We start from the raw sequence: 543,908 nt of genomic DNA on the forward strand, positions 1-543,908 counted from the left end.
TAACAAAAAAAAAACATTTTAAATGGTTTATATTTTTGAATAAACCAGTGGGTCAAACTGCTTCACAATGGGACAATGTCAGTGCTTTTTACAGAGACTTCGAAAGTAGAACGCATTTACCAAAGGCTCTTGTGGTGTAATACTCACATTTGAACACTAGATGGCAGCGTTTGCATAGTTTTGTTGAATCCAACCCCCCAAATAACCAGCAAGAGTCAACAAACTAAAACCAGTTTTGGTTGTAACTGGTCTGTAGTTGGTCAGAACTGATGAGGCCTTTCAGATGAGACGCGAAACATCTTCAGGAAGAACAATCAGTGTTCATTTGAGTGGACCAGGAGACTACATGTTAACTTACCCGACATTAAATGATGGTAATTCGCCTCCTGTTTAATCAGTATTTCAGGTAATGAAGTACATTTCCTTCAGTTCTGTACTGCAGTTTAAAGGTTCTGGTACTTTCTTTCTACTTATGCTTCCCTCCATTATCAGTGTCATCAGTTTGTCATCAACGTCTCAGCAAGTCTGGAGGGATTCCCAGGGGAGAAGACCAGCTAACAGCGACACCCTCCCCTCCTTTTCAGCAGGAAGCATGTGGGGATGACAGAGAGGTCAGTTTGTTCTGAGAGCTTCCCTGACCTGGCTGACCCACATGTTTTGGCACTCCAGAGATCTACTTATAAGGTAAAACTGATCCTGGATCTGGTTTGTTTGTTTGTTTGTTTGTTTCCTAACACCCTCAACTAAACGTGAACAAGCAGGTAGTCACCTCTGCACGGTCTAAACAGGCTTAAAGGACCAGTGCAGCACGTTTCCTGCTCAGTTTCATTTGCATGTCCATCTGTGTGTGTGTGAGTGTGAAAATGTGTCCGTTAAACAGCAATATATAGATGCAAAAAGACAGACAACACCTGCAAAGTCCTGATGCTGTATGTCAGAAATCTCCAAGAAGCACAAGCACTAGAGAGTCTCAGAAATCTCAGAAAAAGTCAGAATGGACCAAATGAGACCATTGTTTTGTGTGTCTCTTGCATTGCTCTATTTTTTGGAAATGCAGCCCCAATTCTCTGGATTAACCCTTTTCCTGTAGCTTAACCGATTTTTAAGAAGTGGTTTTCCCATGTTGTAGCAAATATTGTGACCAGACTAAAATAAAACAGCAAAATAATCACCAGATACATGACATTCTTGTGCCTGACTGTTCTTGCAGACATTCAACAGCCCTTCTGTGGAAGATTTTTAAATCTTCATCAGTTTATGTGATGCCAGCATGTGAGGATGATGATGATGATGATAAATATACACCTTTGACGAAGACGTTGACAACCAACACCAATACGTGAAGATTTGGCCAGTGTTTTTAATAATCACAGACTGTAGATCAAAAGCAGCTTTGAAGCATCTGGCTCTGGTGATGTGGTGAGGATGAGTCATGACAGACAAACCACAGTCAACACCAATATTTAGGCAGTAATTATGCTCCATAAATCCCCCGAAATGTTTTCAAACATCTACCTAAACCGAATAACACAATAGTTCATTTGACTGCTAATTTTATATTAGACGTTCTAGAATCTTAAATCATGTCAGTGGTGAAAAATACAGTATGTAAGGTTTTCTAAATGTTTTGGTTGTAAAACTCAAAGGCTCGTGTGCAGAGTCTTGAGCACCACAGACACAACTGGTGAGTGTAGCCTGCACGTTGGATTCATGTTGTACTGTCTAAGCTGTATTAAGTTAATTTCCCTTTTTTCCTCTTGAGTTCCTGTTCTTTCTGCTGGTCACTGAATTAAAAATCGATCTGAGGGTTAATGGAAACACGTTCTACTCAGCCCGAACTGTACCAAGCAGAGGAGAAAGTATTTCTTTAGGTGTTTTTTTTTTTTTTTTTTTTTGTTACATTATTTTATTTCTTTTGTATATTACTAAACAGTGTGTCTACTGTGTGTCTGTGTTTGCCTCGTCATAGTATTGTTGATGCCTTATTTGTCATATCGGTTTGGCCAATATACATGTTGCCGCTATTGTATCACTCAGGTGAGGTCAGATTTGTCTTTGCTGATGTGTAGAGCTGGTGCTGTAGGTTAAGTTTAGCCGTTTTTTGCTGACTTCCTTCAGGCAGGGATGGTGAGATGAAGCCTCACCTGGGTGGGGAAGCTTCCTAGCCAATAGTTGCACCCAAAGGTTCATCTCACGACGTCTAGTTTAACAGCTCTTTTTTGGACTACTGCCATCTAGTGGCCAGACTCTAACATAACAAGTTCTATGTTCACCAGAACCATTATTATAGAGATGTAGAGGCTGGTAATATTGCAGTCATCTTCGACAGTTGTAAGCGATGTTACAATTAAACTATAATTCAGTTGGATACACAGAGTTTTGTGGGCCGTGCTCACAGTATGTAACTGATAAGGGTAATATTTTTTTCACAGTATTGGGGCTTAGGTGGTTTCTATTCTTTGAGAGAAACATTCTGAAAATGAAAACAGACAGAAATATTTAGCTATATTCTAGCAATTCATGACATTTTTAACGCTACTGGGAGAAATGCGTTTGAAATGTTCTTAAACAGAGGAAGTTTCAATTCAATTCAACTTTATTTATATAGCGCCAATTCACAACAAAGTCATCTCAGGGCACTTTACAGAATAAAGTCGAGACTATAAAGATGTAATAGAGAGAACCCAACAATTCCCCCTGGAGCGAGCTCTAGGCAACAGTGGAGAGGAAAAACTCCCTTTAACGGAAGAAACCTCCAGCAGAACCAGGCTCAGGGTGGACGGCCGTCTGCCTCGACCGGTTGGGGTGAGTGGAAAGTGAAGAGACAAAAGAACAGAGGACAACAAAAAGCAACAACAAGACATCTGGCAGGTTGGTAGGACCAGTATCTGCACGCTGGAAGACACACAGCTTCAAAGCCGGGGACACCTGCAGAAAGGGACAGAGAGAGGGGGACAGAGAAGGACAAAGACAACTACCGGAGAGAGAGGGTCAAGAGGAGGATAGGAGCTCAGTGGAGACAACATGTATATTGGCCAAACCAATATGACAAATAAGGCATCAACAATACTATGACTAGGCAAACACAGACACACACAGTTTATATACAAAAGCAATAAAATAATGTAACAAATAAAAACATCTAAAGAAATACTTTCCCCTTCATTGATTAATTGTTAGCTTTTTACAGAGTTACTGGGCCTGGGAATTACAGTGGTCCAACCTAGAAGTAACAAAGTCATGGACTAGTATTTGCGCATCTCTTTGAGACAGGATCCTCCTGGTTTTGGAATTGTTTAAAGCTTGGGTGTCGTACGTGTCATCACTACTGCTTGGTTCCTGACAGTTGTCAACGCTGATGGATTACAGAACGGTCCTGCCAGGAACGTGCATAAGGCTCCAAAAGGCCAGAGCATCTGTATTGGGGAAGATGTGTTTGAAAGTCAGGCAAAATCTGCAAAATAACCACAAAGGAAATAAACATTTTACAAAAAAAAAAAAAAAAAAAAAACGGCACAAGAAAGAAAATTAGCACAAAGTCAAAAAGACCAATAGCACTTGGAAAAAAACGTCAATAGAAACCGACACATGACTATGACAATGACTACAAACAACACGTTGTCAACATGGGCTCTGATAAGAGTGATGGGGGCCTTTTACCTATCAATGCTCAGGGGCCCATTTTTTCCTAGTCCGTCCATGCGTGTCTGTCTTTGGATATGGTTGATTGTGGCTACAGTGCAAAAAAATTTCTGCCAAAATAAGACGCGCTTACAAGGAAGTCTACAGAAAAAGATCACGAACAAACAGTCTTGTGTGTTTGTGGGTTAATAGTAATGACTGGGCTTGTCGTGCCCTGCCCAGATTGTCAGAGTTTGCTGCATCATCGTTTGTCGGTAAGTGGTTACCACGAGCATTTAGCCTTCGGGTAATGACAGGGAGTTGAAGACAAGCTTGACTGCAACTGATTATCAGTTCGTCCCTCCCTCTTTCGCTCTCTCTCCCCCTGCCTTCCTTCTTCAAGTGCCCTCAGAGGGTTTTGCAGAGGTTCTGGGAGGTCTTTTAGGGGGGTTCCTAATGAAGTTTGTTGTTGACGAAGTCCTAGGTAGATATATCCTCCTGATACCTCATTTTATCATTACAAATATGCTTTAACACTGAGGTTTGTACTTTGTACCACATTTGTTAGTACATTGTACAAAATGAACTCCAAATATGTCCAAAGTACCAAAAAGGTAACACAAGCCTTCCTCATGTCCTCCATGTGTTCCTGTGTTTTATTTGTCAGCATCAGACCTCCACTCTCTCTCACTTCCTGTCAGCGTGATGCTGGTTGGAGGAAGTCTCTTTTGGCTTCACCACTGACACATTTCAGCGGGAGGGAGAGACAAAAAAATGTCCCCGGTGCCGTTATCTCCCATGATTACGAGAAGTCCCAAACAGGCATGGGGAAATGTTTGTCTTCCCCATCCTGTTTTGGGATGTTTGGAGGTTTGGAGATACTGGCAAGGAATCAAACGAGAGGAGACAACCAGCTTGTCCAAATGCCGCAGTCCTCTTCCTCAGTGAAGAGATGAACATGCTGCAGCTCTCACGCCGTTAAAGGGTTTGATCTCAGAATGTGCCGACACTGATTTGTGCTGTGTTTATTTTAGGCCTTTTCCAGCAGTGTGTCTTTCTACAGTACAGGGTAGGTCCAATGGTTGGACATTGTCCATTAACAGGTGGTACAAACTTTACTGTATTTGACTGTTGTCATAGCCAGAAATGTACCAGACTAAACTAAACTACCTTTAACTACGGATGGTCTAACATTGAAATGAAAAAAAAAAAAAATACGGGAAAGGTGCATCTTCACTTAATGTAGTTTGTGGAGTGTAATCAATGAAATTATCAGCACATTTTGTAAATATTCAACACAAAGGTTGAATAGTAATCGCAGTGTGTCAGCAATCAAAACCAGAAACGACAAAGCGATCAGCTTTTTGATTTCTTTTCATTTATAGCTGCTGGTTTCCATCCATTCCATCCTGATAAATGTCAATGTCAAAAAGAAAATGCTTCAGACTTGCTTGAGCTGAGAAATCTGTGTCAGCGTTACACAACATTTAGATGATGGACATCTACAAAAGTAGAGAAAAACATCCATTTTTCAAGGATTTGGAGTGAACAGGCTTAAACACGCAGAAGTTACCTAACGGCTGAGTGCTTCAGGAGTTCCTCATCACTCAGACTCAGCACTGACGTGTCAGCTCCCAGAAATCGTTGACACAAAAAGGTCGAGATTAGAACTGTGTTCACATTAACGTGACTTTGAAAAGGTGGGTTTTTAGCTCATACCTCTGGGCAAACCCAGACCGAGGAATCCTCCAGGGGCTTATAGACCATCGCTACAGGGAGTGAGTGTTACTTAACCTCTGTCGGCGGCTGACTATTGGAGGTCAAGGGTCACTGAGGTGACCCTGGCAAGACCGGTGACCTGTAGAGAGTGGTACCAGGTGGAGAACATCTCCGAAACAAATAACAAACAAATCTTTCTTTACGATGGGTTTCCAGAAGACGATTGCTCATTTTTAACATCCCACCACCGCGTGCTTCGTTGGGACTGATCCAGACATGAATTGCCGGCATTGTCCCAACTGTTGTGTTTTGATTCCTCTCCAAGGAAGGATTTAAATATGTCGAGATCACTACAGAGATTGTTGAAACTACAGGTCGGTGTAGATAGACATTTTACGCTTTAATGAAACATAATAAAAATTATCCCCGAGCAGTTTTTTTTTATGCCACAGTAGTTTTGACTGAACATGCCCCTGGAGGACCCTTAAGGACCCTTTGTAAAGGCCGTGATGCACTTTGCTCGGACATCTTTAAAGTGAAGTTGTTTTTCGGAAGAACCCTTGACTGAGCCTACTGACACAAATCCTCTGGCGGCGGGGCCACGAATCGAAACTTTCCACTTAATACTTTGACATATTTGAGGTCCTGTGGGTTTATTCGGATTAATGCACAGCGTGAGAACAAAGTATGGCTGGCAGTAGGACAATCAGATGTGCAATAAGCATCATTTAAAAGTCATGAGAAAGAACATCACAGTTTTCAGCAAATACTCCAAAATGTCATGTTTACAGTTCTGGTGTCGGCCCCCCGTGGCTGTGATGAGGAGCAGGGGACGATGAGATACAGGGACAATGTTGACACGAGGCTGCTGTAACTTTACTGTATCATAGTCAACACTGTTCCTTTTGACCATGACCACGAGTGTTTTTTTTTTTTACTGTCACCATGACAACTTAGATCCTCTAACCTTAAGAAAGTATTTATTTTAACCCGAACCATGATCTTTCTGTACCCACTTAAACATTAGGCACAGTATCAAAGCACCAAAAGCAGCACTAACCTCTCTTTTAAAGTCTCCTTCTGCTATGCAAACCTAAAAATGTTTCTTTAAACACATGTTAGGATCGTTTTCAAGGAATAATTGTTTTTCTTTTTTGCATGAGGGACTGATGAGAAATGAAAGCTGACCGTCCAGAACTGTTGTTTCTTTCTGAAGCAAAACCTCCAAACTCAAGGTAAATCTTTTCTGGGGTCAGGGGACAGCAGCCAGTCAGCAGCGGGCGCCAAATCAAGAATTGGGGGGGGGGGGGGGGGTTCTGGCAGGGCCCTGAGGCTCAAAGCAAGCGGGGTCAGGGGTCATTCTGGGTGCTGAGTAAGGTGAACAACAGACACACACACATACTCTTGTGTTTGAATTAGATTGGACCTACAAAATAAATATGGAGCTAATTATCTAATTACACAGACTATTTATCAATGGTGTGTGTAAATTTTAAATTAGGTCAAATGAATTAATAAATTAAGATTTTAAACAAAGGGGCAGCAGTGGCTCAGCTGGTAGAGTGGCTGCCTACTGACCTTAGGGTCACAGGTTCGCGCCCCGCTCTCTTCCTGACCACATGTTGAGGTGTCCCTGGGCAACCCCTCCCCAACAGCCCATCCCCAGCTGCACAGTGCCTGTCCCAGGCCCCGGTAGAAATTGTGGAGGGTTGCGTCTTAAAGTAAAAACTGTGCCAAATCAACATGCTGTACGGGATAAACCTGAAGGACAAAAAAAAAAAAACATAAGATATTAACCAAAAATCTAAAATTAATATTCATGCAGTGCTCTTTTCTTTCACTCAATTGACAGGGAATTGGCTCTGTTATAATTTTAGAGCAACTCAGTGACCTCCGCCCCCTGATGAAGACCATGTGACACGGCTGAAAGCTCCGTGTCCAATAAATGCCTTTAAGAAATACGTGATTAAAAATAACAACTTGGGTTTGGTTCAGTAGCGGTTGTGGAGCTTTCAGTCATGTTTTTCCTGAGGACCATCGTCCAAAGTTAATTTCTGCTTGATTCTTGACCCATGTAGAAACTTATTTAACGTTACTCTCGGCTTTGATCTCGGCCTAGTATCCTCTTCAAAGCCACTTTCTTAGCATTGACTTTGCATTTGTGCTTTTTACCTGTAGAACATCAGCTGCTCGGCCTCCACATGTTGACAGCAGGAGGAGTCAGAGACACGGGACGCCGGAGGAGGAGGAGGAGGAGGAGGAGGAGGAGGGTGCTGCGGAGTCGGGAGGTGGAGCTTCGGGACCATTGCGCGCCGGTCTGACTGACTGAACAGTCTCCAAAGTTTCACCGGTCCCGGCCTGTTGTGTTGCCGCTTTCTGCAGCACGTTTTTACTGCTGAGCAGACGAACCGAGCACCGAACCAGGCGGAGGCGCGGACCACGCAGACGCACGGAGACGCAGCGGGGGCGCACAGAGAAAGGGGGTCGACTTCCAGGCGGAGAAGAGCCCGAAGTTTCCGTTTTTTTTTTTAAAGGACTCCTGGTCTCTCTGCTGGAGGAGAAACCCATGAAACAAAGAGTAAATTTGCTACAGTAGCTGCACACTGACGCGCCGGCTGTCCTCCATCCTCCAGAGGCTGAGGACGAAGACCATGGACTGATAAACTCCGGGATCTGCTTCCCTTTTTTTTTTTGTTTGTTTGCTTGGAATCAAACTCTCAACACATGAGTTGGATCGACCGGACGCGAGGTTTTCATACAGTAAATCCTCGGGGATTTAATTAACGACGGCAATGGATAATTTCTTCACGGAGGTAAGAAGCTTCATTCATGCAGCATCTACCCGTTTAGTTGCGTTACTCAAACTTTAGCTCATCGTGGCTCCTGTGACAAACTTAAAAGCAAAACCTGCATAAATGTAATTCTGTCAGCAACAGCAAAACTCGCCATAAATTCACAAATGAGCGAAAATACGGAAATTAAACGAGATAAACGCACAACAAAGTCAATTTTCAGTCAGTATTCCAGCTTCATAATTCAGTGTAATAGTGAGGTTCAGAGGAGAAATTGCCTCACACATGCACATTTGTGTAGGTAAATCGTAGCAATATCACAGGGACTGTTGTGGTCTTGGGGGGGGGGTTGGATTGTGTCCCAGTGGGTCTGTGGTATTTCCGCAGGTCTTTTTCCTCCTAGAAAAAGAGAGAGGAGGAAAAAAAAAAGCTATACATCTATTAATAGAAACCTGAACCTGTGTTTTTGATTAGTCGAGCAGGAGACAGACACTTGTTGCGCGGCTGTAAGTTTTGTTAATAATCTCCACTGAGCTCCCGTTTCATGCCCGGTACAGTTTGCAGCTGGACAAAATAACTAATTTATAGTTATTTAAAAAAAAAAGTCCTGCCGTTTTCAGTATTTTTCCAAACAAACAAGCAGGGATTTCCCTTTTCTTTCTGTCATGACCGAGACTTATGTTGTTGCCACCGTTTTCAGTTTGTAGAGATCAAAGTGCTTCGTTACTTTATCTTCAAAGTAAGTGATGTAACAGAAGAGCAGCTTATGACCTTTATCCTGCAAACGGCATCAGGTCTGGACTGTGTTTATACTCAGCTATGGTTTTGGCCCGATGGGGAAAAAAAACATGTATTGTTAACAGATATTTCGGGCCTGGATTGGATCAATTTGTGCCACTGAGATTTTTTTATTATTTTTTATTTTTTTCATGGTGGAACAGGTGTGTGAGCTCTGTAGCCAAATCAGCAGATGTGATTCATCTTGGTTCAGGCTTCATTCTCCACAATAATCATGATAATAAACAGTCTTGTCAGGTGGTTCGTCCTTCAAATCTTCTACAAACGGTGACTCATGGCTTCACTGTGTTTGATTTACAACGTCACTATCCACACCTCTCTGTGATGACATCAGCCAGGTAACAGTTTTTCTTTCTGGACACCCGTCTTGTATTAAAAGTGTGCGTCATCGGTTCAGCTGACGTTTCGCCGACAGACTGGCTCAGCAAAAAAGAGAAACAAACCCTGACAGTCGAAGGGATTTAAAACTGGTTTTTCTTCAGGTTGCGGTGTAACGGCCGGTCAGCTCAGCAGCTTCCTGGTTGAAACGTAACGTCACACTGCTCCCTGATTGGTGGCTTCGTGTACTTTCGAAAAGGGTTTCTGGTGGTTATAAAAGGGCAAAGGTCACGAGACTCGGCGAGCTGCTCGGTGCCTGTGTGAGCACAGGAAAACAAACCCTCCTACAGGCACAGTTGTGCCGGTCTCATGATGAGTGTATGGTGCATCTGGCTGTTGAGCTTTGGTTGAGAGAGAGAGAGAGAAAGACGGAATACTCCTGAGTGCCAGAAGCAGGCAGGCGTGCACAATAGTCTCAAATATCGGCCTGCCTGCCTTTATATCTGCCAGTTAATCGCAGCTGAAACAAAGGGCCCAGTCTTTAAGGGAAAGAGCATTTGACAAGCGAGTAAACCAGCTTCCAGCCGCTGCAGATGGAGGCCGACAGTTTGAGCTGAGAGGAATGTGAGCGGGGAAGGAAGTGAAGTGTTTCATATTTATACTGAAGACAGCTTAGATGAGGGACCCGCAGTGGCTGAGGGCTGGACAAAGACACTCTCCAAGCTTCAGCCAGCTCAGATTTCTGGTTCACTTGCTTTTGGCGCATTGGCTGATCTTTGTACATTGACTCGCGCAGCACAACGCTGTCCGACGACCAACGGTAACATGATATCGTCCATTTTAAGGTGGGCGACGTAGTTACAGAGCGAGACAGTTGGTGTAAGGTGGAGTTTGGGGTGGGTCAGTGGCTCAGAGAACAAAGGACGTTTCCAGAGGGGATCAACGTCCTATATTTCACTGACGGTGTGTTTCTATCCGTTCTGTGACGTTATGAAAGTACATATTTAAAACCATACCACAGTTTTTTGTTTTTGTTTTTTTTACTAAACCCAACCAAGTTTTGTTTACACCTCAGTGCAACCAAACCGTGATGCTTCCATCAATGTAACCACGTGTTTTTTTACTTGGGCACTATTTTAACAGATGCTCCCACCTGTGTGGTCTTCAAAGCATAACTTTGTTTATTGTATGAATTAATCATATTTTCACTCCAAAGAAAAGCCCACTAACACCAACAATAATTCACCTTGGTTGGTCTGCACCTGGGTTAGCTCATTGGTTCGTCCACTGTCCAAAAATGATTTAAAAAAAAGAAATGGACACATCACTCCCTCCACTGGGAGACTTGTCTCTTCCTCCAAAAGCCTTGGACATGAAGTTGTTGACGAACGTGGTCGTGAAATTCACATAGTTCCTGGTAATTTGCTGGTTCCTGGCTGGAATGTGAAGATTTTATTTTTGAAGGTCTCAGACGTTCAGGGAAACCGTTTAGCTTGCAGCGTAAACACAGCCGGCGTTAAAGAGCATGCGGTTCGCAGGGATTTGGAAGGAGCATGAAGAGGAGGAACCTTGCTATGGATTTCCCATCCCTTTTTCCCTTTTGAATCTAAAGCTGCGAATAACCGTCGCGTTATGCGACTGTTTCATGTGCGCAGAGACACCAGATTCACCAAAATTGAATGTTGCACTGGGGAGCTACAGCGAGGCACATTGTCCCAAACTACAGAGACACGAATGTGTCGACAATGACACATCCTCCAGAAGGAGGTTTCTCGTCTCTAATTACTGAGCTACAGCCAAAACAGTCTGGACCCGAGTCAGTGCTGGGACTATAAATAGAGTCTGAACACATATGCAGACTGTAGATTTTTCACCAACTGGGTGTTTTCTTGAAAGATGAATCAGTTCTACTGTCCAGTGACGATCACAGCCATTTTTCTCCTGTGCAGGTTTTACACAAATATTTTTTACGTTAGTGCAGTATTAAGATATGAAGACTGATGCATGTATATACTGAAATGTAATGTAAAGTTTGACTGGAAAGTCCAGTTGTCCAAAAGATGGTTTAAAACCACTTTGATTAAGTGATTCTATTGATTACTGGCAGATCGTTTTACTAATTTGACCCAAAACCTGACCTCATCAAATGCCCGAAAAACTGTCCACTGACACCCAGAGCAGAAGCTGTTGCAGGCAGGAAGAGGATGATTTCAATCTGGTTTCACAAACTAACTCCCTCAGGGTGTTAGTTTTATACTTCCACTGAACATTTGTAGTGGGCGAGTTTGTTCGTTATGGCAGCAGGACCTGCAGTGTTTGAAGGTGGGGTGTGTGTGTGTGTGTGTTGACACAGTGGAGTCAGTCCGTTCAGACGGTTACAGGGTGTGTTTATTTCAAGCATGGGGTGGGGTGCAAAGCAGGCTTCACCTGTCCACCAATCAGACAGCAGATCTGCCTCAGGTGTGCACAGCAGTCCAAGCGCACACAGCATATTCAGCAGCCGCCGCAGTCGATGTTACCAAGTGCTACACAACATCACACACAGATAACAGGGAGTAATACAAAGTTTGTACACTTACTTCATTGTTTGTTTGTTTTTTTCCTTCAAATTTTAAAATGGTCAATAGCAAGACATGTAAGAAAGACAGCGATAAATAATTGTGCCTAAAATACTCACTCGTTTTTATGATTTATTTTGGTGCAGTGCGCATGTATTAAAATATCTCTTTCCTGAATTATGACAAATCCTCCAGGTGACATCATTAGGAGGAGGTTTTCAGTTCAGATGATGTTAGCTCACAGTACGGAGGTTGCAGCTTCGGTCACCTCGCTGCTCCAGGTGAGGAGTCTTCCCGATGATGTCACATGGAGGAGGTTTTAGATGCCTCACACACATGCACAACCTCAGTGTTCGTCCCACTAGCGTAGTTAGTTATTTTGTAGAGAATTTGGAGGCCGTTGTCTGCTGCGATGGGTTTTATCTCCTTTGGAGCTTTGTTTATGGGGAAAGATAAAAATCTGTTTCCACTTTGAAAACATGCAGCATTCAGTCGTGGCCTCACATTTCTTTCTTTTTCTTTTTTTGTTTTTTTCGTCATGTTGATTCCTTTTGCAGTAATTGCATTTTTGTTTTGGGGGAAATAATTGTCTATTTTTGAAGTTTCCGTCCGTTCTTAGTCTCCATGTGTCTCTTTTGGAAAGCCAGAGGTCATTGTTCATAATATTTGAGTGACTTTGCAGCTTTTGGTTGTTGTGAGTGTCTTTGTGCTGCGCTTTTATAAAGAAGAAATATGAGCAATAAAATAACTGCAGTGGCCATCAGGCTTGTCCATCAATGATGAGCATTTTCTAGATCATTCACTTGCAGGAACAAATTATCAGGTCATTGAAATAAATGGTGAACAAAAACATACTAACATCACCTTTTATCACTGTTACCTCAGCATCCTCTTAACTTCAGTCACGTGTCTTGTCTCAGGACAGAATTTCATGGATATCCTAGTTTAACCCGGCAGAGTTAGGATTATGTTTACGGTGCTGCTGAATGAAGTCTGGAATCGACTACTACACGCAAACAGTTACAGTAGCTGCAGCTTTGGCTGTTGGCAAGCAGCTGTTTACAGGCTGGAGCTCTGCTGGGAGCTCGTACCTTAAGCTTATAATACGAGCACATGGAAAGCTACAGTTATACCAAAACAAGAATCAGATCCCTGCACCCACTAACCTGGTTTTCTAGATTCCAAACCGGTCCTTAAACTCCCAAAGTTTTTCTTTCTTTTTTTTTTTCTTTGAGTCTCTTCCATCCCTTGTCCTCCCACAGGGTTCAGCCTGTCTGCGTTTCTCATTAAAACCATAAAGAGTAACAGTCCAATCACACGCGTTAATATGCTGACCACAATAAACAAAGGCCCTGCCCATTTTATACTGCCTCCCTTTAACGATGATTTCAACCGTGCACTTTCGTTTTTTTCTTTTCCTTGTGCTGCTGCCTGGCTTGTTTAAGGCTGAAACCTGACACTCAAGGGAAGCAGCCAAGGAGGGTGGAAGAGCCGAAAAGGAATTTAAACAACTTGCAGATTTGTCGTTTTGTGCAACGCAGACCAACCCCTTGTGCTTCTCGTTGTGTTTTTGACTTTTTTTTCAGGTAAATCTATAGGACACCAACAAATAAAACATTGTGTGGCCAAATGCGTGCAGATACATGGATGAAGATTTATTATTGACCCTCTAAAGTGCAACCTATTGTATATTGGAAGTTGACCCTCAAGCTGTGATGGGTGACAGTGTTGCTTCCTTGCAACTTACTAGGTTTACTTTTTTATGTTAACATTTCTTTTGCTTCAGCACTGCTGTTAAATGCAATAATGAATAGACAAAGTAAGAAACACGTCAGGCACATAACACTCAGGATTGTGATGAGGGGTTGTAAAAGTGTGCCCCCTCAAACAAACGCATAACTCGACTGGACGGAGCCTGTTGGAGTGTAGCAGAGCACAGTGGAGCAGGGAGGGGGGGAGGTTTGGGCACAGCTGAGGGGTTTGAGCTGAGCTTGTAGCTTTAAGTTGAACACCATAGTCCTACAGAGACGCAGGTATCTTATTTCTGTCATTTGAACGTGCAGTGCAGGGTGAGGCCGTCGGTGAAATAACGCCTTCTCAAGTGGGCAGACACTCTGGATGCGAGCCAGAGCCGCCAACAATCAACCTTAAACTGGTTTCGCTGCTGTCAAGCGACTGTACAGACAGCAGAGGGGGCATCGGTGACTTTGGGAAGTCAAAGTCTCTGGCTCATTGTTTCCAGATCTGGGTCAGGACAGGAAACTGTTTGTTGTGATGTCCTCCACTAGCTGCAGTGGTTGAGTTCTCCAGGTAAATGTATCATTTTAATGAGCAGCCTCTAAGTGTGGTGGTGAGCCAAGAATTGAGACCCTGGGGTCTTCAAGCGGAGGACATTAGACTCAAACCATCCAACCTGCTGCATCATTGTAACTAGAATCATCTCGTAGCAGAGCCGATCAAGAGGACTATAAACCTTTAAGGGTGCCGCGATACATTTTGTGCATATGAAGACCGAGAATGAAGCTGCAGAGACCAGGCCTGCTTCCACCCAATGTCTCCAATTGTTCCTTCATATCTGCTACGTCTCACCTCCATTTGTAGGTTAATCCAGGATTTACTGTAAATGCTACACTAGCAGCCACTTCAGGCCAGCGTTGTGATGATGAGGCCGTGACGGTCGATGAGGTCAGCCGTTGTGTGGCTCCGATGAAGATGAGGGGAAGGTTGATCGCACACATATGTTTTGACTGCAGACATTGTTTTGAGGATTAGGCCTGAAGGACGAGCATTAAAAAGTGTCGCGCCTTTTAATTTCACGAGCGGTAAATCTCCATAACGCAAACACTTAAAAAAAAAAAAAAGGGGCAAAACTACTCTTTGTCTGTTTATTATTGAATCCACATATTCACACCCAGCCAGACTCTGATACTAATGTTTGAAAAGGAAAAGCATTTGACTTCTGAGACGCAACTTATCAGGAAAAAATGATTATCAGGAAAAATGAAAAGTGACAAACCCAAAGTCTCTAAACTCCACTCTCCACTCGAGAGCCTCCAAAACAAGTGCATCAGTCTTTTCTCACTTAGATGCACTTGAGTGACTTTCGTTAAGCATTTTAAACTCTTTACTCCTTGTGTTCAGTTTGACGCTTACACAGGGACAGTCATTTTATTTATTTTTTGCTTTGTATTAATTTAATCTTTTAAAACTTCCTTCATAATTCTTTTCTGCTTTACTGTTTCATCACCTTCTCCTCCTCCTCTTCCTTTCCTCTCCTGGCGTTTTGTAATTTCTTGACCTCTCGACTCCTGCCGGACGGCTCTGCACATTCCTTCTGGATCCCAGCGCTTCCTAATCGCTCACTCTCTCCAACTCTCCAACATGTGTGTTCACACTGAACACGGCTGTGTTTGACTTGTTGGAGCTGGTTTGGGTGTTGTCGGGGGACCAGATCATTCTCTGCTGTGAGCCTCTATTTCTTTATTAAAGCTGCAGGTGCTCCAGCAAACAGCTAGCAACTGGACTTTTATCTTACGGTTACTTTTTAATAAAGATTGTGTGCAAATGTGCCCTCTTTGTAACCTCCCATGTCACTGTGGCAAAGTGCAGGAGCTCCATTAAGATCCTCTTAAAAAACTGTCAATCCTCCTACTCATCAGCCTGAAGTCCACAACTGTACCTCTGCAGCAACATGTGAAGCTGCAGAGGTCAATGAGAGGTCACTTCTGGGTTCGCTGACTGCATGACGTAATTTTGAAAAAAAGAAAATCTAAGTGACACTAATCCCTCAGCATCTTACTGCTGGTGGTTGCCCACTGCTGAAATAGTCTATTAAAACTATCCGTGTTATCCCGTGTCTTTTAGGCCACGATGCAGGTGAACAGTGCCGTCTGATGTGTGCCAAGTTCAATCCTTCAACTGAGCAAATGTAAATGTCAAATGAAATTGGGGCGGCATGATTTGACGGACGTTATCTTGCCATTATTGTGGACAATATTAACGTTTGCATTTTACCGGGATGAAAAATGTGCTGTTTTGGCCGACTCACACCTCACTCCCACTACCGTCTGGATGCTGATCGGTAAACTAACCTTTATTAGGGGTGTCGATAGTGAGCCAGCTGCACACAAACACGTGTCAGAACATGTGTGCATATTTATTTGTGGGCCTTTTTGCACAGGCCCACATCGCGTTTGCTATTGCGATTAAATTACCTGTGCCGCACTAAATATAATGAGGCAATTTATGAATAATCTCAATGCAAAGGAAACTACAACATCACTGATTTTTTTTTGTTATTATTGTTTCCTGCAGTAGAGAGGACAGGTCGTAATTTGTGTTTACTCAGCTGCACATTTTGAGTTAGCCTGACAAAGATATATCTGACAAAAGAAGTGTGTGACTGACATTGTGATGTTGTGGTTGTGTTTTTAATTTGATTCACTCAAGTCATACACAAAATGACCGTCCAAAAATCAGCTGTGTGGCAAACTGCTGTTACAAGTTTATAGACGAACCTGCAGGAAGGAAGCAGGCGGCTTTATGTCCAGAACAAAACGCCTGGAAAGATGAACACATGTCTGTAGCCGCCAGGTGTTTAGTCAGTGTGCTGTGCTACTCTCATGTGGTTTCGCTCACAGTTGGAGAATCTCACCTTTTGGACCAAACGCTCACAATATTCAATCTACGTGAAGTCACAATAAATTTCTCAGTTTCATTGATACACATCCCACCCCCTTAGATTCCTGTTAGGCTCACATTGAATCCTGTTTTTTGGCTTCAGTAAAACATTCACACATATTACTCCAGGCTTTTGTTTTGGATTTGAATGATTTCCCTGAGACATGCAAATGACGCTTTTAATGATCAGAGCCACTCCTACTTTACAGTGTGGTCAGATCAAAGGTCGTGGAGCTTTTCCCACACCCAACTCTTAGCCTGGTCAGAACCTTTCATAGTCCAGGACCATTAAGCGTCACAGCTGAGGTACCTCTGAGTAAGAGCTTCAACCATTGCGTGGTTTGGCCAGAATGTAAAGCAGGACCGTTTCCTTGATTGAGACATTTTGATTTTAATAGATAGATAGATAGTGTGTGTGTGTGTGTGTATATATATATATATGTGTGTGTGTGTGTGTGTGTGTGTATATATATATATATATATATATATATATATATATATATATATATATATATATATATATATATGTATATATATATATAATATATATATATATATAATATATATATATATAATATACATATATATATGTGTGTGTATATGTGTATATATATATGGCAGCATGGAGGCAGCATGGAGGCAAAAAGACAGTCAGAGCATGTCCTCAGACATCAAGAGATTTGAATTTTTCCCAAATGGTACTGTTTATTAGTAGTTTCACTGTTAATATGAAACACTGAAAATACCCCAAACTGGGCCACTGTACCCGGATAAACATCAATATTTTTTAGATGGGACACTTTCTTTTTACTTGTTATTGCATCTTCAGGACACATTTTTCTTTTTTATAACTAAAACTCCATCACCCCTGACTAATGTGCATAAAGTCTTCTATTAAATGCCACGTTATGTTATTATGAAACTGAGATTTCTCTGTGCTTAATAACAGGGGTACGGCCTTTGTTTGATCAGTAAGTGAGTAGCGGAATCAACCTCCAGATTTGTTTCACTTGCTCTGAACAAAACCTGAACTGAGCAATAGTTCTTTGTAAAGATAAACACGAGGCTGCAGTGACTCTTATCAGCAGAGAGAGAGATGTTCACCGGCCTGTCACGCTCTGCCTCACCACCACTATCAGTCCGTCTCATCTGCAGACGTCATTTTTCCATGAGGCTGAGAGTTAAAACATTGAACTGAACCAGTTGCAGATCCCTGTACTGCAACTTGCTGGGATTAGGAGGGATACAGACGGATGGGTACTTTATTTAACCAGGTAGAAAAAACTGAGATTTCAAATCAGCAACATTAACAACAAAGCCAAATGGCAGTAAAAAGCCACTCGTACATTCACTCAATTCTAAGTAAGACGGTTGTGTTCCAATACTTTAACCACTGGGGGTTAATGAAAGCAAACTTTGGATTTCACTGAAGATGTTTACCATCGAACCAATCAACTTCCCCTAGTATCCCAAATCTTTAAAGTCACCCATAGGTACTTTTCTTTGCTGAAGAGAAATGTGGTTGAAATGAGTTCTGCTACAACCAGGTGTAAAACTCTATAACATAATAAACACGAACATTCAGCCAGGACAAATGTGCTTTAGACGGCAGAAGTAACACAAATAGTGCCAAAGTTTAAATACCCTTAAACATTAAATTTCTAACCAAGGGGCATTCGTACTATTTGAATGTGCGTTTGCTACTTTACATTTACTATCTACAGCTGCATATGTGGGCGGCAGCTACCGATTGGAAACATCTTTAAAGGAGCTTTGCCACTGACGGCCACTAGGTCCTGGCTCCAGCTGAATCCCATTTAGCTGCATTCTAGAAAAACAAAGTGCGTAATTTGTTACCGCCAGCTTATTATGGTTTTCGTTCCTCAAAAAACATATTTTGATCAAGATCCAACCATTCTAGCCATTTTGTTTTTGAAGTAATCATGCACTGCTTGAGTCCTAATGAAGCGCCGTAGAGCCAAGTCTGAGGAACTGTAGTCGCGTTAGCCTCTGTAGAAAGTCTACTGTCTACTGTTGTCTTGCTTTGCACACTGGTCTCTAGTTTGCATCCCGGAGGAAAATGTTCTCATTACACTGTCTGATATAGAGTGATTTAAAGACACTTTGGGGCCTATAGGGACAAAACAGAGTCTTCCAGTTTGTTTACACATGCACTGAAGGGTAATTCTTCTCTAATTGCACCCGTGCCTCACCACTTAACCCAGTTCTTCACCGGCCAAGCCGCCAGAATTATTAGATTGTCTTTGCGAGTGCACTCAATGACTTCAGAGTTTCCCAAAAAGCCATAAAGTGATTAGAGGAAGTTATAAGCGCTGAGGGTTGACGCATGCTCCAGGATCAGGACTTTCTCACAATGAACTGAGCAAACATCCCGAGACAGTATAAACAAGCTTATCCTCCAGAATAGTGGGTCAAGCTGTTTCAAAGCGGTTTTATACTTGAAGATAAAGGTTTTGTTATGAGGTTCACATCTGTCTGAGATGCAGGTTAACAGGTAGAATGTGTACGAATAAAAGTTAAAAAGACTTCTTTTCCTTGGTCCCCAAGGAACCAAGGAAAAGAACTCCAAACCTGGATGACTGACAATCTTCCCTGACATAGTCAGAATTTACCTGACGAGTATTTAATCTAGGGCTGCGCAAAAAGTTGCTTCAGCATCATCATTGTGCAAAAACAAAATAACGTCACTAAATGCAAGGATTTTGGAAACAGCTGTCAATTGCACATTTCTTTGGTGAACAGTCAGCTAAACATATCCATTTGCAACTAAAGAATGTGAACACGAGTGTCGTTATACACATAGTGAATGTGAGCAGCAAATACTTGTCGGTATGTAGGTTTACTGTCCTGTATTTAGGAAGATTAAGGCTCAGGTGGTCGGAGGTTTGCGCCCCCTGCTCCTCCCCACCACATGTCGAAGACATTAAACGCCCCAACAACCCTGGTTGCGTCAGGAAGGGCATTGGCGAAAAAGCTCTGGCCTGCCAACATCAACGTGACTAATGATCCGCTGTGGCGACTCTGAACCTACAGGATAAACCGAAAGGACAAAAAAGAAAAAAGGCTCTGAGTGTTTCCAAAACTGAACTGACCTAAATCTCTGATCTCCTAACGACCTTGGAGCCTGATAACGCTGGTTTCTTGATTTAAAGTTTGCACACAATGGCAAAAAGGGAGTTTTAGAGCAACAGTATGAAATCAGGATGTTAAAATGTGCCTGTATCCAGTGTCTTTTCTGTGTTACTGTAACATACCGTCACGTCGACTTCATCATCCCAGGCCATTTATTAATTTCTATGCAGCCTCGCATTTCTGAAAAGTGAGAACTTAACCTAATGAAATACAGCTTGTATGACTGAAACACTTCTGTGGGACGTTTCGAAACAGGTCCAGAAGTAAAAAGCCAGATTGCCTCTTGTATCTGCTGTATTTTCTTACTTCAGAGGAAACATCGGGAGAACATAATTTGGAAAAATGGGGCCCCCACAGAATCATTTGAGAAAGGGGTTCCTCATGTCCACTCAGCGTGCATGGAAATGAATTTCAATCTTTAATAAACATACTGTGCGGTGCATTTCTGCAGCTGCCCCCAAAAAATCCGCTAGGTGAGGGACCTGCCAGCTACCAAGGGGGTCTTTATGGTCTTTGCCTGGGCTCCCCAGAGTCCAGAATTGCCCCCCTGGCTGTTGCTGTAGCTGACTGGCCAGTGGGAAGCTGTAATTGTGAAGCAGTGTGAGGAGGTGTTTCGTTGCAGGTGTCATGACATCTTCCAAGCAGAAAGGTCGGGAAAACGACCTGTACTGTTGTTGCTCGACCGTGCTTCCTGTGACGGCTTCACAATAAAAGCCAGTCTGCTTTTTGCCAGTTGGCTGCTTATTAACGTGATCCAGCATCATTATTTGACCTAATGCAGCTGGGATGTGGTGCAGGAGGAATCATCAGAAAGGTTTGCAAACAGCAATGCTGCATTACATCAGACACTTTGAGTCTAGAGCAGGATTGGCAGCTACTAACAATGAAAACTGACTGATGGCTTTTGATGATGAAGAGCCTTTATGAAAACCTTAAATTATAACTGCGACCCACAGTCGAAACAATAACCAACCTACTTAACATGTGTTCACTTTGTCTACCTCTAAGCAGCTGCAGAGGTTTTCAGGTCACTGTGAACTACTGCTTTAATTTGTGCAACCACACAGTGTGTTTTTCGGGGTGAAACAGTCTTTATTGTAGAACAAGCAGTCTGCTGTTTATCCAAGAAGAATGGCAGAGAGGGGAAGACGGTATTTATATTCTGTGCGTTCCCCCTGCTTCGAGTTTGCAATACCAGGGCCAGGCGACCACAGCTGGGCAACACATGGCAGCTCTGGCCTCGGCTGCCAGCCCATAACACACAGACACACACACTAGTATTCACAACGTCCTGCACCAATTCAATTCAACTTTATTCATAAAGCGCACAAAGTCACAACAAAGTCATCTCAGGGCACTTCACAGAATAAAGTCAAGATCGTAAAGATGTGCATTGCACATACTGTAACTGTATGTGCACACAGTCTCCCTCTCACACACTTGTACAAACAATGCCTTGAACACTCACAGCAGAAAAATGTAGGTCAGGTTGGCTTCAGGGGGGAGGGGGGGAGGGGGTTTGGCCATTTCCTCCCTTAATTGGCCTAAGTGGTCCTTAGTCGTGGAAACTGGTCAAAGCCCAGTACGTTTGGCATCAGGTCCTCATTGATCCTGAGCTGCACATCTGCAGAAAGTTCTTCCTTTGAATTTAAAATTTTTGCACTTGTGTTAGCTTGCAATGCTTCTCATGCTTGATTATGGCCACTAATGAGCCACAGACAGAAACTCCTTTAATCATCCCTGTTTTCAACTTTTCTACCCATAAAAATACATAAATAGACTATAAATCACATTGTGCAGACAGAACAGAATCTCTATTCCTTTGACTAATAGCACTCAGACCGAAAAAGTAATTATAATAACGGCTTCATTTAATCAGGAGCTGGGTTTTTCAATGCTATAACGAATAGTTAGTTGTGTTTGTAGGGTGCATATCTAAATTAGCTGGGGCTCTTAGGAATAATGCCTGGTTTCCTTCAACTCTGTTTCTGCGGCATCTTGTTTTGCTGCGTATGATGGATCCAATTAACAGTCTGATACCTGTGATCCCCGGAGTCCAATACTAAGGTGCAGCAGCCAGTCAGCTGGCTTTGCTTTTAGTCCCAGAGGTGCCTGACTAAAAATGGATGTTTGACTCATTGAGGAGCAACCGAAGAAGCTGCACAGCGAGCATAACGGAGATTACAGCTTGGCCTTGTGGAATTCAAGTGCTTTGCCCTGTAAACCGGGCACCTCCTCATTGCAAAAAAGACATAATGAGTACATTTAGTCACGCAGGATGAGTTTCAGGCCCGTCACAGTCTAACTCTGCTGCTACGTTCACGTGTCATTTTCTGTCTTTGGATTATTCCACACGCTTTTTAGAAGCCCCTATCAGCCCTGTGGAATTCTCTAACCACCTGTGCTATGGGCCAGCTGACGTGAGAATGAACTAAAAATGGCTCGCCATTAAAAAAGGTGGCAGACAAAGACGTGAGTCCAGACAGGAAGAGTTAGGATTTCTTCACTTCAATTATGTTTGATTTCAAAGGGCTTCTTCAAATGTCTTTTGAACATGCTCCTCTCTCTCGCATGCAGAGGAGAAGTGTTTGTATTGGAGCTCAAGTTTATTTTCACCTCTTTGTTGTTTCGTGGGATTGTCTTAAAAACCGTCTGTGGCCGGACCCGCGGCCACCAAGGTTCCGGCAACGAGTCAGCTCAAAGTTACTGAAGAGCTGCAGGAAAAAGTGAATGCGCCAAAGGTCCAAGTGTGCAGGTGGCTGCTCTCCTCAGAGGCTTAGATCAGCAAGAAGTAAAAAAAAATCAGCAGAATGTAATTTTAATAGAACTTCTTTGTTTCGATGCCTCGATCTGATTAAACCGCCACCGGCCAGATCATGTGAGAGCATGTCACGGTGCAACTCGGCCCAAAGACTTAATGAACGTCTGTCTGCTCAGTGTCTCTTATTTAAGCGTCCTTTGTCTTTAAACCAGTTTGGCAGTTTGTTTGAAGGAATAGAAAGTGATTGGATCATTATTATTCCGATAATAAAAGGACATTAGCACTGAATGCGTTTGTTTTTATGATAGTTTTGTGGTTACATTTGTCATTTCAGTGTAAGAAGAAGCAAACTTCTCCAATAATACACCTTTAGCTCCTACAAACCTTCCTTTTTCATCAGAAGTAACAAAAATGAGTCAATGAGTGTATCAAAAATAGTTTGAGCAATATGATAAACATTTTATCGGTGCAGACGTTTGCATCCCTCTTGATAAATTAATCAAATCCCTTTAATTTCCAATAAAGGAACTTTTATAGTAGTTGAATGTGTATCAAATATTATGTTGATGCCATTTCAAGGTGCAGCAGCATTCGAATGAGGCTCGGGCTTGTATGCCTGATTTGGTTTTTTAAGTTTAAAGATTGTCCAGCAATCTTGTTCTTGTGAATGTGAATCACAAGTCTGGAGGAAAAAATACTTTGAATTTTGCACAAGAATCCACTTGGCCCAGAGAACAAACTGATTAGATTTAGGTGGTCAAAGGTCAAACATCATCTTTGATTCATGTATGAACAGATTAGATGTTAATCACAATGCATAGCAATTCAATCCTCCCCATAACCAAACACCTAACTCACAGAACTAGAATAGAAATAAAAGCACCTAGTTGTAAATTATCCAACACTTGCAATATAATTTTAATGATTATCTTGTCTGAAAATGCCTCAATAAATAATCAAGTCTCTTCACAATCCTGTAGAAATATGCACAACCAGAACGTCTCTGTTTAGTCGGAGGTGTCTCCAGAGGTTTCAAATGGTTAAAATCCGACCCGGGAGTGACGGTGAGATGGTGACACCCCACACACCCCGCTGAGTCAGCAAGGTTTCAATCCCAAAGCCGACAGATTTATCCAACTTCAGACGTGTTCAGACTCGTACAAAGCCATGAGCCACTTTATGGGTGATTGGATGAGCAATAGGACAAAAGGATGTGGGTGTTGATTAGAACGCTTTTACCACATTCCAGCATTGGTTTTGTGTCCTGAGTTGCGAAACTGTAAAAAGTTTGACAACATGACACTGACAGTTTTGCATATTGTCTATCAGTATAGACCGCAATGATATAAACAGAGATTCAAAATGTTCATGCACAGTGAGATTCCCTCATACTGGCATCACCAAAGTAGTGTGGTGATGGCGATGTTGGAGCAGGGAATCACCTATGTGCTTCCGAGCTTCAGATGCCTCAGGTGAAATGCAAAAAGCTGAGAAATCTTTAACTTTTTTTAATTTCTCATTTTCAGTGCAAATGTTTCTTTTAGCAAATCTGACAAAACACTACAAAAACAGAACCCACAAATATGTTTAACATGTTACATGTGAACATGTTAGCATCTTGCTCATATTTGTGTGTTTGCAGTCGCTTCCCAGTGACAACACTCCTCTGTAGCACTGCTTTCTGTCTCATTTCCAGCCTTGGATCTTTTCTTCTCCTCTCACAGCTCATGTGTTTTTTTTTTTTTTTTTTGGTTTGGTTTTTTTCCCCCCCGGCGGTTTGATTGCCGTCCAACCAAAAGAGCTTCTCAGTCTCTCCCGAGTCAGCTGCAGAATCACACGGATCCACCCTACAGCTGTTGTCCAGATCCACGACGACATGCCTTTTAATTATCTGCAAAGCAGCTGAGGAGGTTACCAAGAGCTTCATCTCCCCAAACGTGATGTCTCTGAAGTTTTGAGGAGCTTAGCGTGGGAAAGTGGCGTCCGTCCATTTGCTAAAGGCTCAAAAGATTTTAGGAAACATGCTAATTTGGTTGCAGTGGCAAATTATGAAAAGCTTTAGAGCTTTTTCACCTCTGTCATCGTCCTTTGTGTTGGATGCTTCCTGGTAAAGTGATCACTGACAGCATGACGATGATCCGTCGATGAGCAGCTGCTGCCCGTGATGCCGCCGCTCAACACCTCTCTCTGACTCCGCAGTGACGTCAGCTTTGATCCCTCCTGACAATGGTTTTGTTAATAATTCAAGCTGGAATTGAACACATGCTCACAAGCATGTGTTCAATTCATTTTAGGTGCAGATTGATCCATATTTAATGAGCAGATTGTCCATGTCGAGCAGTAGGTAGCAGAGGATATGAAATACAAAAACCGAACTTAGCGGCACAAAGGTTTGAAGGTTTTTGGAGATGTTTTCTTTTTCATGCATGAGTTTCCACCTTCCACAGTCCAAAGACACGTTATTCGAGTCTAAAAATGTCTGTAGGTGTGAATGTGACCATGTCATGTTTAGCTTGTTTTTTTTTTGTTGTTTAAGTTGGTCCTTTCGGCTCATTCCGTGAGTTTAGGGATCGAGCCACTGACCCTGTAGCTTGTTTTAAGCTCACTTGTGATAAATGTTTCCAACAATGTATCCAGATCATTCTTGGTGTTGAAACCAGTTTCTTTGAGGCAGCTGTCCCTGCCTGAACTCCCATTCACACCAGTTAAGATGAGGAGAAAAAAAAACTCTCTTTCTAAATCTTGACCATCTCTACGTCGAGTCTGGCCTCTAAATATATTCCAACCACACAGAGCCTCTGAGCTAATGTCGAAGTCAGTGTTGGTAAAATAAGGCTCTGTGGTGAATCTGTAACCAGAGGGAGAGGAGACCTTGATCCTGTGGTCAGGCGAAAGGCTGAATGGTGCATTGTCTGTACCAGTTTGACGTCTGTCCCATAGTTCAGGTCTCATTTTTGGGCTTTGGTTTGATTGTCACGAGGTGGTAATTCTCTTGAAATATTGCAAACCGTCCATGTTTGGCAGCTTGGCCCACAACCACTGCCTGCCGGGAATGGATCAGTGTGATCAGCAAAAAAAACAGCAGCTGGGCATGAGTCACCTTACAGGTAATTTAGCAGGTAATTTCGATGTGAGTTTTTGTGGCGCTGCTTGCTTCTGAACTAAAAACAGGGGAGGGGGAGGGGGAGGGCGAGGGGGCACCAGATGATCCAGCAAAGCAACAGAAAGGTCAAGTTTAAGCTTGAATGCCAGATGGAAACTCCAGTGACCAAGGCGCTGTCCTGTGGTTCATCAGGATCGGCTTTGTTCGGATCCAAACACGAACGCGCGCACACAGTAGCCCCATGAACACGTCATCGAGAGGCTCTCAAGAGACTTGAATTAAATCCAGCAGATTAGATTATTGCAGGCTGAAAACGTCAACAGCAATATTTAAGTCAGTCTAGTCAGCAGCTTCTCTCTGTGTGTGTGTGTGTGAGAAGTTATCCATGTGTGTTTGATGGCTGCTGCTCTATATGTTTCTGTCACCATCCACAATAAAGCATGAGTGTGTGCAGGATCGGCCTCTGCAACACTGACTTTCGTTATCCCACAATGCAATAGGTCTCTTTGTTCATCTTTATACTTTATAAAAAACCTGTAAATGCTGACAGGTTTTTTTTTTTTTTACACTTTCAGCTCTGGCAGCATCCACCCTAAGTCATCTTTTAACGGTTGAGACAAATTGATTTACTGGGATGACGTTTTAGCATCTGAAGTCATTTAAATACACCTACGGCATTTTTTAGTAAAGACGGGGGAACAAAGGAAAAAAAAAAAAATCACCTTTCATTGGATTATGAAGAAATGCCTGAATATTCAGAGCGAGTCTTCTGTTGGCCGGATGTGGCAGCCGAACTCCTGCCGCACACATGGTTCTGTTTAGCTCCGCACAAGCAAGCGGCCGTGTTTGACGTGCACTTCTTCAACAGACAAAAAGTGGAATTCGGCTTCAGCTTCTCAGGCCGAGTGGCTGTGATTGGCCTCTGTTGTTCTGCTGCCACATGAAGGAGCCGCAGATAGAAGGTCCTGCTGTGTGAAATCGTTCTTTCAATCCACATCAATTCAAAGGCTAAATTTATACTGTGTTCTTTCAGTGTTCGGTGATGTTCATCATCGTGATTTAGGTTTTCTTTTATTTAACGGACAGCACCAGTGCATTTGCATGTGTCCACTAAATACTTTATGTGATTTCAATTGCTCTTGGCCATTTGCTAAAGCGTAGAATTGTCCCAAAGACTAGTTTTGGGGCTTCAGAGCTTTGGTACTAAAAGTGAACAAAGCTAATCTATTTCACTTTAGAAAAAACAAACACAAGTGAATGAATGAATAGTCTTTGAATACGTTTTATTAATCAAAGGTGTGTGGCAGTGCAGCTTATATGTACCAATCCTTTTTTTTTTTCACAACTTGACTCTTAAACGTGCTATAACTGCCATCATAATGTACTATGTGATTTGATTGAAGAAATTCAGGGGTACAATAAACTAAAATAGTGACGTTCTTCTCTCAAGAAGAGATTTGAACGTGCTGTGCGGAGCATGGAGTGATTCTAGCTTAAGGTGCATATTGGAACTATAAGTGTTTTTTTTTTTGTTTGTTTTTTGTTTTTTTAAATACCCGATTAGGGTTTTGAAGGGCAAGAATAAAGTCTGAATTTAAAAAATCCACAGGGGATTTTGGAAACCAGCTTTCCTGTGTACACGGCACTTAATAAAATCAGTGTTCTGGTTACTTCAGTCAATGTAAACGCACTAAATTGATATATACCCTAAAAACAAATGTTTTGTCTTTTTGAGTTATGACATGTCTGGTGAAATTAAGTGAAAACAAACTGCAGTGCGTAGATGGAATTAGAATTTTCAATACAAATAAATGCTTTTTCTTTTCTTTTTCTTTTTTTTTTTGACTTAATTCCTGGCAGTTTAAACCAATGTTTTTAAGTGGACTACTCTTAAATATTAAGTTTCTCAAAGCAGTTGTACCTGTTAGTTTTTCATAGAAAGAAAAAGCTCTAACCCACTTTCCTTCCCTGGACGGAGGAGGGGACGTCAAATCCTGCACTCGCAGTAGAACAAAATTGAGTTACCGGGAGCATTTTATTAAGTTACCACAGCGTAAAGTTACACTGATGAATGCAGACATGTGAGTGCACATGAGGCCCAAAAATAAGTTTGCTGTAATTAATACCTTCATTATGTCAACACACATCATGAAAGTAAATTCCCAATTAGAAAGTGTGTTAAAACCAGTAAAATAGTATTTTTAGGTTCAACACACACACACACACACACACACACACACACACAGAGTTTATCCTTCTGCTGTTAATGATGTCACCAGGATATTTTAATAGTTAACCTGAATCTACATAAACCCAACTTGCCTCTGGACTGAACTACATGTACAGTTGGCGCTTTGTTACGTTAACTTGTGCTTTGATTCTTCTGTGCGTCAGCAGACTTTTAACCACCTACATACTCGAGATAGAAAACAACCTTCTTCTTCCCCCCTCACAAAATTACATGTTGTGTATCATGAATCGCAGGCTTGTGCACACGCTCTCTGTTTAGGGTAGAATGATGTGATGTAGTACACACTGAGCTGGGCGAGGTATGTAACATTTAATTTAAGGGTATTAAGGTCTGGAAATTCAATGAGGGGAGCTCATGTAGTAAAGGCAGCAGGTTTTTTTTTTTTTTTTATGACCGAGGATGTGAATTCATATAGAACAAGCTCCTGCCTCGCATGTCCTTTACTGTAGAGGATCCAAGTTTCTTTTTCCACGTTGAGGCTTCCAAAATCGATGCAGTATGACTTTAGTTCTGCATTGTTTCACCCTCGAGCACCGAACACATTTGTGCGTCCCCCCTGTGACTCTACCAGAGCTGGAACCGTTTCCCCTTTTTAAAGCAGAAAAACCAAAATGTATGTCAGTCTCGGGACATTTTCCAAACGGAGTCTGAGAATGTGGACGTCGACCTCAAGGGGATTAAAGACGAGCTTGGTTTCAACAGATAAGAGCTGCTTTGAAGGGGTCTGATGTTAGAATATTAAAGTGAGTTACATTCCAAAGGAAATTGGGTTACACACGTCCACAATCAGTGAAATTTAATAACGGCTACAAACATGTTCAAAAAGGAAAGTTAAAGTACAGTTACTTCACTTATTCAAGTGGACATGTAACAGTGCTAGTTGTATGTGAATGTTACATGATAAATGCACGTTGTACACTTGACTTCAGCCTGACACACTTCTTTTATAGCCGGTGTGGTACAAACATGGCAGCTGCTGGTGGGGAAACAGACTTTTTACTGCAGCCGACTCGAAATGTCGCAGTTCGGACGCCGTGAACCATAAACTCGACCGCAGGTATCCACAGCAGGACCGTACTCAGCCCCTTTTGTCAGGCATGATGCCAGGTTTACTTTAATTCATGTGCTGCCAGTTTACACTTCAGCTCAACTATCATTAGAGAATGTGTGTTTTGGGTTGCGAGTACACATTCGCCTTGGTGCGTTCGTGCATGCTGTGACGTGTGTGGTCTTGGAGCTTTTCCTGTGTTTGTGCATGTGTGACCGCGTTTATCGCGTCTTCTGTGTTTGCGTGTGGTTAATGCATCTGTGTGTGTGTTGGTGTACTCGAGTTTAACTATGTATTGTTTGTTTTTGTGTGTGTGTGTGTGTGTGTGTGTGTGTGTGTGTGTGTGTGTAAGACATTGTGAGGCTTTCCCAGACTCTCCCAAAAATCAATACAGCAACATAACCAGTTCCCACAATCACTGTGTGTGTGTCCAGCCTCTGATGCTCTGCGCGTGTTGATTGGTTCCTCACAGAGACTTTGTGAGCTGCACGCTACCAAAGGTTCAAGGTCAATTTGCACTTGTAGACTTCCTCCCGGCTGTTTCCCAGACAGCAGTTTCCCACTAAACACTGGTGTGTGTGTGCATTGTTTCTGTTGTGTCGTCACGTCTGGACCCTCTGCAGGTTTTGCGAAGGCCCCTCAAGCAATTTGCCTACACGTGTGTTTCCCGAAACAGCTGGAAGGGCTGAATCCCGCCTTCAGCGCGTGGTTTTTGGTGCCGTAAATTTCCTCTGAAGGGTTAAAATTACACACTTGCCATCTGTCCACAGTTATGTCAAAGGCAAAAACAAAAAACAAAAATAAGAAAATGAAACTCTGTGTGCTGTTACAGTGCAAATGTTTTTTGTTTTTTTTTAAATGAACAATTTGTCCATCCTCACCTGCGCTTTAATTTTGAAATCTGCCTTCTTGTTCTTCATTGGCTGGTCGAGAGCCAGACACATTCAAAACCACACAAATGCTAATCACGTGAGGTGAGACGGTTAGTCGCTTTAGCCGTGCTCATAAAAGAGTTGATTATTAATCCGCCCAGTCACTTCTTATCTCCCAAAGGCAAAACAAAAGGCCTGATATTGCCGTCTGCTACACACTGCACTGCTAGAGTCTCTGCTCGCCACCATTTGTAAATGTGGTGCTGCAGGTTCAGTACATGAACTGCAGTGGAGACGGAATCATTTCACTTTGATGGCTGTGATTTTTGTTTTTGTTTTTTTGTTTTTTTTGAAGAGCTTTCCAGGGCTCAAAGGTCATGGCACAAAGGGAAACACCTCCACTCAAACAGTTAAGATCAAAAATCCAGGTGCAGAAGTCTTTTAGCTTCTTTTCAAGCCTAAGACAAATGGTCCATGACGCGCCACCGATCGGATCTGTTGGCCACCTTTGTTCCTCTTGAAAGCATCGTGCAGCACTTTCAGCTTCTTGTCTTTTTTTTAACCATGATTAACAGGACCAAAGCGGCTTTTTTTCTCTCTCTCTCTCTCTCTCTCTGCCTAACGTTTGAAGGAGATGGTGTGATGAGCGTGTGGGGCCTGTGCAAACTAGAAACGGGTGATCTGTTCCACTTGGCTAGAGGAGAGTCAACCCTTTTACAGAAAGGGGGGGTTCAAGGACATGATAGGTGTAGATATCGAGTCCATGTTGTGCTTCTTTTTTAATTTTTTAAAACTTTTTTAGGTTGAAACTTAACTGTAGTCACGATGGCGTCCACATGAAATGACATCACATATGCACAAGAAATTGTACCACAACACGATTCCTTGTCCCTGTCTGCTCGCTGCTCTGTCATCTGATTTTCCTGAGGTTTTCCCTCAGCAGCCAGAGACTTTCCGACAGTCACGTACCAGCGTCATCAGTCCCTAAACAGACCTCTATATGATGTCTGCGCTCTCATATATTTCTGGCCCACCGCCCTGCTCGGCCAATCAGAAGAGAGTGAAACAAAGTCCCTATTATTAGAAAAACAAGCAATTTTTGGGATTCTACACTATAGGACCCTTAACACTTTAGAGTGCGTTCGGATCTGCATCAGTTCCAGTGTATTTTATAATTTAAGCTTAAACTTTTCTACTCCACTAACAAACCCAATAAAGACTAGAATTCATTCCAAATATTTAGTCTGCTGCCCTCAGCAGCAGCAGCCGTGACATGTCTGCAGCAAACAGTGCCAGTTGTCAGAGAGAGCAGCAATGCCTCATCTCTCAGAGAACATACTAGCATTTGTGTTGAGTCACTGTTTTAGTGCGTAAAGAAAAAAAAAAAGACTTTCACATTGAAAGCACTGAAAGAGACGATGGCTGTGGTGGAACACAAGACTCTGTTTGTTACGGGGGAGGAAGTGGAATCTGTCGAACGAAGCAGCTGCTCATTCCCGACCCTAATGGCGTATGAACGCTCACAGCACCACAGAACCTTTTTTTTTGCTAAATTCCAGCCCCCGGCTCCCCACAGAGAGAGCATTCGCCGCACATGTCGGGGGCGGGGGGGAATACACGCAGGCATGGGTCACTGCCTCGGTTTTACTTCCAGCGCTTTCAGGGCGGGAGGTTTGTGTTGGTGTTTTGCTTCTGGCTGTGAAGAGGCGTCAGGATTGACACAGGGGCAATTGACACATGTGGCTCACAGGATAGTGCATTTAGTGTGAAAGGACCTAAAAACCAAACTGCGTGCAAAGATTGTAGATTCAAAATCAGCTAGTGCACAAAATCTAACAAAAGCTTTCTAACTCTTAACCTCATTAAACGATGCAGGTAGCGGCTCTGAACAACCAGCTCAGCTTTCATATGGGGGTTTGGAAACCAAAACATCAAGTTATAATCAAATCAAGCCACTTTTTTTTCACTAAATGAAAACATTTTTGATGGCACACGTGTCTGCTTTTGTTTGTAACGACATCAAATTTCGACTTTTTTTTTTTCCTCACTTTCATAATCTAACCTGGTGACATTTGCCGTGCCGTGACATCTCTGGCTCCGCTGGGTGATACCGTTTACTTAGGTCTAATTGGAATGAGATGCTCCGAGGTCTTAACTGGTGCAACAGCTGGGCCCTGATCCACAGCTCCCAGTCTCAGCTGAGACTCTGCAGCTCATGTGTTGACATTAACTCAGCTGAGGCCCCCACTTCTTTGTTGTCACTGTTATGGTAGAAATTCCATCGTACGACTTTCCAACTTTGTTTTTTTTTTTGTGTGTTGACATCTCTGGGTGCAGTACAGATATTCTGTTTGATTCCTAATGCGTCTGAAATTTCATGCTACTATTGTAGTGAAGGTCAAAAATTACTGGGGAATCTCAAACATTCGTTACAGCAGATGCTTCACTGGCCAGTCAGAGGGAATAGAGCTGTTACCAAGTCAAAGCTAATTACATTTAACGAATCACAGATTTGACTCGAGGCTTTACAGACAGGAAGCTGCTGGGATCCACTAGAAGGGTTTGTAACTGCCTCAATGATGGCAGCGAGCCAGGCTGCAGACACGTCCAACTATCACACCCACTTAATGCAGTGATCATCCAGATGTGTGAAGGTGTAAACTTCTCACTCAGACCTAACTTTAAAAAAATAAAAATAAATAAATAAAAAAATATTGTCTGAAAATATGCGCCACTGTCCACGCTCGTTCTACTTTATTCCAAACTCTCCTATTTCACATGCACTTTGCGCTGCTCATTGAACGTGCGTCCCTACAATCTTCCTACCGTTGGCACACTCAATTCCTCAGTGACCTCACTGACTTTAAAGAACCTAAGTCAGCTGCATTATGTAAAAGCAAGACGGTCGATGGCAATCACAGAAGCCATAACTCCGCCCCCGACCCCCACCAACAAAGCAAGTCTCTCATGGAAATAACGTTTTCCAGGGGAAACAAACTTCCCTAGAAAAAAACGAAACTTCCTGTGGAAGGTTTGATAACACATCTTAGTTATATTTAAAAGAACATTTGCTCAGTTATTCATTTTTTGCTGCAGGTTCTTAAACATTTAGTTGCTAAATAACACATTTATTGCTTTGATGGAGCTCTGCGACTTGTGAGGTGCACAATCTTTGATGTTCTGAGTTGAGGCAATGAGTGGGGATGAATGATGGAGAGGAGGTGAAGCAGAAGCTTTCGGCTTATAAGCCTGAGTTTAGAGGCCTGTGTGTGTGTGTGTGTGTGTGTGTGTGTGTGTGTGTGTGGGTGGAGGAGGCGGGAAGGGGAGGGTGGAAGGAGTGGATTAAGGGAGGAGGAAAGGTAGGCACAATAAGATGGGGTGCCAGCGTTGGACACACAGCAGAGAGACGGTGGGCGGCACACACTGCCTGCAAAGAACATGGATACGTGTGTTGGAGGTCTTTGTTGTCAAAGTGTGCCGGAGGGAGGAGGGAGACCCCTTTATGTGAGCATCACATTCCTCTGGTGGTGCACACCAGGAATGTCCATATGGTCCCTGCTGGTAAACAGCACACGCCTCCTCTTTGTGTATGGTACAATGGAACATCTTCCTTTGTCTGGTGCCTTTTTGTAGCATCAACTAGTTAGACATCAGCTACTGACAAGTATTTGTGTCTTTTTTTTTTAGTTCGTATGAATAAAAGCTTTATTAAAAGGGTTTTTTTAGATGCTTTGAAAGTAAGAGAATCAAAGCAACACTGTGTTAGTTCAGCTTTTAACATCTGTAGCCTTCACTAGTCCGCTTTGTTATGAGATTTGATAAAAATAAGAACTATGGATAATGGTGGAGGAAATGAGCAGCAAACATGGTTCAGTCACAAATCAAAAGATCAGTGACTTGTCTCGTCAGGATGTTCCGCATGTTGATTTGGCACGAGTTTTTACCCCGGATGCCCTTCCTGCCACAACCCTCCCGTTCTTATCCAGGCTTGGGTCCCACACCAAGGTGGGCTTCAGTGGCTGAGCGTGGCCACACCTGGTCCGGCCTTCTGCATCCTACCCCAATGCTCTACCACAGATTCGCCAGGCCACCACCTTTTTGTGCCACATAATCCCTTTAATTCAGGTTTCAGACCTTTGCTGCATCTCGTGTTTCCTCTTTTCTCAGCATCTTTGTCAATAAAAAGGCCAAATTTGAAGAAACGAAAAGCCAGAATCTCAGGGACGAGCTCAGATTTCCAGTCAGGCGTAAAAAAAGTAAAAAAAGCTACATCTCTGTCTGTCTTTGTGTGACTACACCGGGATCAAACAACGAGGTCCTTTCTGCTGCGTGTTAGATTTATCTCTCCCCAGGATATTCCAGGACCTTTTCAAACATGTGCTTTTTCTCTTTAGACACAACAGCCGAGGGTTTAGTTGAACACACAGCTGGCCTCTGATCTCCTGCTGACACTGCAGACCTGAGCTTCACCCTGTCTGTGCGTCTCTTTGTGTTTTGCTCCACATCCATTTATGCGCCAGCGTTTGTTCCCCGGCCAGGTGGCCCCCTCTCTGCCACACCAGGACAGATGACCCCGTCCGAGCGAAGGGTTTGTGGGTCAAAGGTTGTTCATACACCCGGTTCAGAAGGAGGAGGAGCTTTGGTGGATGCAGCTCATGAACTTGCTGCATTTGTTTTTGACATTAGCATTAGCCTGTCACGTTAATGAACATGTGGCTATGCGATTAAGAGGGAAACCACTCCGAGGGCCCCTCGGTTCTGTTGGCATATCGCGGATTTTGACGTTTAGTCTGGATTTTCCTCGCGTTTGTCATACGCCTTTCAAATAGCATACAATAATCTTTTCTTTGTAAAGGGAAGATGACTGATGATGAAGTACCACTTTAAATCTTTTAGTAGAACAAACAAACATAAAAGTACTCAACTAAGAAAACAAGGTATTTAAACAATACTAAGTATTGTAAATATGGCATTAATAAAAATATAAGGGTCAAAGGTCACAGTTGGTAAAGGTGGAGCTGATTTACACCACTTCATGTGCTGACAGGTGGTTAACCCATAATGATACATCAACATTTATTACCTTATAACATTTTTGTGAGGACAGTGAACTAGAACAGCCCCCCCTATTCCCCCCACCCCCACACTGTCATATAGTGCTGAGAAGAGACGCAGGACAGAAACATGCTAACAACAGTTTGCTGCTGCGCCTGTATCTTTCCGTTTTTTCCAGTCCTTTTTCAAATGTGCTACGTTATCATAAATATAAGTATCATATTTTTATTTGTTTTACGTTCTCAACCAGTGTGGATGATTTCTGACCTGCAAGTCACCAGAATCAGTACTTGGAAAAGGCTTTGATCTGCCCTGCTTTGACTAATTTCAAACTATTTTCAAACGATCAGTTAACTAAAGTCCTTTCTTTGTGTCTCTGCAGGGTGACCGAGTGTGGTTATGGGAGGACGAGCAGTACCTTCCCAGCACCGTGTCCTCTTGCTCTGGAGGTGTTGTGGTCTTTGCCACAGACTACGGCCAGGTGAGAACCTCAAGAGGTCATTTCCTCTGTTGTTACGTCTGTGCATCTTGGCTAACGATTGAATCTGACGAGCCCCGTCTCTCGTCTTTCAGTCATTTTCAATCTTACAAACCCTCTGAATTCAAGAACTGAACTGAATTAAGGAACTAGTCTAGTTTTAGGTCCCGGCTTCTTGTGAAGTGACCAAACTCTGCACGCTCAGCAAACTCACTCCCAACATTCAAAAAGCTGCTGAAAACACTCTTCCGCACCTTCATATGCACTTAAATATATATATTTTTTAAAACGTACGTGCACTGGCATCTCATAAAATGTAAACACTTTTCTGATAGGACTTTGCTTTGAGGTTTTCTTGATGTAGGTTTTTTCTGCCTTGTACCTCACTTGTAAGTCGCTTTGGATAAAGATAAAAATGACTACATTTAGATGGAAATGCACTAGAGGCACTTTTAGCACCACAAATTAGCTCCTTTTTGTGTAAATGTCCATGACAGCAAATGCTTTAAGGCTTCCACTCATAGTTTGGGATTAGCTCTAAATGCCATACGGTTCTGCATGTTCTCCTTTATCTACGTGTTGTCAAAATAGCAGATATTGAGGAGGTGAAGGACATATGGAACAGGGGTCACAGTGGGCTTGTGTATGCTTTGGGCTGCTCATTAACATGACCGCAAACCATCAGTGGGTTTTTGAGCTTATGTTTAGCACAAAACACAGGATTGTGGGTAGTTGTGTTTTTTCCTCTGTTATGTGTTAAACTCCACACGTTTGCATTGACTGTAAAGTGTCATGAAGGCCCCTCTACAAGTGTGTATCACCACCTCGGGCATCTTGTGCTTTTAAGGCCTTCCTTTGACTCCCAATTCTGAAAGAGATCACATTGAGGACGACATAGCTACTGGTGTCAGCACACACACATCCCTGGATGTTTATGATGTATATGGTGCTTGTCAAACCCCTTGGATGGCTGATAACGGTGTTGAGTAACGCCGTGTGGCGTTGAGGAAGGTTATTTAAGGTTAAGCAGCTTTTGAAGTTTGTCAGAGTGTAAATTCTGTCACTGGGGGTGGTACATGCCGCCAGTCAGACCAACAGGGTGAAAGCAGCGAATATTACTTGGCATTTTTTCTTGGAAACAAATGTGCCTGCTATCGGAGGCTTTAACCACAGAGAATATCTAAAGAGTGTTGGATCGTTTCGATGATTTATACACAGGTCCTCTGATTTCGCTCGCTCGATCAGCAGCAACAGGAGTGAAAAGATGCGAGACAACAAAAAAAGCCACAAAATAAAAAAAAGGCAAAAACGAATACAAAACCCAAATGTGAAATGACCTCGACCAGGCTTGAAATGACCCATAATAAAGGGCGAGGAGCTTTTTTTTTTTTTTTTTTCATAATCTGTCCATTGGTTGGCCCCTTTCTTTCTGTGAGGCTGCCATTCAAACACATGCGACTACAAATTGGCTCACCACTATGTAGACCCCCAGCCACCAAGGTGGGTCACGACTCTGCAGAATTCACAGTCCGTATTGCGGCTGGTGAAACGTGAGCGTTTAGACCTCGGCTGACAACTTTTCTCCCGTTTCACCGAAATCTTGAACATCAGGCCGACAAACAAAACAAACAAACCAAAAAAAAGTGTCTGCAAACTCCGGGGGGATTTTCTCCCCACCTGCTTCAACAAAGAGAGCAGCGGAGGGTCCGTACCACAGGAAGGCGCTTAGGGATTTAGGGTCATGTTGAGCCGACATATTGTCCAGAAGATTAAAGCAAAATCATCTCCTGGTTCCTACTCGCTCACTGTTAGAGCCACCAGCCCACAGCTGCCAGGCGTTGGCGGCTGCTGCCGCTGCGTGGAGCTCGTGTAATTCAGGTGAGGTTTGGTGAGAAAATGTGTCGGTGTATGACTTTTCATCTAGTGATTTCAGGAAGTGAAATCTTTAACATTCATGGTTCCCAGAGGGTGAATAATGGTGGTTTTGGTGCGTTATGACTGGTCAGCATTGAACGAATCGACACAGGACTTTGTACAGATGGTCATGCTACCCAGATGTGAGTCTCCCTTGGCCTTTTTTTTAGCACCACCACAAGGTTGATATCTTTGTTTTCAATAATGTCTCAGCAGTTATTAAGTTATTAAGGACACAAAGGTCAGTTTGTCTCCCTTAATAACTGTTTCCCCCTTTATCCCGTCTTCACTTTTGTCTTTTTGTCTTTCAGTTTTTCTCCTCCCTATATCCTTTAAATAGTCGTGATCTCTTCTGTCATTTCTGTCCTTCAGTTTTTATTTCACGGTTTTGTCGTTTTTATTCCTGTTTTTGTTTCCTTCTTTTAAAAACCTAAACCTAATTTCTCTTGTTTCTTTATTTTCATTGGCTCTCACTTTTATCTCTTCATCCTAACTTCTTTGTTTGTTACTCTACTAATATTCTTCTTTTGTCCATCCCTGTCTAATGCTTTCCTATGTGTCTGCTCTTTCAGTTTACTGTAAATAAAAGCATTATTGATCACGTGTTGGGAGGCTGGGAAACACAATGGCAGCATGAGACTGAGGCTAAATCTGTTTAGGAGCTTTAACTGTATTAGAAATAACACTTTTACTCCACACTAAGCGTGTCAGATGGATGCAGCTTACTCCATTTGCCCTTGAACAGAAAGGTGTGTGTGTGTGTGTGTGGTCTTAGTTTGAGTTTTCATGTGCAGCTTAATGCTGTAATTTTTTTTTTCATTTATTTGTGACTGTAGTCTTTGTTGTGTCTGTGTCAGCATCCAGAAAAATAAGTGTATTTGTAGTTTCTGTGTATGTGTGTGTCTGCTACCAGTCACTCTTTGTGAGGAAAGACACTGCTGACTAATCACTGAAGCCCCCTGTTATAGACCCGACCCATGTATCTGTGTGTCTGTTTGTTTGTATATGATTTAAATGCATGTATGTCGTTTTTGTTTTTCACATTAAAAATAGTTCTAATCGGCCGTTTCAAACTGAGCATGTGTGTAACCAAAGGCTGCAGACAAAGACATGAAGCTGAGTAAAAGAATGAAGCAAAGTGGAGCTTGTTAGCACGGCGATGCCGCCTGTCTGTCTGACGTCTGACACCAAGTGCCTCAAAGTCTAAATAAGTCACTTTCCCAGCGGATTTGTTTTAAAATTCAGACTGTTGTGGATCAGCTGGCTTTTTCTCCCCCGTTTCTCTTTTCTCTCCCCCCCCGTCTCTCTGCTGCAACACAAACACGCAGATTTCCTGGAACCAGGTTTCTCAAGTGCATGTAAACACGCATGAGTGTATGTATATTTGTTTCTTGTTTCTTTCTAATTGATTACATGATTATGATTTGCCCATCTGATCATATCCTTAATTGACATTTAGTAAAGTTTCACAGCAACCTGTGAAAATGGCCGAGTGATGGCTGTGACTCCAAACTGTTCTGTTCAAAGAATTGAAGCTTACAAACGTAATAGAACTGTCACCAGAGCTTCCAGGTTCGTTCACGTTACTTCGGCAGAACAGACTGTGGTTTACCTGGCTACAGTAACAGTAAGCCACCAGTCTTGGGTAAGACTCTCCGCTACATTGTCTGTATTTTTTTTTTTTTAACGTGTGTTGTCAGAGGGCACCGGGTTCTTCCCGTCCTGCTCGAGTTTCAGTGTTTCTGACGGTGCAGATCGTCTCCTCCTCCTCATCTGACTGCAGGACAATGAAGCTGGAGATGAATGGGGGTTAAAACAGGCAGCTGCTGCAGCGTTTGATGATGATGGGAAGGGGGGTTGAGGGAAGCTTAAGGCAGGGTGCAGGGTTACCTGTTCAACTCTCTGGCAGACAGCGAGGGGGTGAGGGGCCTCAGTTTTCTTTCCTAACAACACATAATGAAGAGTTTCGCTCCTCTGCCTCTGATAAACTGATCACTGGCACGGAAGGCAGAGTGGTTATTAAATGTTATTGAGGTGATTCGCTACCTGCAGCAATTTTGGTTCTGTTCTTAAAAAGCTGCTCGAAACAATTTCAGTCTGCAGTTCAGGTCCTTTTCATCTTCTCATGTTCTCATAGACATGATTTATAGGAGGAAGGTTAAAGGTTTTATATGTTTAAAAGTTGGACAAAGGAATGGACTCTGGAAGAGATTTGGACCATGTGTTAGCTGAGCAGGGAAACTAGAGGTAACTACAATTACAACAGAGTGAAGAAGCGACCTGATGTAAAGCCAGAAAAGAAATCTACAAACAGTAGAGAGGAAATCAACATCTACAGACTTTTGAGAGGCTCCACCTGCTGCCTTTACTGCACAGTGCATTAAAGTGAAGTTGTTGGATCCCTAACCATCACGTGATCCTTTTGGCATGAAAACCACCCATGTACTAATATTTCAACATGAGGACACAGAAGTAGTGTCATCAAAAACAATCCCTTCTAAGTTTCCCTGGTAACAGTTTTCTAATTGCCTGTAAACGTAAATGCACTTTCCTCATCCGCATGCGAACAACAGACATTATCCCGACTGATCCGGGAACAGACCCCGTTGATCCGGGGGCGCAGCAGCTTCTCAGCCACCTCCTCTGCAGTGAAGCTGTCTAATGGCTTTGTTTCACAGAGATTTACTCTTGTTAGCATCTGTCGCTCGGCTTAGCGACTGGAGCCTTCGGCTTTGTTTTCGAGGTGTTGACCCTCCTCATCTCTACAGAGACAACTGGGCCAATTAGAAATGTAATCAGGTCAAAGCTAAAGGACAACCTGTTGTCCACTGAAGCCTGCCCGCATGATGTGTTTAATGCTGTGACAACCGTCCATAAAAAGAATAAAGGGGATGAGGGTCTCTGTTTGGGCATCTTGGTTGTAACAAAGGGAACTTGGCTGCGATTTTTAAATGGGACGGTTGTGCTAATCAACGATTTTTGCATCCCATGCGTCCGTGACTTTAGTGCATTAAAGCTGTTTGGTGCTTCAAGTGAGAGTCGAGTTTTTTACAGAAAAAAAGGCCCCCGTCACTTTACTCCCACTGAAACCAGTCATTTTGTTTTATTGAGCAGCGATCAAGTAAGACGTGTTAACTCACGAGCTTCACAGTCGCTGGTAAGAAGACTTTGTAACCTGCGGACAGAGCTGTGATGGCTGTTTCCTTTATGCTAAACAACACCAATCACTAGCTATGGCTTCACAACTTGAGCACAGGCATGAGAGTGAATAAAAGTATCTAGCAAAATGTCTTTTCCTTGTGCTAAATGTTAAGGTAAAATCATTTCCTCTTGGCAATGGAACATTTAAATGACCTGCAACTAGTAGAAATGTTTCATTTGAAAATAAAATGTATGAATTAAATGTCTAAGCCTAACATAATATAAACCATTTGCTAACACAAATATTCCTTTATCATCAGAAATAAGAAAACTCATCATGTGATAAATTAACTAAAAATTAATTTTAAATTCAGATGAAGCCACATTTGTAAAAGCTGATTGTGCATTAGATCTTTACATTTCAAAATAAGGGGCTCTAACTTATGCACATTTATATAAGTATAAGGTTTTTTTTTGACTGACCTCTGCAGGACTAAACGCACACGTCTGCCTGTTGTAACCCTTGTTTACATTAGGACAAGTCAGGAATCTTCTTGTAACTGTGACTGTAAATCTGTGTTACAGTAGCAGAGTTTGTACCAAGGCCACTATAAGAAGACAGCTTCTTCGAGCACTGCTGTAATGACGGACAGGAGCCATAAACGTTTTATTTTTTCAGAACACGCTTGTTGTGAACGCAGCACTGACAGTGGCTCTTAAAAAAAGATGCTTCTTTTCTTCATTTCCCTGAAGCGTCAGTGAAGCAGGAATGTGTGAAATGAGGGCTAGCTGGGATTGTGTGTGTGTGTGTGTGTGTGTGTCACAGTGATCGTATGCGATTGATTCCTCGGACAGAGCTGGGCTTTCTTCAGGAATAGTTGCCCCAAGTTACTCGGTCACATCGGGTCACTCACCAACCCAGTGTGTGAGTGTGTGTGTGAGAGAGAGAGATTTTGAGATGACTAGCCGATTTTCTTACTGTTGTACTTTTATTCATGTTTAGAGTCACAGTCTCTGCAGTGTCTTCATTGTAGGCTGCAGACATCCTGCTGTATTTCTGTATTTACTCCAAATGAATCTGAAAGCAGGAGGGTTTTATATCCATTAGACACGTTTCACGAGTCATGATGCTGTTGTTGATGCTGATGTTAAGGTTGTGACTAACGCGTGATATTTAGTCTAAAGTTTGACTCCCCCGTTGCTGCCTTCACTGGCTTGAAGGCTAAATGCACTGTAAAGAAAGGATTTGCTTCAAAATACTTCAGCGTGGATGAGAAATTGAAACAATGCTGCTTTTAACTTTTTTTTAGTTTCCTCACACTTTATTTACTGAATTCAAACTAATCTCAAATTTTCATCTTAGAACATAGGTTCCTCACATCACCCTCATGACCCGATGCCTGTTTGTCCCACAGAAGAACACGAATGAGTCCTAACACCCAGAAGTCACCGAGCATAAATCCCTTTGGATTTTTTTGTGAGGAAACCGAGCAGATGCTGACCTCCAGGTTGGCCAACACAAGTATATCATCCCTACAGCGCTTTACGAGACATATCGCAGTAAAAACATCGGAGGACAAAGTCGTCTTTGATTCGGTTATCACTGGTTTTGACTTGTTTATCACTGCAGGACAAATTATACACAGAGGCTTCACCCTTGTCCTCTGTCACAGATAATAAGCAGCCCATCACACAGCTCCACCAGCACAGGGTCAAATTTATCTCAGCTATCTGCCACATGTCACCTCTTTGAAGAGCGAGCTGAAATACGAGCCGTAAGAGAAAACTTAGGGAAACGTCATCCCCGCAGGACACAGTTAATGGTAGCAACACACACAACCATTCACAGGAGACGAATGGACGTACTTTTACCCTTTAAAACTCCACTTTCAGTGGTTTTTAGTATCTTTCCAATACTTTCTACTTTTCCTCCAGCACGTTTAAACTTGTCACAACACATTTAGTTTAGTAAATGTATTGAATCTGGTGATGCGTTTGAGATCTTTCAAATGACATCAGTTACAGAAAAGTAAAAAAAATAACAGATTCTGACTTTATATCCAACATGACGTTGGTGTAATTGTAACTGTAACTGGAAATTTGACATTAAGGGAGATGTAGAAGTTTAAAACTGTCCAACTTAATCACATCTCTGTCACTTCTTTTCTACTACTGGAAAAGTTTTGACGCTCGTCACTGCTGCTCATTTGATTTTGAACGGTGTGGATGCGCGGCTTGTTTAAACTTGGCAGACAAAGTGTGTCACTTCTTTTTAACTACCAACCTTACCGGTCTTATTGTACCTGCACTCGGTTTCACTCTGGAGCACACGTATCATCCTGAGGCCTGACCCTTTTAAATGTTTGGCCTTAATATCCAGCTGACCTTGCTGGACTGTGTTTTCTCTCAGTCAGCCTCTAACCTCCAGGCCTTCACGAACTCCAGTAACATGAGATAAAATCTTCCAGCGAGGATGTTCCCTGCTGTAGATTATACAGTTTAGGTGTTTGACAGGCTGTTGGCAGCAATAGATCATGTGGCTCAGAGCGTTCGTGCGCGGCAGTAAATTTTCCTTGAAGCTGTTGGAGGATGAAAAAAAACGCTAAACTTCTGCTTCTGCTGATGTTTGTTCTATTAGCACTGAATGGAATAAAAGTTTTCTGATACATTTCTGTCTTCATCTGGGCTCTTTTCTCAGATGTTTTCTATTATATATCATCACATGGGAATATGTAAGAAATGAATTTCTGGAGTTTAGTAAATTAACGACTGATGCACCATTCTTTTAGTATCGCAGTGTTTCGGGACGTTTGAGTTCTTTTTAATATTCAGGAAAAGCTGCTGCCGTCTGGTCAATGAGCCAAAGAGCAAAAAAAGCTGAGCCTAAAATAAACATATGAAACTTCAAGTAGAGAACTGAGATTCCGATGTCCATGTCTGGCTTTCCAGCCTGTGAGCAAATGGCCCACGACCAGACTTGAAGAGGAAGTTGACATAGACCAAATCTACAGTGTACGAGGCCTTAGTGTTCTGGTGCAATGGCTTTCATGCCGTTTTCAGAATTATTTCCTCTCTGATAATAACACATACTGTATACAGATAAGTGTAGCTCCTTTTTTTTTTAATAGATCATCCAGTATGTTTGAATACATTTGAGTTTTCCAGATCTTTATATTTTTCCCATTTTGTCATCCAGGTGTACACCTACAAGCAGAATGCACTCACCAGGCAGAAGGTGCAGCCCATGCACCACAGCAACATCAAAGGGGTGGAGGACATGGCAACCCTGGAGGACCTTCATGATGGTGCAATTATGCACAACCTTTTTGTGCGCTACCAGCAGAGACACATCTATGTAAGTGGCTTCTAAATACTGAATATGACTAAATTCTTGGATGTTTAGGTTTATCTCGACATACTCACATCCTTCAGGGCCTGTTTTGAGCATTTTGGCCTGACGTGATATTTGATTTTTGCAATTTAGCAGATTTGGAAAGAAAATCCTTTTAAGTATTTAACTTATCATTTAACAGGACGAGTTAAAAGAGTTGTTGCCTTTAAAAGGTGATTGTCTTCAAAGGCATAAGTAGATGTGATGCTGCACATATTTTCGACATTTTCTTAAGACTAAACGCAAGGTCACCATAGATATCAGACTGGAAAAGTGAAGCCCTGAGCTGACCTCCAACTTCCAGTACAGTCACTCGCTGCTATATTTGACTCCTGGCATCTGACCTGAAGCTGAGTTACAGTAGCAACGCCGCTATCGTATGGTCCATGTTCTCCGTCGGGCTGTTGCTGCCACCGGGTTTCTCGTGATGCTGCTGTTGGCCCTTGGGTCATCTCTGGCGGGGCTTGTGCGTTTTATTTTAATTTAACAGACACGTGCAATTCAAAATTAAAACAAAACGCTCTGAAATGGAGGAGGATTGAAGAATGTTTCAGAAAGTTCACTGTTCCCAAACCAAATGCACTCGAGTATCCTCTGGCTGCCATTGCTCAGCATCTCAGTCACTATAGCTCCAATATGGAGACTGACCCTTTCAAACCTTGTGTTGTTATAACTCACACCTACTTCCAAATCTGAGCACTAATTATTACTGAAGCGGATATTGAACTGTGATAATACACTATATAGGGATTTACAGTATTATAGAAAAATAAAATGTTTGGCAAAAATAATGAGATAAATGAAAATAAGCTTTGAGCTTTGTGACACTTGTGAAGGAAAAGTCCAGAAAACTGCCAAAGGAAAAAAAAAGCCAAAGAAGCTCACTTCTATCTGCAGTATCAGTGCTCACGTGCACAGCCCTGGCATTCAGGGCGCACTTCTTGCAGAATCTTCCACGAATGTCTGAAGTTGCTCAGCATTTACGTAACAACAGATGCAGCCGTCTAGATTCAGATAAGAGCAGGAGATGGATCAGTCTGACAGCTCTTCTCTGCAGAGATGAGAGGGAGGTCATGGCCCTGTGGAATCATCCCAGAAGGCAAAACTGATAAGTCAAAGCATCTTACTGTAGAGTCTTCAACACGAAGATTGTCAAATAAAGTAGGGCTCTTCGTCTTGACTTATTACAAGCAGCTGACAGTGGGGGTTGAGGTTTACAGGTGTGAGATGCGTGTTTAAAGGGATTGAAAGGTGTGTTTGTGGCACTGTGCTAATGATTCTGGACGAATGTAACATTTCTTGTTATTAGTCCTTAATGCTCAGTGTCAGTATGTTTAAAAAATGTGTTTTTATACTTGGATTTGAAGCTTTGATTTCTCTCCTGTTCGGAGAGGGGAGAAAAAAAAGCTCTTTATCCATGAGGCAAACTTTCTGTAAAGGCAAACCAGGCCAATTTCATAAGGCTCTTCTAAAAATTCCCGAAAATGCGGCTTCTCATGGCACATTTGGCAATGCAACTATAATGTATTGTCAAATCTCCCGTGTTAGCATTTTACAGTGTATCGCCGCTGCCCCCGAATACCACTAAGTGGAGCCACGACTGGCTGCCTGGCGCCCTTGATGTTTCTATTTTTAATGGTTTTTGCCAGTTGAGCCATGAGCTACATCATGTCAATATTCCCTTTGGGAGCTGCTGCTCTCTGAAGTTGTTGCTTTCTCTAAATACATGTTTTGCTTGGGTTTTTACCTTTTTTCTTCTTCTTCTTTTTCAGTCACCAAGAATCATTTGTCTCAGATTATTTTCTCTCTTTAATTTTAAACTGTGTCTAAATAAACTACAAAGCTGTAGCAGAGAAAACTCTTAGCCTAAAGTGAAAGTGATGTTGGAGTAGAGCCTGCTTTCAGGGTTTCCATGACTACAGTGTTGGCCAGGCGATGAAAAGCACAGGTGACAAAATCCAAACAACTACAGAGATTTTCAGGCTTTTTGGTTCCAGGTTTTCGGGAGCTGGACAGCGCTGAACGGAGCTCCTTGTCCTTGGCCAAGAAAGTGGGAGGGCGATTAGACTTTGGATTTGTTTGGTTTAACACTCGCTTTAGTCTGACTGGCCATTTGGTGGAAGCTAATGTGTCCTGGCTCAGCTCTGATAGCAGCCGTGTCATTCAAGCGGTGAGACAGAACAGCTCAGAGCATGTTAGCTTCGGAGGAAAATCACCTTGATTCTGTGAATTGGGTTGTAGAAGCCTGCAGCTGTTTCTTCTTTTATATTTTACACTTTATCATAACATGTGATCGTTATGGTTATATTTGTTCCCTCTGTGACGTCTGACATTTGACCCCTAAGAGTCAAAGTCTCACTGCTTCTCTCAGCACATCGATCAGTCAAGCAGAAAAAACCCAGACAAGTTTCTGAGGTTTCCAAAGTCAAATAACAAATTCTACTGGACTAACATCCATACTAATACATACATGAATGAAACAACTCCACAGTATCGTTTACAGTGACTCATATTTTGGGTTTTATGATGTGACAGCAGTTAACCTTTGGTTAGGTTTAGGCAAAGGCACAACTTTCACAAGATTAAGGAAACATTGTGGTATATTATACAAGTCATGGGACCTTTTTTTTTTTTTAATCGTGGTTACAAACATAATTACTTGTTATGGAACAGCCATGTCATGGTTGGCGGGACTCTTTTTGGACACTGAATGTGCAGCTCCACCCAATGAGTAGTTGGGATTCAGGAGGTCTACACGCCAGGTCCTCTGCAACCTAAACCTGCGGACACACATGAAAGCTGTCAAAGAGTGGACAGTTTACGCATGAAGACTGTTTCCACCAATTATCACAAATTTCTAGTCTCTGACAGTCGCAGCACACACCTGTCGACTGAGTAAACTGTGGGCAACACATTGAACAACTGGACGTTGTGGAGAGAGACACACACACCTCACATCCTGTAAAAGTGGGATATTCTTGTGTTTTTGTGCCCAAACAAACTTTTACTTTTACTTTTTAACAATTTGTGCCTAATGGAACAAAAAATGAAGAAAAACACCAAAATCCAGGATGTAATGTTGAGGACAAAAAAAATCTTTAAGAACGAGTGACAGCGACTGGGTCTACAGACAGGACCACAATCTTTACACGGCAAACACTTGACCTTTGACGATCGTCTATGCTGACCGAGCTGGATCGGCACTGACCAGGGCCAACTAGGTCTGAACAGTCGTCATGACTGAATTACATTCATCATCGGCCGTACAGTCGGTAAATGTGTGCCGGGCTTACATTTATACGATTAAACCTCAACGTATCGTTTAACCTCATTTCAACTTTAGGCTTGATTCTGGACAGTCAATTGCATGTGAAATTCAAAAATGTCAAAACTCTTAATTATCCACATTCAGTTGGTTCAGTCAAACCATGAAGAATGGAGCTATTAGCTACTGTAGCCAAGCGAAGCTCAGGAACAGGTCCTTTTATTTTGAAATGCTTTATGCAAAAAAAAATAGAAAGTAATTATTAAACATCAATGATTCTCCCAACACGATCCTGGTCTCATACTCTTTGTTAATCCAACGTTGTCGTCCGTTACATAATGAGAACTAATTCGCAAACAACGCAGTTCTGGAGCTGTTGAGCCCAGGAAGCTGTAAAACTCCCAATGTGCAGGACAAATGCCTCTTAATCACATTCTTGTTTTTTCCTTATGGACAAACAGGGACCCAGCAAACAAGCTTGTGACAAAGGAAGCCTTGTGCTTTCTGCGCGCATTAGCCACAGCAACCTTTGACAAATGCCATGTTGTTACTTTAATCACATGTGAATGTTCCCGTATGGTTGAAATTATCCAATCAATTCATCCCAACCCCCACCCTGACAGGCTATTATTTTATTTTTTTTAAAGAGGAAAAATTAGAGCCGAGGTTTTGGTAAACCAATGGGAGGAGATCTAAACCAGAGCCAACACCAAGCCCCAGGGATCACAAGTTATATTTTAAATGCTGGCTACACAAAAACACCATATTCACTTGTACTATTTTTCTGCAGCGCACTGGGTGTTTTGATCAAAAGCCAAATGCAAAATGCATAAAATATGTAAAAGGTGGTTTAGAAATCACATCAATTAGGCATTAAAAGTATTGTTGCAGAGCTTAGACCTGTAGGGATTTTAATTATTTGGGCGGCAGCGGCTCAGTTGCTAGTGTGGCCGCCTTCCGACCATAGGGTTAGAGGTTCACGCCCCGCTCTTCCCAACCACAGGTCGAAGTGTCCATGGACAAGACACCGAACCCCCAAAAGCCCATTACCATCCCCAGACGTGCATTGTAGGTCCCAAGCCCGGTAGAAATTGGGGAGGGTTGGATCAGGAAGGGCGTCCGGCGTAAAAACTGCCAAATAAACATGTGGACTAACGATCCGCTGTGGGGATCCTGAATTCACTGGATAAGCGGAAAGGACAAAAAAAAAGGAATTTTAATTATTATGAATTAACTTGAAAGCTTTGCTATTATTGAAAGCTTCACCCATTCACACATACACTCGTGGATAACATGTCATGAGTGAGAGAGTCGTTTGTTTAACAATTTTAAAAGATTTTCAAAACTGGTTCACTTACAGCCACCTGAGCCTGTTTCGCACGGGCTTTTATTTTGGCAGGAATCTGTTGGAGGACCAGCAAAGAGAGCCAGAAACTGCAAATTCAGAAGTAGTTTCACAAACAATTCGGGAAGGGCAAAGTAGCATGTGGACCAATAATCTGCTGTGGTGACCCTGAACTTGGCCTATAAGACAAAAAAGAGAAGATGATGTTATATGTTGCAGTGCATCAGCGCATCATGTACAGACCTATTGACCAGCATGTGTTTATTTTGCCTATGAAAAAAGCCTTTTTGTGTGCTTTGGTTGTTGAGTAAAAACTAATCTCAACCCTGTTCCTCACATCACCTGGTCCTCAGGTGGCGCCTACTTTGGGCCAACTGAATGGATAGGCAAGCTTTCATTAAAAGGTAATAGTCTCATGAAACGACTGTAGATAGCTGGTTAACTCGCTCCAGGTTAAACTAATAGCAGGCACCAAGATGGACGACCTCTGTTTAATGAGGTGCGAGGGCACAGGAGTTCACTGGTAAAACTGTCGACCTGTGTCAGGCTTCGGGCCGATTCAGCTGCCTGTACGCAGATGGATGAGATCACTGACTGCAGCCACATAAATCCTCAGATGACCCTCAGTTTTCCTGCCCTTGTAAAAAACTTGCAGGGTTCGAATTCTTTTCCTTTTTTTTTTTACTATACACTTCAGAGGTCTGGACCTTGGGGAACTCGGCATTTTTACGTTGTTGCTCACTGTACATTGTTTCGGTCTTAAATGAAAAGTGTCCATTCCTGCATTCCTGCGCAATGTCTGTCCTGACTTATGACATGAGTGTTTACTCTTGAGTCCTTCCAGAAAGTTCCTTTGGTGTCATGTCCTCTGTGTGTATTTTTCAAGTAGCAAACAGTCAGTGCCCTGAAAGACGTGAATTCATGGAGCACTAAAGTATCTGGTGTATAAGCGCGGTCAGGTTGTTTAGTTTTAGGATCAACGCACACTTTTAAACTTTTGGTCTGAAGAAGCACGAGGAGAAGCACGAGGAGAATGTAATTTCAGATAAAAAGACAAGTATTTGTTGGATGGGCCCTTTTCGATCAAATACTCCTTGAAGCTCTCTCAGGGTAAAAACAGGTAAAGTTACTGCCTTCTTGAAACTGTCCCTGGGTTCCTGGAAAAAAGCCCCCGCGGTTAAAAAGAGCAGAAAAAGGTGAAGTGACAGGCTCGAACATGAAGTGATACGCATCAGAACCACGGGGCCGGGTGTCATAACCTGTCAGGGGCCCTAAAATTCCTGAAAACACTTCAGGAAGAATTTGATAAGGAGAATTAATGGATTAGCATAGTTGCTTAAATTCATCTTTTAACAACAGCCGTTAAAAACTAAGACCTTTGCCTTGTTTTTGCTTGACATTGGTGAAGTAACGGCTTCAGTGCTGCTCAGTATTAACATTACATAGTTATTTGGACCAGTGGCTACACACTGGTGTGTGTGTGTGTGTGTGTGTGTGTGTGTGTGTGGTGTTTTTAGCTTCTGTGATTGTTACCAGCTGTGCTGTGGACTGGTGGTCTCACTCACCTCCTCTGCAGATTCCAGTAGAAACACACACACACACTCTGAAGAATCTGACTTGTTCCATCGTTTATACACATACCAAACTACACATTCTCTCATTTTCATGTTCTTATTTTTAGTCTGACCCCCATCAACATTGTTTTGCTGACACACGCGCACAGACACGCACACACACACAGTCTCTCTGGGGCTTCCAATGTCAACACCTCTTTTCCAAGCAGGGGGTCAGTCAAATCTGGAACTGTTTATTCCAGCAAGCAGTTTGATGTTTCTCCTACAGAACGTTTAGAAAGGCCCTTTGATTGTTGGTTAATTGAAGTAACAGACCTCATTATTAATGCACATTACTTCAAAACTGAATATAAATCAAATCACTTCGTGTAATCACCGGAATGTTTTAGATTACTCGTCGATGGACGTTACATAAATCGCCGTCGACGTGTCGCACAAACCCTACACAGGATGCATCACGGCTCACTGACTTGCTTTTACTCCGTATTGTAACTGTACTGGGAACCGTGTCGAGGTCCAAAGGCCGTAGCCTCTGTTTGAGGAACAGTAACTGGTCGTGTTGGTAAGTGTGTACAAAGAGGCAAAGAATGGATACACACAAATCTTTATACAGTATGAATTTCTCTATATTTAGTAATATAGTAATTTTCTTTTTGAGTAATACGTTGGAAATAAAACTTTGAACGCATGGCTTCGTAGAATGTGACAAACACATCATGGAATGAATAGTTTGGGGGTTTTTTTGCACCACTTTTTTGCAATTCTGGTTTGTTAACTTAATTGAGGAATTAAAATTTCTGCACCCATGTGTTATTAGTTAAATCGTCCTGCAAACAGAAGAACAGATTTGTCTGGAATTCGGTGGACAGATCACTTTGGCTCTCTTGACCAGATTTGGTTTCCTGCTCCAATCTGTGACTGTTTTCAGCTGTCATCACGATGTGGCTTCTGATCGACTGATCTTAACTCAAACCAGCATTTTCAGGGTTACAAATACACTTACTCTGAATTTGAAAGGTTCAGCGTTCAGCGTTTCTTGTTTTGTTCCCTTCAATCTTTTCAGAACCTTCGCTGAATGGAATTAAGATTAGATTTAAAAAACGGGGACCCTTCACAAAATGGGGCATGTAATTGTAACCTCCAACACAAATAGCACAGGGCATTTATGCCAATTTCCCCACTTGGCCTTGTTTATAATTGAGTAGTGGATGGAAAACTGAAGATGTTTAATGATGGAGAGCTTGACATAGAAATTGCATTATTGATCACATTTGTATATCAATGTTAAAGGAAATGTGACACAATAGCTGATCTGTTGCTGTAGCTTCGGGACTATATAACAACTTTGACAAGGGTTGTTGTGATTGGATGCCAAGTATTACAAATGTGCAGGAATGTTTCTTGGTGACAGTTTAACTCGGACACTGCTGCAGATTCGCTCCTTGATCCCCTCGTCCTTACATTTCCTCCCGTCAGTCAGACAGATTGGCAGACGCTTTACTCCCGATTCTTCTTTTGTTTCTTCATCTGGTTTTCGTTTTCCCCTCATGCATTTATCTGGCTCTGGCTCAGGCTCAGGGAGGTTTTTCCTTTTGGACAAGTCGAACTGCCAGAATGCCTCTCTAAGCTCTACAGTTACACCATCAGCAGTGACTGACGCCTCTCTGTAAACAGAAATCCGCTTTTGCTTCAATAACCGTGATCTTTTATTTAGCGAAAGATTCCCTCATCTGTCTTTGTCGCCGGCTGTGCATTTAAGAAAAGTGACTTTAACTTTAAACTTGCTCTAATTTACAGACGACATCTGTCAGCTTGGTTCCAGTCAGAATGTCGTCATACCAGATTTTTACAGGACGTCCACAGAAAGTTACCACTTCCCCATCTGTGTGCACAGTACATCTCAATCTGTTAGGCTTCGATTAAAACATGGTGAAACACATTTCTATCACAGCTACTACTGCCTGACAAGAGCAGCGTTGCACAACAGGAGCACTCTGCATAGTTTGGCAGCATGATGATTTCATCAGAACATACTGGATTACACGGGTGGACACGGGAGAAGTTTTATCAGTGCAACTTGGCCCAATGCATCAGTGGTTTTACAATTTTGGTTTTCTTTTGATCACTTCAATTATTGATGAGTAACCTGAAAATCTTTTATAAATCGCTTACTGATGCGAAGATGTGAAATGATGAAGATCAGTTGACCTGGGTTCATTTGGCGCATCAGCTTCAGTTGTGCACGTCCTCAGAAATAATCACTATATGCACACGGGATGCACTTTCGCACATGACTGGTTGAGCAGTATCTGACAGGCAGCTATGAGTAACAGTTAGACAAACACCTTTTAGAAAAACTTGTTGAGCAACTACCTGCATCTACCACCAATTCCGCCTTTGGCGTTTTGTCTGCGGTCATCTCTACATTTTTTTGATTATTGCTGTGGCTTCTGTTTATCTTGTGCAAAAGCAAACAGTTACAAGAAACGGATTCAGTTCTCTGTCAGGGATGATTAGGCCCTGGTCTGCCCTCCAGTGGGTAACTTGTGGGTAACAGAGCAGACATGCAAAGAGTACACAAGATAGCATGTTAACAATGGCACCAATGATGTAGCTGCTGTGAAATTGTGCACTGGTTAAAAAGCAATTCCGCCCGAGCTTCACGCATTTAGTGAGACATTAACATTAACGTAAAGACTTTCAAAAGTCCATGCTGATAGAAGCCCGTTAAGACTGCACGTCCCCCGTCACAGCTGCCACCGGTTAAATACCCCACAAACAAACAATGTCAATGTGAGCATTAGCTTTATGGCGTCGCCTCTGTGATATAGCTGACACACACGGAAGACCAGTGGTTAATGGCATCAGCCAATAGGGGCCATTCTGATGAGAGTCGCAGCCAACTATCTGTCAGTGTCGGTGCTGCCGTGGAAACTGTTTCCTGAAACTGTTTGAGTCCAAATGGTTATAAATGATTGAGTTAAGGGGCAGGCATGACTATACCTAAAGGCTTTTTTTTTTTCTTTCTTTTTAAACTCTGGGCAACACTCACACAGTGTTGTGTGAAGCTCTCCCCCCTCCCGACTGGTAGAGTGAACGTGGCTTTCCTCACATGTTTTTCTTGGGAAGCAGGTCTGAAATTATTTCATGATTTTTGTACCTCTTGTTTCTAATGTATTTAATGTTTGGAATTGGGAAGCTACAGCAAGAAGCAACAGCAAGAAGTAAACACGAGAGAAAGAAGGCGACCGTGGCTGTGCATCCACTGCATCACAGTTTCACCACAGTAACTGTCCTTCTACTGAAGTAAAATCATTTCATACTCTTTCCACCTCTGGTTCTTACTCCTACCAATTGCTATATGAGAGCAGTGGAGTGATTTGCTTTTCATCCCGCAGATCTCCAAACGTCTTACAAACTCACAGACCGTCACACAAACAGAATGCAGGTTTTGTAGGGAGGTTGAGAGAGGGCAGGTTGCTGTCACCCAGGGTTTAAGTAAACTGCAGTAAGCTGCTTATCCAATCCAACATCAGCAGTCAGTTTAAACGGGCCAATCCCTGAACACACACAACTCTGTGTGTGTGTGTGTGTGTGTGTGTGTGTGTGTGTGTGTGTGTGTGTGTGTGTGTGTGTGTGTGTGTGTGTGTGTGTGTGTGTGTGTGTGCCAACTCACTGCTGGAGAGAAGAAGCAGTGTGCGGATCAGTCCTGCAGAAAATCCGCACTGATGCAAACTCCTGGCCGTTCATGTGTGCAGAACAGCCCCTTACGCCTGTCACAAGGTGTAAAAGTGTTTCTCAGCGCTCCGCACGCTATAAACAAGAACTCAAGTAGGAATCCCTAATATTACGTGACACCACATAAGCATCGAGAAAGAGGTTTACACGATGAGCTCGGTGATGCACGTGAGCCTCAGAGCCAGAGATCAGTCCGACTGTAAACTGTGTACACCGCTGGCGAAAGACTGACATTTCCGCTTGTATGCTCATAAACAGAGTCCTTCACCTGAGCGAGGAGCAGCCAAGCTTGGTTTACGCTCTGCTCAGTCCGCGTGGTAACGCACGCGGGGATTTATGGTCCGCCGGCAGGAGCGTGTCTTTGTCGTGTAAGCAATGTCACTTTAACTGCCGTTCAAGTTCTCCACTTGTCTTATCTTTGAGCAGCTGCTTATGAGCCTTTGTACCTTGTTGTGTTTCGTCTTCAGGCAGGATGCTGCTGTAAATGAGTTAGTAAAGTTATTCCAGTTTCTTCTAGTTTGTCATTTTGTTCAGTATTTGCATACTTTCATACTGAGGCTGTACTAATATCTGTCTTGCAAATGTTTAGCTTGTTTGAAACACATCTTTTAGTATTTTTTTTTTTTTTAGGAGCTTCATAAATCAAAAGGACCATCACTTTATAGCTCCAGAAGTAAAAACTGATGTCAGTCAGTTGGACTCAGCCAACAACATTAAATAAGGGCACTCGGCCAAAAATTGCATTGGCAGCATGACATTTCTATATCCACTAACATAATTACCAGCAACATGGCTGTAAGTTGAGTTGTTCACTTCAAAACACTGAACATTGTTTCACCTCAGGCATGGTGGACCTTCTCAGAGAGAACCATTTAGCTTGTTTTCCCCTGCTACCTCTTCATCCGAAGTTGGACTTTTCTAACTGGCCTCCATAGTAGGTCAAAGGAATCATGTCATTCTAATGTATTTTACCTTCAAACAGTAACCGTAACATGAAAAACCAGACTTTTTACAGCCTTTTACTAACTGCAGCAATAATAAACTGCATGGACCATGAAGTATATATCAAAGAGGAAATGTTGGGAATGAAATAAGTCTCTGCAGAACTTGACTGGCTGACTGCTTTCAGAATTTCTCTAGTGTTTTTCTGGTCACTGGAGATGAGCAGGATGTGAGCAGAGTGGAGTCTTGTGTCTGCAGAGGGCAGGGGGAGATGCTCTGCTCCAACACTCCAACACTGTCCAACACTCGCTCTCAGTTATGGGACCTCTCAGCACGGCTGTAATGGGATTTTCCCTTTCGGGCCAAGTTGCACTGATAAAACTGTTCCCGTCTTCTGAGTTTTAAGGTTGTGAGGATGGGCTCTGCCTTAAGAGACGATGACATGTCAGTGTTGTGTTGCGTGTGTTTGTGCCGTGGCATCAGTTAGAGCAGAACAGTTTGCATACCCTCAGGGTCTCCTCCCACAGTGCAATGACTTGCATGTTCGGTCAACTGCTGGCCTGTGAAAGTCTGGTGAACTCTCCACAACGTATCCTGCCTTTCACCCTTATAGCATCGCTGTGTTGAGGAAAATATTACTTTTCAACAAATTGTGATGAGCGACTCTGAGAGTCAAGATAATGCTGCTGTAACCTTTTAGGTCTTTTTTTTTTTTTTTTTAATCCAAAGCCAGTGGTTGTTTTCTCACATGTTGATGTGCTGCCTTTTTCCAAGCCTGCCTATTTATCCATTAGTCACCACCACAGCACCAAAGCCAGTGCCAAGACTTGTGCTGGCTTCACAACCTTCGGTTTCAGCAGCTGAAGCTGGTTTGGAAACTTTTTGGGGGGAGGGTCAAACAACAAAAGGTCAAACGTGTTGAATGTCTGTTGCTGCATTGGTGTTCGCTGTTGTTCCTGCTTCAACAAACAGACTTGAATTTGCCGTTTATCCAATTTTACTTGTTGATAGGAACTTTTACTACGTCTGCGTTTGGTTTTTATGGTCAGGTCTGTTTTTCTCTCACAAAACACATCCAGTTTATTCTCCTCTCTTCATAGTCCTGTGTATTTCTTACTTCCTCAGAACAGTGATATTGCCTCTTTATGAAGACTGTAACAATCACAGAAACATCTGAAATCACTTTATGTTGTTCGTATTAGAAGCTTTCTCGTCAGTATAACATCAGATTTCTCATCAGATTTGTCAATATGAACACGATGCAGCGCTCAACATGTGGGCACCTCCTTCTTTCCACTTATTAGTCCTCGTCAGATTTCTGATAGTTTTCATTCTGCCTCCTGATCCACAGACATACATCGGCTCCATCCTAGCAGCGGTGAACCCTTACCAGCTGCTTCCTGGCCTGTACGATGGGTCGGCGGTGGAGATGTACAGCCGGCACCGCCTGGGAGAGATTTCCCCGCACATCTTCGCCATCGCCAACGAGTGCTACAGCTCACTGTGGAAGAGGCTGCAGAACCAGTGTGTCCTTATCAGGTATGTGCTCTTATGTTTTAGTTTTTGGTTGTCATGGAACACAGAAAGAAATGTCTCGGTTCCAACATCTGATATGTTGTTTATGTTCTATTGTGACTAAAATATGGGTTGATGAGATTTTCAAATCATTGCATCCTGTTTTTATTTACGTTTTACATATTGTCCAAACTACTTTGATTGAAGTTGTTTAAAAATGGGCCATTGTTAGAAGTTTACTCATCCTTCTCCAAGTTTGCTGACTTTTTCCAACTTTAATGTGTCACCAACAGCGAGTGCCCACACTGGCAGGATATCCCCACCGTTCTTGTGAAAGATTATATCGAGCCCTCTAATTGCCCTTTTGACTAAACGATTGTGGTCTTAAGCTTGTTTAATCGGTCCTCAGTGTGCCAAAGACTTTCATCAAGATTCAAGTCCCCTGGGCAGTTTGGCAGAAGCTCTGAGGATCTGAGCACTACATGCCACAACACACATTCTCTGTTGCTATGTCCATCCTCTGTCAGCTGCTTTCCTTCCTCACATCCTTCCTCTTTGATTTTAGCTGGACCACTTTCACATTGACTCCATTGTTTTGTCTGACACACGCAGAAATTTGCTTCCCCCTCAGTTCAAAATCCTGCTTGTTACACTTTGAAGTTTACAATATTTGGTTTACCGATTTAGCAGAAAGCGGATACATACGTGTCTCTTTGAGCCTGAAGCTTTATGCCTGTGGTGCTCGAGGTATCGTGAATACGAGGCCAGTCCACTAAAGTCCCTCAAATGTGCATACACCAATCTGACATAACGTTGTGACCACCTGTGCATTTTAATGTAATTCAACACAGCTCTGCGTTGAATTCTTCTTTTAAAATATTAAAATTTCTCAGTTTTAAGTTGAAACTGTCAGAAAGCTTATTTAGGTTGGGACAGACAAGGCCACGGGATCAAATCCCATCCCATCCCACCTGATGAAATTATATTTAGCCATTCCAGAGTAAATCTAAAGTAAAAATGTATCTGTGTTGTGTGCAGTTTAGCAAATCTATTTTTGGGTGTTTTACCATAATTGGTTTGTGAACTCTGAGTAAGTCTCCATTAAGTTTTCACATTGACACACTAATTGTATTTTCCGATGCAACAGAAACCGGCACTGTAGAGCCTAATGTGGAGGAGAGAAGCAGCGTTGAGATGGAAAGAAAAACCACATTAGAGTTCAGCAAAGTGTGGATTGGCTCAGTTTTTACTGATACAGATTGTATCTGATATGAGTGGATCACTTATCATAGCTGATATCTGCTCAGTTCTGGTTTAAAATGAGATTGAAAAAGAGGGGAGTGACCCCTCTCCATAAAAACATGCTTCGTTAACCTTCTAGTTGGTTCTCTTTCTATGAGAAGCAACTTCTTGTCTAGTCTGGTGTCTTTGAGGATTCGAGCTCAGCTTTGTCATTAAACAGGAAGATTAAGCGGAACTAAGATCTAAAGCAGTGTGAGATGAAACTTGCTGCTTCAGGCGCGAGTGCTGCACTTTTCTGACAATTAACTTATATTAGTTTAGTCGTTTTATTGGCAGAGTGGATAATGAGACACACATGTCCTTTTTTTTAAAAAAAATATAAGCAATTTTGAGTTTGTGAGTGAAGCAGAAAGTGAACAGTGGTTTAACTTTAAATGCTAATGACACATTAACTTCTTAGATGGCATCAGTCATTGGCATTTATGTCACTTCCAGCTCTGTAGCCATTAGCACGGAGTGGTCAAGAGACCGTACAGTAACTGCCTTTATCCACGGGACACGTCCTCATTAGACTCAAAATGTCCCTGTGTCCGTCTCTGGTTGCTGTCAGCTTCCTGCAGTGAGCCAGAGAATACGGAGAAACTTCAGTTGGGGGTTTGCAGACGCTGATCTAGAAGGTGTTTATTTACTAAAATATCTAATATTCCAATTCAGAAATGAAGCAAAGGCTTCAATGAGTAGCTTAACATAAATACAGGTTCCAAAGACCCAGAAAAAGCGGTTTTGGATCAATTCCATGTTCTGTAATGGTGTTGATTTGGAAAAACAATCGGTTTTTGCCACGAGTTGCCTTTGTCCCTCTTGTCAGGACACAGAAACTCTTTTGTCTGCTGCGATGTTTGTCAGTGGGTGGAATATGCAGCGTGGTGCACACAGCGAGGCGTAAACACAAACATGACACACGTGAGCTACACAATGTCGCCACACGGACGCCTGCTGCAACCAGCGTTCAACGGTCTCATCTGCGCTTGAAAGAAGAGGTTATCATTTCCTTCTGGAGGCCTAGGGTTTATGAAAATACTTAAAACTGCAGGAAGATGAAAAAAACCTTCACTTTGGTTACGAGTCGTTCCATGACAGCGGCAGCGAATGAAGCAACATGGACCTGGGGGGGGACAAACCACAGACCACAGCGGTGACCTTTTAGCTGCTGTCTCAGCTAAAACCGAAGCTGATTAAAATAGAGTAAATGACACAGTAAGACTCCCAAGACACACACTGCATGGCTTGTTTATCAATTTCTAAATCAGCTTATTTGCATTTTTCAGACTATTCTGTGGTTCAAGTCAAACTGAACAATCTGTTATACAGTGTCTATAAAAAGGTTTCACCCCGTTCCATATTTAGTTTTATGATCATGGTCAATATTAAGCTGCTGACTTTGACAAAAGAAAAATGCCCCATTAATGTCAAAGTGAAAACAGGCTCCTACAAAGTAATGTTAGTTTAATAAAAATATGTACGTTGAAACAAGTGTTTGCGTAGATTCACCTTTGCCTGCAGTTACAGCACAGAGTCTGTGTGGATGGGTCTCAGTCAGACCTGCACATCTGGACACTGCAGGTTTATGCCATTCTTCTTTGCATGAACATGAACGTGAACATGAACGTGAACAGCCCTTTTCAAGTCCAGCCACAAATTGGACTAAGGTCTGGGCTTTCCAGAACATTTTACCTTTCCCTGTATGCTTGGGGTCGTTGTCTTGCTGGAAAGAAATCCTCTCACTAACCGTAGTTTATCTTGCAGACTGAATAAGATTGTTGTCCAGCAATGTCCTAAATTTAGCGATATTTAACCAAAAACATATTTTTAATTAATTGTCATTTCTTTGAAGGAACATATTTTATGAGGTATTGTTCAGATTTCGTTTGTCAAAGTTCCCAACCGATATTGATCATGATTGATTTATGTCCAAAAAGGGTGAAACCTTTTTATAGGCACTGTATTGTTCAGCTGGTTGTTGAGTCGAGACTTTTTTGCAAAGCACGTTTAAAATCAAAAGTGTCTGACCTCGTTAGAGCGTTTTCAGAATCGTTGTGCAAAGGTTCTGGCTTTTAAATGAGAAATAAAGTTACTTCGCTGCAATCACTGCTTTTGTGATGGTGCGTCTCTTTGCCTCTTTACGTGGACAAGCAGCTCCCTCGGCTCTGCTGCTGTGATTGATGTGTGAAGCTGTGAATAATTGCAGGGCGGAGTAGAGACTTTTTTTTTTTTTTCCAAACACCAGCCAAGTGTTTTTCTTGAGAGCAACTGCCCGGCTGTGTGCGCTGACTGCTGAGTGAGCGTCAGCACAGAGGCTTTTCAGGATTTGTCTGCAGTTTATTGTTCCAGAGAAAGAACATGGAGGTTTTCAGTACAACCACCAGTCTGTGAACAAACAAACTTAAAACATCTTATTATCTTTAATAAATGTAATAAATTTCCCAGTGTATGGATTCGGTCTTATGAGAAAACATTTTATTTTCCCTCTACTGAGTTTTGGTTTGAACCCCTAAAACAGTTTCACAAAACCATGTCTCCTAAATATTATATTGCTAAACATGATTATGTTTTTGTAGGTAACATATTACATTGGATTGATTATGTGCTGGAGAAACATATTTTTTAAGTGTCACATTTAGTAACTGAAATGAAGTTGAAAGGAGAGTGTTGGAGTGGATGTCAGGCAACTGTGACACCACACACCCGGGTTTAAGTCCACAACCGTGTGTGTGTGTATGTGTGTGTGTGTAAAGGTTTAGGAATCAAAAGCCCGTTGGTTAAGGTTAGGGAAGGATCCATCAGTGTGGACATACTCGCACGAGCCCCGCTCTCATTTGCTCCGTGACGCTTTCTTCCTTCTCGCTGTGGACGAGATTACAGCAGCTCATAAGATGCTGCTGCAGAAGAAGAAAGAATATGTTACAGTTCTTTGTCAAAACTTGATATCTTTGTTATGTCAATGTACAATTGACCATGTGCGTGGTGCGTTCGACCTGCTTTCATGTTACTGTTGGTCTTTGAAAGCACGGCATTTGAAGGAAGTCCTTGGATCGTGGTTCCCTTTCGAGCAGTAATCTGATCCTCGACGAGGAGGCTCGTGCTAGTGCGAGAGACCAGCACACACCAGGCTTGCACTCGGTTTTGCGACACCTTCTCCATCGAGCATAAATGCTTTTACATTTTGTTGCAAGAAAGCTGAGCGATGGATGCTTGGGGTGACTGTGGCGCAGGAGGTAGAGCAGTCATCCACCAATCCCCCGGTTGCTGGTTTGATCTCCAGCCCCTTCGGTCACATGTCGCTGTGTGCTTGAGCAAGACACTGAACCCCAACTTAGTTGCTCCCAGTGAGCGTCCTCCTTCAGTGATTGTGTGTGTGTGTGTGTGTGTGTGTGTGTGTGTGTGTGTGTGTGTGTGGGTAAAGTGCTTTGACTACCAATAGTAAGAAAAGCGCTGTATAAGTGCAGAACATTTACCATCCATGTGCCAAAGTGCATGTGCTTATAAACGGCATTGAAGTTATGCACTTTTTTGCCTTATCTGTCATTTTTTAGAACGGGAATAACATGAACACACGTTATGTTGTTGGTCCAGTGCGAAACCCCAAAGCCATCTCTGTGCAGACCGTCATAAAACATTTAACATGGCAGTACCTCCACCCACACACAGAAAGGATCATTTCATGGCATGAGTGTGTGTGACGAAGAAGAGCTATAAATTGCAAGCTGGCACTTTAAGAAGTCAGGAAGCCTTCTCATCAGATTTAGGGATTGTGGGTAATCAGATCCAGGCACAGGTTGGTGAATGAAATGAGAGCTGGTGTAGACAAAGAGGGGGTGGAGGAGGAAGCCGGCTCTAACACAAGGCATCTGCTCATTAAAGCCCATGAAAGGCACTTTCGTAAGGCGTTTTCACTGATGCAGATACCTGCCTGTGTTGAGCCACATGATTTTAATGGAACCCCAACACCCACCCCCCTGTTGGGTCTTTGCTGCACATTTCAGCAAGAACTCCTTTAGAACCACCAACGACGAAGCTCTTGGAAAACCTCCAAAGCCTTACTGAGTGCAGCCAGTGCCACCAAAGCAGAATTTCTTAATAAAAGCAATAAACCAAAGATTCTGAGACTAAACCTGCAACTGTGCGTTTAACGAACAAATTATGCCTCAGTAGAAGTGGGTGTGTATTTGTTTTTTTTCCTTACTTGTCAATCTTGGTTTGAATTTCTAACTCCTTGCTAAGGATCAAGAATTAAGTGAACACGATCAAAGAGTCGAAGTAAGTATCAGAAACGCTGCAGATTCTCTTAACCCGTTGGACTTTTTTTGTTTGGGAAAGTTAACATTTGAGGCCTGATATTGTTTTGACTGACTGGTTTCATTTCCAAAACAGCCCAGATTTGATTAAATTGCAAAGCTCTGAAGCCGTAATCCTGCACATCACACAGCCTCCAACGCAGATGTTTGTCCCTGACCCCAGACGTGGGTGTGAGGTCAAACTCAAGACTCTCCAAGCCCTGTTAATTACTCAGGCATCTGGGGGCACAAAAACCCTGCAAACAAACTCACCTGAGAGGTTTTCTTTTGAAGATGAGGAATGTTAGTCACATTAATAATCTGGCTAAAGAATCAAAGCCCAACGTATCTAACCGAGCAGTTAGTAAACTGTTCTGTTTGCGCTACAGTTATTAACGAGCACGTGGTTCCATTTGGAAGTCGGTCAGTTCCCAGTTTGAACTTTCAACTCGAATGCCCATTGAAGTGGGATTCCCGACTTGGAAAGTTGGACGACCCTCACAAACCCTGACCTCAAAATGCAAAATGAAAAAGTGAGAAAGCTGTAGTAAGGTTCAGTTTACTGCAGCTGTTCAGTGAGATTATTTCCAGTGAAAGACTTCCCGATTAATAAGGCACAAAATTGGATTAAATGGACGTGTAAACAGTCAAACAAGTTTTGCCTCTGGTTTCAGTTTCTCCTCCTGCTCAGGAACTTTCAAACACAGTGTGCTGCTCTGGCCCCATGTACAAAGGGTCTGGTTGAAGTCCAGAGCAATGGAGGGAGTTTGTCCAACACGCTCAGTCACTCGGCTGAGGTCCTTTCCACCGTGGGGACATTTTACCTTGGGTGGCAGCACCATGTGGAGAGCCAGGGATTAGTACAAAGGAAGGGTGCTGGGTCTGGCTCTGTGTGTGTGTGTGTGTGTGTGTGTGTGTGTGTGTGTGTGTGTGTGTGTGTCTGTCCTAGTTTGGATATGTTGTCCTGCTGCCAGAGGTCTTTTTAAATGAGTCACATTACACAGGCCCTCTCAAATGTGGCTGTCGCTATGGTCCAAGCCATTTCACTGAGTTACACACACCATGGCCTTTAAAGAAGATCTGATCCCTTTAAGCAAGTTTTGACCCACTGTTGGAAAGAGCCAACTGCTGAGATCTGTCAGAATTTGCTGATTCTCTTGAGCTGTAATTAAGACCTGTCCTCCCCCTGACCCCTATTCAAGAAATGCTACTAGCTGACAGTCAGCTTGGATGGTGGATATGTCTGCTGGCTTCAAACAATAATGGACCACTAATAAACTTTATTTATACAGTCCAAAAAAAAATGGGACCATGAGAAAAATTTCAAAACTGTCATTAGGCAAATAAAGTGAATGAAAATGACACAAAAAGTAAAACCGCAGCAATGTACAAAACACAGAAGAAGTGAGAAAAGAAAGATAAAACACAAACCACAAAACATCATATACAAAGTAGAAATGACTGAAATACATGTTTTTAGTTGAGATGAATTAAAGGAGGAAAGACAAAATTGAAGCACTGTTTGATATTTATTTGCGCCAGTAGAATTGATAACCCAGCTTGAAATGAAGATGCCAGAGTCAAAAAAAGTTCCCAGAAGTGAAAGCAGCACTCAGCTTTCAAAGGTTCAGTGGTTTGGCTTGTTTTTGGTTTGGTTACAGTTACATGATCATGTGGTGTTTAACAGGTCTGGGCTGAAGCACCGTATGATTGGGCCTGTTGTAAACTGCATGGCTGTAATAAACATGTTGAAGAAGCAGCTCCTCATCCATTCTCACCATCTACTGTGAGTTTATTCAAAGGAAGTGGAACAAGCTGTTGTAGTTAATAGCTCAGGCCACCAGCAGTAGGTACTGAATGTCTTGTTTTCCACGGTGAAGACTAATGGGCTCTAATATAACCTCTTTCAGGAGCTCTGTGTCTGGGTTTGTGAGTTACTAGGTTGATCATTAAAGTGGGCTGGCTGAGCCTCACACTGGGTTGCTGTGGGTTGCCAGGTTTGCGGTAAATGCCACTGCAAGTGCGTGAGGGGTCTTTCTCAGGAACCGTGCTGCGTTCAGCTGTGGAAAGATGTGAAAGAAGAGCAGTTTTTGATTGGTGGGTTTTAGATTGGACTTTATCGAGTGACTAATTCTACTCAAATTAAGTTATTTGTGTGACAAAATTCGTAACGTATTGAGGCAAATCTCTTACAAACTCTTGCAAAATGAATTTGACGTATGCGAAAATAAGTAGGGGTGTAAAGTTTTACTGACAGAAAAACAACTAACTAATCATTTGCCAGGTAAAAATGCCGACCGTTCTCTGTTTTCTACATCTCAAATGTATTTGCCTCTTTTACGGTTTTTAAATCATTTCAAAGAGTAACAGAATTTATTTAGAACTTTTACTTGCTGACAGATTAATTTTGCTCCAAAATATTTGCTGGTTAAAGTTGTAGGTGATTTTTCTTTTTATTTTTTTTTTGATGTTTATTCCCACTTTGTTTTGCCAGTGAACTGGGAAAACAACATGGGGAGAGAAAAAAAAAGAGGATAACTAATGTGTATTTTTCCATAACTCAAATTATAAATATTTTCTCATTTACCAGACAGCAGAAACATTACAAAGTTCTTTTTCCAGCCCACTGCTAAAGCATGTATGATAAATGTTCTGACCTCCAGTCAGCATGTAAACAAAGCCTGCAGTGGGATGAGTGAGACACAGGGCACCAGTGATCACAGATCCGCCTCGTGAGAGTCGTCGGGTGGTTTGACATGCAAAATCACAGTCATCGCCGCAGTAAATGGAGAGTAGCTCTTTTAAATGTCAGCCCACGTCTAGTGTAGCGTTTACAGTGCACGCGGCCCAAACGCTGAAGGATACTGTCCCTGAAGCAAGTTGGCTGAAAGACGCATCACACTGAAGTAAATGTGTTAAAGTGATCTCTTTTAAAAGTAACTTTTTTATTTCGATCCCCGCACCCGTTTTGATGCACATTAAACCAATGCTCTGTCTTTGGTGAAGTTAAGCAGCAACTAAACACATAATTAATACCTTATAATCTTATGCATTAGATATCGCATGTTAGCAACATGTTTTTACTCTTTAACCCTTAGACGCACAAGTCCAAAAGCCACTTTTGTCACTTTGGTTAAAAATAATCATTTTCACCCCCATGTGTGAGAGAGAGAGTGTTCGTGTGTGTGTGTGTGTGTGTGTGTGTAACTCTCTTTTCTTCCCTTCTTGTCTCATCACTGTGCAGTTGTGACAAACTACCTGCTTGTGGCTGTGATCATTGCTCACAGGTACTTTGCATCTATTTAAAGTGTTCATGATAAAACCAAAACAAGGAGCTTAAAGGCACTAAAACACAGTGTAGACCTGTGTAGAGTCCAAATCATTTGATCCACGTTAAATGAAACCACTTTCTGTGGTGCAGCTTTAAACATCACCCAACACACTGGTTTGAACCATAATATAGATATCTTCATTTAGACTGCAGCCTTTGCACAGTGCTCGTTGTAATAACTTCTTCCAAGCCAATAAATGCCCACTTATACAATAATCCTTCCATCTTGCACATGAGAAGTTGTATTGTTGTCTGAATAAACATTGTTAATCTTGATAGTTTGATAGTGTGCTGTTTTGCTTTTCCTGTTCCCACATTAGTCAGATTCATTCATCTTGTCACACAGTTCCTCTGCGCATTATTATTACAGGCCTCGGCGCCGGAGACGTCACCTTCATGTGTGACTTTTAAAGCCTTTAGGTGGTTTGTTCTTGATTTCCTCAGTTAAAAACACGGGGAAGAATCAGAATAGATGAAAGCGATGAGAGTCGGTGCACATCCAAAGCAAATGTCCTGCGCACCATCTAGTGGTTATTTTCTGCACCTACATACTTCGAGTCTGACCCATTGTGTTGTGAGGGAAAACCTGCAGCAGACATTTGTTCAGGCACATGACCTCCATTTTAATTTGGTCGTAATCCTACTTTTCGTGTGTGTGTGTGTGTTTTGTCCTCAGTGGAGAGAGTGGTGCAGGGAAAACCGAAAGCACCAAGCTGATCCTGAAGTTCCTGTCGGCCATGAGCCAGCACTCCCTGGAGCTATCGTCCAGAGACAGGACATCGCACGTGGAGGAGGCTCTGCTAGAGAGCAGGTCATTAAATGTTTTATTGATAGTTAATTCGGTGGCAACAGGATCATTGCCAGAGAGAAGCCTTGTTTGGTCTCCGAGTTAATGACCCTGCTCTCCCTTCACTCCACAGTCCCATCATGGAGGCCTTTGGAAATGCCAAGACCGTCTACAACAACAACTCCAGCCGCTTTGGGAAGTTCGTCCAGCTGCATTTTTGCCAGAAGGGAAACATCCAGGGAGGCAGAATTATTGACTGTATCCTTTTCTTTGTGTTGAGAGGCCGCCGCTTCCTTTCACTTCATCTGTCCTGCTTAGGATTCAGTTAAAAATAATTACTCCTTCTCTTTTATAATTGTTTTATAATTAAACAACTCAGCACAGATGTGACAACAAGTAAACTGCACAATCTCATCCGCATTTTCCAGCGTTGGTTTGTTTGCTCCTGTAAATGGAATTCAAGGCGGTATCCCTACTTTTAATCATCCCGATGTCCATGTTTTGTGGAGATAAAGTCAGAGAGGCTACATTGAGGTGGTTTGGACATGTTCAGAGGAGAAACTGTGAATATATTGGTAGAAGGATGCTGAGGTTGGAGCTGCCAGGCAGGAGGTCTAGAGGAAGAACAAAGAGTAGATTTATGGATGTAGTGAGAGAGGACATGAAGTTAGTTGGTGTGAGAGAAGAGGATGCAGAGGACAGGGTTAGATGGAGGCACGTGATTCGCTGCGGGAGCTCATGAAAGGGAACAGCCGATGTCCATGTTTTGAGTTTTACTTGGTCTGCTGCATTTGCATAATTGTGTTTGCCATTACGCAGTGACTCTGACCATTTATTTTGCCTTGACTGGAACCTTTCTGACTACAGACCTCTTAGAAAAGGTGAGCGAGCATCCTTCCTTTACCAAACCTCCAACTGCATTTAGGTCATTAAAATCATCCTTCAAACATCCCGTAGGCTAAAGCTTTGTGTTTTAGCCAACAGCTGTGATGAACAGTGATTTCAAAAACTGTGGTTCAGTGTTAGATGCTCTTAAATCAGTGTTGGATTTTATGTTTATGTGAATATGGATATCGATAAGAAATTCTCCCTTCTCCCTCTTTAGAACCGAGTGGTCCGACAGAACCCAGGGGAGAGAAACTACCACATTTTCTACGCCCTGCTAGCAGGAACCAACAACCAGCAGAGAGGTGAAAAAACACAGTGCAAAACAGAAACTTGTCAAACACAAAAGTCTTGAAAGAGTCAAAATACAAAGGCAGTAACATTACTACCTCTTCTACTCAGGCATCACATGCAACATTTGCAGAATAACAGACGAGCACCAGGTTCTTACGACAGATTTAATCATCTGAGCAGAAAAGCAGAAAAAGGAACGTGGGTGGTTTAGCAGCATTTTTCTAGATGTGATAACAATTATGAATGTGTGTTTTTACAGAGGCGTTCGGATTGACCCAGCCCGAAAGCTACCATTACCTGAGACAGTCCAGCTCCCTCGCCGACAAGACAATCAATGACAAAGGCACTTTTCAGGATGTTCTGGTACGCAGGATGCTTTAGCTCTGATTTGCCCAAACCTCATATTAAGGCTAAAGTGTTATTATTTTTATATATATATATAATTATTTGTAGTACTACTAGTACTATATTTAGAAAATAAAGGTCAAGTTGAGGTCACACTAATTGCACAGCACTAGCACCAGGTTTTCAGAGGCTCTGTTTTTTAACAAGTCAGTTCTTTATTATACCTGAAGGGCTGGATGGAGCAGTGTGTCTTGATTTTTGAGCTTTCGTAGGAAAATGGGCAATAATCGCTTCAATATTCATTCATAGGGAGATGCTTTTAAAAATGTCAGCTTTATTTTGGAGCTAATTAGATACACGGAGAATCGGGCCACTATTCATTTAACCATTCTATTCATAGAAAATTATTTTTAGTTTGCAAACTTCGGATATTTGAACATGTTAGATTTAAAAAGAAATACAACATGCATGTGTCAATCTCAACTCAACTTTCTCTTATTGTGGAACTTGACTGTTTCTATTAACAAGTTACATCTGTACAGATGTTCAGTATATTTTACCATGAGTTTGCAGGTTTAAATCAGCATAGTGGACACGTTTAGTGCCAAGTCCCACATAGATTGTATTTCTGCATGAATGTATTCATAAATCAGTAGGACGCTGTATGAATATTTGATCCTGTTGAGACTGAAAACCAAAATCACTGCTGCCAAACACAGACCACATCGCCTCAAATCAATCCAGACCAGAACTCCAAAATACCCCGAAAGACCAATTCGCGTCTGCGGACAACTTTAAACTAACAACAGCTTTCAGAAATATTCTCGGTTCAAACCCAAAAGAAACAAAAGCAGCTGGTAAAGAGTTCACCGTGAGTCCGTCAGAGGCCACCTCCATGCAGCGTTTGCATCAACTGCTCTTCTCTGTGTGCCCCCAGAATGCCATGCGAACCATGCAGTTCACAGAGGAGAACATCGGGGAGATCCTGCGCCTCCTGGCTGGGATCCTTCACACAGGGAACATCGAGTTCATGACGGCCGGAGGAGCTCAAGTCTCCTCTAAATCAGGTTTGAGAGTTTTCCTCGCCAGCTACACTGCTGCTGTCTGTCACTGCTATGTGTGTACAGATGTGGACAAATTAATTTGAGCCCACAATTATTCCTGAAATAACTTGAAACTGACAAAAGGGGGGAAAAGACACCATTTAGAGAAATAAAAGAATTACACTTTGCTCCAAATGTTCCTATCAAAGCGTGTCCTGTCTCTCATAACTGGACAGTGAAGATTTCAGTCTCATGTTTTTTCCTTATTTCTCCAGTCTTACTTTTTCCCCTATATATTGTTTTTTTTTTTTTATCTCTGAAGCTACAAAAACATTTATAACATGTTGCATGTTAAAAAAATCTTTTTTTTTTAACAGGAGTAAACTAGATGAAGCTTGAGCCTTTGAGCTTGAGGATCGCCCACGAAGTTGAAAGCATTTATTTTTCATCAGTATTAAATCAGTATTAAAATGTAGTTTTTTGTCTCTAACGGTGAGGTTTGTGTGTCTGCAGCTCTCAGCCGAACAGCTGACCTCTTGGGGCTGAACTCGGATCAGCTGGCTGAAGTTTTGACACACCGTTCCATGATCCTCAGGGGCGAAGAGATCTCCACGCCACTCACTGTAGAACAGGTCAGAACCCACACCTGGTTTATAGCCTCTAACAAACCCTCTTTTTCCATTGGTTCCCATTTTAGCATGAAGAAAGTTCAGTTCATGTAGGCTGTTAAAAAAAAAAAAACACATTATATTTACATGGACATTATAGGATTAAATAATGTTCTTTCCTCAATGTGGATTGTGTCAAATTGCAACATCTGAAGCAATATAGCCCAAGTTGAGGTCATCTGCTGATATTATATGTGCAATTAGTAGTTCCACTTCCCCCAAAGCCACTGATGACAATTAGTTTTTGTTTTAGAAGCTAGAAGCTTCACATTTCAGAAGCTAGAAGTGTCAGATTTTTCAAGTGTTTTTTACTTGAAAACTAATCTATTAATTTGAAAAACTCAGGTTCACTAACTCAATATGTCAGAGGTCACACACCCCTGCATGTTACTACAACTTTTACTGTACATACATTTAGCAAAGTGTAAGTCAAGCAGAGGAAGAAATGTTTCTGTTTCATGAGATGCAAGTGTAGAATAGGACAGGAACTTTTCTCTTCTCATTTTTTTTTTTTTTTTTTAGAGCAATTCCTCTGAGAAATATTTGTGCCACCAAAAGTTGAACCTTACCACTTAATGAACAACCCTCTGGCAGTTATTAAAATTGAATCAAAAAGTATATGAAATATGGCTGAAACACATTTTTATTAGTTGAGCTATAATCATCTGTGATTGCATTTGATATAATCTTATTATAGTAGATTAGTGTTAACCAAGCAGAAACCATTTTCTGACTTGTCATTAAACTTTAAAGCAGTCAGTGTCCTTTTGGTTGCACTCGTCTGCAGGCGGTGGACTCCAGAGACTCCATGGCCATGGCACTTTATTCTCAGTGTTTCAACTGGATCATCCACAAGCTCAACAACCGCATCAGGGGCAAAGAAGACTTCAAATCCATCAGCATCCTGGACATCTTTGGATTTGAGAACTTCGAGGTGTGTTTGTTAACACACGTTACCAACTAACTAAGGCATATGGAAACTAAAACTTCGAAAATTTTATTTAGTTGAATAAGGAATTAAACAAAATGGAAATGTTTTAGTGTCTAATGTGAACCCAGAACCTAATTACAAGTCGGTATAAATACAATTTATTCCACAATATTTCTCTCTCCTCTGAATAGTTAAATCGTTCATGGAGAAATTGGTAAAGTCACCTCAGGGATTCCTTGTTTTCCACTTCATGAACTCTCCGTGTGTATTCCCCGTGTCTCATGTCGGCCTGTTTTCGTTCCCCACAGGTCAACCGCTTTGAGCAGTTCAACATCAACTATGCAAACGAGAAGCTTCAGGAATATTTTAACAAGCACATTTTCTCCCTGGAGCAACTTGAATACAACAAGTAGGTGGACGTTGTTTACGTGCGATAGATCATTTAGTTTTTCACAGGCGATGTGTCCTACACAGGCAGAGAGCAGTAAAGAGACTGAAGTGATTTTCAGACAAATGGATTAGTTGTTAATAATCACAGGAATACGTCATAATGCCTAAAATGGCTCCTGCTTCTTTAGATACGGCAAAGTAGCAGAGCACCATTTTAGGAGTCAGTGACCCAGTTTGTAACCTTGGTCAATTGCATCACGAGAAGTCACATGACGTTGGTCAAACGGATCAGACATAACATTATGACCACCTGTGCAATCTAATGCAATACAGTGACTCTGCCATTAGAAGATATGGTTCTAATGTTTTGGCCACCTCGTTAATTTTAAATATGTTGGCCAACACTTTAGAACCACCTCTTTTTATAACGTGTTCCAGTGCAATGCCATTACCCACTTTGACCTCAATAACAAACACGCAGAATTATGACCTTTCTGACAGTTTCAACCTAAAAACCGAGAAATTATAACCTTGTGAGAGTAGAATAATGGCAGAGCCACTGTATTGGATTGCATTCGATTGCACAGACGGTCATGATGTACTTCCTGTGCTTAGCTTCATGTTCCCACCTGAGATCCGTTCGACAAATGAGTGGACGAGACCATTGTCATGTGACTTCTCATGATGCAATAGACCGAGTTTACAAACTGGGTCACTAATTCATTTCAGAGCAAACGAATTACAGATTTGAAAACGGCCTCAGACTAATCAAGGAAACATTTCCTGAAATGTGGATAAAATCATTATAATGCAATTCAACAAGGAAAAACTAGAAAAACGTAAAAATCTTCTACCAAACTGGCCAAAACAGTGTTTCTGCGTTTTGGCTTTGTGAGGTTACAGTGAAGTCATTCTTACTAGTCGTGCTTACTTTTGCAGGGAGGCTTTTGTGATCCAGTCTGACCCAACCAATAATTAGAACACACAGTTTGATGACATTTGCTTGAAGGCAGTCAGCATAAATCCTCACATAATTCTCATATTTGTAAATCTAAGGCATAAAAAACGGAACTAATCATGTCTGTTCTCTTCTGAGGATGTTTTTTTTTTTTTTTTTATTTCTTTTTACAAACACAACTGAATCCCATGCTGCTGTTGTTAGGTTCCAAACTTGAAATCCTATTGTAGGACTTCCTGCCTATGTGCACAGCTCAGCCTTTTTCCTAAAAAAAATAAACTTATCTGCTACTAAAATGTAACGAGGGGACAGTTGCACTAAAAAATACAAGTCTAATCTTTACTGCTTCAAAAAATCAATATCGAAATCTATATAGCAAGTAGGTAGAAGTTAAAACATACCTGGTGTTGGTGCAGGTTTATTTGGAAAAAAAACTTTTTTTTTTAATGCAAATTGTCTCTGATCTTTTGTTTCTTGTCTGCCTTGTGCAGGGAAGGCCTGGTTTGGGTTGACATCAACTGGATGGACAACGGAGAGTGTCTGGATCTGATAGAGAAGGTATGTCAAGTACAAAGAAACCACAGGTAGTGCTGACAAAGAGTGTGAGATGATGAAATTACTTTAGCCTTCAGCTACATTTTAAAAGTGTTTCATACGGAGAAGCTAAAGAAAGTGTTGGACAGGTGAGATTAGAATAGATGAGTCTATGATACAAAGTGCAAATATGGTTGTGCTGGCAGTGCGGAGGATTAGGACGACGATATTAATCAGGATAATGATCGCTCATCGTTTCCATAGAAACTGGGTCTCCTGGCACTGATGAATGAGGAGAGCCACTTCCCCAAAGCCACAGATGACACCTTACTGGAGAAACTCCACAACCAGCATTCGGTACGTCTCCAGGAAACACATTTCACACGTGACACTGTCTCCTCTCACGTGCTTACAACTTGAGCAGCTCGCTCTAGTAGCTTTTATGACAAATATTTCTCTATTGGAGGAAGTGTACTGGACAGAGTTTGGCAGAATATTCAGTGAGCAAAGCTAAAGAGCTGTGGTTTCTCCTAAATCTTTATTAGAGTAAAGATTATTTCTCTCCTCTTTCTGCAGAAAAACCCTTTTTATGTGAAACCACGTGTTGCAGTGCACTACTTTGGAGTGAAGCACTATGCAGGAGAGGTAAGTGCTTAGCTTTAATATTACGCACAAACAGATTAATTAAAAAAAAAAAAAAAAAAAAAAAAGCATTTTGAACCGAATTGGCCCTAGAGAGAAAGGGGCCTTTTCATTCTGGTCTTTGCTGCTGTGAATCTCACCGACTCCCCCCTGTGGCACATTGCAGGTGGTGTACGATGTGCGGGGGACGCTGGAGAAGAACAGAGACACTTTCAGAGATGACATCCTCAACCTGCTGAGGGAGAGCAGGTAGGCAGCAGCACTTTGTCATTACTGAAGAAGAAGCCTGTGCCAACAGAGAATTGCCTTTATATTTTTGCTACAGTTCCATATGTTTGCATATTTTAAAGTCAAGCTTTACATTAAATGCCTTTTTAATTCAGTTTTAGCTCCGGTTGTGAAATAAGAATACAGTGTTATCAACATTTGTGACATTTGTGTAACAATTGTTTTACCTACAGTCACATTGTCATATTGTAATTAGTACTGAATCCATGATTTTTTACCACTTTGCGTCACATTTATCTTCATATTCATCATGTGTACTCAACTCTGTTCCTTGTTTGCCAGCTTGGACTTCATCTATGATCTGTTTGAACACGTCCTGAGCCGAAACAAACAGGACACTCTGAAGAGCAGCTCCAAGCACAGACGGCCAACAGTCAGCTCCCAGTTTAAGGCAAGTCATGAAGCTGAAGGACGCTAACATGTTTGTGACGTGCTCTCTTTCACTTGTGTTGGACAAAAACTCGGGCAGCTGCAATATTTGCAGTGGTAGATGCAGAAAACACTGCAGTTGCACCGCTAGTGCTGTGCACGTATATTAATGCTCATGTTACTCCTCTAGTGCTGTTACAGTAAAAGAAGCACTAACCTTCACAAATAACAGTAGTAACAGTGGTAGTGCTAAAAACAGTGGTAGCAATAAGTATTGCAGCAGTTTAGTGTAGCAGCAGTTGTTGAAGTAAAGTGTGTAAGTAAAGTGATAGTGGTAGTCGTTTTTTACCAGAAGGAGTACGAAAAATTATAGCATCTTAAGTGTAACACCTCCTCTGATATATTCAGTGGCAGTGGAATCAGCACTTACAGTAGTTAAGTTGTAGTAGTAGTAATTAAGAATTAAAAAAAGATAATAATGATATTGTGTTTGTGTCTGTTTTGTTGCAGTATTCTCTGCACTCACTAATGGCCACACTTAGCACGTCCAACCCATATTTTATTCGATGCATCAAGCCCAACACACGCAAGGTGAGTACTCATTCAAGTATTCTTAGACACACACACACACACACACACACACCTTTAGCAGCAGGCCAGGATGTCAGCGAGTATCACAGAGAGAGTGTGTGAAGCTTTTGTCATTTATTAATCAAACAGCCCTCCCCCACCAACCAAACACACACAGGAATGAGAAGTGTCTGGCCCTTCTGCGGGCCCTTTGACCCGCGGTTGCCTAGCAACAGGCTGGAGCAGTGGAGAATTTAGTGCTAATGTACACAAATGCCATACAGGAATGAGTGGTGGCATTAGTGGTCGGTGCTGAGATTCCTCACTGACCTATATTTTGTTTCCTGACGTTTGTTTGTGGCGTCAAAACATCGATTCTAAGTGACGTGACATGTTCCGTGTACGGTTTGCAGTGTGAGGTAGCCAAACCCCCCAGGCCGCCCGCGTATTGACCCAATTATTGGCAGGACCATTCCTAGATCAGTAGCTTATCGATATCTGTCTGGGCACCTTGTTGACTCTTTCGCCAACATCAGTGTGGCCAGATAAAGTCAAAATACCATCGTCATGGAAGCAGTGACACTGATTGCTGGTAGTTACTGACTGGTCCTGCGCTTGGTCCCAGTCAGCGGTTGCATAGAATTCTAGTGATGTGTTAATTAGCTGACTAGGTCTTATCTGAGCATTTTCTGTAGCCACATCGTTTTGTTTTGGGTTTTTTTGCCTGCCGTGATTTGTGCTTCCATTTTTCAGTTTTTGTCTTCCAAAATCTCACAGCAGCTCTTAATAATAATTCCTTGTTGATTGATTTATATTCCACAAACTACTGTCACCTGCAAACATGTTAGTAAAAACTAACACGACACGTAAAATTCATAGAAACCTTTTCAGGTTTTAGGGTTTTCTTAGTTTTCTTGGCATCTGAGAACTGATCATTTTGATTTTGATGAGCAGATTCATTGTGCAGCTGCTCCGCTGGGCAGTGATGGTAAATGGTAGCGCTTTTATTCAAGCCGCTTTACAACATGGCTTCTCATTCACCCGTTCACACACACCGGATATCGAACCACCAACTGAGCTAAAGCCGACCTGTTGTCCGTACCCTGTATATTCACTCACCTCATTTCTCTGCTGAGCAGCTGGGACGAAGTCAGATGTGGACACTGGAAGGTTTGTGACACAGATGTGAAGTGTCTGTGAGGAGCTTTGTGTGTGAGATTCTCTCTTGTCGTCTATTGGTTTTTAGATTCACTCATACAGAGGGTTCCTCTGTCTGTGTGTGCGTGTGTGTGTGTGTGTGTGTGTGTGTGTGTGTGTGTGTGTGTGTGTCTGGATAAGTGACATGTCATGTGGATGATTGCCTCCACATGATTTTACAGGTTACTGTTTCTAATTACATTTTATAAGTAGAAAGGATTGTAAATATCAGTACATTAAATCTCAGTACATTTCGAACAATATGACTAAATTTCTTAGTCAAAACCACAGTGTAGAAATATTCTGCATTCTAAATGTGAAGCTAAAAGCCTCAAATATACATGGATTACTAAAAATAATAGTACTCTATACATTTACAACGGCTCGTTTCAGATTAATTAATAGGTTATTATATGATTATTTGCGCATAAATGTGTTCATCAATGAAGTTGTAAGATTATACTGCATTTTGTTTATTTAATCTGATTATTTAATCTGAAAGCACTTTACACAGCTTCTCATTCAGCCATTCACACTCTCACACACACTCACACACCGATGGGGGAGCTGCTATGCAGCTGGATAACGCTCACCGGGAGCAACTAAGTTGGGGTTCAGAGTCACTTCGACATGTGACCATAGGAGCCGGTGATCGAACCGAACAACTGTGGGATTGGTGGACGACCGCTCTACCTCCCGCGCCACAGTTGCCGCAACGATACTTCAAAATTGCACAGTACACGTACAGTGCGTACATAAATGTACTTTCCACCATTGCATACAAACATGTACATAATTACATACTGTTTATAAGCTGTTAAATTCTCAATGTAGTATTTGAATATTGATAGTCTTCTGCTTTGATGGTTGTTAGAAACGTATGGAATTGTTTTACAGAGCAAGACCCAAGTAAAGTAATCAAAAAGGACAATTACTGTGGCATTAAAAATATTTTTTGTATAGTCTGAGGAAAATGTAAAACACAAACGTAAGAAACATTAAATTATTTTAATAGGAAATTACAGTTTGATGCATCAGTGTTTGGACTCTAATATTAAATCTTTATTATTTGGATAGATGCACAGATTAATAATAGATGTTTAGACAAGAGACACACACACACACATTATTAGTGTTTTTGGTGTCTCCTGGGCTTCAAGAGACCAGCTGGACTGCCGGTGTGATTTTATGAGGCCAAACAGGGGCCGTTTGGACTGCAATTATGATTGAATGTTAAACAAGTCTGAATGATGAGTTTAGAATGGAGCTTAATGTAGTGAGGGGGCAGTAAGGCCATCCCATGGGAAGCAGGGGTCAGGAGGATACGGCACACGGCCCCTGAAATCCCCCAAGAGGCGTCTCTGTCATCTGCGTGTTTGACTCTGAGCAAGCGTCAGAGGGGAGGACGATATAGAGGTGAAAGGAAGATGATGCTGTGTGAGCAACTGCACAGTCCAGCAGTCTTGTAAATGTTCTGCACTTACATAGCGCTTTTCTACCTATTGGCACTCAAAGCGCTTTCTTGTGTTTGAGCTCTTCTTGCTTTGACATTTTCAGACACTAAATCTAATTTAGAAAGTGGGAAGTGAAGAGACGAGAACCTGACAGACTAATAAACAGAGTGTGAGCTATTTCGGATGCAGTGATGTAACGGAGTGTAGAGAAAGTGTGAGCGTGGTAAGTGGAATCTCGGTGGAAATATCAATATATTGACAGAATCCATAATGGTGTGGACACAGCAGTGTTTGAAACTGCATATTCTCTGTAAACCGCACTTTCTAATCGTTACCACTTGCATGGAAAAACGTTAATATGTCATTTATTGAGATTATTATTAATAAAGTAAGTGAATGCAACTTTAGTGTATCTGATAAATATGCGTCAGATTCATGCATGTTTTCTTTTTTTGCCCTACAGCGTTGAAGTTTGTGATGGACTTTGTGTGCGTGCTTAAAAGCTGACTGTCAGGCAGCAACACTCAGTTTGGATAAAAGGCTGGCACATGTCAGGATTTACAGACGCTTTCTTTTGTGCCTGTCACACACAACAGCAGCACTTCACGCTCTCTCACACACACACACACACACGCAGAGACAAGGTTACTCGCTTGCTCGTGAAGAGCTGTCAGCTTCATCATCTACGCTCATCAAACGCAGTCCCCCATCACCAAAGCAACGCGCTCTCTGCATTGCAGGCAACATTGTAGAGTGTGTGTGTGTGTTTTTGATGTTAATAACAATCTATTATGGAGACTGATTGGTTTATTTCTTTATTTCTTTTTTGTTGACACCATAAACATTTTACTACAACTCCTTTTTTAAGCACTGTAATAGCATTTCAAACCATCCCAGCAAAACCCCACAAATTCTGATTACTATATATATAAATTCTCCCTTGCAAAAGATATATTGTCTCACAATGAGTTTTCTGATTAGGTAACGCTGAACTATCTAACTTTAACTAAATTGAAGCTACAGAGCACTGAAATAATGCTCCAGAGCTTATCTTTTTCTGAAGAGGTGAAGTCGGACCCCACTGGAAGCACAGCAAGCAAGAATAGGGAGGAGCAGAGTGTCATGGTAGCACAAGGTTAAGTTGCAAAATTGTAGTTTTAAAAAACAATAGAGGCCTAAAAAGTAGACTCGTGTTCTGACTTCATCTCCAAACATACTGATGGTCTACACAGCGGTAGACCATTAGGTTTGGAAGCAAATGGCCAAGGGTTCGAATCCCACCGGGTGTGGCCCCGCCCATCCACCAACGGCCACCTTGGTGCCGGTCCCGAGCCCTGATAAAATGGGAGGATTGCGGCAGGAAGAGCATCCGGCGTAAAAAGTCAACGTGCGGAACACGTTCCGCTGTGGCGGAAGCCTGGAGGGACAAGCCAGAAGCTTGACGTTCAGTGACGTCTATTCAAAGTGACATAAACACAAGGAATACTCACACCCCTCAGGCAACAAGCTGAGGATCGAACCACCAACCCTGAAATGAGTGGATGATCCACTCTAACCTCTGATCCCCAGCAGCCACTCTGTTATATATAATACGAGATGGACTAGTACATTGGCTTTAATGTTCCAAACTTAAAGCTCAAATATGCTGCTGTGATGCTGAAAATCCGTGCTCCGTCCTCCACCCAGCTCTTTACGCACCGCCACACCCTGCACAGCCCTTCAGGAGCTCGCGCTTATTAAATTATATTAAGATGAGTTATGGAGCATAATTCTGTTAACCACTGTATAAAGACAGTAAGGATTACTACAGACATAGTTGAGGAAACGACTAATTGAACATAGAAATATATATAGTTTTTATTATTACATGTGTAATCATGTTTCAACGTGGAAGCAAAGAATCCACTGTGCCAACACGTCCTACTATTGCACTTGCAAATGTCATAATGAAATTATACAAAATATGATTCAACAGTAAGTTGTCAATGTTCAGTCCAGTTCATCCAATTTGAGGCAGCGTCACAACATTTCACACAAAAAAAAAAGTCACCACCAAGTTTGAATATAAACAGCCTTTTCTCTCTCTCTCTCTCTGACACACACACACACACTCACACACTCGGCCCGAGTAGTGGCCTGCACAAATTAGCCTCAGCAGGAGACGCATTGCCATGGCAACCCTAGCCCTCCCTCTCCTCACAAAAGGGGGAGTGGAGTTGTAGGTTTGGAAGCCTTTGTTTGACTCTGTGGTGGCAGTGTGTGTTTGTGTGTGTGTGTGTGTGTGTGTGTGTGTGAGCCCGTCAGCGTGTGGAGGAGTTAGACAGACAAGGCGCTTTGGGAAGTTTTATGTCTTTCAATGTTTAACGTCTCTGTTCCTGACAAACCTCGGAAGGATTCCGAGCCGGGCGTTACGATGCGCGCTGAGACCCGGTGCACGTTTTAATCAGGAAAGCAGTGCATTCGAGTGGAAGCTTGTTGCACAGCGTAGAAGGATCCAGCGCCGGGGGCTTTGGTGCTGTGGACTGAGGTGAGATGCAGCGGTTTGTGTTTGGCTGCCTGACGGATGCACAAAGGGGGTTTCTCGTCATTCCGGGCTTTCCATGCAGATTGATTTCCAGGCTTATGCACACAAAAGTTTGTCAGTGACATGAAGGGACAATGGATGTTCCTGCTGGAAAATTAAAGGACAGATTTACATTACTTCAAGTTCAACTCTCCTGCTGAATAGGTTTAGATTTTTGGAATCAATGTAGTGTCTGTAGGAGTTTGTAGTGGACTGGAATTACAAGGTGTGCACAAGGCTTTTATGTGTTCTTGGATGCTTTGGTGAATCTGAATTGTCCTGAAACGTTGAAGCTGCTTCGAGGAAAAGCACCACATTGTGAGCTTTTTGCCTAATAGTCCATTAGAGATGCAAACCTGCAATCAATTACTGCTCCGTTACTGTCATTATGCTTTGTTTAACTGCACGCACTGGACGAACAAACCGTCTCAGGATCTTATGTTAATTGAACTCGATAGTTTTCAGAACTGAAATTATACTATTTGGATTTGAAGAAGGAAACAAAGCGTTGGATTTGACACGCAGCCTATGGTTAGTAAATGCTTGATGATTATTATAATTGAGCTGGGGGCACAAAACGCGAATGAAATTGAATAACATAATGAGGAGACAGTTTAGTTAATGACATGATAATGAAGCCAAAGTTGTTTGACTGGTTCTTGATGATTGCTTTGTAGTAAGAGCTCAGTTCTCTTTCTGATGTGACTGCACTTCTGGCAGAGGCGTCTAAACCGGCCTCAGTGATAAGTAAGTGAAAGTCACTGAGGATAAAAGCAGTTTTTATTCTGCAAACTAAATATAATGCACAGATGTCACAGATTAACTTATTCAAGAAAAAGCTAATGAGCTGCAGTCCTAGACCTGAGCATAGCTCCTCTTCATCGAGCAGGCTGGTACACGGACGATTTAAAAACCAAAGCCTCGTTTGACACGGACCCTATGTTTGGTGCAGTCACTTTTTTAAATCCACATGTTTAGTAGTCAACAACCCGTTCTTGACTACGGAACATGTAGATTCATTTTGTTGTTTATAACACGGCCGTGCACAAAGATGTTAAATGTAAAGTTCACAACACTGTGTGTCTTTGTGGTAATGGGTTTCATCCCTGTAGCTTTCCTGTGTGTCATCGATTTATTTATTTTTTCCCAATAAATTCAAATCCACAAGATATTTTCTCCTAACTGGGTCAGTTGTACATCCAGCATGGTCAGGGATTTAGAGGATTATGAAACATTGTTCCAAGGTTTCCCCAAAAAATCCCTACTGTCCCCCCTCCCCCTGCTGAGGGGTTATTCCCTGCTGACCTCCACACAATGAAAAAACCCCAAAGATCGTTGGGTTTTCAGATCTTATAGCAATGTTGTTAACCGTTACAGATTGTGTAATATATTTACCACGTTCAGCTTCAAAGGCTGGTATGTGAGGAGGTAAAACAGATGGTCCCACAACTGCAGGCTTTGCAGTTTGATCCCCACTTCCTCTGGTCCACAGGTTGTCGCCTGGCAAGGCACTGATCTGCCCCATGGTGTGTGTTTCTTACTTGTAAGTCATTTGATGGGCAAAACTTCCAAATAATCCGCTAGTTCTCAGTGACAGCAGAGAAAAGCAGCAAATCTTCACAAGTGAGATCCTGTTGGTCGGACAAGATCTCACCTTGGATTTTTTTTTTTTTTTTTTTTTAAATTGTGATTCTAATAATGAACAAAATATGCACAGTTATCCACTGTGATGCAGTTGAGATTCCAGTATCGTGACAGATCTGATGAGATTTAGATGGGTAATTAGCCGTTGGAGAAATGTTAGTTGCTTTAACTTCTGTGGCATTAACTGTCACGAAGCCATGAACTGAAGGAAAAAAATGTCTGTTCTTCAGCTGTGAGCATCACAGCACAGTTTCCATGAATTTTACATGTCATTCAATGACAACTCACCTTACTGAATTCATGGAAAAGCTACAAGTGGATATGTGTTGGTAGACGGAAAACGGTGAATGAATAAAATTGACTATTGTGTATTTGAAGGATGAACAGCACATCCTGAGCTCAGTTGTGTTGCCGTGTTTGCCTGTTTCTTACCCCCACAGGTTCCCAGCCCCCTTGGGAGCAGTCAACCACGCCCCCTTTTGTCCTGCTGAATTCCCCGAGCTCTGATTCTTTTTGCAGAGAAGTTGGGCAGAGAAAGACACTGAGTTTATCCCTTAGGCCATTGTTGTTGTGCTACAGAGGCCTGAGATTGTTGTCGCTGCCTCTGGAGCTAATTTACATCACTGTTGTTGTTGTTCTGGGTTGGGCTGGTCCTTCAGCACCAAACTGCGAAAACCACCTTTGTGCACACTTTGAAAGTACAATTTTGGCTAAATTGTCCGTGCGTGTTGTAGCATCAAGATTTCACGTGTTGTAACAACGGGGCTAAAATATATTTTGATACATGGGGCGTCAACAGACTTTAAGCCAAATATGGAACTTAATCTCTAAAATGAATAATACTTGAGTAGCTTCCAAGCAAAACTTAGCAACTTATAAACTTCATTTAGATGCCAAAATGTGAACATTTTGGTGATTTTGTATTTTTTTTTAATATATTTTCTGTTAACTATTCAGATACTAACCCTTATTCGTGAGGCATAAAAGCTGTGTTTATTCAAATTGCATAATTATGTAGAACTCTCATTAGGATGTTCAGTCTCAGTTGGAGTCATTCACTCTCCTTCCGGCTGTTTTGTTTCATCTTCTACTAAAAATGCTAAATGGAAAGCAGAGAATGAACCTTGCTAAAATGAAACAGCCGGCAGAGTAAAAGCTTCTTCTACTGCAAACTTTTTTCTTCTTCTCAATTTGACAGAAAGACCAAAAGTAAAAAAATAAAAAATCACAGCAGCAGCGTTTTGGCACAGCAGTAAACATCTCGACATTGTACTGTAGAGAGAGAGAAAAAAAAAGGAGCTATTTCATTCAGCAGGTTGGTCATAGAGAAGCACAAAAGAAAGAAGCCTCGATGAAGAGCGGTTGCTGACATCCCAGGACACAGCCACAATCTGAACAGAAAGAGGAAATGATAGACACAGAAACAGGGGCAAAAAGAGGCAAGGATGGGGCAGAGGGCAGCTTCCCAACACCGCTCTGCTTTGTCCCACTGGTGCCCACCCGTATGCAAATGCTGGTTATGCTAATGAGGTCTCCTCTGCGGCCAGTGGCAGTTAAAGGGCGTCATTCAATCACTCGGTGATTGAATGGATGTGAATTGGCCTCCCTTCATCTGAGCAGCTCAAATAGGCCATCAACAGGCTATCAGGGAAGATGGGTGCTGAATAAAGGGGGCATTACAGCGGCTATGAAAGCACCCTCTCATTCTGAGCACCCCTGCCGCCCACGAGGTTAAAGAATGAGAGAGAGGGGTCCTCGGGAAAATAGCTTTGGCTGAAAGCACTTCTGTATTTCATAATAGTATCTCAGTGCCAAGTTTGTTGTGTTTTTTTTTTGGGGGGGGGGGGGGGTGAAATTGCTGCTCTCTGCTGCTGCTCTCATACATATTTCTCTCTTTGAGTTCATAATCGTGGATGAGTGGCATGTGGATTGATCGGTTGCAGCAACAGCAGTCGACTGTTTTCAGTAATGTGTAATAAACCCACTGGACACAACCCGCTCAGCACATAACAGCTACTGAGCCAGATATTCTCCTCAGAAGTAGCTCGATACCAAATCATAGTTAGGAGGAGACTAAATAAATGATTGACTTCTGTCATCACCGTGGACGTGTCACTCAATGGAATAATGTCCTCTCGTGTCTGCTGGACATGTAAAAAGGCAGGAAGAATGTAGAATCTGAACTGTAGAGGAAAGTTAACTGAAGTGCTTCGGGGTGTTGAAGCATGCTGTCGGCAAGTGACGCTGCAGGAGCTACAGTGTCAACTTGTTTAAATGTTTGTCCGAATTAATCTTGACAGTTTCTCGTGTTTCTCTTTTTAGATGCCTGATCATTTTGACCAGACAGTTGTTCTGAACCAGCTCAGATATTCTGGCATGTTGGAGACGGTTAAGATTCGTCGCACCGGCTTCCCCGTCCGGAGACCTTTTCAAGACTTCTGCTCCAGGTTTGTGCCAGCAAGGCTGCGCAAAGGTGCCCAGACTTCCGCACACGAAACATCATCTCTTGTTATGTCGCAGATATTGATGCTTGTGTCTACACTGCTCTGTTGAAAGTCTGCAGGAATTGCAGCTTTAGATACCAAAATGACACCAAAGTCTAAAAGCAAACCGAGAAATAACCAATAAACGTTAATTATTACCATGAAAAATGAGATGTAAAGAATGAGACACTCCTGTCTGTGAATTACATTGAACTTCCTCTTTTTCCAGGTACAAGGTGCTGATGCGGGATCCGTTGATGCCAGATGACCCCAAGGGGCGCTGCATCCAGCTGCTGCACCACTACGACAGCAGTGGGACCGAGTGGCAGCTGGGAAAGACCAAGGTGACTGCTTCACCTGAACTCAGAAGGAGTGAAGGGGAATCTACAAACGTTCAGTACAAAACTGCGGTTTTCTGAGCAAGATGGCATTTTAAAAAGGCCATGAGGATATTAGGTTTCCTCACAGGCCACGGATCAGCATTTCCTGCCTGTGAGCAGAGAAGCACTTCTGTACACTTCTCTTTAGTATAATTGACTTTTCCTTGTCAAACCCTGAGCCTCCTGGATGTCCTGCTGTTCGTTCCGTCCCTGGCTCGCACAAGCTCGCATGTGCTCTTATGGAATATGTTGGATGCAGACAGGCTTTCGGGGGCTGCCAATCCACTTTGGCTGCAGCGGTCCCCTCGAGGCTTAATTTTGCTTCACGTGTCTTACAAATCCATCCAAATACAACCATTCCAGAGCTCAGTTACCCGCGGGTGCGTATGTAAAGTCATGAATAATTGAGGTCCAGAGCACCTGAAGCATGGAATCCAATAGTTATTGGATCCAGTGTTCATCCCCTCGGTCTATCGCTCTCTGTTTCCACTACAGCAGATCAAGAAGAATATAGCTCCTGGTGTGTGTGTGTGTGTGTGTGTGTGTGTGTGTGTGTGTGTGAGATTGCTGGAGGGAAATGACATATGACACACAGATCCCAAATCACAGCGTGACCATGTGATGCTACAGGAGGTGACAGCAATGTAACTTGAATGTGTGTGTGTGTGTGTGTGTGGGTGGGTGGGTGGACAGATAGATGGTCATTAGTGCATGTGTGTCAGTGCATGTCCAGGACCAACAATAAGCCAAAAAACTGAATTAGGAGTCATACAGCAGCTCTCGGGTGGGACCAGCATCACCTGAATGTCTTTGTGTAGGTCACAAAAATAAGTACATTGGGAAAATTGTTTTGCATGAGATTTTGGGACCTTCTTCACACTCGCATGTAGTGAGATATTTGTATTTGCAGACCAATAGTCAATAAGGGGACAAAGAGGATGTGTGTCACATCGCAATGAAAGCCCCCAAAAAAAGGAATAACGTGAGCAGTGACAACATCACGCTCAGCACTGAACCACACAGCTGTTCCTGCTGCTGTGACAGCCTGTAAACCGTAAAATCAATTCAGTCTCCCTCAGAGGGATTTGTCCACTTTGTCCCACTGGCTCTCGCAGCGAGATTTACATCAAAGTCGGCCCCCCGCTCCTTCCATTCAGCACATGTCGTGACTATTGTCTGACATTTGTTTTTTTTATTTTTGTTTTTTACAGCCGTCAAATTAATTTCCTGGAAGTGATGTGGCTCTGCGTGCTTGTCCCAGGGTTCTGTTCCCTCCACGGGCCTGACCTGTCACGGCGAGTGGCACTCCCCAAAGGCCTCGAAAGCCAGAATCAAAAGTGCGCCGCGGCTTAGCAGGGCTTTTGTTGCACTAATTAGCATAGTGATGATTAAAAAGGATTAGTTGTTCAGCTCATTGGGATGCAAATGTGTGCACTCTGACGTGATGCCGTACTTTTTGTGCCTGTGTGATTCATGTTAGGAGCTGCTTTATAAAGTAAGGGAGTGTTGTTTTTTTCTTGTGTGTGTGACTATGTGCCTATGCGTTTTTACACAAGTGTTTACTTGTGTGTTTGTCTTGTGGGGGACATAAATCTGATCGGACATTGTGGGGAAACACAAAAACCTCGTCGCCACAAGGCGAAGGTTTGGTCGGTGCACTTGAGTTTGGAAAGCAGCATTTCAGAAGCGCAAAAACTATCTTAACTTTCTTTTTTTGTTGTTTTTTAATTGTTAAAGGTACAAATATATACCTTTTTTAAAAGTGAACTTAGTGTGGAGAGGTTGTTCAGCCTTCTCTGATTGGTCAGAAGGGTGAGACAGTGCTGTTCTCAGAGTCTGTGTCACTGGAGACTCTGACAGTGCCTCTCCGTGTTAAAATAATATTTGATAAAAGTTACATACTTTAGCGTTAAGCTCTTAAAACTTGCACAATCAAACATTCAACAACACAGAGCCGCAGAATAATGTTTTAAATTCTTTGAACAGACGAGAATTTAGAACGTTAGCTATGCACAATTGAGTACAGCATTAGTGGTCCGAGGCCCAACTCCTCCTAACCTCAAGTTAGACAACACAAGGCAGTGGAGTCTGAGCAATGGTCCCTGGCCCGGCTAAAGAAGGAAGGTTGTATCGGGAGGTGTAGAAAGCTGTGTTAGATAAATGTGCAGACCAGGTGATCGACTGTGGGTCCAGGGAGAAAGAACCGAAGACTTAAAGTAGCTTTAAATGAAGAAATGCCACATTGCTTTTCTATATGTATAGAAAAAATGTAAAAGTCACTTTTTCTTAGTTCTCGCCTGTCAAGTGGGCTAATGTTAGCAGAGATTTAGTAAATACTTCTCTGCATCTTGCATTGCCCCTCTCTCTTCTTAGTCTGCTGCTGCCATGCAACTTTTACTAGCATCTAGCATTTACCTCTAAATACTTTCACTGCTGGTCTAGTTCTTTTCTTCCTACATCTGAATAAGGGAATTAAGCAGTTTAGCTAAAATATTTCCATCTGCTCCGATGCTTGACGCCGACGTGCTTGAGCTTGTCATGTTTCCTTGTTAATTAACCTGCTCGTCAGTGACGTCCAAATCATCCCGCTGAGTTTACATTTCCCCCCTGAAAATCTCATTAGTGCTTCACCGCTGAGGATTCAACACTCCGTCACTCAGCCAGCAAAACACACACACACACACACACACACACATCATTCAACAGGAGAAAAGCCGTCCATACTTCTGTGACATTTCTCCACCATCTCTTGTCGCTTGAGACACGTCCCATACCTCATTTTCCTCCCTCCTTAAACGGATTAACCCTCAGTGGGCCCAGCTCCTCCGTCAATAGACGACAGCTTGGCTCCCGTAGCGGGCAGCTGCACTAAGCGCCTGTAAGATCGGCCTTTTCACAGTGAAATCGCTCGCCGCAGTAATCTGGGGTCTTTAGCAGCACGAACAAAGGCAGAGGAGGATCTGGGTTTGATTCATGTCGGCTACTTTGTTCAGGTCAGTCGTTCGTCTCAAAAGGAGTGTCTGTTAAATGGTGATTTTGTAGGGGGGGGAAGTGAGGAACTGTCTCTTTTTAATTCAGTTCCCTTGTAAATCTTTTATTCATTTGTGTGTGTGTGTGTGTGTGTGTGTGTGTGTGTGTGTGTGTGTGTGTGTAATGCAGCATGGTGGTTGAACGTACATTCGTTCATCTTCTACTCTCTGCTGTTTGACTATCCTACAGCATCTTGTATACCTTTTTTCTTTTTACCTTCTCTCATCTCCTCTCTCAGATTTTTCTTCGGGAGTCTCTAGAGCATCGCCTCGAGAAGCAGAGGGAGGTGGAGGTGCTGAAGGCAGCCATGACCATCCAGGCTCACGTCATGGGCTACATGGCCAGGTACGACTAACCATTCCACATCAAAGGCCATCTTAGTAACAGCTTTCCCTCTGTCCAAGCTAACATTTGCCTCGTTGACTTGGTTCCCAGGAAGCAATACAGGAAGTTACTGCAGTGCATAGTGGTCATTCAGAAGAACTACCGAGCTTTCTACTGGAGGAGGAGGTTCCTGCTTCTCCGCTGGGCCACGCTTACGTTCCAGAAACGTCTGCGCGGCCAGCTGGCTCGCAGGGCCTACGTTCAGCTGCTGGACGAGAAGAGGAGGAGGGAGGAGGAGGAGCGGCGCAGGAGGATGGAGGAAGAGATGGAGAGGTGAGCTGGTCAAGTTAAAGGACTAGTTGGAATTTTGGTCTAAGTTCTCCCAGCTCTTGCTCTTATGTGTCCCCTTTTCCCCGGGACCGAAATACTGCCCGGTGCTGTAGCTCCATCCAGGCAGGGAAGTTAATCGTCATGTCTGCATTTAAAATGAGCAGAGATATCTATCATCATGATTTATGTGGCAAAGAAGCCACCCGCAGAAAAGTCTATTAGCAGAAAAACCATAAAGGGCAGGGCTGAAGGCAGGATTTACGAAAAATAGAAGTGATGAATGAATCTAATTTCCACCTCCCACCAGCGCTTTAATTTCTTTACATGTATGTTTTCCATCGGTTTATAATAGAGTTTCTAAAGCCGATTTATGTGTTTACCTGCATCATGTTTTTATAATGTGCTATAGTTTGTACCTTTTGTGTTGTTTTGTTTGAATAATATACGTTTTCTTTTTCTGACCTTAACCATCTGTATGCTTAATGGATTTTATCGGATTTTAATGCCACAATGAGACGGGAAATGTAATTACTCGTGTGTCGGTCAGTGCTATCTCTGTTTCAGTCAGCTGATGTGTGTTTGTGTTTGTGTCTGTGCAGGGAAAGAAAGAGGCTGGAGGCTGAGAGACTCGCCCGAGAGGTACGATGACGCTGATAATTAGGGAATTCATTCATGCAAAAGAGTGTGTTCTGATCACATTGTAGACATTTTTTGTTCTTTCCGGAAGACAGAGCTGTGAGTCGATGTCTACAAAGAATGTTAGGTTCCTTTTGTATGTGCACTGTTAGCTTATGTCCTATTGTTCAAGACAGGATTCAAAGTCATTTTTAACCTATATCCTCATCTTATCCGCTTATTTTTGTTTCTAAATTGGCTCTAAAGCTTTTTTTGACATTTCAACCTGGCTTCTGGTCCCTTGAGCATAATCAGTTTTAGTTCAGATGACAGAGAAGTGGAATCAGCACTCTGCAAATACTTTTTCCATTCTGTCATTATTCAAAGTTTGTGCCTTTTTTTTTTTTCTCCATCTTCAGGCTGAAGAGGCTAGAAGACTGGAGGAGTTGCATCGTGCTGAGGAGTTGGCCTCTCAGGTTATGGCTCAGTCTCCCGATGTCGCTGATGCAAAGTCACAAGACAACTTAGAGGAGCTGGTGTCAGCGGAGGCCTTCGAGGTGGCGCCTGAAGCGGAGGAAGCAATCCGTCCTCACGAAGCATCTCAGGTGGAGGAGATCCTGCGGCTAGAGCGGGAGATCCAGGCACTGCAGAGACAGAAGGAGCGTCAGGAGCTTTCTTTGACCGAGGCCTCACTCCACCGCCTGCAGTGCCTCCGTGACCAGGAGCTCAGGCGGCTGGAGGACGAAGCCTGTAAGGCGGCACAGCAGTTCCTTGACTCGCTGAACTTCGACGAGATCGACGAGTGTGTGAGGAACATCGAAAGCTCATTGGGAGTTGGCAAAGAGGACGAAAAGGAGAAGGAGGGTGAACAAAGGAGAGGCAATGACGAAGAGGAGGTCGACGAAGGGTTTGGGGCCGATGACGAGGCCTTCAAAGACTCTCCAAACCCGAGTGAGCACGGCCACTCAGACGGTCAGAGAACGAGTGGAATACGGACGAGCGATGACTCGTCTGAAGAAGACCCATACGCCAACGACGGCGTAATGCCTCCACTGCCACCAGCCGGCCTGCTTCATCAGCCACTGCCTCTGCCACCAGTGCCCGCAGCGTGCCACAGTGCCTCATCCAGCGGGGACTCCAGTGTCTTCTGCCGTCCCCAGGCTTCATCTGAGTCTCAGTCTGACGACTTGGTGGAGCTCATACCGCCGGACGAGGATTCGGACTATGACCAGGACGACTACGACGAGGGCGCCATTGTGTCCAGCGGCAGTGTCGCCTTCTCTAACCCCTGCAGTGGGCAGTGGTCTCCAGACTACCGGGGCTCTGTAGGCACCTACAACAGCTCAGGGGCTTATCGCTTCAGCTCAGACGGGGCCCAGTCATCAGTGAGTTTTGCAATAATGGAAAATGTTAAGCTGGCAAAACACTGAGCGACTTCTGTCCATCACCTGTGATTTAGTGTCTCACATTGTACGTTTTAATCCGTCTTCCCGCTCAGAGCTGCAGATCTCGCTGCCCACACTGTCAGTCTGCCGGTTGGGATAAGTATGTCACACTGAACAGAGCCGCCATTCGGGTTGTGCAGTTTCCTATGAAAAAAAAAAATCTGGGTGTATCATTAGTGTTGGCAACAAGAAATATGGCTTTAGTTTTGTTATTCTACAAAACACAAGAAGCAGAAAATGAATGATGGAGCTGTAGACTGCTGGAAGATGCAGACATGCATCTGCATCAGCAAAGTTATGTCGTTATGTCACAGCATTCTGTGCACTGATGAGCCACAACATGTAAAATCTACTATTCAAGTAACATTAATCCAAGCTCTCTCCCATTTTGTGGCATTTTTTGACAGCAGCCAGGGCATAAATCAGACTGTGGAACTGTGCTGCAATAAACCCCGTCACATTACCGGCCGGGGGGATTAATTGGGCGGATTCTTTTCTGCACACTTAACATATCACTGAATTTGTCTGTAACGTCGCCACCTTTCCACATCTCGCACCATCTAACCTGTGTTGCGTTTCTTCCAGTTTGAGGACAGCGAGGACGACTTCGACAGGTTCGACACGGACGACGAGTTGTCGTATCGGCGGGACTCCGTCTACAGCTGCGTCACACTCCCATATTTCCACAGCTTCCTCTACATGAAAGGTAAATTAGTTCCAGCCTGTGATGCTCGGAATCTCCTTAATTCTACAGGGGAATCTCACACGTGTGCCGTTGACCACCTCCCTATAAACCACTGGAGAAAGTTCCGGGGAATTGGAGCACGAAATTTGTCGTACAGAACATTTCCATGAAAATAAAAGTAACCTATGGAGCTAAATATTAAATGAGAATTAGGAAACTTTGTAGTTTATCATACATGTGAAATGCATAATTGCCACTAAACCCTGCGTCCATCTTTGTGTCCATTTACTAATTTCTGCCTTTTTTTGTTCATTTCTCAATGTATCACAGTTTATTACACATCACATCATGTTTGATTTTTAAGCCTGAGACCTGCATGTTATGTCAAAATTGCCTTTGTTGGCCTACGAAACTGCTACAATAACAGAAAAACACAAGATACTTCCTCAGTGATTAACTCTCAGTGGAGCCACATCATTTTAAAAAAGTTATTTCTCTTCCTCCGATTTCCAACCTCAAGTGAAATTCAGCTTAACGTAACTCTACAATAGTTATTTTAAGCTTCTGCATAATCTATCTGCGGCCGTCCTCTTTAGAGATGTGGCAGTGACCGTGAGGAAAATCTCATCTTCTCCTCTCCAGGTGGGCTGATGAACACGTGGAAGCAACGCTGGTGCGTTCTAAAGGACGAGACCTTCCTGTGGTTTCGGGCCAAACAGGAGGCTCTGAAGCAGGGCTGGCTGCACAAGAAGGGGGGAGGCTCATCCACGCTTTCCAGGCGGAACTGGAAGCGCCGCTGGTTCGTGCTGCGGCAGAGCAAGCTCATGTATTTCGAGAATGACAGCGAGGACAAGATGAAAGGGGTGCTGGACATGCATGAGGCCAAGTAAGGACGACTACGGTTCAGTATGAGCTCATCAAAATGGGTGGAGTCAGGTTTTCACCAGAAGTTGCATCAAGTTTTAGAAACTGTAACCAAACTGAAATGGTCGGTATATTTCCAGAATGCTGTTCTCATGATTACTAGATCCTGACTGTCATGTAATGTCAGGACATTTTATTTAAAGTTGATAATTAGATGATGTCCAGCTGGTGACTATGAAAATGATTGTTCCTTTAAATCTTTTTCATGTGTTTTTGTAATCTACAGAGAAATTATTGATAACACCGGTAAAGAGAATGGAATTGACATTGTGATGCCAGAGAGGACCTACCATCTGATCGCCGAATCTGCAGAGGACGCCAGGTAAGTTGTGTGTTTGTTTCATGCACGTTGTCTTAAGCTCCAATCCCAACAGCAATGGCGATGACATTATGGGGCACGTTATGTTTTTCACGCTGCAAATATCTTCCCGTCATAAAAAAACTTGCTTAGAGTCTGATGTGATTTAAAGGTGGATCTATATATAGACATGCAGTAAAACCACCATACACCTCCCATAATATTATTATAATAAGGATCATGGTATTTCCACATAGAGCCATAGAGATGAGGCCACCTGTAGTTTTGTAGGCCATTCCAGATGTTAGCATCTCCCAGTTTCCCTCGACAAAAAGCCCATGAGATTTTCTTTTTTCGCCCACTGGCTTTTGAGTTATTGCAGAAAATCTGCTCAGCTAAATTTTATGAAACTTGTTTAGAAAGGAGAACATTCAACCATGAAACCACTTTTATGAATTTTGGAGCCTTAATGCTATTGCCATAAGTAAAAAGCTACAGTTAGGTTGTAAGTTTATTTTACCCTGGTCACTGGCAGCTAATATCCAAAAGCAAAAGACTTAAAATACCAAATCTCCATCCATCTTTGTCACACATCTGCAGTGAGAATTTTATAGTTTAAATTATTTGATACCCGGATGTTGTTTACTCTGGATATAATGCAACTCAAAAGAAATGAAGTAATTTTCTCGTTGATGTCAACTTGTTTTGAGCTTGTGTAGCTTCAGGCGAACACTCTCTTTCCTTTATTGTCTTGGTGGTGCTGCTAATGGCTTTGTCTTCATGGTTACAGCCAGTGGTTCAGCGTGCTGAGTCAGGTCCAGGGCTCCACCGAACAGGAAATCAGAGAGATGCATGATGAGCAGGCCAATCCCCAGAATGCGGTGGTGAGTACTTCAGGGAAACACATGCAGCTGCATTTCACTAAGCTAAACATCCCCTGTGTTACAGCTTTTTACTGTGCTGTAGAACGAATGGATGGTAAAAGCGCCAAAGCCTTTTTTTCCAGTGTTCTACCTGTGGGTGAACGTGGTGCTACTTTTAAGTGTGTGTGTGTGTGTGAGAGATAATTGGTTTCCATGGGGCAAGGAAAGGTCAAACTCATCATCCACACATTGAACACTGTTGCTGAACCTCCCTCCCTCCCTCCCCCTCTCTCTTTCTCTGTGACCCTTCAGGGAACGTTGGATGTGGGGATGATCGATTCGGTTTGTGCGTCAGATAATCCAGAGAGGTGAGGACCGGCATAAAAAAAAACAAACATGTCATGTCTCCAGATTTACCTTGTGTTGACCCAGCCTGTTTCACACACTTTAACAACGTAAAAGAACCCAAGTGTGTCCGATAGATAAAGACCAGGCCTGTTGACGTGTCTGGTTTCAGCATCTTGCCCCAGTTGTATTATTCCTCACCTCATTCATGTTTTCATGCTAGAAAAGATCAACAAAATTTAGACTGAAGTGATCTTAGCTCGTCATTTTCAGTTCAGCCAGTAGGTTGATAGGTCTTTTAAACAGAGCTCCAAACAGCCCTGTTTGACTCTTTCAGAGAAATTTAACAATGGATCTCTGTGACAGAGAAGTGAGCTTAAATCAGGTTCTGGATTCAGACATGTCAGTGAGCAGATGCAAACCATTGTTGGTCTGAGGCTCTTTGTGGAACTATTGACAGTAAAAAAACTGACCTGTTTGTCTTCTGGTTTAAAGAGACGTCCCCTCTCTCCTCTTATTATCATCACAACTAACTGTATTTCTAATCTACAATAAACCAAACTACTTTGTGTATGTTTAGCTGAGGAAACTATTGTGAAATATGGCCAAATGTCTATTTTCTGCCTGAACCACCAAGGTAAAAAAAAAAAATCTTCATCCTAATAACTGCATCTCTAATCCATCTCAGGCCAAACTCTTTTGTCATCATCACTGCGAACCGCGTGCTGCACTGCAATGCCGACACGCCCGAGGAGATGCACCACTGGATCACCCTGCTGCAGCGCTCCAAGGGAGACACGCGTGTCGATGGACAAGAATTCATCATTCGAGGTGACGACCGAATAATTTGATCTTTTGAGCCTTTTGAGAGTTGACGTCTCTGCCATTGTGCTGATCAGGCAGAGAAATCTGACACCCAGTGACTCATCGTGACCATTTGTAATTTGTTGTTACTTGTTTTGAACTCAAGAGCAGAAAAGCAGGGGAAAGAAAATCACATTCAACATGCTGATTTTGTACTTTTAAATCAAATATAGGTTTTATTTGATTTGCAAATTATCGCATTGTGTGACAACATTTTTGGCAACAGGGATGTAAGGTATTATTTTTCAAATACAAGGTGGTTTGCAATGTTATAAATGTGTAAACCTCCAAGTTCACATCTGTGGAAACTTCAAAACTAACAATCTAGAGCAGATGTCCAAGTTATTCTGTGTAATTTGCAGATTTTGGCACAGTAACCTGCACGTTAAACATTTGGGAAGCAAACTGTTTTTGTGCTACTGTACGTAATGTTTGCACGTCACAATAACCTGTAACCTGAAAATGTTGAACGCTAACGTGTGGGATTCCATTATTTCCACCAGGCTGGTTGCACAAGGAAATGAAGAACAGTACCAAAGCTTCACTAAAGCTCAAGAAGCGCTGGTTCCTGCTTACCCACAACTCCCTGGACTACTACAAGAGCTCAGAGCGCAACTCCCTGAAGCTGGGAACACTGGTGCTGAACAGCCTCTGCTCAGTGGTCCAGCCCGATGAAAAAGTCTTCAAAGAGACAGGTAGGAAGAGGAAACACGGCAGACTTGGTTAAAGAAATGCAGAATCACGTTGGATCTTAATAATTTCTTCCTAACGTCCTGTCAGGTTATTGGAACGTTATCGTGTACGGCCGAAAACACTCGTACCGTCTCTACTGTAAGTTGCTGAATGAAGCCACACGTTGGGCCAACTCCATCCAGAATGTCATCGACACCAAAGCTCCCATCGACACGCCAACGCAGCAGCTCATCCAGGACATCAAGGTAGGAAGACCTCCAAACTGATGGAGACTTGTGTTGAGGCTCTATTCTCACGGCATCCTCTGCTGTCCGCAGGAGAACTGTCTGAACTTAGAGGTGGTGGAGCAGATCTATAAGAGGAACCCCATCCTTCGCTACAGCCACCACCCGCTGCACTCGCCACTGCTGCCGCTGCCGTACGGTGACATCCACCTCACCGGTGAGTTCCAGTGACACAGAAACCGTCAAACATGACTGCACGTCACATTTATCAGAGCAAAACCTCCTTTTGTAAGAACCTGCATTACATTAGTGAAGAGAAACTGAAAAATAATACAACTTACATCTAGAACAGGCCTTTTCTCAGGGATCAGTTATTGCAGCAAAATATTTTCTGTCACAGTGCAAGTTAATTTGATAACTTGACAGTTGAAACAAACATCCACTGCAGGTCTCTCAACTGTTGTTCATTTCTTACAAACCCTGATTCGGAAGAAAAAAAACTGTTTTGGAACAGACAGATGTTTCCTTCCTCCCAGAAAAGCTTGCAAACTACATACATTCCAATACCATCTGGAACAATGAAGCTTTCGTAACACATTAAAAGGGGTGTCTGCATAAAAGCGTAACATAATCTTTTTCCACAATTCATTTTATAAATTAAAGTTGATTCCTAAAGGGTTTTTATCAAGGGGGAGGCAAATTTTGGCACTAATATAATTTGGATTATTTGATTACTTTTTTTTTTTACTTCTGATGATAAAGAAACATTTGTACTAGCTGAATGTAATTAACTGTATTACCAACCTCTTTCTTTTCCCCCGCTCAGCTCCGAGGAACAGAAGCTATACAACACTACAGGAAGAAGCCCTCAAAGTGTTCAGCTCTCTGCAGCACTTAGAAGGTGTGACGGACCCAGTGCCCATCATCCAGGGCATCCTGCAGACTGGCCAGGAGCTCAAACCACTACGGGATGAGCTATACTGCCAGTTGATAAAGCAGACGACACGGCCGCCGCAGCCTGGCAGTCCTGGGAACCTTTGCAGCTGGAAGATCCTGGCCTGCATGTCCTGCACCTTTGTCCCAACCAGGAGCATCCTCCGATACCTCAAGTTCCACCTGAAGAGGTACTTGGCATGTTTACAGATGGATAAAGATAGTTTTAAAAAATGAGTTTCAGTTGAACTGGATTAATCCGGATGCACCTCTCCACAGGAGTCGAGAGCTCTTCCCAGGCTCCGAAATGGATCGATATGCTGCCTTCACACTCGACTCCCTGAGAAAGACCAGAGCCAGGGAGAATGTCCCGTCACAGGAGGAGATCCGGTCCATTGTGGCCCGGCAGGAAATGAGCACCACGGTTCACTGTCACGGAGGAGGCTCCTGCAAGATCACCATCAACTCACACACCACTGCTGGAGAGGTGGGTAACAACAGGGTCCAAGGTAGTTTTTTCCTTTTGGTCCTTTCGGCTTATCCTGTGAGTACAGGGACGTCATTTTTCACACCCATAGTACCAGCCAAGACGCCGTTCATGACAAACGTGACCTCATCTGGTCATTATTTTAGCTTGTGCCTCGAAAAGTAAAAACTGTGTCCGATTCGTTGCTTGTCAGGTGGTGGAGAAGCTGATCCGTGGCCTGGCCATGGAGGACAGCAGGAACATGTTTGCTCTGTTCGAACACAACACCACCACGGAGAAAGCCATTGAGAGCCGCACAGTGGTGGCCGATGTGCTCGCCAAGTTTGAAAAGTGAGGGTCACAGTGTCCATGTTGGTTTTTCTGAGGCAGACTAATAGTTTAGTATTCCAGTCATTAACTCATTGTCCGATCTCCAGGCTTTCAGCGAGCTCAGATGAACACAACACCGGCTGGAAGTTTTACTTCAAGCTGTACTGCTTCTTGGACACAGACAATGTCCCCAAAGACAGCGTGGAGTTCGCTTTCATGTTTGAACAGGTAAGAAAGTTTAATGCAGTTATGTCGGCACAGGTCAATCCTATCAGAACCTGCATTATATTTTTTTTCTTAATTCATAAAAAGGTCAGGAAATTACATAGTTAATGTGTTATTTCATCTGACCAAGACTTAAAGAGTCAGGTTTGTTTGATAAAATACATAACAAATTCATAAAACTGACTGCTGACTTTAATTACCTCAGTTCTAACAACAATTTAATACAAAATAAAAACTTTAAAATGTTTTTTCCTAAAGCTTCAGACTGAGTAGAACTTATAGGGACCAGAAGTGACGGCAGCTGCAGCTGCAGGGCTGGTCAGAAATGTGGACATTATCATGCTGATACGAGTTCAAGTGGTAGTTTTTCTGAACCTTTTGTTTTTAATAGGTAACTTTATGATTATCAGAAGTGATAGATCTAAATATTAACAAGTCTTTACCCAATAAGCCCTTTGGTAACTAACAAGCTGTAAAGTACTAACAGTTGTAGCGTGTTGAGTTTTGACCTCCACTTTTCTTGAATGTTAAAAATGCTAGTTTTGACAGTTGGCTAACTAGGTTGAAATCTGGCTTTCTGCAGGCCCATGAAGCAGTCATTCGTGGCCAGTATCCAGCCCCAGAGGAAACTCTTCAGTTCCTGGCTGCACTGAGACTTCAGTACCTCCTGGGCAATCACAGCTCCCAAACACACATCCCTGAAATGTCCCAGGTATTCCCCATGGCACGGTTGCGGGCCCGGGTGCAGAACTCAGCCAAGACATTTGCTCCTGGCACCGGCTCGGTGGCCGATCGTTCGGGGACGTCCGAGAGGAAACGCTCGAGCTTCCTGGAGGGAACGCTGAGGCGCAGTTTCAGGAGCGGCTCCCTGAGCCGGCAGAAGCTGGAGGAGGAGAACAGCCTGGAGGCCTGGATGAGGGAAGAGGCGGCAGCAGTGAAAACCAGCGTGATGGACAAATGGAAGAAATTTCAGGGGATGAGCCAAGAACAGGCAATGGTCAAATACATGACACTGGTGAAGGAGTGGAAAGGATATGGATCCACGCTGTTTAATGTTGAGGCGAGTGACAGGAATATCAGTTCAAGCTTGTCTGACGCCCCTTTATGTCTGAAGTTCAGCTTATTCCGTTTGTTGCTTGTTGTTTCAGTGTTGTGATGGAGCTTTCCCCGCTGAGCTGTGGTTGGGTGTGAGCAGAGAGGCCATCTCTGTGTATAAGCGAGGGGAGCCATGGCCTCTGGAGGTTTTCCCATATGAACAGATCCTCTCCTTTGGAGCTCCGCTGCCCAACGCTTACAAGATCGCAGTGGAGGGTCGGGAGCTAGTGTTTGAAACCCAAATGGTTTGTGCAACATAAGTACTATCAACTTATTCCATGGCAAAGGTTAACGCATGCAGGGAATGAACTAAAACCCCTGGCACCATCATGATCTCTTCATCCTTTCCTCCGCAGGTCATGGACATTGCCAAGTTGATGAAGGCCTACATCAGCATGATTGTCAAGAAGCGCTACAGCAACTGTCAGTCTGTCAGCAGCCACGGCAGCCAGTGTAGCGCCTGGTGAGGCCACCGCTGGCCACGCGTGGACGCCCGTCCTCAGCACTGTGGAGAGAGCAGCACGTACATTTCAGACAGACTCTGAATGCTGGAGACAAAGCACAAATTCCTTTTTGATGTTAACTAGCGCAAGTTCTTGGGATAATTTCGACTGGTTACATTCAAAAGCAACACACATCTGCACGCGATAGATCAGAAGTTAAAGAGGAAACTAATGACTTAAAACTAACTGCTTTGCCGAAGTGTCCTCGAGCGACGTCCACCAAACTCCTTTTACCAAATGGGAGAATTTCCCTGCTGTAATAGCAAACTGCTTTGTAGTACACCACCAAAGGTTTGGTGCATCAGTGGGACTAGATTCCAAAATAATGCAACAGTCCTTTCTTTTTATGCACCCAGTGCTGTCGCAAGCCCCTGTGATGTAATTGCATGCTTTTGCAGTGGAATGGGGACTAGTGTGCTCTTACACAAAGGTCCGTCTTGTCCCAGGTCAAAGAGCGAGGAGTTAAACCGAAGCAACAACCAGAAACAACCCAAGACCACTAAATATTAAGACGTTTGACAGCCAGAAGGTTCCCCAACATGATAAGTCCAGGGACGATGCCTGTAATTGAAACTAGAATCAAATGTGCACGAGCAGCCTGTGAATACAAATCTCTTGTCCTCAAATTCTTTAAGGAAAATCCAGAAGTGTATCCATTATTCTCAGTGCACAATTTAACTTTTACATTTCCTGCAGCACAGAACTAATGAAGTGAAGAGTAGTATTCTAGTAAACTATGGACTATTATGTAATTATTATAAAACTAAGTTATGTAAGAGTAGAATTGACCCTTAATGAGGAATGAGAACAATTTCTGAACGATTCACTGACTCAACTTTTCCGGTTTTTAGACTAAAGAAAAGCTCAAGGTTTAACAAAAGTTCATGCGATTTGGGGAGAAAATAAAGTCAGTGTTAACTTGTTTTGGAATCAACTCCCTTCCTCCTGATGGGGTCACTTGTGAGTGTGAGAACAGAAGTTTTGGGAGTTGTCTACAGGCTACGCTAATGTTTGAAGAAAAGCCCGAGAACCTTAAAAGATCTAAAGCCTTTTCTTCCACTTTGAAATACTCTGGGATTCGTCCGTCTATATAAACTTTCTCCGTGATGATCTGTTTCCTGTAAATACTGTGCAACTGTATTTGTCTTAAGAATTTCAAGTTTGTGACTCGATTGATTTGCTGATGTGCCTTTTCAAACTAAAGCTGGACAAACTAATCAGATTTTATTTTCTAGATGCCACTTTTCTTTCCTGTTTGACCAGAATCTGAAGGTGCTCCCACGTTCCCTTTAACTACCAATGTACCTGTACACTGCAACGTTTTCCCCAACTGCACAAGTCATTCAAGTTAAAACCAAGTTTTAACTCCTGCTGTTTTTGGCCTTTCAAATCTGACTATAGGGAGAAACAAATTGGATCTAGAGGCGACATTATCACACAAATGCAAAAACAGACTTTGGGAATCAACTAAACATATGTTTGACCACCACAACAAAACTCCACTTTCCATCACGAAATGCCGCTCAGATCAAACTACAATTTTTCTTTTTTCTATTTTAGTTTTCTATTACCAGGTTTTGATGCAGTCATTCTACTTTGAACGGCTTGTACAGTTGGGCTGTTTGCAGTGTCACATTCCTTCAACACTGGAGCTCCGCGGGCGGCAGATCCATCCAAAGACGCTTGTTCGGGTGTCTTCCACAGTGCCTTGTTGTATATCGTGTACACTTGTTGTTTTCCTGGTGGTTTAATGTGCAATGTTATGTATATTCTATAATCGTGGCTGTACATTTTTTAGTCTTCGCCTTCTATTTTTTCCCTAAACGAGGACCAGATGGTGACTAAGAATCTTGTATTTTTCTTTACACAACCATCCATCTGACAGTGGATTTTTGACACAGGTATCTTGTTTTTATTTGTATTAGCTGTGTACTGAAAGGATTATTCTAACAATAAATTACATATTTGGTCTGTAGGTGTATTTGCTCCTATGTTGTTTTTAGTCTAGTTTAAAAAAAAAAAAACTGGTTTGTTTAAAATCAGTTTGACATTTGCACTGTACTTTGTCAAATCCAGTCTTGACAAGTACAAAAAAAAAAAAACACTTCTCTTTAGTAACAATTTGATAATTGCACTCATTTTCTAACGTCACCTGTTTATCATTCCAGCCATTCAGCCGTTCCGCTCACTTCCCCAAGTCCTGTGACGGCAAATCCAATCTGTGAAAATAATGATCAATCTCAATTAACATCACTCATAATTATACTTGTTACTGTGTCCTGTGTGTCTGACAACCAACTCTGTAAAGAGAAAGTAGTATGTCACTAACATTTAATCACAAATTCAACTAGCCGATATCGTATGATGCAATACCAGCGTGACTGTCATTACATCACTGCATTGATGAGACGGGGACATCAGAGAATGACTTGCAACGTTAAATGCACTGTAGCCATTAGGAAACTACTTGTGGTGCCATGCAGATAGAGTTGCAGGCCTGCTCCATCCTTCCTGCGTCAGCATTGATTGCCACATGCCACTGCTGGCTGTGCATGGATGCTCGTCCTCAGTGGACAGGCCAGTTAACTAAAAACACTGCACATCTAAATGCAGTAGATCAGAGCCGTAACAGAAATTTATCATGTTAAGCTGAAAGTGACAATTTCACTGGTAAATTATGTTCTGCAGTAGATTAGATATGCAAGACGTGTCGGCGTGACACCATGAAGAGGTTTCTGATACCACCGATGCAAAATCTCTGAGAATCAAAAAGCGCACAAAGAGGGTTTGATGCCAAAATAATGGTACAGTCCTTCGTAAGATTATTTGCTCAGAATAATTGTCTTAATATATCTGATCACAACAAGGTTCCTCGACAGGAAAAGTCCAGGGATGAGGACCATAAGTCATTTTATTGTAGACAAGCCACTGAAATTAAACCCTGGTGTTATTTCTGTGTAAATCTAACAATAGTGAAAATGGTCATACTGTAAGAGACTTGTAGCATCAATTAAACACAGATGTTGATCATGTATCACTACAAAACTGTGTGTGCAAACACAGCAAAACTTAGATTTAAATTTGGCAACATTTAACTAACTGTAGAATTTGAAAATATCAAACTTGTCCATACACATGTCCATAATTTCAAACACTGCGTTAGGTAACTTTAGACTAATCTCCCTTTTTCTAGAAGGTCCTTTGCAATAATCCTTGAACATCGATGACCTTAGTTGGCAACAGTAGAAGGGACTGCAACAACAAAATATTCCTCTTCAAACTATGTTCACCTAAAACTGATGTGAAGGTCTAATGTTGACGTACAGCAGGGGCCAAATTCACGCAATTTAAGTGGAGATTTAATTTAGACTTTAGTTAATTGTTATATTCTGGCTGATAAACATAATACAGAAGTTGTATACAGAAGTCTTTTACGATGTCCGATGTTGAAATCCTAAATCTTACAGGTAACAGTTCTTCATTTAGCTTAATAACATCACCACTTACTTTTGGGAGGAAATTTCATCCAGTCGCTCTTCATGTGTTCACAGGAGCTCAAGGTCAGCAAACTCACCCTGTGAGAACAATACGAGCATCTAAAGTTCCATGTACAGTGTGAGGCGTGTGAAATGACGTGAGCACAAAAGTAACTTCAAAATGAGGTCACACGGGCTGTGATGTCATCATAGATTGTTCCCTTAGAAGAAAGAGAACTTGTTGCCCTGGCAACTACTATTTAAGGATTCTACCTGACAATGGCCCTCAGATACAGATGCAGGGTCCACAGATACAGGAGTCCAAGCATCAGTTGCCTCTTGTACTTATTTTAAGTATTAGAAGCTTTAGACATAACATACTAATAGTGATCTTCAGTCTCCTGAATAAACAACTGTAGTTTGTGTCATGCAGCATTCAAGTTTACGCATTTGTATCCTGTATGTTCTCACTGTGCGAATCCTCAAGTTTGTATGTCGAAGGCCTCTCATCTAAACTCACTGATAGTTTAACTTGGCGTGTGATGTCACCTGTTAGTCATTGGATCCATCCAGCTGTTCTTCATGCTTTCCTGGGTCCTTGATATCAGTAAATACAATCTGGGAAAAGAACAAGAGAATATTAATATCAGGACTATTTAAAAACTAGTTCAATCTTTTTAACACAGTGAACCATCTACGTTGCCAGGGTCTTATGAACCACTGTCAGCTTAATTTGGAGCTTAATTTGGTTACCAGGCTTTTCAGCTTTGGGAAAAATGATTTGAGAAGCAATGAGAAGAGCTAAGAAACTTCCCGTTTCCATCCTTTGGTCTCGACATGAGGACGTTACCGCCGCCACTGCAGAGTTCAGTTCAGCTCTCAGATTGCTCCTTTAAAGCTCCGGACAGTGCAGCTTTAAAGCCAGATGCACCTAAAGACAATTTGTCACGAGGCAAATAAGTGAGTCTTCTCTTTGTGTATATAAATATTATTTATATTTATACATTACATCCATATTACATTCAAAAGAAATAGAAATACAGCCAACAGCAAAAGTCACATGTCGTTTGTGTACTGAAAATTGCAACGTTGTCACCCAGCCTCCTAAGGCACCAAAAAAACAGAACGACCCAAATGACCTAGGTCAGAGAACAGAGCCCCAAACCCACCCCCCACCCCAAAACCCTGTCCCCAAACCAAACACCACAGGGCTCCTGGAAGCTCCACAGAATGGCATACACACAGATCAAAACTACAAACTCAACAGCTGCATTTATACTGGCACAGATGACCTATAGCTCCATCCTTCATGGCGGCCCAGCGGACACTGATGCCAGCACGTACAGACAATGAGAACGAGAAGAAGTGACATTCAAAAATTCCCATATTTGCATCAATGTGTGTAAAATTTCTATACATTTTGAATCAGTTTTTTTTCTTGTGCTCATTTGCAATTTGTCTAAATTGCTGACCCCTGCATCCTCATCCATCAGCTTGCTTGCTGGGCAAAGTCTGTTCTTTGTACTTTTTTTTTTTTTTTCCTAAAGAAACACAGTGATACAGAGACAAAGCTCTGAATAGTTCTGCAGTTTTGAAAAAGATCCTGTTTTAAACGCAAAGCTATAAAGAGCTAAAGTGAAACAAGAATTCCCAGGTTCTTCGGCGAGTAAACCCAAGTCAAAAAAACACTGACACTGGTAGGTGACTGAAATTCACGTCTCTCTCAACAGTGGGCTGCAGTTTCCTGCAAACCCTGGATGTTCGACGACTCAACGTCACGGTTTCAAATTCTTTAAGCCACTGTAGTGGATGCTGATTTTTCCTGGAAGAAGAATATAAAACTCCAATAGCACGCTTGACTTTTTCAGAAAGACCAATGACATAAATGAAACGGGGGCACAACTTCAAAATAATGACCTGGACTTTCGGAGCAAACCGCTCTAAACCCAGAATCACTCATTCTATCATGTTCCTGATCCGAGTGAAAATCTGCGTTTTAACTTTCTCAACAGGACACTGGACTGGAGTCATGTTCATGGGGCCAATTGTAGCATGTTAACATGTCTAGTTGTTACGTCATGGTCGGGGACACACCGAGCCGACCGTCGGCCGTGTGTCGGCAGTGTGTCCCACTGGACCCCCGCCAGAGGCTTTTCAGCTGATTTGACGTCTCTTGACGAGACCAATCTGATTAAAGAATCAGTGCCCACAGAAGAGACCAGTACAATTTATTCCATTAGGAGTAGTTCTAAATCATCTATGTTGGATGAAAGGGTTGGGAGAGACGAAGCCAAACGTGAGTCGACACGGCAGTCGGTTTTCATCTGCGCCATTTCTTTGACGTGGGCTTGGGGCTTCGCGCTCATAAACATGGCAGAAACTTTAGCAAAGAGGAAAGGTTGCCATAAATATTTGAGTCAGCAAACGTCAGCCCTGATGCCCTCATGTAAAAATACATCAGTAAATAAAACGCATGGGTGAAATACATTAGCTCGCACACAGTCAACTCACGAAGCATCATGATCTAGGGTTTAATGGATGGTCCCGAGTTGTATTAGTTTGTCTTACCGTCACTACCTTCTGTGGCTCAGGTCTGTGTATGCAGTAAAAATAGGGTCATTTCTGACGTAAAGACACTGTGAGAGGTTTTAAAGATTGAGACTGTTGAGGACCAGCCCCGGAGCACATTCACTGCTCTTAGGAGAGAAACCTTTAAGCCAAAGGAAAAGTCGCAAAGGAAATTAAACGGCAGCAAATTGTACAAATTTCCCAGCAAAGCTCTGATTGTTTCGTGTAAACCATCAGACGCTTCGTCCCTGCATGAGAAGTATCTGGTGTTACACTGATGTTACACGAATGACAACCTCTCCGGAGTCACTGTCCTGGCCGAGGTCGTTTTGGGTCACCAGGCCCGGGCAGAAGTGGGAAAAACAGAGGCAGGTCCACGGATGCTGCCCCAGCTGCGTGGGGTGCAAAGGGCCATTGGGCCCGAAGGTGGCCAGAGGCAACCAAAGTGTCCTGGGAGCCAGTGAAGAATGGCCTGTGCTCGTCTCCTCCATGTCCTTTGCCTTGTCATAGCTCTGAACGTCCCAGTGAAGGTTAACGGCCCGCCACCGCATGAAGACGTTGTACACCGCTGCCCCCTCATGGACAATCAAACCTGTTACAAGGATGACAAAAGGACACAAAGGGAAACTGGTGATTCCTTTGGATTTGCGAGTGAAGCTGAAATGAACGTCAAACTCCAGTAACATTTGTGTTAACAGAGCAGCTGGATGGTTTTCGTGGAGTAAAATGTGTGAGAAACAACAACATTTAGAATGTGTTCATTTCATTCATTTATCAAGAGCTGAATGCAAGAAGTACTGCAGAGCATTTTCTCAGCTTAGGTTGAAAGCAGAGAACTACAGTTTGTCTTTGCCATAGCAAACAAGGGGGGGGGGGGGGACTAAACTGCCATCTTACCTAAACATTCATCAAAGCAATTAAAAAAAATAAAATTTTCATTCGCACCTCATTTCCTTGCATGTGTTTCTCGTCTCTTTGTTTTTCTTTACTTCCTCATTCCACCATCGTTTCGTCTCGTCATCCATGACGTCATACTAAACGCCCTCTTAGCCTTCTTCCTCTCCATTTCTACACTAGTTGCCCCACCAATGTCCTCTGTGAGTTGCACAGAAAAACCTTCCCCCTCCAGCTTCCATCCACAGATGCAACAATCAATGGGGTTTACTGCAGCGCTATGACTGGACACTCGCTGTCTGACATATCTGACCTTTGTCCAAACTATATCAGTTCTCTGTTTATCAAGGTGCAACCTTACTTCCTGATATTTCTGAGACACATTGATCCTAGCACAGAGACAAAAGGCAAAAGCGCAGATATACACCGGCGTTGGGAAACTTGAAGTCCGGCCCCATCATCACCAGTCAGCAGAGGCAGCAGCATTAAGGAAGCAGCTAATGGAGGCTGTGACCTCAGTGCTCTGCCTGAGATAATGCTGTGGTTTTGTGTTACACACAGTGTCAATGTGAAGTCAACTTTTTTTTTGTTCCTGTTTCATAAAATAAAATCAAGGTTTCACAAAGACTGGTTTTATTTTGTTAAACCAAAAATTCACAAACTATTTAAGATGGTCACATTTTTTCCCCTGAATTTATTAACATTCCTGACGTTTTCTGCTATCGCACACACACACACACACACACACTTCTGGAAGCATAGTGTGTAACGCTTTGGGGGGGGGGGGCACTGGCCTCGCTCTGGTTGACCGGCTCAGAAAGATGCTACAGTAGGCACCTGTTTCAGCACAAGGAGAACCAACCAAATCTGACGCCTAAACTAATTATTAGCAACAGAAATAAACACATTGAAATGATATTTATTATGTCAATTTAAAAGTGTTTTCATATTCGTGTTGGTCACATCTGAATTTTGCAGCAGTTGCGACCAGGAACATTATCGCTGGCTTCCCCAGTAAGACATTTCCAGATCTGACTTTTAAATACTAAATATTTCACGTGCTACATGAACAGAGAACAGCTGTTTGGCTTGTTTCACAGTACTCTGGCAGCTGCAGTAATTATTCCCAAGCTCACCTACACAGACCAGGTCCATGAAACCATACATGCCGTAGCAGATCTGGAAGAGGACGTCACGGCGCTGCCAGACGGCCTGCGGGCTGATTGCTGACCACAGCAGCCAGGAGATGCTGGCCACCAGAAAGAGGGAGCCCAGGAACACAGCGATAATCTGCACCTTCTCCACCAGGGTGATGGTGATGGACTGCCACTGCAGACACAGAAGAGAAATGCCCTGAAGACAAAACATAAATTGGCAGTGTCTCTCATTATAGAAAGGACTTGGTTCCGCATTGTCGTCCATTATTTTTTTAGGTTCGGTTTAAGCTAATAAAACTACTCTGTTGAGTTTAGAGCAAAGTTGACGTTTGAAATAAACTACTACTCTCCTTTCGGCTTATCCCGTGAGTTCAGGGTCGCCACAGCGGATCATTGTCCGCATGTTGATTTGGCATAGTTTTTACGCCGGATGCCCTTCCTGACGCAACCCTCCCCAATTTCTACCGGGCTTGGACTGGCACTGCATCGCTGGGGAGGGGGGATGGGCTGTTAGGGGTTCAGTGTCTTGCCCACGGACACTTCGACATATAGCCAGGGATCGAACCACTCACCCTGTGGTCCGTAAGCAACTGCTTTTACCAACTGAGCTATAGCCGCCCCTTGACGTTTGAAATAAACTCATCCTGGCTATTGATGGGTCTTCAGAGTCCAGTACGTATCACATTATAGAATGACAATGTTTTGGAAGCTCACACCAGCGGTGTGTCCTACCAGTGTCCTATTTGGACACTAGACACATTTCAGAAACCCAACTACATCAGTGTGCAAGCATTAACATAATGCAGCATTTATTATTTTTAACCTGCTGATACACATTTGCATGCAGGAAGGCTGAAGGCAGCACATACGCCCGCTGTTAAGGAAGAACTCGAGGAGCTGAACCCACTGCTGACTCCGCAACTGAAGTGGTACAAACACACTTAAACCTAAAAAAAAACAACCTTGTTTTAGATTCAAGGTGCGGATCCAAAAGTTACAGATGATTTCTAATTATATCAGCCCAGCTAGTTGCAAATATGAATAAAATGATGGATTGGAGCTCCACAATAATTTCCACTGAGAATAAAACATCATGGGTTTGAATATGGAAACCAAGAGGTGAAGAGGTAAATCTCTAATTGGCTCAAAAACCTTTTAGATGTGAATATTTCTGCACTGCAAGTTCTGCTCGGTGACTCACATTAAGTTTTCAAACATATCTACCAGGTTTTCCGAGTTAAATACTAGAGTTTAAAAAGGTGCAGTGTGCAACTTTGAATCCGTCGTTTCTGCTAAATGGACAATTGGCCACTTGTATAGTCCTTCTGTCCAAAGCATGATTCACCCATTCACACACCGATGGTGGTGGCTGCCATGCAGGATGCTCACCCACTGGGAGCAGCTTGGGGTTTCGTGTCTTGCCCAAGGACACTTCAACACATAGCCACAAAGGAGTGGGGATCGAACCACTGACCCTGTTTTCCATGGACGACTGCCTTTTTTCCATCAACATAAAAGAACATCAATTTTAATGCACAGCAACTATTATGTAAAATCAGGTGTCGGAGCTCTTGAAGAATAAAATTCAATAACGGGTGTGTTAAACTGGGCTTTAGTTTGTAGATCTCCGGGGGCATTTTGGAGCAACAAAAACTTTGGGTTTAGAAGACCTCAAAACGAAACTGGTAAACCTTCAGAAAGCTGGAGAAGGACATAAAAAAGAAGTTAGGGATAAGACCATAATTCAGAACAAATTAAATAAAATAGAACAGGAAAAATAACCCGGTAAAACTTGCTCATGAGCGATGTAAGATAGCAAAACAAACAGCAGAGGATCTGACAAAAATCACTGGAGGCAACTGGAATAAAAGCCCACATCTCCTCACTCAAGTGTAGTCCGAAGAATTCTGGAGTGTTTGGAGGAAAAGCACAGAGGAAGCCACTGCTTCTTTCTAGACATAAGGCAGCACTCTTCAATGCTAAGGAGCATGTGAACCAAATAAATTGTGTGGTCATCATCTGGCAGCCTGGTGGCTCAATGGACACTACATCAGGCTGCCATACAGAGGTCTTCAGGGTCCTTTAATGACACTCAGCGTCATGTCCCCCAGGACAAATGCAGAGCACAAACGTCATTGTAAAGTGCATGTGTATACCGTGTATATGTACTCAATGAGGACAATTAAGCTTTATTCGCACAGGTTTGTGTGGCGAGAATAAAACCTGCCTATGAGGAGAGGAACAGCATTCCCACAGTCAAACGTGGAGGAGGAGGCTCACTGGTGTTAAGGGGGAGTTTGTCTGCATCAGGCCCTGGAGCTCTACATAAAGTGGAAGGAATCATGAACTCAGCCAAAAATGAGAAGATTTTAAAGCGAAGCCTCCTACCATCAGTAGTAGAGCATCCTTCAACCAGACAATGATCCAAAGCAGAAAGTACATTTAACTCTGCAATGGTTCAAAAATGTAAATGTGTCCAGACTTAAATACCACGGAAACCCTGTGGATAGATTAGAAGAAGCCTGTACATGGCAAACAACCAAGCAATCTGCTAGACTTGGACCAATGACGCCATGAAGAACGGGCGAAAATGACACCTGAAAGGACACAAACACTGTTCAGAGGGAACCCAGAGGTTGGATTAGTGTATCTAGGCAAATTGGGGAGCATTTGATAAATGGGGATACAAACATTTGCACCAATATCATTTTTTTACACAGTCCTTGATCATTTTAGGACCATGTGTTTGAATATGCATTAAACATTATGTTGAAGACAAATTAAAAAAATAAAAACCTACTAAGAAGAGAAACTAGAAAACTGAGTGAGGAGAAAGAATAAAACGGAAATTACAGAATAAACTTGGACACAAACTAAACAACTTGGAAGCAGAAAACCATTGATGCAGAGCGGATGATGGTGAATGTGCGGGACCCTTTTTTCAGAAAGAGACACTTTGGGCAGACTGTGTGGACAGAAAGTAGAGCTCTGCTGAGACTCGGCGGCGTGTTTGTTCAAGCTGCCAGCGACTCAAGTCCCATCTGGAGCAAACAGATCTGAAAAGGGCCTGAATGTTCTTCGGTGAAGGGAACGATCCAGAGTGCAGACATTTCAGGCCTCAGGGGTCCCTGTCTGTCCCAGCTTTGGAGGATCGACAGAGGACGCGAGCTTCAAACTGACAGCAGAGACCTGAAGAGGAACATCATCCGGTTCAATCTCGGCTACATTTGCCTCGAGCTGACAAACTCATTATTATTTCTTGAAAAGAAACACAACAACTGTTACATTTTGAATGAACACAGTTGACAGCAACTGCGTTTTTTGCTGCACTTCCACAAAAATTGGTCAAAACTCTTCATCTACAATGTGGCTGCTCATATGCCGGTGTTTAGCAGGTACGGTGTGGCCGGAGAGGGATTTTGAAGCATGGCGACCAACAACCTTTTGCTATTGATGATATTACTGACATACACAGATCAGGCATAACATTATAACCAGCTGTGAAATTTACTGCATCCAATACAGCAGCTCTGCCGCGAATTCTACCTTTACAAGGTTATACTTTCCTAGTTTTAAGGTGGAAACTGAGCACATTATAAGAAGAGGTGGTTCTTATGTATATACACTGACCTACATGGGGCGGCTGTATTAAAATCTGAATCCTCCTGTGGATTTTGTTTTGTCCTCATGGGGGAAGCAGGGACAAGTCAACACGTTACATTATTAATATGGCTTCCCATTAGTGCATAGTTGCTTTTTTGCAGTTATGGAACAATACTATGATTTAGACTTATACTTACGTCTACATGATAAACATACCCCCAGTATTCACCCTGTTTTAGCTCCATTTTTGGTCTCAACCTTCTCCCGAGAACACACATCTGGTTCTTTTGTTGCTTGGTGCTCAGCCATGTTCAGGGCTGAGCAAATAGTGTTGCAGTGGGTTTTCCCTCAGAAGAACACTTCCCTGCTGAGGCTGACAAAAAAAAACACTGAAAGCAGCAAACCACAACAGTAAAGTTGTGGTCTTAACACTAAATATTAGGCTCTGTAAAACTGAGGGGAGCAGCTGACACCACTGATAATCCTCTGACATGGCCACATGGTTTTTACTCTGAACTTCTGTTTCAATTAATTTATCCATTGAGATTCAAACTGAACTTTAATCAGTTTCTGATAAAAGGCTGAATTTGCATTACGCAGATTGTTTTTTCTTTTTTTTTTTTGACATCTCTTAATAAGCAGATGCAAACTTTTGCACCAAAAGCAAAAAGTACTGGACAGCGTAAAGCTACAAAGTTAAGAGATCACCGAGAGGTGTCACGGCTTAAGGTGGTGGAGTGAGTTTAGTGGTGTTGTCTCAAAAGCTGCATAAAAAAAAATAAAAATATAAAAAAAAATTAAATAAAAGATGTGGATTAAACCATTTTAAAGAGCAATAGTTTAATGTGACCTCATTTTCAAATCAAGTTTTTGTAAGTCTGAATCAATGTCAAACTTTAAGCTTCTTGCTCCTTAATTTAGTACATTTTAATTTAGATGATTTATTTCATTAAAAAAAATATTACTAACGATCACGTCATCATTAGTAGACAACGTTATTTGATTTGTAAGCTGTGAAGCAGCGCTGCTAAACAAACTGTAAGTTTGGATCCTGAATTACCGACACAACAGTCTGTTTCTTCAATGCGGTCAGATTTCTCCCCTAATGTCCACAGTTTGAGTCCTAATTAAAAATCTAGCTGCAGAAACATAGAGCAGGTATTAAAAGTGAGAAGCGGGTGTGGACGTTTTTCCTCCACTGGCGCGACTGTGAATGTCACTGTTGGGTCTGACACGTCACAGATTGTCAAATTCATCTCTTGTTAATGCCTCTGTGATAATTCAGAAAATCACTCAGAGGAGGAGAAGTGTAACCTTAACAGGTTTTATGGCTCTAAAAAGCAATAAATAGCAGTAATATGTATGGCTATAATCTGATATCGGGGTCTTTTTGTCCAATAAGCGCACACACGTTTTCAATAACATCCAAGTCATCAGCTTAATATCTAGTAAACTCTCCCCTGTATAAACTATATATTGGATGTATTTCCAGCACGACAGCTGCCTTGTTTAGCCAACAGCCGCCTTTTCACTGCAGTTTCAAGGGTTTCTGGTGTAAAGAGAATGTAGCTAGAAGATAACATCTTTAAATCTGATCTTAAATCATCAACTGCTCCGGTGCTTTTTGTCATGGGGAATCTGATGACCACAAAACATCCTCTTTCAAGTTTCTGACACATCTTTTTGAGCTTAAAGACCGATTTCCTTACAGTCGATGACACTGCCAGGTAACAGTGTCCAAGACAAATGTCGCTGGTTGCCGATTCGAAATGTTTGCATCCTGTTGCCGATAAAAAGGCATTGATTCAAAAATGACCACCATCCCTCCCCAACCTAATCATCTGTCAGGTTGAAGGTTGCATTTTAGAAGCGTAAGGGTGGCAGATTTGAAGAAAACCTGGGCTCATTCAGGAGGGCAGTGACGTCACGTTGCTAATATAACTTTGTCAAGTGACGTAATCCACTTGCACAAAATACAGTCAATTTAGAATTTAATGAATAAATATTAAAACAACGCAAACACCTAAAAAAAAAAAAAAAACCCAGTTTAACTTTACCTGCCACGGCCTCTTCATGTTGATGGCAATGACGTGGAAGCGATAGCAGCAGAGCTCACAGGTCCAGCAGCCTCGCTCGCTGATCCACTTCAGCAGACAGTGCTGGTGGGTGTAGCGCACCGAGCCGTCACAGCGACACGGGTTCAGCAAGTCGCCCTGAAGACCAGACACGGGGCAAAGGTCGAGCACAGACAGCGCATAAATGGCTGAGTACACACTGGAGAGGACAAGTAAGATAAATGGAGTGCACGATATTAAGAGGCCACTCTATTTAAAATCAATGAGTGGGCCCAAAACATTAGAACCACCGCTTCCTATAATGACTCCAGTACGACCCCCACCACCCACTAATGGCCTCAACGCATAGAATTATCACCTGACACTTTCAACCTAAAAACTGAGAAATTCTAACAACTTAAAGATAGAATTCCTGGCAGAGCTGCTGTCTTGGATTGTTGAACCTTTTCAGAAACTATCTGCCTTTCGATCAATATTAAAACTGTCTCCCCAATATTAATCTCATATCCATTTTCAAGGTCTACGTTTTGACTAAGCCCCATCACGCATCCGATCCGTCCGTGTTTTCAGGCCTCACGTTCAGTCTTTTCTCCCCAACAGGTCATACGTCACACAAATTCAATAAAAATAAAAACCCCATGACACAGGCCTTTAACGGCATCGCTCAGCCCGCTGATGATTCCTCAACACTTACAGCACGCGCAGATATCCACAGCAGGATGCAGCCTGACATCAATCATCACTGGCGTATCTATTTGTTCTTTCCCCTTCTTCCTCAAGCTGCCATTACTGTAGCTTTGACCTACCAGCTGAGCTGCGCGTGGCATATTAATAGTATATTAAGGTCAGTGGTCAGGGAGCTCATTTTTCATCATGTCATATTAACCTTGTTGGTTTAAAAGCACCTCACGTTGGAGTGAACGGAACTAGTGATTGATCGAGAGCTTTTTCAAATGTATTCTGACGTCTCCTGATGAGATTTCACCGATTTCAGAAAGACGTATATAGAGTCTTCAATGAAGTCAACGAGGCTTCAGCTAAACTGGGAAAAGACTGAGGCAATTTACAGAACAATGGCAACTTAGGGTCCATCTGCTTTTTTGTTGTCTTGTTCAGGAGATGGATGCTAAATAGGAAAAGGCCCCTGGAAGAGCTCGTACGTAGCCCTTACAGTCAACATTATAGATGGAGCACTGTGGTAATTGACATGCTAATGTCACCTCAAAGGGCAACTTAGAGCAATTTTAGATTTTATTTCAAGCAAATTCAACCAAATGTCATTGAGCTTGCAATGCAGTTAAAGGCGACACAACTTGAGTCCAGGTTGTTTTAAAAAAATGAATAAATCCCGAGTAACTGACAAAGCAAATCAAATTTTGAGAGTTTTGTAAATGACACTGGAGCTTGTTTCTCATCCATGTTGGCAGCGGTTGTTAGCTGCTGGGTGAATGAACGAAACGAGCACAAACATGAAGCAAACAGACAGAAGAGCAGGTTTGTACCGTTTGATCCCAACTGAGCAAACTCCGCCTGCTACAGGACTTTTACTTAAGGCTGCAGTGAAGTGTGTAAACACACCGGGATTGTTACATAAAACGCTGCTTTTGAAGCCAAGAATGAACCTTTGATTCCCTCAATGTTTTTTTTTTCTTCCCCTTTCTTAAGAATCAAGCATTGATGGTTTTACCAAACTGATGTTGATTCCTTTTTGTGTGTTGTGAACACATCTTAATCTCACTCCATCTGCATTGAATATCTAAAGTCTCACATTTCTGTTTTGTAATCTTCCTTCCAGCCTGTGGCCGTGTATTAAAATCAAACATCAGTCTGGACCCAGAGGCTGATCTATTAGATTAGCTCTGCTAATAGTCTATAGCCCACGTTCGGAAGACAGGATATTCACTTAGGCATTTACTGCCCTGACTCCTCTCTTTCCCTTAAGCTCCGGTGGGGATGACTCGTCCCTGTCACGAGCCAAACAGCCCAACAGTGTGTCAAATTTCAGAGATGCGTTTGTCTCTGCTGGTCCACATCTGTCCATCCACCTCCAGGAAGACGTGCAGACGGACTGATGCACTTAGGGATGATGCCTGTTATAAATACATTAGGATTGAGTCATTGTCACCCACCTCTGATGTGATGGATGTGATCCAGTTTGTTCACTGATCAATATCATTTCCGACGTGTATAAGTGGATTTTAACTTGGATCTGTGCATGAATTTAAACCACACACTCCAAATCATGACAATACAACATGTTTCGTCATCATTCTGATTTTAAGGGGAAGTTTCCACTTATTTCCTGATGGTCTAACCCCTGTTTCCAGCTTAATAAGAATACAACTAACACTACATAAAAACTTTAAGATTATTTCTATCTTATTCTCCTTAGAATTAAACATATCAGGCTTCGGCTAATCGGGATTTGGATTTCTTTTAATTTTTTCAAGGCCTGGATTAAGATTATTCACAATGACTAAATGTTTTTCTCGGCATGAAACATCTTAAGAGAAATCAAAATTTAATCAAAACCAGCTCACAGTGTGGCCTTTACTAGTAGTTTAAAAAACATTTGGACCTTTATTAACCTATTTGCCATCATTACTGAACATCACAGAGCACCCAGATCTCTAAACCTGGGCCTTCCTGTCATTTGTGCAACTTAAAAAGTGCTGCTCAGGATATTGTTGTAAAAAGATTCGTTTCACAGGCACGTGAAGTTCTTCTTAATCTTCCTTTTCCCGTTAGCGTAAGATATAGTGATTCATTCATCATAGCCAATAAATAACCACTAAAGCTAAAAGCTGTTTTCATGAATAATGCACACAGAGATTTTAAAATGTAAATCTAGTTAATGGAAGTGTTGGGAAAAAGACATTGCTGGGGTTGATGGTTAACGCCTGTGTTGTGAATTGACTCTAAAGTGTGGATTCATGCAGAAAGTAATGCACGTAATCAATAATCTATTTCCTAAAGCAAAACAAGATGTTACCAACTGGCAAATTCTAACGATTTTCTGTTCGAAGGGCTGGAATCAGACAGTGACCCAAAAATGTTTTAAAGTGAAGTGATTGTGCAAACTAAGCATATTTTTAGCCTGATGTAGCTCAGCTGGGAAACCTGATTGAAACACGTTTATATCATTTTTCTGCGGGTCTTCTGGAGACCCCGGGGCCCTTGTGGGAAAACTGCTGTGTGCGCTGTCCATGGTGCCGAAGTTACCGACCCAGTCAAAAGGTCACGTGCGAGGGCTTTTACACTGGTGTTTAAATCTATGTTGCAATAATTGCATGTAAAGTCTTCACGTCTCTTTTGGTTTTTGGCTGCCTCTCTACACACAAAAAAAGCTACTGAGATGTGTCCAATCAGACCAGTTTCTGGCACATGAACTGCTGTGAAAGCCTCCACTCAGCAGGTTCGCTTCGTTTTAATTAGATGAGTTGCCGCTGGCAGCCAATCAGATTGCAGTATTCTCGGGACTGGAACCTCACCTCCAGTTCGATCGAATTCAAATTTCACCACTCACAAAAAAACTGGACTTTTCATGTGACAGCGCGCTACACAGGAAACCTTCGATAACACACGTGTCAGAGCCGTTAGTGGTTTCAGTTCCACAGCACTTACCTGCTCTGCGCCTTGGAAGCAGATCCGGCAGCTGGGAGTGGGGATGCAGGTCTCGCTGCTGCAGCTTGAATGCATCGGCTGAGTCTTGCACGACGTACCTCCGACCGCCCCATCCTCGCTGGAGAAATTCCCCCCGTTGTTCTCCACGTCCCCCCCGCATGCATCCCCGCAGCTCCGGGCCTCGCGGCAGTTCTCCCCTTCCGCTTCCTCCTCTCCCTCCTCTGCCTCATCCTCATCGTCGGGGTGCGGACGTCCTTGGGAACCGTGCGGTTCGCCTTCCTCCTCCCAGGTGTGGCGGTGGGGGACGACAGTGCCTCCACTCGCCTCTACACAACCTGGACCCGCCTCTCCCTCCTCTGTGCTCATAATAAAAAGAAAATCCGAAATAAAATTGCATAGATGCCACTAGTCGCACTTACACAGTATCCACCACCACTGGCACGCAGGAATGTGATGCAGCCTTTCGGCTCCCAGATCACGGCGCAGTCGGCGAACAAGCCTCCGCTCCGTGGCTACAGAACCAAGTGCGCTGCTGTGGTCCAACCTACGGCGTGGCCGCTTCGAAGAGCTGCGGCTCAGCGTCCGGATCCCCACAATGCTGCGGCCCTTCGTTCGGCTGGAACCGCCTCATGCGCTCCGGAGACCCGGGGAGCATTTCCAAGCAGCCTCCATGCATTGCAACGGGACTCAGCCGTCCTGAAGCGCCGGATTCCCTCGCTTCCTCTTCCCTTCCTCCCCCTCCTCCTCCCTCCGCCTGTTTCCCCGCCGAGGACAGCGACACGGCAGCGGAAGGGTGAGAATCTTGAGAACGGGAAAACCCGGTGAGAGCAGCTCCCTGACGTGGCCGAATATTCACCCTGCTGAAGGGCTGATGAGCAAGAATCGTTTGCAAGTCAGCTGCGAGTTCTGATGAGCCTTGCACTCTCAGGAAGCAGAAAAGACCATTTCCCCTGGAGGATGACCAATCAATCACATTATTATCCCATTAATATGATGGAGATAACTTTCCAGAGCCATGCACGCACTACTCCCGCCGGCTACAAGAACAGATGAGCTGCATCATTCTCTCAGCTGCAGCCCTGCTCGGTCCGCCTGCCTTCCACAGAGAATATTTAATGTGGTGCGATGTGGCGACCCGCAGCACCCTCCCTGTGTTAAAGGGGTCACCTGCTAGGTTACAAACATCAATGTCCTATTCCTCATCCTATAAAGGACCCTGTGGTTGTGGGAACAATTAGGAGTCCGCTAAGGACGTGTTCTGGTCAGTTTTTAACACAGCGTGATTATACAAATGCAAAGCTGACACTGGCTTTTATAGTTGGCTTCTTCCGTGAGTTTTTAAATGTGGCCTAAGCCACATGGTCTTGTAGAAAGGATCAACAGTGTTTCAGAAGGACGGCGTCCCTGATTTTTGGTTCTAGTTTGGCTACATGTCCATAAATGCCATTAAACCTACTGCTGACTTCACTACATCAAAAGCTCTACTTTTAGCTGAAAAATGCCTCCAGATGACATCACTTGGAGGCACCTTTGGTTCAGATTATGTGAAGTTTGTAATCATGGTCAACCTGGTATTCCAGAGCTCCCCCCAGATGACATCATCTGAACTCCTAATGATGAAATACTCCTCCAGGTGAGGTCATCTGGAGGAGTTTTTTTTTTTTTTTTTTTTTTTTTTTTCCTCTTAGCTCGAATTGGAGAAATACTTCTAGGGAAAGGAGGGAAGTTTAAAAACATTAATGCACATTTCCGCCCTAAACTAAAGCCATAGGGAGCACGTTGAAATTTGGTGAAGCCTTTAGAGGGTCTTGCTGAAAGGGCTCCTGATGATAGTTTCTGTAGCTGTACTCTGAGTCATGAAATGTGTTCCAGTGGGTCCCTGGTGTTAGAGTTTAAAAAGTTGATGGCTCTCTGAGGCAGCTTCTCAGTGGGACTCAGTGGAGTAAGAGGAGGAGTGAAACAGCAGCACTGCCACTGGTTAAATGACCACAGTAACACTACTCAGGAGCACAAAGCAAAAGCACTTCAGAAAGTCTTCTTCAGAGTCGTTTTAGCAGGCAAGTCTGCAAGTCTGCTTCTAAAAAAGCATCTCATCAGAATTAAGATTAAATAATTTCACTGTAATGTCAGCAATGAGCAGTAAGCGCTGGTAGGGGTTGCACTATACACACTTTGTGAATAAGTTCCCTGTTTAAAATGCAAAATCAATGCAATCAATGAAAAAATAATATCTGGTCGGAGTTTACAATCATAAAATTGAAGAACAAAGCTTCAAATGTTAGAATGTCGTGCGTTGTTTAGTTCGCCAACATACTCACAATGTTTTAAATAGAGAGTCTGGCTTGCATACAAGCCGTGTTAAACTGCACTCGATCTTCCCAATTTAAAGTATCCTCAGCTTCAAGTGTGTAGTTCTTCAGATCTGGTTGACCAAGACTACAACCTCCCTTTGAGCAACCACACGTTTGTATGTGCTCCTTAAATTAATCCCTTAAAAAAGGCAAAAAACCCTCATCTTAGCAGTGCAGCCCCAACAGAGACAACACTGTTATAATCCAAAAGCTTCCTTCAGTATTAAGTGAGTTTAAACTTCCTTCCCCCCCCAATGAACCAAATAGCCAAAGGCCTTGCTGATTAATAACATCCACTTTACTCTGAAGAATACAGACGCCTAAATACGATGAATCAGCAGAAGGGGGGAACGGGGATCCTCTTAGGGGACACTTGTAATGTAATGGAGGGGTAATGATTTGTCCATGTTGGCAGCTTGGAGATGAATGTCCAACCCTCAGATTATCCACACTCTGTTGAAAGATCTGCTTTTAACAGATGTTCCTGTAAGTCTGCAGAACACATGTGGCACCTTTACACTGGCCACTGTTCTTCTCCGTGTTTTAGAAAAGGACTCAAAACGTCTAAATTACTGCCCCGACCTCCTCTCCTGTTGCCCAGTATCTTATTATCAACCTCCAAATGGACCCGATAATAAAGTTCAAGGAGCCTCGGCCGGCAAATTATTTGTTGGAGACTGCTTTTCCAAGAATTTTTTTTTTTTGTTTTGTTTTTGAGGATGTCTATCGCTTTCCGGGGAGCGGGCCAGTAATGGACTCTAATGCAGCAAAGGAAATTATCCACTCATGTCCAATCACTACCTACGAGGCACCGATCAATAACAGGTCCCCAGGGCTCGAAGGGAGACCGGGATCGTGCTGAGAGCAGGGAGGGCCGGGTGAACTGCCTCTAAACACACTTTTGTTTTGGAGGGGTGTGGGGCCGTGATGGACCATCTCTGAATTTACTTTTGGATTTTATCTCGCCTGATAATGTGGCGCCCATCCATCTAATGCATATTTAAAAGACCTCAATTATAGGAATTCAGGTTTTAATGTTACGTCACAATGTAAAGAATCAACTATGGTTAAGGAAGCCACATGTGGTCTGAGAGAAATTATGTCCGTAAGTCACCCTTAATTTTTCACTTGGGCTTTGCACAGACCAAAAGACATTAATAAAAGACAACTTTTAGGTTGCCAGGCAGTGAAATTTAGGGACAAGCATGACCCCGCAGGTCATCTGTGAAAGCGGGTTATTAGGACGCGTTTCACTGATAGGTGAATTCTAGTGGGAGATGATTAGGATGAGCGGCGAAAAAAGAAGTGGGGTTACGTAATAAACACAGTGCAAAGTCACAGTAGCGATGGAGGAGTAGAATTGGGTCGACGAGACGGACGCAGCAGAACCGAGGAACGTCATTTCTTTTACCCACAATTGCACAACCTGAGCTACAGATTCAAAGACGCTTTGAAAACAAAAAGGTCCTCTAACTGCAGTCAAGTACTGTAACTCAAACTGAAACTTACCTTATTGTGGTAACCATCATTCAAAGGTTTGAAAACGCCTGCTGCCACTATTCAGGGTATCATCATTTCATTAAGGCTGGAGGACGTGTTGTGCATTTATCACCACGTTCTGACCTCTGATTGGAAAAACAGTTAAAAGGAGACAATACTTAACAGAGTAACTTACAAAGCCTTGTTTGGTGAAGCTCTTGTAAAATGTTTTGTTTTTTTTTTAAATGGAAAAAAACTTCCTGAAGCCTGCAGTTGTTCATCTTCATCAATAGTTAATAAATGGCTTCTGATCCAGATGCACTGCAAAACTCGAAGTCAACAGAGAGGTCAAGAAAATCTTACAACTGGTCTTTCTGATGAATTGATGAGCTAAAAAAGGTCACTGCATCAAAATGGAGCACAAACAAAAACCAATGCGGCATTTCCTGGAAACCTTGCAGTTGTTACACAGCTGCAGTGATTTATTTAACAATGATAAAGCTGTTTAGGTGCAGTACAAAGAAAGCAGTCTGTGGTTCGAAAGCAAGCGCCGACATTTTAAAGTCCGCATTTCCAACAAGATCACAAGCTTATTACACTCTGACCAGACCAACACAATGTCACACATTGCGGCCTTCACAGCATCTCATGTAAACGGCTCCGGGACCTTTTAACCATCTTCCGAAAAAACAGATCCCAGAAGGACTTGATTCAGAGTGGCTGCACTCTCCAATTACTCTGTTCAGTCCGGTCAAAGCAGTTTCCAGCAGGTAACACCAAAAAAAACCTTCCCTCGCTTACGTTGACATTTGAATTCAAGGGAGCTGCTGCTGCTAAAGTCTGGAGAAAGTCTGTCACGAATTCAGTTCATCTAAATTAACCGACATCCCTAAAAAGTCACGAGTGTAGGTGATTAGGGAAACACTGTAAATACCAAATGTGAACAAATGGAAAAAGAATCATCAGCTTGTGTCCAACTGACTATTTTGGGGGCTTCAGACACTCACATCGGCCAAACTGTGGATCTAGTAAAACTGTCACCTCCTTCAAGACCTTCCACAGTGCTAATGCCTCTCAGCCATCGGGCCCGTTTCCCCTCGACAACTTGCCCCGATCAATTAGTCTCTTTCTCGCCGTCGGCCTGTCTGCACGACCCCTCCCACTGTTTTTTTTTTTCCCTGTCAACTCAAACAGCGACGTGCTGTATGGGCAGAGTGCCCTAAATCCTGTAACCATCACGCCACAAACACTCTGCTCGCCTGCAAAAGGAAGTGGAGCGCTTGCCAAAGATAAAGTGGAGGACCACAAACAAATGGAGTAACTGAGCTCATTAAAGGGCCAGTGTGGTGGGTCAGCATCCTGCTGAAGCCCGATCAGCTTTCGATGACATCATCCGCACAATGCTCAAGACTCAGTCATACATCTGATGTATCTGAAAAGAAAACCACGACGATAAACCACGATTCTCTTTAGTTAAACCAACAAAGGAACAGTGGAAGAAAATCCTGTTCTCAAATGTTCAGTGTAAACAGGCATTACCGGTAAGAAGTTCAAGTATTAAACATGCAAGCACTGTGAAGAAGAAACGGTTTATTAGGGAAAGGCTGCATTTGACAAGGGGAGGAAAGAACGTGATCTTAAAGACTAGAGTTTTACATTCAAATTCATGCCAATCAGTTATAGCTACACAATACAAACAGATTTTAAAGTTAGAATAATAAGATTGATGGCAGCTCCTAGAAAAAAAAAGTACGTAATGAGATTTCTTAACTGCCTTTTAAACATTTCTCTATGATCCCGTCTTTTTATCAACCACAATACAGTTAAGTCGTGATACCGGTTGGGTTTAGGGCCCCGACACAGCAGAAAGTCTTAGGTTTACAGCGTATGTCTGGGAATCATTTACGGAGCTTAGAATTGTATTGGGACCAACCATGAAATTATAGATTATTGTTGACATGATTTGACACCTCTCGACAAATCCTAAATAGCAAAAAATAGGCCCTTCAAAAAAGTGTTTGCAAGAAAGACAACATTATGTTGAGCACTAATTTTAGCCGAGTTTTAACACTAAATAAACTTCATTCACTGAAAAAGGAAGCATCGAATAATTAATCATTTATTAAAAACTGCCATGTTTCCAATAAACAGGAAACATTTAGAGTGAAAACCTTTCAGTTTAAAAAAATTATTTGTGATTTAACTAAACTGAGCCAAAATAAGCAAAACCTTATTCTTCATATAATATATAGTTTTAACAGGATCCACAGAGATTCAGAATAATTTTATATATGCGATTCATTTTACTGATAGCTGCAATACAGCATTAAAGAAATGTCTGCAATTTGACAAAACAAGCTCTTTATATCTGCTCTTTATATTACTTTTATGGAAAGTTGAACATTTTTGCTGGTTATGAAACCTCACATCCACATGACTGCTTTTTTATTATGAGGTGATTTTTTTTTCTTATGTGTGCGGAAAAAACTGCAACCTGGGCTTGATTCAGCAGTTGGTGGCTGGTGAACGGCAAGATTGTTCAAATCTAAAATTCACCAGTCCATGTCCCGTTTCACCACGTGTCCGGTTACATCAGTCTGAGTTTAGAACATAACTTGGGCTCTGAAGTGTTTCTGCTTGGTGGCGTTGTTGCTCATGCCCATCTTCAGCATCCATTTTGACTTCATCATCTGTACGTACTGCATGTCTCTCTGCTTCTGATGCAAGGCGCCGAAGCCTAAGACAGAGGAAGGGGACAGACAAAGAGACAACATGCATGTACAGACAGTGTGTCAAAATACTGGATACACTTTTCTCACAGTCAATATGGACATAATGAGAAGTGAACACAAGATTCTACACTGGTTTAAGCTGCATAATGATATGAACGTCTATAGCAGAGAATGGTGAAAAATTTTATTTTATCATTGGACACAAAAAAGAAAAACACAGAAAACTCTGAAAAACCTGCCCAGAAATCAGATTTTATTGTATTATATTCTTATGAAGTGCTGCAAAAAGTAAGGATGATTAAAAATGATCTTCCTAGGAACTTTTCTCCAGTAGTTTGATGACTTCCAGGTCAGTTACTGCTATAGAAAAAGTGCAGTGACAGCCCACAACAAAACATTTCGAACCTTTGTAGCAATAATAAGATGTATATATTGTCTATTATAATAAAATCCAATGTTTTATAGAAGACATGTACCTCCTGCGAGTGAAGTGGTGGGGAGAATGGGAAAGACACAGAAATAAGAGAGTGTTGTCCTCTACCCACTATGCCACAGAAGAAAATAAATGGAGGGCGAAAGAAGATGATGGTGGAACTGATAAACCGAAAGGAAACAGCTTTATCAATAAAACATCATCTCTACAATGTCAAAATGAATAAACGTTTGCACTGAAATCCTGAAAGCGCGGCAGAGAAAAGCAAAATAACTTAAATCTTAAATAAAATAACAAATTATAGCTCCCTGGGCCAAAAGCTGATGACGGCTAAGTCAGACATCCCAAGATTCCTCAGTCTCCAAACTCTCTTAAGTAAACAGAATATATCTAAACTGGAACAGGGCCATTCTGTGGGGTCAGAATCAGATGAACTGAGGAAATGCCACTGTGCACCAAGTGTACTCAAGATTCAGTTGAAAACGTTTGGCCCTGCCGTGTCTTTTTGTAGAGATGAGCATTTGGTAAAGTTCAATTACAGAAGGTCCCTGACTTCAAAGAACACAGAGATAACCTAAGAATTTTTGATTTTACCAAAGTGGCAAGTCAGAAATCCGTACAGTCAGACTAGATTTGCACTTCAATGACAAAGGACAGTTTTTGATCATCATCTTCATAAGAAATCTCGGTTCACTAGAGCTTGTTCTCCCTGTATGTCACGAATAACAGCTCTGTCTGAAAAGAGACAAATCTCTTCCTGAGAAATTAAATTAGACCTTCTAATCAAACTGGACTTCTACAATAAAGTTGATTTGTGTGGGGAAAAGTCTCTCTTGCCCTGGTAGTATTTCTCCACTATTATTGATAATAATCATCATCATCATCTCAGTTGATTTTTTCAAATATTGAAACACCAAAAAAACTATACTACCGTTTTGTGACCCTGCTTGACCCTTACCTCCATCTCCTCCCCAGCCCAGGGCTCTGTACTGCCGGAGGACTCTGCCAACAGCGTTCTTATTGTGGGTCAGAGCCACCACTCTCTGAGTGCCAAACCGTTGTTTGTAGTACCTCATGAGGGAGCGGTGGCCGATCTTAGCGCCTGAAAACAGAGGAAGCAAGGATGTTCATTCTGCACTATGGAGCTATTAGCAGACAATTCACACAAGTCACACAAAAGAAAACAGACCCAACAAAAACATCTAGACGTTTTAAAAGTTAAAAATTAAAAAAAATTAAATTAAATAAAAATTCTCAGTAGTCTTTGAAACCTGTATTTTAATAAAAATCTCATGATTAGCAAAGAAATGGACTCTGTTTTTGACTATTTTATGCAGCATCCAAACTTTTGGAAACAGGATTTTTACACGAGACGGGGAGGGAGGGACACAAACAGGCACAATTAAAAAAAACAAAAAACAAAACAAAAACAGTTACCTGAGGGAAGAGTCAGCTCCAGCGTTTCATCGTCATACTCCAGATTCCTATCATCAGGCAGCTCCTCCTCCATTTCAGCAACTGCTCCCTCCTTCCTATCCGGGTAGCTGCTCCTATAGGCAAAAGAATTAGATTGATACTACAGGACACTATTTACATAGTATTGCTGCTGCATTTCATCCATTTCCATTAACCATAAACAATCACAGGTTAACAAATACTGTATATAATCAAGATGAAAACTTACCTAAAGTCATAGAAGTCTGCAAACTCCAGAGCAGCGTCACCATCTGTGAACAGTTTACAGTGGCTTTTGTCTGTCATGTGACTCTGTACGGCCTCTTTTGAGTAAAACGAACGTCCCTTTTCGTTACACCATAAACACACGTTCCCAGCACCAACTTTTTCTCCTGTGCCAGACAAAAAAAAATAAACACATTCAAATAACAGGTTTACATCTGATAAGACAATGAGAAAAAAAGCACACGGACCGTTAAAACAGGAAAGTAATTTTCATAATTGTACGAATAGCATAAATAAAAAACCTTGACAATACAGTGGATTGAGCATAAACAGAGTCATGATGCTTCCCCCTCAAAACTCACCCAGGTAACACATGAGCCCCTTGAAGTCAACAAGGAATTCTAAATCAGGGACGAAGAAGCTATGAACTTTGGTCATGTGGGCCATATTCTTTACGAGCGACTTGGAGTGGTTGGAGCAGAACAGGCAGTCGGTAATGGGAATGGAGCCTGGAAGAGCAGCAGACTGAGCTGAAGAGTCTCCTTCCTGCTGATCCATCATCTCTTCACCATCTTCATCCTCTTCTATGTCGTCATAATCATCTTCTTCACCAACATCCTCCCAATCTAATTTAAGATTTTGATAGGAACATTTTAACACCACAAACTATTACAAGGTGCGTAACTTAAACAACACAAATATTATTATTATTATTATTATTATTATTATTATTATTAAGTGGTAGATTTAGTAGTGTTCCTCACCTTCCTCAGCTGTAGCTCCATCTTCTTTCTCTTGTCTCTTGGCTTGCTCCTCCAGCCACATCATTCTGGGAGGTTTGTCTGGCTTCTGCTTCGTGACCTCTTGTGATACCTGGGTCTTCTGTCGCTTGGCTGGACTTAACTTCTGCTGTTCCTTCAGTACCTGCTGCAGGGCCTCGTTCCTGGCATCGTGGTCCACCTTCTCGTCAACAAGTCCCTTCTCCAGGTTCTTCTCATTCATCTTCTCCACTTTTCTCTGGGCAGCGAGCAGGGCCTGCTTCTCTGCCTGCTGGTGCTTGTGGGACTGCAGGTGGTTCTGGTAGGCATTTGCAGTGGAGAACTTCTTGTTGCAGATGGCGCATGCCTCGGTGGCCACAGCATCATTTAACTGCTGCTCAGCAGCGGACCTCTGTGCCAGGACGCGCTCCTGGAAGTTTTCCGCGGTGACAGGTGGCATGTCAGCCACCTTGCGCTTCAGATTGTAACGGTGCCAGTCCGTTTTGTAGTGCGCTCGCTGTATCTCGCCATCCGCAAAAGCCACTCGACAGCTGATACAAGTGTAGGACGTCATGGCGATCTGAAAATACGGCGATTGATTAGGGGTTTACAACGTCAACCAACACTAAGCCGACGTCAAGTTGCTGCGGCGTCACCTAGAAAATCATATCACACTGTGTTAGCATCGGCTAACACAAGCTAGTTTCTGTGTGCGTAGCTAGTTGTTGGGTGAAGATGAAATGTTGCTGGTTGAAAGCGCTGCCTATGGTTGCGAACGCTAACGTTAGACAAAGTAAATATACGTGAAATACGTAAAAAAAAAAACTTGGTACCGGGTCGGTCTGACACTAACTAATGTCGGCTAACGTTAGCAACCACTAGCCAAACATTTTAGTGTAAACATCTGCTAATTACAACTCAAACCTCAGTCAGTCGTGATAATAATAACAACGACAACAGATCAGGACATTCAATAAGATGACGACTACGAAAAAATAAATAAATCATTTCTTTTTTTGGTAAGTTTGTACCTGTCAAACGTTTCCACACCAGCACACGAGGGTAATTTTTCTTTTTTTTTTATTACGCGAACTCTCTTATTCTGGGGGTTTATCAGCGGTTGGTGAGCGGCGTTTAAGGCGCTTTACCGCCACCTACTGCAACTCATTGGAAAAACCGTCAACGGTGGTTTTACTTATTAAGTGCTGTGACATTTTAGGTATTTGTACTTAAAGTATTTCCATTTTATTCTGCGTTTGCTACAATTCAGGTGGAAATTAATATATACATTTATTAGCTGTAGCTAGTAGTTACCTTTTGCAAATGTAGATAAATATTCAGCTAATATGGAAAATTGAAGAACTAGATATTGCAGTTGACAAAGTGGCTAAAGCCACTGTAACATTATTGAAGATTTTTATTACAATTTTTAATCTCTTACCCTGGATTAACCCCAAGGTGGAAAGGGGTATTCAGCAAGGATGCCATTTCTCCAAAATTATTCATCCCAACCACTGAACTATTGACAATAATTATTAAGAATAATATAATTAAAAAGGGATTACAATCCTAGATAAAGAATGGAGTCGAAGAAGTTAGTATTTGTTTTTTTTGTTTGTTTTTTTTTAAATCAGGATTATTCCTAAATGTAAAAAAAAAAACAGAGGATCCTGAGTTGATGAGCCACACAATTAAGTTGTGGGAAAGAGTAGTGGAAGCTCGGCTAAGGGCAGAGGTGAACATTTGTGAGCAGCAATATGGTTTCATGCCTAGAAAGAGTCCAACAGAAAAGAGGTGAAGAGGCGAATGCAGGCAGGTTGGAACAGGTAGAGAAAAGTGTCAGGTGTTTTGTGTGACAAAAGAGTATCAGCGAGAATGAAAAGAAAGGTGTGTATATGCGAATCCATAATGTAGACGATATGTCTTTGATGGAAAAAGCACATGCTAAATTCATTAAATGTATTCTTTTTTCCTACCTCTACAAGCGATAGTAAATTTGCAAACGTCTATATCTATCTATCTATCATTAAATGAAACTCATAATTTTGAGGTCGGTTTGTTGTTGGTGATTAATAATTGCCTTTTTTAAAGAAGGAATGGACGAATTGGACTTAGCTACAGTGAAATACCAGTAGAAGGCAGGAATTCAACGTAAAAGACACCGGCAACCGTAAAACCCTAAAAGAAGAATGAGCTTGTTCGTGATTGGTTCGTTGCACCGCGGCTTGTAAATCTTACGTCACTTCCTTTTTCTAGCTCTTTAAAAAAACAAATCGAAGTTACCACGAAGGTTCAGCTGTCTGTGTTTTTTTTAAGGACGAAAACTAAATAAGACCCCTGCGCCCAGTGATGACTGCATTTGAGGAGAGACTTTGCGAGGAGGTGCGCAAGTACAGGCATCTGTACGACACCTCGGTGAAGGATTACAGAGACCACCAGATGACCAACAAGTCCTGGAGGGAAATAGCGAAGACTCTGTGCAGCGATGAGCACACCGTGAAGAAGCAGTGGAAGTACATAAGGGATCGTTTTGTTAAAGCAAAAAGAAAGTCCAAAGGTGCCGACGGCGTAAACTATAACCCTGCAATTCTGGAGTCGTTGTCCTGGCTGGACACTTACGTTAGACATCGAGGGACCGAGCGGAAATACGACTTTGAAACGGTGAGTGTGTTTCTGTTAAAAGTGCTTCACGTAATCTTAACCTGCAAATCCATTTTTACAATGACCTCTTTGCACAGACACAGGATTATTTCTTTAAGCTTTTACTCGACACCATAAAAAGAAGCCACCTCCCCCGCCCCCAAACTCCACAGTGAGCGAGCCCTAAAAACTTCAAAAGCAATTATGTGACGTCATCGATGATGTCATCTTAGCATCAAAGCAATAATTTTAAACGGTCTAAAAGTATTAGAAATTTTACAATTAAAACAGATATTAAAGAGCTTCATACAAGACAATAATGTCCTCATTCAGCCATTTGCACTTACAATCACACACTCTAACTTGGGTTCAGTGTCTTGTTCAAGGACACTTATGTGATCGGAGGAGTTGCAGGAGGTCACGACGTGAATTAAAGAATTACATTCTGGCTCCTTTGGGAGAATGTGTGTTGTAAATGTACTCCCTCCCCCCCCCCCCCCTCTTTTACCACAGACTGCGAAAGAAAACGGCAGCCCAGATTTTGATGAGCCAACAAGTATAACGTGCCCCAAAGCTGACCCCCCTCTCCCTGCCCTGCTGCCCCAGAAGAGCCCAATCCTGGTGCCTAGTACACCTGAATTGGAAACATCAGAACTGGATTCGGATTCTTCATACGTGTTTGAAGACTCAGAGACTGTAAGTTCCACGAAGAGACAACGAAGAGACAACTCAATGGACATTTTGAAAAGGCTAAGCACCATAGACAGAGGACGGGAACAGATGAAACAAGAGCAGTCCACTGTTGAGTACCATTTCTGCATGACAATGGCAAAAATGCTCAGCCCGCTCTCTCCCATTGCCAAAAACGAGACCATGTTCAATATACACCAGCTGGTGTATGAGGCACAGAAACGATATATGTTTGGTGCCACCCAAGACAACTGAACAGAGCAGGCTCTGTTTTTGTGAAATGTTGTTTTATTAGAGCAATTCATAAATAAAGTATTTTACTTTATAGTTTTGGTGTGTCTCTTAAAATACCACACTGTTTTCTGCCTCTCTTTACATGATTTAACAGCTCATCAGTACAGAAGAATCTCATGCAGAGTATATAGAGTTTCTAATATCTGATTAACAAACAGTAGTTAATAATTGAGGGTCTGAATTAGTTTGCTTTTGTTCTGATGTGCGGAACTGGAGTTTGCTAGTTATGTTGTCCCAAAGTTCATCTGAAGGTAATAAGTCTTGGTATTTAAAAGATACTTCTTTCTTTTAGTGTCAATGTCCATTTGTTTCAGCCTTTCACTGCAGCTTTCAGAGAAACCACGTCCTGCCAAACACAAACCAGGAACTTGTACTAAGAAGACAGTAGGTGTCTGAGGGTGTCAAATTACCTTTATACATATCTTTCTGCTTTAGATTGTTCTTGAATGTAAATTAGGATAGAGCAGAATCAGCTTTATTGGCAGAGTATACTAACACAAAGGAATCTGCTTGTGGCCACTGGTAAGGAGTTCAGAATGTGTACAACAGTAAAAAATAAACAAAAATACAAAAATGACAGCAACAGTCATAGGTGGAAAAAAAAAACTACAATTACAAAACTACTTACGCAGTCGCAGCACTCGCCCACAAAGAGGCTATTGTGAGGCCATTCCCACTCAGTAACATGACCATTACAAGATGCTGTTTTACTTACATAAGCAACATACGAAGTTTGGTTGAAAAAACTACATCTGAGTAGAAAAAAAACCCATCAATGGATGTATTATAATAACTTGAGTTGATGAATCTCATAGCTACTCTATTCATTAAATTATACATTTTGGGATAATCAGCACTGAAAGCAATAGTTTACCACATTTTACAGAACCATGTGTTACACTACCGTTTAGTAGAAAATACTACTTCAGTAGTAGAAAGTAGAAATGTCCTTGTTCTTGAAAGAAAACCAAGTTTTATAGCATCAAACTATTTTGAAATGCATCGTTAACATAAATGCCCCTCATAGCTGCAAACAAGTGTTTTTAAAGGAATATCTAAATTATCAGCAGTTTTTAAGTTCCAATCAATAATATATGCATCCATGAAGTTAAAAAGCCAATTAATAGATTACGTCAGTACAGCAAAAACAAGGACATTTCTAAGTGAAAAACTTTTGAACAGTAGTAAACATCCATAGCGTCAAATATAAAGCCTGAAAAAGCAAAGATTATGTCAAATCTGCAAATAAATACTTAAAAATACATATATTGGACATGCTCAAGAGAAAACAAATATACATTAGCTGACAGGATTACACCAGGGACCCAACAGGTTCACAATCCACACTTACTGTATACAGTAGAGTGGCACTTGAAAATTTGCAAACCCTTTGGAGTTCTCCACCCTTTGGAGTTCTCCACCCTTTGGAGTTCTCCACCCTTCGGAGTTCTCCATTTCTGCATAATGACCTGACCTAAAGCATAATGAGCAGTACAAAGTCAAATACGTACATAGATCACCTCTATTTTAAACAAACTGGTGACGTCTTTATGGTTTGATGCTTGGTTGTCATGCTGCAATTAACTATTTGTCTGGTAAGAGATACGATACTGTTGAGTTACATGTGGCCAATTAGTGTAGCACTTGAAAGTTTGTGCACTGTTTAGGATTTTCTCTAATTCTGCATAATTCTGAAAAATGAAACCTGCATAATCTTACTATGCAAGTTGTAAGTTATGAAACACTATAAAAACACTTCTTCGGTATTGATTCAATAGGGGGGCTGGTGGCTCAGTGGTAAAGCATTGGGTTGGGATGCAGAAGGCTACGGGATTGAATCCAACCCCACCAGGTCACATACTTTTGCCACATTACCGTGACATCTGGATCATTAACGTAATAAACTAATCAATAAGTGTAAAACTTATGTCGTTTTAGGGTTTGCATTAAAAGCTAATCTTGTTTTGAGTCATATTTGTGCAGAAAAGGAAAACTTTAAAGGGTTCGCAAGCGCCGTGGTAACAAATATTCATTTAAGACATCAACCATGCACTCGCTAGTAAACAAAAGAGAACTTTCTCCCATAAGTAGTACAATAATGTGGTTTGTTACTACTATGGGTGTTTTGTGCATGAACCTCAACAACTGAACACTTTCCCGCCTACAGTATTTGCATATACACGGCTACCTGTCTCCTAACTGAGACACATTTAATTTGTGATATGGTTTCTCACCTGTGTGGCTTCTTAGAGGTGGACCATTAATTCGTCACTAAGTCGGAATTTGTATGAGTCCTCAAGTGCTTTTTCAAGTCTGGTATCCGAAAGAAACTTTTCCCACATATGTTGCAGGTGTATGGCTTCTCACCTGTGTGGATTTTTAAGTGTGCATTCAGCGACGACCTCTGAGCGAATCGTTTCCCGCAGGTGTCGCAGGGGTAAGGCCTCTCGCCTGTGTGAGTCCTCATGTGGACTTTCAAGACACCTCTGCAGTAGAACTTGGTCCCACACATCTCACAGGAATGGGGCTTTTTATCTGCGTGGATTCTCATGTGCCATTTCAGCAATGAGACGCGACAGAAACTCTTCCCGCAGATTTTGCAAATGTACGGCTTCTCATCCGTGTGGGTGCTCATGTGGAGTTTCAAGAGACTGCTACGTTTGTAGGCTCTGCCACACAACTTACATGAATAAGGCTTCTCACCTGTGTGGGTCCTCATGTGCACCAACAAGCCGCTGCTACATCTGAAACCTTTCCCACAGGTGTTGCACACGTACGGTCTCTCGCCTGTGTGGATCCTCATGTGCAGCAACAGGCCACTGCTGTATCGAAAACCTTTCCCACATGTTTTGCAAGGATAAGGCCTCTCACCTGTGTGAATTCTCATGTGATTTTTCAATGCAGACGTCTGACTGAATCTTTTCCCACAGGTGCTGCAAACATATGGCTTCTCACCTGTGTGGGTTCTCAGGTGTACGTTCAATTTGGACTTATACCTGAAAGCCTTCCCACAAGTGTCGCATTTTAAAAACTTATTATCCTTAGGAGGATCACAGCCCCTCCCTGGCATGGGAGAGTTGTACACTTTTCTGCTGTGACTAGCTGATTCAGAGTCTACGTGCTTGCCTCCGTTCTGCTCCTGGCTGTGGGCTACAGGAGAGAGGAGCCAGTGGTTGCTGTTTGTTCCTGGTTCACTGTTGCAACTTTCCTCAAAACCTGGGGTCAACATAAAGGTTTCTGTTTCCTGCTTCACTGCAATCTGCTTTCCTTCCTGACTGGCGCAGTGTTCCTCCAGTTCCTTTTTAATCTGTGGATGATCTGGGTCCTCTTGGTCTAGAGTGGAGTTCCACTCCTGGTTACAGAGCTGCTGGTTGGAAAGACAACCCTCCTCTTCTTCCTCCTTACAGACATGTTGCTGTGTGACCTCTGGAGGGGCACATAAAAAGGGATGTGTGATAATAGAGTGCTGAAAACATCTCCAGCTTCTCCTGAGAGTTTTCCAATCCCAATTAAAAGTCGTGTACAGCCAGCATTGACATTTCAATGATAAAGCAACAAACATGGATAAGCAAGAAGGAATAAATTCAACAGCAACTTCCAACTTATAGGCTTAAGCTCTAAATAATTTACAATACTGAATTGTAATTGTTTATATTGTTGCATTTTTTGCTATATGTTCACACTGGATAAATGGGATTCTTCAGAGGAAAATGAGACGAGGCTACAGATTCCAAAATCAGGAGCTATGAGGTGGGAGTAGGCACAGTAATTTTAGGTTGGAGCAGATCCAGAAACAGGACAGAGATGAAGCAGCAACAAAAGCAGAGAGACTCCCGCATCTGAGAGGTGCTACGTCAATTCTCTACCCATCAACGGCCATCGTTTTTATGAAAATCCTACAGTCTTTATTAAAAGTGGCATTAGGTTGGCACTGTTCAGTCGCTTAAACTATGAACTAAATGGTTAGAGGATAACTTTGGTCATTTTACAATTAATCATATTTTCAAAAAGCCCCCATAGCCTTAGGATGTTATTCTAATTTAATTAAAATCAGATTTTATACAGAGTAAACCCCCACTGTGTGGAACATCACATATTACACCTTCCTCTCGCTCTTCTGTTGAGCTGCATCCTAGAGTCTACAGGAATAGGAAAAAATAAATAAAAACAAAAACATTAGTATGTTACTTATCAACATATCAAAGATGGATTTTAAATCTGACATTTCATATTCATAGTCCTTGCGCTTGTGTCACTAGCAGCACCGTGAGCAGTAAGCTGGCGTGGAAGTGCCTAAAATTCAGTGGTTGGAAATATTCCCATTACTTTGATTTTAGCGGCAAGAAATGTTATTTGAAAATGACTGTAGCATGTAAATTGTGTGCAGGTAGTGGTGAGATTTGTTTTTCATCGTGAAAAGAAAACAACCTCAAGACGCTCGAAACAATTGATAAAACACCACAGCAACCCAACACATGGCGAGATGCACCGACTGCAATTAGTTGTTTAGCACTTAGAAGTCATTACAAAGTCATTTCAGGATGGAGAAGCTCCAGCAACTGAGCACAGCAGCGACAAAGTCTGGTCCAGCACCTGGGAGGTGCCATGGCAATGATCCAGCCAACCAGTCACATTGCTACTACACAGTATCAGACATCTATGTTTACTTGTTAGAAGGAATCAAATACTGCATCTCCACACAGACTCCTGTGGTAAACATCACTTTACTCCAGTGAGTGACACTATTCCCCAGAATGGCAACACAACCAAGCCCTGAGCAATTTCATCTCCTCCTGCAAAAGGTTCGTCTTTGTGTTTGTTAATGGCCCAAATATACAGAATGAATATAAACAAACAATATTTAAATTTTAAAACTGCTTGTATAGTGCCTATAAAAAATATGCGCCCCCCTTTTTTTGTTTTCAACTTTTGTTTTATTACAACATTAAATTATGGTAGATTTAATTTAGCTTTTGTTGACAAAAATGAAAACATTTCTCTACAAAGTGATATAAATATGATAAAATGATAAATCATCCATACGCTGTTGCGACCCTAAACTCACGGGATAAGCCGAAAGGACAAAAAAAAAAAAAGAAAAAAAAAAAGGGTGCAACCAATTCGACTTTGCTATAAAATTTAAAAATAACGTTTTTTTCACTTCAAAAATAGAAAAAAAAAACGTTTTATAAAATCTGTATGTTGTGTGAAACATTCTGTCACTACCTGTCCTGGCCAGAACACTTTTACAAGAGATTGTTTTTTTCATTTTGATGAGATTATCCTTGAAAAGGAGACGCTAAAACATTATTATAAACGTTATTAAATTATTACCTACCACGTTTGAGCATTTTTGAGTGTTGTGTCTGAGCATGAAAAGCATCAGCAAATTAGCAGATGTAATGCGAGCTTTTGTAATTGTTCAGTAAGTAATGCGAAGGATTCAAACTGCCGCCTCTAATTAAAGCGCATTTCTCTGACATAAAGTCAAAGTTGCTGTTGATTGAATTAACCACCTCTTGTTCACGCGTCCCCCCCCTGAAGCTGCAGGTTATACGAGTCACGGGAAAGCGAAGTCATCCCTTCAGACTCACATCCTTCCAGGTATACGTACCTATCCTGTGGAGCTTAATTTCGGGTTTATAGACCGCATCCAGCAGTCTGCGCTGACGGCCGATCTCTTCTTCGTACTCGACGATAATGTTTTCAAAGACTCCGAAGATTTCTTCGGCCGCTGCAGTCAGCCGCTCGCTGACGAACTCTCTGAGATACTGATGTGAAGGCATTGTTCGTCTGTAGCGACACAAATGTTTCCCTGCGATGTGGCAGCACCGCCAACTCCTAACAGCTAATGTTACACAGCCGTCGTTCTTCTTCTGTTCTTCTTCTGTTTTTTTTTCTTCTTCTTCTTCTCCTTCTCGCTTTTCTTCTTCTTCTTCTTCTTCTGTTTTGTGGTAAACAACGCATTACCGCCACCACCTGCACACGGATCCTAATTGCGGATTCTAATAGTTCCTGAACGTCTCCCCAAAGCGTCTAACAAAGCCCAGTTTACTTTTACTTTCCCGAGAATGAAGCGCATCATGCTCATAATTCTAATGGCAATTCATATTTCAATTGGCAATTTTCATTTTGGTCATGCAATTTGAAATGCATTTTGCAACTGGCAATTTAATATGCAAAGTCCAATTCAATCAATCAATTTCGTTTTAATTAATTGGATTGAAATTTTAAATAAAAGCTAAATCAATTGCATTTCAAAATATATTTATTCAATTGGCAATTCAATGTGGAGTTTAGTCATGCAGTTTCAAAATGCATTCAATTGAAAATTAAATGTTAAAAGCTGCAATTCAATCTTCCTAATGTAATGTATTCCTAACACATAAGCAGCATGGCTAAATAATCAGAGCATACTTGCCTTTGGACCACACTTAAAAATTTACTATAATGGCAGCCACACACGCTTGTTATTCATCGGATGTCAAATATATTTTTCATATAAGATGTTGACAATCTGGCACAGGTAGAGGCCTGCTGGCAGTATTACTAACCAAAGCCAGCAGGAACTTCTGTTTATGGTTTAGTTCTAGGTTCAAATGCAATGAAAACCTATGCTGGAGCTTAGTTTAGAGATTGCACGTGCCTCATTTACCCATTGGTTTTAAATAAACCTCGTTTTATTTAAAACAAAAGTATCGTATTGTTTATCTTTATTGCACGTGTACACGAGTACCTAGGAGGCCATTACAGGTTTGTCCCATTGCCATACGTCCTTGAGCCCCAGAACCTGCAGAGGGCTACATGTTCCAAAATGATTCATATTTGGAGTCTTTGGATGTGGACAGTGTCTCTGTGCAAGCTGAGCTCCTGACAGACTGAGCCTGTTGTGTCATTTGGGCTCCATTTTGTTCAGATACCTTTGAGCCCCTGAAACTTGAGGTCTGTATATAAACATGGATGTAATGCATACGTGTATCAGACAACATCTGACAACTAAATCTTACACTTGAACTCTTACGTACACGTCCAAAGAGCAAATACTTGTGAGGTGATGGTGCGTGTATCAACAATAGGTTCTTTAACTCATTTTTACCGAAAGTGGTAAATAAACAGAAATAAAATCAAATGTATTTTGAAATGTTTTCTTGTAAAACGAAATCACATGATTTGTTTCCTATAGTATCACAGTGAAACTACAGAGTACTATGACCACAGCAGGTGGTGCAGGCATCTCCAGAAGAGTTGTTGCTCCCGATCTGCTTGAGAAGTCTTCATTCAACTCCAACCAGTTATGTGAAATCTGCAATTACACAGAGGCTTGTTAATATTGGTGTAAGTACTACTACAACATCTCATGCAGCAGCCTGCCCCATCCAATAAATGACACGATGAAATTACACCATGACATTTGAATTATGAGCATGATGTGCTTTCATACCTGAGGCCTGTAAATTGGTATCTTCTGTCTGTTGCATGTGTTCTATCTTTTCTTGCACACAATAATTAACATGTATCTTTCATCTTCTTCCTATTCTTCTTTCATTCGTCTTCTTTTACTTGTTTATTGCTGTTGTTCGTCTCCTTTTACTGCTGCTGCTTCTTCTTCCTGAGTTTTTATGGCAGTTGGAAAAACCACCTTTTGGGGTGTTACCACCACAAACAGCACAAATCAGGAGTGTGGATCAGAAATATGACTTCTTTACTTGGGCTCAAAAGTAAAACCAGACAAAAAGTCTTTACATCAACGCCCCTTTCTCCATACTGGAACAAATTAAATAGCATCTAGCTCCAGAAGGCATCTCTCAGTTGTGTACTTTGTGCACTGTAATGTCACATGTTCTATGGTTTCTAATTCTTTCAGTTTCAGTTAAATGTTGCCCTATTATATGGGATTATTTGGCCTAATGTGGTGCATTTTTCGCATTTTATTTCTAAAGTTGGTTGCAATATGATGCCAGTATAATTAAAGGCGGCCCAGTGGCTCTTTGGAATCCCCAGGGTTGTGCCCTAATCAAATCAAAGGGAAAAAAAAACCCACAATAATATCAGAAAGAGTAGACATGTCAGCACTCTTAGTACCAAGCTGTCTCAGACAATCTGGATCTTTGTAAATGTGGGACACTTAAAAGTCTGTAAAAAACCAAAAGCCTAAATCCCCTTAATTCATGTAATAAAAACCTGATATCTACTGCTTCTTTTTTAGCCATGTTTGTGCGTCTTTGTTTTCTTTAATATCACAGACTTTTATATTTTGAAGAAGAAATGCATGATGTTAAACAAGCTTTATGGGTTAGTACCTTTAGGAGATGATCACCAATTTCTAAGTCGCTGACAATATACTTGACTCCATTTAAAATACAGTACACAGAGCTTCATTTAGTAAAGCCCGAACCTTTATCAGTTGTTTTTTAAAGTTCGCTCGCTCCGGGAGCGTCACCTTACGACGCCACAGGAACACCTTTATATACCCCCCCAAAAAACTATATTTGGAAAACAACTAGGTTTAGGCACAAGAACTTCAGTGTAAGGTTAAGTTAGAGGAAAAGTTACATTGAAGCCAAATGCTACAAACAGTGAAAACGACAAAAATAACCACAATCCTCAAAAAAGCACACATCTCACACTGGAGTCAAACCCTGGTCTCCCGTGGAAGAGTCCTGAGTCTTGTTGTACCATCCACCAAGTCTGTCCACCTGTTGTCTATTATGTCTATTTGGGTGTCAAATACTTAAGCGCCAGGGTTTCTAATCAACTACACTGAAAGCTCAGAGCGTCAATCGCCGACGTGAACGGGCACCTTCAGCATCTGCATTTAATGCAGAATGGAATGAACAAAGTGGCACTTGATGAGGCCACAGGAATTAGAAGGGGCTGGCCAGGCAGAGTGTGAACTGTACTGCACCTTGGTCTGACTGTCTCAGGAACCCTGGTTTTGGATTTTCTGTATCTGCGTCAAACTGGGGATAATGTGATACTGATCAGTGTTTTATCCACCAGGGCACTTGGAATCTTGTGCTGTTTCTGTTTTTTTTTTTCTTTCTTTCTGAATGCTGTGTAATGCCGCTGTGCTTCATTACAAAATGGTAGATTAAAATATACATAAAACACAGTTGAAGCTGGTGAACAGCAGATACATAGGTTAGCACGTCCAGGCCAGGTTCAGAGTTTCCCTCTGGCCAAAACTATGCTTAGCTTTAAACTTGTCGTGATAAAAAAAAAAACCAAAAAAGTCACAACTTTAGTAATGATATTGTTGTTTGTTTAAGAATGTAACTCATCAATGTCAAACCTGTTATTTCTTTCTAAGTAGGCAGGATACTTTAAAATATCTTACACAAATAGATCATCATCTCAGCAAAAAGCCAAACCAGTTAGCAAACTTGCAATCAACAATGAAGTGTTTCAGATTAAAGCAACACGATTCTAGTTCACCCAGTGCAATTTCAAAACAGATAATGTAAAAGAAAGGATCCAAAGTGGCACCATCCATCTTGACCGATCCCTAGATTTAACATTGGGAAAGTCCAATAAAAATTTTGTTCATCATTTTGACCAATCAGAGGATGATTCAGTTGAAAGTTTTTTTGCCATTATGCCGACTGAGATGCGCCTACAGCTTTAATGGGGCCACTGTAGATCAGTTGGTCAGTTGATCACGGACCACAGTTTGATTCCCAGTCCCCTCTGGCTATGTGTCGAAGCGTCCTTGGGCAAGACACTGAACCCCAGTGTTGCTCCCGGTAGGTCAGGTGAGCACTTTGAATGGCAGCCACGGCCATCGGTGTGTGAGTGTGTGTGTTCTTAGGTGAATGAGAAACAACATTGTAAAGCGCTTTAGATAAAAGCGCTATATAAGCGGCCATATACCATTTAATGCAACAATATAATTCAAAGTTTGGGAAGATTGGATATACTTTTTTTTTTTCCTTTTTGAATAGATGCATGTTTAAAAATTACATTTGCATTCATAGTATTTTGAGATTTCTCACAAGTTGTAGTAAAAGTCCTTAACATCATAAGTGATCAAAGAAAAAAAAAGACATTTAAAAAGGCAATAAGACAAAGAACCAAACAACAAACAGGTAATTTTCTATTTTGTTATCGTAGTCATTTATGCCACCAGCAGGATTATTTTCAGCATTGAATATCATATGATCGCCTAGTGACTGTGATTTTATTAGATGTATGTGGAATTCTGGGTAATGTAGTATCAAAAACCATAAATCAATGAAGCATCACAGTGACCTTTAAGTGTGTTGTAAGCTTTCTCTATTGTTGCAGCAGTAGCTATTTTTTTTCACCTTTTTAAGGTTCCATTAGGCAAATAAAAGTGATGTATTGTTTTCAAATATTATGACACACTATAATTTAGTTGTAAGTAGACATAAGGGTGTATACACATCCGGCCTCGACATGTGGATAAAAGTTCTGAAAGTTCAGGTTCACCATCATCAGTCAGTGGTTTAATGTGTATAAAGATGCCTAATGTTGCGTTGTCTTACATTTTTAATTTACTGTTTTCTATATTTTGTGTTTTATTGTTCAGGAACACATAAACACTAAAATCCCCCTTTGTGCTTACAATTAGTTTATAGTGTGTTAATAACATTTCGCAAGGCTTTACACGAGGCCTATCAATGCAAAGTTAACCACATCAATCAAATATGAAAACGATGTTGTAAATGTAACCAAATATTACCACATCAATTAATAAAAGCCATAAGTAGGATCATATTCCATCAATCCATCAATCAACACCCGGTTGTGCCAGGATCAGACTACACAATATTACACAATAATAAAAAAAAAATCTTTTATAAAGATCATTTTGACAGACGAGGTCACAGAATCATTATTGTCATTGTTTGACTGAGAGACGTGGCCTCTCAACATTTGTGATCTATGAGGAAAAAACGGCCAAATGTTAAAATACACTGCCTTTATGCATTAAGGAAATGAAAACTACAAAATAAAATCATATTTATTTTTATATTTATTTTAATCATATTTTGGAAGATATTCACCATCTTCCATCGAAAGTCCTCTACACCTGCACCTGCACCTGCACCTGCCTCAGTGCCTGCAATTATGTCGATATCACGCCACCTGACTATGTCAACACAAGGTTCTGGACCTGACCAGTGTAGTCTGACCAGTAGACCACTCAAATTTGCTCTGAGCTGCTGTTGCTGCAACACATACCAAGGAACCAAAGGACTGTTAAAGACGAATGGATAACTACATAATTATGCAGTGACACATGCTGAGTGGCCAGGCAGAAACAATCCTCTCTCACATTTATTCCTTTCTGCTCACACAGATGCACATTTGTGTAATTTTGCGCTGCTCTGGATAAAAGGAGCACTGATTCTCCTTCCCACGTCTGCCGGTCCAGACGTCTGATATTGTGTAACCTGATCTTGGCATTAGAATGATTTGACCTCCACATCCACAGACAAAACAGGTTTGTTGATGTTAGCTCTTCAGGAAAAAGAGACAACGAAAAGACTTTCTCACAACCTCCAACTATCGTCTGTGACTAAACCCCCCCCCAAACCCACACCCAGCCACCCTCCACATGTCCTCTGTGACCTCCTCCCCTGCCAACTGTTCTCTTCATCAGTCAGTGGCGTCTGCAGAGGTTGGAGAAGAATCCAGGAGGAGCAGACTTGTCACTTTTTTCCTGAGCCTCTTCTCTTTTCTCTGCCTTCTCCTCTCCCAGCCTCAGTTCTCCCTCCAGTTGTTCCAGCTCTGACTGGTCCAGCAGCTCAAAGTCTTCAACCTCGCTGTCTGACTCTTCAGCCAGTTCCAATAGCCTGGTTGAATCTGGGACTATTGACCGCTCCGGGCCTTCACTCAGCGCCGTGAAACCGACAGCTGCTTCTATTTTCTCCTGGATGGCAGCTGTGACCATGCTGGCGATGACGTCTCCCGCCATCTGGTTGACCAATTCAAGGGCTTTGTGAGGAGGAAGTGGTTGCTGGGATTTGATTGGCTGCTGGAGCTGAGATTGAGGCAAGGGAAGGCCGAGGCTAAAGTCATCATCGTCGTCACCATTGGTTGTTGTCCCATTATCAAGAGATGGGAATTCTGGGAGGCCCCCAATGAAGGCTTCTTCTCTGTCAAGATCTATGAAGTACATGTACAAAAGACATTTTAAATAAAGACCATGTGATTGCAATTGGCTGAGACAAATACAGCAAGCAAAGCATTTTCAAAGTATCCAAGGAGACATTTAGTATTTGTTCATTTTTATTGGGTTTTTGATAAAAACTGAGAAAATATGACTGTAAACAACTACGGGAAAGACTTTCCTGGCATCCAGAGAATAAATCCGCTGGGGTTCCCAGAAGTGCTTTATGGGGCAACTGGACCCGCTTGATGCTCTTCTATTTAACCCATTTTGCAGTGGATAAGTTGTTGACACCCAAAGGGTTGTTGGGGTCACATGTGTCTCACCAAGCAACTTGTGGGTTGTTGGGTTCACATGAATCAAAGTGTGGCTGGGTGTTAAAATGCCTGGGAGGGGAGCCAGGAGTTGTTGACCACCTCCTGGTGTTTCCAGTTTGACGTCGATGGCCTTCTTTACTCCTATTTCAAACCATCTGACTAATCTGGCCACAACATGTCGACTGCAACATGTTGACTGCTGTCATATCTCATGTTGTCCCATGTGTTTTTGTTTTTTTGTTTTTTTCAACCGTTGCTGTGTTTCTCGAATGTGTGATGCATTTATTTTGGGGGTTTTGTCTGTTGGTCAGTCACAAGACATTTAAGGCTTTTCACAGTTTTCTGATGTTTCGTTGATCGAACAATCAGGTTATCATCAACACAATTCACAGATGAATTGATTGTAATTATGACCATTAATTGCAGCTCTAATACTAAGCAAATAAACTGAATTAAAGTAATTGTATGTGACACATACACGAGAGTGCACCGAAGTTAAACCTCTAATAGTTTAGGTTTATTTGCTAAGTACATCAAATAAAACTACATTAAACTGCAAAACCAGCTCCACAGACAGATGCACCTCTGCTTTCTAAACCTCTGTGAGACCTTTGTCGGAAGTTGTGGAGGTGACAGACGTACCATCTGAGTTCTCAGTCTGTGGTGTGTGTCCTTCTGACAGGTTGAAAGTACCGTTGTCCGTCCATGTCACATCAGACACCTCGGTGTCTGATACAGACATTTCTTTACACACCATGGAGTCAAGCTGTGGGAAGGAAACACATGGAGACCTCAGCTTATTAAGTGCAAAACAGTGAAGCAGCCTGTCATTGTCTTGTTGTTCCAGGTTTTCACCAGGTTGCTGCTCGAGCTTGAAGGTTTATTACAGACTTTGGAAATAGCAGCTGACACATAAAGTTTTCAGAGCTGTGATTGACCTCCATCCGCTGATGAAGGCTGTGTGACGTAGCTACATTTTTTTTAAGTGGACCTTTCAAGCTTCATACCAAGTTATGTTTTTTACAAAGTCATGTCAAATCCCACATCATTACTTTCAATCTACAGCCCTGCTCGAATGATGACTCAAGTCTTTGCATTACATAAAGAATGACGAGTCTTTTGCAGGAAGCATGGTTGTAGATTGAAGCATGGTGTCATCTGCAAACAGGTGTGTCTTCAAGAGCATCGTGTAAAGCATATTTGGCCTTCAGTTTAAAACGGGCCTTTGTTCTGATGTGGATCATTACTACTGAATTTAACTTGGTCTTAACTGCACGCTAAATTTAGATAAAATTAAATGATCGGCCAACCTTAGGAAACATGGAGGAGAGGTCTGACTCAATGCCCTCTTTCTCCGTTTGGGCCCGGCTGATTCTCTTCTCTGAAAGAAGAAAAACATGAGGCTGAAACGTTTGGTTTCTGGTCAAATGTGGAAATGTTCAATATGGAAAAAGTACAAGCTTTATTTATTTTTAAATTTTTTGGTTTGGAATAAACTGTATAAACATGAGTATTAGCCATACAGTAGTAATCAAAATTCACCACCTGGGAAAGCGTAATCAAAAATAAAAAAAACTAAGCTAAAATGAGGAGATCAGCATTACACCAAGCTAACAGTGAATACGAGAAGCCCCTTTACACTAACAATACAGAAAAAGCTATTTTCTGTTTTTTGTCCTTATGGCTTATCCTCTAAGTTCAGGGTCACCACAGTGGATCATTGCTCTGCATGTTGATTTGGCACAGTCTTTACACTGAGTGCCCTTCCTAACGCAACCAGTTCTTTGAGTTCTTTGTCACCAATTTCTACCGGGCTTGGGACCGGCACTGCATGGCTGGGGATGGGCATGGGCTGTTTGGGTTTCAGTATCTTGCCCAGGGACACTTGGACATGCGATCGGGAAGAGCAGGGCACCAACCTCTGACCCTATGGTCGGTAAATGGCTTTGACATACAGTACTTTTCAAATAATACATATACGTATGATATTTACCATGGTTCTCTTTGATTTTCTGCAGTAAGTCCCCGATGCCAAAGTCCAGCTTCTGCAGAACTGGCTCCAGCCACAAACCAACATCATGAGATGAAATCAGAGGCCACAAGAAAACACCCAGTACTGCAGTGACACGAAAGAAAGAAAATAAGTAACAATAACTTTGACAAAAAAAACACAGTACAAATGACACCATGTTATTCATGTGTCATGGCTGCATGAAGTTAAACATAAGTAGTTATAGCGAAAAGTCCTTCCACTGAGAAAATTCATTATAATGTGCAACACCTTAGTTGACTCACCTAGAATATATGAGATGACAATTCCTGGAATGTAGCGTCCTAAAACGGCAAAGAAGGTGCACAAACTGCAAACCAACAGGCAAAACTAGAGGGAAAAAAGGCAAAAAATTGAAGGCGTTTAGCAAAGTTTGGTTAATTATTTTCTACATTAAGTCCCAGAAAAGCCACAAACGGTCATTTTAACATATTTAACATAGTCCCCTATTTTTGTGCAAAGTCCAAAAACATAGCCAATAATAAATGGTTCTTGTTTATGAATCTTAATGACTTTTAAAATTGTGAGCAAACCAGTTTAGCGATTTCTTAATTGTCGTGTTCCATATTTTTTTTAATTCTACCTTTAAAAGTCTCAGCAAGGGAATTTTTTTTTTTTTGTACCTGGAATTGAAAAATACCTCCAGGAAGCAAACGCATGCTTCTTTACTGTTATGTAACTCGGCTGAGGTTGGTCTGGTCTCCTCTCTGTCTCACCTTGCCTGGGTTTTGCTGTTTGAAAGCCGATGTCTCCTGGAGGAAGACTTTGAGCGAGTCGCTGAACTGTGGCCCAGTTCCTGACCGGCTGTCTTGGCCTGAGTCAATGATCTCCCAGCTACAGAGAAACAAGGCAAAAGCAATGTTAGTCACCTATAAGATTATTCAATCTTATAGTGTAAAACTTTATTTTAAGTACATTCAGTTGCCTAAATCTGAAACCAAGTCTGATCATTTGCTAAACCTAACAATGAGTAAAGGGGCGTTACATCAATCATTCAAAAAAAGTATTTTATAGGAACAACAGAAAGTTAAATACTTCTTACAACCAATTAATATTAGCTAGGGCTCTGGGAACTTATGATAGTCATTTTCCACTATTTCTGTGTCTCTTCCTATTCCAATTAATGTGTTTATAACAAAATTGCTAATAGATATGACCATCTGTTGCATCGCTAGTGCGAATCTATGCTGACAACACCCAGCTTTATCTACAACATTTATTGTGTATAAGTAAAAAACAAGGAGTGAAATAGTTAAACTATTAATTTATCCTGGTCCCATTAAATAGTGGTCACTATAACAGATGTCATTTTCCTTTTTCCCAGAAGACATACCAAAATGCCAGTGAGCATGGTTTGGATTTCTGTTGGGAAAAAAATACTCCCTAAGCAAATGACAATGTCTAAAAGAAATTAAAATGAAGGGAATCAATGAAAACATTAGGTAAAATCAAGTGTTTTGTCTCACTATACAGTATATAATGTGAAAAAAAAATTTAGGCTGCAGTTTCTTTTAGTATTTCCTGAAATCCTCTGACCTAAAGTTGTTGGCATTACTTGAAAAAAGTAACTGCACATTGAAAACCAGCACAGCACGTTGTCTTTTAATGTGCTTTACAAATAAAGTGATCTGACTTGTTTCGTGTCTGATCCTTTTGTGATCAGTGACGCTACACTGAAAATAGTATCAAGATTGGACTAAGACAACTAAGTCAAGGACTCAAGAGATTTACTTGGAGGCACAGAATTCTACTTACTTAACTGTCACTGCTAAAATTTAGTTCAAGAAAAAAGCTTGATGCAAATGTCATCGCCTAAATTAAAACGCCCAGAATAAAACTATGGACAGGTGGATAACTGCTGGAAACTCTGAGCCACCTGGTGAGGCATGAAACTTTCCCCCTGCAGCTTTTGAAGGGGGGGTTCCCCAAAAGCACTACAAGCAGACGCCATGCTCCTCGTGCTCGCTTCGCATAAAACAGCTATAAAAAGGTGCACATGTGGCTCATGGGGAATAGTCAAAGTTGTGCTTTCTCTCCGAGCGACTCTAGTTCCAGCAGTATCTATGTGTAACCCGATGAGCCTTTCAAACCCTGAAACATGTTACAGGTGATAAATGAGTATCTACTGAACAGAAACAAAGATAAAATGATTCATATTTTGTTGATGACTAACTGACTTGTGACTGCTAAAGACATTTCTTTCCAGGGAAATGTCTTTCTGCTTATCCTCTCCATCCCTTTCTGCTATTATTGCTTCACAGTATCTCTATCACATGCCTCCCTAGAAACTGGCCTCTCACAGAGAAATGCGGCTGGAAGTCGGGGGGGGGGGGGCAGCGGGTTGACCTTTCATCATAAGGGGTTATGTGAGACAAGCTGGGTGGTTGGGTCAAGTGGGAGGGATTGTGTGAGATACTGTAGCTTTCGCAGCCTTCTGAACAGACACACGAAGAAAAAAACGTACAGATGTTTTTCCATTTAAGGTGACAAATGCAGCTGTCATTTCAAAAGGTAATCACCTGCACTGTCTCTCCTTTTAAAGTCGAATTGCTATTACAGCTGTTAAAGTTGTGCAGTGGCTGTGAGAAAAGAACAAACACGGTTGTAAAACTGTTGTGCACATGGGGATGAAACCTGAGCACAGGGAAAAGGGCGTTTGCTTAACAGGATTTCCATTATTAGCAGTGCCAACAATTGCTAATTTGCACCACTCTCAATGCCAGAATGATTCTTTAAGAGCTGCCAGCAAGAGCGATAAATGTGGAATGTGTATGAAACACAGCATCACATCAAATCTCTTTGTGAAAATGTATTAAACCTGTTCGACAATCACACATGTTCTCAAATTGTGGGAATAATATCTTATCTACGAGCACATTTTTGAAAGCAGTCGACATATTAAACGTGTGCGTCTTCTCCATGCTAATACCCACTTATCACACATTTTCCAATTAACACAGGAGCCTCACAGCTGTTGGTCTTCAATTTAGTACACTGTCACTGAAAGTGCTTGAACCTGTTGAGGCCATTACCTTTGCTCGTTGACAAACTCCCCACCATCTTCCATCACCTGTTGCGAGTGAGAAGGAAAAGCAGGAGAGCTCTCATTACCCAATTTAAACACCACATTAGCCTACAGCAGCAGCAACAGGCAGGTGACCCAAACTGTCATCCAGAGCTCCAGTGACCACCGTCATAGAATCAGCATGTCATCAAGAGATAGTATTGGACTGACAGAAAAGTATATCAGTAGATAGAGGACAACCATGTCCCAGGACTGTAGGTGGGGAAAGAGGGCAAGTCGTGAGCAGCTGTTGGGCAGATGTCACTTTTTGCCGTCTCGGTAATCTCTGAACCAGCACAGGGATCGGCATGTCTGAGCCTCTAACCAGCCTGGTGGCTACGCTTTAAAAATAGAGCAAGACAGACAATGTGAGGAATGGCGGCAAAAACAACGGCGTTCTGCATTAGTGCCTGGGGCAGAGCGGTGGTCTAAGTATGTTTACCCACCTGTCTGCGTGGGTATAAACCACAGCAAGCCTGACTCTGGTGCTCTAATACCTGTTTATGTTCTGTGTACAGTCACATAAACGGTGGGCGGACTTTAGCGGAGCAGGAAAGCAGAGTCACGGCTGATCGAGTTTACAGTTGATGCCCTCGCAAAGGGCCAGTCTTCCTGTGTCTGTGCAAGACCCGAAGCTAAAAGCTACAAGTAATTCAAGACGCCAACGTTATGGAGGGATGGGGAGCGATGACGCAATGATGAGTGCTGCTTTCCAAGTAGATCTGTGCCCCGTTGTTCACGCTGTTTATCGGTTAAGTCTGAAATGTGACTTCCAGATCTTCCTCATCATAAGCAATACGCAGGTTCAACACTGACTGTAGAAAGGCAACAACAAAGCTAAAACCTTGGTGTAATGCAGATTCATAACTGTCAAAAGTCAAAAAAGATTGAGTTCATCAAATAAATACATACATTTCAACTAATCTCGGTTACCACTTGTACTTCAGGGCTCTCTCTTTAGATAAAGGTACCCAGGGGGCAACTGCTGTGGACATTTGTGAGCTCTACAAATCAATTTGGAGCCCCTATTGTTTTCCAAGTGCTAGAAATCTCAAAACCTGAACAAATACAACCAGAACTGTTCACTAAGTACAGATAGAAAATTTGATTTTATGTGACGTGTCCTCTCTAGTTTTCCACAACACACACATATCCAGTCATACCTTAGCCCTGCCCCATGATCTTCAGGAGACATCTCAAGATCTTCAGGTGCTTTTGAAGTTAATCTCACTCTCAGAGACAGCCAACACTGGACAGTCAAGACAATGATGATTTTAAGTGACAGGGAACAAGACAGAGCTAGAATTTGATTTTCCCAGCAGTGAAAAAAAGGCTCAAGCCAAACTTAAATTGTGTGTGTCACACGGAGCTAAGGCAGGTTGTGTTTATCCACAATGAAGCCCCGGGTGGAGTATTTGAAGGGGCCTTGTCTAAAAATAACCTGGTCACACTACATTCCTACAAGTAGCCATCAGGAGGACAGAGAGGGACGGGGTTAAGGGGGGTAGAAACTGCAACACCCTCCACCACCAACCTCGTCTGCTTCACGCCTCCTAATAGGTCAGTGACATGGCATGAACAGACAGATGACTGGAAATGTGTGTGTCTTCCTTTCCAAACAAAACACAGGGAACATTTTTGATAGAAATATGAATAGCAGTCGGCTCCACGAGTCTGAGATCAAATTAAAAGGCTTTTTCAGGAAACTCCGTGGAAATGTGAGGATATAGGGACGGAAAAAGTAAGGACACGTTCAATCTGGAGACAGCAAAGAGGAAAACAGCTAGTCTGACGGATTTGAGTCCTATATGATCGTGTACCATGACTGATTATTTTTTATACTGCTTATGAGTCCAATAACCTTGTGAGTGAGTAACCGGTTCCGAAAATGAGGCGGGTGCCCCCTGGACAGGTCTCCGGTCTATTTCAGGGCCAACACAGGGAGACACACACTAACACACTGCCATCCCAGCTCACATTCACACCCACGGCCAATTAACCTAACATATGTTTTTGGACTGTGGGAGGAAACAGTAAAATGATATATCGTAATTTAATTAAGTTCAAATTAAGTTACTGGCATTTAAAAAACTCAACTGACTCCACCTAATTCCCGTGTTCATACTACAGTCGGTAATACAATCACAGACACGTTCCCACTGCACAGTATTTAGTTTGACTGAACAACGTGAACCACTTAACATAATAAAGTTGTATGTGTAACTGCTTCAGGTGAACAGCACTGATGTACAAATGTATAATTTACTCTTTTGGCACATGGACAGTCCAGACACACATTTCTGGGCTCCAGATATAAATTATATTCTTGCTAGTTGAATGTAAATTAGAAACCTTAGAAAACAGCATTGTTGACGAAAGGAAAATGTTTTCCGTTGTCACAAGGAGCCTGTTTGTATTGTATGGTTTAACTTATATTAATACTAATATTGCCGGTAATTGTAATCTGATTGCTGAATATGTAATAGAAGTAACACACACATAACATTACAGACTAGTAATGCATCTGAAAATAAACAGCTGGGGGAGATGTGTCAGATCAACATGTTATTTTATAATGAATCATTTTGACACTATGATAGTGTTTGTACATGACTTCATCATATCATAAAACCGTGATGAAACACAGGGGGATTTGCTATGAACCGCACCGCCTCTGTGTGAAGGGATCTGATTGGTTCGACAGCTTCATGCCACACCTCTGAATCAGTAATCCAGGAATGGAGAAACAGCTGAGTCACACACACACACACACACACACAGCTCAGGTTTCACAACTCTGAAAAGACTTTTTGTTTGTTGTGGAAGCAAACAGCAGTACAGGGGGTCACAGAGAAAACAGTCCCATGACATCTGTCCGCACGATGACGATGATGATCACCATGTTTCATCCGTTGTTTTTTTTTACTCCTCAAGTTGTATTTGCATTATTCGACCATCCGTGTCCATCCGAATGTCTCCCTTCGCTGGGATGTGTCTTCTTGCTGCTGTTGCTGTGTTTGTGCGTGTGATATTTGACCCTTATGGTTATTAATTACTAACCATGTTTTGCCGTAATTATAACAAGGTGTATAGTTTAACTGGTAAGTAACTATCAAACATCTTGGTTCAAATATGGCAGCTGTCGGGCTGCATTTTGGCTCAGCAACAGCTAATCTCCCACAAGCCTGAGCCTGACACATGTGCATTTAGCCGTAAAACACCTCTGACAAACAATAGCAGGTGAGGACAACACAGTTCCAGTCTGCCGGCCAAATGTCACAGACACAGAGCGTACGACTGGGACAGAGAAGTAATGGAAGATATTTAGAAGCTTAGGATGCAAACTAATGACACAGACAATTTTATCTGTGATTAAAGAACAAACAAAATTTCTGCTGCCTTGTAAGTCACTTTGGATAAAATCAAATAAATGTAAACCATTACAGGAGGGAAATAATTACTCACTTATATTCTTCAGTAAACAAACTCATTATTCAACACCCGTCAGGAAATTAGTTGACGTGCTTCTTTACGTGACGTTGATGCTCAGCAGGTCAGAACAGACAAACCTCTACAGGACAAAGATAATTCAGGGCATAAATTCGACTTAAAGAGCCTTCGCGGTGTCGGAGATTAAAAAATAATACCTTCCAGCTGATGTTATAAAAGCATCTTGGTGAGCTTAATGGGGTCTAACTCTCTTGGTGGCATCAAACTGCTTCACTCCAAGGCCTATTTGTCGGTGTTTTAGAGTGTTTCCATTGATCAGATAAGCAAAAACTGTTTCATTTGTCATTAAAAAAAAAAGGTCCCGCTTGACACTGAGATGATTCTTTTAAAACACAGGACAAGTGAGTTTGCAGACAAATGGGAGGTCAGTTATGGCTGCAACTACTTGAGTAGAGAGGGAATATGATGCTCTGGAAAAGTTTCCCTCCATCCCCTGGGGAAATGTTACTTTAATTGATCCATCTCGGTGACAACTGAATCAACGCCATCTGCTGAAGAATGTGGCAAGGGTGAAACCTACAAGTTTATAAATAGACTCATGAGATGTGTGTGTGTGTGTCGCCTCACGGACGAACACCGTGTGAAGCTCCTCCTGACCTGGACTGACTCGAATATCAGTTATATAACTCAAATGTGTTGCATCCTTGCTGGCGCCCACAAATCCCTTTTACCCCCACTGAATCCCACACACGCTATTAAAATGAGGGCAGGAGTGTGAACTAGCTCACCAACGCGACTCCTCCACCATCGCCATGCAGTAATCTGAGGCCTTTCCGGAAAGAGACGTTGTCTGGATGGGAGCATATGTTGATGGGGCCTTTCCAGATGTGTAAGCTGCCCACACCATGGGCACTAATGCCCCCCCCCCCCCATGCCCCCTGATAACAAGCTGGATGGTCCCTCTCCTCTTTAGTCAGCAGGACACAGCATCCAAAAAAACTAATTTCAAATTTTAACTCATCTGAACACAGTTTTCCATTTTGCCTCTGACCATCTGGAAGTGTTCCTGAGCCGACGTCCAGTAGAAAAAATCATGCCTTTTTTTAAATGTGAGTGATGTGTTGCTGCCATCAAAATCAAAATGCGCTAATATTTTCCACAAAATGATAAAATGACTCAGTTTCAACAACTGTCAAGTAGTTTCTAGGTGCAGAAGGCCGCAGGCTCGAATCCTAGCCCACCAGGTGTGACCCCACCCAGCTACCAAGGGCCACCCTGGTGCCGGTCCTGAGCACAGATAAAAAAGATTTTAAAACTCTGAGACAACTCTAGTGCAGTAGTCAACTATGGTGGAGTAAACAGTAACTATAACGGAGTCGAGATATAAAGAGCCACGGAAAGGAAACAAATAAAGTAGAGCAGTGATATACATAATCGAGCTCATATGTATTTGAGCCATCAGAGAGAATTACACATTCATGTGGGTCAACACTTTTTTCACAGAGGCACATAGGCATGTTCCAACAGCATTTCACACAACCAGTTACAGTTTGAGTTTTCTCATAGGACAATGCTTTTAATTCGAATTCCAAACATTAAAGGAACAGTTCAGGATTTTTCAACGTGGTCTTCACAGAAGCGTGAGTGCTGTTTCCTTTCTTAGTTTGAATTGTTTGTGTAGTCCGCCTCTCTGTAGTGAGCTCTATTTTTAGGAGGAACTTTCTGTTTCTGTACCTTACAACACCATTGCAATGAACCTCGGTTGCCGCCGTAACTTCTCGCCGTCTCAAACTTGTTACTTACAATTTAAATTGTGCTATGGCTGTATGGTACGGTCCTGGAGCTCCACAATAAAATGCTGAACAAGGCAACTGTTCATGTTTTTGTCAAGAAGTGCTTTAACTCAAATTAGCATAGAACTCGACCAATAAAAACATTCCTCTCTTTGAGCGGCTCTGTCCCTCACACATATATTAATACGCCTCAATCTGCAACCGCTGTTCAACGTTACACAAACAAAAAGGTCCGATGCATATCGTCTTACCTTGCAGTCATGCTGCGCCACAAGTGAGCTCCTGGAGAAAAGGGAAAAAAAACTCCATCATTAAATGAGTCATATGACTAGAAATAGTCTCAGTCAATAGAATGACAATTAAAAACCCAAAATATTACATTTGATCACATTTGTCAAGTTTTCCTAAAGTTTCAAACAGTCTGACTAGAGGTTTACATCTAACGTGTTTTAGTTTCACGGCATAACATTGAAATTCGAACACTTTATTTGTAACTCTCCATATTTATTTATAATAAAATAAGACTGCATAGAAGCAGATTTAAGTACAGGCTTCTTTTGACAATATATTTTATATTATTACATAAAAGTCTTGAAACCTACAGAAAACAGAATCATTGTATGTTGTAAATGATTTGTTTTGTACTTTTAATGTCAACATGTTAAAACAGAACAGGACTAGTTGGAAGTGTTCACAATGTGTTAAAATGTTTTTTGTTTTGTACTAAGGAGCCGGAATCAAACAGACTGGCTCCAGACCGAAAGTGTTTGGGCAGGAAGACATTACACTACACTTAGAAAGGTCAAAATGTGGGAAGCGGCAACAGGAAGCATCTTGTCTTGAGGTGCGGTAGTTTAAAACATTAGCTGATCTGAGATACTGTCACATGTTCTGCTATTTAAACCCATAGCGTTAACTGCTGGAAATATCCAGATTGTGTGTTACATGCTGCATATTAGAGCAGTCAACGGGATGAAGCTACATGGAAGTAGAAATAGCAGTGAGTAAGACATAGAAATGAAAAGTCACTAGAATTTCTTTGGATTCTAGAAATTGTCTCCCGTCTCCTCAGCTCAGACTCTTCCTCACACATCAGGAAAACAGCAGCACATAACAAGCTTTCCTGCTGCCAGCGTAGTTCAAAATACTGTTTCCATTATAAAACATCACAAACAGTTCTACACGCCCAGAGCCCAAGGAGACGTGTTCAAAATGTATTCATTTGTCTGTCAAACTGTCAAAGACCTAAAATTATTCAGCTTGTGTATTATTGTTAACACAAAGCCAAAGCAGTCCATCAGCTAGTGTGTGTTTTTTCTACAAACCGAGTACGGATATGGATGAAAATGACAAAACTATGAAAATGCAGAGATAAGCTGCAAATATCTTTCAATCGATGTAAGTACCAACAGCGTCTGTTAACATTACATCCAGCTCATTCCAAAAGGACAACTGCCGTAAGTCACACGTTACTGATATTCAGTTTACTGTTGAATAAGAAAGTGAAAAACGTGGACAATTACACCTGAGAAACTGGGGTGACATCACTTTTGCTGCTGATTGATTTTCTGTCAATCGACTTCATCGTCAAATGTTTTCAGTTTTTGTTTCTATTAGGAAATTCCCTGATGGTTTAGATTTCATTTAATTCTATTGCACATGTGTTGAGTTTAGTGCGAGTGAAATACCTGCAGATATTATCATCACACCGCTTCGAAAATTACAAGCTGTCACCTGCATATCTGGACTGAGCGACATCTCTGGTGGTCACCGTGACAACCAGCAGGGCCAACAGGACAGCCAGGATGCTGTAGACTCGGAAAGAGCTGAAGGCCACAAACCTGGAGAGAAACAAGGTAAAACTTTCCATCGTATTTTCTTTCTCATGACACACACCGTTACTGTTTTTTAAGTTTGCACTGGATTCATTTGGGCTCCAAGTATTTATTACACTGAATTAATACTAATATTCTGGCACCATGAAGACAGTTAAGTCACTTTTTTTACATACAGTGTTACAGTTTAAAACAACAGTTGTCATTTCATAGGCCACTACACAGTGTTAGTGTCAGTGGTGATTAATATCACGTACAGACTTTTACTCATCAACTCAATAAACAAACATGAAAAAAATCATCCAACAACATATTATTTGTGTGTGTGTGTGTGTGTGTGTGTGTGTGTGTGTGTGTGTTTAAAATTCCTGGCTACAACCCTGAGAGCCATTGTTGTGATGGCAGACAGCAGAGAATACTACACTACAGGCATATTCAAAGCAAACAGGATCAATTTTAATATTTATCATAGAATTGTTCAGCATTGGAGCTGAATGCCGCTGAACAGTTGGAACTGACTGCGGGAGTTAATCATAATATCATATTATAAGGATTTGGAGAATAAAATCAAAACATTTGAAGTCACTTGATTATTTATTAAAGTTGTTTTCATGCGGATATATTTAATATGTATTTGTCTCCTGACTAGCAGGATGTCAGCCCTGTCACAGCGGGAGTCTGCCGGATTTCCCTGCGTCATGATTCCTACCACATCACCGTGTTGACTGCAGCAAACAGGGCTGAAGTCCTGCACGGTCTCTGCCTCCAGTTCACCAGGCCGGTGAGAGAACACCTTGCGCGGCCGGGCGGTGTCTCCTCCCCGCGTTGTGCCTGGCTCAGCGGGCCCGGCGGCCCGGCATCCTCCCGCCCTCCACCCGCAGGTCCAGCTTCCCGGCTGCCCGGCATCAGAAAACGACCGCGGGCTGCTACCAGACTGCCGCTCCTTCTGGAGACAGAGGCGTCAAGTTACCCGGAAGGTAGTGGCGTATTTCCGGTGCTGGTTTTCAAATTAAACCTTCACTTTAACATAACCACTGTCTTTATTACTTTGTGCTAATTTTATAACCAGGTGCTCGTGTTTTTGCGCATCTGTGACGATGTGAACATAGTCTCCTATTTTTTTGTATCATAAAAATGATGCATTAATTTCCAAACAGACCAGGTGCAACTAAACTGCTCCTTACTACTTTATATTTACTAGGTAGTTTGATAATATTTCGTATCTGCAAAATGACTACAGCTGTAAGTCAAATGTAGTAGAGTAAAAAGTACATGAGTGAGGGGGGACTGTGGCGCAGGAAGGTAGAGTGGTTGTCCACCAATCTCACAGTTGTTGGTTCAATCCCCGGCTCCTGCGGTCACATGTCAAAGTGTCCTTGAGCAAGACACTGAACCCCAACTTAGTTGCTCCCAGTGAGTGTTGGCCAGCTGCATAGCAGCTCCTCCACTGGTGTATGAATGTGTTTGTGTTTGTGATTGTGAGTGTGAATGGGTAAATAAGAAGCAGTGTAAAGCGCTTTGAGTGCCAATAGGTAGAAAAGCGCTATATAAGTGTAGAACATTTACCATTTACATTTAAAGGATACAGTGCCATAGTATGGAAATAAAGTACTTTCCATACTTTCTAACTTGCTCTAACTTGCTGGATGCTCACAATATTTCAGGTCTTATGATAAATCTGAGGCTTCAAAATGATGAATGAAATGGGGGAAGAATTAAATACCATGAAATAAATTAATTTGCTTTTCTTAATAAAGTTTGGGTGGCTTCATCTTTTCAGATAGAACTATTCCATTAACTACTTTCTAACCAACCTTTAGCTTTTAACATATTCACATGTATATTTTATGTTTGTTTGTTTTTTACTTTGTGATTTGTTACTTTAAAACATGTTTTTATTTGTGAAAGGTACTATATAAATATCTTTTTAATATTATTAGATAGTATTAACTTGAAATTTGGGATGATATGAAAAATGAAATGCTGAATATCAATAATATGTAATATTGTACAGAATATGCTAAATTAGTTTTTAATTTTTTTTTCAGTGGACACCCATGAAAGTTAAGTGAGAGAAATAGTAACTGTAGGAATTTCACTATAATGAAACGTTTGCCTTTTACTTCATGCTTTTAAGTAGAAAAACTAAATCACATCACTTCCTGTCTTGCTCAGCCTATTTCTGTCTGACTTGACCCAGCTCCATGTTTTTGCTGCATGTTTTGTTGTGGTTCAATTCACTGACGTCAAGTCTGTGTGGTTTTTGTGTGTGTGTGTGTGTGTGTGTGTGTGTGTGTGTGTGTGTGTGTGTGTGTGTGTGTGTGTGAGAGAGAGAGAGAGAGGAAGAGAGTTAACTGTATTTCATGGACACATTTTATTTCAATCACTATGGGGACATTTTGTTATTGTGAGGACATTTGAAAGATTTTCAGTTTTGTTGCACCTTTAAACCTCTTTTAGCTGAGGAAACCGGTTCTGGTCTCTATGGTCTAGTTAGAGACTGTGGGACTATGAGAATATGATTATTATGGAGCTCTCCACACTGACTTTAGCAGCTTGATAAAAGCTTCTTAAGAAATCCCTGCTTAAACTTGTCACCTAGCACTTAACTAAATTATGTTCTTTGTTTCAGTATTTGCTTGAGCTTGTTATTGGCTGTGAAAAAACTCAATTTATCTGAATAAATCTCTGGTTCATGACACGACCTGTCACATCACACAACACAAGATGGAGTACACACCTGCTACACATGATGTAGTACATGCAGATGTGGTGACATGTGTGACTGGTCAGCCTCCACCTACTTTACAGATTTATGATGACAGCGTGCAGAATTATGATGACAAACTTGCCATTTTGCATGTGTCATGTGGTCAAATTAAAATTTTGTGCTGTATAAAACCAGGCCAAAGACCCGAAGTCACAGAAACTATAAAACTCGCATAGCTACACACTCAGAAGTGATTACACAACACTCTTGTGACTTGTTACTGTCCTTCCTTACACATTTTATGGACTAAAATATAGGCAAACAACATAATAGCCACTGTGGATGAATCCAGCCTGGGTGACAGACTGCAGACTGGACCACTTGCCACAGAGTCAGAATGAAGCCATCGTGGGGAGAACAATAACTACAAAGACATGATGACCCATTTTGCACTGCTGCCTACTCGGTTCTGGACTCACTGCCAAACTGTGATCTCCAACAATGGCCTGCTCCACTTTCTTCTGCTGGGGCCACTCCTTCTCTCCACACCAGTCCACCAGAGCTGTTAGGAAAACTGAAAAGTATCTTTCCTGGAACTTTTTTTTTTTTTTCAAGTGAATCCATTAAATGTGAGAATTTCTTTAAGTGTGTCAAACACAACTCTAAAACAGAGTTTTTGTTCACTGCAAAAAGTGACAGCTGGGATATTTAAAAAATAGGTTACTGCAGATCAAGGCCTATAATTTTTTTACACTCTTGCGTATTACTAAAGATCTTTTCTCAGCAAAAGATAATTTTTGCAGTAAATTTTCCAGTTGGAAGGGCAATTTGGAGCTGACACTGTATTTTGAAAGATTTGGAGTATGATGAGTGTTTGAACACATTTTCAGAACAAAGCTTAAAGGAGAACTTTGGTCATTTTATAATTTGGTCAATACCTAATCTGTTATGTATTTTTTCTACCATGAGATGAACAGCCACATGGAAATGGGCAAACATGCATCTGGGTTTCCTCACAGCCCCTTAACTGCATTTCAGCTCTAAAAAATAAAGAGAAGACTTCAGAGTAAATATTTATGGTTTACGGCAAATAAAAGGTAAGTGTCAGAAGTAGAAAGACCAGATTAGACTTTGCTCAGAATTCTGCTCGTAATGTGACGCATTCCACCTGAATTTGTGAGGGGTGGTAGACCTAGTGTTGTGAGGGGGGGGGGGGGGCATGTTAAAAAAAGAGATGCAGCCACATGAAAGCACGTTTACTGAGAAATATTAGTGAATCGCATCAAGGAAAGTAGTTGGTCTAGCTACAACGATTTGCTGCTTTTTTGCTAAACGCTGCTATATAAAGCCTCAAAGCGACTGAAGTGGTAAATCTTTTAATGAGAAGACAGAGCAGAGTGTGTGTGTTGAGGTGAAATAAACTTTTTGGGGAAGTGAGGACATTTTTTTCTGGTCCTCGCAAGTTTGAGTGTGTGTTTGATTGGCATGACTTGGTTTTAACGTCAGGGTTAGAATTGGGTTTAAGTTAGGGTAAGGGTTGGTTTTGGGATGGTTAGGTCAGGAAAAAGGGCTATGGAGAGCATGATGTGAATGAGTGTCCTCAATGAAAGACCGACGTGTGTGTGTGTGTGTGTGTGTGTGTGTGTGTCACCCACTAATTGGACTGAATTTCAGTGAGCAACAAAAGATCAGGCTCGAAAATTCCAGCTCTGGTTTGTACAGGCTCTGCTTTGTTGTCCCTTCACCTCTGTTTGTTCTCTTCCAATGCTGTGTTAACAGTTATCCCTCTCTCTGCCTCCCTCTCTCCATCTCTCTGTATCTTTCTGTCTGTCTTTCTCTCTCACTTTCTGTCTTTTTTGCACAGCTCATGAAAGGCAAATGAAGGAGTGCACAGAGGCAGGCAAACCCATAAGTCAGAAGTTGCAAAGGGTTTCCACTCCTAGACATCTTTCTCTCTTTTACACACCCACTCACACTGCAGGATCCTGTCGGACTGCCACAATGAACCGTAGACCTTCAGTGGAGTGGATCTTCGTCACTGTCTCAATCTATTGGAATCTAGGCGTGTCCCTCAGTGCTGAGCCTGGAACTGAGCTTGTTGTTGGACTTTCCTGCTGATCTTGAAGTAGGGTACATAGAGCTTTGGGGACATAGGATGATGATTGGGCTGCAAAGCACTGAGAATGGCAGCAGTGGAGGTAGTGGCAACATGGATATACTGAGCACAGAGGAGCTAGAGTGCAAGATCTGCTACTGTGGATACAACCTGGGGAGTCGCAGGCCGAAGGTGCTCGAGTGCTGCCACCGTCTGTGTGCCAAATGCCTCGCTAAGATCCTGGACTTGGGTGAGTCGCCTCCTAATGTTGTGGTGTGCCCATTCTGCCGCTGTGTCACCAGATTGTCAGGTGAAACGGTGAGCAGCCTGCCCGATGACTGCAACCTGGTGGCGGCGCTGACCCTTCAAAACAGGAACAAGAGGAACGTCCACTTCCACCAGGAGGCAACCACAGAGCTGCTCCTCAGTCCCAGGCACCTGAGCTCACTGGTGAGTAACAACCAGCCAGTGACATCCCCGTCCTTGTCCTCCTCTGCATCTTCCTCCACCACCTACTCTTCCATCCCGGGCTCCCCTAACATTGTAGTCATCACTATCATGGAGCCTCCACTGGCATCAGCCTCCAACCAGGACCTCCACCTCCATCTGCAGTCGCATGGCTCTCACACATCAAGCTGGGGCTACCGCTCTTCCAGTCTGGACTCTATGGCGTCCATCACGCAGAGGTGGACGGTGTGGAACTGTGCGGCCCTGCTGTGCCAGACCTCAGCCCGTGCACTGGTATGGGTGCTGGGGTTGCTGTACTTCAGCTCGCTGCCCATGGGGGTCTACCTGCTCATCATGGAGAGAACAACACTTGGGGTGCTGCTGGTGAGCCTGGTTCCTGCAAGCCTTGTCCTGATCATGGTCTACGGGCTCTGTCAGTGTATCTGCCACGAGCTGTGGGACTGCATGCCACCGTAATGGGCCCGCATGAATAGGCAATGGTTTGCTTTGAATATCCCTGGCAACAGATTTGGTTAATGTGGATGTTACTGTGTAACTGGCCATGTGAACATTTTATTCAATAAAAAGGTTCATTTTCTTTACTGGTGAAGAACAGCAAGAACATTGTGTACAATATAAATGGAGCTCAATGTTTAGAGCTTGGGAATTTGTGCCTTTTTTAAGCTTGATAGCCAACTAATAATTCATATTTCGCTAAAACAAAAGCTCACTCTAATGCTAATACTAGAGGAATCTGCTTAACCTGAGTGAGTAAAGTGTTAGTGATCATGTTTCTGACATTTGTGGATTCAATTTGTGAGTAATAATGCATCAAATATGAATTTTAACATCAGCCGGAAGAGTTAAGGAGATGAGCCCGAACAACAGGATGTTGTCTGATGTGAAAAATACTTGATTTGCAATAAATACACAGTAGTTTGGTTTGATTCTTACATGAAAATTATAGTAAATATGTCTTTTAGTTAGAGCTGCAGAGACGCCTTCCACTTACTTGAGCATCAGAGAGTGGAAGTCAATGAGATTTCTCCAAATATTTGGATATTTACAGTTTGTCACGTGAAGATTTTTTTGTAGATGTTGAGAATATTAGGAGTTTTGAGACGGGAATCTTGACACCATTAGAACTGAAGGTTCTCAGAAAACATGCAAAGCGCTGGCTTTAGGAGCCGCACGTGAAAGTGGAATAACATTTACAGTGTTGTCATATTATCACCTTTCTGACAGTTTACCCTATTTGAAATGAATGATGGGGCCAAAACATTCTAACCCCTTCTTCTAACGCACTCCAGCGCGACTCCACCACCCACTTTGACCTCAATGATAAACACTTAGCAAATGTATCACCTTTCTGACAGCTTTGCCCGAAAAACAAATAAATTATGACATTGTTAAAGTAGAATTCATGGCAGAGCTGCTGTATCGGATTGCATTAGATTGTACACGTGTAAATGCCGAAAGGCTGGAAATATACTGTATATCCAAAATGGAAACCCTATAATAAGAAACATGACTACAATCTGTCAAAAGCTCTTCACCATTATAATTTTTGAAGCTGCTGACTTAAAATCACGTAGTTATTAATTTGTGACTATTGTTGTTGCTTTGTTTTGACTTGTTGCAGCTAAAGAATATGTTTGCAATGTTTCAATCTTTCTGCACTTTGAGTGTAAGTGATTGTTGGAAATACACATATATGTCTGTTATCCTGAATATAGTCCAATGTTTGCAATGACAATGTCTCAAAGACAACGTTATGGTGAAGTTGGTCACAAGCTTGACCTTCAATAACCTGGAGCAAGGAAAACAGTATAAACCATTAAATAATAAAACTGTGAAAAATAAGCTTATTGATGTAAGACTGTAAGTGTTACTTCCTCAAGAACAGTTTTGCAGACAGGCTGGGCCCTGACATCAACCACCTTTAGTGAAACTAGTTTTAAGACATTCATCTATCTGAGGAGGACTTGGTGAGGCTGTGAAAGAGTCTTAAAAAGTCCTCAATGAGTTAAAAAATGGCTCCTAAAACATCCTGGGACTGTGTGTTAGGACTGTAGAGGATGTGGAAGCAGCAAACAGTGAAGTTACTGCATCCTGAGACAGTCTCATGTTCTGCTGAACCAGCAGAGGGGGCCGCAACAGCTCTCCCTTTCCCCTCCTGCCCTTTATGGTGTCCCGTCCTTCCACTTAGAGTTCACATCCAGTGTGATCAATCAGTTTGTCAGTGTTTGTATTAAATATGCGGAAAGACACTGATAAGAATGTGATGGCAGGACCAAACTCTCACGGTTCTTATTGGTTGCTATCAATAGAGAGAGAAAATACAGTTTTTTTTAAAAGTAGCTTTACAGAATGTTTCTGAACTGCAGAACTTAAATGGCAGATATCATCCCCTCTACTTCAGATCAAAGTGTTGCCGCTCAGATTGTTGTGTCCGAGGATAATACAAGGGCCACAGCAGTGTTTCCATAAAGAATCTGAATGTCAGATGAAGCTGTCAGACTGTCATTGTTTGGTGTTGTCTGAAGTGAAACCAGGGTGAGAACAATTTCTAGAGTCTCTGGGTTTTTTGTATGTATTAGTTGAAATAATAATGATTGAAACCCCAAGATTAAATACACTGTGTACTTTTGTACCTAAAGTATATTTTAGAGCACGTACTTGTAATGAAGTGCTTAGTTTGTGTACTCCTGCCACCTCTGAAGGACAGACATCGCATATGGTTGATCATAAAGCGCGATCATATGCGTAGATACAGGTAACAAAATCCGGCTATGATTTCTCCTGATGCAAAATTGAGCAAATTAATTCTTCCCTCTACTTCTTGTAACATCAAATAGTATGACAGACTTTGCAGGTGTGTAAATAACATGTCCAACTCTGTAAAGGCTGTACTGCAACTTGATGTTTTACCACATTTTAAATAGAACCCTCAGATACTTAAATGTATATTTCAAAAATGTGCTATAAGAAAGTGTGTGTATGAAAAATACAATAAGTAATATCAGCAAGTATCAGCAAATTGGACTTAACCCTTATTTTATTGTACCGTGGGCCTGTGCTTCAAATGGATCAATAGCTTTCAGCTTGTCGCTTCAGGGGTCGCCACAGCGGAACATGTTCCACACGTTGATTTGGGATGTGCTACGTGCCAAACATGGCAGATTATACAGAGTCCCACGAAAAGTTAAATTACTTGTTTAATCTTTAACAATCTAGTTTATTTGTATTTAGGTTGCATTTTTAGACAGAGAGTTACGCTGTCAAATCAATGTAGTAGAGTATAGAAGTCAAATAACAAACAAGTTCAAGTATCTCAAAATTGTACATAAGTACTTAAGTAAACAGTGTATTTTCCACTACCTTGTTTAAACATAAGATCTACTGGCAGTGAAATATATATTATTTGTTCCATCACTGTCACGATAGCTGTTAAACTCCACCCGACCATGCGTCCAAGCCGAATACACTATAAAGCAAACACAGAGGATCTGTTCCGAGTACATAGTGTCCCTGCTCTGCTACTGCAACACACGTCTTGCTGATGATAAACAGCCCTGCTTCTATCTGTGTTTTCCAGTGTACTCTGAATCTAAGGAAGTGCTTCCCTAAAGGGAGCGTAACATTATTTCAGATTCCTTTTCAGTGAAGCAGTGAACATTCCCACATGTTGGTGAGAGGGACATTCATGGGCTGCCGGAGCTGGACTCAAAAGAAAGAACGAAAAAAAAAAGAAAAAACACATCATGACTGTGATTAGAGCTGTTACAATAACAAAACAAATGCAACAAAAATTTTAAAAGACAGATAAACATGAAAAATGCTTTACTGCCAAACATGAATTACACAAACCAAAAAATTGACAAGACTAAAACACAGCAGCATCTCACAAAATATGACATCATGTAAGGAAACAGATTCCACAAAACACAGTTATGGAATAGGAAGGCAAGGGCAACAATGGCGGCCTGGTAGCTAAATGGGATGAGCAGCAGGATACAATCCCAGGCTACCGGCCCGGTAGGCTGAGCGAGACACCCAGCGCTAGCTCACCACAGTTGATGTAACAAATACTAACTGTGACAAAAGTGCAACGCTAAACCTGAAAGGAGCGGTTTTAAAAGCATCACCATACGAACATGATTCACACAGCATTCGAGGAACCAGGAAGTCAAAAAGAACTGAATGCTCCACTTTGTCTCTCAGCAAGTTAATGAAGCTCGGTAAACTGATAAGAGTAAACATGCCAAAGAAAAGAAATTTCTCACGGGGAACATTACATCTTTTTTATTATTGTTGTCTCGGTTACATATCTTATAATTAAATTCCCTCATTGTGAACAATCTGCATCTCTGGATATAAATAGAGCAGACTGAGAAAATATTAACATTTGGTTTTATCTTAACAAAGATTTCATCACGATGGGTAAAAATGTCATAAAGGAAAGTGCTATATTAACCTCTATTGTTTATGATGTTGATGATGATGAAACAAATGCAATTCATAAGTGACAGGAATCAAATACGTGCATGTTTGCAGACGACAGGACAGTCAAAGCAATAGCAGAGTATTTATCAAATGGCTTTACAGCCATTATCAAATGGGTGGGAAAACAAAACTTAAACTGTGACAATATGAACAACTTGAGCCAGCATTGCATTTAACTATATGAATGTTCGAACTTAAGAGGCAACCTACTGAGAATCAAAACACGAAGCGCTGTCATTTGGAGCACTCAGGCTAGTGGGCTTTTCAAAAGGATAAGTAAAATCGCAGTTGGATGAACTGCAAGCTTTTTGCTTTAGGTTGTTCTTACAGTTTAACATGTGCAAAATCTTAGTTACTGCTGTGCTGTGTGCAGCTCTGAGAGTGTTAGATCATGTGCATTTAACACGGCTGTGAATGCATGTTAGTTCTTATAATGTAAATGTATTGGACTAAAAATGTACCTGCTAGTATCCACAACAAACTAGCATTAGTGCTGGACAAACATAGTCAGGTAATTATGTATTTCCAAGGGTGGGAGTTTCCAAACATTGGAATTAAACCAATAAAATGTTTTATATGACTCACAGTTATGGAACTAATGTGCTGTGTACTGCAAGCTTCTGCTTTACGTAATATATGCTTTATTGCAATTTTCAAATGTGTGTACTGCAGTATATAAAATGTACATAGAGTTGCTGTATGATTGAAGTGGGTATATGAGTATTTAGCCTAGTGTGCACTAAGCAGTATAAACTAAAGCACGGTCAGATTTCCATTCAAGTCTTAAAAGTTGATAAATGGGAACCTAATATAAAAATGAGAGCAGAACATTAGACTTATTAATTGAGTTAATGTGTCAAGTTTCTTTATCCTTTACATTGACATTAAAAATATGAATACATGTATTTTTTGTCGTGTTCATTTATGTGGCTTCCCTTAGTCAAGTTTTAGGACTCAACTTACAATTTGATTATGTTTTAGGTTATATTTATGCAAAAGCAGGGATAATTCTAAAGAGTGTTGCATTACTGTATAAGTTGCCATGTGGTCACAATATGTGTTTGTGTTTGTGAGATTACGTTGTGATTTTAAGATGGACTTTTGGAATACTAGTTCAAAAGTGAACGCTTTGTAATGAACATTTTTTCTTTTCCATTGAACATAAAAGAAATACGCAATACCAACAGAAACCGGAAATGTTCACATAAAGACAGTTAAAGATGTCCATACACAAAAGGAAAAACAGATCCTGATCATAGCCTGCTTATTATTAAATATGCGAATATAATTGAGGTCGATGCTGAATAAATTGACAACCACAACAAAGTGGTAATTCAGATTATTATTATTAGATTTAGACGGAGTGACATTGATAATGTTTAAGAATAGATGCCGATGCATAATATTGATGTTTGCACCCTGTGAACCTAGTGAGTTCTTGCCCCTTTTGCACGCACCGCCGTCTTTCTGCTGCACCTCCTCGGCTCACTCCGTGTATTTACTTCACATTCCCATAAGAAGTCAGTGGAACTGCTCTCAGCCAATCAGCTTTGCGGATAACGCTTCGACAACAAACAAAAGATCGAGGCTAGCGGAGCTCATTATACTTTATCGCTCCGTCTAGCGTAACGCTGTTTGTGACTTTGATCCAACCAACGATTCGCTCCCCTGCCTTTTAGCTACTTTCTTCATATCCTGGGTGGAAAGATAGTCATCTTTTATTGTCTTTATTTTTTTGCTTTGTGTCACCTAATGTCAACCTGAGCCATTCCAGCGATCGCTTTGCCTTTGCTGGCCAAGCTAAGTGCGTTAGCCAGGTTAGCTACTTGGCTAACCAGCTCTGGCTGCCTCTCGACGACCAGCGAAGCCAGTTAGCTTAGCCAGCTAGCTAGCTAGCTTTGCTAACCCCCTCTTTAAAACTTGACACTGAGTGACACAAGGGGCTCTGGCTTGTTGCTAACAAGCCATTTTACTAAAGCTAGTGTCGTAGCCATGTCTGTTCAGTCGTCGGGCTGTGGGCTTCTGATGTCGGTTGTTGTCCACGGAGACTCGGCTCTGAACGAGCAGGAAAAGGGGCTCAACCAGCGACTCCGACAGCTCTATCCAGCCGTTAATGAAAACGAGTCTCCGCTTCCTCGGTCCTGGAGTCCAAAGGACAAGTTCAGCTACATTGGACTCTCTCAGAACAATCTCCGTGTACACTATAAAGGTATGACACAAAGACACACTCAAGTTTAGCACTTTGTTGTCCAGTGCTAACGCTAAGTGGCTCACGTTAGCTGGACGGTTAGCAGTTCAAAGCCAACTGCCGCTGTGGCTAAAAACAAAGTAAGCTAGGCTAGTAGCTTGATCAGCAACAAGACAGAGGACATCTTGCAACCCGACCAGCTGGCGAGGTGTATCCACAGCCAAAATTGACCTACTAGCTCGTTAGCTTTCTTGCTTACCTGTTAACCAGTTTGTCAGCTCTACGAACTGTCATTGAGGGGCATCAACGGTGCATGATCCCCCAGAAGATCTTTACGAACATGTGAATATTGCATGTAAATGTAGAATATTTCTTAAACACAAGACTGAATGAGTTCAGTTTGAGTCACATAATCATATCATAACGTTTAGCCAAAAATGGACTAGAGCTAAAAAGCCCTCATGGTAGGCTAATGTAGCATGATTGTGTTTATTAAATGACGGGAAATACTGAGTCAAATAGCATGATTAGCCTGAGTTACTCAGAGGAATTGCTAGGCTTCCTGTGAGGTAGGATAGGCACAGGTAATTCTTTGGTGATGAGGATTTAATATCAAGTATCTTATCTGACATTCAGGTTTGACTAGTTACTTAGCAAAGGTATCAGGAGCATTTTGGTGCAGGCCTACCAGAAAAGGCTTGTGTTTAAAAAAAGGTGCAACTCTGCTTCCTGGGTGTGTTCTTCTATTCTGGATCTGGGTGTCCCTCTGCAACCACTCTTCCTTGTTGTAACTAGATTGTTCTGTAATTGTACAGCAAATTCACAAGAGTGTCCTACAGCAGCTGTATGTAAATGTTGGGTAACGTTGGAATCTTTGTCCCCATGGTGTAAAGCCAGAAATCCACAGTCAAACTTTTTGAACACCACCTCATCACAGCAGTGTTAAGCTAAGCTAACAATTTAGGCTGTTTGTAATTCACCATGTTTTAATATGTCAGTGTCCCTGTGGTTTAGTGCCGATTGGTTGGAAATTATGTTGGCACAAAAAACTGAAAATGTCAAAAGATTTTTAGGCATATATAAATGTCAATTTGTATATATTTATAATGTAAAACTCCAAAAACTGAATCTTCCGCTATTTTTACTAAAACTATAATTTGTCTCCTTGTATCTCTAAATACGAGCTAATACAATCCTAAAGAGTAGAGCTAAAATGATTAACAGTAGTAGTAGTAATAATAATAATAATAAACAACCATTGTTTTTATTGTTGTTAATTTTATTATTACAAACATGCAAATATATGTACTACATTTTGTCAATCATATGGGTGAATAAAAAACAACAAACATAATAAGAGTGCTAGGAACTGCATCAGTTGTCTATGAAATAACTGTAGTTGTTGAAATGCTCTGCCAGTGAACATGGTAATATAATTTACATGTCTACAGAACATATCTAAAAATAGTGTTGCATCTTAAAACAACTAACACATTACTTACACGAAGGGGTTAGTTGTTTGACAGAATGTCACTATAAATATTATGAAAATGTCATATTACCCAACATATGCCAATAGCTTTTGAAAATCCTACAGTACACATAACAGAATATGAAAAACAAAATTAGGTGATGTGACTTCTTTTATTCCTGCAGGTAATTTATTAGTCTATTTCATTATCTCATTTGGGTGGTTAATTTGGTTACTTGCTTTTGGGCTGTTTCTGATTATTATTATTATTATTATTTTTTGTTTTTTCCTGCATCAGTTCATTGTCCAGAATCATGGGGGACCTAGATATTCCAAAGCCGCATCATTCAGATCTCGAACTGTCTCAACTGCATCGACAGATTATCATATACAATTTAAATAACCATGTTAACTGTGAAGGGAGACATGCCTCCTTAGTGCTAAAGGGTTTAAGGAAAAAATTATTGGGATTCTTAGAGTTTGTTTTAATATTTAATTTTCTTTCATACATGAAAACACATTAGATACTATCTCAGGGTTCTATTTTTGTTGCAAATTAACTTCTGAATAAATATTGTCTTATAAAAAAAGGTGGTTAATTAAATTGCAAAAGAATATGTTAGTGGCACATGTAAGTACTGTGTGAATCACATAAGTACTTCAGTGCATCCACCCAACAATCTATTATCTTGGCTGCTTATCCTTTCAGCCTTAGCCTTTCAGCTGACATTGGACAAGAGGCAGTGTACACCCTGGACAGGTCGTTGCTCTATTTCAGTGCCCGACAAACACACAGCAGAGAAATGCAACCATTCACGCTCACATTTACACCTACAGGCAATTTAGATTCACCAGTTAACCTAACGCATGTTTTTGGACCCAGAAACCCACGTAAACACGGGGAAGAAGATGCCAACTCCACATGGTACAGTCAGAATTCTAGCGGTGCAACAATTGTTTTTCACTGATAGTCAGGCACGTTACAGATCCATAATTTATCTAGATCAATTAAGGATAACTATTTATAAAATATAATAATCAAAAAAAAAATATTATTATTTAAATATTGACAGCCAGTGTTCTCACTCACTGACGTGCGGACGCCGATGGGCGAAGCTGTCGAATAAGCCAAACATCTTCCTGTTGGGATCAGAGTATTGGTAGTCCCCCCCCCACCCCCCCCTACCAGACCATTAGCTTGGTGTGTCTTGGCCCTTAGATTGCTAAGTTTAGTTCTTTTAGGGTTACTACAAATCAAGCTGGTGTCAAAGATCTAGCACAGACGAAGACTACCTGCTTCAACAGAAACACTCCAACAGCCTGATGCTGGCCACCATCAGCTTGATGGGTTGTGACCCTCATAGTATGCAAAAACGGTCTTCTGGCTCACTTTGGCAACAACTCCGGTATCTCATCAGCATAGTGTTCCTGCATTGTATGGAAATAACTGGCAGGTGTGGTCTGAAACGAACAAACTATTAATGCTCTCTGCTTCTTAAACAAATGGTTTGATCTGCTTTAGGGATTAAATATCTCCACTGCAGCCCCTGCTAAAATTTACATACAATCCTAAACTGGTGTTTGATTAAAATAAATTTTAAATTTAATTTTAAAATGGTTGATGAAAAATAGACTCTACATTGGTCATCATCTGCATAAAATAATGTTTTTATACTCTTCTAGCTCTTTGCTTATACAGTGATCCTTAACTTATCCATTTCTGATTACAACCTGTTGCTTGTGTCTCTGTTTGCCCTCACACGAAGGTCACGGTAAAACCCCTAAAGATGCAGCATCTGTACGGGCCACTCACCCCATCCCCGCTGCCTGTGGGGTCTACTACTTTGAGGTGAAGATCATCAGTAAAGGCCGAGATGGGTAAGAACACAGAACGAAGCATAACATTTCAGAGAGATCAGAGCATGTTTATATTTTATACCATATCAGCATATTAACACACTTGCCTCCTATTGTGCAAATTGTTACATGCTAACCATAGAAATGTTCAGATATTAACCTTGCTATATTATAAGAAGACATTATAAGGAGGATCTGGATGTTAAAGGTTTCTCCTAGGGCTGCCAGAAGTGATCTCAACAGCCTACCTGAGAAAGTCCCCATTTAGATTTTGAAGATGGGCTCAATTTATCAGAATTATAAATTTGATGTGGATCTCTCCGCTTTGTCAGGCGAGATGGCAGCGATCTCTGCAGTGGGCGACCAGTGTCTGCCTTTATTCCTAGGGAGGTGAACAGCCTTATTTCTGCAATTTACTGCCGGCATTTTAAAATGTTAAAATTAATTTGGAGAGATAAAAGCTGGTGTCAGAGTTGAAAATGACATCTTTTACTGCCATTTGCCTGAAGAGAAAGTTAAAATTACACATTTTATTTCACATTATAAAAGTCTGCAGACTCACTACAAATCAATATAAGAAGATGTAAATTAATACCACCTGTCGGGCAGCCTGAGTTCTTATTGGCTGTGTGAATGCCAACACAGAAAATCATCTGAATATGAAGAGTTCTGTGTGTAACGTCTCTAGGCGTTAGTCCCCAGAACGAAGCCCCTAAAACAGTTTGGTCTAAAAGCGCCTACTGTTAGCACTCAGCTTGTAGCACAGCCCAGGGCTAATGGACAGCGAACGCCACATCCACACAGACAGCCCTGGGAAGTAGAACATATTTTCTGACACACGATAAAGCTTCAGCTTCATGGAGCCATTAGTGATCTTAATGACTTTAAATCTTTATAAATTGCATAAATAGCTTCCAAACTTGACCGTCATGATTATTAAGCTACTCATGTACCACTTTGTGAAAAGTGGTTTGAGTTGCTCCTGGCTTTAAAAACGGTAACAATTAAGTCCAAACAACTGGCTAGTCTTATCTGGGTTTACATGCACTTTAACCCTGGAGCATTTTCACTCTAATTGTAGCCACTTGTTATTCAAGAGTCAAAGTAGCCTAAACTAAACTACAATGTATAGCAATACATTGTAGTTTAGTCATCAAGAAATACATTTGCAGTTAGTCATTATGCAGATGCTTTTATCCAAAGCAACTTACAAGTAGCAGAAACTAGGGACAACTTTGTGGTTCAGTGTCTTTCCCAAGGACACTTCAACATGTAGGCAGAAGGACCAGGAATGAAACCACTTACCACCTGAGCTACAGTCACCCCTAAATTTAGTTTTAAATTTGGCTCTTGTTGGAGGCCCTGATTATCTTGTCTTCTTGTGAGATTATGCAATTATTCTTAAGAAACAAATTAGACGCCACAGGAGGTTAGTCCAGTTTTCCTGTTCCTTTTTATGTATAAGATTCTTACAAGTTTATAATCCTGCTATGTTGGTATTTTCCGTGGTCACTCGAAATGCGGTACAATTCACATTTCTAGGTAACTCTGACACCACAAACTGTCTTGACTATGCAATATGATGGAGTCATTAGTCAAAATGAGTAATTTTTCCATTGAGCAAATATGTTGTTTTTTGAAAACTCCTAACAAGAGATGACATAACACCAAAAAGTCTAATGAACTGGAAGCATGATTAAAGTCTTCAATTTGTTATCCTAAAGTGAGCCTTCAGTCAGCCGAGGAGCTCCATCTTAGTAACAGAGCCACAATTCACATAATTTCACTGGTCGTGTTCAATCTGTTGAACCCTTAAAGATGACTCAACATCTCTAAGCACTTTAATGATCTCCAAACTGCCATTTCATATTGTAAATTAAGAGTTAAAAATCATTAAAAAGTGTAATTAAATATTTTGCAACGCTTAGCCCCACAGGCAGCTTTAGAGTGGGTGAGGGCAGGGTCAGTTGGTGTGTCAGTCCACTGCGTAAGCCAGAGGGAAATAAATGTGTCTCTATAAGGCCTGTGGATGACAGTAAATTTTATTACCGAATTAATCTGCTGGGTATTATGTCTTGATTAACTTCTTGTTCAATAAGATGTCAGAAACACTGCATATTGCCCATCAGAATGTTGAAAACACAAGACAGCATTGTTCAACAGATATATCGAGCATTATGAGTTCTTAATGCAAAGTTGACATGCTAGATATTGGGTGATAAATTGTAGCCTACTTGGCACCATGAATATGGTGTATGAATATAAGGGTTCTGTTTTTCATCCATACTACTTTTTGTGTGCAGATTATTAATACCACCAACCAGTATTGTGGCTGTAGACAATTTAAAATATGGAAGTTGTTGAAGTGTCTAGAATCTTCATCGTGAAGATGTACAGTAATTAGTGGCTGGTCTTTTACTCTAAACCCTTTTAAAAAAAAAAGTAACAAAAATTCTCAATTGTCTCCACAGGTACATGGGCATCGGACTCTCAGCTCAGGGTGTAAACATGAACAGACTCCCTGGTAAGATGACACTTTTGTGTTTGTGACTGTTGCTGTTGCCTTTGTTTGTCGTGAGTGGAATTTTCTCTCTTTGAATGTGTCACTATCTGTGTATACCGTTTATTATACTGGATGGAAATTGCATTTGTTTGGCGATTAGCCTCAGATAGAGTGTGTGTGTGTGTGTGTCTGTCTTAGTTCTGGTAAGGGTTTGTACTGGTGCTAGAAATCCTTGAAAATGATTGCATGTCGTGTTTTAAAGGTCTGGAATGTCCTTGGATTTTGGCTAACGTGCTTGAAAATGTATGAAAGAGTAACTGTATGCCCTTCACAATAAACAACATTATGAGTAGTTGTTAGATTTGAAGGTGGATAAATAAACTAGTCTAAAATTATATGTAATGTTTATGTGCTTATGCGGTTCACCGCTAGCTGGTGAATTTGCAGGGTAAATAGAAAAGTGTTTAGTGTGTTAGTGTGACAATGCTGGTGTGGCATGTCAATTATGACACGCTCAGTTATGATAAAGCGGTGAACGTACCCAACGGTAACGTTTATTTGTTGAATCAAGATTTGTTTGCACAACACAAAGACATATGTCAGTTACAAATTTATTGTAAATTATTTGTCAAGTGAGTTTGTATTTTATTTTCTTCTGCTATTAATAATCATTGATAATCTATAATTGATAATTTATTGATAATCACTTTCAATATTTGTCTATTTGTGCAAATATCTAATTTCCTGAAACTGTAAACTATCTTTCAAGGACTTGAAAAGCTCTTGAATTTGACCTTTTTAAAAGGTGTATGAACCATGTTAAGAGACCTGTAGATAAATAAACATGTTCCTCTATTACCAGAAGTTTAAAGATGCACTATTAAAAATCTTATGGGTTCAAACATCTTGATGTTTGTTGCTAATTTCATTGAGGCGCAATGCGTTTGATATTAGGTCAGCATATCATAATACTATGGAGAGTGGAGTTGCTACTGGCCACTTTAATTGATATTTTGGAGAATCTATAAACAAATGTTATTATTGATGCAACATTAAAAAAAAAAACTCCTTTAGTTTAACAAAAAAACATTCTTTCCTATTATAAAGACCTGAATTTTCTAGATAAGGTTTAACTTTAATTTAGGGGAGAGATTTCTAAAAACATCCCCTGCGACATTAAGAAATACGAACGAAATACAGCCCAGTGCATGACTGAGGTTATCTCGACAAACAGGAGCCATAACACCCACTTCACCTCTTTAAGAACTGGACCCACCCAGGAACATTAGTCTCTCTGTACCAAGATAACAGGAGGCCCACAGCAAACTGCAGAGTCCAAATCAATGGAGAGATGCTAATGAAAATTCACTAATTGAGGAACTGATGCCAGACTGTTGCAAATTTAAGTGCTTTCTTCCAGTGATGAATGTGGAAGCAGCAGGATTAATTCTGCAGCTCAGCAGTTACTCACAGAATCCTGACACTTGGTTTCTAATGTTAAAACAGGCCTGAGACAGTTCATGCTGCTTCAAGGGCTGGTTGGAACTCAATATACCCATATATAGCTTAGTTAAGTAGGGAATGATGGTGGACTTTTTTCTGTTTATGCTCACCGCAATTAAAATGTATGCTGGTTATTGAAAGAGTAGAAAAACAACTGAATGAGTCGTGACCTTCTGTCACTGTGGACAAACAAGCTGCTCTACTAAGTGAAATGACTGAGTTACTGTTCAGGACTACAGTATCAAAATACATCATTTACATAAATTAACTTTTGTTTTTTAAGAGTCACTGCTTACATTTCTAATGGTGGCTTAGTTTGTAATGGCGCATATTTCCCCACAAAATATGGTTTAAGAACCTGCACAATGCTCATATTCTCTTGCATTTGCATCCCTCAGGTTGGGACAAGCATTCATACGGATACCACGGAGATGATGGCCACTCCTTCTGCTCGTCTGGCACTGGGCAACCTTACGGACCCACGTTTACAACAGGCGATGTGATTGGCTGCTGTGTAAACCTCATCAACAACACCTGCTTCTACACAAAGAATGGCCACAGCTTAGGTAAAGAGCCCATAATAATGCTGGTATATTTTACTGAATGAGCTTTGGTCTTGCCACAAAGAAAATATTCATTGGGGAAAAGTTCACTAATAATAAAGTAATTCAAATCTGAGCAATGGCTAAATGGGATTTCATGTAGAATTTATGTGCAGTATCCAAGTGTTCTCAGCAATTACAGAATTCCAGTTGGTGTAGAAGGATGATAATATCCCGATTACTGGAGTACGTGTAAACACACTGACTGTGGCCTCCTGGTATGTACAGAAATAGAAAAGACTCCGCTCTCTTATGGTGACACTTTCTCTCTTCTTTTGCAGGTATTGCCTTCACAGACCTACCAGTAAGTACCCCTGTTCTGTTCACTACTTTGTTGTACAGGACTTTTTGTTGTTGTTTCCATTAAATTATTCAGGTCTGTAAGACACTACACAGGTCCAGCCTATGTCAGGTTTTTGACAGCTTACTAAATTAATGTTTAACCTCTAAAAATATGTATATTTTCTGAGGCAAAGTTAGATAACACAAGGGCAGCCAGAGGGTGAAATAACACAAGAGAACAATAAAACTGAATTCAAAGTAAAGTTTTACATTTACAGGATTCTTATTTTGCCTAATTAGCCACAGGGTTTTTTTTTCTCTCATTGTGAGAGAACAGTACATCCTCTCACCCCTTAATTCATCAGATGCTGAATATTAGCATAATTGACTTCAAATGTGTAGACAGATATTATCTGCAAGATCAGTCATCTTTGTGTCACTTTTGATTCACATCCACAAGCGTGGAGTGAATATATATTGCATGTCTGAAATGCACATTTAAAATAATCATAGCCCGGCCATCATGCAACCTCTCTGCGTGTCGTGACACACCAAGCTTGCATCAGTGAGCTCTTGGTGACAAAGGCTGACTCTTGGGTCGCCTTCCGTCTGGCCCAACAGGTGGCGCTTAAACACAAAAATAAATGCTATAGCCAGCATCCTCCTAGCATGAATGTCCTTTACCTGATGAGACAGGGAAAGCAGGAGACCTAGGGTCCTCGGAACACACACACACACACACACACACACACACACACACACACACACACACACACACACACACACACAAACCGTAAACAAATAAAGTCTTGACTGACTTGTTTTAATGGATGAAATGCTTGATGATGCTCTTTACAACTCTTGTAAAGAGCATTGATGTGGGTTTGCTAAACTGGACTTGCTCAGGAATCTGGGACACAAGGCTATTTATAGAAATTAAGGGTTTCAGTTAATTCATAATGTTTTTGCTGTTAAAATGTTTGTGGTGTGCAGAATGTGTCGCACACAAAAACCTCCGCGCTTCAGTTGGTGATTAGAGAATTGTGGGTTCCTTGGATGAGGTAAATAGGGGGGGGGAAAACAGTCTGTGTGTGTAAAAGGGGTCAGTTCTGTGGCGATCTCACTGAAGATTATCAAATCTTTGTGGAGCCTTTCAGCTCATTGTTTTGGTTTTACTGCCTGCAACTTTCCATTTTTGGCTTACGCTTGCTGCATTGGTTATCTTGTTTTCTGCGAAAGCAGACAGCTATTTTTATTAAGCGGTGTCTGATAAACACCCTGCATTTTATCAGTCAGCATAAAATGGCAGCCAGAGTTGGTGGCTTCATGGTGTTCAGGGTTGAACAGCTAGCTGCTCTGGCAGCTGAAGAGGATACAGAAAACACAGCGATAAGATTTGAAATGGCCACACTACGCTTTCTGTGCTCTGGTTTAGTATTTGTATGTAAGGTTATGTCTCCGTACCACACATGGTTACAGCCCCAAGGCCTTAGATGAACGTGTGTTTACATGCTTGCAAATAAATCTTTTGGGTTGGGTTTGACCGTTTTTTCCGTTTCTTTTTTTTCTTTCTGTATGCCGGATATTAATGGACCTCTGTTTTGCATTCCCATGCCTTAAAGACACAACGGCTAAATCAAACCGTTTCATTCACTTGATCAGATGCATAGTCATTGTAAAATAAATAAGCCCTTTTAAATTGAAAATCGAACAGCCTTTTTTTTCAACACACCCCCTGAATAAAATACAAGCCCCATTTTGCTGCTGTTGTTCTGTGTAGTACATACATATCTAGGACACTGTTTGCTAACAGGTTACCGAAACGTCCTTAGGACAATGTGTGCTGCCACTTAGTGGCCCAAAAAATTGCTGTTGAACATTTCATTTTAAACCTTTTAAAATATTGTTTGTGACACTGCTTGTGTCGCTTTGTGCGGTTGTGGCTCATTGTGAGTCTCACTTTATTATGTAAACTACTCCTACACCAAATGGCCATTCATTCCAATTGAATTCATGCATGTAATAACCCCATCAAAATGTGAGGGAGACAGTTGGTTTAAGTTGTTGTGTTTTTTTTTTTTTTTTTTCCTTCTTGCTTGGTAGAAAATGGGGCCAGCTGTTTTGAGAGGGAAGAAAATAAGAGTCTTAGCTGCAACAATAATCCATTGAGCAGCAAAACAGGCTTGGCTCTGAGCCAGACATTCATGTCCCTCAAGAGTTGTGCAGTGAAGTGCGTCACCTCACACAGCTGACCTTTGTGGTTATTGGACCATGACAAAGGCAACTCTAAGAGACACACACACACTTTTTGTGTTACTGTTTTAATGGGAACTTTAGTAGACTAATTTATTCCATAACAGCTAACCTACTCCTGACTTTCATTTAAATCAGTTCCTTTATACTTAAATATGAACTGATTCAAATTTTAGACCTAGTCCTATTTTTGTTATACAGTGGGCCTTTACCCTCTTACCTCTTGCTACACCATACAGTCAACAATTTTTATTTTTTTCCTTTGTTGGTGCATTGCATAAAATATTTTATGCACCTTTAGTGATACCCATGAAAAATCTTAAGAGTCTTTGTGATAAATGAATATGATCAAATCAAGGCTATGCGTGGATGGGTAAGGTGTAGAATGTACCGATACAAGCATCCTCACATCATATTACTCTTTATTTCATCATCTTGGACCAAGGACTTTATGGCTCTACCCACCAAGACTAATGAATTGACATGTAAGACCCTTTCTGGGGGGGTCATGTTTGTTTGCTGACACTCCATGCTTTGTCTTGCAGTGTCTGCCAAGACACTAAAGTTGAGGGGTTGATTAATTTGTTGCTGAATCTAATTAAATCTTTGAATCCAAATGATCAGGCAGGCGAAATTCAACAAATTACAAATCTGATTATATTATTCCTCTTTAATAAAGAGCTCTGTTGGCAATACTGTGCTGTTTTTAGTATTTATTTAATTTTTATTTATAATAAAAAAAAAAATAAACTAAGCGTGACCTTACTGTCATCTTTCCACTAATTGGCAGCATAAAAAACGGGCACAGAAATGGCAGTGAGAATGATGCATCTCTCCAGGTGGTTGTGATTGACAGGAGGAGGAAACTGCTTAAGTTTTACCTGCTTCTGCATTGATTTAAAACAACACAGACCCGACAGATAGGTAGTGACTTCTCAGGGCAACACAAAGCTAGACTGCAAAATAAAGTGAAGGAGTCAGATGATTGTGGTAATATACTTGAGTCTTGTGCTTTCAATTGCAAGTGAAAACAGTCCAACACACGAACTGTTTGCTCACAAATATATGGTTTTATAAAAAAAAAGAAACTAGTGTAGATTTACTAAATGATAATTAACTGGAGCAGTTTTAAATATTTATGTCACTGGTTTAAACCAGTGTGCTTAGAGTTTAGTGCCATAGTTTGGGTCAGCCTACCACCATGATTTATTTATTTATTTTTTAGGTAATAAAACCAACTTTTAAGTGTTCTCAGAGGTTTTGTGTTCTATCCCCCAACTCCCTTTTCTCTATCATCCTAATTAATTCTCCATGTCTGTGTGCTGCAGCCTAACTTGTACCCGACTGTGGGCCTTCAGACCCCAGGGGAGGTGGTGGACGCAAATTTCGGCCAGCACCCCTTCGTGTTTGACATTAAGGACTACATGCGTGAGTGGAGGACAAAGATCCAGGCCCAGATTGACCACTTCCCCATCGGAGAGCGTGAGGGCGAGTGGCAGTCCATGATACAGAAGTAAGAGGATAAGAAACTTGAACTGTTGCTCTGTAAACCTGTATGATGCAATAACTTTGGGAAAACTTGGCTTACATGATAATACAACACATTTTGACAACTATTTCTGATGTAATTTTTACCATTACTAGCAGATTTAGGTGCCCTTTTTTTTTTTGTGGTGTTAAACTGTATTTGGGTGTGGAGATCACAGTACACAGATGGGAAGAGAGGTTTATTCAAATGAAGCAGAGATTATGGTGCTTTGGTGGTGGAAAATGTGTCTTAAACCTGAGAACAGTGCTGCGAATGGATTCAAAACAATGTCAGTTTGTATTGGAACACCAACATCTGCTGGCATGACGAGGATCACGGCCCCCATGGACCACCGCCATGTTGGAGGGAGAGGGAGGGAGCTGTGATCCAGAAGGAAAAGCTCCGGGACTCGGTTTGTCTCCATGCCTTGCCCTGATGGGATTAGCTCTCTGTTGCTATGATTGCTTGCCCTGAATGGATTTAATCTCCATTTGATAAGTTTTGGGATTGAGGGACGGAGCGGAGTGCAGAGTTTCTGGCTTTAGCCAGAAAAGTTGCCTGGTGTTGTAATTAAAAATGGGAAGTTTTAAGCTTGTATCAGATTGCTGGATGTAACACAGTTGTCTTTTGTAGTGAAACTGTAACATGATGAACAGTCAGAGGACGGAGCAACATTGATCCTTTACAGACATACTTGAAGCATAGTTGTGTTTCTTACATGTTTCTGGCTCTCATGATTTTGGTGATCAATTAATAGATAAACACTCAGAGTTAAAAGATCAATGTGTGGATATGAAACATGTGGATATGAAACAAAGGTGACTGGTACAATTGTTACCATATTAGTTTATATAACTTGTAGATAATTGTGTTTTTTTTTTTTTTTTTTTTTTTTTTAAAGTAGTTTTTAAAGATGGTTCTTGACCTTGGAAACATCCAGGCCCCTTTTGTGCCTGTTGTGCAGCTTTTGGTCATAACTGTTTATTACTCAGTCGTCCTGATTCAAGTTGTGATAAAACCAAAATGGATGTTGAAGCATGTTCTACACCAGGACAGTTAAGTTCGGATAATCACGCACATGGTTATGTTGTTGCTCGTGTAGCCCAGTACAGTACGTTACACACAAAAGCAAAAAACATTCATCAGATGTAGCTTTGTTTAAACAACCTTTTCTCTGTCAAATACAGCACAGAAATTAACCAGGTTTCTGTTAAGTTATAGATTAAGAGGTGTGTGTGTGTGATCAAATTATGAGAGGTTCTTTATCTGTAAAGTGTAATGGTCTGATTTGCTCTTGCTTTTCCTCTTCTTGTCAGGATGGTGGCTTCATACCTGGTGCACCACAGTTATTGTGCCACAGCTGAAGCTTTTGCCAAATCCACCAACCAGGCTGTGCACGAGGAGTTGGCTTCCATCAAAAATCGACAGAGTGAGTCCTCCTGTGTTTTGGATGTTTCTAAATGATGCAGATGCTCGACTAAAACAGAATGTAATGTGATGATAAGTATCATGTCTGTACGTGTATAGAACAATAGATTTATTTGATTATGCTGTGTGACCCAGAAATCCTTCCAGTCCTCCTCCTTTTGTCTGTATAACTGTTTTCCTATTTTTGCTCAAGAATGGATCTAAGAGGACTTGTTTTAATGGTTTCTGTTATTTCTATTCAGTCACATGTGAGGCTGAAAATCCTGTGTGGCATGTAGAGATGTACAAATTAAAGGAAAGCCTGAATAAATTAGAAGAGAAATATTAGATGCATCCATACGGAACACAGTCACTGAACGGCTTCATGAGCATAGAAAAACTTTTTGCAATTAACAAATCACATCCACCTCTGCAAGCTTGTCCCCATCCTGTTCATACGGAAATTCATGGAATAAAATGTTGTCATTTTAATTACATTTAGCATCAACATTAAAAATAGAATTATAATAATAAACACGGTAAAAGTATTATCTCTTGTAGACCTATTAACTATTGGTTTGCAGAGATCCAAAAGCTGGTGTTGTCAGGTAGAATGGGTGAGGCCATCGAGACCACCCAGCAGCTTTACCCCAACCTCCTGGAGAGGAATCCAGACCTTCTCTTCATGCTCAAGTAAGACCACGTCTGAAATTTAATCTAAATGTTTTCACACTTGATTGGAAAAAAAGTCCCACCTTCTTAATAAGTGGACACCTCTGTGGCTTTATTAAAACTGATACACGTAAACTAGTGATTGTGTTTTTTAACTGTGAATAGATAATTTAAAAATTGGGCTTTTCTAGGCTGAGTAAGGTTTTCCTTTATTTTTAGAGGAACCTCTGTCATGGTTTACCAGAGTTTTTATGGAGAAATTTAAACTGAATAAGCCTCAGATTTGGAGCCCTTCTCAAAACAGGCAAGAAATGTCTCACAGACAACAGAAGCTGCTTTCATTTACCAGACATCTCTTGAAGATTTTACTGATATTGAGGCTTATCCTGATCAAAACCTTGTTAGATTTCATTACCTTTTGTAAAATGACCCAAACGACTTTTCCTTCCTATGACTCTGGACTTGTTATTCCAACTCACTTAAAAATAATGAATACCCGTTTTTTTGTTTTGTGTTTTTATTTCGTTGGCTTGTTTTTTGTTTTTTACCCCCTCCTCTCATCTTCCTTTGCCTGTTGTTGTTTTTTTTTTTTTTTTTTTTGTAATATTGTCTTCTTTTCTTTTCATCATTCATTTTGGTGGCTTTTGTTTTCTGTCCTCCCTTCTTCCCTTTGTATCCCCTTGTCTCTTCCTGTCCTCTCTGCACTCCCTCCTCCCCAGGGTGAGGCAGTTCATAGAGATGGTGAATGGGACAGACAGCGAAGTGAGGTGTCTGGGAGGTCGCAGCCCAAAGTCTCAGGACAGTTATCCCGGCTCACCCCGGCCCTTCAGCAGCCCCAGCCACAAGGCCAGCAGCTCCCAGCCCTACCTCACAGGTGCATTGCAACTGGCCTCCAAACATTCACACTGGAGATCGGAACAGGCCTCAAGTTCACTCTCATTACAAATTATGACACATTTTACACATTTTGGATGGACTGACAGCTGTGAATGAACCTTTATCTGGTTTAAGATTTAAGGGGACTCATCAGCAAACCTTCCCAATTATGTACGTTGCTTTTAAAACCTGATTGTATTTCATTGTGTTGTTCATCTTAGGGTTTGACAGCAACTGCTGTAATGGTGTGACGTCTAATAAGAGCCACAGCTCCTCTCCTCACAGTCACAAGTCCTGCCCCCAAGGCTCTGGCTCCATCCTCCCAGCATCTGACATTGGCCTCAATGGAAGCCGCAGTCAACAGCCCATAAGCAGGTACTAAGAAAAAAACCACAGTAACACAAACTGCATTTCATTTCATTTGCTTACAAAACTGAATAGTGGCATATGGTTGTGTAGCAGAAGCTTCCCTCAGTATAGAAGGTTGATGTAGGAACAGGATTAAAGAATCAGCTCAACGCTGTACTGATGCGTGGGACCACATCAGGCCATAGTGCACTGTCATTATGAGCCTTGAGTAATAAGTGTTTCATTCCTAACTGATTGTTGAGGCAAAGGAGGTGTGTTTCCACCTTTTCAGGTATAGGTTCTTCACAATGTCTGCAATGAATACGGACTTTAAATTCAACAGGGATTTTCATAGCATCTTAATTTGAATTTGTTATCAAATCAACAATCTACTAAAATCATAAGTTATGGACATGAATCATTTAACACCAGTAAATACCCCCATCTTCTTTATTGTTTGTAACCCTGGTTTATTTAATGTTTTAATCCATTCAAATGGCCTGTGACAGATACTCACTGTTTCTCTTTTTCCTCAGTAATGATGTGGACATGGAAGTTGACCACTTCACCAATGGGGTGACAGAATCGTCCTCAAATGGTTTTCTCAATGGCAGCTCTAAACACACCATAGAGCCTGACGACTGCGATGCAGACATGGGTGGGTAGAGTGTGTGACTGTGTGTACTGGTGACAGTCAGTTGATGAGTGCTTCAGCTAGATCCCTCCATTTTAAATATCACATCACGTTCAGCATAAGTTTAAAACAGGCCCCTTTTATTTATTTATTTATTTATTTATTTATTATTATTATTATTATTATTATTATTATTTTTTTTTTTTTAATAAATGATATACTGCCTATATTCTGCAGAGGTGGAATCGACTCAGTCCAAGAGGCAGCTGTGTGGTGGGAGCCAGGCAGCCATTGAAAGAATGATCCATTTCGGCAGGGAGCTCCAGAGCATGAGTGAACACCTCCGTCGTGAGTGCGGCAAGAACTCTGCAAACAAGAAGATGCTCAAGGTTAGAAATCACTGTGCTTATTCTCTACACTCACCTTGAAAAGCATTCAGACGCCGTCAACGTTTTCACATTGTTCACATTGTTATTTTTCAGACTGTTCTTAAAATGGATTCCAGTCCATTTTGTTTTTTGATCAGTCTACACACAAAACTCGGTTTTGGTTTTCAGGGTGTTCATTTATTAGCAAAGTTGTCAGGCCAGCGCACAGCAAAATCTGCACATTATCAGTTCCAAACTTTGAACATTGATGGTCTGAAGCTTTGTGCTTTTAGTGTGATCACTCTGTTGTCACTGCAGGATGCATTCAGCCTCCTGGCCTACTCGGACCCCTGGAACAGCCCAGTTGGCTACCAGCTCGACGCCATTCAGAGAGAGCCTGTGTGCTCCACTCTCAACAGTGCAATATTAGGTAGGTCAGCCGTCCACGCCGTCAGTATTATTAAATGTTTTTGTCAAAAAACGTTTCAGGTTCAGAGAAGCTGCAACACCACCTCTGTGTTGGTCTAGTTTTGTTTGCAGGACAGTGAATTGTAAGATGTAAAATAATAGTAGTAATAATAATAATAATACAAATCATAGAACCCTACAAATAATAATATAGGGGTCAGTCCACTCCAATTCTAAAAGCAAACTGATTTCCTCACATGCTGAGGTTGTTTGTTATTTGAATCTTCAATTTCTGTTGTCAGACGCCAAACAACGGAAGCAGTTTTGTTTGTGCTCCTTACAGAAAAAAACTGTCCGTTCGAAGTTCCTGCTTACTCTCTACAATCCACAGACCCTGCTGTCAGTTTAAAGGCCTTTATGAGTCCATAACGTTGGACCCACCTGAGCTACTGATATACATTATTAAATTCTCATAAAAGAGAAACCAGATGTAAAGGAGACTTAGTTTAAATTGTTTGGAAAAAAAAAACAAACAATCCAGCTTTGAATTAAAAAAAAAAAAAAAAAAAAAAAAAAAAAAAAAGATTGAAGTTTACTGAAGGCTCATCCACCTGACATTGTTCTAACTTGGACTCCTCTTTCTCTCCAGAGACTCACAACCTGCCCAAGCAGCCCCCTCTGGCCCAGGCTGTGGGTCAGGCCGCCCAGTGCCTCGCAATCATGGCACGGACTGGCAGTGGGTCCTGCGCCTTCGCCTCTGTGGACGATTACCTGCACTAGCCCCATCTGTATGCACGCGCACACACACACACACACACACACACACACACACACACACACACACACACACACACACACACACACACACACACACACACACACACACACACACACACACACACACACACACACACACACACACACACACACTGAGGACCTGTCCAGAAGTGTCTACCCCATCAGTGTGGTTGTATTAGCTGAGGATCGGCTCCTCTGTACATTAGCAAGTAGTACAATATTAACCATTTCACTTCTGCTGTTACTGATTAACACAAAGACCAACAAGGACCAGGAGTCATTTCTGGGCAGGTCTTTAGTGTCACATACATTTAAACCACGCCACCTCCCTTTCCATCGTAAATAGGAAAATTACGTCTCCACCTGGGTTGGCCTTGCTCACCCTCCTACAGCTCCCCGAGGCTGCATCTGCATTGTCCTCACTGACAGCGAGGGAGCCGGCCAAGAGTAGCCAATTTGAAAAAGCTGTTGAACTCGTGTGGATTTGGCATCAAACTGAGATGGACAGACTGCTTAAAAAAAAAAAAATTACTATGGAAACGCATAAACTGGGATAAATAAGAAAACCATAACAAAAGAAAACAGACGAGCGATCGCCTTGGCTGACCACCCCTTTAAAGTGGTCCCTGTAAACCTGGCTCACCAGGCAAACGTACACACACAAAAACCCCGCGCAGAGCCGAACCAATGCTGAAAACAATTAGTCCATCTCCACAGAGGCTTTGCTGAACTCCAGCTGAAAAAGAGGCTCTGTCAACGGCAACTCTGCACCGACCCCACCCCCTCCCCCAATTCCTCCACTGACTTCAGGGCATCGGAGTTGTGTGGGACGCATGTGGACTCGGGACTTCGAAGAAGCCAGAGAAAATCTAAAACCTTGATTCAACGTTCCCTGTTTTTAATCTTTTATTTTGTTTTTGTTTATGGGCAAAGTGTCTGTGTGTGTGTGTCTGTGTGTGTGTGTGTCTGTGTGTGTGTGTCTGTGTGTGTGTGTCTGTGTGTGTGTGTCTGTGTGTGTGTGTATATGTGGGGGTGTGGAGGGTGCGGTCATCTGCCTCTTGTTTTGTTTTTAGTTTTTCCAGGTTTACAAGGCATGGTGCAGACGTTGATGATTACCATTATTATTATTATATTAATTATTGTTACTTTCACAGAATATTTGTTGAGCGCCAGCAAGAGGAAGTTTCACCAACTTATTATAATAAAGGTCCCGATTCCACCGATTACCAGTGATGAGTGTGTGTACATGTCAATATTTATATATGAATTTAACAAAATGGAATTATATCATTAGAGTGAGATATTTAGTTAACAAATGGAAGGAAATCATTGAAAAAAAAAAAATCCTTTAAGGTTTGTACTGACCCCAGTGATCCCTGATGTGTGCTAGTTGTTTTTATGTTTTGGTTTATTCCAGGGTTCCTACGCAGGTGGAAAGGTGAAATTTGACCGTTTCCAGATCCCTTTTTAAATGTTGTGGTATTTGCTGTGAGGTATTAAAAAAAAAAAAACTAAAAAAACTTGAACACTCCTGAATGTTCTGAAATGGAAATAATTTGTAGGAACCCTGCAACTCAACCCGTTTTTTTTTTTTTTTTTGGTAGCACAGCAGGCTTGATGCAAACAATCTTTATTTTCATATATGTCTGTGCTAATCCTTAACTCTCAAAGAACTCAGGAGCCAAAATGTCCCTTTGTTCCTCCTCAGTTTAGAATCCACGTTGACAAACCCCTTCCTCACCGTAGATTTTGTCTGTGTGTTGCAACAAGCAAATAGCCTCTAAGCAAAGCTTTGATTTAAACTGAAAATTGGAGTCTTCTTCCCACCTTTTGCTAATGTTTACTTTTTTTTAGAAGCCATGTTAAAGCTTGTGTTGTGTGTTCCTGATGAAATGATCCCAGGCCTGCAGCAACAGCTCCTAAATGTTTATCTTTTTACAAGAAGTTTTGGGGGGGTTTTTTGTGGTTGCGTATGAAAAGTGGAAGCTGACAAGACTAGCTAACCTAGTTTACTGACTGTACCACCTGCTCCCACTAGATGTTAGTATTTATTTGAGTCATCGGCAGCCGCCGCACACTTTGTTCTGCAGAAAAGAGGATTTAGTTGTGATGGTGGCAGTCGCCACTCGTTAATGGATCTAATTGTAGTGGTGATTGTCCGAATTTAGTCATTACATTAGTGAAACATTAGATTTCATGGCACAGAGAAATGTGGGAAGTTCCAAAACCATTGATGGCCCTTAATTCACAGTGATTTCTGTTTGTTTGTTTGACTGAGGTTCAGGGTTGTGTGTTTTTGTTTTTTTTCTTCTTCTGTTAACAGTAATAAATCTTTCATCGCTGTGGCATCAACCGCTATTTCTGACTGCAGCGAACCAAAACTGAACAGCTGGAAGAGCACATTCCACCTAATAACTCCTGAGCTGCAGCCAAGTCTGGTGGTAAAAAAAAAAGCTTATTTTCAAAAATTTAAATGAATTCGACCGCACTTATGGGTCGTCCTAACCCCTAATTCCATCCTCTGCCTTCAGCGGATTAATGGCTCGTTATCATTGAACTGATCCAATATTGTGAACTATATTCATTAACCGCTGACAGATTCATCTGATCAAAACTCCCCCCCCCCCCCAAGTAGGAGGCACAAAATAAGGCATGCTATGTTTGCAGTAAGTGTAAAACTTGTTTTGATCATGCTTGCATGCATCAGAACAGGAAGCTTAATTTAGATTTCAGTTTGGCTTTAGAGTAGTGGAAAAACTCAAATGCGTTACGTGTTTTAATTTGTCAACCTCAGACTGGCTGTGTTGCTGGTTGATCATCAACCTGCAATGCTGGCCGTCTAAATTATCTTTCAAGTCATCCTCCAGCCATCCTTCAGCCCTCAGAGGCAAGGTTCCTCTCCCCAGCGAGGAAGAGGAACCTTAAGGGAAAAACGCAACATCCAGTATTGTCACCTGCACTGTGACTACATTTACAAAATAAAGTACCAAATGCTATAGGCAGCTGTGTTCGAGGCCTGTTCATGCTGAAAACTGAAATCCCGCGGCTTTTGCTGACACACCATCCATATTTCCAGAGATCACATTTCTCCTCACGGTGACACCAAGCTTTTCTCTAACTTTTAATTTCTTTTTTTTTCCCGCCCCAAACTACAAGCAGTCACGGCATCGTTTAGAAAACTTTTTAGGCAAAGTGTCTGTTGTCTGAGTAAGGTCTGAAACCTATGCATGTCATAGTAAAGTGGTGGTAAGATCAAGTTAGATGTCTCTTATTTTATGCTCTTTATTTCTCCTTTTAGCCAGTTCTCACTGTATAAGGAAGATGTCAACCAGTAAGTTGTCCACTGCTGACTGTGTCCATTTGGAGTTAAAAAAAAAAAAAAAAAAAAAAAAAAATGTGCTATTTGTGTGAGGGTGAAAAGATTTATATTAAAAATGACAACGATGATGATGATGAAGGCACTTGTCTGGATGCTGCGTGACGCCTGAAGGTGAAATCTGTCTCCTGCTTTGATTGGTTTACAGGGACTTCATGGGGTTGTTGAGCAGCTAAAGCTGTACTGAGCCACGTACAGCTTTAATTCATGCAAAATGTTTTGTTTTGTTTTTTTCCTCCATTTTGAACACGATGGCCCATATGCAGATTTAAAGATATGGTTTTTAAAACTATTTGCCCTGAGATAATCAAATGTTGACAATGTGTGGTTATTTTTAGTTATTTAATCTGTTTTTTATTAACCGGCGGTGGCTCAGTTGGTAGAGTGGCTGCCTACCGACCACAGGGTCGGAGATTTCACGCCCTGCTTTTCCTGATCACGTGCCCCTGGGCAAGACACTCGACCCCCAACAGCACATCCCCATCCCGGTAGAAATTGCTGAGCAACTGTTTTGTCTAAGAGTTGCACAAATTGAAACCATTACATTTTTTTTTTTTAAATGCCCAAATTTGTTATCCACTTGTATTACAGGAATATTTAAAGGTTCAGCTGAGATAAGGTTCGGTTGTAGTAGCTGTTGGTACAGCAGTCGTTCACAAAGCACAGGGACCATAACTGTATGTTAGTGTTACTGTGGATACAATTGTGGCTAAAAAATTTATTCCAAGTTGATTTGTTTTCAAAATCTGGTTCCATTGCACTTTGTCAAGGTTTGATCCATGAGCATTTATAACTTGCACATAAAAACATAGGCACCAGAAAACAAGCTTCTTTTTTTTTTTTTTATATTACAGTTACAAATTCAACAAGAATGTACATCACTATGGGAACCTTTCAAAATAAGAGCAGGTCATTCTAAATTTTAGCATTACCTTTGAGTAAGAGGTTATTCTATACAAATAGGGTTATAAATCCTTTCCAGCCATCCCCACATGTTCTGCACAATACAGCTGAGTGCTGACATGTTAATAAATGTCCCGATTCCTAAACAAAAGAAAATCATTAGAAGTGAACAGAAGATTCGTGGGTTAAACACGTCCAGCTCTGTCAGTCTAAGGACTTATTTTCATCTGATCTTGCTCTCCCCCTCCGCTGCACCTTCACCGTCCCAAGTTTCTTCTTTTGTCCAGGTGACGGATGGAGGAGCTGCTGCTCCACGCAGTACAACAAGATAACGTGTTGTCCAGACTTAATCCCGGCCCAAACCTTAAATCCTTTAAAATCCAGTGTGCAGCTGGTCCAGTTGATGGCCGGTCAGCAGGAAGGAATCTGCTGCTTGTGGATCCACCTCTTCTTCAGCTTCTCTGCTTTTGCTTTTTCCTTAGAGGCTGGAAGATCAGAAAAAAGCAGAAGAGACCAAAGTGATCAATGTAAAAAACATTTTTAAATACAAAAACATTAAATATACTTCACAAGGACTTGAATGCCTGGTCAAATTTTAAACTGCTGGTAGTTTTAGGACAAAAGTCAGGGGAATTCATTATGAAGGAGATCATTGGAGAATCAGCTGCAAATTTCATGACAATAAATCCACGCTGAGATGTTTTAATCTGCACCACAGCCAAACTCCAGGCTGTAGGCTTTCAGCTTTTGGGGCTGTAAACGTCTGCGCAAAAAGTCGTCTTCCTCCATCCAGCAGCTGCCACAAACATATCTAGAGCCCCACCTACTTGGTATGTGTGCTGTTAGATGTCAATCTGCAGTGTGTATACTTTTTTTAAAATCACATAATCCACTGTAAAATAAAAATCAAAACAAAGTATTCCACTAAACTTACCCCAGTCTTTCTTGACAAACTGCACCGCTGCACCTTTATTCCTCCCCTTCTTGTTCTGGATGGACAGCAGCTCGTTATCTGAAAGCAGAGGAATGTGTGAATACATCTGGACAGAAAATGAGCTGAACGTCAGACCGAAAGCTGTGAATATTGCCGTCGTCTCCGTAGCAGGAATCCCAGGAGGGGACACCTCAGAGGGACGAGCCGGGACGTTGATGTAGCAAAGCTCAAATTGAGACAGATAATGGTCTTTACAGACTTCTGCCACAGAGTGTAGCTTGCAAGTTGTCACCAGAAACAGTGGGTTCAAACATGAGCTTCTATGGGACAAGTGATATTAAGTGTTAGTAGTAAGTGTTTAAAATCCACCAAATACTACAAAATGTTTTCAATATTTTCTTTAATTTAAACAACTAAAAATGTTGGTGTTAAGAAATAAACGTTGGCAGATTTTCCCAATCACAGTAACCACCATTTATATAAGTTCTTTTGACCAGAGATGTCGCTTTGACTTTTTGTTCCTGCAGAAAAAACAATTACTGACTAAACTGAGAATTAGGAAGAATGTACAATATGACAGGATCAGTATGTGATCATCCTCAGCCAACACTGTGTGTTGGTTCATCAGGGTTTAGATCTGAAACCTCACCTAAATGATTCTAGGGTGTAACTACAGGAAAATTAAAGGAGCTTAGTTGACACATTTACAGTTACGTTTCTTCTAAAGCTTAGTGTTGAGGTTTAATTCACGAAGACCTTTTATGATTTAGCTGCTTTAATCTTTTTAACAGTAAGTGTCAGTAGTGAAATCTATCAATCCACCCTTACTAAACATGTGAGCGGCAGTGTAAACGCTGCCTTCTTACTTGTCGTCCTGCAGCTTCCTGGTCCGTACAATCTGGATTGGAGGAAATCCTCGGCCGCCTGCTGCTGGTACGATGCCAACGTTTGCTCCTGCACCATCATCACAGTGTTGTTTCCCTTTAGACTGAACACAGAGTCCGGTTTATACTAAAGCCAAAACCAAATGTGTGGCTTCACTAAATGTAAACACAGTCTAGGCCCTGGCTTTGTTCTAATACATCAACATAATCCAATCTGACAAGAGCCAACTCTCTGTACAACATAACTAGCAGCAAATGATTGCATGGTGCGTATTTTAATTAAAGTGGATAAAAATGAGAAGCTGTCTATCTGCTACACTAGTGCCTGCTGATAAGAAGGAGCAGATGGGTTATCGTCAAAGGTTAGCAAGTAATTTTAGCCATGACAAAAAAAAAAAAAGAGCAGTTCAGTGAAGATGGGATTGATAGTTGATTAGATCCATTTAACTTCAAAGGAAAAAAGGACAGAAATGTGTCAACATACTTCTGACTATATAGTTTAACAAGTTCAACCTCCATAGTCTGATCAACCGGAGGACTCAAGATATAAAAACTGGTGGTCACCCTCTACAGTTATTTGTTAAACTACTTTAAATGGTTACACTGCAAAACAAGCAGCCAGAGCTGGTTAAGTGGTTACATTCAATTCGTGACAAAAACAATAACGAAAAAAGTGTTTCCATACTTTCGGGAATGGGCCAGTTTTTTAGGTCTCTTTTTTTCCTTCTTCCTTCTGTCATCCTCTCCCTCTTCCTCCGCTTCAGCTTGGTGAGAGAAGGTGAAATTGTGAGAGAATCATAGTTACTAATCTGTCTGTGACAAGAATGTCAGCTACATGTTTAAGTTGACAAAAGGACGAGAGGCTTTTACCTTCATCTTCAGACTGTTTCTGCTTCCTGGAAAATGAAGCAAATTTAAATGTTCACAGAACAAAAATGACAGAGCAAATGGGAAAAAAGTAAAACACTACGAGAGAAGCTGACCCATTAAACTTACTTGGAAGAAGCGGAGTTGATTTCCTCCAAAACATCAGCAGGTAAGAGTTTTCTTTTCTGTGAGCAAAGACAGAGCACACAAAAGGTTTAAGGAGAAACCGTAAAATCATGTTGCTTGACGTGATTAGTTGAAAAATCCATCCAGAATTAAATGAAATCATATTTATATAGTTATTACAATGTGGCATATCTGCGGTGCACATGTAGACATGGTTGTAGCAGAATCTCTCCTGGTAAATTAATGAACACAATCACACGAACACACCTTCTGTTCCTGGAACAGCTCCTGTCTCTTTCTTCTCTTCTCTTTCAGCAGCTCTTTCTCCCTGTAAACATTAAAATTTGTTCACGTCATTGATAATACACATATACAATAAATATTTCATTAGAAACAGAAGTTGGTATCCTAGTTAAATAATTTGAATTGTTGACAGATCCCCTGTATAAAGCCCATTATAGTCCACCTCATGTCAGAACCCACCGCTGTAACTTAGCGGTATTGCGTTATGAACCATTTCAAACTATTTTGTTAAATAATAAAAAAAATCAGACTGTGTGATTAATAACTCTTTACACGGAATTTCCCCTGGTCACTAGCAAGAAAACATGTTCACACACACTGTTTGGACTGTAATTTCGTTGAGCGACATCTACATTTATAAGCAGTTAAGCTAAGCTAACATTAGCTGCTACCTTCTGGCTGTGTCCAGAGCCTGTTTCATGCTCCGGAGAGCCTGAGCCTTTGAGTCTTCAAATGTCACCTCTTCTGGCGCCTCATCGTCACTAGACTCAAGCATCAAATTGAAATCTTCGGTCAGTTGTTTGCTATCCGTCGTTTTGGACGAAGAAGTTGTTTTCCCACGTTGTTTCTTCGCCATGTTGCTTCGTTGGGAGACGTCATCAAACCGCGCGACACAGTGACGCAAACAAAAAGTGGCCGCTGGAAACGTCTGCGCCCTAGTGGCGGAGAAGTAGATTACAACCAAACGCTCAAACTTCTTTTATTTGAATCAATAACAAATAATCTAAACGTTAAAATTAATTGTATACTTTTAATAAATGCACCATTTTATATGTGTCATGGAAGAAAATAAAACACACACACACACGTCGTTACAGTCGTTACATATTTCAAAAATCTCGATATGCCTCACTCTGACTTTGCAGATGACATAAAATAAAGAATAATTGGTCTGCATTTTAATATCAATATAAGCTTCAGTTAGCTATATCATTAAAGCTGTCTTTACACTTTCTTGGATGGATAAAAGTGGACTTTTGTTGTCTTAGGGTGGATGAAGTACTCAAAAACTGTACTTAAGTACAGATACTAATAAACAAACAATAATGTACTCTAGTAAAACTAGAAGTACACGCTGAAATTATTACTTAAGTAACTACTTAAACAATTGTTTCTGTCCTTTTCTGTGGGGCAGTTCTTCTTCAATTTTGTGGGGACTAATAGTGGTAATATAAATTAAAGATGGGTTGAAGTTGATTAACTTTATGATCTGATGCTTTTTTCAGTTTCATTCCATGTCGAGTGAGAAGAAGAGGTCAGCAACGTCAAGTTCAAGTTCAGCCAAAGAGTACGATTACTGCATGCCAGCTCACTTTGAGTACTGCTACTACGTTAAAGCAGTCTTTTAAATAACAACATGGAAGGAGGTTTATTATGGTGTATTATGAAATGTAGAGGATCACAAAGTACAGATAGTGGAGTAAAAGTCAAAGTAGCCAAAATTAAACTACTTAAGTCCATTTTTTACGCATCTGTACTTTACTTAAGTACAGTAACAAAGTACTTGCACGTTGCTTTCCACCACACACACTCTCTCAAATCAGCTGGATGATGTTTGGAGTTGACCAGATAGGGAAAAGGTACATGTAGCTTAAGTTTCATCCTATTTATCAAAGAGTTTATAGACCGTTGCAGCTTCTTTTTTCAGCTATGTACATTATTTTTATTTTTTTGTATTGTTTACTATTCATGACCTCAGTGAAAGGAAATGATCATAATGTTGAGCCTTTATTTTGAAAGCCCCACCCGGAAACACCCCCCCGAGTGTAACCACCTTGACAGCAGCAGGTGCAGTGCGCTTCGTCCACCGGGACCAGCTATCTAACGGGACTCCGGTTTTGCTAGACGCCATGCACATGCACATGCACATGCTGTGGTTTGTGTTTCTGGCCGCTGTCGGCCCGTCTGTCCTCGGCCTCCTGAAGGTGGAAGCCTCCTCGGTGGTCGCGCCCTGCGCCGCCCCGCTGCAGTGGGAGGGAAGATGGGTGCTGTACAACCACAGAAGCGGGAGGAACCACCGGGCCGCAGTGTCCTACGACGGCCTGAACCACAGGATCCGAGTCCTGCAGCGGCACAAGAAACACACCCCGTGTCAGAGGTAAGACGCGTCTGGTTTTAGCAAATCAGGCAGAGAAAATAAAGCCACAGTAAACCGGTGTAACGTCCCCCATAATCCTTCAGCCCCCATGTGCCAAAACATGTAAACATTACAGAAACATAAAAAGCGTAAACACAATGGAGTTTTATAGATCTTTTAGAAATTAAACAAACAACAAACGTTGGGTTGCCAGGTTCTGAAACATTTCTTCAGCTGTGTAAATTATTATTGTTGTTGCCAACTAAAAGTAAGTAATAACATCTTTTGGATTTTACCTTATTACCAGATCTTCTGCAGACACATGTAGAAAGTCAGGTGTATTTTTTTTGACACCTGAAATGGAAATAGAATGATCACTGACTTAAAACTAACTTGCTACTAATCACCATACAAAAAGTAAACCTATACATTTTTATAATGTTTAATGTGAAGTTTAGAAATAAAAGGCATACTCATAACATAATATATCAAACAATAATGAAAAACATTTCTAATACCATACCCTTCATTAAGTGATTATGAATTGGAATAATAAAGAATTTATATAAATAAAACAGAATTTGAGTTGCACATCATTTCATTTTCCTTCTGTTTGGTAATAATCTTTGTGAAAGCTGATACATTATTTAAAAAGTAGGAAAACTCGTAGTCAAATACTCTCAACATGGCAGCTGTCAGGCTCTTTTTATAGCTTAGAAAGCTTTTATGCTGTAAACAAGTAGATGTAGTAGGAACAGTTGTAGTAAAAATGGCTTTAAAAAGGCACCGTGTCTTATAAAAGTTCCCTTTCTAAACTGTTGGCTTATTGATAGTTAATACAGAATTGACTAATGTTTAATAGATTAATTAACAAGAGCTGCATTTGGGTTGCCAGGTTGTGACTGATTGGTCCTGTGGTCTCTACCTTTCTGCAGAAATAAAACCCGTTTATTACAGAACTGTCATCAAACTGTAGAAATAATAAAACTTTTATATTTTTAATTGCGTCAGTCTGGACTTGTTTATATGTAGATAAGTTTGATTCCCCACACATTTTCAAGTAGGAATGATTATTTGTATATTTCCTTTTAGAAGACATCATGTCCTCACATTTAACAGTTTGGAATCCAAACCACCGCTGGTTTCATTATTAGCTGCAAGAGTCTCTGTCGGGACTAAAGTCTGGAGTTGGGAAATAGTCTCTAGCTGGTAAACAAAGCTTTGGTTTGTTTAGTTTGCTGCATGACTTTAATGTCTGTCAAAAGAATTCAAACAGTAACCAGTGAACCAGTTCCAGTTAGGGGAATTTTTAATGCTGCAAAGGTGTTTTAGAGAACAGTCAGTCTCAGTTTGTGACACCAAAAAGGGCTTGTTTAAACACTCACCATCCTTCCTTTAGGTTTTTTGAGTACATCTACTTGTACCAGAGCATGGTGATGTTCCAGATTGACCAGAAGACCAAGGAGTGCTCAAAGATCGCTCTGACGGAGGCCTGGGATCCCTTCGACATCCCTGACAACTCCACCTTCGAGGACCAGTACTTCATCGGGGGTCCCGGGGACAACGTGGAGGTTCAGGAGTGGTCAGACAGGAAGCCTGCACGTCAACGTGAGCCTGGATTTGAAACCCAACACGTGTGGTTTTGTGCACAGTGATACATTTTCCTTATTAAACTACAGAGAACAAACCTGGATAAAAGCTGTAAATCTGCTATTATACAATGAGATGCTTGAAGATGATTTACACACAAACATCCTTTAAAAACGTGTTCTCCAGGTTTAAACACACAAATCCGTCAGCTTCACCGCTTCAATGTGCAAAACAAAAATAACAATAATAATAATTTAAGTAGTGTTGAAACAAAAAATGCCAAAACACTTTTTCTGTGTTACATGACAGCGAATTTAAAACCTTTTGGTATTAGATAGTCAAACCATTTTTACAGACATTAACTTGGGTTCGGGGCATTTTTTTGTTGGCATTTCTCACAACTCTCTGGCTTTTAAGTATATGAAATGTTAATCAATGGGCAGTAGGTTTCTGTAGGATTGTTACAAGTGACCCCCTTCACATTACAGTCGATGCCCTTTTGGATATAAAAACAAATATGTGCGTCTACATTTACTGCTTCCTGCAGCTGCTTCACACCAGGTGCCATTTTCTCTCTTGAGTCGTCACGTCTGCTCCTCTGTCCTCCAGATGAGACCTGGGTGGGAGTTTACACCCTGAAGGACTGCTACCCAGTTCAGGAGACCTACACCAGGAACAGCAGCGTCACCACCTCCACCCGCTTCTTCAACCTGCAGCTGGGCATCAGCGACCCCGACGTCTTCACCCCGCCCAGCACCTGTCAGGCAGCTCGGCCCGAGAGGATGGCCGAGGCCGACTGCTGAGGCCTTGCCAGCCCTCGCCTTTGACCTTTGACCCTAAACAGAATTCAGAGTCTGAAATCACTCCCTTGCTCGCTCCGTCACTGCTCCCCACAGACAGATTTGCTGTTGACTATACCATCAGCAGACTGTGTTATGTGATTGTTAATAGAAACGTGGTTTTTTTTCTCCACGAGTCCATTGCAGGCCTTGATTAGAGCCTATATAGTAGCCTACACATATTTCCCACGTCAGTCACTCAGACGGTGTACGGTGGTGGTGGTGTGGAGTAACGCTGGTACACAGCTCTGAACAGGGAGTGATTTTGGACACAGCCTTTTACTACAGTTTCTGAGAACTGGTTAAGCTGCTAATTCAATTCCTGCTTTTAGCAACTTAACAAACTAGTTCACAGATACCTGGTGGTTACACGGATAATCTTAAGCTATGAGCTTTCTGCTAAAATGTGACTTTAAGTGTTTTCCATTGCATCAAACCGGTGATATTAAAGTGCAAAGCTGCTGTATCACACTTGTTTCTTTGCTCTTAACTGGCAGCTCTGACAAATCCCAATATTCCCTCAACATTGTAAAAGTAGAATTTATAGCAGAGCTGCTGTATTGGATTGGATTATGTTGTACAGGTGTTGTTGTAACTAGATTATAATGAGTTGCATAAAAGTAACGAAATAGGTTTTGTCAACTATTTCATCCATTTGTGGAGATGCACTGAGTAATCAAATTAAAATTGTGCCCTTCCTCAAAAGTACATTCTCAATTTAACCCATTTTTAAAGTGAATTATCAAACATGATACTGAATTTGTTTTGGTATATTCCTGTTTGAATTAATGCAACCGCAAGGGGGCACAAGCCAGTGTCTTCTTGTGCCAGTCCCAAGTCTGGATAAATGCAGAGGGTTGTGGCAGGAAGGGCATCCGACGTAAAACACATGCCAAATCAAACATGCGAATCGTGACAAAGACTTCCATACCGGATCGGTCGGGGCCCGGGTTAACAACGACCGCCACCGGTGCTGTTGACCTACAGGGTACCGGTGGAAATTGGACTACTGTTGGTCGAAGACGAAGAAAAAGAGGAGGAAGGTGTGTTCGTAGGCAGAGAGAGAAGAGGAAAGCTAAGAATGTAGGACTGACAGTAGGGACTTTGAATGTTGGTACTATGACAGGGAAGGCTAGGGAGTTGATCGACATGATGCAGAGAAGGAAGGTGGACATACTGTGTGTCCAGGAGACCAGGTGGAAAGGTAGCAAGGCTAGAAGCTTAGGAGCAGGGTTCAAGTTGTTTTACCATGGGTCAGATAGGAAGAGAAATGGAGTAGGAGTTATATTGAAAGAGGATTTTGTGAGGAATGTTCTAGAGGTGAAAAGAGTATCAGACAGGTTGATGAGTCTGAAGCTGGAAGTTGAAGGGGTGATGTTCAATGTTGTGAGTGGTTATGCCCCACAGGTAGGATGTGAGTTAGAAGAGAAGGAGAAATTCTGGAGTGAGTTAGATGAAGTGATGCAGAGCATCCCCAGAGGTGAGAGAGTTGTCATTGGTGCAGATATCAATGGGCATGTAGGTGAAGGGAACAGAGGTGATGAGACTGTTATGGGCAGGTTTGGTGTTCAGGAACAGGAATGCAGAAGGACAGATGGTGGTTGACTTTGCAAAGAGGATGGAAATGGCTGTAGTAAACACCTTCTTTCAGAAGAGGCAGGAACATAGGGTGACGTACAAGAGCGGAGGGAGAAGCACTCAGGTAGACTACATCTTGTGTAGACGTTGTAATCTGAAAGAGATCAGTGACTGTAAAGCATTGGTAGGGGAGAGTGTAGCCAGACAACACAGGATGGTGGTGTGTAAAATGATGCTGGTGGTGAGGAAGATGAAGAGGACTAAGGCAGAGCAGAGGACGAAGTGGTGGAAGTTGAAAAAGGAAGAATGTCGTTTAGTTTTCAGGGAGGAGCTGAGACAGACTCTGGGTGGTTTGGAGGTGCTTCCAGATGACTGGACTACTACAGATAATTTGATCAGGGAGACAGGTAGGAGGGTACTCGGTGTGTCATCTGGAAAAAGGAAAGCGGACAAGGAGACTTGGTGGTGGAACGAGGAAGTTCAGGAGTGTATACAGAGAAAGAGGTTAGCTAAGAAGAAGTGGGACACTGAGAGGACTGAAGAGAGTAGACAGGAGTACAGGGAGATACAGCGTAAGGTGACGATAGAGGTGGCAAAGGCCAAACAAAGAGCATATGAGGACTTGTATGTTAGGTTGGACACTAAGGAGGGAGAGGTGGATTTGTACAGGTTGGCCAGACAAAGAGATAGAGATGGAAAGGATGTGCAGCAGGTTAGGGTGATTAAAGATAAGGATGGAAAGGTATTGACAGGTGCCAGGAGTGTGATGGGAAGATGGAAGGAGTACTTTGAAGAGTTGATGAACGAGGAAAATGAAAGGGAACGAAGAGTAGAAGAGGTGACTGGTGTGGAGCAGGAAGTAGCAAAGATTAGTAAGAGTGAAGTGAGGAGGACATTGAAGAGGATGAAAAGCGGAAAGGCAGTTGGTCCTGATGACAAACCTGTGGAGGTATGGAAGTGTCTAGGAGAGGTGGCAGTAGAGTTTTTGACTAGTTTGTTTAACAAGATCTTGGAGAGTGAGAGGATGCCAGAGGACTGGAGGAAAAGTGTACTGGTACCAATTTTTAAGAACAAGGGAGATGTGCAGAGCTGTGGCAACTACAGAGGAATAAAGCTGATGAGTCACACAATGAAGTTGTGGGAAAGAGTAGTGGAAGCTCGGCTAAGGGCAGAGGTGAACAATTGTGAGCAGCAATATGGTTTCATGCCTAGAAAGAGTACAACAGATGCAGTATTTGCTTTGAGGATGCTGATGGAGAAGTACAGAGAGGGTCATAGGGAGTTGCATTGTGTCTTCGTAGATTTAGAAAAAGCGTATGACAGGGTGCCGAGAGAGGAGCTGTGGTATTGTATGAAGACGTCTGGAGTGGCAGAGAAGTATGTTAGAGTGGTGCAGGACATGTATGAGAGCTGTAAGACAGTGGTGAGGTGCTGTAGGTGTGACAGAGGAGTTCAAGGTGGAGGTGGGTCTGCACCAAGGATCGGCTTTGAGCCCCTTCTTGTTTGCTCTGGTGATGGACGGAATGACAGATGAGGTTAGACAAGAATCTCCCTGGACTATGATGTTTGCAGATGACATTGTTATTTGTAGTGAGAGCAGGGAGCAGGTGGAGGAAAATCTAGAGAAGTGGAGGTCTGCTCAGAGGAATGAAGCTTAGCCGCAGCAAGACAGAATACATGTGTGTCAATGAGAGGGACCCAGGTGGAACGGTGAGGTTACAGGGAGCGGAGGTGAAGAAGGTGCAGGACTTTAAGTACTTAGGGTCAACGGTTCAGAGCAACTGAGAGTGTGGAAAAGAGGTGAAGAGGTGAGTGCAGGCAGGTTGGAACGGGTGGAGAAAAGTGTCAGGTGTGTTGTGTGATAAAAGAGTATCAGCGAGAATGAAAGGAAAGGTGTTCAAGACGGTGGTGAGACCAGCGATGTTGTTCGGCTTAGAGACAGTGGCACTGAAGAAAAGACAGGAGGCAGAGCTGGAGGTAGCAGAGCTTAAGATGTTGAGGTTCTCTTTGGGAGGGACGAGGATGGACAAGATCAGGAATGAGTACATCAGAGGGACAGCTCATGTTAGATGTTTTGGAGATAAAGTCAGAGAGGCCAGATTGAGGTGGTTTGGACATGTTCAGAGGAGAAACTGTGAATATATCAGTAGAAGGATGCTGAGGTTGGAGCTGCCAGGCAGGAGGTCTAGAGGAAGACCAAAGAGGAGATTTATGGATGTAGTGAGGGAGGACATGAAGTTAGTTGGTGTGAGTGAAGAGGATGCAGAGGATAGAGTTAGATGGAGGCACATGATTCGCTGTGGCGACCCCTGAAAGGGAGCAGCCGAAAGGAAAAGAAGAAGATATTCCTGTTTGAATTATTGTAAACAATAAAGTTTGAATCTAACTGTATTTTAGGAGAAAAGATCTGCTAGTTGTAAAAAAAAAAATAGGAAGTTTTGTCTAAACCCTGACTTCTTCAGCTACACTTGTGCACATGTGGATTTGACCTGATGTGAATTAAACAACATTTTGCCTGTTGTCTAAAAAGATAAACTCTGTGTAACTTTCTGAACTGAAGAAACAAACAAACCTCTCCGTTGCCCTCAAATGCAGTGAGTGTCACTCTGTCTATTTATTTCCTTGTTCCCTCCTCTTCAGATCTACAGTTTGAGGATGGTGTAACCAACATGTGCGAGAGCTGATAGTCCCCATTCACTGCAGAAACACGTTTAGATAAGAGCTCACACTAGTTTCATTTCTAAGAAAGTGAAACTGACGCAGTCATTAAGACTGAAGGTGAAATGGCGCAGAAAGGAGTTCAGCTGGAGCGAGAAACCTTTTCTTGTTCGATCTGTCTGGATCTACTGAAGGATCCAGTGACTATTCCCTGTGGACACAGTTACTGTCTGAACTGTATTAAAACCCACTGGGATGAAGAAGATCAGAAGAAACTCTACAGCTGTCCTCAGTGTCCCTTCACACTGAGACCTGTCCTAGTGAAAAACACCATGTTAGCAGTTTTAGTGGAGGAGCTGAAGAAGACTGGACTCCAAATTGCTCCTGCTGATCACTGCTATGCTGGACCTGAAGATGTGGCCTGTGATTTCTGCACTGGGAGAAAACTGAAAGCTGTTAAGTCCTGTTTGATGTGTTTGGCCTCTTACTGTGAGAAACACCTGAGGCCTCATTATGATGTAGCTCCATTAAAGAAACACAAACTGGTGGAGCCGTCCAAGAACCTCCAGGACAACATCTGCTCTCGTCACGATGAGGTGATGAAGATGTTCTGCCGTACTGATCAGCAGTGTATCTGTTATCTCTGCTCTGTGGATGAACATAAAGGCCACGACACAGTCTCAGCTGCAGCAGAAAGGACTGAGAGGCAGAGAGAGCTCGAGGGGAGTCGACAAAAAATCCAGCAGAGAATCCAGGACAGAGAGAAAGATGTGAAGGTGCTTCAACAGGAGGTGGAGGCTCTCAATCGCTCTGCTGAGAAAACAGTGGAGGACAGTGAGAAGATCTTCACTGAGCTGATCCGTCTCATTGAGAAAAGAAGCTCTGAGGTGAAGCAGCAGATCAGATCCCAGCAGGAAACTGAAGTGAGTCGAGTCAAAGAGCTTCAGGAGAAGCTGGAGCAGGAGATCACTGAGCTGAAGAGGAAAGATGCTGAGCTGGAGCAGCTCTCACACACAGAGGATCACAACCACTTTCTACACAACTACCCCTCACTGTCACAACTCAGTGAATCTACAGATACATCCAGCATCAACATCCGTCCTCTGAGATACTTTGAGGATGTGACAGCAGCTGTGTCAGAGCTCAGAGATCAACTACAGGACATTCTGAGACAGACATGGACAAACATCTCATCATTAGTGACAGAAGTGGATGTTTTACTGCCACAACCAGAACCAGAGACCAGAGCTGGATTCTTAAAATATTCATGTGAACTCACACTGGATCCAAACACAGCAAATGAAAATCTGTTATTATCTGAGGGAAACAGAAAAGTAAAAGTAATGAGTCAGAAACGGTCTTATTCTAGTCACAGAGACAGATTCACATTTTTCTGTCAGGTCCTGAGCAGAGAGAGTCTGACTGGACGTTGTTACTGGGAGGTGGAGTGGAGAGGGACACGAGTTAATGTAGCAGTCACATACAATAGCATCTCCAAATTCAGGGACTTTGATGAATATATATTTGGACGCAATGACAAATCTTGGGCTTTAAAATGTACTCCCACCAGTTTTACATTTTGTTTTGACAATATTGAAACTCCAGTCTCAGGTCCTCAGTCCTCCAGAATAGGAGTGTACCTGGATCACCGAGCAGGTATTCTGTCCTTCTACAGTGTCTCTGAAACCATGACTCTCCTCCACAGAGTCCAGACCACATTCACTCAGCCTCTTTATGGTGAACTTAGATTTTTTGACTGTGGATCCACTGCTGAGTTGTGTAAACTCCCATCAAGTCATTAAAAGACAGTTTGTTGAAATGAGAGAGACACCACAGAGATCAGCCAATTAAACATCACAAGTTTTTCATTTAGTATATTTGTTCTTTTAGTTTCTTAGTTTTTCGTTTATTTCCTGTTTCAGTGGAGCCACTGAGGATATCACTGCTCATGATGAGGTTTGTTTAATCCTTGTGTAATGTTCATATTTTGCTTAAACATCCTCTGTTCACAGGTCAAAAAGACCAAGAGCATTGATGTGGGTTTAAGACGACTCTGCTACAAAAATGTCTATGAAACACTGAGCAGATGGAAACTTCAGCTCATTGACAAACTATTTAGACACATGTGGTTTAAAACTGACATTTAGATCTGTTTAGTCACATGGATCAAAAGTTGCTGTTGTTTTAAAGGATAGAATGACAGTTGTTAAAAGCATTTCAATCAAGACATTGTGCAAAAATAGCGTCTTTATTTTGAAGAAATTATTGTATAATCATAATGAATAAGTAGATCTTTGATTATTTTGACATGGTTGAACAAACTGGGTGTGTTTATGAAGTGAATCTGTATGAAATCACTGAACATAAGTTATTAACAAACTGCTTCAATGTCTGAACAAAGTAAAGATGTAGATAATAAACTACTAAAATAAACTATTATTTCTCCAAGAATCGATCAATTATTTCTCAAGTCTCCATTCCAGGATCTTGTTCAAAGTTGGGGGAGAAAATGTGAAACTTCTATGAGACGATAACTGAGGCAGTTTTCATTCTGTAACACTACAAACTCCAGTAAAGACAGTGGAACATTTGAACTTGCTGAATGTGCATAAAATATTATGTTGATGAAAAAAAAACACTCTTACTCTTATTTTACTGCCTTTTTTAAAAATAGATCACACAAAGCTGCAGAGACAAATTCTGACCAAGGAAAGTGACCTTTAACCTGTGTCCAGGAGGAGTGAGGTGGGAGATATCCTCCCTTTCTATACATGTTTTGTTCTCCAGGACTCTAACATTTAACCTTCTCAACACGAACAAAAACTCTCCTGGGACATGTAAATGCACATGGACACAAAACTCCTACATTTATAGCAGTAAATTATCCTCACACTTCTCCAAGCAGAAACGACAGAACTCCTGATCAGATCCAACTCAGGTTGAACCCGGGAGATACTGATATGAGTGAGAAACTCTCTCTCTACACCACCTGCCTTGATGTAAAACTGAAGAGTCTCTTTCTTTTGGCCCAATCTGTATGAACTAATGTCACAGGTTTCCTTAAACTTAAATAAGTTTCCATAAGTGATTTTATGATGTTTGACCCAAGTCTGGTTAAAATCCAATGGAAATTCTTACTGCTAATAATTAGCTGTAAAAAATAGTAAATCATAATAGAACCAAAGTGCCACCAAATGGTAAAGATGCTCATTACATCCGTGTAGCATCTTACACTGATCAAGCTCAACACTATGACCATGTGCAGTTTAATACAATCCAATACGACGTTATAATTTATCAGTTCTTAGGTTGAAACTGTCAGGTGATAATTCTACTATTGTTTCTATTAATGTTTATTATTAAGGTTTTTTAAATAGGGCCAATGGGACCTGGTGGTTCAATAAGCAGAGCAGCAGGAACAGGAGTGTAGGAGTGTAGCTGGATCACGGAGCAGGTATTCTGTCCTTCTACACTGTCTCTGAAACCAGACTCTCCTCCACAGAGTCCAGACCACATTCACTCAGCCTCTACATGCTGGTTTTTATCTTCATGGTCCAAATGGAAACAGTGCTGAGCTGTGTGAGCTGGAAACTACAGAATGTACCTCTTGTAGAGTAGTTTTTTAGCAGGAAAATGCTTTAAAACGTATCTTAAAGACGTGGTCTCGACACCTCAAAACAACTCATTAATTTACATCCATTTGTAAAATGTTTGAGTGAAGCTCGTCCTTCTAACCAATCACAGAGTTTCATTGATTTCAGTGCAGAGCATAGTGGAGCAGGGAGAGAGGGGCTTGGGTGGAGCAGAGTGGATTGATTTGTAATCTTGTAGCTTTGGTTTGATTCCTGATTATCGTTGTTTTTAGTTAGAATTCTTGTTTTGGCTGTTTATTGTAGCACAAGAGTAGTTGTAACTGATCACGCTAACGTCACAGTTATTACACTTACGGGCAGTTTAGAGTCACAGATTCACCGAACATTCATGTCTCTGGATGGAGAGCACGGAGACAACATGCAAACCCAGCACAGAAAGGCTGCAGCCAGTAGGTAGATTCAAACTGGGGACCTTCTGCAGCGGTGCTAACCACTGGGTGCACGCTGCCCTGTTTCAGGTTTTATTGCATTAAATCAACCACATGTAAATTAAAAGAAAAAAATGGAAATGTGAAAAACTTAATATAATACTTTTCTTTCATATACTATTTTTTCTGATTGTGGGAAAATGTATGATTACTGAATTCATGCTTATCTATTTAGTTATTATTACATTACATACATTAATCAAGTAAATGTAGACAGTTGCATCTTGTATTTTAAGTGCATCGTTATTATTTTAATCTGCCCACCATTTATATTACATGTTAAGTGTTGCTTTGTCCAGCAGAGGGCGCTGTTTATAACCTTCTCTGTCAAGTAGAACAAGACACTGTGAGGCCAAAACCATGTTGACATTCTTCAGGAACCTTTTTTGCAATCTGAATAATTTAAGTTCTAAGGAAACACACACTTAAGAGTTTTACTCCTGACGAATTTGTCACAATGATTTGGGGAAGTCCCTCATATGTTTGAACAAGTCAGGTTAATTGTCACTTCAGAGTGAAGGCTGCGATCGAGTCCTTCTGACCCAACATCAGTGTTGTTCCTCACTAACGATCTGGTGATACAGTGGCATCAAAACCTGCAGCCAGGTTCAGTATCTGCTGGAAATACTGAACCCAGCAGAGTGGAGGCTTTTATGGCAGCACATTAATGCCTGTGCATGAAGACATGAGTGTCATTTTTAGGTGTCCACATATTTTTGGCTACACAGTGTATGTTGCCCTCAGTATTGTTGGAACATGTTGAAATAGGAACGAAGGCTCATAAATATTTGAAACAATTAATGCAATGTGCAAGGGGGTGTTCACATACTTTTAATCATGTAATTTGTGTAACAATGATTCACTAAGAAATATGTAAATAAAATGATTCATTTCTCAACGTACCGTCTAAAAATGTATTTATCAAATTTTTTAAACTAACTAAAGCTTGTTTGCAGTTTACAGCACATATGTGAAATGTCAGTCACTCAGACGGTGTACGGTGGTGGTGTGGAGTAACGCTGGTACACAGCTCTGAACAGGGAGTGATTTTGGACACAGCCTTTTACTACAGTTTCTGAGAACTGGTTAAGCTGCTAATTCAGTTCCTGCTTTTAGCAACTTAACAAACTAGTTCACAGATACCTGGTGGTTACACGGATAATCTTAAGCTATGAGCTTTCTGCTAAAATGTGACTTTAAGTGTTTTCCATTGCATCAAACCGGTGATATTAAAGTGCAAAGCTGCTGTATCACACTTGTTTCTTTGCTCTTAACTGGCAGCTCTGACAAATCCCAATATTCCCTCAGAAGAAAAGTGCCTCAAAATATGAGCAAACATAAAGTCACAACTCACTATTTGTTACTTAGATTTTCTTAGACACGCAGCGATCGTTTCCATTTATGTTTAACAACAGACTGCACACTGATAGACATTTGTTAGCTTTACAAACCATAGACATGGGCCACTTTATTAGGTACACCTGCACAATATAATGCAATTCAATACAGCAGCTCTGCCATGAGTTTTTAGATTGAAACTGTCAGAAAGGCGATAATTCTACTCTATGTTTATTATTGAGGTTGACGTGGGTGGTGGAGTCGTGCTGGAGGGCATTATTGGCCACCCTATTTAAAATAAATGAGGAGGCCAAAATATTAGAACCACCTTTGAATATAATGACCTCCACTATGACTCCACCACCAGCTATGACCTTTATAATGGACACACACCCGAATTATCACCTTTATGACAGTTTCAGCTTAAAAACTGAGAAACTATAACATTGTAAAAGTAGAATTTATAGCAGAGCTGCTGTATTGGATTGGATTATGTTGTACAGGTGTTGTAACTAGATTATAATGACTTGAATAAAAGTAATGAAATAGGTTTTGTCAACTATTTCATCCATTTGTGGAGATGCACTGAGTAATCAAATTAAAATTGTGCCCTTCCTCAAAAGTACATTCTCAATTTAACCCATTTTCAAAGTGAATTATCAAATATAATACTGAATTTGTTTTGGTATATTCCTGTTTGAATTATTGTAAACAATAAAGTTTGAATCTAACTGTATTTTAGGAGAAAAGATCTGCTAGTTGTAAAAAAAAAAAATAGGAAGTTATGTCTAAACCCTGACTTCTTCAGCTACACTTGTGCACATGTGGATTTGACCTGATGTGAATTAAACAACATTTTGCCTCGTTACATCTGCACCTAGAACAACTACAGTGATAATCACATGATCTATATTTCTTAAAACTAGGGAGCTGTCTCTAAAAGGTGAATGTAAAAGTTGTGTGTAACTTTCTGAGCTGAAAAAACAAACAAACCTCTCAGATGCTCAGAGTGTCACGCTGTCCACTTATTTCCTTGTTCCCTCCTCTTCAGATCTACAGTTTGAGGATGGTCTAACCAACATATGCGAGAGCTAATAGTCCCCATTCACTGCAGAAACACATGTTTAGATAAGAGCTCACACTAGTTTCATTTCTAAATTAGTGAAACTGACGCAGGTGCACTGCAGGTGAAATGGCACAGAAAGGAGTTCAGCTGGAAATAGCACTTCAACTCGGGAAACTCCCCATTCCTGGAACAATCGCAGGTTTAAATCAGAGCACAAACTACTTTCGGCTCACTTAGTGGAAATGGCGCAGAAAGGAGTTCAGCTGGACGAAGAAGCATTTTCTTGTTCGATCTGTCTGGATCTACTGAAGGATCCAGTGACTCTTCCCTGTGGACACAGTTACTGTCTGAACTGTATTAAAACCCACTGGGATAAAGAGGATGAGAAGAAACTCTACAGTTGTCCTCAGTGTAGACAGACCTTCACACAGAGACCTGTCCTGGTGAAAAACACCATGTTAGCAGTTTTAGTGGAGGAGCTGAAGAACACTGGACTCCAAGCTGCTCCTGCTGATCACTGCTATGCTGGACCTGAAGATGTGGCCTGTGATTTCTGCACTGGGAGAAAACTGAAAGCTGTGAAGTCCTGTTTGATGTGTCTGGTCTCTTACTGTGATAAACACCTGAGGCCTCATTATGATGTAGCTCCATTAAAGAAACACAAGCTGGTGGAGCCCTCCAAGAACCTCCAGGAGAACATCTGCTCTCGTCACGATGAGGTGATGAAGATGTTCTGTCGTACTGATCAGCAGTTTATCTGTTATCTCTGCTCTGTGGATGAACATAAAGGCCACGACACAGTCTCAGCTGCAGCAGAAAGGACTGAGAGGCAGAGAGAGCTCGAGGGGAGTCGACAAAAAATCCAGCAGAGAATCCAGGACAGAGAGAAAGATGTGAAGGTGCTTCAACAGGAGGTGGAGGCTCTCAATTGCTCTGCTGAGGAAACAGTGGAGGACAGTGAGAAGATCTTCACTGAGCTGATCCGTCTCATTGAGAAAAGAAGCTCTGAGGTGAAGCAGCAGATCAGATCCCAGCAGGAAACTGAAGTGAGTCGAGTCAAAGAGCTTCAGGAGAAGCTGGAGCAGGAGATCACTGAGCTGAAGAGGAAAGATGCTGAGCTGGAGCAGCTCTCACACACAGAGGATCACAACCAGTTTCTACAAAAGTATTGTTCACCTACACATCTCGTGAAATATTCATCTTTCTGCACAAGCAAACCAATTTTTTTGCAGTACTTTGATACGTTACAGGAGGCTATTTCACAGGTCACTAAAAAACTACAGGACATACAGGATATGGGATGGACAAACATGTCACTGACAGTGACTGACATGGGTGTGTTACTATTACAGGAGCCAAAGACCAGAGATGAGTTTCTGACATATTCTCGTCAAATCATTTTGGATCCAAATACAGTGAACAAGCGTCTGTTATTGTCTGAAGAGAACAGAGAAGTAACAGTCGTGAATTATGAGCAAAGTTATCCTTATCACCCAGACAGATGCACTGACAAGTATCAGGTCTTGAGTAGAGAGGGTCTGATTGGACGTTGTTACTGGGAGGTGGAAAAAGGGAAAGCAGGAGTTCTAGTAGCAGTGACGTACAAAGACAGTGACACTGTAAATGAAAAATTTGGAGACAATGACACATCCTGGGCTTTAGGTATTTACAGCTCACGTTATGAATTTAGACACAAGAATGTCACAACTCCAGTCTCAGGTCCTCGGTCCTCCACAATAGGAGTGTACCTGGATCACAGTGCAGGTATTCTGTCCTTCTACAGTGTCTCTGAAACCATGACTCTCCTCCACAGAGTCCAGACCACATTCACTCAGCCTCTTCATGCTGGTTTTTATCTTTATGGTCCAAATGGAAACAGTGCTGAGCTGTGTGAGCTGGAAACTACAGAATGTACCTCTTGTAGAGTAGTTTTTTAGCAGGAAAATGCTTTAAAACGTATCTTAAAGACGTGGTCTCGACGCCTCAAAACAACTCATTAATTTACATCCATTTGTAAAATGTTTGAGTGAAGCTCGTCCTTCTAACCAATCACAGAGTTTCATTGATTTCAGTGCAGAGCATAGTGGAGCAGGGAGAGAGGGGCTTGGGTGGAGCAGAGTGGATTGATTTGTAATCTTGTAGCTTTGGTTTGATTCCTGATTATCGTTGTTTTTAGTTAGAATTCTTGTTTTGGCTGTTTATTGTAGCACAAGAGTAGTTGTAACTGATCACGCTAACGTCACAGTTATTACACTTACGGGCAGTTTAGAGTCACAGATTCACCGAACATTCATGTCTCTGGATGGAGAGCACGGAGACAACATGCAAACCCAGCACAGAAAGGCTGCAGCCAGTAGGTAGATTCAAACTGGGGACCTTCTGCAGCGGTGCTAACCACTGGGTGCACGCTGCCCTGTTTCAGGTTTTATTGCATTAAATCAACCACATGTAAATTAAAAGAAAAAAATGGAAATGTGAAAAACTTAATATAATACTTTTCTTTCATATACTATTTTTTCTGATTGTGGGAAAATGTATGATTACTGAATTCATGCTTATCTATTTAGTTATTATTACATTACATACATTAATCAAGTAAATGTAGACAGTTGCATCTTGTATTTTAAGTGCATCGTTATTATTTTAATCTGCCCACCATTTATATTACATGTTAAGTGTTGCTTTGTCCAGCAGAGGGCGCTGTTTATAACCTTCTCTGTCTAGTAGAACTACACACTGTGAGGCCAAAACCATGTTGACATTCTTCAGGAACCTTTTTTGAAATCTGAATAATTTAAGTTCTAAGGAAACACACACTTAAGAGTTTTACTCCCGACGAATTTGTCACAATGATTTGGGGAAGTCCCTCATATGTTTGAACAAGTCAGGTTAATTGTCACTTCAGAGTGAAGGCTGCGATCGAGTCCTTCTGACCCAACATCAGTGTTGTTCCTCACTAACGATCTGGTGACACAGTGGCATCAAAACCTGCAGCCAGGTTCAGTATCTGCTGGAAATACTGAACCCAGCAGAGTGGAGGCTTTTATGGCAGCACATTAATGCCTGTGCATGAAGACATGAGTGTCATTTTTAGGTGTCCACATATTTATGGCTACACAGTGTATGTTGCCCTTGGAACATGTTGAAATAGGAACGAAGGCTCATAAATATTTGAATCACCATCACATCAATGCAATGTGCAAGAGGGTGTTCACATACTTTTGATCATGTAATTTGTGTAACAAGGATTCACTAAGAAATATGTAAATAAAATTATTCATTTCTCACTGTACCGTCTAAAATGTATTTATCAAATATTTTAAACTAACTCAAGCTTGTTTGCAGTTTACAGCACATATGTGAAATGTGCCCCCCACGAGCAACTAATCTGGACCAGACTTGTACATTCGTGTTATCAACAGGGTTTAAATACACTTTTATCAGAGAAATCACTGTCCTAGAGGAGGACTGCTACTTTTCAACTTAGGTAAAGTAAGTTGAAGTGGTGGTTTCACTAAACAATAGTGTTCAATAAATGTGACAGCCTTCATTTCTTTTTAAGCTGTGATTTTACATGTAAGAAATTACCCATAAAATTAGCTCATGTCTACAAACAGGCATTGGACTTATGGAAATTGGCTTACAATGCAATGTTGATATTACTCAAACTGACTATGAAAGAGTGGTTAAAGGCACCTCAGCCCAACTCCTGTCCCCTTTTAAAGCATCTTACAGTACACACAATGCAAAGCAGCCCCTCCACAGCTGAAGATTGGTGTTTGCACATAAACACAAGAAACGTCTAAATATCGGATAATTGTGTGATTCTAAAAACTGTCCTCAAATGGAGACACACCTTTCACTTTTTTTAACTTCAATAAGATTTGGATTTAACACAATAAATTCTTTGTTCCCAACAAAGTCAAAAAGATGCCCCTAAAATTATCTATAATTAATATTCTTGTAAATTATTTTTTGGTACATTTATTGAAGATCTTTCACCTGATGGTATCTAGTTTACTTTTCATGTCATTTAATAAGTTAGATGATATTAAAGATGAAATGATGAAAAACAGTACAGTTCTTAAATCTCCTACTCAGAAAATGCAAAGGAAAAACATAAAAACTATGATACATTTCTTTGTTTGAATAAATCCCCCCAGCACTACTCTGTTGTTCTGTTGTTGTATTTTGTATATGGACCAGAATAAACCACAACGTCTCTGTCAACTTTTTTAATGACAATAAAGTAAAGAAAAAAAATCGCAGCACATCGCGGCAACATTTGAACCAAATCCTGAACCAATACGCGCAGCGAGGCTTCAAACGTCATCGTCGCCGTCACTCACCGAACCAATTACACGCCTCGACACGCGCTTCACTCAACACTTTGTGGGTTTCTCGACACGCGCTTTCGAAGCATCGGCCCAGTACGTTCCAAAAGTAGCGGAAGTTAAGAGAAGCCACTGGGACGAGAAGACAGAGGATCCCTGTGAAAATTGTAAAAAGCTACGCAGAGTAGGGGCCGTTAGGGGTTTTACCAACAATAAACGGCCGTATGACACTTTGCAGAAGGTAAATACGTTTATAAAGTTGTTATAAAGTGAGGCGTAACCGCGAACCACACGGTCCAGTATTTCAGTGGGTTGCTAGCCTGTGTTCATGTGCCATTATAATGTTACCCTGTCAGCTAACGTTAGCTTAAAGCTCAAACAAACATAAAAAGATACGTAAGAAAGCTTTTGGAACGAGCATTAGACTGAGAAAAGTATCATGTGTACTTGTTAGCCAGAGAGGACCAGGAAAGACTCCCAAGTGTCAACGGCTGCCCGCTGTCCAGCTTCCTGAGAGGAACAACTGACTCAGCAAAAAGTGCCGTGCTACTGCAGGTGGATACAGTACGACACCATCACTTTTCATAAACAGACTATATTGATAATAGCATGGCTGTTTCTTTTTGATTTTTAAAAACACTGATAACTGCTAATGACAAAAGTCTGTTGGTATAGTTTTAGACCAAGGAGTGAGAAGAGGTTTATAAAGGGACAACAGGCAGCCAACTGAGAGCCAGGTCCAATACTAGTATCAACTGCAGTACAAAAGACTTTAAGTCCATTTTAAGAGTCAGGTGACTACTTTGTAAACTTTATATTTTACTGCAGTATTAAGTATGGCTCCTTTAGTGTCAATGGAATGTCCTAATGGAAAATTCCTACTAATTAGGTACATTTTACTGAACCTTACTGTGGCTTTTTTGTTAATTCTTCTCACCAAGGATCCAGCTGATTACTGGAAATTTGGAGGAGGATATTTTTTCTTTGTTTGCTACGTTGCACTGTTACGTCTACTACAGATTCTTTGATCTTTTGTGAAGTAAGGCTTATAAATGAATACCTTGTATATAAGGTATGACCACATGCAATATCACACATGTACAGTATAATGAGCCCCCAGGTGTTGGCGTTGGGAATATTGTGGAAAACAATGTAAAAGAAAGTCAGGAGACAAATATGGCAGCATTGTGGTTCCACAGGAAAATATAACTGATTTTGTTATAGCAAACGTAAAAGAAACCAGTGACGATAACTCCTAGTTTCCATAAACCTCTGTACATATGAAATTCTTTTAAAAGCAGTTTTCTCTGATTACATTCATGTTTTCCTACCTGGACTATTACAGGGGAAACACTGTAAATCTGAATACATTAAATTGTCCCCTCTAAAATCATTGAAATGGCAAAGATATTTGGGTGTAATATCAAATGGATATGAAAAGAAATTTTAGATGGTTCTCACCTAGATACATTTAACAAAATGGAGGATAGCACCTTTTTATTAACAAGTGAATCAAATTTTACATGCGTAAACGTATTGGAACACTGAATAAAACGTCCATTTGCAAATCAAATATCTCTATGTGCAGGCCATCTTTCAATCTTAAACCCAAAAGTCTTTATTTTTCAGCAAATACAAACTAATTGGCTTTGCTGTCCTAAAAAGTTTAAGTTATGAGAATGTGAACAAGCTTTTCTACTGTTACCATTGTATATTTATACTAATTGTTTTTTATTTAAGGCTTTTACTCAAATTGTACAAAAATCTTATATTCTAATATTGTTTCAAGTTAAAAACATGTTTTTTAACATTATGTATTTATTTAAGTCTGACGTGATTTTAATCTGTTTCATACAGTATTTTAGGAGACTTAATAAATAAAATTGTTATTTTACAAACTTAAGCATTTGTTAACACTTAATTGAAGTGTTTGATCGTAATCATCTAGGAAAAACCTGTAAAATAAGTGTTTTACCACTGGACTATTAGTGTTTTCATTTTATTGAAGGTGTTTGATTGTAACAATTTTGGAAGAATCTGTAAATTAACTGTTTAAGTAAATTTATGGGTTTTGCCAGTTTTTTTAATGTGATTTTTTGTTTGTTTGTTTTTATAGTACATTGAGACGTTAAATGGCGCAGAAAGGAGTTAAGCTGGACCAGGAGACCTTTTCTTGTTCGATCTGTCTGGATCTACTGAAATATCCAGTAACTATTCCCTGTGGACACAGTTACTGTCTGAACTGTATTAAAACCCACTGGGATAAAAACTGTGAGAAGAAACTCCACAGCTGTCCTCAGTGTAGACAGACCTTCACACCGAGACCTGTCCTGGTGAAAAACACCATGTTAGCAGTTTTAGTGGAGGAGCTGAAGAAGACTGGACTCCAAGCTGCTCCTGCTGATCACTGCTATGCTGGAGCTGAAGATGTGTCCTGTGATTTTTGTACTGGGAGAAAACTGAAAGCTGTTAAGTCTTGTCTGGTCTGTTTGGCCTCTTACTGTGATAAACACCTGAGGCCTCATTATGATGTAGCTCCATTAAAGAAACACAAGCTGGTGGAGCCCTCCAAGAACCTCCAGGAGAACATCTGCTCTCGTCACGATGAGGTGATGAAGATGTTCTGTCGTACTGATCAGCAGTTTATCTGTTATCTCTGCTCTGTGGATGAACATAAAGGCCACGACACAGTCTCAGCTGCAGCAGAAAGGACTGAGAGGCAGAGAGAGCTCGAGGGGAGTCGACAAAAAATCCAGCAGAGAATCCAGGACAGAGAGAAAGATGTGAAGGTGCTTCAACAGGAGGTGGAGGCTCTCAATTGCTCTGCTGAGGAAACAGTGGAGGACAGTGAGAAGATCTTCACTGAGCTGATCCGTCTCATTGAGAAAAGAAGCTCTGAGGTGAAGCAGCAGATCAGATCCCAGCAGGAAACTGAAGTGAGTCGAGTCAAAGAGCTTCAGGAGAAGCTGGAGCAGGAGATCACTGAGCTGAAGAGGAAAGATGCTGAGCTGGAGCAGCTCTCACACACAGAGGATCACAACCAGTTTCTACAAAAGTATTGTTCACCTACACATCTCGTGAAATATTCATCTTTCTGCACAAGCAAACCAATTTTTTTGCAGTACTTTGATACGTTACAGGAGGCTATTTCACAGGTCACTAAAAAACTACAGGACATACAGGATATGGGATGGACAAACATGTCACTGACAGTGACTGACATGGGTGTGTTACTATTACAGGAGCCAAAGACCAGAGATGAGTTTCTGACATATTCTCGTCAAATCATTTTGGATCCAAATACAGTGAACAAGCGTCTGTTATTGTCTGAAGAGAACAGAGAAGTAACAGTCGTGAATTATGAGCAAAGTTATCCTTATCACCCAGACAGATGCACTGACAAGTATCAGGTCTTGAGTAGAGAGGGTCTGATTGGACGTTGTTACTGGGAGGTGGAAAAAGGGAAAGCAGGAGTTCTAGTAGCAGTGACGTACAAAGACAGTGACACTGTAAATGAAAAATTTGGAGACAATGACACATCCTGGGCTTTAGGTATTTACAGCTCACGTTATGAATTTAGACACAAGAATGTCACAACTCCAGTCTCAGGTCCTCGGTCCTCCACAATAGGAGTGTACCTGGATCACAGTGCAGGTATTCTGTCCTTCTACAGTGTCTCTGAAACCATGACTCTCCTCCACAGAGTCCAGACCACATTCACTCAGCCTCTTCATGCTGGTTTTTATCTTTATGGTCCAAATGGAAACAGTGCTGAGCTGTGTGAGCTGGAAACTACAGAATGTACCTCTTGTAGAGTAGTTTTTTAGCAGGAAAATGCTTTAAAACGTATCTTAAAGACGTGGTCTCGACGCCTCAAAACAACTCATTAATTTACATCCATTTGTAAAATGTTTGAGTGAAGCTCGTCCTTCTAACCAATCACAGAGTTTCATTGATTTCAGTGCAGAGCATAGTGGAGCAGGGAGAGAGGGGCTTGGGTGGAGCAGAGTGGATTGATTTGTAATCTTGTAGCTTTGGTTTGATTCCTGATTATCGTTGTTTTTAGTTAGAATTCTTGTTTTGGCTGTTTATTGTAGCACAAGAGTAGTTGTGACTGATCACGCTAACGTCACAGTTATTACACTTACGGGCAGTTTAGAGTCACAGATTCACCGAACATTCATGTCTCTGGATGGAGAGCACGGAGACAACATGCAAACCCAGCACAGAAAGGCTGCAGCCAGTAGGTAGATTCAAACTGGGGACCTTCTGCAGCGGTGCTAACCACTGGGTGCACGCTGCCCTGTTTCAGGTTTTATTGCATTAAATCAACCACATGTAAATTAAAAGAAAAAAATGGAAATGTGAAAAACTTAATATAATACTTTTCTTTCATATACTATTTTTTCTGATTGTGGGAAAATGTATGATTACTGAATTCATGCTTATCTATTTAGTTATTATTACATTACATACATTAATCAAGTAAATGTAGACAGTTGCATCTTGTATTTTAAGTGCATCGTTATTATTTTAATCTGCCCACCATTTATATTACATGTTAAGTGTTGCTTTGTCCAGCAGAGGGCGCTGTTTATAACCTTCTCTGTCTAGTAGAACTACACACTGTGAGGCCAAAACCATGTTGACATTCTTCAGGAACCTTTTTTGAAATCTGAATAATTTAAGTTCTAAGGAAACACACACTTAAGAGTTTTACTCCCGACGAATTTGTCACAATGATTTGGGGAAGTCCCTCATATGTTTGAACAAGTCAGGTTAATTGTCACTTCAGAGTGAAGGCTGCGATCGAGTCCTTCTGACCCAACATCAGTGTTGTTCCTCACTAACGATCTGGTGACACAGTGGCATCAAAACCTGCAGCCAGGTTCAGTATCTGCTGGAAATACTGAACCCAGCAGAGTGGAGGCTTTTATGGCAGCACATTAATGCCTGTGCATGAAGACATGAGTGTCATTTTTAGGTGTCCACATATTTATGGCTACACAGTGTATGTTGCCCTTGGAACATGTTGAAATAGGAACGAAGGCTCATAAATATTTGAATCACCATCACATCAATGCAATGTGCAAGAGGGTGTTCACATACTTTTGATCATGTAATTTGTGTAACAAGGATTCACTAAGAAATATGTAAATAAAATTATTCATTTCTCACTGTACCGTCTAAAATGTATTTATCAAATATTTTAAACTAACTCAAGCTTGTTTGCAGTTTACAGCACATATGTGAAATGTGCCCCCCACGAGCAACTAATCTGGACCAGACTTGTACATTCGTGTTATCAACAGGGTTTAAATACACTTTTATCAGAGAAATCACTGTCCTAGAGGAGGACTGCTACTTTTCAACTTAGGTAAAGTAAGTTGAAGTGGTGGTTTCACTAAACAATAGTGTTCAATAAATGTGACAGCCTTCATTTCTTTTTAAGCTGTGATTTTACATGTAAGAAATTACCCATAAAATTAGCTCATGTCTACAAACAGGCATTGGACTTATGGAAATTGGCTTACAATGCAATGTTGATATTACTCAAACTGACTATGAAAGAGTGGTTAAAGGCACCTCAGCCCAACTCCTGTCCCCTTTTAAAGCATCTTACAGTACACACAATGCAAAGCAGCCCCTCCACAGCTGAAGATTGGTGTTTGCACATAAACACAAGAAACGTCTAAATATCGGATAATTGTGTGATTCTAAAAACTGTCCTCAAATGGAGACACACCTTTCACTTTTTTTAACTTCAATAAGATTTGGATTTAACACAATAAATTCTTTGTTCCCAACAAAGTCAAAAAGATGCCCCTAAAATTATCTATAATTAATATTCTTGTAAATTATTTTTTGGTACATTTATTGAAGATCTTTCACCTGATGGTATCTAGTTTACTTTTCATGTCATTTAATAAGTTAGATGATATTAAAGATGAAATGATGAAAAACAGTACAGTTCTTAAATCTCCTACTCAGAAAATGCAAAGGAAAAACATAAAAACTATGATACATTTCTTTGTTTGAATAAATCCCCCCAGCACTACTCTGTTGTTCTGTTGTTGTATTTTGTATATGGACCAGAATAAACCACAACGTCTCTGTCAACTTTTTTAATGACAATAAAGTAAAGAAAAAAAATCGCAGCACATCGCGGCAACATTTGAACCAAATCCTGAACCAATACGCGCAGCGAGGCTTCAAACGTCATCGTCGCCGTCACTCACCGAACCAATTACACGCCTCGACACGCGCTTCACTCAACACTTTGTGGGTTTCTCGACACGCGCTTTCGAAGCATCGGCCCAGTACGTTCCAAAAGTAGCGGAAGTTAAGAGAAGCCACTGGGACGAGAAGACAGAGGATCCCTGTGAAAATTGTAAAAAGCTACGCAGAGTAGGGGCCGTTAGGGGTTTTACCAACAATAAACGGCCGTATGACACTTTGCAGAAGGTAAATACGTTTATAAAGTTGTTATAAAGTGAGGCGTAACCGCGAACCACACGGTCCAGTATTTCAGTGGGTTGCTAGCCTGTGTTCATGTGCCATTATAATGTTACCCTGTCAGCTAACGTTAGCTTAAAGCTCAAACAAACATAAAAAGATACGTAAGAAAGCTTTTGGAACGAGCATTAGACTGAGAAAAGTATCATGTGTACTTGTTAGCCAGAGAGGACCAGGAAAGACTCCCAAGTGTCAACGGCTGCCCGCTGTCCAGCTTCCTGAGAGGAACAACTGACTCAGCAAAAAGTGCCGTGCTACTGCAGGTGGATACAGTACGACACCATCACTTTTCATAAACAGACTATATTGATAATAGCATGGCTGTTTCTTTTTGATTTTTAAAAACACTGATAACTGCTAATGACAAAAGTCTGTTGGTATAGTTTTAGACCAAGGAGTGAGAAGAGGTTTATAAAGGGACAACAGGCAGCCAACTGAGAGCCAGGTCCAATACTAGTATCAACTGCAGTACAAAAGACTTTAAGTCCATTTTAAGAGTCAGGTGACTACTTTGTAAACTTTATATTTTACTGCAGTATTAAGTATGGCTCCTTTAGTGTCAATGGAATGTCCTAATGGAAAATTCCTACTAATTAGGTACATTTTACTGAACCTTACTGTGGCTTTTTTGTTAATTCTTCTCACCAAGGATCCAGCTGATTACTGGAAATTTGGAGGAGGATATTTTTTCTTTGTTTGCTACGTTGCACTGTTACGTCTACTACAGATTCTTTGATCTTTTGTGAAGTAAGGCTTATAAATGAATACCTTGTATATAAGGTATGACCACATGCAATATCACACATGTACAGTATAATGAGCCCCCAGGTGTTGGCGTTGGGAATATTGTGGAAAACAATGTAAAAGAAAGTCAGGAGACAAATATGGCAGCATTGTGGTTCCACAGGAAAATATAACTGATTTTGTTATAGCAAACGTAAAAGAAACCAGTGACGATAACTCCTAGTTTCCATAAACCTCTGTACATATGAAATTCTTTTAAAAGCAGTTTTCTCTGATTACATTCATGTTTTCCTACCTGGACTATTACAGGGGAAACACTGTAAATCTGAATACATTAAATTGTCCCCTCTAAAATCATTGAAATGGCAAAGATATTTGGGTGTAATATCAAATGGATATGAAAAGAAATTTTAGATGGTTCTCACCTAGATACATTTAACAAAATGGAGGATAGCACCTTTTTATTAACAAGTGAATCAAATTTTACATGCGTAAACGTATTGGAACACTGAATAAAACGTCCATTTGCAAATCAAATATCTCTATGTGCAGGCCATCTTTCAATCTTAAACCCAAAAGTCTTTATTTTTCAGCAAATACAAACTAATTGGCTTTGCTGTCCTAAAAAGTTTAAGTTATGAGAATGTGAACAAGCTTTTCTACTGTTACCATTGTATATTTATACTAATTGTTTTTTATTTAAGGCTTTTACTCAAATTGTACAAAAATCTTATATTCTAATATTGTTTCAAGTTAAAAACATGTTTTTTAACATTATGTATTTATTTAAGTCTGACGTGATTTTAATCTGTTTCATACAGTATTTTAGGAGACTTAATAAATAAAATTGTTATTTTACAAACTTAAGCATTTGTTAACACTTAATTGAAGTGTTTGATCGTAATCATCTAGGAAAAACCTGTAAAATAAGTGTTTTACCACTGGACTATTAGTGTTTTCATTTTATTGAAGGTGTTTGATTGTAACAATTTTGGAAGAATCTGTAAATTAACTGTTTAAGTAAATTTATGGGTTTTGCCAGTTTTTTTAATGTGATTTTTTGTTTGTTTGTTTTTATAGTACATTGAGACGTTAAATGGCGCAGAAAGGAGTTAAGCTGGACCAGGAGACCTTTTCTTGTTCGATCTGTCTGGATCTACTGAAATATCCAGTAACTATTCCCTGTGGACACAGTTACTGTCTGAACTGTATTAAAACCCACTGGGATAAAAACTGTGAGAAGAAACTCCACAGCTGTCCTCAGTGTAGACAGACCTTCACACCGAGACCTGTCCTGGTGAAAAACACCATGTTAGCAGTTTTAGTGGAGGAGCTGAAGAAGACTGGACTCCAAGCTGCTCCTGCTGATCACTGCTATGCTGGAGCTGAAGATGTGTCCTGTGATTTTTGTACTGGGAGAAAACTGAAAGCTGTTAAGTCTTGTCTGGTCTGTTTGGCCTCTTACTGTGATAAACACCTGAGGCCTCATTATGATGTAGCTCCATTAAAGAAACACAAGCTGGTGGAGCCCTCCAAGAACCTCCAGGAGAACATCTGCTCTCGTCACGATGAGGTGATGAAGATGTTCTGTCGTACTGATCAGCAGTTTATCTGTTATCTCTGCTCTGTGGATGAACATAAAGGCCACGACACAGTCTCAGCTGCAGCAGAAAGGACTGAGAGGCAGAGAGAGCTCGAGGGGAGTCGACAAAAAATCCAGCAGAGAATCCAGGACAGAGAGAAAGATGTGAAGGTGCTTCAACAGGAGGTGGAGGCTCTCAATTGCTCTGCTGAGGAAACAGTGGAGGACAGTGAGAAGATCTTCACTGAGCTGATCCGTCTCATTGAGAAAAGAAGCTCTGAGGTGAAGCAGCAGATCAGATCCCAGCAGGAAACTGAAGTGAGTCGAGTCAAAGAGCTTCAGGAGAAGCTGGAGCAGGAGATCACTGAGCTGAAGAGGAAAGATGCTGAGCTGGAGCAGCTCTCACACACAGAGGATCACAACCAGTTTCTACAAAAGTATTGTTCACCTACACATCTCGTGAAATATTCATCTTTCTGCACAAGCAAACCAATTTTTTTGCAGTACTTTGATACGTTACAGGAGGCTATTTCACAGGTCACTAAAAAACTACAGGACATACAGGATATGGGATGGACAAACATGTCACTGACAGTGACTGACATGGGTGTGTTACTATTACAGGAGCCAAAGACCAGAGATGAGTTTCTGACATATTCTCGTCAAATCATTTTGGATCCAAATACAGTGAACAAGCGTCTGTTATTGTCTGAAGAGAACAGAGAAGTAACAGTCGTGAATTATGAGCAAAGTTATCCTTATCACCCAGACAGATGCACTGACAAGTATCAGGTCTTGAGTAGAGAGGGTCTGATTGGACGTTGTTACTGGGAGGTGGAAAAAGGGAAAGCAGGAGTTCTAGTAGCAGTGACGTACAAAGACAGTGACACTGTAAATGAAAAATTTGGAGACAATGACACATCCTGGGCTTTAGGTATTTACAGCTCACGTTATGAATTTAGACACAAGAATGTCACAACTCCAGTCTCAGGTCCTCGGTCCTCCACAATAGGAGTGTACCTGGATCACAGTGCAGGTATTCTGTCCTTCTACAGTGTCTCTGAAACCATGACTCTCCTCCACAGAGTCCAGACCACATTCACTCAGCCTCTTCATGCTGGTTTTTATCTTTATGGTCCAAATGGAAACAGTGCTGAGCTGTGTGAGCTGGAAACTACAGAATGTACCTCTTGTAGAGTAGTTTTTTAGCAGGAAAATGCTTTAAAACGTATCTTAAAGACGTGGTCTCGACGCCTCAAAACAACTCATTAATTTACATCCATTTGTAAAATGTTTGAGTGAAGCTCGTCCTTCTAACCAATCACAGAGTTTCATTGATTTCAGTGCAGAGCATAGTGGAGCAGGGAGAGAGGGGCTTGGGTGGAGCAGAGTGGATTGATTTGTAATCTTGTAGCTTTGGTTTGATTCCTGATTATCGTTGTTTTTAGTTAGAATTCTTGTTTTGGCTGTTTATTGTAGCACAAGAGTAGTTGTGACTGATCACGCTAACGTCACAGTTATTACACTTACGGGCAGTTTAGAGTCACAGATTCACCGAACATTCATGTCTCTGGATGGAGAGCACGGAGACAACATGCAAACCCAGCACAGAAAGGCTGCAGCCAGTAGGTAGATTCAAACTGGGGACCTTCTGCAGCGGTGCTAACCACTGGGTGCACGCTGCCCTGTTTCAGGTTTTATTGCATTAAATCAACCACATGTAAATTAAAAGAAAAAAATGGAAATGTGAAAAACTTAATATAATACTTTTCTTTCATATACTATTTTTTCTGATTGTGGGAAAATGTATGATTACTGAATTCATGCTTATCTATTTAGTTATTATTACATTACATACATTAATCAAGTAAATGTAGACAGTTGCATCTTGTATTTTAAGTGCATCGTTATTATTTTAATCTGCCCACCATTTATATTACATGTTAAGTGTTGCTTTGTCCAGCAGAGGGCGCTGTTTATAACCTTCTCTGTCTAGTAGAACTACACACTGTGAGGCCAAAACCATGTTGACATTCTTCAGGAACCTTTTTTGAAATCTGAATAATTTAAGTTCTAAGGAAACACACACTTAAGAGTTTTACTCCCGACGAATTTGTCACAATGATTTGGGGAAGTCCCTCATATGTTTGAACAAGTCAGGTTAATTGTCACTTCAGAGTGAAGGCTGCGATCGAGTCCTTCTGACCCAACATCAGTGTTGTTCCTCACTAACGATCTGGTGACACAGTGGCATCAAAACCTGCAGCCAGGTTCAGTATCTGCTGGAAATACTGAACCCAGCAGAGTGGAGGCTTTTATGGCAGCACATTAATGCCTGTGCATGAAGACATGAGTGTCATTTTTAGGTGTCCACATATTTATGGCTACACAGTGTATGTTGCCCTTGGAACATGTTGAAATAGGAACGAAGGCTCATAAATATTTGAATCACCATCACATCAATGCAATGTGCAAGAGGGTGTTCACATACTTTTGATCATGTAATTTGTGTAACAAGGATTCACTAAGAAATATGTAAATAAAATTATTCATTTCTCACTGTACCGTCTAAAATGTATTTATCAAATATTTTAAACTAACTCAAGCTTGTTTGCAGTTTACAGCACATATGTGAAATGTGCCCCCCACGAGCAACTAATCTGGACCAGACTTGTACATTCGTGTTATCAACAGGGTTTAAATACACTTTTATCAGAGAAATCACTGTCCTAGAGGAGGACTGCTACTTTTCAACTTAGGTAAAGTAAGTTGAAGTGGTGGTTTCACTAAACAATAGTGTTCAATAAATGTGACAGCCTTCATTTCTTTTTAAGCTGTGATTTTACATGTAAGAAATTACCCATAAAATTAGCTCATGTCTACAAACAGGCATTGGACTTATGGAAATTGGCTTACAATGCAATGTTGATATTACTCAAACTGACTATGAAAGAGTGGTTAAAGGCACCTCAGCCCAACTCCTGTCCCCTTTTAAAGCATCTTACAGTACACACAATGCAAAGCAGCCCCTCCACAGCTGAAGATTGGTGTTTGCACATAAACACAAGAAACGTCTAAATATCGGATAATTGTGTGATTCTAAAAACTGTCCTCAAATGGAGACACACCTTTCACTTTTTTTAACTTCAATAAGATTTGGATTTAACACAATAAATTCTTTGTTCCCAACAAAGTCAAAAAGATGCCCCTAAAATTATCTATAATTAATATTCTTGTAAATTATTTTTTGGTACATTTATTGAAGATCTTTCACCTGATGGTATCTAGTTTACTTTTCATGTCATTTAATAAGTTAGATGATATTAAAGATGAAATGATGAAAAACAGTACAGTTCTTAAATCTCCTACTCAGAAAATGCAAAGGAAAAACATAAAAACTATGATACATTTCTTTGTTTGAATAAATCCCCCCAGCACTACTCTGTTGTTCTGTTGTTGTATTTTGTATATGGACCAGAATAAACCACAACGTCTCTGTCAACTTTTTTAATGACAATAAAGTAAAGAAAAAAAATCGCAGCACATCGCGGCAACATTTGAACCAAATCCTGAACCAATACGCGCAGCGAGGCTTCAAACGTCATCGTCGCCGTCACTCACCGAACCAATTACACGCCTCGACACGCGCTTCACTCAACACTTTGTGGGTTTCTCGACACGCGCTTTCGAAGCATCGGCCCAGTACGTTCCAAAAGTAGCGGAAGTTAAGAGAAGCCACTGGGACGAGAAGACAGAGGATCCCTGTGAAAATTGTAAAAAGCTACGCAGAGTAGGGGCCGTTAGGGGTTTTACCAACAATAAACGGCCGTATGACACTTTGCAGAAGGTAAATACGTTTATAAAGTTGTTATAAAGTGAGGCGTAACCGCGAACCACACGGTCCAGTATTTCAGTGGGTTGCTAGCCTGTGTTCATGTGCCATTATAATGTTACCCTGTCAGCTAACGTTAGCTTAAAGCTCAAACAAACATAAAAAGATACGTAAGAAAGCTTTTGGAACGAGCATTAGACTGAGAAAAGTATCATGTGTACTTGTTAGCCAGAGAGGACCAGGAAAGACTCCCAAGTGTCAACGGCTGCCCGCTGTCCAGCTTCCTGAGAGGAACAACTGACTCAGCAAAAAGTGCCGTGCTACTGCAGGTGGATACAGTACGACACCATCACTTTTCATAAACAGACTATATTGATAATAGCATGGCTGTTTCTTTTTGATTTTTAAAAACACTGATAACTGCTAATGACAAAAGTCTGTTGGTATAGTTTTAGACCAAGGAGTGAGAAGAGGTTTATAAAGGGACAACAGGCAGCCAACTGAGAGCCAGGTCCAATACTAGTATCAACTGCAGTACAAAAGACTTTAAGTCCATTTTAAGAGTCAGGTGACTACTTTGTAAACTTTATATTTTACTGCAGTATTAAGTATGGCTCCTTTAGTGTCAATGGAATGTCCTAATGGAAAATTCCTACTAATTAGGTACATTTTACTGAACCTTACTGTGGCTTTTTTGTTAATTCTTCTCACCAAGGATCCAGCTGATTACTGGAAATTTGGAGGAGGATATTTTTTCTTTGTTTGCTACGTTGCACTGTTACGTCTACTACAGATTCTTTGATCTTTTGTGAAGTAAGGCTTATAAATGAATACCTTGTATATAAGGTATGACCACATGCAATATCACACATGTACAGTATAATGAGCCCCCAGGTGTTGGCGTTGGGAATATTGTGGAAAACAATGTAAAAGAAAGTCAGGAGACAAATATGGCAGCATTGTGGTTCCACAGGAAAATATAACTGATTTTGTTATAGCAAACGTAAAAGAAACCAGTGACGATAACTCCTAGTTTCCATAAACCTCTGTACATATGAAATTCTTTTAAAAGCAGTTTTCTCTGATTACATTCATGTTTTCCTACCTGGACTATTACAGGGGAAACACTGTAAATCTGAATACATTAAATTGTCCCCTCTAAAATCATTGAAATGGCAAAGATATTTGGGTGTAATATCAAATGGATATGAAAAGAAATTTTAGATGGTTCTCACCTAGATACATTTAACAAAATGGAGGATAGCACCTTTTTATTAACAAGTGAATCAAATTTTACATGCGTAAACGTATTGGAACACTGAATAAAACGTCCATTTGCAAATCAAATATCTCTATGTGCAGGCCATCTTTCAATCTTAAACCCAAAAGTCTTTATTTTTCAGCAAATACAAACTAATTGGCTTTGCTGTCCTAAAAAGTTTAAGTTATGAGAATGTGAACAAGCTTTTCTACTGTTACCATTGTATATTTATACTAATTGTTTTTTATTTAAGGCTTTTACTCAAATTGTACAAAAATCTTATATTCTAATATTGTTTCAAGTTAAAAACATGTTTTTTAACATTATGTATTTATTTAAGTCTGACGTGATTTTAATCTGTTTCATACAGTATTTTAGGAGACTTAATAAATAAAATTGTTATTTTACAAACTTAAGCATTTGTTAACACTTAATTGAAGTGTTTGATCGTAATCATCTAGGAAAAACCTGTAAAATAAGTGTTTTACCACTGGACTATTAGTGTTTTCATTTTATTGAAGGTGTTTGATTGTAACAATTTTGGAAGAATCTGTAAATTAACTGTTTAAGTAAATTTATGGGTTTTGCCAGTTTTTTTAATGTGATTTTTTGTTTGTTTGTTTTTATAGTACATTGAGACGTTAAATGGCGCAGAAAGGAGTTAAGCTGGACCAGGAGACCTTTTCTTGTTCGATCTGTCTGGATCTACTGAAATATCCAGTAACTATTCCCTGTGGACACAGTTACTGTCTGAACTGTATTAAAACCCACTGGGATAAAAACTGTGAGAAGAAACTCCACAGCTGTCCTCAGTGTAGACAGACCTTCACACCGAGACCTGTCCTGGTGAAAAACACCATGTTAGCAGTTTTAGTGGAGGAGCTGAAGAAGACTGGACTCCAAGCTGCTCCTGCTGATCACTGCTATGCTGGAGCTGAAGATGTGTCCTGTGATTTTTGTACTGGGAGAAAACTGAAAGCTGTTAAGTCTTGTCTGGTCTGTTTGGCCTCTTACTGTGATAAACACCTGAGGCCTCATTATGATGTAGCTCCATTAAAGAAACACAAGCTGGTGGAGCCCTCCAAGAACCTCCAGGAGAACATCTGCTCTCGTCACGATGAGGTGATGAAGATGTTCTGTCGTACTGATCAGCAGTTTATCTGTTATCTCTGCTCTGTGGATGAACATAAAGGCCACGACACAGTCTCAGCTGCAGCAGAAAGGACTGAGAGGCAGAGAGAGCTCGAGGGGAGTCGACAAAAAATCCAGCAGAGAATCCAGGACAGAGAGAAAGATGTGAAGGTGCTTCAACAGGAGGTGGAGGCTCTCAATTGCTCTGCTGAGGAAACAGTGGAGGACAGTGAGAAGATCTTCACTGAGCTGATCCGTCTCATTGAGAAAAGAAGCTCTGAGGTGAAGCAGCAGATCAGATCCCAGCAGGAAACTGAAGTGAGTCGAGTCAAAGAGCTTCAGGAGAAGCTGGAGCAGGAGATCACTGAGCTGAAGAGGAAAGATGCTGAGCTGGAGCAGCTCTCACACACAGAGGATCACAACCAGTTTCTACAAAAGTATTGTTCACCTACACATCTCGTGAAATATTCATCTTTCTGCACAAGCAAACCAATTTTTTTGCAGTACTTTGATACGTTACAGGAGGCTATTTCACAGGTCACTAAAAAACTACAGGACATACAGGATATGGGATGGACAAACATGTCACTGACAGTGACTGACATGGGTGTGTTACTATTACAGGAGCCAAAGACCAGAGATGAGTTTCTGACATATTCTCGTCAAATCATTTTGGATCCAAATACAGTGAACAAGCGTCTGTTATTGTCTGAAGAGAACAGAGAAGTAACAGTCGTGAATTATGAGCAAAGTTATCCTTATCACCCAGACAGATGCACTGACAAGTATCAGGTCTTGAGTAGAGAGGGTCTGATTGGACGTTGTTACTGGGAGGTGGAAAAAGGGAAAGCAGGAGTTCTAGTAGCAGTGACGTACAAAGACAGTGACACTGTAAATGAAAAATTTGGAGACAATGACACATCCTGGGCTTTAGGTATTTACAGCTCACGTTATGAATTTAGACACAAGAATGTCACAACTCCAGTCTCAGGTCCTCGGTCCTCCACAATAGGAGTGTACCTGGATCACAGTGCAGGTATTCTGTCCTTCTACAGTGTCTCTGAAACCATGACTCTCCTCCACAGAGTCCAGACCACATTCACTCAGCCTCTTCATGCTGGTTTTTGTCTTTACTGTTCTGATGGAGACACTGTTGAGTTCTGTAAGACCAACTAGACTGAAATAAACTAAATAAAACTGATTTTCTGGACATTTTCTATTTCATACTTTATTGTTTTGTTGCATTCATTTTAATTTAGTGCACTGCTCAGACGTTAGTTTGGCATAAAGATTTTAATGTCATCACTGTGTGAATTTGAAAAATAGATCTGCAATTACTTTAACACTGATTTATTTGATAAACTAAGTAGGTTATCACTGTTTTTTGTTTATCTGGACGATCAACAAAAAATCTGGTACTTGAGACTTAGAAAACTGATTTGTTTGACATAGCTGAGATTCTGGGTTAAACAGACTAATTCCACTGATGAAGTGGATCTGCTCCTGGATTTGATGATTTAATGATTTGTTTCACAACTTCTATATTTGTATTATTTACATTTACATTTACATTTAGTCATTTAGCAGACGCTTTTATCAAAAGCGACTTACAAGTGAGGTACAAGGCAGCAAAAATCTAAGTCAAGGAGAAAACATCAAAGCAAAGTCCTATCAGAAAAGTGTTCACAGTTCACGAGATACAAGTGCAAGAGAGCAGAAAGTTTTTTTTTTTTTTAAGATTTAAGTGCATAGGAAGATGCGGAAGAGTTCAGTTTTCAGCAGTTTTTTGAATATTGGGAGAGAATCAGCTGAGCGTGCAGCGTTTGGTAGCTCGTTCCACCATCGTGGGATCATTGCGCTGAACAGTTTTGCTTGGTGTCTTCTATGTGGTGCCGGGACCACCAGACGTCGTTCCTTGGCAGACCGCAGCGGGCGAGAAGGATTGTAGACTTGAATGAGTGAGTTGAGGTAAGCGGGAGCTGTCGAGTTAACAACCCTGTAAGCAAGAGATAGAGCTTTGAACCTGATGCGAGCAGCAACAGGAAGCCAGTGTAGAGATCTAAAAAGTGGTGTGACATGGGTCTTTTTTGGCTGATTAAAAATTAGGCGAGCTGCCGCATTTTGGATCATCTGCAAGGGTTTGATTGTGGATATCGGTAACCCCATCAACAAAGCGTTGCAGTAATCAAGACAAGATGTGACCAGCGCCTGTACAATAAGTTGGGTTGTATATTCCGTGATGTAGGGTCTGATCTTCCTGATGTTGTAAAGAGCAAATCTGCAAGCCCTAGAGACTGAGGAGATGTGGTCCCTAAAGCTCAGTTGGTCGTCGATGATGACCCCCAGATTTTTGGCCGAATTAGTGGGGACAATCACTGTAGATCCAATGTTGATGCTGATGTTGTGTTGCATCAAAGGTCTGGCTGGGAAGACAAGGACTTCGGTCTTAGAGAGGTTGAGTTGAAGGTGTCTCTCACTCATCCAGGCTGAGATGTCTGAGAGACAGGCAGAAATGCGCGATGAGACAGTGGAGTCGTCCGGTGGAAAGGACAGGAAGAGCTGTGTGTCATCAGCGTAGCAGTGATAGGAAAGACCATGTGAGTGAATGATGGCACCTAGGGATGAAGTATAGATAGAAAAGAGGAGAGGACCAAGAACTGAGCCCTGCGGCACACCGGTAGAGAGGCTATGAGAGTGAGAAAGATGCCCTCGCCAGGATACCTTGAAGCTTCGTCCTGATAGGTAAGAACAAAGCCAGTCTAGAGCTGATCCAGAGATGCACAAGTCAGAGAGTGTGGACAAGAGTATCTGATGGTTCACAGTGTCAAAGGCTGATGATAGATCAAGTAGAATTAAGACAGATGATTGACCTGTGGCTTTTGCAGCTCGAAGATATTCCACAACAGTCAGGAGTGCTGTTTCTGTGGAATGACCCCTCTTGAAGCCAGACTGGTTGACATCGAGGAGGTTATTCTTGGAAAGGAAGTCTGAGAGTTGGTTGAAGACTGCTCGTTCCATAGTCTTGGCCAGAAAAGGAAGGAGGGAGACAGGTCTGTAGTTCTCCACTACAGAGGGATCAAGAGAAGGCTTCTTGAGCAGTGGGGTAATCAAGGCCTGCTTGAAAGAGGTTGGAAAAGTCCCTGTTTTGAGAGATGTGTTGATGACTTGTGTAATAGCTGGCATTAGTGCAGGTGCAACTGCTTGAAGAAGAGTGGAAGGGATTGGATCCAGAGTTCAGGTGGTCGGATGATTAGAGAGGAGGAGGGTGGATACGTCAACCTCAGTCAGAATTGCAAATGATGAGAGCAATGCAGTGTTGGAAGAGGTTAGATGGATGTCATCATCTGGAGGAGAGAACTGTGAGCTGATGGCTGCCACCTTTTTGGTAAAAAAGTTGGCAAAGTTGTCAGCAGTGAGAGAGGTAGATGGCGGTGGTGAAGGTGGGTAGATGAGTGATTTAAAAGTGGAGAACAGCTTTCTGGTGTCTGAGGTGTTGCTGAGCTTCTCCTGGTAGTAATTGATCTTTGCCCTGGTGACACTGTGAGAAAAAGGTCCAAGGAGATTCTGATACTCAGCAAGGGCAGATGGAGTCTTGGATTTGCGCCACTTCCTCTCAGCACTCCTGAGCGTGCTGCGTTGTTCACGGATCCCGTCAGTGAGCCACGGATTAGAAGGTGAGAGACGGGCGGGTCTCGAAGACATAGGACAGAGACAATCCAGACATGATGAAAGTGTATTGCAAGACTGTCTGTGGCTGCATCTGCATCGCAGATGGAGAGGTCCTGTGTTGGGGGCAGAGTTGCGGAGACCAGCGAGGAGAATCGATCCGGGTTGAGAGACCTGAGGTTGCGCCGGAATGTTACAAGTGTGGGGGAAGATTGCGAAGGTCTCGGGATAAGGACTGTGAGTTGAATGATGAAATGATCCGATACATGCAGAGGAGTGACCAAGATGTTGTCTGTGGTGCAGTTCCAGGTGAGGATCAGGTCGAGGTTGTTGCCAGCTTTGTGGGTCGGAGGAGTGGAGACCAGACTCAGGTCAAAAGTGTTTACAAGAGCAAACACATCAGCCGCCTGTGGTTTCTCTGGGTGAATGTTCAGGTCTCCCATGACGATGAGAGGAGTGCCATCTTGAGGGAAGTGGTTATGTTTATGGTCTATGAAAACAGGAGCATATTTGATGGAGTTCAGAGTGATGCTGTCATGTTGGTTTTTCTTTGAAGACTTTACTAACTGCAGCCTCACTAAAACAATTTTAATGAAACAGTGTTTAGTTGGGTGAACTGTGACAGAAATCATTCGAGAAGCAACAGCTGGATTTATAGAGAATGTGAAGTCACCTTGTTCCATGTTAACACAGCTGTTCTTTGTAACTGATCAGCTACTGAGTAATCAAAACGCCCAGATTTGTCTCGCTGTGGACATAAATCCCAGTAGGGAGTAGACCATAGTTTATCATTGTATGCTGTTTTTTGTTAAGTCTACTGACTCACCATCCACTACGGCAGATGTTTGTAATTCTGGTTCTCATGGACCCCTGTCCTGCTGGGTTTCTAACCATCTCTGTCCTGCTAACTGTTGATTACCTGGATCCGGTGTTCAGTCAATCAGAAGATAACAGCTCACATTTTGTTCTCTAACTCCACCTTGAACCTGATCCAGGTAATCAGGTCCGTAGTGCAAGGACAGTTGGATAACCAAGAGGGGCAGGGGTCCCTGTTTGGAACTGAGGACCCCTGTATTACAGGACTTGATGTGGGAGTCAACCACCTGTGCTGATCTTATTATGTTTTTCCATATATACATTATGTGTAACCACTTATCTGCATTAGGGTTGTGGGGGGCTGCAGCCACTCCCAGCTCTTGAGAGTTGAGGTCCACCCTGGACAGGTCTCCAGTCTATCTCAGGGCCAACATGGACAGACAACTACTCACATTCACACCTGTGGGCAATTTAGAGTCAACAATTAACCTAACGTACTTGTCTTTGGACTGTGGGAGGAAACGCACACAAACATGAGGAGAACATGCAAACTCCGCACAAAAAGGCCACAGCCGACTGGGGGATTCAAACCAGGAACCTTCTATGAAACAGCAGCGTTAACCACTCCACCACAAACATGAGCAAATATAAAGTCGGAACTCACTAGTTCGTACACTGAGATATTTCCTCAGACATGCAGTGATCAGACAGAGGTAAAATAAACAGCTGGTCACCAACAGCAGCAGGAGGCAGAAGCTCATTTCCACAATGTCATGATAGTTTATATATGGACATTTTCTATTTTAGCAATGAAGAAAACAACTTTTTTTTTTTTTTACTGATTCCACATTTCCATTCAGGTTTTACTCCACACTGATAGACATTTGTTAGCTTTGCAAATCGAAACCAGACATGGAATTACAGAGAGAAACGGCAGCAATCACACTAACACAGGTTGTATGATGTTAGTTTAATAAATGTACTGGTGTGACGCCAATGAAACTGCAAAGTCTGATGTCTTGTGGTTTGTAGAAGAAATTAAACTATGCAGAAAAACATGAGGTAAGTATTCAAATTTACTGCAGAGCAAATCAACTTGAGATGCGACAAGTAACCTTATATTAAAACTAAGCTTTTACTCATAATTACATTCTAAAGGTTTTTAAAATGCATCATCAAATATGAAACTGACTTTTCATTTACTATGTTTGAATGACTCTAATTAACAATACATTTAATCAGTCAGTATTTTAGGAGAATAAAACAACTGATTATAGAGTATTGACTAAACCAGCAGCGATGTCCAAACCCATCAAGTATTTGAGTATTGAAGTTCTTACAGCATTGGACCAAAGAAGGAACAATACGAAAATAAGTCAATATCTGTACACAGAACGACAAAGAAGAGTCAAAGCCAGTAAAACCTTGAACATGTGTTTCTAAATAGTCTATAGAGTGAAGGCTCTACGCATACACACACACACACGATCAATTCACTGACTGCAGTCAACTCAGTACAGTAAACCATGGGGTTGTACCAAAACCCCTCCCCCACAGGCACAAACACAAAGTAAGACACTCAGACACTGACACACCACACATTGGACTGAAAGATATAACTACTTTTTCCTGCTCTCAAACACAGTGAGCTCCACTCTGTCCATTTATTTCCTCGCAGTCCCTCCCTCACATTAACAGTTTATGATGGGTGTAGCCAACATGTTGTAAAATTTAAGAGCTGACAGGCTCCAATCATTGTAGACACACATGTTAAGATCAGAGTTCAAAGTACTTTTATTACTAAGAAAGTGAAACTGACACAGTCATTATCACTGAAGGTGAAATGGCGCAGAAAGGAGTTCAGCTGGACCGACAAACTATTTCTTGTTCGATCTGTCTGGATCTACTGAAGGATCCAGTAACTATTCCCTGTGGGCACAGTTACTGTCTGAACTGTATTAAAACCCACTGGGATGAAGAAGATGGTAAGAAACTCCACAGCTGTCCTCAGTGTAGACAGACCTTCACACCGAGACCTGTCCTAGTAAAAAGCACCATGTTAGCAGTTTTAGTGGAGGAGCTGAAGAAGACTGGACTCCAAATTGCTCCTGCTGATCACTGCTATGCTGGACCTGAAGATGTGTCCTGTGAATATTGTACTGGGAGAAAACTGAAAGCTGTTAAGTCCTGTCTGGTTTTTTTGGCCTCTTACTGTGAGAAACACCTGCAGCCTCATTATGATGTAGCTCCATTAAAGAAACACAAGCTGGTGGAGCCCTCCAAGAACCTCCAGGAGAACATCTGCTCTCGTCACGATGAGGTGATGAAGATGTTCTGCCGTACTGATCAGCAGTGTATCTGTTATCTCTGCTCTGTGGAGGAACATAAAGGCCACAACACAGTCTCAGCTGCAGCAGAAAGGACTGAGAGGCAGAGAGAACTCGAGGGGAGTCGACAACAAATCCAGCAGAGAATCCAGGACAGAGAGAAAGATGTGAAGGTGCTTCAACAGGAGGTGGAGGCTCTCAATCGCTCTGCTGAGAAAACAGTGGAGGACAGTGAGAAGATCTTCACTGTGCTGATCCGTCTCATTGAGAAAAGAAGGTCTGAGGTGAAGCAGCAGATCAGATCCCAGCAGGAAACTGAAGTGAGTCGAGTCAAACAGCTTCAGGAGAAGCTGGAGCAGGAGATCACTGAGCTGAAGAGGAAAGATGCTGAGCTGGAGCAGCTCTCACACACAGAGGATCACAACCAGTTTCTACACAACTACCCCTCACTGTCACAACTCAGTGAATCTACAGATACATCCAGCATCAACATCCGTCCTCTGAGATACTTTGAGGATGTGACAGCAGCTGTGTCAAAGCTCAGAGATCAACTACAGGACATTCTGAGACAGACATGGACAAACATCTCATCATTAGTGACTCAAGTGGATGTTTTACTGCCACAACCAGAACCAAAGACCAGAGCTGGATTCTTAAAATATTCATGTGAACTCACACTGGATCCAAACACAGCAAATATACATCTGTTATTATCTGAGGGAAACAGAAAAGTAACATTCATCAGTCAAAAACATTATCTTATTCTAGTCACAGAGACAGATTCACATTTTTCTGTCAGGTCCTGAGCAGAGAGAGTCTGACTGGACGTTGTTACTGGGAGGTGGAGTGGAGAGGGACAGGAGTTAATGTAGCAGTCACATACAAGAACATCAGCAGAAGTGGGAGTGATGATAAATGTGTATTTGGATTCAATAACAAATCTTGGGCACTAAGATGTTTCCAAAACAGTTTTACATTTTGGTTCAACAATATTCATACTCCAGTCTCAGGTCCTCAGTCCTCCAGAATAGGAGTGTACCTGGATCACAGAGCAGGTATTCTGTCCTTCTACAGTGTCTCTGAAACCATGACTCTACTCCACAGAGTCCAGACCACATTCACTCAGCCTCTCTATGCTGGTTTTTGGCTTTACTGTTCTGATGGAGACACAGTTGAGTTGTGTTAACTTCCATAAAGTCGTCGTCATTCAAAGACAGTTTGTTGAAATGAGAGAGACACCACAGAGATCAGCCAATTAAACATCACAAGTTTTTCATTTAGTATATTTGTTCTTTTAGTTTCTCATTTATTTCCTGTTTCTGTGGAGCCACTGAGGATATCACTGCTCATGATGAGTTTTGTTTAATCCTTGTGTAATGTTCATATTTTGCTTAAACATCCTCTGTTCACAGATCAAACAGACCAAGAGCATTAATGTGGGTTTAAGACGACTCGGCTACAAAAATGTCTATGAAACACAGCAGATGGAAACTTCAGCTCATTGACAAACTATTTAGACACATGTTGTTTAAAACTGACATTTAGATCTGTTTAGTCACATGGATCAAAAGTTGCTGTTGTTGTGTTAAAGGATGAAAGTTCACCTTTTGTTAAAAGCATTTTTATCAAGACTTGTTTTAATGAATAAAGCATCTTCTGCTGTGAACAAACAGTGTGATATCACAGAGATTTCCATTCTTTACTGGTGTTGTTTGAAGCTCCAAATGCTCCGTGAAGTTTTTACACGTCTTCCTGCAGTGAACATCACAGCAGGTTGACAAGCGACTCCCAACACAAGAGGGCGTCTACATCCTGTTAACCACAGATGCAGTGCGGATGGTTGGTATTTTTGAAGCTTGTTGCTCTGGTCTCTTCTTCAATACCCTGAGGAAACTGATGTAGAGTGAAAGGATTGTGGTTTGGTGGATGTGATGGAGCCGCTTCTGAGTTCTGGGAACTAAAGTAGACGAGATATTAAAGAGGGAAGCTGCAGATTTGGTTTCCTCTGTTTCCTCGGTATTTAGGTTTTCCAGTGTTAAAGTGCCGACTCTTTAAAAGTCCAGCTGCTCCGTCCTGTCCTTCTGCGTCATCAGTGTCCTCTGTTGTGTGTTCTGTCCTTTGAGATCAGCCTGTTCTTGTCTCTAAAGCCTCAACAACTGCACAGTCTGTGGTGGAAGAAGTGTTCAGATTCTTTACTCATGATGTAAAAGCAACAACACATTCAGAAACAACTGCTGCATTTTAAATTCTAGTCAAGTAAAACTACAGACGGTTGAGAAGAAAACTAGTATCAAAAGTAAAAGTACTCGTGACGTATTTATGACATCATACAACAACATTGGATTGTTTCATCAGTGTTTAAGCAGCATTTTTCTGGTGAAGCAGGAGCTGATTTGAACTACTTCACATACAGTCATGTATCCAGTGGTTCTCAACCTAAGGGTTGGGCCCCTACAAAGAGACACCACAGACATTTGAGGAGTCCAGAGATGAGTAATGGGAGGGTGAAAAAACAAAGTGGTGCTTCACAGAAAGTCGGCAGCATTTTCTTCTCAAATGTGGTTCAGCAGGAAACAGAACAAAAACCTTCTTCCACCTCCTGATTTAAATGAACTTGTCTCACCTGTCCACCAGATGTCCTCAGACCGGTCTCTCTTGTCCCAGTCACTTGAACCTTGTGGCCCATTCACACACCTGTTCCCATTTTGTCAATGATCCAGTCAGAATGTAAACCTGCCTGTGTTTGTGTCCTTGCTGTCTGAGCTCTGTATGTCCATACATGATGTTAGCTGCAGTACAGATCACTGACTGTTTACATTCTAATCACCTTCTTTCTGCCTGCAACTTGTTGCTTTTCTTTGCTGTCTCACTAGTTTTTCACCTGTGGCAGCCACTCAGCTTTTACACTATTTGAGGAAGTTCCACCTTTGTCACATGTGATCCTTCTTTATTCACAGCAAACAATTAGACAAGTGAACAGAAACTTGAATGAACCATGATGGACTGTATGTTCACAGATTTCTTTTGCATTGAACGTCCACGTTCCTGGTGATCATCTTCCAGGCCTGTTCTACAGTTGCTGCACTTCTTGCTTTTTCAGCTTTGTTTGGTGTCATTTAGGCTGAGAGCAATAAAACACACTGAGACTAAGATCAGGTGACTGGCGTGTCCTGTTAATGTCTCCATATATTCTCCTACACTGTCAAAAATGGAAAGACTGTGTGTAAAAGGCTAAAAAATATGTTGTGAAAATCCTCCAATTAATGAACAGTTTTGTAAAATGTTTTAAATGTTCATTAAAACAACCGGAGAAACTTCAGCCCAAGGAGACTTTTTCTTCTTCGTACCAATTTTGTTTTGAGTACATGTCAGTCATAACAACACAGTATCTCTTCTCTCAATTGGCCATCAACTCAATGAAATCAAATGGTTTATCAGATGGAAGATGTGCTCCCTGTGTACAATATTTCAGCACATATGATACACACCCCTTGGTAAACCATTGTTGCTGTAATAAATCAACATTCCCCCCTTTTGACACATGGTTTAACCTGTGTGTCAAATTTATCAGTGAAATATTAAAATCTTAGTTGATTCACACAGGAAAGATTCACTAACTCATCTGATCCTAACCCTCTCCTCTCTGCTTGCACCTTTTTCACCACGTGTTGCTCAGGTACAAGCATGGAAAAGAACTAAAAGCCTTCCTGTAGGCAGGCAGACACTGAAAATATCACAGTTGATTCAACCTCAAGTTGCTACCAACCATGCACAGAATAACACTTTTGACAAAATAGCCTAAATTTTCCCACCTGTCTTATTCTAATGTAGCTAATGATAATACGGGGGACAGTATTTGGAACGTGGTAGAAACAGTTTTGTTCCTTATTCAGAGGGACAGCACATAAGTTATCAAACCAATTAAACACTTCAGTCAATTTCTCAAACTTCACTGAATCCCATGTTTGTTCATAAGGACCATCAGGGCCATGTGAAACATGTGCTGTACAATGACAGACAGACGGCTGCAGCTTCCATTCATACACATATAACAGAGAATATAATTCATCATGGTGTGTTTGTAAATTTTTGAATTATCGAACACTTGCATTACTTCTGATGAAGTCAGACAGATCCACAACTTAATCATTAGATATTTATTCAATGAAGTTTATGGGGCATAATTCTGACAACATGAGTGCATGTTTAAGAGATCTTGAGAATTAGCACAAGGCAATGACTGAGCTAAATACTCCCTTTGTGGTTTTCCAGAAACATCAACATGTACACTGCTCATTTTGTAACTTTTAATACTGACCTAATTGTTCCACTGCCTACCAAAAAAAAAAAAAAAAAAAAAATCACCTCCTGATCTTTCACTTTCAGAGTGTGTTCAGGAAATTGACTCTCTTCCTCAGCATTTAAACCTCAGGTGGTTTAAATTTACCTTTGATCTTAAACACATTGCTCAATCAAATCCACATTTATTCCAGCATGTTTGAGCTTTATCAAGCAGTTCTCATCGGATTTGTCTGGCAAATTGTCAGTGCAGGTCTGAGTGAGCATTTCTTCATTGCAGTGTGTGTCAGTGTGTGCATCACCTCCCTCCTTTGGTCTGTCATCAGCAACTGTCCCGGGACACCAGCCTTTCCTCCACCCGTCAGTTCGCCACTGGCGATGACTTCTTAGGACAATCTCCGGGTCTATGTCTTCCTCAATGTCCCCTTTGCTCACGTGTGTGGCATCCATCTACAGCTACTGAACGTCAGACACATCCACCTCCTCGTCCTCTCTCTCCATCGTCCACAATATCCTTTTCCTCCACGACCTCTGTCATATGAAGACATCTTCATCCTGTAACAAAGACTGTCTGGGCCACTTCAACCATGTTTTTTTTTTTTTCTCTTCCATCTTTCCGCTCCTGAGGTGAAATGAGGTTGGTGAGGAGAATGCAGAAAGGGAGGAAGATGAGGATAAGGACAGAGATGTGGTGGAGTCAGGTGGTGGTAGTTGTTGTGGGACCAGTTGTCGTTACACTCGTTGTTAATGTTGTCCTTGCGGTGGTGGTTGTGGCGGCACTTACGGGTAGGAGTCCAAGTCCACCGTCCAGTTTCAGTGCCGTGATCTGTAGAGAGAGAGAGGACACACTGGGAGTGTAGTGGTGGTATGTTTTCTTCTGAAGCATCATCTGTTCTGTGTGGTGCAGCTGTCATGAGAGTTTTGTTTCCCCTCAGTCGTCTTCTTTCCCTAAACTATACTTAATTTTTCTTTGTTCACATATTTAACATTATGTAAGTTAAACATCTGTTTGTCTTTTTTTTTTTGACACTCTCTTTAGCCTTCAGTTTCTTTTCTTGATTTAACTTTTTTTTCTCTTCTTTCCCTAATTTTGTTTGCTTATTTTATTAAAGCAACCTCCTCGAGGAAAGCCAAAGACCTCAATCCAGATTTTCAAACTTTTAAGACTTTTGTCACCATACTTGGTTTTCCTAAACTCAACAATCGGACCCTACGGGGTCCAAGGCCACGTCCGTGCACGGCCTTCAATGCAGACGTCTCTGTGAGGGTGAGGGTATTTTTTTAAAGCTCCCAACACACCAGCTTTATTTGTTGGCCCCTTCATCCAACTTGGCTGACCCCCTTATACTCCCCAACTAGCTAGGAGTCATTAGCCCACTCGGGCTATTCATCAATAACTTATCCTCCCCAATTGACTAGGAGTCGTCCGATTATTCAGATTATTTCAACGAAGAATGGCAACTTGAGCTCAACAAAATAATTTAGGAACTTCTTAACAACTCACCCAGTATCTGTGTTGACCAGTATTAATTTTTAGTCCGTGAACCTGCCGGCAGTCACCATAGGAGCTGCTGTGTTCAGTTCTCCTTCTCTACACTGATTCTTTCAGCGGAGGTTAAGACTGGAATTTGTTTTCTTCTCCAGGGTGCATGCAAACCACTGTTCACTCTGGCTCCTCTGGTGACCACTCACAGATCCTGCGGACAACACCAAATTGTCATGGCAAAAATGACCATATCTGGTCTTAGACACCTCAAGTGTAATCAGTAGAGAAGCTTCAACATCCAGGACGTCTTTTAGGGTTTTATTATCTTGCAAGAGAGAAGTACATCAACAGAGTTTCAAGTCTCCATCCTATGCAGTTCTAAACTTCATACATCACACATTAGTTTCTAACCTTCTGTTGCTGGGCAGAACATTCTCCACCCTCAGGCTACTGCTCCCAGCCTTTTTCTCCTTTTCTGGAAACCTTTTCCCTTTTCAGCACTTTGATAAGCACCTGTGAGTATGAAGTGACTCTGGGTCAGTACAGTGTGGGATGGTCTGCTGTTAGACAATAACTGACCTTGGAGCAGTTCTGCAAACACTTCAAGACAAAACATATATATGAGACAAAGTCTGAACAACATACAATCTTTAAAAGATTCTTCAAAAGTACACTGAGTACAGGTTGTTATTATCACTAGGTAAAATGCTAAGGATCAAATGTAATCATCATTTAATAATACTTGATTTCAATCACAACACAGAGCTACAGTCTTCAATGTTTAGCTACTAAATTAAATAAGTTAAAATTTAGGACAAATATAACACGAACAGGATTGAAGAAAAATTGTGCTGTTTGCAACCTGTGGAAAATAGGAGGCCACCAACTGATCCATAAGTATGAGCTGAAAAAACTTAAATATCAAAAGACTCATAACAATGAACTACAGGAAGCTTTTGTGTGAATTGACTTTTAAAATTAACTGATGTGAAAATATCTTTCAGTAACATCTTTGTATTAAAACATGTTATTTTAAAATTGCTCGAACGCTTTAATAACTTGATGAATGAACAGTGCAACTCCTCCTTTTCTGCTCTCACACACACTGAGCTGCATTTTATTTCCTTGTTCCCTCCCCTTTAGATCTATAGTTTGAAGATGGGTGTAACCAGGAAGTGCAGGAATTGAAAGGATCCATTCTCTGCAGAAACACGTTTTTTTAGATCAGAGCTCAAACTCAGTTCTAAGTGAAACTGAAACAGTCATTATCACTGAAGGTGAAATGGCGCAGAAAGGAGTTCAGCTGGACCGAGAAACAATTTCTTGTTCGATCTGTCTGGATCTACTGAAGGATCCAGTGACTATTCACTGTGGACACAGTTACTGTCTGAACTGTATTAAAACCCACTGGGATGAAGAAGATGGTAAGAAACTCCACAGCTGTCCTCAGTGTAGACAGACCTTCACACTGAGACCTGTCCTCGTGAAAAACACCATGTTGGCAGTTTTAGTGGAGGAGCTGAAGAAGACTGGACTCCAAGCTGCTCCTGCTGATCACTGCTATGCTGGACCTGAAGATGTGTCCTGTGATTTCTGTACTGGGAGAAAACTGAAAGCTGTTAAGTCCTGTCTGGTTTGTTTGGCCTCTTACTGTGAGAAACACCTGCAGCCTCATTATGAATCTCCTGCTTTTAAAAAACACAAGCTGGTGGAGCCCTCCAAGAACCTCCAGGAGAACATCTGCTCTCATCACGATGAGGTGATGAAGATGTTCTGCCGTACTGATCAGCAGTGTATCTGTTATCTCTGCTCTGTGGATGAACATAAAGGCCACAACACAGTCTCAGCTGCAGCAGAAAGGACTGAGAGGCAGAGAGAGCTCGAGGGGAGTCGACAACAAATCCAGCAGAGAATCCAGGACAGAGAGAAAGATGTGAAGGTGCTTCAACAGGAGGTGGAGGCTCTCAATCGCTCTGCTGAGAAAACAGTTGAGGACAGTGAGAAGATCTTCACTGAGCTGATCCGTCTCATTGAGAAAAGAAGGTCTGAGGTGAAGCAGCAGATCAGATCCCAGCAGGAAACTGAAGTGAGTCGAGTCGAAGAGCTTCAGGAGAAGCTGGAGCAGGAGATCACTGAGCTGAAGAGGAAAGATGCTGAGCTGGAGCAGCTCTCACACACAGAGGATCACAACCAGTTTCTACACAACTACCCCTCACTGTCACAACTCAGTGAATCTACACATACATCCAGCATCAACATCCGTCCTCTGAGATACTTTGAGGATGTGACAGCAGCTGTGTCAGAGCTCAGAGATCAACTACAGGACATTCTGAGACAGACATGGACAAACATCTCATCATTAGTGAGTCAAGTGGATGTTTTACTGCCACAACCAGAACCAAAGACCAGAGCTGGATTCTTAAAATATTCATGTGAACTCACACTGGACCCAAACACAGCAAATGAAAATCTGTTATTATCTGAGGGAAACAGAAATGTAACAGTGATTAATCAACAACAATCTTATTCTAGTCACAGAGACAGATTCATTGAATTGTATCAGGTCCTGAGCAGAGAGAGTCTGACTGGACATTGTTACTGGGAGGTGGAGTGGAGAGGGACAGGAGTTTATGTAGCAGTCACATACAAGAACATCAGCAGAGCAGGAAGAGGCCGTGAATGTGTATTTGGATACAATGACAAATCTTGGGCACTAAGTTGTTACCAAAACAGTTTTACATTTTGGTTCAACAATATTAAAACTCCAGTCTCAGGTCCTCAGTCCTCCAGTATAGGAGTGTACCTGGATCACAGAGCAGGTATTCTGTCCTTCTACAATGTCTCTGAAACCATGACTCTCCTCCACAGAGTCCAGACCACATTCACTCAGCCTCTACATGCTGGACTTAAACTTTTTGGATGTGGATCCACTGCTGAGTTGTGTAAACTCCCATAAAGTCGTCGTCATTAAAAGACAGTTTGTTGAAATGAGAGAGACACCACAGAGATCAGCCAATCAAACATCACAAGTTTTTCATTTAGTATATTTGTTCTTTTAGTTTCTCATTTATTTCCTGTTTCTGTGGAGCCACTGAGGATATCACTGCTCATGATGAGTTTTGTTTAATCCTTGTGTAATGTTCATATTTTGGTTAAACATCCTCTGTTCACAGGTCAAAAAGACCAAGAGCATTGATGTGGGTTTAAGACGACTCGGCTACAAAAATGTCTATGAAACACTGAGCAGATGGAAACTTCAGCTCATTGACAAACTATTTAGACACATGTGGTTTAAAACTGACATTTAGATCTGTTTAGTCACATGGATCAAAAGTTGCTGTTGTTGTGTTAAAAGATGAAAGTTCACCTTTTATTAAAAGCATTTTTATCAGGACTTGATTTAATGAATAAAGCATCTTCTGCTGTGAACAAACAGTGTGATATCACAGAGATTTCCATTCTTTACTGGTGTTGTTTGAAGCTTCAAATGCTCCGTGAGGTTTTTACACGTCTTCCTGCAGTGAACATCACAGCAGCTTAACAAGCGACTCCCAACACAAGAGGGCGTCTACATCCTGTTAACCACAGATGCAGTGCGGATGGTTGGTATTTTTGAAGCTTGTTCCTCTGATTTGAGGATGGAGGAACATGTGTACTAGCTGAAATATTACGTTGATGAAAAAAAAACCCAAAATCTTTATTTTACTGTTTTTGACATTTCAAAAGATACAGGCCTGCAGAGAGAAATTCTGACCAAGGAAAGTGACCCTTTAACGTGTCTCCAGGAGGAGTGAGATGGGAGGTATCAAAGAATCTGACACTCAATCTTTTTCAACATGAACAAAGACTGTTATATGTAAACTCACATCAACACTGACTTCACATGAGTAAATTATCAACACTCTTCCCCAATCAGACACTAAAGAACTCCCGATCCGATCTAATTCAGGTTGAAGCCAGGAGTTGCTGACATCAGTGATAAACTTTTTTTCTACACAACCTACAACAGAGTCCTAAAACCACAAACCTTCACCAACTGAAGAGTCTCTTTATTTTGGGTCCAAAATCTGCATATGAACTAATATCACATGTTTCCATAGTTTATTTCATGATGTTTGATCCAAGTCTGGTTAAGATCCAATGGGAATTCTTAACAGTATTAATTTGTTGCAAAAATCCATATATGATGGAACCACAGTGTCACCAAACAGCAAAGATGTTCATTAAATCCGTGTAGCACATACTGACTAACCTGACATTTTTTCATAGCTTAGAATCTGTAATGTTTTATATCACATGACCTAATGCATAATATGTTTACTTTCTAATATTTTACTGGTAATCTCTTTGACTACTAACTACTGTTTATCATTACTTACTTTGCAGAATAATAACATACACTGCAAAAAATCTTACTCAGACAAAACTTTTTTTAATATGCTGTAATATGTTCCGAGCGTTTTTTTTTTTTAGGTGTTGGGGGAACTTGTGAATATTTTGAGGTGGGTGAACTCTCTAAAATGGATTAGACTATAAGTAAAAAATTGTCACTTAGATTAAACTAAAAAAAGTGCTTTATTTTCTAAGCTGCTCTTCAGAGTTGGTTCTATTCTAAAAAACCAATAAACAAGGTCACACCTCCACACTCGGTGTGTGTGTGTGTGTGTGTGTTTGTGTGCGCGTGTTTCTAAGATAGATACAGTGACCTGATTAGATGTACCTGATGCAATGTGTACAATACAGAGCAGTGACATTATTATTTTGTGCTGTTAAGCGAAGTCCATGCAGACATGAAAATAAATGACATTAACGTGATGTTTTTCTTTGAATTTGATATCAGACTACGTAAGGCCGATGATACGTTTTTTGATAAGCAATTTTTTTTAAAATAACACATTTATACATTGTCTTTCATAAATGATACAACCTTGATTGGTTGGAATATTCTGTCGTATATGACATCGGCATCAGCAACAGACCGTATGAAGAGGAACATCCCAGAGGGCTTTAATTAAGGCCCCCACTGAGTGTGTGTGCAATAAATACATCTTATTGTTACTCACCTTGTTTTACTGGATTTTAACGTAAAAGTTTCAAACCAAAAATGTTTGTGTGTGTGGAAAACCACTGTCATCCACATCCCATCGTGCCCGAAAGTTTTTCTAGTGGAAACACTGAGTCAACGCCAGTGTTTAACTACATCTCCCAGGCTCGAGTGAACCGTTCCAGATGTTTTAAACTCTTGACACTGAGGATGTGCATCAGGTCGACTCGCCACCATGTCAACATGATGATTCTGCTCGTTCAGTTTTTGATGGTCCCCGTGAATAGTACTCGTTGGGGTTCCCTATAAAACTCAATATAAAATAAAATAAGATATTTAAAGTATATAAATATATAATTTTTAAAAAGTTAGGTGAACCAAACGCTCATAGACTATATCGCGCCGAGCAATAAACCTTTAGAAATTGCACGGAATTAATACAATATTACAAACACACCAAGTAGTATTAATTTGAAATGAGGATTAGTTAAGTGCATGTAAACGCAAAGAATGACTCCGAGCTGTTCTCATCTCCCCTAATATCCACCTAGCAAGCCTACTCAGGCCAGGTGAGAAACAAGGCCTACTCTGGAGATTGGAAATGGGTCGCACAGCCAATTTTCCCTCAGACTGAAGAGGCCAAGTGTTCCAGCCAAGAAGAAAGAAGTCCAGTTTGCAGGACTCCGATAACCAAACCTGGATGTCTGAGAACCTTCGCAGACATTTTACAGCATTGAGCTTAGCTAACGAAGCTATTAGCACTATTTTTCCAGAAGGTCTGTGTACGCTGAGGACAGCTGTGGGTTTGCTTCTGATTCTCCATATCCCAGAAACCTTCACTACATTATACAGTAGCTGTGGCCACAGGAAATAGACACTGGCTCCTTCAGTGATCTAAGCCTAAACATGTGTTTAACAACTTTATCTGAGGTTTCTTTTCAATTTTGCTTCATGGGCGTTCCATGAAAAGACAAATACATAGTCACAAAAGAAAAAAAACTAACTTAACGGAGACATGAAATGCATTGCCATCATTGTGTGAATGGAGATTGGAAAGTTTACGGTTTTTACCCTTTTAGTTTGATTTAGAAAATAAACATAGTACACCACACATTCACAGTTATAAAAAATAAGCAAAGAATAAATCAGAATTCCAAATTGGCTTTATAGGATAAACATGGAACGTAACGTAGATGACTGCAGGAAAACTCCATAAAATCAGTCTGTTTGTTCCATCTTCCATTAGGAAAGTGTCACGGCTGTGGGTCTGATCTGTGTTGTCCTGTTGATCTCCACTATTTCTCCTGCCCACTCAGATTTTTCCCTCTGTCCCTCTGTCCCTGATCTGCCCTATTAGTCTCATCTCACTTCACCTGTTGCTCCCATTTATAGGTTCTGTTTACCTGCATCTTTCAGCCAGAGCGTCTTCCTGCTTCCTCAGACTCAAGTTGTCTGTTTTCCCGTGAGTTCTGATTTTTTTTTTTCCCTCCGAGTTTCTGTTTTACGCGTGTTCATTAGTTTTTTCATTTGGCCACTGGACCAGAGTTTCCTGGGAACCTTCTGCTCTGCATGCCTGTTCCTCTCACGCTAAGTGACTTTAAGCCAAAAATTGTCTCTGTGGACTTGTAATAATTACTAGACTATGTATTAGAAATGTTTTTTTGCACAAGACCAAAGACTGTAGTGTATTGTTATTCATCTTCTGACTCTTTTAGTTGTTACTTTCTGTGTAGTTGTTACTTTGTATTCGCCTTTGTTGTAAAATAATATCTCTGTGCTCAAACCAATACTTACCTTATGTCTTTTCCCTCAGATCTCTACGCCATCACCTGCTCCTCAGGTCACCTCTGCACCACTCACCTCTCCGCCTCTTTATCTTTACATTTACTATTTAATAAACCATATACTGCCTTCCAGCACCTGTGATCCATGTCCACTTCTATTCTGAAGGACTGAGGACCTGAGACTGAAATGTTAATATACATTTCGTATATATTTAATTTAATATTTGAATATATTACCTTCCAATGATAATGACAAACACATGTTTCTGCAGCTGTTACACTTCCCCACATATTGGTTCCACCCATCCTCCAACTGTAGATGTGATGGCGTGGGAACAAGGAAATAAATGAACAGTGTGTACTTTCATGTATTTGAGAGCAGGAGGAGGGTTTTATTGATGGAAATACAGCAATTTGTACTTTATTTAAGTTTTTTTTAGAATTAAAAGATTCATTCGTTTTTAGATTGCATCTCATTCTTACATGACAATGATTATATGATGTTTGTATTAGCAGGCACAGCCACTGCACCAAATAAAGTAAGCCTTTAATTAGAAGATTGTAGTACACGTGACAAACTGTCTTTGATATTATTTTTAATTTAGCTTCTGCTTTGAGCCTGTTGTATATTCCTATGAAAGTTCTGAAATTGTGATCTCTAATCTTAGGAAAGTATTGTGATTCATATTTCACCCATCACGCAGCTTTGGGATGAATAATATGAATATAGTTAGTTCTTCTGCCCAAGGAACTAATGATATGACGTTTTTTTTTTCTTGGCTTCACACCAGGAAATGTTTTGATTGTCAATTAATAAATAAAACCTTTGGACACACGGTGAGGAACCAAAACCTGATCCATGTAATTAACAGCTGCGTTTGCTTGTGGTTGAGTCACAAAGACTCAGAAGTGAGTTGACATGTAAAATTTTTTTCCACCTTTAAGAACAGCAGCTGTTTTTTTTCCCCTTTTTTGTCTTAAATCATAAATTCCCAATAACTTACAGCAGTTTCACACCACTAACCATTTATTAGACATTACACATTTTCCTATTAATTTTACATTCTCATCTTAAAAACAAGTTTACAACCATGATACACAATTTACTCTAACTCTGCACTACTTCCATGGTTTGCAGGATGAAGACGCCACGTTATTTGGCTGGTTAAGTATTGGTAAAAAAAAAAAATTCAAACAGGGTCAGTTTGTTCACAGGACTCACACTGAGGCTGCTTTCATGTCCATTAGAGACAGAATGCAAAGTTAGGTCTGGACTGCATTGGTATGGTGTCAACCAATTCCAGTTTCAGGTCCTGTGTCCTCCAGACCTGGTGTAAACCTGGATCACAGAGCAGGCACAATTCACCTCCACAGAGTCCAGAGCACATTCACTCCGCCTCTCTGTGCTGGACTTTTAAGAAGGTAACAAGTTTATTCCTTCCTAAATCTGTTCAACAATGGTAAAAAAGAAAAAGAAAAATGACTCTTTATCATCAGTAAATACCAAAGTAAAATTCATGCATCAAACTGCAGCCAAGTAGAGTATTTAAACAAATGTACTCAGTTGTTTCTCCGATTCAGGGGAATAAACTGCCTTATATATATATTTTGAGCAAACATGTAACAAGTGTAACCCTGGCCGGCGTGTCCCTTTAAAATCCCAGTCGATGAGTGCCGGGTGTCGGATGCAGTAAGTCGGATTCCACCAGTAGAGTTCTCCCTGCGGTCCGGCAGCGCCGCTCGGCTCTGTTGGCGCTGTCTGTGTTTACCTCTTTACCAGCGCTGCTGTCCTGGGGCCAGCTGGACACAAACCACCACCATCCTCCGCCGAAGCCACACCGAACGACACTGATGTGAGCTGCCTCGCGTTCGCGTCCTTGGCGGATTTTCTGCAGTGCTGTGTGTTGGCGCCACTGTAGCGGAGGTGAGCTTTATTTTGACGCCGAAATACTAAAACGGCAAAGGCTAAATTGACAACACTGCGGCTAGCTAGCCAGCAACACGGGGCGCTAGCAAGGCTAGCTTAGCCGTAGCTGTCGTTCCTATCCCGTGATGGAGGATTGTGAACATGGCGCCCTTCAAAACAAACGAGTGGCGTTTAAGCTGAATGTTTGTCTGCTTTGGGGCAACGGGCAAGTGCTTCAGACATGCCCTAAATACTGCTAGCTTGCCGCTGTGACTGTGAATCTTGTCTAAGTGCGCTGGCATGTCGGCTAGGTTTGTCAGGCTGCTAGCTAAGGCTAGCGACGCAACACTTCACCAGCGGCGCTAACACGTTAAACTCGCCACACTAGCTCGTTTCCTAGTCCCTTTACGAGTTCTTGATATGTTATAAATGACAGACACATTCAACGTAAAGTAGCTGGTTGAAGTTTGGTAGAAAATGCGAAATCGTCCCCTTTGTCCTGCCATGGTTTGCTGGGGACGTTAGCGGGCTGTTAACTTGGCAGCTACATTGAGCTTCTTGGCCGTGGCCTTCCACGACTGTCTCTTTGTTGCCAAATGGGCAACTTTTGTGTAGTGTGTCAGCTAAATGTAACACGTTTGGGAAGCTTTTAATAACACGGCGATTATGTCGCTTTTGTAGTACAGTATCCCGTCTGGTCTCATGAGATCGGTGTCAACCGAGGCGCTATTAGCCGCCTAATGGCGAGTGACAGCCTCCTGCTAAAATCTGGAGACAGGTGTGCTCTGTCCACACCGGTCTGACGTATGAAGCCAATTTACTTTGTGTCGTAACCAGCGACTATGGATATTGATTTGGTGTAACGTTCCATGAGGCTGTCAGCGTCTCACAAGGGGGAACAACAGCGCCGTGTAGTCTCTTTGTTTACCCCGGGAGTCGCAAAACTCTCAGCCGGCGTCGCTTGTCTCCTAATTGGCCTCCAGCGTGACATACCTTGCTTAATTGATTGGGGAGCACGTTGCCCTGCAAAACCTCCAGCCCTGTCATCATGCTGTGTGAGCCCTCCGGAGACCGAGGTGGAGGTTGGCAGCAGGTGTTCCCACACATGGGTGAGTGTGTGTGTATTGTGCATGCCAGCTCAGGAGACCCACACAGAGGACCGCCAACTAAATAACCCCGCCACTTCTATGGGGGGCCGCTCATGCAACTCCCCCTCACTTGAATGTGTGGCTTCTCCTGTTCTCCTTCATCTGCATTGCAAGGCCGTAAATTCTGCAGATGTTCATTTCTGTAGTAGTTTTCTTCTTTCTGTTGCTCTCTAAACTTAGAGTGCTGCGAAGCCAAGGATACTGAAAATGGTTCTACCTGTGTTTCCTCCACGAACACAATTCTCAGAATATATGTTGAAAACATATGTTTGCTGTTTCCGGTTGGCATCTAAATCTTTACATATTAAATTTCATGTGGGTGGGATTGTTTCAATTAAAAAAAAAAAAATCCAGGCTTTGTAACGAGAAAAATACAAACACTATTCGTTGTTATAGCAATAAGGAAACAAAAACAAAAAATGTAGTGTGCAGATCCAATCCAGATGAATCCAGATGGCTTTAAAGAGTGACGAGCGCTTAATGTGAGGTTGATTTGTTATGTTAATATCATACACATCCCGATGTTATTTGTAGTACGGCTGAAGCTCAAATTATCATTACAGGTTTAAAACGGCTAAAAAACACTGAATGCTTAATGATACGTTATTTCTGAAGATCTGTCGCCCAAAACAACACGTCTTTACTTTGTTTAGGTTAGTTAAAATGAAAATCCTTTTCCTGACATCTCTCAAAGCTTCTTCTACCACAAAGTGCACTAAAGCCACACGTCTTTCTTCGTAGAAATATGCTTTAAGCGTTATTATGGTTAGCTTTTGGCAGCGATTTATGAAAGTGACAGCTTAAGTTTCACGGGTTGCTAAAGAGGAGCACCGCATAAAATTGGATTTGAATTTTTCCATATATTCAGGGAAAGCCGGGCCTGTGTACCACTGTACAGGGGCAAACCAGCATTATTCACAACCTTTTGAAGGTCTTTTTAAGAGTTTCCTTGTCCAATTTCCTCTGACATTTTCTGAGCTTTCATCACAGCTACATTGTTTGTTTTGATGCCACATGGCAACGAGGGAATTAGTCCAGAGCGTTTAAAATGTTCTAATGACAACAAAGCATGTTCCTACCATCTCTCCAATGTTATGTTGTCAATGATTTTCAATGATGGCATACATGTGTGAATTTCAGCAGTGTTAATAATAGCAAAATAAACGGAGGAGGGGAAGTGGAAATGGACCCTTGAACCCTGTGTATCTTCTATTCGCATTTGTATAATAATGGGGTTGATTACCGACCCAGTCTTTTGTCAGTCAGGATCCTATTAGAACTTGTTCTCTGACTTAATGTGTTAATATATAAATACTTATTTCCTTTAAATAATTTAAGATTTTTTAGTTTGCTGCATCATTTTAAATTCTCCCCATAATAATATAACAATACTTTTCTATTTTTGAGAGATACATATTCCTGTGAAGTTGTTTACTTTCTCTCCTTTCAGAAGAGCATTTGCTTACAATGTTTTGTTATAATTTACACGTTTTGCTCTCATTACTGTACCATAAGTAGTGTCCTTTAGTGTAATACTTTTTTACTATAAGTGAAATGTAGATTATCTGGTTAGTACATTTACTTGAGCAAAATATTTGAAGTGGTACCTGTTGTTGAGAATTTATTTTGGCCAGTATTTGTACTTCTAACACCTCTGCACACAGTGGATCTCATTTACTAATTTTTGTCTGAAGCTGTTGTAGATTTGCACTTTGTTCTTCTTTTCCATTCACAAAAGAAAACCTAAGACAATTTCCCATTTATGTCTTTCACTTGTTTCCCACAGTTGCCATGAATAAAGAAATAATGTCACGTGTGGTGAAGAAGAGGCAGGCGGACCCCAAGGTGGTTCAGTATGTGTGGGCAGCCATTGAGGTCATTCGCAACCAGAAACAAATCGCAAACATGGACAGGATCTCTAAGTAAGTTCACCCCAGATTAAATGGATTTGATGATGCTACGTGTATCTTTCATGGGATGTCTGTACATTTACATAGAATGGCTTTCACAACATCTTGTTAAATTACACTTTTAAAGGGTCAGTTACCAAAGTGCGTTCCACTACATACGGTGTCCAGGTTACCGTCGTCCTCACTTACTAGGTTTTTGTTTTCCATAGAATCAGTCGACAGAAAGATGGATAATACCTGTGGAATGTAAGCAGTTTTAGCCAGAGAACCTGTTTTCTTTCTGCTGGCCAGGCACAAAGACCATATCAGTTAACTATCCAGTAACTGAAGCGATTTACAGCAACATGGTGATGTGAATGAAAAGCCCACATTTGTCACACGTGTTGCCCAAGTTTTCCAAAGTCTTTTGTTTTCTAGAATGGATTAATTCATTGATTAACTTGCTTAATTAGTTATTGTGGTGTCTTGATTTCCTTTTGATTAACTAAATACTAATTCATATTCTCGTTGGTTTACCTTTGTATTTTGAGCTCTGCTTGGCATTGCTGTGAGCTTGTTTTCGCATGCTGCAGGGCCATGACTTGGATGTTTTGTTGAGCCCTTACTCTCAAGGCCGTAACAGACAACAATCAATAACTAGACTCCTGGCTATTGGAGATCAGACATTCTACAACCACTCATTGCCATTCTTGGCATGAACCCAACCACCCTATACTCAATCTACTGTACGTTTAGTTTCTACAAAGGAGGATGGTGTTCATTTTATCTGTGGAGCGGATCCCACATTGTTCAGACTACGCAAATTGATGGCAGACCTCACTGATCAGTCCTTCCTTGCAGTCGGCAGATGGAGCCGAGACTAAATGAAACACTTAGCACATCTCATACGGCAAGTTGGTGAGCACCTTGGAAGCTGGATGCTTTCCAAATGAAAACTGCCGGTGAGTGGCTGTTGTCATGGCAACAGTAAGCAGCGGCATGCAATGAATAGTGCTGTCTCTCTCTCTCTCTCTTCCACCACCACCCCCCTGCACCTTCATCAAGCTGGCTATGTGGCAAAGAGGGAGATGAGTTTGGTTGTGTGGAAATGGAGGAGAGACGGGAGAATAATTAACTATTCTATCTCACTGAGCGGCAAATGTGAGCTCATACAACTGGGTCAAAGCCAGAGAAGTCAGGCTGTTTATGGTCAATTAGTTAATAATTACCTAAGCTAATTGCTAATTTACAAAATCTGCTATGTTTAACAATCGGTCAAGTTTATGGAATTTTTGTCCCTCACATGTATGTTTTTTCTTTTTTCAAATATAAAAAGACGTAGATTACCATAAAGAAAATGCTGTGTAATACCTCTCAACAAACTCAAGGACACAAACAAGCATAGTACACACGTAATCTATGCATTATTTTCAAAAAATATTGTCAGTTCTTTCCTCTTAGCAGATTTGTTCTCTGAATTGGACTTTTTTTATACAGATATAATTATTCAGTTAACGAGAATAAGTTGCCAGATAACGCTGCAGTGTGTGAAAACACCATCACAGTTGACTGATAGAAAAGTTGTCAACAGAGAGTTTGCTCGTTTTAATTCCTTCCAGCAGTTCGGGACACAGCCGTGTGCTCCACAGATGGGCTCACACACATAATATGGATTTTTGTAGCGGGGGGCTCACAGGATAAAGTCTGGATAATCTTGGGAGCATCTCATTTGTAAATCTCACTGTGTCCGGACAAAGTGAGGAGAATTTCGGGATTCTAGTGGATGTGTGAAAGGGGCTTTAGAGAGATTCAGCTCCAGGAACCAACAAAGCCATTATTTTAATCACAGTATGAGAAGAGATGAGAAAAGTTATTGTTTCTAAATACACAGTGTTTTCAAGGGTTGGGACTATAAATATTGGGCTTTGTAATATTGTCGGTGGAATATTACCAGGGTTCGTGTGGGTGCTGGAAATCCTTGAAAGGGCTTGCATTTTCATGTTGTGTTTTCAAGGTCTTTTACAGTGGATAGCAATGTGACTGCGTGCTTAGTGCCCGTAGTTGGTAGTTTAAACCTTAAAACGGTTTCGCCTGGGTCTCGCTTGTGCCTCTGCGTGTGACTGATCGGTCAGTCTGTTTTCATGTGTGACCTTGCGCCTCCCCGAAGGCATTGAGTCGAAACGTGACTGCACCAACATGCCGGGGGGTTGTCTGTTTAATGAGCGTCGGCTCCAAAACCAAAAAATATTGCATGGATTAAAAAAAAAAAAGAGGAGCAAATCCACGCGCAGCCGTCTGAAGAAAAGACCCACAGCTTTTCACCATACGAGTGTCTGCACTTTCATGAAAGGTGTGTTGACATCAGACCGACGTTACACGCACATGTTAAGGTGCTTATGCAGCCGACCGCTAGTGGGGGAATTCGCAGGCTAAACGATTGAGGCGCTGTGTGTTAGTGTGGCAGTGCTAGTGTTGCATGTCGATTATGACATGTTCATTTGTGGGATATCTAGTGAACGTACCCAACGTTTCTTGACAATAGCGGTAACTTAGTAACTTTACGCAAGTTCAGCAAACATTATCCCTCCTCCTAAACTATTAATTTTTTTACAGCCGCACTAATGCATGTGGGAGAGCTCCTCTATTGCCTCAACCCCCTCTAGGCTGACATTTTAAATGTTCGCGTTTGGCTGTCAAGGAAAAATGGTTCCATCAGCACAGCTGCCATCACACATTGCTCAATTACCTCTCCACTCCCACCTGCCCAGGTACCTGAGCCGTGTGTTTGGGATGCACCCTAAAGAGACGGCTAGACAGCTGGGTCTTGCTGTGAAGGACGGCCTGGTGGTGGAGACCCTGACGGTTGGCTGCAAAGGTTCCAAGGCTGGCATTGAACAGGAAGGCTACTGGCTGCCAGGGGATGAGATGGTAAGTCCAGTCACAATTTATCAGGTTCTCAACACAGGCAAAAGTGAACACTTGTTTTGTAGATTTTATGTTTAGTGAGCAACAAAAGTGAGCTAATTCGTCATTTCTAAACTATACTAGATTTGTGTTGGCACCAGTGCACTTATGTACGGAAACAAATGAGCAGAAGGCCAGATTATCCTGAAAGATTTAAACGTTTAAAGCTACAGTGGGCAACTTTGTTCTTGTATTTATTTAGTCTCTTCCTGCTTATGGGTTTCAAGAGTTTGTGCTTGATTAACAAGCATTGTCATTTATTGGTTTTGATAATGAGTAATACCTGAAGAGCTGTGTACTGGGTGGAAGAGTGTAGCAGACAGTGGCAGAGCAGAGCAGAGCACTGCTGATTATTTATTCAACTAACTGTTGCCACTCTAGAAAGGTACAAACACTTTCATAATCTTAATAGTAATTTTGTCTTTTATCCACACACATTCCACACACGTCTCCACATTACTGATGTGGATAAAAATGTATAAATGGAATTAATACTCATGCAGGGTAGCAGTGCTTATGAAAGAAATTACAGATTCCATTTGTCTGTGACTGTCAGAAGCTGCCACTTATAGCCATGTTTTTATGATTGCTATTAAAAAGCTGTATGCAGTGTGTACGGATTTCCTGTGCTAACTTTACATGCCCACTGATAAAGTTGCCACAGGAGACCTAGCAGAGACCACAACACCAATTCTGTCATGATATAACCAGCCATCTGTCAAGTGGCTCCCAGTGTGAACACTGTTAACAGAGTCGCAGCACTTTTATCATTTTGTTTATTACTTCTCTTTTACTTGCACAGGCAGCGTTGTGCTGCGCAGCCCCATGCAATCAGTGTTTCACTCTTATGTTTTCCTTTCCCCTGTGTAGCCACGCTTTCACTTGTGTTTTTCACTGTAGCGCTTCAATGAGCGCATCATTTCCCAGTATCAGCGCTACCTGGGGAGAATCCTCGTGTCTGTTAGCATCTGCAAAGGGCACTTTATGGATTACGTTGCAAGTGGCAACAATGAGGAATTTTGTGCCCGTTTTAATCCCAGTGCTTTTTTTTTGTTTTTCACCAGGGTATTAACACCCTGGCTGTATCAGTGCTTTGCTTTTACTTATGAAACTATGGGAGCATCATTGGTGCAGTGTGAGCAGAACATAAACTGCAAATGACCTGTGATTCGAGGATCAGAATAATAATGACGCGCTAACATAAGCTACTTACCATGTGAAAACAGTTTAAACCTTCACATGCCCTAAACATGTACCACTTCATCATTCAGTGTACATTGGTTTGATTAAATCTATGGAACCACACTTATTTGTTATGATGGTAGAAAAAGAGCAGTGGCAGTCAGTACATAGGGGAGTTCATTTGTAGTGAGCTTATCTGTGCTGTGGGCTGACCCCACCTCCTAAAATGAGGTTACTAATATATTTCATGATTGGAAAAGGGTCTCTTAAGACATGACACTGTTGTCAAGCGGAGCTAAGGTCATTTTAGCCGCAGAACTTTAAACACTGCTCTCTGACTCACTTGCAATCACAGGAGCCGAAAGCGGAGGGAAGCAAGGTAAGTGCTGCATTGTTACTTTCAAATTCAGGGTTTGTTCTTCATTTGATCACTTCATTTTTTTTTTCCCCCTCTCAACTAACATCATTCTGTGAGAAATCAGGTCTGCCACATGCAGTGCAGTCGGGGATTTGAGTGAATCTTTTTTAAGCAGGCTGCAGACAAACTAAATGGAATACAGTATGTTCTGGTTAGTGCAAGAGCTGGGCTGTATGAAACGAAATTGTTATCCTTCTGTGCCAGTGGTGTAATGCTTGTGATTGAGTCTGCTCATTGCACCTTTTTAAATACAATCCTGTCAAAAGGAAAATGCTGAAAATGTATCAGGTTTCCATTTGAAAATCCAATTGCATCCTTTCGTACAGTTCAGCAGTAATCAGACTGCTCGAAGCTACTTGCAGTAATTTAGCTACGCTGTGAAAAGCTTCACAAAAGTCCATTGCAGTGCTGTGTCTACGTGGCCACATTTCTTGCGGAAGTGATCAGTGATCTTGAAAATATGTGCTCGCTACTTATCTACAAATGTGCTGTTGCTTGATTTTAAAAAGGAGAAAAAACAAAAACACACAAATTCTCACTTGGTTCATCTTAAAGCTGTCTCCTGTCCTTGGCATTTGGGTGCTGCCAAAGAGAGTTGAGTCTCAACTGTAAATTACCGTTTGAAAGAACTCGGAAATGACCAGTAATCAGTGTTTACCGAATTGAAACACATTTTAATGTGAGACGACAAGCAATGCGAGCAGGTTGGTAGCAAGCATCTGTTCGACTGTAGTATTTGGGTCTCGGTAGTTGTAGTTCTCCTCGGGAGGGGTGTGTTCTGCTGTGTTCTTAACTCTGTCTGGCATGCTTATTTTCTGTTTTTCCTCATTTTGAATTCAAACAGGGCAGCAAGGGGGGGCGGGGGGGGGGGTAGTCGTGGTTTGTGTGGTTGTGGTGTTTAGTTATTTCAGTGCCTGCTGCGAGTAACACGTCTGACTGACTGGTCCTTTCAGGTTAGCAGCCACTCGGTGGGCAGATTAGCGTTTGAATGTGAGAAGCACTGTAAATCAGTTGCTAGATGGAGGTCAGTTCTCCCTCTGCAGGTGCCTGGATTCAGTCCAGCTGGCATGGGCCGTGTCCTTGTGATGACCTCAGGAATATTTACTCCTTAACCAGATAGCCGTGGCATTGGCACAGAGAAATGCTTGAAAACGGCTTTAAAGGCACGGCCTCACGTCAGAATGGATTCAATCCAGGTTTGCCCCAAAATGATTACTTTGTCTCTGAATTCATATTCTAAATTTAGCATTTTCCAGGTTTATTTGTAAGGTTTTTGTTCTTCATAAAACCGTTGGATGGTTTGTTTTTTGTTTTGTTTTTTTTGACAATTTTGAAAGTTTGCTGAGCTTATTTAAATCTCTGCACTTGTGATGCATGATGATAAACATGTAAGAGACCCCCCTCCCCCCCAAAAAAACCCACATTTGATTTATTGAATTTTTGTGCAAACATTGTTTTCATGTTCTACACATTGTTTACAGTTATTTTTTTTTTGAAGTTGCTTTATGTGTATGAAAACACTGTTCCTCTTGCAAACGTGCATATCGCACACTGACTGGTTTATATGGATATTGTCCGTCCACAAATGAAGCAGTTTATTTAAAAGAAGCAGGAGCTGGAGCTGAGTCCTGGAGTTGTGTTCAGGCCATTAGAAGTCGTGCCGGCTGAGATGCAAGCAGCTCAACCGTGCTGGCCTGTCTGGGGTGTCCCAGCTCGACACTGAGGTGCAGAACTCTAACCCAGAGTTGGGAAGCACTGAGGAAAGAATCCAAAGGCAGGCGGCCTTTTGCTTCCTGTCCTCCTTTATCACTGTTGAAGTTCCTGCCTTTGTTGGCAGCTTTTAGTTGGGACACATTTCTCTATCCAAAAAAAGCAGAGCGCTTTTATTTGTAAACCAAAAACAACTTCCCTCACCCCCCCTCCGCTTTTAATTTAAAAGCTTCAGTGTTTTACAATTTGTCAACTCCAATATTCAAACATCATAATGTTACTTTGGCGGGTTGGCAGTGGCTCAGTTGATAGAGTGGCCGCGTACCGACCGTAGGGTTGGTGTTTCATGTCCCGCTCTTCCCGACCACGTGTCGAGGTGTCCCAGGGCAAGACCTTGAACCCCCAACAGCCCATCCCCAGCCACGCAGTGCTGGTCCCAAGTCCAGGTAGAAATTGGGGAGGGTTGCGTCAGGAAGGGCATCAGGCGTAAAAATGTGGAAAAATGATCTGCTGTGGCGAATCTGAATATACACGATTAGCCAAAAGGGCAAAGAATCAAATCATAAATATACAGATGGATAGATATAGCTGGAGCAAAGTTAATATTACTATAGATATGGATGGAGGGATAGAGATGGATGTATAAATAATTTATTTGTATTAACTTTGCTCTTGTTTAAACCCACTTTGCTAAAACAACAGACCCTGTGTCCTTAGGTCAGAGAGCTGCAGCCTTTTTGAAGGCGGCCATTTGTCTTTCATCAGACAGTCCAACAACAGTGAAGTGGTTCTTGATAGTCTCAAATGTTTGGTCTGAAGAGTCTGTTACACTGGAAAAACTACAATTCCTTTGAGGAATCTGTGTAGGATCTTTTAACTGAACCCTGTAAAAATGGTCCTCATTCAGGTCAGTTCATTTGGAACATGCAACCATATAGGTGGCACTTGATGTGAGCTCAGTATGTTGACGGATGATCCATGGGAGGGAAACTGATCTCAGCACAGCCAGTCCTACAAGCCGAGTGCTGCTTAGCATTGCAGACATGTGATGCCAGGACAGGGTGGGGAATTATGGGTTAAGGATGAGTTTTCACAATACCTAGCAGCTCTCCAGGGTCTAAGAATTGATGGAAACCATTGCACAGGCCACAAATGTGTGCATGAACCAGAGAATAAGATCCTTATGTTTGTTTGCTGAGTCTGAAAAGCATCACAATAGATCAGTCTTACTGCTGTAGAAGCTCAGTAGAAGTGGGCCACGTTACATTTACTGCTACGACTATTCTGGAGGTAGCAGGTCTTGAACAGAGCTACAGAAAACTGTTCATGCATTCATTGGTACTACTGTTTAACATTCTATTGCTTGCTATCGCAATTTATTTTAAACAACTTTTTAGTCACACAAAAATATGCAGGTACACACTGTCACCACTGTAGCAGACACATGGTGCCTGTGTCCCCCAGCAGTTAACATAGAAAAAGGAATAATGTAACTTAGGTTGTTTTTATAGCTGGATTACAAAGTGTGGAGTGCTTTCTACAAGTCTCTGCTTCGGATCGGGGTCTTTGGTGCTGCAGAGACACTGACAGTATGTCTGTCACAGCTGTCTTCACTGGTTTTCGAGGCCTTTAAGTCCACTTTGATGCAAATCTGAATCGGTCTCCTTAGAGAGAGGAAGGCTACTTGCTGCTGTGCAGTCTGTTTTTTATTTTATTTATTTTTTTATTATGAGTTATGATGTAATGTAGGGTAATACGTTTGTGGTAGTTTTGTGTGTGTACCTGCTCAACACTGCATTAATAAGCTGTGCTTCATCCTTCCAAAAGCCAAACTACAGCACATAGACGCATGGAGAAAAGATCAAGAAAGAGATTAAAGTGCTGGGTTTTTTTTTTCTAGCTTTTTATTGAGCGGCAGTCACTCATGACTTTTCCTGCTCTCCCCTACTGAGTCAGTCCAGACTGTGAGTGGGAGGAGTTGGACTCTTTAAAGGCTGGTGACTAGTTGAATCTTAAGTGGTTCTCACTTTGGTCTCTGTGCCCTTCACTTGAACCTCTTAATGGTTAAAATTAGTTTGTTACAACTACTACTGTAGGTGTGTGTGTGTGGGGGGGGGATTAAATAAAACACAACATGTAGAGGTTTCTCAGATCTTTAGGCTTTTATATATGAAATATAGATAAGATGTAATAAGAGTCCTCAGATGTTACATCTGTACCATAAGAAAAAAGAAATCGAGGTTCCACATCTGACCAGGTGTTCAGTCCTAAATGCTTCGCTCATTCTTATACTTGGTGTTTCAAACACACACGGTTTGAATTGGTGACCTTTCGGCCACAACACTCCGAGCTCCACCACCTGCTGTCGCTAAGGCGAGTGCAGGCTACAGTCTCCTCTTTGTCTAAATAACCTTTTACAAAGGTCACTTCAGTTTCTTTTATTGCTCATTCATTGAGTTTTGATACGCCACAATTAGATTCAAAGTAAAAAAAACAAAATATAGTTTTTCATGGACTGTTAGTTTTGTTTTGTGTAGAATTTTATATCAAATGCATGAAAAAATAAGTGTATGTGTTTAAAAACTATGCTTTGAGATCTAGAAGGATTCAGTTTATAACATTTTTCAGTGCTTAATATACCAGGCTGTTTTTACATTACTGTATTTTTGACCCACAGCAATTTACAAGAAGCAAACATGTTTATCTTGTATCCAATATATCCAGATACCAGTCAGTACAGTGTCCTGTGTGTTATTTAACTGTTAGGCTGAGCAAGACGAAAAGGGTCATAGTAATTAAAGAGCACATGCAAACACAAAAAACCGAATTATAGAAGCTGCGTTATTTAGCCGATATCAGTGTTTGTGTGTTTCACTGAATGAGGAGGTTGTGTGGGATCAACCCTGATGCCTGACACACAGTGATCGCTTAAACGCCCTTTGTACCCTGACAAGACTAGATCATCGTAAGTTTGCCAATGGGAGTTGGCACTATGTGTAATTGACAGCTGGTTGGAGAAAGTTGTTTCCTCCCCTGCTGTGGTTGGCGGGTTGGAGGGGGGGGTCACCCAAATTTGTTCTCTATGTCTTTCCTGCAGGACTGGGAGACTGAGAGCCACGACTGGTACTGCTTCGACTGTCACCTACCGGGCGAAGTCTTTCCATGTGACAACTGCTTCCGGGTCTACCATCTCAAATGTCTGACCGAGGAATGCAAGCCCAGAGACGGAGGGTCACACTGGCAGTGTGTAGCCTGCAGGGTAGGTGGTCAGACCAGGGGCTACGTTCACTCTTTTATTTGTTTTATGTCTGTAACGAATGAGCATGTTTTTGGAAAGGAGAGACGGTTTGTAGGGTTTAGATTGGTTTATTGTAACATGTCGATATTTGGGGGGGATGTGAGGAATTCTGCTGGGTTGTGATGCAATTTTAAACTGAAGCTAAAGTAGATTTTTAGAAACAAATACATTAGGTGACATTTAAAGCTGTAGCAGAACAGTCTTCTCTTGCTCAGGGGTTTAGTGATTTTGGAACTAGTTTGTGCTGCCACAGGAACAGTAATTTATTTCTGAGCTCTATGACGTAATAAGGCAGCATCTAGTGAAAAATCTGATTTCTGTCGTAGAAATGTTGCCGTGTTTTTGTTTTTTGTCTTCTCTTAATTTTGAATATTGTCCGTGCGTTAGAAGACGTTGTGTTTCTACTGTGAATAAATATTAAGCTGCAATGTCTCTTTGAGTTAGAGCCTTTGGGTTACTGTGCCTTCCTCTTTCCCCCTCCTTCCTTCAGGGCAGTAAAAAGAAGAACCTGAACAAACAGGAGATGTGTAAATACCTGCGCTTTATTGTCCAGCGTATGAAAGAGAGGGTGAGAATAATCACTTTTCATTTCAATAATCATTTTCTTTTTTTTTTTTTTCACATTAACAAACCTCCTCATGAGAATCCATTGTTGTCTTCATCTGAGCACATGCACAAACTGTGCATGTGCCTTGTAGAAAAATACCAACAGGAAATGATGATTTTAAGTCAGTTCTGCTTTTGGGCTGTATTTTTGCCACTCACGCTAACAGTTTTTGTTTAACTTGATTTGTGGGAGTTATGTAGGTTATGCTGCATTATTCCTATGCTTTAGTTTTTTAAAACACATAAAGCATCGCGGATTTCTTCCTCTCAATAAGAAAATGCAGTATATTTAAACTGCATTTGAAACCTTTGTTTGTCATGAATCTTCCGATTAGATTTTCCTAATTAAATAAAAATATCCCCTGCATCTCTTTTGTCTTCTCATGTCCTCAATCTCTTCTTGAGTCCCTCCCTCTCTGACTTCTGTAGCTACTCCACTCACCTCTAGTCAATAAAAGTGGTTTTAAATCTCACTCGCCTGTCTACCTCCCCTATCAGAGTGGTATCAAATTTCATCTCCCCTCCTTGTTGCTTCTCCCTCTAATGTGGCATTAAATCACTGTCCTCCCTCTGCACTGCAGGCAGTGGACCTGAACAAGAAAGGCAAAGACACTAAACATCCCATGTACAGACGGCTGATCCACACTGCACTTGACGTTTCCAACATCCAAGAGGTAATGTCCAAACTCGGTGTCCTGCTGTGACACCCCTGGCTTCAGTCTGTCTATCGCCAGCAGGCTCATAACACCACCCATCACCGAACTGCTGCATGTGGTTTTATCAGAATCCCACCCTTTGTGACACTGAATATGAAGCTGTCAAGGTTCGTTCCCACAGTATATAAGAACATGTTTGCAGCAAAACGGGTCCATGTGTCCAAACATACCAGTCAAAAATAAAAAGTCATGTGAATTATGACTTTTTATCTATTTCACATTCATATGAATTATGACTGTATTTTGCTTGTTTTGAACTTGGGTTTGCTCTAAAAACTAGACGTTTGGCCCATGTTAAGCAGTTTTTCCCTTTGCACAGCACGAGAAACCTGCTGCCAAAGTGTGTGTGTGTGTATCAGCGACGGCCTCTGGCTCGGTTCAGTCAGGATGTTATCAGAATCCTTTTCTTGCGTAGTTTTTTTCTCTGGTTCATCCCTGAAGTAAAGAAGGGAAAACTATGAACTCGTATCCAAAGGTTGAGTTATGTCTTGGTTGTTAACGTTTTGCTACTTCAGCCCGAAGAAGCTGATTGGATGAGTTTCCAACCAAGGAGAAAAGGGGGGGGCATTTTTAGTGCCGACTTCTTCTGAAAGGCCCAACTATAAATGACTATAACACTCAATAGCTTTGCAACATTAATTTACAGAAATGATCAGATGTGCACATGTAGTTGTACCAAGACCATCCCTGGTTTGTCAAACCTATTTGGTTTCATACTATATACATTTCTTATAAATTGTAAAGAGTTTCAGCTAAATTTGTTGAGTGGAACGAGGTGCATGAAATATTTGTGTTTTGCAGATTATGTGTATGTATTAGCTCTGTGGTGCTGCTTCAGTGGTGCATCACACCGAGCGTCTGCCAGGAACTCTGTGTGTGTGTGTGCGTGAACACTGTCCTCGCCTGGACCTCTTGTATGTCGGTCACTAAACACACATACTCAGCATGTGAATAGGCCTCTTTGTACTTGTTCCTCCTCTTTCTGATCAGCTTACTTTCTCTCTCTCTCTGTCTCAGAACCTTTCTGAAGGAAAGTATAAAACCTTTGAGGAGTTCAAAGCAGATGCTCAACTCATTGTTCACAACACCGCCATCTTGTATGGAGGTGGGTTAAAGTTTACCCTTTCAAATATATTCTTACATTTTGCGTGAAGGTTGAAATTATTTGATAGTAGTGTCATAGTAGATATTGTGTTTTGGTACGTTTTATGTATTTATACAGAACTGTTTTCCAAAATATCAATTATCCAGCGTTAAACACAATAACATGGGTCGACATCTAAAATCAACTCATGATTAAGGAACTGGAGACATACGGTGCCAGTTTTCGGTGCTTTGAATCAAACAGACAAAATGTATTGACAGTTAATAAATTTCATATTCATAGAAAATGGGAATGATGTGTTTGGACTTTCTTGCTTTTATGCGTTACAGTTCACAGTGACCAGGCAGAGATTGCACGATTGCTCTTCAGTGACACATGCCATGAGGTACTGTGGCTTTATTTTTCACTCACCGGTCACAACAGTGACATTTAGCTTGTGTGCAACGTTCACATTTGTTCAGTTCTTAAAAAAAATCCCAAACGAGTAACTTTTTTTCTCTCTCTCACTTTCAGTTGAATGAATTGTTGTTGTGTAAGAACTGTTTCTACCTGTCAAATGCCCGACCAGACAACTGGTTCTGTTACCCGTGTGTAAGTACAACCACTTGGAAGAAACCAAACTACATTTCTAAAGAAGTGTTTTTATTGTTTTAACCAGCAGAAGGTATAAACTACTTGTAGCAGTGGTGAAATTATAGCTTTGTCTTGGTACATTTTAATACACTTTTCACATAAAGACTTGTAGAGAGTAGGTTCTAGGAAAATGATGTGAACATCTTAAACATTTTGTTTACATTCAGAAGATTAAAAAAGATTATAGGAAAATAAGTTATTTATTATTTAAGATATTTATAATAATGTCGAGAAAATGAAAACAGCTTTGTAACCCAACAATATATACATTACATACAGCCCTAAGAAAATAATGCCTCCGTATTAAATGTCAGTGTAGCATAAAAGCGGACGTTTATGCTCCACTGTCGTGAATTTTAAGAGGTTCCTCTTTTTTTTTGTTTTTTTTTGTTTGTGTTACTGTGCAGAGTCCAAGCCATGACTTAGTCTGGGCTAAGATGAAAGGCTTTGGCTACTGGCCAGCTAAAGTCCTCCAGCGGGAGGACAATCAAGTGGACGTACGCTTCTTTGGACACCAGCACCAAAGGTTAGCTTAGCCGCAGACATCAACATTCCACAGTACAACTTCGGTTGGTGTTTGTACACCCTCTGTTCCACTGTAGGGCCACTGGTGGAGGGAAAGATGGGGGCACTTGTCAAAATGTGTGTTCATCAAATTCAGAAATCTGTCTTAGAGATTTCAACTTTGAAATACACTAAATATAATTACTCAATGTGTTGTCTTAGCTCATCTTTGAAGTCCATTTTAGCGTGGACGAATGGCAGGAGCCATCGTCCCCTTATACTGTGGTGGTTATCTGGAGGAAAATATTAATGGACACTATGCTCTGCAGAAATAGTTATAATTAAAGACCTGTGTGAGGAAATCAGTATTTTAATAAATCCAGCTTGAAAAAACTGAAACCCATAAAACAGTGCAGTGCTGCTTTGTAAATCTCAAGTGCTCTTGTCTTTATCAGAGCGTGGATCCCTTCCGACAACATCCAGGACATCAAGGTGAGTGTCCAGCAGCTGCAGGTTAAGCGCAGCAATGGCTGGAAGAAGGCTTGCGAGGAATTGGAGGTGTACCAGCGATTCCTGAGGGAGGGACGCTTCTGGAAAACAAAGATGGAGGAGGCCAGCCAGCCCCACCAACAAAGCCAGGGTCAGCGGCAGCAGCAGGAGGAGAGCAGTGGGAGGACGGACAGGGTGGAGCGGACAGATGAAGCAGAGTCCAGCATCTCCTCCACCAGCAACGAGCAGGTCCGACATGTAAGTGGGGTCAGTACTGGTCTTCTCTTCTCAACTTCATGGTTTACAGAATGAAATGTTTGTTATACACTTACAATAATGTATTAATTACATTGTCTAATTGTTGGGGTGGCAGTTGTTAGAGTTTGTGCCCCCCACATGTCCAGTGTCCCTGGCCAAGACACAGAACCCCCAACAGCCCGGTCCCATACTCTAGTGTGCAGCGCTGGTCCCAAGCCGGGTAGAAATTGGGGAGTGTTGTCGGGAACAGAACCCAGTGTAAAAACTGTGCCAAAACCAAGATGCACTTACAGGAGAAACGTTTTTTGAGGCCTCAGTTTCTACCTCTGCCAATGTAAAATAATAAATAAAGGACATGTGCAATTAGAAAATATTCAACCCCCAATGTACTTTTGCCGTACTGGCAAAATGTACAAACTAATGTTAAAAATGGTTCCATCAAAGTGAACACAACACAACTTCTAATCCGCACTGCAGCCTCACACTGGTTCCACCCCTTCATGACAGAGTGAGGATCTTCCAGGGTTTCTTCTGTAATGTAGGCTTGGGATGATTGTCCCATAAGGTTTGAGCCTTGTTTGACTGAGTCCTGCAGTCAAACGTGACTCTCGACAAACCTCGAGCCAGTTCAGGTTTTTGATATTTTCGATCTCAATCACACCTGATGCAACTTGGGGACGGAACAATGAGACTCCAGTCATTAAACGTTGCATTTTGTGCAAACTAATTTTGTTTTGAGCTACTTTGATTGTTCTTTTTTGATTTTATTGCAAACAGCTATAATGACTTTTACTCACACTTTAGTTCCCGGTCTAGTTAATTTGCCATCTGAAATGGCTTCTGTCTCGTGCCATCATTTGGAATTTTTAAAGTACAAAACTGATTTAAGTTTTAATTGTTGCGCCTTTTTAATTTTTCGTGTTTGCACCTTCGCTCTGCAAACTAACGTTCTACAGACGGAGACAAACAGCTTTACCTCCGAGTCTCATTAACACCATTAAGTTTCCTCTGAGGCTTTCACGTCTTCATGTCTGTTCTTCTCTACCATGTCCCAAAATATAAACAGAAATCTGCCACATGAAGCTGCACATTCACACTAAAACACAAAGAGCTTGTTGGGTAAAAAAAAAAAAAAAACAACTTTCTGAAATTAACTTTAGAGTGAAAAAGTTTGAGATGCGGCAAAGTTAACGTAAAGTTGCCAAATAATCAGCCGCACAATATCCGAACTCAAACGCACTACTGTACATATACAATACAACAAATGGTGCCATCTGGTGGCTGATCTGCTACATTGTTGGCACAACCTCACTGTTATTCTTAGTTTTTATACCTATTATTATATCATAGTACAGAAACATGGTTCTCTCTCTTAAAATAAACTGAGCAGTAGTTTATTGTCTTTTAAAGTGTATATATAGAAAAATCTTGTGTAAACCCTCTTGGTAGAGTATGTTTTTCAACTCTGAAAAATTCTTTCATATATTCTTTAGTTACCTGTTGCTTTCCCTGCACAATTGGTTTCAAATGTTGGAAAGTAATATTAGTTGTGCTGAGCGATTAAATGGTTCTTGTTGGATTTGTTCATTGCAAGCAGCAAAAAGTTTTGCCAATGCACCTAATTTGCAATGGGGTTTAAATAATGTAGACTGCAACTGTGTCATAAGGTCGTAGCTTTTTACTTTTGATTTTTTTTTTCCCTCTAGCTAAAAAGCAGCCAGGAGCCTAAGGCAAAGAAAAGTCGTCGGACTCAAATGGTCGAGCCTAAAGAGGAGGCCAGTGTAAGTTGGGTCGTCAGAATTAGACTGTGACTACACAGTGTTGGTGGCAGTGTGATAGTTTGTCTGATTTGGTTATTGAAATATTGATCATTTGTTTTGTTTGACTATCGAACTGTGTCTCAAGTCACGTCTCACAAATAACTTCATATCCTCCACCAGGACCCAGAGCCGGAAATGGAGGCGGTCAGCTCCAGCCAGGAGATCCCCGTGTCCTCGGCGCCCCAGCAGCCCGAGAAGCTGTCTGTGTCCACGCAGACCAAGAAGGCCAGCGGAGGGTCACCGCGCACGCTGCACCGCGGCACCCAGACCAACAGCGACGGTGCCTGTCAGAACATGTGCCACGAGAAGTACACCAAGGTCTTTAACGACGTCAAGGAGATGATGAAAGCGGACAACAAGAGGGAGACGGAGAGGGTGGTCCGAGAGGCGCTGGAGAAGGTGCGTGTCAGAACTAGAGAGGGGTGGGAATCAATGATACCGCAATCGTTAGATGTCAGCGATTTCAATCCAGCTTGTCGTCTCTTTCACTGTGGCTTCAGCTCCGTGCAGAGATGGAGGAGGAAAAGCGTCAGGCAGTGAGTAAGGCCGTTGCTGGAGCTCAGGCGGAGATGGAGAGGAAGTGTAAGCAGGTGAAAGAGAAGTGCAAAGAGGAGCTGGTGGAGGAGGTGAAGAAGCTGGTGGCCCAACACAAACAGCTCATTTCCCAGACGAAGAAAAAGCAGTGGGTACGTTTTAGAACATTCACTTGTGTCCTTTCGAATTCCGATCCCTCCTCTTCATGTGTCTCTTCAGAGTCATACATTACAGAAGCAGAAGAATTCATTAAGGACTTTTTAGTCACATTTTGTTTCTGTGTGTGTGTGTGTTCAAGTCTCGAGCTGATGCAGACTTGTGTGTTTTCAGTGCTATAACTGCGAGGAGGAGGCCATGTACCACTGCTGCTGGAACACCTCGTACTGCTCCATCAAGTGTCAGCAGGAGCACTGGCACGCCGACCACAAACGCACCTGCCGCAGGAAGAGATGAACGAGTCCTGCCCCCGCTGACCCTACACAGCACGCCATTGGCTCTCACCCTCTCCATCCTCCCGTCAGTCAGTGTCTACAACACACACACACACACACACACACAATCACACCCCCCCCAATGCCTCCTGCTTCTCTACTTGCCTTCCTATAAACTTTGACGACCCAATTTTTTTATTTTTTATTTTTTTCCCGGCTTGAAAAGAGCAATTTGTTCCTTTCAGTTTTCTATTTAATGTAGCCATTGTATTGATTTGTCTTTCTATATTTTATTTTTTCTCTGAATGACGAGCAGATTGCCTGAGAGCGTGGGACGAATGCAGAGTTAAGATTTTTATATTATGTTTCTTTTCAATTTTTCTAAGTGCTAATTTTGAACTCGTGTCAGAATGTGTTATTTAAGTGTTTAGTAACAGACGAGCGTTAACTGAATACATTTTATTACCTGAATTTTTTAAAGGATCACTTTTCTTACTGTAAATGCAACAGATACACGCCGTGGAAAAACATGCAGTGCAAACTATTGCAGCGTTGAACTAGCTCTGCTTTCATAGAGGGAACCTAATTCAAAAGAAATGTGGATGACGTGGCTCATAGACGATGTATTTTGTTATTGTTTTCATAAAACTATTGCGGTAGATAGCACCTTATCATTTCTACCTAAAATCTTATTGTCCTCAAGTCACTTATTGGGAACAGGGTCACGATGTCGGCCTTAAAAAAAACAAAAAAAACCACCGACAACTAAAATCTTCTGCGTATTACTATTACAATTACAATAATATGCATATTTGTTGGTTCTTTTTTGAACAGAATTTTTATGATGTTACAAAGGTTTTTAAATTGCTTCTAAATTAGGGAAATGTATAGTAATGTTTTCCGAGCTGCTTCTCCAGAGGTTCAGTTATCGGACTGTTTTCCACTCATTTTTAACACCTGCTGGTATATTAAAGGAGAAATCTGACATTTTGTTGAACCTTCCTGAAAAGACCTCGGGAGTCTTTTCCCAGTTTCCTACAACCTAAAAAAAAAAAAAAATTAAGTTTATCTTTCCAAGCGTCCTCAGAGTCATTTTTGTGGTGATTTCATCTTTTTTTGATCCAGAAGTGACGAGCTGTGACAGTCTTTCACCGCTTATCCTGTAGTTGGTGGTCAGTGCCTGTTTCTTTCCTTTTTTTTTTTGTTTTGTCATCCTCTTCCGCTCAGTGAGGCTACGTGCATGTTAGTAGTTTGGCTTTTTTTTCATTCATGACAATAAAGAAATGAGACCAGAGCAGTAACGATGGATGGACCAATATAAAACATTATGCAAATGTAAATGATGCAATTCAAATATTCTATTTTTTTTCCCCCTGCGAAGGTCGATGGTACAGAAGTATAATGAGTGGAGGTTTTTACGGCAATAAAATTGCCAGTTTTCAATTTTCTTAGAAATGTATGACACTTTAAAATTTTGTTGACCGTTTCCTCCGTTATGACAATTGAACAAAGGAAAATAATGTGGTTGCTCTGTACAGATGCATTTTTTTTCTTTGAACACCGATTGCTGTAAATCACTGCTTTTCTTAACGTGAACAGTAAAATACTGTACATTCTCGTAGTGGGCTGGGCCTTTGTTCACTTCACATTTTTATTTGTTGAAGTCTTGACTTTTTTTTTTTCCCTTCTTTTCTGGATATGAAACTCTTAAGGTGTTAACGTCACATCATTTGGATTCTGTCTGCAGTTTAAGAAATGAACGACTGATGGTAAAACATGCTCAGTAATTATATAAACAGTATTTTTTAACTGAATAGCTTGTTCATACTACCTTTCAAGACTATACTTAATTTTCTCACTTGTTTAGAATTAGCAAAATGCTATTATAGTCGTTGGTGTGAAGTGTGGAATTGGGATCAGAAATAACCTTCCTTTTCTCGGGTCTGGGCATCTTTTGGTTGTGAAATATTTACAGGTGTTGTTGAGTTTCATTAGCAGCAGCTCATATGCTAAAGCTGGTGTCAATACATATTTTTTTATTTAAAAAAAAAAAAAAAAAAAACCCCCACAAACCTCCTGAAAAGATCTAAATCAACATCCTCAGTGTCCTGCGACACCTCAGTTAGACCTCAGAAGCTTTTGCTGTGGTTTAGAACAGTTACACCCTAATAATCATTTTTTAGTTTATAGTATTCAGTAGTATTAATTTAGTAAGAATTTGCAAAATAACATTGCTTTAGTAAAAAAACTGGCTGTTTTCAGCCACAGTTGATGCTGTAGGTGGTGTATTTGGGAATAAGTCAAAACTACTGTGTGTATTTTCATGCTAACGTAACAATGTGGCAGATAAACGAAGACTTAAAAAACACGGTTGGTTTTGGTCTTTTCAAAAATCCACTAGAGAAACTTCACCTGCACGTCTCAGTGCACTGTTCAACCTGTTGTAATGTTTCACAGTTCTCCTCTGCAGACTAAGGCCAAAACAACTAATTTTTTTTTTTTAACTTTTCATTCTATCATCGTTGCACTACATGTAAATAAAACATGCTCTCAATATCTCATGTTGTATGCACATTGTAAATGAATTCACATATTAGATTTCAGCTGTTTTCTTCCGTGTTTGCAGCAACCTGAATGACTGTTAGTTCTAGTTTTGTACAATGTACAACTTTGAGCTTTTCATCATGTTGAAGGTTTGGTCTTTGCCACACTGTAGCTTGAAACTATTTCTATTCCGATGCATTTTTAAAATATATTGAAAATCAAACAAATGCATGTTCTCCCAAACACACACTTGTTGAAGGTGACATTTGTTAGATTCACCTGAGGAGCCTCTGCGTCTTTAACCGTTTTTATATTTGTCCATCCAGCCTTTAAGGTTTCAGTGTGAAGTTTCCCATTTTGCCTTTATGTGGAAGAAACTTGATGTCATTCCACTTTGTATCTTTTTTTTTTTAAACTGCATGAGTAAAAGTGTGTGTGTATGTGTGTGTGCGTGTGTGTGTTTTAGCTCAAATGCTCCCCCCCCCTCCCCCCCTTTTGTAAAAAACAAAAAACCAAAAGAAAAAACTGTTGCACTTCTTCAGAGTACTGCAATATGAAAATGTTTTAATTTCCTGGAAGTGCAGTCAAAGTACATTTAATATTCAGGCTGAAGCCTGGAAAATGGAGTAAATCAATCATGTTGGCCAAAACCAGACATTTCACAGCTCTTTTTACAGAATCTTTCACTACGTACTTATGCGTGAGTACTCTTTGAAATCCTGCTTGTACTTTGAGTATTTTATGTACTCTTAACTAGAATAAAACCACTGTAATGTTTTTTGTTCTCACTTCATGTAGCTCATGTTCTTTTCTGTCCATATGTAAAACTATTAATCGTGGCTTAACTCTTTTTTTTTTAATGCTCAACTTTTTTTTTGATGCTTTAGCTAGCAATATGTAAATAAATATATTCTACGTGCTAACATGGAGGAAATAAATGTATCAACAAGTTCCCATGTTTCCATTTTGTGTTTGAGAAAATGACTGAAAAAGGTTTTCCAAAAAAAAAAAAATCAGAACATGTTTATGCTGTGCTCGTCTCATGATCTAGGATCTGTTGCAATACTCCGCTCGTGTGTTACGCTATGATTGTAGATGGTTCATAAGACACTAGGACAATTAAGTTTTACCTATAACTCTTAAGCTTTATACACCTCCAATAATTAGGTTGATAAATACACTACTTATTTTTCCTGCATTATAATATGTTGTACTTTAAGAACATTTAAAAAGTTGTTGTGCACAAAGATGATCATTACATCTAAATTTAGAAAACATTCAATTTTCCTCAGGGACATTTTGGGTAGTCAATGTAAAGACTTAACATTTCTAACTCAATTTAAATTATAATAAGGGAAAAAAATCAAACTTTACTGTCAAAACCGTTGGAATATTTATTTACTTGAAAGACTTATGCCAATGCAAACATTTTTAAAACCTTAAAACAAAAAGGGAACATACATTTTGCTGATAAAAGAAAGCAAACAGAGAAGAAAGTGCCTTTTTCCTTTTACAAAGAAATTCTCAGGACGTGACCTTTGACCATTCCAAAGCTCGAATGAGTTAAAGGGTCTTTGGGGAAAAAAAAAAAAAACACAAAACACTTTCACCTTCTGCTTCCTGTCGTGACATCAATGTGATGAGCCCTGATTGATCCATCTATGTAAAAATATGAATTTTGAACTGATATATACAGTAGTGGTGGCTGCTCTCTGCCTGACACTAATGTGAGGATGAGGAGTCACGTTTTTCCCTGGTGGAGGAGTTGGAGCAGAACAAGCGCAGTACTGGGGAGTTTCATTCCAGGAAACAATTCCATTTGAACGCGACGTTCTCGATAAAAGTCAATTTACTACAATTGAAAGATCAGAAAAGCTCTTGACCTCTACAGCCTTACAATTTCAGAACACCAACAGTGTCAATGCTGTAACTTCCCTCGCCACCACTAGAGGTCAGCAACTCCCCTTCATAGCAAACTATGCTTTAAGTGATCCACTCGATCTGCCTGAATGACCAGTTATTCCCCACAAACACACAAGTTATTCATTAAATGCATTTAGTTTTCTCACTGCTTTACATATGTAATCAGTTTGCGTCCCTTCAAAGGTGTATTTAAAAAAAACGAATAATTAAAGCTTTACTAAAAATAGTGAACCTGAAGAAAATCTGGAGCCCATCTACTGCAGTATAACTCAATTATACTACATTTACGGGACAAAAGAGTTCTAAAAATACTTTTTAAAAGGCAGTGGAAGTGTTTGCAGTTTAAGTGTACAACCTAAAAATCTGTGCAGCATCTGTGGACAAACTATAGTAGCATTTACATTCAGTGTTACTCACCAAAATGCAGCGTTTAAATATTTCACATCTGGCATCATTTGCATCACTGGCTTAGTCCTTCACTGCCTTTAGAGCTGCTCTGCTTCTGTTGAGTGAAATGGTTTTGTGCACTCGTCTGCATGCTCCTGCTCAAAACCAAACAAAAACAGGGACGCGCTCATGAAAATGCTGCTCTGCGGTTCTACTAGTGGTCAAAAACCTCACAGTGGAGCTTTAACAAGGGATAAGAGGCGTCATTTACTGACTCAAAGCATATAGTCAGAAATATGGATCTCGCTAAATGAAGATTTAGGGGAATTATCTGTCACAAATGAATTTATGAACTGTTTGGATTCAGGAATGAAACTCTTCAGTTCTTGCAATAATTTTACATTTGACAGACTTAAAACATCTCAGACCATTATGTAGATAAATAGCACTGTGTCAAACTGCTTCTGTCTGGGATGACTCATTAACTCATCTTTTAATATAATCTATAATCATATATTTATATTTCTCATATTATGCAGGTCTGTTTGACCTGACATAATACAATGTTTCTTGTATATTAGCAAATCTTCAAGAGCAAAACATTCTTGAACGTCTTTTACTTTTTTTAAAAGAGAAACAAAATAAATTAAATCAGTTTCTGTTTGTACATACTTACATGATATGAATTTCTGAATTGTTGCACTTCAGCTGAAGCATTTTATATGGAAAAATAAACTCGAAGGCTGCAGCTGTTGGTTTGTGAAAATTAGCACATTTTATGCTGAGATGGGATGGACGCGTCACAAAATAACGAATTATTAAAAAAAAATGAACACTTATGCTTATAATAAAAAAAAAGCCAACAAGAAACACATGTTTAGTACCTTATTGTGAAACAGCTGCGACCCCCCCCAGACACTATCAAAACATATCTCGCTGCTTATGATATTGTAAAAACGGGGCAAATAGCTTTGCCGCAATTGTTTTTTGTTTATATCCTTTTCAAAAAAATAGCACAAACCTTTTAGAGGATGTTTAAAAAAACAAAAAAAAACAAAAAGCGAATATTTAACAGGAAAAAATCAATTCAGCCACACGTGGCTTTAAAAGCCAGAGTTTAGGTACGATTGTCCTCTTCAGCCACTTTTTGTAAACAGAACAGATGGGGACTACTTTCCAGCCCAAGAGGGAGGTGGCTGGATTTCCTCTCAGGCTGAGCACAAACCCACCTCGTACAGACTAAAACCTTTGCCTTGACCTAAGCGGAACCGTTTGGTTTTGGGAGTGAGTGAGTTGGTGGTGCTCAGCTTGGGAGACTAAGCCTAAGAGACGGGCAACAATGTCCATTACTCCCCTTGTGTGTTAAACTCAGACGGTGTTTGCATCTTCCTAAATGAACCTCCATCCTCCTCCGCGTCACCAGAGGCGAGCTACATGTTGTAGGCCACGTAAATGGGGTCCAGCTGGTCGGCCAGGAAGCCGTCACGCAGGTGCATGCGCTGCTTCTCGCCACGGGAGTTGATGGGAATGACGCCGATGTCGACCACCACCACCACGCCCACAATCAAGTAGTGCTCCTCTAGCACCACGTTGGTGACCAGGGGGACCAGGTCCAGGGCCTCCTGCTCGGAGCCGTCCAGCTCCACCACCACCACCAGCAGGTTGGTCCACGTAAACACAGCGCTGGAGGCACAAAAGAAGCATCTTTAAAAGAAATCAGTTCTTGTCGAGAAATGTTTTTAAATGCCCGTTGAAATAATGCCAACGTGGAACATGTCTGCTTGGCTTTCGATCACAACCTGGTGCAGTAGAAAGGGACATTTTTTCAAATTTTAAATGTTTGGCAGTTAAAACAAATCTGAATCACCACAAACAAGCTAATCCAGGTTAACAACTAATCAAACATGAGTCCAGAAGAGTCAGGGTTGGTTTCGGCATCTGTATGGGGATCGAGACGATGTAGTGTTGGGCCACAATCAGTGTGTTTGTGTGTGTGTGTTAGTGTGTGTGTGTCCTGTTTCTCACCACTCTGTGATGCTCTTGTGGGTCCTTATGACAGAGGTCTCGATGTCGATGGGGTGGTAACGCATTCCTCTCAGCTCCATGGCTTCCTCCAGAGCACCAACCACGTACAAGGCATCATGCCGCTCTAAACACACACACACACACACACACACACACACACACACACACACACACAGAATAAAATGACCCATACAGAACTAATTAATAAAGTGATGATAAATAACTCAAACATAGAAAATAGCTTTGTGTGTTGTGACCGGTCACTTTGGTCTTATGGTTAAAACTAAGATATATTTACCTCCACTGGCGTCAGTCAGTTCGGTCCTGCGGAGGAAGCCCAGGTACCCGGTTCGAGCCCAGACGGTTTGGGTGTCTCCGAAGCTGAGCCTGGAGTTGAAGTGGTCCGACTGCAGGCCCTCGTCACCGTAGACTGTGAAGTAGCCGCTGGCGTTGTGTCCGCTGTGCACCCAGATCTACAGACACCACACTTAAATTTAGGATTTCGGCCGTATCGCTGGCCAAATACTGTAGATGGCCGACGTTTGAAAACAACTGTGAATAGTCAACAAAGCAGCAACAACTGATTTGATAGATTAACTTCAAATTAATAAAAAAATGTTCCAGTCAACTATCTGCTGAGAGCAACAATTCAATTAAGAAACAAAGTGTCATGACACGTTCGCTTAGAACAGATTATATGTAGATAATATTGTGTCATGATCCACGTCGTTAATTTGTCTGCTGCTGTTCTCTACGGTTAAAAGTTCAGACACCTCTCCCAGATGCGACTCTCCCATTGGTCCCTTGGTCTCTGGGTTGGCGATGATGATCCGGACCCCTGGCAGGATCTGTTCACAAATCAGACGAAATAGCAAAGTGAGCCAGAGGAAAACTGATAAACAACATTAAAATTCAACAACCACGCACACACTCACCTTCCCAGACTCCATCAGCGGCAGGCTGTGTGGTGACCCCCTCTCTACTAGTCTGACCCTGCAGAGCAAAAACCAAGAGCTGCTGCATCACCATTCATAAATGCATCACAACGGAATCACCGAGCGAAGCTAAGACACCGCTGCAGTCACACTCGAAACACAAACTACGATAACTAGCTCTTGTTGTTATACTTGCTGCTGCATTTATTACAGCGGGAAATCGCGAGTCACTGTGACATAAAGTCCATTCAGACTGATTCAGGGACGTGTGGAATCATTCTGGAGGATGTGAAATGGTTTTACTACTGCAAACTGACAGGCTAAATTACAAACAAGGCACGATCCTTCAAAGATGACCACACATTTGAATCAGCTTTTCTGTAAAACAGCCTGAACTCAGCCTCAGCAACATCAGTGTTAATACAACAGGACAGTAGTTTCTGTTGGGTGAACATAATAAAGCAGTAAATCATAATACAGAGGGAAGATGTCAGTCATAGAATCTCTCACATTACTGACGCTCCATAGTTTTTTGTTAATTTATTTAATCCATTTGTGTTTTCAGACCCCTTTGGTTAAAATAAATAAAATAGATGTGCAGCTGTGCATCACTGCTTCAAATTTAATCTGCACATATGAAATTTGAGCTGGAATAACAAAGGTTGCTGGGAAATAGCAATAATTACAGCTGTGTTCTGCCCACTACAGTTAAAGAAAATGATTGATCCCCAAAGGGGAACTGCTGGAAGTGGTTGGTTAGATTATAAACAAGAAAGTCCAAGTGTGTCTGGTGGAAAGAGTCCTGCTTAAATCAGCAGTGATTACATGTAATCACGCACACTGACAGTTATATTTATACACAGCAGGACAAAGCAGCTTCACTGCTTCGCGCACTGTGACTTCTCTGGATGGAAACGACAGCAGAGCGCTCGCAGACACAGGCTGAACACCATAATGATGGGCTGGCTTTAAAAAAAGTGGAGTTTCCCAGACACACTGGTCTGGGACTGGGACTGGTAACAGCTCCTGGCATGTTTAAACTGACATTGTGCAGTTTTGGGCTGTGAGCTGGCGCCTTACTGAGCTGAAGTGGTCTCAGTGTTGCTCCTCTCATCTCAGCAGACCACCCTGTCACAAGATATTTGAATACACTTTAGTTTTGCTTGTTATCCAGGAGTTGTCGTCCACCTCTGGATGCCTGGAACCAGCCAGTTCAGCGCTTTAAGACGCGCCGTTAAGCCCTCGCAGCAACTCCTAAACCTCATGGAGTCAGACTTTCACCCCTGAAAGACAAAACTCTGCCACAACTAATTCTGGAGGCTCCTGAGTTGCAATTTCTAGTGTCATCCAGCTTGAAATGTGACTGGTTGTGATGGGATGACTTGGTGACTAAGTGAAGCTCTCTCAGACTGGAAAGTGCTTTAGAGGCTGTGAAGGCGACAGCTGAGGTGTCGAGGTGACATTTCTGAAATAATCATATTGTTTTGAAGAAACTTTCAGCATCTCAATTTTTTTATATATATATATATATTTACTGTCAGCCCAGAATGATGGTTCTTAGCAGCAAAACAACTATTTGAATAACTTTATTTGCTGAGCTGAACAGCCCACTGCTGCTTCACATTCAAACACAAGCTGCCCAGAACACGCAGATCCCACAGGACCAGACACGAATGGTGGCGAGGACACAATATATTTTTTGAATTCTTTGTGTGAGAGGGTGGTGGGATGACAACTCACATGAGAAAATAAAAAAAGGATGTGACTATTGCGTTCTGTTTCTCAAACTAGCTTCTTATGCACCTGAACTTTTTATATTCTAGCACTTTGGGGGGAAATGTTGTGGACGGCTGAACTCAGTGTTTTGTCCAGCGACACTGTGACAACATGTCGCAGTAAAATGTTAAAATGTCGAATGTTGGGTGCAACTGGGTTCAGGCTGTTTCGGCGGTTAACTTAATGCAAATAAAATCGGAAACTGTCCGTGGACCTGTGTTTCCAGCCACACACGCTCCACAGCGTGAGATGTTTCATCCTGCTTCAAAACCCTTAAATGAACAGAATTCTACCACAGATTTTGCCTCTGAGCAGCTGACGGGTTCCCTTTAGTTCAATGTGTAAAGGATTTAGGAACGAAGAAATGTGTCACCCAGTGGATGAGTGTGTCTGCTTCATGGGTTTTTTTCATGTCTGAACAGCAAGAGCGGTCTGCAGCACAGATGAATATGCTAATCCGGGCTGCAGACTCAGACTGTGAGTGCATAAAGCTCGTCGTTGGCTTTAGGGTCTGAATGGAGATTGTTGAAACCGCGTTCATTTAGAATTCGACCGCATTTATCTTGTGACCACAATAAGTAAAGAAGTAGTTTCCCAGTTCTTGAACTCACCTGTCGTGTCGTAACGCTCTCATATCAACGTACACGGTCGTAGGGTCGGGTCCCGACGTGCCCTGAGGAAAAACGACAACACCAGAAGTTAATGCTGCACATTAGCATAATCTACAAACGACCACCACTGACCAACTGCATGATCAAAAACTACTACTTCCGTTTCTACTGATGGAAGCTACTGCTCGTGCATTAGTGCTTACAGAGACGAGCTTTTCCTTTCACGGCGCACAGAAAAGCTTTGGGTTTGACTGCAAACATTGGGACCCCAATAACACCAACATTCACTACACTGTGGGGACAACTACGGGATGATTTATGGAGGAAATAAGCAACAACAGAAAATTAAATCCAACATTTCCCTCTTTTTTTTAAAAAACCACCAAAAAGGACTTAATGTCCTTCAATCTGAATTTAGCTGATTAACATGCGAACAAAAGGCAAAAGATGGAGGGAAATGGTTATGAAGAAGTTGAGTGATTCCATCGTGGTGCACGCAGCTCATGTATTTGTCTATACACAAAAAGTCAGCCTACGTCTGATCAATAGACAAAGAACGAGATGAGACCCCCTTTCTGCCCTCTCTTCCTCCACCATCCCCCAAAAATAAAAACACAAATCTTTTACCGAGCCAACCACCAGGTACACAGCGGCATGCTGGGAATCCCAACACCCAGAGCACAGATCGGAAAACAGCATCACGTCAATGATACAAGCTCAACTATTAGACTCTTTCTAGATGCCATCGTCGACGGATTATAAGACTATGAGACTAAGAAAAAGTGCCTTGTGGTGACTTTGTTGTGAATTGGCGCCATATAAATAAAGTTGAATTGAATGGGAATGGGGGGGTTTGATGGTGGTTCCCTACCTGGTCGGCAAGCTTTCCCAGCCTGTGAGGCTACAGCAGCAAAGAGGGGCAGCAGAGGAGGAGGAGGAGGCAGAGGGGCAGAGACAAAACCAAGTATGAGATATGTGGGTGGAGGATGAGGGACGGAAGACAAAATGTCCAAAATGAAAAAAATAAAAAACAAAACGAAAAAGCTGCTGGAAGGTGAAAGTAAAATAATTCAGCCTTTAAATTATCTTGTTTTAATTGGTTGTATTATTTGATGCAGTTAGAAAGAACTGCTGAGTGTAAACTATAATTCAGAAACCGTCATAATGACCGACTGTACAGTATATGTGCAGGGCTGCATCTCAATCTGTCCAAAATTTAAATTTTACTAATAAATTGTATAGAAACCAGCAGCAGATTACATTTTACTCTTCTATTAATTTCCAAATACTCTGGGGCTCAGTTTGTAAGGCAGTCGTCCACGGACCAAAAGGTCAGTGGTTCGATTCCCCATCCCAGCTATATGTTGAAGCATCTCTGGGGAAGACGCTGAACCCTCAACAAGCCTATTCCCCTCCCCAGCGGTGCCGGTTCCAAACCGGGTAGAAATTGGGGACGATTGCGTCAGGAAGGGAATCCGGTGTAAAAACTGTGCCAAATCAACATGTGGACAGTTTATCCACTGTGGCGACACTGAACTCACAGGATAAGAACAAAAAAAATAAACCTCATCTCCAAATACTCTAAGAACAACAGCAAATATGGGACTTTTTCAAATTTATTTGATGAAACGTCTGAGCAATGCAGAGAGAAATGTGAATGTCTCAATGTGGTTTCGTTGTGATGAGAGACCACAGACTGAGGAAGAAGAGATGAGTGTCGCTTGTTCTAACGTTACCTCTCTGCAGCCTGGAGTCCACAGTCACCACAAGCATGTTGCCATCAGTGGCTGAAAATCCACCCTTCTGCAAAAAGCGTATTTATAACCACTTCTTGCATTGTCATCCATGTATTTGTTTTTTTACACTTTGAAGCCAGAAATTATTCATGTTCCCAGGAGCCTCTGGAAACAATGCAGAACAACTACGTTTGCAGTAATGTGGCTTCACAACCTCAGCGGTGACGAACAAACTGTAGAGTAAAGTTCTATCTGGGAATGTTGGGAAAGGCAGGAGTCCACAGTCCCTGAAAGCAGCAATTTGTCAAAGAATAAAAACTAAACAAACAAACCAACCACAAGGCTAAGCGAGTTAAAACTGACGACCACGGAAAATCTAGAAAAAAGAGACAGCGAACACCTGCATGCTGCCAAATTCCTCTTGAGTGTGAAGGAAAGTTGCTGTGCTTTGCTCAAAGCTCGTGGTTTGTTGCTCAGCAAAGAGCACTTTTGTACTACATGTACTGCACTTTCCCTCTGCTTTCAAACAAAGAACACTCAACATGAAAGTATCTCCAAACCACAGCGTCAGCTTACATGTGCACCAATCAAACTAAACAGCTGTGGTCAGCTGGAGAGTTTCCATCATCATCATCATCATCATCATAAAGAACAAAAGCAGCTCGTTTTTCCACCTTCACTCAAAACCCCACGACAACAAAATGTGCTCGGACTCTGTGAGAAAGCCAAAAACCGAGAAAAGCAGGAATGTACTGTACAGTACAAATGTCACTGACCTGCAGACAGATCGCCAGGTTCACCCTGCAGCCGAAAGAAGTGCTGACGGCACGAGGGTGGAGACCCAGGTCCTTGAAGAGTTTGGAGAAGGACTGCGTCAGTGCTATCCTGGGACGCTCCTCCGCTACCACTACGCAAGTCCTCACCCGGGACAAGTCCAGCCCTCGTGACTGAAGGAAGCAAGAACGATGAAGAACATTAAGCCAAATAACATTTGTCCTCGGTCTCAGAGTTTGTTTTCAGTTAAACTGATTAAATGCCTCTCTTACTTTCAGCGAGTCGGTTTGCAGCCCCAGGCCCTTGGTGCAGAGCTCCATGACGCTGTAGGAGCAGAACGTGTCGCGGACTTTGTACTGACTGACGGCCGACAGCCAGAGAGCCGGGTTCACCTCCAGCTCGGACGGAGGGATCAGGATGGACTGGTGACCTGAGTACACACTGCAGAGAGAAAAGCCAGGCCAGGAGAGCACTTATGAAACATGGAGGGACTGCTTTGCTTTACAGGGGGAAACAATTCTTAAAAATGTAGACATTAGGGCTGGAGCTACTGTCTAATTGTTACTAGTGTCCGCGGAAAAACAGAAACGTCATCATCAGTTCTCAGAGACATGATGAGGTCTTTAAATCGCTTTATTGGCGCAATGACATTTGAATCAGGGGATAAACTGTAAAACAGAGCGACGATGCAAATCCAGTGGTTTGACTTGAGAATGTCTAAAACAAATCACTGTTCTCATTCTCAAACACCAACTACTTCTCCCTCTGAAAGAAAAGGGAAGGAAATAAGTGACGGTGGAAAACCGTGCAATCAAAAAATGCTATCAACGTCTCCCCATTAGTCCAGACTGCATTCCCATAATGGGATCACGTGAAGGGTCGACACGTACGATCACAGTCCTGACTGCCATTTCCTAAAACCCAGATACTTAAAAAAATACAAATAACCACCACAAGTAATGGTTTAATATAGTTTTATAGCCAAAAGTTGCAGCACTGCTCTGAGGGGGAAGAACATCGCTTTGTCCCTGTGCTACACAGCAACTGTCGTCAGATGTACTGTGATGGTGGAGCACAACATCCAAAAAGCTTTAGACAGCAAAAAAACAACTATCCGACGCTGCCTGACCTCGTTTTCTACCTTACAGCCTGATTAACACCAGCTACATTGATATTTTCAGCATTTTCCCCCAAATTATTATTATAATTCCTGGATTGTCCGTTTAGGACACAGGTTTTGTTGAATTTCATGCGTGTGCACCGTCTGACCTGCAAAGGCACCAGAGGACGAAGCCCAGGCCGCAGTACGGGTCCAGGCAGATGGCCACCTCTCTGGACGGGTAAAGCTCACACTGCAGCTTGATGGAGCGACAGAAGGCACTGGTGGCTGTGTGGGACATCTGCAGCGTAGAGGAAATGTACAGCTATTAATGCACCGCTCAGCCCTAAAATCATTTGTCTTGGTGGATACGTCGGAGGTGAGGAGCCCTGGATGCAGCAGTGACCGGATAAATTGACTTGATTACTGGCAGCACTGCGTATCATAGCAATGACTGATTCATTCATTAAACACAATGGACCAGCAATTAGCAGCACATAAGAATAAATAGCTGGCATTGTTTTCTTGTGGCCTGCTCATTACTGTGTGTTTCTCAGTTTATTAAAGAGAAATGTTTTTTTTGTTTTTTTCCACGGTGAATATAATGCTAAACGACATCAAGTCTGCTGCTCATTCCTTTGCTTTCATGATTTTGAAACAACATTCCTACGACGCACTTCACTCTGGTGTCAGTCATTTGGCCTCCTTTCATCTTTGGATGGTTCAAAATGCTGCTGCTCGGCTCGACAGGTAAAAGAAACCCTGATTCTGGCCTCTTTTCACTGGCTTCCAGTAGTTTTTAAACGGACTGCACCACCCTGCCCGAGTGAATTACTGACTTTACTGCAAATGTTCCACAGAATGAACCTGACTGGCTCCATTTATCCCTTTACTGTTCAGCGTCAAACAGCTATTGACATTAAATTTGGTACAGACCACATGGTCCTAAAGGGCAAAACTTAAATTTATCCAGTACTTATTCTGTAAAGTGACTTGAGATGATTCTGTTGTGAATTGGCGTTACATAAATAAAGTTGAATTGAGTACTTGGGTTTCAGCCTCAGCTGTTATCAGATTTAGTGCTTCGTACAAATTGTTAACATGCTAAATGTGGTAAACATACCTGCAAAGACTCAGCATGTTGTCATTGGGATTTTGTTGCCATTTAGCTCAAAGCACCACTGTGTAAAGCTGGAAATCACAAATGCATAAAAATCTTGATGTTGATGTGTCATTTTCCCATCAGTGACGTAATATTTTGTGAATCACAGATGGAAACTAATCTTTCAGAATGCAATAGCACTGTTTGCCCTACAAACGCTTTCAGGCACGGTGGACAGAGGATGATAGGGGTTTTGCACACACAAAAAGATGTTTGGTTCTTTGTTTCTGGTGCAGCACTTTTAGCTGGTGAGGGATCTTGTTGGAATGCTGCCCACTGTGCCTGTACCAGTGTAGGGGAAACACTGCAATGGTCTGTTCAGTTTCATGGTATATAGGTAAAAATGTGCCCATGCATGTACTGAGCCCCTCGGCTGCAGACTCTTAATTCCCCAAAAACACAACACCTCATGAAATGCAAACCGTTTTCTGATAGAACTTGGCTTTGATGTTTTCTCCTTGACACTTGTAAGTCGCTCTGGATAAAAGAGTCTTCTCAATGACTAAATGTAAAATGGAAATTTTGAGCTTGACAGCTTTATCTCAGAGCTTTTTAGAGCTTGCATAGAGGCAGCAGTCCATAGACATAGTCCATAGACAGAAGGAAAAACAAGAAAGCAGATTAGAAACCAAACTCAAGGCATTTTTCACTGTTTGTGGGAAATTAATTGAATTACTTTTTTTTTTTTTGCTCAAGTTACAACTAATGTGCTAATAATGAGGGATCACAATCCAAGGAACATTGGAAATCCTGACATGAAACAACCAAATGAGTCCAAGTGAAAAAGATTTTAAAAATTCCTGTTTCCCTCATGTATAATAGAGAAATCATTACAAAGACTGTGACAGTGTTACAATTGTTCTCTGTCTTGTCTAATGTACACTGTTATCTCAGGTCACTGGCTGGAGCTGATGGAAATGTCCTGACAGAATATTAACACATCACAGAGAAAAAGATCCGACAGAGTCAGGACCCCCATCCAATTTAATCTGGGTGCATTAATGGAATAATAACTGAAACGTCTCATTGAAGCAAGAAAAGCGGCCATTATCCTGACATTTGTCTTTAGTTTCATTAACATTTTCAGCTGTCTAATGTGAATACCGCAATTTCCAAATCTCTAAGAAAATAAAGCTTTAAAATATTATATATTAAAATTGGTGAATCTGCTTTGTGAGCTGTAAAACTAAAGGTTTTGACATGGACGGATTAGAGGCCAAGCAAGAAAAGGTCTTGTTTGTTACAAACAGGCTTTGGGGGTTTCAAACAAACGCACACACTTTCATCTTTTAAATGTCACCAACATCTGCCTCCAAAGCTCAGTGGTTAAATCTTAGATTGATAAAGTCCCGTCGACCAATCACAGGTCAGAAAGGAAGCAGCGTTCATAAAAATCCTTCCCACATGATTGTGCAGCTGTTTCTGCTTTGGTACATAACCACAGAGACAAAAATAACACGAGTTGTCTGAATTTGTGCTCTATCCTCATTAAAGCCTCTCTCTCTCTCTATTCACTCTCTAGCTCACTCGACCATAGATGCTCTCTCTCACTTGCTGAGCTGTGGAGCAGAGGCCAACTTTGAACAGCGTGTTCACAGAAACGGACAAATCGCATTTCCTTCTTAATACATATAAAACAAACCGAGGAAATAATGATGTTACCAGCTAGACATTGAAATCAGAGCTAAAAATCTTCACCCTCATGAGTTTTTCCAGAGTCAGTGACCTAAAAACACAGTTTGCATGTTGACACAAAAAAAATGTAAAATAAAATAAAAAAATAAACATTAATTATTAATGTTAAATATAATATATAATAACGTTAAAATGTTGGCATGATAGAAAGCAGTGAGAGGATGGAACCAAAATCACCAAGTTACATTAGTGTAAATACAAGTTGGAACACGTGAAAACAAACACATTGATTCTTATGAGAGCTCCAGTTTATCCACTTTGATACTTTATAATATGTTAGTACCTGCAAACAAAGACAATAAATGGCTACTCTTCATAGAAATTAAAAGCAAATGTAAGTCATATGGGGCTATGTAGCCAGTGCTTTACTTTATTTTTGCAAACAGGACAATGTTTCTCTGCCGTTTTTCCACCATGACAGGAAGTGCCATTAATCTCAGTAATAAACTGATGCAGGCAAATTATACAAGTGAAGTTAAGAGAAGATTTTTGTTAGTTGTTTACTGTACAGTAAAGGGTCATAAATGAGTCACTATTGAGGTTTTTAATATCAGAGCGACTGCCTTCGCCCGGGTTCAGTGACCTCTGTTGCACCATTTAAGACTCCGCTCAGCATTTTTTACCTTGACTCCAGCGAGCATGCCAGTGGTGGAGACGCTGAAGTCCAGGTAGGCCAGGGTGTCGGGGTTGGACGGTTTATACAACAGAGGTGGTTTCTTCTTTGGCAAATCATCTAAAGAGAGAATCAAGCAGCTGATATCACTGCTGCTTCAGGAGCACACAGCCTCTATCCTTCGTTTAACAAGCAAACAGCTACGTTTGATTTGACTCGACAGTCTGTAGAGTTTGTAACAAACATGCATCGAGTCTGACTGTGAGAAACACCACTCATTTTACAGCGTCTTTGCCCGTGTGCGTTTGTACCTGTGTCCAAGACAGGGGGCCACGTCCGGACGTCCACGGCGGCCGAGGCTTCTTTGGACCTCAGCAGCTTGGAGATGAGCTGTGTGGTCATCACACACACCGAGCGGCTCACCTGCACGACACAGAGCGGACAGTTGAGACCTGGTGCCTTAGCAGTGACAGATTAATGAGACACCATCGTCCAACAGTGTGGAAGAATGAGCATCTCTTTTAAATCACACTTTTAACCAAAACTGTTAAAATCAGCTTCCTGTCGGATTAACAGCAGACTAACAGTAGCTCCGACCTCCTACACGCCTTCTGTCAGCTCTCCAGAATCACGAGTGAGGATCCATAACTCACATTATTCATTCACTGTTGGCTGGTTTTCAGCTTTTCTGCAAGCTGTCAACTCACTTTGGCCTTTCACTCGTCTTCCTTAGGTTTCTGATTTGTAACAACTATTTGGCAAAGTGGATTCAACAGGACGTGCTCAGTCTGTTTTTATATAACACACAGCTATTTTGCCCAAATATGTCCAGATTTGTTACTATTCTCTGGGTTGACAATGTAAATTACAATGAATATACAATACTGCAAAAACACTAATAAACCAGGGTGATCAGTCAATTTTGAAGAAAAAACATAAAGTATGTATTTCAACCTGTTGACCTCCAAATCTGGCGATTTCAGGCCATGTCACAAATGTAAGCTCCAGGTGGTTTTCCATCTACATGTTGCTGGAAATGTGGTATTTGTCCAACGCAAATTCAGAACAGATTCAAATTCATCAACAGGACTTTAAGTCAGCTGCTACAGATGAATTAATATTTCATCTGTAGCAGCTGTTTTTTTCCAAATACCAGAGGAAAAGTGGATTCTGCGTGTGGATTTGTTCCTCCTGATTACTTTCTGGCAAAAGATTATTTCCACAAAAAATAAAACTTGTAGTATAAAGGACACGTTTAAACTTGGAAGGAGATGCCAGCAGACATCCCAAAAATAATTTTTTCTTCCAAAAATCAGCCCAATTTTCCCCAAAGGAAAATCTAGATGCTGGACAGGTTCTGTACATACTTATCACTTCAAACCAGTCAGTGCACAGATTCTAGTTTTTACATTTACAATTCACATATGCACCAAAACTCACACAAATATTGTTTCTCCCATTACAGGGCGGTTGAAAGCTGATATCAAATGAAGGAAGAAAAAAAGAATAAGAAAGAAAAAGGGGGTGATGTCCTCTTAAAACCACATATATATATGGCTGATAAAGACAGGACTGTGTTTTTACCTCCACGATCATCTTGACTGTGGGCAGCGTGGTGGCGATGTTCTGCGGGTGAGGCGGTCGCACCGTGATCGGCACACAGCCGGCATAAAGGCAGCCATAAAATGCAATGATGAGGTCGATGCCTGCAGGAGGAAGTTGGCGAAAGGAGGTGAAGAATATTCAGGGAGGTGAAAGAAGAGAGGGTGAAGGGGAAATGATTGCAATAAAAGAAAGGAAGACAAAGGTATAAGGACGGAGAGGGGCAGAGTGAGTAACTCAACGCTGCTTTAAGTCAATCTCACGTCTGAGGATTCGTGCTACTCGGCTGTGTCCGTCCTGTCACGATGGACGTCAGGCTCCTGGGCAATTAGGATTCTTTCCATTATCTTTCATTTTCCCTGAGGTGCTTTCTCTCTCTCTCTCTCTCTCTCTCTCCCAACTGAACTCCCTGAACGTCCTCATTTAAAAATCACCTTTTGACCTCGTTTATGTGTCGGCACACAAGTTAACGCATCCTTACAAAGTTCAGCCCTGATCGTGTCCCACTGAAATACTGACAATTGCTCCAATGTATTGTTTACCTGGAGGGTAGACCAGTGCGACGTGGTCTCCATCCTGCAGGTGGCCTCGTTCAGCCAGCATGGCGGCGATCTTCTCTGCTCTCTTGTGCAGCTGAACACAAGTCAGAGAGCTGGCTATCGTACCCTGCAGGAAGACACACACGAAAAGATGAGTGACACATTCAATCAGCAGTGTGTATCAGCACGTCATGTCATATTTTCCGCTGCAGCATCTTGAAGCTGAACAGCTGTAAACAAATCAGTGGATCATATTGTCATTGTGAAAACTAACATTAGCCGTCAGACAGAGGCAATTTACACAAACACACAAACACACATAACTGATTTCTACTCGCTTTCATACCTGTTCTCAACATTCTACATCAAGTAACTGTATCATAATATAGCAGATATACTGTGTATGGGTTTTCTTTATTATTGTCAGGAAAACTATAAAATAATGTTAAAGCATTCATTGATTCTGTGTTTGTGCACCTTCATCTCTACATGGACGCTCATTCAGGGTGAGACTAGTAGTAAAGTGGCACAAACTATGAATCTATATGATCATGCACAGTGTGTGTGTGTGTTGTGAGCTCTTACTCTGGAGTTGAGCAGTGTGTACAGGATGTGATCCGGAGTGGTCTGGGCTCTCCACTGTAACACCTCCGACAGGAAGAGGAACTGGAACCAATAAACAATACAGGAACAGTGAGACTGGGCGGATGACTCATATTCACAACCTCAACACGTGAGTCCTGCAGCCGGCAGACACAGAGAGTCCAGTCTGTTTTCACTGTTAGTTCATTAATTGGAAGTTTTGTTATGATTCAGGGCCCATTGACAATGTTACAGTATTGTCAATAGGATTTTAAGACGTCTATACAAAGGAGGCTCCGGGCCAAAGCTAATGCTGTCTGGGAGCCTTGGCATGTAAAAGTTTGGGGACCCTGGGATAAACTATTAGTCACATGATTGTTTTCTCAAGCTCAGGGAAATGAGTACATCTTAGTTTCAACAGTCAAGAACCGCAAACACGTATTTGTAGACTCCCAGCAATTAGAGGCGGTTCAACGCTTATTCAACTTATCACCGCAGTTTTACACACAAAACTTAAATTCCGTGAGCAATTAATTGATGGAACACAGGTTCAATAGTGCAGGTTAGCTCGGAGATACACCAGTATTTAAGCTTTGATGTTGACTGTAATTCTTGCCAAACGTAGCCAAACGTGACGGTTCAGGGTCACATTTTTACAGCTGTGTGTGTTTTTTAAGGAGGTGCAAAAGGAAGTAATGAGGTGTGGTTCCTGAATAAGGCTTGATGTGCCAGTTTCAGTGACATAATTACTAAAGATGTCCGGATTTGTCTTTTTTCACCAGACTGAGTGAAAGTACTTAAATTCTAATGCTTTCTGATACCAAGTACTAAAAAGTTTCCCCTTCTACTACGAGTTGCTGGACAGATCAAACAGATAAAATCCTCACCAATCCACTGCAGTTGAGCAACTCTTGCCACAAATTCTCACGCGTTCTTCTGCCAAAACAAATATGACAGCAACCAAAGTTTAATAAATGGAGTAACTTTTACTGAGAAGAACAAAAAAAGGAAGAAAGATGAACAAAGCACAGATTTAGGGCAAGATCCTGGATGGAGAAGCGAGGACAACATGGACTGTAGAGTCTCCACAGGAATATGGAGGTAAAATAACTTTGGAAAACAAAGCGAACTTCAGGTAAAGTCCTAGTTACTACATATAACCCTTGTTGTTGCTGATGTCACATTTTTTTAATATATTCTTAGAAACACAGGTATGACTGTTATTAATGTGATCTGAAGACTTTAGCACAGCAGAGTTTGTATTCAGCTTTACTTATGTCATCATCACTTAGACTTAGACAGACAGACAGTTTTTGCCTTCATGAATTTTTCAACATATGCTTCAGAGCCCTAATCTGCCAACCACAAAGCAAACGGACTTCCGCTACGCCAGGAGCAGTGTTGGTCACATCTGGGAGGAGCCAGGGTGCGTTTGATTTGCACTGTAAATCTCACAGGCAGAGACCGGTAGCTTAAATTGAAGGATAATGCTTAGAGAACTATTAATGAGCCTGGTGGAAGGTTAAAAACAGGCAAGCGTGATTATTTTTCCTTCCCATTTTTACTACCCGATTCATTCAGTTGTAGCAACAGACTGGAGGTTGTGATGATAGTTTTGTGATTAACGGGGCTCGTCTGTAAAGTTTGGAACCTCTCTTAAGCCCCTTTAGGAATCAAATTAAAATTCTTTTAAACCACTCGTGGCAAAAAAGTAAACTTTTCATATATAAACATTGTTTTAAGTGCAGCTTTAAGTGGTGGTACAACACCTCCACACACAGAATTAACTCTGTCCCAAAAAAGTCCCACATCCAAACAGAGTCTGATTTATACGCGAGGCTGGAGGATAATTGTACTGTATTTTTTATATGAACTGTCAGAAAGACAAATGCTCCAGTTGTTATAACTGTTAATTTGTTGCACAGGAACTCTGTAAGTGGTGTATATAACCTAGAGTGTTCTGCTAAACTCATCACTCAGCTCCTTTCTGCAGTTTCCCGTTTTACGGCTTTAACTCGAGTAGCCGCACCGCAGAGTTTGGCTGGCGAAGACGTGCTCTCATCTACTCAACGCCATCTCTGTGCATCGCAAATCTCTGGGGGGCACAATGATTTAAAGACTTTTTTTTTTTTCTCCCCTTGATGAAAATATCGCTCAGCTTTTTGTCAGCTCAACTTTGAGGTTTCATTAAAATTTTATGAGAGCAAATGAAAGTGTGCTTCCTTTCCAGTTCTCTGCCTCATATATTAACAGCTACCATTTGCTTTAAGGGGTTTCTCCAAAATGCCTTAAAGCCACATGACTGCACATGCATGAAGCCACAGCCTTGACTGAGATGGAGAATAAAGAGGAACCTGCCTGCAGATCAAAGCTGTGTTGTCTCCATTTGAATTGACACTGGAGACACCAACACAAATAACTTCCTACCGCTAATTTTCATATCATAATACTACTATAATAGCTGCCTTTTTAATATCTTTAATATCGCTTTTTCTCCTTTAGAATAATTTATTACTGCACTATTTGTATTTTACCTAGGTCACAAAAACCCCTCTGGAACCACACAATATTTCCTATGTACATCTCTACCTGTGCAAATACCCCGATCACAACATTAGACCACCTGTTCAATTTAATGCAATTCAATACAGTGGCTCTGCCATGAATTCTACTTTTTATGGTTTTACGGTTATAATTTCTTAGTTTTTAGTTCTTAGAAACTGTCAGAAAGGTGATATTTTTACTATGGGTTAATTAAAGGAGGTCAAAGTGGGGGGGTGGAGTTGTACTGTAGTGCAATATAAGAAGAGGTGGTTCTGATGTTCACCCTATTTAAAATGAATGAGGAGGCCAAAATATTAGAACCATGGATCATTTTGGGTAAACATTTCTCAAACAGCATTCACAAAGAGATAGAAACTTCAGGGAGTGCTGTGTTTGTTCCTCTTACTGACACTAGCATATAAAACATACAAAATGTTTAAAACATCTTTAATGGCAGACGTATTGAAAAGTACCTATCATTTTGGGTATGATTACAGCTTCCAGGATTATATTAAGACATTGGATCTTGGTCTGTCTTTAACATTGCATCACTCCATAACTATTTTACATAATATTTTCTCTCCCCCTTTTTTTAATCTTTCTTGACCAAGCCACTTTATGCTATGCTGTTACTTCCAAAGGTTTGCGTTTTCTTTTCCACTACTGCCAAGTACAAACCCCAGTCGTGACTGAAGTACTTAAACTTGTACTTTAGTAAAAGTATAAGTAACCACTGAAATTTCTACTAACGTAAAAGTAAATGCATGATTTATATATGACTTAAAGTATTAAAAGTAAGAAATTAAATCTACTTAAAGTACAGATATGTGAAAAATTTACATAAGTTCAGTAACAAGGTACTTGTACTTTGTTTCTTTCTACCACTGACTAACACTTACCCCAAAGACTGATTGAAATTTAGATTAAAAAGAATATATGTTAAAACATGTTTTATAGCTGTAAGTTTCAGGATCCATTATTGTGTTTGTTACCAAGTATAAGTCAGTTTTGGTGCAAACGTGCAGCAGCACAGAGTGAACCATCAGTCAACCTTCCCTGTATAAACAAACCCTAACAGAAGAGAAATCTGAGAAGACATTCAAGCTAAATCCCATTTTACTCTATTACACACACACACACACACACACACACACAGTGTCAATAAACAAAGGAGTAAGAGGAGATCATTCACACAGAGGGTTTGGTTTTCAGAGGGTTGGACATGGAGGGAGGAGGTTTCTGTGAAATTAGTTATCAAAGCAAAAATGGATGAATGAACAGACAGATGATGAATGAGTTAATGGACACGATCAGAAGTATTTGTGGTGGTGAAAAGCATCGCAAAAGTGAGCATCAAATCTCAGCTGCTGTTCCTCCTCTCAACCTGATTAACATTCAGGCCATGTGTGAGCAGATATAGATTCATCAGCAGCCAACTCGAGCATTGTCACACACACAATCCCCAAATCACAAATCTAATTCTGAATGAAGCTCATCCTTTTAGCCATGAGAAGAGCAACAAAATGCACCTCTCCCGTCAGAGAAATGACACCAATCGTTCCCACATCACAAACTCATTCTGCGGGAGCGTGACCCTCTACTTCAGCCGCAGAGAAAAGTTGCCAAAGTCAATTAAAAACTGCAGGAGTAAACACGTCGCTATGAAGAAACGCCGTTTGCAGCAGAGCCAATCGTTCTGTTTGGACTGGTAATTTTGGCACCAAGCCTTGGGTCTGTTAGTTTAATTTCACTTGAAATGTGAAAACAGAGCAAGTTTGTCAAATCTGCAGTTATGTTTTGTCCAATTTAGTGATTTTTCCACGAGTAGTCCTTGTCCAAGCAGCTCAGTGAATGTAGTATTTAGCTACAACTGCAACTGGGGACCTTTTAGCAACACAAAGGTGCACAAGGTGCTGTCAGTCAAACTAAAATAAAGTAAACACTAAAAGTGGACAAATTCTGGGTTGAAAAAATAAAATAAAAGATCTTCCAGATCAAAAAATATTCAGGGATTTGTGGAATTGTCAGATCATTATTTAAAAATACTTAATTCCTGTAGTTCACTAAAAACGTTTGGTACTGGAGTATTTCATGCAACAGCACGAAATAAAAAGCAACAGAAGTCCGTCAACAAAAGGCCAGTGTTTTAACACAGAGTCAATTTAGTAGATGGCTTTTTATTTCCTTTTCTTAAACTTCTTTTATCTAAAAAGAAATGGGCTGGAGACAAACCTCATCAGAGCGGATTTTATGGATTCCATTCATTTGACCGTTAATGGTTTGTCCTTTAAAGAGAGACATTCCCTGTACAGCAATCCCAATAATCTAGGGTTCAAACGTGACCACATATCACATTTTGCAGCCAGTCTTTGAGCTGATGGGAGTACTGACACCAATTGGCCACAACCCTAAAAGCACCTGATGGTTTTTGTGTCTGGGAACAATGGCTTTTTCGACCCTTAGCTTCCCCATCTTAAGCTCCATCTTCTGCCGAGATCGACAACTTCAGACTACTATCAATTACTTTCTATTATTGATGGTGGTCTTCCGTCTTAATCTGCAACCAGGTTCCCCTGATGATGTCTACAGGTTAGTTAGGGAAGTTCAAAAATCAATCCAATGCGTCCACGAATGGTAATAAACCACAATGGCAGAACCAGTGAAGGTTGCTCAACACACAACTACAATAACAGAGAGTAACAGGAACCAAATGGGCTTGTTTGTAATTCAAGCTGAATCTGGGGGACGCTGGGACAGCTCGTGAACATGCCTCTGGGGACATTCAAACAAACAACCAGGCAGCATGCTGCTGTTCTGAGCGCGGCCGACGATGACAGAGGCTGCTGCTGCTGCGGTGGAGTTGGCGGTTGCTGTTATTTGGGGCCTTTCTCTTCTCATTAGCGTCTGCAGACTGTGTGCAGCCGCCGGCTGCCTGAAGCTGTAACTGATGACACTCGGTCAGAGAGGAAAACACGTTCTGTCAGCGACACACACCGCCTGCTGCTTTTTGTTGCCTCTACACTCGTTTTCTCCTGTCTATATGCTCTCCGCCTTGATGTCAGTGTGTTCTTGCTCTTATGAACTCCATTTCTCATCCACTTCTCTCTCTTATTTCCTGCCTTACGTTTACTAGCACAAATTTAACACAAATAAAGCATCTGAACAGTTTTAAGAAGAGTTTTACTCTGACTTCTGCTGCCATCAGCAGACTTTTTTCTTTGTTAACATGTTTTAAATCTTTCATGAACACTGCTCCATGAGGAAGATAAACTAAAAGTTGACAAGTCAGTTACAGTATTAAATGCTGCTCAACCGATCAGAAAGAGATGATGCAAAACAAGAAAACGATGAGTGTGACTGGTGCATCAATGCAGTGAAATGGATACAAATGCATCATTACATGTACAAAATGTGTTTGCATGTGTGAACATGAAAACCAACAGACCCCCTCTCACACACACCTTCCTTGCCTGGTCATTGTCTTCGATCTGACCCAGATCCCTGCCGCTGGCCTGAGCAATCCTCTTCCCCGACACCAGATTCCCGACCATCACAGACGCCGGGCCGATCTCTAAAGAGGAGGAGGAGGAAGAGGAAGATGTGAGGAAATTTAACAATCTGAGGAAGAGAAATCAGTGACGTGAGAGACAGCAGATGTGGTAAGTTTGTATTTTCTACTGATAAAAACACACTTTTAAAAAGGGAAACAAAAGTCCAGGAATGACTCTGTGATGCTGAAATCAGGAGGAACATTTAAATAAACAGCCTGAAACTTCACTACATGCACATTGGATTTAGTTATTTGACAGATGCAGATCCAAAGTGATTTACAAGTGAGGTGGAAATTAGCAAAACAGCATGAAGATTACACCTGTACGTACTTCCACTAAAAAAAACAAAAGAAGAGAAGTTTTTTTTTTACTTAAAACTGACAAATGTAATAAAAGAAAAATTACATACAAATCTCTCTTTGCTTTTGATTTTTGACTCCACAGATTTTTTTAAAAAGCATAAAAACAATGAAAATGGCTTGGACAGGTGTTAGAAAAAAAAGACCATAAATAACTTAAACAGTCCTTTTGCAAACACCTTCCTGTAATTAGCATCACACATCTTTACTCTCGTAGTCAATGATTCAGCCCGTGTTAAATGGAGAAAAGTTGTCACCGTCTCGTCTGATCTGGCCTTTGTATTATTTAAAACATTTATTGAATCAAGAAATAATAGTCTCATAATTACTTATTTCCTAAATTTCTCTAAATTTTTCATTTTTTGTCTGTATTACTTTTGTTAATTTCTAGCTCTTTCATTAATATTGAAGGGTACCAACAATTCCATCCACCTCCGTATAAATAACAGCTAATTATTGTCAGTGTGATAAAAAAAATCAATGACAAATATTTGACCTGTAGACACTTTTGGCTCCACTAAATGAAATTAAGCTTCAGTGTTTAGACTCTACCTGGTTGCTTCTGCCGGGGCTTAGGCAGGTTGGTGACGCAGGTGTGTGGACACATGAGCACGTTGCAGGGATGCAACGCCCCCTCCAGAAAGAGCTGCTTGGTCTCCGACAGGTGGATGCCACCCAGGGGAGTCTTGGGCAGAGTGTTGGAGGGCACCAGAGCGAGGCAGTACACCCCCACTTGGTGGATACTGTCTATCGCCTGGAAAGTTGAAATGTGTTGGAGAAGCGATTGTTATATTTATGTGTGAACTGATGAGATTTTCCTGATACCATTGCTGCTATAGATTATGCCCATCAATCATATTCTTTATCAGTTCTCTTCTTCATGGCCCAGTGAATATTTTATGTGAAAACAAAGTAACCCTGAACAGGTCTTTAGCATCGATGAAACAGTTTCATTATCAGTCTCCTTCAAGGTTCCTGCAGCATAGATGCAGAGTTTTTGCCTTTGGCAACTGTCAGAAAAAACATGGCAGCATCAAAAAAAGGAAAGGATAACATCATTCTGGTGGACAGACCAGAAACCCTGATGCAACTCCTTCTGAATTCATTGTAACCCAACATAATACCAAGTTGAAAATGTTCAACAGGATTTTTCCCTGTTTTCCATTAGGTTTTCACTCGAGTTTAATATGTTATGGGTGAAGTATCTTTAAAATTAAACAAGCTCTAGATAAATGACAGAAAACGAATAATTTACAAGTTAGTGAATAAAGATAAATAGGTTATTGGAAAAAGAAAAAAGTTTGCGTTACTTGCTACTTTTTAAAATTAAAATATGAACAATGCATGACTGATATTGTTAACTAAACATGATCGATAAATGTACCCAAGTCACACATAATGTATATAAAAAACAACAACAACAATATTTCTATGCTGAAAAAACTGTGTTCGGTAAAGCCATAAAAGATCATGACTGAGTTTCGTCCAGAAACATTATGTTATGATATTTGTGGCTTTGGACGAGATCAGGTCACATTTTATGACCAATTTGTGCAGAAAACCAGGAAAATGCGAAGAGTCTCAGAACTTTGTAATGAAAGACTTGAGTGTAAGTATGATTCAGATGGAAGCTTCCTTCCATCCATCATCTTTAACCATTTACCCTGATCAGGGTCACGAGGTGCTGGAACCTATCCCAGCTGTCATTAGGCGAGAGGCGGGGTACACACTGGACAGGTCTCCAGTCTACCTCAGGGTCAACAGAAAGACACATACACAGACAGACAACCTTTCACACTCCAACTCACACTAATTCACGTAACATCAATGTCTTTGGACCGTGGGAGAAAACCAGGGTACCTGGAGGAAACACGAGCAAGCACTGGGAGAACATGCAAACTCTGGGGATTCGAACCAGGGACCTTCTAGCTGTGAGGTGGCTGCATTTATCCACATAACAGCTGATCAACGCCTCTTCATACTGTGTGAATTATTATATACCATGTAATATTTTGCCATGGATGCCGTCCATCTGTCCCCCAGTGTTTTCACATATTGTTATGTCACATCACTTCTCGTCAGCCTCCACTTAAGAGGCTGAGTGTGTCTATGATGAGCTAAATGGAAAAACATGCAGATGGTATCTGTGCTGGTAAAGGAATAAAGAAATCTGGTTTTATTGCAGCCATAAAAATGCAGACAGCTTTTAGATTTTCACCGCAGTCTCCACGCTGGCTTATAGAGATGTGGACTGAGATTGTAATCAGTCCATAGTATGAATGTACAGAACAGCGTTATACACTCTGTGTGTGTGTGTGTGTGTGTGTCAGAGCCAAAGAGGCAGACATGTGGGCTGAAAGAATGTGACCAAGCTGTTTTGTCTCAATATGAAGTGGTCTGTGTGAATGTGAAGGCCTTTCTGAGCTGGGTTGTGTTAAAGGTTTCATCTGGTGTCTTTATTAAATAATTCATCACCTCAAAACCAACAATGTGTTCGTTCATCTTTTGATTCCTCTGCTATTTCAGCTCCAATGACACTGGATCCAAGTGATGATGTAAATAAAAAAAACTCGTGACATATTTTATAAGAAAGGAACCATTTTCAGCACTGGATTAATTCACACTTTTCTGCTCACGGTACTGAAGATCAAGTCGCTCAGTTTAATGGTGCGGCTCACTGCAGTTTACCTGCAGAACTCTGCTCATCCACTGAAAACTGTCTTCCTCAGTGGAATCAGGCCGCTGCTCAGCCACGACCACGATCCTCTCATCATGGAGCACGGTGATGGAGAACACTGCAATCCTGCCAAAACACACATCAACAATTTACATCTGCATCTCTGTAAAACTGCTTCAACACCTTCAAAAACAGAGGATTTACTGTAGATTTGTGGAATAATGCAATTTTAGTTGTAGCTACTTTACACATAGAGCAGCTGTGGCTCACTGAACTGGGGGACCCCAGTCAGTCAGATGAGCACCTGACATGACCACCACTGTCGCTGGTGTGTGTGTGTGAGAATAGATGAATAGGAAGCAAAACTGTAGAACATTTTTGATAAAAGCGCAATATAATTTAGTACCATTAATAACATTTACTACATTTGTAGGAGAGTAAACAGTATCTCGTAACTTTCAAGATTAGTATTATACACACAAAAGTTACGAGTAAGTTCGATCCATTGATATTTAAATTACCCAACAATAAGAAATGTTGCTAAACATAGTCCACCAGCAGCAACTTGTAAATGCTGTTCGCCATTAAATACAATAGTATGAACAATTTCTTTTAATACTTTCTGTACATTTGCACATAGGTCTGTATATACAAATATGTCCTCGCAGTCCCATCCAGAATATAAAAACTAAAGGGTATATCAGGGTCTGATGCTGCAGAAACCAACCTGCCCCTGTAGACAAACTTCATGGGCTCCACAGCGAGCGCTGTGGCGACGATGTCGTCAGCGTTGTGCCGACGCCCCCCGACCACCATCAGACCATCCATCTTCCCAGCCACAAAGATCAGCCCTGCGGGTCCAATGAACCCGAGCAGGCCAGTCCTGGTGAAGGGATACTCACTGACGGTAACCCCGTTGTTGGACACAGGGAAGACCTGAGGAAGCACAGAGTGGAGCATGGTGAGAGAAGGTTTGCGAGCAAAACACAGGCAATGAAAAAGAGGAAACCCTTTTAGCAAAAGCATTCACTCGCTCACCTCAAAGGTGTTCTTAGTCATGCCGGCCAGGCCATAATAGGAGGATCCCGTGGCCACAGTGCAAACACACAACTCGCCGATCTCATCGGTTTTACAGAGCTGGGGAACACCCTCCGGCTTTACCATGCACATCACACCTACACGGAGAGACAGACACAAAGAAGATTGCTAACAGTGATTAAATGTGAGACAGACTGTAAAACAAATGCAGCAAATTAAAAAAAAAAAAAAAAGAGAACAAAAGTCAGCAAAATTCTTTTGAAGTTTGGAGATTTCTTTGAACGTTTTTTCCTACAGCAATTACATTTGTGTTATGTTTAATGCAAAACATGAATGTACAAAGATTAGTACAAAGATCATCATCTCCTTCTGAAAGGTGATAGCTGCTAAACCCCAGCATCGGCACGTAGGTACAAAACTTGAGTAGAGAGCATTTTCACCTCCGGGCATGACGGAGCCGACGTCTTGCAGTGTGAGGACAGACAGCTTCTCTTCCGAGTCGACTCTGATCACGCCGTGACTCAGACCCTGCATGGACAAAATGCCGCGCTCAGGGGGGGTGCTACCCTCCTCCAAAGGCCTGTAGGAGAGGGGAAGGGGAGGTAGCGTATTAGAACAATCACAAAGGAGGGTGAGTGGTTTTACTATTTTTTTTTGTTAAATCTTTTAGAAAATTTTAGATTCTAATAAAAAAATTAGGGGACAACTTTGGAAAGACAACGCAATTTTAAAAGTCAAGACCATTCTGGAAAGAGAAACTAGTAAAGGGTGAACATCTCTGGGAGACAATATATTAATGAAGCCGTAATACTGAATACTGAAATGACATGTTTCCAAAGGCAAACTGTTTGTGTGGACATTTTCACAAAGTAAGACTGTTCTCTTGAGCATTTAAAATTTGCTGTGCTGCACAGCTGTCTGAATGATCCCACATCTTTTTATTTTTGATGGCTTGTTGCCTACAATTATCATAATGTCCACTGATGTTGGGCAGTTCTGTCGGACATGTCGGACTAAACTGTTAACTTTTGTTAACACTTGAAATTAGAAATGCGGAATTTTTGGAATTAAGGATACATTTGGAAAGCAAGGACAGAGGCAAATAAATTTGAGTGGTAAAACTTTATAGGCGAATATGGTGAAGGGCAGAATTGCTGTAAAGTGAGGCTGAAGTTGGGATTAGCTTTAAAGTTCCTGTAAGTGCAAGATGTGTGTTATTTTTATGAGACTGGAATCTGCTCTTCTGAAAATAAGAAGGGTTCATTACTGCCACATCAACTGAGGCCTAGTGCTTTATATTAGCCTGTGTGTGGCACAAACACACCCGTGGATTTTACAGTACAAATGATGAAAGATGTGGAGAGTTTAATGTTTCAAAAGGGAACAAAACTGTAAAGTTGGGATTTTTAATTGGTTGAAATAATACCAGGATGTAAAAGATGAAGAATAAAGCTCCTTAATTAGATACAAAATCATTGCAAGTAAAATCATTGCAACAATCATTGTGATACTGAACCAAAATTAGTTTGAAAAAAAAAAAAAAAAAAAAAAAAAAAAAAAAAAACAGATGATGATTTTACTGATGATAACAAAGTTTTAAATAAAATTCCCTAAATAAGAATAGATATTTATATTTTACATAGGTGTTGTCTGTTGAATTTTGACTTGATTGTGTGTCTTCTGATGTTAATCGTGTGTGTGTGTGTGTGCACACCTTCTTATAGCTACAGTCAGAGCTTCAGGGGAGCTGGCACAGGGACAGATGACCTCCGGCCTCAAACCTTTAGTCTGGAAGACGTTGAGGAAGGCGTCGCAGGATGAGATTGACCCTAAGAGGGTGAAGTCAAGACAGTTTATGTGCAATTCAGAAGATTGATTTCATTACTACAGCGCCTTCTTCTTGACCAACTTTCTATGTGTTCTTACAGGGATTTGAACCGTCAGCCACCACCAGCATGCGCAGGGAGCTCAGGTTGATGTCTCTCTGGTCCCGATGAGCCACTAGAGCCCAGTGCATGTCCCGCGACTTCACACAGGCCACTTTAGCTACACGCACCAAAAAAAACCAACACATGAAGTTAATTTAACACATCTCCTTACAAGTTATGATATAACAAGGCAAATACCAACAATGTCAGAAGATTAAATAAAACAAAGTCAGTAATGTGGTACGACATTAAGAGGCTCCGGGTTTTTTTCTGGGGACGGTCGGATATGTTTTCAGGGGGAGGGGGCTTAATTACCTTTGTACTGGCAAACTTTTTGGATCCAGGAAAGAGGGTTGACCTTCATGAGGGCGTAGGGAATACTGATGACATGCATCATATTCATTACACTCTGACACACACACACACACACACACACACACACACACACACACACAGAAAGCAAGCACTTATTTTTGTGATACGTACAACACATAGACCATTTTTAATTAAATACTTCACAAACAAAATTGCTACAAGTCTCTGGCTTTAAGCAAAGCGGCTTAAATTATAGCCACAGTTTTTAATGACCCATCGATTTTCTATACTGAAATAAAACAAAAAACATACAACAATCATCTGTTTACTTTCATTTGACATTATGAAACAAAGGAAATGTGCGTTTTCCTTACGGTCAGGACGGCATGCCATAATCCTACATCCTTCTTGAAGTCTAATACATTCACTATGGTCTCAGCTGGAGGGAAAGAGAGAGACAGGTAGGGGTTATTGTGTTGTAAGCAGTATTTAACACACACACACACACACACACACACACACACACACCTTTATTGTTCAGGTGTTCGTTACCTTCTGTGTATGAGCAGGACTGTGTGAGGGCCTGGCAGTGTGTGAGCATGGCTATCCTCATCACTGTCACACCGAGGACGCTCCCGTCTTTACACGTCTTATACTGGAAAGACCCAGACAGAGACGAGTGAGAAACGACTGTGTCATCGATCATACGTGAGCATTCTGTGTGCTCAGATTCAGCCAAATGCATCAAAACCCACTGGACGACTTTCCGTCATTAAGCAGCACAACGATCCTTGACATCACGGCGAAGCATCTAAAGCGCTCTTCATGGAGAACAGGTGGAATATCCTTGACTGGCTGAGTCATTCACCTGATCTCAGTCGGACTGATCTGTATTCCACTTGCTGAGAGAGAGAGAGCCCACAACAAGAAAGAGCTGTAGGGAAATGGTGTCTGCTGATGTCTATGGGTGAAAGATTTCGTGCAGACACCGACTCATAAGGATTTAAACAAAATATTACATTTGTGGATTTTCTTTGGCTTTTGTCCAATAATTTTTTGGAGTGTCCAACAGAACAGGTTAATGTCAGCCTACCAAAACTCAAAACTAAACACTTAACGTAGTATGAATTATCGTGCAGGGAAATGCTCATATTAAATTTAATATGTTTATACATAGTACATTTTATATAATATATGATTTAAAATGTTATCCACTAGGTGGCAGACTAGGCCCCAACCATTCCTGATCAAAAACTTCTGCTTTACAACAAACAGAAACTATGGAGACACTCGAAGACATCAGTGCTGACATCACAGAAGAAAAAATGGCAGCGACATCAATGGGGGTATGTAGAGGACTGAGCTCTGGACAAGCTCAATAACTTTTTCTCCACCTTAATCCACTATCGTTGTGGTGATTCTAAGCTGCCGATGAGAAGACGAAAACGTGTAATTTTCTAAATACAAATAATAGGAGTCCATACGATGCTTATTTATTGGCGTCCATATTTAAACACCTCAACAGTTCCAAACATGAACTGAAGGAATAAAGAAGAAATCACCAAAACAAAATAAGGTTTGTTCTTGCAGGTTATAAAACAGTGATGTTAAATTGTATTGGTGTCTAAATGCTATTGCGACAACATATCCAAGCTGTCTATAAAACATTAAGTGATTCAGACTTGTGATAATATTTACGGACCGATCTGCTGCGGAAATATTGTCTCATTAAAAAGATGTTTTTCTTCCAGTTTCCCTAACTAAAATGTAATTTGAGTGTTGTGGAGTCGACACTGATCGATTAGAGTCTTTTCAAAATAAGATTCCTGTCTGAAAAGTCTGGCACCATCTGACAAAATGACTGCTGGCATAAAAATGAAGCACATTACGGGCAGCTATTAAAGATATGAATCATGTCATGAAACTCTCTTTGAAGAAATGTTAGCGTTACTGACAAATAAAAGACATTTCTTTAAGCCACAAAAGAAAAAAGAATAGATGGGATAATTTCATCTATCTCGACTGTCTGGGACGTGGCTTCTGTTAAAAACAAAAGGTCAATAGTTTTCCAATCATCCCTCGTCTTCCATCATTTTCTTTTTGTACTTTTTCACTCCGCGTTGCCATCAAAGACACATTTCACCTTGCTGCTGGTGTAATTACCACCTGGGACAATAAAGCAAATTCAAATCGATCAGATGGGATGATAATATTGACCAGCAGCTGACAGAGACACAGTTCAACATCCACTCTGGTCTGGTGTGAATCTAATCAAAAAGACTAGCACCATTGATTTCCATTCTTAAGATGTTAATAAATGAAACTTTTGATGGGTCAGAGCACACACACACTTCGGTGTTTGTGTCATGTGTGTATTACCTCAATGTAAGCATTGTCCTGGTTGGCGTCCTTAATCTGTGGGAACCAGTCTCGGGGCGGTTTGGAGAGGTGTTTGGACTCTGTGACAAACCACAGCACCTTGGGCCAGCCTAGACACACAACAGAAGTCAACTAATGTCTCTTTTTTTCAAGAATTATGCGTAAAAAAAAAAAAAAAAAAAAAATCAATGCTCGGTATAGTGTTTTCTGTTTTTTGGGGTTCTGGAAATGTTTGGTCCTTAAAACTTCACCGTGACTAGTGGAAGGACTGGATTTAGATTCAGGGTACAGAGTACAATATGCAATTACAGTTACAATTTCCTTTCTTTACTGTAGTAATACTACATGCCAAAGTCCCCATCATAGGAAGATAAACCACCAATGTAACGTAAACACACATTTCATTTCAGTTTTGCTGCTGTTTGGGTAAATGTGATTATTTCTTACAGCTGCATAAAACAACATTAAACCCTCTTCTTCTGCACAAAGTACAACAAAGGGTTCTGTCAAAATTTAATTAACATGTGATGAAGCAGGCGTGAGCTATGACAACGTAATACTACGTTTGAAAAGGTCATCAGTTGGCCAATGAGAGACACAGGACATACACATTCTTCCTGTTTAAATTTGAACGGTTTTCACAGTGATAAAGCAGCGTAAAGGGAAACGTCGTGTAGCGACACAGAGCAGTAAACCAAGTTTCAGACCAGACACCTGGAGTTTAGCCACATAGTCACTTAAATGTCAGAGTGTGACAGTTATGGTTGCTTAGCGTCTAGTCCTGTAAATTAGAATTATGCATGACAACACACATTTTTATGCCTTAGACAATTGACCACTTTACCGAGTAAGAAGTGTGTTCAAAACCGAGGGTGGTGACCACGATGTGTCGAAATGTTACAGCTTTGGCGTGTAAACGTACAGAACGTGTGCCTGCATGTGTCTTTACAAACGATATCTGTTATGATTATCAACGTGTGTTTGGTACTAGTAGGCGGATAAGCACCAAGATGGAAACCTTCAAAGTACAATCACCGACCCTGGCACAGGTTACAACGATGTAACTGTGACATGAGCAAATCATGTCACTTTTACAGCAACTTTTACAGCAAGCATGAATGCTACTTAAGATCATTTCATTTTGGTCTTTAGATTTAATAAAAAAAGTTTTTAAGTTTGAATATCCAACATTTACAATTTAACAAACAACGTATGTGCAGGTCAGCTTGGAGTTAAGAGTGGTTCCATATAAAAATAAAGTTGTATCATCAACATAAGTGATGTCAGCTAAATCATGCTGAGCCAATACTTCAGCATTCTACAAATTATTACCATGCTAAGCACATGTTGTTTAGTGCTAAATGTTTACATGACAGAACATGAATGGGGTTAAAATCTAGAGTATATGAGAGCTGTAAATGTTTGAATTCACGCTGCTGTGCCTGCTGGGCAGAGAGACGGGAGAAACAACCAGCCATGTGAATGAGATGAGTTTAAAGCATGCTGATCAATATGAGGAGCACTCAACCTTAATGAGACTCCCACTCACACTCACACACACACACACACACACACACTCTAAATCCATGCTGAGTGCGGCGCAGTAAATCTGGCGGCATCACGTTGCTATTTATACATCCATTACTGAAAAGCAAACAATCGTTATTAATCACTAGGAGATTCTCTCCGAAGTCTCAATTCCTAATCTATCACATGTCTCCTTCCGTCAGTTTTTCTCTCTCCCCTCAGTCTTGTCAGTTGTTTTTCTATCGATCTGAGTCACCACTTCACTGACTCTCTCTCTCCCCGTCTCTACGCCATGTCGTTTCTTATTTGTCAGCCAGCTGTCTGCTGACGTGCGTCTTTCCGTTAACCCCGCTAAGAGACGCAGGGAAACTGCAACAAGAGAGGTTTGACCATACTACGACCTCCGAACTCTGAGTTTGCGTATCCAAATCAGTTTGTCACGTGTATGTGCACACTAGAGCTCTTTTGTGGACTTATCACATACTAAAAAAGGAGCTTGCACTACAATTGTTATTTATCATTCTTTGCCATAAATAAAGTTGGGTTTAGTTCCAGGAGCAGCCATGACAGCTTCCCAAAATCATTAAGGTTTCAAGGTGTTTTTTTGTAGTTCATATGATCATTTTCATTGTACTAATACACAAGTGCAAACTGGCTTAAAGCATTAGGTTCCAACATGTCCTGCACAAATGTGAGACCTTTGAACTGTGGGATCTCTCCGGTGGGACTCTTGGGTAAACCTTTATGGCAGGCATCACTGGTTAAAGCCACCGTGACTCCGCAGCTCCCCAACAGAAACCCGATCTGCTGACTGCCGGCATCCTGAAAAAAAAGACAATTCATTCTCTGAATTGGATTCTAGTCAAGTTCTTCTTTGTTCTGCTTAGCTCCTTGGTTGAAAGGGTTGCTTAAAAATGCAGAATTTGTTAATAATTGTTTATTTTTAAGGAGAAAATGTTAAAGTTGCTGTTCATTTTTTGCACAATTTACTGTCCTGATTTATACTTATGATAACCTAAATACATGGTTGCACTGTCATTTGGAGCTAATGCATGTAGATTGATCGCCAAAAGTTACTTTCTTCCCCCATTTCACATGAAGATTAGGACAGAACATGAACAAATGTGTTCTCAAACTGTCAAAAACTCTTGGACATAAAGCATTTCAGTAAACCTGAGTGTTTTGGAGAGAACATTTCTCATGTAATCTCATGTGTAAATCTGAAAGTGGCTCATAGGCTTTTCAGCATATGTTTCACATCGCAAACCAAAGATTCAGAATTGGTTAGAAATGTATAGAAACATTTCAGACAAATGACCACAAACAACTGTAATAATATGGATCAAGTAACAAATGTCATGTGCATCTTATCTAGCGGAGCAGAAGTCTTCCTTGCCTGTATATGTGTATTTAATTAAGATGTGCATCAGTTATTTCTTGGTTTGGTAACTTTATAGATGAATTCAACAGGAATTACCTCACTCATGCCTCTGAGACACATTGCTGACAAACTATGACTCCAACAAACGTACTGCAGGAGCAGCAGAGATGTTTCTTCAGAGACTTTTGGCTCTTATTGCACCCAGGCACAGCTCAGGGTCCTCCTTGCTGCACCATGACTCACCACAACAGTTTGCGATGACTCATGTCCCCTGGTGCAGAACTAGCTGTGCTGACTGGTGTGAATTAGCACTGCTCAACTGCAGCGTGTCCTTTTATTTTTTTTTTTTACTTAAGTAATTATGTTTGACATAGGACAAAGGAGAACTGGAAACAGACTGGACTGGTGGAGAGTCAGAGCCATTTAACCCCTTTGGACTCATTAATGCCTTGAAGGTCACAGAGGTCACATGTGGCTTGTTGGTCCCCCGGGGCATCAGGTTTGTCATTCTGTTCTAATCCCCCACCCCATAAAACAAACAAAATATAAAACCCAAATTTAAAAGTTTAAATTGTGGTCCCACACTGCTCATATCTGTTCTCTGCCAACGCATTTGGTGTCAGAACAGTCCGACCAAAATGTATGTTCCCATTTCAACATCTAACTTCTCTGGCAACATGTGACATTAAACAAATACATGATCCATCCAATTGTAAACTAAGCAGTTTTAAAAAGGGGAATTTCATCAACTATAACTTCATTTTAAGGGTTATATTTGGGGAGCGTATGTACAGTATATATAAAGCTTCTAAACCTCTTTCTGTAAACGATGCATTACGATACATTATCCTGTGTTTGTACCTCTAAAGGGTCGACATACACTGACAACCTATTCATCCAATAAATACATTTACTATATTAAATGGACATGTTTTGTCACACCATTCTCAAACCACACTATGAGGCATCTATCTGCCAATTCAAATATGATCTGGGCTAAATGGATCAATTCCTGGTTTATGTACCATTTCATGAATGGTTACCTTGCGGGTCAGTGGTACTTCTATTGGCACAGGGATGACCTCGGCCAGCAGGCAGCCATAGAACGCAGTCATGAAGGCAGCTGGGTCATTGTTTGGGAAGACCAGTGCCACCTACAGACAGGAAAAAAAGGTTAAAATCATTGAAGATTATGTGCTGATTGAAGATCATTTCTTTACATTTCTTTAAATTTGAAACCTAGATACCGTCACCTCTGCTCTTTTCAGTATCTTTTTTTACTTCCTTCATTGTCTCCTGTTTTCAGCCCACTGTACTTATGAATCCCGTTTACTTTCCCTCTCCACTCTCATGCATCTCCCTCCCTCTGCTGGCATAGTATCTCTCTGTTCATTTAAACAGTTTAACTGAGGTTTATGATTAACAGCAGGAAATATAAAAACACACCTCTGGGTGGAAAGAAATGAAAAACGTAAATTAAACGAAAAAATAAACATTGTACATGTAGTGAACTTCTCTATCTCTATGTCTACTGAGGAATCTATAATCCTATTGCAGTATCTATATGTGCTCAATGACAATAAAGGTTGTTGTTCTTAATCTGAAAGAGATTTTCTGTAATGGTTTCTATCACTGTTAACACTGGACCAGAACACATCCAGATGCAACCCAGTTCTACGTCACATCAGAAGCTTTATCTCATGCTCAGCCATGTTTGGCTCAAGTTGCACATTGTGATAACTGTGAACCTCAGCTAAAGTGCTGCTTAATAGCTTCCATATACAGTACCAGACTCTGTGTGTGTGTGTGTGTGTGTGGTTGAAGGTATAAGCTAAGTGCATTTGAATGCGAGCAGTGTAATGAGACTTTTACAGGACTGATGTTGATCTGAGCAGGTCTCACTGGACCAGTTAGATTTCATTTGTCGATGATAGCAGAATTACTCTGTTACTGCCTGAATGAGGCTGCTGAGATTAAGAAAATCCCACATAAACACTCAACGTACGCAAGACTTTTTTTCTGTTCCATGTTTTTGTTCACTCGAAAACACCAGAAAGTTTTCAGGGTTCAGATTGTTACAACCTGCATCAATTTATTGTGTTTCTTGCCAAAAGACGACACTTTGAAACCAATGGATGGCTTTTGGCTAAAGAGTACTGTTGCAATCCCACCTTTAAAACACAGAGTATGGATTTGTTCTGCTAGATTTTGACCTTGAAAATTAATGTCCTGCATCTGTGACCCCATAAAAAGATGTTAACACAAAGATCTCACTAATGGGCGACTTCACCAATTATCAACTTGCTCTCTATGGCTTTAGTTTAGCGTGTTAATGTACTACATGTACATCAAGCTTTTTCAACTTCTCTCTGACTTTCATATATTAAAGTATTTCTCTGCTTCTAGGTATGAAAAAAAACTTGCTGATGCCATCTGAGGCTGATGCCATCAGCCGGTATTTTTTTATCGTTAGGGGTTTAGATGACCATGATTACAAACTCCATAGTCTGAGCAATAAAATATCCTAATCTGAACTGGATGTTTCTCCAAAACATGTTGCGCAGATTGATTTGGTATGGGTTTTTATGCAAGATGACCTTCCCGCCGCAACCCCCCCCCATTTTTGTCTGGGCTCGGGCACCAAGGTGACGCTTGGTGGCTGGGATTCAGAACTCACAAACTCCTGCATCCCAACACAATGAGCCCCCAGGCCCCCTATTTTTCAGCTAGAAGAAGAGAGGATTTGGATATAGGGAAGTCAATGGGATGTCTGATGACATTTATGTACATGCACTACCCATTCTAGAACCTAAAGCTCAAAATCAGTGAAGGAAAAGTGTGATGCAAAATTTGTGATGCAACAGTACAGATAGAGCATATTATGACACAACGCCTTTTAATTTTAACGTGATAATTCATGATATGGCAAAGCCTTATGTAGCTTTAATTTTAATTAATTTTCCAAAGCTCTCTAAACACTTTCTGTGCACTTATCCTGTAAGAGACCTTCATCTGTCCAAATAAAAATGCCACCACAATTCACACTGAAACTGTAAAAAGGACCAGTTGTGGGTAGAAAAAGGAGTTATAAAGTAATTTAAATTCCCTCGAACACAGTCTCCAGTCGAGCAGGAAATGGAGCCTAAAATAAAGATGAAAGAGGGGAATGGAGAAAAGAGAGGGGGAACCGTGGGGGTGTCACATGGCAGCAGGCACATGTGGGACTATTACTGAACCTTTTTCCACATCATGTGTGGAGGTGTGTGGAGCACGGCCTTAAGATGTGATGATTGTATTGACAGAGCAGGAAGGAAGGACGGACGACATGTGAACATAACGCAACGACTGAGTAATGGCTAGTGTCAGGTCACCAAAGTCCTTCAGGCCAGAACCCAACAATCCTAAGAGATGATGTCAAGAAACTGGACATATTTTTTTAACCCCAGCTGCTCTGGGATGTTTTAATAACAGCAAGAAAGAGCAAAAGCAAAGTGAGTTTAGCAGTTTCTGTCTTTCCACTAAAGTGTCAACAAGCGTATAGGACCCAAACCGATTATTACACCATGAATATTAATGAGCAAATGGGCTCCAGGGCACAGGTAAAGGTGAAGCATCCTCCCAACCATGTATATCGGAGGCCCAGAATGAAAGAGGCGCATGTTTGCACTGCTTATCCTCTTCACGGTCAGAGTGGGGTGGAGCCTATCCTAGCTAGCATTGGGCGAGAGGCAGGGTACACCCTAAGCAGGTTTCCAGACTATCTCAGGGCCAACACACAGAGACAATCATTCACACTCACATTCACACCTACGAGCAATTTCGAGTCATCATTTAACCAAACATGCATGTCTCTAGTCTGTGGGAGGAAACCGGAGTACCCAGAGGAGACCCACACAAGGACACACAGGAGAACAGGGAGAACATGCGACCTCGACACAGAAAGGCTGCAACTGGTCAGTCGATTCGAACAGTGGACCAGTTGTACGTCACATGTAGTTGTGGGATAGCAGCTTTAACCCATCCACCACCACGGTGCCCCCAAGTTAGCGTCAACCCCCTTTAAATAAACCTATTTTTTAATCATTATGGGGAGAAAAAAAAAAAAAAAAAAGCTCCACTGTCCATTGATCGACAGAACAAATAACAATTGGCTAGGATGAACATGTCAAGCCAAACAAATGACATTAAATTAAATGTAATGGAAGTTCAGTCGTTATCAGGCTGTAAAAATTCGTAGGTCACCCAACTGTATAGATAAACCTGACACTGCCAGGCTTTTGTCATCGTTAAAGGGTTTTACTTAATCCCTGTCGTCGCCTGCGGGACATAATGCCATAAAATGAGCTCTTAAATATTAAATATTCTTTATCTTTTCGCAACATTTTAGGTTGCAAAGGTTCAGCTTGACCAGCATGTCCATCATAGTTCTGGTTTTACGGAGGCAGTCTGCACCCGAGTGGGAAGCGGCTGTAATAAGTCTGCACGTCTAAGACCAAGAAAAAACTGGGGATTGCTTTCAGGTTGGGAATGAGTTGCTTCCCTTGGCAAATAAGTTTTATTGTCACAGGTGCATGAGTGAGGGTAAGTATGAGGTTGACTGATGGTTGCCACTGTTGTGATGAAGAAGGAGCTGAACCAAAGGGCAAAGTTTTCAATTTGTCAGTCAGCCTAAGTTCCAACCCTGAGCTTGAGCTCTGGGTAATGACTGAAGGAACAAGTCAGTAACACAGCAGCTGAAATTACTCTGCTCCACAGGTGGCCTGGGTCAGAGCAACGGTGCGGCACGAAGTTCACACATCTGAATAGAGAACCCAGAAGAAGTGTGTTGAGTTGTTTCAGGTATGTCATCAGGTTAGTTTCTGGGCACCTTCCAATCCATTGGCGGTTTTACGAACACATCCAACCATGAAGAGGTCGGGAGTAAACGCTGGACATGCTGGACAGATTACAGTCTATAAATATTCTCCCTCGGGAACCTGGTTGGGTTTATGGTTTGGTCAAAATTTAAGATCTGAATGGACCTCAAGCCCCCCTGCCCTGTTTGTTTTCCTGCCATCGTTGCCCAATGCATAATACCCGATTGTTCAGACAGAAAACAAAGTGAAATAGTATCTTCCAGCAATAACTGGAAGACAAGCAGGAGAGTGGCAGTGAAGATCCAAATTTAAGTAGGGCTGCTAAAGTATGAAGTAAAGACCCATCGGTTAGGTGTCAAATTGAAGTAACTGTGGTTTCCACCGATCTCTCCATTTCATCCTGTATTTACCACCAGTGCTTTTTTTTTTTTTTTTTTGGAAACTCACCCGGTCTCCAGGTCTGACAAGTGGCTCTTGTTTGGTTCCCAGTTTGTGCAGCAGGTTGTAGGCCACCTTCACACTTCTGGACCACAGTTTACCTACAAACAGATTCAAAGTATTATTACAAATAACAATATGAAACATGTGACATCACTTACTTCATACCCTATAAAACACAGGAGAAACTCTGGGTCAGACTTCAAACAGGGAAGGAACAAAGGATGACATCATCCTTTGAGTTCCCACATGCAAGACATTACTGCACTGACAGGACACTCAATGTTCCTCTTTTGAAGTTTCTTATATTTTCCCTCACGAGCGTAGAGAAGGTCACACAGGTTTCATAACACACAGCAAATCAAACCTGCCTCATGTCTGTGGTCTAATTGGATCCATGTACAGTGATGCTTTGCACACAGAGACACAACCACAGCACATTAGAGGAAGTCATAAAGGCCACATCAGTATATAATTAAGCAGACAAAGAGGTTTGGTATTTTGATTCATGTATTTAATTATTACTTCAGTGCTCACGCAACTTTAGGCAATGTGAGCCGATGATTTTTACTTTTAGTTTTAAATTCGTAAAAATAAAAAATAAAAATAAAAAATAAAAAAACTCTTTAAATGTCTCCCTGTACATAAAGTTGATTAACATAATCTAATCTCAGCAGTTTTCTTCTCCCTGCCAGGCGGAGCTGGCTTTGTTCATCATTGAGGTAACTCACAACAATAGAATCAATTTCCTCCCTTTTCTTTTTTCCTAATTCAGACTGGCAGATGCAAACATTATGCATGAGCAATCCAGCGTGAATTCCTCATTGTTTATCCACACTAAACGAGGATTTTCTGATGTTTGTCAGAACTAATTAATTGAAGGAAGGGAGAACTGTAGGGTCCCTCAAGGAAAGTAGACATTTAGGAGGAAAGTAAACTGCAGACACACGTGTGACCCGGTTAACTTACGTATGACTGCAGTGTTGAAAGTGTAGTTAAATGTTTTTTATTTTTCATTTCAAAAGGACTGGTGGGTGGATTACTTTCATTTCAGCTTCATTAGGGAGTCCAACATGTGCCTAAAATCTTCCTAACAACTACTGACAGGATCTGATGTGAGATTAGGGTGAAGACCATTTGATGGATATCACCGCTTCAGTCACTCATCACAGCAAAACAAACCACAACGATCTTGCATAAACTAAAGACGTGACTCCAGAATTCTGTGATTGTTGTCACTTAATAGTCTACACACAGCACGTTTAGGAGTGCTGAGTGTTGCCACCTCAAAACTAGATGGTCCCCGGTTCGAATCTTAGCCGGTTGAGGCCTCTGTGTAAGATTTGCATGTACACCGGTTTCCTCACGTAGAACTCAACTGACCTACACTCTGTTTTCTCCCTGAATTCCTGAGGATTGAGTTAGATTGAGGTGCAACTATTAGATCACTGTTCAGCAAAAAAAAAAAAAAGCCTGTTGGATGAATGGCAACACTTGACACTGTACGTGCTGCGATGTGACTATTGTGCGTGTGCAATAGTGAGGACGCAGCTCACATCAGCTGGTACAGAAGGCACTGCAAACAAAACCAGGTAAGCAGAGAAAAAGAGCTCACAGCCCACAGAGGCTGAACATGTGTCCTCCGCATGCTGTACAGAAAGCAGAGCGTCCTTATCGAGATTGTGGTTTGTAAGTAACGTCCCCCATGCTGTGCGCACAGAATCAAAGAAACTGTTAGTTTGCTTGAAATTTAAAAACATATTTATTTAAATGGGTTTCTCCCCTGCCAATTACGTGGGGTTATCTGCAGTGCAGTTTGGTGAGCGTTGAGCTTAAGGATGGCGGGAATATTCAGCATCGTGAATTCTTTGTGTTCTTCGAGGGGGTGGAGGACGACTCGACAGGAAGAAACAAGTTTGTCCTTGTCGGCCGACATCAAAGGGACGACGCCACAGGAATGAAAGATAAAGGAAGACGGATACAAAGATGTGAATTCACCACTACGCACACACATAGTCTCACCATGTTGTATCTTTGGCGGAGGACTCCTGAGTGCAGGCTGAGGATGTTTCACAGTCTGGTGAGTGCTCATACCGCCTCATCATCAGCTGCGAGCTCAGTCGTCACAGATCAGTTCGTTAAGTAACACACACACACACACACTGTACGCCCATCTAAAAAGCTTTTTGCTGCTGTGAAAATGTTGCTGCCCTTTCATGTTAATGCATTAATGATGATGTCTGTGTGTAGCTGCATGCTTGTGTGTACTATATTACTTTTGTCAATGTTTACAGGGTCTGTGATGCAAAGACACTTTAGACAAAGCAGTTCCATGTTTGAGTAAATTAAACTATTGGCCTACACAGGACTCAAAGTGATCGTAAAGCAACAATCCTTTGGTAAATCGGACACTACTACAGTTTTTGGGCTCACTCAGATGGTATATTCACCATGAGATGAGATCCAAAAGAATCTCTACACTATTTCCCTTCTCCTCTTTCCTACTTTCACATTTGTCTTTCCTTTACTATCATCCATTGTTAATTTTTCTATGTTTGTTACTTTATTGTTTCCTTCATTTCCCCTTCTTCAGCTGAAAACCATCTAACCTGGACACAATGCAGCAAATCAAAACTCTTCATCTTTTTCACCATCATCATCATTATCATTCAGGGACGAGTGTTTCTTTGAACAATTAACCTCAAACCTGCTGTGTGATGAACTGTATGGGATTTGGTTGGAGTCCTCTCTGTACCACTTCATTCACCCCACTGTACATCACAGAGGTCAGACTCTAAGTTCAGGGAGAGGAAGCTCAGTTTACTGCTGCTAAATCTCTCTGCACCCTCTGGACCAGGAGCCATTTTCTCCGCTGCCGTTTGGGAAATTGATAACTCGGATGTGTAGCCTTCAGAACAAAGGAGCTCGTTGCAGTATGGACAGAGACCTAAACTGTGACAGTTAACCCGGGGGCGAGGACGTAATGTGATTCAGTTATTATGTTTAAGGAGGTGGGATGATGGCCGTGCTGCAGGCGAGACAGTTTAGTATCATTTCGTATTACTTCCCACCATGCTGTGTTTGTCTTCCTGTTTCTTGCTGCTAGAGCGAAGAACGGTTTTCCTCTACGTTTACTTCGTAATCTGGTAGATTCAACACTCGTTCGACTGCTCTTTATGCAAATATTCAATCAGCCACTCACATTTAGCAATTTAATGGATTTAAAGCATGTAGTTATGGTGAAGATGATCTGCTGCAGTTTAAACAGAGCATCAGAATGATTTGAGTGACTCATCTCTAGGGTTTACAGAAACAACACCCTGTGAGCAGCAGCTCTATGGGTGAAAAATGGCCAGAATGGTTTCGAGCTAATAGAAAGGCAGCAATAACTCAAATAACCACTTGCCACTGCAAACAAAGTATGAAGAGCAGTATGAAGGGCAGCATCTATGACGGCACAACACGTGCTTTTCTCATGGTCCAAAGTGTGGAGGCACATGTCTGCAAAGGTGTAGCTTATCATGTATTAGGCTCCACTCAGTAGCTCTACTGTCAAACTGTAATCTCCTGATATGAAGATAAAAATGCGACTCGACTCTGTCCATTGTTTGCAAATTCATTGATGTGAAATAATGACACTGGTCAGCATCTTTCTGATTTATTTTGAATTTGTTAGAATGAGAAACTGCGGGCCTCTACGTTAACATCGGGCCCAAAACAACACACTTAGTCCCAACATTGGAAACTCATCCCAACACACCTGATGTGAGCTTTGACAGCAGGTGTGACTCAAATTATTATCCCTGTATCTGTGACGAAAATGTCTATTACTACAGGTAAATGAGCAAAATAACTAACAAATCCTGTGTGCACAAAAAACAAAACAACAAAATAACAGACTGAGGGGTCACACGGGCTGTCAAATATACACATTTACTACATGAAAGCACTTACTTTTCATGATGCATGGAGGTCAGTATTGTAATTTCAACTACAATGAAAACTACTGAAAGCATTCATTTAAAAAAAGATCACAAAGAGCAGGCTCAGATTCGTGTTTCTGATAAATGAATCTGTGCCACAGTGGGGCAACTGTGGCGCAGGAAGGTAGGTAGGATCTCACAGTTGTTGGTTCAATCCCCGGCTCCTCGGGTGACATGTCAAAGTGCCCTTGAACCCCAACTTAGTTGCTCCTAGCGAGTGTTGGCCAGCTGCATAGCAGCTGCCCCATCGGTGTATGACTGTGTGTGTGATTGTGTGAATGGGTGAATAAGAAGCAGTGTAAAGCGCTTTGAGTGCCAATAGGTAGTAAATTGCTATATAAGTGCAGAGCATTTGATACATTCTGTTTTAATATTGAAGAAAAATTATTACTGTGAGATTATTTTCTACAATATGGACTGCATTTGTATTTATATTTTTTCAAGCAGTACCCAGTTTTGAATCCAAATATTTCAGTACTGTGTTCATCAGCCTCACTATCACAATTAAGAATCTCAACAGTTACAGAGATCTAAAAGTTTAAAAAAATATAAAAGTACACCTGACACTTGATTTCACAGTTGATAAATATTTCCCCTCCACTCCAGGATAAAAAAGCCCCACTTCTAACGTGACCCCGACGAGCTTTCTGGCCCGATTACTGTGAAATGAGCAGTTACTTACCATAGGTGAGCACGTAGAGCGGCTTGCCATTTGTGTCCATGGTGGTAAGACAGGGGGCCTTCGGGGAGATTGTGCCCCACCTCTGCAGGGCCGCCTCCAGAGATGGGGGCCAGTTGGTCACCACGCCCAGCTGCTCTCCCCGCATGGCCACCATCTGTGCCCCCTCGGCCTTGGGCTGGTTAGGGTCTGGCTGCTGGACTGGAGGAGGTCGAGGGAAAACAGACGAGAACAGAAAATAGACTTGTTGCACGAGCATCAAAAATTCACAGCTGAGTCTTTATAATGAACACATTTATTTTGAATCAATCCTATGAGCAAGAGATTCACTTAGGCACAGAACGCAGATTCATCTGCTCCTGAAAATAGACCTGAACAAATGCACTATTCCTTCCTGTTCGAGCAGCCTTTGCCTTAATATACAATGGGCAGCTCTTTAAAGACATTTCCCGAACCTAACAGACATGAGAGGGCAAAGAAGAGCAGTGAGTAAATCTAACATGAGCAAACCAGCTTGTTAAACATTTACAGCTGGAATGAGGATGTTTCATGTGATGCTTTGAAAAACAAAAAAACGAAAAAAAAGATATTCATCTGCATTTGTTGGATGAATGATCAGATTGTCCTACTATGATTAGTACATTTTGGTTGATTATCATTTAAGAATTTGAGCAGAGGAGTGCAAATGGTTAAAACATGGACCACATGACAGCATGTCCACTATTTGAGTCTCAGCCTCTGGACCTTTGTTGCAAGCCATGCTCCCTATTCTCTGTGCACTGGTTTCCGGTCTCTCTGTACTGTCTGCTGTCAAAATAAAGGCATTAAAAAAAAACCCAAAGTAAACTTGAAAAAAAGAAACAACAATGTGAGCATGAAGAATAATGTTTTAATATTGCTGTATCACGGGAAGGAAATGCTTTTAAATCAAAGAAAACAGCGCATTAATGCATCTTAACGACACACTGAACCCATTCATGTTTAAATAATGAATTAACTTCCGCCTCTGCAGCTTTTCATGCTGGTAACAAAAGGAAATATTCATCAGTCAGACTCCACTTTGTTGAAGCAGACAGCAGGGAATGTGGTTTGGTAATGGCAATTTTGTGCCGATAATTTTTTTTTTTTTAGTTGCATGTGCAAAACTGAAACTACAATAAAGTCCCCGTGGTCACAGTTAAGGGTTCAATTCCTGACTTGGTCGTCCTAATGGTGTACGCCGGGTTCAGGTTAAACGTCAGTCATCATGAAGTAAATGTAAAACTTAATTTAAACCAGTTTCATAAGAACATTTTTAAAGTAAAGACAGGGAAGTAGTTACCCTCCAGTAGCTCCTCAAAGTCGTCTACAAAAAACTCTCTTAGCGGTGGTCGTTTAGGTCTCTTCAGAGTGTTGACAAGTTGTTGAATTTTGGCTGAAACTCTGCTGCTGACTGGAACACCTGCGAAGGACAAACACACACACACACACACTTTACCAGGAGTATCAGACTGAACTTTCACAGGTGCTCATGTGAAGTAGTTCAAGTTTTAAAACAGTGAAGTGGCACACGTCCTCGAGTGGGCAATCAACCGAGCGGCCGCCGAACATGACACTCGGTGATGAGAGAGGAGTGAGAATGGCATATGTGATGAGGTATGGGAACAAATTGCTCTCTTTCATTAAGGTTGATTTTACTGTCAGAGAGTGGAGCTCGAAAATGGGAAAGCAGGAAGGAAGTCTGCGTGTTGAGATATGGCTGTTTGGCAGAGGCAGCTGGGCCAGGTGGGTGAGCCAAAGACATCCCTGAGCACTGGCATAAACCAACAGGAGCTCTGCACAATCCTCTGGGTGCAGGTTGTGTACAATGCTCATTTGTTCCCTTTAGTCCTGTGGTGAAATGTTTTTTTTTCCCCCATTTTTTGTCTTTTGGTAGCTAAAAATAAGACTCATGGGTCAACAGCACCAATATTTTAGTCCACAATAAGATCCAACACAGTCACACCACTCATGCATCCTGACCATAAGTTGTTCACTAGGAATAATACTTTTTCACACTGTAAATGTGAAATTACAACTTAAAAAAAAAACAAGAAAAAACAAATCTGCTACATGCAAGCGCATTTATCCTCAGTATAAATGTCATTTTCTCATTTTATGTGTAAATTTGACAATTTCATTCGTCTTCAGTCGGTTTTTATTCCTCCAAATACAAACTGTGCCAGCTGTACTCATGTGCGTGAACACCTTTCTTTGGGGAAGGGAACGGTTCATTTTGCAGCAAAGTATTTCTTCATTTGATGTGCGTCCCCACATTTGGAGCCACCGGCGTTACCCCCAATCTACCTCTTTAAATGTGGTTAATTTCATGTGTGTGAGAGGCGTTTAAGGACCGTGGAGCATCACCAACGCTTTCCAACAAGGTCAAATCCTCCACTTATTCACATCTCCATTAACTCAAAATACAACTGTCCCAAAACACTTTTTCTGCAGTTTTCTGCAAAGGCTCTGTGTAAAGATGCAGCAGAGATCAGAGGGAGACTACCATTAAAAAAAATGCCTTTGAACATTAGAAAACTCGAACAGCAACAGACAGGTTGCTGCAGACAAAACAGAATCAACAAGGTGGTGAGACGAATACTGCACTATTCTTGTTCTAAAAAAAACAAAAACAAAAATAAAACGACACCATTTTTCTAGCTATTACTTTATTTGGTCCAAAATAAAATACTAGTTTTACTGCTGAATTAGACATTGTGTATGGATCAGCGTGTGTTATGATGTCCTCCAGTAATAGAAGTATAACAAATGCCTCCAAAAACCGGATAAATGAGAAGAAAATCCGTACGAACACAATACAATCTAAAAAGTAAAAGGGAAATTTCCACTCTCACACTGATTCAAAGCTTAAATCCTCAAAACTCCAAAGTTAGTTTATGAATGGATCCACTAAAGCTCATCTGTAAAAACAAAAAAGCACATGACAAGTCACAAGCATGACAACGAAACATTGATCATTTTCTGATCAAATCTGAACCGAGCACTATGAAACAGAGCCTCAGCTTTGCAGCCAAACATTGCAATAAGCTTCCATCTGTAGGCTCCGGCAGCTGATTCAATGTCTCCATCAAACGCAGCATCAGTCACAGCATTTGATGAGCAGCTCTGCATTAGAAAAACAATCAAACCGCCACCTGATCTCAATCACCTCTGATGAAGCTGCACAAATATCTGAATTCATCTTTACTGTTAACAAAAAGCATTTTAGAATTGACCGAAATCTGAGCACAGCTTGACACACAAAGGAGCTGGTGGATGCAACGATGAGTGGTGCTCAACACCTTGCATTAATCCTATAATGTCAGTGGAATATTTCTGAGTAGAACCTGGTCTGAATACTTTGGAAACTTTTACCTTTATTAATGTATTAAGTTAACAGTTTCAGGGCATGAACGAGTCGTTTTAGGAGATAAGAAAACCATCACAGAATCAGAGGCTCCGTTTGTAGCAGGTGGTGTTGCCGTTAGAATCACTTTCCCAGCTTTTCATGTGCTCAGCCCTGACTCACCGTCTCCAGTCTCCATCAGCTCAGCGTTGCCGTACTTTGGTGTCTGTCTCTGGGCTGTGGTGCTGGCGCCCGTGGCCCTCTCCACCTGAATCCCATCGGTGGTGGCGGTGGTGTTGGAGGTGTTGTTGGTGTAACCGGTGACATCTGGAGGGGCCGAGTGGTTCTCTAGGATGTTCAAGGAGGGAAGAAAGGCCTTTAGTGAAGGTTCTAATAATGACACCAAATTCCTTAGTTGAAGATGTTGAGGTTAAATGATCCAAAGTGTAATTAATTACTACAGTATTATTCAATTGTATCTGCGCTAATACAGCATTTACAGCAAGTCCCAGTATGAGGAGGAGTACAAATCCACTGATACTGCAATACTTAAATACCAGCAGACTAATAGCATTTAGATTTTTTTATACAAAATACAAACAAAAACAGCACTTAAACATTCAATAAAGACTGCAAAGTGTTAGCACAAGAGAAACAAACTGTAAAACAGTGGAGGGAAAAAAATATTTTCACTTTGAGGTATTTCTACTTGAGTATTACCATTTTGCCACCTCATTCTTCAACCTCACAAGATTAACTTCTGACTTAAAATTTTTCAGTTATGTGATATTACTGATGAATAAAACATACAGCATAGTCTTAGGATTTTATTGATCCTGAGAAATTCACAAGCACCCGAGCAGTACGTAAAGTAACTCAAATGACAGCTAACTAAAACAGTAAGTAAGGTTTTTAAAAGGCACTTCATCATTATCAGCTGCAACTATAAAGTGATGAACACACGCATGCAGCAATTATCACAACGCAATATTTTCATATTCACCCATGTTTAAATAACCCATTTTGAATAAAGTGTACTTTTGGTGCATCAAGTATTTTTTCAGCTTATATAAATGAAGGAGTTTCTCTGGTACCTTTTAGTTAACTAGCTAACTTAATATTACATGTAACTATTTCTACACTGTCGTATTGCAGTTTTCATTTGAGTGAAATGTTCTGAGTTCATCTTCCATCCCAGACCAGACATGTATTTCTAACTTTCAAAAGAACACTTCAATAACACTGTTCCTGTTGATCAGAAACATAAGGATGCACTGAAAAAAATCCACCACTACCATTTTACGTCACAGATAACTTTGTCCACCAACATCTCAAAGTATCCACCGCCTCATGCTGTGGCGTTTGAGGTTTATTTTATTTATTATTTTTTTCTAAAACCTCAATTTCCATCAACACCCACACTTCAACATTGGTTTTTAGGTCGTTTCTCCCACATAATTGTGCTACATTTAGAAAGTGTTTCAGTCTATCTGCTGCAGCGGATGTTTCAAAGCTCCCATCATGCCTCAAATTCCTCACATTTGGCTCTTTCATGAGCCAAATGCTTTTCAGCAACATCAAACGGTGTTTACTGCTCTGCCCGGGGGATCTTTTACTTTGAGTGGTCGGAGCATGACATGATGCACGAAGAAAAATGTGCGGCGAATCTAAATAGGAACGTGTGTAGGTACAGCCTGCTGTGTTGTCTCCCGTCCCTTGGCATTCACTTGAATTCAATAGAATTTTATCCCCACAAGGGCAAAAATACCTCCTGTCTGCCAGTGCATGTTCTGTTGTGTGTCATTTGCCTTTGCTGCAAATACATTTTTACAATTTAGAGACTAATCTTGTATTCTCAGGTTACAGGGTGGAAAGGTTCCCTATGGTTCACAATGAACAGTTTTTTTTAAACCTATAGGGGGTTGGACATTTGGAAAGGCATATCTGACTGCAGCATAGTGTTATAGCAGAGAACAACAACATGAAAACAACTCGAGGAGTAAAAAAATGCCAATGGACATTTTCTTATCAAAAGTATTTAAAGCTTCGTCCAAAAGTGCCTCAGGCCATGATTTGTACTGAAGACCCAGAATTTGGTCAGACCAAAAGACGGAGTCTCGGTCCAGATAAAACAGAACCATAGTTTAGCGAGTTTCGACCCGTTGGACCAATTAAAGGGAACCGAGGTAGGTTGTTGTCGACCTTGAACACAAGAGATCAAGAAAAGAGCTAAAATAGATTTATTTAAACAAAAGGAGGAGACAAGATCGTTTGAGAAGAAATAAAAACTTAAGAATGCATAAAAATATATGTTTTCTCTTCTGAGAGGAAACAAAGACACGATGAGGGGTCAGGAGAGCAACACAACTTAAAAAGAAAATACAGCAGCAGCAGCACATCAAAGTGCAGGATGCCATAGGCGATGACGACAGGAAGTAGGAATGTTGTGCAAAGTTCTTTAGTGCGCTCACAAAATTTGCAATGTGAAATTAAAGTTAAGTGGATCAAACTTATAAAATTTACTACATGAACATGAAGCTTGTTTGGACTTTCGGGTGTGAAAATGCCCTTTATTATCTCTTGTCCCCAACAGCATTTGTTTACTAGCACTGTTAGGGTCTTTAGAACACATTTTTATGCGATAAGTCTTAAATCTTAATAGATATATACTAGGCTTAAATTTTAAGCCGAGTAGGTATCAAATGTATATACAGTATACAGGCTACTATAAATCCTTCCTTATGTTGAATAATAGTCCCGTACAAATAGTATTTCTCTGTATCCCCTGGTAATTCTTATCCGACATCCTGTTGTACTTTCTAGTCATATAAACAGAACTGGCCTGAATTAAACATGTTGCTCAGGATTTAAAGATAAAAATGCACTTTACTCCAAGCTTTCAGTCTCCCTCTTATTTAATATTTCCCCATCACTTATTCTCTCTGAAAGAGGGAGTGCTCGTTTCAGACAGATACTGTAAATATACATATACACTGTATGTACTTAGTACTGTACGTAGTTAATAATTCAACACTCTACTACTACTTTAAATGGACTCCCACTAGTTTTATTGTCTCGTGTGTAAATGGCAACAAAACTTAATGCAACGTCTTTTACTTTATTCAGTTTCAAATGCAACACACCAACATCCCTCTGATGCACAGAGACACTTTTGGAAAACTTTGTCTTTTTTATTCATTTGCTCATGCTAATAGAGAAAAATAAAACAGGACTGTATGGTAGGATTTGAAAGATTGAAACACACACACACAAAAAAAAGAAAAAAACATGCAGAGCCAGAAAAAAAAAAAGAATTGAAGAGACAAGGGGAGAGAGGGAGAGATTATTCCCTGCAAAGCACCAAGCCAAAGCCAGCGAGACCAAACAGAATTCTTTATCCAGACATGGACTGCATATCAATACTGCAGTGCACAGCAGGGGCATGCTAATTACTGTATCACGCTGCATGTTCGGTTTCTGCAACATCTGGCCTGTCTGAGCTAACTCACATGCACTCTGTAAAGTCACGTATTGTCATCTCTCCAGGAATCTGTGTGTGTGTGTGTGTGTGTGTGTGTGTGTGTGTGTGTGTGTGTGTGTGTGTGTGTGTCCAGTGACCTATTCAGAATGCATTTATGATGATGTGTGACAAGGATGAATATCAGCCCTGGCTGAGGAGGACGAAGACGAACGCCTCCATCCCTGCTGGAATACCAATCAGACTGAATGAAGGAGGTGATTTACGGATGGAGCATGTTCGTGTCATACTATGGTTCAAGGAGGGTTTGAAGGTGGCGTGATGATTAAAGATGCTGTGGATAAAAAGGTCACGTGATCAAGCCCTGCAATGCTCACAGGTCCCCATGGACTTGTCACGAACCTTGTTGAGGGATGACTAATACGAAAAGAGTTTGAACAAATAGAGACACGACTTTGTACGAGAATATGTGCATTATTCACTAAATGTCCTTTATGTAGCGATGTAGAAGGTAGTAGGGAATCATTAGATGCCAACTACACAAATATTCTTTTTGGTTCTAATTTTGAGAGTCCATATATGTTTTTTCCTTCGATCTCCCTCTGCTCCTAGCTGAAAAACTGCTCCAGGTGACATCATCTGAAGGGGGGGGGGGGAGTTCAGATAGTGTCATCTTCTTGCTCTCCCAGAACGTCCTCACATGACATCTTCTGAACTAAAAAGTTTAGTTGATGATGTCATCTGGAGGAGATTTATTTTGTAAATTTTTTTTTAAGCTAGAATTTCAGAAATGTTTTAATACTGGGATGGCAGAGGGAACTTTAATGTCATTCATACAGGCTTTATGTTCTCAAGGTAAAAATGATCAAGAACCAAGCTGAAAATTTGTAAAGTCACAGTTTAAAGCACCACAGAAAGTTGTAGAGAGAAGGCACAATGTTGGGCAATGGTGGGCAATTCAGAAACAAAGCGTGCATCTACTTTGAGTCTCATCTTTTTGATGGCTTAGGTGCAGCATTTTGGGTCGTCTTGTTCCAAAGGCCACACAAACAAATCCACTTTGTCTGACATTTAAACCAGACTTCATGCTGCTATTGTAAGAACAGAGAAGAACACGGGATTTATAATTTAAATGGGTGTTCACGTTCGATGTACTATTGAATCCATTTCTGATCATCCTCACGATGGTTTTGACTTCACCATTACAGGACACCTGATGAATAACATCCAGGCCATCAAGTCCCACACTGCTAAACTGTTATTCCTCAGAGACCAGAGGTTTCCTCTGTCTGCACTGTACTTCCTGGGAGGCTCCCAGAGGACCTCAACCAGACTTTGAGGCTTAATTACATTGGATACTGGAACACTTCCCCTGCAGAGTCAATGGATTTAGGGTATGTTTTTTTACTGACAATGATCAATGCGACACACCTTTAATCAACCTTTTTCTTAAAGTGAACGCTCATTGTTTCTAGCAGCGTGAATTGCCATTTTACACAAAAGCAACACACAGTGGGCCACATCAACAAATGAGACTTTGCCTGCAGTCTTTCACATGCCAGACCTGTAGATGCTGTGCAGTCCACAAGTTTCTATATCATTGAAGTTTTCATCAAGTCTGGCTGTTTGTGTGGCATTTCATGACTGTACAAAAACAGGTGTCATCTTCTCTGATACAGTGTTTGTGATTCCACGCAGAAGATTTGTACAATATTGTATAAAAGTAGAGACTAAAACAAAAAGAGAGAGCAGGCAGATGGCCTACATTCCACTGCCATCTGCTTTCTCGGTTAGATGAAAAGCCGTTTTGAAGGCAGATTGCCTCCGACTGGGCAAACAACTAAAAACATGCTGCATAATTAGGCAAATCAATGAAGATTAAAACAAGGTATCCTTGGACAAAGGGAGGACTCATTCATACAAGATGCTATGGAGCCTCTTTAAAAGCATTGTTGATTTTCTTCAACAATTGTCCTTCTAAAAGACTAAAAAGCTGTGAGACACAGCTTTTTTTTTTGTTTGTTTTGTTTTAAATACACATGATCGAGTTTTCATGCATCTACTGTATGCTCAATGCTATTCCTAGCAAGGTTAGCATTGGATATCTTATGCACGTTCAAGACATGGCTATGCAAAGATCTTATTAGCACAGAAGAACTAATGAGGGGCACAACTTGTACAGCAAGCACACAACACTAGGCACTCAAAGAACGCTGACAATTATGAGGAAAAAACACACACTGCCTCGCGCCAAGGGATGGCAGGTCGCCGATGTTGTGTCTCAGCTCTCCACCAGCCATGCTCCCAGGTCCAACTTACCAGACCGTCGTGGCCCAGAGTTTCCGTTCTCTACCATATCAGCTGGCACTGCCCTCCTCCTCCTCCTCAAGGAGAGGTGGGTTAAAAGGCCTGCATGTAAGGAACAAGAAGGAAGGAAGGGGGGGGGGGGGTCTTGAAAAGCGGTGTCAAGTAGGGCGTCAATCAGGAACCTCACTGTTCAGTGATGGAGTCCTCACTGTCCAGAGACTCACCATAATGCAGAAGAATATTTGTGATTTAAAAAAAAAAAAAAGCTGCATGAATAATTTCTTTGTTGTGGTACAGAGGACAGAACGTCCAGGCCCTGTATGAAAGATGCCGTGATTTGCCTGGATTTAGTTTATTTTTTCTGTTCTGTGCTAATCCGTTCAGAAAAGGTTTTGATTTAGGCTCCTGATTTTTTAGCTCACAGCATCCAGGTTGGGTGGAGCTAAGTCTTCATTATTTCATAAATATTCTTCTTCTTATTATTATTATTATTATTATTATAATAACTGTAATGTTTATACTGTGCAGGCATCTGAATATCTGTAAAAAAAACTATAATGCTGAGTATGATTTTTTGCTGATTTGAGGTTTTGGCCTATTCAAGCTTCATTTATTCATTTCACTTGGCAAGAGAACATTGTTTTCCATATTTAACTGTTTCAGTATAGTAATGTGTTGGGATCCAATGAATACAGTAGCTAAAACTTTATTATAGCAAAACCAAATCAGTCACCAACAACAATATTACAGTTGTACAGTAAGTACAATTTATATTTGCTCTAAGGAAATATTTCTGCTTAGGTTTATTCTATTACTTTATGCATTGGCTGTTTGAGAAACACGTGGCACTTTCCTGTAAAGAGCAGTACAAAACTCAACCTTAGGAGCCAGGCTGTTTATAATGTCCTGTATCTGTAACATGAAGGAAAATGTGGAGGGATGAAAGTACAAATTAGGGAGATATGGAGGAACAAAAAAACTTATCAGAACTACTCTGCCTGCTTGTTAAGATAAGAGCTGGGGGAAAAAAGCTGGGCTGGAATGAGGCTATAAGGAAAATGATCTCCCTCGGGTAGTTACACATACAAATATACACAATGGAAATACTGGAAGCCTGGACCGCTTTGAACAAAGAAATGAGAAACAGCGCTGTACGCCACACGTGGAAGCAAACTACTGAGGATTTCCTCTGTGATAAAGTTGAACTCAGGGGAAAACAAGATCATTTAACAGCAATAACAAAAATAATTAAAAACCATCAACTACTATAAAAAGTAAGCACAAACTACACTTTTAAAGACTATATCTGGTGATCAATCAATAGTACCTTCAGTCACTTCCATGTGGCAATATGTGAAAAATGTGAAAATACTTTCCTTGTGTCATTGTAGTCGCTTCTACAGACAGATCAATCTCACCTCAAATGCCAAATGGAGAGAGCTGCTTTTAACATTTCACCCACTATATACTTCTGTTAATAAATGTTTTTTTTTTTATTTCATCCCTCTATCTGAAATAACCAAAGTAAAAATAAAAAAAAAACACATTTTCTTCACAGGCTCTTCTGCATCTTTCTCAGTTATTACTTTGAACAAGGACGAGTGCAGAGGCCTGCGTCTTTTCAGCAGCTGCTCCCTTGGAAACATCCTTCTGACTTTGCTAATTTGAGACAGCGGGGAACGGTGACACGGGAGATCGGTGGAAACAAACCCAAACAAACAAACTGCCAAGCTCACAGCATGCACGGAACCTCTGATATCACATCTGAGCAGTGACAGAGCCGGATGCTAGCTGGATACCAACAGTGCCAGCATGAAAACAAACCCGTCACCACCACAGAATTTAGCCACGACTGTACTGCAGCAAACCAGCAACGGTGGCACAAATAGAATTCAGGACATTGAATTGTCTGCTGAATGGTTTGAACATGAGGGAAGCAGTTGGAGAGAAGCCGTCACCCTGTTGTAGAGCCGGAGCCACATTCTGCCATTCGAGTCTCCACAATCTGTCCTTTGATTAGTGTGACATTTTTGTTGCTGCTTAAAATATTCCAGGTTATATTAAGAACATGGCTCCATCCTGTTGAGAGTGGCAAGGTGCTGAAGACTCAGCTGTGGACAGAGCCACACATGGTGACAGAGCACTAATCACACACCTACGGGCAATTCAGAGGCTTCAATTAAACCATAGTTGAAAAGGCAAAACATGTAAGAACACATGAGCTCATTATTACTATTATTACTGGGACTGCAATAGCTGCTATTGAGATTAATGAGCAAACCATTTTATTCCAATAGCACCTCTTAAAAAAAACATCTTTTTTTTGTTCTGTGTGCAATATAGTTCACATTTTTAAAAGAAATATGATCCAACACTACAGTAAAGCCCATGGGAATCAGACTCGTTGAACAGCACAGGCAGCGGTGCAAACATTTTAACTTCTAAAACCTTTTTGAGCGAGGCTCAACCTGCTGACCAATCCGAGAAAAGCAAAGTTGGCTGCTTGATTAGTAAGTTCATTAGCTTCTTATTTATTGTACTTGCATTGTGATTAAGTTAAGTTGTTTCAGAGCAGGGGGTTCTTGCTAGAAGTTGTCTAAGGTGCCTCTGTTAAGGAATTTTGTTAAATTATTCTAATTTTGTTCAATATGTCATATTTGTCATGGATGTTATTAAAAGTGTAAGCAAAAATTCATTTGGCAGGGAGTTTACTTTTTTTTGGCATGTTTTCTCCCGCTGCAAATGAGGTTTCTCCCCACCTCCCCCTTGCTGGAAATGTCTGTTAATAAGTACAAGGTACTCAAGGTATCAGCTGTAGCTTTGGGTTTAAAAGACGTGTAGACTTGTGTCCCAATCCCTCACCTGTCTTGTGGTGGTGGTGGTGGTGGTGATGGTGGTGCCGGAGATGATGGTGGTGGTGGGCAGAGATGTGGACATGTTGGGCCAGGACATCAGCCAGCCTCCCACCGGCTGCCCCGCTCCCCCCGCTCCGAGTGGAGGAAGAAGAGGAGGAGGCTGTAGAGGAGGTGGTGGTGGTAGTAGTGGAGGAGGTGCCGTGGATAGCCCGGGTGATCCAGTGCTCCATGCTGATGCTCCCCTCCCGGCTGGAAGAGGTTCCTCCGTCACCACCTCCATCCTCGTCTTCACCATCTCCTCCTTCCTCTTCCTCGCCGTCGCCCTGACCATCTCCCTCCGAACCTGAGGAAGTGTCTGAAGAGAAGAGATAGGAGTTAGAAAGACAAGAAGTTAATTCAACACGGCAATAAACCACAATGTGTCTTACTGAAAATGAAATAAAATATTTACCCCGACCACAAAAAAAACAAAAAAAACAAAAAACAAAACACATTTTGACTGGTTTACTAATGTTTAAAACCCATATGGGAAAGACAGAGCTTGCGACAGTTTGTAGTTGTCGTGTGTATGGGCGTGGATTTGTGTGCACACATTATTTTGCATGTGATGGCCATAAGGCCTAAGGCACATCTCATAATGGTCATATGAATAACAACAGAAGCTGACCCACTTCTCAGACACACAGGTGCTGTGTGTGTGTGTGTGTGTGTGTGTGTGTGTGTGTGTGTGTGTGTGTGTGTGTGTGTGTGTGTGTGTGTGTGTGTGTGTGTGTGTGTGTGTGTGTGTGTCAGTTAATGAGCCACTGATGAGGAAAGACCTACAGTCACCGAAATTAAGAGAACAAGTAAAGGTATTTGTGTCAGGAGGACTGAGTGTAAACTGAACTTCAGCAGATGATCAGCGACACATTTACAATCAAAGCAAACTAATGAGGTTGCATTTTCGAAGGGAGTCGAGCACATTAAATGCTCAGTGTTCAGCTGGTTTAAACTCTGCACTAAGAAACAGGTGGTTTCTGAATTTAAAAAGTAATGAAATGAACTCCATCAATCCATCAAACTGGTTGTGGTGGTAAAGGGCAAAGAGAATTGTCACGTTTACTCATGAAACCGTGTGTAATGAGCTTTTTCTATTGATTATGCTCTATACAAACTGGATTGAAGTGTGTATGCATTTGCTTTCACTGGAATTCCACACACACAGCCACATTAGGGACACAGCCAATTAAAAAAAAGACCATTTTACAGAAATCCCAAGACCAGCATTTCAGAGAGGAACAAATGCCAGAGACTGTGTTTGCATCCAAGTAGTTGCTGATGATGAAAGAATGCATTCTTACTCCAACATTTCTTTTGTTGTTTGCACTCATCCTAACAGCTTGACACATCCAGCAAATAGAAACAAATGGATTATGTGCTCTTCAATGTTGTTTTGTTTTTTTGTTTTTTTTCCCCCCCCTTCACTTTAGGGCAGTGGAACATTGGCATATTCTAACATTATAATGCTCATCTCCAGCAAAAAAGCAAAATCCAGTAGGAAGTCGTCCATTTGGAGTACGGCTGTGTCCAATATTCACTTTTTTAGCTGTCATCTCCACCAACTCCTAAAGGGAAACCTCAGCATCTTTACCCACTAATTGCTTCGCTATTTGTCCACCAGCTTGTCTCTGTGTCTGCAGTTTGCTGCTTAGCAAGTGGCATAGAGTGGCTTTAGCAGGGCTGTTTGCTGTGAACTGCTGCCTGTCGCTGCAGGAAACTATGCTGACAAGAAAAGTAAGAGTGAACCAAGACAAAGGCCTCAATGAAGCGAAAATGGCAAAGTCAGGTGATATTTCTGAGTTTTACATTACAAACAGTAACAGCTTCATAAGTAATCTGAAAATATTTAATGTTGTTTTAAATGTCAGTGCTTAACTACAGGTTCAGAATTTGACAGGCGTCTTCCCATCATCGGGTCTGCAGTGAGCCAGAAATCTGGGGGTCATTGACGGTCAACTAAACTTCACGGACCACATCTCTTCATCCTCTAGCACATGCAACATCAGAAAGATCAGACCCTACCTCTCGGAATTACAACCCCAATTCCAAAAAAGTTGGGAAGATGTGAAAACGTAAATAAAAACAGAATGCAAAGATTTGCGCATCTCATCAATTCATATTTTATTCACGACAGAAACAACATACCAGTTGTTGAAACAGACATTTTACCATTTCATGGAAAATATTAGCTCATTTTGAATTTTATGGCAGCAACACATCTCAAATAAGCTGGAACAAGGGCAACAAAAGTCTAGAAAAGTAAACGCCACGTTTAAAAAGGAGGCATTTGACAACTAATTAGGCCAATTGGCAACAGGTCAGTAACACAGGTTGGTATAAAAGGAGCATTTCAGAGCCTCTCAAATGTAAAGATGGGCAGAGGTTCACCAATGTGTAAAGACAAACAAAAAATTGCCAAGACTTTGAAGATCCCACCATCTACAGTATATGTCATCATCAAAAGATTCAGAGAATCAGGAGGAATCTCTGTGATCAAGTTACAAGGCCGAAGGTCAAAACTGGACTTCCCGTCATATGTCACCTCGATTACCTTTACTTTTCTCTATACATCTTGACTTCACTCTGTAAAGTGCCTTGAGATGACTGTTTGGATTTGCCACTATATAAATAAAGTTGAATTGAATTACTGAAATGCCCTGTTTATGGGGTTACCTGCACACGTGATCAAACCCCTCCAGGTGATCCAAAACATGGCAACACGCATCATTTTTAATCAGCCAATAAGGACAAACGTCACACCAGTTTTTAGAGCTCTGCACTGGCTTCCTGTAGCTGCCACACTTAGTTCAAGTCTCCTGCCTACAGGGTGGTCAACTCAACAGCTCCTGCTTAACACAACTCCCTCATCTGATCTACAATCCCTCCGTTCCACTGCGCTCTGTGGTCCCAGCACTGCACAGAAGACACCACGCAAGACTCTTCAGCTCAGTGATCCCACGATGGTGGAACATGCTACCAAACTCTGGACGCTCAACAACCTCACTCCCAATATTCAAAAAACTGCTGAAAACAGAACTCTTCCACACCTTCCTATCCACTTCAATCTTAAAGAAAAATAAACTTCCTCTTTGCTCTTTCTTACACTTGCAGCTCATGTCATGGAAGCATCTTCTCATAGCACTTCGCTTTGATCTTTTCTGACTAAATGTAAATATCACATAAATGATTCTGCAGGTAAGCACCGTAAAAAAGGTTAATATTTTGTTGCTCACCAGGGGAAGCCACAAATTAAAGAGGAATTGTTTAGTCTATTTTTATGTTTCTATGATTTTAAATGTTTTCTCACAATTAATAAAGATGGTTAACAGAGCAATGCATTGTACATGCAGATGGCTCCACTGAATTTTTTTATTGGCAGCAATATTGTTTAATATCTAGAGATGTTATTTTCAACTAATTATGCCAAAGTAAAAGGTACATTTTCAAACCATTCCTTGTTTGATTATTGTGTACATTGAACTTAGATTACAGCTGACATGTGTGGTTTAAATGGCCACGGGACTAGATGCCATTTCAACTCTTATGGAGCTTTGCTGAAATGCTCCAATGGCAAATCTGTCTCTCGTCATCACCAGGACCCGGCAGAGACCCCCAGTGATAAAATGCAAACATGTTGATGCAAATAGGACGCTGCCAGGCAACCTGGGAGTCCCGTGAAGCAAAACACACACGCACACACACACACACACACACTGACAAATAGCAGCTCTTTATAAAGCTGAAATATATTTAATGATGTATTGAGAAAGTGATTAAATGCAGCTGGGAAGATCTGTCCAAAGCCAGTGACATCAGGAGTGTTTGCTTGTCACTGCTGCACTATGCTGCTCGGCGACACACAACTCTGCTGTCCTGAAATGAACTTCACTGGAAGACAGAAAGCTGTGTTTAAGTGTGTGTGTGAGTGTGTGGTTGTTGTGTATTTCTAAATGTACACTTGTACAGTTTGTTGTCTGAACTCTGGTATAATAAGCACAATTACTAACATACAAAGGAGGTGATATTCACCATTTCCTTATGGAATTTGTTCACAATATAAATAATGTCTCCCAAGAAGTATTGCCTCTATAACTGATATGTTTGTATCCATTGTTGTGCAACAACTTAATTAAAATGTGTGTTTGTCAGTTTGCCTGAACCTTTAAGAATGAAGAAAAAAAAACCTGGTTACAATTGTCCGGAAAATCCCCAGGTGAAGTTTTAAAAAAAAAAAAAGACCGGAGTCCACCAGTACATTTTCAGTCTTCCCATACTGTGTTAGGGTGAATGTTAGTGAAGATACAGCTCGTCATTCAGCATTCATCACAGTCGTGCCTGCAAACAGTTTGTTAGAACCAAACCATTCACATGAAAAACGCTTTCGCTGTCAGGCTGTGGTGTCGAGTTTGCCATCAAATGACAAGATGTTACTAATACTTTGTTTCCTCTTTGTGGTCCAGTGGAATCTGATGATTGAAAGAAAATGCAACAATGCAACACTTTTTAAACTGTAAAGATTATTTTTACAAAAATGCAACCACAAGGGGACAAAAGCCAGTGTCTTCTTGTGTCAGTCCCAAGTCTGGATAAATGCAGACGGTTGTGTCAGGAAGGGCATCCGACGTAAAGCACATGCCAAATTAAAAATGTGAATCATGGCTTTCACACTGAAAATGGCTCCCATACCGTATCAGTCGGAACCTGGGTTAACAACGACCACCACCACCGGTGCTGTTCTACATGGTACCGGTGGAAATTGGACTACTGTTGGTCGAAGAAGCAGAGGAGGAAGGTGTGTTCGTAGGCAGAGAGAGAAGAGGAAAGCTAAGAATGTAGGACTGATAGTAGGGACTTTGAATGTTGGTACTATATTTGTGAGCAGCAATATGGTTTCATGCCTAGAAACAGATGCAGTATTTGCTTTGAGGATGCTGATGGAAAAGTACAGAGAAGGTCAGAGGGAGTTGCATTGTGTCTTCGTAGATTTAGAAAAAGCGTATGACAGGGTGCAGAGAGAGGAGCTATGGTATTGTATGAGGACGTCTGGAGCGGCAGAGAAGTATGTTAGAGTGGTGCAGGACATGTATGAGAGCTGTAAGACAGTGGTGAGTGAGCTGTAGGTGTGACAGAGGAGTTCAAGGTGGAGGTGGGTCTGCATCAAGGATCGGCTCTGAGCCCCTTCTTGTTTGCTCTGGTGATGGACAGATAATTGAGGTTAGACAGGAATCTCCATGGACATGATCATGTTTGCAGATGACATTGTGATTTGTAGTGAGAGCAGAGAGCAGGTGGAGGTAAATCTAGAGAGGTTGAGGTCTGCTCTGGAAAACAGAGGAATGAAGCTTAGCCGCAGTAAGACAGAATACATGTGTGTCAATGAGAGGGACCCAGGTGGAACAGTGAGGTTACAGGGAGCAGAGGTGAAGAAGGTGCAGGACTTTAAGTACTTAGGGTCAACGGTTCAGAGCAACGGTGAGTGTGGAAAAGAGGTGAAGAGGCAAGTGCAAGAGGGTTGGAACGGGTGGAGAAAAGTGTCAGGTGTGTTGTGTGATAAAAGAGTATCAGCGAGAATGAAAGGAAAGGTGTTGAAGATGGTGGTGAGACCAGAGATGTTGTTCGGCTTAGAGACAGTGGCACTGAAGAAAAGACAGGAGACAGAGCTGGAGGTAGCAGAGCTTAAGATGTTGAGGTTCTCTTTGGGAGTGACGAGGATGGACAGGATCAGGAATGAGGACATCAGAGGGACAGCTCATGTTAGATGTGTTGGAGATAAAGTCAGAGAGGACAGATTGAGGTGGTTTGGACATTTTCAGAGGAGAAACTGTGAATATATCAGTAGAAGGATGCTGAGGTTGGAGGTGCCAGGCAGGAGGTCTAGAGGAAGAGCAAAGAGGAGATTTATGGATGTAGTGAGAGAGGACATGAAGTTAGTTGGTGTGAGAGAAGAGGATGCAGAGGACAGGGTTAGATGGAGGCACATGATTCGCTGTGGAGACCCCTGAAAGGGAACAGCCGAAAGGAAAAGAAGAAGAAAGCTTATTTTTACAAAATATGTAATTTATTAGCAAAAGAATGATTAGATACAAAAGGTAAAATGTTTCTGGCACAACATATTTTTGGTGTTTGTAAATATTAAGTCAAACCTTCAAAGAAACACCTCATATGAAAAGATCTGAGTAAATTCAATAATAAATTTAGATTTGTTAAAAAAAATACTTTTGAACACTCAGTATTTTTACATCACTTCGCTGTATGTTGAGCACACGCATCTGCAGTTTTGGTTGAGATCAAATGCAAGAGGAAAAGGTAGAAGGTACGGGGGGGAGGGACTGACAAGAGTTTGAAGAATGTGCAGCAGAAAAGAAAAAAAAAAAAGTACAACGAGAACAAGGTGTAAGGTGTAATTATCATGGGACATTGGGTCATCAGGAGGAACAGAGTTTGTACCCTATACCAAAGCTTTTTACATTTGCTCTTTGGCCACTGTGCAGTTCCTCTCTGAGCTGTTAGTCAAAGTCATAGTTAGCTCAGTGAACCTCTGTAGATCACCCTGCAGCCACACAGATAATGGCCTCATTAACATCCTCATTAAAACCACAGCAGCAACATAAAGCCATGGATGACTGCCAGCGCCACCAACCCAGACTGGATCCCGGGGAGGAAATCAGGCCACACTTAAAGAATTGATACCCATTTTAGCAATTTATAAATAGCAAATATTCATAAGAGGAGTCAGGGAGCAGGTGGCAGGTTTGGCTACGGAGAACGGATCAAATCTGTGACTGATAAATTGCTCCACCAACGCTCCACTAGCTTCAAAAATGCAAACGCATGGATCAGGGAGAATTGTTTCCACTTGCACACATACACCACCTGACACCAAGGCTGTTATTTCAGGAGAAAATAAAACCCCAAGAGCCCGACCAGGTCCAAAAACATCAAAATTGACCCACACGATTATAGCACTCTCAGCAGATTCTCTGCAGATTACATTTAGCTGACCTTAAAAGCTTTGCTAAAAATTATAATTGCCTAGTTTGAACAGCATCTTTCATTTACTGGAAGAAGTACTGGTTCTGTCCTTTATCCTTCTACATCAGTTCAGCATTTAGTACATTTAGAAGTTTACACGTCAATCTAACTCTTCAACAAGTACTGGCACTATTCCTGCCATTATTATTTTAATGTCTGCTACTCCTACCACCACCACCCGGTCAAGGCAGATGGCCACCCACCTTGAGCCTTGTTCTGCTGGAGGTTTTTTCCCTCTCCACTGTTGCCTAGTGTTGGCTCATGGGAGATTTGTTGGGTTTTCTCTATACAACCTTTATTGGTCTTGATTTTATTGTCTAAAGTGCCTTGAGATGACTTTGTTATGAGTTGGTGCTATATAAATGAAGTTGAATTTAATTAATCTTTTAATTGGTTTTCATTTTATGTTTCTGCTACATACATAGGTTTTGTTGAACAAGAATAATAATACGTTTTTACAGAAAACTCAGGTTTTAGGAGACTGTTTTCAAAGGGAATCTTAGGTCTTAATGGGTTCATGTGTCAAGATTTTCACTAAGGGAGCTGCAATCCTGTGACAGCCAGATGTGTTAAAAAGGGTACAAAAACCTTTAGCTCTAACTCTCAAAGTGCACATAACAGAAACTAAAATAATTATTTCATAAATAAACAGAAGATAGTACTGTATGACATTCAACAAATTGTATTGTATATGTAGTGATATATTGCATTTAAATATTTTTTGCAGAAGAAGAATCTGGTGATGTCTGATCTCCAAACCCTACATGTACTTTGGGATCAATGTGAACATGGCGAGCAAACTTAAACTGTGTTGAACACATGAATGTCCAAATCCAAAGTGTGAGGGAATAAGGGGGAGAACTGCTATCAGCCTTAAGTGATTAAAAAGGAATTATTCAAGTTATTGTTGCACCCTAAAGTGTGAAGATTGCTCTGTACCTGGTGGTGTGTAGGCATCCATGGAGGTCTGGACCACCAGCGACCGCCGCTTTGAAGGCATTGGCACCGCCATCTTCCTCTCTTTGTGCTTGGCCAGGGCTGCCTGCACTGCCTCAGTGTGCACATCTGCAGATAGACATACAGAAGTTTCATACAGAAGTGGACGGACATTTTTTTTTTCCTCAGAGCCTTTTCATTCATAGTGGTCCCAAAAAAGTTAACTAGCGAACTACATCTTAACTCCACAATATCTGCTCAGTTAAATGCTGCTTATCCAAGAATGCATCAGTATTTTTTTATGTATTAAAATGACATTAAAAAAAAAATCAGTTTCCTGCACGACAAATGATTAATGCGATTACGTACATTAAGCTGCAGGATTGTACTTGTGATTGAGTAGTTTGCACTGTGATGCTGATGCTTTTGAAGTGTTTTGAGTGCTGAGCATCCAGAATTGCTAACTATAAATGGCAGAACAACAGAAATAAGATGATGTTTTGGATTGTGACATCTAATGTAAACACATTAGACACGGTCCATGGAGCCAAAGATCCAGCAGAGAAATGGCAGCAGGACCATCAGCTCTTTGTGCTGCAGTCTTCCCATTTGTTCACATTCACGGTCTTAGAGCAGCTCCCATGAGGCCCTGTGGTTCCAGCTAAATTAGGTTGAGAAAGTGTCTGTAAAGATGTTTTGTAAATGAGCAAGATAAAGAACTGACACAGCAACAGCTGGGTTTGTTTGAAAGGTGTCTGTTGCCCGCAGAAGGCAAACACACACACACACACACACACACACACACACACACACACAGAGCGCCTGACGATGCAGAGACAGCAGCCTGTTGGCCCAATAATGACATAAGTGAGACATTTGTCAGAATGAATGAAACTCACAGATGAACATTTGTTTAGTTTGTGTGCGCTTGCACAGGGGGAACAGAGTTCATTTAAATATCAAGTGCATGTTCACTGTCTTACTACACAGTGTGTGAAAACAAGTGTGCATTTGGCATTTTAAAAGGTGCTGACACAGCTTTTCTTCTCCAGTGTAACAAGTTAAAAGGATTAAGAGATTTATTTTCTGTCAGACAAACCTCAAATAAATGCAAACTTCCATCCAACTGCGTGTGGGAATAATTTGTAATAAGTAATCCAGGTTTTCCAAATTATCCCAGGATTCACGCCTTGAATTAACAGCGTGCTTCTGTTATTACTGTTCTACCCTTTTTACTGCTAAACATAAATGTCACCAGAACAAATTCCCACAGATTCATTTTGAATGAGGCTACATTCATGTTTAATAGACCAGATGGAACAAAAACTAACAGCGCATGTTGCAAGAGCTACAACAGATTCTCAAAAGCTTTGTCAAACACTGGACTTGCTGTAGCCCACTGTGCACAAAAAGACCACTGTTGTAAGCCATTACATGATCTGCATTAACCTAATGAAACGACGACGTCGTTTATCCTGCTCAGTGCCTTTTTTTTTCCCCTCCCATGTCACAACCTGTAAAGCCATTGATATGATCTCTGGTTAAGTAACCAGACTGCTCAAGATTTTGTTTTAAAGATATTTTAAGTCAAAATTGAAGCTCTAATGACCTCAGGTCATTGTACAACTCTTTTTAGAGACAGCGAGGGACCTTGTATGAAAGAGTTCAATTCATTGTGACGGTCCCTTTAAGTTACCTATTAAACAAAGTACGAGGAGTTTTAGCAGTTTTTATTCATATGTACATGTAGAAACATAAGGGAGTGTTAGGGGGAAATGATGATATTAAAAGAACATTTTTAAAAACCAAGGGTGGCATACATACAATGTGATGTTGAGGGACAATCCTACCTGATCTGTAGCGTTCGTCTCTGGACCCAGAAGACCGCCGGCGGTGGTAGCGCGAGGACGAAGATGGGGTGACTGGTGTTCTCTTCTCTTGGCCCATGGGTGCATCCATCCCTGAGACAACAGTTCAGATTTACACAGTAGCATTTAGTCATTTCTGATCTATAATCCATTAAATCAGTCGAACCCTAGACACTTTGTGTTTTTCTACATTTGTATGGACTTTGTTTGCCTTGAAAACAAAAGCATTTTGAGACAGCAGTGAAACTGTAACAAATAGTTTTTTTAATAAAACACCGCTGCCATGTGAGAAGCAGCCATTCAGACAAATACAAACATGATTATTCGCCTGCACACAGACACGCACACACACACACACACAAAAAAGAGCAACCAACCTCCCAACACAGCAATCAATAAGTCTGATGATAATAACCACCCTGTTGCTGACAGCTACGACCGCTGCGGAGCAGCTGATCTATGAGCTTCCATCTCAGCAGCCTCACACTTCCACCCTCGTCCATCTTCATTAGAGCTCTCAACGCGGCTCAGTGCATCGCTGTTGCTCGGGAGAAAAGCTAAAAGTTGATTAGCCGACCATATAACGACTACTAGACGGCGCAGGACTATACGACGGGTCTGGGAAATACGTTGCTAGTCTGGATGGATTCCCCTCTGCGTGCTGTTGGTTGTCTCTCTTTTCTCAGCTTCTTTTTCCCACAGACTGCTCTATTTGTTTAATGTATTACAGAAGCACTGTGAAGTATGTTAAGACATACTTAATGCAGATTGGCTCCCTGCACTGGATATCTACAGCAAAACCAGCACGTTTCTGAAGTTTTACATTTTGTAAACCAAATAGAAACCTGAAGACCTATATTATTAAAGGAAATGGATGGTTATAATAACGCCAATGCTTTCAAAAGCTCAGACAGTGTGAAGTGAGATCTTAAATACCACCTTAACAAATATGAACAAGTAAAATTGCAACTCTCTAAAACACACAAATCTACCTTCTAATTTTTCACCATTTAACTGCATGGATACACATTTAAACAAGCAGCGTGGGTCTCAAGTCCTGCGTCTACTCCATCCATCATCAGGGGGAAAAGAGGATGAGGGCAAGCTGCCGGTTTTGTAATGTGGTTTTCTAACAGAAACACAACAGCAACTATATGTCTATATTTTCACAGATGTCACCGTGACTTAATTAATTTTTTTTCCATTTTTAAGTGACACAAATATACGGCAGCATGTTTCTTAATGCTGCGCCTGTGTTGTCAATCTGATGTTTTATTAATTTGCTTGTGTTTTGTCTTGGTCAATTTACAGTGCTGCGAGCTCTCAGGACCTACGTACAAACATCCTAAACTGACTTTAACTCATGTTGTAGTATATTTTTCCACCTACAACACATATGATCCTTGGGTCGCTCCCGAATAACATATACACCTGGGCTTAAATAAGCATAATTGGTATATACAGTAACCGTTTTTTTTAAACGAATTAACGCCGAATAAACGCCGTGATCTAAAGATTGATAGAAAATGGGGCTGACATCACTGGTGTCAGAGGAGTGTTTAATGTACCAGTACAGCAACTGCTGGGGAAATACCAGGAAGTAGTGACACAAAATGCTATAAATAACCTGATGTCATTTCCCACTTGGGAAGTCCCTTTCGTGTGTTTACCTTAAACCAAACCAAGAATTTAAATCATGACAGCATTTGCCATTCTGCTTAGACATGCTGGCATAATGCCAGCTATCATTTGAACATGTTCAATGTAAGATTATATCCAGCCTTTGGTATCAAAACAATTTTGTATTTCTATACCAAGTTTCTATCACTTTTTACAATCATCAAGGCTTAAAACGTGTGTGTGTGTGTGTGTGTGTGTGTGTGTGTGTGTGTGTGTGTGTGTGTGTGTGTGTGTGTGTGTGTGTGTGTGTGTGTGTGTGTGTGTGTGTGTGTGTGTGTGTGTGTGATATCTCTATCTATCTGTGGCGACCCTGAACTCACGGGATACGCCGAAAGGACCAAAAAAAAAAATAAAATATTTTTCTGAATATAAAAAGATAAATAACTAAATACATTAGTTTAGAAGAAGCTTTTAATTCCTATAACTAGTACCCAAAGGGCACATCCCACATCCCAATTCCCCTGAGTCCATCCACATTTCCTGTCATGGTGCCTTCATGCCCTCCACCAATGGAGCAAGGAGAGAGGAAACTAAGGCATTTGTTTTTTAAAAACAGACATTTTAGAGTTTATCACTTTATTTTAAAGTGTTACCCAAGTAGATACTGTGAAACTGTAGAAAAGCATCAAATATAAAACTCCTTTTTTTTTTGACGTGAATCTTAATTACCATGAAGAATACATACATACATACATACATAGTTCATAAGATATATTTCTTCCCAGTAGAAGACTGTTAGATCTTCACCAACAGTTACACAACAATTTTCTAAATCTTACATTGTTCTTTTACCTACTTTCCTTTTTATACACATTTTTCATCATAAAACTGTTTGATTGACAGGAGGCCTCCTGCGGGTGCATATAAACAAACCTAAACAAAGAGCTCTTGAAATCCTAAATTGTTATTCAATGTATCTACTTGAGTTTGCACAACTCAGCAGTAGCTCCATCTGAAAGCCAAAGTCCGGCGTAAAGAGGCTGAGTGAATGTGGTCTGGACTCTGTGGAGTAGAGTCATGGTGTCAGAGACGCTGTAGAAGGACAGAACACCTGCTCTGTGATCCAGGTACACTCCAACTCTTGAAGACCATGTGCCTGGTATGGGAGTTTTTTTGTTGTTGTGCCTGAATTCGTAGCTATTTTTGTAACAATCTAAGGCCCAGGACTTCTCATTTTGTCCAAATGCACACTCACTGAAGTTCCCAGCTCTGCTGATATCCTTGTAGGACACTGCTACTAAAACACCTCTCCAGCTCTTCTCTACCTCCCAGTAGCAGCGTTCAGTTAAACACTCCTTACTCAGAACCTGCCAGGCGTATGCGAACCTTTCTGGTTGAAAGGAACAGCAATGTTCTTCTTGCGTATATGTTGCCTTTCTGTCCTCAAAAATTGACACGTGTGTGTTTGCAGTGTTTGGATCCAGTGTGACTTGGCATGCATGACAAAGGAAGTCTGCTCTGGTCCGAGGTTCCACTTCTACATTTAATAGAACTTCTACTTCACGTAATGCCATTGTGATCTTTGCATATTCTTCACCGAGTACCTCCTCTAGTTTATCTCTGGCCTCCAAAAGAGCCACTGTAACCTTCACAAAGTGCTGCAGACGATGGACATTGACACTGGGTGCATCTGCAAATTTGAGATGCGTGAACGAGTGATAGTTTATTAGAAAATAGGTGTGATCCTCTGTCAGTGACAACTTCTCCAGCTCCATATCCTTTCGCCTCAGCTCGGCGATCTCCTGTTCCACCTTCTGCCGAACCTTTTCGAACCGATCCAATTCAGTGTTCTTCCGAGATTTTATCTTCTCCTTAATGTCAGAGGCCATTTTGTCAATGACACGGACCCATTCGTTGAGGATTGTCTCGGTGTTACTCAGCGCTTTTGCAGCAGAGTGATTAATAGCATCTTCTTCCTGTTGAAACATCTTTGCATCTCGCTCTCGGTCCCGGATTCTCTGCTGGATTTTTTGTCGAGTCAACCCAAGTTCACTCTGCCTCACCGTCCTTTCTGCTGCAGCTGAGACTTTGTTGTGGCCTTTATGATTATCCTTGGAGCAGAGATAGCAGATGCACTGCTGATCGGTACGGCAGAACAACTTCATTACTTCTTGATGTTTGGAACACACGCTCTCCTGAAGTTTTGGAGATGGGTCCACCAGCTTGTGCAACTTCAATGGTCCTACGTCATAGTGCTGCTGGAGATGTTCCTCGCAGTACGAGGCCAAACACTGCAGACAGGATTTTAAGGCTTTCAACCTTTTGCCAGTGCAGAGATCACAGGCCACATCTTCAGGTCCAGCATAGCAGTGATCAGCAGGGGCAGCTTGGAGTCCAGTCTTCTTCAGCTCCTCTACTACAACTTCTAACATGTTATTTCTCAACAATTCCGGCCTCGATATGAACCTCCTCCTGCACTGAGGGCAACAGTAGAGCCTCTTCGGTTCCTTTTTATCCCAGTGTTCCTTGATGCAGCTCATGCAGTAGCTGTGACTACAAGGGATGGTCACCGGCTCATGCAGTAGATCCAAACATATCGAGCAGCAGAATTTCTCTCTTTCAAGTTGGATTCCTTGCGCCATGTTACTTACTGTTGAGAGTCTGTGATAAGTACGCTGAAAGTCATAGGTGTTATGGTTTACCTGAGCATATAAGAGAGTCTCATTCGGTAAAGAGGAGTGGCTTTGAGGCGGAAGGCTTTGTTGTTTCCAGTAAAATCTGATTAGTCATGTTTTTGAAACAGTGAGAAGGAACCGGAAGATTAGCTCCAGAACCTCAAGTTATACAGTCTGCATTACACAGTTGCATGTAGGTGTACAATGATAAAAAAAAAAAAAAAAGTGTCAGTTTTAGATTATAAGGTAGCTAAAGTTAGTTCTTGTCTGGGTGCATTTAATGTCAGAATAAAACTTGCAATCCAGGCTGACATACTGCTAGGAAATTCTGCACAAATCTTCTGCACCACAACCGGTTTTTCTACATACTTGGCACATGAGGTAGAAATGTTGCCTGGGAAGGATCTTTGATAGTGGAAATTACATTTGGGGATTTCTGAAACTGCTCTGGCAATGACAGAACTATTCATTCTCCTGTTCATCATATCAAGGTGCAGCTACTTTATTTACCTTATTTATCAATAACTGCAATCAAAATAAAGCCTTTTTTAGAGTGGCTTAAATCAATTTCATGTTTCTCTCTCTCTCTCTCTCTCTCTGGGGGAATATATTACTCTAAACACTGTAAAAGCTTTAATCAACCGTAACAGTGTACAAGCAGCTTATATTAACAGGCCATTTAAAATCAAACACAAGGAAACAAGGAGAGTATTGTGTTGTTAGTGTGTCCCTGAGTCTGAAAACAAGAAAGGTACACATGCGCTAAATGTGTGTTACTGTAGCACAGAGTGAACAGTGTTGGGTTGGGATGTTGCAGCTCTTTGTGTTTGTGTGCGTCATCCGGTCCCCAAACTTAAACTAGGGATGCCCCCCACCAGGCTTCAATATGAATACCACACATTTTCTCCATCCCACACCCCTCATTCCATCCCACATTGCACTTCCTGACATTTCCCCACCCTAACACACACACACAGCTTATTCCAGTAATAGCTTTGGCAGTGCCAGTGTGTCTGCTGGTCTGTGCCACACCAGTCAGACTGATATGGTGTGTTAGCTGCTGTCCTCAACAAGTCTTACTGCAAAATTAACTTCCACCATTTGCGATTAAACTCACTAAAAAACTTCCAACTGTGCCAATATGACCAACAGCTTAGCTGGTGATGATTTATTAAATGGACTAAGATCACAATCAAAACATCCACAACTTCCTTAAAACAGAAAACTCCAGCAGTGTATAATGAATAAAAGTCAAAAAGAACAAAACCCATTTGAATTAATAAATGTATGCTCTTGTAATATAACAACTGCCTGTAGGAAGTCCAGCATTGAGAGTTAAAAAATGTAAAAACAGAAGTGGAAAAAGTATTTTACATGTAGCTGGAGTCAGTGCTCAGAATGTGCAGAAAATCACTTCCATGTTTATCCGATTTTTCTTCTAAATCCACATTTTAAAACCAACAGCATATAACTGGAATTTTTATGATAGAAATATGTTCCAAAAGTGATCTTACAGTGGGGAGGTGCTGTGGAACAGAACTGCCAGCGAAACTCAACTTTCTAAACAATCAGAGAGTTTCAACTGTTTCTGCTTGATTAGAAATGTTTTGCAGCTTCTTATTCAATGTAATTTCATAATGACTTATATGTGAAGGGCTGTGCAAAGCATGAGGGACCATAGCAGATGGTAGAAGAGCACAGTGGGACAGGTAGAGGTCTTCGGCAGTGGACTGTTTGAATAGCACTAAATTAGGTACAATGGTGTACATTACATTTTCATTAATCAATAAACTCTATAAGGGCTACTACAAGACAAACAGGTGAAAGCATATATGGATTTTACAGATGCACTGGCTGAAAATATTTTCATGTCTGCAGGATGATTGGGAGAAGGTCCACCCCTCTGGCATAACCCAAGCAAAAAATGTGCTCTACATTTGACAAACAGATTAACTTGAGCATAACCCCAGAGTTACCTTGTGCTTGAGGGAAGTAGGCTCCAATCAGTTTGGATCTCTTCTTCTCATAGCCCTTCTGTGTGATATCACCTAGCAAACAGAGAGAGGAGGAGGCATTTAAATGTCATATTCTTTTAAAACAATATTCACTAGTATTACTGCGGTCACATCCATTGTTAGAAGTGCATGCTCCCAAATATCTGAAGCTAGAAATAAACATAAAATGCTGCAAAGTATATGTAGCATGTTCCATCTCTATTCTGTGTCCACACGTAAGAGTTTTCCTCCAAGAATTACCAGCTGAATTAATAGGTAATGACAGAATAACACATTTACAATGTTTATATTCCACAAAAAAAAGATGCAATCCAAGACATCAGTGACACTAAGCAGCCAAAAGTCGAAAGCAGTCTGACTTATCACATTCTGCTTAGTCATTGCCTCTACTAGACCAAGACCAGATGGTGCAGTTTGGCTCTGTGTGTGTGCGTGTGTGTTTAGCCCCAAGTACTGCAGGTGCACTTAATTCACCTTTCATGGTGCGATGAACCACCACAAAAACATGCTGACCAAGCTCCCAGAGGGAAGTGAATAAAGAAAAATCCAACCTACCTAAGGTGCCATCAGCAGATTTCTACGTAGCACAAAGCAAATCCCAATCTGACAGCTCTTTTATAAATGCTTCTTGGTGCCACGTTTTAACCTCTGGGGAAAACCAGACAAGATGGATTTGCCACGATTTTACAGCGAGGTCTGAGCAATGAAAAACTTTTAGGATAATAAGTGACTGACAGTGTGTCGGTGTGTTGAGCACCACCCTGTGTTTGTACACCAAAAGAAGCAACTTTGGCACAAAGAAATGGGGCAATGGAGATACAAGAGTCAACAGAAGAAACAGAGGCCTTCTCTTTGATTGGCAAAGACCCAAAAGTATTGGAGGTTGTGTCTATCAACAAGAACTCAGCTTTTATAACTGTTACAACCGCTACGACCTTAAAGCTCAACTCCAATTTAAAAGGTCTGATCCGATCTTTTTATGTCGTCAGTCCACATCCATGTTTGTACGTGACAGGTATCACACTTGGATGTGAAAGTCACTGTTGTCCCTAAAGAGTAATGTAACAAAAACTTGAGCAGTGTGTGTTTTAACAACAGCAGCAGCATCAGCACGAGGGGTTTTTTTTTTAAATAAATAAATCAATCACACCTTGTCTTTTGTTAACTTTTAAGTTAAGTGTTAATTTTTCAGTACTAAATGTACTTTTAACTTTCATGATACATTTTTGCCCGGCATGTTTTCAAAAACATGTTTCTTCACATGTACTGTACTTTTGTACAATTTCTAAACTACTGATTTAACCTGGACTAATTTTTATAAATGCATGAACTATTGTACATGGTTAGACAAAGACAAAAACATACACAGATGAATTATCGCAATAGCATTACATCATAAAGGTTTCTATCTTAGAAGGGGTTTGTACAGAAGTTTATTCTCTTTTATCCATTTGCAAACACAGAAACAGCGTAATGTGCTTTCTGACACAGTAGGAAACGTTGCCACGACTGTGACACCGCAGACAATAACTGATGAGCTGTGGAACAATTTCAGGAAGTCAAACTGGAGGATGACTCAGCAGAAAGAATAGAAAATTAGAGAGAAAAGCGTTGCCTGACTCGAGCAGTGAGCGACGCACAGAACAGACCTGAGTGACGCTAAATCCGCAGCGGATTTGTCCAACACGGAAAAAAGCTGTTTGTGTGTTTAAGGAGGATTTGTCAAGTCAGCCGCACAAACATGTGACTAACTGGCTCGGATCAAGAAACCGACAGCGGGCACAGTCGTCATGGGTGTCAGCGTGTGTGCGTTCGTTTCTGGTAGCATGGGACATGGCAGAGAGAGAGAGAGAAGCTGGGGAATTCTGGGGAGAGAAAGTGGCTTTGTGGGAGGTTAGAACACACTTGCTAAATGGAGGGAGGGCACGCACACACACACACTCTCTCCAAGATTCCCTGGACTACCATCCAAACAGTAACCACCACACCAAACCCTGACTCTTTAAGGATAAGGATGGTGATTTACTATATTTTTGCCGTTGTTAGCTCATCCCACAGAGAAACATCTACGCATATTCTCTGTTACTCCAGAACATCCACAGAGTTCCATTGTTGTCTGAAAGCTATTAAAAACACATCAGCAAGCCACACCGCTGCACCGAATGATGTTTCTTTATTATCCCGACCCACCCCCCCAAAAAAAACACATATGCAGTGTAGTTTATCAACAAGCCAACAGCCATGAACCTTGGCTTTAACTCTCAGACTGATCAAAATGTCAGAGCAGTGGTGCTAAAAGTAAAACGGCGTCCACACAAACACGCCGACAGTCTGCTCGACTTCATTTGAATTTTATCAGGAACTCGGAGTCTGGGTAAAATGAACGTGTCACTCAAGGAAGAGATTCGGTTAAATACAGTAACCAATCTGTGCTAACAATCTCCATCCAGTCAGACCGTGGAGACAGGCAGGCAGTCAGCGTCTGTCAAACTCACTCAGTCTGACTGGTGAGGAGCTACTGCAGAGAAACCAACACCACAGAAATGACAGCGGTTGTTTGTCGGGCCTCAATTTGATCTTTATTTGTAATTTACATACTAAACATGTATGTGTTTTTCTGTCCATCCAGAGTTATTTACTGAGACGTGGTTACAGCCACCCTGCACTTCTCCTGTAATGCCCTCTCCAATCCACGTTCTTTAATTAGTTTCCATGTGGACAACACCACAACTGCAACTCTTCAGACCTCTGAATGTGCTTTAAATGACAGATTTCAAATGTCTGTAAATTAGTACCAAAATAATAAACTTTAAAAAAAGATCTTTTGCTTCTCAGGTATAAAGCGATATACATTTTGGAGCTAAATTTAAAAATGAGAGCTTTCCAAAACTGGTAATCTCAAGCCAGACAGAGACGTCCCGATACCACCCTTTCCCAGACTAAGTACAAGTGCATAGAGATATTATGTCCAGCACTTAACTTTTTCCACATTTGTTTGAAATCTTTGCAATTTATCACAGCCGAGTTTGTATTCAGCTTTACGTTTGTCCTCATCAATTATCTTCATCAATTATCTAAAACGACATTTTTCCACCTCTACCTACCTTCACAGGTTAACGTTTTACGAGTGCTTAAGCTTTACGAGCAAGAGTACAAGTACACAAAAGCAGAAACAAATCACCTGTAGCCTAACCAGACAGAAGACATTTCAAATTACAAAACGTGAAACCAACAGAATTTTAAGAACCTGCTGGGTGCAACCATCAAATTACTGTCCTTAGCCGAACCACTAGTTGGCTACAAATCTGTAAAACATTAATATAAACATTTATCATTTCTCTAAAGATTTGCTTTAATAAGAAAAACGGATCGGTGGAGAGGACCTGCTCTGGCTCTGCTCTTCTATGCTGGACACAGAACCAGAGAACAATGTGGATACATGAAACAGAAAAGGGACCCCCAATGTGTCCAACTGATTTGCCTTGGTGATGCTCACTTCCTGGCTTATTTTAGGATGAGGGTTAGGACAGGAATGAAGAAACAGCTGATGATGATGATGATGCAGTGATGACTATCTATAAATGGAACCGGAGGTCAGTAGGATGAGTCAGGCTCTGCCTCTTCCAGTAAAAAAAAAACAAACATTCTGCATGACTTTGCTACAGGACTTTACACACAGTTAAGGGTGTGTTGGTTTAAGTTCTGGCTTCTTCTTCCTCCAAACACACAGACAACAGCGACTGACATCATGTTTCAAGTCAAGTAGTTTAGCTGGACAGACTAAAGAAACTCCCTAAATCACAAGTGCAAACGTAACATTTCTGTGTTTGAGCCGAGCAGCAGATAAGAACTTACAATTCTGTCAGTAAGAAATCAATTCAGAGCAAACATGAGCTGCAACAGTGCTTGACCTGCTCACTAATCTGTAGCTATGCTTTAAAACCCTATCATCTCCACCTTTCTGAGGTCAGATTGGTGGCAACTTTCAGAAACCATCCAACATGTTATCAACGGGCAATTTCTTTAGCCACTCTTTCCCAAACCAAACACTCTTCATGTCCTGTCCTCTACATGACAGCGCTCCCAGAGGAATTCACAAAAGAGCACAATTACTAAAAACAAAAACGAAAACCTAAATGTTAAAGGGCAACTTCACCAATTTCCAACTTGCTTTCTATGGCTATAGTTTAGGGTGTAAATGTACATAAATGCTTTTAAACTTTCCTATGTTAAATTAATTCTCTGCTTCTGGCTGAAAAAAAAAAACTATCTCTGGAGATTATTAACTGATTATAAACGCTATAGTGTGAGCAAAGAAATTAAACAATCTGAACTGAAGGTTCCTCCAAGTGATGCCATCTGAAGCCATTTTTCAGCTAGAAGTAGAGATATTTTAATATACAAAGTAGGCGGGAAGTTTAATCTACAAGATCTGTTTTTGTATTTACAAGTTATGTATGATAAGGTCTCAAATTTTGTTTTCCTTTGGGGAATGCAATGTGCCACCGTACAAACTAGAACCCAAAGAACCAAGTTAAATATCAGTGAACGCGCCCTTTAAGCCAAGTTCTCCATCTGAAAAGCAGTTTGAGCATTTTAACCGTCACGTCTAACGGACAGTTAAAAAGAGCACGAACACTTTAAGATAGATCCTGCTCCACATTCACAGTCAGTGGGTGAAAAATGTCTGTCCAAATTGTGTCTTCCTAACCTCTAGTCCAAAACCCACATAAGGTTGGAGTAAAGTAAATGCTGCAGATTAAAGTAAAGACAAAGTAACAGCTGTAAATTAACGTGTGTGATTTAGTTCTCGAAATTCTTAGAGACAGCCAGCACTGCTTAAGGCACATTTCCAACTTCAGCCTGGTATTTCTCCCCGAGCAGAGTGTATTAGATCACTCTGAAATATGCACGCTGCAGCCTGATGACAGCTGTGTAACCTCACTATAAACTGCCTATGAATTATTGACAATCACACATATACATACTGCAGGCTGCACCCTCTGTGACTCTATGCATTGACGTCAACCTCTTATTCTTGTCCTTGAAGTCAAGTACTGTGGGCAGCTGAGGGATAAATCCCCCCCTCAGTGCACCCACAGTGCACTGTGGCACCCACAGATGTCGCTATAGCAACTGTTGATGAAATGACCAGATTATGTAATAAGAGCAGAAATCTGCTCATCAGACAGCAATTCTAATTTATGCAACACCAGTTACACTATTTGGCCAAACGTAGGCCAACACCCACACGTTTAAACCGCTTTTCCTGACTTTTACTCTACTGCTTTTAGACAACAACATGCTTTCAACATTGTGTCAACAGTTTTTAGTTCCAGTTCCCTTCCTGTGTCATCCTGGCTCCATAAAGACACAGCTTTCCCAGCTTGGTGTGGAAGAAAGAGCCCTGCTCCAAGCTTGGCCAACACCTTTGAGATAAATTGAAAAACCAGAGCTAGAGCTTATCATCCAACACATGCATTGGATCTCACTGATGCTTTTGAAAGACAAAAGACAGAGGATGTTACAGCAGATTTGTTAATCATCTCAATTTAGATCGAGACGATTAACAAATCACATCAGTAAAATACTTACGCCCATTAAATGCACAAGTCAGACAATCCTTTGGATTCAACTGCTGTATCATGACTGCGCACACTGCACATCCCTCTGAGGGAAGGTGACTTGGCAGCGCAGAGCGCAGAGTCAGTTTGTACAGAAACAGCAGGGCTGAGCCATCATGACCATATACAGTATGAGAGAGAGAGAGCGAACAAAAGACTGAGCGGGAGCCAAGGGACAAGAGTGAGAGGGAAGTGAAAAATAACCAATAAAAGACTGGAGTGGGAAGCATAAGGAAAGAAAAGGGACAACAACAATGCACAGACAGAGTGTCATTGATTTAAAAAAAAACACGGTAGGAGAGTGTTGCATTTACTCAAAACCTAAAAAGGAAACGGTTGATTTCGTTTCCACACTGCAACAACAGGGACAGAAAAAGAGGACAAAGATGGAGAATCACAAGCACAAAAAGGAGTGTTTGAGATGGAGAGGTCGAACAAGAGAAAAACCAAAAAACAAAAAGATGGTGGAAACAGGAGGGAGAAAAAAGGGGAGTATGCCATGTGACTCTGGGCCACTGAAAGATAAACACACCAAGTGAGCAAAACAAAACACACCCCTCTTTCTCCCTCGCCGTCAGTGTTATTCTCTCCAACGGAAACAGAAATGTGAGTGAATGTAACCAATCTTACAGTCATTGTGCAGACACTTTTTTTTTCCACCACTGATTCAGTAACAAAGACAGGAGAAAAAAAAAATAAGTAGCGTATTTAGAGGCTGAAAACACTAATACCAACAAGCCTGATAGACTATGGCAATGCCAGTGGCTGTGTGAGGCTGGGACAGCTACGTGACTATGGCTGCCATTCCCTTAACACATCTCCAGGGATATGTAGGCAGCTGACATTACTGTTGTTCGGTGGACAAATCGCCAGGTGCTGGAGGTCCGAGTGACACGAGAAGAAGTCCCGGTATCCATTTTGTGATTTAGAACTTCATATAATTCATAAACACATTCAAAATATTAAAATCAGTTTCATATGTTGTTCAGCTCCACATTGGAAAATGATTCAAAACACTCATAACCAAGGGAAAGATCATCCACAAAAACACACAAACCCACATTGACAGTTGAGCCAAGAGGAAACGCCCAAGAACTCCCCAGGAAATGAGGGAAAGGAACACACACACACACACACAACCCCCAAGTGCCTGCAGGTGATGTGTGCAGATAGAGGCAACAGGTGTTTACAGCAACAACATGCTGAGTCAGGAAATAAACTCATCTCATGTACAGGTACATTAAACCTGTGGGTCACTAGGCCTGTAAACAAATATTCAATTCAAATTCAATTAAACCACTGAATAGCTTGGATTTCATTTGTGGTCAGTAGACCGCAAAATATTATGAACCTCAAGGTAAAGTCAGATGCAAGTTACAGCGTCACCATTACAGCGTGTCTCCAAAATGTTTCCCATTTCAGGGAGAAGAAAATTGGGTCATGGTTATCACAGTACAGTGCCTGTTCTATAACATACCCCATTAATCAAGCAGTTTACTTTTTAAGGTGTAGGGATGTCATTTTAAAAAGCCATGGTTACTCTCATGTGAACAAATGTACTGACATCACATTGTAATATTTTATCCTTTCATGTACATAAAAAACTTGTTTTTTGAGAAAGAATTCGGAAAACGTTTGGTCCAGTTTGACAGCACTGCAACATTTAGTTTCATTGCTGTCAGATTGGTGCTTTTCTACCTTCACTGTGCATAAAAAATGGTTTTGACTCCCGAGCAGAGCACATTCCAGATTTCTAACATTGCTCCTGGACAAAATCATTTTGGTCAACTGTCTCCTTTTGCCTAGTTGATGATTAGCAGCACCAACTCCAACAGTAGAAGAAAGAGGAAGAAATGGTGACGCTAACACCATCTACCATCTGAGTGATGGACAAAGTACACGACTAGACAGGAGCACACTGCTTAGCCAAGGTGACTTAACGCTCTCCGACTGCTGTAAACTTTGAGCGGACCGTGCAACGTTTTTCCTCATGGCACATGCATTACATACCAATTATATATGCTGAATTTCAACACGCAGTTGAGATGATTTATGGCCATCCAGTGCACTTGTGGAAAAACCGAGCTAACCGAGCTGGCTTCAGCTCCTGTACAACCCTTACATGCACAATAAAGAAGTGTGGGTGGAAAGTCCCCCCAAACACATGAAACGAGCGAGGAAATTAACTTGTCTGCAACTAGCGGCTTCATTAGTGCAGTCAATTCGTTAAAGAGCCGACCTGAAATGAGTCCGTAAAGAAATAGTAAAGTAGCATGATCAACGCTGCTGAGGCTACTACATTGGTGTATTTCTTTATCATCACCTACTGTTAAAGTAGTAGTTACCCACATTTGTCCTGTAGCCATGCTATTGTTGCTGTTTGCAGTATTCTTCAAACTACTACCGCTGCTTTTATTACTTAAACCAGCGTTGGAAGAAGTACGGTGATGCTAAAGTATATTTGTGTTAGAATTAAAATACGCATAGCATGAAAAGTAAAAGTACTATGCATTTGAAATGGCACAATTAATAATGCATTAACATCACTTTTTATTCAAACTTCTTTAGGAAATACTGGCCATCTTAAAGTGTGAGGTAGTAAAATAGCTTATCTTAATGATACCACATCATTAGCCTGAATCTGTAAACAAAAACTGTCAAAAAAATAAAAAAGTAGTGTAGTAACTGGTACACTTGAAAATATTTTCTTTCAAGCACTAACTAATGCTGTGACCCTCACTCCCAGTAATTACATCAACAATACTGCTGCAAATATTTTATGCTGCTTTTTACACCTGCAACTACCTACTACTGTGAACCATTCTAACTGTATCTACGTGTGGAGCAGCTATACACAATAAACAGTAGTACAAACATTACCAGAAAATGAATAGCTCAGGTTTTTTGAAGTTCATCCTCTTACAATAGTAATGTCCTAATAAGTACTTGGCAGACTCTTACTCGCTACCATCTTTGATAAACACGCTCCATCAATCTTCACTCTGAACGTGATTAAACTTTAAGTGGTCGGGGCCAAAGAGCAAAGCCCCGTCAGGTGCTAAAACACCTTCCAATGTTCTGTTGAAACACACGAAACTTTAACAGTGCCTCCAAGCTAAGCGCCATCTATTAAAGGCTGTTTATTACAAATTTCACTCTTTACGTTCCCCTTTAGTTTCAGCTTACTTTGAAGTGCACACTTGCAGAAAAGGGCTCCCACGGCTTGCAGGGTAACGACATTCTGGGTGAATGCAAGTAGCTTGTAAAAAGGAGATTCACACACAAATAAGAAAATCAGGGGTGTTTAAGACCATCTTTGGCTTTAATATATATATATATATGCACACACCAAAGTCGAGTCACACCTGCAACATCAGGTTTCAGGTAATAAATGATGAGTGATTCCCATTTTTCCCACAACCGCAGGCACAGTGAATATCCCACAAATCACGCTGAGCATCACAAATGACTGACAAAACCTTACATTTGTCGTAGATGTGTAGAGCAAACGGTACGCAGATTTATCGATGTACACACAATTCACATTTTGATCATCTCACCAACAGAAAAAGTCTAAACTCACTTTAAAGGTGTTACCGGCTGTTTGATTGTGCATTTCCAATCGGTTAATGTGCAAATGCAACACGACCTTAAGCTGTATTTGTTTGGAGGCTTATAACCAGACTCACATAATTTCAATGGCCATGTGATTACAGAGCTGCCTGTGTGAGGACAAAAACACAGTGCACTGACAGTAAAACATCTAAATTTGGGCCTAAGCAAGTGTCCTTAAAAAAAACATAAAAAAGAAAGAAAGAAAAAGAAAATAACTACAGCAATATACAATGTGATCTCTGAAGAAGCTCTGCAACTAAACTCTATTAAACTGTAAAGTTTAATAACCCTGCCAACATCATTTAGGATTCGTGCTGCTGTACTTTAGCAGCTCAAAGGCCGCAAAAAGTTCTACTTTAGAAAATAACGGACTGGGAAAAGCTCTGCATGCTCAGCTGCAACGCATGAACAATCACACCGGTACAAATACCTAAGCAGGACTCACTGTTTGACCTCTACGGCCACAGAACCAGGGTCAGCAAACACATCCTGAGCTACGGTCTGAAGTAACATATGGTGTACAACTACTACTACTACTACTACTACTACTACTACTACTACTACAACTACAACTACATATCTAGTCAGGTTAGTAATAGTTCAAATGTGGCGTGTAAAACGTTTAAAACAATCAAAGAGTTCAAACGTGCCCGACCACCGAGCAAACCGAGATAAGTGTGTCAACAATTAAGTTAATTAGACCCAGAAATTCAGCTTGCGCGCGCGCCAACACACCCCTGACGGCCACCAGCCAACGCGAAACACGCAGATACTCACCGAGCATGATGCAGCGACAGGCAGCAGGACCAAGCTCAGAGCCACAATCACAACTCAGACGACCCTCCGCATCCTCCTCTGTGTGGAAACACTGGCCGCTTCACCCCACATTGCCAGCGCACTCACGCACCGCGTCAATTAGCGCGCGCGCACAAAGACAAGCAGCTTATTAGTTTCAAACGGAGCAGGTCGACCTCCACCCCGCAGTCAAAGGGCTGCTGGTGTCTGCCGATGGTAACGCACGCGCAATTACTTCACACTTACTTCCTGTTTATGGTCTGAGAAGGAACCTCAGGTCACTCTGTGTGTGTCTTTACCCTATATACAAACAACGACCCCCCCCCCCCCCCCCCCCCCCACATTTCCCCTGAGTTGGTACAGTCCAACCTGCCCGAGCACCTGCCCGGCAGGAAAACAAACACGTTGGTTTGTCGACCAACTTCACGGTGAGTTTATAGAGGGAGGGGCAGCACACACCTAATCAACTCTCCCATAACGTCAAACCAAGTGTTCAGTTTCAAATGTACCCACCCCCACCTACACACATCCTCACAACAAAAGTAACACAAGTACACAAACACTTCCCTGAAGAGTTTTCCATTGCCTCCCCAGACTCACCCCCACGATGCTGCTATGGTGACAGCTGCCAACAACGCAGGATAAATTGAATATTGTTAGAGATTTCTCTGAAGCATGCAAATATTACAATACAATATAATAATACAAACAGTATACACACTTACCCCCCCCCCCCCCTTTTTACATACAGACTACCCTGCACTCTAACCACTTACTAGAAAACCTGTTTCCCACAGACTGTGTACAGATGTGTTTGCATTCAGTTTGCCTGCAAAGAAATTGGCCCTGTACAGAAAATACTCACCTACACTTGCTTTGCTTTGTTCTTGACAACATGCAACCGTTAGATCGGTTTTCTTCCCCTTTATTTTGAAACCTGCTCTTATTTTGACACTTCCTGGTTTTGGAGGAAGCTGGCCACCTATGTGTCCAGCCCTCATTGGATAATTAAATTTGAATGTGCCTTCTTACAAAGTAAATGCAGGTCCCCTGTTTACATAACCTGTAAATAAACCTGACGAAGGCCCTGTGCAGAAATGCAAACGACAATCATTCCATTAATGCATGAACACAGTTGTTAGCATTTCCTGCAAAATTTGCGCACAAATCACCACACGATCAAACGCAATGTCGCCGTTTGCCGTTTTCCTCGAGTTTCACCAAATGACCTGAATTGTGCAAACACAGAAGCTCACAACGAAGAGACTTTGTGAGGATTAGTTCGTTCTCTGTGACCTAATGTACAAATCCTCCAGCCAAATGTTTGCACACAAAGCAAGTATATGATGAATCCGGTTTCTGGATTTCCTCCCTTTGAGCACCTTTGTTGAGCGGTGAAGTGGCAACTGCACAGCTCAGAAAGTAAAAGCTCTTTATCACCTCAGGACAAAGTCAAACTTCTAGTTAAATTCTGCCTTCAAACTGAACTAATTACGTTTTTACTTGGAGAGAAAAGACACAATAAACTTAACATTTAAGTGCTGTTGAGTCATAAGTCACATGTCCTTGCTTCCGTTTCTGAAAAATTGCATTTTCATTCATGTTTAGGGATCAACAAACAGCAGAAGTCAAAAACCAGCTAAATGTAACTTCGGTGAGCTCAGATAAAACCTCAGCTCTGAAGTACTACATCACTGGGTTATTCTCTTTAACAAGTCCATCTGCACAGTTAGCTCAAATAAATCATCTCCTACAGTTTGACACACATATACGAGTTTTCAATTTTGTCATATCAGAAAAAAATCTTTGCAGATTTCTTTGAATTCTTTTCAACCAAGGGGATGTTGTTGTGCCACTGGCTGTAATGACAATCACTTGTAACACAGCCAAAAATTCCCACACTCCGAGAAAAAGAAGAAAATAAAAAACTCAATTCCAAGTGCAATTCCTCTAAAAGTGGATATCATCATGTCTAATTATCCAAGCATCACGCGCCGTGTTCAAAACACATCTAGACCCCACTGCAGCGATGTCTTGTTGAAACTGTACACCGAAGACAACCTTCAGAAACCAAATCCTCCAGATTTATTTGAAGCAAAAACACATAGTGAGAGTTCTGCAGCCCTCGAGAGGCCATTTTCTCACGACGTCCAGCTTCAGCAAACTGACCCACAGGTCAGTGGAAAGTCCCCGGTCTAGTTGGCTGTCATGTGATGAGAGGTGACTGACTCGCTGGGGAGAATTTGGGCCACGGGCTCAGATTTTACAGCAGATCACTCAGGCTGAGCGACAGGTGTCAGATTCTGACACAGTTTAGATTAATTTCCTCTGGAAATCGGAAAAATTTTTATGGATGTTTATATTAACGTGCCACAGTATAATTGGTTCATCACTGAAGATCAGCTAAAAATAGGGCTGCACCAATGTTGAAACAAACGCACCGTTTCCATTTACGGAAGATGAGACTGTCCTGTAAAACATGACTCTGTAGGTCGTTTGCACCAGCGACACAGGTATGTTTTACCAATTGGCGACATCTAGCACCTGTAGGTAACTTAGGAACGTCAAACCTTCAGGAGTTTGTCAGGAAAAGGTTGACGTGGTTGGATGGGTCACAAAACACTAGAGTTTCCCACAGGAAACAGTTGCTATTGCTGTAGTTACCTCTAGTCACATGGAGCAAAAATGTGACATTAAGGAAGCAGTGATTTTTTTTAAGGCTAATCACAACTTTTTACTGAGCATCACCATCTTGACTTTGTGCTTACACACAACCCTGCGTGGGTTTCGACACACAACGCTTTTCCCGTGGTTGTTGTAGCAAGCAGTCGCGTGATGCACATCATGTGACACGTTTTAAGGCAAATTGTACAAACCTTAACCATCTTTATTCAGTGTCCACATAGCCCTGAAGTTTCTGTGCCCAACCCCAACCAAGTTGAAATCCTGCAAATCTGAGTCTTCGTGGATCGTATGAGAGGGACAAACGACCTTCGGGTGTTAAGCTTGAAGCACTTGTTGAGGAAGAAATCAGTGGCTGCATAGCTTCCAGTGCTTGCTCCGGGCTGAACCACCAACTGTTGCCGTGTTGACGGACATAAAAAGTCAAACTGCTGAATCACTGTGGCTGTGCTGCCAGGATTCGGGACAAGCAATGCTCGAATAAACGTATTTCAAACATACTCAGCAATATAGAGTTAAAGCAGATGAACTCCTGATTTGAGTTTACAGTCAAATTTGGCAGTGAGAGTAAATGTGTGATGGTATTTGTGTGTGGCTGGAACATCTGCCCCCTCTGAGCAGGTGTTTGCAGCAGCTGCACAACGCACAAGTCACTGTTATCTCTTAGATAAGATATATTGTTTTATATGAAACCAGTCAAACTGGTGGCTGCTGTTGTTCACACTGGGGTAACCTGTTTTTTTATGCTTATCCAATACCTTAACTGGTTATTTGAAGACGTTACGCCTTTTTGGTAACAACAAAACCTGGCTGCACATGTGCAACAGTCTAATCTAATGTTTGCAGAGCTGTTGGTTCTTTTTTATTAGTTGCATATGAATCCAGATTTTGTGCTCTAGCAGAATGATCCAAAATAAACCGCAGTGTGTGCTCACAATGACGAAGGAGCATGTCAATAAGTGCACGAGTGCGTGTCGATGGGAAGTATCATGAACGCATTTTAACAAGCACAAACTGTAACGTACTGAGCATGAATTCCCAAAGTGAGAACAGGAAAACTTTTAATACTCAACAAGGACAGAACGTGTAAAAAGCAAAGTCTACGATGGCAAATATTTCAAGTTAAATTCTCGTCGTTTATACAACACAAACACAAAGGTGAAGACCGGAGAGTGTTTTGAATGAAACGTGACAGTTTGTGTGCGTGTGTGTGTGTGTGTGTGTGTGTGTGTGACCAGAAGATCTGTATCCTGCAGCCAGTAAAAAAATTTGCCTAGAGAGAGGTTCCCAAAATAGAAGTGAACAAGCTTTGATGCACGTGATACTTCTGGGCTCTCACTGACACACACACACACACACACACACACACACTCACATGTAAAGCTGGCACCTGTGCTTCAGGTTCTGGCTGTCAGTCAGACAATATTTACCTTGAGGGCTGAGTCAGTACCAGTTACACTTCTGGCAAACACATAAATCACACAAACAAACCTGTTCTTTTACAACAGTACCTTCATCTCATGTTTACCTAGATGATGCTTGTCCCCGACTGAACCTGACCTTTGACCTCCGTGTGAAGTGAAAACACTAAATGTCTCCTTACGGGATCTAAAATGTTATTTGTGGTTAAACACAAATGCTTTTCTGTGTTCTCCCTTATGAACAGGCACAGAAAATCTTTCAGACTGTGTTTGATGATGACAATCGCCTGCTTTTCAATTGCAATCAACATGCAGCCGACCGTGCAGCTACTTGCCACAATGTCTTTGAACATGCCCAAATTGATGTAAAACCACAGACCTTCTGAGAAAAAAAAGCTGTCGACCGAGCATTTCTACTATGAAAGCATGGCATGAAAAAAAGAAGAGAAGAGGAACAAAAACAGTGAACTAGAGTAGTGCTGACAGGGCAAAAGAGCTCCAGGTCGTCTATTATGGAGTCTAAACAGAGACCTCCTCAGTCACACTCAGTCCGCACTTAATGGGCTGTAAAAACACGGTTCTGTAGAACAACTGAAAGACTTAAGGGAAGCTGTTGTCGTGGCAATGAGTGAGTTGGGATGAATGAAAGAGCAGCTGAAGACAAACATGTTATAGCCAGGCTGGGAGTCTGTGGGCTTCACTGATGAATTTCATTTTTAACATAGTTAAAGACTGAATATTGAGCAGATCACGTAATAAATCGGCCCCGAATTGATCCATGAAAAAACCACACGTGAGTCGCTTAAAGATCCAAAAAGATCCGGTTTGTGGCGAATTTGACACATACAGTAATGAGAATGCAGCCTAATTTACATCTATGCAACAGGAAGTCAATTCACAGCATAGAACATATAACACTTTACTCCGCAGGCATCCATTAAGTACTGCGTGTACAGACAGTTAATGTCCATGTATGTCCAAAGACGGGTTGGCACTAGAGAGGCTGCTAAAAAAAAAAAAAGAAAGAAAGAAAATTTAAACGCAATTTAAAACACAAAAGCAGAAGGTGTTTTTACTGCTACTTGGCATAATGAAACTTTAACTTGGAGATTACGTCACAAACTGTGCCAATGAAAACATTGGGCACTAAGACGCTGATTGAGAATTCAACTATAAAAAGTTGGAAAATGTTTCCAAAATGTCTGCTACGCAGAATTATGATGCAGTGTTTTTATTCATAACTGTGCATCGCGCTGTGAAGTAGTCGTTCGCTTTTGTTTGTTTGTCTGTTTGTTCTATTGCGGACTCCACAGCGAGGTTAGAGGTCAGAAACCGTTTGCAGCTCATTTGATGGTTTGGTACGGCCAGTATTGGCAGAAAAGTGGGCAAACATCCATCTTGTCCAGTTAAAAGCCAACCTCTCTCTTCTCTCCCAACCTCCCCCGTGCTGCCCTCACTCCTTTTTCTTTAGTCCAAATGATGACAAATTATCTGCAAACCCATCAGCAGCCGTGTACAATGAAGAAAGAACACACTTGAAAGCTCTTTCAGTGAAACAAAGATTAAAGATATAACTCAATATGAGCTGGCATGCGAGAAACCGCGCACCCTATCGCAGTAAAGATCCGAATAGATCACTGCAGTCGATAGCTTACAAAGTGCTGCGATATCAGGGGAGCCCAGCGCTTTTCACACGCCTTCAGACTAAAGCTGCTTTAGTGAAAATGAAAATGGGACTTTAATGCCCTGTAAGGCTATTGGTTTTAAGTGTGTGTGTGTGTGTGTGTGTGTGTTTGAACCTTATTAAACCCTGCACAAAGCTACTTAGAAGGAACCCACAGGAGTGACTGCACAGGCTTGAAAAGGAAGCGAACTGCCTCAAACACAAACGTATGAACGGATGCCACAGCAAACACCCATGTTGGAAAATGGGGACATTTGGCAGCTGTAGTAAACATTGCAGTCACCAGAGTGACTTCTGATTTAAATCGGGTTTTAAAACTTTAGTAGGGGGAGGGTCAGGGTGTGTGGATGGGTGACAAAACACCGGACTATGAATTTAGACACAATTTATGTCCTAAACATTAGAGCCACAACACAGCAAACAGAAGAACTAGAGATGATGACAAACTGCTGTGTTGACCCTTAGATTGGGCTGATAAATGACCTTTGAACACACTGGAAATAAAGCATTAGGTCACAATTTGTTCCAGCATTGTTAATACTGTGCTCTCTGTGTCTTTGCATGATACATAAACCAATGAGCAAACAAGCCATTTTAGGTATTTATGTAAAAAGGAGTTTTTTTAATGGTTTCCGTAACACAAACATCCTTACAGTTTTTTTTTTTCAATGCAGAAAACATTAAGCTCCATCACCTCAGAAGCGTTTTCATAACCACCTCTCAGATGGGAGCAGGTGTGGTAAGAGGATAATAAAACAGAACCTACGCAGCAAGCACAAACCAACAGAACCAACAGCTTTCTACTGAAGGGACAGGATGTGTTTGGTTGGGACGTCAGTGACTTAGAAGAGCTTGACATAATTGGACAGAGGGGTTGAAAAAGAAGCACTTACTGCCAGAAAAATAAGGAAAAAAGATCAACCAAACAACCACATGAACACTGAGAAGAATAAATCAAGACATGAGAAATGAATTATTTCTGAAATTCTACAATTCCCAACATTCATTATCAGCACCAGAAACGAACTAAACACCAACAGGTGCATGAATGTACCTACAGTATCAATCCGGATCCGGCACCAACAGCCAAAAGAAAAGGGCGTCTTTGTTAATTCGATTACATCCGCCAGCTGCAACCTGGAGCAAAGGAGGAGGAGGAGGAGGAGGAAGGGGAATTGTTGAGCTGACTGTGATCTCCCGTGGAAACGGAGAAGCTTAGGAACTGTGCTGACCAGGAAATGTCCAGCACCGCACAGAGAGGGGCAGAGCAGAGGACAGCAACAACATCCCCCCCAGTTCTATTGTTTGGCTGTGAAGGTGTCAACCACAACCCAAAGATCTACAATATATGAATGGATGGAGGAGAGTATCTCCCGAAGGAGACGTGTAGAAAACCTACCCAGAGCTGATATGTATCTGTTTATTATTCAAAAATGAAGATTCAAAAAGTGAGCAGACAAAACAGTTTACACACTGATACTGATATTGTACCATCACTTAGTGGAGATGCTCAGGGCAGCACAAACATTTCTCTCCATATGAAGACATGCAGCCAATTAGGACCAACGTTAGCATAAGTAAATGACCTGTTTGCTTTTTAACTATTTAAATGATGTTTTCATCCAACGTGAAATCTAAAGAAATTACATTTTACAAAAATGCAATTTTTGTAATTTCATCAAAATAAAAATACATTTTTTTCAACTTGACTATTTTGAGTGTCTGACCAGTCTGACCACCCCAATAAAATAAACATGGGTCTGCCCCTGTACAGCGGGACCGTGAGGCTCTAAAAGACAATACAAACACAAATAAATTGACCCTGTTTCCTCCTATTTACTTAAGACAGCATAATTACCTTTAATAAGGGGGAAACAATGAGGAGAGCAGAAAGAAGAATCCGGCACACAGCTCTCACCGTCAATCGCCGTTAAGTGAAAGTATGTCTCCCCTTACAGGAGCCCTGAGGTAACAGGCAGTACTAGCTGATCAGTACACACAGAAGATTTTTTTTTTTTTTGGCTTTTTCTTGTCTCAACATTGAACAGTCCAAATACATAATAATATATTAAAAATACTATTTTATATATTATATAGGATACTTCAATACATGCATCTTTGCTCAACATCAATGCAGTACACAAGGAAATATCGGCGTTAAGTTCAAGTTTAAAGCTGGTGACACTGGCACTAAATGGACATGGTAGCAAACGTAAATACGACTCCGACGTGAAATAAGACCTATTTTTAAGGCAGCTACCGTCCCTTTATGCAGCCCTTTAACAATAAACAGGGCCGTCAGCTCAATGACCAGCAGCAGACAACTAGTCATTTATACGTGGAAGCAGCGCTTTGCGTTCAGCGGATAAGAAATGGGGATAAATAAAGCTTCAGTAAGTACAGGTTAAAGTGCACTGAAACCACGTGGTGTTAGCACTATTTTGCTTTTGGAAAACCAAAGTTCTCAAAATCTCTTTGTGGTGGCTGTAATCTTAATTCCAGCAGAATATTAACAACACACACACCCACACACACAGTAAATAATCCAGCGGCTGTGTAAAACCATCACACTGTATTAGCTTCTTACTCTCACATCCCAGATATGCCAGGCTTGACCTCAGTGGTCATGGGAAATAAAGTACTCGAAGCCAGAAATCACCGCTCACTGCCAAGTGGCATTCTGGGTAGTAACATGAGCCACGAGGATTCAGTCACTTTAAGCCATTGAAGGAGACATTTGTATCGTGTTTTCCTGTTTTCTGATGAGTTGGTTTATTGCCCCTGAACATTACCCTCCATATGATGCTCCATTTATCACAATTAGAGGTGGAAAATCTGCCACATAGATTGAAGTCAGTATTATGTTTTGGGTTTGATGAATGAGCTGCTGGTTCCGCTTGAGAGGACGCGGTGGACACCACACGACTGCACTGTCTCTGCACTGTTGTGGAAGTCCGTCCCTCGGCATTTGTCCTTTCTCTCATCCTGCTGAATAATAACAAAGATGCTTGTGTAATTTTGATACATACCTTTATTTTATTTTATTTTTTTTTTTTACACTCGGTGCAGTCGTGGCACTGCTGAAGCCATTTTTTTCACAGCTCTGCCTTGAACTGTGACCTGCCTGTGTTTCAGAGCTGCTCACAAGCCTGTCATTGCCAAACCGTCACTTGCCATTTTATCCCGGTCGACACGCGGAGCCTGGGAACGACAACCACAGCACCTCTCAGCCCTCCAGGACCTAATCAGTAGTGACGACTTCCCCTTTAAAATAGTCGTGGCCCTGTCTTTGCCTGGCATAATAAGAGCAGCAGAGGTATTTCCATGTGCTGCCAGGAGTCAGCTGCAGTGCTGTTGGCAAGGTGCTCGCGTTCCCCCGGGTGCTCCACCCAGCGGCCCCGAGCACTCCGACCGAGAGGAAATACCAGCGTGTGCTGCTAAAACAATGCGGTTTTAATCTGAGAGCAGTGCGGACCTTTAAAACTACAACTCAGTCCTCTCGCTCAGGCTGTTTTTTTCTCTGCTTTGCTCAGGAAAACACTGTCACTCCTGAGGTTTACTGTCTCTTTCCCTCTCTCACTTTTGATCTTCTGTTCTTGATTATCTCCTCGTTTCTCTTCTTTCTCATCTCCCTCCCTGTCACTTCGGTGCTTTTGATAGTCTTCCGTGACTGTCGCTGCCGGGCTCCCACACAGTGCGAGCGATGAAGTGTGGGAACACAGAAACTCTGATGCCTCGATATTTGCCCTCTGGGCCTTGACCCAAATCAAACACACATTATTAATACACATAGGTTAAAACCAGATGTTTACACATACTGTTAAAAAAGACAAATAACCTTTTATTTCTATCTGCTAAATGCCATAATACTGAGAGAGAGGATTTTGTATTACTTTATTCAGGAAGAGAATTGTTGACCTCCACAAGTCTAGTTCAACCTTGGGAACAATTTCCCAAGGTGCCACATTCATCTGTTCAAACTATTAGACGCAGGTATAAACACCATGGGAATGTCCAGCCATCATACCGCTTCAGGAAGGAGATGGGCTCTGCCTCCCAGAGATGAACGTGCTTTGGTGCAAAATGTGTGCATCAACCCCGGAACGAAGGCAAAGCAACTTGTGAAGATGCTGCGTGATGCTGCTAAGAGAGCGTCATTATCCGCGGCGAACGAGTTCTGTACCGAAACGGGCAGCAAGAAGCCATTATTCCAAAAGCCAGATTACTGTTTGCAAATGCAGGAGGGACTGGTGCACTTCATTGGCATCATGAGGAAAGAACATTATCCAGACATCTTGAAGCAACATCTCAAGACATCACATGGAGTGGGAGCATCACAAAGCCCTGATCTGAATCCTGTAGAACATTTGCGGGCAGAGCTGAAAAGGCGCGTGCGAGCAGGACGGCCCACAAACCTGAGCCAGTTACACCAGTTCTGCCGAGAGTACTGGGCAAAGATTTTAGCAAACTATTGTGAGAAGCTTGTAAAAAGGATTTGACTCATGTCAGACAGTTCAAGGGCAACGCTACCAAACACTACAGAAGTGTATGTAAACATCTGGTTTCAACTGTATATTATATGTAATACTAATATTAGACGGGGGAAGAAACAGTCGCATCAAACTCTGAATGTGGATCATTAGATTTGTGCTGAATAACCGGGCTACTGACATGTCACATCGGCCCTTCTGAGACTTGAGAGCCTTCTGTAAGGTGGAATCTGAGCTTTGCTTTTAAAAGCAGAGTTTTATTTTCCATTTTTCACCACAGGCTGATGAGCGAGGGTGGTGGCTGAGCTCTCCATCATTTTACGGCTGAAGGAGACGCTGGGTGGAAGACTTTTCCTCCAAATGTCATCTTCCATAAACAGACGCAGAGAACGCAGCGAAATGTACTGCGACTCCCACATATTTCTGTCAACAACTCAACCCTACACTTGTATGTCCCGCTTAATACTCGGGCCATGAAAGCACAGTACTCTCATTTCTAACAGATCAGGGCACAGTTAAAGCCGTGTGGCAGCACGAATGTGAAATCCAAGACCGGAACTGGGTGTGAAATACTGTCACAGCTTAGGTGAAGAGAAAGTCATGGGGTTGATCCTACAGCCCAGAATGTGTCATTCAAATTGTCACAAACTAGGAAAGAGATTCATTCCGTGTCATTGAAATGTGTGAAATTTGTTGGTGCAGAATAAGAACAATGAGCATAGAAAACTTGCCACTATTTGCCAAGTTTTAGACGGTGTTTCACTCATAAGTGAGAAATTTGACTTTGTTAGATCACTAAAGTTTTGAAGAAAAGTAAAACAAAGTCAAAGAGGACTTTGCTTCATTCACCCATCATCTTATTCTCTTCACATAATTTAAGGTTTTTTTTTTTTATTATTTTATTTGGCAACTGCCAAAGGAAAAATGGGGAAACCTGCAGGAGAACGTTTTGAGCACAGTCTATTTATTGTATTTTGGAAAAAGAAACTCTCTGTTCATTGCATAAATCAAAAGGTCACGAGATTCAACGTGTAGCTTTCTAAAAAAATGAAATGAGACAAATGAAGGCATGTAGATGAGCAAAAAGTCATCACAATCAAACTTTATGTGATGACAGATACAGCAGTGACTCAAGTAGAGCATGAAACAAATGTCTGCTACGACTCCCAAAGTGATCAGTCAGTTAATAAAGAAAATAACATTTGGTCTTAGTGTAACTTGTTATAACCCATTTGCTCATCTGGATCAAATCAAGAAAAACCTTCAAAGAGTTAAACATAGTTTGAATGTTTAAGGAGTTGTGGAATTTTAAGTCGTGCAAAAAACAAAGCTCAGTTTCCCTGTAATTTCCCTAAAACAACAGCAATTCACGTTGGACGTCATCCTGCAGCCATGAACTCCTCACATTGGGCCCTGGCCATGATATTGGGAGCTAAGAAGCCCTAGTTAAACCAACAGGGTTTAAACCCACGTACACACACGCGCACACACACACACACACACACACACACAGCTGGTGGTTAACCGCCTCTGGTGACCCAAATCCTTCCAACTGTACAGATTGACTTTCCATGGCATCTGTGCCCCAGCCACATGTGTGTATCTAACATGGCTAATATGGCTAATCCCCGAGCCCACAGACACACACGTGTACACGCAAACACACACACACACACACTTATCCACACCATGGATGGTCACGGCCACAGTGGTGGGTGGATATCAAACTAAATCTCTGGTTGACCTGCTAACACAGCAGCTGGTTACTGCACTCTCTCATTTGAGGAAATACTCCAAACATTTATTTTATTTTTTAATGGGACAGATTCTGCAGAGCAATAACACGACAGAACCCATCAGTCAGTCAGTCAGTCAGACATGCTGCTGAACTGGGGGACATTTTAAAAAAGGCTGAGACGGTAGTGGGCAGTATAACTACTCAAAGGCAGGATCAGGCCTGATGCCTGATACAAATGATCCATATTGCCAATAATTCTTCGAAGTTGTGTGAATGCACAGTTCGTGCCGCTCTATAACTCGGGCCAAGCTTTGTAAAAAGATTCTCACCCAAGGGTTTTGGCAAGAATGAAAATGTCACTGGCTGATGTGTTTTTAATAGTTCTTGGACGATGATGGACATTTACGGTACAGACAAAGCAGCTAATCCAGGCTGCAGACTGAGAGAAACTAAACAGGAGCAGAAACACTTGATGTTGGTTTTAGTGTCTGTGTGGGGACTGTTCAAAACACAGCTAAAGTGATAAATAATCAAAGTTATAATTAAGAATTCAGGACTGACTTTCCACTTATGACACTGATGTCCATTCTGTGCTCCATTAGAAATAAGAAAACTCTTGTTTTGTGCCTTAAATCAACCAGCATTCCCTCAATTTCCTTCGTATTTGTTTTTCTGTTTCTGTTTCTGTCAGGTATGTTGTTTTCTAAAGTGTAATTTCACTAGTGTCTCCAAAACACCTTAGCTTGAACCTTAATACACTTTACTTTCACGCCAATAGAGCAAACAGGAACTAAACTCCTTCAACGCAAAAACACAATTTGCCTTTTCCGCAACATGTTGCTTCTCCAGCAGCAGACAGACAGACAGACACCCACACTGTCTCCACCTCAGGCTCATTTACATTTAGATGAGACTATTAGGATCCATAAACCAACACGGTCACCAGCATTACCCCCCTCTGCCTCGCTGGATTTCCACAACCTTCTCGGTTTTTCTTTTGGAAGCTAAAAAAAAATAATAAAGTCCAACAGATGATTTGGGGATTTGGTGTGGTGAAAGGAAACGAGTGTGGAAGAGAGGAGGTGTTCTCGTCCTCCTCTCCTATCAAAGCATCAGCTCCATCACAGCTGAAAGAAACACTGACTGAGGCTGAACAAAACTAATAATGTACATTACCACAGACCAAAGACAGAGGTCAAAATAAACTTACTCTGGTTTAAGTAAGAACTTGAATTATGTAAAAGCATCGATGTAAACACACTCTGCCAGCTTCAGTTATCAAGCCAAGTGGATTTCGAGGGAACGCAGACTCCCAGAGATTGATTAGCTCTGTATACACAGCGTTTATTGTTGGAAACATAAGAGGCTCTGAAAGACTGAGAGTAAAAATGATGAAATGAAACCAAAAAAGTGCTGTTACAAACATCGTGTTTATGCCTTCTGATCAATGTGTTTGTTAAAAACTCCAATTTAATCCACCATAGGGAGAGAAAAAACCCAAAAAAACCACCTCCACCTTGTCAGTACAACAAATTCCCAACCCGGCGTCTGTTTATAAGTGAGAGAAAAGTTGACAGAACATAGGTAGTAAAGAGAAAAAGAAGCCTATTTGTACTAAAATACCAATATTCATGTAGCTCTTACCTCTGGCTCTCCTGGTTAATCTGGGTGAGAAATGTACTTCAGTTCAGTTTTGTTGTTGCTGATTTTGCATTGAGTGTGAGACGCGTGTGCACGTACCGTAGCCCACCCATACATGCACTATATGTACTGAAGATACTGCATTGGCCGCTTCAGCCCATTGCTGCAATAACACAAAGCCGCCGCCATAATGGGGAAGTCAGGTCTGACTGTAAACAAGCACAAGTGCATGAGGGAGCTCAGCTCATGTATAGTACGCAGTATAGTTAGGAGTGTGTATCTACACCCACCAGGCAGTACATAAGGACCACCTGTGCAATTTAATGCTTAAGTGATGAATTATGAGGAATTCTACCTTTACTGGGTTTTCATTTCTCAGTTTTTTAAGTTGAAAACACCCCATTTGAAATGAAGTGGCCAAAACTTTAGAACCAGCTCTTCTTAAAATCTAGCCTAGTACAACTCCACCAACCCACTTTGACCTCAATAATAAGCGGTAGTATCACCTTCCTGACAGTTTCAACATTGTAAAAGTAGAAGTCATGACAGGGCAGCTGTATTAGTTTGCATTCAGTTGCACAGGTGGTCGTGTTATGTCTGCATTGTAGTATTGTTTTTTTTTTTATTAAACTGAAGTTGAAATGTAACTTTATACTGTTGCTTTTAAATAACTATAGTGAAGTAGAAGTTTCATATGCTTCCGAAATGTTCAAAGGTTAAACAAGCATAAAATGGAAGAGTAGAAATACCTAATGCAGTACTAAGCCTTAGTTTAGGGTGTAAATGCACATTAATGCTTTCAAACTTACTATTATTTCCCTGCTTCTAGCTGAAACACTCCTTCAGATGACATCAGCTGGAGGAGTTTTTCATCATTAGGAGTTCAGATAAGGTCATCGGGGGGAGCTCTGGAAAAGCAGGTTGACCATGATTACAAACTCCATAGTGTGAGCAATTACATAATCTGAACGGAAGGTTCCTCCAAACGTCGTCATCTGGAGGCATTTTTCCATGAAAGTATAGTTTGATATAGCGAAGTCAATGAGAAGTTTAAGGGCTTCTATGTACATGTACTAACCAAACTAGTACCATAAGTAGCAAGTTCAAAATCAGTGAAGGTCCTTTAAGTAAATGTACTTAGTTCAAAGTTTACACCACTAATAAAATGAATGAAATTTACAATATATTAATAAACAGACACAAAATGAACCCGGAGATGAAGAAAAAGACCCAAAATAGACACAAACTGACCAAACAGAGACACATGACAACTGAAAATACAAACACAAAGTGAATCCAGAGCCAAAAAATAAGCAATGAGAAAGAGAAAACGACAATAAACCATGCAATGCTCTCATCTGTAGCCGTTTTGTGTCTTTCGCTGTGTGGGGCCTAAAGTACCTTCTCTAAACTGTGAAATAAATGTGCAGTCAAATGGTCATTTCCCAACTTTCAGTTGCCAACAAAGTATAGTGGAGGGGTTGGTACCAGTTTGGAGTTCAGCGAAAAAAATTAACACACCAGAGAAAGCGGTAAAGTAACCCTGGAGAAAGCAGTCAACAGGTGGAGCTCTCCTCTCCGGAGGATTCCAAAAGGTAAAAGGCAGCAAATGTTAAACACGTTTCTGCCGAACTTTAACCAACAATTGGTTTCTAGTGCATAACAGAGAAAACAATATTTAGTTAAAAATCCAGGTCTGTCCCTGTTCTGCTGTCATTTCAATGCCACATATGTGTGTGTGGGGGGGGAGGAGGGGGAGGGGGAGGAGAGGGGAGGAAGAGTGGCTCAGATTTCATTACATTCTCTACATGAGTAAAATGCCTGGGAGGCTCCTGTCTGCTTTTCTGCCTGCTCCCTGCTGAGAAAGTGTGTGTGTGTGTGTGTGTGTGTGTGTGTGTGTGTGTGTGTGTGTGTGTGTGTGTGTCTGAACTCACACACACACACACACACACACACACACACACCTTACCCTCCCTCTCTCCCTCTTTCTATCTGTCAAGATTTCAGGTTTCTAAAATGGATTTATCCCACAGGGTCGCTCAGGGCTGCTCCCATAAGCCACTGCTGCTCTGAGGGATGGAGAGCTGTAGAGGAGAATAAAAAAAAAAAGAGAGAAAGGAGGAGAGAAGCTCTGCAACCCAGCGTCTCATATTTACATCATCATCATTTCTTTGTGCCGTTTTCCTATCGTGAAAAGCTGCTGCTACACCAAGGATCTTTTAGCAGCTCGGCTCATGTAACATTCATCCCAATAATCACTAATGAATTCAATTCAGTTGAGAGGGGAGGCGGCGACTGATGCAGCAAAAGATAGCAACACAAACACACACACACACACACGTGGACTCACACACCGTGACTCCCCACCTTAACAACTCGCCTCACAGCAGCTGGTCCATTTCATGCTTAGGCCAAAAAAAAAAAAAATCAGACCGATCGATTTAGGCGAGAAGAAAAGAAAAAGGAAAGACAGACAGAGACAGAGACAGAGACAGAGGGGGGATTTGTGCTGCGTTCACCACAGCAAGTGTTCCAGTCTCTTCTACTACACACTGAGCCATGGCCACAAACTGTCTCCATCTGGGAGGCTCAAGCTTTCTATTAACACACACACACACACACACACATACAAAGTGCAGCGTGAGAAGCCGACGTCGTCGTCATCACTGCCGCGTCACACGGATGAGGCGAGGAAAACCCCAGCGGAGAGATCAGGGATTTCGTTTAAAATCTGAATCACTTCACTCCTTTCACTTCGTCCCCGTCCGCTTCTAGGTGCTGATGTTGTTCGAAGGTTATGCAAAAAGCCTCATATGAAGAGACAGTCTCAACACCAACCTGTTCCTTTGTGACCGTCTGCGAAGGCGTGAATAGCAAATACACTTTAATCCTCCTGTCGGATCAGACTTCTGTCATTTAAAACCCTAAATGGTGCAGGGCTCCTGTCTGTACCCACATTTAAAACAAACTCCGGGCCTTTTCCTATCGTGCCCCTTTCCTTTGGAAAACCCCACCTGCTGACTTAGCAGAGATTGGTACATCCAAACTTAAACCCAACCTTTAATTAGTGCCTTACTTAGAGGCTTTGTACCTGCTACCAGTTCCTAGTGCTGCTTTCGGACAATCGGAAAATAAATCAAGACAGTCTGATCAACTTTACATTGTCATTTTTGCTATTAGAGTTTGACTCGCTTTGTTTTGTTGGTGCCACCGCTAAGGCAAACGATCTCCTTTTAGAAACTAAATGAGCTTTTTCTTACAAATGGCTGAAATCAGTAATTGCTGGTGGTTTGTGGATGGTGGGATGAGGGGACACCCGTTTAATTCATATGGCATGTGGGTTTTCCTGAGGCCGCAGATTTGAATGCAAAGAAACTATATGCGGCACGAGCCCTCTGCAAAACACTTTTTACAACAACACACTCAAACAAATGCATAAAGGGGAAGTTTGTGGCAGTGATATAATAAGGACATCAAGCTGAACATAAGTGGAGTAAAAGTAGACTGAACACTGAGGCCTCAATCGAACATCTTTGGTGTTGCCAGGCAACCACAGAATCGCCAGAAGTAAAGATGGCTAAACATCTGTAAACACTGGCATAAACATTTGTCCTTTATGCAAACATCTGCCTTAATAAAAGGACAGGTGGTGCCTGTTGTGGCTCTGACTGGATGCGAGAGGCTGCTCTCAAATAGGGTAAAACATGAGCACACATGAAAATCACGGAGGGAACCACCAGCTCGTCCAGGATCTGTGGCTGGAAAACAATGAGAGAAAGCCCCCCAGGATGCAGAAACCTGACTCCGTTCTTCATTAGAGTTTACAGCTCACACCACTGGTCTAAACCGGGTCAAATGTTTTAAGAATGTAAGTAGTTTGAAAGGCAACAATGGGCTCATGTTTGAAGTTGGTTCGTGTGATTGCTCCAAGTGAGATTTGTTAAACTCTAAACTCCACAAATATGTTTTAAATAACTTGTTTTAGATGTTCGTGCATGTTCCTGGAATTTCACACTGCAGAGCTACAAGTCCATCAGAAAGCAGCCAACAAAAACTAATTTAGCCAAAGTCAGTATTTGCAAACCTGAAACAAGGAAAAATCTTACTGGGACAGACATAAAGACTAAAAAGGACAATACCTGAGAGATTAGAGCAGAGACTATTGGACACACACTTGAGCCAAGACCCCGAGGCAGTGACAGAATAGGGGCAAGTTTTCTACTTAACAACAGAAATAAAATGTGCTGATAAAATTTGAACATCTAAAATACTAAGTAGAGTTGCCATTATGATAATACAGTGATCAGAAGATTAATTTAATATAATGTTTGTTTATCTGTCTTAAAACAGCAGTTCAGTGCCCATGTTGTAATTAGAACTTCTGGGTTCTACAGTAGATGGATCTGGGACGTGTGTGTGTGTGTGTGTGTGTTAAGAGTTAGTAGCAGCATGCTACTACTAAATTATTGCAATTGCAGCTCAATAGGCAAATACATCCAGGAAAGAAAGATAATCTTTGTTTGTTTGTATTAACTAATGTAGTTCAGGGTCTCAGGGGGTTGGAACTGATCCCAGCTGTCAAATTCCACGCAGCCGGATGTGGAATCAAACCGGGGACGTTTTAACAGTGAGGCAGCAGCACTAACCACTCCGCCACCATGCCGCAAATTCCCCTATTTCTCTTGTTTGTGCCATTTAGGAAGGAATCCCTTGGTTTGAGTGGTTCTTGCATGGGGCCAAATGTGCATTATGTGACACGGTGGTCGCTGTGTTTCTGGTGACTTCAGGGGAATGAGGACCCAGGTGTGTGTTTGTGTGCCAGTGTGTGTAACAGACAAACAGTATGTGTGAAAACAGGATGTTGGAAACAGGCAGAAGGGAACTGAGAGGCCAACCCAGTCAGGACACAGACATCCTGAAGAGATACGACACACACACCCAGGTTCCAACACGAATCCTCATGTGAACACAAACACACACACGATTCTCCATCAAGGTGATGAGCACAGAGAACACACACACACACACGGAGGACAGGAAACCCCGTCACACACTGACCTCAGCCCTCCTAGGAAGCTAAATGCTAGTTGAACAGCTTTAATAATAGGCCTTCAATTCCCATAATCCCACAGGGAGATGGACAATTTTACACTGGACATAGCAGAGCAACAGAGCAGCTGCTTATAAAGCTTTTATTTTGACGTGCTGGGGCAGGATGTCCAAAAAATGCGCCAAATCAGGCTCGAGCTCCAGCGTTTTTAGCGAGTCTAACCTATTGTTGGATCTATTACAAGCTCTTTTCTTCTTCCTCCTCCTCAGATTTCTATTTGTCTGGTTTCACATTTCCTATTGTTGTTCTGCTTGATAATTGCGTTTGGTCTTAAACTGAAAGTTTAATTTCTTTGATTTCTTTGTTCCTGCTTTGCATATGTTAAAATGTTCTGCTGCACGAGAAAATACAAAAATATAAAAGACACAACAAGCTCTTATCCAATAGCTTTCATTTAACTTCAGTTTACATGAGTGTTGTTATGGACCAATTCCCTCGACGTTGAATTCATTTCAGGATACGGAGATGTGTCGAAGTTCAACCTGACATGCAGTCAAAAGGCTCCACTGGTGGATTATTATTGAGGCATTAGCAGCCGATTTACAATTTGTCTGTCTTTATGTTAAACATCTTTCCAGGTGACCAGGTGAGACCCACTCAGGTGACACTGAGCAGGGGCTGTGTGCACATGTTGGGAACCAGCAGGTTACAGGCATTGGTGTGATTTTAGATGGAACTCAAACTAAATGACTTTGAAAGAACCTTTTCTTTTATCCTCCTGACTGTTTCAGTTGTCATAATGTTAAAGACAAACATGCATTTATGAGAGTTCTTGTCTTCCTTGACTCTAGCCCTGACTCTGGAGCGGCTGTAACTCTGTTGGTAAGGCAGTCATCCCCAGAACACAGGGGTCAGGGGCTCGATCTCCGGTCCCGGCTACGGGTCCAAGTGTCCTTCGACACTGAAGCCAAAGTTGCTCCCAGTGGGTCAGGTGAGCACGTTGCATGGCAGCCGCCACCATCAGTGTAAATGGCCACTTATATAGTTTGTGTGAATGGGAATCAATATTGTAAAGCTTTGGATAAACGCTATATAAGTGGGCATTTAAACAACGTTTCTCGGATTTTAAAGAAGACTGAATGTCTGTTGGGCTCTGCTCTGCAGCTGCAATCACATCTCGGTGTTTTTCCCATTTCCTACGCTTCTGTGTTGTGACCTTTTGGTACGCGCTTCCTTTCCCGTACAGGAACAACTATGAATCTGGATCGAACTGCACAGATTTGGGGCATAAATACACTCCATCATCTTTCTGCTCCCAGAAAAAAAAACATTCAAGATGTAGCCATTTAGTGTCTGAGACGCACAGCAAAGAGCGTCATCATCAGCATAACAGCTGTGCCCTCTGGTTGCCCTCTCAGCATATCTGACCCCACCCCCAGCAAGAAAACGGGGGGAACACGGCAAAATAAATCATTGTTCAGCCACATATGCAGCTGGACTCCAGGGACAGTGAAGTGATCTGTAGTACATGTACACAGTAGTAGAAATCTGCTATACAGTACACGTATCCATTACACTTAAGTATTGAAAAGTACAGCTTGTTGTAGCTGAAGCTTAAATAAACACATGTATGCTCAGGCTTCTAAAACCAGCTGGTTAAGTCCCGAGAATCGTGATCTGGTTTATTAAGGCAAAGACAAACATTTAAGCAAAACTACAGCCTTTGCCTAAACCTGTCGTCCAGATCTTTGTCCAACGTGGACACATTTTCAGTTTCACCTGTTGGCCATTCTGAGACCTGAGACATGTTTATGCCACGTATGTGTACAATGGATTTAAAAAATCCACGTTACTTTTCAGCTTTTATTAAGATGATGATGTCTTTATTTGTGTCCTGTTTTTTTCCTGCAACCAATCAACTCTGAAGTCAAAAAGAAACTCGGCTGTCAGCGTGTCCACCATTAGCGAAGCCATATTTGCAGTACCTAAATTAATCCGTATCTTACTGGACTATCAGTACACAAACTACAGTAATATCTGTTTTCATATAGCAGCATTTAAAATCTACGTTTGCAGTGTTCTATTCTGACAGACCGGGTCTACTTACAGTCCAGGAAGCACCGCCATGACACCGCTGTTTACAGAGGGTTTCCTCCTCTGAAGTCTGAGCCTCCTGTCGTGTCAGTGGCGTTTTGACAAATTAAGGTGATGCGTCGCACATCAGCAGATGCAACAAGGCAGAAAGGCAAAGTGCTTAGACAGGAATTGGAATAAAACTAAGACGTCCTCTGCAGCCATAGTTTAACAACCAGGTTCCCTCTCTGTTCCTCATCATCAACAATAATCACACTCTCTCATTTACCCATAGCAGCATTAATTGTTCTTTCCTTTACTGAGGACGACACGTCGGCTGCTCTGTCACAGTAAAAGTCGTAACGAGTCTTGTAATATGACACACGTCCACCAACAACAGTCAGCTTGTTCAAAGATCGACGGGTCGCCACAGCGGAACGGGATCTGCAGGTTGATTGGACTTTTTACGCCGGATGCTCTTCTGACATAAACCTCCCGTTTTATGTTTTTTTTTAATCCGGGCTTGGGACCGAAACCAAGGTGGCCCTTGGTGGCTGGGCGGGGCCACATCTGTTGGGGTGGGACTTGAACCCACAGCCTTCCGCATCCTAACCCAATGCTCTAACACTGAGCAACCGGCCCACTACCGAACCTCTCAGCTCACGGAAAGATAAAAAAAATTATACAATCTGAGCTGACAAACTGCTATTAAGAACATATTGAATTTGGATTTCTGTTATCGGTTATAGTGTGTGATGATTTTCCTGCCTTTGTGTGATTTGTATAATCAACAAACAGGAAAGAAAGCAGCTCTTAAGTGATAAAATGCAGTACCAATGCAGCAAACGCGCCACAGAAACACTTTATTCATCCCTAGAGACACATTAGACTTTCTGACCATGTGGCTCCTGCAAATAAAAAAGGTCAATAAATTAAAGTTAAATGCTGTAAAAGAAATTCCCCGTTTCTCAAATTCCAACCGGTTGCACTGCAGCAGTGTGACACAGCACAACCAGCAGACAGAGCCAGAATGTCTGCTGCATACTGATGACTGCTAGCCATCGCCATCGGCTGAATCCGTCTGTCTAACGCCGCCCGCTACCACATGGGGAAGGGAGCCGAACAGGAAAGGAAATTTACATGCTGGTGGTAAGGTCACCTGCTGGAATCCCCAGTGAGAACGCACCTGAAGGATGAAGCACTTTGCAAGAATGAGTACGGAGGCCGTCAGAGCTCCTGACGGGAACGAAACAATGTCTCCGGGAGCAACGAGAAACACAACTAAAACTTCTTAGCAAATACGCCGACGTGTTCCCACTGTGCCCCTTTGATGGAGGATGCTTTGGGAGCAGACCTGTGTGGACATTCGCTGGCCAGGCTTCCCACAGCGCCTTGCCCCTTGGTGGAGGGTTTCAGCTCAGAGCTGCTAAAAAATGAATCGTAGTATTACTGCACCACTTTATCAAGTTTTAATATGTCTTCATGGCAGAAAGTACCCTTTAGGTTTATACTATGTGGACAGTAAAAAGTGAAAGACACAAGTGGCGCACTTGTTGCCATAATTTCTTACCGGAGCCCCCTCCCCTGCAGTGGGTTGTGAAATGAGCTGGGAAACATGTTGCTGACGACTTAGCACTTTGCTAATTATTGTCCTTTGACTTAATTCATTTGACATGTACATGCGTATAGTTGATGGGGTTGACAGGTGCTTTTCAGTGTCTCCTGGTCTGTGGCCCCTTGCAACACGTTTCCCCTTTTGGTTGTTGTTTTTCCTTTTTTCGAGATGCTTTTTTCAGTCCCTCCAGGATTTAGCAGACATTTTAGCCTGAAATAACTGATTTCAAGAGAGCTTTTCTGAAGAAATTGTGATGCACGTTTCCATGTTTTGATAAGGTTTGAATTGCTAGGTCTAACAGAATTCACTGGGAATTAGTTGCATTAATTGTTGCCGTCCTGATGCCGGTGATCCTGAAAGAGTGAGCTGGCGACTGCTGCTCAACCAGATACGACGAGGAGCCGGCCAGAAGTGAAGACCTTATCACTGGAGGAGGAAGCCTAATCAACAGGAGCCGTAGCTCCTCTGCCAGCTGCTAGCGCTCCGTCACACCAAACAAGATTAGCAACCAGTGCAGCACCGAAGCCAATAGAGATAACAAAGAGTATGACGGAGCTAGAACACAAAGTACGTACGCCTCAGAAGTATGTGGACACTTTAGAGTTGGTGTGACTGTTGAACTTGTCCCTCATCTTTCCCAGCTTCACACCTGATGTTGAACTAGCTACAGGGATTTGCTTCCATTTCCGTTCACCCTAAAGGTGTTGGAGGAGTTTCTGACTCTAGGGCCTGTGCCCACTACTCACACTGGACTAGGAAAAATACTTCTTGTGCTGAAAAGTAAAGACAGCAGGGACACAGAAAGCAGGAAGGTCTCTCTGCATTCGTTGTCACTCTGGACTAATGTTGATCTCAACAGCAACAACCGCATGAAGCGCCCCACTGAAAGATGGATGGGTGAAACCATAGACGGAGGACTCAGTGGGGTTTCTCCCCTCAGCAGGTGGTCCTGTGGAGGGAATGTGATGACGGACGGACCGAGGAACCTCTGGCATGTTACTTATGCAGCGCTGTGCTTACTACTGTAAACCATTGGCACAAATCCTCCGCTGACATCCACCACGAGGAGCAGCTGCTGTTCCCCACACCCCCCCAATGCATGAGCGAGCCCATTTAACACCTTCACACCTGACCGCCATCCCATTGTCTCATGGTTCCAGTGTGTCCCCAGAGCTAAAGAGAAGCCATCTGGGTACAGGGCCTTTTCCTACAATTTCCTTCCTCCAGAGAAGCTTTAGGTCCAAATGTAAAAAGTACCTTTTTTCCTAATTACTTCATCCCTTGTACTCTCACGAGTAGCTCGGTCTCAGCCGTCAGGCTTCTCTCCCGCTCTTCGGAGTCTCATTCCAGATGGGTTGGATCCAGACCTTAGTCTCCAAGGATGACCAGTGTCTTCCTTGTCTCGCGTTCTATCCCTTGTGCCCATGTTGCCCATTCCTCCCTTTTTTGTGCAGTGGTGGAAGAAGTAATCCTGATGTTCTTTTTTTCAGATTTCAGTTGTTTTTTCCCCCCATTAAAACTGTTTTGGTGAGACTTTACAGTCTGCCGAACAGATTGTGACCCCCTCCCTTTTTTATCCTTCAGGCAAATTTGAGAAATTAAAATTTGAGAAAACAATTACCTGCGATTATCCAAATGTTGATGCTACGATAGAAAACTGGCTAATGCACAGTTAAAACCAAAGCACAAGGCAATAAAATGTCTAGCTGCCATCACCAGCCGCTCGGAGCTGTTTATTCACTCTGCACAGAGCTGCAGCAGATTTACATCAACATCACAAAAAAAATTAACAGCAACCGGCTCTGAAACTGTGTCCGATTTAATTGGTATGTGAGCGGCTCAGCATAATGACAAATAATTGCTTGTGTTCTCACAACACCTTCCCTACGCCAAGTTAAATCGGAGGGGGCTCAGACATAATTATGGTGACAAAAAGAAATCAACATGGCGCCGTTACCCAAACTTTGCTTTTTAGCACAGAAATTGTGAAATCTTTTAATTCTTTAGGGCTCAGAAAAGTGAAAAATAACACATTTATCAGTGCAAAGCCAGTTTTTTTTAGGAGCTTTCATTGTCGCTGCCTGCTACATTTCATGGCACGAAATCCTGGATTGTGTGAACGACGCGCACGAGAGCTAGTGGAGCACGAGACTAAAACTGAACCGTTTAATTAAACGTTGCTCTTTAGCACCACTAGTGGTGATAACACTGATGCTTTCAATCGCTCGTGGTTATTATAAATAAAGGTTTAACAATTTCTACGCAGGGTCCATCAAAGAATGAGATTAGAAACTAACTTTCCAGCCCAGACATTCAGCCATCGTTTTTCATCTCTAGCCATCTTTGGTCCAAAGCAGCACTAACATCCACTGGAATCAATCTCGTCCACAGACACCTCCCCTCCTTCTCTTGCTGGGGAAACTGGTGCGTCTCACACCGGGGGGGGGGGGGGTGTTTATCAGTACTCTCTGACAGCCCAACCCACTGTGTCTCCCGCGTTTCTACCTTTATGCCGCCGTCTCTTTCATCCTTCATTTGATCTCCAGAGTATTTTCTTCTCTCTGCTTCTCTGTCTGACCTCAATATCTGACAGAATCTGTCCACATCCATTCAGGCCACACACAAGTTATGACAGCCAGGACATAGAGGCAGCAACACACACACACACACACACACACACTGAACAAAAGTGGGTGTGTGTCTGTTTACTGTAATTCATATGTGTTACAGTTTTGTGTCTATTTCCGATCATTTATTGCCTGCATTTGTTGTTTTGCGTTTGATTTTTGTTCATTTTACCTCAGATGTCAGGTCAATCATTATCTTTGAGTCATTTTCTCATTTAGTTTTCTCTTACCAGTGGTCTTTCAAACACAAAGTATGAACAGTAGCTTCAGAGGCCTGTCCACCTCTTAGGCCTCGGTGCTTCACGTTTAAATTCATCAAGTAAACTCTAACCACAACTGACTGTACTTCTCTTCTCACATGATTTTCAGTGGCAGTGAATGAGAAATTATTATTATTATTATTTGCAGATAAACCAATGTGACACTGAAAAGGATCTTGAAACCCAGAACTGGAAGTCTGCACTTCTCAAATCAGGTGTCAGCTGAAATAACTCAGTGTGTGACTCCCCCCCCCCCCCCCCCCCACACACACACACACACACACACACACTCCCATAAGACCTTTAAGTGTTCTTATCTGTGAATGTCAGTATGTGAATGTGTAAGGGAAGAAAAGAGCAGCCAAAATCTCAGCTGCAGGTGCTGTGTGTGTGTGTGTTTCCTTCCTGTTTTCCTGCAGTCTACAGTAAATACCAGCCTTTATTACTGTGAAGGAGCAGGTCATCTACTGTAATTACACACTGTACTGCATCACCCACTGTATAGCATGTTATTGCACTGAGCATGTTGAGTTTAAGATGTTATCAGATGTTACCCTATGCTGAAACTATCTGCTCCATTAGTGCTAAATATTCTGAAGAGAAGAAAAACTTTCCATGTGTTTATTTAGCTAAATGACATGAAATTAATGTTTTGCCTATAAAAGTGGGAGAAAACATTTTAAAGCACTGAAGAGTAAATCTACATAAACCCATAAAGAAAATCAGAGCTTTAATAGCCATCAACCACACGACTTCCTGAGAAAGACAATGAATCAGTAGACTAAAATCAACCATAGATCATTTTGAGTTGTGTAAAAAAAAAACTGCAACTGGGACACTTCCACCTACAGATGTGATGTAGTTTTGTGTTGATAAAAAAAAAACAATCTGCACTAAGGCAACATTATCAAGAGCAACAATGCTCTGTAAGGTAAAATGATTCCATGAGTTTACCTGCAGAGTCTTCGTCAGCTCTTGTTGTCTCTCCCTGACTGACCTCCAGACTGAGTGAAGGGCTGCTGTCTCTGCTGGGCGTCTGGCCTGGACGTCCTCAGACACAAAGAGTATCGAAAGAAAAACACTCTCTAGAAACACACAGTCGGTCTGCCTCCATAATTCAGGTGTATGAATTAGATCTGCTACATTATTTAACGGCGGCACAGTCGCAGGGGCTGCTTTCCCTGCTGAACCAAATCTGTCACTTCACCTCACACTCGGGTCAGGGTGACAAGGCCCTTCTGGCTGGACACACACACACACACACACACACACACACACACACACACTGCACGAAATGTCCCCAAGCACAATTATGTGTCCATATGCACAAAAACACACAAAGATGCAGCTCGTGCAATCATTTATGAGCACACACAGAGGAACAGAAGGAGCCTGCAGCATATTATTTGCACACACACAGCTCTATGTACCTGTAATAAACACAATACTGTACTTGTGCTTTCTAGGGCACTGTTCCACCTCCTTGCAGGTTATTGAACCCATTTAAATAAAATTGTTAAAGGCTCTATTAAAACACTGAACCTCAAATGACCTGCGCTCAGTGTTTGAAGAGTAAATACCGTGTATTTAATAAGTGTTTCTACTGTTTAGGCCATCACCTAGTAACTTAACTGCCTGCGAGTTGAGACGTGAGCCCTGGTTAAACAATACCCTGGAGGAGGCCTGTTTTATTCCTGTGTGACAATGTCTTAGAGGGCGATTCCCGGGTTTATTTTTTATGTACAAATGTTTTAGTTTAGGGAAGCGGACACCTCATTTGGCCAAAGTGTGATGGGAACGTAACGGGACTCACCAAACTTTGACATTGTCCCCACATAAAAAAAGTTTTCCATACGACATTTCTTCAACCAACATTTAATGACCCTTAGTTATGTTTGGTGGTTATATGAGACAGCATCAGTTCTACACGACCCACTGGAGCATCTTTTCGTGCCAGCAGGCGTCTGTTGCAATAGCAGCACAATAGCGCCTTCTCTTGAAAAATGGGGAAACAGCGCCCCTACGCCAGCAGGCGTCTTTTGATATTGCACCATGTGCAGCGGACCTTCCTTGTCCTTGTCATGAACATTTACATAAACACCAGGTCACATAAACCCCAAGGTAGTAGGACATTTGAGAACCTTGCACGGCAGCCGCCTTCATCGTGCGCGAGTGAATAAGAAGATGATTTACCCCATTTATGTGACTGTTGATCGTAAATTCCTGTTCGCAAAATTCCTAATTAGTTGTAAAGCTGCAATGTTGATGCATTTCCAGGATGAAAAAGACAAGATCTCCGACCTGCTGCATTGATTTGGACCCTAATTTTAAGCCGTTACTCAAACGTTGCGCAGAATTAATAAGAATCTGCCATCGGTTAAGTCGAAGATGCTGTTCGCAGGCTGGCAGTTTCTCCCAGAGAGTCAGGGGATCTCAATCCATCCTTGTCAGTCTATGCTGTATTTGAGTTGGCCAACAGTTCGTTTTCCCCCTTTATTCACGTTCTTTGAGATTCCTTCCTTTTTCTATTTTTGTCTCTTCCCCTGCTTTTCATTCTTTCATTTCATGTTTCTTTGGCTTGTTCTCCATCCTCCTCTTGCCCTGTCGTTCTTATCTCCCCCCCCCCTCCATCCCCTCTCTTCAGTGCGTACTGTGGCCATTTATGGGCAGGGTGCTCACAGCTAAACCTCCGTCTGGCAGCCCAACACAGAGTCAATGTTTCCCTGGATTTAAGGTGGAATGCACTCCTGCTGGCTTTGTCACCAGAGAGCAACAGGTTTGATCATTACTGCAGATATAATTTGATGTCTGTCAAAACTCTTAAAAAAATACTTGTTTGTTTCTAGAATAACCTAATAATAATTTCTTGCTAGTTTTCTAGACTACAAATGCTCAGATTTAGTCCTTGACATCCTAAATTTAACTTTAGTTGACTTTAGCAAATGTTGGTGTGTTGGTCGGAAGACGCCTCACATTGTCCTTGTGGTCACATAATCACAGCATCCATGGTTCAACAATGGAGGTTTGTTGCCTGAACCAGCTTTTTGTCACAATCCACGACTTTTGAAAAACAAGGAACAGAGAAGGGTGAAGTGGAGCTGGTACTATGTTGGTGAAAAGTGCCCTTTTCCTTTTACACCAGGGTGAGACGTTGTGGTTAAACCTTCCCAGTCCTCTGTTGAACACTCAACAAGCTGATTACATTTGTCAATTCGAAAAAAGAAAACAGACATCCAATCTAATCAGTTCATTCATGGGTCGTAGTGGAAGTTAGTGTTAGATGGAATGAAATTCCCTAAATAATTTCATGAAATTGGGACGCACAGACGGGCGGACGGACAACCGCAAAAGCATAATTTGACTGGGTGACACTAGCACGAAGGCTTAAAAAAAAAAAGCCAGAATCTCTTCTAAAACTGCTGGAAGTGTTATTACATTGTACATAATTTAAATACATCAGGAAATTAGAAACATCAGATGGCAACACTTCAAATCCCCATCAACATTTAAATATCAGTCAGATAAGGTTCAGATGCATCAGGGGATAGTTAGGACGCATATGTTGCTGAGAGCACACAATAAATAATGCAGCGTTTTCTTTTTTGTGCACGAGCAAATGTTCTCAGTGTGCATGTGCGCTTGTGAAACGAGGTCCTTGGGGGATATTTCGGAAATCTGTCGCAACACGTACCCAACTTGCATGCTTGATTAGCTCAATGTGCCTTCGCTGGACCATCCAACTCGTGTTAGTGTTGAGGTCTGTGGGACTTGATGGTTTAAATATCTGCTCAGTAGAAATGCAGCCACAACAACTTGCCAGTAATCAGGTCATTTTGCAGGCCTCAACATTTCCATTTGAGCCATTTAGCGGCTGTGTTCCTCCATAACGAGCCGCGGTGGCTGAGCAGGTAGAAAGGTGTTTATCTTCTTGCTCGAGCGAACGCTGGCAGCTGCAAGGATGCACATCTATCTGCCCACACTCTCAGTGTCAGCGACCTCTGAGAACGACCTCCGAGTTCTTCCAACAAACTTCTTTAAATTATTTCTTTTAAGTATTGACTCATCTAGGAAGTTTTCACATTTTACTGTTTTACAGCGTTGAACCAACAGGAAACTCACCCTTTGATGTCAAAGGGAACTAAACAAAATCTCTCTTTAAAAAGTCTGATTTATCTCCAGTGTAGTCTCATCACTAGTTTACCTCCTTGTCCTCTGTTCTGTGGAGCTGGGAACTAAGTACATTTACATGTACAAGTACTGTTTGACCTCAAACTACAATTTGAGTATTTCATGTTATGCTACTTCGCTCATCTACTCTACTACAACTTATAGGGAAACTACTGTCCCACCTCTACAACAATTTGTCAGCTGTCGTTATTTTGTACATTCATTCCTCAATAAAAAAAAATGATAAAGTCAATGATAAAATATTGTTAAACCTTAACTTGTGATGAACAACATACTTAGTTTTGTAATTTCCCATATAAATTTCAGATAGTTAAATGTCAATTTTTCATAGAAAAGAAACATTATAAAAAAGCTCAAAAAGTGAAAAGGGTTTTTTTCTTTACTTCTTTCCCGTCCAAGCAGTATTTGAATGCAGTTGTGGGTAGTCGGTCAGTTGATCAGTTGATGGACAGAAACTATTTAGACCATTGACTTTTACTTTTCACTTTTTGCTGATTTTCTTTGTTTTGTATGAGCTTTATTAAATATTTTCAGACATTTGAATTTTTTAGTGTAACAAAAGAAAAATCTTATGATCTCAGGTGCAAAACTGTGACGAGGATTATGTGGCTTTTTTTTTTTTTTCGAAAAATGAATGGATTACTGAATGGGCCAACAAGGCACCCGAGACGCCCGAGGGTCCGAGATGTCCCTCTCCCCATGGGCCACAGTCTGCAAAATGAAATACAATGCCCTTAAACTATCCAAAATAAATGCAAATGCCATAAAACATTCACAAAACAAGCCAAAATAGACACAAATGCTAATTTAAAAAAAATTCCAAAAATAAATGTAAAATGACTCCAAACAGACTCATAATGACAAAGTGTGACGGGTCTTTCCGCTGTCCGTGCTCAGGGCCATATCTCCTTGGAATTGGTCCACAGAGATGGGCAAAAGTACTGTAGCTCAACATTCTCAGATGTAATATAATGTGTCAAAAAGAATAATCTACCATTAGTTTTGATCCTTTAAGATCATCCTGCAGATCCCACTTTTGCATGTTTACTTTAATTTTGAATGCAGACTAAATTCTTCTTGTGGCTTCCTTCTGCCATCAGTGCAGCTCAAATACACAAGGACTAGTTGTAATTAGGTCTAGTGTCTCGTAGCTCTTCTCACCTGCTGCCTCACTAAGCACTGCTGACACTGAGGCTGACCAATACTTCATTATGGCTAAAGTGAAAAAGAATCAATAGCAGCTGGCTGAGCAGTCAGTGCTGTACAGCCTCCGTCTGGCTTCTCTGTCAGGCATCAATCACAGGTGGAGAGAAACCCAGAAAAAAGAGCTGAGCGGCAAAGTTGCTGCAGAGTGCTGAGAGGAGCGATGTGCAGCTGGCACGTTTTGTGATGACATTAACAAAAGCAGAGTTTCATTGCAAGATGAGACAGATGGCATGTGCAACAATGCTTCATATGGCATAGAGATAAAACCATCAATCTGTCTCTGACAGCAAAATTCTGGCAAGTCTGCCGCAGGAAAGAGGAGCAAAACATAATTATGTTGAGAGTTTTCACGTGCAGACGCTGTGCAAAACTCTGCATGGTTACTAGAAAATACTCTAAAAAGTGTTGGTCGTCACTGGTGATGTTTTAGTACAATACAAATAGTGACAGTATTCATTCAAGGTTAAGAAAAGGTTCAGAAAACAAACCTACGTCTCTTCCGTTTCTACATTTTAAACATTAAAAGCAAATATTGCTGCATGGGCGTAGTGCAATTACGTTCCAGGGGCCCAAGGGGTCAGGGGGTCCTTGGAGAGACAAAAAGGATAAGCCCCTTTTCCACTGCACAGTACCAGCTTAACTCAGCTCTACTCTACTTTACTCTACTCTACTCTACTCTACTCCCCTTTTTGCTTTTCATTGGAAAGAAGTCGTGGAGCACTGGACCTGCTGCATGGTACGTTTTTGGTATCAGCTCTGACAAAGTTCCAATTAAACTGAGGTGATACTACAAGGTGACATGAAAAACCTCCTCAATACCAACTGCTCAAAGAGAAGCATCCTCAGCATCTCATTGTCGAAGCAAAACTCTGACAGAATATTTCCTTAGTAATTTTCAGCTTCTTCTGAAAAAAAAAGAAAAAAAAAAAGGTCTCTTTGCCGTTACAAGCAGCCACAGCTGAGAACCAGTCAGTCTCATCTGTGTGTGAACCATCAAGAACAAGAAGGTTTTAAAACGCTGAGCTACAAAAACAGGATTTCATATCAAGTGATGATGATTTTGCCCAAGGGAAGAACTGAGGGGATGCATGTGGAGACATGGAATCATAGTTCCACCATGGTCCTTTTGCACCTACTTCCAGATTCGAACAGGCAGAGGAGCAATGTGAAGGGGGACATCAACCCAGAACAGAGCCTGTTCACGTGTCTGAGGTAAATTATTTTAATTCAATTCAACTTCAAATTAACTTTATTTATATAGCGCCAATTCACAACAAAGTCGTCTCAGGGCACTTTACAGAATAAAGTCAAGATTATAAAGATGTATAGAGAGAAGCCAACGATTCCCCCTTGAACAAGTCCTAAGCAACAGTGAAGAGGAAAAACTCCCTTTAATGGAAGAAACCTCCAGCAGAACCAGGCTCAGGGTGGACGGCCGTCTGCCTCGACCGGCAAGTGTTGTGTTGTTGAAAAAGTGCTCATAGGTGCTCGTAAGTTGGAGAAATTGACTTGAGGGACAAAAACAACAACAACAAAAAAACAACTGTTTTGCACAATGAAATCCATCCTGGAAATGGCTCACTCACAGGTTATTCAGGAAATTCCTCTCTAGAGTGTAAAGACTCTAAGACACTAAGAAAGAAACAAGACGCTTAAAAAAATACAAACACGCAAAGACGCACAAACAACGACGAAGCTGCAGTTCACCAAGAGGTACAAAAAGACCACAGAGACCCTGAACAACACACATATTGACAGTATGTGTCTGTCAGTTTGTGGGTCTTCTTTCTGTATAGGAGAGCTGGGGGACTTGTCCAGGGGCCTGTTGTCTCCTCATGTCTTGATACCTGTTCATATTGATGCCTAGAAGTGGCTGAAAGATCGACATCACCGAGTCAAGAAGACACATGGGACCTTTCAAAGAGAACTGTCAAACAGAAGCCACACACCTACTAACACACAGGGAGCAAAGACAGAGTTTTACACACGTGTCCAACATAAAAACAAGTAGAATAACTGAAGCATGTGAGACTGAGACCACATGGGAAAATTGTGATACTTTCCTATAAAATCTACATCTTGTGAGGCTTATGGCCATTGTTGGTCTTGGTTATAAGGACTGTAAGGCTGTGCCTCAAGGTTCCAGCAGAACATTGCTGACTAAGAAGCCTTGTGACCGTGAGAAACATGGCATCAGAACGAAATGAAAGTGTCAGCCCCCCCAGATTGTTAATAAAAAGCCAAGGAGGGGCTCTCTGAGCTTGACCGACAGTTTCAGACAGTTTCATCTGTAGCACGATCAGGCACGACAAACGTTAAGGCGCCATCCGAAGATTGAAGAAGACGGAAAAGCAACTTCAAGGAGACAGAATTTGTTGAATAAATAACACAAGCCTACGCTCAGCGAAGGTTCTGTCAAAAAGCTCAAACTCTAATTTCAACTTGTTGCCCTTCCTAAAAATGGGTTTAGATGCTAAAAAACAGAAACCAAAACATTGTTAGTTTCCATGCATATATGATTTACACAAGAAGGAATCGGCCCAGACCTACAGAAAACACAAAAGCGAGAAGAGATGCACGAAGATGCATCAACGGGCCCCGTTCATATTGTTTGGTTCCTCTGATTCAGAGTAAACATCCCACTGTAATGACTTCATCACACAGAAAAACCACAAGTAAAAACCCTCCCAGCAGTAAAAAAAAAGTAATCCTTTCACTGGTTCTTCATTTCTACTGCAGGACCTGGACCACTCCCTGTCCATTGTCAGAAGGTAATACCTCTCTTTGTGGACAACACTGCCCTTTCAGGCACTAGGTTTCTCTCTTAAAAGGCTATGGTTATGAATGGGTTGAGGGACAAAGCGGAGCATAAAAAGCTATTTCCCTAAGGAGAGTAGACTTTGAGCTTCTTGGTCTGGACAGAGGATGGTGTATTGCAGGTGGGCGCTGCAACTCCACCCTCCACATAAAGGAAAGCAGAACCCCGTTGAATGGATCGGAGCGCAGGTGAAGGTAGATGATGAGCACAGGGAGTGTGAATGTGTTTAACATTAAACGAAACCAAGTGTGAGGCCACATGTGGATGGAAAAGTTACTATGAACATGTTTCAGTACAGAACTCTGGACAGGGAGGTATTTAAAAACTGTAGAAGTCACAGGTCAAAGATCCACGGCTTTCGGCTTGTTCCTTCAAGGGTCAAATCCTTCAAGGGTCAAATAGACATGTTGTAGTAAATGCAGTGAGTAAATGAGTAATACAAGTCACATGATTAAAGCTCAGCCAAGAAAGAGAAGGGTTGGAAAATACAGTCTCTATACAGGACAGCTGGGTAACAAGCAGTGGGTTCGGAGCAGTACTCTGGCAACGAGCATGCAGTCCTCAATATTTCCAGCACAATGTGAGAAAATCCTCCCAGACAACAGCCCACAATCCCACGGAACCTATTGAAGTCTCGGTGCATTTAAAACCACTGATAAACTACAGAAAAACGTGGGAATTTACAAAAGTTTCAAAATCTCAAGCTGCTTCTTTTTTCTTTGACTGAGCAGCTGCCAGAGTCTCAGTCAGAGAAAACACAATCTCGCCCCTTCACTTTCTAATGTAATTACCTGAGCAGACGTTGAGGTTTTTATGTGTATGAGGCCCCGCCACGCTTAAGCCATCCTGATCCAGATTAACGCCGGGTCGGGGCTTTTTCCACACACCGGTCATTCGCTGTGATGGAAATCCAATTAATGCAGCAGTTTGGCTTAAGCACAGAACATTGGTCATCTTAAACCGTTCAACTGAAATGAGATGACTGAGACGTAAAGACCCCTAATCTGAGGGGAAGTGGCGACATTATGGAGAAAAATCACGTACTATGGTGGATGTTTATTTTTACATATACAGTGCATATGATAATACTGTACTAATTAAAGATTGTTTAGGCTGCTGCTACATTACACCTTCCAAATTATACTCGAGTGATTTCACAGCTCTGCTATTTTGACATTCTCAACATGTTTGCGTCCATCTGATGGACACGTGTTTCTCATTTTTTGGATTTGCCACAGATGCTGGCGAACACAAATCCATACGTTTGGTGAGGATTCCCTGCAGGTGTGTCAGTACCTGAGGGTCGATAAATTCATTGGATTTCTGCAGCATTGTTGCATCATTATTTTGACTAGCTAAAGTTTCCAGAGTGGTAGAAGTCAGTTTCACGCTGTTACACAACAGGCAGCAGAGACTCTCAAGACAGGCTATAAAGCAGCTGACGCTAGAGTCCAGAAATTGCTGCCCAGTAATGGAGAAAAGCAACATTCCTTAAATACTAAAGTACACTTGGCACAGTAATGCACGGGTCCAAAGATAGCCCTGCTGCGGCGGCCTTGGAATCCACTAGTGTCTGAGTGTATTGTTACTGCTGTTGGGTTTATGAAAGAGCGTTCAGAAATAAAGGTCAGGATCAGATGGACGTACTCACGGACTTGTCTTTGTGACGCCGTCGACACAGTGATGCCCAGCAGTGGCAGCGGTGGCAGAATACTTACTCTAATGGCCATAAATCAGCGCACAAACATCCCTACAAGCAGCGACTGAGGCCGCATTAATTAAAAACAGGGATTTGAAGTACATTTTTCACTGCTCTGGGACACTGTAACCCATGTAGCGCACACGCAAACGCCACCAAAGAGGGAATTAGTGCTCAGTTAATTATGATACACTGATACGCATGTTTCCCGCGGGGGGGGATGAAAATCAACAAAGTGCGCAAACAGACTGCAGTCGAACATCCCTCGGGGTCTTTGAGCTTTACACGGTTCTTTAAAATGGCCGAAAAACGTTCTGGTGTCAATGTGAAACACATTTCATAACAACACATTCTCGGCCATTTACATCCAGGTAATTTGAGTTTTAAGCCTTTTTTTTTTTTTTTTAAGTGTGTTTGTGTTGGGCATATAGTTTTACTGGTTTGAATCAGGGGGGGGTTTACTGCAGCTCGTGCATGTTTAAAATCATGTAAGACGCCATATGGGAACAATTATGACAGGTCTGACGTGATTATAGCGCAGAGTCATTTTTCCATTAGCTGCACAGATCCCTGGGACAACATGACAGACTTTATCATAAAGAATCACCGTCCTGCTCCGAACAATTTGCATTAAAACAACATTGTACTAAAAAAAGAGGCCTCTGTGTGCATTCGTGATGTATCTGTGCTAACAGGAACACGGCGTCCCTGCACGGAGGCTGCAGCTGCAGCTCTTTCTTATATATCCTTTTTCCAAATCTTTGCAAATAAGTTTTCTTTCATTTTCCTTTCATGGCTCCTGCAGTGGTGACACTGGGAGATGCTTTTCACTCGTTGTCGGTGTTATTTCCCTCGTGTAACATGAGCCACTGGAAACAAAAGTTGAACTGGGCTTAGTGTGCAGAAAAATAGAGCCATTTACATTCAGTGTTGCACACAAACAGAGAACAGATTCTTTCTAATTACCTTTAATTCTTTGTTTCAGGGTTGATTTTGGGATTTGGAGCCGTGTTCTTACCCAAATGTTGGTTTGACCTTTTAAACCAAATGGATGCACAGCATTATCTGTGTTTTCTTACTCGTCCACTCATGATTACTCACTCAGTCAGACATAGTTTTTTTAATCTTTAAAATGAGGTTGAATTATATTTTGTGAATTAATAACTGGATTTTCCAATGTATTCAGCATTGTTGCATTATTTGCAGCCTTATTTTTCCTATAGGCTTGCGAGTAAATCCTAGTTTTGTTTTGTTTTTTTTAGTTAGTGAGCCCTAAAAGTGTTTGGTCTTCACCGTTTAAAGCTGCCAATGCCAAAGCCTGACAGGACTGAAAAACCTCTAGACACTCGGACGCTAATTCTGCTTTTAGCTCTTATCATGACGGTCATCTAATACTCAGTCTGCGAAAAACATGACCAACAATAACCATGTACAGTGTGGAGCCTCTTAACCTCTTTGTATCTGTAGTTACACAGTAATTACACTCCAAGAGTTCACACATATCATGCATATTTAATTAGTAACCGTTAGTAACACTGTAGATATTTTTCTTCTTCTCGTCTTGTTCCCCTGCTATTCCCCAAAGTTTGCTTGTTATTAAGTAACAACAAATATGTATCTATAGCTACTGCGAAGCTACACCGTTCTTGTTGATAAGTACACAGTAAGTTCACCGTACTAACACTGTAAGTCGTGGGCTGGAATCTAAAGCCTTATCAAATATCCCCACTAATTATGGTCTGCAGGATATTCTGCACACATAGTGAATGCAGTAAACCTCCAGCAGCCACACTGCAGGCAGACTAAAAACAACTAATTATACAACACTGAAGCGGAAGGATCATGACTTTCACACAGAGCGCATCTGCTGTTGTGATGATGTGAGTATTTAACCGTCCAATTCAGTCTTTCTGAAACAATGAAAGCCATTTACTGAAGCCACTGCAGCAGTATGCAGGTTGTGGCTTTCCTCTCCCTGTGGCTCCATCCAAACTCAGCCACACACACACAAACATACACACACACATACATTAAATGAAACACAAAGACACACACTCACTATAAAACCATGCCAATGAACAACTGGTCCTCTCGGCAGTGCACACATGGGAGCACGGGTGCAGAGAGAGGAGCATGTCAGCAGAAGCCACAAACACGAGTGTCATTGTGTTGCAAGAGTGAATGTCGAACATGTTTTGAACTTTATCGACTGAAGTAGTTCCAAGTGCAGAAACACAAAAATCTGCTGTAAATCTGAAATGCAAAATGCTCCAATTCTTCCTGTTTGAAGGCAAATTTTTATTCCACCCAAAGACAAACAAAGAAACCAGCAACTATTTGTTTAGATATGAATTCATTTTTGAATAGTTGCTTGTGTTAAGCGGGGACCTTCTTCCCGTTGCACTGAAACCCAGTGTGTGATATTCAAGTGCTGGCTGTGAAATGTGTTGCTCCCCGAGGCTGTTGGGAGGAACAGAGAGTCGGCTCTGACGAGTCAGCGAGTCACATGTTTCAGTCTGTGCCAGTGTCCTGAGGACGGCCAGGACCCTGCAGCTTTACACTGCACTGGTCCCAAGAACAGTCAGGAGTCCTGTCCCATGAATGTGTGTGTGTGTGTGTGTTTCTGGACATCACAGCTTGCTGTCCCAGATAAACAGCTTTTACTCATTTGACTTGGCCTACAGATTCATTTATGAACACGCAGTGTGACAAACCAGTCTGACTGTAAACCAGTGAAGCAGCCGAGCACTCGGTCAACAAAGAATTATTTTGGGTTTCCAAGGTACGTGAAAATACACTGGTCAGCCATTTCATTAACACCACCTCATGGTCAGCTCCACCTTTACCAACAGTGACCTTTGACCCTTATTTCTGATTACATACTGTACATGTGTTGACATAATAAAACCAAAATCAGAATTGTTTGAAATACATTGTTTTCTTAGTGAAGTACTTTTACTTTTTGACTCCAAGTAAAATGCAGAGAATCTGCTTAGTACTTAGTACTTTTAGTTGAGTTAAAGGCTTCTTGTTGTGGCTCATCTGTCTACATTTCGATTTTTCAGCAGGGGCACTTTAAGGCTTGTACGCATCACCTCCGGTTCCGAGTATAAAAAGGAACTGTATTATAAGAGATGCCATCAGAACGCAGCAGCTTGTGCACATTGAAACCCGGACAACCTTTGCTTCCAAACAGCAGGGAGGACAAACATTCCTGCATGAACACTGTTTATTTAAATCTTCAGCCACAATCATCTAAATGACAGAATGTTTGATTAATAAAGATCGTGTGTTTAACTTAACATACACACGATACCAGAGAGGAATAATAGCTCTGTCACGTGGGATTACTGTGTCACCCTGACACTTCTATTAATAACACAACACTCAGCCTGTGTATGTGTGTGTGTGTGTGTGTGTGTGTGTGTGTGTGTGGTTCTGTACCCTACAAGTGGACCACAAACAGACTTGGAGCCACAAATGTTGACTCAGTGGATTCTGTGAATTCCCTCTCTTTGCAAACTACTGTCCACATGCCTTTGAGCAAGGCATCAAACCCCCAGCTGCCAGTACAGATGCCCAGTGGCAGCTTTACGAAAAGATGATTATTTTTGCCTAAAAAACTGTAAAGCAGAACGCGCGTGTGTGTGTGTGTGTGTGTGTGTGTGTGTGTGTGTGTGGGGGGGGGGGGGGGGGGGGGGGGGGGGGGAATTGGATTCTCTCCCCTTGAGTGACATTACCCCAACCAATGACTGCAACACCACACACACACACGCACACACACAAACACACACACGGGAAAAGTGATGTGATCCAGTTCACCTCTCGTCACCTACTGCAAAGTCACTTCTGTTCAAAGCTTTGCAGCTTCATTTCCACCTCCAACCAGCATTTCTAGGACCTTTCTATCCAGAAGGAAGAAAAGAAGGATATGTAGTTTAAGAAAGTATCTTGTGTCAGAAGGTGGAAACTGCACATACAGTAACTATGACGATGACATTCGTGATGTTTCAGATCTTATCATCCCATTCAATGGCCTTTGTCAGTTGTTTTCTGAATCATAGTGTGGATACGGATTAAGAGGGTCCTACTCCTCCTACCAGTCGGCCCAGTACACCGATATACTGCACTGGGAAATTCACATAGTTTTGGGCCCAAAGAATGGTGACAATAGCTCTGTTTGAAAAGTTATCAATACTCCCATAGTTATGGCTCAGTAGGTCACCTGCTACCTCCCGGCATTATTACGATCACCGTGATGTGAGTTTTGAGTTGGTTGACATCTAGTGGCACATTTTCCTCCCTCGTCAGGTATACCAGCTCGGCTCAGTCGCAGCAAATGATCGTTCTAGCTGGATAACAGCAGCAGCCCTCTATATGCCCAAATGTCACATGTGATTATACTGTGCTGCCTTTAATGTGGCATCCACGGTCTCTGACACACACTGACATTTCCAGTGTCGGCTAAGCTGGTGGAGAGCAGCAGAGTCTGTAAATAGCCCCCCCCCGAACCAGAGTGTAGAAGGATCGGGAAGACTGAGGGGTGTGTGAGGGGTTAATCGGCAGTTCATTAATTAATGAAGATAATTAGGTAACTGTGAAGACAAGTGCTGCATGTGCTGCAGAGGAGGCAGAAAATAAAAGCTCCCATTAGCAAATGTGTACAACAGTATGAACTCTGCTAATAACCAAACACTCGTGTCAACATAGAGAAGCTCTAATCATCTCTAATGATCTTTCTCACTTTAGGTAATTTCTTACAAAATGAATAATTAATCATAAAACATAACCAGTTAATAACGTAACCGTATAATTGAAAATAAAAAGGTATTTGTTTGTTTCTTTTGACCTAAAGTGAAGCTCGGTGACTTTACTCACTATGTTGTGTGTAATGTTTGGTGACATTTGATGATTTGGTTTTGGCATGTACAGCTTGGGGTATGGTGGCCCAGAGGTGCAAAATAAACAGCAAAAAAAAACATTTGAATATTGCACAGTCTGCAGGAAAAATTATCAGTAACCATAGTATCAAGCTTAGACGGAAAATCAGTGATTTTCTACCCTCAGAATTTACTATTAATAAAGGAAACGGGGTGATTATATTTAATATCATGGAGCAAACAGCCCAGAAGTGACATGCAGTTTGTTAAAAGTGGACGAAAACTTGTTTTAGGTTTTTGTTTACTGGAATTTGAGGACGATATTTCCAGCTCGAGCCCACTGGAGAGATTCCCTGGTTTAAAAAAACATGTCACATCCTTTATAAACATTACAGCATCAAGTGCACATTTACAAATGATTGATGACGACCTCGACTTCAGTAACTTTTCAAGCCCATAAACATAAGAATATGGTTTATTGGTGTACGTTTTACACAAATACTGATTTTTATTTATCTAACAAGAAGTCAATTAACCTGACGTCATGTCAAGTCAAACTAAAAGGAGTTATTTAATAAAGCTACAGAGTAAAATTCTTCCTTCCAGTCATCTGCTGCAGAACTAATTAGCATATGTGCTTTCTGGGCTATTAGCCAGTGCCCAGTCTGACTGGAAATAAATGAGGCTGGAAGGGTTTAGTGTATTGGGGATTGAACCCATGACCCTTCCCTTTAGCAGCTTTTCTAAACTCAAAGCAATCTAGACCATCCTACCATCCAAAGCTGGCTGCGTGGATGGAGCTGGAAACAAATTCCCAGCTCAGTTGTTGATTTTACACAGAGCATGTCCTAATGACGGCGGATGTCTCCTGAGACGTCTTCGCCCTGAAGCTATATATTCATTTATACGATGAGCAGTCAAACTGAGCTGCCAGTGTCAGGGCACTATAGAAATCCGCTTCACTTGCAGGCTCACACTTCTGTCGCCTGCAGGGATTTCGTCTCGCGTTCCCTCTCACCTTGTTAGCAGAGAGTGCAGGTGACACCAGGACTTTGTGTTAATGTTGGAGGCAAACGCAAGAGAAATGGATCAGTATAAACCCTGAAGCTGATGAACACTGAATGAATCAATCTCAAGTTATTGACTGTAAATTCACATTTTAAGTGCTTTTAAATCTTTCGCACAAGTTGTTTGTTTTTTTGCAGGGGAGGGGGGGGGGTTATGATAGAAAAACCCACCAGGAGGCAGCATAGAGGATTATAGAGAGAAAAATTATTGCTTTAATCATTTTGAATCATCAGCCTCATTATGACAACGATTACTTAAATATCTCTTCCATCACCTATTAATGAGAGGAGATGCTCACAATTTAAAAAATGACTCGCTTAACCGACGGGTTAAGGTGTTGGACTTAAGATCCAATGGGTAGATGCCTGCATGGTTTCGAACCTGATTCCTCTGTGTGTAAAATACAGATGAACCTGAGGGCCGGTCGTAGCTCAGGTAGTAACGGACCACAGGGTCAGTGGTCCTGGCTATGTGTCGGTGTCCTTGGTCAACACGCTGAACCCCAGGTTTCTCCTCTAGGGTCAGGTGTGAGTGTGAATGGGTGAACGAGGAGCAACGTTGTAAAGCACTTTGGATAAAAGTGCTATATAAGTGGCCATTTACCATCATTGTACTGAGAAACATTAGTGCGATAAAAGAAATGTTGAAGCTCATCAGCTTTCTATTGTTAAACAAGATGATATCAATGTACTGCAGCCGAACTTGTGTTAAGTGTTGTGGATAAACCAAGCAGGGACTGAAGCACCTCCACCGCCTCACCTGCAGCCTCCATATTAATGAGCTGCTCAATGAAGATGTTTGAGGTTAGGAAAAAATGTTCAATCCATGGGAGCATCTCCTGATTTAGTTCCCACAGGCATCACAGATAAAAAAAATCTCCCTGTGCTTGATGTGCGTTTGCTTCTCCACTGACACTTGTTGTGTTAGCTAAGCTCTACGCACAGTAACGATCTGTTTGAAACCACCTGATGCTAAACGGTAATAGTAACACTAGGGTTGTGAGTTTGATACCCGAGTTAGACACTGTTTGTACTATGAATGTACACAAATTCACTTCGTAAGAAGGTTTGGATGAAAGCATCCCGAAACAGCTCCGACATCAAATCAGCTGCTCTGATTGATGGGTCAGATAGGTCTTTAGCGAGTGTGAGAGCCCAGGTAATACTCTCAATTTCATTTCAGTCTTCGACGAAGCACAAGGCAGCTGTGAGTGTGTTTGATCGATTTATTAATCATTTATTAAGGTGTATTCTTCCCATAAGTCTTTCCCATTGTCTGTGCCATAAAAGTAGCACTGCTGCATGACAAGGGATGATCACAGCAGGGGTGTCTCATGCAACTGTTCTGCAAGTTTAAGGCGCTACAGTAAAAGTAATGTGAGGATGTTGAGGATGAAAATATATATTTTTTAAATTCAATAACCTTGTACAAAGTGCAGTAAACAGAAAAAAAAGAATCATAAATCAAATAAGTAATTAGTGTGATGTGAAGTGTAGCTGGAAACCTGGGGCCATTTTGTAGGTACAGATATATCCAAATACCTCCAGCAGCTCAAATGACAACTGATGGAAAAAATCTCTAAAGCATCATCATTGAACCTTTGTTGACAACGCCTTCAGTCACATGTATGTCGTTGGTTAAACCTGGGCATCGTGTGATCAGAGGCTTCAAACATGCATTCTCATTCAGGTTAAACCCAAACTGAGGCCGGAATTTTCTCCACCACACACTTTGAATCTTTGTTCTTTTTTTCCTCCATTTAATATTTTATGCCTGTGCATCTTTCATACAAAATTATCCCCAGCACAAAAAAAGGCGAGAACGTCAACTCTGCTGTTTCAAACCTCCTGCTTTGTCGATTCATCCTGCAATGTGAAGTACCCGGAAATAATTTCCAGCCCGAAGCTGCATTATGAGACTCTGAAAAAGTCTGGTCAAAGAGATGAAGACAAACGGTCTGATAGGAGAGCGGTTCTGGTAAACACTCAGGACATCCAGCCTACGGGACGAGCAGTGATTGGAAAATCACTCTTAATTGTCAAATTGAATCAAGAAGTAACAAGCCACATAATGAGATTAAATACCTCGACAGCTCCAGTTAAACTCAGTCAGGAGAGACACAGCCTGAAAAATCCATCAGGGTTTGTCTGCATGTTTCTGCAAGCAAATCCTGCAAATTTCAGGCATTTATTTTAGGTACAGCTGACTGCAAAGTCTGCGTCAATTAATCGTCGGAGGTTTACGTTCTGCACTAGTTCCACAGCCTGCAACACAGCCCTCGTTCTGTCCGTGTCAATCATCTCCTGAACAGAAATAACAAATGTGACGACTCTCTCCCCGTTATTGCAAGCAAACCATGAGCAGCTTGGAGCAGAAGAGGCCGACCTGGAGCCAGAAGGTCTCAGGTTCAAATCCTACGCCAGCCAGAGACGTCCACCATCAGCCACAGAGTCTCTTTCCTTCTCACTGCAAGTCAACCAGGATCAGGCTGTCACCTAAAAGCCTAAAATATAAATGACCCACGAGCTGCAGTGCTTCCACGTCCAATCTGAGCCGTGTATCATGTCATCTCATCCTAAATACTTCATTGGTATGAGTGCAATGATGCCAAACAAGCCCGCCAACGAGAAAGTTCAACAACGGTTAAGTCGTAAGACCATAAATTATATAAAACCATCAAGTGCTCTACTTCTCTGTTTGCCTTGAGTCTGCAGGAATTAACTGACTGAGGGCAAAAAAAAAATCCACATGGCATCATCAGTCATGTCACACACGAATGTAAATGACGCCTGAACCAACTGGTATAAACACACTCAACATGTGCATCAGTGTAGGTGATCGATTTCAGTCCTCAAGGAGCAGAGTTAAGCTCAAAGCTCTTCCATAAACACAGCATTAAACAAATACGGTATTTACGGAAATGGGTGTACTGCAGTACTTTGTACACGGTGGAGACACACAGTTTCTGGTGCTTCGGCATATTGCTGAACTCTGCAATTCTGCTCCCAGTTGGAAACCAGCTCCAAATCGTCCGATTCACTGGAATGGTATGTTTCCGAGGGTTATTAATTTGGTTATTAGTATGTTATTCAAAGCGACTTACAAGTGAGGTACAAAGCAAGCGAAAGAATCAGGGAAAAATCATTAAAGCAAAGAGCTCTGAGAACAAAAGTTTCAGTTTAATAAGATAAGGACAGACAGGAAACGTTTACGTGCTCAAACTCTGTCCCTGTGCAGCTGTAAACCTGGAGAAGGTCTCATGGTGCCGCAGGGAAAACCTGTATGGGCCTATATATGCTAAGCTGATCGGGCATCAGTAAGGATGAATTCTCCAATAAGCAGAACGTGTGATGGCACTGACACCCGTAAAACCTCTTTCCCATTTTCCCATTTCCTGCCAAGGACGATCTAAAAATGTGCAAAAAGTAGCAAAAGAACATCATGTCTGATTGCACTGTGATTTTCTACACGACATGTTACATCATAACCTCATCAAAATTGCTCCTCTCGACCCCCAAACCGCAGAGCAGCAGGTACACAAAGACTGGGACTAACTGAAGAGCTGTATGTCTGCTTGGATAAGAGCTGGACTGAAATAACCGCAGCAGCGAGGTGTCAGAGGTCAGATGGAGGGTCCAGTGTCAGGAGTCTCTGCTGACCCACCTAAAAAAAGATCAATGAGCTGAAGGATGAGGTGAGGCTGGGGTCACACACACACACACACCACAACCACAAACAAACTACCTTTCATTCCTCTGCTGTCCAATCAAACGTGTTCAGGATAGTGACGTTTCTCTTGCCCACGCGTCATATTTAACACAGCAGGAGGTCAAAGGTCACCTATATGAGGCGTCTGGAGGTCATGGGAAGCAGCAGAGGGCGGCTAAATAAACCTGTGACAGCTGGTTGCGCACACCTCTCTTTCCTTCCGGTCCACGAAGAGTAAAGGTTCCAAATCCAAATGCAGAAAGTGTGCAGAAAGGACACAAACTGAAGCAGCCGATGGCAGAGAATGTGATCTGCAGCACCTGAATTCACACAATGTGTGACTGGTCTAAACTCCTCGTTGTAGATTTCAGGCATGTGTCACAAGTTGGGTTTTTTTTGTCCTGATCCTGATGCGGTCATTGCTTGGTTACAGTGTGAGTGTCAGTGTTGTTAATAGTCAAAACAGATTAGTTTGTTACACAATGTTTCAGATGCGCACAAATAAAGACGCATAAAGTGAAGCAGGTACAGTAGACTCCCAGAAAGAGGGAGTCAATCAGTAGGAGTCAATCTCTATCCCTCAAGGTACAATGGACACGTATTTACCCCTTAGGGCTAATTATTGCCTATTTATAGCTTTTGAGGCCTAAAAAAGTTTCATATATGTTCAATTACTTTCATTATTCAGTTAAAGTACAATTTCAGGAGAGTGTTTTTTTAATAAGTAGATTTGTGGATATGTAAATTTGCTATCACACATAATGTCATTATCATCGACTAAGTTAAATGTAAAGCAATGACATACATGCAGTGAAGTAGTAAGGTGAAGCCGTCGTCCCCCTAAAGATCCAATGACGTCACTCATGTTCGGAGAGTGCAGCTACAGTCTTGAGCTACAAATCCTCACATCCCACTGAGATGCATCTGAGGGTGGGTGTTTCAATACAAACACAGGCTCCACTCCAAACGTCCTGCTTCAATCACACACCTGGCACTTTTGCGGAGACAGGAAATCAAAGAAATCAAAAGAACAACACTTGTTCACATGTGATCGTAACTTGTGGAAATGACACAGTGTGAGGCCACGAGGACGACATCCCGGGACACAGTTGCTTATTTATGGCAGAGAAAACACGGACAATCTGATATTTGTGTTGCTGCTGGATTCCAAGCTGACTACAGCTACTTGAAGGCACAAGGTCCAGACTTTTCTTGAAGCATATTTTCATCGTCTCTCAGAAGCCCCCACCAGACCACCAAACGCCCACGAAGAAAGCCACAGGGCAGATTTCAGGCTCCAGCCCAGTCTGTGTGTGAATGTGTCCTGGATCTGTATTGTTCTAAACCACACACACACACACACACACACACACACACGCACACGCGCACACTACGTGACACAGTAACCTGTTTCACATGGTTTCAGCCCCCAAACAAACACATTAAAGTGACCCAGTTACAGTGAAGAAACCAACCGTGAGCATGAGAGAGAGTGTGTGTTTTACTGTTTTCTACAGCAAAGGTGTGTGTCTGCGAGTGTGTGTGTGTGTGTGTTCATATTGACGTTCGGGCACAGCTGAGGGTCTGATTGCCAGGACTGCTTTTCGCATAACTTGTGTGCATAGCGTGTGTGTCCAGCATACTATGTGATAGACAATGCCCACTGTGTGGAAGTACAAAGAAAGCTATGTTCATCACCCCCCAACACACACACACCAACTGCTGGTGGCCTTATGCTCTTGTCTCATGCATCATGTAGTGAGTCCATCCTCACCACACAAAGTGCACAGACAACTGTTTGTGCTCCACAGCAAACTTGCCCTTGAGCAAGGCACTGGAATTTCAGCTCATAGTTCAGTTTAAGCTGTGACCAGATAAAAAAAGGAAGCAATGTGTCCTCACGTTTATTTACATGCTCTGCTTCGGACTGGTTGTGTTTGTCAGAGTTTCACCTCTGACATTTTGTGATGTTAATTTTAACTGATGGATTGATCGAGCGATTGATCTGTTTTTAATGCCACTGTGAGGCACCTTGGACTGATGTGTCTTCTTACTGGCTCTTGCCCGACTGATGCTGAACCCTGTCACAGTTCGGCTTTGTTCGCTCTGTCCCTGTGGTGTCACTGGGGTCCTTTTGTCTCTGTATCACACAGAGACAGAGCCAGGTGGACAGAGCTGGACAAATGCAGTAGACAGTGGAGTTCAGCTGTCATCACAGACCTGCAGTTACTTTACCCACGTGAGCTTTAGTTGTTTAGTTGACACATTAACTTGAATTGTCTTAATGTAGAAAATTAGGGTTTTGGAAAAGCTTGAACTGAACATAATCCAGGGTTTTTCTGGACTTAATACTGACCTTCTCCTTCAGCTAGTAAACTTGCAGAGGTTTGTCTTCTCTGCCAATTGAAAACTGACTTGGATCTAAACTCAAAGTCTTCAGTAGCTCAGGAGGGAGAGTAAGTTGTCTCCCAGCCTCAGGGTCAGCGGTCCAATCCCGAGCTCCACAAATCCACACCAAGAAAATTGCTTTCAAGTCAGAAGCTTAAACATAGCTTTGGTGGGTGAATGTTGTCTTTTTTAATAACTGGGAATAACGGAGAAACTAACATTTAAACCATTTTGAGACTTATCAGATACCAAAAGGGCTTTGGAAAACAATGAGGCAGGAACCGACCGTTCATCACATAAACTGAGAAGCAACACTTGTCTCCTCAGAAACTACCAGAAATGCCCGCTTCCGCATTTGAGTATGGGAACACGGTGCACATTGAGATGATAAGGCAGGTATCGGGGCGGCCTGGGGAGGGAGCCCTGAGTGAGTAGGCTGGGATTTGAACGTGGAGCCTTCTCAGACTGATGCTCTATCCACTAAGCAACGATGGATAAACTGAACCTTGCAAAACCCCATGAAATCTGAGAATCTGAGTGACCTGATCAAATCCTGAGAGTTTCTGAGAACAATCTAAAGCTATAAGAAACTCCCATCAGTCCTGCCTTGAGCAAGGCACGCTGACGGCCTATAAGACATCAGAATGACTGAGAGCTCAGTCTGTCCTTCGTCTCAAGGCACAGAGATGAAGGCTTTTTATGTAATTTCCCCATGAGTCAATTCCATCCGGTTTAAAAGGGGCTGAGCTTTGTGTTTCATCCCACAGTCACACTGCAGCACATTTTTATTCATAAACACCACGGCATTCAGCCTGAGCCGAGGACAATAGAATTACACCGCTCAGAAGAAGACAATTACACCATATCAATGAGCGCGGACCGCTCGGCCATTCAAAGCCACGGGAAGCTCGTCCATCTCCGCACCTAAAATCAAACTCTCAAGGGCCAGACGGGGCTGATGGCTGATAATTCAGATAGTCTCAGTAGAGAGAAAAGGGGAGGAGGACAGACAGACAATGGAGGACCAGGTATGAACTGAGACAAAACTATTTCTGTTGGTGAAGTGATCAGATGATAACAAGACGACCATGGGGAGGAAGTGATGTGGGAACTGCACACGCTTATATCAGTGTATTGTACTATTTTCTTTTTGACCAGTGCAATTATGATCACTGCTTTAAGGCAAACTGCTCAAACATTTTGGTGATGTGTAGCAACTATAGTCAACATAACACGTTCACATAGTACAGTTGTAGTACTGTACACTGTACAGTCTCTCACAGGATGAGGTCGGAGTCGGTGGTTGGCTTTACTGTACAAAGGAGGGAACCTTTCCCCAGGAGAGTAAGTCCAGTTTAAAACAATCCACTTTATCTGTACTAAGACTACGAGGACATTACACGATGCTGCGTAACATCAGTCGTTTTAAGCCTTAAACTCCACAAAACCGATGCTTGCGCAGCCTTAATTCAAAATTCTTAGGAGTTTGGGGCCTAAAACTTTCAACAGGCGCCTGCAATGTGTAGGTGGGACAACTGTTGTCATCTCCGCTGCTAAATTACAGTAAAACAATACAATCCATTGGCCGTTTGTCCACAATCCCATTAGTGTCAATTTTCGTTTTTCAAACATTTGACAAAACAAAAAATTCTCGTATAACATAGCAGATTAATAGACAACGAACTGATCGAGCACATTTTCCTGTACTGACTGAGAAACAGACCAAAGGAGATGATGCATGTTGAAAGCTACCAGCATGTAACACACACACACACACACACACACACACACACGACGGCCCCACCTGAAGCAGAGCATCTGTCACTGGTCATCAGAGGAAGCGAGAGCGAACATTCCTCCTGTAGCAACTCACACACACATAATACAAAAATAATATTATCCATTTGCAGTTGCATTTTTGTGTTGCTATTACACAATGTCACAATTTCCACATGCCCTGTATCCACAGCAGAAATGGCCCCTCTTTGTCTTTACACACACACACACGCACACACAGCCATAAAGAAAATTGAAACCAGCCTGAATACCAGATGTTGTATTACTCTTTTTTTCCCAGCTTTGGAATTTCTGCAGTTTGTTGTGCTGTGAGGAAACCGAAAGGGAAAATCCATTTAGTGTGACTTCTCATGTACCTGGATCAGATTGGGGACTACGCCGTCCAACATGGCCTCCTCCTTACACTTCATTATCCCCTTTCATTTTTATTTCTAGTCTTTAGTTTTCCCATTCAATAGTCTCAGGACAGAGGTAAGAGTTTTTCACACTATGAAACCTTCTGAATTCATCAGTTTCTCCAGGAATTTACAGCAGCAATGGAGTCGACCAATCCCTGTTCAAATCTGCGCGGCCTTGCAATTTAAAACTATTTCAAAATCACAGTTTTTTGAAAAAATAAAAATCAAATTGGGCATTTTGAGCTGTACAAATCACAAAAGCTTCCACAAAATCCTAAAGGATGTATACAGTATATCTGGCATGTACTTTTTTTAATTATAATTTTCTATATAACTGAAAGGTGCAATATAAAAATATATCTAACAGGTGCAAGAGGGTTGCACTCCTTCAGCTTCCCAGATGTTAGAACACGTTGTTGGTCTGAAACTTCAGGATTTCCAGCCATGTTTCCTCCTCAGTCTGAGGGAGGAAACGACCAGGACGACACACACCACACAGACCCACAAAAAGTGGGTTTCCTTCAGTACAGTATTAAAGAAGACACGTGTCCGTGACACGTATCCAGTAGCCACTGGCCTACTTCAGTGTTAGGAGACAGGAATCAAACCCACGAGCCTGTGGTTAGTCTGTATTAAAACACACCACAGACAACACTTAACTCTTAAAGGTCAAGAACACTTAAAGATGTGTAAGCTGCTCGATATATAATGTGAACATGCTGCGGTTTAAATAAAACAGTCAAAGCAAACTCTAACTTTTCTTTATTGTCTTACTCATAATTTCTCTCCACTCACCAGTCTAATTTCTGGCAGGTTGTATACAAGCTAAACCGTATCTCACCCGCTTCATTTAAAGGTTCAAAAGAAAGTGAGCACACCTGATCTGTGAGTAAGGGTCCCTCAGTTGCTCTGCAAAGTGATGAATCTCATTTTTATTTTTACTGCAAGTTCATCCACAAACTTTTAGTTGCAGTCATTTATTCGTGAGCGAAGTGGTTTTTAAACCAGCGGAAATGAAAACCTATGAGCTTGTAATGTTACAAATGGCACAATTCTAACGAGCTTCCTGACAAAGTGATGCTAGTTTTGGTCACTTTAAGTGTTTTTTTGAAATGGCAAAAAAAACAAAACTGCTGAATGTGCAATCCAATACAGTTTAGAGTTAAGTCTGCATCCTCTTACATTGAAACAGCATGTAGGGGGATGCAGACATCACCCAGAGGAGTTTTTCATCATTAGCGTCCTTTAACTCTAAGCCTAGTACAATAACAATGTACAACGAGGTGGTACAAATGAAGAAAGAATAAATGATTAATAAAGTATAAAGTTATTGTAAAATAATGACAAAATGTAAATGTGCAAAATTAACTCTTTGCAATAGCCAATGGTGCATTACATTTAATGTTGATATAAAAAAATACTAACTTTTACACACGACCAAACTTTACACCACATTTGTTTTTTCCACGTGCATTTCTAGAAACTACTGCCACCACTGTAACACACTTCATCCACCCTCAGGAAATAGGCCTTTTCTTTCTTTGTCCTCCAGAAACAAAAGCAGCTCTGTACATTGTCAGATGACCACACAAGGTTTCTTTCATGGCAACAGAGCCACAAGCGTTCAATACAATGAGCATGAGATTCAGGAACAGCTGGACAATTAACTCTGTCACATTTACAGTCTTTCTCGGCCTTTTGAAGGCCGATTCTGTGGGTTTGGATTCTAGCAATGCCTTTTTTCCATTACAGAGGTAAACACCATGTGTGGAGACGAGTGTGTGTTTGTGTTACCGCGTGTGTGAGAAGGCGATAAAGACTGGTGTGTGTGTGTGTGTGTGTGAGAGTGAAAGAATGTGTGTGTTTGGTTGGAGGAGTCCAGAGCACATGACTGCATTACTGACAGAGAGAGGAGGGAAAAGAGAGGAAAGAGAGAGGGACATGAAGGAGGGACAGAAGAGAAGACGAGGGAACAATGAAGAAGGGAAATCAGCAAGGCCCTACAGGTACAGAGCAGTGAGAAAAGCAAGGACAGACAAATGGACAGTGAGGTGAAGAGCAACACAGCTAATGGATAAACTAAGGCCAAGAGTGATGAAGGAGGGAAGCTGGTTAGAAAGTGAGGGGAGAAGAGGGAGACACAGAGATGGAGAAAGAGGTCAAAGGACAGAGGAGGGGAGAAAGGAGAAAGAGGGGCTGAAAGGAGGAGCATAGAAGAAAGGAATGAAAGAGAAAACAGTGATCAGAAAGAGAGGAGAGAGAAAGATGGAGTGAAAACACACACAACCTTACTGAGGAAGGAGAGGAAAACGATGGAAGACAGGTGAGAGAATGCAAAAGTAAAGAGTAATATAAAGGAGAAAAAGGTGAAGAGGCACGAAAAAGAGCGGAGGACGCAATGAAAAGGAAGGAGGGAGGAAAAGAAAAGACGGGAAAAAGGAGGAGACGATAAGAGAAGACACTAAACGAAAGGTCAGAAAAGGAGACATCATCACCCAAATGGACCCAAACCTTTGACCTGTGCATTTAAAGACACATAAAAACTCCTGTCAGGAACAAGCAGCACGTGAACTTCATTAAAATGAACAATTCTTGGAGAAAATGCGGCACCTAGTGAGAGTTAAAGAGTTAAAGACGGCGTCATTTCAGAATTTTACCAAAGGTTTCATCTAACACTGCGTCAGATTGGAATGAAGTCTCAGAGCACCAGGACGATTTTGTTGAAAAGAGGGAATTTTGAACATTGCTTGGGGTAAATATCTGACAAAATGTCACAGGAAATATTAAAGACAACACTGCGGAAAGTAGACCTGCCCCATGTCTTCATGTAGCTTGATGTGGGGTATTTTTACGTTTTTACCAGAAACTGGGCGTGACGACGTGCAAAAAACCAAACAAAATGGAGGATAAAAACAACAATAATAATAAAGACAATTTATTTCGCTCGATAATAACAACATATTGCATTTTGCACAGCAATGGCAATGCATTTTAATTTCGACTTTTCATCCTGTGGAAAACTTATTTCAGAACTGCAACAAACACTTAACTGGTCGACAGAAAAATAATCAACAACTACTCTGATAATGAACCGAGTAACTTTTCGAGCAGAAATAAAATGTGATTGATGGTTCCTACTTCTCAAAGATGACAATCTGCCCGACAATGAAGTAAACTAAACACCTCAGGGTTTGGATAAAAACAGAACCTCTCAACACAATAACTTAAGCTGATTTTTAATGTTTTTTGTTAATCAATAAATCAAGAAAACAATCAGCCAATTGTCCAATAAGGAAAACAAATGTCAGTTGCAGCATTAAATTCTATTATCTTGTTTTTTCCCCCCGAAAGTAACATGCAAAACCTCAACAGAAAAGGATCCGTTATCGCGACAACATCCGTTCTACAGTTTATATGAAATATTAGCACAGGCGAAAACTCTGGATTATTAAAGGCAAAAACCAAACCAAAACTCCCCACACAGACTGTAAATGGGTATAAAATGATGCATGCAGAATACTCACATCTGGTGGAATGGTTCAGTCACAATTAAATAGTCTTGGGTTTGAACATTCGACTCCGTATTACTACAGTATTTTGGTAATGAAGGACGCAGAAAAACCATTACAGAATGCGTGCAGTTTTTGGACAGTTAAGAAAACAGGTGTCTTAAAGCTGCTTTTGAGTTCTGCAATTCCAACCTTTTTTCCTTTTTCTTTTTTTTAAATGTAGAAGATCCTAATCAACCACCCATTGTTGGATAATTTCTAACAGGCTCTAAATGATCTGTGGGCTGCTGAGTGTTTGCAGCTGATGGAGAAGTACAAATCACATGGCTGCACATGCAACCCTCCAGCTTTTTAACTTGATTCAGGGCAAAGAGTTCAGACAGCCAAGTGTCACTGTCTGCATAAGAATGATTAATAAAAAAAATGTTTAAGGACTTAATGACCCAAAGCGAACACACCCTGCTACTGTAGATGGTTTAGAAAATCGTGTTATCGGCATAGAAAATTCACAAGGAATCCTACGGTCCAACACTTTCTGACCTCAACAAGAGGACCGGGAATCATGGGCCACATAGGCCGTTGGTGGGGGTGGGGTAGCCTGCAGAGCAAGCATGACAGTCATAAGATGTGTGTGCATGAGTGTGTTGACTTGTGTCTGGAGCCAATTCAAGAGGAGAAGTTCAGAAATTCTGGGTAAAATGTGCAGCTTGTTGAGCGTAAAGTTCTTTCAAACATCACTGTTTACCCACCTTAATATAAAACAACAACAAAACATCAGATTCATAAGCACTGACATCCTAATTATATTTATATTTGTATTATCATCATTAAGTTTTTCTCATAATTGCGAGATCCTAATTATGAAGAGTTTGCCTATAAAGATATTACATTGTCTTTGTGAGATGCTCATTGCAGCTGTGGGTTGTAGTTTTTGTAATTACAATACTAAACTATACTTTTTCAATGGACACAAAAACCCACACATAGTTTCACACCAGTCAGTATTAAAAACTATAGAAACCATAAATTCATCTTTATGGTGATGTGTTATCACATTTCTACCTCAACTATTCTCATTCCCAACAAGAGGCACTGTGATGAACTTTGTGTATTTTTATAAGACTAAATTTATTCCATAAAGCCCAATTGTGCCAACAGTGAATTGAGTCAAATGCATGTTCTGAAATAGAAACTGGCAGAATGTGTGTGTGTGTGTGTGTGTGTGTGTGTGTGTGTGTGTTGGGACTGGTGAGCAGCCCATGGTGATTACAATGCTTCAAACAACTACAACACACATTTTGGGTTTTGGGCTCTGTTCAAAAATTCATTAGGAGGAACATTTGCATAGTAAAGCTGGAGCTTGACCGAGTTCCACCCTCCAAACCCTGAGGCAAACCGGCGCATTGTTAACAAATGCATCTACTACAAATAACCAACTGAAATATCTCCGTCGGACGGTGGGAAAATTCTGAACCCATTGAGCAACGTCCCCGATGTCAATTCACACATGAATTGTATGTTTATGCCGCCTCAGCAGAAAGACCACATGGATCAAAACACTACTGTTTACAGGTCTGCGAGTTCCTGCATGAAAGAGGTTTGGGCAACAATTCGGTGTTTTCTTTTTTGGACTAATCTGACATTTGTTTGGTTGTTCAATCGATTGTTTGGTCATGAAATGTCGGCATGTACAGCAACGCCCAAGAAAACGGCTTAAATCTGTTGGATTTGTCTGTCCACGAGTCCACGTTTGAGAATTGAATACTGTAGTCTACTCATAAGTTTACACTAATGATTGACACATTTTCTAAGCTTTGTCACTTTTTTAGTGGATTATTAGTTTGTCTTTAAGTTACTAAAATGTTCAGGCAAAGAAGAAAAACAACATCCCTTGGTTGATCTTGTCATAAGGGATTTTGTGGATCCAAAAAGTCCAAAAGCAATGATTCAATAGATGAAATGTCAAAGGGTAACTTTGGTCTCTTTCTAAATGAATTGTCTTTTCAACAATCCACTGGCAGAGGATGACGCTTCCTAAGGCGTCAAATTGTCCCCCTTTTTTTTTTAAACACATCCTTTGGTGGATTCTACCGACGCCTTTGGCCTTAATACTGGATCCTCCATGAGTCAATCTGTTTGATGCTACAGGAACAATTACTTAAAACTGCACAGTATCTGGCACTAGAGTGCAGCCCTGGTCTCCTGCGGAAAAGTCCTGTGTCTTGTTGCCGCCTCGTCCCCGACCCTATGACACTTTTTCAGTACATATAGATACAGTGATAGCTCCGGGCGTTGAGCACAAACGCAGGCAGCTACACAGCACGTAACGCACAAAGACGCACGACCTTCTGTAGAATTATTTGGTAGTTGCTCAAGTCCAAAGTGATGCAGACATAAACTACAATCCAAAGCCAGAGCTCAGTATATTTGTGCATTTTATTCAACAAGAGCACTTGGATCTAGGTGACCAATTGTCCTTTACACTGCTGTATTCTTACTCAGAGAATCAGTCCTGGTTGGTGGCAGAGCTGATATTTAAATTGATGAAGGAAGTTGCAGTTCATTCAGACGCCTAACAAAAGATTTCTCCGCCTGTCCCGTTTTTTCTCTGTAATCAGCAGCTCGATTATTATTATTATTATCACCCGTCTCTGCTTGAGGCTGCAACTCAAACAACAAACCATCTCTCTCACCAGCCTCTTTGCGAAATGAATATTCACTCTTCCACTCGAAACTCCACTCTCACCTAACTCATTTATTCCTCAAGTTGTCTCATTATCCTTTCTGCCTCTATTTGTCATCTTGATTTCCTCCCCTGCAGTTTGCACCCACTTACCTCCTCTCCACATACTTAGAAATTGAGCAAAAAAACAAAAGTGCATTTAAAGCTGAGTCAGGCCTGAATGTTTATGTTCTATCAGTTGAGCGGGAGAGAGAGGGAGGAACAAAATAAAGCCGGCACACGCTCGTTATCGGACTTGATTAGCCGATTATCTAATATTCTTCCAAGGGATCTCACCTCCAAGTTCACAAGTCTTCCCGCTCTGAAAAGCAGAGGTACACAAACGCAATACTCATGAGAGGCGCGACTTTAAATTCTTTTTTCAACTAACTACAAACAAAACAGGAATGTCCAAGTCCAGCTCAGATCCTTTCCACGTGTGCCTCATAGATATGGTTTCTGCAGCCTCGTTGAGTTTAATCGATGTACAGATTTAAGAAACTTTGAAGAACCATCTACTGTTTATTGTGGGACAATTTAATCCACTGTTGTCTTCATGATCTTTGGAGAGCTGTGAAATTATGAAGGTTTGTCGAATTTGCTTATGTTTATAGGACTTACAGCTGGAATACAGCAGTAAAGCATTAAGCTTTCCCTTGATCTTATGCTTTACTGGGGAAAAATGTGTGAATAGGGTCAATTTAGTCAGTTTCAGAGGTGTGTGTGTGATGAAGGCAGAATAAATGCCAGGTCATCATCAACGTCAATGATTTTCATGTCAATAGATGCCAATAGAAACGGTTGAGATACTTCAGTGTTGAATCAACATGCCTGGGGAAAAAAAAAGTGTGTGTCGCCTGGATTCAGCTCAACAATGAACTTCACTGAAACCACGGATTCTCCTTCTCCTGCACATTCTGAATGCAATGATCGAGGCCGTTTCACCTTCCACCGCCAAACCGTATCATCCAATCAGTCGAAGCTGCCCGTTGTGTAACAGCCATTTAATCCACAGTGATCTTGGAGATCTGCTTGGCTTAGAGAGGCATCATGTCTGGTCTCTGTCCAGTAAGAAGCACTAACTAGGTTTCTTAGGTAACCTGCTGCCAACAGCCAGTCACCGACCACGCTCAGATCATAGTAATTGTGCATTATCTAATCCTCTCCTTAATAAAAGAGCCTTCTTTTGCTTCTTTTCCTGATTCGTTCTGTGTGTAGGCCACACTCCCCCACCAAATTTCCAACAGCACCCAAGAGAAGGGTAAAGAGCCCCAGAGAGCAGGGAATCCTGGGGTCGGAGGGGTCACCTCCATGATCCCCGTCAACCTCCATCACCCCACTGCCTGGACTGGGCCGACGTTCTACAAAGATGACACTGCTGTGACAAGAAGAATGCAGATTGAAAATCTCTCCCTCTGTAACATTTAGGGTGATTTTAGAATATCTGAAGGAAGCAGTAACATAAAGTCCTCATTCATCCTCCTCACATTGTCAACATATCTACTACCTATGACAGATATATAAGGATCTATAGTTTAATTTCATGGCCAAATACCAATGCTGGGTCAACAGTTGGCTGGTCAATAAATACTCACATTCTAACACTTCTGCTTGTGTTAAACACTTTCAAGCAAAGACAAGCTTTTAGAAAACAGAGGACACTGTCATAAAAAAAAAAAAACCTGATGTTTCCATTGAACTTTTTACTAAATCTCTATGCTCTGATTTTTGCATTTCAAAAATTCTTTAAGTAAAAGTTGACCTATCATTTACCATCCCCCTCCTCTCACCAGCTCTGACGTGTACATCACGTGGATTTATAGGGATAAAACAGAACTCAGGGTGAATGGATGACATAGTTGGGTTACGCAGGAGTTTGTAAGCAAACCTCCCACCACGTGCCTTGTTAGCACCATGTCAACCTCATTCTCCATGTGTCTTCCACTGCATTCGCTTGGTGTCCCCAAAATGAGCTGGGACAGAAGGGCAGAACATACGGACCTGTAAAGCCTGAAGCTGAGAGAAAGGGATTATGGGAGGTGCGTGCATATGGACCACAAAGAGAGGGAAAGAGGAAAACCAACTGTCTGTAGTCTATTTACAGGAAATCTGTTTAAATCCCCTTTTGTTGCATCGTTATCTGCATGGTTTTTTTTTTTGATGATGTGAAATTAAAAAGACTATAACAACATGGTAAATACACTTTATGCATAAAATATTCATTATCATGTGATGATTTGTAAATGTCATGCACAAGCTTGTCTTTGGCTATTTTCTAAGAATGTGTACATTTCTTTATAATTTTAAACTTTGCAACGCAAAACATAAACTACAATTTACTGTGAGCCTATTTTCAAGGTTTAAGTAACAAATGTAATTTATCCTGTGTCAAAAAACAGGTCGATATTGAACAATAACATCCATACACGAAGACTCTATCTATAAAACTTCTATGTCGAGTTGCAAGGTGCTGGAGCAAATCCCATTTGTCACTGGACACCAGTCTATCAGAGCCATAATTCAGATTAAAAGAGATACATATTTGATGCCGAAACAAAAACTACAGGCTTCGGATTAAATTATATCATTTGTAGAAGCAAGTTTCCACATTTTCAACACAGAAAAACGGCTGCTGCTTTGTGACATAATGGGGGAAATCTGGAAATTAAGGGTTTATTACGACATTTAGAACCGACATCAGATTTTTACTGAAAGGAATTCATTTAAAAATGAGGCCCTCACAAGCCAGTTTGTGCCGCAGACGCCATGTTTTTCTGTGGCCTGGCAACAACACCAAAAACAACATACAGTATGATGACCTAATTCATAAGCCAAGCTCTATCCCTAAAGGGCAAAGCTACAGAACACAGAACAATAAGACACATACATACTGCACATCTCCATGTCTAATGTGACTGGCAGCTAAATGTCACGTAATGTGGGACTCGTGATTGACCCACGTCTAACCATCAGTCCTCTGAATGCTGATATAGTCTGTGTGAGATATGGACCGTTACATTTTGCACGTTGAAAATTCCACAAGTTTGTCACTGAGCGAAATTCAGTCTGTAGATACAATCTGACTTTGAGAATCCGGGATTCTAGTGATGATTTATCAGCTGGTGTTCAATTCTTTGGACTGGCGCCATCATGGTAAAGAGGGAACTGAGCTTGAAAGGAAAGTTCCTAATTTACCAATCAGTCTACATCCCGACTGAGAGACTGTGACTGTGAATAAATGAGGTCAAAAGGTCTTAGTGGCTGGGCTTAGAAAAAAAAGTGTGAAACACCAAGCTAATGATTGGGCTCTCAGCTGGTATCAGGTTTTTTGGACCCTTGTCGTTGGCGTTTCAGTGTAGTCAGGAAGCCGACATGAAAGGATGCAGCAGTTGGTCTTTGTTTCTAGCTCGTGAATGTCGGCATTGTGTGTCATGACCGTAAGAGATCCATACCGACTGAAGACCCGCAGAAGGAGCTCAGAGTAAAGACGGAGCCAGTTGAGGTGTTTTGGGCATCTGATCGGGAAGTTTCCTGGGCACCATCCCTCCCAGGTTTTTCGGGCATGTCCAAATATAGTAGGCCCCATGGTTGACACAGAACATGCTGGAGAGATTACATATGTCTCATTTAACCTGGGAACATCTTGCGATGCACTAGCAAGAGCTGGAAAAGTTGTTAGAGAAAGGGAGTTCAGGACTACCTTGCTGGACCTAGTCTGGATGAGTGGCGAGTGAGTGAGAGATATTTTTCTTTCCAGAATGAGCCTCAGTTTGTCTTGGAACAGTTTATGCTTCATCCAATGCCAGTTTTCAGTCTGAATGTTGATGTAATAACTGATCAATAAGAGCTATATCATCAGACCATCAGCACAATACCTGAAATTAATACTTTATATCCCCCATAATTATCACCAACGGTTTTTCCAGTGGACACTGAAGAAACTGTCACTTTGATCTTACTAAATCATTTTTTTACATTGCATATCGGTAACATATGGTACAAGGGCAACAGGAAGTCCCATTTTGTGCTAAGGGGACACTGTGCAACATACAGCAGAGCACACGTGATTTGATGATTGGTCTGACTTCGATCCAAAACCACAGCGACCATCTGCTCAGGAGTATGTTCCACTGTGGCTGAAAGGAGGGAGAGGCCCGAGCAGCAAGTTCTTTTTTTTTTACTTGTGAAACAAGAAAAGGCACTTTCACAGACGCTGAAAAGTGGAGCGTTTCTGTAGCCTTGGATCACACACTCTGACCTCGAAGCAATAAAGCCACAGTCGGCCGCATCAGGAACATTAAATATTTAGCTATAACTGGCAGGATTAAGACATCAAAAATTAAAAAATTAAAAAAACGTCAAATGGATAGAGAGAAAAGACTAAAGAAGCGCATGAGCTATTAATAATTAGAGCTCAGATTTCTAAACCACATGACAAACCGGAAAAAACCGAACTTAGAAGTAAGGGAAAAGGTTTCCATGCCTGAGAAATCTGAGGAATGAAAAAATCTCCATCCTGCAGCCGTTGGTTTTCTATGGGCAGAATAATAAAATAGAAAAAACCTCAAGAGTCATGAGGGGGTTAACGAATCAGAGTAAAAGGGAGAGACGGAGATGTGAGACGAGGAAGACACGGAGCCAGGAAAAGGGAATACTGCAGAGAGACGGCAGTGTTAAGGAAGAACAGAGGCGTATTTGTTCAAAGGGATCATAGACAGCAGGTCAGGGATCTGCTTCTGCTTAATCAGATAAATCCACTCAAACACAAGCATGATTATTAACACGAGACACAACTTAAGAATTTACGTAATTAGCCAATTATCAAAACTCGTTAACTGGACTTTAAAAAGAGTGGAGCGTTTTATTGGCTCTAAATGCTGTAACGAGTCTACGAGAAAATCAAAGCAACTTAAGCTTTGAATAAAAACGGATTCATAAAAGGTTTCAATTAAAGTTGAGACAAGGCTTTAAGTGGACCTTTGAGATGTTAAAGCTTCATCACACTGAGAAGCAACAAACTAGTCTCCTGACTGGATCTTCACTTATCGCAGTGTAACCTGTTGGATTCTCAGAAACGCTGAGCGAATGGCACATTTTGGGTCTTTCACAATACACACATCCTACTAAGTTGAATACATGACAAAGATTCGATTGTTATCACATCATGTTCTTACCGTGTGTAGACAGAGTGAAATATTTAAATCAATCTCTTACCAGTGTTGTCCAGGCATTATTTTAATGACTCTTATTTTCCAGTGTGTCTTAATGTCACAACGTTGTCTAGAAAAGTCCATAAATCAGGTTTACTGTCTGAAACAATATTATTCATGCCATTAAATCGTTTTTTTTTTCCTTTCACTTTTACATTTCTTTCATCCTTGAAATTTAAATGACTGCGATTACACAGTATCTGTTTAGTCTTTATGAAAACACAATAGATTATGTCTTCATCCCAAAACCTCTTTGAGCAGGTGCACGGTTTTGTTCAGCATGCAAGCTTCCCCCGTCTCCAGCGTGTGACCGCACGGCCAGCAGGGTAATCCGCTCATCTCCGCCTGGCATCTCAGTACATCCCGGATTTACATAAATGTCTAAAGTCTCCAGCGTCTGTACAGACAGTGTCCGGCCTGTTTTAGGGCAAGTTCACATATCTCCGCATTTTAAATAACGTTCAAATCTGGGAATATAAGATATGTGTTAAGTTGCAGAAAACTGAATTATGTATTTACATGTTAATAAGAAAATATGCAGGTTTTCAGGTAACACAAAGTTTTACTATTCTCCAGAATGTGCAGTGACCATCGTCACACCTTCACAACAAGCCCGACTTTTCTTATACAAGTAAAAACAAATGGCACAAAACTCCCTTGGGAATCTGTAAATTTGAGTTTTGCAACGAGCAAACAAAACATGCGCTGTAAAGCTATGTCTTGAAAAGTAATGCACTTCTCAGGTATCACTCTTTCTACCTCTAACCCATTAAATCTCAGTCATTTCGAATAGTGTTGATAACACCAGTTATAAAATTAGCCACCGGTTGAACCCTAACAAGCTGCTTTGCCATTAAAGTAAAACAAATGTGTATATTCACAGTCCACGTTCCCATATGCCAACAAACACGGCACATAAAAGCACCAGAGCATCAATTTAAATCTGGCTGAAGTGCAAAAAACACTTGGAGAAAAATTAATTCATGTAAATACTGCGGTTGTTCTCAAAACGCTGGGGACAAAGCTAGAAAAAGCTCCAACACAATGTGTTGACACGTAAAGAAAGACTCTCAAAGTGTATGTTGGAGGTAACACAGTGTCCTCGGGGTGTTTGAAAAGTGTGGCTATGCTTTCCATCAGCCACAGCCTAAACCAAAGTGACATGAAAACTTCAGCTCTTGCCTCATGTTGACTCCTCGTCTTTCTATTTCTGTCGGCTCACAGGTCTGCAATCATCACTGCTGACTCATCAATGGGGTGTTCATTCTGTTCCATTTAGGACCAATTTGATTACGTTTGAATTTGTAGGACAAAGATGTTGACAAGTCGGGTAAATTACCATCAATTTCCGACATGTAATCAGATTTTCCACAGCGTTTATCACATTCAGGAGTTGTATGCCTCTCTTCAATGTTGCTAACAGTTTAGTTGGAAGAGAATATTTGGATATTACATTATGTCCAGATTTTAGAGGCCAAACATTGTCATCGTCTTGGAGGAAATGCTGTGTCCAGCCACAGCCTTCTTTTCTCAGGCTGCTAGACATTTTATCGTCTAACTAACTAAAAGAAAAAAACTTCACGGGTGATGTCTGGCAGTCTGCAACCTGGATCAGCTTGTTTGTTGGCTGCAGCGGCGAGATGACATAATCTGAACTGAAACTTCCAACTCACTTCACCTGGAGGTATTTATCAGATAGAAGTAGAGATATTTTAATACAGAGAGGTGACAAGCCAGTTTAATGGCATCCATTTACATGCACCACCCAAAAAGTTCAACATGAGTGAAGGCGTCCAACATACTGTATGTTGCCCTAAATGCTCTTCATTAAAATGATGTAAGACAGAGTGTAGTATGATGGAACCGTGGTTATTCCGAGCGTCTGGGGCCATTTTTGGTTTGGTTTGTTTTTAATCTTTTGGAATGAAAAAGCAAGTCATCCATCACAGTACAGCTTTATCTAAAGTTCTCTGTTCTACCTCCATATTCCTCCATATACAGGTGCCTTGGCTGCCATATTTATTTTGAAAGAAGATATTTATAAATGTGGGTTTTCCTGGGAGTTGCTTAACTGCAGTGGACTCAATTGTCCATTTTATGGTCATGCTAGAAGTAAAACATTTTAGTACTAGTATCAGTACTCAGCAAGTACTCAAATAAAAGTACTTGTCAGTTTGGGAAACAGTAGTATTAGGACATTCTTAATTTTATTATATTATTTCATTGTATTTTAAAAACAAAGATATGTCCAATTCCACACCGAGCAGCAAAAATATTTGAGCAACCTCTGATTATTTGATAAGATCAGTGGCTCGTAACAATGAACAAATACTCCATGTGCAGCAAGCTTGGATTCATACACACATTCCTTATTCTACCTGCAGCACAGTCGACACACACACTAACACTCTCCCTCTCTTCAGCCTCTCTGCAGCCTACAAGCTGTTTTGTCTGGGAGGCGAAAAAGGCTGAACAACATGTTAATATCCCCGAAGCAGAAAGTGGGAGCGATTATCTGAATGAGACATTATCAGACAAAAAAAACACGGCCACACACACACACACACACACACAGATCGCACTCAGTCAAACACTGAGGGATCCCTCAGTTATGTGGGATCCCTGTCGCAGGGATCGTAGGTTTGATCCCTGCGACAGTGGAAGCGTGCTCAACATCGTCACTGAGCCTCCTCCACTTGCTCGCAGTATTGTGAAGATCTCAAGATTAAAGAACCGGTCAAAAGTCAGACATGCTGTTTGGTAAGTAGAAGAAGAAGAAGAAAAAGAAATGCTGTGGCTGTTTGAGAATAACACTTTATAAAACTACATTTTGGACACGTACTGACCCATGTCATGTCCAAAATGGATCTGCTTCAATGGTTTCAGATTGAATGCTGTTGGCAAACAGCGACTCTTTTGAGTTTTGTTTCCCGAGGACGAAGTTTAGACCTGCAATCATTGGTTATTGGAAATAAAGATGCTGAACATTTGCTTCTCAGATGTGACAATTCTCTGCTTGTCTGGTCTCACGATAGTTTACCATTTGTTTATTCTTTTTCTTTTGGGTTTTGGATTGTGTGGAAAAGATTTTGGTGGGTGCTGGGGAAATGCAGGTTTTAAGAGCTCAAAAACCGTCGTGTTTACGTGGCATCTCTTATTAACTGGCAAGTTTCCGAGCAACGCATCAGGTTAAGTTTAGTAGTAGAAGCTGCAGAAACGCTGACATCTACCACTGTAAGAGACCAAAATGTTTTCATGACTGTAAACTCATCCAAGGCTTTAGCTGCTACATTACAATAAGTTTCTTAGCTCATCAGCATTAACAGAAGATGTCAAAGGTCACACACAGTCAAAAGTGATCCCTCCAGAGCTTTCTTACCGTGACATAATACCTCAGAGTTCACGGCCCTGATCTTACACAAAGTAGGTCAGTGTTGTGTAACTTTAAGAGCATGTTTGTTATTAGCTCCAAACCAGGCACATTCTCTGTCACATAACAATATGAGGTAATATTTGCCATTTAAAGGACTCTTTTTTTTAATCCAAGTCTTCCCACACTATTTTCAGTGTGGGGACAAAGTCTCCAAACCTGGACCACATGCACTAATAACTGCTCTCACACTCTAAGTTGCTGGCTTCAAGTTCCCCCAGTTGCCTGGTGAGAAAACAAACCAAAAGAGTTCTGAGAAACATAAGAGTCTTTACTCTCTTCCAAAAAATGGACAATGGCTCATTTGAGGAGGTGCAGAAAAGTGAGATTGTGCAGGATAATAGAATCCATTCAGACCGAGGACCACAGGTCATTTGATGCGAGTGATGCTCAAACTGGGGGTGTAGGTGAGCTCCAGTTTGCTGAAGGGAATATGGATTTTATCTTTAGCCTGAAAGAAGCAGATGATGAAATCTCAGTCCTCGTCTCCCACAGATAGAGGAAATCCTCTCAGGATGAAGGGAGGCAGCGCGTCTACATCCATCTCCGTCATGACCCAGTCAGCTGGACTCAGATAGTCGTGTCAGCACTTACCAGGAAAGACACTGACACCCCCCCCCTCACGCATAAACATGCAGATTCCGTCTCTTTAGTGCATTTAGTCAGGTCACGTGCACATTAACAGACGTCGTGGGTCAAAAAGGTTTCTAGCTCTTTATATCAGGGTCAAAAGCTGCAGAGTGGCTGTCACTCAAATAACTCAGGAGCTTTCAACTCACATGATCGCTTCACTGAGATCATCTGAGATCATCCGAAAGTTAAGACGTGTTTCTATAGATTTGACAAACAAGAGTATGGAAGCTTTACTCTGCCAGGATTGAAAATAAATAACTAAAACCTGAATAATGAAACTGATCAAATGTCCACTGGATGTTTAAAAATAAAGTCATTCTAAATAGTAGCTAATTAAGTAGTAATGCTGGCTGCTTTTAGCTTCTGATAGTGGAACAGAAATGGTAAATGGTGCTTTCATCCAAAGCACTTTATAGTGTTGATTCCCATTCACCCATTCACCCATTCACAACACACTGATGACGGTGGCTGCAATGCAAGGTGCTCATCTGACCCAATGTCTTGCCCAAGGACACTTGGACACATAGGCGGGACCGGGGATCGAAGCGCCGACCCTGTGTTCCGTGGACGACTGCCTTACCAACCTATTGCACAGCAAAGACTGTATACTACACTGGTTAATAAAACAAGCAAGATGAAGACGATCACCCTGAGATTTTATGATGGTGTTGGACACGCAATGGCTAAAGAACAAAAAACAAAAAATCAATTGATGATGAAATTGAGCAGTTGCAGCCTTAATCCTGAATTTAAAATTTGACACGTAATCTAAGTGAAAGCACTCACTTATTATGCCACTGGTCTCTACAGTGTAACACTGTGGTCTCTCTTTAATCTTGCCTCATTGTTTTATGCAGATTTTTTTTGCAGTTTTTTGATGGTTTTATTTTGCCTGTGTGAAGCACCTTGTAACACAGGTTTTAAAAGGTTCTCTATAAAGAAAGCTTACTATTATTTTAGTCTACATATCTTCCATGTTTTATTTAAATAGTTTTTTCATTCCTAACATTCCAATGAGTTTTCCTTAACCGTGCATCAACAAGCTTCCTTACAAAAACAGAGGACGAGAAAAATAAAAGAAGTAGATAAGTATTGCACAACAAAGAACTATGTAGAAATAGATAAGATACAGAAAATGCTAAATAAAACAAATGTCTTGCCTTCACAATATACACCAGTCAGCCACGACATTACCACTATCTGAACGTTTTAATATCAACATTATATGGCTAATAAATGCTAATGTATAAAGTGGTTAAAATCAGCTCCACCTTTACCAACAGTGACCTTTGACCCTTAGTTTTTCTTAATTACTGTACATGTTTTGCCATAATTACCATAATCAATATTGTTTAAAAGTACTTTTACTATTTTACGTCAAGTAAATGTATTAAACGGTTTGAAGCTGTACTTAGTGGAGAATTTTTAGACCAGTACTTTAGTATGAAGCCGTGTAGCTGCAGCCTGCTCAGACTGACCAGGCTGACCCTTGACCTCCATGGTTGATTAATAGATCCTATTATTTTTGAATTTTCATCTCATGAATCTCACAAGGTTTAAATGTTATCCGCACAAATGAATTTTGATTGCTGAGCAGAAAGTGAATTTAACATCAGCAGAGTGGGTAATATTCTTTAAGGACGGCAGAAAACTTCCTACATCAGATGTGGTTATAGCTGAGACACTGGCATATTTCAGCTTCTACCGTCTTCAGTATTTTCTGTCTTCAGTTCAGCTCTACAGTACATGGCCTTTGTTTATCAGAGGACTGATGCAACAAGCTGCAGCGCCAATTTCATCGTGAGTTTAATGTGTGGATGTGTGAAAGGGGCATATTTTACTACGCGGTTCTCAATCAGGTTGAAGTTTAGACATTTTTCACTTCGACAGGACAAACTGCAGCTCACTGTTGCTGGAGTTGAACAGTTTTTTCACCCTTCCCTGACAAAACTTTCCCAAACACAAAACTGCTACTGTTCCCCTCAGGTGTAGGTCGAATTGTACACCAGCAGCTTTTCCACATGAGCAGTTGATGCAAAGTCCTTTTCCTGACTCCATAGACATCCAGAGACTGTTCCTCTTTGTTCACGTCAGTGTTGATTACACTGAGATAAACCTGCCCCCTGGTCATGGAGACCAGCCAACAGCATAAAAATGCAAATGAGGTCGATTCTCTGCTCAAAAACTATTGATGGCAAAAATTTGCTTTTTTTACACAGTGAAATTTCAACATTACAACCCTCAAAAGAAAATTACACATATAGGAATGAGAGGAAAGAAACTTTCGCAAATGGTTAAAGGATGACAGCAACACAAAGCAACAAAAGTAGTACATAGTCATGTAAGAATGACTCCGTTAAAGCTTCACTGCTAGATGTTAGTTAATCTGCTAATCAAGTTCTTGCACATAACCCCCACTCTTCCGACCGATCTCCTATTTAGCTCTGATTTGGTCTCCACCAACCTCTGAGAAAACGTGTCTTACTCTTTAACTCCTAGATGTTCTACTTTCCTCGCCAGCTGAGCAGGTACATTACAGTAAAATGGCTTTTAAGAGTCTGCTGAAAACAGCTACCTGTTGTTTGTCTTCCTGCTATGATTAAGTTGTATTTCTGAGACCAGCCACGGTGACCGTGCAGGTGCAGACATGATTTAGATTCAAGCCGGCTTGTCATGCCTCATGTCCACGGTAATGATTCCACTGATATTTTGATACGTTTGAGCGATCAGACATAAAGAGACGTCCAAATTTGGAAGGGACAGTTACGACGTGCAAGTATTTGAATGAAGCCAGCAAAAACCCCCAAAGAGTCTCTCTGTTTCTCTTCCAACCTCCTTTTGCACAAACAATTTACATGCAAGAAAAGTTAACACTGGGATTCCAGCAGCTGTGTAAAAAAAAGAGTTTCAGATTAAATAACAATAGCCGCCCTGAAGCAGAGTCAAGTTAACACCAAGGGGCTGCCACCTTTGTCTGAAAGGGGGGAGTGACTCCCCTCTTCTACAAAAAAGATTACACACCTTCTCTGTTAACACAGAGGAATCATTTTTTGCCACTTGCAGTAACCTACTTTGTTTATTGTATTTGCAAGTAAAAACTGTGCATCTTTGTTATAATGACATTACACCACAGAAAGCGCTGGGTTCAATCCCAACAGTTGATCAGCACCTGGCAGGAGGAAGTGAGGGAGGAGGGGTTGTGTTTGTCCTGTGCAGAGGCTCCTTTATTTACATATGTAAAAGACACCATCTGGACTACTGTAAACCTCCAACGCCCCATCCAGCCACAGTTGGCCACACTCCAGAGTCCCAGCAGTCAGGTCCGGGGTCGGATCCCATCGATTAGAGGGGAAGTGACATGGTTTGTATACAAAGACGGATGCAGAGGCTGAGGTTCTCCGGAGGTTCCTTCTCCGTCAGTTCGGGAAGAGGCTGCCAAGGTTTTCTCCCAGGTGCTCTCGGAGCCAAGTGTCGAGATGGAGGCCGGACTTTTTTTGGGCAGCTATAACGCCACCAGCTTAAAGAGGATTTTCAGGTCTTACTGAAGCCACAGCTCAACTAAGATAAATCAGCAGCAGCACTGGGATTCAGAGTTCATGCCATGCTTCTTCAGTTTTCCTTGTGAAAGTGTAATGACTGTGAATTTACATTCACAGTTTGTGGGACGTTATCTGTGTTTAGCTGAGAGTGTGGTCCCCTGCTGAGTGTTTGGAAGGTCAGTTCCAGGATTGCTAAGCATTACACCTTCAGGGAGGGAGGGAGGGAGAGAGGGAGAGAGAGAGAGGGAGAGAGAGGGAGACCGAGACCGAGAGCGAGAGAGGTGACGGTGATATATTCAGTTTCTTGTCCGTCTACCAGCATGTGACATGTGTTGTAACCACCCTCAGTCTTTCCATGACAGTTGCTGTGCAGATCACGACAGCTGTTTTAGGATCAGTCGGCCTTGAAGACAATTCAAGCGTCTCCGCAAACAACTGTTCAGGGCTTTTTCTATTTTTTTTTCAGATTTTAAGCCCGAATCCGCCCACTGCACGACACGTTACAATAGTCTTTTCTTGTGGTCCTGTTTTGGAAGGTGCTCACTGAAACGTCAGTAGGGCAGAGGGCTCTCCGGATCTGCGTTGCTCAAACGTTTATCACACGACATACCGAGAGACAAACAAGCAGCCAAAACTCCAACTGGCCGAGCTTCAGCTCCAGTAGGCCGTGGCATTGTTAACATTCACAGCACAATGCTTCTCTTATCCACCCTCTCTTTATTTTTCTTTCCCCCCTCTTTCCTTGTCTCAGGTCTCATCGATAATAATGCTCAAATCTCCAAAGTGGTTTAAACTAGTTTGGAGAAAGTTCTTGAAAGGATGGAGGCAATTTGGGGCAGATTCCGAGGATAAGAGGGCAGTTTTTGTGATGTAGTGACACAGATGGAATTCATCTCTTGTGCTCTCTGAGCAGACCTGGCTGCCTCCTTCTGTGACCCACAGGGCCGAGTGTGAAAACTTTGAGCATTAATTGCCACCTCAGGGCTGTAAGTTTAGTTTGAACTTTGCACTGTGGCAGACGGTAACTCTACAGGCTTCTCGGTGCATCAAAGGGGCAATAAATCAGCCCCAAACAACCACAACACGTCTGTGTATTGGGGCTAAATAGGGTTGCGATCAATGCACTTTTATCTAAATGAATTTACACTGTTGCTTCTCTTTTTCATTGACCAACTCGGGGTTTAGTGTCTTGTCTAAGGACACGTTGACATGTAACCCTGCTACAGCAGGTCACCATGCGAGAAAATGTCCTGCCAACCAACGCAATGCTAATTTTGCTTTAAAAAAAAACAAAAACGGGTCACTACAGCTGAAGTCAGAAATTCTTTCATTTAATTTCATTTCAGTTAAATTAGCTGATGCTCATAAGGACAAACAAAGAAAGACAGAACACTGCAGCTGCCCTTCACTAATATGGAGGATTTGAGTGTTGTGCTTTAGTTACAGCACTCAAAAGTGGTGGATGGTTGAACATTTAGCAGCAAATACTGCATTACGCTGACATTCGTACCTTGGCCAGAAACCCAACTCCAAATAGCTGCCAATGGGGAGCTACATTTGAACTGGGAAGTCGGAATTTCTGAGTTATTGTTACGGTAACCTGGCCGCTGCACTGGATTGCGGTCAACTTGGGTTTGACGTACTTCCCAGCTCAGACCTCCAACGTATGAGGTAATTGGAGTGCATAATAATTTGGTCTACTTTCATTTAGAGACATAGCTATTAGCCTATCACGGTTACCTCCGCTACTTTTTCTGGGGCTTTTTTTGCCAAACATGGGAACCGTGCATTCTGGCTTTAATATTCCAGTCAATAACTCTTGTAATTTTTGGAAAGGAAATGTCAAACTTGTTTTGTTTTTGTTTCTTCCTCAAATGGCGGATTGAGCTTGAAATGAGTAACAGGTGGTAAAAAGCCGCAGTGTCAAGCTCACGATGGAAAAGTTCAGTTGCAGTGAAAGTGTAGTCAACGGAATAATACAGCTCGGTTGCCAGTTCATTGGGTGCAACTTGTTAAACCAGAGACAGGGGTGGATTAAATAATAGAAATGCAACATAAAACAGCCAGGTTTTAGTTAGGCGTACTTAATAAACTGGCAACTGAGAGTTTTTTTCTGTATTATACAGTTTTCCGTATCTTGCACATCAACAGACTATTAACTATATATATAACTTGCAGAGTTATAAGAAACAAGCTCTCCCACTGTGACCAAACCTATTTCCATCGACTTCTTTATTTTTTCATATTAGCTACTCTGCAAACAATGTCAGCTGCCATCGGGTGAGTCACAGGGCAGCAGTGTTTGATGAAGAGTGTTCCCACACAGAGAGGGGAACAGGATGAAGACAGTCCAGGGGACAGAAAATCATGAAAGACAAGCAGAGCTGGCAGAAAGTGCTTGACAAAGCTACAGTGTTCCCCTGCAGAGATGACTGTGTTCAGCCAGGTGGGGAAAAAAATGTCCAACACAAAGCTTCTATTGACCCGGTGATTCTAAAAGAGTAGGAGGTGGTTTCGATTTGGTTTCATTAATGTGCAGAAATCTGATTAAAAACAGCTATAAAAAGTGATTGTGCAGGTGAAAAACGAACCTCGGGGACAAACGGCACAAAGAGCCCGACAAGGACACGTATCACTAAGAGATGCAAAAACAAGAAGCCAAATAAACGGAGACAAAGTGCAGCTTTGGCGCCGTTGCCAAGGCCGAAAACAAAATTGGAATCCGGCAGCCCCCCCCCCCCCCCCCCCCCCCCCCCACCCCCCCGACCCCCCACCACCCCCCGGCCAACCACATCAATCACGCAGGAGCTCCCAATCTCATTCCTCTGCAGGGAATCTAACAAAGCTGTACTATTTAAAAGGGATTAAACAGCCTCATTGTCTGACTCAGGCCAACTACTGTCCGTGCACACGAAACCCCTACAGCGGCCGCCCTCCTCCTCTGCCCTCCCCCTCGCCTGCTGGAAGAACTGTGTCACCCTAGGGATCGCTAACAGTGTGTATTGTTCTGCAGGGAGTTCCAGACACAACAGTTGGGTAAAATATGAGTCGGGAAGTTTTGGACACCGATTTAAAACCGAAGCTTAACAACGTAAGAGTGGTCTGGGGAATTATTATCAATCTGGCAAAGGAGCAGGTGCTAACACCCCAACATCTGCAAAGCTGAGAGGGAAATATTCATTACGGTGTCCTGGCAGGTTAGGAGGTGGGGGGGGGGGTGGGGGTCCACAGAGTCAAAGCTGTAACTATAAACTGTCAGGATGAAGAGAGCAGCGAGTGGAGGAAACACATCAACTGTGCCAAATATCTGTGGTGTGTTAGGAACGAAAAGAAGGGCAGTGTGTTTCCTTATCACATTCATTTATTTTCCCAGCGAGAGGCCATAGGAGTCGTTGCTTTTCCTTAGCTTTGCTCCCCCCCCCCAGAGACCTCACTTTCTGAAACAGGCGGGAGGTGGCAAAGAGGCAAGAAAACAGGCAAGAGAAGGGCTGAAAGTGTCTGTTTGAGAGGCTTAATGATGCAATCTGGCAGAAACAGCACCACCCTCCTCCTCCTCCACCCACCCCACCGTGCCGCCTCCCCAAATCTCCCTCCCTCCCGCTCCTGCCAGCTTGAGCAATGACATCACCTCCCCGAGAAGCAACATGGCAACAGTTGCAGGGCTGCATGCAGTCATTGGAAATTTTTTCCAGCAGCAGTTATGTGACTTCAAGCTGTCACTAATTGAAAACCCAGTGATTAAAGCTGGATGTAAAAGGAGGGTGAACTGAATGTAAAAACGCTGCAAAAGACTCTAAATTATGCACATTCACAGTTTATCACAGGAAGCACGTCAAAGATTTTTGCTTTGTTAAATGCATTCATCAATCTAAATGTTCATAGCTCATATTCTTAATTGTGAGCCTCATGACTGATCATAAATGGGCCTTTTTTGGTTTTGTTTTTGTCACCATATCAAGTAATGTTTGTCTCTAGTGTCTTAAATATCAAGCAGACCCCTGGACCTGAATGCAACAAAGTTATCAATGTAATTCAGTGAGTAACGTGTCAAATTCACCACATTGTTGTGTCATAAGGCTTTTAGCATTTTATAATAGATGAGAATTGCTTGATAAATTTGACATTTTTCCAGTTGACTTTTATGCAGAACGTATTTCTAGTCTTAAAGAGTGCGTGAAGGAAATCAGACGAGCTTAGTCCTGTGGTCTTCGGCCCTGCAGTGATACAGTGGGGGACAGGTGGAGACTTACAGGATCTAACTGTCCTTGTTGTGGACAGAGAGTGAATGCTCTCGGTCAGTCTAACAGGATTAACCCTTTATGTCCGAGCTCATTGGGTGTGGAGCAGGAGAAGAGCGACAAAAAGGGACGATTGATAGATTTGTTGTCACAAATTCAGATTCAATCAAGTGCAACAAAACCAGCCGATTGGAACTTTATCGTTCCACTTCATGGTGAGTCACCGTTCGTTATCGCCCCATAGTCACGGGCTCCTCTGCTACCTATTTATTTGAGCGACATGTAGAAAATTATCAAAAATGGAAAACATGATAAAAAAAAAAAAAAGTCATCTCCGCTCAGATGATGACACACTATAAATACAGTGTCTAATCTCAGAGAAGAGCCTTGCTGAAAGGCTTTTCTCATGTTGGGATAAAGACCAATTTTCTTAAAACATCGGCTTGAACTGCTGCTGGATCAATCATTAACACTAAGGGATGAGTTACCCAATAGGCCCAAATGCCAGAGGGGTCAGGATGCAACTGGGACGCAGCCTCTAAAGTTCACAGTTCAGATTTCTTGTTGATATCCAAACTGCAAAATGTCCAAAAAAACAAACAAAAAAATGACAATTTAAAAAAAAGACGAAAATGACAATTTGTTTAAATGTTTGACACAAAATAACCAAAAATAGAGACACTAATTTCCAAAACACACAGCATTAAATGTCCAACGATCAGACATAAATGTCTGAAAGTTCAATTCAACTTAATATAGTCAAGACTCTACATAACAAATCCCCCTTGAACAAGCCCTACACAACAGTGGACAAACCTCCAGCAGAACCAGGCTCAGGGTGGGCGGCCATCTGCCTTGACCGCACCATGACTGGGCAAATGACCAAGAACATACATGTACAATGAAGACATGACACCAAATGTCCAAACATAGACACAACCTTCAAATATGAAACATAAAATGTCCAAGATCAGACAATGAGACATTAAATAACCCTAAATGTCAAAATAAAATAGACACAAAAAGATCAAGAACAGACACAAGATGTCGTTTGTTCTTTTGTCCACCTGCAAACCGTCAGCACTGTTAAACTGGAGAAGTGACTTCACTCTTCGCCCAGGACAAACAAATTACCTGAAGGCGACGGGGGCTTTTCTGACTGGTCGTCAACCTGTCCTCTGCCTCCCTGCTGAGGAGTGACAACCAAAGGCAGACAGACGCAGACGCCTTTTTGACCCAGTGACATTTCCAGCCCTCAGATTTGTTGTGCTGTCGGCCTGACACAGAGGGCAGATGAATATTTATGCGGCTGCCTCGTGCGAGAAGGGGCTCAGGCTCCCAGACAGAATGACAGGAGATGACAAACATGTGGAGCGGCGGTATGGAAGGTGTTTGAAGCTTCGTGAATCCAGTGACTGCTGATATATACACTTTGCCCATCTTTTTAAAGGCCCAGTATAAACAACAGCTCAAAAAATCGGATGTTTTAATTGGACAGATTGTCTCAGTGTGCACATATTTACTTCTAAGAGTAACATTGCATTTTGTTTGTGGTCAGCACTGACGTCTCTGTGAGGAGCTGACGTCACATTTGCACTACTGTTACTGTTCTTACACAATGTGACAATAAAAGGTCATATTTGTATAATATCCTGTAATATTACTGCATATCACGGATAAATTTAAGATGGTTACAGGTTATAAGTAATTTAACATGTACAATTTAATACAAAGAAATAGATTTGTTTTGTATTTATTCGATATTAGTGTGGTGATTCAGTGTGAAATGATTTTCTACGACTAACTGGGATTTATCACAGGTAAACGAACAATTCATTAATAACTTTTCTAAAACTTTCACGGCCCAATTTTTCCTTTGAAGACACAGACATGAAATCCCACTGTGGAAGGCTACTCACACAAGTTCCTCTGACTTTGTTCAGCAACAACAAGAAGAAGAAACGCTGGAGCTCTGGGGAGTCGATACGGCGGCTGGTGTGGTAAAGAAAACATAACTTTAATTTTGTTTTCCTTCCTTTCTGTGAGAGCGACCTTCATGAAACCATCTTTAAAAGAGGCGAACATCAGTAAGCAAACAACAATATTTCTCTTTGCGGCCCAGGGGAGGTTTTCACCCGTCCACGGCTGTGAGAGGCTGGCGTTGGCTCGCTGTTGCTCACCTCGGACTACTTTTTATCAACATCTGCAATAAAAGTGACTATCAGCTGATATTTCTGCAGAGGGAGTCAAACGAGGAAAGCGATCACATTTACGTCAAGCGGCTGCACATCTCTGAGTCTTGAATTGCTCGAGGGAGCCAACGACGAGACCAAATATGAATTTATGGCCCTGCCGTGTGACAGACGTTCTCTGCCACTAAAGTAGAACAAGCCGCTCTTCATCCCCACAGGTCACAATCTCCCAGGAAGGAGGAGAGAAAATAACATCGCTATGGCAACTGCCGGGCTAGAGGTGAGACATTACATTACAGGAGACATGGACCACAGACTGCAGGATGGCAAAACAGACATAACCTGACATTTATCCAAAATCTCTTCAAGTACAAAACGTTTTCATGCTGCAGTGACCGTCTTTAAATACTCTGAGAGGAAACGAACTTCAGCATCAATCAGATTCGCACTCTGATTAGAGGCATTCTGAGTATTTCAGGGGGGAAACTTTGGATCAAAACACTCTGCAGCGAGCCGGACTAGACCCAACGCACCAGTCCCTTGCTGATGAAATCCACCGACATGCATTTCCATTGATATCACTGAGTCACAGGTGATCCTCGGGGCGTCGATAACAGTCAGCGTCACCGATAAAGTCAGCCTAGGTGTTAGCTACTGTAACCACATCGTCGGTTTGCTGCGCCCTTACGTGCTCCCATCCAAAGGTTTAACCTCACCTTGGTTCAGTCACCTGGAGGCAGGCATCCCATGTTGATCCAATGCTTACCTGTTAAAGCAGAGTGTGGGGGTTAAGGTTACAGTTCCTTTTTCTAGAGTAAACTGATCTCTTACATGTCATGAATCCAGGCTTCCATAATCGGGGTAGAGGATTAGAAAACCCTGATATCCTCAGGTGGAGGTTTCTCTGAGTAACCTGATTAGTCAGTGCATGTTGAATTTTGATAGACAGGCTACATCTGACACTCTATAGGATCAAAGTCTATAATAATATCAGACTGGTCACCTGATACAACAGGTGACAGCGAGAACTGATTTGCTGCGACAATTAAGCAATAAAATCAAAAATTATCCAGCACTATTTTGACAATCAAACAATCATTTAGGGGGTTTATTTCATAAAACTCCCAACAGGTTTATGAATTAGATTCTTCTTGGTCTCATATGAGTAAAAACTGACTGAGTTGTGGTTTTGGACTGGACTTTTTGTATAAACCAAATGATTGGTTCATTAATCTAGAAATAACTGGCAATTGAATCAATAATGAAAATAATAGTTTTAGTAATTTTCTCCAGCAGTTCATGTTTCACGTGGGACATTTGTTCGTTATCGCCAACAAGCGCATTATATTTATTTTTTCTTCAACACTACTGATGAAAACGTAGATAATTAACTTTTCCCATTTTTTGTCACGTCAAAATTTGTAAAAGATCACTTGACAGTTGAAATGTGAGAAGAAGCAGACAGAAGGCAGAGGACGCGTATATAAAGATGTCACTTTTTAGCCCATAATGTGTAAGTGACGCAGTGAAATGTCACTGACTGAATACATTAAACTGTGAAGCTGCAGCCTTAGTGAGTCTGGCCTTTTATTAGCAGTAAGAAATACCACAGTTCAGTTCAGGGGCTTCAGAGAGACTAAATTAAAAATGAATCAGCTCATTTCCAAAGAATCCAAATGAGGGAGACATTAAGCTGAACGGGGCAACAGTATTTACAATTTCTAGACTTTTCAAATGCTTCTGCCATGTTAGCGCAAAATAACAACAAGTGGAATTAGATGTGATGAATGTATCAGTAGACACATGGAATTGTCCATAAATGAAGAACAAACGTGGAGCTGGTGCTATTTTGAAGCAATGTCCCGATGCTGAATACTGGTATTGGGCATCACAATATTAACTGCTAGCAGCGTTAAACTGCATCAGATCCCTCTGGAAATGAACCCAAAATGAACAACCATGAAACCAAAAGAGCAGAGCTATGGTTCACCACGCCTGGAAAAGCAGCTGGAAAGCCCAGTGAACCGAGACAACCTCAGTTTGGTGAAGTGCATTGTGGGAAGCGACCCTGCAGATGCAGGAGGCCTCGCTTCTCATTTAAAGCTATTCTAAGAGCAAAAACACCCGCGACGCCGGGGCCAGAACCAGGCCGATTAATCATACGCGGACACTGGAGTCCTTTTTGAAACAGACGGAGCTCTGCTGTAATTATTGGAAGTGAAACAGCTGAGTGGAAGAGGTTTCTGCTCTGCTAAGAACACAGAGAGAAGAGTGAAAGCTTTAAAACAACAGTCTGAAGTCTCTCAGAGGAATCTTATCAAGGCCAGATGTCAATGAAGTAAGTAAGAAGGGAATCTTCACACTCACTTTCAACATCGATCCAACTTACTGCAACATTTGGTCTTTAGATGACGATGAAATAGTAAAAATACTGAACTAGAGAAACCCAGGAAATCACAAAAATATATGGAAAAATAAACTGAAGCATTGCCTTTTACTCCAGTGGTGAGAAGAGGTGCAGCAATCCGACATTTTCTCTCCCCTCTTATATATTATAAGCTCCACATTCTGTGCAGCTAGTGGCTGTAGACAACTACTGGCATCATCACCTTTCATCATTTACAGAAGTTCTAAACACAGCTGGAGAGCAACACATCAATATTTGAAGTAGAACGTTTTAGAAAACAGAAAAAGATGAACAGCACGTTGCTAATGAACAAACAGTCGTCCCTGCTACCACAGAACCGACTTAGCTTAATGGGAAGGAGAGTGATGCTCGACATGCAGGCTTCCAGGAAATTCTTTCTTGTTGTAAATGCCTTTTCTGTCATTTCCAGGCAGCTCTATCAACAAAAACGTCTAATTCTCAACTGGGATCTGGGCCTTTTTCTACGACGCTGGAAGCCACAAACATGAACACGCCGCTGCGTTCCCAGCCTTTATTGATTAAACAGGATTTACTTTGTAAGCGTGGACACTTGAGACAGTAATAAATACATGATTCAGCAGTGATTTCATAACGAAGAGGATCAAAAGTGATGATGTGCTTTGATGTACACATCATGCAGCCCTAACTTAGCCAGTTCTAGCATGTCCCAACTGCAGGCATGCAACATTTAGCTCAAATCGTTACTGAGAAAAGCTGCAAATGCAATCAATCAATACTTGATCGCTCACATGAAAATTGCAATTACCTAGAAAATCTGTCATTTTACGTAGCTCTGAACTTCACCCTGCACTCACAATCAAATGTGGAAAGAAGGAAAACGCATACGCAGCATCATTTAAACCAAAAATACAGCGGGTCAGGCGGAGTTAGCCTGGTGTGTGTGTGTGTGTGTGTGTGTGAGAGTGTGTGTGTGATCTGCAGGGTGTTGAGGTGGACAGCTTGCTTGTTATCTGGGCTGAACTGCAGAGCTTAATATTCAGCAGCAGCCAGATTAGCTGAAGACAAGCTGTCTGTCAGTGTGCAGCTGCAGACAGACACGCACTGAGGGACACGGTTTGTGCAGACGTGTGGGATCCTCCATCTTTCTACGAACTAATTTGAGTTTTGGGGGCTTTGAGAGCGAGGGCTTCTCCTCTAGTCCTGGTAATGGGCTGCTAGAGAAGGGCACAATGTGGATTTAGGCTTCATGTGTAGAAAAAGGGCAGAAGTTAGAGGCTTGGGTATCATCCATCTATTGATTATTGTATAGGTGCATATGACCTTCTTCAGATTTTAAATCCTGAATTGATTAATAAATAATAATAAGGCTTCAATGCTACTAATAGTCATAACAATAATAAACCACTTTTTCCCCGCTTTAATACTAGTACTTGCTTATACAGAGCAGAGTACTAAACCATTTTCCTTCTACTTTGAGTTGCTGGACAGTAAAATCCTCATCAATCCACTGCAGTTAGGCAAATCCTGCAAGAACAGACATTCTCATGTGTTCTTCTGCCAGATCAAATATTACAGCAACCAGTCTTCAATAAACTGAGCAAACAAACAAACAAACAAACAAATAAATGCATCAGCTGGATTGTTAAGCCTGTTGTAATCAGCATTAATGAAGTTTAAAAGCTAGTACAAATATCTCCATCCTCCCCTGGCCTATTGTGGGTTCGGGGTGCCTTATCAGAGGGGGCGTGTCTTGTCAGAGGGGGCTTGGCTTGATTCAATGAAATGCTCATTCCTATCAGGCCAGTCTCTAATGATTGATGTGTTTACCTGATGCTTTTTTTTTTTTTTTTTATTCTGATTAGCTCTTAATTTGATTATCAGTGGGACATTTGGATCCACATACAAACTTAAGTCTGCACTTGAAAGGTTTTGCTTTTTTTGATTTGAAAAAAGCGAGTTCAGTGTTGAAGGAGGTGTTTAAAGTCTGCAGGCAAAAAATAAGACTTCTGTATCAGTGCAGAAGCTCTGGTGCAGTGTTCAAACTGTCAAATTAGATCAAATTCAAATCCAATTCATTTTCCCACAGTTTGACGTCAGGAGACATCAGGCTGCAGCCACAGGGACAAGCACCAAGACACAATGTCCAAATTGAGTCACAAAAAGCAACAAATATCCAAGAATTCAATGCTGCTCTGAGGCAGGAACGTCCGTCACCAGTCTCAGTCTCATTTTGTCCCAACTGCATCACCTGTGTCTGAACCTCCACAAATAACCATCTGCTATATGCGCACTCTCAAGTACACACCTGTGTTCTGAGGGTTGTTGAAAGGCATTGTGGGAAATGTAGGACGTCCTCACGGAGGCAGCGGAAGAGAAAGACAGACATCATCGAGTTAAGCTTGTGATTTTTCATTTGTGGTCGCAAAACTCAAACCAGCCCACGAGCCTCCCTCACCTCCACCACTGAGGTGCCCATGAGCAAGGCAGTAAAGCCCCGAACCGCTTCAGTGGAGCTGCTCTGCAGCCACAGCCTGGAATGTGTGGAATTATATTTCATTTATTAAACCTTTGATCTCAGAAGAACTCTCGAGTTTGCCCTGTTATCGTTTCCCCGTTGTGCACCTCAGTTGACACGTCCTGTCCCGTGACCCCCCCCCCCTCTCTCCGTGAAACAAAAACCGCAACTTAAAATCCAACAATCTGCAGCAGTGTGAGGATATTTTGACCATGAAATAGAGACGTTAACATCTTGCTCAAAGGCTCCTGAGCAGAACAGGTGATCCTTATTAAACTACAGTGACGCCCAACTGCTGCTGATGGAATATTGTGCTGCGGGCTCCGTGGGAAGGAAGGATGATGCCTGGAAAATTGACAAATTAGGTCAAAGTCTGCAGGATGCAGGGACTGCCACCATGAATTTCCAGCATCAGTTAAGCAAGTGAATAATGCAGCGGGGCATCTGACCCCATTTCCCTCGGTCTAACTTGTTTACATTGGAGCAACTGTGAGCTGAGGCTTTACAAAATAATTTTTTTAAAAGGAGGAATGTGTGTCACTTTTTCCCCCCCATCAGTGCATTTCTCTCAGCTGCATTTGCAAACCGGCAGCAGCAGCACTGGATACATTAAAATGCAGTGTGTGCATTTGCAGTCAGCTGTTAAAATCGCTTCCTCTCTCGCCCTCTGTGCTGTTTTCTTTCTTTCTCCATACATGGCTGAGCCCAGCAAAGACTCCATGAGAAACAGGGAAAGCACTGCTCACAGGCAGCTGAAATATGACACTATGATACTCTCCAGGCTGAGAGTGAGTCTGCAGCAATGTGACATATCAATCTGCAAAACAGGAGGAGGAGGAGGATTTGGGGGCGGGGGGGGGGGCTAATGAGAAAATCAATACCAAAGATGCATTTCAGCATCTTGCAAAAGGAGCCAATATATGCTGTGGTGTTGTGGAAAAAGACCCTTCATCTGCCAGGCTGCAGCGTGTCATGTGAAAACTGTGTCTGGTAACAGCTGCATGCTCTGTGCTCATAATGTAAGCAGCATGCAGGGCTCTGCTGGACGGGATTTTCCAATATGACACTGAACAAGAAAACAAAAAACAAAAAAAACAAAAAAAAAAACTCTCCCAGAGCAACTTCAACTCTCTGCAGTGTTCTAGATGATATTCCCGCTGGGGGAGAGGAGGGTTTAATGTCCTTCTGGGGCTCAGTAGAGACATTAAAGTGCACTTTATGGCGGTGTTTATCTTCTGTGATGTCTAATATTAGAAACAAAAACTTACAATGCAAATTAATCATAAAGTAAAACGTGCTTAAATCTGTGCTGCGTTACGGTTCTAAACAAGAAGGTGAGAGCTGCTCACGTCCCAGCAGTTTAACCTAAAAGGTCCATTGAATTATTGTTCTTAAAACAGAATAAGGATCATCAGATTAGATAAAGGATGACATTAGTGAACAACTGCAGCTGTGTTAGTGCGCAGTCATTATTTTGCTTTATGTCGTTTTCTGCTCTGCGCTGATACTGATGCTCAGTCCACAGTTACAGGACAAACGTGCAGTAATCTCGCTTGGATTTGATGAGAATATCACTACGGTGCCTCGACTTCAGCCAAACAGCACATCCCCTGCATCCAGACCCCTGCCTGAAAAACCCAAACACACATCATGGCAGTGTGTGTGTGTGTGTGCGTGTCTGCTAAATGTTGAACTTCAGTCCAACACTTCTTCTCAAACTCTGGACCTGCTGAGGTTCTTCTCTCCCAGCAGGGACCGAGCAGCCAAAAACCCAAACACCGCCCCCCCCGAGCAGCAGCAGCAGCAGCAGAGCCGGGCAGAGCCGCCGAGCTCCGCGGTGACATTCAACTACTCACCCTCCGACAACTCCAGCTCCAGCTCGGCCAGTTTGGCCCGCACCTCCGCAGGAAGCGGCACCGGGTCCCGGTCCGCCATTCCGCCGTTAGAACCCGATACAAATCTGTGTTTTCCGGCTCTTCCCCCCCTGTTTTCCGTCTCAGGGCTTCTCCTGAAACCCCCCCAAATTATCCAAAGTCTGTCACGGCGCGTCTGCGAGCGTCGCTGTCTGCGCAGCAAAGCGGCGTCAAGTCCGCGCAAACGTCACGCTCCGGCTTCCGGCGGCGTAGGTTTCACGATAAGAGCCGCAGCTAATATGAAATTGTTTCCGTACACTTGAAATTAGCAGCAACTTGTCAACTTCTCATGATAATGACTTCAACATCACTTCCGTGATGGAACAACGCACGGTGGCTGAGGTTGCACATCTTTGCATTAAGCCACTATAACATCCACTTCATCTGTATTAGATTAGAGCCGCAAATCTCAGGATGCTGCCATAGGAGATATGGCTCATCACCGATGCAAGTTTGTATGAAATATGTGATTGATCAAATTATTTGGACTCAAATATTAGGGAGTTTGGAATTTTTGCGTACCATACTAGATAGTAATTCTAAATTAAATGTTTTCTGTAATACTGCTGTTTTTATTAGACTTCTCTGTCTCAGAGAGTTTGATTACAACAGGTGGCAGAAATAAGTATAAATAAAAATAAGAAAACACATTTAAAAAGATGTATATTTGGCCTGTTTTTTTGTCAAAAACAGAAAGATCGTGCATTTTATGTCGATGCTGTAATAAGGGAAGTATTTTGAAAAGATCTTTGTGAAGGTGCACAGTCTAAGCTTTTATGCCTTTATTTTGAAGGTTAGTCATCCGTTTTACTGTCTAATCTATGTTAATGTGTCTCAACTAATGCACATAATAGGTGAACTACTGCAGGTGACGGAGGGGACTGTGAAAATAACTGCATCTTCCTGTATTTACTCTGCATGGACAAACGTATTTGTGTACTTTTGTGTAATTTGTTCTTATCAAGCTACTTTTTCAACAAGGGTGTAATGGATCGTACTGTGAAACTAAGCTCCATGCACAGCTTTCAGTCAAAGTGTCCACAGTAGGGAACCAGTGAGGGTTAGGATTTATTTCTGTGTGCAGAAAGAGAGAGAAACCTTTTTATGTTCAGACTGGAGATAATGTTGAACACATTTTACCAGATTTTTATTTTTTTTCCAATTGTAAAAGTGATTAATTACCTGTGCCTTTTGAGGAGTCCTAAGATGACGCAGTTCAAATGGAAAAATGAAGGAGGGTTCAAAACAAACAAGGCTGAGCAGACTGAGTGTTTCAACCGGTGCAAACATTTTAAAAATTAACTCATTCTGGTGACTGTTGATGTTGTTTTGTAGCTGAATTTATCAAGATAACTGATCTTAAATCAGAAACTCTTCTGTAAACACAGTCAAAAAGCAGATCTAATCAGTAATGAAAATATGACATTAAAGCTGTGTTTATTCATGGTTTGGAAACATAAAAAAACCCCAAACAGATAACTAAAGCGTGCCTAAAAGTTACAAACCATCCAAACTGCAGCTGACAAGCATCCTCAGCCAGATTCACATTCTAATCAGTTCATCCGTTAGTGGAGGTTTGTGCCAAATGTAATGAAATGCACTCGAATAGTTTGTGAAATGCTCCAGGGTCACAGTGACTTTGACCTCTGACCAGCAAAATGTACTCGCTCAATCCTCGAGTCCAGGTGGAAGTTTAAATGTGAATAAAAGAAGCTTGTGAACAGCAACAGATTCATTGCAATTCCTAAAACAATATAACCAAACAGACTTTCAGAAAAGGTGGGCTCTGAAATTTTTAATATTGAAAACACAAACCTACATGCTCATGGGATGGAGGAGATTCCGTCAGCTCAGTTGGTCGTCAGTGATCTCTCCAGATTGAAAACTCGCTGCGTGAGACTCTCTGACACGTTCTCGTTCTTCACTCAGGTCACTCGCGGTGAAGCTACGGAGAAATATCATCAGAATCTGAAGCTTTTACTTTGCAGCGCTTTGTTCAACATTCAGCCTCCACTTTGCTATTGTGGTTTGTTCTCACCACCATTAGAATCATTTACAGCTTTTAAGTAGTTAATTCCTTTTAGTTTAAATTCTGCAAATCAGCAAAGGTGTTAGATGCATTGGAGTGAAAAGCACAATATTCCTGCACAATGGTTGTCAGCACATAATCACGTCAGCAATAAACCAATTGTATTGTGTGGTTTTCACCCACAATAAACACACAAAAAATGAAATCTAGACTAAGGAAAACAAACTGCAGTGTGAACACGCTGCCATCTTGTGGCTCGTCACTCTCATCAGCAACAGGTGACCAGAGGTTTCACAGATAACTGCAGTTTAATTAAAACTATGCAGTATTTACATAGTAAATGTGAGTTATTAAAAATATAAATATACCTTACAAAACAGCAGAAGAACTGTGTTTATATTCTACACCTGTGACTAAAACTCAGCTTTATCAGCTATATTACTCAAAACTGGGCACTGTCATATTGAAACAGGGGGAAAAAGTAATAATGAAATATTAACAAGTAACATAAACAGTAACATGAAATATTTATATTTTATTTTTAAAGGGTGACTTTACCAATTTTTCTTTAATTTACGACGTTGTTTATCATTCACACACACGCTGATCCTCACCAGACCTACTTGGGGTTCAGTGTCTTACCCAAGGACACTTCGAGACATAGCAGGAAGGTCTGTGGAAGCCTGCCTTACCGACCGAGCTACAGCTGCCCATAAAACGATCCTATGATGTCGTCTGGAGGCAATGAGACGACATAATCTGAAGTGAAGGTTCCTTTCAAGTGACGTCAACTGGAGGCATTTATCGGCTAGAAGTAGAGAGATATTTTGATATAGGGAAGTTTAATGCCATATATGGACATGTACCACCCAAAATGGAACCAAAAGAAGAAAGTTCAAAATCAGTTTAGGCGTCTTTTAATGTCAAAGAACAAAGCAATACTTAATTTATAAATCAGTGAGGGTCCTGATAAACCAACAGCTGAAACCCCCAGGTGACTTTGCAGAACATTTCCTTTTGACTTTTTTAGAGTGAAACAGAGGATGGTGGGGTCTCAGGTGATCTGCATCTCATTTGAGCTGTAGAGGAAAGTGCCAGCTTCCAGTTTAATCCCCCAGTTGAAGCTTTTGATCCTCAGACACATTCAGAGGATTCAACAGTGCAGCTTTAAACGGAAAGTCAGGGGTTTGCGTGGATTAGTTTGGGTATTGATACCTTTAAACAAATAAATAAATAAAAAACGGAGGAAAAAGTCTTATTCAAACACAATGTGAACAGTAAAAACAAATCCTGCAACCTCCATAAACATTGTCATTAGGGGGATTTTAAGGTAGGAAGCACAAATGCAAACGTGTTTTTGTGCAGTGCAGACTACATTTTCTACCATCTGAATTTTTGTGCACATTTCTACATTGTTTGCACAAAGTCACTCAAGAACAAAATCCGTTTTGCACGTACAAATCTTTACTTACACATTTGTGGAGTTTAGTGCAAAGGTTTACAACTCAAACTCCACAGATGAGGCTGTAGTTGCCATATTTCTGTACCAATTTCGAACCAGGAAAACGTGTGCACGATGTTTCCTGAAAATTGGGCTCAATTGTGCATTCGATCATTATAAATATCCACATTTAGATTTTCCAACAATCTTTCAACTTCCCCGCCATCATCAGCAGTTTGTCCCGAGCGTCAGGATGCTAAACTTAGATGGTGGACATTTAATTACAGAAACTCAGAGTCAGATAACATTTTCCATTGCAAAAGTTCTTACGCATGCATGAGTACACAGATACTGAATTTGGGGACTTTTAAAATACCGTCCTGTGCATAGGTCATATTCACAAAGATACTTTATAAAGGCCACAGTTTATCAGTCAACATTGTGTTAAAAAAACAAAACCTCAAATCAATATTTGTTTTGAGCTCTTTTTAAAACAATTCTCTAGGATTTACTTAAGTGCAGCTTTAAGGTATTTGGCACAAAAAGAACACAACAATCTCAAGCATCTGAAAACTTGACACAGTTGTTCGGTCTCATCGTGCAGCTCCAGACTGACTTGGTAATGTTGGAGTCGGAGCTCCGTGGGGACACCTGCCGCAGGACTCGTGTCCATCTCTGAATGTTAGTCTTTCAACCAAAGGGTCTTTCCCTTGGGACCAGGAGCCTTTTGTGGAACTTAGGTCAGATACCTGAAGTTCCACCAGGGGAACCAGAGTCTAGGTTCAGGAACCATCAGGGTGGGGCCTGTAGTTGGATCAGATCCAGATTTTCTTAAAAACTGAGGGGAGCATGGGTTAACTCGTCTTCCCATGGCTCTGCTGCTGAAAGGAAATGTAGCCCAGGGAAATTTCCTGTGAAAAAAAAAAACCTTTGGAAAATCTCCAGGTGGAAATGCACCTTATGTTTGAGCTCATCATCACCATGCAGCAGAACCACTTTAGGACCAGACTGAGTGATGGATGACCATCTAAGGCCATTTTCATCCATTAGTCCAGTTGAATTGAAAACTGGCTCATTGTCCCACTTTGTACAGTTTGTTTGCACAGGTCTGAACAAAGCATTCACACTAGGAAGTGGACAAAACGAGTACTGGATGGAGTCTTTGAATACTCCAAAGTGCACCGGGCCTCTGCTTCAGAGTTCTGCCTAGATAATCAGCCCATTTAACTGTACAGAACATGACCTACTTCATGTGTTTACTTTCATCTTCCTGTTCCGGATCTATTCAACCAACGAGCACACAAGACAATTCTTAGCTGACTTCTTGTGATGCATTTTGGTTCACTTGGGTTATTCATTCTAGAAAAGGAAAAGGAAAACAAAAAAGGGACACGGGCCAAGTTTACAAACCGTTCCGATTTGGACCAGAGCAAACAAACTAGAGGTTTTAAAATGATCTAAGCATCTACAGTCAGAGTTGCTGCTCTGAGCCAAAAGCCAAACAGCCAGCAGCCAACTTCCAGTCAGTTCCCAGCTGAATAGAAAGAAGTGTCCAGTAGAGGCACATTCAAACATCTTTCATTCCTTTTGTGTCCAACATCACAAATACTTTTTTGTATTTTTTTTTCCCCCTAGAAAAGTTTCAAAAAGTACCTTAATGTGCAGAGGTGCTGTTAAAGCCTCCCATGAAATCAGAGGTAATTGCTTCCACAAAAAGGTTTTAAATGATGTTCTTCCTTTTAACCAATTCCAACCAATTTTAATTCAAAAATGATTAAAATCTAAGGGAGTCCATGGAGAGGAAAAGCTAGGTAGAGTGAATTCACCTTGAATCTCCTGCTAGCACCAGCTCAAGCAGCATACTGTAGTTTTAAGCACGACCCTGTACATTTTGAATTTTAACCTTGAACTCTCGAAGAAATGACAACAGAAAAACGGAAAAGGAGATTCAAAGAGAACATTTGAAACATGTTTTATTTCCACTGTTGTATATTGTGTGTGTAGTTTTGTATTAATTTAAATTATAAATAAACTTAAGGGTCAAGAGTCAAAGACACCTTTTCACAGCGCTGATAAAAAGGAAAAAAATGAGTGGCTCCTCAACAGTGCCTAAATCTTTATTTTTCAGTAAGCTACATTTTTTTCTCCAAATTAGACAGTTTACATCATGACACGAGTAACTTAAATTATAGCTGACATGTACGCTTGATTCCAGTCTCAGTGGAAGAATACACCCCCCCCCCCCCCCCGCCCAAAAAAAAAGAAAAAAGAAAAGAACAAATGAGACAAAAGCCCTCTCAAACACAAGCTCCATTCCACATTTGTTAAAGGTCTCGTTAGGCAAAATTATCTGTCCGAACCCCAACGTGGTGGAGTTGTCGATTGTCCACAGCTGTAAGCGTAGCATGGTAAGAGTGTTAATGAGTTAAACCACAGTGAGCTGATAAAGAGATTAAGTCTTGTTCCAGTCAGTTGGTGTGCATTCATTATATCTAGGAGAAATAAAAACATACGGGCGTCCATTTTTACGACAAGATGCAAACGAACAATGGCACTGTCAAAACGGGCGAACAGGGGAGGGGGAGACAGAGCTGAGGGGACAGACAGGCTGATATTAAGTGCGACGCTCCATGTAGAAGTCCATGAGGAAAGGGAGCTCCTTGAAAATGCCAGCTAGATGGCAGAGGCCTGCAGAACTCGCACAATCTCAAAGGCCAAAATGAGACCTCCCCTCGAAACCAGGTACCATTCAGTCCATGTTACCACACTTCAGAAGGGAGTCACCTTTAGCCTCCATCTGGACGTCCTGGTAGAAGATTTAGTTTTTTATTCCACACATGCACACATTCACAGTTCACAGATGCCCAGTTTGTAATCAGCGTTTCAAAGTTCGAGGTCAAATGTGGCTTAATTTCGGAAGGGATCAACCGCAAGCTGCAACACACACACGCACACACACACGCAAAAATGCTCCTACAGTAAAAAGGATGTCGCATTTCAGATTCCTCCATACGGGAAAAACCTTTGATGGACTTTCAGTAAAAGAAAATCAAATCTCAAGGTAAAAAAACTAAACAGTAAAGCCAGAGATGGTTAGCGCTCAGCTATGTACAGGTTAAACTGCCCTGTCAAGACAAAGACAACAGCTGTTTAATGGCACAGTTATTGGTTGTTTTTTTTTTGCCACAACACAACGCAGTCCACAGGTGATCAAACTGTTTAACAGACATCTCAATTTGTTACTGTACTGTATGTGCCAGAAGTGTTGCCCTGAAACATGTGTCAAAAAAACTGATTCCAGTTGAGCCTCTGCTTCTGTCCCTAACTCCCCCATCCCCACCCCCCAAAAAAACAAACAAACAAACAAAAAAAAAAACTTTTTTACATTTATTTCTCAGGAGAGGAAGTAATGAAAGGTGACAAACGAACAACAAACCTCAAACAGATAAATCAGAAAAGGTACTAAAAGTTTTAGCCGTTTTTTTTTTTTTTTAAAGCTGATTTGATGTTGTCTGGTACTTGCGGTGACACTCAGGTGGTGAACTTTAAGCTCAACCTTAAGGTGGGGGGGGCCTCTTCATGACATTAAATGACAGCCACTGTTATGACAAATGTCCATACGTCATTCCCTGCGGGGGGCTACAAGTCGTTTCCCACCTTGAGTGTTGTGTGCTGTACAAGCAGAAATGTGCTTGGTGTGTGCTTTAACGTGCTCCACTGTGATGCTGTCCACGGGCATCTCACACATCTGATTGCCTTGAAGCACAGCATATTAGAAAACACAACACAAAACTGGGACGTGTCCATCAGCCATCGCTCTTATTAGCCGGCAACAGGCAGCACATGACAGAGGATTAGTTAAGACTGTTGGTGCGTTGCAGTAATTTAAAAGCCGAAGCTCCTGCCGCTTTGAAGTTTGTCTTCCGCTAACTTTTGGCTTTTGGTACTTTCATTTTTCCGGGTTTATTTATTTATTTTTTTTATTCTGAAAACGATATGTCTGAGAACATTGTAAAGCTGCCCCAAAACTTACAGAGCAGAGTATAATTACACTTGATCCACAATATTAAAACCAAAACAGAACCAAATAAACGCAGAGTGTCAACACTGACCGTCATCAATCCAGCTAAACTTAATCTCAGACACAAGATTTACAAGCACTGACTAACTGCATGTAGTCGGAGTTGTAGCCAAAGATACATCAGCAAACCTGCAAAAATACGCCTGGAAATCAAACCTAAAAACTTCAGGAAGTGTGTTTGTAGCATTATGACATACTAAGAATCGAATGGAGGCGTTTCTTTGAACTTTGGAATAAGCAAAGTGCCTGTTTTCAGTCTTTATGCTAAGCTAGGTTAGTCACATCCAGGCCCCAGCACTTATCTTACACTTAACACACAGACGGGATTATTTTCAAACCTCTCACCTCTATTTCAGAAACAGGCCTATTTGTCAAGATCTCCAATTACTCCTATGACTACAAAACAATCACATTTTAATATCAAGGCCAAGAGCGAACACCAACTGATCCTCAAAGTTAGAAAATCACAAGCTGTCAGCCTCTCAGAAAAAACAGGCAGCACTTCAGCTTCCTCTACTGATTTTAAATATTGTCTGACAAACGATATCGTCTAGTCCTGTTGCCCAATACAATGTGGACAAAATGCAGTTTGATTATATAAACTGTAGAGTTGCATATGCATGGACACGTCATAAAAACAATGATATATATTGAAGCTGAACTTTAGTGTCTACATGGCTGCACCTTTACATTAGTACAATTCTGTTGGAAAACAACACCGTTTATGCCTTTTACTGCGGCTTTATGAATATTATTTTAACAGCAGTACATAATGACGGCAACAATAACTAATTAGTGGCCAGCGCTGTTGCACAAAAAAAAGTAAAAATCTGACATGTAGTGCTTCATCTTGTTAAGTAGCTTCAGTTGTCAGACTTTCCTAGATACATGTGCTCAAAATAAGCAAAGTAATTTTCATATGAAAAGGTAAAAGAAGCCAGTGCTTTGAAGAGGATGTTGGTGGACACACAGCTTTGTCATTAATAACATGCTTGTCAGTACCACAGGCTCTTTTCAAATTGTACACAGTGAGGAGGGATGAGGAGGGGGTGGGGGGGGTGATGTGGCATGCACACCTGTATACTCAGGTGCAACCAAATGCACTGGTATGAAAAATGGAATGAAAGACAAACAAAATACAAAACATTTACAATCAGACAATCTGCCCACGTTGCAAAGTGGAGCAGCTTCAAATGCTGCACACTCGAACTAAATAATAAAAAAAAAAAAAGATAAAAAAAATGAAAAGTTGAAGAAAAATATTTCCAAAAAGCACAACATTACGTTTTTTTATCCTACATCCAGCTCGATAGCAACATTAATAGTTCAACAATATATTTTTATAATCATTTTAAGGTACCTCTTATATTTTTCTGAATATTTACAACTGTACAAGCAAAGCACACACTTCAAAGTGCACATATTTAATACAGTATTGACTAGTTTTGCATTTACAAAGTTTATACCCTTCCACCCCCCCCCAAAAAAAGACAACCTCAAACTATTAAACAAAAAGAACAATCAAAATTATTCTTTCATACATTTTAGAAAACCAAAAAGGAAAAAATAAAAAGAATGCTGCTAGATTTGTATTCTCTCTCAGTAAGACTTGTGACATCTGGTGCAACTAAATATTTTCAACATGTCACACTTTAACATTTTGGGGATTTTTTTTTTTGGAAAAGAAATAAACTCTATTCTCATCTTGTATAAAAGTTAAGGCAAAGTCATTTTTCAAGTTTAAATAAAATTCAAGTTTCTCAAACACTGGATGGAAATTTTTTTTTTTTTTTTTTTTTACATTTTGAGAATATATAGAGACTTTGATGCATCTCTATTTTCTTCTTCTCTCTAAAAAGAAAACTCAACATTTCTCATGGAATAAACAGCATTGGTTTATAAATACATGGATATGGTGCATTTTCATCTCTTACCATTTCCACTAACCAGGAAGAAAAAAAAAAAACAAACAAAGAAAATAACCCATCCAAGTGCATCTTAGTCCTTCAAAACAAACAAAAATTTTTCAAAAAATATATTCTTAGCAAACTCAAGATTTAGCATCCAATTCAAAAGCAGCGATGACCAGGAGTACAGGCTTTTTATGAACGGCTCCTGTTTTCTCTTAGTGGGATTACCCAGAATGATTTTTGTTGCAGGAAGACTTTGGCAAGATCCATGTCGTGTAGGTTTGTGTTTTCCCCCAAACAGATGTGTCGAGTACAGTGGTTTACGTTTTTGTTAGGGGTGTGTTGCATCTGAGGTGGAAATTTTTAAAGATTGACCTGTGCACACAATGGATGAGCAGGGAGGGAATCTCACCTTCAGTTTGTTACTTCCCCAAAATCCAACTTGTCAAACACTGTAATTACAGGAGACTCAGAATTTTTTTCCGAGTCATTTCAAAGCTTGTATATGAATTCTCTTATTTAGCCAGCTGATTATATTTTTAGAATGCAGTAAGACATCCTTTGTTGGTTATCTGCCAAAGTGAATGCTACAGGAGACAGATGCACCAAACAACGCTTACATTTTGTAGAAATCCGACCAAGTTCCACAAGCTGCCTGCCTGAACCTGCCTTCTTGCTACTTTTCTGTCAAAAATGTCCACGCCCGACTCAAACTTCAGTCTGGTTGCTAACATTCGTGTCCCCATGTGTGTTCTCTAATCCCAAGGACAGTAAAACATTTTACTCTGTGCTTTGACTACGAGAGGTTGAATTTACCCCAGAAATTTCAAGTGGAGTAGCAAGAAGGGTTGTGTGCTTTGGCCAATCCTTTCCAATTTCATTCTGTTCGGAACTCAGGACAAATTCTGCAAAAAAGTAGAACTAGGTGAATGTAGAGGAAGGATGCTGACAGAAACGCAAACAAAAGACAACCGTAGTGGTGAAGACTGACACCACGGAAAAAGAAGGAGCTGATCAACAAACACCAAGGGTAGATGTTCATGACAGTTTTAGAATTCCCTGATTGCATTCCTGCTGTAAACATACCTACTGCTGTCTGCATGTTAACTGCTTGTTGAATGTTTGAACTTTTAAAGGATGTTCGGTTCCTCACTGTTCTCCTGAAGCCCAGTGTGACTCCTGACAAAAAAAAAAAAACAACTCACAATCCAACATCATAAACTACCTGCCATAAAAAAACCCAGCCATCGTTTTCATTCACTGGTTACGTTTCGGTCAAAATATTTTTCGTCTATTCAACCATCTCACTTCCTACAGTTGTCCGTTTTACAAGCTCTTTCAGTGAAAGCGTCCACCAATACAGTGTCAGAGGCCAAAATCTAAACCGCTGCATGTCTACACAAGCACCAACTCCTTCCGCAAAAATCAAAATGATAAATAACGAGGTGTCCAAAATATAACTGGACAACTTTGTAAAGTCATGAGATGCAGCACAAAACATCAGTCCTTCACCAAAAGGCAGCGAAACAAAATGCTTCAGCGATTGTGTCTACAGAGATGGCGTTGCAAGCTCCTTAATTTATTTGCTCCTGGAAAACTGAATTTGCATCATGTTTTATTCCTCTTTTCAGGATCAGTTCCCTTTTTTGCTTTTAATATATCTGCCCACAGGTCTGAGAAAACGCCAAACAGTGTACGCAAAAGTCTGCAGATTTGAGTCAAGTATTTCTACATACAGTATTAGAGGAGGTTCCAGGACTTGATGTCTAGCACCATATGTAGGAGAAAGAACTAGAAACCTGTCACCTCCCTGTATCACAACTCGAAGCTAAACTCGGAACTCATGGCATTTTTGGTGCATTTCAGCCAGGAAACAGTCTTGTCCCCTGTCCTGCTGTCTCTGCAGATACTCACATAATCAAGTAGGCCTCCTCCTCCTTACAGGTGGCAAACTGACACTGGCTTTATGGAGCATGAGAATCGCAATTAGTGTTAATTTCCTTCTCCAGAGTGAAGTGAACTCTCAGAAAAGAAGCAGCTATTTTATCACCACAATTGGATTTTAAATTTGTCAGTGTGAAACCTTTGACAGCATGCGCCTGCTCATGTTTTACTCCACGGGATTTCATGAAAAGGAAAGTGTTGCCGCTGTGAAGGTGTGATCTGCCTAACCAAAAAATGCAATGCCAAGAAAACTACTTCTCCTAGTCCAATTACTTCCACACACACACACACACACACACACACTAAATGGAAGGAGCACTTCAACACCTCAACTTACAGACCGTTTCCAAAGAGCCTTTACATTTTGGCCAACAACAGTTGTTCTGATTCTTAATTTGTCACAAGCAAAGTTTGGGTTGCACATATCCACTTGCCCCTTATGTCGGACCCCCCCCAAAAAAACGACACTGATCACACAGCGACTGTTAGACACAAGCTGTATAACACAAATGGGTAGTTAGCAGTTTCAGCCCACAGTACAAACAGCCACACAGCAGAAGCACAAAATGATCAGGGGAAGAGAACGCTGACGAAATGACCAGTGACGATTACCAGGAGAAACTGTACCAACAACAGCCTGCAAACAAAGCGAAACGTTTGAAACAAACTACAGGACACAAGTCTAATGTTATATATATGACGTAAACCTTGTAGTCCTGTTGTGATTTCGATGTTAAGTTGCATATGTTTATGAATATGTAATAAAAACACATTTGCTAATTAGGACCCATAATAGTTGCAACAAGCAAACAACTGTCTCGCACTTTGAGAGACAGACAAGGTGTTGCCCGTTGATCTTTCTCTTTCCCATTATCAACTGGGGCTGACTAACAGTGCCCTGCTGCTCCGCACACACAGGACTTGCCCAAAAGGCCGTATAGGACAGAATGAAGGAATTTCAGTGTTGTCTGTGCCAATATTACAGGCTGACGCAACTACATATTTGCAAACAGAGAAAAGGGGAAATAAAAATGAAATTAAAAAAAACAAAACAAAACAAAAAAAAAAAGAGCAAATAAATAGAATAAAAAGAACAAAACGGTGCTCTACATGCACAGTAAAGTGCTTTTTGTCTGCAAGCCCTGATCCAGAAAAGAAGGCGTCCTCTATGTTTGTAGTTGGGGATTCTGGGATGTAAGTATTGAGTAGCCCTGACTTACATTTCCTTTTTTTAAACACATCTGTGGAGCGCAGTGGGGAGGGTTGGAGGACTTGAAGTGGGACAGGCGGGCCTCCCTACTGCGGGGACTTGGGTGGGGTGTGGTGGGGATCTTTATTGAGGGTTTTCCCTGGGTGTGGGGGTGGGGAGGCCCATCGCCCACCCGGCCTTCGGGCCTCCCTTGGAGGCCTCCCCGAGGTGCTGGCTGCCGAGCTGGGTTTGGAGGAGAGAAGGTACGTCTCTCTGGCCTTGGACTCCCCTGGTTGGGTGGAGGCATCGGGGCACTTTCTCTCATCGCCTGTAGAGGCAGCGCAGGCTGGCTTGGCTTCCTTTGGAGTCAGTGGTTGCTGTAATGTCGGGGCATCCTTCACTCGCTGGCAGATCTCAGCGTAGGAGGGCTTTCTCAGTTCCTGGCAGAAAAAAACCTGCAGTCAAACAATCTGTGTAAAATCTGTACTTGCACAGTGGCACTTGATGTAGATCCAACAGTACAGATATTTCTACAAGTTTAATTTTAAAGACTCAAAATTATGCATAATTTCGGTTTAATATTTCAAGCTTGGGCTCTTTGAAAATAGTTTTGGATGATTCACAGTTCCAATAACTGCTTATATTTCTTATAATGGGCCATTATGCAGTACTATCTTTTATGCAGTGTATTTGTTCATATTCCGTTAACAGGCTCACAGCGTCGAGGGAAATATATACTGTGACACTATTAGCTTTGAAAGATATCCACTTGATTGAATAAACTCAGGCTGCTTAAGCTTCACATTACCTTTAGAAAAACATATCCGAACACTTTTTGCACAGGACTGTGGATTTTGGGACCAGAATGAACAGGAGGAATGGTTACATTAAGTAAGACTTCTTTCAATATTCATTCAGACAACTAACTGTTGCCTTACATAACATAACAAAAGCATAACAGTATAATGCCAAAACAAATGGGTGAAAATATTTGCATCCTCTTTGTTTGAAATGAAATTTCAATCACATTCATCTAGTACAATTGTTTCATCAGAAATTAAGAGGTCATGTTTATATCATTTTTAAATAATTTATCACACGGGATCCAAAATTTTCATTATTTTACTATAACTTTTTTTAATGTACACTACTGGATCAGGTTTCTTACTACTGGTGATGAAGTACTGGCTGATGGTGCATTGTTATTCGGCTTGTTTTGCCCGATCTTAAAAGCCTTGTGGGTATTTCTGTTCGCACCTAAAGAGGTTTGTAGTCTGCAAGCTTTAGTGTTTTACTGCAATGCTAAAAACCACAGCTGGGGGTGGGGGTGAGAATTACACCAGAATTGAAGAATAGAACGTATTTATGACAAAGCAGCCTCTTAAAAAAATGCACCATTTCCCTCAGCAATGCTATATTCAACTATTGTTGAGACTTTAAAATTCTTAATAGTCTTTACTAGTAGATATTTTCAGAGGTGACATTTAAAACACTTTTTGTTCATGGGTGGTGACAAATGGACTTATCTAATCAAAATTAATGTGACTAATTAAGAAACTAATTTACTAGAAATTTGATTATGCTAAGATTGATTTGACTGTGATTAAGATGTCTGAGAGGGGGGTAAGCATTTAAAAGGACTTGCTGATAAAAGGAATAAAGCAAGGAAAAAAAACCAAAAATCAATACTGACTGTGGCAGCACCGTTGACTTGCACTGATTTGCTTGCAGTGGACAGAGTGCCAGGAACTCTCTCCACAGACATCTGCACCTCCTTTGGCCTTACCTCCGTCACTTTTACCTCCCTGAAATAAACATAAAACGGGAGGTGGTGGAGAAATCTAACATAAAGGAAATGTGTTTGTCACAGCAGTACTTTGTGTGAAAAGCTCCAAACTTGGGAAACACAAATAATGTAAAGGAGCCTAAAAAAGTATCTATCAGGTTAACATAAACACTGAAAAAGCAGGAATTAAAGGTACAGTAGTCACAGTGTGTAGATCCAGATAATAAATGTGGTATTTAGATGTTTCAATGCACCTGCAATAGTGCCCATCTTTATTCCACAGGTCTGCTAATTTGCACCGAAGAGAAAAGCTGTTTTACCCAAACCTGCTGCATAGATACTAATGATTACAAATCAGCAGTGGAGTTGCTTTCTCTGCTGCATTATGATAACAAAGGAACACAGGGAAGGAGCAGCTGCAAACTTACTGTAAAATATCAAACCGCAAAAGCAGCTGTAAAAGAAAAAGATATTGGAAAAGAAGGTAGAGCAGCATTTATGCCTTGGTCTTGTCTCTGCTAAATGCTAGCAATGTCACAAACAACGTGTGAACTAGATATGGGCAGGGCATCCTCTCCAAGAGCCACCCTGCATTTCTCAGCAAATCTAAGAGCATGTGACACAAATATAGACCTTGAGTTTCTACCGCAGTCTAGTGTGATCAACACTTTGGCTGCCTGAAGCCACAAACGAGAGGTGTGTTTGAATTTTATTACTGAACTATAACTGTTCTGTTCTTTAACCTAAGGCCTACAGGTAAAGAAGGAAGCTTGATGTGCAAACTGTGATGCTTCTGCTAATACACTGCAAGAGCCTGCTGAATAATGTAGTATAACAGCGCTGAGGCAGCATTTTCCATAGTTTGATGTAAGTAATAGTACAGACACACCAGTGATATTTTATAGTGTTTGTATTTTTATAGTATTTATAAAGTAGCTCAAGAGCTCTTTTAAAGTTGAGTGTCAACTTAAAGGTCAACTCTGAGTTGGAAAATTGTAAGTCACAGGTGTGTCCTCATCTTTCAGTGCAGATTTAATTTCAAAAAGTCCTGTGATGCAATATCAAACTGTATACTTGTAATGTTTTTAGAGTCAAATGCTAACGCTAAAATAAAAAGCAATAAATCAGTGTGGTGCTTACACTGCTGGCAGGGAGGGAGCAGGACTGTGTGCCGGGCCAGTGACTGGGGTCAGTGTGGAGGCGGAGGCTGGTGTTTGCGTGGTTTGCGAGGGATGGAAGCTTGTAGGCATTGGGGAGTTGGAGGACCGAAGAGGCTCTTTGGGACCCGCCGGGGAGAGTGCTCCTCCAGTGCTGGACTCAACACTTACATTCTGAAGGGATAACATGCACAGGAACACAAAGTGAAGTATTAAAATGAGTTGTTTCCAATTATCATAAAACATTTCCATAAACATGAAGAGATCAGAGATTTCAGCCAAACAGACAGGCACAAATGATTTATGTGGTGAATGCCGATATGCAGAATTGTGTTGTATGGGCAAATTACACGTTTGACTTTCAAAGTAAAAAAGTTCACCAAAACACTTGCACCAAACAGATCAATTCATACAGATTTAATCAACTTAAAAACTGAATGAGGTTTACCAGTAAAGTTTGGTATAAACTTTAACTTCAATATCTTATTAATGTATTTCAACACATAAGCAGCTTGTGCTGTGATAATTCTATATTCTTCTATTAACATTAGATGAAGCCAAGTTGCTTCTAATTTTACATAAAATAATGTACCATTATAATAATCTACCAACATGATTACCATTACAAGCTTCGTTCAGGAATTCTGATGTGACAGAAATTTCAATTTAAAAAAAAAAATCCTTGGAGCCTCACACTGATGAGCATTGAAGGTTCCAGAGCAGATGTAACATATTACAAGGCACAACGTTTAACTACGGTTTGGGATTTCCCAGTCAGTCAGTCATGCAACATCCCGTATAGAAATCGCAGAGGAAAAAACAGACTGCAGATGTTGGTATATAAGCTTGGTGCACGTTATCGCTCCTTACCCGTTCCTTGGCGGCTCCAACAACTATGCTGCTAGCCAGCCGGTTGTCAAACACGTCATCTGTCTTGAGCTGGCCAGCTGCTCCAGGCAGGGGAGGGAAGCTAGACAGACCCAGCTCAAAGCTTGGAGACGGGGGCTTGGGAGGAGGAGGCGACTGAGGTGTCACTCTCTGAATGGTGCCAACAAACACAGACTCAGCAAAACAAAAAACTCTAGTGATGAGAACTTTTGGACTCAGCATGACCATAAGAGTTATGAAAATGACACTGCTGCACATAATTACATGTTGGTAAACATTTAATTCTAATTTTATTCTTTTATATCAGTCTGAGTAAAACTCAAAACCAAACTGATAGCGGTTACATCATTTTAAGAGAGAAATACAGCTACATTCATATGCAGAGAAAGAAAATACTACTTACTGTAAACTTTTCCTCCCTCTTTTTCCTAGAAGCAGAAACATTTTTCCTTTAAGAAAGAGAACATCTCAATTTACCAACATACAGTCTACACTTGTCCTACACCGCAGTCATAATCCAGGATATGTCTTATTCCTATTCATCAGTCACATTCAACTTGGATTTACATTTGCACAAGTTGCTCAATGAACAGGTGCCACTAACACTTAGGAAAGTGAATCCCATGATCTACAGCTGCACAATCCTGTATGTTCATTTGTTTATGAATGTAGAAATTAAGCAAATTCTTTAGATCAGTGTAAGTATGTTTTACCAGTTTGAAGGACTTATGCTTGTAAAGAACATTAACAGGAGGTACTTCAAGACAAAAACTAATAACTAAAAACTGGGATGACAAAATGTGCGTAATAAACGCATTTAACATTTCCTTGACAGTACTGGATGTGAGCTGACCCGTACCTTCCTCGACCGATACCCAGGGAGTAGTCTGTGGTCGAGGGCTCTGTTACTCTCCCTGTGCCCACAGTGTCCCTGCGGGGGAAGGCAGCGGTGGAGGGTAACCTGGTTCTGGGCTGGCTATTCGGGAGTCGGGCCGGTGGGCTGCTGCGTACGCCGTTCAACCGCTCGCTTGGGAAACTGGAAAAAAGGCCGGGGTTGTCCAAAAGCCCAGCGCTACGGTCGGTTGTTGGGACACTCGGCCTCAAATGAGTTTTATTGTGATTCCTACAGGGAAACAAGAATACTGCAGATGCCAAAGGTTTTCGACACAGTGGACAGAAAAAAATTAATATACCTGGCAGGACAGTTGCTGCAGGTTTAAGGTCAGATTTAAGACTTTAAGATCTCGTCGGTTGCAATTTAAGTCCCAATTCTTAGCCACTTGGGGAAAAAAGCCTACAATGAGCTTCGCTAACAAGAAAAGAATAAGTCACCTATGCAGCAGTGACAAGAACAACTCAAAGAGAACCATGATGTGACACATGACACATTTCATGCGAGCATCCCTTTACCCCAGCACTAGATCTACACATTGTTTTGTAAATACAGTAGGTATGTGACGTTTATCTAATCTGAATAGATTATGAAAATAGTCTTAAGAATTTATGTTTGTTGGTAAAATGAAATGCTTGTACAGTAGAGCCCTGCATAAAGTAGTATCCACTTTGCTGTAAAATAAACTAAACGTGGTCAATAATTTTAAGCTCTATCAAAATTGTATATGAGTTTTTAGAAATGTAAGACTTTTTAAAGTCTAAAATTCCGATTACTGAATTTATAATACTGCGTTTTCAGAGGTATTCCAGTAGCTAATGCCTGGTAATTACAAACCTGTTCCTGGGCGGGTAGTGTCTGACAGCGAGGGGTGACGTTGCTGGCTTAAAACTGTGGGATGTAGTAAATCCATTGATGAACTGGTTGCTGTGAAATGGGGCAACCTGATAAAAAAAACAAAAAAACATGTTCATTAACTGCATTAACAAAAATTCAACAAGATTGATTACTAGAAAAACGTATAACCTAAAAAGAAAGACAGATTACAAACAGAGTCAACTACCATGATACTGCAACACATCATGATCCACCTGCACGTTGAATTGTACATAAATACAAGTGTGTAGGTAAATATAAGTAATAACTCTGATCCAACAGTCCTTTTATTTGCCAGCAGTGTAAACAAAACATAAAAATTTATTTAAATCAAAGCACTTTTTGTAGATTTCACATTACCAGCTTTTAATGTTAAAGCTTTGAGTAAGGTTTGGACATTTTAATATATCAGAAAGAATCTGCCTTAGCCACTTAATTTTAAACTCCTCTTATCTTTGTGAACAATTTGAATAATTTTGGGTGTCAAAACAAAAACAAATATCTAAATCTTACCAATGCTGGGTCGATGTAGCTGTGTGTGGCTGACCAGGCCTGTGGCGTGACAAGGCTGTACAGAGGGAACGGCTGCTGGGGGCTGTAAAGTTGCGGGATGTAGTAAGACGTGTAGCGCTGCTGGGCGTATGGGTTAACTTCCACCGGCCGGTAACCGTTCTTTGGCATGAAAGTGTTGATAGCGATTGCCTTCGCCTTTATCCTCGCCTAGGAGAGGGAGAAGAAGAGAGCAGAGCATGAAATCAGCAAGAATTGGTAAACGGTTTGCACTCATATCGCTTTTCTACCTATTGGCACACTAAAGCACTTTACACTGCTTTTCATTCACCCACTCACTCTAACACCGATGGGGGAGCTGCTATGCAGCTGGCCAACAATCACCAGGAGCAACTAAATTGGGGTTCGGTGTCTTGCTCAAGGACACTTTGATATGTGACTGGAGGAGCCAGGGATCGAACAATTTCACATTCTTCATTCTTCCAAAAGAAATAAATGGCGTGTGTGTGTGTGTATAGGTGTCAACTTTTAACATTTGTATAATGTGCTCATTTTTGTCATATATGTACATAAGTAGGAATGAAAGATGGGCAATTAGGTGTCCAAAAAAGGAGATTAAACTTCAGCAGAAATGTTGTGCTAAGAGACTGTGACTCTAAGTTCACGTACTGGATCAAAAGCTGTTGCTAAAGCAGAAACAGTGACAGCTGCTGATACATTTTGTGCAGTTTTGCTTAATTACTTCTCGTCATTAGACACACACCTGTCGTTTTACTTATTGCCAGTATCTCTTTGACCGTAATAAGTGGCAAAATGTGCACAGGTGCATTGACAGGTTACTTAAAATGTCTTATGCTTTAGCAGAAAACAGAAAAACTGCTAAAATGTCCTTATATTCAACCTTTCTGGGCCAAGTTATGATTGGGAGAGATTTTAAGAAGCAGTTCTTTCATGCAAGGCTTTTCGTCAGTGGTGGTAATGAGGATTTTCATACATTAAAAGTGATGTCACCTATGAACCTCTTAAGTGAGGATGTTTTAGTTCGCTGCTAAAAACCCTGATGCGTGTTATCATACTGATTTTTTATGCATGAGAGAGGATAACTTTGTCCTCTTCTTAGCTAATAAAAATGCAACATTTGGGCTTCTTAAAAGCACAGATGTGCCTAAATTTGAGCTGAAACAAATAAAGATACAGTGTTTAAAGCACAAAGCAGATAACTTAAATCTAACCTATGGACTGATCACATCATGTTAGATTGGTTGACACAAGAAACAGGTATTTGATTTGTCATTATTTCAGACAAAATCTGTTTATTTCCCCCCAAAAATCTCACCTTAATCGGCTTCCCTTGGAAAGTCTTCACCTCCTCACGGAGATATTGATATGCCTTTTATCAAACGACAAATAAGAAGCACATAATTACGCAACGATTTAGATTCAAATGTTATGAGAAAACATGACTGAAAACAAAAAGAACAAGTATATTACTAATAGCACAAAACATACAGTGCTTAAGTTGTTTTAACAGATTATTGGGCAATGTTATTTCACAGTGATAAGAGTGAAAAAAATTAAATATACATTTTACCTGCTGTGCGTCTGCTTCTGATTCAAAGGTGATGAACCAGTTGTCGTTGTAGGCAAATTCACAGTTAATGAACTTAGGCAAGTTGTCCCCATTAAAAAGAGCCTCGACCTCCTGCAAAACAAAACATGAGAACTTTGCACCAGTTTAAAAAAACAAAACAAAAACTATCAAATTCAGTCTTGGATCATACAGGGGAAAAGTATCTTATCCATTAGTCCAACTGAGATCAGCTGCACAATAATTTAACTTTTTTGGGAGGGGGAATAATCTAATCGATTTAATTACTTAGAATACTAATACAAAGTAGCTTTAATGTTTAATTTATGTGACCATTTTCACCTTATTACAACAATACAGTCATAATACTAATAAGGGATTTTGGTCACTGTGTAATTGTCATATGAAATTTTTATTTTATTTTAAAAATATATTTTGAAAGAAAAACCCAGAACTGAAACTTTGCAACATTGCAATAGGCTAAATTTTCATCTCTGCTATTTTTTCTATTAATTTGACCTCATTATTAGGTCTGAATGAAACTTTTAGGCTCAATTGTGGCATCTTTAATTTCAGATACAAACTGCTATTATTTTGAGAGCTGGACACAAAAACACTGTATGAGAAGATTTTTTTGATGTGAACACAATGAAAATGTACTGCTGAGAATGAGCAGAGCTGAAAATGTTCAGTCATGCTGAGACAGATAAGCTCTGGATGGTGAATATTTACAGACTACATGTCTGTAAATCACTAACACTTGACTATTGCTGCAACATGGAAATAAACCAGATTAATTTTAACCTCCATAACACTGTACACATGCACAGTGCAAATCCAGTATGAACACTAATTTCACCCCACAACATTGTTATGGTCTATTCAACTAATTCTATAGTCCGTGATTTTCTGCAGGCTAAGAAATGTATTAAATTGTCACCAACATCTAGGATAGTGCAGCGATTGTCTTAGGTCTATTTTTACACACAGTAATTGTTAATGCAAATACTGAGTGCTTTAAGACGCGGGGGGAAAAATATACCACATTTGAATTTTTATTAACTTGTTCCCAAAAAAAATCCCCCGACGGTAGCAGAATTTCATCTCTATTGATTATTGCAGCCACATTAATAAAAAATATTTAGTTACGCAATGCAAGACTATGAATTACTATGATCCAAATAGGCCTGTCATTAGTACTATTAATCCCACATCTGCATACATTTGTTGCCTTCAATGTAAACAAATTGTGCTTGAATTCAGGCAATGAGCCGGGTCCGTTAAATGTTACATTTATAGAATATTTATGCACCTTTTTTCCTCTGTTGGCTCAGGCTGGAGAACTGCTCGGAGAGTCAAATGACTGACAGCCAAGCGTTTCAACTTCTGACCACCTCTCTGTTGCCACAGTGCAAATCGAGCACATCTACTTACCTCTTTGGGCGTACTCTCAGGAACCTCTCTGAGGATCACGATGCAACGGTTCTGGTTGGGTCGCACTTTCTCCCCCTTCTCATCCACCTGGACCAGTGGCAGAGCTATAGGAAGCCAGAGCAGTAAATTTTAAAACAATGGTCCAAAAAAACAAAAAGCCCCATCTCTGAGGGTATATGGATGTAGACTACAATCACATTTATGATCTTTAATTGCATAAAACTCTTTACTCAATTATTCTGAATGCCATACTTAAAAAAAAAAAAAAGAGTATACTAGTATATAATGGAGTGAAGAGTATATAATAGAGTAAAGAGTATATAATAGAGTATACTAGTACATTAGCCCTAATAGCAGCACAAAGAAGCAAATTTGTTTATACCATTTCATCTAGTTTTATATAAAATATCTTGACACTGCATGCATCACTGAGCAATAAAGTGAGAGAATTCATTTAAGTATGGGTATAAATCAAACACAAGCAGGTAAGACTCTGCTGGATGCATTTTAACAACCTCTCCTGGGAAATTAACCTGAACCACATGTTAAAAATTCACTGTGCTTATGTCTTGTCATCCTGCCTACTTAGCAGGTGAGCAGCTATCGCCATAGCTGATGTTTAAGTGAAACCATGAGGCCGCTAATAAATGGCAGAAGAGAATAAAGACAATAACATCATGGAGTTGTTTTGAATGGCTATATCCTATAACTTACATCTTAAGATGTCCACAATCAGCTCCACATCAGTACTGAGCTTTTTGACATGGTCCAAGTTGGCCACAGTCAAAATTGGCACATACTGGTCACTGTCCATCTGGGAGATGAGGTACATGTCACTGGCCAGATTCTCCCTGAGACAATCACAAAGGGCACAAATGATTACTGACACTTCCAGGCCACAGCTCAGGTTCCTTGTGTAAATACACAGAGGTAAAATTGATCTTTTAACTACCCTAAGTTGAATAGGCTTCCGTTTCCCCACCCACAGAGTCACACCTGTCCTTACCTGAGTGCATTGAGTAGGCTTGTTTAGTAAGCCTAAGCATCGCAGATTTATGAATGTATGCACAGGTGCACATCTTAAAACTCTTAGTTTCTTCAACTTACAGCTGTTGCACTCAGTTGTTTATGCAACTGTGAGCAAACTGGTTTCTAAAAGGAAATCCAACAGTACATGTTTCACTCTCTCTAGAAATTTTCTCATCTCATTTGAGAATCTAATGCTCCACCCACATCGGTTTGGCTTTGTTACTCCTCCTGCAGTTTAGGACTTAAAGAGCGAAAGGAAACTTTACTTGGAACTCTAGTAAGATGATAAAGGCAACTCAACCACAAGCACCATAGAAGTGCTCGGCTGTATGAAGTAAGCCTTTCATTCAGGCCACGCCTGACGCCCCCACAGAGTGAGGAGATCTTTGATTCGTACTCTAAACAATGCACAAACCCACTGCACACTATTAGCACAAACATAATAACATAGAGCTAAATGGTTAACTGATTTATAAATATAACACCATTACTCGTTTAATTTGAGGTGAAGGGCTGCAAAGTGGAAAAATCTTTACTATTGATTATTCTTTCATTTTCTCAATTAACAGTATGGCAACTAAAAGAGTTAGTTAAATAGTGTACCAGCATTTCAAGCCTTATTTATACGCAAGTTGATTTAGCATTTTAAACAGCGCTATTTGAATTATTTACTCAAAGCAAGAAGGTCCTAAATCAATCGTTCGTGGAACATAGCTTCCACATAAGTAATGTTTCTGATACAGTCAGACTCATGAGGACATGAGCAGAAGATAACTTCATTGAGAGGTCCTCTGTGGATCCTTGAGGCTATAGAGACAGAAAATTTGTCATTTGAGCTTAATAGAAATGCAGCTTTTCGTGGTGATGACCAGGATCAATTTTTTTTCTTCTTTAAATTGGCAAAATATATGAGACGGGTCTTCACAGAGTCATTTATAGCTCTTTTAAATGATGAAGGCACACAAACCAAGCTAACCACTAACATTACAGTAACAAGTCTGCAGCTTTTGGGGGAAAAACTACATCCCAGCACTGTGTGACTACTTAAATCAGTGGCTTGACACAGCACTGTGCAGCAGTGCCCGTATTGTCCCTGTTGCTGAAAACTTAATTTTGGTGTTTGCTGTCTTTTTTAAATTGTTAAAACACCAGTGGCTGGAGAAGCTTAAATCTTCTAGACAAATAATATAAAGTAACCACAGTGTAGAGTGAAAAGAAAAAACTAAATAATAGTTTTAGCAGCAAATTATACTTTGTGTAGTAGTTTTGTAAAATAGTCAATTTTTCCGTTCATTCTAGCCTGTTGCTGTTCAGTATTTTTTAAGTCTTTGTGTAAACTATGGGATTAAACTGTCTGAAGAAACAGCCACAGTGGCTAAAGACTTGACTTCAAACAATTGATGCAAAAATTCAGAGGATCCTTTACCTGTATTTCTCTGTGTTCTGGTTTTTAAGCAAAAACCTACTTGCTGAAAGCTCTCTGTAAGAAAATCTACATAAATACACCTAGGGGCCTCATTGTGATGTAATGTGTTGTAAAAAGATGCCAGTTAAATATCTAGATAGACTCACCGGGAAAGACAGAATTCCAAGGTTTTTTTTAGGTGCTCCCTCAAGCCCTCCTGGGGATTTTCAGTCTGGGGATCAGTGCCTGATGAAACATGGGAAGAAGTTTGGGTAAATTAGGGAGACACTTAATTAAGATGTGGGTAGAAAAACATTATTCAGAACATGCTTAAACTGTTAAATGAAATGAACTAAACTAAATTTATAGTAGAATGAGTGTGTTCAGGAGCAGAGACAGTAAGTCAGTTTATGGCTCAGACATGGAAAAAGGGCACCAAAAGCAGACAGTCGTGTCATGTTTGTTAAATAATGCAGAAACAAATTGCAGTTATCACAGAAATTCTGGTACATGAAGCAGTACACATGTGACATGATTCTTTTTTAAAAAAGGAAGGTGACTAACCTGACTCAACTGGAGTTCCGGCACTTAGTAACAATGAATACTAGCCTACTATTTTAGCCAGAACAAGTAGATACCATCTGCCTCAGTCACTTTCACAATTAAGAAACTCTGAAATTGTACATATAGACACATTGTAACCCCCCCACTTAATGTGCAACTGACCCACGGCTTGCTCTGACAATCACTACCCAGCCCACCTGTGTGCCCAGGCTGTCCAGGCTCGGGGTATTCTGTGTAAGAAGGCTCGGAGCACTCCAGGGGGACGGAGGCCACTGGGGCTGGCTCGGCCAGCATTACTGGTACCGGTGGAGGCTCATCTGGGTCGGTTAGTAGGGGCTCCTTGTAAGTCTTGTCCTCACTGGCTTCATAGTCTGCGACGGAGGAGATGTAACAATGATTAAATATGGTAAATGTACAATAGAGAATTTCGAAAATCACTTAAACTAAAGTTGACGTCTCTTCTTCTAAAGTTTTGGCCCCCTCATTAATTTGAAATAGGGTGGCCAAAACTTTAGAATCCCCTCATATTATAATACACGCCAGTACGAGTCCACCACCCACTATGGAGTAGAATTAGCGGCTTTCTAACTGAACCTTGTGTTTTTAAACTAATACACAAAGCCAAACAAATAGCAGCTGGGTATAAAAATTGGTGTGATGTATTTAGTTGGAACACCTGCAGCTGACAGCCCATCGGACAATTACATTATTCTTGCGCAATTGCTTTGCATGTGTAGGCCCAAAAATACAGTAATGTTTCATTCAGATGCATTTTCCAAGTAAAATAAATCCTTTATTGCCCATGTTTTTGTCATAAAATCGTTGCAGTTTACTCTGCGTCATGTGATCTAGTATTTAGTGCAAAGGAAAAAAATAAAATACAATCAAAATCCCAGATTCTAACAAGTGCTTAATACAATATTTATCTGATGCAGGTAAACTGGTAAATCAAATCAAAATTAATCAATTCTGGACAGTGTGAATTAAAATCTACTTTAAAAGGTCAGTGCCAATATTCAGCTCTAATCCATAGACCCAAAAAGTCGATTATTTATATGAGTATGATTATTAATATGATTGAGAATTCTGGAGCTTACTTTTCTTGGGCTTTTGGGTCAGTGGTAGTATTAGTAGTATAAGTCTTGGAGTTCTGGCATGGAAACTTTGAGTAGTCTAACATCAACAAACCCCTACATATTGTCTCAAGTACTGTTAGCGCAACTAATGAGGTCCTTGATAAGTGGTTTCACGTGTGCTTTAGACAAAAACCTGATTTGAATCTGCATGTTCTTCTGAGGGATTCCATGCAGGGGTTGAATCATTTTGAGACTCCAGTAAACATTCAAAGTTGCATTTTGTGTTGAATTTGGAAGAACCACTTGTAACATTGGTGGTGTTGATGCATTTAAATTGCTCATTTGATTTACTGATTCAAACAGCCAAAATTTGTAATTTTGCTAAAACACCCCATTTTCAGTGAGTGGTTGCATTTGATTTTGTTTTTGTTTTTTTTAGATTTTCTGTGATTAGTTCAAGTCCTGACAATGTTACTTCTTCATTTGGCAAAACATTCTCTTATGCCCTCTTAGAAGTAGGAACTGAAACAGGCTGGGATGTCAATCAGTGTCAAACTCAGACTAATCAATCATTTTGTTTCGCCACCACATCCTTGTTGCCACTGCACTGGCTATACTTGGCTCAGCACATTAAAGTGAGTAATTATGGTCATTTGTGAAGGAGGAACGGTGAGTCTGGTTGGAATATTCATAGCTCAAACTAAATTGAGTATAAATGATTAAAGATGTGTCTTGACATGACAAGAACAATGACAAGAACAGACGAAGGGAGGCTACAAAGTGAAATAAGGGTTTGGGAGTTTATGAGAGCAGCCCCACTGTTGTTTCAACAATTAACTACTGGATTCATACTGATGTGTTTCAGTGACATAGAGGCTGGTGCAGCTCAACTAGCTGACAGCACCGTGCCCCTTATGAATGTGTAGTTCTAGATACTGTATGTGTTTAGTTAGGCGTGTAATTAAAATAACCAGTTTCAACTGGAAAGTTCTTTTTACTACAATCAGACAACCACAATAGCGAAATGTGTCTGGGTACTTACTTTATATAATGTGTTATGTGTAATACCTGGATACCTGCTGTAACAATAATAATCAGCCTAAAATCTCTAAACAGTAATAAACTCTGCACTTCGGTTATAGGTAGAATTGAAATGGGCAAAAATTGTTCTTGCCTGGTTTTAACACGCACCCGGTTCAGCCTCTCAACGTTCCCCTATAGCATAGCGGGGCGCGTTTTCATGACCCATGTTGAATTCGAGTTACGTGTTCTTACAAGCCCTTTAATTTGCTTTTATAGTCAAAAACATAATTTATAGTAGTGGGTGTATATTCTACACAAAATAGTTGGCTGACCTTCTGGGCCAGGGTCGACTGAACTATTGCAGCCTTCCTTCCATGGCTGCAGGGCAGCAGTTGTGGTATCAGCACTCCCGCTGGGGTCCAGGCTAAACATGTGGTTTGCCCATGCTTTCGCATTGGGGTTGAGGTCTGAAACCTTGGCGGATTCCTATAAAAAGAGAGTTTGGTCAGACATCTTGTCGTTAGTTGACGCATACTCACGTGGGTAGAGTTCCAACTCATTTTATTTGGTACACGATGAACATACGGCACATCATAAAATTATACTAATTGCAATAATTACAAATGAACATGTTTATAATTTTACCAGGTTGCATCTTACTAGGATCTATGTTACTGAAACGGAAAACTAATAACCCACACTAAAAACATTGCACGCAAACTCAATTACCTGGCAGGCAAGTAAAAAAAATGTACTGCTAGAAATTAGGGAGGAAATTCACCAAAATGTAAGCCAACGCCAAACAACAAGGCAAAGAGCGCAAAATGTACATACAAGAGATGAGCACAGTGACCAATTTACATCTTTGGTAGTTTGAAACATTTAACAGATATACAGGCACAAATGCACAATGCCTGGAGAAACGGTTTTGAAATATAATTTTCTAATATAACAACAGGGATAGCTTTCGGCTACAAGCTCACGGAGCCCTGCTGCTGCCTCCTAATATACTCACAGGATCAAAGCAGCAGTTTAGGATGCATGTCTCACATGCTAACAGGCTGTAACCCAGAGCCGTGGACAGAGCCAGTGTTTCATTGAAGTCCTGAGTCATAGCAGGCCAGGTGCTTCCTGTTGGTGGTGAAACAAGGCTCCACTGCATCCAATCCATGATTACACATATAAACAGAGTCTATGTATTTCCACAGGTAGGCAGAGAAAGACTCCCGACCGACATTGTATCCCTTAAGCCAAGCCTGTGCTCCTTCAAATGAAGCTGCCACCACACCTGTCTAGGCCATCCCTATTAAATCACAGCCATTGCCACACGCTGTCTGGCTCCACTGGTCTGAGCTTTTGGGTTGATTCAACAAATCTGATGACAGCACTGACACTCTGCTGCCTGGGTGGGCCAGGCTGACGTTGCAGAAGCTGACTGGTTGTCTTGCTCGTGTTAAGCCCCCATCTCCGCTTCTGTTTTGACGTTGCTGCACTGACTCATTCTTCAGTGAAATGCTGGAGCTGTGGATAGTGTGTTGAGTTGCACACCTGAGCTCAAACAAAGCCTGCTCCAGTGATGCTTGTGCTGTCTCACCCCTGAGGCATTGCTTAAATTAAATCAGCCCTCTCGAGCATTGGTTTTAATAGATTAGTTTGCTAAGGAGCAGAGTTGCTGAGGCCAAAGAAAAGCTGTAAAAATCTGCTTCGAACTCAAGTTGAAAGAATTCACAATTTAGCAGCAGGAACAAAGAAGATAAGATTAAATGAGAGAATGAGAGCGTGACTTGATAGAAGATGAAAAGAAGGGACAAATTTCCCAACATTTCACTGCACAACAAGATCAATGTGGATGTCTCTGGGCAGAAAGATGGACAGACACCCCCACCCCTGTCCGTGCTGGCTGCCATAGAAACTGCTGCTGACATCACCAGATGTGTACATTCTCGACACAGCTTGACCTTTCAAACATTTTAACTGGACCTTTCTTTCACAGAGAGGGAAAGACAACGTTCTGATGCAGTGTGCAAATTGGGTTGAGGGTATGGGTATGTGACTCATCATGAACCCTGCACAAATATGAGTTATTGTTGCTGATAATGGAGGTCAGCCTGAGTAGCGGTGCTTTATTGCCCTGCCTCGCTAATGTAGGCTGTTCATTTAGAAACCAAATGCATCCCAACTATAGCACAACAATGATGGCTGGGTGATACAAAAATTGTTAATTTTTTGGTTTTGAACAATGCCTAAATGGAAAGGTCCAGCTTATTATTACCTCTGCTGTCACCCAATGGCAGCAGCAGCAGTTCTCTGAAGCGAAGACGGGAGATGCCTGTACATATGCTGGCTTTGCTTGTCAACAAGTGGAAATATTGGCAACCTCAGCAGGTGTAGACAATGATATAAAAACTCACAAGGGTTTTAATGTTACCTCAGCCATACGGAAATGTCAGACACCCAACTCTTTGTGTGTCTTTTTAATTGGCCTCATATTAAAAGAAAGTAACATTGTGTCTCTATAGAAGTTATAGCATTAGCCACCTATAGCAACTGTGTAATGGAGAGCTCCATGTGTTCAGAGACCAGATATTTTGTTTCCACCTTTTGTCCATGTCCAATCTTATTTAACACATGGGCTATAAATAGGTCACGTTCATTGTCTGGTCCATTTCTAACAAATATGTGCAAGGCATATGGTGTTTGTGCCTCCCTCTGTGTGCATGTGTGTGAATAAGCAATGAGGTGGAAAACACAAGGGCTTTGTAGCACCACATAAATGAGTGCAATCCTGTGGTTAATGCTTGAAGTTTCCGGCTGTGTCTTAGAAACTAGCTCCCTGCAGCTGTGGGTAGCAGTAAATGTACCTGGGCGGGCCACTCAAGTATTTGTATTTTTTTATATTTTAACTGTTGAAGACAACAATGAGATCCACGATCACTTAACTAGTGGACAATTTCTCCTGGCTCTACAACAGCTCTTTACCTTATTGGCAACAGCAGCTCAGATCACCTGTCAGTAACATTAATCTTATGATTTAAAAGGGATGATGGGACAAACACAACATGTCAAGTGTGGGTGCTCTCTGCACACCTGTAGAGAAATAGGTTTCAATACAACAACAACAACTGCTGGCTGCTCCCATACATAACCACATCAAGCCATCTCTAGTTTTAAAATCTATTTCATTTTAACCATAATATAAAATATGCATAAATAAACGTGCAGCTTTACCAACAAGCTCTTCTTTCTAAATTCTGAGCATAACTATATTTGCTGAAGTGTCAATTTTACTGTCTTTAGTCACAACATGGTTTGTGTTACAAGCTCCATAAATTGCCCAGTTTGCAAATCCTCTAAACACGATGAGCCTTTTCCAGTGGTAATATTAACAGCAGCAGAGAAGCCTTTGAACTGACATTCCTATGAAGCATTATAAACAAAAGAGTGCATTTTCCAAGATACCTTTGTCTTTGACATTTTCTAAGTGTAAAAACTGACATAGTATGGAGAAAGATTTTATTAGATTTATTGAGACCATTAACCTTTCTTTATTATAGCGTGAAAGCATTATTTTGGTTCTTTACTACTTTTCTCCATCACTACTCTCAACTTGTGATGAGAACTACAGCCTTGAAGCATCCATCAGGGGAAGTTTGCCCCCTTCCTTTTCACACTAAAATCTTCTTTCCAATCTTGAGCATGTGTAAATGACAGTGGAAAAAGACAGCAGGGTCTTTCCATTTCCTAATTATGTAGCACTCAGGAAGAATAACTCTCTTTGCCTGGAGGCCCTTCTGGTTACTTTTTCCCCTGGTAACACATTTTTTCCTATTCGAAGAGTTGATTAAGAGATACATCGAGACACATCCCTGTGACTGCTTCGAGACAGATTAGGAATTAAATTGACTAAATTAACCTATGAGTTTCTACTGTGCAAAGCGGTAACGATTCATCACCACAGTAAGGAATCAACAATTTGTGCTCCAGACAGTGATCATTAAAGCAGATGTTGCTCTATAAGCATGAAAACATGTTATTTGTGGTCCAAGGGAAAATGATTTAACATGCTGAGGCCTAAACACAGCAAAACAAACAAAAAAAAAGAAACCAAAGAATGGAACCTGAACACTTTCCTCCTCAATCCACAATGCCGGAATCAAATGATGTAAGAGAGACTTGTGGTGCCATCACCTATTACCCCAGAACAGTGGAACAAACAAGGAGACAGCAGCTGGGGGAGGAAGAAGAAACTTTTTACATAGCTTAGACAGCTACTACAACTCACCACCCACCTTCAGTCTTAGCAGCCATGTGTTTTCTTAGAAAACAACCACAATCCTATACATCAGAAAGTTAGCTGGCTGGTCGAGGAGGCAAGTTTGCTCATCACAGCCACAACTCACCAGTATCTGGCTGGGGGCTGGTGCATTATGCCACCCTGCTGACCCCATTTAGCCCTGACAACTATTGCAGAATTGTCACATGTGCTACAGTCAATCAGACTGTGAGGGTTGCATTGCACCGCAAGAAAATTATAAGACATAAACCCTGTGCAAATGAACTGCAGAGCCTGTAGGGACAGCATGAATGATCACCCACAGACCTACGTCCGTAAGAGGAAAACACACGTATGTTCAGCTCAACATGAAAAGGGCTTCCCCATGGAGTACATTAGGATGTTTTGCTTCCTTTATATAATAAAGTTTGGAGTCTTTTGAGACTGTCACGGTGATACCATATTCTTTATGGTATTATCTAGTCACATTGCAGGACATACAATATTAAATGAAGCAAATGGACGACACTATAAACATTTCGAAAATAAAAAGGACAACGTAGATCTTTGTTGTCAGTACTTTCATGGCAAGTTAAAAAATAATAATAAATGTATTACACTACTTCATTTCCCCCTCCAAATACCCTTCAGCAGTAGTCACAGTGCTCACCTGCATGTGTCCTGGGTGCATGTGAGCTGAAATCAGCTGCATTTCCAGTGTTGCGTACATTTCAATGTCCTCATTACATGTGTACATTTCTTGGCAAACCGTGAACTGAATGTATTTAATTGCCACTAAAGAAAGCAAATGTGAGTGTCTTTATACACAGCAAGTGGGAGCAACAAATACTTTTACCCTATAATCCCAGATCAGCCACCAGTTCTCCCTCGTCCCACTTCTGTAGTGAGGTGTTCAAGGATTGCAGAGAGCATAGGTGGGTTTTGTTTTAACTATAAGCATCACTCCAATCTAGAGTTATTACTTCTTTCCACATTGAACTATTCCGGTAAATTTTGCCCAATATTGTGCTTCTCTAGTTTGGGTACTCATGAAACATCATTGGAACAATTTTCTTTAGGTAACATCTTAAAAGTTTTTGATAACACAAATTGGAAATTCTTTTTGGAAAACAGACGTCGTGTCCTGTGGACTGAAGAGGACAGGGACCATCCAGCTTGTTATCCGTGGGCAGTTCAACAGCCTGATCTCTAATGGTATGGAGGTGCATTAGTGCCTATGTTGTGGGCAGCTTACACATCTGGAAAGGCTCCATCATTGCTGAAGAGTACGTAGAGGTTTTAGAGCAACATATGCTCCCATCCAGACAATGTCTTTCAGGTAAGGTTTGCTTATTTCAGCAAGACAATGCTAAACCACATACTGCATCCATCACAACAGCATGACTTTGCAGGAGAAGAGTCCAGGGGCTGAAATGGCCTCCCTGCAGTCCAGACCTTTCACCAACAGAAAACATTTGGCAAATCATAAAACAAAACATCCAGCAACAAAGGCCCAGGACTGTTGAGCAGCTAGAATCCTGGACCAGACAATAGGACAACATTCCTCTCCTAAAACTCCAGCAACTGGTCTCTTCACTTCCCAGGTATTTACAGACAGGTGTTCAAAAAAGAGGGGATGCTACACAATGGAAAACATCACCTTCTTCCAACTTATGATAAGTGTTGCTGCCATCAAATTCAAAATGAGCTAATGCTTCCATGAAATGGTAAAATGTTGCAGTTTCAAAAACTGATAAGCCGTTTATGTTCTATTGTGGGTTGATGAGATTTGCAAATCATTGCATTCTGTTTTTATTTACATTTATACATCTTCCCAACTTTTATGGAATTGGGGTTTTACTACAACTGATAAACTGGCTCTCTTGGCATCTGTTACTTCCAAAATAGCTATGACAATCCCTGGTTCACTGCTGTATTAATAATTTTAGTCAGTCAAAAAAAATAAATTAAAGAAAATAAAAGGACACTGTAACCCCCAACATTTATTTTACATAGAAACCTGGATCTATCAGTCCATTTGTAATCATTAACTTCTTTGGGAAAAGTGTAATAATGATTTATAATAGCAACATATTGTTTGGTCTGCATGTTGGATAATTACAGGCTGAGCACCCCAGAGAGAATACACATTCTGATATAACCTTCCTAAAAATACTTTTCAAAACATCAGTTACAATTCAATTCGTCCTTATACAATTCCAGACACTAATTACAAATAGTGAAGATAGATTAATGTTATGTGAAGAAGTGAACAAGGTGCAGGACTTTAAGTTCTTAGGGTCAACGGTTTAGAGCAACGGAGAGCGTGGAAAATAGGTGAAGAGGCGAGTGCAGGCAGGTTGGAACAAGTGGAAAAAGTGTCAGGTGTGTTGTGTGATAACAGAGTATCAGCGAGAATGAAAGGAAAGGTGTTCAAGACGGTGGTGAGACCAGAGATGTTGTTCGGCTTAGAGACAGTGGCACTGAAGAAAAGACAGGAGGCAGAGCTGGAGGTAGCAGAGCTAAAGATGTTGAGGTTCTCTTTGGGAGGGACGAGGATGGACAGGATCAGGAATGAGGACAGCTCATGTTAGATGTGTTGGAGATAAAGTCAGAGAGGACAGATTGAGGTGGTTTGGACATGTTCAGAGGAGAAACTGTTAATATATCGGCAGAAGGATGTAGAGGTTGGAGCTGCCAGGCAGGAGGTCTAGAGAAAGACCAAAGAGGAGGTTTATGGATGTAGTGAGAGAGGACATGAAGGTAGTTGGTGTCCTGAAGGGGAACAGCCCAAAGGAAAAGAAGAAGATTAACGTTAAATTTTATTCTGAATATATGTTGAACAAATATTCTTAGTAATGAACAAAGCAAGCACTGGGATTAAATAAAACACATTTTGGTGTGTTGCTTTAAACTACCGAACATTATTATAAATTACAATTAATACACAAAATCATGGTCTATTATTATGCAATATTGTGGTAGTCTAGTTTCTTTGCACCACATATTTCCCAGTGCTTTGGCTGATAGCTGCTGTTTAGTAAACTGGGCAATACATTTCAATCTTAATGCAGGCAGAAACAGAAAACATTCTCCACTTACTACACACATGCAGTTGCACAGAAAACCTGCAATTAACTTCTACAACGACCCCGGTATTAGAGGGAAACACACCAATAAACACAGAGACAATAGTAGTAATAGATCGTGCTTTGCTCTGTTTGGAGGTAATTCTACGTCTCACGAGCAGGAAGAACCAACATCTTCGATGTCAACTAACCTTTAGCTGCTGCTCCTTGTATTGGTGCACCATTGTCGACACATTCTGCACAATGCTGTACATTGTTACGATTGAGCCTTTAGTGCTGATAGCAGCAGTAGGAACACAATAATCTGCATTTAATCCTTGGTTGTGGCCAGACATGCCTCTGAAATCAAACATGTTCCAGACAGACATACAATACAGAAAACAGACTAGTTTGAAAAAAATAAAGCTGCTAAAAACAAACAAAAATATCCATGGCCAGGGTAACATTACCTTAATGACAGTAACCAAATACCATTTTTTTCCAGCCCAACACTGTGACATGGCCTTGGTTTAATATCTAGTTTTTTTTAGATAATGCATTGTGTTGTTGTCATATTTAGTGAAGGGATGGGAATCAAACCTCAACAGCTGCCTTACTGCACTGCTGTTTTCAGTCTGGGCCTTTACAAGGTAGTAAATATCATACCTGTGGATAAACATGTCCACTGTCTGCTCATGAATTAAACCAAAAAAAAACAACAGGTCATGGTTATTGAGTTACATGATACCCATTTCATCTGCATCCTCTATTCATTACTTCTCTATTAATCATAATCAGGGCGGAAAATCAAGTCAACTGGAAAATTGGCTGCGGCTGGTATATTGCTTTCTATGACTTGGAGGATTTCTCAAATGTAGATGGCTGCACAGGGGCAAAGATTATGTGTCAGCCGCCCCCAACACTGGATAACCATAAACCAACTTTTTTTTTACTTTATATTAGAACATTTGATAGTCATTTTATAGTGCAAATACTGCACCCAAGAACATTTTACTGTTGGATGTCGGTCATACTGGTAATGTGAGACCTTTGTCTAACGTTGCTTGTTTAACCAAGTAGCTTCAAATAGTTAAAGCAGCAAGTAGCCAAAAGCTACAGATGCAATTGAGCTAATAAAGTATTTGCATAAGAAATGTTGAGATAACTAATAAATTCCACAGAACACGTTCCACAAATTAACGCCACAAAACAAGGTAAGAAACTGTACCTCCACAGCTTCCACTATCTTGTTGTGCTCCCCCACCACCTTGTAGCTCCAATAGCTGTAAACACATCATTTCCCCGACAACTGACTAGGCCAACTTCAAAGGAAAAGACGTCAAAGGCAGTTGTGTGAGGTCAATGATGATATAATCGATATGCTTGTACATACGCTTCTTAATTTACCCGACCTTTAAAGACACAGCGACCACAGAAAAAGCACAGTAGAACAAACAGAAAACTCCCGTCGGCTTATACAGATCAAATCCAGTTAAACTTAAAAGCCTAATAATTACACTGTGATCCTCCTTTGAAGACAATAGTTTGTGACTTTCCCAACAAAATGTGTGAGAAACAATTTTTATCAGGGATTATCTGATCAAACTTTTTGGGCCAAAATCTGATCTTCTTTTCTTTTCAGCTGTTCCCTTTCAGGAGCTCCCACAGCGAATCATGTGCCTCCATCTAACTCTGTCCTCTGCATCCTCTTCACTCACACCAACTAACTTCATGTCCTCTCTCACTACATCCATAAATCTCCTCTTTGCTCTTCCTCTAGACCTCCTGCCTGGCAGCTCCAACCTCAGCATCCTTCTACCAATATATTCACAGTTTCTCCTCTGAACATGTCCAAACCACCTCAATCTGGCCTCTCTGACTTTATCTCCAACACATCTAACATGAGCTGTCCCTCTGACGTCTCATTCCTGATCCTGTCCATCCTCGTCCCTCCCAAAGAGAACCTCAACATCTTAAGCTCAGCTACCTCCAGCTCTGCCTCCTGTCTTTTCTTCAGTGCCACTGTCTCTAAGCCAAACAAAATCGCTGGTCTCACCACCGTCTTGAACACCTTTCTTTTCATTCTCGCTGATATTTTTCTCGCTTTTATCACACGTAATACACCTTACACGTTTCTGGGAACAAAAGGCCAATCTGCTGGTTTTAGCTTCATAAATGTGATTTTGTAATATTTTTGGGGGGGTGCTTTACTTTGTTGTATATGAAGGTCAGTGCTCAGTTTATTATTTTTATTTTCTAATTGTTGGTTTGGTTTAAATAAACTTAATTAAAAGTATCAGATTCCAGAATACATCTATGAGTAAATGAGAGGGACCCAAGGTTACAGGGAGCAGAGGTGAAAAAGGTGCAGGACTTTACAACAAGAAAGGTGCATGTTCTTTTGGTCCAAGTTTCAAAAATCAAAGTCTGGATTACGCTTAAAGTTCAGTCTTATGAGAGTGTAGCTGCATGTCTGCCCTTTTTTTTTTGTTTGTTTTTTTGCAATGCATGTAAGGCATTAACAACATCACCTAGGAAAACACCCCAATAAACATCAATTACAAAAAAATAAATAAAACACCACAATACACCAATAAACCTCGGGTGAGCTGCAAACAATAATAAGGAAAATCCAGTAATTACTTCTGAAAAGACCTCCCATGATCATTTGTCATGATGTGGCACGAATGTTTAATATACTTCCCTACTCCAGTGTAGAGAGATACATGAACAGGAGTAAGAAGCAAAGCATTGGAAAATGTGTCTTCGTATGGAACACTTACCAAATGAGAGCTCTCTTTTGCCTCTTGTACTTGCTGCACCTGTGGTTCAGCTACAACTTTCGTGTCCTGGTCAGAAGTCATGAGCCGTCTGCTTCTTGGCTCCTCAGGGAGAAGTCTCTGTGTCACCAAGTAAGCTACAGGGGGGCAGGGGGGGGGACAAAGTCAGTTTCAAGTACAGATGTTTATCCACATAACTGCAGTGTAATATTGGTTGAAACACTCTCTCTCTCAAACAAGTTGTTTTTAGCACCATATCAAACTATTTTTATAAACACACTCAGCTATAAGTGTGACAAAAATCAATTTTATATGTTTATAAATACACAGATACAGCAAAAATAAATATATAATACAGTGTCTTTATAAGTAAACTGACTGTTTTAAATAAGCTGTTGAAAAGGCCTACAGTTATGGCCAAAAATATCGGCACCCTTGCAATTCTGTCAGAAAATGGAACCCTTCTCTTAGAAAATTGTTCCAGTTGCAAATGTTTTGGTATTTACGTGCTTATTGTGTTTGCATTGGAACAACACAAAAAAAAACGAGAAGGGAAGTCAAATGTGATACAATTCTGCACAGAACCCAAAAATGCACTGGACAAAACTACTGGCACCTTTAACTTGATATTTGGTACCAAATCGCCTTTAGTAACCATGAATGAGTTACTTCTACATCTCTAGTGGAATTGTGGACCACTCTTTTGCAAACTGCTCCAGGTCATTCAGATTTGATGGAGGCCTTCTCCCAGCTGCTGTTTTGAGAACTTTCCACAGGTGGTCTGTGGGATTCAGATCTGGACTCATTGCTGGCCCTTTCTCAACTCTCCAGTGCTTTGTTTGTAACCTTCTCTGCCTGCTTTTTGAAGTGTGTTTCAGGGTCATTGTCCTGCTGGAAGGCCCATGACCTCTGGTGGAGACGCAGCTTTCTGACACTGGCCGCCACGTTGTGGGTGATTACTATATTACCCACACCTGTTACTTCCCACAGGTGTGTGGAAATACAAATTACAGGAGCATTACATGCTCGAAAAGCAATTTCTTCTTACAATTTAGACAAGGTGCCAATAATTTTGTCCATTGCATTTTTGAGTTCTGTGAATTTAGTAAGTTAGTGAAAGTAGTAAGTTATAAAGTATTTGTGTTGTTCTAGTGCAAACAATAAAACAATTAGCACATAATTACAAAAACATCAGCAGTTGTGTGTTGCACTTTCTAACAGAATTGAAAGGATGCTGATATTTTGGGCCGTAATCGTACATTTTGAACTACTTATGTCAGCTTGTCTACATAAGCCATTGCTGCTAAGACATGTGGTTAAGCAGGCTCTAAATGTGACAGTTACAGTAGCTGCAGTACAGCAGTTGCCGTTTTACGTTTTTGAGGTTTGAACATACATCAAAAATACATCTTGTACATGAAACCAACAAATTGTGCAAAGAGAGTGAGTTTGTATGACAACTACAGAGTGTTCAACTCATCAACAGCACCTGCCTACCTGAACTCTCTCATCCAGGTCTAAAATCCCTCCTGCCCACTGCCAACGAAAAGCGCTGGCGGTCCCATCACAACACAAAAGATCCCAAGCAAAACTCTTCAGCTCAGTGGTCCCACGATGCTGAAACAAGCTACCAGACCCTGCACGCTCAGCAGATTCACTCGCAATATTCAACTCCCAATATTCTGTTGGAAACAGATCTCTTCTGCAACTTCCTATGTTCTAACATATCAAAAAAAACAAAAAAACTTATGAAACAGAAACACTTCTTCTCATAGCACTTAAATGTTTTCTCCTTCACTTTTTTCCTTGCTTTTAGCTCACCTGGATAACAGCATTTGCCAAATTACTATATGTAAAGTGTAAATGATAAATATCAACATCAACCAATATAAAAATTATTTACAACAGTTATTTAAATCAAAATTCCATACCAACGAGCCCTAACCATTCGAGGGACTTATTTTACAGCTCAGCCCTACCAGGACCTCCACTCTTTGGATCAAGTAGCACTGGATTTACATTTACTATAGGCAAATATACACCAATCAGCCACATCAATAACACTGCTGATCTTAATAATGTCATGGAGGACAAGGCTCAGCATAATCACTCTAAGCAGTTTGCAGATACACAGCTCCATATGCAGCAAAATGTGATGCACTTAGTCCAGAGGTGTTAGTAGCACAAGCACAATACTCAATTATAAAAAGAGCAAGTGTTATCCTAAAAAAAATTTGCAAGTACCATTTCAAATCTTTTACCCAAACCCTTTACCCAAACCCTAAGCCGATTAATACTTAAAGTACAAAAGTAAAAGTACTCCACTAGGAAAACAATATATTTTAAAGCACTGATTATGGTATTTATGGCAACGTATGTACACTAAGTGGCTAATCAGACAGGACACATTTTAGCAGCCTGGGGTGGCTTTTTCCTTTTTGTAGTTGTTTGTGAAGCATTTTGCGAGTTGCTTTTGTGTTTTTTGTTTCTTTTTTAATAAACAGCCCCCTGAAAATGTCCAGGTAAAAAAGTTCAACTCAGAGTGGAAAAACACACGCCATTACCAGCAATTGTTTTCCACTGTCCAATCAGACAAAATGAAACACCCGATGATTGACAGCAGATTACTAAACAGTCCCGACTCATCCTAAAATAAACCTGGAAGTGACCATCATCCAGACAAATCTGGACAAGCTCCTTTTTGTGTCTCATGTACAAACACGGAGCTGTTTTTGTGAACAGCATAATTGAAAGCTGCCTCTTACTCTGAACAAGAGCCCAAGGATGAACCTCCCACCTGCACATTTTGCAGATGTTTAGAAGATAAATTAATTTATTATGTCTGCTTAGGACCTTTAAACATAATGCGAAGCGCCTTGCAGTTTCTAAAATTAAAGCTCTTAATAAAAAATAAATGTCAATTATCACTTTATGTAAAGGTGGAGCTTATTGGTCATTAATGAATAATGATACATCAGCATTATTAACTTTGTAATATTTTGTTTTATAAAAGAAAAACGTTTTTATATTAAAACCACCAGGTGGGTGTGTAAAATTTGATTGTTGGCTCCACTATGCAGGTTAAAAAAAAAAAATACAATTTAAGAAATCTAGCACATCTTTCAGGGTCACAAGCTCATTTTTGTTTTTAGTAAAACCCAAACAAACCAAACTTAGATCTTAACAAAACTCTGACCCATGGATGAGCAAGAACCAAAAAGGCAATAAGTTAGTGCCAAAATTTTACTTCACAATCAGGCCTACTTTCTGTTCCATCAACCCATTAAAATTTACAATAAAAGCTAACACTCATCAGAACCATAAAGGAATAAAGTGAAATTACACATGGACCAACAGTAAAATAAAAAAAATCAGTAAATGTTTGATTGTTTTTTAGTGTTTTTTGTTAGTAACTCTTCACATTGGCTTGGCAGTCCAAGCAGTCCAAGAATATCAACTTGAGGACTTGTGAAGGACATTTAAATAGTCTGAAAATGTACGCACAGAATAACTAAACGACAAAACATTTACTTACAAAAATCAATGTTCGTTACCCTACTAAGTAGGGTAGTGACAGGTCACATTTCAGATTCAAGAAAATCAGTATAATTGAATTTTATTTTTTTTTTAAATTACCCTTCATTAACCTTCTGCCATTCATTCAATTCACTGCTTCTGCACAACTGACTATCAACCTCCACACCGTTCATGTGCTTTCTACAATGACATTTTTCTGGACACTAACTTATTTATTACGTATCAGTAGGCAACAGATTTTGCTGCACTGGAGTGCGGATCACATTTTCAATGTTTTGCACCAGCTCTCTGCGGTTGGTCACTTACACACTAGATCTTACCTCAACTATATAATAAAAGGATGAGGACCCCACTGAATCCAAACATCAATGTAAACAACTTATTTTATGTCCTGTTGGAGCCATTTGTAAAGATAATCCACACAACAATTGGGTGCCTGTCTGACACGGCCACGTGTGTTTGCATACAAAGAAGAAAAAGAATGGCATAGCTGTAAAGCTGGTGACCTTTGATCCACATATTGAGCTCCATACAGGCAGCAGTGTGTGTGTGTGTCTGTGTGAGAGAATGTGTGTCATGCCACTACAACAAATTGGACTACGCACATTTTCCCATCCATTCTACACAAACACCGAAACAGCTGTTTTATAATAAACTTTGCTGAACAAAACGGTAAAACCTGTTTGTCAACTGAAATGTACATTTAACTGCGTCCCTCCATGGTAAAGCACACAATATAAATACCAGGCTGATGTGCTGCTACATACATTTTTCTGTGATTTTGCAATATTTATATATGGGATTTATCGCTCTAAATCTGCAAGATTGCTGTGTGTCTACGGACAATTTCACCAATTAGTCTTCCAATTATTTTTCGATTAATCCATCGACACTTGATGCCAAAAATGGCCACATTTGCCCATCTATGACAAAGAATCTTTACATTAAAAACCATAAAACAAATCTGTCACTTTTCTTGTGAATATTAAAGTAGGAAATCAACAAATCATTTTTCAGCTGTGAGTTGTTCTAATCCTGAATCACGTTATCCTGTTATGTCAGCTCTTCAAACCCAAAAGAATTGGATTAGAGAAGCTATATTTTATCATCTGGGATAGTGGTTTGCTCTTGTGGTTGTTGACTAGACCATATCTAAATCTGTATTTCTCAACAGTAGAAACAAGGCATCGTCCGAGAACCAACAATTAGCTACCAAGGCGATTCTAAAATTCTGAAGTGTGACAGTGCTTGTTTTCTATGGTACCAGAAGTACCATGGTAGCCGTCATAGGCAGTGGAGAACATGATATTTCTGGCCCTTAAAAAAACAAAGAAAAACAGAATAATAAACTTATAAGGTTTTTCTAACTTTAGACACAAAGAGAAGAAGAAAGTAATGTGGAATGCTGGTGTCAGCGAGAGCAGCAACATGTCCACTGCAACTCAAGGAGGAATGTTTTGCTCTCAAGTCAGATGATCAGGGACAAGTTATTCACTATCAAACACTGCCACAAAAATTGTGTTTTGGATTAAAAAGAAGAAACACCTCACACTTGTCACAGATGGACATTTAGATCTGTACAAAGAATTCAAGGTGGGTGTTCGAGTTGGTAATTTTCTGTGACCATGACATCAACATTCCATTTTATTGTTTATGAATTGCGACAACTGTTCACAGACGCTAACGCCAGCTTGTTTAGGCCAAAAGTGATAGTCCATAAAATGAGCTGGGTGCTGCTTAAGACATCAGTTATTAGGCTACTAACATTAATGTTTGTGTCACTATATATTCTGTAGCCATGTGTGTGCACACTTGCGCGTGTGTTAGCTTGGCTTTGTGAGCTGCAGTCACTATGGTTTCCGTAAAGCCATAACAACATACCTCATAAGTGAAATCTCCTGATTGTCTTTTCACTGCATCACAATGAGAATAGTATGTTGAGCAGGATGGACAGGTGTAAAGTACACACAATGAGCCAACCGAGCTTTTTAGAGACAATGTATATGACAAAAGCTACAGAAGAGATGCAATACCACAAGGAAAAAAATAGAAAAGGTTTACTGCCATTTTTGACAAATTGCATTTTGTTTACATTAACAGTAATTTTTGTTACTTAAACACTCCACCCAACCCTTGTTGCTGAAATACATGACATTTGTTTATTTGTGTTTTTTTGCTGGTGTGATGGCCACAACCTCAGCCACACCCTAAGCTTGTTTGGTAATGATTTCACTTACCTTTGTATTTTACCTTACGTTTAGTTTCTTTCAATCAATTTTAAGTTGTGATAATTTCATTTCTCTTTTTCGAGTTACCGTTCTGCTGGTCTGGGGGTGCTGGCCGTCCAAATAAAACATTGGATTCAGGCCCTTATCAACTTTAAATACTTTCTACTGGGCCCGGACTGTACCAAGTACCCCATTTGATGCAGGGAGAGGAAAATGTTTCTTTAGTTGTTATAGGTTATTAAACTTTATATCATGAATTATTTTATTATTGCTTTTGTATATTTAAAACATTGAATAATGATAGTAAACCGTTTGTCCATCGCGTGATATAATTTGCTTAGTTACAGTAATCTCGACCCCTTGTGTGTGGTTTGGCCAGCCAGTATATATGTTGTTCAATATGATAGTTTGAGTTTAGCTTTTTTTTTTTAAAGACGTCTTTTAGGTCCCTGACAGCAGGTGTATATTGTTAACAGTTATATACAGACTACTCTTAACTGCAGAGTAATTGGAAGTAAATTAATTTAAAATGTTAAATTTCTTAATTTCTGAATTGTTTTATCCCACTTCTCACTAATATACCTAAAATACAAAATGTATATGTGCATACACCCAGAGGAATGTGTTATTTTGACCCACAAATTGTTCCATCACGCAAGGCTTTATTAACAAACACCTCTTTTTACCATTGTTCCAATTTCAATGGACTGCTCATGTAGGAGCAATGCATCCAAAATTAGATAGACTTTCTAACACAACTATGCTCATATGTGAGGTTTTGTCATTGTAGACAAGATAACCTAAGCATAATCCTCCTCCTGAGTAGAACTGAGACTCTGGATCTGTTGCTGGGACAACAAGCTCAACATAACCAAACCAACAGATCTAGTAAATGTCAAATTGTCAACAATATTATCCGTCTAACTTGTTAATCCATGTACAAAGAATGGGGCCCAGAAACAATAATACTTCTCGAAACTCGCTGGTCAATTTCTGTTTTATCATTTCATTATCAATTACGTCGTCTGAGGCCAGTCAGAACATCCTACACTGGTCTACACCTACAAAAGGGTTTGGAGATTTCCAGTTCTTTACAAAGATCATCTAAAAACATGGCTATTCTCCCATTTGGTCCAGAGACACCATCACCTTGACCAGAGTTAAACAACATACTACTAGATTACAATTGTAAATGATCCCAGTCAACATCTTACAAAACACACTACTTACATACTTGTAAAGTAGAAAAAAATTTGTACTGCAAGTTAATGTAATAGATGGCTGAGCGTAATCACACTACTCCTTTCAACTTTTTGCAATTCAAAATGCAGAAAAGGCTTTAACCTGGAAAAAGTATATGCAACTTCCTCTACAGATGCAGCCTTTACTTAGTCCTCCCCTTCGAATCCTTTGCCATGTTTCAACCCTGCATTATCACAAGATCTGGTTTATAACCCAAATGCTATTGTTTTGTTGTTCCAAAATAAGCCCTAAGTTCAACCCCACTGGTGAAAAATGCAACAGTGGGCCAACAAGTTTATTTTTAGCTGATGGGTTACCGCTGGTGGAAGTCTGTCATCTTGCACGCCCTTGTGGGAGAACAAGTGTTTGTCTGCATCCAGAATGGCTACAATACACATGCTACGCGTTTTGGGGGGGGTAACCTTTGCTAGTCAAACAATTTAACGTCTACCAAAGACGCAATGCATAACTATTTAGTAGTTGACACAGCCGAGAAAGACTGCAGCTCACACGCCATACCCATGCCAAGGGCCATGCCAGCGACACTCCTCCGTCACTGAGCAATATGTTGTGCTTAATGGGAGCAAAGTACAGGCCGAATCTGGGTAATACGTCACATGAGCAAACCTTTATAAACAAACCCTAAACTCGCCACAGATAGATGTATTCAAGCTTTTCTCGGGCTACAAAGTAGCAGCTATGTCCAGTTAGCTGGCTTGCAGCAGCACCCGATGAAAGATGGCGACCTCCGGTGTGATTTCGCGGATTCCCCAACCCCCATCATTTTGAATCAAGCTAATATTCAGTTGACAAACAAGATAACTTAACCCGACTTTACAGAGCAACCACAGGACATATCACATACGTGTGTCGGTTGTTCTCATGCCCACTTTGACAAAAAACACATCTGACAACCGTTTCTTACTCACCTGTCAACTCTCACTGCACGGCGACGCAAATACTGTGGTGGTGGTGTTGCTGGTGGTGGCAGCTGATGGTGGTGTTGGACTGAGGCCTTGAATTGGCTTCTAGGCTAAATACGCAGGGTATTAGCTAGCAGGCTAATTTGAGCACGCTAGCTAGCTAGGAACGACTGGCTTACCGCTCCTAAACTCACCGTAAACAGTCCTCAGATTTCAGGGGAAATAGTCACGACGAAGTGCAGTGGGATGACGACGCCCACAAATATGTTTGCAAAACTGGGCTCTCCCGACCAGCACCGCAAGCTAGTTAGCAAGTAAGCTAGCTAAGAGTTAGCTAGGTGGCTAGCTAGCTAGCTTGCCTATCAACTTTGTGCAGTCGGGCTCGAAAAATGTGGCGCCTGGAATTTCACTTGAATAAAATTCTTCTCGGACAACAGCAGACTCTACGGGAGGGAAAAGTCAAAACCATCCAAGAAATCCTGAAACCGAGGAATAAATGTTACGCGTCTCAAAGCTTGCGATCGATTAAACACTCGTTACTGCTCAGGAGAGAGGGGGGGATTTTGGAATGGAGAAGTCGCCGTTTCATTTCCCTTTCGTGTGCAGCACAAAGATCGTCTATAACCGGTTGGCGAATGACTTCGAAAAATATTTTTTAAGGGAATTACGTTCGCAAACTCAGCACTTGCAACACTGCGTTTTTGCAAGTTAGTTCAAATCAACGTGCTTCACAGATTTTTTTTTACATTAGAATTTGTCAATCAAATTTTTATTAATTGATATATTTTTTTAATAAACACAAAATACAAAAAGTTAAAAAGGCAATCGTTTGGGCTCTTCTAGGTTGGTACTCTCACTCTGACCCCTGTGACACCTATCGGAGCTTGAAATCACTTTCTGTAGGCGGCCTAGCTACAGTTGGCTTAGAGAACAATGGCACATACACTTAATACTTTGGTCAATTTGCAATATCTTCATTGTATTTTTTTTGTATCTCATTTTAATTATCTTAAATTGGACTGTAATTGTTTCGTGTCTCCCTGTGCTGATTTTGCACCTTACTGGTGTTATTGTAGGTTTTATATACACACAATATATACACAATATTAGAAAAGCTTTTTGGCCTCCAATGTGGGCTGCAGAATTAAAAAATAATTCGCTCTCAGATCAGCAGAGTGAGACCTCTTCGTATTTATTCTCTCTCTGGTGCAATATTGAATCCGGAGCTGTCACACAGAGGCTCGAGCTCCCGCCCCTCCTTCTCCTACTCCTCCGTCGCGCTCACAGCGGGCCGTCCTGATTGGTCAAGAGTGACAGTGGGCGCACGCGAACTCACTCGTGATCAGGGGACGTGGGTGTGGCCTTAGAGACATCGGTGCTTGCTAATTGGCTGTTACTAGATCACCGCGGATCACAACAAATATGGAGTAATCAGTCAGGGTAGATTTAACAGATGGAAATGAAATCAGAGGCTGTTTCTTATTTCCTAAAACAAAAATAAAACATTTAAAAATATAAGACTACTACAATAAATGGAAAATATGCTAGTTGTATATATTTGAGTTTAAAAGAACGCATTTCGTTATTTTCCGACAACTCAATCATCAACAATCTTTTAGATATTTATTAAGATTCAAAAACTAAAATATCTTACCTAAAAAGCATTTACTCTCTTTTCTGTAGTACTTCACCTAGTATACTTTTATAATTTTATATATGTAGAGGTTGACAGCAAATTATATTGACTGGACATTATAGTTATAAGGGACACATCTGTCTATATAAGGTCCCACAATTCATACTGCATGCAGGTCATAAACAAAGACATGGAGTCAGTGGACCAACATGGACACGGACACTAAACCATCATCATAAAACTGTTGTGACCCCATATATCACAGCAAGGGTGTAAGAGAAGCACAGTGACCCCAGTAAATCGGAAATGAAGAAGTTTGGAACTACCAGGACCCTTAGCGTTGTTCATCCATCCCCAACTAAGTTACCCCACATATAGGATCTTGGTCAGAGAGATTTCATTCTAACAGTATTAGCATCTCTGCAGAGATGGGATAATCTGGCAGAAGAACGGAATTCAAAACACCATGTCACCAAGCAGGATGAAAGCAGCCAAATACTGAGAGGTCCTGGGAGAAGAGTGAGGGGCTTCAGGACAAGTCACTGTCCTTGAGGGGCCCAGCCAAACCCCAGACTTATAAACCCCACAGATCTCCTGTGGAGAGACATGGAGATAGCAGACGTGTTCAATCTAATGGAGCTTGAGAGCATCTGTCAGGAAGAATGGGATAGACCGGTGTAAAAGCAGGTGTACAGACAAGGTGACTTAAAGCTGAAAGTAAAAGTTAGACTGTGAAAAGCTGTTATGAGCATTTTTGTTTTTACTATTTTTGACCTTGCTTTGATAAAACAAACACAGATGAATGAAAAAGGCAGACAAATCTCGTGTGAATGTAGTTAGTTACAGTTCTACTTCTCTGGCATGGAATTACAATTTCTATTGAAATGAGCAATGTATTGAGGTTGTCCATCACTTTATGAAACAAAGTGGTAATTTATCCAATCAAGATAAAATAGTAACAACGGCAAAGGAATTAAGCGAACATACATCAAATAATTAGAGCGTATTCTATAGTTTTATAATATAAGATTGATTCAAAAAAGAGTAATTGGTGCCTTTTTGAAATGTATATATTTTTGCCAAAAAAAAAAAGTTTGTTGTTGCCATGTTCCTTTCTGGGCACCAGGTGGCGATGTGTTTTCGGTGCCTCTTCCGGTTTTAACGGAAACAGATCTTTCCTTTTCCCTGTGCCGTCTGAGGACAACAACGTGTCCCGACAACATGGCACTTTATAATTTCAAGAAGATTATGGTGGTTCCCACCGCTAAGGTAAGTTTTATTACAGATTCTACTCTTTAAAACCGCTGTTGTTTTACACGCCTTGTTATTCAGCTGTGAGAAGCCGTAGGAGATAGTAAAAGAGCCCATGGTGGGACTGTGTGTGGGGACGAAGGACACGTGTTGTGCTGCTGGACAGAGTCACCAGCACCTTTACCTCATAAAGTTGTGTCTTTCCTCCCCAGTAAGGTAGAAAACAGCTATCCAACGTTTTTGTGTTACGCCTGACGAATACAAGTCATGTAGCGTAGAATGGGGTTTTATCTCCGAGAAAATGGCGACTGACACTTGACAGACGACCAGACTGGATTGTTAAATGTTACATTTCAGGTGAGACTGCAGCTTCCCAGGTAGTAATGAGGTTATTCAAAGCCGGACGTCTGCCACACATTTACCACCTCACATTTATAAAAAGATAATGCTCAGGTTTTACCTGTTACTCCAACACGACCTGGCCATATTTAAATGCCATTTTGCGCATCCTACGGGAACCAAGTTCTCAACGCTGTGATCTCTCGGAAAAAAAAAGCTTCTCTTTCTGATATATTTACGCTGAATTGACAGAAGGACGATGCTTGTTTACGGGAGTAATACAGAAGATTGCTGTAAGGTGTTAGCTTGTGTCGACCCGTCCATATATGTTAAAAAGACAAATTTGTAAATGGAGTTTGACATGACTCTAGGAGATTTTGCTTCATTGAACTAGGAAACAAATATGTTTTTGTTGAATAAATATTAAGGAGTGAAGTGATTTTAAGTAACAGGATAATGTAGATATATCACCTCTTGTCTTCTTGTCATCAACTTGTATTCTTTACTTAAACCTGTCTGTCTATTTTTCCTCCTCCATGCAGGAATTCATTGATATCACTTTATCCAAAACTCAAAGGAAGACGCCCACGGTAGTACACAAACATTATCAGATCCACCGTATCCGACACTTTTACATGCGAAAGGTGAAGTTCACTCAGCAGAACTACCATGACCGCCTTACACAGATCCTCACGGACTTCCCCAAGCTTGATGTAAGTCCAAATGCTGTAAAAGTATCCTCACATGCGCACGTGAGCACATTTTGTCTTAGAAAAATAACAGGGCATTTTAAGATCCGTTTCTGAAGCCTCTTTCTTTTCTCCTCAGGACATCCACCCATTCTATGCTGATCTCATGAATGTGTTGTATGACAAAGACCATTACAAGTTGGCCTTAGGACAAATAAACATCGCCAAGAATCTGATTGATAAGTAAGTTTGTCCCTTTTTTTTTTATTGCCCTGTATTTTCGTTCAGTGTTACAGTGGTTGACTGTAATATTTAGCATTGCATGGTCCTAATGATCAAATGTTAAACTCAAGAAAGAGCTGTGAGTTGATGAATCTCGAGTGCAGCAAGTGGGAAAGCGTCCATGAACTAACTATTCAACCTTGTTAACACAAATATTTGTCATCCATAAATAAAATACTGGTGAGATTTTGCAGTTTAGTTGTTTCCTGGTGTTATGCAGTGTGTGAAATGCTCTAGAGCAGGAAAGACATAGTCATCTTTAATCCTTTATATCCACCGCTAAATATTCAAAAGCAGCAGCACTAAGTCCTTTTACACTCAAAAATATTTTTTGCTAGTTTTTGATTTTGTTGTTATTTGTTTTCTTGTCAGATATGTTTATGCCCCTCATGAAATATCTCTCTGAGCTCCCCTCAAAACTGAGAAGACATGCACATATTAACATGATTTGAGAAATCATACATTTGAAAAATTATTATGACAATATAATGCATATCAAGGTCCAGACTGTTTAAGAGAAAAATAAAAACTGAGGTGCTTTAAGAATCAAAATAGAGTAATTTTAAGTTACAAAAAGTAAGAAATTAAGAAAATTTGACTGGCAGTTGGACCAGTGTTTGAAATACGTTTATTCTTTTTCTGCTCTGACTCAATAAAACCAATAAATGCGGAGCCACAGGTAGAAATCTTCAGCTGCAACTAGGACACAGGAAATATCTAAGATGAAATATAACACAGATGTAAAATAAAAACAAGCCTGTAACAAATGTAAAAACCAAAAGCATCTCTGCTTAACCCTCCAGTGTTGCTAAAGACTATGTGCGTCTGATGAAGTATGGAGATTCTCTGTACCGGTGTAAACAGCTAAAGAGAGCCGCTCTGGGTCGGATGTGCACCATCCTGAAACGACAGAAGTCAAGTTTGGAGTATCTGGAACAAGGTAATCAAGAAGTTCAGTGTTTTATGGTAGAGAGAATTTTTTTAAAAGCTGGTTAAAATCATTTTTTTAGATTAATTTTTGTTGGCCAGATGTATCTGTATTACATTCTGCTGTCTGGTACTTTTTGCACTTTCCTTTTGCCTGAGCTTCAGCCTGTGTCAGTAGTTAAATTTGTTCTGGCTTGAAATATGCAAATGACCTCCTCATTGTTCATCTTTAACAGTGCGGCAGCATCTGTCCCGTTTGCCTTCCATCGACCCCAACACAAGGACTCTGCTTCTGTGTGGTTACCCCAACGTCGGCAAGTCCAGTTTCATCAACAAGGTAAATGACACCAGCACGTTGGAGATATTCTTGTTGTTTTTTTTTTAATGTTTTGTCATGAGTGTGTTTTGTTTTATTTTATTTCTTCCACATATTTTCCTGCTGAGTTAACTCCACCTTCATTGTCCTATTTAAATTGTCAAATTGGTTAAATGGGTTTTCCTCACCAGGTTACCAGAGCAGATGTAGATGTCCAGCCTTATGCTTTCACTACCAAGTCTCTGTTTGTGGGCCACATGGACTACAGATACCTCCGCTGGCAGGTAAACTGTTACAGACAGCTTATGGTTCCAGCAGGAATCACTGTCTGCCTTCTACTGTTTCAGTTGTTTTGATATTAACAAACGTAAGGGTTAAAAGTTTGAGGCTGTTTTTAACCGCAGCACATAAAAAGTGTACAAGCTAGTGCTAAACTTACAGATTAGGTTTAGTTTGTTATATCCACATGTTTTCCGAAAATATCAAAACTGTTGGTTTTAAATAAGTGTTCCTCCACAGTTGAACAGAAGCAGAGAGTTCATTAAAAAGGGTTATGGTTGTCTATGCAACCACATATTGTCAGTTTAATTGGAGTCTGTGTGTGTAAAAGTGTTTAAATTGGTTTGGTTTTGTTTGTTTTTTTCTTACTGTGATTCCTGGTGTTAAATGGTCCTAATGCATGTAGACCTTTCAGTGCAGTATGGTAGAAGAGCTTTTATCTAACAGAGATAGTGACACATTGGGTGGATGTATTTAGGTTTTCCTTTTGATTTAGTTGCTTGCAAAATGATTTCAAATGCTGCCTTAAGTTACTCATTGTCTAAATAGATTCACCCGCCCTAAAGGCTGCACAGAGGGTTGAAACTTGCAGCAATGCACACACACACACCATGATTCCCTTGTTATTCCACATTTTTATCCTGTCCCCCCCCCATTCATTCTCATTATTGCTCTGTGTGTACACACAGGTGGTGGACACCCCTGGTATCCTGGACCACCCACTAGAGGAGAGGAACACCATTGAAATGCAGGCCATCACAGCTCTAGCTCACCTGCGAGCGGCCGTTCTTTATGTCATGGATGTTTCTGAGCAGTGCGGTCACACTCTGCAGGAGCAGCTGGAGCTTTTTAACAACATCAGACCCCTTTTTGCCAACAAGGTCATCTATATTTTACATCAATATTCAATATCATCAATATTCTTTTGTTGCTAGTGGCAGTCTGAGATAACTGACACAGACTACGCTTTCCAAAAAATATTTTTCTGGCTAGTGTGCTGGGATGATTTTCTTTAGTAACTAACTACAGGTGATTGTCATTCAGATTTGTCAATTTGCAATTTTGTTCTGTATCATTGCTGATACAGACTTGCCCTCACTTGTATGTCCTTGCCCCCAAAAATTCATGAATGTGGGTTGTAAGGCACATAAAACGCGATAATCAATGGTGGTTGGGCACTTTGAAACACAGATAATGACACTTTGTACTGTACCTGAACATATCAAGAGCAGTCAAGAGTCATACAGTAATGATGCTTACAGGTGACTGAGACACATTGTTGGTTTATTTTAAAATAATAATTTGAAATTCATTTACGCATTGTTTGAAAACAAAAGTTGAAATTGTCCAAATGAATTCTGTGTATCGCCCTCTTCTACTCTTAAGCATAAAACATAGCTGCAGACACTAAAGTTATTTGAGACCTAATAAGAGCACAGATAGCTGCTAATGAACTGTTGGAAACGCATTTACCCAACCTTTGAACCACCCTTACTGAACACAGCAACTGAGGAAACATCAGCAAGGCCTGAGTTAGTAGACAGTGTGTTCCACTGAGTAGAAATAGAGGTTGTTGTTACAGTGAGAAGTGTGAGTTGAAGTAGTTAAAATAATGCTGCTGTGTTGTGCCCTGCAGCCGCTGATCATTGTGGCCAACAAATGTGATGTGAAGAAGATCAGCGAGCTGCTGGAGGAGAACCAGGTGGGTGAAAGCATTTGCAGGCTCATTGACGGTGATGATAGCGAAAGCACAGAAAATGGCAGAATTCTGCAGCTACTAAGAAAAATATTGTTTGTAAATGTATCAACTGATTTCCACCAGAAATGTGATTTGAAAAGAGATTTACCTAAACCTCATGACTGCAGCTTTGACTTCTCTTTTGCTGTCCTCAGAAAATCTTTGCAGACCTCTCTGTTGAGGGAATCCCGGTGATTGAGACCAGCACCCTGACTGAAGAGGGAGTCATGCAGGTTAAAACTGAGGTGAGATGCAGATCAATTCTGGTTAGCTCTGAGTCCGTGAGGCTCGGCTTGCTTCTAATTATCGCGAGTATGTTGTCATCGATGTCCTCGTGTTTCCCAGGCCTGTGACCGACTTCTTGCCCATCGTGTCGACAACAAGATGAAGGGCAAGAAGGTCCACGATGTTCTCAACCGCCTTCACCTGGCCATGCCCAGCAAGAGAGATGAGAAGGTAAAAATACTCACAAACTTATTCAGAAGTCCTACATTCAACTTAAAGCCCTGTACCTTGTCATCTGAGCTTCTGCCTGGCATTCGTTTAGTCTTACTGTGTGTTACTCTGTCATTTCCAGGAGAGGCCTCCATTCATCCCAGAGGGAGCCTTGATGCGCAAGAAAGCGATGGAGGTGGACGCTCCCAAACGCAAACTGGTACGAATGGTATTACCTTCAGAGATAAAAGGCAAAAGGAGACAAAAGGCGCTTTAATTATGTATTCAAGAACAGATTTGAAGTACTTGAGTAACACATGAGTGAGGCTATGTAATTCTGAATCCGGCCATTCTACATACTGGGGACGGTTTGAATCTTTCACTTTTGTTTGTAACAGAGCAGAGTCTCAGTAATTCCTCCACCACTGCATATGATTGAAATGAGATGTGACTTTATGGCTGTTTAATAAGCATTTTACTATCCATTGTACAGGAGAAAGATCTGGAGATGGAGCTTGGTGACGACTACATACTTGACCTACAGAGTAAGATTTGTTTTTTTTTTTTAATTATGAATCTGCCACATGAAATTTGGAGAATTATTTATTTAATTAATTAATTTACCGCAATGCAGATTTTGGTTTATTTTGTTGCATTACTTATATCTTTATAGAATACTGGGATCTGATGAATGATGGCGAGAAGCACGATACGATCCCTGAAGTCTGGGAAGGCCACAATATTGCAGATTACATTGATCCTGACATCATGAAGGTCAGTGCTTGAGCTCTAGATTAGAATGAGCCCCTATAGTGACAGAACTTTAATTTAGTGTTAAGCACGTTTTGTCTCAAAAGATCAACATTGCTAAGGTTGTTAAATGTTAATTGTCATCTTGTGACATTTATGTACTTGTTTCTGTACTTGTATCTGCCTATAATGGCTTAGACATTTTTAAAACGGTGATACTTCCCTGGGATTAAAGGCAGCTAAAAGAAAGAACAATCCTTGATTTCTTAAGTCATGGAGAGATAGAAATTTATTTTAAAGTATGTGCTTTCCAAAGTCAGTCTCTTTAAACTTTAGCTTTTTTTTTCTTCTCACAGAAACTGGAGGAGCTGGAGAAAGAGGAGGAGCTGAAGCAGCGAGCTGGGGAGTACGACTCGGATAACGAGAGCGAAGACGAAGAGATGCAGGAGATCCGCGTTCTGGCCAAACAAATCCGTGAGAAGAAGCAGCTCATAGTCATGAAGTCAAAAGAGAAGGACGTGCACGGGCCACGCATGCCCAGGACAGCCACCAGGGTCAGTGAGGCAGAATCACTGTTATTGGTGGATTTATCGTTATTTGTATCTCTGAGCTGCTGTATCAACAAACACGTGACACGATGAAGCTTACGTTCAACTTGAACAGAGTTGCGGATGTGTGCATCTGCTTCTGCATTGCTCTGTCAGTGATGGCACTTTCGTTTGCGTGTTTATGTTCAGGTCGAAAGGAAGAAGATGGAGCAGGAAATGGGCGATCTCGGTCTGGACATGAACGCCAAAGATGATGTGAGTTTTTCCTGTAGATCAGAACCTGCAGGATACATTGGCTTTGTAATGTGATTTAAATAAATATATATTCTGTTTTATTATTTTTGTTAAAATATCAATTTTTAGCATGGTGGCCTCCATAGAGAATACATTTCAGCAACATACTCTACAGTATTAAAGGACATGATCCCTTATTCCTGCATTTTAATATGCAAAAATATTACATTTAAAATGCTGTTCTTTTTATATGAATGTCTGCTTTGTGTTTTGGGAGTTAAAAAACTCATCACAAAGTCTCCAGATATTTTGCAGTTCTTTATTAGTTATTTCACAAGGATAATGTTTTTTGTTTTTTTTAATTTTAAGTGTTACTTATAATTACTGTCTGAAAATCTCAACCTAAAACATGACAGAATTCAGTCCTCACAAAATAAAACCCTTGACGTCTTTTGTGAATTACAGGATTATTTTTCCCCTCGCACAATCATTTTCATTTTGGTTTTGTGATTTTAGAGCCACTATGCACAACAGGCCCGCCGGTCCCGCAGCATCGCTAAGAAACGTAAGCGTGAAGCTTCAGCCCCTCCAACCTCCAGAACCCGCAGTCAGAGCGCCTCCCGTCCACCGCGAGATCAATCCGGTTTACGAGATGCAAAGGTATGTGATCCAGGCTTTAACTCTGCTTTTATGCATTAAAATATGCCAAAGTTTTAATTGTTATTTTAGTCTTTGGGTTTGGGAGGAAAGAGTTGTGGGGGAAGGCAACATTCTTGGTATGGATGTCTAAATGTCAGAGGTTTCACTTTTCTGTAGATTATCCCCTATGTTGGTTGATACTAAAATATATCTTCATTGTGATTTGATTTTTGTTGTTTTAACCATTTTAACTCCAGTAGAATTGATAGAATGAGTATAGTTGCTTGTTAATTGTTTATCAAAAGTATTTTTTAAACATTTATTAATCTTGTCCTTAAAGTTGCCCCATTTGCTGTTAATTTGTGTGATATACAGAAAACTTGCTCCAAATTATTAACGGATAATGTCAAATGCAATTAGAGGTGTCAAGGCATCACTGGGTGAAATGTGATTTATTTTATGTGTTTGCACATGAAAAAAAATGTAACTTTTGGAGACATAAGGACATTCACATGTGGGAAAACAGAATATGCACTTTAGCAGCATGGTCTGTACGAGTGTAAGCTTGAATTTAATAACAAGCAGCAGTTTACTGAAGAAATCCTAGTGTTGGGTAATTCTAAGATAACTATGTCCATGTGCTTTATGTTTGTGCCCCAGATGGTAAAGAAGACAAAGACGATGATGAAGAACTCCCAGAAAGGCATGAACCGTCAAGGCAAAAAGGGAGAGGCTGACAGGCACGTGTTCGACCTCAAACCCAAGCATCTCTTTTCAGGGAAGAGGAAGTCGGGAACCACTGATCGCAGATAATACCGGACTGAACTCTTAAGACCTGGATTAAGAAACGCTTCTGTCCGATGTCATCTTTGGATTCATTTTATAACTTTCTCTGGCAGCAAAACAAGAAAAAGAAAAGTTTCCTTTGGAAACTGTCGTCATCTAGTGATCTTGTATTACAACTATAAAGCTGCTGGGGAAATGCACATACCCGTTTAAATGATTAGTAACTATAATACTAGTTTCTATTTGTCAGCTCTCGAGCTTTTGCTGACTTGCAGAGGTTGCAGAGCTGAGAATATCTAAAAAAATCAGAGACTATAAAAGCCGTTCACTTATATTGTTTGCAGTTGCCATAATAAAGTAAACAGCGGATATGTCAGATATTATCCTCAAGAGTTTCTCTTGTTAGTAACCGTTTAGTAAACTTTTATGCCATACAGTTTGTGTAAGGCTCACGAAAAGCCGGCGTTACTTTGGATAAAGTGATGATCTTTCCTTTGCCAAGGGAGCCAAATAAATATGCACCTGAACTACACACTGCAGTTGGGTTGTGTTACTTTTAATAAAAAGCTATAGGTATTTTCACTTCACCACACATTATTGAGTTTTAAATGTTGCTTAGAATCATTTTACTGTCTTTACACTTGTATGTTAGCCACAAGTTTTAGGTTTTGAGTCACGTAGGCGTTAAGCAGCCCTTTCTCCTGCATGGAGGTGGTGGCTACAGGGGGGGAAAACTCAACATCTCCCTCATTCAGGTCTACAATCCTTCTTCCACTCCAACGTATGCACTTAAATCTTAAAGAAAGAAAACCATCTATTTTCTTTCTTGCACTCTCAGCTCATGAAATGGAAACACATCTCATAGCACTTTGCTTGACGTTTTCTCCTTGACTTAGTTTTTTGCTGCCTTTAAAACCTCACGTGTAAGTTTGAATAAAGGCGTCTACAAAGGGACTAGATGTAAATGAAAATATGACAAATACTTCCATGTACTTGTTGTTGTGCGGCCTTCGGCCTTTAACTGCGCAGGCTACGGTGACTGTCATGTGTTAGGAAACACTACACTGACATGAAGTGACCGTTTGAACAGCTACTGCGGGTTGTATCGGACCACGCCTTAAGCAACGGGCTGAGCGCCGTACGAGCTGTAGATGTGCTGGGAGCGGACGCTGATACGGCGCCGCGTTCGTTTTTTCGGTTCCAGCTCATTTTCTCAGTCAGACGGGCGATAATCAAATTCCGTAGGATTCTTCATTATTTATGTTCAGCAGAATAACAGCATATGGGACGCGTTTACTCAAACAAAGGCCCAAAGAAAAAGGAGAAAATTAGAGATTTACCATTTTATTACGAAACACACCGAGGGAATTCACAAGCAGAGCCCCTCGCTGCTCTTTCCTTTCAGCTTCCGTATTTACGTGCATGGTGCAAACTGCGTCCGGGTGTTGATTGTAACGTTTACTCAAAAAAAAAAACAAAAAAAAAAACAAGTCTCACACAACAACAACAAAAACAACAACAATAACAAGAATGTTGCTTGTGTAATGAACAGTTACACACGGGCACGGACGCTAACGCGTCTTCTTCCTGGTTACAACAGCTGCCGTAACTACGAGCAACCACCACCGCATTCGGAAGTCGGTCGCCAGCTAACGCGGTCACGGGTAAATTGGAAACACCGGACTAAACCAACGGAGCGTTTTTTATCTCATCGAAGAGGATGTTAGAAAAGGCCACATTTCGCACAGCATCCTGGAATAAACCTCGGTATTTGTAGACTTTGTGGTAAGTTGAAAACCATGTTAGTGCGGGTCGTCTTCCCGTTAGCCTGTTAGCATGTTTGGTATCCGCTAACCAGTGGGGATAATGTTAGCTTTGCTTAGCTCGTGTTGCGCTGTAACGGCTATTGTCAAAATGTGCTAATGTTGACGACATGAAATCAGATAAACTTGTTTTTTATTGTTCCTTTTAAGTACGTTACAACGCAGTGGCTTTAATGTTTGGTTTAATCGCTGTCAAATCTTCAGGTCACATCAGTGACAGTCTGCAAGAGGAACTAAATAGGTCTGTTTTTATCCAGTAAAAAGATGAACACTGTCGGATGGAAGAAGCACTAATGTCTTTGTTGGTAACAGGTTTGCAAAGGAAAGAAAAATGCTTGTTTAATTTGGACCCTTAGAGCCCAGACACCACCTTTTTTAAGTTCAAGGGCAAATAAAAGCCCCACACCTTTATAAGTGACAGCTGGAGCTTATGTCGTCATTACTGTGCTATGAGCAACAGTGAATCCTTACATGAACCAGATACGTGTTGTCTCAGAGACTGCAGCTAACATTCATTTTAACACTTGTCATTATGCATTTCTCTAAAGAAATGGATCTTGAAAGATCTGCCAAAAAACAGGCTTGTGGAGGGGAAATAAAAAGAAACTGCAGTCACAAGTAGGAGTGAGTCAGGTATTTATCAGCAGCTTGGATAATCTATGATCGTAGTACTGTGAACCACTGTGAATCATGATAAAGCACTTGGTTGCTCACTGAGTCACAGCTGCCGCCTGAATGATTTTTGAAATACAGGGATTAGCTGTTTATTAAGCAAAAATGGAAATGTTACGTGATGGAAGGGTTAATTTGTTAGAGCCTTACAAAAATATTGAAATACCCTTTTTAAATTATGTGTTTTCATAACCTGAAAGTACAATCTGTGATGTTGATGTAGGTTCCGTTCTCCTTAAAGCCTAAGAGCATTTCTGCTTTCTAGTACAGTAAACACTAGTATGCAGGCACATTTCTGCTTTCGTAAACAAAGAAAAGATGCTGTCGTTGCTGCACACTTCTCAGTTTCTGTCTCAGTAAATCCACTTGTTACACCTTAAAATGTCCACTGATGGTTTGTTTAGCCTATATGCTGAGTAACACTCTGTTTCGCACTGGTTTGCTTTGTCAGTTCACACTTTCACACATGTAGGCTGCCAAATATAACCGCTGCCAAATATAACCACTGAAGCACAGCACAGTTGATTTGGCTTTCAACTGAGTGAAGTTGTTGAGTAAGAGATTCACTTTGTGGCTTTCATCCCCAGGATTATTCCATCCAAGATCTGTTTTCTTGACCTTTTGTCTCTTTTTTTTTCCGTGACTGTGTACTTTCAGGTTAGGAAGGAGGGATGCCAGTGGAGAGCGGGAGCAGCGCCGCTGCTCGCCAGGCAAAGCAGAAGAGGAAGTCCCACAGCTTGTCCATCCGCAGGACCAACAGCACTGAGCAGGAGCGCTCCGGCCTGCAGAGAGATATGATAGAGGGACAGGTGATTTAACGCAGTAAAAATAAACAAAAATATCGGGAAAATTCGATGACATTTTTTTTTAATTGTCAGAATTCATAAGTGATACTAGCTAGTATTCATTACAAAAAAATTTCTTGCTACTTTTTTGGAAGTGTTCTTTCCTCATCTCTCTCAAATAGCTTGCTGCCTGCTGACCGATAAGCTCTCCAGCTTTAAGCCTCAGCCAATTAGGTTTTAATGCACCCATTTAGAGAACATGATGGTTTATATTGTTGTTGGCTTAAGCAAGCTGCATTTACTTCTTGATAAAATACATTTTAACTTAAAATAACTAAACTGTGGTTAACCCTAGATGGATTCAGAAATAGAGCTTTTTTTTTTAGGAATAGAAGGCCTTGCTACATATCACTCTGGTTAGTAAGTAGCTAAAAATGAACTGATTCCTGTGATATTGGGTAAAGACAGTGCACAACATGCACAGCTGTTGCATATCTTACACGTCCTTTCGGCTTTTCCCGTGAGTTCAGCGGATAATTTGCCGCATGCTGATTTGGCAGTTTTTTTTTAAGCTAGATGCCCTTCGTGATTGAACCCTCCCCAATTTGTACCGGCCTTGAACGGGCACTGCACATGTTGGGATTGGAAAGGGCTTTTTGGGGGTTCAGTGTCTTGCCGAGAGACATGACGTATAGCCGGGACCGAGGATCGAACCACTTACCCTGTTGGTCCGTGGACGACTGCCTTACCAACCCACTGTCCCTGCTGAAATGCAATCTAACAGCTTGGCAGTACTGACACTCTCTCTCTCTCTCGCTCCTCTGAAGTGGATAAGACTCTTCAAAGTCACTGTCATTCACTATTTTTGTGTTTGAAATACCAAGTCAAGTCATGTGAATTAGCATAAATTTGTAATGAGACTTTAACTTGAGATTGCTGAATATTCCAGTTTAAAGAAAGTCACCGTCTGTGGAGTTAGATCCTAGACCCTAACAGTTTTAAGCAACATATCGGATTATTTGACAGCAGACACAAACAAACAAAGTGAAAGTTTACCTGGATCATTCTCAAAGTTGAGTCATGTCAGCAGGACATCTGTCTTCTTGGTTGGAAATGTTTTGCTACTCATCTAAGTAGCTTCTTAAGTATGAGGGGACTTTCCCTCAAATAAAGTGACACGAGTTACTGAAGAATGTCCAGTTGACATTGCTATACTTCCAGAAGACACCTGGATGAATGGGAATCTATTTGTTTGCAATTTTACTCACTGGTGATATTTACTAAATGGAATGATAACTGGGCTTTTTCACCTTTGACACATCCCTGGAGAAATGTATATGATAAAAACCTTCTTTAAGCTGCATTAGCCTGCAGAGCCACATTAATTGAGGCATTGTTAGTGTTATTAGTAACAACTTGGCTGTTTTGAAGTTAGAATGTAAATTTTACATGCTACTCTTACAGTAAGTCTGATTTGACGATTAGAAGAAGCTTTGTAACGTCACATTTATAGTTTCTTGAGAACTTGTAATTCCCCTTGGCTTTTATTAAATTAAAGGGTTTATAGCTGCTGCCTTGCCAGTGTTTAAGACTCTTGAATGTGGCAGCTTGAAGTCTGTGATGCACAGGAGGCACTTACAGTGAAAAGGAGCATAGAGTTGCTGAGAGGGACAAGGAGCTGTTTCTAATAGAACATGGTGCAGACACTGTAATTCTTTACTCATTTTTATTTTTTCACTCGTTCTTTTTGGCCCCAGTCCGCTGATAATCTGGAATCCTTAATGAGAATGGAGGTAAGTTGCATGTGTCTAGCCCTCTGTGTACCAGACTTTTGAGTAACTCTCCAAATAGCTTCTAGAGCTGTCTTTAGTTGTGTTGGTTTGGTTTAGCTTAGGTTTAAATAGTTTTTAGATAGTTGAGGTGTTGTGTTGTGTTTCTGTGGGTGGCAGTGCTTTAGCTGGTAGAGTGGCTGCATATCGACCGCAGGGCCAGGGCTTCATCCTCCCCCAGTCATTGAGGAGGGGAGCAGTTTATCTTTGATTGGAATAGAATAGTTCAGTCTCAGTTACGCTCAAAATCTTAAATGAGTCCAAAGGAACCCAGCAAGCAAAGGCTCTCAGTCATTGGCCGCGATCGCGTATGCATTTTAGGTCTCTGTTGTCTTTCATGTCAGGCAGTACTTTTTTCTGTGCACGGTGGCACAGACCATTCAGCTGCTAACATCAGGCTTTGAATGCTAACCGCACACTTGACAGATTTCTTTAGAAAACAGCGCTGCAAGCAGCAATTCAGCCCAAGCAAAAGTGCATTATGCAAAGCACTGCACTCAGGTACAAAAGGGCTCTACACAGTGGACTGAAAGCTTGGAGGAAGCATGGCCCACTTTGTGGTTTTGCTGTTGGCTCTATCATTTTGTATAGGCCAACTGGAGATTAACGGAACACACAACTTTAGACTGGATTTTGTGCCAAAATAATTTTGATCAATGTCTAAATTTTTGTAGAAATTGCATTTTTGCTTCAAAGTGGTAAAAACGGAACATTTTGACTTACACACAGTGGGTTTTGAATGATTTACGTTTTAGTCATCAAAAGCATAAACAGATCTTTTATCTTCCCGAATGAAACACTAAACCATGGCAAACCTAAGTTATGTGTCAGCTTGTATGTAAGGCACCAGCACATCCCCTGGACTCCGTTATACTAACCGTTTCCTCTTCTATAGTCTGTTATTGTTTTAACCTGAAACACGAGTTCACTCTTATTTCCTTCCTTTCGAGGTTTTACTGTGTGATGAGAAAAATATGTTTTTAAATGTTGGTGCTAGGTGTGGGCTTTTGAAGACCGTCAGCCCACGCCCATTTCCACAATACAATGTCTTTACTGCATAGTTACTTATTAGTATAGACACTTGTTTCTTAGCTTGGGTCATTTGTATTTAATGAGCAAGGTTGGGATTTATTCTTTTAGGGCTTCATGAACATCTGCTATTTTTAAGTGAGGAAAATTGGACTACAGGTTAAAATAAGGGCTTAAAATCTCGACCATCCTGACATGGTGTCCTGCCAAGAGATTTACATTCCAGCTGTGGGCTTAGATGCTTTGCCGTCCCTTGTTAGGAGCTTTACTTTTTTTTCCTGCTTCATATCAGTTTTCAGTTTTCCAGCCTGAACCTACTTCATGTTAATACCTCTGTACACATACGCACTTTAGCCTGAAAACGGTGAACACCTCCACACACTGAATGAACCTTCTTAATAAATCTTTATGTTACCAGGTCGCTTATTGTTGTGCTTATCTCTCCCTGCAGGACTCCAAACTGCCTCTTTCTCTAAGGAGCAATCTCCTGGACCTGTTCAGTCAGATCGAGAGGGAGTTTGAGAACCTCTACATAGAAAACCTGGAATGTAAGCAGAAAACACTCCTTTGTTTTAACTTTTATTCATCAGTGTTTAGTTTTTTTTTTGGTCAGTGAAGTTTGGCTCCAGTTTTTCTAACTTTGAGGTTAGATGCTAATGAAGGTGATAGTTTTAGTTTTATTTAGAGTCCTGTTAGCGCAATACAATACAGTCCATCAACATGACAAACCCTATTTGTTTAGGAGGTAATTACATTTAAATAGTTGCTTTCAGTGTCTCTGAAACCGATCATGGAGCAAATGGACAATTGAAGATAGGAGGGGAAAAAAAGGGAGTTTTTAAAATTATAGCTAATCGGATAATGTCTCAGAGGGTGTAGGAACACAGTCTGTCCTAATGCTGTTTTTCTTCTACAGAAGGTTCATAACTAATAGGCAGGGCATCTGTAATTATTGGCATCGACTTATCAACCTTTGATACAAGATAAGACATTTAGTTAGTTTGCTACCAGAAAATATTTTTCTAAATCCTAATTTGACCTGGAGTTCCAGGCCTGGAGTGAAGATCTATGCCCCAAAATCCATTTTAGTTTCTTAAACGAAAACACAGGTAGGGAAACGAAGTGCCTCAAAACGTTTCTGGTCCCCAGAAAAAGTTCCTGTGGTGTTTCCATGGCGAGTACCCTGGTTTCAAACGTAACAGCGTTGATGGCAGGGAAGCACACGCTATGCTGATTAAAACACATGGACACGTTTCCGATCAGTGCAGTCTTACTGCTACCAGTCTTATAAACACCTGACATTTTTACCTTTCAGTACGCAGAGACATCGAAACACTGAATGATCGTTTGGCTGCAGAGGGACACACTTTCGAAGGGGCGGATTTAGCCAAAGGAGCACTTAAAACAAAAGGCCAGTCCTACATTTTAAGTGTGTTATTTTAAATAGCCATATTTTTAAATGCATATATTGATATGTTTCTGGCTTATGAATTGTTTCAAAATAATATTGTGACTTCTCTGAATTTACAGCGAGTCATAGCACCAGCCAGCTGTCACAAAAACTAAAGACAACTTATAAGGCATCTACAAGCAAGGTAAATGTTCTTTTTCCATTAGTTTTTCGCCATTAAAGCAAACATTGTAGGTTGAGGTGCCTCTGTGTATTTTGTATTATCATCTGTTTTTATCTAAGAATTGTTGCAGGTGCAGTGGTCTGAGAAAATGTTGACTTGTTGAAACAGTATTGAGATTTAATTGGTAAATTGGCTCAGTTGTTTTCTTTCTTGTCGCTTGAAGTTGACAGAACTTTTGAATGTTAAAGAGAAGAACTGCTTGTCTTTTTACCTTTTTGCTCATAGCCACGTTCAAATTCTTGCCATGCCAGAGTAGGTGGATCCCGCAACTTCAGTGTAACCAGCTGGGAGTTGTGGGGTGGAGACTCATGGGTAACTTCTTTTAATTGTCCCCCTTGTGTGCCAATATGCATGAACAGCCCAGCCAGGGGGTCGACACTCCGTCCCCAAGAGACTTGGTCATTCAAATGTAGGAGTTTGAGTTTTTTTTTTTTTTTTTTTTAATGAGTGTGTTTGTGAGATAAAACATGACTTCATTATCTCACTAACAGGCTTTTTCGGTTGCCCCTCTTTGGTTTTGATTTAGCTACTTGTCGGCATTCACATAATGGTACACTCTGGAGACACCTTTAACATGAAGCCCTTGTTACCTCAAAATGCTTTTTGTGCCTTGATTAATACAACACTCAAGGTGGAAGAGCTATACTTGGCTGCTTTGAATCATTGCTAAATACGAGTGTGGGGTCTGCTGTAACGTGCTCTGCCACATCAGATTGTTTTTATTTTTTAAAGTCATCAGTGTCTGTTAGATTTAAGTACGTTTGGTAGCACCTGCTGCTAGAGATGTTTTATGTATCTAAATACATATTCTCGTTAGTCATGTGTAAACAGTGCATTTATACTACTATATTTTCCACAGATTTAACTCAACCATTATAGATTTTTGAAGATGATACTTGTGATAATAAGTTTTAAAAGTCCATATTAGAGCATATTGGCCTCCTATGATATTTTCTACAAGGTGCACAGGGCAGAAGTTATTTGAAATGGGTCCTTTGAGTGGTTTCTAAGAAACAGTATGTACTTAAGAGTCATTTAAAAGTTGAAATAAAGTTGGGAACGTTTCTATGACGGTTCTTAAAACATTCACTATAAATTACTTCTTGTGATGATCTAATAGCAGCTGAAAAACCAGTTTTGCTTTCATCACATGGAAAGTGCTAAAATATGGAGTTCTTTCCATAATTGTTTTCATAAATACAGATGTCAAAATCCACCTTGTTAACTTAATAAGTGATTAGTAAATAGTAAATGGTTGTAAGACAAGCAAAATGTTGATGTGGTTATGGCAGACTGCACACTGAAGCTGCAAAATGTAGAGCTTTAACTGCTGGGTGGATTGAATTCACCGTTGTGCCAGGTACTTAAAGAAGCCATGTTATGCTTTTTCATATATTGCATTTTCACTTAAACGTGATGGACGTCCATGTTAAACAACGCCAAAGTTCCAAATCATGAGCGAAACATATGTAGAAGAAATCGTGCAAAAACAAAATCTTATCTTTGTCTGCTCTGTCACTCTGTCACGAGACTTTCCAGCAGCTTCCAGAGACCTTTTCTGGACCATCGTCCTAAAATGTTCATACAGTATACAGGTTAGCTGGGACATATGTCCACTGCTCTGCTCATCCCACCGGCAGGCTTCCACAAGGTGGCCAATCACAACAGAATGGACTTCTGTGTGTGTGTGTCTGTGTGTGTGTCTGTGTGTGTTTGTGTGTGCGTGTGTGCTTAAAAGCGACAGGATCTCAAAGCAACCATTTCAGGCAGACAGTCAAAACGGGTACAAAATGAAGGTTTATTATAAGGGGGAAAAAAAATAAAAAATAGAAATCATATGAATATATCAACGGCCTAAAATACAAATTTAAACCTAAACTTATGCATAATATGGCATCTTTAAAACGTACTTTGCAGTGCTTCACATTTCCCTAAACCTCCCAGTTTCCCTGTTGCTTTTTTTAAATGTAACATGTTGCATCCAGTGTTGCATTTGAACACCTTCTGAACTCCTCATTCTCAGGAAAGCACCACATACACAAATGACGGTTTATCCAAAGTCAGCTACTGTTCACCACATCGAGCTCCTGCCTTTCACTTTACTATGACAGACTTTAGCAGCTTCATTGAAGCACTTAAATTATAGTCTGTGCTTGCTAACAAACATCATGCACTGGTCCCCACCATGCTAAGCAATCATCCTTTTCATTGTATCTTAATTCACATATATCACTTTATTTTGACTATAATTTTGTAATTAAATATAAAGTTAAATGTTTCGACAAAGTATTTTGCTCTATGTGGCCTGAGATTTAGTTTCCAGCTAAATGATGCTGTTTTCTGTGCTGTCCTTCTTCCTTTCAGTTGGAACTTATTTAGTGGTCTGTGTCCTAAACGAACCAAGAGTCCAGTTTGTATCATCCCTATCCTTAATGTAAACACCACGACGAAATACACGTTATAATAATTACTGATCAGTTTGTTCAGTCGCAATAACTCAGTATTTCTTGACCGCTATGTTGTTTTTTTTGTTTTTTTTTTCCTTCTTGCAAATTTGCATTTAAAGTAATCGTCATATGCTAATTACAAAACACAAGACTGACCCCTAATATGTCTGCACTGTGTTGATATCAGGTCTGGGTAGTCTGGTCATTGATGCAGTATGTTTTAAAGTGCTTGGAACATTACATAACCAGTAAGGATGTTTGGATAAAAACTATAGAATGGACATAATAAATGCAGCTGTCAACCAAAGCTTCTTAGCTCTGTCTTACTACAAGGACCCTGCTGACCGGCTTCTCAGTGATCCTCAGTTCTGCTGACCTGCTTCCTCCCTTGACCTAATCAGGGTTCCTACACAGTCATGAAAAACTCTGCAAATGAAAGCTGGATCATTTCCAAACCTTAGGATGTTTGGAAATGACTTTATAAAGAGGGTCTCCTCCTCCCTGACGACACCTCTGTTGGGACTTGGAACACTAAAGTGTAAATTTCCTGTCCTCAATTTCCCCCAGAAAGTCTTATCATGTCATATTTTCGTAAATGTTAAACTGCTGAAGCACATGACAGAAAACATTCTTCATTCCCACACAAACATCTAGCAGACGCCATAGTGTAGGAACCCTGTTAAGGACACAGCTGGGATTTTCCAGTGTTTCTGTGTTAACTTGAGATTTGTCTGTATCAGATTGTGTCCAGTTTCAAAACGACCACGTCCAGAGCAGTATGCCAACTGGTCAGGGACTATGTTGGCCACAGAGATGGCCTCTGGGACCTCAGTGTCACTCGGACCCAACCACTGGTGCTGGGAACTGCATCTGCAGGTTTTTCACTCACTTGCTTTCTTATGCTGCTTTGTTTCCGAATGGTGTCTTATAAATCTGTTTTTACAACCTGCCTGAGCACAATTCTTCTCTTTTTGAATTTAATTCCAGTGGTCTTAGGTTTATTTCTCCCTTTCTACTTTTGCAGAATAAGCATCGTTAAAAATGATTTTAGCTATGTAAGACATCATTTTATTGTGTTGTAAAAACTGTGGTAAAGTATAACATGTCAGATGGCTAATAAACATTACTGCTGAATGGAGGAGGTGGTAAATTGTTGAAAGTCTGTCCCTTTGTGTCCAAAAAGACCACACTGCGATGCTGTGGAGCATTGAGACTGGGAAGTGCCTCCTCAAATACATGGGCCATCAAGGATCAGGTAATGTAATATAAGAGACCTTATATGAACTGAACTGCTCGAAGAGTATTTATTACATAAAAAAAACATTTTTTTTTTTTAATGTTTTACTGGAAAACTACCTAGAAAATGATTGTTTCATTCTGATTAAGTTGCACCTGTCTCTGTCTCCACAGTCAACTCCATCAAGTTCCATCCCACTGAGCAGATGGCTCTAACAGGTAATGATGAAATCATCACAAACACAGAAGTACTTTTCTCCAGAATTAGTTCAAAATAAAAACATTGACTTTCTTTAGTGTTGTCACAGCTATTTCTAAATGGACATTAAGAAAATCTCGACCTACACATCTTGGAATCGACATTAGCCTAAAACGAACCTGCTTTGTGTTGTTGTTTGAATGGTGCAATAAGGCGTCAGGTTGGCTTCACGATTAGACTGGTGCTGTGGTGATAAGAATTACCTGCAACTATCAAGACACCTGTGCTCCAAAATACTCAAAACCACAAACGGATGATGACAAAATGATGTTTGTTTCAAGGCATTTTTAAGAATTATTCAGCCATTTTTCAGAGGAAGCGTTAACATCTTATTTGGTCCAGTCAACAGTTTTCCTTTCAGAATTTTAATGTTGTCTTGGGAACAAAATTCTCTTTTTCTCAGCCTCTGGAGACCAGACAGCTCACATCTGGAGATACATGGTGCAGCTTCCAACTCCACAGCCTGTTTCTGACATCAGTGTAAGCGTCAACAGTCCTACAACTTGTTTGTCTCTGTGTCACTGTGTCTAAAACTAATGTCCTTTATATGTCCATCCTGCGACAGCAGCAGACATACTGTGAAGATGACGTGGACTTTTCTGACAAAGATGAGGCCGACGGGGAGGTCGAAGGTCCAATCGACTGTCCTTCTGTCCGTGTTCCGACCACGACACTGCGCAGCCATCAGGGTGTGGTGATCGCTGCTGATTGGCTGGTGGGGGGAAAACAGGTGGTGACGGCCTCCTGGGATCGAGCTGCCAACCTGTATGATGTGGAGACCTCAGAGCTGGTCCACTCACTTACCGGTAGGATGCTGCAAATATTACACTTATGATCTTTCTGAAAAAACTTTTGGCTCCAATAACAAAAACCTCTTTTTGGCGCAAGTTGAATAAGGCCGACTACCAAGGTTTTCTGGGAAATTCTTCTATGTTTTTGTGTGTGATCAGGCCATGACCAGGACCTGACACACTGTTGCACACATCCCACCCAGCGGCTGGTGGTTACCTCGTCCAGAGACACCACCTTTAGACTGTGGGACTTCAGAGACCCATCCATCCACTCTGTCAACGTGTTCCAGGGACACACTGAGTCAGTGACACACACACACTTTTCCTTTCTTTCCCGTTGTCTTTTATCTGCACAGACAGGCTGTGACAAATCTGAATATCGGGATTTTTGCATGATAAGTAGACTATTCGTACATTTTGTTAATTTGATTTAGTTTGACGGTGCAATAAATAAAGTCTCTTCAGTTTGTAACTTTGGTTATTGCCATAATTGCTTATGACAGTTGTTCATTATTTTGTGGCCGTTTGCAGGTTCAAACTATACTGTATAGAAGTCAAGTAAATTGATTTGTGGATCATGTTTAAATAAAACTGTGCTTCAGAGAGATTTAAAATTATGAGATTTAATTAGTAAAATCAATGAATGTCTTCACACTGACTAAACATGATGTATTGTTCTATTGTGTCATAGGGGACGATGAGACATAAGATGTAATGTCTAAAAATGATTAACTCTCCATCTGTTTAGAACAATATAGTCAATAGTCATCTAACTTATGGAAACTCTAGCTTCAGTTTTTCCGGCCCTGGTTGCAACCACCTCTAAACAAATGAGTTTTCTGCTGCTTCACAGCACAGTGACGTCTGCTGTGTTTACGGTGGGAGACAACGTGGTGTCTGGGAGTGATGATCGAACCGTCAAAGTGTGGGACCTGAAGAACATGAGGTCACCCATAGCAACCATCCGCACTGACTCTGCTGTCAACAGGTGTGTGACCTCTTAACCTGCACATAAAAAAATTGTGCTCTCTGTTGTTTATGATTTCACATTTAACTGTATTTAGAATATTTTAGCGGTAAAACACATTAAATTCCTTGCTACATTACCTCCTACTTCTTTTAAATTTCTGTAAAGATGGCACTCAGTTGTCCTTTTCAGAAATTTCATTCCAGTGGTATAATATTTCACAGCTATTATTAGCTTTTCCTTAACTTTTACCATAATTATCTTTTTGAGTTATCCTTTAATGATTGAGTCTCAGGTGGAAACAGAGTGAAAAATGCCTGTCAAGCTTCAAATGTGTAAACTGGCCAGGTCAAGTTTACAGAGACAGAAAGCAGAAAAAGCAGCAAATCATTAAGATTTGATGGAATTATAGTTTTATGGATGAAGGCTGATGGAAACATACATACTGTGTGTATCACCTTCCTGTTTGTTCTCTGCAGGATCAATGTGTCGGTGAACCAGAAAATCATCGCTCTTCCTCATGACAATCGTCAGGTCCGGCTGTTTGACATGTCTGGGGTGCGACTGGCACGACTCCCTCGAAGCAACAGACAGGTCAGTCACTGGAAGGAACGGCCTCCTAATTGGCTGATGCATCCTCCACACACACACACACACTAGTTTTACTTCATTGGGAAATGAGGTTTTAAAACAATTCCAACATATAATCATTAAACGTTCACTACGACACTGTAGATGATTATTTCATTGCTGTGTTCGCACACAACAACTTGCACGTTGCTGCTTTGTTGTTGTTGCTCCAGGGTCACCGCCGCATGGTGTGTTGCGCCGCTTGGTGTGAAGACAACAACACTTGTAACCTGTTCACCTGCGGCTTCGACCGGCAGGCCATCGGCTGGAACATCAACATCCCAGCTCTGCTGCAAGAGAAATGACCTACCACTGTAACCTTACAGTAATACCCCACCCAAAGTTTGTGTTCTCCGTATTTAACACTAATCACCTGTTGGCTTAAAAACCGCTGGAAAATGTTAAGTTTCCTCCGCTTTTTGTCTGTGAAACCTCTTACTGTTGTAATCTTAGCAACAACTTAAGAACAAACTAATTTACTATTTAGCAGCTGCCTTTTGAGCCTACAGGGGACCCGTTTTTCAGTCTCCAGTCTCTCTGAGAACACTGAACATTTGTGTCCCACCTTCCAATTGAGCACATAGCAAAGTAATTCCACAGAAAACGTTTCTCAAATAATTCCACAGACCAAGTTAAGAAACTGTGTGCCTCTACAGCTCCGCACTCAGCTCTCCACTACCTTGTTGTGCTCCCCCCCACCAGCTTGTAGTCCGCTCCTTCGCTCAAGTAACTGGAAACAAACCTCGAAGGCAAACATTTCTAAGGCAGCCTGAGTAGGCTTATACATACAGCTCTTAATCTAACCCACCTCTCCAGACACAGTCCCTACCAAAAATAAATAAATGAAAGGGAGCAAACGGAGAACACCCCTGGCTGGCTCATACCCTGCATATGTCTGCTTGATGGTGATTTAAGCTGTAGTCTGTGCCATTAACAGCTGATTTATATTTCAACAATGAGAGGCTGATGCTTTTAAAGGGAAAATCCACTAGTTTTACAGTCACTTTGGAGAAGTGAATCTGTAATAACATGTCATTTCATGACAACATGATTGCTTCCGACTTTCACAATAGATTTCTGTAAGCGTGAGTGCTATGAGGCGCGTGGCAGCTCATGCAAAAAGCTTGTTGATTCTGGAGAACTAAGTCTTCTACCCACTGATATTTTGCATCTTAAAGTCTGCTTTTACTAAGACCTTGATAAGATGACGTTTTGTAAATTGTGTTTGGCCAAACATTAACATCTGGGATGCATTTCTACTCCAGCAGAGCTTAAACACACAACTCAAACCAGCTCCAATGGGTCAGTCATTGGTTTTATTTGTTCAGTACGTCCTCTGTGGGCATCCCATGTCTTCACAACGTCTCCAGGAGAATGTTTGCTCCATAAGGTCTTTGACAGTTGAGGTGTCTGGATGGGCCTCAAAAGATGTGGAATCCTCCCCAACACAAATGTCCTTTGGGAAAGGACAGAGACACATAATGCTCATATGACAACATATAAAAGAAACTGATGAATACTAAAATGTTTGGAATGCTTTGAATACATTTATTCACTGAACAGTGGATGGATATCAATAAAAGATATCAATCTGCCTCATAGTTTGCATACATGAAAATGTAATGGCGAAATGATCAGCTCTTTGCAACTTGGTTTATAAAAGTGCTATACAAAAAGTTTATTAATACTAGGCCCATGAGAAAGAAAAAATAAATAGACATAATAGACAAGAGACACTGCAATAGGCTTTCAGATGCTAAACTAGCTGGCTTTTGAGTGCTTGGTGTGGCCAAACTTCTCTTTTAGCTTTCTGACTTCATTGTCACTGGCAAGTGGTGCATCTTCTGCTGAAACTTATTGCTTTAGGGACATGTGCCAGGTGTGCTAGTAAAAATGAAATGCATTTGAGAATTTGGCATATTCCAGTGAGTCCTAATCACAGAGGTGGTAGTAAAGTTATACACAGAGGCTGTGCTCTGCAATCACTGCGTACAGCACTCTGATAATTTTGTTGTGTAGTTTTGGAACTTTAGGACATGTTTTTTTATGGCATCAAGTCTCATCTGGACATCTTTGGGAAAGGGTGGAATGGTAATCATAGCAGGTTCACACATTACATGAGTGCAGTTATGGCCTATTGCAAACGCTGTAACGATATATGCAAGTGAACCAATTTTCATAACTTGAAACTGATATAAGTAATGAAAAGAAGAACAAAAAATAGACATTGCTTTAGAGTTTTGCTATTAAAAGTAGATTTTATTTTATATAACAAATAAAAATGACAGATGCTTTTGAAATGACAAATTAATTGGACTACTATGATATTTCAAACAGTTTCCTGTAATTAGCTTCACGTGGCTTTGATCTTTTCATCGTCATCTTGTCATTGTCATCTGCTTTTGGAGTTTAGTCTTCACTGTAATATGTAAGCTAATATGGGGAATACAAAAGTCTAATTTACTCTATTTCTTCTTGGTGTTTTTCATAACTATTGTCAGTTTCAAGTTATTTTGGAGAAACTTGTACGGTAGGTTCTTTACTGTGAAATGGTACCAACATTTTCGACCACCTGTGGCATCATTCCAGATGGTGAGAAATCAAGAAACCTATTTTAAGATTTACACAATTTAAAGTTATTTTTCAAAGGGAAGAAAATGAGTTGCAGTGTCAACAGTTTTCTCATTCCAAATGTTACATTTGCTTGATTGTGAATTGTCTGATAACCATCCAGAACCATGGTTGGCTTTATTTCCTGTGTGGAGCTTTTAGTGTTACAGGTCCTTTATTTTCCTAAGTTGGTCCCAGGTCTTTCTGCTCACGTTGGTGCCATGGTTCTTCCAGCAGACAAAAAAACACTGCCTGCCCTGTGGTTTATTGTTAAATGCCCCACAGCACAGTGTCGTATATCTGCACATTCATCGGCCTCTTAGACCTGATTTCAGTGATTGTGCCACCGCTCCGTATGTGTGCAAATCAGAGCTATAATTTCTACAGAACTTCACCTGTGATCTGTCCGAGCCAATTGGTCCTGGTCCAAAAAAGAGTCTCGGCATTAGGTGGCAGCAATATCTGGAGACCCAGGAACCAGCAGGCGGGGGTCTCCTTTTGCCTGGAGACCCAGGAACCAGCAGCAAGGGGGTTTCCTTTTGCCCGTTAGCCGAACACCAGCATCAAGTTTGCTACAGTATAACTTAACAGTGTTTTATGAGCACATGCAGTCATCAGTATTAAAACCAGGGCTATGAATGCATTGTTTTTTTCATGCTAAAACTAAAGAGTTGAGAAAGTAAAGTGGAACAGGCAAGTCAATAAAAACACACAAAGCTTTGAAAAATATCTTCAACATCAGAAATAAGTTACCCTAAAGCACTAACTCGTTGTTTAAGATTCATTTGCAAAGCTACCGTTTTCTTTATTTGCCAATAGACTAATTTGCCTATGATCTGCTTTTATTTCAAAGCTGTGGTGGAAATGTAGCAGAATTTGAGACATTTTGTAGTTCTTGACTTAAGTTTCTGATGCTCCTTAGTTTCTGGGACTATTTGCTGAGCTCAGGAACTTGATCTGCTGGTTACTTCACACTAATTATGAAGTTTGCAACACAGCTGTGTGTTTTAATCATTAGACACACTTGGGCACTTTAAATGAGCAGAATATTCATGATTTATTTGAAGTAAACCATTTACACAGCATTTCTCTTTCACCCTTTGGCTCAATTTATTATAATGTGCCTGCTCTTACAGCCAATTTGAACCCAGATCTGTAAAATGTATTGCCATGAATAAGAACAGAAATATTGTATTAATTAATGTCTTTAACATACCACAACTACAGTATCTAGCTGAAAAATCTTCACAAAGTCTTTGATTTGATACCTGCCACAGGTGTTGTACCAATTCTTGACATGATTGTAAAAATGGTTTGCCGGTTTATCGCAGTGCCCTTTAGTCATTGGTGCTGAAACACTGTTAGGATTCTGTCAATGGCATATTCCTCATCGTACTTTAAAACAAGTCAAATCTCTGAGGAGTGTTGTGATGTGCTTGCTGTTACCTGCGTTGCTTTTCCCAATGCCACTAAGGTTTAGCCAAAGCTGCATGTAAGTGAATGGGAGACACTGTAATGATTGTGCGTGTGTGTGTGTGTGGGTGTGTGTTTTTTAGATGAATTCACTTTGTTACCAGAACAAAGTTTGTGTGTCTCTCTCACTGGTTACGCAAGCAACTAAAAGTGTGTTTAATGTTGTAATAACGGCCAGTTTGAGTTCCAGCTGCAGTACAGCTGTTGTACAGTTGTTGCACTTTGTTGCACTGTGTGTGTTTCTGACGGCCTTGTTACTTACAGCAGTAACATGATGCACAAGTACAGTTTTAGCTTTAGATTGACTGAACATTTTGCTGGTTTTAAAAAAACAAACAAACAAGCACATTGACGTGACGAACCGCTTCTTTAGTGGGAATAAAACACAGGAAATTGTGTCTGTTTATTTGGTTTCACTTAGCAGACAAGTAGTTCTGCTAATAGAAAATCTGTAGAAACACCAGGTTGGTTTTAAGACCAAATAAATGGATTACAGCAAATGTAAAGTGTTAACCTGTTACTTTAAAACCATAACATTTGTATTATATAAATTGTAATATATGAAAGAAAGCAGCCAGTTTGTGTGTATAGTGAATTTCAGCTGCAGCAGCAACTTGATGATGTGATCCTGCATTTTGTTTGTTTTTAATTTTGTGTTAATCCATTTTCTTGCTCTCTGATGAATGTCAGTTCATCTGTACACGTTCCCATTTATACCAGGGGGGTGAATGTAACTTCTTTATTTCCTGGTGCAGCTCTTCGTGTTGGGGCTTTCCCATCAGCACGCGTAATAAAACACAACTACACATCCAGATCCACCGCAAATTCCCGTTTGTATATACACTGTGTGTGAATACTGGGTCTATAGTTTATTCCGATGTGTCCTGTACACTGTTAAAGCAGCTTCCCTGCTCCCAGCTGCATTGTTTGTCATCACTGAGCCACACTAATATTTCACCAGTTTAACTGAATGTTTCTTCTCTCTGTGGTGTTAACAGTTACACGTGAACAAAGTGTTCGATGTAGAGCAACAAACACCACAGCACGGTTTTGTCCATTAGAGCTGTGCACGGAGTTAACAAGCATCTACTCGTTGAATCCAAATAAACCATTTATGCTGTTTGAGCAGTTTCCACTGGACTTTTTATTGCACGTGAATTGTAGTCTGTGTTTTTTTTATTTTGTTTTAAGCAGCAATTTGTTGTAAATATAGACGTCTTAGCGAGTATTTGGATTTTGTGAAGCTCTCTATGAGGTGGACATCTTCACATTTGAATTTGAGCTTTGAATTTAATGGGATAAAGGAAACATTAACACAAAGCCTTAACACAAATAAGTTTATTTGCAGTGATAAAAATATTCATGACCAATATAGACTAAGTACACTCTGCGTAACTACTAATAAAAGTTTACATTACATTTTACTCCAGTAGCTTTCAGTAGAAGCATTCATTTACATTTTCTACAGAAAAAACACGCTTTCTAAAATAACAGGGTTCCATCTTCAAGATGTTTGGAATTAACTCAATCATTGTAATACTGAAAAGGTAAAACCTACAGGACAAACAGTAAAGGAAAACCAACAATGTCTTCATGTAACACACACAGTCTTCCTGTAGGTGGCGCCATGTCTTCAAACTCCTAAGCCTGATCTTTACAACACACTTCAAAATGCATAAGGAGGAAAACCTTAAAGGGCGACTTCACACATTTTCCTCCTGCCTCCAATGATTCCAGATGGTTGGGGTCTGTGTATATGTGTGTGCATGGAGGAGGCTTCCGTTCTGATGATGTCATCTGAAGGATTCTTCATGATTCAAAGAACTTTATGGATGTCAAAGGGAAACAGCTTTCACTTGTTACTGCTGGGAAAGAACCACTGCAGCACAAAAGCAACAAACTCAATAAGAACGTAGAGAATGTAAAGACAAATAAAATGAGGTTCAGAAAAATGAATGTCATTCATATACATGTCCCCCTGCAACTACAACAACCGAATCAACTTGAAAATTGATGACGTCGCCTTTAAACGTGATGTAAATTAATATAAAGGAACAGGTGAGACACGTATGAGACACAAATAAGTGAAACAGCAAAACACAAACACATTTTCTAGCAAAAAAAAAAAATGAAAAAATAATCTGGACGAAAAGTAAATGTAACAATCAATTCACTGGTGAAGGAAACCAACGAGAAGCTCATGTTACAAAAATGAGATGCAGTGTGAGTTGGACGTTTGTACGAGGGCTTAAATAGTGACGCTGTGGGGACTCGGCTCCCAGATGGGGACAATAAGTTTGTCCCTACAAGGTAAATAATAGTATTTAAGGTTATGACTTTGGTAAAGTTAGGAGTGAGAATTGGGGTTCGACATGTAGTCACCTAGGAATCAAAAAAAAGCGTAATGCTACAGTTTAACTGTTAATCAGTGTCTAGTCTTGGAGTTAAACCAGGTAAAAACTTTTCTCTTTTTGTGTGTTTTAAAGTGTTTCATATGTGTGAATCCATTTTGTTTTAACAGGTTAAAGGCTGAGACTGATGATTGCTCAAAAGGTTTTTATTATTGTGCACTAATCTCAGAAATGGCTGAAACCAACTGTCGCGTTTTAATGGTTGTCGAGCGACAGTTGTGGTCTATGGCACTGAAGAACAAACTAAGACCACGTTCCTGCTTTACAGTGAGAAGACGTAGTTCATAGTTTGTTCTTCATGTAGAAAATCAGAGATTCCAATATCAGGTATTGTAACAAATCTAACTGTGCACTCAGCTGTGACTCTGCACAAAAAGTTTACTTTGTTTCGTGCTCATACTTATTATTTTCTTATCTGCCCGCCGTGAACCTCCACATTTAACAGGCACAGACACTGAAGTGACCCCGCTCCGGAGGTTTTCTGGGCCACGTTCCCAGACCACCACCCTGCAGGGCGGCGGTAAACTGCAGCAGCGCCCTCTGGTAGCGTCCAGCAGCCATCTTGGAACCGGAGTAAGTCCCTACAGTAGCTTCTGCGCCTGATTTCTGACGGTTGAACTGAGAAACGACACAGAAACGTAGTTTGCGGTCAGAATGGAAGAACCTGTGAGTGGCACTCGTCCGTTTAGGGTGGAACAAATTAGTGTTGTGAGCTAAAAATAACACTTGTCAATCACCTGTTGCACTGTTTGGCCTCCTCCAAGTGACACCTGTCCCGTGAAAATGGACATTTAACACAGCAGACATTTGGACTCGCCAATGCACCAAAAGCCCAGGTGTAACGAACACCTTCAGTCACGGCCTCATTCGAGTTTCCCAAAGTCCCGCTGCTGAATTTGTGACACCTTTAAATTGTGGATAATGTTACTGGTCGCTGGGTTTTCAGAGCTTTTCCTCTGAAAACCAGCTGCTTGCTGCTGCCACAAATGACACAGGTGATAATTCAAAATCCAAATTTTGGACGTATTCCCCGGGACCTGCTAAACCAAGCTTTAAACCATCACTTTCATCTACGTTTTGCCATGTGCAGCTAAGCTCTTTCTCGTTCTGAGTCTTCATGGCTCCGTCTCCCTTTGTGAACATCTTTTTTTTATTGTACCAGCAGCTTCTCTTACACTGATTCCAGTTGTTCCTGTAAATAATTACAAGTCTGTGTGTCAGTATTAAATTTTTAAAACTAAGACCATTTGGTCCGGCACAACTCTCGGAGCATAAATATTTTAATGTCACAGCGGAAATTAAACCACTGCTTATAAAAATATAATAACGTGACAGAGGTCAAAGCCGGTTTGGTCCTTCTGGCTTGTTTTATATAAGTAATACCACTTTTATATAAACCCTGTTGAGTCTGTTTTCAAAAGATAAACTTGCTCATGAAAACTCTGAAGGTGACTATTTTCACAAGCTTTTTGTCAGAATTGTGTCTTTGGTCGCGTTTACTAAAAGTTGGATTCTAATGTCCACTGCTGTGACAAAAAGACTTGGAGGATGAACTCACACACCCTCTGCCTGCAGCGTCTCCTGACACGAGCACGTACCACGATCAGTATTTTCTCTGACCCACCTGCTGCTGCAGCCTCTGCCAGCGGGCAAACAGGGAGCGTCTGCAGAGCCGTGACGCCGTCCCCGAGTCCTTCCTCCACCCCGTGGAGGTGCTGATCTCCTCCAGGCCTCCGTCACCGCAGCTCCAGTTCACGCTGACGTTTGGGGCCTTTCCCGTAGGTCGAACCCAGCTGCTGCTCAGACCTGAGTTTAGACCAGAACATGAAGTTTTCTTATTTTCCAATGTAATAGAAACACTGCGATTTGCACAAACTACCAGTTAATAAAAGATACTTTGACGAAACTGAACTCAAACTTGCTGCTGTGTGAGTCACATTGAAGAAGAGTGTCTGACAAATGCAGACCTGCAAGACTCTGACTAAAGACTAAACGGGACTAAATCTGTCAGTTCAGGACTCCAGCTGGACCTACAGCCGAGCAGCAGCTGCTGACGTCGGTAGGGAAAGGGCAGGTGCCTGATGGGGGCGAGGCGGCGTGCCATGGCTCTGCCCAGGTGACCCGTGTGACTCACGGTCCCCACCGTCAGGCTGTGCAGGTAAACTGGCTCCACCAGGTGGGACAGGAGTGCCCCCTGGAGGCCGAGCACACTCCATCTGTTGAGACAGGTAATTTCATTTTGCCCGTTTCTTTGCTTTCATCGCACAGATACAAGCGAAGAGAAGATTCGATTAGTTGATTCAGCAGCAGCTTAGAGAAGCCGCGACCAAACACTGTTTTACCATTTAAACTCACTTTGCCATTTTGTCAGTGCAGGACATGCTGACGGAAGGTCCGCGCATCGACACACCTTCCCATTTGTGACTGGGTGTCCGTGCCATCAGGGGAAGCGTCCCCTCGCCTCCATTCACCTTCACCCTGAGGCGACAGTGAAACCTCCTGCTGGGATCTGACAGAAGAGGAATTAAGGAACTAAGGAACAGTTTGGATGCGTTACACGTTTGAATGTTTTGAGCAGGAAAAAAAAAGGAGTTATTATCATTTAAGGTGTTTTTTGGTATAAGTGTGAGAGGTGCAATTTTAAAACCGAACTATTAATAACTCTGGCTTTATTTTGGAATATTTGGATCGGGTGTAATAACAGTAATCATTTGGCAGAGAACTTTTCATTTTCCTGCTGCACAATTTTTTATCAGTGTACAAATACAGTGAGAGCGATTTGTGTCTCTAACCCACGTTCATGTTTTTTTTTTACAGTTGCTTTTTGTGATTAAAGGGGCAAATGATTTTTCTACTTCTATTTTCACAGGTACAAAGCAAACTTTGTCCTTTATGTACATTACTTATTTCTCCAGTGTAAACTGAGCTTATCCATTAGCGTTCAATGGTGCTTTGTTGTGAAAAATCAGCTTTACACCGAAGTTTTCTCTGCTTAAAGATGGTCTGATGATTTTCATCCAACGCTGCTGTTGTCGGTTGTTTTAGATTTAAGCCTTTTCTACATGAAAGAACAACTATATCTGTCATGTGCCAGAAGAGGAGACATAGAAACTAAGCTGCTTAATGGACCCACGAGCACTGGGGATCATTAATGAATGTGTTTGATAGTGGAGCTTTCTGTTAATAATACATGAAATTCTTTGGGGGTCATAGTTTGTGCAGGAAGATACAACAAACAGTGGTAGAAGAAAGTGATTATTAAATTATTACATGTGTTTAAATGCTGCACAAGCTCCTCATACTTTACCTGTATTTCCATTTATGCTAGTTGATATTTCTACATTTGGAGGGAAATCTCGTGCTTGTCAGCCCACTACATTTAATTTCAAAAATGATGTTAATGGTGCTAATAGATCAGTAATTATTATTCAGTGATGTTAAGCACATTGTTATGAATATTAAGATGCAAACAGCACTTTTAGCACAGGGAAACAGAATCCGCACTAAACGTGTTTCTCTCACATGCAGCTGTGTTCTCATAGGGACAGTTAAGTCGAGCGTCTCCGCACGGTGACGAGCTGACGTACATGTGGAAGAAGACGTCGCCCCGCAGCCGGAACCCATCGCCGCCCGCGTTGGGTATGAAAATTGATGGTTCTGCACCGTCTGCTGACTTACTTCAGAGAGGAAGAAGAGGGAAGAAGAGGAAGACTGAATCCCACATGAGACAGTGGGACACAGACACACAAATAACACTGGACAGCACTAGAATTCACACAGCGTAAAAGATGCTGATTAGCAAATTCTGAGAATATAATATTACAGTATTATGAAGATAATAACTAGGTTATAACAATTGATACCAATTATTAATCTATTAATCTTAACACAAAACCTTAACAATCTAATAGGAATTTTATTGTAAAAATGTTTTAATTGCAGCTTCTTGTCAGGTAGAAAAGTCATGTCGACCTACAAAATAATATTTAAGGGCAAAAAACTACCCTAAGACTTAAATAGTATTAAAGGACAAAATCCATCTGACTAATGGACAAAATAACTTTTCAACGCAAACTGCTGAAAACATGAAATGAACCATTTGTACCAGAGCAGCAACTCCAGCTGAGCGTACAGGAATCGAACCAGCGCCCTTCTGCTCACCACTTCAGCATGGCAGTCACTGAGCCTTAACCCACTGTCGCTGCCAGTGTCTGCATCCAGACACTTAGTCCCTGTGGCCAGAGACACAACCTGGGCTGATCTGAGGTCAAATCCTGGAAAAACAGGATCATTAGCACGAAGCAGGACACAGACTGCAGATTTCTGTAAGAGGTCGGATTTAAGAAAATACTCCTTTGGTCTCAGAACTGGAAAACAAGACATTTCTCCTTTGCTGTTTCGTCCCAGCCTGAACATTAACAGGCTGAGACGGGCTAATGAAAAGTGCATAAGTGGAGAATTGCTCCATTGCCTCAAAAACAAGCGGCGGTGTTGCAATCTGGCCTCATCACAGATCCACAGGACGGTAGAGATGACAGCCTGCCCCTCTGGATCTGCAGGGTAATCTGAGGCAACTCCCTGCTTTGGGTTGCACTGATACATTTTCATCTCTGCCTTTTGTCCAATTGGAGACAAACTAGGAAATGTTTAGATAATTTGTGCAAATTGGGTTTGTTATAATAGCAGTAGACCGAACAACTGACTGATCAGAGAGTGATAAACTAGCTTCCCACTCGATCCCCACACAGCACAGATCAGCATTTACGCCTCTGATTATGGTGTGGTGGTCCTGCGTGAGGACAAGAGTCTTCAACTACTGTCCCCACCACTCACCTCTGGTCATTACAATCCCTGCCAGGACCTTGTGACGGGCTTGCGAGGTAGGAAAACAAGTGTCTGTCAGCTCTGTGTATTTTTCTCTCACCAGGTGGAAGATGGAGTCTGCGAAGAACTGCAAAAAATGAAACGGTAGACACAGTGTTGAGGTGGATGCACAGTGGACAATGTCAGCTTGATGCCTTTTTTTTGTTGTTGTTCTCGTTATGTGTGGAAAACTGACCATATTCACATTCAGGGAGGGAATTTTATTTTGAAATTCAAATGTCTCTAGACAAAAATGTGGCCCCGGTTTCCCCGGCGACCGCTCTGATGGGTGGAGCATTATGCAGCCGAATCTTTCCCAAGAAGTTTTTGTAAAAAGGATTTGGCTCAACAAAAACAGTTTTTTTTGTGTTCTGACAATGTCTGGTGAAATTAAGTGGAACCAACAAACAACATTGCATAAAGGGAGTAAAGGGAATGTTTTTAAGATGAATCCCCTTAAATATTAAGTTGCTCTAAGTTTTTCATAGAAGACCAGGCTCTAGCAGACATTTTCTCCCCCTGGCACAAAAACAGCGCCCTCAAGTTCAGGAAATTTCCCAAAGGGCACGAGCCAGGACTATGTGTAGTATCCATCAGCTGACTAACTATTGGCCAGAGGGAGTCAATGATGATTTAAGGACGTCTGGATAGAGAAAAGGTCAAGTAAAGGTCTTCAGCATCATCATGTTTAAGTTGCATTATAATTTAGTTACACATTACAATGAATTATTAATATTAAAGCAGCTTTGTCACCGTATAAACATCTGCACTGTGTGAAGTCAACGGCTCCATTAAAACGCAGAAAGCTATAATTCAATGCCATTTGGACAATATTTAATTTCTGTGAATCTCTGCACGGCTACATACAATAATAAATAATAACACGAATCATATAAAATAAATGATAAAAGTAAAAGAAAAGTAAAATCTACAGATGAGTTTAAATAAGAACTTTCATATTTCAATATATACAACAACAATAATAAGTTTTAACATTTGAAGTAAAACAAAGACTGCAAATATAAAATTAAAATAAAAACTGCACAACTGAACAAGCTTAACCAGTTTAACAGTAAATGTGGACATGTGCTTCGTTTTGTAGGGGGAAGGATGGACACTCTGGAATCCATTCTGGATTAAAAGCCTGGTTTTCTGTTTCATCCGTTGTTAAGCACAAGCCCACTTTTGGGCAGTTTCTCCAATTCTTCTGTGCAGTGCCTCTCAAGCTCCCCCGGGTTGGATGGGGAGCGTCGATACATTTTCAGATCTCTCCAGAGATGTTCGGGTTCAAGTCCGGGCTCTGGCTGGGCCACTCAAGGACATTCACAGAGTTGTCCCGTAGCCAGTCCTTTGTTATCTTGGCTGTGTGCTTGTGGCCATTGTCCTGTTTAAAGATGAACTGTCACCCCAGTCTGAGGTCCAGAGCGCTGGGGAACAGGTTTCCCAGTTCCTGCCGCTGAAAAACAGCATGATGCTGCCACCACCGCGCTTTACTTTAAGGATGTTATTGAGCAGGTGGTGAGCGGTGCCTGGTGTCCTCCAGACAGACACTTGGCATTCAGGCCAAAGACTGAGAGTCCTTCAGGTGGGTCATGTGCCTTTTAACTGAGGAGTGCTTTCGCCCTTCTCCCAGTTTGGCTGGCCCACTCTAGGAAGAGTCCTTGTGTTCCATTTACGGATGATGTAATGACTGTGCTCATTGGGACCTTCAATGCTGCAGAAATGTTTCTGTACCCTCCTCCAGATCTGTGCCTTGATACAATCCTGTCTTGGAGGTCTACAGTAATATCCTTGGACTTCGTGGTTTGATTTGTGCTCTGACATGTACTGTTAACTTCAATGAATTTGTAGAAACATCTTAAAGATGATGAGTGGAAACGGGACGCACCAGAGCTCAAGTTTGAGAGTCATGGCAACGGCCAACTCAACATGCGGACAATGATCCATTGTGGCGACCCTGAACTTATAAGATAAGCCGAAAGGACAAATCAAAACAAAACAAAAAAAAAAACCCAAAAATGTTAAAGGTTTTTAAAAAATGTCCAAATAAAGACTTCAAACAAACTTTGTTCACGTTATCATTATGGGGTATTGTTTGTAGAATTTTGAGGAAAATTAATTTGATCCATTTTGAAATAAGACTGTAACATAACAAAATGTGGAAACAGTTCATCGCTGTGATTACTTTCTGGATGTGCTGTATAGATGGACTGTGGTGGGCCCATTAGTAAACGCTGCTATAGGCTAAAAAAATGTTCTTTGTAAAGCACCTTGTCTTTTACGTCTCTGTACTGCAGCTGCTGTAATTTACAGTCTCTACTTGTCTTGTGTTAAGTGGATGAAGGAGGGGAAATTTGGAATTCTGAACTCAGCGTACAGAAAAATGGCACAACTTAAATTTGTATTTTATATGGATGAACGCAGAAATTTGAGTTTACATGAAATACGAAAACAAGTTGCTGTAATTACCAAGAATTATTGTACGTTTTTAAATTAAAAAGTGTATTTAAACCATTTAAATAGGGTTTTTATCTTGAAAACACACATTTAATTAAGTGGTGGGTGCAGTGGTTGTAGCTTAATAACCTGCTATGCTAAAAAACTAAGAAGTTGAATCCTTGAGTTTTGGTAAATCCTGTTAATTTAGTGATGTTAGTTAACTTATAGTTTAGCCTGTCGGTTGCCTGCATTCGATCGAGCAAAAAGAAAATCTCTTTAAACTCACTTTGTGCAATATGACAATTAAGTCCCTCGAAAATCCTCAATGTTATAAATAGTTCATGTTACGACACTTTGCATGGGTGTAAAATTGAGAGAGCAACTTACATCCTGTTTAAACCTGGGGACACTGAGTCTGTTTTCCTCAGCCAACAGAAACAGAAAACTTTTAAACAAAGTCTGCAGAGATGCACCAACAGTTGTGACATTTGCCTGGACCACAAGTACGGACTCGCCGGAAAATCTCTGACAGTCTGTCAAGCGTTCTCCTCCAGCCTGTGGAGGAAGAGGTGTCGCGGTCCAACTTGTCAAAATATGCCTAATTATATTTAAAGATGACTGAGACTTTTTGGCAGACAACAGGAAGTTAAATTTAGTTTCCATATGCAGCAAAGGTCCACAAAATGCCACAAGGAGCATCAACACAAAACAACAGTGTGGGGACTTAATGGGAGAAACATCGGAGATGCTTTCGATGAGATAACATACAGTAAATATTTACTGTATGAAATCTTCTCCTAATTAACCAAAGTGCTGATAATCGGAGAAGAAAACAGGTCTGTTCAGCACTTCAATCTATCGACACTGGAATATGTGACGGTCTGAAATGAGCCCAGAAGGAGCTGCAAGAAATTCGTGTTTGGTACATTCACATGTGACCATTGAAGTTATCTGTGCACATTGTCCTGCTCTTGTGTCTCACAATAAACTCCGCTTGTTACCAACACTCCCTGTCGCAGTTTGCACCTGGGTCCACCCTTTTCTCTAAACCGGGACACTGCATGATCTAACAGGTCGGCAACAACTGATCTCTTGACTGAAAAATAAATTGCAGCATTTGTAGTGATTTACAAAAACCACAAATGGTGAATGGAATTGGTTTGGTCTGTCTGTGTAGGTCTCCCTGTGTTGGCCCTGAGACAGGGTGGACCCTGCCTCTCGCCCCATGACAGCTGGCTCCCAGCCCCCCCACGATCCTACACAGAATAAGTGGTTACAGATAATACATGGATGGATGGACCACCATCCAAAGCTGATTTTATTTATTGTCGTTAAAACCAATATTTGTAATCTATAGCAAACTGTATCAAATATCTCTCAAACAGGAATAATGCATTTCCAAACTATCAGTGTCTGAGCTCTCTGCCCTCTCCAACCACTAACAGAAGGACAGTAGCTTACTCTATTTCTTTTCTGTGTAGTAGTGAATGAAGCTTGGTGTGTAGGCAATGGGAAGTTTCACCACATCGGGTTAAATGTTGGAGGACTTTGGTTCCATCTTGTGATCTGCGTCTGCTACAGTGCTTAGAATCTGCTTAAAATGTTCCAAATTGGACATTGAATGAGATGAAGAAGGAAAATGGCCCTGACCTGCAGGAATTAAATAGCAACATCTGTCTACATGACCTCAGTGTCTTTTCTTAAATGTTACTTCTTTTTGATACTCATTTTGCAAGAGTACGCACTTTTTTCTCCGCTCAACATTTTCTGGATGACGGTAGCACAAGGTCGTGTGTAATGAGTGTGTTAAACAATTATCTGTGAGATTATTATGCTCTTCACACTGCCTTCTCGCTCCACCTCAATCTACTTGGTCTGCTGCAGCTCCTCCTTCATCCCTAATGCGCTGTAATAATGTTCATTAATGCGTCACGCTGTCTGACAGACAGTTCATATCGAAGGAAGAGATGATGCCAAATGATCAGTTGGAGGGGCTGTGGAAAAAAACATCAGCTTCTAGACAAAGAGAAGGAGGTAAGCGCTCGCCCATTGCTCACTTGTTTAACCCTGAAGCAGTGTGAAAACACGTTTTCTGTTCACATTCAGAACATTAAAATCCCCTTTCTCATCTAAAATGTTGCTGTTGCATCTCCTTGTCAATGGACTCATCAAATCACCCCAAGGGTTTAATAAAATACCTACATGACTGTCTTTCTAATGTACGTTTGCATATTTGAATGAGTTGTGCATGAGTCGTGTTAAGTCGCCCCCTTCAGCTTTGTGGAGGCGACATTCGGGGGACCAATAATCTTGTATTCACACAAGCACAACAGCAAAAGATGCTGAGAACAAATCTCCCAAGCTCAGAGACGTAATGAAGTTGTTTATATGCTACGTACAAGCGTGCACGACACTATCCAGCCCTCAGGCCTCGGGATATGATGGCCATGCTGATGTGCGGCACACTCCATTTGGTAGCATACGGCACACCTCTGACCCATTTATCCCAACCATTTAGAGGACTGGTGAAAGCTAAAGAGATGAAGGGCAAATACATTGTCACTGCTCAAAGCTGACAAGTGTTTTGGGATGTTTGCAAGTAACTGTGTGATACATTTCAGCTCAGTCTATATCCTGTAATATGCTGATCCCATATTTGCCTGCAGATGTGTCACATGACATTTTGCTGTACTGTTATGGAATATGCATATTTAGTTTATTGTGTTTTTCAGAAAGTATGTAATCATTTAAAATAATCAAATGCAAATCTGTTATGCTTGAATATCAACACACCGACTCATGTTAAGTACAAAAAATACCCCATTGTTAGTTGTTTAATGAGTCCTTATTACTGGTCTGGACTGGACAAGATCTCAATGAACAGCCAAGAGAAGGGGACAGTCCACTCTGGGGACCAAATCTGGTTCTTTGCAGATGATGTGGTTCTATTCACTTCATCAGATCATAGCCTCCAGCATTCACAGGGGTGGTGTACAGCTAAATGTGAAGCAGCTAGAACTGGCCCCAGGTCTGAGGCTGAGGCTTCTCTGCTGAAGCTTGTTTACAAGTGAGGGTAAAATGGGGGGCAGGATCCAAACATGAATTGATGCAGGGTCAGCAGTAATGCAGGCATTACCAGACTGTCAGGCGGAGCTAAGCCAAAGGGAAAAGTTTTCTATATATTATTCAATTCCTACACAAATGATGCAACAGTTTGAACCATAAGGCTGATAGTTTCCAGAACAAGAAGTCAGACCTACTCACCTGTGGTAGCCTATTCTTGGCTCTGCTGCCCTGGAGGCCCATGAACTTCCTCTCTGGTCCCAGACTTATGTTGTAAAGAGACTGTAGGGCAGCTGCTGCCGCCTTGGCCTTTGCCAGTCTTTTACTGGGACCACACCCTTCAAACACTTTGCCCTCCACCCTAACCACCATGACAAAACTCTTCGTCGGCCTGCCATGAACTCTCTCTGTCAGGCACAAATACCTGAGTCCTGGTCGCAGTTTGTTGAGCAGCCCCACCGGACTGAGGTGCTCTGAGGTGCTAAGGGCATCCCTTTTTCTATTTGTTGAGGACACTAAGTCCAGTGTGAGTCTAACAAGTCTTTTGTGGTTGAGGATGCTGCAGAAAACCTCCTTTTTTGTTGCGTTGCAATGCAGGAGATCCCAGTTTTCACACAGTGATGGCTCAAACTCTTTGAGAAATGTGTCAGGGATGTCGAGTTTGTCTGTGGTAAAATCTGTAGACGTGCTGGTGAAGTTCCCCATAATGGCATGAGCTTGGGAGGCATCCGGGAACTGGATGAATGACCGCAGAGCCAACTCTGCAGCCCTCATCTTAGCCTGCTTCTTTGTCGGTCCTCGGCCTTCAAAGTGGAGGCCATTCACCTCCACCCCTACACAGAACATTGGAGCATGCAGCGGCCCAGTCTTGGACACAATCTCATATCGTAGGCCAGGTTTTAACTCATTCAGCTGCACCAGCGCATTTTTTGGAGTGATGGCCCAGGCTGCTCGTTTACAAGTCAAATGGTTTTGGTGGTGCAGCTGGTCTTTTCCGTCCACCAACGGTTGCTTTCTATCCAGAGTTCTTATTCCGTGTCTGGGGAAATTTCTGCAAAAAGTAGATGGATGATATTTTCGCAGCAGCTCACAATCGACATGGATTTTATCGTCCTGATTCTCTTTCACTTCCAAACTGCGTGAACCTGTTGACAGATCAAAATAATAACAAGAAACAATAAAGATAATGTGATTTTTTTAATTTATTTTTTTGGTCAAAATAAGACATTGTGTAAACACCTAACTATTATAGTTATCATTCTGAGACATGGACAAAATACAGCATGGACTGTGGACAAGTCCAGTTTTGGCAATGACAATAAAGCAAATCTGTACTTGAATTTGATTTGCAACAACAATTTTCTCGACATTGGCAGAAGAAAAACTTAAAATGCAAGAAGGAAAAGATTTACTTGAGTTGTCTGCATCTTCAGCTGGTGATACTCCAGTATCCCAGATTCTTTTGGGACTGATGAGGGATGATAATATGTTGCCTCCTTCTGAAACACAGCATCATAGATAAAGTCAGTTGTTCAGCACTTTGTTCACAGAATGAACAAATACAGTCCTGATTCTGAATTCTTACACATGAAAGCAATGAAATGGACTGAAGGACTGAACAAATTATCGGGGAAACTGCAAACATAACACGTGAGACCGACCAGGTTATTAGTGTTCCCAGCAAATGAAGGGAGTGAAGGCAAACAGAAAGGCAGTAGAGAGCCCGCTGGGGTAATTGAAACGAAGACCCAGGAAGTACTGAGGGGTTTTGTCATTTTCCAGTTCAAATGTTGTCAATCCCTTAAATGGCTGTTATCAGCTGCATCACATGGAATTTGTTGTTCTACACTGACAAAAACTGTGATTATACTACTTAAAAAATACAATGCCAATATGTTTACCACGATATTAAATACGGAGCGTTTCTGTCATTTCTGATGTCCTGATGGGACCTTTTACTGTCCTGTTTTTATTTCTGGGGACTGGTGATCCTGGAGGGCACTGCAATGCAAACTAAAAGTCATTAGAATAATGAAAGGTGCAGACTAAACTATTCGGCATTAACCTTGCACCTTGCAGTTATATTAGGCGTGTGATGCCATTAAGTGGTGGGTTGATATGAGCGAGGGCTGTGAGATGGGATGTGAATGTAATGATGTGAGGCTGGAGCTTCTGAAGGCACTGGCAGGTGGTTGGAGGTGTTTTAATGGTCTGCATCATCACAGCTAATGGGGCCATTTATTTTAGGATGAAAAAGATAATAATTGTATTTGTCTTTGCAATACACCAACTAAACCCTCACATCATCCCATACACACACGTCATTTCCATGTATCCATTCATCTCTCACTTGTTAACACACACTCTCCCACATTTCTTCTAGTTGCCTTGTGACAAGTTGCCTAATCTACCTGTAATTATTATCACAACTCAATTAGCAAAATGAGTTTGTGCAGCAATTGCAATACGGGTTTTGCGGCTGGGAATCAGAAACTGGTACTTAAGAAAGTGTCTCGCTTTAAAACAATGTGCTGCACTTATACTACACTGTGACACGTGTAGTTCTAACCTACATGTGACCTCAGCAAGATGTGACCCCCCAAGGTGACATTAATACCACCAACCCCCAAGTACTAGCCACAGTAGCTGGTGATCAAAAAAAGGTAGTGTCAGGCCCTGGACTCCATAGGTTAATTGTTCACCCTCTTTAAATGTGGAAATGTTGAATTTCAGCTGGAAAATAAATGTAGACTAATATGAAAGTCCAGGATGAGAAAGGTGGACGAACTGCACCAACCCTGACCTCAAAAATCCGAGATGGCTGCTCCTTTCACCAACAGAGCTCAGGCTTTTAAAACAGTCGTTAGAAATAACGCTACTCTGGCGTTAATGTTGTATGTTGATGTACTGGAACATGTTCAACTCCAGTGTTCCATCAAAGGAACCACGTAAGCAACATGTCATCCAGCCTGCACATGGACTTATCAGAGTAATAAGCACATTTTACGGTGAGCAGGGTTTGAACCTGCACAGGGAGATTCAGTCTAAATCCCACCGGGTTTCACCACCGTCTACCAACATGTTGCCTAACCGACCTCTTTGTCACCACAGCGACATTTTTGTGACACACAGCTTCATCTTGTGCTTCTGAGAAACCATACATTTCAGCTTCAACCAGCATTTCTCACTCTACTCTTTCGTCATCTTTAGCTGATGTTAATTAGTACTCGACCGTCGTTCACTGAACTAGAGAGGATGGAGACAAAAGAGCTGTGAAGACATGAGAAGAGGACGACTGCATCGCTTTATCTTCCGCTGTGATTGTGTTTATCAAACCTTAGAAGTGAAGTTTCTCCATCCAGCCGCTGGTAATGAACCTTATTTAATAGAATAATGAAATTAGGCATGGCGGGGGGGGGGAGGCGAGGGGGCAAAAAGCACCCGCTCGCTGTCCGATCTGTGTGTGTGTGTGTGTGTGTGTGTGTGTGGTCTGACAGCTGCAGATAATCTCATTTGCTAAGCATAATTAATGGCAAGCGGCTTTCATTTATTTATAATGTGGACTGTCTTTCCTGAAGGGCAAAGAAATATGTAAACTTTTTGCAATATTTTCTCTCTCACATGCTTTGATATTAATACTGATATTTGTAATAACTGTTTTTTTTTTCTTTCTCACTGCCATGTTTCCTGTGGGAACACGCTTGCTGCTTATGAAGACTCTTTAGGCTGATGAAGGGGACTGGTTTAGGGAAATGAGCTATTTTCTATGTTTTCTAATTGTTATCAAAATGGTTTAAGCAGTTTGTGATTTGTTCATTTGCATGCGTTTTCTCATAAAGCTACAATCTGCAATTTACTAGTCCTGCTGATGAGACCGATGGAGCTTTAAGTTGGAATTTGACATGAAAGAAATAAAGGTGACTCAGTCAGGGTTAGTACCTACTGATACCTGCACTTTATATGTAAAAACTAAATATGCCTTATTTATGCTGTGATTTCTACATAGATCCCAGCTTTTATTTGTTATACGTGTGAAACCAGCATCGCAAAGTTCTGAATTTTTTTTTCTGCAGCCCATGAAAGAGACATCTCGTGAGGCAAAGTCTTTCTGGTCAGAGCTCTTCCAATGTTCTTGGTTGTTTAAATGTACTGTAGGTCTTAACCTGATGTGCAAGCACATTGAGGCACTAAAATCCAGTGGGGTCTCACGGCAATAAACTCCATCACCTCGGGTCAGCAGCATTCTCAAACACCAAAGGAGAAGGAAGCTTGTGTAGTTGTTCAGTGCAGATCAGCTGTCCCCCATCATGGCTGATCTTGTTATTCCTGCAGCTAAAGAAACACTCACAGACCAGTTGCTTTAAACCTACTTGACCCATCTCCAGCCTGTGACACTGTAAACCATCAGATCCTTCTGTCCGCACTGTGTGAATTTGGCATCTCTGGATCAGTTCTAGCCTGGCTTCAGTCTTACTTATCCGGACGAACCTTCAAGGTATCCTGGCAGGGGCACATTTCTAACTCTCATAGCCTCTGGTGTGCCGCAGGGCTCAGTTCTTGGTCCTCTTCTTTTTCCATCTATACTACATCCCAGGGTTCTATCATACACTCACATGGCTTTTTCTATCATTGGTACGCTGACCAGAAAACTCTTCAGCTCATTGATCCCACAGTGGTGGAACGAATGACCAAACTCTGCACACTCAGCAACCTTATTTAATATAAACACCTTTCTGTTCTTTCTTGCACTTGCATCTTATAAAACTGAAATATGTCTGATTGAATTTTCCTTTGCTGTTTCCTCCTTGACTTAAAGTGTTCCTGCCTTGTACCTCACTTGTAAGTCGCTTTGGATAAAAGCATCTGCTAAATGACTAAATGTAAATAGTAATGTATTAATATAAATCCATAGCTATACCTGACGACCATTTACACCATTTAACTGGCCTCCCACCATGTTCTGCAGCACCTGGACAACCCATGCACCTATACCTGCATGTATGTTTGTGGACTTCAACACTGCTCTTGATAGTGTACATCACTTCTTGTCCACAGGAAACAGTATGTAAGCCGACTGCACCTCCCTGAGCGACTCAGACTCTTTAATTATGTTGACAACACCACCTTCATCAGCGTTCCTACAGGGAAGAAGCTAAAGACTTGGTGTCACGGTGGAAAGAACAATCTGAAGCTGAACACACACCCGAGCACTCCACTCCCCGTCCTCGGCTTATTCAACGAAGGACCGTCAGCACGAATTCTTGGGGACGACCATTCAGCAGAACCTGAAGTGCGACTCGAATCTTTGTACTTGCTACTCGGAGAATAAATTTCATCCTGAAAAAAAGTTTAATCTTAACACTTTCATTGAGCTGCCTACAGTATGATCTGTGCCGATAATAGTGATATAGTATTGATATGGTCATAATGGCTGATTTCAGGACAATAGGGGATCCTCCATAACTCCTCTAAGCACAGTTGTGATGGCTGAGTGGTTTAGTTGTTGAACCTCAATTCTGTCTTTAACATTTGCCTTGCACATCAATACAGTTTTTATGGTCAGGTGTAGCCATCCTGTCAGTTTTCCATGCGAAAGCCTTTACCAGCCAATGTGAGCAGTAATTTAAACTGCTGCATGTCCTAAATCATCCTTGCCATTAATACGGTAGCTGTCTATATGGAAAAGTACGTATCTAGCAGTAAGCTGTTCGGCAGCTGTGATGCCCGAGCGGTTAAGGCGTTGGTCTCCCCGTGCAGGTTCAAGTCCTGCTCACAGCAAACAAATTTATCACCTTATTTCGGCCGATTACAGGAGCAATGATCTTTGCAGTTAAACCTGACCTCGTGCAATGTTCTGGGTTCCCGTGCAACCATCATTGCCAAAAACCATTCAGACATTTGAGAAGGCTAAACGGTAAACTCATGGCCAGTGTGTTGTGCTGTAGCTGACGTAGTGGCAGCAAACACATTCTATAAATCAGCCTGTATTTAAAGACTGAACATATGATATAAGTGCTTTCATGTACGTACGTGTGTGTGTACTGAATGCTGCAAACGGAGTCAAGTTGCCAACTTGACTAAGTGAACCAAAAGTTTCGGATTCACAACACAACCTCTATGCGGTGACCTAATTCTTTGTTACGAGAAGACACACTAAAGCAGAAAGTTATAATAAACTAATGATTTACAGCTGGAAAACGACGCAGAAGAATGTGCTTTACAGTTTCCTAACCCAAAAAAAAAAGCGAAGCCTTTTTATCTTTCATCTCTCAGGAAACGTGCTCTGATAATGCCACACTTGGAGCTTTGATCAACTCACCGTGAGAGTGTGGGTGGGTCGCGAGAGCAAACTGCTGACAGCACATCCACTGACTAGATGAACACAAACATTTGCACATTATATATACTGCTCACATCATCTCACAAATACACACACACACACACACACACACACACACACACACACACACACACACACACACAAGTGCTCAGAAACTCGCAGTTATGGAAATAATGTTAAACAGATCAAAGTGAATGAAAACAACAATGGTGCTTACAAACTACAGCAACACATGACACGGAAGTAATGACTTATTTCAGGGTTGGATTAGGGATTTTGATGCAAGTAAGTTGGGTCCAGTCTCACAGCAGGTGGTTTCATTCGAGCCAATCCACCGTGTTTCTCTAGCCTTATCCAAATTGCCTTTCTTGCTTAAACCAAAGCACACACGGGACTCTGGAGTCACACTCAGGTCTATGGGTTGATAATCCTGCACTTTGCACGCTCAGCGCCTGCTCCAACCTGCTCCAATCACGTCTTTGCCGCTGTCTCTCTGTTATTCATTCGAAAATGTGTTGCACTGGGACGTAACCGTTCACGCATTGTGTGCGCGCTTCTAAAATCAACTCCCGTTTGCAGCTTAGGTGCATAGGAACACGGGGTCAGGTGTGCACACGTGGCCTATGCTGTTGTGAGCATCTTAAACTTCTTTGCTGCTGTGCCTGTTTCACTCTCAGTGGCCTTTCTAGTAATAGTATACTAATAGTATTAGTCATTATGAGGAAAAAAACTGCCTTGCTGTTCTGGGAAGCTTTGGGCAGCACCTCTTCATATTAAGGAAAATTGTGGAGCATATTTCTACTGGCAATATATTGAAAAACAATTTCATACTGTAGCTTTGACACTATGTTATCATTCTGATTGTGCAAAGTAGCCACTGGGGTTTTTAAATGAGTGTACTGTAACAGTACAGAGTACAAGTTCAAAGTAAGTGATGAAGTAGAAATACTTCATCACTTCTCTCACTTCAATGCTGTACATTGTTTTTAAGGTCTGAACAGCTCCTCCTCCATGATGCTAGAAATGACCTGGTCACGTCTGAATCCCATGTGTCATAATCTATATGCTGATTCAGTTGTAAGAGAGCAGCACTGAGATTTAAGTGGAGATGAATGAGGACCTGAGGACTCAGAGCAAATCAAGGCCGACTGCAGCTCGAGTGACAGCAACAGTGTTTTAGAGTCGATGCTTGAAGGAAGAAGAATCTGATTGTGGTGGATCAGGGAGATATTTTTGTATGCTGATGAAGTCATTGCATTTCTTATTATCCAACACTGACTCATTATCATCTCTATGTAACATGCAATCAGCTTTGATGGCTGCGTGGTTCAGGTGGTGCATTTAAAGTTCGTGGCTTTTTCAGTTTAGCTTGTAAATGTACATTTATGGTTTTAAACCTCCTTCTGACTTCCGTCCTCTGCTTATAGCTAAAACACTCCTCCAGGAGGACTTGTTATCATTAGTAGTTCAGACATAGTGTGAGCAACAAGACGACATCATGTGAATGGAAGGTTCCTCCACATGATGTCATCTGGAGGCATTTCTCAGCTCGAAATAGAGAGATATTTGAATATAGGTAAATCAGAGGGAAGTTTGACGGCATTTATGTACATGTACGACCCAAACTGGAACCAAAAGAAGCGAGTTCAAAATAGGTGAAGGTGTCTTTTAAGTCACACCCTGGTTGTCGTGCTTCATTCTGTACAAACAGCAAAGACATTAAACAATAAACACACATCAGCAAGACACTTCTTCTAGTCATTGCTGAATGCAGCATTTTAAGATTTGCATTTCAAGATCCAACTAAAACTGAACTCTTTTTTTATATTATGGTGTTTTGTCTTATTGTCTTTTAGTATTTGGAAACTGTCGATTTGACTTTTTTGCCTTGTTTTTTTGTTTGTAATAGTCTTTTAAAAAGACTTTTAAAGTTGGTGCCTTGTTACAGGTCACCATTGAAAAGGAGATTATTTTATCTAAACTGCTCTTTTACCTGGTTAAATAAAAAATAAAAATAAAAAAATACAGATTTTTCTACTTTGTCGGGTCATTATGTAACTTTTTAAATGTGGCATCACGTTGACATGTAGTCATTTTTCCATTTGTTGGAATATTGCATTCTACCCCATGTGTTCGTATGCTCCATCTCCATACTGCTTTGATTTGTTTACTGTCGTATTAATATTCATTTCACTTTTTTTTTTTTAATTTCACTGTGGATCGGTGTTACATATTTCTTTCCTGCTCACTGACAACAAAGCCTTTTGCAGTCTAATTCTAAATTTAGCCCGTCAAATTACACTTGAGCAACAAAGCCAGCCGGGGCTAAACGTCTGCTTTGAAATCAACAGGCTGATGATCATTATTTGGAAATGAGTGATGAAATTATTGCCTGAAACATATGGTATTGTGCAATGAAACTGCAATGAGAGATAATAACGACGACAGCAATCATTTATGGCAGCCTGTTGACAGCTGGCAACGGCCTTGTTTCAACATTTAATGCCCTCGCCTGCTGCTTTACTCTCACTTTATCAGTTTGAAAGATTAGAGCTCATTTGTCTCTAACTGTGGACGATTTGGAGCATTTCGATCAGGCGTCAGACTTCTGGGTGAAGAAACACCAAGTCTCCCTGTCACTGATGGCAGGTAGTGGAAAACCTAAAGTCAGAGCATTTATTCACGTAAAGTAGCAGCTGTCATTTTACCATTGTCACTTGGAAAAGAACATGCAGAAACATGTGTTGGGGTTTGATTTAACCAAAATCTAAAGCACAAAAACAGTTTGCGCACTCAAATCAAAAAGGATCAAGCCGAAAGGGATACGCCGAAAAATGCACCACCCAATTCTGCACCGGTTACACACACGGCGCTGTACCACGCCAGACGCCATTTAAGCCAGCGTTAGTCTAAAAATGTTTGAAAATGAACATTAGGGATAGTGGCGTTGAATGCAAATGCACTGAGTAGACCTTTGTAGTTCATTCCTTATCTCTGGCTACATTAGTCACTCCTGGCAAAACACACCTGACTTTCTAACCAGACTTGTACTTAAACTGATGTGGATAATGGACAGTGGAAAGTAAAGATGTGTAAAACATTGTGGATTTAAAACACGCGTCTGATGCTGAGGCTTTCAGCTGAAACCAGGACACTAACAGGAGACGGAGGAGGGTGTCAGTGCGAGAGGAGAAAAATGGAAATGGGTTTTGAGTTACTTAGAAATGCTTTAGATAGAAGTTGTAGCACTGCTTCAGCAGCAGTAGTTAAACCCTTTGTCGTGATGAAGATTATTGTTCACCGTAGTTGATTTTGCAAGAGTTACCGTACGTGACAGATGCAAACTCCACGTGACGTCTGCATTCACACATCCCACAACATGAGAGTTTGATTGGAGAACGGCCCATCTGTGTGTCACATGTATCCCTGTGTGTTTGTATAAAATGCACTGGTCCTTCTCCTCAGCGGAGGGCCCCTCATCCTTAAGGTTGTTGCACTGCCTCTATGCAGGTGTGCCACACGGTTCGGTTCTCGGCCCTCTTCCTTTCTCCACACCACATCCCACACATCACATGGGGTCCGCAGACATCAGTTCAACTTAAACACCCACAGACATTATCCCTCTACAACATCAGAAATATCAGTGCCTGCCTTTCTAAAGGGGTTTGGAGTCTGTAAATGTTCCCTCACCATTCATTATTTTATGTCACCTCTTTAAGCACACTGGGGGCTACGAAGGCATTATCTAGGGCTCTGCCAGTCCAGGTCTGACAGTGACGTAATAGTCCAAGTGCTTGAACATTTTTTTAAGTTGCTGCAAAAAATATTTGAATGTGAAAATATTTGCTTCTTGAGGTTTTTAAGCAAGGCCCGTCCAACTGACCGACTAGAGAAGAACAAACCTCTTTAAACCCATGAAAAAAAGTTTAATAGGGAGGTGGAAAGGGTGATGGATTGTGCAACCAGACTTTTAGCTTTAGTAGTAGTATCGCCAAAGGGTACTGAGGGAGGCAAACAAAAAATTGGACACCTTCAGACACCTTCATTATCTGAAGCTGAGGGATGAGAATGTGTTGTGTGTTTCACACTGGATAAGTCCCCTGTAGTAAATTCCTCTGCTTTGCTGACTCATCCATCAACCCCAAAGTTTTCTGTGGCTAAATACCAGGTGACGCTACAAACCTCAGTAGGATTCATCCACTGGAGACAATAAATGTTCCCACACAGTTTCACTGCAAAAGCAACACTTTATTCATGGGAACACTGGTGATTCTGACACAACTTCCATGAGGACAATGTTGGACAGACCGCTCCTGACAAATAATTGTTTTAATTCACCTGCCACCAGACGTCCTTCTCAGGCACATGGCCAAATTACTGAATGTGATTGTTCATTTTACTCTTTGATGTGTTTTTTATTTCTTTTTTCCGCCACCCAATGTAAGTGAAGCTCTCTGCTGATTATAAGCTGACGAATAATGTTTGTTTTTTTGTATTCTCACTCCTGAAATCATGGTTTACTCCACCAGAAGGTAAATAACATGAGTTGACTAAATACATTTTCAATATGTCACATCTGAAAATCCAGCCAAGACTTTCACTGCATAAAACATTGTGGAATACAAGAGGATAAAAACATCCTCCCCTCCATGTGTAAGCATGCAAATGTGCGATTATCTGAGCTGGATCTCTCCCTGTGAGAGCTCAGGCCCAAACAAACGTAATGAGAGAACCATTAAATAGAATTTACGGCAATTTTCTCAGACTCAGACATAAAGAAGACCCTTAATGTCCAAACAGATAATCGTGCTGTCTGTCAATTCTGTTTTGTTTTTGTTTGTTTGTTTGTTTGTTTGTTTTTACAAAAACCGCTATTTAAGCAAGTTATGAAAAGCGAGTAGAAAAGAACTTTTTGTTTTCGCTGATAAGAGGAAAGAAAAAAACTTACAAAGGTTTGTAAATTTGATAATGCAAAAAATTACTTTTGAATTGGCCATTGCCAATACAGGTCCACAAAACTGCTGATCAATGATGCAAAAGACAGATGATACAAGGATAAACAGACAGATAGATGTTTTCTTGATCCTGTCTGAGAAACTGTCAAACACAGCAAATAGCTAAATCAATATAATGTTATGTTCACTGGTGCCAATTTGGTTTTAGTAGTTCGACTTTGCCACCACCACCTTAATTATACAGTTTCTCCCTTTGTGCCGTTTGTCTTCCCATGTCTACCCCCCATTTCCTCAGTCCTTTTGTTCCAACCAATCAATAAATCCTCTGCTAATCCTCCGTCCTTACAAGTTGTGCATTTGTCTGAAGCTGCCCCACAATAAATAATGGAGCAGTTAATATTTGACAAATGTAAACACAGAAAAAATAAAGGAAGGGGCTCTTAGCTCAGAGGTTAACCCACTGAATCAAGCTGGGAGCTACTTCCTGCTTACATCCCCCCAAGCAATATGGGAACTGTACAACCAAACCTTAGAGCATGATTATCACTCAAATGCAAACACGCATCCATCCTTAATCCATATATTCACAGAGTTTTATACTGTAATATAGTATATATAATTTTTAAAGCACGCAGAAAAGGTGCAGATTCCAGCTTTAATGTAAACTTGTCACAGCTTATCGAAGCCTATTTGATAACTACACGAAAAGCCTGTCAGAGTTTGCTGCAGTTCCCCTCACACTGGGCTGCAGAGGAAACGGGACCCCCTGACCCTCACAGAGCTACGCCATCACTTTACCCACTGAGCATCCCTGCAATTAAGTTAAATGGGCACACAAACCATATTGCTAATGTTTTCATGAAGACAGAGCCCCAGAGAAGTGTGGAGATTGCAGAATCCATCAGTGAAATTGCACACTGACACGCCCCACTAAGTTTGACTGCACAACAGAGCTCACTTATCCAGAATGCATCCAATATACAGACATGTCCAAATGCATGACGTGTCATCGGAGAAAAACACTGACAGACTCATCACAGACGGGGCAGCTGTTTGTTCCATGTTGCAGAATCATAATCCTCATTGAAAGCAGGACAATCAAATCATTCCTCCAACTAGATGTTACGGCCAACAAATAGCAGTTTGTTAATTTGACTGAAAAGCCGGCAGAAGGGGATTTTACAGCCAAATGGCAATTTATTTTTACTGAAAAGCCCACAACTTACTCCTGTCATCTGCAGACACACAGAAATCCCTGTTAACAAAGTAATGTCATTATGTCCTTATTAGACTAATCCCTAACAGGAAAAGGGAATTTTGCTTTTCTGTATCAAAGCAGCTAAAAAAAGTTGTCTTATTGTTTAAAAATGTCTTGATTTTAATTCATTAATTTATTCATTCGTTCCTTGGAACCCAAGCCAGCCAGCTCGCATGCTCAAACAGTGAACCGTTTTGCTGTTGTGCAATTCTTCAGGCTTTGGTTGCATTAGGATGGTGACTTAAGGGGTCACAGGTAAATGATAGAGAGCAAAACTGTAAACTGTACTCTACAAATGGTTTGGATTTTTAAATGATCAATGCTTTAGTGGAAATATGCTCCAAAAAGGTATTTTATTGTGAAGAGAAGCTGTTGAACAGCAATGGGGACAGTGCAGTCAGAGAACTTGTAGATTTTGCTGGGTTCCCAAACTTTGTATTTCCTACTGAGCATAGCAGATGGAAGAAGAGCACAGCAGAGCAGGGAGAGGGAGCAGAGCGCGTTGAGTGTCGTGTATGTGGTAGGTTTGATTTTACAGGCCAATAACCAAGGGTGTACTGAGGTGAGAGTGGTTAGCTGTATAGCTAGAGGGTCACTGGTTCGAACCCACCTGCTGGCTGCAGCCTTTCTGTCTGGATGGAGTAACTGCTGGAAATTGTAAGATGAGGCAGCAGAGCAGCTGAGCTGTTGTGTAGATCTGGGAATAAGATTTCGCCTTCTGTTTCTGAGATGCCAGCTGGCGATAAAGGGCAGTTCTTTGTTGGGTACAGTACAAGTATTAGTTAAGCACATTCTGCTCCTAAAATAGAGGGATTTCAGAAGCTCCATTAAGTAATGACTTTTCAGAAGCCTTTATTTTCATGTACAAAAAAAAAGGCCAATGGGTCATTAATGAAAGTGGAGCAGGATTAGCGCACTTTGAATAACCACTGGAGTTAATACAAAAGCCATCATGGAGTAATCTGCAGTGTTTACTGAGGATTAGCAAGTGGAGAACAATGCCAGTTTAATCTTCCAAGGCCGACCTGTTGCTCAGACGACTATAATTATCATTATCAGCATGAGCATCACGACGGGACATTTAGTTTATGCAGGAATATGATATTTATGAGTGAATAGAAAGTAAAAGCGTGAGACTTGACTTACTCCACCAGTTGAGCTTCTGATCCAAGTGTGTTGACATTTGTAACATGGGATGTGATGCACGTCAATGTTTCGGCTATTAAAGTTGTTGACATTTGTAACATGGGATGTGATGCACGTCAATGTTTCGGCTATTAAAGTTGTTTTAGCAGGACTTTTACTTGCTGGGCTTTTAGCCACCAGGGCTCTGTGGTGATGTGTTTATTGATCCATGTCTAATAATTCCACATGCATTACCATGAAATGTGGACATTTCCCAATGAGGTTGATCATTTTATTATTAATCAGGATAAAAATGTTACATGGTTTTGGTGATGACTGTATTTGATTAAAAACACTTGAAAAAAACACAAAGTTTCCTGACATCACATCGATTCACTGAAGCTTTTTCTCGGATAGATATTTAACATGAATCATGTGAAACCACATTAACGTGTTGTCCAGGAGTCACACACCCTTTTTTAAAATGATTTCACACTTTAAAAACACCACCAGATTAAACACACTAACCAAATGCTTTGAATGTTGCACCTTTTCAAACCTTAGTGCCAGAAAACCATCATCATCAGGCCAAAATAGTGTTTAACAATAATTGAATATAATAACTATTTGTTATATTTAACCAAATGTTCTGAGTTTTGTCTGCGCAATCACCTGGTCAGACTGTGTTTGTGCAGGAGCTGAAAAGCAATTGATGTCAGTTTGGTGTCACTGGTGCGTTAACATGCAAAACTACGCATCTGTCCGTTGACTCGACCCGACTGACGTTTGAATGGAATCGATAACATGAGGGAACTTCACCTGGAATCCTACAATTAGCAAGCTGAAAAACCTGGGAGCAGAATCTGCGGCTTTATACAGATGGAGGTTTTCATTTGTAATGGATCTGCTCCACAGGCAGGAACAATTCCATTTCCTGGGTTCAGCCTCAGTTGTTAGAGCAAAAGATAAACAATCATCTCCGCAAAACTAGAGAACATCCAAAGGCCACAGACAAGATTCAGGTTCAAATTTATTTGAATAAAAAATGTTCAAACTCAAGCATTTTTGCCCCCAAAAACGACACAGAGCCACTAGAAACACTCCTGCGTATCACAGCCAAACTAAACCTCAGTAAGGATTCTAGCACTGTATGATACTGACATGTAAAAAATAATGTCAACTGCAAAACGTCTTGTAAAACACGAGGATCATTTTATAGAAAATCCACCTCATCTGAATATAAACATCATTATCCATATCACAGCAACAGTCCTTTCTGCACCCCCCCCCCCCCCCCCCCCCCCCCCTTAAACTTCAACAAGCTGCTGGACTAACCTTTGCCTTTACTCCTCCTCCTCCTCTTCCTCTTGCACTTTCCTTTCACATCACAGTCTGACCTCTCCATGTTTCTGCTGCTGCTCCCGGGCACAAGGGCCATTGTTTTATTTAGTTCTTATTCTAGTCCCCTGTAGTAGTTTGTCGTGTGCGCCTTGCTCTCCTCTGTCGGTCTGAAACCAGCGCTCGGGGAGGATTCAGAGTGGCGCTGTGCAGCGGGAAGCCCTGCACAGTGACTGACTTCTCCCCCCTGCTGCCGGCTTTTGTTAAAGCTGTGACATCACGAGAAGAGCTGAGATTCGGGCTGTGATTGGACTTTGTGGCATCAGTTGGTTGATGGGAGAACACCTTCAATTATTTAAATGATTAATGCTAGTACATTTACTCAGGTACTGCACTGAAGCACTCTATTGTACTTTTTCTTTTTTGTACTTTTCATTGCATTTACATACATACTGCAGTTATTTTACAGCTTCGGTTTCTTCCTGCAGTACAAAAATATTATTTATAATAAATGATAATATATTGGGTTGTACATACTTTTCTAAGATTTTAAAAGGGATTTTTGTGTCCAGACTTACATCAACAAAAACCATAGATTCTGTCAGCAGATGTGAGCATTACTGACAAATGTTTTATAAACGGGAGCAATTTTTTCTCACGTTTCTTCTTTTTGATTCAGTGCTTCAGACAGACTCATTTCTTCCACTACAGAACAAAGGCTAAAACGCCAAAGCTAAAGGTGGAGACAGTGACAAAAGGAAATCAGGAAGAAGGAAAGAATCAACAGTAGGTCGACAGACCAAAGAGAGAGAAACATTCGAGCAGAGAAGATGGTCGACTTTTAACCTCAACCTTTTCCATAAGCTCTTTTTGGCTGTGTGGTTTTCTCTAACCCTAACACCACTGCCACCAACGTTCGCCGTGGTAGAGTGGTTAGCTCTCTTGCCTCACAGTAGGAAGGTCTGGGTCTGGATTCCTTACCTTACCTGGAGTTTCCATGTTCTACCCATGGTTGCGCGGGTTTAGTCCTACCTCCAATAAAATGTGTGTTAGGGACCCGGTCAGGTTGGCCCACAGTGGTGGTGGGCTCAGTTGAACATATCTCCAAAGCGGCCTGGCTGAGGACAGTGGAAACAGCAGCAGAACCTGATCCAAGATGGTGAATTTTGGTTTCTGTCCTAAGAGTGTAACACATGTGAAAAGAGGGGAAAACTGGGTTTAAAGGGCCGAGAGCATTGATAATGAAACACAGAACAGACAGAAGAACAATTTCAGACATCTGATAACAGACCTTTTGCTATTTTCCCTATTTTGCATGATAATTCCCACTTTGCATAATCTTCCTCACCTTGCTTCCAATTAACAGCCGCCGTTTAATCCCTGCCAATCACCTGTTTTAAAACTGCAAATCCCACTGTGTAGATTCAAATCTGTCTCTCTCCCCATCGTTTTATTCTCACTATCATCACATTTCCCCACCTCACTTCTTCTCACTGGCCTTTGCTGTTTTTCGGCCCTCTCGCTTTGCAGGTATCCAGTGACTGAATACTTACTTCTGCAGAGGATTAGAGAGATGCTGTATCTCATTGCTGGGCTCCAGGTGGTGTCTCATGTGCATCGCGTCGAGCCTCCGGGAGGCACAGTTCCTGTATTCCTCAGTAAGCTTCCCACACGATTATCCACCTGCCTTCAGTCATTGTGCTCCCTCATTTATTGGCCTCTCATTTAGAGGATTAATCAGATCTGTAGCCGGAGAAGTTGTCAGCGATTGGAGTGAAGCTCAGGTGAGTGTACACACAAGAGAGCTTCATTTGTAAAGTGGCTCAAATGACAATGAGTGCACACTTCAGATGTTAGGTTCACACTAAAATAATAAAAGTCTGCTCATTCCAAAACATCTTTCCTTAACCAACGAGAAGCAGGAAGTCATCCAGTTAATAACTAGATCTGCTGATAGACTAATAAAAATGATTAATACAAGAAATAACAGTATGTTGTGAACCTGCATCTTGTTACCACCTGTAAAAAAAGCAGAATATTATGGTAAAATAATAACACGTCTAACATCTGCCCTGGCTGTTTCCTGAAGTCCCAAATGTTCAGGTGAGAGATTCTAGCATCATGCAGACACAACCGAGGAGCTATTACTGCGTCTGATGAAAAGCAGAAAGATTGTACTGTATCTCAGCCTGTGGCTAAGACCCCACAGGGCAGGGAGAATGAAGCGCTCTGCCAAATGAGCTCAACATCGCAGCAAATAGGACACAGCAGCTTCCCCCGTTCACTCCGCGGGCCAAACATTATTCTGTACATTAGATCCGTCTCAGTGTTTGTCTGCTGCTGCTGCTGCTGCTGCTGCTGCTGCCTGTGGCCACGCCGTGCACCCTTTCCAGCTCCTGTCTGGTGTTGAGGAGGATCTGGCTGCATGAACAGGATAAATGAAGCTGTGTCACCTGGAAATGTGTGAAATTACACTGTTGGTGTATGTATGTTTTCTCACCCACTCTTTCTTCATGGTCTACTTTTCTGGCTTTAGTTCTACTTTGTGGAGGACATCGTCTTTCAGAATGTGTATGGATGTAGCATTTTCTGATCTCTAATATTTCTTAACTATATCACACAAGCACATGGACACAGATGTGCAATGTTAACGAATCTGATCTAAAACCACGTATGAATGTGGCCCAGATCTGATTTAGAAAAATCCCATTCAGTTGAAATGAGAACCACATTTAGCTCACTTTAAAAGGCAACATGAACGTAGTCCAAATCTCACGTCCCCAGGTGCTCAGGCATTTCTATAAAATCCCGCAGTCTTTTGTCACTCTCCACTGACCGTCTCACCAGTCCAGCCTGCCACAGTGCACACCTGTCTCCATTTCCCTCATCAGTTCGCCATGTCACACCATTCAATGGCCACAATAGATATGGACCAGTAGGTACCTGATCTGCATGCTGATAGGCTCAGTAGGTTGTTATCACGTGACATAATTTAATGGTAAATGCTCTTTTCTACCTATTGGCACTCAAAGCGCTTTACACTGCTTCTTATTCACCCATTCACACTCACAATCACACACACACACACACACACTCACACACCGATGGGGAATAATGACCAACACTCACCAGGAGCAACTAAGTTGGGGTTCAGTGTCTTGCTCAAGGTCACTTCAACATGTGACTGGAGGAGCCGGGGATTGAACCGTGAGATTGGTGGACAACCACTCTACCTTCCTGCGCCACAGTCGCCCCAAGGTATTTTGAGGTCCAATCTGTTTTTTCTGATTGTCTGTCAGACAAAAACTAAGAGGATCAGTGTGGTGATGCTGCTTTCTGTGTCATATGGCCTAACAGAGGAAGTTAGGGCATCACACACAGGTTTGAAACAGAACCTCAAAATTCTTCTTTTGCATGTACGAATTTCATGTATCATTTGTTGTTATTATTAATGTACTATAATACACATTCGCTACTACTGATTTTATAACTGATTCATATTTATTTTGTATCTACAGAGAGAAATGTTGGCGGCACATTTTGCTGCTGAAACATGGAAATGTCTCCACCGTGGTACAAATAAAGGTTTATCTTCTCTTAATATTATTTTCATTTGTCTGTCACCTTTGGTGTGTGAACTGTCCTACAGCCTCAAACGTCTTTGTTCTTTCTAAACCAGACGGTTAGGACTGGACAAAGACTGTGGTCTAACAACGTCAAACAGGAAACAAATTGGTGTCTCTCGTTTCAAAATTCTGCATCCATTGTTCTTCCTAGACTTTTTTGACTATAAATTAAGTTAACAAATGCAACTTTGGCTGCAATTATATTTACTGATTTCCCACATCTCAATAATGAATATGTCAATAAGTGGTAGGTGACCTACCAAACCCTAACTATGGGCTGATAGGACAGATTGTTTCGTTTTGATGACATTCCCATGTTGCTTTGTTCGGAAACAGAGTTTAGCTTCCTGTAACTTCCGTGCCTCCTCGGCCTGTTGCAGCTCTGAAAATAAAGCTACCTCGCTGAATATGCCTGAATGTGCATTTGTTTTTAGGTCTTAGTCTTATTAGATACGAGAGCCACAGGCTGCAGTTTCATTCCTTGATTTCTTCCTTTCTTTAGCTCAGTTTTTCACGACTTTGCTTTAAGTTGTAATGAAATGCACCTTCTGTAACATAAACTGTTCTTTCTTGTTCACGTCTTCTCTCTCTGCTTACCATAGTGCCATCCAGTCTACTTTGTCACACATTTAAAGTGTTTGCGTGTGTGTGTGTGCGTGTGAGATGGGGGGTGTGTTAGTCTTATTGTTTTAGAGAGCAACGCCGTAAAGTCAGCCACCGTGGTCACGCTCCAGTGAAGTGGTGGGGAGTTTCATTACGCTGTGAATAATGATCACGCCGTGATTAAGTTGATTAGATTTCATGAATATTTGAAAGGCGAATCAAATCGCTGATTAAATATTTACTGGTGGTTTCCTTCCTGACAGACTGGGAGATCATATCAAATCTCCCAAACGCTTTACTGTATTGAACTAGAAAGTCATGAGGTTTCTTAGTGTCACTTTACCTTATTTTTACTTACGCAGTTCTTTACATGGGCTGAAGTAGCCATTGTAGTTTACAACTGGGTTATATTTATAATATATAAATAGGTTTACATAATGTTTCACAAATCTATGGATGGTTTACTCAATGGATGTTACACAGGAGCCTCTGGAGGTTAATATCCATTGTCCTGAAGCCCTCGGTTATCAGACACAAAACTGACCAAAACATTCAAAAACAGAGACAAAATGATCTAAAACACAAAAAGTGTTGCTTCTCATTCACCCGTTCACACACTGATGCCAGTAACGTGCTCACGTAGCTCAAATAGGGGTTTAGTGTCATCATCAACATGTGATCAGGAGGGACTGAACCCTCTAACCCTGTGGACAAATGTTTTACCACCTGAGCTACAGTCGCCCCCCGCAGACGTCCACAAATAGACATCAAATGACAAAAGGAAAAAAAAAACTACCATGAAAAGACTCAAAACAACAACAATGAAAGTTTCGTGTGATCCGTTCTGTTTAAATAGTCGTGGGAAATTTGTAAATCCCAACACCTTTAAACTTCTGACACCACATGTGAACACGTTTCTGCCAATGAAATTATGAACAGCAGTTATTTCCTCACCAATAAAAATCGGATTTAACCTGGTATTAAGTAAAACCACAACACCATCAAAATCAGTTTAATTTAACCACTTTAAGTCTGTATTAAATTCTCTATGTGAATCTGTTTGATGAATGATTTCAAATGCATGTGATGTATAGTGTTTGATACAATTTTATTCTCCACCACTTCATTGTGCTCCACTGTGCTGTATATACTACAATTAGAATTTACCAACAACAATTATTATAATTATCAAACATTCATTTTCTTTTTCTGGTCGGTCTTTTGTGGACCTGCTGCCTTTTAAGAAACATAGAGCAGTGGCGGCTCCATGTGGCAGCGAGCGGCAAGTGTGTGAGGTTCAGGAACTTCCAGCTGTTTGAAAGTGAAATAAGAGACAAAAAACAAGTGCAAATGGAGACACAGATTTAAAAAATCCACAGAAACACAAATGGAGCACAAAGGCATTTAAACTTTTCAAATCTTAAAGTGATACAGACGACTATACAAAAAGAAAATGTGTCTCAGTGTGGGGGGGGGAAATTATCATTTTACTGTCTGTTGCATTAAGAAAATGAAAGGACGTGAAATGTTTATTAGATTTTTTAAATTTTAATTATTTTGGACCTTAAAAACTCCAAAATACCAGGAAATAACTTTGAACAAAACACCTATTATGCACAGTTGAATTTTAGTTATTTAGGTTCAAGGTAACAAAAACAAATAACTTTAATTGTTTTGTATGTACTATTATGATGGTGATATATGAATATTAAAATGATTTAAGGTCATTCAAAATGTGTGATTATTCAGGGAAACACTGAAAACACTTGCTTGGACTACAGGATGAAGAGAATTGCTCTGTGATTTCCTAACTCTGGAGATACAAACTCAGAACTTGTGAATGTGAAAACAAGAAACTTACTCATCTATTACAGTAAATGTACGAATACTAACTGAAAAATATTGTGCTTAAAAACGTTGGAGCTTCAGTTGTTGGATTAAAACTGAGTAAAACGTTGAGCTTTAGCTGTGCTGAACCTTGGTGACTGCCAGAGAAGATAATTTATAGCCTCTCACCTCCGTGCAAACTTTTTGATAAGATATGTTCCAGTGAGCAGCTGCTGCAGAGCGAAGTTGATCAAATTAAAGCTTAAAGTCACTTTGCTTTTAATGACATGTTTCCAGTTATTACTGAAACCAGGAGCGACTGGCTGACTTTTGAGCCACTGGTTGAACTTGTGTAGAGATGCTGCTTGTGTGTGTGGAAAATCACATTGAGGTTACAGGTCTCAAATTGGTCAAAAAGGTCAAAAGGTCTCAGGTCTGTGTGAAATGAAATGGGGACGGTAAAATAAAGTAAAATTAGTGACTAGAGAACATTTACAATCCCAATTCAAAGATGTTGATGTGTAAAATCTAAATAAAAACAGGATGCAATGATTTGCAAATCTCATCAACCCATATTTTATTCACAATAGAACATAAACAACATATCAGATGCTTAAACTGAGACATTTTAGCATTTCATGGAAAATATTGGCTCATTTTGAATTTGATGGCAGCAACACATCTCACAAAAGTTGGAACAGGGGCAACAAAAGGCTGGAAAACTAATTGCTGGAAATAAAAAAACAAATGGAGCATTTGACAACTAATTAGGTTAATTGATAACGGGTCAGTAATGTGACTGGGTATAAAAGGAGCGTTTCAGAGAGGCTCAGCCACTCGAATGTAAAGATGAACAGAGGTTCACCAATTTGTGACAAACTGTGTCTAAAAATTGTGAAACAGAAACTTTGAAGATCTCACCATCTACAATATTTAGAGAATCAGTAGGAATCTCTGTGCGCAAGGGAAGAGGCCAAAGGTCAAAACTAGATGCATGTGATGTTTGGGCTCTGCATTAAAGACAGGCATGTTTCTCTACCTGACATCAGTGAACACAGGTCACTCATTATCACTCATTATACAGTGTAACATGTATTTATAAAATATTTAGAATTATTGATGATTATATATTTATGTAAATTTGTAGAAGGTTTATCTAAAAGTTTTTGAACAGTTTCTAGTATTTAACTGAACATTGAACCTCTCCTGTCCTCATTCACTTATTTGTCACCATTGCGGTGACTGCAGAAATGTTATGCACGATACAATATTAATTCACATCGTTCTTTAAAACAAGCAGCAGCAGCAGCGAGAGACGTGCGTGAGTCTTTGGACAGTGGGAGGACACCTAGCACAGCTTTAACCACTCCACCGCCGTGCTGCTAGTTTTATTCTCTCTTTAAAAAATGTAGTTAATAAACGCAGGTATTGAATGGATCCATGTCAAATCAAAGCACGACCTTGTGGGCGTCGCCTGTGTCCAAATCAAAGCCAATAGAATGGAAGCGATGTTGATGATCATTCTACCGCTTCGGTTTAGTCCAGCTCAGAGTTCATACACACATTCAGACGCTGTTCTGTATAAACATTGGTCGTGTTTCAGAGTGGAGAACTGGTTTCTACAGAGCCCCAGGCTACTACTTAAGTTCTCTGAAGGACCATCCATGGTTTTTAGAGCCATGGATGGAAGACAGATCCCAAAACACGTGAGAAGGTATGCAGAAGCTATTTATCACAGACCAGCATCTTATCCTGAGGAGGAGGTGGGGAGTCTCGGATGTTGCCTGCACAAGGCTTGCCAGCAAAATGAAAACCTGCAAAAAAAAGTCAGCAGCTTGGTGCAGGAGATAAAAACAGTAAAGAACGAAAAGGCCATGGCTTACTACGAGGTAAACAGAGAGAAGGACAATGTCCGCATACTGAAAGTCATTCTGGAGGCCAAGGACAGGCAGTTCAATGCTGAACGACAGAAGCTAAACGAGAGCATCAAACTGAGCGAGTCAAAAGTCGCTGACCTCGCTCATCATCTTCAGCTCGAGAAGGAAAAGAGCAAAGTGACTAGTTTACAGATGGAAAATAACTTTGACATCATGAAGAAATACAGAGAGGAGATAAAGGAGCTGGTGGAGGAGAGGAACAAACTGGTGGAGGAAAACAAAAACCTTGTGGACGACAGGCACAACCTCCAGGTGGAAATCACAGAACTGGCAGAGGACAAGAAGAAATATGATGAGTACATCACAGAACTTGAGGCTCTGTGCATGAAAATGCACAGGAGAAGAAAAGGCTTTAGGTTTCACCGTCATAACAAGGTGGTGACCGTGGTTACAGTGCTGGAAAAAAGGAGGGGTAAACGAGAAAAGAAGGGGAAGAAACTACAAAAGAAACCAGATGGAGGTGCAGAGGAAGACGGAAAAGGAGGAGAAGACGGGTGCTGGCGTCCGATGCATGCAAAGCACAAGTGTGACGACAACAGTGAGGTGGAGGAGGACGACGCTGGACAGAAGTAGCTTCCTCCTCCATCTCTTCCCCACGTTTGAATAAACTAAGTTGCACTGTAAATTCGTAATTGACCTTACTTGAAAAAAGCATGCAGAAAAACAAGTAAACTGGAATAGAAATTGTTTAAATGTTACGTGTAGTATACTCAAAATTAGTTTACACATCTAAAAAAAACGTGTACGGTACTTGAAAATGTACTTATGGTTTACTCATAACTCAAATGAACGTGACACAGCTAACGTGACTACAACTTTGGAGATCTGAGCTGCAGTCACTTTAACAGGAGTCTAATTTACTTGGTAAAACCAACATCTAGTTATGGTTACTTGTGTAAATTTAGTGCAATACTGTTTATATAAGATCACATACTCTTGATTACATTTTTAACTTTCTATTTTAACATGCATAGTAATGATTTCTTAATCTTTATTGTTATTAATTCAGTTCCGTATGTTTTTTGGCGCCTAACGACTTCGTCATACTTTCAGCTACAAACTTCAAAACGTTCCGCTTATAAAGGACATAATCACTTGTCTACTGCTTCTTACATATCTATTATACTTTACAACTCAACATTTTGTATACTTTTGAAGTTATTGCTTTGATAACGTCGACGATGACATTGTCAGTGACAAAAAAAAGCCTTTGAAGCCATGTCACTGATGATGTCATGTGAAGCCATGTCACCACGCTTCAAAGGCAAAAGGCCACACTTTGTTCAGCTTTGCTTGGAAAATCCTTTCAGTGCCGAAGCATTTGCAGTGCATTTTCTGTTCGGAAATGCTTTTTCTAGTTTTAGTGTTATTTTTTTATATGTTAGGTTTCTGCTCTGGCATGGAACATCTGGGACAAAGCAATTTCCTCTCAGGGATTAATAAAGTATTT

General features: G+C 41.2%; 23 protein-coding genes and 1 pseudogene across 55 annotated transcripts; 15 read left to right on the plus strand and 9 right to left on the minus strand.

The window, feature by feature from the left end:
- The first annotated feature begins 7,687 nt into the window (after nt 1-7,687).
- myo10 (myosin X) lies at nt 7,688-98,428 on the plus strand. 2 transcript variants are annotated; one of them, XM_067475691.1, is made up of 41 exons: nt 7,688-8,153; nt 35,112-35,210; nt 43,459-43,617; nt 55,869-56,056; nt 65,616-65,750; nt 65,860-65,984; nt 66,594-66,607; nt 66,832-66,916; nt 67,165-67,268; nt 68,188-68,317; nt 68,807-68,925; nt 69,749-69,895; nt 70,201-70,301; nt 71,732-71,798; nt 72,039-72,131; nt 72,351-72,419; nt 72,583-72,665; nt 72,987-73,095; nt 73,584-73,664; nt 82,824-82,948; nt 83,214-83,328; nt 86,633-86,739; nt 86,830-87,051; nt 87,648-87,687; nt 88,083-89,048; nt 89,694-89,814; nt 90,436-90,679; nt 90,944-91,039; nt 91,806-91,899; nt 92,191-92,246; nt 92,912-93,054; nt 93,591-93,782; nt 93,868-94,025; nt 94,098-94,221; nt 94,831-95,128; nt 95,217-95,424; nt 95,618-95,754; nt 95,841-95,961; nt 96,542-97,018; nt 97,107-97,298; nt 97,410-98,428. In XM_067475691.1, the coding sequence occupies exons 1-41, from the start codon at nt 8,133-8,135 to the stop codon at nt 97,518-97,520; spliced, it is 6,276 nt and encodes a 2,091-aa protein (XP_067331792.1). In that variant the 5' UTR covers nt 7,688-8,132; the 3' UTR covers nt 97,521-98,428. The 2 variants fall into 2 exon arrangements, with proteins under 2 accessions (XP_067331792.1, XP_067331793.1); XM_067475692.1 differs by lacking the exon at nt 35,112-35,210.
- An 871-nt stretch (nt 98,429-99,299) lies between these two features.
- Nucleotides 99,300-116,330, minus strand: marchf11 (membrane-associated ring finger (C3HC4) 11). Of its 4 annotated transcripts, XR_010910676.1 has the most exons (8): nt 114,954-116,316; nt 111,312-111,467; nt 105,631-105,823; nt 103,601-104,192; nt 101,786-101,963; nt 101,582-101,650; nt 101,064-101,131; nt 99,300-99,775 (listed from the first exon to the last, which is right to left on the minus strand). XR_010910676.1 is itself a non-coding variant. In XM_067475693.1 (4 exons), exons 1-4 carry the CDS (start codon nt 115,317-115,319, stop codon nt 103,870-103,872), a joined length of 1,038 nt encoding a protein of 345 aa, XP_067331794.1. In that variant the 5' UTR covers nt 115,320-116,316; the 3' UTR covers nt 102,215-103,869. The 4 variants fall into 4 exon arrangements, 2 of the variants coding, with proteins under 2 accessions (XP_067331794.1, XP_067331796.1); XR_010910675.1 differs by having other exon boundaries at nt 101,582-101,963; XM_067475693.1 differs by lacking the exons at nt 99,300-99,775; nt 101,064-101,131; nt 101,582-101,650; nt 101,786-101,963 and having other exon boundaries at nt 102,215-104,192.
- Nucleotides 116,331-120,353: 4,023 nt separating this feature from the next.
- Nucleotides 120,354-125,549, minus strand: znf622 (zinc finger protein 622). Of its 2 annotated transcripts, none has more exons than XM_067529208.1 (7): nt 125,418-125,549; nt 124,393-124,966; nt 123,991-124,254; nt 123,633-123,795; nt 123,386-123,498; nt 122,907-123,050; nt 120,354-121,520 (listed from the first exon to the last, which is right to left on the minus strand). In XM_067529208.1, exons 2-7 carry the CDS (start codon nt 124,958-124,960, stop codon nt 121,387-121,389), a joined length of 1,386 nt encoding a protein of 461 aa, XP_067385309.1. In that variant the 5' UTR covers nt 124,961-124,966; nt 125,418-125,549; the 3' UTR covers nt 120,354-121,386. The 2 variants fall into 2 exon arrangements, with proteins under 2 accessions (XP_067385309.1, XP_067385310.1); XM_067529209.1 differs by having other exon boundaries at nt 124,393-125,042; nt 125,418-125,509.
- Nucleotides 125,550-126,440: 891 nt separating this feature from the next.
- On the plus strand, nt 126,441-128,043 carry LOC137140698 (uncharacterized). The gene is made up of 2 exons (XM_067529214.1): nt 126,441-127,047; nt 127,540-128,043. Exons 1-2 carry the CDS (start codon nt 126,736-126,738, stop codon nt 127,969-127,971), a joined length of 744 nt encoding a protein of 247 aa, XP_067385315.1. The 5' UTR covers nt 126,441-126,735; the 3' UTR covers nt 127,972-128,043.
- Nucleotides 128,044-128,463: 420 nt separating this feature from the next.
- LOC137140696 (zinc finger protein 121-like) lies at nt 128,464-133,912 on the minus strand. Its single transcript, XM_067529212.1, has 2 exons — nt 133,625-133,912; nt 128,464-131,436 (listed from the first exon to the last, which is right to left on the minus strand). Exons 1-2 carry the CDS (start codon nt 133,794-133,796, stop codon nt 130,271-130,273), a joined length of 1,338 nt encoding a protein of 445 aa, XP_067385313.1. The 5' UTR covers nt 133,797-133,912; the 3' UTR covers nt 128,464-130,270.
- A 3,934-nt stretch (nt 133,913-137,846) lies between these two features.
- retreg1 (reticulophagy regulator 1) lies at nt 137,847-153,623 on the minus strand. Of its 2 annotated transcripts, none has more exons than XM_067529210.1 (9): nt 153,365-153,623; nt 152,555-152,661; nt 151,072-151,102; nt 143,230-143,347; nt 142,759-142,843; nt 142,457-142,579; nt 141,774-141,844; nt 141,106-141,229; nt 137,847-140,142 (listed from the first exon to the last, which is right to left on the minus strand). In XM_067529210.1, the coding sequence occupies exons 1-9, from the start codon at nt 153,559-153,561 to the stop codon at nt 139,637-139,639; spliced, it is 1,362 nt and encodes a 453-aa protein (XP_067385311.1). In that variant the 5' UTR covers nt 153,562-153,623; the 3' UTR covers nt 137,847-139,636. The 2 variants fall into 2 exon arrangements, with proteins under 2 accessions (XP_067385311.1, XP_067385312.1); XM_067529211.1 differs by having other exon boundaries at nt 152,509-152,661; nt 153,365-153,503.
- rnf182 (ring finger protein 182) lies at nt 153,495-159,795 on the plus strand. The gene is made up of 2 exons (XM_067529213.1): nt 153,495-153,632; nt 157,230-159,795. The coding sequence occupies exon 2, from the start codon at nt 157,521-157,523 to the stop codon at nt 158,382-158,384; it is 864 nt and encodes a 287-aa protein (XP_067385314.1). The 5' UTR covers nt 153,495-153,632; nt 157,230-157,520; the 3' UTR covers nt 158,385-159,795.
- A 4,077-nt stretch (nt 159,796-163,872) lies between these two features.
- ranbp9 (RAN binding protein 9) lies at nt 163,873-184,968 on the plus strand. Its single transcript, XM_067474984.1, has 14 exons — nt 163,873-164,622; nt 167,839-167,950; nt 170,401-170,453; nt 172,334-172,501; nt 172,819-172,841; nt 176,401-176,585; nt 177,917-178,029; nt 178,592-178,700; nt 179,399-179,553; nt 179,777-179,930; nt 180,440-180,561; nt 180,775-180,926; nt 181,224-181,335; nt 181,963-184,968. Exons 1-14 carry the CDS (start codon nt 164,406-164,408, stop codon nt 182,091-182,093), a joined length of 1,806 nt encoding a protein of 601 aa, XP_067331085.1. The 5' UTR covers nt 163,873-164,405; the 3' UTR covers nt 182,094-184,968.
- A 1,250-nt stretch (nt 184,969-186,218) lies between these two features.
- On the minus strand, nt 186,219-190,124 carry nol7 (nucleolar protein 7). The gene is made up of 8 exons (XM_067475003.1): nt 189,897-190,124; nt 189,469-189,529; nt 189,205-189,260; nt 189,079-189,104; nt 188,894-188,972; nt 188,191-188,312; nt 187,325-187,402; nt 186,219-186,875 (listed from the first exon to the last, which is right to left on the minus strand). The coding sequence occupies exons 1-8, from the start codon at nt 190,079-190,081 to the stop codon at nt 186,802-186,804; spliced, it is 681 nt and encodes a 226-aa protein (XP_067331104.1). The 5' UTR covers nt 190,082-190,124; the 3' UTR covers nt 186,219-186,801.
- Nucleotides 190,125-191,245: 1,121 nt separating this feature from the next.
- Nucleotides 191,246-194,476, plus strand: epdr1 (ependymin related 1). Its single transcript, XM_067475004.1, has 3 exons — nt 191,246-191,602; nt 192,981-193,189; nt 193,781-194,476. The coding sequence occupies exons 1-3, from the start codon at nt 191,355-191,357 to the stop codon at nt 193,972-193,974; spliced, it is 651 nt and encodes a 216-aa protein (XP_067331105.1). The 5' UTR covers nt 191,246-191,354; the 3' UTR covers nt 193,975-194,476.
- Nucleotides 194,477-198,371: 3,895 nt separating this feature from the next.
- Nucleotides 198,372-200,511, plus strand: LOC137098593 (tripartite motif-containing protein 16-like). Its single transcript, XM_067474996.1, has one exon. It carries the CDS (start codon nt 198,372-198,374, stop codon nt 200,046-200,048), a length of 1,677 nt encoding a protein of 558 aa, XP_067331097.1. The 3' UTR covers nt 200,049-200,511.
- A 2,799-nt stretch (nt 200,512-203,310) lies between these two features.
- LOC137098592 (tripartite motif-containing protein 16-like) lies at nt 203,311-206,702 on the plus strand. Its single transcript, XM_067474995.1, has one exon. The coding sequence runs from the start codon at nt 204,974-204,976 to the stop codon at nt 206,666-206,668; it is 1,695 nt and encodes a 564-aa protein (XP_067331096.1). The 5' UTR covers nt 203,311-204,973; the 3' UTR covers nt 206,669-206,702.
- A 2,365-nt stretch (nt 206,703-209,067) lies between these two features.
- LOC137098590 (tripartite motif-containing protein 16-like) lies at nt 209,068-212,926 on the plus strand. 5 transcript variants are annotated; one of them, XM_067474988.1, is made up of 3 exons: nt 209,068-209,306; nt 209,520-209,629; nt 211,182-212,926. In XM_067474988.1, exon 3 carries the CDS (start codon nt 211,198-211,200, stop codon nt 212,890-212,892), a length of 1,695 nt encoding a protein of 564 aa, XP_067331089.1. In that variant the 5' UTR covers nt 209,068-209,306; nt 209,520-209,629; nt 211,182-211,197; the 3' UTR covers nt 212,893-212,926. The 5 variants fall into 5 exon arrangements, with proteins under 5 accessions (XP_067331089.1, XP_067331090.1, XP_067331086.1 ...); XM_067474989.1 differs by having other exon boundaries at nt 209,524-209,629; XM_067474985.1 differs by having other exon boundaries at nt 209,070-209,306; nt 209,520-209,620.
- A 2,366-nt stretch (nt 212,927-215,292) lies between these two features.
- LOC137098591 (tripartite motif-containing protein 16-like) lies at nt 215,293-219,150 on the plus strand. Of its 4 annotated transcripts, none has more exons than XM_067474994.1 (3): nt 215,293-215,530; nt 215,744-215,853; nt 217,406-219,150. In XM_067474994.1, the coding sequence occupies exon 3, from the start codon at nt 217,422-217,424 to the stop codon at nt 219,114-219,116; it is 1,695 nt and encodes a 564-aa protein (XP_067331095.1). In that variant the 5' UTR covers nt 215,293-215,530; nt 215,744-215,853; nt 217,406-217,421; the 3' UTR covers nt 219,117-219,150. The 4 variants fall into 4 exon arrangements, with proteins under 4 accessions (XP_067331095.1, XP_067331091.1, XP_067331092.1 ...); XM_067474990.1 differs by having other exon boundaries at nt 215,294-215,530; nt 215,744-215,844; XM_067474991.1 differs by having other exon boundaries at nt 215,294-215,530; nt 215,748-215,844.
- A 2,358-nt stretch (nt 219,151-221,508) lies between these two features.
- On the plus strand, nt 221,509-225,337 carry LOC137098596 (tripartite motif-containing protein 16-like). Of its 4 annotated transcripts, none has more exons than XM_067475001.1 (3): nt 221,509-221,754; nt 221,968-222,077; nt 223,630-225,337. In XM_067475001.1, the coding sequence occupies exon 3, from the start codon at nt 223,646-223,648 to the stop codon at nt 225,305-225,307; it is 1,662 nt and encodes a 553-aa protein (XP_067331102.1). In that variant the 5' UTR covers nt 221,509-221,754; nt 221,968-222,077; nt 223,630-223,645; the 3' UTR covers nt 225,308-225,337. The 4 variants fall into 4 exon arrangements, with proteins under 4 accessions (XP_067331102.1, XP_067331099.1, XP_067331100.1 ...); XM_067474998.1 differs by having other exon boundaries at nt 221,511-221,754; nt 221,968-222,068; XM_067474999.1 differs by having other exon boundaries at nt 221,511-221,754; nt 221,972-222,068.
- Nucleotides 225,338-230,324: 4,987 nt separating this feature from the next.
- LOC137098594 (tripartite motif-containing protein 16-like) lies at nt 230,325-234,073 on the plus strand (annotated as a pseudogene).
- Nucleotides 234,074-237,984: 3,911 nt separating this feature from the next.
- Nucleotides 237,985-240,156, plus strand: LOC137098599 (tripartite motif-containing protein 16-like). Its single transcript, XM_067475005.1, has one exon. It carries the CDS (start codon nt 238,008-238,010, stop codon nt 239,679-239,681), a length of 1,674 nt encoding a protein of 557 aa, XP_067331106.1. The 5' UTR covers nt 237,985-238,007; the 3' UTR covers nt 239,682-240,156.
- Nucleotides 240,157-245,248: 5,092 nt separating this feature from the next.
- On the plus strand, nt 245,249-268,659 carry zmynd11 (zinc finger, MYND-type containing 11). Of its 7 annotated transcripts, XM_067475169.1 has the most exons (17): nt 245,251-245,477; nt 248,394-248,529; nt 251,265-251,424; nt 252,998-253,021; nt 254,014-254,103; nt 257,868-258,029; nt 258,559-258,636; nt 259,256-259,348; nt 260,408-260,495; nt 260,825-260,880; nt 261,009-261,086; nt 261,536-261,654; nt 262,088-262,379; nt 264,086-264,160; nt 264,320-264,598; nt 264,700-264,885; nt 265,064-268,659. In XM_067475169.1, exons 2-17 carry the CDS (start codon nt 248,399-248,401, stop codon nt 265,184-265,186), a joined length of 2,034 nt encoding a protein of 677 aa, XP_067331270.1. In that variant the 5' UTR covers nt 245,251-245,477; nt 248,394-248,398; the 3' UTR covers nt 265,187-268,659. The 7 variants fall into 7 exon arrangements, with proteins under 7 accessions (XP_067331267.1, XP_067331270.1, XP_067331265.1 ...); XM_067475164.1 differs by lacking the exon at nt 254,014-254,103; XM_067475162.1 differs by lacking the exon at nt 254,014-254,103 and having other exon boundaries at nt 245,252-245,477; nt 262,088-262,388.
- A 418-nt stretch (nt 268,660-269,077) lies between these two features.
- LOC137098670 (disco-interacting protein 2 homolog C) lies at nt 269,078-432,938 on the minus strand. Of its 6 annotated transcripts, none has more exons than XM_067475159.1 (38): nt 432,710-432,938; nt 340,973-341,044; nt 334,684-334,794; nt 332,837-332,962; nt 324,834-325,181; nt 321,984-322,073; nt 316,370-316,534; nt 314,144-314,263; nt 312,826-313,023; nt 308,170-308,261; nt 303,910-304,020; nt 302,184-302,307; nt 299,959-300,068; nt 298,132-298,234; nt 297,954-298,018; nt 297,580-297,673; nt 297,263-297,382; nt 297,051-297,165; nt 295,777-295,916; nt 295,337-295,473; nt 295,026-295,234; nt 294,310-294,424; nt 292,174-292,375; nt 291,173-291,282; nt 285,171-285,251; nt 284,589-284,712; nt 284,029-284,150; nt 282,756-282,867; nt 282,455-282,564; nt 279,145-279,275; nt 278,148-278,316; nt 277,878-278,048; nt 275,366-275,427; nt 272,979-273,036; nt 272,817-272,891; nt 272,342-272,516; nt 272,044-272,167; nt 269,078-271,701 (listed from the first exon to the last, which is right to left on the minus strand). In XM_067475159.1, exons 1-38 carry the CDS (start codon nt 432,786-432,788, stop codon nt 271,449-271,451), a joined length of 4,923 nt encoding a protein of 1,640 aa, XP_067331260.1. In that variant the 5' UTR covers nt 432,789-432,938; the 3' UTR covers nt 269,078-271,448. The 6 variants fall into 6 exon arrangements, with proteins under 6 accessions (XP_067331260.1, XP_067331262.1, XP_067331261.1 ...); XM_067475161.1 differs by lacking the exon at nt 432,710-432,938 and adding an exon at nt 377,281-377,470; XM_067475160.1 differs by lacking the exon at nt 432,710-432,938 and adding an exon at nt 351,028-351,341.
- On the minus strand, nt 336,779-339,867 carry LOC137098673 (tripartite motif-containing protein 16-like). Its single transcript, XM_067475170.1, has one exon. It carries the CDS (start codon nt 338,961-338,963, stop codon nt 337,299-337,301), a length of 1,665 nt encoding a protein of 554 aa, XP_067331271.1. The 5' UTR covers nt 338,964-339,867; the 3' UTR covers nt 336,779-337,298.
- Nucleotides 432,939-438,337: 5,399 nt separating the features above from the next.
- Nucleotides 438,338-478,231, minus strand: larp4b (La ribonucleoprotein 4B). 3 transcript variants are annotated; one of them, XM_067529348.1, is made up of 18 exons: nt 477,834-478,231; nt 477,646-477,749; nt 469,713-469,846; nt 459,921-460,074; nt 457,687-457,860; nt 457,093-457,171; nt 455,206-455,342; nt 454,492-454,595; nt 453,061-453,171; nt 452,806-452,859; nt 451,473-451,679; nt 450,921-451,027; nt 450,051-450,314; nt 449,595-449,640; nt 449,174-449,341; nt 448,287-448,477; nt 447,054-447,165; nt 438,338-445,800 (listed from the first exon to the last, which is right to left on the minus strand). In XM_067529348.1, exons 3-18 carry the CDS (start codon nt 469,791-469,793, stop codon nt 445,468-445,470), a joined length of 2,322 nt encoding a protein of 773 aa, XP_067385449.1. In that variant the 5' UTR covers nt 469,794-469,846; nt 477,646-477,749; nt 477,834-478,231; the 3' UTR covers nt 438,338-445,467. The 3 variants fall into 3 exon arrangements, with proteins under 3 accessions (XP_067385449.1, XP_067385448.1, XP_067385450.1); XM_067529347.1 differs by adding an exon at nt 471,207-471,428 and having other exon boundaries at nt 477,646-478,231; XM_067529349.1 differs by having other exon boundaries at nt 449,595-449,619; nt 477,646-478,230.
- Nucleotides 478,232-480,408: 2,177 nt separating this feature from the next.
- On the plus strand, nt 480,409-489,020 carry gtpbp4 (GTP binding protein 4). Its single transcript, XM_067529235.1, has 17 exons — nt 480,409-480,544; nt 481,408-481,578; nt 481,694-481,797; nt 482,640-482,776; nt 483,000-483,100; nt 483,271-483,363; nt 484,048-484,239; nt 484,995-485,060; nt 485,252-485,341; nt 485,442-485,552; nt 485,674-485,751; nt 486,025-486,076; nt 486,205-486,305; nt 486,638-486,835; nt 487,019-487,084; nt 487,580-487,723; nt 488,363-489,020. The coding sequence occupies exons 1-17, from the start codon at nt 480,497-480,499 to the stop codon at nt 488,513-488,515; spliced, it is 1,905 nt and encodes a 634-aa protein (XP_067385336.1). The 5' UTR covers nt 480,409-480,496; the 3' UTR covers nt 488,516-489,020.
- Nucleotides 489,021-489,614: 594 nt separating this feature from the next.
- Nucleotides 489,615-507,795, plus strand: LOC137140710 (WD repeat-containing protein 37). Of its 4 annotated transcripts, none has more exons than XM_067529236.1 (14): nt 489,615-490,273; nt 491,641-491,792; nt 495,078-495,174; nt 495,942-496,055; nt 496,157-496,221; nt 499,448-499,583; nt 499,891-499,962; nt 500,118-500,162; nt 500,606-500,682; nt 500,768-501,008; nt 501,153-501,294; nt 501,847-501,981; nt 502,440-502,554; nt 502,764-507,795. In XM_067529236.1, the coding sequence occupies exons 2-14, from the start codon at nt 491,655-491,657 to the stop codon at nt 502,893-502,895; spliced, it is 1,509 nt and encodes a 502-aa protein (XP_067385337.1). In that variant the 5' UTR covers nt 489,615-490,273; nt 491,641-491,654; the 3' UTR covers nt 502,896-507,795. The 4 variants fall into 4 exon arrangements, with proteins under 4 accessions (XP_067385337.1, XP_067385338.1, XP_067385339.1 ...); XM_067529237.1 differs by having other exon boundaries at nt 489,616-490,273; nt 500,771-501,008; XM_067529238.1 differs by having other exon boundaries at nt 489,618-490,273; nt 495,942-496,037.
- A 62-nt stretch (nt 507,796-507,857) lies between these two features.
- LOC137140708 (double-stranded RNA-specific editase B2-like) lies at nt 507,858-534,684 on the minus strand. Its single transcript, XM_067529234.1, has 10 exons — nt 534,463-534,684; nt 520,862-520,948; nt 519,651-520,594; nt 513,918-514,035; nt 513,190-513,358; nt 512,607-512,761; nt 511,440-511,593; nt 511,119-511,300; nt 510,709-510,890; nt 507,858-509,702 (listed from the first exon to the last, which is right to left on the minus strand). The coding sequence occupies exons 1-10, from the start codon at nt 534,563-534,565 to the stop codon at nt 509,523-509,525; spliced, it is 2,274 nt and encodes a 757-aa protein (XP_067385335.1). The 5' UTR covers nt 534,566-534,684; the 3' UTR covers nt 507,858-509,522.
- Nucleotides 534,685-543,908: the final 9,224 nt, after the last annotated feature.

Source organism: Channa argus, chromosome 14 (assembly GCF_033026475.1).
Source record: "Channa argus isolate prfri chromosome 14, Channa argus male v1.0, whole genome shotgun sequence".
Taxonomy (NCBI): Eukaryota; Metazoa; Chordata; class Actinopteri; order Anabantiformes; family Channidae; genus Channa; species Channa argus.

Excerpts from the sequence above, each read along its gene's own strand:
- myo10 (XM_067475691.1), top strand. The coding sequence starts at position 8,133 with ATGGATAATTTCTTCACGGAG. Across the intron at positions 72,666-72,986 it reads AACCTGCTGAGGGAGAGCAG|CTTGGACTTCATCTATGATC; the intron begins GTAGGCAGCAGC and ends CTTGTTTGCCAG. Across the intron at positions 90,680-90,943 it reads CTGGACATGCATGAGGCCAA|AGAAATTATTGATAACACCG; the intron begins GTAAGGACGACT and ends TGTAATCTACAG.
- marchf11 (XM_067475693.1), bottom strand. The coding sequence starts at position 115,319 with ATGAGCACAGAGGAGGGAGAGGCGGGTCCAGGTTGTGTAGAGGCGAGT. Across the intron at positions 111,468-114,953 it reads GCTTCCAAGGCGCAGAGCAG|GGCGACTTGCTGAACCCGTG; the intron begins GTAAGTGCTGTG and ends TCTGGTCTTCAG. Across the intron at positions 104,193-105,630 it reads CATGGACCTGGTCTGTGTAG|GTTTGATTGTCCATGAGGGG; the intron begins GTGAGCTTGGGA and ends TCCTTGTAACAG.
- znf622 (XM_067529208.1), bottom strand. The coding sequence starts at position 124,960 with ATGACGTCCTACACTTGTATCAGCTGTCGAGTGGCTTTTGCGGATGGC. Across the intron at positions 124,255-124,392 it reads TGGAGCTACAGCTGAGGAAG|ATTGGGAGGATGTTGGTGAA; the intron begins GTGAGGAACACT and ends ATCTTAAATTAG. Across the intron at positions 123,051-123,385 it reads GGAGCTGACTCTTCCCTCAG|GCGCTAAGATCGGCCACCGC; the intron begins GTAACTGTTTTT and ends CTCTGTTTTCAG.
- LOC137140698 (XM_067529214.1), top strand. The coding sequence starts at position 126,736 with ATGACTGCATTTGAGGAGAGACTTTGCGAGGAGGTGCGCAAGTACAGG. Across the intron at positions 127,048-127,539 it reads GGAAATACGACTTTGAAACG|ACTGCGAAAGAAAACGGCAG; the intron begins GTGAGTGTGTTT and ends CTTTTACCACAG.
- LOC137140696 (XM_067529212.1), bottom strand. The coding sequence starts at position 133,796 with ATGCCTTCACATCAGTATCTCAGAGAGTTCGTCAGCGAGCGGCTGACT. Across the intron at positions 131,437-133,624 it reads AATTAAGCTCCACAGGATAG|AGGTCACACAGCAACATGTC; the intron begins GTACGTATACCT and ends GTGCCCCTCCAG.
- retreg1 (XM_067529210.1), bottom strand. The coding sequence starts at position 153,561 with ATGCCGGGCAGCCGGGAAGCTGGACCTGCGGGTGGAGGGCGGGAGGAT. Across the intron at positions 143,348-151,071 it reads TGGCGCAGCATGACTGCAAG|CTGGGAGATCATTGACTCAG; the intron begins GTAAGACGATAT and ends GTTTCTCTGTAG. Across the intron at positions 141,845-142,456 it reads GAAAATCAAAGAGAACCATG|AGAAGAGAATCAGCCGGGCC; the intron begins GTAAATATCATA and ends TTCTTCTTTCAG.
- rnf182 (XM_067529213.1), top strand. The coding sequence starts at position 157,521 with ATGATGATTGGGCTGCAAAGCACTGAGAATGGCAGCAGTGGAGGTAGT.
- ranbp9 (XM_067474984.1), top strand. The coding sequence starts at position 164,406 with ATGTCTGTTCAGTCGTCGGGCTGTGGGCTTCTGATGTCGGTTGTTGTC. Across the intron at positions 172,842-176,400 it reads TTGCCTTCACAGACCTACCA|CCTAACTTGTACCCGACTGT; the intron begins GTAAGTACCCCT and ends TGTGTGCTGCAG. Across the intron at positions 178,030-178,591 it reads TTCCATCAAAAATCGACAGA|AGATCCAAAAGCTGGTGTTG; the intron begins GTGAGTCCTCCT and ends ATTGGTTTGCAG.
- nol7 (XM_067475003.1), bottom strand. The coding sequence starts at position 190,081 with ATGGCGAAGAAACAACGTGGGAAAACAACTTCTTCGTCCAAAACGACG. Across the intron at positions 189,261-189,468 it reads AGCTGTTCCAGGAACAGAAG|AAAAGAAAACTCTTACCTGC; the intron begins GTGTGTTCGTGT and ends CTTTGCTCACAG. Across the intron at positions 186,876-187,324 it reads GTTTGTCAAGAAAGACTGGG|CCTCTAAGGAAAAAGCAAAA; the intron begins GTAAGTTTAGTG and ends CTGATCTTCCAG.
- epdr1 (XM_067475004.1), top strand. The coding sequence starts at position 191,355 with ATGCACATGCACATGCACATGCTGTGGTTTGTGTTTCTGGCCGCTGTC. Across the intron at positions 191,603-192,980 it reads AAACACACCCCGTGTCAGAG|GTTTTTTGAGTACATCTACT; the intron begins GTAAGACGCGTC and ends TCCTTCCTTTAG. Across the intron at positions 193,190-193,780 it reads CAGGAAGCCTGCACGTCAAC|ATGAGACCTGGGTGGGAGTT; the intron begins GTGAGCCTGGAT and ends TCTGTCCTCCAG.
- LOC137098593 (XM_067474996.1), top strand. The coding sequence starts at position 198,372 with ATGGCGCAGAAAGGAGTTCAGCTGGAGCGAGAAACCTTTTCTTGTTCG.
- LOC137098592 (XM_067474995.1), top strand. The coding sequence starts at position 204,974 with ATGGCGCAGAAAGGAGTTCAGCTGGACGAAGAAGCATTTTCTTGTTCG.
- LOC137098590 (XM_067474988.1), top strand. The coding sequence starts at position 211,198 with ATGGCGCAGAAAGGAGTTAAGCTGGACCAGGAGACCTTTTCTTGTTCG.
- LOC137098591 (XM_067474994.1), top strand. The coding sequence starts at position 217,422 with ATGGCGCAGAAAGGAGTTAAGCTGGACCAGGAGACCTTTTCTTGTTCG.
- LOC137098596 (XM_067475001.1), top strand. The coding sequence starts at position 223,646 with ATGGCGCAGAAAGGAGTTAAGCTGGACCAGGAGACCTTTTCTTGTTCG.
- LOC137098599 (XM_067475005.1), top strand. The coding sequence starts at position 238,008 with ATGGCGCAGAAAGGAGTTCAGCTGGACCGAGAAACAATTTCTTGTTCG.
- zmynd11 (XM_067475169.1), top strand. The coding sequence starts at position 248,399 with ATGAATAAAGAAATAATGTCACGTGTGGTGAAGAAGAGGCAGGCGGAC. Across the intron at positions 251,425-252,997 it reads GGCTGCCAGGGGATGAGATG|GAGCCGAAAGCGGAGGGAAG; the intron begins GTAAGTCCAGTC and ends TTGCAATCACAG. Across the intron at positions 258,030-258,558 it reads GGCAGTGTGTAGCCTGCAGG|GGCAGTAAAAAGAAGAACCT; the intron begins GTAGGTGGTCAG and ends TCCTTCCTTCAG.
- LOC137098673 (XM_067475170.1), bottom strand. The coding sequence starts at position 338,963 with ATGGCGCAAGGAATCCAACTTGAAAGAGAGAAATTCTGCTGCTCGATA.
- LOC137098670 (XM_067475159.1), bottom strand. The coding sequence starts at position 432,788 with ATGGCGGACCGGGACCCGGTGCCGCTTCCTGCGGAGGTGCGGGCCAAA. Across the intron at positions 297,383-297,579 it reads AAAAGTTTGCCAGTACAAAG|CTAAAGTGGCCTGTGTGAAG; the intron begins GTAATTAAGCCC and ends TGGTGCGTGTAG. Across the intron at positions 295,917-297,050 it reads CTGACTGTAGCTATAAGAAG|GCCTTTGGAGGAGGGTAGCA; the intron begins GTGTGCACACAC and ends CCTCTCCTACAG.
- larp4b (XM_067529348.1), bottom strand. The coding sequence starts at position 469,793 with ATGACTTCTGACCAGGACACGAAAGTTGTAGCTGAACCACAGGTGCAG. Across the intron at positions 449,342-449,594 it reads AGAGGGAGGAAAAGTTTACA|AGAGTGACACCTCAGTCGCC; the intron begins GTAAGTAGTATT and ends GGCACCATTCAG. Across the intron at positions 448,478-449,173 it reads TTGGAGCCGCCAAGGAACGG|AATGTAAGTGTTGAGTCCAG; the intron begins GTAAGGAGCGAT and ends TTATCCCTTCAG.
- gtpbp4 (XM_067529235.1), top strand. The coding sequence starts at position 480,497 with ATGGCACTTTATAATTTCAAGAAGATTATGGTGGTTCCCACCGCTAAG. Across the intron at positions 482,777-482,999 it reads TTTGGAGTATCTGGAACAAG|TGCGGCAGCATCTGTCCCGT; the intron begins GTAATCAAGAAG and ends CATCTTTAACAG. Across the intron at positions 486,077-486,204 it reads CTACATACTTGACCTACAGA|AATACTGGGATCTGATGAAT; the intron begins GTAAGATTTGTT and ends ATATCTTTATAG.
- LOC137140710 (XM_067529236.1), top strand. The coding sequence starts at position 491,655 with ATGCCAGTGGAGAGCGGGAGCAGCGCCGCTGCTCGCCAGGCAAAGCAG. Across the intron at positions 499,584-499,890 it reads GCTGGGAACTGCATCTGCAG|ACCACACTGCGATGCTGTGG; the intron begins GTTTTTCACTCA and ends GTGTCCAAAAAG. Across the intron at positions 501,009-501,152 it reads GCTGGTCCACTCACTTACCG|GCCATGACCAGGACCTGACA; the intron begins GTAGGATGCTGC and ends GTGTGTGATCAG.
- LOC137140708 (XM_067529234.1), bottom strand. The coding sequence starts at position 534,565 with ATGGCCCTTGTGCCCGGGAGCAGCAGCAGAAACATGGAGAGGTCAGAC. Across the intron at positions 520,949-534,462 it reads GAGGAGGAGTAAAGGCAAAG|AAGGAGGCAACATATTATCA; the intron begins GTTAGTCCAGCA and ends GCTGTGTTTCAG. Across the intron at positions 509,703-510,708 it reads GGCAGAGGCTGCAGCAGCAG|TTCAACCGTCAGAAATCAGG; the intron begins GTGGGTCAGAGA and ends GTCGTTTCTCAG.